At 40.9% G+C, this 576,716-nt stretch overlaps 12 protein-coding genes and 1 long non-coding RNA gene across 19 annotated transcripts; 9 read left to right on the top strand and 4 right to left on the bottom strand.

Moving 5' to 3' along the window:
• The first annotated feature begins 120,237 nt into the window (after nt 1–120,237).
• LTK (leukocyte receptor tyrosine kinase) lies at nt 120,238–298,863 on the top strand. Of its 2 annotated transcripts, XM_075193026.1 has the most exons (28): nt 120,239–120,424; nt 191,638–191,757; nt 200,603–200,755; nt 206,411–206,633; nt 230,222–230,361; nt 232,063–232,209; nt 234,384–234,484; nt 234,576–234,739; nt 236,552–236,646; nt 236,862–236,960; nt 240,938–241,115; nt 244,637–244,787; nt 245,457–245,588; nt 251,832–251,988; nt 257,200–257,382; nt 258,123–258,221; nt 258,549–258,698; nt 275,348–275,458; nt 276,275–276,461; nt 277,418–277,508; nt 286,650–286,714; nt 287,598–287,727; nt 289,890–289,987; nt 291,383–291,475; nt 292,231–292,332; nt 295,028–295,162; nt 296,027–296,117; nt 296,940–298,863. In XM_075193026.1, the coding sequence occupies exons 1-28, from the start codon at nt 120,328–120,330 to the stop codon at nt 297,324–297,326; spliced, it is 3,879 nt and encodes a 1,292-aa protein (XP_075049127.1). In that variant the 5' UTR covers nt 120,239–120,327; the 3' UTR covers nt 297,327–298,863. The 2 variants fall into 2 exon arrangements, with proteins under 2 accessions (XP_075049128.1, XP_075049127.1); XM_075193027.1 differs by lacking the exons at nt 295,028–295,162; nt 296,027–296,117; nt 296,940–298,863 and having other exon boundaries at nt 120,238–120,424; nt 291,367–291,475; nt 292,231–292,316.
• A 104-nt stretch (nt 298,864–298,967) lies between these two features.
• On the bottom strand, nt 298,968–307,941 carry LOC142109029 (uncharacterized). The gene is made up of 3 exons (XR_012680263.1): nt 307,858–307,941; nt 299,570–299,633; nt 298,968–299,070 (listed from the first exon to the last, which is right to left on the bottom strand). It is a non-coding gene; the product is annotated as an uncharacterized LOC142109029 (long non-coding RNA).
• A 147-nt stretch (nt 307,942–308,088) lies between these two features.
• On the top strand, nt 308,089–313,707 carry LOC142108539 (small ribosomal subunit protein RACK1). The gene is made up of 8 exons (XM_075192274.1): nt 308,089–308,294; nt 309,086–309,257; nt 309,901–310,048; nt 310,287–310,382; nt 310,886–310,996; nt 311,931–312,071; nt 312,968–313,078; nt 313,507–313,707. Exons 1-8 carry the CDS (start codon nt 308,186–308,188, stop codon nt 313,570–313,572), a joined length of 954 nt encoding a protein of 317 aa, XP_075048375.1. The 5' UTR covers nt 308,089–308,185; the 3' UTR covers nt 313,573–313,707.
• Nucleotides 313,708–332,470: 18,763 nt separating this feature from the next.
• SNAP23 (synaptosome associated protein 23) lies at nt 332,471–369,429 on the top strand. Of its 2 annotated transcripts, none has more exons than XM_075192835.1 (8): nt 332,471–332,577; nt 348,889–349,004; nt 354,847–354,888; nt 355,695–355,743; nt 359,633–359,750; nt 363,640–363,786; nt 364,994–365,138; nt 365,676–369,429. In XM_075192835.1, the coding sequence occupies exons 2-8, from the start codon at nt 348,948–348,950 to the stop codon at nt 365,736–365,738; spliced, it is 621 nt and encodes a 206-aa protein (XP_075048936.1). In that variant the 5' UTR covers nt 332,471–332,577; nt 348,889–348,947; the 3' UTR covers nt 365,739–369,429. The 2 variants fall into 2 exon arrangements, with proteins under 2 accessions (XP_075048936.1, XP_075048937.1); XM_075192836.1 differs by lacking the exon at nt 332,471–332,577 and adding an exon at nt 345,927–346,016.
• A 1,566-nt stretch (nt 369,430–370,995) lies between these two features.
• Nucleotides 370,996–386,956, bottom strand: LRRC57 (leucine rich repeat containing 57). 4 transcript variants are annotated; one of them, XM_075193389.1, is made up of 7 exons: nt 386,835–386,954; nt 384,167–384,249; nt 383,244–383,425; nt 382,674–382,809; nt 376,558–376,826; nt 374,856–375,041; nt 370,996–371,680 (listed from the first exon to the last, which is right to left on the bottom strand). In XM_075193389.1, the coding sequence occupies exons 3-7, from the start codon at nt 383,325–383,327 to the stop codon at nt 371,639–371,641; spliced, it is 717 nt and encodes a 238-aa protein (XP_075049490.1). In that variant the 5' UTR covers nt 383,328–383,425; nt 384,167–384,249; nt 386,835–386,954; the 3' UTR covers nt 370,996–371,638. The 4 variants fall into 4 exon arrangements, with proteins under 4 accessions (XP_075049490.1, XP_075049489.1, XP_075049491.1 ...); XM_075193388.1 differs by lacking the exon at nt 384,167–384,249 and having other exon boundaries at nt 383,244–383,428; XM_075193390.1 differs by lacking the exon at nt 384,167–384,249.
• Nucleotides 386,957–387,009: 53 nt separating this feature from the next.
• Nucleotides 387,010–392,559, top strand: HAUS2 (HAUS augmin like complex subunit 2). The gene is made up of 6 exons (XM_075193392.1): nt 387,010–387,243; nt 388,058–388,150; nt 389,141–389,210; nt 390,850–390,982; nt 391,991–392,099; nt 392,229–392,559. Exons 1-6 carry the CDS (start codon nt 387,157–387,159, stop codon nt 392,412–392,414), a joined length of 678 nt encoding a protein of 225 aa, XP_075049493.1. The 5' UTR covers nt 387,010–387,156; the 3' UTR covers nt 392,415–392,559.
• A 7,961-nt stretch (nt 392,560–400,520) lies between these two features.
• HEATR4 (HEAT repeat containing 4) lies at nt 400,521–439,124 on the bottom strand. Its single transcript, XM_075192275.1, has 17 exons — nt 438,799–439,124; nt 431,145–431,982; nt 429,078–429,265; nt 428,740–428,880; nt 427,802–428,008; nt 427,258–427,401; nt 426,027–426,215; nt 419,958–420,118; nt 417,408–417,512; nt 414,750–414,868; nt 411,505–411,685; nt 409,316–409,385; nt 408,770–408,956; nt 404,256–404,334; nt 403,446–403,617; nt 401,798–401,859; nt 400,521–400,756 (listed from the first exon to the last, which is right to left on the bottom strand). Exons 1-17 carry the CDS (start codon nt 438,800–438,802, stop codon nt 400,637–400,639), a joined length of 2,967 nt encoding a protein of 988 aa, XP_075048376.1. The 5' UTR covers nt 438,803–439,124; the 3' UTR covers nt 400,521–400,636.
• On the top strand, nt 423,010–424,724 carry LOC142109265 (uncharacterized). The gene is made up of 3 exons (XM_075193378.1): nt 423,010–423,093; nt 423,320–423,403; nt 423,997–424,724. Exons 1-3 carry the CDS (start codon nt 423,024–423,026, stop codon nt 424,623–424,625), a joined length of 783 nt encoding a protein of 260 aa, XP_075049479.1. The 5' UTR covers nt 423,010–423,023; the 3' UTR covers nt 424,626–424,724.
• On the top strand, nt 438,579–450,026 carry LOC142108538 (acyl-coenzyme A thioesterase 1-like). Its single transcript, XM_075192273.1, has 3 exons — nt 438,579–439,327; nt 446,001–446,203; nt 448,409–450,026. The coding sequence occupies exons 1-3, from the start codon at nt 438,808–438,810 to the stop codon at nt 449,009–449,011; spliced, it is 1,326 nt and encodes a 441-aa protein (XP_075048374.1). The 5' UTR covers nt 438,579–438,807; the 3' UTR covers nt 449,012–450,026.
• Nucleotides 450,027–453,490: 3,464 nt separating this feature from the next.
• On the top strand, nt 453,491–458,157 carry LOC142109237 (acyl-coenzyme A thioesterase 1-like). The gene is made up of 3 exons (XM_075193338.1): nt 453,491–454,076; nt 455,955–456,157; nt 457,008–458,157. Exons 1-3 carry the CDS (start codon nt 453,536–453,538, stop codon nt 457,593–457,595), a joined length of 1,332 nt encoding a protein of 443 aa, XP_075049439.1. The 5' UTR covers nt 453,491–453,535; the 3' UTR covers nt 457,596–458,157.
• A 33,274-nt stretch (nt 458,158–491,431) lies between these two features.
• On the top strand, nt 491,432–503,495 carry LGALS3 (galectin 3). The gene is made up of 6 exons (XM_075193055.1): nt 491,432–491,619; nt 496,316–496,339; nt 497,301–497,705; nt 498,349–498,437; nt 500,815–500,977; nt 503,123–503,495. Exons 2-6 carry the CDS (start codon nt 496,319–496,321, stop codon nt 503,276–503,278), a joined length of 834 nt encoding a protein of 277 aa, XP_075049156.1. The 5' UTR covers nt 491,432–491,619; nt 496,316–496,318; the 3' UTR covers nt 503,279–503,495.
• A 2,854-nt stretch (nt 503,496–506,349) lies between these two features.
• Nucleotides 506,350–542,029, bottom strand: DLGAP5 (DLG associated protein 5). Of its 2 annotated transcripts, none has more exons than XM_075192536.1 (19): nt 541,709–542,029; nt 534,830–535,078; nt 532,623–532,828; nt 528,563–528,649; nt 528,369–528,459; nt 527,348–527,443; nt 527,013–527,077; nt 526,629–526,882; nt 526,349–526,479; nt 526,125–526,266; nt 525,689–525,774; nt 525,427–525,587; nt 524,143–524,235; nt 523,672–523,897; nt 523,182–523,359; nt 521,972–522,029; nt 521,666–521,885; nt 521,251–521,306; nt 506,350–508,060 (listed from the first exon to the last, which is right to left on the bottom strand). In XM_075192536.1, the coding sequence occupies exons 2-19, from the start codon at nt 535,059–535,061 to the stop codon at nt 507,983–507,985; spliced, it is 2,460 nt and encodes an 819-aa protein (XP_075048637.1). In that variant the 5' UTR covers nt 535,062–535,078; nt 541,709–542,029; the 3' UTR covers nt 506,350–507,982. The 2 variants fall into 2 exon arrangements, with proteins under 2 accessions (XP_075048637.1, XP_075048636.1); XM_075192535.1 differs by having other exon boundaries at nt 532,623–532,831; nt 541,709–542,026.
• Nucleotides 542,030–542,144: 115 nt separating this feature from the next.
• FBXO34 (F-box protein 34) lies at nt 542,145–576,002 on the top strand. Its single transcript, XM_075192537.1, has 3 exons — nt 542,145–542,355; nt 572,051–572,209; nt 573,005–576,002. The coding sequence occupies exons 2-3, from the start codon at nt 572,139–572,141 to the stop codon at nt 575,142–575,144; spliced, it is 2,211 nt and encodes a 736-aa protein (XP_075048638.1). The 5' UTR covers nt 542,145–542,355; nt 572,051–572,138; the 3' UTR covers nt 575,145–576,002.
• The last annotated feature ends 714 nt before the right edge of the window (nt 576,003–576,716 follow it).

The following is a 576,716-nucleotide window of genomic DNA, read 5'->3' as shown; positions in this document are numbered from 1 at the left end:
CCCATTGGCCAGTATCTGTATATAAGGCAGGGAGGGCTTAGCCTCCCTGCCGGTTATAGTTCCTGTTCTCAGTGTGGTGTACTTGCCTGCTCTTGTGCCTTTTATCTATTTCTATTTTGGATTTCCTGTGTATGACCCTTGGCTTCGTTTATTGGATTGAATTGTTTGCCTGTTGCCCTGACCTTTTGCTTCGTTACTGGATTATCCTTGTCTTCTGCCAGCCCTGACATCTTGCCAGACCCCGACCACGTTACCTGCTTCAGACCCAGACCACGGCTTGGTCCTGACCACACTAGACACTTTATCCCACTACTCTGCACTACGGTAAGTTCATACACCTGTACTTACTTGAGTATAAGACCTGGGGGCATCCGAGTACCTGTGAGCATAACGATCTCTACGGGAAAGGTGGCTGCTAAAGGTGAAGACCTCTCCGTCTAGTTCTATGGGTTTATGATTAGAACGTTAGCCGTAACAGTCTCCAGTCCATCCAGCTCCTTCCATCAGAACATACAAAAGTGTGCACTTTTACAAACACTATTTTGACATTTAAACTCCATGCAGATTTTGGTGCATCTCAGATAGATGGAACACGGGAGATAATTGTGACTTAAGTAGACTTGACACAGATGCAAATGCAGCTGTCAGAAGACTTCTTTCTTGCGGCTGCTGGAGGGTAAATACAATGCTAATAATGATGGCGATCAGCTGTACTAGCTAGCTGCTCCTGATTGGCTGATTGCAGATTGACTCCTCCAGTTGATAATACTTACAGATTGTAAGCTTGCAGCAGGGCCTTCTTACCTCTCTGTCTGTCTGTATTATCCAGTATTGTTTTATTACTGTGTTTGTTTCCAATTGTAAAGCACCATGGAATTTGCTGGCACTATATAAATAAATGATGATGATGAAGATGATGAAGTTGTGGCCATCTATTCACATTACTTAACTGTTATTTCCATTTTGACTATGGCAGGAACAAATATTTTATTTAATTTTTAATGGGGAGAACAACAGATATTGCTATTCAATTGAGTTCCCATAGATTGTTAGCTTGCGAGCAGGGCCCTCTAACCTCTGTCTGCAAGTATTACCCAGTATTGTTTTATTACTGTTTGTTCCCAATTGTAAAGTGCTACGGAATCTGCTGCCGCTATATAAATACATGTTGATGATGATTATTTGCATGTATTTGCATTTGTGTTTGAATGCAATTACATTTTATATTGAAAATGTGACTTTGGCATTTATTAATAAATGTCCAGACACTATTCTCTCTTGTGAGCATGGCATTTCATTACATTATTATATTGTGTACAAACAGGGTAATTGGACTTAGCATTTACTACTAATACTGTCAAGGCACATCTCTAAGCTATCTCTACACTATCATGGGCATAATATACACATTATTACTCCTGACGTTCACCTGGTGCAAATGCTAAGGATGTACAGATGGATGCATCTTGAGGTATATAACAATTCTGATACAAAAGGCGCAAAAAACAATTATTAGAAATATAAGTTCAATAGAGAAACATATATAGTTCGAATATGGTTCTCCTATACACTTCCAATGTACAGGCGGATGCCAGTCCCCCAAAAGGTACCAAACGGTGTGGTTGGAAAAAACTGGAATGAAAGCAGAAGGACAAGGCCCACAACAGTGTAGTATTTAAGTAACACAATGATATAATACTGTGTATACTGTATGTTTCAAAATAGTGAGGTATATAGATACACTCAGAACAAATTATCACCATAGAACAGGGTTAGCTGAACCTGAAGAAAAATATACACCCAAAAAGAGATGTGTATTCAAGAATTAGCAAACAGTGCACACCATTCCCCACTCTCTGAGTCTTCGTACCAGATATATAATCTTGTAAAGCTTATCAGAATAACTAAGCTGTATCAGACAAATTTCCTCAAAATCCAAATGGAATCAGAGAGAATGTATCTTAAAAGTGGTAAACTTAATACACCATCACCATTAATGTATAGCTGCGTACCAGATATACAATCTTTAAGGCTTATCTGTATAGATGGTCTGTATCCAGGAGTTCTTCAATCTCCAGATATATACCTGCACACAGCTTTTAAAGGCAAGTCTTTCCCAAGCACTAGCAGCCATGGGTCTCCCATACATAAGTGGTGATAGTGTATAATCACCAATACCTGCTTTCTGCTCTCCAGTGTTACAGAGGACTAGCCTGTTGCAGATTGTTACTACCATACCCACTACTTTGTGGTAAAGTATTGCAGACCGTTGTATTCTGCATCTGTTGTTCACTGAGTTTTCTTGCTATTTCTGCCATATCCTGAAACCTGTGTAACCGATGTTTAATAAAAACCACTTCATTCACTGTGCTCTCTCTGTGGTCTTTTATTGGGAATCCCGACAGTATGATCTGGCCACAAAATTGAGCCTGCCGTTGCACGCTTTCCACCCTTGTTTGAGGATTCCCAGAGTACTGGTTTATTAACTCAGTATCCAGCGTCCTGAGACCAGGGCTACTATTTCTTCTGAAATTTCCCTTTTCCAGATGCTCCAAGTGGACATTCTCCAACTCCGTTGTCAAATTTCTAAAGTTTCTACTTTGCTAATTAAGGTGCTTAAACAACTTCCAGTCTCCATTCCAAGTACAACTTGTTCCAATACCAGTTTTAAAGTAACAAATTATTTTTTCAGGGAGAAAGTCATAACTGCAGTACATCCTCCAGAGTCTGTACGTAGTAATAAACTGGAATCAAGATACCTTTGCCTAGAAATAGATCCTCCCAGGGAACAACCAAATTTATCTGTGCAACCAATACCTCTCAATAATGTCTCTACAAGTTTACAATCAACTAAGAACCACGGTGTAGCAAACGCCAGGTTCTCAGGTGATCCGAAGAAGAGCGATGGCGCAAAAAGATGAATAAATTATGTATTTTCTGCGCCAATGATGTAAATTTTTTACAAGACTGTTCACTTCGCAGGCCACGAAATTTTACAGAATTGTCTCCAGTTTACTTTCCTCCTCATTCCGGATTTGTTTCCACAGCGCCTCCCATTTCTACACTTCAGCCTGTTCTGCTCCCTGGGATGTGATTTAATCCGCTACCTTCAGCTTCAAAGGGGCCACTGTGGTACTTGGACTGCTCTCTTACCTGCCAGAGCTAGGCTATTCATTCTGGGATGATTAACACCTGTCCTTGGTCTACAGAAGCCTGCTTGCCCCAGCAGTATTTGCCAGATCACCTGTTGCCTTTACCTGTGTTGCTGTTCCTGCGTCCTATCCTGATTGATCTCCTGGTATTGACCTCTGCTCGTCCCTCCGTTTTTGTACCTCTTCCTGGGACTCTGTACCTGCTTGCAGCCCTCCAGTGTTTCAGCTTTATCCTGCTACAGTGTATTACCACCAATACCTGCTTTCAGCTCTTTTTATCACAGAGTAGGTAGTGTAAGACCAGATTGCTTGTTGCTCTGAACATTGCCATTCCATTTTAGCTACATTTGCAATGTTAATCATACATAAACAAAATAAACATATGTATATGCATCTATATTGTAAAGCGGAACTAACTCAATATTTTATCCTATTCTGCTCCATATCTTGAAACAAATGCTACAGTACTTATTATGTACCACACTAAATTTCAACAGTCATCTCAATACATGTTGTTTACAAATACCAGCAGTAATTATCATTAAAGTAAATAAGGTGGAAAAATTGTTAATATTTAGATTGTAAGCTCTTTCCGGCAGAGCCTTCACTACCTTACGCCTCATGTATGTCCCCACTTTGTAGCCCCCCTTGTACAGTTTATGTTTTATTGATTCACAACTGTCATTTATTCCCCACATCAACTCTATATATAAATCATGTTACATACACCTAAAGAACATTTCCAGAATACGCACATATCTGACACAAGACACTGCAAAAACTTTAATTCATGCACTAATCATCTCCCGCATCGACTATTGCAATTCCCTCCTTACTGGTCTTCCCAAAGTCAGACTTGAACCCCTACAATCTATTTTGCATGCAGCGGCTATTTGATTTTCCTTACTAACCGTTTTTCCTCTGCTGAGCCCACTCTGTCAGTCTCTACATTGGTTGCCTGTATTTCCAACGAATCTAATATAAAATTCTTCTACTAACATACAAGGCCATCAACAAAATTTGCACCGACATACATTTCCTCACTGGTCTCGAAATATCTCCCCACTCGACACCTCCGTTCTGCACAAGATCTACGTCTCTCCTCCACTCTCATCACATCCTCCCATTCTCGGTTACAGGATTTTTTCCAGGCTGCACCCACTTTGTGGAATTACCTCCCTCGCACAGTAATACTTTCCTCTAGTCTTCAAACCTTCAAGCGTTCACTGAAAACCCACCTCTTCAGACAAGGTTATGATATACCTCAACCACCATCTTAATTTCCCTAGATTACCCTATTACCACCCTCTACACAGCTAACGCAAGACAACAACCCTCTGACCAACATTGCAACACACACAGCCCACTCAATACCTTTACCTTTGCGTTCTAGCTGGTCCATTGTGCAATATGATGTAGCACATGCCCTTGTGTTTCTAACTCCCATTGTCCTATAGATTGTAAGCTTGCGAGCAGGGTTCTCTTACCTCTATGTCTGTATTACCCAGTATTGTTTTATCAATGTTTGTTCCCAATTGTAAAGCGCTATGGAATTTGCTGGCGCTATATAAATAAATGTTATTGATGATGATTTTATGCTGCAGTTTATTTAAGTGTTATTCTGTTACATTCAATTTATACATATGGAATATGTACTTGTCATTGTACCTGTCCAACCCATACTTGTATTTGGGCCACACATCTTGTTATTATGCTTCATTTGTATTTCTATATTGATTTTCCAGAGCAGTGGAATTTGTGGCACCATAAAAATAAACAACGATGTGTCAGTGTGTATGAGAAATATGTGAGTGTGTGTGTATGAAAGATGAGTGTAGGTCAGTGTGCATGAGAAATGTGTGTGTGTATGAAAGATGAGTGTAGGTCAGTGTGCATGAGAAATGTCTGAGTGTGTGTGTGTGTGTGTGTGTATGAAATGTGAGTGTAGGTCAGTGTGCATGAGAAATGTGTGTGTGTGTGTGTGTATGAAAGATGAGTGTGAGTCAGTGTGTATGAGAAATGTCTGAGTATATGTGTATGAAAGATGGAATGTGGGTCAGTGTGGATGAGAAATGTGTGTGTGTATGAAAGATGAGTGTAGGTCAGTGTGCATGATAAATGTGTGAGTGTGTGTGTATGAAAGATGGAATGTGGGTCAGTGTGCATGAGAAATGTGTGTTTGTGTATGACAGATGGAGTGTGACTCAGTGTGCATGAGGTATGTGTGAGTGTGTGTGTATGAAAGATGAGTGTAGGTCAGTGTGCATGAGAAATGTGTGTGTGTATGAAAGATGAGTGTAGGTCAGTGTGCATGAGAAATGTCTGAGTGTGTGTGTGTGTGTGTGTGTATGAAATGGGAGTGTAGGTCAGTGTGCATGAGAAATGTGTGTGTGTGAAAGATGAGTGTGAGTCAGTGTGCATGAGAAATGTGTGTGTGTGTGTGAAAGATGAGTGTGGATCAGTGTGCATGAGAAATGTGTGAGTGTGTGTGTGTATGAAAGATGAGTGTGAGTCAGTGTGTATGAGAAATGTCTGAGTATATTTGTATGAAAGATGGAATGTGGGTCAGTGTGCATGAGAAATGTGTGTGTGTGTATATGACAGATGGAGTGTGACTCAGTGTGCATGAGGTATGTGTGAGTGTGTGTGTGTATGAAAGATGAGTGTAGGTCAGTGTGCATGAGAAATGTGTGTGTGTATGAAAGATGAGTGTAGGTCAGTCTGCATGAGGTATGTGTGAGTGTGTGTGTGTGTGTGTATGAAAGATGAGTGTAGGTCAGTCTGCATGATAAATGTGTGAGTGTGTGTGTATGAAAGATGAGTGTAGGTCAGTGTGCATGAGAAATGTGTGTGTATGAAAGATGAGTATAGGTCAGTGTGCATGATAAATGTGTGAGTGTGAGTGTATGAAAGATGAGTGTAGGTCAGTGTGCATGAGAAATGTGTGAGTGTGTGTGTGAAAGATGAGTGTGGGTCAGTGTGCATGAGAAACATGTGTGTGTGTGTGAAAGATGAGTGTGGGTCAGTGTGCATGAGAAATGTGTGAGTGTTCCCACTGCCCATGGCCCCCCCTTGGAATACCTGCCAGGCTCCCCCTTATTTTCTACAAGCTCGCTGTCTAGGTGTGATCCTTGACTCAGAAGTATCTTTTGTTCCCCGCAAACAATCTATATCCTGTTCCACACACTAAAACACATTTCCAGAATACAGACATATCTCACACAAGACACTGCAAAAACTTAAGTTCATGTACATATCATCTTCCGAATTATATATAATTGGACACTACTTTTACCGGTGCCTTAATGAATATTACTGTTACTCCTGGCATATTACTGGGCACTACTATTACTGATAGGCATTAATATTACTGGTAGTTTATTAATGGACATTGCTGTTACTGCTGGTATATCAGTACATACTACTATTGCTTTACATATCAAAGGCAATTAAAACTACTACTATATTTTTTTTTCTTGGGCATCAACTCTATTGTTGGCAAACAATGCGCTAATGATGCTGTCTGGGGGTTAATAAATCCCCAAGATTCACAGTGCCGAAGATTTACATTATCACAAATATTAATCAAATACATGTTTTTGGTTCATCTTATTACTTAAAAAAAAAACTAATTCAAGGAATGTAATGTGCAGCCCTTTGGATGAATCGAGAGCCACATGTGATGCGATCCAAAATCTAGCAAGTTGCCATCCACTGATCTAAATGTTACAGCAGAATGATTACTTGAAAAATACAATTCATTGTAAAAGCTAAAATATGATATTGACCTACTGAGGGTAGCAAAAACATTTTAGAAAAATAACATGGTGGGATCATAAGTAAAAATTAAATTAATTATCCAATTTTCCCAAAATAGCAGGAGCAGAGCAAAAAAACATCATATGACCTTGTTTATGAGCTGTCTTAGTGTAAACCAATTTTTATGCACATGTTTATGACAGGTCACAGAGGGAATTTTACACACATTGACAAAATAAACGCGCCCAAAGTTGAGAAAAAAAATATTTTACCTATTTTCAGTTCCAATGTTCCAGATGCACCTTTTTCCACTAGAGTCTCCATAGTCCATGGGCAAGGTTTTCTAAACGGCGGATTGATGAAGCCGCCAGTTTTCATCTGTTCTTCTGGCGGTTTTAATAGCACAGTATTTACTAAAGGCCAAACCGCTGTTTAAACGGCCAAACTAAACATTTTTATAAACTGCAACTTTGCAAATCGCCATCCCAATTAGCTAAGCTGGGGTTTGCAAAACCTCCACAAAACCTGTTTGAGCTATCTGGCCATTCACAACATAAGAGGAAGCACTATTGACCTATATATATCTTATGGGGGCAATCATTATTTATTACTTAAAGGGGCAAAATGAATTAATTTATAATTACCTTATGGGGACAAATTTTATTTTTCATTATATTATGGGGACAATATTATTGTAATATACTATGGGGAAATATGAATATATAATTATATTAATAGCTCAAACAGCATATTGAGTGGTCAAGCCAATCAGAAGCAGATATAGAAAAACCTGTCTTTTCCTGGCAGTTTTGATGGCAGTTTTGGCCAAACCGCCAGCGGTTTAGCTTTTTTGAACTGCCGCACATCACCAGGCATTTTACAGCGCTGCCTCATACCGCTATTCTGTAAATGCAGCGATTTAGAGTATGATTTGCTTTAACTCATTCTGAGAATCCATATTTCTATCTCTGCCAAAGTGGCTGCCATTGTAAAGAAATCTCCACCACCAGGGTGACCGCTTGTAGAAAGATATCTACTCCTATAATGTCCACCTCTGCCATTGAGGCCCCATATGGCAATAGTCCTAATCCTGCTCTAAAAATTAATTAAGATTTGGAGAAGGTTTGGATCATTTAAGAACACATGTGGCTCCAGCCTTAGCCAGGTCATAGAAAGTAACTTGCTCTGTGTAGGTGTAATCTAGAGATCTTGTCTGGTTTCCTGTATCGCTGGTCTTTCCCCATTACTGATTTATCAGAAAATGTGGACTGCTGTTGTTTCGTATTCCTGGTTCTTGATACATGTGATTGTTGAATTGCCTATTGTGTGCCCTATCTACACTGAGCGGTGTCAGTAACAGGACACACTCTTATTTTGTTCATTTCTAGTTTAGCCTCCTTTATGGCTTAAATTAATCATGGCAGTGAGGGGACATCTTTATCAGACTGTCTTTATGACATGTGGGACTATTGTGTGTGTGAAGCTTTTTATTACTTTACTATAATTGCATTTAGAAAAACGCTTCTGGGCCTAAGTGAAAAATAGAAACTTAAAATTGGTCCCTATAAAAGTCTAGGACAAGACTCAACGTTGGACAACTTTGAGCAGAAAACTCCACTATTGTTTTAATTTTTTTGGTTGCATATTGGTTATACTCAAAATAATTTGAGGGAGTCATTCAGGGTAAACTTTTTAAAATACCTTTTACCACATAGCTACTTTCACAAAAGACAACCGACAAATATACCTTAAATTCTGTGATTTCTAATGTAAGGGGGATGCCAAATATCTGGATGTTTGGTGTATTTGTTAGACCATGATAAATTGTGTTTGTATGTTGCTTTTTTACACTTTTCTTTGGCTTTATTAGTGTTTTGTACTTTTTGAAATTTAATTTTCTTTTTTAGTTTCTAATCATAAAAATCTTACTCTATGGAGGAATTTAATTGAGTGCAAAGTCCCATCAGATGCTCACGTGATTGAATCCACCTCTTATAAGAGAGTTTGCAAACACATTTTATATACATAGGGGTGTTTTGGCAGAAATTATTGGGATCTTACGAGACCCAGATTATGCTTTCATGCAGTAAACACTGATGATAATGTCTCCATTTTTTCCTGTCTATCACCAGATGAACTATGAAATTGCTTTCTTCACATCTATAATTAGTTATCAGGTGTCCATTATTTGCAAGGGACCTGGGTGCATTTTGGCTTTTTGAAATTTAAAGTTATGAACTATGGCTGCAGCTCAGAAAAATAAGGGTGTAATTTAGTATTTACATTGCCAGGGGCGCACGCAGGATTTTTAAGGGGGTGTTTCCCCCCTGAAAAAAAATATAGAGAGAGAACTGCTGCGCATGCGGTCGCGCATGCCCAGCAGCTCCATTTCGGTGGCACTGTATTGTACAGCAGCGCAGCGCTGTGAAAGAAGCGTCCGCGGCGGTGCTGTATTGACAGCGCCGCGGCTGCAGTACAGTGTAGGGACACTGTTTGGCCCCCGTTCTTTGCGGAGAGGAGGGGTTTCTGGAGAACCAGAAACCCCCCCTGCTTGCGCCCCTGATTGCTGACCTCCGAAATGTGGGACTGGCTCTAATATGAATCCCACATTGGTGGCAGTGAAAAGTTTAAGGGGAGAGTACAAAAGTGATATTAGCATGACTACAAAGATAAAAGTTGGCACTATTGCAGGTTTTCAGTGCAAAGAAGAGTTTGACAATTTAGACCATTACAATTATTACTACAATTATTACAATTAGACTATTAATACCCCATTCATACTGCACCAAAATCCCGGGTGCATGTCGGATCGCCAGCTGACCGCAAGGTAAGTATTATCTTTTTCAGGTTTTGTTTTTTTTTGTGCTGCCTTAGACGGGCCCCCCTGGGCTGCAGGGCCCATATATATAATCACTATATATATATATATATATATATATATATATATATATATATATATATATATAGGGGCCCCAGTGTACTGCTTTGCCCGGGGGCCCCAAATGTTGTTAAGAGGGCCCTGGCTGTGGGTCCCGGTTCCCTCCTCCCTGCTTCCCTGCACCGGGGCCCACAGCTTGCTAGTTCCGCCTCTGTTGGAGATTATATAAAAAGTGCTGTAAAAGTAATTATCATTACCCACCCAGAGATAAACATCCCCATGTTCATGATAGTGCTCTTCCAGGCATCGCTGGCATTTGGAACTGAGTTATGAATGATGGCAAACCATGGGGAAGGAACTTATTGCAACCCTGTGGTTCATAAGAAGTCCGTAAGAGGTCTGTTATACTTACACACCTCTAGCATAAAGACAGCGCACACTTTTTAATCAAAACAAATTTGATTTAAACCATAAACCCACACTCTTCACCTCCTGGTTCAAAAAATATTTATAAAAAAAGTTTATTAAAACCGTTCCCTTTCTTGATCGAACACCAACCACACGTAGTGGATTGGTCATTAGTGTCTGTGACACAGTTCCTGCACTCTGTGGCGGGCTAGGTCAGAGACCAGGGCGCTGCAGCGGGACAGGTAAATGATAAGGTCTGCCATTTACACTAGCCATTAAGACACCAGGTCTAGTCCTGTTTTTTAAACTAAATACCTCCAGGCCTGAGTTCTACTTTCTACATTAAACTATTAAATAATAATTTAAACTGGGGCTTAACACTAGCAATGTCTCTTGCTCATGGGGGAGACGGGGGCACAGAACAAGCAGCCTATTAAGGCAGAAAACTTAAATGAAACCCTGATTCATAGAGCATTTATAATCAAAAGACTAGAATACACATAATAGTGCATGAATATATTAAACTACATGTTTAATATATTCATGTAGTAATTATATATATATATATATATATATATATATATATATATATATATATATATATATTTATTTATATTAGGTGTGTGTATGTATATATATATATATATATATATATATATATATATATATATATATATATATATATATATATATATATATATATATATATATATATATACCGGAAAGGATCAGATCACTCTGATCAGCATTATAAGTGTCTATCTCAAACATGCTTCTGTACCACTTGCAGCCTCTGGAGAATAAATAATTCAGCACATCGCCACATGAGGAAGCTTGCTGACTTAGAGATGACGTTGGTACTAGTCAGAGCCCTGCAGGCATGTCTTTTAAACAGTAGAAAGAGAGTTGGACAGGCGAATGTGAAAGGTGTCTGCATTTACATTAATTTATGAACAGGGATCCAGCTGGATCCTGCACAATGTGAATCACAGACATGGAGTTCTATGCTGGGAATCACTGATTACCATTCTCATTGTTTTAAAGGCCCAGTAATACATTTCCAGGCACACTGTGTATACTTAATAACAGGCACAGATACAATTCTGATTCCTGCACATAAAGACATTGCTGTTTTCTCACCTGTAGGATTTTAAAGTCAACTTAATCTCTATATAATCACATACAATATATCTTTATATTTGAGTACACTTGTGGCCTGCAATTTAGCTATCCTCTTTAGGAAAGGGAATATATTATCCCCAATTTCAATTAAAAGAGCCACCTTGTACAATTGTTTCATTTCAATAGTTTCCACTCCAATAAGTGTATTCTGTTAAATACAGAATACAAAACCTATACAGACTAACAGTCATGCTGCAAACACCATACACATCTCTCACATGAACTGCAATATCTTTACTCACAATTCATATACAACAAGCGTGAGTCAAAATATGTGTGAAATGTACATCATGCAGCATGCCATGCATCTGGAATCCTCTGTGCTCCCTTCAGTGCAGTATAGCAATAGGTGGGTGACCCATAGGCACAAGCCTTAAGATCCCTAGCACCATCTATCCATAATCTACCACTGCCAGGCTCCACCAGACCCCAACACAAAGTAGTTAGTTAGTAGTTGCCACCAGCGAGTAGTGGTTGGCACAGGCCACCTCAATTAATTGCTCCTCTCCAAAAGCTGTTCAGCATACAGTACAATAAACCAGAAAAAGTCATAAGAAAATGTACAAGAAGCAAAAGGGGAACATGTAAAACTAGACAAACAAAATGTGTTATACGTATTAACAAAGAAAATACTGGAGTCTTATTTTTAAGTAATGGGAAAAGGGACTTCTCATATTTAGGGCCTGATTAAGGGCTCAGGCTGCCCTAGGCTAATACGTTTATAGGGCCTCCTTACCTTCAATACCAGGCTAGTACGCGGTAGGCAAAGCCGAACTTGTCCTTAATGTAAAATCCAACTTCCTCCACACCCCACATTCCAACTTTTATGTTCCCGGGTTTTCGAAAACTCTGATCCAATTGGATTTTAAAAAGGGTCACAGCAATCTTTGTTACTCATTTACTTTTTACTTCATTTTAATTAATATCAGAACTGTGTAGCAGAATGGATGCATGATTGAGCACTACTGAAAGTGAAGAAGTGAACGGGGAGGGGACTGTCGCGCCTGCACCTGACGCCATATTTGTATGTCCTACTTGCCTATCCTCAAGCACCTGCCCAAGGGTGACTCATTATCTTCAGCCTTTGCCATTGGAATACGTCAAAATTACAATGTTGCTACATAAGTTTTCTTTTTACTTTGGATATCAACTATCTCTTATATTTAAAAATTAACTCTCAGTTTATATCTCTCCCTGACACGAAGATGTAACAAACACCCCCCTCCCCCCCCCCCCCAAACCCTAGCTCCCTATGCTGAAGCCTAGTCAGCCTATTGGATAATCAGACCCTGCTCACTCAACATATAGAATATAACAGTGAGTCTCAGTAACATATTTAGCATTTAGATTAAGATATATACTACAATAATATGACCACCACTCTCCAGCAGTCAGATGCAGTCTTTACATATTCTTCTCCCCAGTGTTTCCTAAAGATAACTGACCAGTGAGATTATCATGAACACAGGATAATGAGAATCAGACCTAGAGCTGCTCTGTGTGTTTGTGTATGTGTGTGTGTGTGTGTGTGTGTGACTGTGTGTGTCAATGTTCAGGGAGGTTAGCCTACATTCTTGGGAAGGTAAGCTAACCTCCCTGAACAATGGGAGTCTTCATGGAAAAGTAGGCAAACTTCCCAGATTTCTGCTGTGCTTTCCGAAGCGCATGATGCTTGTGTGCTCGTGATAACGCAACAATATGCGCGAGGACAGGCTAGCACAGGTGCACTATTCAGTCTGTGCATATGTCAGGGAACAGCAAGAAGAGTTGGGATCCTTGTGACTCAAGTGAGTCATCAGCACAAAGCTTGTATTGCAAATACATTTTCATTATTCTTTTATATATATTTTTTTATGTATTTTTTATTAGCTTTTATTATTATTTGACAGTGAGATTTTTGATAGTTAAATAATTTAGGGCCTATTTATCAAGTAGGCAGATATATCTTAGTGCATGTTTTACCTTCTACGTCTACATTACATTGCATCACATCCAAGACGTTTAAAAAAAACCAACATAAGTTGTCATAATAACTTCATTTAATTTCGTTAGCTTATGATTCCAGAAAGCAGCAGGTCACTTTTTGTAGAGAGAGAAAGGATAGGTGTAATTAGGCCTAGAGATGTCAGAGTGAGGACCCTTCTAGATCGATATGATGATGATGCCATCATTACTGCTTCAGTAGGGGAATCAATTATTTCCCTTTATGAGAAAAAGAGGTCATATCTTGTCTCTAACTACCAGGACTTATCAAGTTCCTGGAATGGTCAAGGTATTATGCTCTCTGCATTGTTTTTTTTTTATTAGAAGCTTCTTTCCAGAATGTGTGTGTGTGTGTGTGTGTGTGGGGGGGGGGGGGGGGGTGGGCAGGGGATTCTGAGACATATTTTTTCTGAAATCTGAGACATGATTTTGGATGCTTTTAAAAAGACTTCTGGGCACCATATCAAGCTACAACCAAGCAGTCAGGAGTGGAATTCAGTGAAGAAACCCATTCACCAAATTGCTGAGATCCCAAATGCCATGGGTGCACTAGATTTACAAAAAAAAAAAAAACATCCCTTAAATATCCAGATGGTACACAATGCCAAAACTGCAATTTTAAGTCTAGTGCCATAATGTTTACTGTTGGGCAGTGTGGCTTCTCCAAGAAGCTTGAAATTGGCAAAAATTATTGTGGCTGACTATAAGGTAAGTGCAAATTAAATGATATAATTAATTGTTTATGTTAGGTTAAACATATGCTAATTTTATGTATATTATACATAGGTAATGCCAGGTACCCTTGTCTTTCATGGCTGTAAAGCAACAAGCAGATAAAATTCCAATATCCATACCAAGAAGACAGCCAAACTGTCTCTCTACTAAACTACCTGCTTAGGAACACAATCACAGAAATTAGCTGAATGGTTTATTGGGCCATTTTGAATCCTAGAATAGACTTTGGCACTCATGCCCCTGTTACAATTGCCCTGTTTTATCTACCCTGTTAATCACAATTCTTTGGATGCGTGTTTGTGGCACTGCTCTTTCTGCTCCATTACCTGTCTGTCCTCTTTGATGTTATATTATCTCTCTTCATTCTCTGTATAATATCCCTCTTTTGTATAGCTCATGTCTACTTTCTCTCTCAGTGGTAGTCATTAGTGTGTTGAAGACATTTTAAGATAACAGTTACAGCGATAGGAGAATGCCGATTGCTGTAATTCCGACTCAAAGGAAATATAGATTTAGTGAAAAAGTCACAGAGAGCAATTCCGGCAACCCTGCTATCAACGCCATAAGGAGACCATGCCAGCACTCACATTGATGTCGCTTCAAATTCAAATAGCGACAGATACATTGCTAGTATTAAGGGAGCAATGTGAGGACCCACAGGTTCTATAATGTCAAACTCATTGTAAAAAAGTTTATAGGGCCTGCGGGTCCTTGCATTGCCCCCCTTAATACTAGCAATGTAACTTTCGCCATTTGAAGCGACATCAATGTGAGTGCTGGCATGTTCTCCTGTCGGCGTTGATAGCACGGCTGCCGCTGTTCTCTGGGACTTTTTCAGTTTATATTTCCTTTGTGTCGGAATTACAGCAATCGGCATTCTCCTGTTGCAGTAACTGTTGTAACAAATGTCTTCATCGCTATCGTGTACCCCATCCCTCTCTCCACTCCATTCTCTCTCTCCTGTCTCTTTTCTTTGCTGTTGTGAAACACTTGCTGGTCTTGTGTGGTCACTTACTTGGGGTGCCATGATGTGGTGAGGTACCCCCCTCATTGTTACCCTCCTCTTCTGCTCCAGCTATGGCATGGGTATGGCATCTATGACCAGAGGTTTCCCAGAATACTCAGGTGTTAATCACCAATATAGTGTATAGTGTAGTAGAAGCTGGTGGTGCAGTCCAAGATGCTTACAGAAATATGGGATCCCAGGACATTTCAGTTCACATGCAGAGTGCCTTTATTCAAACTTCTACTCCACCAGGGCGTAAGCATGATGGTTGCAATGAAGTTACATTCCATAACGCCAACTCCTCCAGCATACACTTAGCAGATATAAAACTCTTTTGGCAATTGACATTCTCGGCATTCTGGGTGCAGTATTTCCAAAGCAAATGGTCAGAGTTATACCGCTTTCATACTGCCGCCCCGGCAATATCCCAGGTTTTTCAAGCAGGGTTTTTGCTGGGTCTCGGAGCGTCCCAGCTCAGAAACACCATTCATACTGCACCTCGGACCCGGGAATTTCCCGGGTTGACCCCATTCATACTGCACAAGTCTGTGCCCTGGCAATTTGTGGGAGTCATCACCAGAGCAGTTTTCATTGGCTGAAAAATTAAAACTGAATTGACCTGCTAGATGCACTAGATTATTTGCACATAAATCTGTATTTATACCAACCTCTGTCTCCCTAATCAGTAAAATTGTCCCAAATCAACATATTTAATCCCACAGAAACACAACCTCATTATTTGCTTGTTAGTGTTTGGCAGACTCATTATATGCCTATCTGGTTTACATGGGATTATACATCATGGCTTTGAGGGTCAGCCATGTTTTAGAGGTAGTAGCCTAGACTGTTACTAGGATTTAGGGAAGTAGTATCCATTACAGTGGACCTGTCACCTCGCTAATTGTCCAATACACCCCCACACACACTGATGTGACTTGTGTGCGTCTACAAGAGAATGATTACTTTCTACACTCAGCTTTCACAGAGGTGACAAAACATGATGCTATTATCACTGCATAAATCTGAAGGATGTATTTGGTTGCCCTTAATGCAGGTACATGCATACACACTGCACACTGGGATACAACAGAAACAAAGTATGCACATTAACTCAGCAATTAAACAGTTGCAAAGGCAACATTCTAGTGAATAGTTACAATTATTTACTAATGCTTTGTGTAATAAATGCAACCTGTAAAGCTTTACTTAAAAAAGTATTTTTAAGTAAAATTAGTGGTAAGAGCAATAAAATTATTTCTAAAGAACACAACATACACAACATGTACATGTAACGGCCCCTTTGGATGATGTGACTGTGTGACACCCATAGAGGAATGTGGCAAGAATGGAACCACCTCAGTGATGGGCTAATATATAGTGACGGGACTGGAGCATTTCACTTTCCCCTTTGGTGCCAGTTGAAAAACCCGGGTTGCACCATTCATAGTGCAGGCAACCCGGGTCCTACCCCGGACTTACCCCTCGATAAATCCCGGGTTGAAGACCCGGGTTTTTAGACCCGGGATTTTTGACTTGTACCATTCATACTGCACCAAGACCCGGGTCGTTTGAGCTCGCCGCGGCAAAAACCCGGGCTTTTGGTGCAGTATGAATGGGGTATTATTCATACACACAGACACACAGTTGGCATGTGTTGGAGGTTCTTGCACTCTTCTTCTATCATCCCAATATCCAGGGATCTTCCTTCATCACTTTGCTGAAGCTGACAACTATTTTTCAATTAACACTTCCATACTGCTTCCAGATAACACATCCCATTAACCAAGGATTCTCTCACTGCACCCTTACAGTGTCTCACAGCACTCCCCTCACCACAGGGTTCATCCATGTTGCTGCCATGTAAAACACTTGCCTATTTAAGGGCACAATTATACTTAGCCCACTTCTCTGGCATCTGAGCAGGAATTCTCTTCCAGGATACTGACTCCTTTAGAATTCCTTAATGCAGGAACTCTCATTGTTGGGGCTCTCTTCCCATTTATATAAAAAAAAAAAAAAAAGCCTTTTGTGACAAAAGCCATGCACCCACCCATCTGCTGCCTCCTCTGGGATATCCCTGGTGGTGGGGATCGCCCTTTTAGTTACTCCTTCAAGAGTCAATTCAAATCTGTGGCATCTGCTGGATCACCACCCTTAACCAGGGACCCGGGACCTCCATCTTTCCACCAGGTCCCAGCAGCACAGATGATCACACGTCACTTTGACACAAGAAATCCGAGTCTTTTAGACTTAGGTTCCCACGGGATGCCCCTATCAAGTGCCACGAAATAACACAGCATTACACTGTTATTATGTTCTCTCTCCTGTCTCTCTCCATATTAAGGGGGTAAATAGAATAGAAATAGGTGTAATTGCCATGACATCTTCCAGTTTCAGATTGAATAAATAAAACTTGCAACATATATTTCTTGATTATCTCTTATTTGATATTTTTACGCCTAATTATAATTTTTTTTCTCTGTATGCAGTCATTATTTTTGCTTCATAAGTTTAATGCAAGAAATTTTAGCGAATTACTTAAATTACAAAAAAGAGGACCTGAAATGTTTTCACACTCTATTGGACTTTTAGTGATAGTAATGTTTTTTGTTTTTTTAAGCTTTGCTCAGATCTAAGGGTTATAACAAAATCTAAAGATTCTTAATTTGAAACCACCACCATCTCCTTGTCAACTTGTCAATCTGTCAACTTGTAAGTAAATGAGAGTTGAGATATTGTTCCAAGATGTTTATTCTTTATTAGACACTGAGGGCCTGATTCATTAAGACGCGTAAATGCCAACACGTTCTGTATTTTGCGTAAAATCTCACTGCGCATGGCCAGAAATTAACAATACAGTAGAGAATGCAGCAACATCCAATTCCTCTTCTAAAGCAAAGGACCCTACTACAGAATTTAATTTCTGTGGTGGAACAGGGAGGGGAATGGGCATATGCACATAGTCAATATACAGCAAAGGCATGCCATGCTCGAGCTGGGCAGCATAGTGGCCTAGTGGTTAGCACTTCTGCCTCACAGCACTGGGGTCATGAGTTTGATTCCTGATCATGGCCTTATCTGTGTGGAGTTTGTATGTTCTCCCTGTGTTTGCGTGGATTTCCTCTGGGTGCTCCGGTTTCCTCCCACACTCCAAAAACATACTGGTAGGTTAATTGGCTGCTATCAAAAATTGACCCTAGTCTCTCTGTCTGTCTGTGTGTGTATGTTAGGGAATTTAGATTGTAAGCTCCAATGGGGCAGGGACTGATGTGAGTGAGTTCTCTGTACAGCGCTGCGGAATTAGTGGCGCTATATAAATAACTGATGATGATGAGCACAACGTCCGATTCAAGCTTTGGACATTTCAAATGTACATGTTTTTCTGTTGTATCACTTGCATCAGCTACAGGTCTGGTGTAAGTGCCGATTACTAGTGATGACGGCTGTGTATACATGCTAGAGCATGTGTTTGCAATCAGGAGCAACTGTAAAAATGTATTTTATGTACAGCAGTCATTCATAGCATCATCACAAATGTATTTTATGTACAGCAGTCATTCATAGCATCATCACAAATGTCTTTTATGGGGGGGGGGACACAAAAATAAAAATCTTTTTTTTTCTCTTTTTAAAGTTTTGTCATTAATGACTATTTTATTAACAAGTGACTTTAATTGAATAGTATTTTTTGAGCCTTCTCTTTGGACTTTATATTCCACATATGTATTGGAGGTATCCTGACATGTATTGTCTTTTAGAGCAGAGGGGACCTAGACTCGTATTCATCAACAGACGTATATCTTCAGATCCGCTCTTGTTGAGTTCGGACATGCGCATGCCCAATGCTTTTTGTGTACCTTGATGAATCAGTTGTTAAAAACATTTGCTGTGATACTGATGTTCAATAATTATATTATTTATTCTGTTTTGTCTTTTAAGCTTCAATAAAAAGATATTTAAAAATAAAATTTAACGTTTGGCCTAAGATTGAGACAATATTGTCTGTAATTCTTCAAAGTCCATTCTAATAATCTTCCCTTTATTTGACATAACTGTTGTATAATCAGTTCCACCAGTGAACGCTGTGTAAGAAGGGTTTCTAAATTCACTATAATTATACTTCGTGTCCTTAACATTAAATTCTGAAAACCATGTACCAGACATGTTGTTCTACCATTCTTTATAAAATCATAGTTCAAATGGAAAATTCTGATGTCATTTTCTGATCAGGGCCGTCTTTTCCATTGGGCACAATGGGCAGGTGCCCGGGGGCCCTGCAGCCCAGGGGGGCCCATCGGAGGCAGCCAAAAAAAACAAAACCTGAAAAAAAAGAAGAAAATACTTACCTTGCGGTCAGCTGGCGATCCGGCTCCCTCCCTGGTCTGCTCCTCCGTTGCGCTCGCAGTGCATGTCGGATGTGACGTCATCACGCCTGCCTGACATCCATTGCGGAGCGCGACGGAGGAGGAGACCATGGAGGGAGCCGGATCGCCAGCTGACCGCAAGGTAAGTATTTTCTTCTTTTTTTTTCAGGTTTTTTTTTTTTTTTGCTGCCTCCGACGGGCCCCCCTGGGCTGCAGGGCCCCTATATATAATCATATTTTTTTTTGGGGTATATATAGGGGCCCCGGTGCACTGCTGTGCCCGGGGGCCCAAGATGTTCTTAAGAGGGCCCTGTTTCTGATAGTATGTTTTTCATTGGTGTACTCTAATTTAAATATGTTTTCATTTAAGTGATGTAGTTAAAAACACAGTACTTGTTTACACAGAATGTTATACAACGTTTCTGGGAAATAATGTTTGAAAAATTGGGCCTAATACGTTAAAAAATTCCCACTTTTAAAAGCTATTTTTTAATAATCTTCTTCCTCTTCCCATAACTAACATTTCTCATTGGGCCCCTATTTGAGATCCCCACTGTTAGCAAGATCTGTCTTCCCCAACTCTCCTCACCAGACAGTGCTACGTGGAGATTTTGTCGAGTGTTCGATCCACGATATTGAGATTTGCAGGTGACGGTTGGATGGAATGACTTCAGTTGGGTCACTCCTCATGATTCTAGTTGAGCTCCTGTTATGGACTAAAAAGTTCAGCTGATCTGGACCTTGGTAGCTACCTTTGTGATGAGCGTAAGCTGCTGATCGGGTAAAGTCTGGGTTTATGAATGCCCAGTACTCTGTTTTGCCACAAAACTTTACCCTGTATCAGTCCAATCTCTCCTGGATTTAGGTGAGGAATACATTGTAGAAAGAGTGTGTGTGTGTGTGGGGATTTTTTTTTTATAAAATTTTTTTTTTATAGTGTTTGTGTGTTTATTTTACAACATTTTTTTGCACATGTACTACAGGTCCCAGGGTAGAGTGTTGTATTGGTGGTATGTTAATGGAACAAATCAGAGCTCTAGCTGACTGTACAGAACGTCATCACATCAAATTTGCTTGTCATTATAGTACTACTTAGACTACCTCAGTATTGATGATATATGCTTGCAATGATTAGTATAGTAACAACATAAATACTAAGGATGGTTATTCTTCAATAGAATAATTTTTATGTGTCTATTTTACTGCATTATTTACAGATGCACTACAGGTCTCAGTGTGCCCTGGATGCCTGGGCATGCTGGTGGCTATTAGTGTCAGCATGTTATGCCAGCCATGGGTATGCAGACACTTTCACAGTGGTAACATACCTGTGGAGGGGGAGGAACATTTAAAATGTGATGGGAGATCTATAGTTGAGGTAGGGCAGGGCCTAGATCAACTTCAGATTTCAGTGTAAAAATAAAGCTAACAAGTATTTGTGCGCTACATGAAAAAACTGCCAGTATTTAATTTATGTGCAAAATAATAAACTAATTTGCACCCCTTGCATTGCAACATGGTTTGTCCCGGAGAAAACTTACTCCTTTACTTCCTTTACTTCCCTTAGTGAATCAGACCCTTAGGGTATAGCAATGTTAGTATTTAGCTTGACCTTTGAGTATTTAACAATATATATACTTTACATACCTAGCAATGCCAGAGTGTTCTCTTTGGCAGAACAGAAAAATAAATATAATATTTCAAATAACATCCCTACAGTTATGCAGAGTTTCACAGAGCCAAATGCAAATCCAGGTAGAATTAAAGAGGTTATGAATTTCCTAAAGAAACCCCTTTTAAAAGAAGTCTCCTACATTGTTGAATGAAGCAGAAAAATGAATTGATAAATTCCTTATGCTCATCATGATTCCTTTACAAAATTGTGTCCACGATAACTTCAGACAACTGTTCAGACTTTTTATGAATGAACAGGCATATGTATGCAGACAGTGGCGCACGCAGGGGGGGTTTCTGAGTCTCTAGAAACCCCCCCTGCGCTAACTAAATGGCCACTATAGCGGCACTGTCCTATACAGCAGCCGCGGCGCTGTCAAAGAAGCGTCCACGGCGGTGCTGTAGTTGATTATATTATTAATTACAACAGCATCGTTATAATGGTTCATTCATTATTTTTTCCCCCAGTGCACAGCAGAAATGAAACAGATATTATTAACAGGTTTCCGAGGATACTTAATCAATGAATCAAGACTTTTAATTTTGTATAAGAATTGTCTTTCAGTAGAAGACTGATATTTGACCCCCCCAGCACCTAAGTATTTAATCTTTGAGGTCAGTCTATTCATTCTATAACATTTCCTAAAGCAGTCACCAAAGAACAGTGGTGACACTACAGATGCTGACAGATGACAGAGCATAGCTCTTTATATGCCCTTTGTTTGGTAGTGAGCAGAACATCTTAGCCACTCTTTACATAACATAATGTTGTTGCTGCAGAAAGCACAACTAATAATGGAACCATCTGACACATGACTGTCAGTGCATGTTAACAGGATAGAATGACCTCTGCTGATTCTGCCATTTGTAATTGTCAAGGGAATAGTGAAAAAGGATGGGTCTATAAGTAAATAGATTTGGTACATTTAGAGGGGCTATCTTGCCAATTTCTGTCATCTGAATATTGATGTTAGGATTAATCATTTAAATTTAAATTGCTTGTAGAGCCATTTTCTAGTGTGGACAACTTGTCTTCATAGCAAACTTTACTTTTTGCTAAGAGAAACGGGAATATTTTTATGTCAGAAGGGCTAAAGAATGGGATTATACAAACAACCATTTATCGCAAAATGTAAAGTGGAAATCAATGTTGACTAAATATACTAGCCCTCTAAATTTAAAATAGGTTTCTCTATACGTTTCTTAGAGCAGCTGTGTAGGTCAAAACTGGATCACCCATTTCACATGTGGGGCCTGAGTCATTAAGGGAAGTAAGGCAAGAAAAGGAGTAAATGTTCTCCGGAACAAACCATGTTACAATGCAAGGGGTGTAAATAAGTTTATTATTTTGCACATAAGTTAAATACTGGCAGTTTTCTCATGTAGCACAAAAATACTTGATAGCTTTATTTTTAAATTGAAAATTAAAAATGAAATTGAATTTCAATTAAATTGAAATTTAAAGTTGATCTAGGACATGCGCTACCCAAACTATAAATCTATCCCCACATTTAACATTTACTTCCCCCTTCAATGTAGGGGTGAGCGGGTTCGGATTTTTGAAATCCGAACACCCCCGAACAGTGCCGATCCGAGCCCGGATCCGAGCACTGTTCGGGGATTCCCGCCCGACGCAAAACTCGAACGAGGCAAAACGTCATCATCCCGCCGTCTAATTTCGCGAGATCCGGATTCATATTATTCCCCGCTTCCCGCGGCCATCTTCACTCGGGCATTGGAGAGGGAAGAGGGAGGGTGTGTGGTGGTGTTCTCTGTCCTGCTCAGTCCAGTGGGGCTGTCCGGTGCTCTGTACTGTTTGTGCCGCCCACTTGTGTCGCTTAGCTTAGTCATCCAGCTACCTCGGTGCAACCTTTTGGCCTAAAAACAATATTGTGAGGTGTGAGGTGTTCAGAATAGACTGGAAATGAGTGGAAATGAATATTATCGAGGTTAATAATAGCGTAGGAGTAAAAGAAAAAAAAATAAATCTGGATTTTAGCAGTTTTTATGTTTTTTTAAAAAAAATATCAGAACCCAAAACCTTCAGGGGGGTGTTTTGGCAAAAACCATTAGAACCCAAAACCTGAAGGTAATCAGAACCCAGAACCCAAAACGCGAAAAGTGGCCGGTGCACATCCCTACTTCAATGCAACACTGTTTTACCAAGGTGCAAAGTTACTCCTTCTTTATGGTTTACTCTCCTTAATGACTCAGGTCCGTGGAAGCTACTTCAGGTTTTCTTTTTGGTGCTAAATGTCAACAAAATCTATAACTGTTCCCTTCTCTCTAAACGTGGTGATCTACAGGTAGTGGATAAAAAATGAAAACACATGAGTAAATGAGGGTCACCAAGCATATTGAAAGCAATGGCTTCCACACACATTTGGGTCAGGCATTATTTAGGCAAAGACCATCCAAGCACTGTCAGGGTCATGTGTAAAAAAAATCCTGGACTTCCTTTGTTTCCTATAATTAGGGCTAGCATGGTTGCAAGAGGAGACTTCTGGGACTTTACAATAAGTATTTTTTGGGTCACATTTAGAAGGAGCTTTAGATACCAACACAGCTCAACTTTGTAAAAAGATCAGCAAAGTCCAACAGTGCGGAAATGCATAATCTAGAACTGCAATATCACGAAGTGCAAGGGGAATTAGACAAGCAACTGCAGATCAATTTACATGCAGCCAGTTTTATGGAAGTCTGATGAAAATTGCCACAGAGCAGTCTATGAAAGGTTGAAATGCTTAAACTGCTTGTGTGATTGCCCAGTGGTTTAATGCACATGACACTAATATTATCCATATATCATGTTGAGTGACTTTCTTATGAAAGCATCACTCCTGCACAGTTCTAGACATTAGTATATTCAATGCCACAGGATTCACAGAGCGTACTGGCCATACTTGGTTGCCCAATGCTCTGTTAAGTATTTAATATTGGTGTTTCAATGTTTGGTCCATTACTTGTTGCTGCATCAATACTCTCAATTCAAGAAAAGTAGTGATTCTAAGTTTCTAATTTCCAGTAACTAAATCCATGACTGTTCTTGAGAAAATGGAACATTCAAGGACCCTGGGTATGATACATCTTCTGGGTGCTCTAGGAAAGACCCACCATTGCCATAGGCATTAGATTAAAAGATGCAAGAGCACAATAGAAAATTTTCGTTGAACACTGTTGGTTCTGTGAGATCAAATTCCAAGACAACATACTTTGCAAGCATGCTGGTAGAAGGTAAAGTCAATTCCCAGGCTAATCAGATCAAAAGGAATATTACCATCTTAAACACTTTATATCACAATCTCTGAGTCTAGAACATATCTCTGAGACACATTTGGACAGCTCTGTACTTGATTTTAATATCAATAATTGGTGGTCTAGAATACAGAATAACTGATGTAGACCAGATTGTTTTATGGTAGTTATGATAACTGTGAAGGTGATGTCTATCAGCATATCTTTTTTGATTAGCTGAGGATCTGGAAAAAGTGTCTTCAATTTTGGTCCAGAGAGACTAAAAATTAGAGATAGCTGTATAAACAGTACTCGCCAGAAGGGAAATGAAAAAGTGTCTCAAAAACTTTTGGATGAGTAACAAAGATGACAAAAAATATGTTTTATTTGTGGATTCATGATTATTATTATTATTAATAATATTATTATTATATAATATTAATAATAATAATAATAATAATAATAATAATAATAATAATAATAATAATATTACCTATAATAATAATAATGCATTCCTGAGATCATTTTGCAGAATTTGATTAATTCTCTCAGTTTGGCAATTAGATGGTGGAAAATTACAAAGAAAAAAAATATAGCTTTATATCCAATTGTACAGAAATGATGGTAAACCTCATAGTGAAATAAAATGGGGCATATTTGAGGAACTGTAAACAACAACCTTTATAAATTAAGTCATTAGGAGGTGGAAGGTTGGTTATAAAATTCATAGAAGTATGGGATCATGATTTTTAATGGATGGAAACTGGTTGCTGAGGACCAACAGTAGACTAATAAGGAACTTTATTTTAAATGCAGACAGGCAAATAGGGACAAGTAGCATTTCCTTCAAACCCAGCAACCTGTAGCATTTATTAATAAGTTACAGATTTTTATTGATGACAGGATGTCCTGTGATCAGGACGACAGATATAGGAGACACTATTCAAGAAGGAGCCACGTCATGGGAGGGCTCCTGAGTATCCCGGACAATAGAAGAGGATGGAATTAAATTGTGAAAAGAAGAGCTCTCAGAGGGCCTGTCAGGGTTTTAACCTCTGAACTGATTGGAGCTTCTTGTGATCCATGAAGGTGGTAAGAGAATGAAGACTTCCTTCCAACAAATGCCTCCATTTCTCTAAGACAAGTTTCCTAAAATTTCTCAGAGATCAGTTTTCTGGAAAGGAAAATGTATTTACAATTTTGCGGCACTGAGAATAGATTATGCCAACTCCAACAGATGAAGCACCAACCTCAAGAAGAGAAGATTGTGTGGTATTCAGGTGTTTTAGTACTAGTGTGATAGAAGAGATTGTTTTCAAGAAATGAAAGGCAGCCTAGAATCATTTCCGGCTGCTTAGTCTGAGAATTAGCCTTTTTCCAATGGAGAGCTGTAATAGGAGCTAGAACTGAAAAATTATTTTTAGTGGATCTGCGAATTCTTTGTGTGGCTTTTATCTCCACAAGTTATGTCTAGTTCAATAGCACTTTCTTACTGGAGGGTCAGGTCGTGATCTTTAAAAAAACAACTAATCTCAAAAACATCTTGGCATTGAGTTTCTTTGATCCTAAAAACGTAACAAAAATGGAGCCTTGAATATGACTATTTGGATTCCAGGGAAATCTTTGGGTGACTATAAATGTGTAAGGTTAAACTGTATTAGTTGTGGACACATGGAGAACAAGCCACATTGTCTTCTGTAAATAAGAAGAAACATTAAATTATCGACCGAAGTACAGAGTCTGTCACCTATCATCTAAAATGCAGTTGTCAACTACAAGAAGTGGATAGAACCTCAAGACAATTCAAAATGTATTTATTGATCATAAAATAAATATTTTAAGGAACTTTAAAAATCACTGTGTTTCTGGACATTTTGAGATGTTCCATAATTCAGATCCAACACATTTGAAAGTTTATGGGATAGAACTCATAAAATTAGCCAAGAGAGATGGGGTCAGTGGCGAAACTACCATTGGTGCGGCAGGTGCAGTTCACTGGGGCCCATGGAGTTAAAAGGGCCCCCTGTATGGTAGAGTCGGGGGCCCAAGTTCCCTCCTCCCGGTTTCCCTGCACCTCGGCCCACAGGTCGCAAGTTTCACCTCTGGGTGAGGTCCTATACAGATGTCTATGCAGACAAGAAGCCTTTTGGAATTATGTTTTAATGTTTGTATCCAGATGGTTTAAATGAAAGTGTAGGTCTAAACGAAGTGATTGAGAAACTCCATAAGTGTCTTGTAAAAGGGAAGGGATATAAGAAAAATGAATCACCAGAATAAGAAATAACAATAATAAAAATAAAAGTAACAGATAAAGGTACATTTTAGACATCTCTAGTTTGATGTGCCCCTCCTGTGTCTTTTATCTGGGTACAAATTGGAACGTGCTGTGGTGCATAATCTCGCTATTTCCCTTTAAATGTTTTTGGGTATAAAGATCCGGACACTGTTGTGTGGAGGTCATGTATATAACTAATATATTCCTTGCCTAGATAGAAATTGGAAAATTCTGTTCTTCTCTAGTGTTAAGTGTGAATATAAAGTCTGAAATATTCTTCTTGTGGGGGTTAATTATGTATGCACTCTAATATAAGGATAGATGAACAAACCAATACACAATTCCATTTTATGTTATACTAACAAGTGGATTGCTATAGGTATTAAGTTTATGCAATAATGTAGGTGAATAAAATTTATACTCTTTTTGTTTTTAACAAAACAGAATATACCATATACCATAGTAACAACTACGACGATGGTCATTACGAGTGACCTAAGAATTGGGGATCAGGTCAAGGGATTACTTGAGTTTGTGAGATTAGTTGACTTTTCTGCATTTCATTATTATATAATAATAATGTTATACAATAATAACACTTTTCATTTTGATTAAATAGATTATATGTCTATAGCTATTTTTAGTCTGACATTTCTCTGTGATCACTGAGTAGTTTTATCATACATATTTTTTAAGATTACGTCCACCTACCAATTTATGTGATTACACAGGTGTGCTCTTATGTTCACTATATAGATGACGGAACCCTTATTTATTTATTTAACATTTATCCCTCGGAAGAAGTTATAACTTTCTATAAAGAAACATGTCAGTGAGGTTGATATATAGCTTATTGGAGATTAGTATCGACCTTATTTGGGAATAGCCCTTATTGAACTTTATAACAGCAAATTTTGCTCCTGGGGACCCTGGACAATGATTATTACCAAGCTGGATTTCAACTTCACCTGACAGGGCAACATCCTTTGTAATTATCCAGAGTCGGCTTTTGTCATCTAATGTGGAACCAATGAGATGATGAGAATTAACCTTTAGAGAAATACATACTGTTGTCCACATTGGGACTGATATTTTCATTCAGGATCTCTATTTTTTTTCAACTGTGGGACTTAATTTAGTCCGTAGTGATTGACAAGTTATATCTAGAGGTCTCCGATAATTTTCCTTGATTAGATTATGTGCTTTTCCTCTTAAGCATCTGTTGACAGATTCCATCACGTTATACTGAAATAAGCATATGTTATTATATATTATATATTGCTGCCATTTTCCACAGATAGGTGAATATAGATTTTCTTATAAAATCTGTTTTTATTGAAAGTGTTACAGCCTAGGCAGGTTACAGAGACAAAGCAGTACAAATGCTCCTGGTGGACATCCATCAACGATAACTTATTACCAAGATATCAACTCAGAGCAGTTCAACTGTAGATGAAGGTCATGGGATGGGTACATTTAGATAACAGAAGACCTAGATCAACACATTACTTAGGCTGGGTACACAGTACACTGTTTTCAGCAGATTATCGGGTCAATCAGACGTTAAACTACTGATTGGCCAGATATCGTGTGAGTGTGTATACTTACACAATGATCTAAGTCGTCCCAAAGTGCCGATCATCGTCTCATTTGGTTGGTCGTACTGCTTTGATTTTTGCCTTTCTGATTATCTTCCGATCCAGCAGTGTGTATGCATTATCACGACTGTCGTCCAGAAAGGTGAGGAGAGGACCCTTCATCCTGGACTGTGACAGCGGATATAATAGATAATCCACGGGACAGCTCAGAGTCTGTTGCAGTGATTTATAACAGAGACTGTGCGCAAAGGAGAGGTGCTGCTGGCTGGAGATGTACCTGCTGCTGCTTTTGATCACTGGGTAGTGGCTGCCCAGAGCTCAAAGTGCTCCTGCTAAAGGCCTGGCCTGCCAAGAGATCACTGTGCCTCTGTGTAAGGGCATCGGCTACAACTTCATGCCCGTCTGATCTGAAATTCTTCCTGTGCAGCATGTACCCTCCGATCTGCCTGGAGAACTGCAAAAGCTGCTGTCATCCTTCCGAAGTATGTGTGAACGAGTCTGTGAAGGCTGCGCTCTCCTTATGCACCAGCACGGCTTTTGGAAAATATGATGGCCCCTTTCCTGAGCAGCACCCGCATCTAGCACGGACCCCGCGTTGGACCTGTCATGCTACAAATGGCCATCCCCTGATCACACTAGTTCCCAACACAGTTCCAAATTGCTGTGTTAAGCAGAAGTTTTAAACCGTTTCTGCTGCTGTGGAGCTTGGCTGTCCTGTGGGCTGTTCCAGGAATGGAGCACGAGACGCAGCTGGAGCATAGACCTGGCTAACAGGAGGATGCCGTCAAGAGTGGAGGATTACGATGTAATGTACATGATAGGTTCGGGGTCCTATGGGAAGTGTCTCACCTCCGAGATTGCTCCGCTGCCAATACTCTGCAAAAAGCTATTTGATGTGTTTAGCTGGGTAACAGGAGAGGACACTATGCTGCTACTTTTCAGTCGATGGTAATAACAGACAACAGCACAGATCTGGAGGTAATTGGGTGTAATGTGTACACTTCAATCGGCATGCAGATCGGGACTTTTTTTTTTTGTCGTTAGTTAAATTGGTAAAGATATCGTATTCTTAGTATTTTGTTGTAGTGTGTACCTAGCTTTAGGCTGAGTAGTGGGATAGGGACAAGGGAGAAGATGAAGAGGGAATGGATAAGTAGGAAAATGGGGGGAGCCTGGATGTGTGTTATGATTCCTAGTAAACTCAGGATGCGGCCACGGAAGTATAATTACAAATGTCTTTATTCCGGCAAAATATATAAACAAAGATTACAGTTACAGCATTCCGGTTCCAGTCCGGCCAGCAATCCAGTTCCTGTTTGCTCTCCTCTGCTAGTGTAATCACCATCAGCACCAGTCCTTTCACTACATGCAGAGGAACATTTGTTCATATAGTCATCAGTCCAGCTCCAAAGACAGAACCTAATTCAGCTACAGACAGATCCTCAGGCGCGACAGTAACATGGTTTGTCCAGGAGAAAATGTACCCCTTTTTTTGCCTTGCTCTTCTTAATGACTCAGGCCCTAAGTCTTTATATATTATTGTTATATGGATGTGCGGTACAGCTGCTGATATTTTTATTGTGGCAATCTCATCTTTACATACAATGTTTGAATAATAGGAAGAGCTCTCCATATTATCCAAAAATTCCCACTACACTGTGTAGTGTTCATCGTGGATTGGCGTAACAGCAATATCTATAATACATCACATTTGAAGCTAGCACAATCTATTTTGAACTTTTTTCTTCATTCTCTCTATTGGGTGGTGTTTCTTATTTAAACACATTATTTAAACTTTAACATGTTAATATACAATGCAAAATTGATAAAGGAAGACCTGAAAGGTTTAACTAATAAAAGGCATTTCTAAAACCAACTGGGTTGACCAAGCATTCATAGCACTCATGGTATTGGCAGTAGTTTTTCATTCATTATCTTTTAGGTGAACAACATTTTAATTGTCCTATAATTTGTGGAATTTTTACGGTTATTTAGTTATTTCCCTGTAGTTGATAAAACGGTGTTAAAGCTATATAAATAAATGGTGATGATGATGATGAAAGCATAGCCCTTTTTCTTTACAAACAAAAAGCAAACTCCGGCTGGTGAAGTAGATGCCTATATAATACCCCATTCATACTGCACCAAAATCCCGGGTTTTTGCCGGGGCGAGCTCAAACGACCCGGGTCTTGGTGCAGTATGAATGGTACAAGTCAAAAATCCCAGATCTAAAAACCCGGGTCTTCAACCCGGGATTTATCGAGGGGTAATTCCCGGGTCGGACCCGGGTTGCCTGCACTATGAATGGTGCAACCCGGGTTTTTCAACCCGGGTTGCACAGAAAACAAGCTGGTTGGCTGTCTGCCTGTCTCTGGAGGATGATGTCATCGGTGGGAGCCCGTGGATGATTCAAGAAGGAGTTTAGGAGAAATTGTGGATGGTGGAGTGCAGATCAAGCTGAAGCAGAATCGGAGTTTGTTGGAGAAAATTGCTTTTATTTCACTGAAAAAGTGTGTATTAACAGCAATTATGACACACTGCATAAAACAGCAAAAACACACTAGTAAACATGAACTCTGGGCTACACAAAAGTGAGTCGTCGGCCATGATGAAAAGTAATGTGGTAAACAATCACCACCCACTTTTGCATCATCTTTATGCATCAAAAAAACAGTCACCTTTCAATGACATCACCATATTTTAGCCAATGAAAACTGCTCTGGTGATGACTCCCACAAATTGCCAGGGCACAGACTTGTGCAGTATGAATGGGGTCAACCCGGGAAATTCCCGGGTCCGAGGTTCAGTATGAATGATGTTTCTGAGCTGGGACGCTCCGAGCCCCGGCAAAAACCTGGCTTGAAAAACCCGGGATATTGCCGGGGCGGCAGTATAAAAGCGGTGTAACTCTCCTTTCAATGTTTTACTTAATGCTAGTCAGACATTTTTGGGAACAGAGGAAGCATAGAATTGACAACAAGTTGGGGTGGTGCCAGGATTAAGGTTGATTGCCAAAATGTGTGGTAGACAATCTCAGCCGTTTGTTTGCAAAGACATTGGAAGTAAATGTTAGGAATCAGTGTGCTCTGTTATCTCTGTGTCTGTAGGTCTGGTTCCAAAGATGTCTATTACTGTCTGACTACATGATATCTTCTGAGCATGTGTGAAGTTCCCTTCTTGCTCTGTGTAATAAATCAACCTCAAGGTTAAGCCACATTTTGCAGAGCTCTTCTTTTTCAAACTCACTCACCAAAGGTCACAGTGTTATCATCAGTCCCCTACCATAAATCCTCTGCTAATAGTAAACAGATTGTAGGGAAGATTATAGTGTATAGCTGGTATAGACTGAGAAGGATAGAATTTATTGCATGAAAGATGACAATTGAAAGTTGTTTCTTATACAAAATACCAATGTCCATCTGTTTAAAACAAACTAGAGACTACTGGAATGATGCCTCAAGTAATAAGAAGTTTTTGATAAGTATACAACTGCAATGTTAAATTGAGTGACAAGGGAGTGATGATGACCTTACCAGCAGCTCCTGAATGCAAATTGGTAGTGACAGAAAAAGACTCATTAAGGTGAGAAATTTGAACAGATGGTCAAATTAGAAGATTCTTTCTTGATTGGAGAAAAGTGTGGGGGACATAGATTAAGTGACCCTTGGTGCCACAAAACACACAAAGACAAAGTGAATGCGTACAGGAACATTCTTCATTGGTGAGACAAAATTGTCCAAGCTGCATTGGTTCTTCTGTAGTAGAAACATAAGGAAGAAGACAGAGGAGATCCAAAATTGTATGTCAATTATTTTACAGATATTGACAATGTCCTTAAGAGATGTAGGGACATCATGAACTGTCAAGTCATTTTTATTTCAATCTGTAAGGCATTCAATACCAGTGCTTCATTTCTCACCTGATTTCAGATGCTAGCATGCAAAACTGACTAGCGTCATGTCTATGTCCTTTGGTCATAGTAGCTCAAAATAGGTGTAGCATGCTTGTGGAGGAGAATCTACTGCACACGAGGATTTTCTGAAAGGCTGTGGTACAGGTAGCTGCATTGTGTAACCCCACAGTCAGGAGACCCAAATGTGCACTTTAGCTGAGAGCAGTATAATGTTTGCCTCTTTGGCATGCTCAGAGAAAACTTTACCTGGCTGGAGTTCAAATACAATTAGACACTGATTGATAAAACCCTTACAGTCCTAGGAATGGCCATTGTAGACAGATGGAATAACATTGAGGGCAGACAGGGGCTGAACTATCAATTAGGAAACCTGTTGCTCACAGGGACTGAGTAGGTGACGTCAGTAAGCGTGTGCCCGAACAGGGTCATGAGAAGGATGGTGGAGCTGTCCGAGGTGACATTACTGCAAGGAGAATGAGACACCATCAGTGCTGACACTACCTGTTTTATGCATGTTTTATGCATTCCTAAAACGTATGGGATACTGTACGTCATGATTAATTTTTAAAATACTGAAAGGATTGCGTGATCTCCCAGTTTTACTTACACAAAGTTATTACCTATTTTTCATCTCATACAGTATGTCATCACATTCCAAACGGGCAGTGGTTGTTAACTAATTTTTTGAAATAAAAATAAAAATTATTATATACACACACACACATATATATATATATATATATATATATATACAAGTTAACCCGTGCATGATACTCATGCATTCTAGTCAAATCAAGTTACTTAAGGTGTTAAAAAGGTTCTTGTCATGCATTTGGGGCTAGGCCAGGCCTCCTCAGGGGAAGAGTGTTACTTCCCGACGTAAGCGCCCTTTTTTAACGTGGTTTTGTCCACATGTCACCACCTCATCCTTTTTTTCCATCACCTCATCCTTCATCTTCATCGCCACATCCTTCATCAAGCTACTTAAGGTGATAAAAACTCCCCACTGTCACCCCCGGCAACCACCAACCACTCCCAACTGTCACTTCTCCTTCAAGAAATATATAGGTCAGTGTATAACTCTGCCCAGCAGGTGGCGCTGCAGCTTGGTTTTTTTTTTTTTCACACACGCCACTAGGCATTTATATAGTAGATATATATCTTCCAGTCCACTAGTTTACCGGGAGAGGTATGCTATGGGGTGCTCCTGGTCATCCTCCACAACCTGGCTAAGCACTCCTCCAAGTCCATTGGACTGCACAGTGAACTGTCTGTCTGGAGCAGATAGGATTCCCATAAACCTGAAGAGGTGGAAGGGCTGTAATTGCAAAATAATTAGAAGTGGATGCATCCCCAGATACACCTCCTAGGAGGTTTATTTCTTGCAGATACTGGAGGGCAAAGATACGTAATAATGATGATGATGATGATGATGATGACCATGACCATCAACAGCACTATGTAGCAGCTTCTGCTTGGCTGTTTGCGTATTGACCTCTGCTGTACCTATTTAATTAGCATCACAGCTGTATTATATTGAATCTTTTGGGGTAAACAATGTTTGGGTATTTGTATTTAATTAAATCTTATATTGAAAATTAATTTACAGTATTTGACTATACAGGTTGAATGACTATTGTAATCTTTAAAGTATGAAAAAAGTATTTGTACTATTTTATTTTGAATATATATTATTAATAATACTTATACATGCAGATGTACAATGTACGGTGCATTATTTTTGCACGAAGACACTTAAGAGACCACAGTGCAAATACACAGGTGCATCTGTTTTTGCGCCGTGCGCAGACATTTCCGGTTTGGCAGTCCGCCATTGAACTGTGCATACCTGCAAAAGCTAAAACATCACTTCCATGTCCAGCCTACTATCACTTTGGTTTACCCTTTTTTTTTGCTTGTGTCTTAAAATAGCTATGATATTAAAGGGACTTTGGGACTGTGATCATTTCGTGTTTAGCTTTTCTAAATTGTAATATTTTTCACACATTGCTATTTGCACATTTGTAAATTCACTTTCCTGTATAAAGTGTGACAGGAGTTGTAACAATCAAGTCATATTTTAGGCCTAATACAGCTTTGTGGACCTACACTGCTGAGAATGCTCCACTAAATTAAGGGTCTACACTCTGATCATCCCAGCCTCAATAATAAGAAGGAGGGTACTTCTGTACCCTCTGCAGCCAGTTGCATCGTGACATGTTAATTCATACACATACCAGTAAAAGCACATGAAAAATAGGCACAAGAAGTAATTTGCTCAGTGGATCCGCAAAATGGAAGTTTCACAATCAACTCTTATTGAGTGCAGAAGTCCCTTGCGTATCTATAAGATTACGTTTCTTGATCCATTCACTCATTTAGTGATCAGGGCACAATCTGAGCAACACTATGCACCTATATTGGATAATAAAAAAGTGAAGAGTGTCACTAAGAGACTAAGGGGTATATTTACAAAGCTGCGGGTTTGAAAAAGTGGAGATGTTGCCTATAGCAACCAATCAAATTCTATCAATTATTTTGCACATTCTACAAAATGACAGCTAGAGTCTGATTAGTTGCTATAGGCAACATCTCCACTTTTTCAAATCAGCAGTTTAGGGAATATTAGAGATGCTCAGGCTTGGTTCTCCGAGAACCGAGTCCACCCGCATTTCGCGGATCCGAGTACTGAGCCGAGCCGACTCGGTACTTTCGCGTGCCCTCGGAAGTGAAAACGAGGCAAAACATCATTGTTGCGTTGTCAGATCTCACAAGATCCAGCGCCATTTCACAGTGAGACACAGAAGGTGTTGCAGGGTTGTTGGCAGTCTCCAGTGCAGTTGGGCAGCGTCATTAATGAAAGAGAAAGAGGAGGGGTGGCAGTGCTCTTGGCAGTCTCCGGTGACACTGTACTGTGACACAGCTCAAACAGAAACAGAAGAGGTAGCAGTTTTCAAAGCTAAAAGGCAAATTATAGGGCTAGCAGTGCTCTTCAAAAGCTCCAGTGACATTGTACTATGCCATAGCTCACACAGAAACAGGAGAGGTGGCAGTTTTCAGTGCTGAAAGACACATTATAGGGCTGGCAGTGTAATTTAAAGTCTCCAGTGACATTCTACTGTGCCATAGCTCACCCAGAAACAGGAGAGGTGTCAGTTTTCAGTGCTGAAACCGAAATTATATGGAGTGCTTGGTTTGTTACACATTACATGTCCTTTTCAATATCTTACATTAGGGTGGGTGGGAGGGCTCATGGACAATTCCATCTTACACCACTTTTCTGCTTCTTTCTGCAGGTATTTCTACCACATTGGTATATGAAATGATCAAAGATTGACAACTATAGGACTTTCTAGCACTATCTTTAGTATGCGTGTAATTGGATATTATCACTAAGCACATCTATTAATTTAGATAATAGTTCATGTTCATATTATTTTACCTGAAGGTTAGCTGTGATTCATGTCAACCTGACATTTGTTTAGCAGCCTTGATCATGTTCTATATAAGGTTTCCATCATCTGTACATGTAGTACTCATACTCTTTGGTTATTATCATTATGATGTTTAAAGGCTATAATATATAAAAATTCTAATTGCACATAGCAACTTGGTGCATGAAAGATGGTGGCTATTTCTCCAGTATCTAGAGATCCATGTTTATTGTATCTGTATTTTAATGTATTTATATTGTTAGACTTCTTTATATATGTTGCCTTAGGATACAATATGACACAAAACTAGCCACTGGATGACAATTGCATCCAGGAAAACTATCTTATATCTTTTATCCAGAACAACAAAATAAGCCTCTCTGTCTGCTCATATAAATACATGTTGGTAAAGCAATATATTTAGTACAAATTACAGGAGGTCATATACAAGATGATCAGTTAAATTCACCCTACACTTAATATTGCATTGAAAAGTGCTGCTGCTTGGGAGAAACTGTCTCCACAACACTGTCAAACCATAGTTAAATATTGTTGTGGTCACAGCACAGCCGGAACTGCAGGGGTGTAGCTGTTACCGGGCCCAGAGGTGAATGGGACCCAGCAATGCCATGTCATATACCCAAACCCCCCACCAGCCCCCCAGTAACTAACCCAGTCTCACGCATGCGTCAAGAGGCCACAGTTCTGCTATTTTGAGAGCAGATCGTGGAGGCTAGGGCAACATCGCAAATTTTACTATGACCTAACACTGCACTTTTCCACCTCTGGGTAACAAACAACAACAATTTATTGTGTGTAGTATGTTAGGTCTTATAGGCAGTGTTTCCCAAATCCAGTCCTCAGGGAACCCTAACAGTGCAGGTTTTCCAGGTCCCCCGTAAAATAATTATACCACCTGTGGATCTTTTAAAATGTGTAAAAACATTGAACATAGAACAAACTTGCCTAATGCTGCAAGTTGCGAATATATCTAAAAGGCAGAATTAGACTTAGATTAGAGGGGACTTGAGGCAATCTATAACAGAATAGTCTTCAATGCATTCAGTTTCCAATCAATCTGTAGCACAAAGAAAATAATGTGATATTCCATAAAATATAAATTTTCTAGTGAGAAATTTTAAAGAACAACAAAATCTAAATAGACCTTGATTGAAATTACCCATATCCAGCTAATTGCAAAAATTCAAAAGATATTACAGCCTTCACAGTAAAATTATCAAATTCTATTACATGTTTCATACGGCCACTTCTACATTTCCACTTCCACCACTGTATATATATATATATATATATATATATATATATATATATATGTATATATATACATATATACAATGGCAGATCTATGGGGGTTTTACTTGGATAATAAATGACAATTATACATCAACAAATCGTTTTTAAAATAAGTTTCTCTGATGTTAAAAAACATATCCACACTTAATAACATGTAGATTTAATATAACACCAACTTCCATTTCATAATTTATCTGACCCATTTACTAAATTATTATATGAATGCTCTTTTTACAAAACTACTGATTACTGCTTATTCTCTTTTTATAGTTCATTATAAAACAATACGATGTTTTCATAAACGTAGTCTTTGTTGTAATTCTGTAGCACATTTGCACTAAATCCCTGAGATTCATAACTTCAACAAATGCATTTAGGGTGTAATTCTACTGTATGTTTTTTATGGTGTACAAAAATATTAGTTTGTTGTAGGATAGCAATCAGTATAAATGCGTCATTTTTGCCCTCTGTACTGTGGGTATTACTGCTCTCATTTTGCATCACCGAAGCAACATATGGAGAAGTGAGCCAGGTATTAACCTTCTATGAACCTTTAACCCTCTGGGGAAATCTACAAGGTAGTGACTGTCCAGAGAATCTGGTGAAAAAAAAAGTAGGATTTGATTACCGATGACTTGTGATATTAAAGAGTCAAGCCATAATCAAGGGAACTGCAATTTGCCTCTATCGGTAGGTACTTTTTCCATCTTAAACACTGTTTTCATTCAATTGAGGGCCTTTGACAAATGTTCAAACGTAAAGTGTTACAATATGGAATAAATCCGATTTTTATTGGTGGGAAGTAAAAAACAGGTTTTACGCAGTTTTATATAAAAGGTTTTTTTGCACAGATTTTACTCCAGATTTTCCCTAAATGCGCACAATATTTTCTCTGAGTCTTTAATATTATAAAGATACGTGGGGGTATATTTACTAAACTGCAGGTTTGAAAAAGTGGAGATGTTGCTTATAGCAACCAGATTCTAGTTATTTATTTAGTACATTCTACAAAATGACAGCTAGAATCTGATTGGTTGCTATAGGCAACATCTCCACTTTTTCAAACCCGCAGTTTAGTAAATCTAGCCCATTGTTTTCTTTTTCATGTACTGTAGAAATTTGGTTTTATATACCAATAATATAATATGAAAAATAAATTTGTAGTCAAGTTATTTATATACTCACATGGGATCGATGCAGAGAGGAAACATTTATACATTTTTGGAACTACCAGTGGCAAAAACATACTGTATTTAGATAAGTATACATGTGGTAAACCTTAATAAGTAAGCCATGTACACAGGCCCGGCGCTCCCATTAGGCAACGTTAGGCAGTTGCCTAGGGCGCCAGGCTCTGAAGGGCGCCACAGAATTAAAAAGCAGATATACTTTATAATGTAAAACTGTGCGGCGACCGCGGGCATACCTTCCACGGCCGCCGCACAGCTATGGATCACCATCGCCGCTACGGCCCGCTCCAACAGCTGATGGGGCGGGCGCACCTCCGTCTCCTTCACTCCCCCTCACTCCCTCTCACTCCCCCTCACTGACTGTCGGGCGTGACATCATCAGGGCCCGACAGTGTCAGTCAGTGAGGGACGGGACCCTGCAGAGAGGAGCAGCGTTATGGAGTTTAAGGTAAGGAAAGTCCTGAGGGCGGATATTTTGGGGGGTGGTGGATTTATTTTTGGGGGGGCCGATATTTTGGGGGTGAGTGGCGGATTTATTTGGGGGGGGGGGCGGATTTCAAAATTGCGCCTAGGGCGCCGGGGATCCTAGCACCAGGCCTGCATGTACATAACATAGGCATGCTTACCTTCACACACCCACACACAAACACACGCATTAAAGTGTAAGCAGGTATAGCAGTGTTAGGTGTCACATATCACCCAACCATTAGAATCTAGAAAGCAGGACAAAATAAACCCTTCCCTGTTCTATCCAAACTCCGCCCACAAATGTGTAAAATTAGGCAGAGCTCTGCCCATATTTCTGTTAAGCCCCACCCCTTTTGCAGCCTGTGAATCGGGACAGCTGGGAGGCATGGTGTTACTTTAATCATAATTTTTAGATATGTGCGCAGTCCCCGTGTCTTGGTTTTGGATGTGTTTTTGGTTCTAAAATATCTTCGTGTTTTGATTTTGTTACAGGTCTTCAGCTTTAGCTCATGATTCATCAAAAGGTGATAATCTGCATATCATTGCAAAATATATGAGACAATGGGCTAGATTTACTAAGCTGCGGGTTTGAAAAAGTGGGGATGTTGCCTATAGCAACCAATCAGATTCTAGCTTTCATTTATTTAGTACCTTCTACAAAATGACAGCTAAAATCTGATTGGTTGCTATAGGCAACATCCCCACTTTTTCAAACCTGCAGCTTAGTAAATCTAGCCCAATGTTTCTATTGTATTCTCTTTAAGGCACTCCAAACAATATGCATTTCTCCCTGGAGCGCATAACTGGAAGTGCCAAAGCCAGAAGTACACACACGGGTTTTCACTATAACTACCAAACACAGGGATTCCTAGGTGAGTCACTGGGACACCTGCCTAGTAGGTGTGTATTCCCCATGAGTACCTAAGACATGTACCAAGGAGGTGCAATAATGCACATACACTATCAAATGCACACTGCGGCGGTATGCATTCCAGCTTGGAACGCATTAACCGGAAGTGCAATTTCGTACTTCCTTTATATCAAGAGTTTTGGGTCCATATTCTCCTGGAAATTATGTTTTGCCCCGTTTTCAGATCTGATTTTGGTGCGAAGAATTGATGCGTGTCTTTTATCTACCTGGAACCCAATATCTCAGATCTGTCTGATTTCTCTGAATACAAACCGCAGATCGATGCGAATGATATTCTCAGAAACAGAGTGAACTGTGTCCTATAACATTCACCTATATACCCTCAAAAATAAGAAGTGATAAAGTGTTTATAGGACTTAGTGAGCCTCATTAAAGAACATTAAAGGTAACAAAACGTCAAAGTGGGGTGAACAATTGTTAATACATGGTGTGCTCTCAACTGAAAGGTACAATTAGTCACAGTAACCTAGAATGTCAGCTTTTTGTGTCAAGACTTTTTCATTGTCTTTTAAAAAGTGGAGATGTTGTCCATAGCAACCAATCAGATTCTAGCTGCATTTTGTAGAATGTACTAAATAAATGATAACTAGAATCTGATTGGTTGCTATAGACAACATCTCCACTTTTCAAACCTGCAGTTTAGTATCCATACCTCTTAGACTGTGAGCATTGTCTTCCTGACATCCTGAGAGTGCACACTATTCCTAAAGTTACACTTTATACCATCTTGTATATCTGTTTCTTTTAGCATTGCAATTTCATACTGGCTATAGAATGTAAGCTTACGGGCATGGTTCTCTCACCTCTTTGTCTGTTTGTTAATATCCAGTCTTGTTTTATTACTGTGTTTGTTCCAAATTGTAAAACTTTGCGAGCAAGCAGGCGCTATATATATATGTGTATATATATATATTTATATATATATATATGTATAAATATATATATATATATATATATATATATATATATATATATATGTATATATATATATATGTATGTGTGTATATATATATATATATATATATATATATATATATATATACAGAGAGAGAGAGAGACAGAGTAAATGTTAATAAATAAATAATTGTCAAATATTTACTAGGACAATACCAGTTTTCAACAGCGATGAGCAAAACAATTTGCAAAGTTTGATATTTCCTGAATTTCAGTGGTTTGGAGCTGCAGATCAATTTGAAAACAATTTGGATGAGATTGTTTTTTGAAATGCTGATTTTGTAAGAAAAACGAGAACAATAAGAAACTGAATAAGACCACATTATAAACAGCAATTTATACTTTTACCTGAAAAATAGTTACGGCCCAATGTATTTGAAAACTGAACGCTTTATTTGTTCATCAGTCTGTAAAACTTGCTATTTAACATCTTTTTTTATATAGTAATCAAACCGCTAAACTCTTATTTCTATGCAGACTGTATGCCTGTAATCTCGTCAAGTCAGTTTTGAAAGTTCATCATCATCATCATCATCATCATCAAAGTTAGATAACATCTAGAAAAAAAATAATATTTTGAATGTGTTTATTAAGGATCTGATAAACTCATATTGTCAGCCCAATTCTCTAGGGAAAAAATAAAATATACTGCATTCATGATCTGCACATGTGAAAAACATTAAATAAAAAAGCAAGCAAAAACGTAAAAGCAAACTGTCAGTTTTGGAATGTCTGGTTTTACGATCTTCTGATTTTGTGACAACAGGGCAAATGAACAGCAGTTAAAAGGGTGTTTTAAAAAATTTATTGCTCAATTACCAGCTTTTTTGACCCTGGGGATTCTAAATGTAGCACCAGTGGGTACATTCCCTAAACTGTGACTCATTCAAGAATAGAGCACTGTGCATAGCTAAGAGCAAAAATATGACACTGACTTTTTCCTAGTGAAGGAGTCCTTCCTGCCCCTGGAACCTATAGAAGTGTCCTTACGTGGAGCTCTACCTCCTCTACCAATGAGTTTATGAAGACGTATTATTTTGGTATCCAATCTGTTCTGCGCCTGGGATGGAAGTGTCGAAGTCAGCAAATTGGATAAAGTCATTTCAATTAAAGTCTAGCAAACTTGGTTGTCTTTGTCTGAAAAGATGCGTACGGTACGCTATGACGTACAAGGGCACGCTACGGCGTGAAAGGGCGTACGCATCCACTACACGTGGCAGCAACAGTAATTGGTCTTTTACCATACATTTGCACAAACACGCATACTTATAAAATAGTACACATTATTGGTAGTTGCAACACATAGTCAGTTATGTCGAAATATAGTAGTATTTATATGTTATATCAGAGTTACATGCATATTAGTGAAATACACAGAACGGGTTAAAGGAATAACATCATGAGTGGTATCATAATGAACCTTGTTACATATCCTACTGTTTGGTGCGCTCTGCGAGGGAATCGCAGAGTGCATACGCAAGTTATGAATGATAGGGAATTATGAACTACTTAAGACTAAGGAATTCTGGCGGGAAGAGCAGAGCATACCCCCTGCAGAGATGACCCCCTCCTTTGGATTCCTTAGGATGAACCAGCCAATGATTGACGACCCCTTGGACATTCCTGAGACCCGGACCAATAGATGCAAGCCATACCATCTTCATTGTATTACTGTACTTGATTGTGTATATAAGCAGCAGCTTGTGATCCAGAGTGCAGACTTCTTGTCCCCAGACTTCAGGATTGAATGACTGCACTGGATCCAGAGCGCCTGCGTTAAGTAACGGCTGTATTTACTAGTACTTCGCTTGAGCATATTTTTTCCACTTATTGCGAATAAATCTTTGTGCGTTGGAAACACAAATCGAGGTTCGACAATCGTTATTGGTTAGCGACAATACGCACATTACAATTTGGGGGCTCGTGAGCTTTGGAGGTTTCGTTGCCGATGATACGCAAGACCAACGGATTTCGGTTCCTCAACAAAGGGTGGAGACGCGTCATAAACGGGTAAGAACGCATGGTGTTCAAAACCTGAATTTTACTCTGTGTTGCGAAACCGAATGTCCGTTTTGCATTATCTAGGGCACGCTAACTAGAACCTAGGGACAAAAGAGAAAACTGTTTCTTTTTTCTGTCATTGTGCGTTTTAACTGTATTGCATTGTTTAGCGTATGTGTACTTCCTGCTGTGCGTACGCGAACTTCCGGTAAACTTTCCACGTGGTTAAACAATCGTGTTGATAGTTATTATACATGCATAGTATAATTACTTGTGAAAGCCTCTGAGACATTATTACTATTGTTGGGAACTTTTGATTTTCTGCGCAGAAAAGGTGTATAGTGTGTGATGTTGTAACGTAGATACACTGTTTTATTGTTGAGGTGCTCAGTTGCTGTCTGACGAGGCGGATTGCCCAACTGAAGGACGGTATACAGGGCAGGTATACCGAATGCGAAAACTGGGTTTTCGCAAAGCGCTACCAATAGATCGCAAGGTTTGCTAATAATTAGTATTGGTAGGCAGTGCGATCCGGTCGCACCGTTAGTGCGAATTGGTGAAGCAGCTAGGAGGAATTATACTGGAAAGGCAGGTTGATTGTATCGACTTTGCGCTCCCAGCGATAATAAACTCAGCAGATTTTGTGGTTTAACCAGGGTATCGAGGAGCAGATAGCCCTTGGGGCCCACAGTGATATTTCTGTATTAGGGAAAAGCGAGTGAGCGCGGCTAAAGGAAATACGTTCACCGAGGATTATAGATCTCTAGCGGTGAGTATAGCAACAGAGTTGAAATTATTAGGTGGAAAGAACAGAGCATTGCGGTGTGTCTGTATTTCACATTTGGCCGGAAGGAACAGAGCATTGCGGTGTGTCTGTGTTCCGGGTAGAAGGTATATTGTTCAACATGGGTGCTAAGCATACACTAGAGATGGTCAGTGTACTGCCTAAGGAAGGCCCTATTGGTTCAGCGAGGTTTCTCATGTGTAAGAAGTATGGTGCATATGCAACTGTGTATTGTGACACGTGGGTCGGGATGACCAAAGCTTGTGATAGGCCTTTCCCAACAATAGGGAGTTTTAATGCAGAGGTACTGAATACTGTAAAAGATAGAATATGGTTGATCAAGTCAACGAAAAAGAGAAATAGACATAATGATTGTTTAAAATTGTGGCAAATGGAAGGTAACACGTGGCAGAGCAGCGAATGCAAACCGGAAATAGGCGTGGCGAAAAGCGCGCGCAAGGCGGATGTAACCATTGAGAAGCGTGGCGAACTCAGCGCAAGCGCGCCCCCGCCACCTTATGTGGCGGGAGGGGTAAGTACAGCCGTTGTTAAAACTGAAAATAGAAAAATTACTAAGTTGTACCCTGTTTTAAATCAGTTTCAATCAAGTGTATCTGAAAACGAAGATGAACCCACTGTGATTTCGGCCATTGCCCATGCTGTTAATGTACTAGAGGCTCAGCGCAAGTATGAGAAAATGGCTGAGATAGGTGAGAGTAGCGTGATCACTAGGAGTGAAAGTGTTCTAAATCTAGGGCCTGTAAATCCTGTAGCGTCCCCTGAAGTTAGTGTACCAGAGGGTGTGTTCCCGGTCCGCACAATATCAGTTCCCAATGGGAAACCGGATAAGGATGGTGTAGTTCCTTTAAGAAATGTTACAATGCATTGTCCCTGGACTAGATCAGAATTACGTTCCATTATGACTGAATTCCCAGATCCTAGAAAAGAGTTAGCTAAATGTCAGAAATTTGTTAAAGACTTAGGGAATGCTCATGAACCAACCAGTAAGGATTGGCGGGTAGTGTTGAGGGCGTGTCTTCCTCCCAATACTAACATACAAAAATTTATTGGAGATTGTTTGTTGGAGGAAGATGACACCCTGACTGATGAGATTAACCAACGGAATATAGAACAAATTGTCAAACACTTAGCCATCTGTTTTCCAGTAGTAGTAAATTGGAGTAAGATTTTCACCATTAAACAAAAGGATAGTGAAACTGCCTCAGATTACTTTGCTAGAGCTATAACAGCGATTGCACGATTTACTGGGATATCCAACATAAGTGAGGACCCACATCACAGAGAGGTAGCTGTAGGGGTACTGATGGATGGCCTTAGGGAAAATTTAAAGACGAGAGTACAAACCACATTACCTAATTGGAGAGGCGTCACGGTAGACTTCCTTAGGGAGTCTGCTGTGGAGCATGACAAGAACCTTTTTAGAAAAAGGGAAGAGAAAAGTGATAGGTTAATGACGGTAAGTATACAGGCTCTAGAAGGGGTGCATACACGACCACCAGCATACAACCCATATAACAGGAAACCTAAAGTGATCAGGTGTTTCAACTGTAACGAGGAAGGACATTACAGGAGAGATTGTAATAAAGAAAGACTCAATACACATAGGGGTGGGTCACATAGATATCCTCCAAGAAAGGATTCACATAGACTAGAAGACTCACATCTACCCGCGCATATTACGGCAGCAAATGCTGCGCGGGAAATCAATAGTCAGCGCTAGGGGTCAGGTCATACCTGTAGTCTACAGCCAGTGAGGTTAACTGAGAGTCAGAGTGAAGAACCAACAATGATAGTTGACATAGCTGGCAGGAAACAAACTTTTCTTGTAGATACAGGGGCGGCCCGATCTGTGATAACCTCTCCTTTCAATCTACAGGTGACCAGCAAAACTATTCCAGCTATGGGGGTGACGGGAAAAGTGTTACATTATCCTCTAACTAAACCCGCCGAAGTTACTATCGGGCCTCTGCATACTAAGCATTCGTTTCTCTTGGCTGCAGCGGCTCCTACTAACTTGCTAGGGAGAGACTTGTTATGTAAAATGGGATGTGTCATATACTGTACTTCAGATGGTGTGTTCCTAGATATACCCGAGAAGGTTGCACATGAGGTACAGGACATATTGGACACCCCTCCAAGGTTAATGTTACACTCTCCTGTTATAGAACAAAGTCCATCTCAAGTAAAGGGGATGTTGCTGGAAATACCAGGTTCCCTATGGACCAGAGATGGACAGGACACTGGACTGATGGCAAACGTAGCCCCTGTCATGGTCAATCTAAAAAGTGGTAGGATAGCTCCAAAAATCCCACAGTATCCATTAAAACCGGAGGTGGAACTAGGGGTATATCCTGTTATTGAGAGGCTGTTACAACAAGGGATTTTAATTCGTACAGCCAGTACAGCAAATAGTCCCATTTTCCCTGTGAAGAAGAGTGGGGGGAGGGGCTATAGATTAGTCCAGGACTTAAGGGGAATTAACAAAGTTGTTGAGAGCCAATTCCCCGTAGTGCCGAATCCAGCTGTCATCCTCATGCAGATTCCACCGTCTGCCAGTCATTTTACTGTCATTGATCTATGTTCTGCTTTCTTTTCAGTCCCTCTTCACCCTGACTGCCAATACCTTTTTGCATTCTCCTACAGGGGAGTGCAATACACATGGACCAGACTACCCCAGGGGTTCATTGACAGCCCCAGTATTTTCTCCCAAGCCTTACATGACTGTTTGCAATCCTTTCAACCCCACAATGGGTCTGTTCTAATTCAATATGTGGACGATTTGTTGTTGTGCTCTGATTCTTTTATGTCATGTTTACATGATACTAAATTGTTGTTGCTTCATCTTTCACAAACAGGGCACAAGGTGGCAAAGGATAAATTACAGCCATGTCAGACTAAGGTCACATACTTAGGACACTGCCTCACTAAGGGGCTAAGACACCTGACAACCGACAGAATTGAGGCCATACAACACATGACCCTGCCGCAGAGCCAGAAGCAGATTCGTACTTTCTTGGGGATGTGTGGATACTGTAGGTCCTGGATCCCAGGTTTTTCTATTCTGGCATTACCATTGCAGGAGCTAGTCTCTTCCTCAAAACCAGAACGTGTCATACACACAGAAGAGTCGGAGCAAGCGTTCTTTAATCTTAAAGATAGTTTGACAAGAGCACCTGCATTGGGAATACCTGATTATGAAAAGCCTTTTGAGCTATTTTGTACAGAAGCTGATGGCTGTGCAGCAGGTGTCCTCACACAGAAACATGGTGACGCTAGCAGACCGGTAGCGTACTACAGTGCACAATTAGACAATGTGGCAAGGTCACTCCCAACATGTCTCAGAAGTGTAGCAGCAACGGCCCTTCTAGTAAGTAAGAGCGAGGATGTACTATTAGGACATAATTCAACCATCTATACACCCCATGCTGTATCAGCTCTGTTAAATTCAGCCCAAACCAGACATGTTTCTTCAGCTAGATTCACAAAGTGGGAACTAGCCCTGATGGCACCCTCAAACATCACCATCAAACGATGTAGCACCCTAAATCCAGCTACATACCTTCCGTATGTGTCTCAAGAGACACAAAGGGTGGGAGGGGAGGAGACCCTGGTTGATGATGAGTTAGGCAAGAATACTGACACGCATGACTGTATGGAACACCTGAATCAGACCTTTACTGCAAGGCCCGACATATGTGACACCCCCTTAGAAAATGTAGATTTTACGTTTTATACAGACGGAAGTTGCCATAGACAGACAGAGACAGGAGAGCTATGTACTGGTTACGCTGTTGTAGACGATCAGGATGTGGTAGAAGCTGAACCCCTTGGTCCACCTCACTCAGCCCAGGTGGCGGAACTAGTAGCACTAAGGAGAGCGTGTGAATTGGCAGAGGGTAAATCAGCCAACATATATACTGACTCTAGGTACGCCTTCGGGGTAGTGCATGATTTTGGGGCCCTTTGGCGTCTTAGAAACTTTACAACAGCAGCAGGTACACCAGTGGCACACTCACAACACATAAAAGGACTTCTGACAGCGATACAGTTACCCAGAACAGTAGCCGTCATAAAGTGCAAAGCCCATACCTTTGAAGAAGACCCAGTGTCATTGGGCAACAACAGGGCAGACGAAGCTGCTAAATGGGCAGCAGGGCAACCTATGACTGTATCGACCGAGACTATGATGGTTTTTCAGACATTAGACACGCAGAAATTAATTGAAATGCAAGATTTGTGTTCCCTGCAGGAGAAGGCGGTCTGGAAGGCGAAGGGATGTGGTCAAGAGTCCTCAGGACTCTGGAGGGATGGACAAGGTAAGCCTGTAGCTCCCCGAACATACTATCCAAGCCTGGCTGAAGCAGCACACGGCCTGACTCACCTGGGTAAAGAAGGTATGTGCAAACTGGTGAGAGCATACTGGTGTGCTCCCGGATTTTCCTCTCAAGCTGGTAAGAAAGCAATGTCATGTCTTACTTGTTTGAGGAAAAATGTTGGGAAAACTATTCCAACTGAGCCATCCCACATCCCTCCTACAGACGGACCTTTTCAGGTAATACAAATTGACTATATCCAACTACCACCGTGCAGGAATCTAAAGTATGTGTTAGTGTGTATTGATGTGTTTTCCGGTTGGGTAGAAGCATATCCGGCAGCCACTAATACTGCTGTGTTCACTGCAAAGAAAATTGTACAAGACTTTGTGTGTAGGTTCGGTATCCCTAGAATCATTGAAAGTGATAGGGGTACCCATTTTACTGGTGATGTCTTCCAAAATATGTGTAAACTCATGGGAATCAGTAGCAGACTTCACACCCCTTACCGACCACAAGCCAGTGGTAAGGTGGAGAGAGTAAACGGTACTATCAAGAACAAACTAGGTAAGATAATGGCTGAAACTGGGTTGGCATGGCCTGAGGCTTTGCCGTTGGTCCTCCACAGCATTCGAACCACTCCTAGACCTCCTCTTAATCTGTCCCCCTTTGAGATACTGTTCGGACGACAACCTCATTTGATCGTGAGTCCACAAGACGACTTAAAGTGTAATAATGAAGTGACTGTACAATATCTTATAAGAATGAGTAGACAGCTGAAACAACAACAACAAAAACTAAAAATGCTGTCACCTGGTATGCCAGAGACGAACTGTCATGATGTTGAACCTGGAGACTATGTTATGATCCGCAATTTCTTACGTTCAGGTTGTTTAACAGACCGTTGGGAAGGCCCGTACCAAGTGCTGCTGACCAGTACTACATCACTGAAGGTTGCAGAGAGAGACACTTGGGTCCATTCCACCCACTGCAGGAGAGTCCATAATCCGGAGAAAGTGCAAGACAAGACTCAGACCGACGACATAGAGCTGTCACTTGTGAGCCTGTTCCGGGAGACCTAAAGCCTGCAGTTGAGACACCTGAACCAGAGACGTTGCCTCAGAACTATCTTTCCAGCGATGGAGTGGCGGTTTTTGTTTTTCTTTTGTTCCAGGATTTTCCTTGTTTTTACTTTTTCTAGGACATTCTATTTTTGTGAAGGAGGATGGAGGACGGAGGAGAGTTCTGGGAGTGATACGGATGAAATAGAGGCCGAAGAAAAGTTAATAGGATATCCTGAGCAGCCCATTATCAAACTTGGTCCAGGGGTTATGAAAAGGTCTGCTAGCTCAGGAACTCGGAGGCAGTGTGAGGGGCTATTGTCTGATGAGTATTGTATCTGCAAGTTCTGCAACTCCCTAGTTGACGAGAGATGCATCCAACGATGCCAGTCCCCCAGTACTCTGAATATAGGCGGGCATCCATTGGAGGATTATCACTCCCTGGTGGGTAAGGTGCTAAACCAAACTGAGTGTTGGGTGTGCTCTCACGTGCCTCAAGGGCAGCATAACATAGGACTAGTGCCATTCCCGCTAAACATATCCGAAGTACTCGAATTAAGGGGTGGGAGGCCCATAGAAGGGAGGTACAATAACACTAGGTCCCCTAGTCTGACGCTTCGACAATACTCCATAGGCAGATCGTTGCTGTGCCTAAACATATCTCATGCAAAGCGCCTGGAGAATTGGGAGGCTGACCTATCAGATCAGACAATGGCTCGCCACACTCATTTTAGAGAGAGACCCACAAGGTCACTACTAGGCAGGAATGCTGATGGAAGTCACAAGTTAGGGCGTATAACCAAACATAAGAAGGTATCTATTGGAAAAGTCTCTACAGATAAATGTGAAAATATCATTAATGCCGACACGTGTCTAGAGCAGATGGAGACACTAGGTATGGGTAGTTTTATCAAAACTCTGTGTGATATAATTCATGGGCATACTGTTCCTTATGTTCTCCCTGATGATGTGTATTTTGTTTGTGGGAGGAAAGCTTATTCCTGGGTGACTCCGAGTTCCAAGGGCTTGTGTTTCTTAGCTAAACTGGTTCCTGAAATCATGACTATTACTCATGAAGAAATGGTAGATATTCACAAGACTACATCACCACCATACATACACACACAGTATGAACACCGTGGCAAGAGAAATATGATTCCTGGTGAGGAACCCATAGCTACAAAATTGATTAGTGAAACTGCTGGTTTCCAAGTTATGGTTGCTCTAGATCTCACCAGGACCGCTCGGGGAACATTAAACTTTAAATATATCCAAGACCTAGCTAAATTAATAGATAATATCACCGAGATGTATGATGACACTTTCAGGTATACTGGAAGGGAGCTACAAGCGTACAAGAAGGAGTTGGTGCAACATAGACTGGTACTAAATTATCTCACCTCTATTACTGGTGGGTACTGTGTGACACTGGCCACCCAGTTCGGTGTCAAATGTTGCACGTACATTACTAATAATACGGAAGACCCTAAAGAGGTTATAGACCGGAAGATGGATGAAATTTTGCAGCTTAAATGGGAATTTCGAAAGAGCCATAATTCTTCGTTATATGAGGTCGGGGAAAAGGTGGCGGGTTGGTTCTCATGGTTGAACCCAGCAAAATGGTTCTCCGGTCTGGGGGAGTGGGTACAGGAAATGGTTGCTAGTGTAGGTAAGCTCCTTCTCCTTATACTGGGTGTCATCTTAGCAATTGGTTTAGTTGTCAAATGTGTTCCTACTGTGTTGAAGTGTGGAAAACGGTCTCATGGGAGTAACACTGAGAAAGAGACTGAAAGGGTGGTACCAGATACCGAGATCATGGTCTGTGAAGAAGTATTGTATAATCCTGAACTTGAAACGGTGATTGGGTGATAGTTTATTACACTATCAAAGGGTGGAACTGTCGAAGTCAGCAAATTGGATAAAGTCATTTCAATTAAAGTCTAGCAAACTTGGTTGTCTTTGTCTGAAAAGATGCGTACGGTACGCTATGACGTACAAGGGCACGCTATGAAAGGGCGTACGCATCCACTACACGTGGCAGCAACAGTAATTGGTCTTTTACCATACATTTGCACAAACACGCATACTTATAAAATAGTACACATTATTGGTAGTTGCAACACATAGTCAGTTATGTCGAAATATAGTAGTATTTATATGTTATATCAGAGTTACATGCATATTAGTGAAATACACAGAACGGGTTAAAGGAATAACATCATGAGTGGTATCATAATGAACCTTGTTACATATCCTACTGTTTGGTGCGCTCTGCGAGGGAATCGCAGAGTGCATACGCAAGTTATGAATGATAGGGAATTATGAACTACTTAAGACTAAGGAATTCTGGCGGGAAGAGCAGAGCATACCCCCTGCAGAGATGACCCCCTCCTTTGGATTCCTTAGGATGAACCAGCCAATGATTGACGACCCCTTGGACATTCCTGAGACCCGGACCAATAGATGCAAGCCATACCATCTTCATTGTATTACTGTACTTGATTGTGTATATAAGCAGCAGCTTGTGATCCAGAGTGCAGACTTCTTGTCCCCAGACTTCAGGATTGAATGACTGCACTGGATCCAGAGCGCCTGCGTTAAGTAACGGCTGTATTTACTAGTACTTCGCTTGAGCATATTTTTTCCACTTATTGCGAATAAATCTTTGTGCGTTGGAAACACAAATCGAGGTTCGACAATCGTTATTGGTTAGCGACAATACGCACATTACAGAAGGATAATACAAAGTATTTGGTGATATGTAGAGTATGGACCCCATATACTATACATGAGGAGAAAGGATTTGAAAATTAAATAGTTTTATGACAGTTGAAAATATGGTCACATGACTTTTTAGGTCATCTATGAGGTACATTAAAAAAAAAAAATATTAAAGAAAAGTACAGAAGGCTCTGTTCTCTCTCTGTTAGTTTATATTAGAGATGTTCACTGACCCCTGCGTTCTGGCTTTGGTTTTGGTTTTGGATCTGGATTAACTTCGTGTTTTGGTTTTGGCAAAACCGCCCTTGCGTGTTTTGGTTTTGGATCCCTATTTTTATATAAAATTTCTAATTTGTTTTGCTAAAATCACATAATTTTGCTTTTATTCTCCCCTACATTATTATTAACCTCAATAACACTAATTTCAAGTCATTTGCAGTCAATTTTGATCACCTCACATGTCACAATATTGTTTTCATACACTTTCAAATAAAGACTGCAGCAGTTCCTCCCAAGATAAGAGGAAGCCCATTGTTATGCCTGGGCATAAGACCAAAATATCAAGCACTTATGTGTGGAATTATTTTTACATAAATCCTGACAACGGTTGTCTAGCCATTTGTAGCATTGTAAAGCCACAGTCAGTAGAGGTAGGGATCTTAACCATCTAGGAACCTCATCCATGTTACGGCATTTGAAGTGAGTTCATGGAAAGCTTTTGTAAAAATCAGAAACTTATGCTAAAAAATAACAACAAGCAGTCCAGCATCAGCTACCTCCCTTCTCTCATCTAGATCCCAGCACCTGCAATCTACACCCCCAACACCTTCATCATCAATATCCTCACAAGTTATCGGAGTTAGTCCTGCATCCAAGTTTCAAAGGCGAAATGACTCCTCACCTATCCAGGACTCCCCAGAAGAATCCTTGAGCATTACGGCCACTGCTGCTGCTCCTGCTGCTGGGAGTGGATCTTCAACCCAGAAGCAGACCAAGAAGAAGACTACTAGTAGTTTACGACAATTGACAGTTAAATAATCATTTGCAAGAGGAAGCAAGTATGAAAGCTGTCACCCAGTCGCAAAGTGGATCACAGACACCATGGCGACTATGCTAGTATTAGATCTGCATCCAATATCCACTATTAATGCAGCTGGTTTTAGACAGTTACTTGAGGTCTTCTGTCCCTGTTACCAAATTCCATCACGACACCATTTTACTAGAAAAGCTATTCCCCACCTCTACCAGAAGGTTTTTTAAAAATGTAATTATTGGGCTACAAAATGCCATTCTACCCATCGTACACTTAACCAAAGATATGTGGAAAGTGGATCTGGGTAAACTAAAGATTATATGATTGTGACAGCCCACTGGGTTGGTGATTCGCCTTCACCAGCAGGGACAGGAGCAGCATGTAGCCAAGAATGTCACATTTTTCAGAGTCAGGCTACTCTGTGTATCATCTGCTTCACTAAGAGACATATTATTATTATTATTATTATCATAGATTTGTAAGGCACCACAGTGCTTGACAGCGCCGTACAGTAGGGAAGACAAGGACATACATAAAATAAGACCTACGTAATCAAAGAACAGACAAGGCAGACAAAATGAATGAAGACATGAAAACAAAGGGTATGGAGGATACTGCTAATTAGAGAGCTTACATTCTAAAGGGAAGAGGGCACAGGTGAAACAAGAGGAGCGAATGTGCCTCAGAGTGGAGATTGGGATAGTTGTGAGGGTGCATTAGTGTGAATAATGTTATCGAGGATAAGGTCACCTCTATAAAAGAGATGGGTTTTCAAAGAACATCTAAAGATTTGAAGGCTGTGGGAAAGTCTGATTGAGCATGGTAGAGAATTCAATAAGTGGGGAGCAGCACGGGAGAAGTCTTGAAGGCGGGAGTGAGAGGTGGTTATCAGAGACGAGACGAGGCGTAGGTCAGAGGTAATACCGCTGACAACCTGTTTAAAAAAACTAAGGGATGTCATTGCAACATGGCTTATCCTGCTTGGACTCTCCTGAGGATATGTGATTTCTGTTAACTCTACCAATATTGTTAGAACATTACAGTGGGGGTAATTCCATCAAATTCCCTGTTTTGCTCACACAATCAACTTGGTGGTACAGAACATTTTAAAAAATGACAATTACATGCACGAGATGATGTCTGTGTCCCGAAATATTTAGAGTAATTTTCGGGATTCTGCAACAGCATGTAGGAGAATGCAGCAGCTGCAAGAACAATATAATTTAGGTTGAATGTACTCTAGTGCAGCGCAGTGGAGAATACTTTCTGTGTTGTGCAAGGTGATGAAGCCACTTGAAGTAGTCACCTGTGAAGAGAGTGCAGACACTGTAAGCGTGAGTCATGTGATTCCCCTAATTAGACTTTTTGAAAAGCAGCAAGGGAAATTGAAGGAGGAAATGAAACAAAGCAATTCCGCTAATTATGTCAGACTTGTAGATTAAGTACTTTAAACGATTTGCCAGGATTAAAAAATTATCAACTTCTGGAAATCGCATCACTACATTTTGGGAATATACGTGATCCTAAGTTTAAGAGCTATGTCTTCTCTTTATTTCCCACTGTCCCAGATCACAAGAGATGCAATGAGCTCCTGGTAAGCAAGTTGACAGCTGAAGTGGTACCTGACATGACGACATCCCCTACTTCAGTTTCTCAGACTACTGCTGCTAGGAAAAAACTAAGCTTTAAGAGACCCAAGGATGATGCAGATGATTCAGGAGAACATTCTGACAGTTGGTCTGGTCTAAAAGAATTGCCCAAAAATCGTGACTCTGTTGTAAAATGAACTACAAATTCCACGAGGAAGGCCTTTAATGGCATTTAGATAAAAGTACAGAGACTTCTGTAATAGTGGATTCCAGTGGGGATTAATTACTATTGTGTGAGGATGATGTACAAACTGATGAGGATGATGACAGTGTAGATTGCAGGTGCTGGGATCTAGCTGAGAGAAGGAAGCTAGTTGATGCTGGTATGCTTATTAATATTTGGGTAAAATGACATGTTGGCAATTTTATATTTTTCTTCAGTAAAGTGTCTCCTTCATTAAAGATGTGCTTTTTTTTCTTTATAAAGGTAAAAGCTTTCTTTTTACATTTTTGTTTTTGACATTTATGTTCGAGACTTCTGTACTGTTAGTTTCCTGCTGGGATGAATTAATATTGTGTTAGGATGATGTACACACTGATGAGGATGAGGCTGAAGATGATGACAACAACATCTTGCCACTGTAGAGTTCATTGACAGCACTGTTACCTTAGCTGCCTTAAGCCCATTGTTACCTTGGTGTGTGGGGGTCCCAAACAAACCAAGCACTTCAGTCACAAAAGTGGATCTCCTTGTCACTGAAATGCTTGGTTTGTTAAAGTGTGCATGTCATTTTTAAGATCCATTATAAGGATGGGTGGGAGGGTCCCAAGGACAATTCCATCTTGCACCACTTTTCCTTTCAGCTACCGCTGTGTGCCAATGTTCCCTACATGTGTTATAACAGTACTGAAGTTTGTTTTCAATCATCCTTTCAATTTTTTCTCTCTTTTACGTGTGACCACATACTTTGTTTTTCACTGGGTTCACCATCCCCAACTGTGATATAGGAGTGCTCTGGGTGATGGGCATTTCCTCATCTTCATCTTTCAAATCTTTGTCTGCAGTGGCCGGTGACACACCCATTTGTTTTCTCAGGTCTCTCAGCTGTTCTTTAAACTGGACATATTTATCGTCCTGCCTCAGGGCCTCCTCTGTATTACTCTTCTGATCCGCAGTGTATCTCTCGCGTATAAGCTCTGTTAAATCCGGGATCTCATCCAATGGGTCACGTTTTAATTTAAGTATGGTCTCCTCAACTGCATCTATATATTGGTTTAAATCTCTGTTCATTGCAGCATCTTCCAACATGACGCATTCCATGCTGCCCACATGTTCTGTGCCACAGTCTGTCTGAAGCAGATATAATGCCACTCCAGTTGTAATAACCATTCCTGTGTTTATATAAGTTTGGCAGTTCCTCAGGAATGAGAGGGAGATATCCAGAGAGGAGAAGGAGATTAAAGATACAGCACAAAAATACATGGTTTAATAATGTAGAATTCATTGACAGCACTGTTGGCAGCTAAGCTATTGGTAGCCTGTTTTGTGGGGGCCCAAACAAACCAAGCACTTCAGCCACAAGAGTGGAACTTCTTGTCACTGGAGTGCTTGCTTTGTTAAACTGCACATGTTGTTTTCAATATCTTACAAAATGGTGGGTGGGAGGACTCAAGGACAATTCAATCTTGCACCACTTATCTTTTCTGCCACTGCTGTGTGGCAATGTTTCCTAGATGTGCTATGAACTGCTGTGTGTTTGTGACGTTGCTCTGTCGCTTAGCATCCAGCCAGCTCGCTGCAGTCTTTGTCCGAAAGTGCATGAAAATAATTTTGTGACCTGTGAGGTGGTCAACATTGACTGGAAATGACTGGAAATTAGTGTTATTGAGGTTAATAATAATGTAGGAACATAAAAAGAGCAAAATGATGTGATTTTACCATATTTTAGCTATTTTTCTAAAAAATACAGATCCAAAACTAAAACCAGAACAGGCAAGGACCATTTTGCTAAAATCAAAACACGAACGGGAGTCAGTGAACATCTCTAGTAAAAAGCCTGTGAAAACGACGGAAAAATATATATGATTGAACTTGAAAATATATATTATTGAAAATGTGTAAATAAGTTTGCTTATTTTATACTGGAATAGGTGGGTAGAAAATGTGCAACTCCAGGGGTTCCAATATTGTTCATTACCCTATCTCCACAGGTCAGGGGTCCAAAAAAAGCCCCATTGTTTTTCAGTGTGAGACTGGTAGTCTTTTGGAGGGTGTGGGGGAGCACAATGGAGGCTCAGTCTGGAGCTGAATTTCACTATGACATGGGGACCCCACATCTCCTTGCTGTTGTGTAAATCAACCCAGGCTATCTCTGCTGGGATTGGTTGAGGATTTGGAGAGGGGTACTGTGGCTGGATCACTTATAAATAAATAAATTATTAGCACAGTGTGCCAATTTATACCATTGCAAATGTACTGATTTTTAATATGATGTATCAGAAATGACTGATATGTTTTATAATGTGTGTACTTCAGTATATGGAATGTATTAATTTCTTTTTCTAAAATGTTTTTATTGAAGAACTTAAGACATGTACATATCAACGAGTGTTTATAAGCATAAAGACATGTATATATTCAGTTTTCAAAATGAATAGCAAAAGAGTCAGTATTAATAATTTTCTCACACATCATTTGACAAAGAAAATGTAAAGGCTTCTGCAAAGTAGATTATAGTGACGAGCCCTTATCATTCAAAGCACAAAAACATGAAGAGACCAGGGTTTTGAGAGCAATTATTCATTGAGAGAAATAGGTGGATCTTGTAAAAATATTCTTGTCTCGTACCAGACAGTTTGACAAAAACATTTTTGCAACTGTTGTCTCAAAGGAATAGGCAAAGTGTAAATAAAACTCTCACAAGTTTCAAAAAATCTACCTGTGAGTTTTGTTTTTTGGAGGGAAGCCTCCAACCAATCCATTCTCATGACAAAAAATAGTTTCTCCATGAATAGGTAAAGTGTAGGAGGGGAGCCCTGAATCCACATGTGGAGAATGTGTTTTCTTTCAACAGCCAATATAACCAGCAATAGCTTTTTACAATGTATTGATTTCTAATGTATTGTGCATAAGAAGTTTGTTTTGCTGATAGCAGGAAATGCTAAGTAAGTCTTTTCATGTGAAGTGACAAGAACTTGCTTTAGCCTGTATACACAGCAGGGGGCTGCTGCCTTTCTGTCCTGTGTGGCTTTTCACCATGCATCTCAGATATCGCAGATTGATGTAACTTTTGTTACAGCTTAAATTGTGTTAGCTGTATGGTTAAAGAATATATTACATCCTAATGGTAATTATTGAATGTGATTTATCAGTCTTTGCGGGGCCATCTCGGATCAGGTTGCTGGTTTACCACCTGCCAGGATTTGTGTCAGAATCTGTATAAAAGGGAGCTCTGTTTGACCATGTATCATTCCAGCTGTAACTCTTGAAAGATCGCTAGTACCACAAACGGGCGTTTAACTGTCCTTATAAGGGATACTGGAGCTAATAAAATATCACTGCTTCAAGATCCTGCTTTGACGCCTACTTATCTGCTGTAATTCCTGGGCCTGTAGATTAGACTAAATCTAATCCATTATCTGGCTGTTCTGAGGTTTAGACCCAGCACTCCAGTACCAATGCTTCGCTCACTACCTCGCAGCTCTGACCAGTGTGATAGGCCGGTGGGAGCCATCCACAGCAGCCCTGATCTGAAGGCAAGAGCTCAGGGGTACCAGCCCAGGTGTATCAGCAAAAGGGTAAATTAGCAGCGATAGTTACCCGGAAGGACACACTTCTGGATGCCGCAAAGGAGTCCAGTGATGGAAACAGCTTAAGACCCTCTTACTCCGCTTAGAGGGCGCATTTGGAATAAAGAAACAGAACAGTGGAAAGAAAAAGAAAAATGGTCCCCAGCAACACAGGGTGGCATAGGAGGTCCATTCTGTCACAGATGCGCTACATATTTATTTGTTACTTTAATCAGCTTTAGCACTGAGTTGGAGTAGGAGAGGGGGAGTTGTATGTTAACATGAACCCCCAAAACTTTGTGTGTGTGTGTATCTATGTATACAGAGCCGTAACTAGGCAGGTGCGGGTGGTGCCGTCGCCCAGGGCGCAAGCCCAATGGGGTGCAGCAACCGCCCGCTACCTGGCTCTGTATCTACAGCCTTTTACTTCTGCAGTGGAACCCCTGTGCGTTTCACTGACAGGAAGTTCGGCATTTGGAACGCAAACTTGCGTTAGTGGAACACACATGCATTCCACTGCGGAACTAAAAGGCTGAAGACTCTCTCTCTCTCTCTCCCCATATTTTTCCTGATTGCTCTTCTCTTCCTACTGACAGGCAGAAATGTAAGTAATATTCTTACTGAAAGCTGGTACATTTACTGAAGGTTGGCAACTAGGAGCCCCATTTCTTGGGTCATGACCCAGACTGGTTTGAAATATCACCTTGCCTAATCTAGTATAACCCTTGATTTGAACCCGGCAGGTAGCGATGACGTCCACTTTAAGCTCCACACTATATGGCTGTTAACCTGTTTTTTTAAGGAGGCGACGCCTGTACAATCTATTAGGCCTTGTAAAGAACATTGTACTGGCAGCGCCTTCTTAAAAAAACAGGTTAACAGCCGCAAACATAGTGTGGAGCTTGAAAGTGAAACAATCACTTCTCTGCAGTGTCGGTGCCTGCTCCGCCCGCACTGAATGTCAGGCGTGACGTCAGTGAGGAGCGGCGCAGACAGGAGTCGGCGACAAGAAGGGATGAAAAGAGAAGAAAGAACCCGATAGAAAAGGTAAGTGAAGGAACGGAGCAAGGGGCAGCAAAGGAAGGCAGCATAGCAGAGTGTTTTGAGGGACAAAGGAAGGCAGTATGGCAGAGTGTTTTGAGTGGCAAAGGAAGCTGCATGCCAGAGTGTGATGAATAGAGCCATTACTGTGGCATAATATGAACTGGGGGCATTACTCTGGCATAATATGAACTGGGGGCATTACTGTGCCATAATATGAATATAATACTAAATAACAGATTTTTGTCAGGTAAGGTATTCTTAAATATTTTTTCTTTAACATTTTAAAACCCATTTTTATAACAATCCAGTTTTGTGTATCTCTTTTACTGTTCTTATTTGAGTATTAAGTGCATGAAATATTTGAATACCTTTCGGTATATATTTTTGTGTACTTTAAATGGTCATTAGGGCAGAGAACCGGTTGTTAATTTATTTGAATCCAACCACTGTATATATATAGAGGCAATAAAAAACTCAAATAGTGTAATACTGCATATTCCAAAATTTAATAATAAAAGGAAAGTATCACATTTACATAAAATATGGTATAAAATTCATATAAAGGTATCTTTGTAGTACTCATCTGGGGTGCATTCGGGTATGTTAGACAATAATCAGTCAGTACCGAAAAGGTCTCCACGGCAATCCCACCACATTAATACCACATAGTCCAGAAACGGGAACTAATATTCCTTTGGTGCTCCTCAACGTGTTTCGCCGTGAAAACAATGGACTTCATCAGGAGGAAAAGAATCAATAATAACCAGCATAGCAGAGCCCGCATTTATACTGTAAAAGTGCCATCTTGGGACTCTCACCCCGCAGCGTGCTGCGTCTGCCCTCGCCGACGTGATGACAACAGTGGGTGTGTTCCATGGACCGGCACGTGATGTCAACAAAGGGTATATTCCTGGGATGACACGTGATGGCACCAACGAATGTATTACGTGGGCCGGCACTTGCGCATAGCGGGTTGCGGTGACAATATCTCGTATCAGAAAATACCGTATTTCCCCATGTATGGGACGCACCTTTTTCCCCCAAATTTTGGGTCTAGAAAAAGGGTGCGTCCTATACACTGCCAGCGCTACTTACCTGAATAAAGAAGATGATCCCTGGTGTGAGGGTATGAGAGAGGAGTCCCCGCTGAACAAATCTGCGCTTGCAAGTTTCAGGTTAAAAAACCTTCAGGCGCCTCCCACAGTCTCTGATGTCTCGGAGCTGTCAGTCACGTGACCGGCAGCTCCGCTGACCGCCGATAATTGAGCCCAGATGACCCCTGGTGTGAGGGTATGAGAGAGGAGTTCCCGCTGAACAGATCAGCGCTTGCCAGTTTCAGGTAAAAAGACCATCAGGTCCTTCAGGCGCCTCCCAGTCTCTGATGTCTCTGAGCTGTCAGTCACATGACCGGCAGCTCCGATGACCGCTGATAATTGAGCCCAGCGTGTAGTATGGTATGTACAGCGCTGTGCAGTAGCGCTGCCTTCCTGTAACTGAATGTGGGACTTTATTGTAAACTCTGCTCCTCTAGACCTGATGTGAGATCTCTGACTAAAATCACAACCAGACAAGCCTTCTGCTTCAGTAACTTATTGTAATACATCTTTTTTTAAAATTTGGGCCCCAAAATTAAGGTGCGTCGTATACATGGGTGTGTCTTATACATGGGGAAATACGATAACCCTTGGGTTACGTGCCCCCTTGCTTGTGGTATCTGTTGTTTGTGTATATATATATATATATATATATATATATATATATATGAGAGAGATAGCTATATATATATATATATATATATATATATATATATCTATTATCTATATAAATATATATATATATATATATATATATCTATATATATATATATCATGCATTTGCAAATATGTGTAACAGAATTCTTTCAGTAACGTGCTAGCCACACCCCCACATTAGGTTGGCCACACCCACTTGGCAAATGTCACTCCCACTTAGATGTCGTCCCGCCCAGGGCACTAAAACGTCTAGTTATGGCACTGTATGTATATATACAGTATATAATTACTGTATGTGTTTCAGAGCAATCGTTTACTTGATCTGTTTGCAAGGGTCATATACTAATTTGAAAATTGCAGGTGCAGAGAAAAAAAAAATCCTCCTTTTTTATGTAATATGCTTGTTTTTGTGCATTCATACCCTTTTTTAAAGGCGCGCATATGGATTAATATATTTATGATGCTGAATGTTGATTAGCCGCAGCATCTCATCTGATTCTGCACCCAATTGCAGAAACTAATAAATGTTTTGAAATAAGATGAGATCTTATAAATAACTTAGAGAGGTTGAAACATCAGGTATAGGGATCTATTCCTGGTTTTACAGATATCCTTGTTATCCCCACAAAACCACCTGATTTTTAAATCTCCTCTAAGATGTTGAAAATTGGGCTCCATCTATTACATTCAATGGGATGCCCTTTGGGCCATGTAGGTTCTATTCATAGACTATAAATTCTGTGAAATGCAAATTTACAAATACAGTATGAAATGGTCATTTCGAGGAATGGCTAAGCAGAAGCAAAACTTGAAGATACAATCTCCAAAATTTCACTCCTGTTGCCCTGCAAAATTCACTTGCACAAAATGTTGCCTCAGCTTCACCCATTTCTAGATGATAAGCTCATTGATGCACTATTGCTTCCAGTATCGGTTTGACAGGAGCCTCATATCACAACTCTGCTTTTGGGAGACTCACCACCTTCCAATGTCTAATGTTTAGTCTATGGCTTTCTGTTGCCTCCACCTTAACAAACTCATCAAAAGCTCATCAAGAATTCATATGCATTTTTTATATGCTTTTCATACATTCTACAGAACTCCTCTGATGAGCTGAAAAAGGTTTCCATCCATTGATCTGCATAGGGTACTGCTTAACAAAAGCAAAAAATACACATTCAATGAAAGTCAGTGACAGTTGGCAAGTTATTGTGTGGAGTAATGATTTGCAATGAGCATACATGCCTTGAATTCACAATGATCCTGTGAGGATTCACAACTCTAGCTTCAAATGACAGCTGTCAGAAATAAAATACGATGAGAATTCACACACTAGCTCCAGATAACAGCTGTCATATAACTATTCACAATGACAGCTACAAACACCTTCTCTCAATTCCTGTAATCTGGAGAAAACATTAACCAGAATGCAAATTGCTCCTGCATCTATGGTAATTTTTATTCTTCATAAATGGAGTATATATTGGAAAGTGTTTGACTTTCATATGATTTTATAATTATTTATCAGACCACGTAGTCTGATATTTTGGATTCATTCTGGAAAGTTACAGAGCAGGATGCTCAGGATATAAGCAGTCTAGTTAAAAAAAATAAAAGAAGGTTGATAGTATGCTTTAAATGCAACCGGGGGAATTACAATACACAACTTGAAGTCAATGGTGAACCCTCTGATTGACAGCAATGGGATTTCTATGCTGAAGCTGACATTCATTTAGAGCCTCCAGAATGATATTAAAAGCATGAAAGATAAATCTGACCTAGAGATAGCATTCTTGTGGAGAAAATGCTGAACACTAAATGAAAGGCAGTTAACTCAATGGGGGCCCAAACATTATTTACACTTTTAATAAACATTTTGCCTTAGGGGTACTGCTATCTTATATTAATGGTGAATACACTCAAGCTACTGAATGTTCTAGTATGTCTTGACACATAATGCAGTCTATTGATCAAAAAAAAGTTAGGAAACTTACAGATATGTTAGACTTAGTATAAAATTTGAGAGTGTTGTAGTGGTAAAACAATTAGTAATTTCAGCATGCATTGTACTGAAACTGTGTCAGCTGCTTGTACAATCTTACCTTCACTTTGACACATTTCCCACTACACTATGATAAGTTGTTGTCATGTGTGTGTATTTTTGTTGTGCATTTTTTAATTTCTTTAGAAAGCACCATATAGAAAAATAAACTACAAATCTGTAATGTGCATTGATAAAGCAGCAATAAAACTGTTTTAATGCTAATAGTTTTTATTACTAAACATAAACAACCACCCCAAAGAAAACAAACTACGGAACCATCCATTGCCCCCAAAAATCTATCCCCTCACCAACACCCAAAATACTATTAAAGTACCCAACCACAAAATAAACTTTATTTAGTTCTGGTGAGCAGGACTTTCTCATTTTCTGTTGTTTTGGGATCTATTTAAGAAGCAGTGAAGAGTCAAAATGCCGATGTAAATGCCATCAAAAGGCTCTTTCACCATATTTTGTTATTTAGCAGAGGGTTAATGTCGACAAAGACCTCTATAGGGACAACAGCATCAATTAATTCATTAAGCTACAATAGGGAAAGCTTTCGCAGCAAAGTAACACCATTCCATGATGCGTTACAGTGAAGCCTCTCTGGCTTCACTAGATCCCTCAAGGGAAAACATATGCGCATAAGCATAGCACTTTCCATATTCACCAATATGCTTCCGGTGAAGAGGTGCATTACATGTGCAATTTTTTTGTGTTTTGAATGTTTTTTATTACATTGATCAAAGAGTTCCTAGAGATGTGGTTTTCTGCAGAAGTGTAAATGCAAAATGTGTCCCATTAACAGTATAGGATGATGCCAGCATCTCTAGCTCTTGAGAGGTAGAGGAGAAAACAAGTTCTTTTGTGGGGAAGAAAAGAATGTGCACTTTCTTAATGTCAGGAGTATGGAGATAGAAGCAGTAACAGACTGAGGGATTCCAATACATCTCAGCCTATTCCCACTGGTGCCTTGGCATCACTTAGCTTCCCTGGCACTCTGATGCTTAGCATCACTGGTCAGCTCTGTGAGGGCTGGGGTGATTGCCTTGTGTGGCTTTATAAGGCTGTCAGACATTCTCATTGCCTGTTATAGCGTTAGCTTGCTTAGGCGCTGTGCTATGTTTCTGTTTTGTTGTCTGCTGGAATTTTGACACTGCTTGCTTGACAATTCTTGACTGCTGCCCGAACTGACCTTAGCCTTTCTATTGATTATAATTGTCTTGCCGCCTGCCCTGGCCATGGTTTGTGACCCATACTAATCTATATTCCGCATGTTACTATTTTGGACTGTACCTGACTATACTTCATTTTATTTTCATTCACCAATTGTCATCTGGTATTTGCTCAGTACTGATTCAGGGAGCTAGTCTTTTATATACCTTTTGCCACACGGCACGACACAGTTCAGGTGATGAACACACAAACACCTTCTTACTTGTTACTTTGCTTTTATAGTCAGGATGGCAAAGTAATTCATAACATAAAGTTGTACACACTTTTCTTGTGACCCTAACACTAAAGTAACAGAGACCAGCTCCCTAGACACTGGCCACTGTCTTACATCGGTCACACACATAAAAGAAAAAGACAGGTTTAAACAGTTTACACTCCTTAGACAGCCCTAGCAAGATGGACAGATGACACTCCCACAGGATGACACACCCTGTCAGGCTGCTGCTTGCCGTGGAGAAGATGCGTTTTAAACCAGTTCAAAATGTGTAAGTTAAATCAAACTCTTTACTATTATTTTGTCACCCATGTCATCCATCTGTATCTGTTTAACCTAGGTGCACTACTGTACAAATGTGTATTTCTGTTTGCAGCCTTTCTCTGCAGATTGCCAGCTAAATACATAATCCATCTCTTAGGAGGCTGTGGCAAATCGCTCCTTTTGTCGCACTTTGTTTGTACCTGTTAATAATATAAATCTATACTATTGTACTAATGTACTAATACCTGGCGGCAACTAAGTACCAGTGAGCATATATAGCACTATTGGAAAATGGGACTGCTATAGGTGAAGACCAGAGATTCAGTTCTATAGATTTATTAAACAGCTGGTGGCATATATTACACTCACAAAGCATGGATGTAACGGTGAGGAGACTGAATAGGAGTCCAGTGGCAAGAAGAAAGACAGACTACAAGAGGATTATACAATAAAGGTTTCATACACAGAGAGGCAAGAAGGCAAAGGGTTCAGGCAGAGGCGTAGTAGAGGACAATCTGAGGTCAGTACACGAGTAGTAGATAACTGGAGTCAGAATGCAGGAACAGGAACTAGATTACTGGCAGGAGCACAATAATCTAGAGAGGAAGAGAGGAACAGGCCAGGATTTTATAGGAAGTCAAGGGGAGGAGCTAGAACTTACTGGAACATCAGGAGATCAATGAAACTGAGCTAGAACACAGAGTACAGGCAAGAAGCTGTCATGCAGCCAGAATAGCTCAATCAGCAGAGCAGCAGTCAACAGAAGCAGAAGCCCTGAGTTCAAATCCTGACAGTGCTCCCCTCCTTCCAGTATGACCTTTGGACATTTCAGGATCAAGCTAGTTAGGATGTCTAAGGTGAAACATTCTGATTAATCATGAATATTTTCTGCAGGCTCGCAAGAGTTTTCTTCCAGACCACATCCCCCCCCCCCCCCATTTTAACAAATAATGGAATCTGGAGTACAGGATTCCTTCAACAATAAATTCTTCTTGTCCTTCCACAATGACTAGTGGTGGTGGAGCCAAAATCCGACCAGGTAAGGGGTTGTCATGAAACAGTTTAAGCAATGAAACATGGAATAACGGATGTATTTTCATAGACGCTGGAAGTTCTAAGCAGAAAGCAACTTGGTTAATTTGGGATAGGATCCTAAATGGTCCAAAAAATGTATTACCCAATTTCGGTAAAGGTATCCATTGTTTGAGGCTTTTAGTAGTTAAAGAGACTTTGTCTCCAACATGAACATTGGGTACAGCTCTACGGTGTCTGTCTGTAGCTTGGTAATAATGTTCTTGAGCGACTCTCAAATTTTCAATAAGTCTCTTTTGAGCTTTTTGTAAAATTGTGATTCTAAGAGCACTCCGGTTTAGTACTACATGTAAAGTGATTAAAATATAACTTTTATTATTAATGTATTAAAAACAACATTCCAATGAATAGTAGAAGGAGGCAAATTAATAAAATAGTAGTAAAGTTTTGTAAAGAAAGAAAATTGGTGAATTAAAAATTGACCCGGGGGAGGGGTTGGTCACTGATGTCCAGAGACCTGGCTCTCATACATGGTAGTAGAGTTATTTATTAGTATCAAAAACATCAATCAGCGTATATGAATTATAGCCGAGTACAGTATTGAACAAAGTCGCTGATTGAAAATGCTGAGATGGGAGTCTGCAGAGTGAAGTATCCCAAGGACTTATAACTAGAAATGATTTAATGAGATGTATAGCCAGGAAAGTCCTGGTTTAGCCTGAGTTCACCTAAGGAATAGGGTGATAGAGTATTATTCACTTGAAAAAGCTCAGGAATGTGTATTACCCAAAATCTATTAGTAATGACAGCCCTCAATTTACTTCAGTATTTAATCTTCTTTTTCGGCAGGACCAGTGGTCGAATTGGAAATGTATAAGTGGCGGTATGAAAATTTAGAACTGGGGGTATGAAAAATATAATGGGAATGTAAGTGAGTGGAATTTGATTGTTTTACAACTAAGGCAGTAGGAGAAGCGGAGGTATGACATACCGCCATATACACCCCCACTCCACCACTGGGTAGGATGATACATTTGTTGTGTTTTTCTTGTGGTCCTTTAAAGGGTCATGAAATAATGAGGCTGTTATTGGCTAATTGTTTTTTTCCTTTCTAGACAGTGACCTGGCACATTGTTGCAGAAGGAACATAAAGAAACAACATATAAACTTTAATTCATTTCACAGCTAACATCACCTTTTCAGTATCTACTCACACTCGCTGTTAGGGTTATAGATGTGTGAATTATGAATCATATCTGCACTATGAAACAGATTAAGACATTTCTCACATCAGAATCTTTATGAATGAGAATTATGTAAGAAATCACTAAAACCACACATTCAAAATCTGCAATCCTCCTAATTACTTGATAAGGACTATAGTTATTTAAGTCCAGGTTCCATTCATTATAAACCGGAGGTGCACATCCCGGAATAAAACAACAGTCACTGCAGAAGAAGAAATTCCAATAAAACAACGTTCCAAATGTAGTAAATTCAAGACTGTATAACGATGATATTGATGGTTGAAAAATAGCATCTTTAACCTCTCAAAGAGGGTATTAAGGAATCATGAGGTCACACTGCTGAGTAAAGGGTTGAAATACTTGCCTGCAAATACACCAGATTTGTTTAAATTATTTGTAGACTTGAATCAGTTTGTAAAAGATTTATGTAGAAAATATATTTTTCACATAAAAATTTAAGACAGAAAGGTTGTCACGCGCCGGTTTCCCGTGGCGTCTGCACGGGAGTCGGCGTACTCACCCGTTGCTCTCCTGCTCTGTCCCTGCCAGCCTGCCGTACCTGGTCAACTGCTACGGCTGTCCAGACGCCCTCTCCAGCGTTGACTCTGCCGGCCGGTCCTTCCGCTGTCGGTGATTCTGCGCAGAACCACCAGCCTTTCTCCCTTTGCTCTGCCAGACTATTGGCTGCCCTAGGAAACCAGCCCTATATCTAGCCTCTTTACTCTTGAGTCTGGACTGGTTCTTTCAGTCAGTTTCTACCTTCTGTTCTGGAAGCAGCTCCTGTTCTAAGGCATTCCTGGTTCCTGAATTCCTGTGGGTTCTTATATTCAGCATCCAAGTGACCCTGCTCTTCCAGGGTTTTTTATTTGCTGCAGATCATCACCACAAACCACTCCTAGTGGCAACGCTGCAGATCATCGCTACAAACCACTCTCTAAGTGTCAATGCTGCAGATCATCGCTACAAACCACTCTCCCTAGTGGAAACGCTGCAGATCATTGCTACAATCCTCTTCTTACTTGTAACTCTGTGGATCATCGATGCAATCCACTCCATAGTGATAATTCCGCAGATCATCACTATACTCCATTTGTCAGTAGTAACGGCTACAGATCTCCAGTTGCCTTACCTCTTCTACATCTCCCGTGGGCTACTACCTGTCAAATCCTTCGCTCATTCTCTCGCGATTCATTGGGAACTTCTCTAGGGGGTCGCGACCTGCAAGTGGAAGCCGCAAAGTTCATATTCCCTTGCGGGAATCCCTGGCGAAGACCTTTCACTTGTTAGACTCCGCGCCTCTAGCTGAAGTCACGCCAATCCCAGCTGAACTGCCAGGATCTAGTTATTCCTCGTTGATACCGTGACAAAGGTAATGAAGGTATTGGACTGTGGGTGGAAAGCAGAGGACAGATTAACCTTCACCCCAATTAGGTATGGCTATATTGGAATTCCTTTTGAGTGAGAATGGTGGTAATAGTAATAAAATCAAGAAATGTTGTTATATGATGTGAATAGGGATAGTACTAATAAAGCTCTGAAGAGAAAAAATCAGACCTCTATCCTATGACGTGTAAAGACTCCTTTATTGAAGCATTCTACAACATTGGATGACTTCAGGAGAATGTGTAAAAAAGCTGAAAAAAAGCATTTAAAGGATAATTTAAATTCATTAAAAGGCAAGCTCTAAATGATTTTATGAAAGATCCTACAATTATAATTAATCCTGCAGATAAGAGGGGTGAGATCATAGTCCTTAATAGAGAGGATTATCTCTTAGAGTCATTGAGGCAACTCGAGAATCAAGTTTTCTGTAAGAAACTTAGACACAATCCCACCCAGGAATATTTGAGGAAAGCGGTTCTGTCAGAAAAGTATAGTGGCGGGGGGGATATCCAGGGAGGAGATGGATTTTTTGTTTTTACCTCACCCAGTAGTATCCACCTTTTATTATTTGTCTAAAATCCACAAATCCCTCACAACACCCCATGGTTGCCCTTTAATTTCTGGTGTTGGGTCTCTAACTTTAAACTTGTCTTGTTTTGTTGATCTATATTATCTCGTTGTGTCCCTAAGACGATTTTTATTATTCAATGGAAAAAGGATTATTTATTCCTAACTTGTGATATAGAATTCCTATATACAAACATTCCCCATGAGAGAGGGATTGCAGCAGTAAGAAGCATTTAGAAGAAGATCTTGAACTCAGTGTTGCATGACGTGGGTTTAAATTTGGATTCTATTCAGCTTATTTTATCTCACAATTATTTTGTTTTTGAAACACAGTTTTGTTCTTCAGCCACATAGGACTGCAATGGGCACGAGGTTCACCCCAAGTTTTGCTAATCTGTATATGGGCCAAGCAAAAAGGCATATATCTGGGATGGTTCATATGGGGCGAACCTGGTGCTCTATGGCAGGTATGTTGATGATTTGTTTTTTGTTTTGGAGGGGGATATTTACACATAGCACTGTTTTGTTGAGCACCTCAATAATAACTCTTATGGTTTAAAATTTACAAGAGCAATTCATAAGAATCAGATCAACTTCCTGGATATTGCCCTATCTATTGAGAATAACTGTATCATTTCTAAAACTCATCAAAAGGAAGTCGATAGTAGTAACTTCCTGCATTATAGACGTTGTTACCTTAGGGCTTGGAAGAAAAATATCATTAAGGGTCAGTTATTGAGGTTACGGAGGAATTGCACTAAAACGGAGACTTTCCAAGAACAAGCTATAGACCTCCTAATGGTTTTTAGAGGGCAAGGATATCATGAAGAATTCAGGCCTTTCAAGAATTTTCAGTTAAAGAGAGAGATTCACTTTTACAAAGAAGTGTGGGAAAGAAAAAAGTACTGTTTGAGAAAAATCAGATGAATGACTGCAAAGAGAGTCCAATATTTGTTAGTCAGTATAATTCTTGGTCAGGGGAGAAAAAACGTATTATACAAAATTCCCTTTTACAACTTAATGCAATTCTTAAGACTGCTATAGAAGATAGACCAAGAATGGTTTTAGGAGACGCATTAATTTGAAGAATAAGCTTGAACCTAGTTATAAAAGTGAAAAATGTTTCCTAAAAAGAGGAAGATTGAAGACTGATCCACTTAATTGGCTTTCAGAAAAACGCAATGGTTTTTTTGGTGTAACAAAAATGGATGCATTACGTGTTCTCTAGCATATAACAAAAAAAGTGAATTTAAATCCTTTGTTTCGAAAGAAGAATACAGAATTAAAAGTTTCATGAACAGTCAATCAACGTTTGTTATCAGTGGTGGGATTCAAATAAATTAACAACCAGTTCTATGCCCTAATGACCATTTTAAGGATGCAAAAAGATATACCGAGAGGTAGTTCAAAATTTGATGCATTAAATACTCAAATAAGAACAATAAAAGAGGTACACAAAACTAGGTTATGTTATAAGAAAGAGTTTTGTGCCATGCTGTTTTTACCCCTTCACACTGTGCCATGCTGCTTTTACCCCCTTCACACTGTGCCATGCTGCTTTTACCCCTTCACTGTGCCATGTTGCTTTTGCCCCTCTTCACACTCTGTCATGCTGCTGTTACCCCTCTTCACACTGTGCCATGCTGTTTTTGCCCCTCTTCACACTCTGCCATGCTGCTGTTACCCCTCTTCACACTGTGCCATGCTGTTTTTGCCCCTCTTCACACTCTGCCATGCTGCTTTTGCCCCTCTTCACACTCTGCCATGCTGTTTTTGCCACTCTTCACACTCTGCCATGCTGATTTTGCTCCTCCTTGCTTCCGTTCCTTCACTTACCGTTTCTATTGGCTTCTTTCTTCTTTTTTTCTTCTCTTCTTGTCTTCTGTCTTCTTGCTTGCAGACTCCTCTCTGCGACACTTCACACTGAATGTCGGGCATGATGACGTTACGCCCGACATTCATTGCGGACGGAGCAGGGAGGAGGAGTGCTGACGCCGCGAACAGGTGAGTATTTTTTTTTTTTAAAGGACCCTGCTCCCCCCACCAACGAAGAGGGTGGAGTCTGGAGCCACTGGTTCGGCAAACTGACCTTAAAATTAGGAATTAGGTATCGGTTCTGGCGAACTGGTGCAAACCGGCTAGATCCCACCACTGTCTATTATATATATTATAGAGTGTATTGCGGCCTGCAATACGTGGGCCGTACAAACAGTTCCCTTAACACAATATTTTTAGAACAAAGGATAAATATTTTAAAAAAATATTAATCACAGCCTTTCTAAATAGGTTTTATTTGATCTATCGCAGCCACTCTAACATACAGCACCCCCATTTGTATGTATAAATCAGGAACATGGGGGTGCTGTATGTTAGAGTGGCTGCGATAGATCAAATAAAACCTACTCCTAGAGGGGCTGACCGATTCGCAACCCTCTATAAAAGAGTGGCTTTTTCTGATATTTTCCCTTGCTACCCTGTTCCCCAGAGGTGTGAATGAGTCTATCGAACTAAATGGGAAATATTAAGTTGGAGAACTATGAAATATAAGGATTGGATTATCTTTTGTTATTTAGGTCCCTTGAGTAAAATGGGTCAAAAATTTCCATCAATATTATTACTTTTATTTATCTGTAATTTATTGTGTACTTATATATATTTTTAAAACTTATTATATAATTGGTCTGTATATCAAAACATTTTTTTAGTAAAAATTTCTTAGTGAATATTAATAAATTATGGTGAAAAACATAAAGTTGTATGATAGAAGTAGAATTAGTTTTAACTAGAATAATGATAATTACTTTTTTGAGTGGGTCCTTGTAAGGTGAGCCTATGTACTACAATGTACTAACGGCCTACCTTCAATATGTATGGTGTGGAGTTAAAGTCCCAGCTTAGACATGATGATTTATATTTATGAATAGTTTATTATAATTATTTTATTATGTAATCGTATTATGTACATTTATTTTATTTAGCAATTTAACAAAATTTATATTGGATTTTTAGAAATATATAACAGATAAAAAAGATTCAAGCTCAAGAAGCAGCAGAAGTAGCGTTGCTGAGATATTAAAGATGTATCAAGCATTATGTATTATCTGTTTATTATTTATTGATGATTTTAAGTACAATATTAGAGTTTTTAAATATTGTTGTTTTGTGTGTTTGGGTGATTTATACCAATCATTTGTAATCTAATTGAGTTTTTTCTGTTTATGATTCAGCTTTTTTTTTAATTACTGCAATGATTTGATTAGACTAAGGGCTAGATTTACTAAGCTGCGGGTTTGAAAAAGTGGGGATGTTGCCTATAGCAACCAATCAGATTCTAGCTTTCATTTATTTAGTACTTTCTAAAAAATGACAGCTAAAATCTGATTGGTTGCTTTAGGCAACATCCCCACTTTTTCAAACCCACAGCTTAGTAAATATAGCCCTAAGTGTCCTTTTAAGGAAGAAGAATTCTAATACAGGTATACTCTCTGATGAAACCACACCTGAAGTAGTGTAGAAATGCATAAGAGACTGTCTATTACTTTATATTCTTCTATCATGAAAGCATTGTTCCATATCAATTCTGATTGAAGACCAAACTTTCCATTTACATGCTGTTGATAATAAGACTGTGGCTTGATCTGTAAGGTTGTCATGATACATGCTGGCAAGTGAGAGAGAAAAAAGCTTTAGCCTCGCAGAGCTGTGAGTCGTATCTGTTGAGTTAAATTATTAATGTTCCATTTGAAAGTGGACACACAGTAAAGATCCTGCTGTTTTTCAGCCATCAATATCATGGTTATACAGTCTGACATTTACTACATTTGGAACGTTGTCTTATTGGAATTTTTTCTTTTGCAGTGACTGTTTTATTTCAGGGTGTGCATTTCCGGTTTATAATGAATGGAGACTGGAGTTAAATAGCTATAGTGATTATCAAGTAATTAGGAGGATTGCAGATTTTGAATGTGTGTTTTTTGTGATTTATTTTGTTATAATAAATAAAATCATTGTTTTTAATTACAATTTTGGTTGGTTGGTCCTCAATAAAGGCAAGAAAAAAAGTGCATTTTATTATTCTAAATTTGTTTTCCTTCTGCTAAATGGATTAGGACACACTAATCCTTATTAAGTGCAGCTATTCCCAATGTTGCAAGAACTCACTAACCAAGGGTATCATTCCCTCATAAATTACAATATACAATAAAGGTTAGGCGCTCATTGGCTAATGATATTACCTTATCGATAATATGCTAGGATGCTATAATTCATCAATAGTATAGGTTATTTGTAAATGGAAAGCATACCACATCTAATAATCCGTACATCCAGATATGTGTAATATACTAGCAGCCTAATAACGTAAATATTAAATAATATAAAATAATTTATTAATTAAAATGCGGCTTATTATCATACAAATGAGTCAATATACAATATTAATCCAGATGTATAAGAGCTATTCTATTTATTTATCAACCGTATTTGTCATAAAAACCGTGTATAAATCCACATAAAATCACATATAAATATACATATAAACAGCTAAAAAGAGGATTGAATATCTGATTAGTCTAGCCAATTGTTCAGGCAAAAATACCAAAAATAACCAAATGTAAACGATATCCAATGTAAATTCCCAGAGGTCAATGCAAATGTTCACAGATAAGTAATCCAATAGAGATTAATATCTAATGTCTATGCTGTAAAAGACCATACCAAATGTCATCAATGAGAGAAGAAATGAGAATGCACTGTAGAATCCTAAACAGTGCTTGTATTGAATGAGTCATCGGACTTCCATCCCCAAACGCAACACAGGTAATGAATTTGAGTAGGCATGATAATTCAAATATATGTGGATACTTGCTGTGCGAATATATTGGCCGAGTACCCAGCAGTTCCTTGGTTGGAATGGAGTGTAGGCAGCGGCAAGACAGAGCTCGGCGTTGAGGAAGTGAGAAAAAGTATGCGTTCCGCTGTGGACTGCAAACATCACTTCCAGTGTTCATTCAAAGCGAATAGAATGGCAATGGGCTAACCCAACGCGTTTCGTCCGGAAAAGGACTTTCTCAAGCTTTCTCTACCCTTGAGAAAGTCCTTTTCTGGACGAAACGCGTTAGCTTAGTTTGTGGTGCCAATCAGAAGATTTTAAACGTCATGGCCGGCTTAGGTAATCTCATGATTCCTATATCCTTCAGTGCTTTACTGTCATTTTGAAAAAATACATTTTCACCTTGACTGTAGGATGATTTTTCATTGTACTAAAATGTAAATATTCTAATTATTATCTTTAATGATTTTTTTTGTAGCAAAAGCAGATATGGAAGCCATTACTAGCTGTTAACTCCACTCACAAATCCCATTACTAAAGCTGAACATAGATACCAAGTCAGACATCACTACCAGAGGAGTTTTAGAACGCATCTTAATAGCCACTTCCATTGTCCAAATAGATCGATTTCGCACATTTTTGTCAAAAACCTTTTAGAAAGTGGAGGTAGATTCTAGCATTTGTCAAGATCTGGGGCCTAAATCATTAAGTATCTTAACTTAAGAAAGTTCTTATTTCAGTTTCCTGGACAAAACCATGTTACAATGCAAGGGGTGAAAATTAGTTTTCTGTTTTGCACATAAGTTAAATACTGACTGTTTTTTCATGTAGAACACAAATACTTGATAGCTTATTTGTACACTGAAATTTACAGTTGATATTTGTGTGCTACATGAAAAAACAGTCAGTATTTAACTTATGTGCCAAAGAGAATACTAATTTGCACCCCTTGCATTGTAACATGGTTTTGTCCAGGATACTGAAATAAGAAGTTTCTTAAGTTAAGATCCTTAATGAATCAGGCCCCTGGATCTTTCTCCTGCTGCAATTGAGATGAGTGACGTTGGTAGCCGGATCTTCTGCTATTGCATTGAAGAATTCTTCTCATCTGAGTATTTTAGGTAATTGTAATATAAGTGATCAGCATTAAGCTGTGCCTGCACAGATTGAATCTTTTTCTAGGATTACCATTGAGCACTCATTACAGACCCTGGATTCCATTGGAAAAACAACCTATTTCTGTTTCTTTGCTTTGGTTACAATTTGTAATTAGCCAGAATATTTATTCTGGAAATTGCATTAATTGAGGTTTGGTGTAACAGCAATTTCACTTAACACGGAACAGTTTTTAAGACAGCAAACTTATCCAGACAATGACAATATTTTGGGGTTGGTATTTAATAATGGTGAGACTGTCTTCTGTTTTGTAGTCTTGGTTAATTGGAACTCAAAGCATTGAACAAATAAAGAATTCATATTGAATTTGAAAGTCTACCAAATACATTTGTGCATTTTCCATAAAATTGACACATGGACAAAGGGACAAATGCTCTCAGGGAGCTTTTCTACAAAATGCATAATTGCCCCATGCTGTTATGGTCATTTGCTACAGAACAGCACAGCTCTAATGAAGTCTTATGTTGTTTTTCCTTTGATAAAGGCATGCTAACCTCATTTTTTTTGTAAAAGTATTCCCATCTGATTTACTGTAGTTATATAGTTATAAAGAAATGTATTTATGTACAAAATTCTACATAAATTTATGAAAAGGTATTTGTATATTCTGTAATGTTGTGCCTGCTGCAAACAGCCAATTTAAAGTACCATTGTCAGGGGCAGGGTGGCATCTGTCCTCTGGATGGTACAATTTAAACAATTGTTGGCGGTCTCATAGTTCATGGCCACACCTGGTGGCCAAGAGGCAGGCAGAGGATGCTACCTGACCATTCTGGTTGTGATTTATTATAAGTACAGTTGTAACGGCTGGGGCTGGTGCTGTTATGAACTGTGCGGCTGCACATTTACTGGGTACTATGACTGGAACTATCCACCAATCAGTGTGCTGGGAGCGGAATACTAACTAAAGTGTTGCATTACAGCCAACTTCTTTTCCAGTACACTGAGGCAGCATAGGACTGCAAGAGTAATTCATTTGGATCACTTCAAACACCTTCGGTCTCCATTTTTCACCAACAGAGCTTGAGGGGGAAGGGGTATTGTAAGCCACCAGAGATTTTAGAGGTTCAGAACTGTAACTATCATAGATTTAGGGAACCTGCATAGTGAAGCCACCAGAGAATGGGGAGTCTGAATTGTATAGTGGCCTCCAGAAAAGGTTTGGCATTGAATAGTGGTCACTAGTATGTATTGTGCTTTCACAAGTGGTCAGGAGAATGCTTTCTATATTGTATAGAGGTCAATAGAATGCTCTCTGTATTGTATATTAAAAAGCTCTTTGCATTGTATATTCTTCATTCTAAAGCTCTCTGTATTGTATATCACTCATTAGTATGCTTTATGCATTGAATAGAGGTCACTAGAATGCCCTTTGTATTGTATAGTGGTAACTTTAAAAGTCTCTGCATTGTATGGAGGTCATTACAACAATCCCTGCATTCAATATTAGGGGCTGGTAAGGGTTGAATTTAATTAATAGTTCTTTGACATAACAATTTTCCATATACAAACAATACCCACATGATTATCATTCATTTTTCCATTGTGTCATGCAGGTAGAAAAACTGGGCAACCTGCTTGTATTACCCTCCAGGCCCTCTGTGGGCCACTCATGGCTGCATTGTGTTACAAGGGGAACTGCTAAAAGTTTGCAGAATTTGCAAGAAAAGCTGCAATTTTTTTAGTGATTTACAGGTTGATTTGCTAATCACGGTGGCTCAGTGGTTAGCTCTTTCACCTCACAGTGCTGAGTTCGAATCCTACGGGTGCTGCTTTTCCTCCCACACTCCAAAAACATACTAGTAGGTTAATTGGCTACTGACAGAAATTAGCCCTAGTGTGCGTGTACTGTAGATGTGTTAGAGAATTTAGACTGCGTTTCAATGGGACAGTGACTGATGGGAATGACAAATGTTTTCTTTACAGCGCTGCGAAAAATAAATAAACGATGATGATGATTAAAGCAAAGCGACTTATAACTCACTAGTTTTCCAAACCTCCCAAAACAAATTGCAAGTCACAGCAATTACTGATTTCTCTGGAGATTTCTCTGGAGAACTATGAAGGATGTATTTACTAAATCACTGTGGAAATCACAAAAAATAATAAAAAATCAAAACCTGTGAATAAGGGGAAAAACTAAATAAAAAAAACTTGTATGCATGTTTTATGCTTTTACCATTCATTTCAAACGCTTTTTCATTTCACTGGGGTTTCTACATGCTGGAAACCGCATTGAAGTGAATAGGGAAAAAAACCTGGTGTATATTATTTATTAGCATCAGTGCAAGACTGCTTAAAATAATTATGAAAGTGATTGTTTTTGTAACAATAATAAAAAATTCCAATGTGTTTAATTACCTTCTCTGTTGTATAAATCTTGCCAGTGATCAAAGCGTGGTAGGGATTGAATTTCAGCAGCTGACGTTGTCTTACTACACATCTGTTGTTCCTGCTGTGTGGGTACAAGCCTGGCAGTTTGTCTATGTGTGTGAGTACAGCAGACTGATTACTGCTGAACAGTGGTGTAATGTGGCTTTTAGAAATGGGAAACAGATTTATTGGATACACAGCAAGGGACAGCTGACAACATCAGCTATGCTCATTGCCATTGTAGGGTAGCGTGGTGGCTAGCAGTGGTGGTTAGCACTTATGCCCCACAGCGCTGGGTTCATGAGTTCAATTCCCAACTATGGCCTTATCTGTGTGGAGTTTGTATGTTCTCCCTGTGTTTGCGTGGGTTTCCTCCCAACCTGAAAAACATACCAGTAGGTTAATTGGCTGCTATCAAATTGATCCTAGTGTGTCTCTGTGTGTGTGCTAGGGAATGCAGACTGTAAGTTCCAATGGGGCAGGGACTGATGTGAATTCTCTGTACAGCTCTGTGGAATTAGTGGCACTATATAAATAGCTCATGATGATGATTATAGGTTTCAGAGCTTTTGTTGTGGCTACAGAAGGTTAAAGTTGAGATGTTACCCACTCTCATTCATTAGCAGAATTGGGGTGGTGCAGGGGCGCACGCAGGGGGGTTTCTGGTTCTCCAGAAACCCCTCCCCTCCGCGAACGAACGGCGCTGTATAGCAGCCGCGGCGCTGTCAAAGAAGCACCCGCGGCACTGCCGCGGACGCTTCTTTGACAGCGCCGCGGCTGCTGTCCAATTCAGAATCGCCGAAATGGCGCTGCTGCGCATGCGCAGCTCATGCTCTCTCTCTAAAAATCCTGCGTTTGTCCCTGGGGTGGTCAACCTTACCAACATCCACATTTTGTATTTTTTGGGACACGGCTACCTTCGCGTGGAGTCTCCTGACAGGAGATGTCTGTCTCTTATATTGAACTTTTAATCTGCTTCACCACAAGAGGAATGCAATACACAGCAAGGGTCATTTACACAGCTGAGAAAATGTGGATGCATGGTACATTTTTGGCTCTGTGCACACAATTATCTTCATGGAAGGCATGGCAATGTGCAAAAGTAAACACATTGATGAAAGTCCTCACTATAATAACTTTTGATCCCCCCCTCTACCATTAATTACAACTTGTCCTTTATTTCACCTAAAATACTACTGCTTGTTTGCTTCAATTATGTCTCAAAACGTAAATTATTACATGACAGGATGGGGACATTACTACATGTGTACATTTTCATTACTTTTGCGTATCATTTGCAACTGGTTGGTGCAAAAGATGTCCCATTGAGGACTTGTCAAGTAATTCCCAATGCCCAATATGCACCACATCTGTATAAGTGAAAGATACAGCAGTTTTGCGGAGTATAATGGATGTGTGAACAACCTACTAAATTAGGAGCATCCCCTAAATGCACAATTTTCCACCCTTGAAGCTCATTTAAATAACTTATCCTGAAACACGGAATCTCGTTTTTGCTTGTTGGCACCAAGTGAGGGGCATTCCTTTATCTGGAAAATATTCAGCAATGAATGATAGGTTAAGCTCATTCCATAGGGAGCTAAATGCTGCATTGCTACACTCATTACCATAAGCCATACACTTACATGTATAAATAATAAAATACATAGGCGTATGAGGTACAGAAACAAAACAGCATTTGCACAGCAGGCCCACAGTTTTGCAGTTTAGTAAATCTCCCTTAGTAATGTTCTTCTGCTTAGCAGATGTGTGCATAGACATAAAACATTGTTCATTCTATAAGCACATAGAGCATTATCCCCTGACCTATAATGTGACGTGACCATTGGACCAAAATGAATATTTGTTGTGCTGTAAAGTACACTCGTTCAATACATCTTAGATAAACATTACTTAACATTTGTTACATCATTGTGCAAATACTGTACATACCATTGTGAAACAAGATGGTAAGTACTGAAACAGAGAGGGCGGCTTTAAGAACATGTATATGTAGCGACGTTTAGACTGGTATGGTGTGGTTTAGGTGCTTCTCACATAGCCAACTACCTCTTACTATGGTCCCTCCTGAGCTACCTCTGCCAGTTATATGGCTCGTGTAGTTTTAAGTGTAAAATGGCCCATGCACGTGCACGTTCAGTGTCGGACTGGGGAAAACCAAGTTATTAGGTATTATGCTTTTAGATGGGCCCAAATGGTAGGTATTATGGTATTAGGTGGGTATTATGGTACTAGGTGGGCCCCAGTCATTGGTTTCCCCACCGGGGAAGCCAATGACTGGGGCCCACCTAATACCATGTAGCGCTGCAAAGGGGGTGTTGGGGAGCCTGGTGCTCTTAAGACATTTATTATCATTTTAGACAAATTTTAGACAAATACACAGGCAAAACTGTGTGCACTACTGTTAGTTGCACGCAGCTCTGCCTTCACAAGCAGTACAGTGTGAAGGGGGACATACCTCCCAACTGTCCTTGTAGTCGGACCAAATCCTGACTAAGCAAGACAATCACCCAAATTCAGAACTGCCCCGCCAGATTCAGGATGGTTAGCAGCTGTCTTGCTCTCTCTCCTACCTGTCTTGTCACTTTCACCACCAGTGGCTTTTGGTTTCTTTAGATCAGTTGTTGCTTGTCTGGATCGTTGGAGGCCCTATTGGAGAAAAAAAAATGGTGGGTACATGAACTTGTAATAGTACTCACATTTGATAAATAGATCTATTTCCCTCCAACCAACCCCAACATTAAATTAATTTAATTAATAGTATTCCCATTTAATAAATAAACAAACCTATTATCCTACCTCCAAACAGCCCCAGCAATAAATTAATAGCATTTACGTTTAATACAACCATTTCCCACAACCATACCCGGCATTAAATAATTAATATTCACATTTAATAAATAGCCTTCCTCCCCAAACTCAGCCCCACATTCAATTATAGACCCAAACCACCCCAGCATTAAATTAAAGGTCCCGTCACCCTATCTTAATTTAATAGGACCCACCCATAAATTAAATTGCCCCACTATCACCTCACAAATAAAATAGCATCCATTAAATAATTAGCGCCCACCTAAACTCCACCATTAAATTAATAGCCTACCTTCCACCTATGTATTATTAATACAGCCCCTCCCATTCCCTCACACATTATAGCAGCCCCCCTCCCTATAGTTTTCTTTGTGCAGTCCCCCTATAGTTTTATCTGTGCAGCCCACCTCCCTATAGTTTAGCATAGGCAGCCCTATCTCCCTATAGCTTAGCTTAGTCAGCCCTCTCCTCCCTATAGCTTAGCATAGTCAGCCCCTCCCTATAGTTTAGTACAGTCATCCCCTCCCTCCCTATAGTTTAGTACAGTCACCTCCCCCTCCCTATAGTTTAGTAAAGGCAGCTCCCTCTATAGTTTAGTATAGTCAGCCTCCCCCCTATGGTTTAGTATAGCCCCCCTCCCTCCCTATAATTTAGAATAGTCAGCCCCCCATAAATTAGTATAATCAGCTGAAGAGGGCGGTGCTATCAAGCATCGGGGTCTTCCCGGGGAATACCCCGGCACCTAGGCGGGCCAGTCCGATGCTGTGCATGTTTAATAACCAGTTCAGTAGTTGAGACGGTGCAGTACAAACACAGATGTTAGAGGAAAAGAGCTCAGCTCTCACTGAAACCCAGGCCCTTTCTCTTGGATATCAGGATAGTTTGTTTCTCTTATGTAGCACACTACTTCTATGGTTACAGTGTAGGTCCTCACCCTGGGCCTGATTCATTAAGGAAAATTAAGCAAAAAATTGAGTACGTTTTCGCCTGGACAAACCATGTCACAATGCAAGAGGTGCAAATTAGTTTATTATTTTGCATATAAGTTAAATATTGGCTGTTTTTTCATGTAGCACACAAATACTTGATAGCTTATTTGTACACTGAAATTTAAAGTTGATCTAGGAAATGCCCTACCCCAAATCTAATTCTGCCATCACATTTTAAATTTACCTCCCCTCCAATGCAACATGGTTTTGCCTTACTTGTTTACTTTTGCTTAACTTTCCTTAATGAATCAGGCCCTCTGTCCCTGCCTTGCTACTGATAAGGTCATGACTGTCTTTCAAAGCCTTGCACTTGAATGCAACTCAACTCAAATTACAGACGTCAGTATTGGAGGGGAGTGGATCTTTCAGCTCGGAAGGAACTTGAACTAAAACTGTCTCCCCATGACCGCCCCCTCCCAGGCACTTGAGCAGGTATTTAATCCCTCTGATCCTGTCACAAGTCACCCAACATGCCCAGGGTTGCACCATAAATGAAGGTAACCACAAGGCCCTTGTCTGCTAAAAAGTGGTACATTAAAGGGTGCACTACATACAGATTTCAGTTGAACAATAGGTGGATTTATAATACACAATGTGCTTTTAAATTTTAAAAATTAAACGTGAAATAAAGTTAACATTATATTTGCCTACCCGGAATTCGGGAGTCTCCCGGATAGGCAAGTATGGTTAACACTGATGTCCCCTTTCTTTCAGAGAATAATACAGCGGCACAAAAACCTCAAATCATGAAAATATACCTAAATGAGAAATCCCTACCCCTTGAAATTCACTAGAATAATGTTTTTGCTAAAAAAAATCTTGATCTTGGGTGAAGATTTAGGCAAAAATTTGTTCCACATCAGTCATCTCTATCTTGACACTTTAATGAATGCTCCTGCCTACCAGTACAACCATGCACAACTGCACAGAAATAGGGTCATGACTTCACAAAAGAGAATAAAATATATTTGTAGCAGATTTGCATGTTTGTAAATGACCTTGGAATTCTAAACATACAAACAGAACCACCAGCTATATAGCCAAAGCATAATTAATAAAAATAAGTTGTGTTAAGCAAGAACATATTTTTTCATATGTCCATCACTATGCAACATCAAAGGACACATTGAGAATTCAAAAGAGTTAACATGACAAGTTAAATTAAATGAAAGCCTATGTACAGAAAGCAAATGGAACACTGAGTGAAAATGTACATTGCATGTTAGTTGATGTCAGGACAGTCGATTTAGCGGAATGGAACATCAGAATTCTGTAGACCAGAGAGTGCACTTTGCGAACGCTAGTTATAAATATAATAATTACTTTTCAAACACTAACAGCTAGCTTACAGGGAACCATTTTAAACAGGTCTAGAGGTGGCAATCTGTATGAAGACCCTACAACTATAACTGTGTGCCACTGTGATGATACTACTTTTACAACTGTATAGTGTATAAATTGTTCACCTCTGGCTTCAGACCCCAGAGGATTCTGATTAAAGTTTGAGTTGGTGCCAACGAGCCCAAGAGTATGTATACCAAACTTTACCTTGTTATTCTTTGCTAATAAATTCTTTGTGCTTTGGAACCACAGTGATCTTTATTACAGACGATAGTTACGGAAGTAACAGCTTATTTACAGAGGCAGTGAAATGACGTAGCAGCTTCACCATAGGGGGCTGATGTTTGGGAGCTGGTAGAATGAGATTCTCAGTCTATCCTTCCATTCTAGTAGTCCCTGGACTTTGAATATTGTAGGCTGCACTTCCTAGCACCAGGTTCACCCGTGAAGTGAAAAGCATTTCAGACCATCACATCTTATCTTAGAATAACTGTGAGAGCTACTTGCAGGCTATGTACAGATATACCTAAAGGACAACACCTTTCTAATATTAACCCAAGAGTGGCTAATCAAGCTGTCAAATAAATGACCAACCAGGACACACCTATCTGCCTTAAAACAGCATCCTAAACTGCCTCTGGTGGTCATGCAAAATAATAACCCTTACAACTACAGCAGTAATAGGCCTTCTTAAGGAAAAATCTGCATATAACACTCACACTCATCTGTGCTACTTATGTGTATTACCCCATCTATTTGTTACTTTCTTCTGTATCCGGCACTATGGAATCAGTGGCACCTTATAAATAAATAAATAATAATGTAAAATGAAAATGAAACATGTCTACCTGACAAGGTTTGGCTACTCTGTACTTTCATGACGATTCCTTACACTTGTAAATTACTTACAAGATATTGTAATGGTACAAGGTTTTAAAGGCACCTCTCATTTCTGCCTCCAATAATGATTGCATGCTCTGAAACACACTACCCAACTGTATTCATTTAGGACCTCTTTTAGAGTCGGACTCAATGTGCGTCTAAGACGTGTAGGAGTGGGAGTGTGCCGCAGCTTGGTAGGGTATTACGAGTAGCATGCAACCCCAGTTGTATCCCACTCGTAATACCCTAGCGAGCTGTGAGCTTTTCATGCAGCTAGCTAGCTGCTTGCTCCACCTAATTCCTGCCGCACAGATTTAGCCCTTTTTTTGACGTGTGTTGCGTCTGCGCCTTACTACGTCTAGGATTTACTTATGGGGTCACACCTTCACAATTCTGCGTTATGCCCTTTCTCTCGTAGTAAGCCGCAAGCTGTCGCAGGTATTAATTGCGTTCAAGATGCAGGCGGATATGCTGCTTCCTGCACATGCGTGAAAGTGTTTTTTTTGTTGATGCGCCTAAAACGGACTTTGCGTCCGACTTTAAATGAGGCCCTTAATCTCTACCCTTTGACGTTTTACCTGCTCCCTGTAAACACACCCATACAGGACATCTATTCCACTTGGTTAATATTTAATCCCACTTTCTCAAGAGCTTTTCATTTGGATGAATGGGAAGCTCACAGCTAGTAGTTTCATTAAAATGATAGGAACTTCTGGCCCCATAGAGACATTGAGGGAACAGGTAAAGGAAATTTTGATATGTAACATATATCTCCTACTTTTTACTCTAAACAAAATCTTTCATTTTGGGTGGAATTTTACTTTATATAGTTATGTGCATCATGCTCTCTGCCTCTCTCAGGTTGTCTTCAGCAATGTGTGTCTGCGTGTATGCCTGCATAACAGAACCAGTAAAATCCACCATAATCATTGCTTAGAAAAGCAGTCACCTGCTGTTCCCAACACTTGTAAAAAAAAAAAAGGTACGCAAGTGCAGGCAAATGAGCAACAAATTGAACATATGGGGGACATTGGTCAACTAGAAAACAAAATCTTGTCTGGCAAAACTACAAATGTAAATGCAGATGACCTAGAGAACAGAGAGCAGATCAAGAAGAGGGAATCTTAAATTATTGGGATTGTGATAAAAATACTACTCTACCTTGGTGGCCTTCCTGACCACAGAGTTACCAAAACTATTGCCTCTGGATATGTATTCTATCCATAAAAAAACAAACATAATGGGCATGCCAAGGGACTAAGGAAATGAACGCCTAAGACTGGTTACACACTGAAGCTTTTTTGTGCAATCATCGGGCCAATCAGCCGACATATGACCGTTCGGTCAGAAGTCGGGTTAGTGTATATAATGACATGATGGTCGAAAGTCATCCCAAAGTGTCAATTGTCGGCTCATTTGGTTGGTTGTACTGTTTAATATTTTCCTCCCAATCACTTAACGATCATGTAGTGTGTATAAATTTCCAATCGATCCGCGAGCAACTGCCGACACTTCTTCGAAGTGCGACTTCCTTGGTGGGTTGTCTATGTAAATTTCTGATGCCTGTACATTTCCCACGTGATGTGGTGTCCACACGTCACTCAATTCAAATCTTTGCTCACGACAATATGGCTGTGAAAGTCTCTGCCCAAACGGTCGCTCTTTTGTTAATCGTCTAAAACGTGACTAGTGTGTATGCATTAATCGTCCAAGCGATTGGACCTTCAGTCAAAGGTAAAGTTATTGTAGATAACACGGCGATCGGAAAATTCTTCAGTGTGCACCTAGCCTAAGAGTTGTAACCTTAACAGAATATTTTTTTTTGTGTGCTCCAAATTATAGTCTCAAGGCAAAAGATATTTACCTTTTCTGTTTTCAAGGATATCATTTCACCAAAGGATGTCATTGATTATATGGCTGCTCTCACACAGCAGGAGACAGTAACAGACATATATGCCTCTAGTGTGAAGAGATCAACAAAGAAAGCTCCTGAGGACTCAGAGAAACCTATCAAATTGGTTCTGTCATGATCGATTATGGAGCAACTCATTATGACAAATTACACTCAGTTGTCATACAAGCTCCTAAAGCTGCAACTTTTTGGCACTTGATATGCCCGTCTAATGGCCAATAGTTGAATTAGTTGATGTTACTGTACATATACCTCACTGTATAGTTAATTGATCTAAGGCTTAATAACTGAGGGAATACTGTCATATGGTATGATATGTGGTGGTATGTTTATTAAAGAGCAGAAAGCCTTATTGTTTGCTATAACCCTTACGACGCTATGGGGTAGATTCAATTAGCAACGTTGTTCTAAATAGCAACGCGGCCTGCGCAACTATTACCGTTACTACGATAATACCTGCGCATTATTACCATTACTACGGTAATTTCTCTGCTGAAGTTTGCTTGCAGCTCTGTGAGCAAACATTAGTGGTTAAAATACCGTAGCATACTCTAGCCCTAAGTTTCACCAGTGAAGGCTCCACTGTGCAAAAGCATTTGAACAGGTATTGTTGCAGTGCTTCTACGGCTGCGGTTCTTGTTCTGGTAACACCATCTCTTAGAATAAAGCATTTATTATTGAATTATTGTTTAAATAATGTTTGTTTAATTATTAAGATAAATAACATTAATTCATATAGAAAAGCAATATTATAAATAAGCTAATATTATATAGAACATTGTTTATGAGTGTTTTCTTTTGTTTATTTTGCTTTTCATGTATTGTTAGCTTTCTTTTTTAACTAATGCAACTGAAATCCCAGGCTCATGTAATTAATTATTTCTGCACTGGCCCAGTATATTATTTCATATCTTTTCAACACGGGCAATAAGTGATTTTTATTAACGTGATAAGTTGCGATAAATTATACTTTTCGCTGTGATGATAGGAATATTTGTGGTGGTCGAGTACTGATGGGATTTCCTTCCCTTACCTTGTCCTCCAGACACGAGTCAGGTTCTTTTCTGTTCGGATATCCGGTGGTCAGGAGATAAATACTTCAATGAAAGGGACAAGGATTGGTCAAACAACTTGGGTTTATTGAGAATGCGGTAAGGATAGTTTCGGTAAGACACCGCGCCACTGACCCCTTCAGCTCAATAGTAATGACAAAATAATGCGTCTGATCAGCATACAGCACAATAACATTTAACATATGACATACACCTGGTGAGTATAAGGGAGAATAACAATAACATCTTCAATGCACATTGTCTAATAAGGCACACTGGTAATCACAGTTACTACTTTCACGTTAAGAATATCTGACTGGTGATGATGCAATAACCATCAATAATAACCCATCAAGACTCTTACGGTCACTACCGCGCCCACTAGAGGGCTACTTCTTATTCAGGTGTTTGGGGTACCGTGCTATTCCCTATGGGTCAGGCGCCCCACTTTTAGCATCTACTGCTGAGTTAACTTGAATTGCAGCGGTACCACTAACACTGAATGTCACACCTTCAATATTAATAAATCAATTCTTAGGTAAATCACATAACATTAACATCATCTAAAACATTTGGGGCACCAATATTATTCCCTGTAACGTTACCATATTTTCCACTCAGTCCTGGGCTGACCTGTGCACAGGAATTTGGTAGTGTTCCAATGTCCTGCAGAGGTATCCATCAAGGGTTAAGTATTACAGTAGAAAGCAGAGCTGTTGCTCATTTCAGCCACAAAATGGCGCTGTTCTCTCAACAGTCAATGAATCTCTATCAGCACACACACAGGATATAGCTGAAATGACTGTCTTAATTGTTGCCTGCAGACTGTGTAAGGGTATGATCTGGGGGAAAAGCTCTCACAATCCTTCCTTGTACAAGAATGTGTTACGTGCGTATTGTCGCTAACCAATAACGATTGTCGAATCTCGATTTGTGTTTCCAACGCACAAAGATTTATTCGCAATAAGTGGAAAAAATATGCTCAAGCGAAGTAATAGTAAATCAGCCGTTACTTATCGCAGGCGCTCTGGATCCAGTGCAGTCATTCAATCCTGAAGTCTGGGGACAAGAAGTCTGCCCTCTGGATCACAAGCTGCTGCTTATATACACAATCAAATACAGTAATACAATGAAGATGGTATGGCTTGCATCTATTGGTCCGGGTCTCAGGAATGTCCAAGGGGTCGTCAATCATTGGCTGGTTCATCCTAAGGAATCCAAAGGAGGGGGTCATCTCTGCAGGGGGTATGCTCTGCTCTTCCCGCCAGAATTCCTTAGTCTTAAGTAGTTCATAATTCCCTATCATTCATAACTTGCGTATGCACTCTGCGATTCCCTCGCAGAGCGCACCAAACAGTAGGATATGTAACAAGGTTCATTATGATACCACTCATGATGTTATTCCTTTAACCCGTTCTGTGTATTTCACTAATATGCATGTAACTCTGATATAACATATAAATACTACTATATTTCGACATAACTGACTATGTGTTGCAACTACCAATAATGTGTACTATTTTATAAGTATGCGTGTTTGTGCGAATGTATGGTAAAAGACCAATTACTGTTGCTGCCACGTGTAGTGGATGCGTACGCCCTTTCACGCCGTAGCGTGCCCTTGTACGTCGATGCGTACCGTACGCATCTTTTCAGACAAAGACAACCAAGTTTGCTAGACTTTAATTGAAATGACTTTATCCAATTTGCTGACTTCGACAGTTCCACCCTTTGATAGTGTAATAAACTATCACCCAATCACCGTTTCAAGTTCAGGATTATATAATACTTCTTCACAGACCATGATCTCGGTATCTGGTACCACGCTTTCAGTCTCTTTCTCAGTGTTACTCCCATGAGACCGTTTTCCACACTTCAACACAGTAGGAACACATTTGACAACTAAACCAATTGCTAAGATGGCACCCAGTATAAGGAGAAGGAGCTTACCTACACTAGCAACCATTTCCTGTACCCACTCCCCCAGACCGGAGAACCATTTTGCTGGGTTCAACCATGAGAACCAACCCGCCACCTTTTCCCCGACCTCATATAACGAAGAATTATGGCTCTTTCGAAATTCCCATTTCAGCTGCAAAATTTCATCCATCTTCCGGTCTATAACCTCTTTAGGGTCTTCCGTATTATTAGTAATGTACGTGCAACATTTGACACCGAACTGGGTGGCCAGTGTCACACAGTACCCACCAGTAATAGAGGTGAGATAATTTAGTACCAGTCTATGTTGCACCAACTCCTTCTTGTACGCTTGTAGCTCCCTTCCAGTATACCTGAAAGTGTCATCATACATCTCGGTGATATTATCTATTAATTTAGCTAGGTCTTGGATATATTTAAAGTTTAATGTTCCCCGAGCGGTCCTGGTGAGATCTAGAGCAACCATAACTTGGAAACCAGCAGTTTCACTAATCAATTTTGTAGCTATGGGTTCCTCACCAGGAATCATATTTCTCTTGCCACGGTGTTCATACTGTGTGTGTATGTATGGTGGTGATGTAGTCTTGTGAATATCTACCATTTCTTCATGAGTAATAGTCATGATTTCAGGAACCAGTTTAGCTAAGAAACACAAGCCCTTGGAACTCGGAGTCACCCAGGAATAAGCTTTCCTCCCACAAACAAAATACACATCATCAGGGAGAACATAAGGAACAGTATGCCCATGAATTATATCACACAGAGTTTTGATAAAACTACCCATGCCTAGTGTCTCCATCTGCTCTAGACACGTGTCGGCATTAATGATATTTTCACATTTATCTGTAGAGACTTTTCCAATAGATACCTTCTTATGTTTGGTTATACGCCCTAACTTGTGACTTCCATCGGCATTCCTGCCTAGTAGTGACCTTGTGAGTCTCTCTCTAAAATGAGTGTGGCGAGCCATTGTCTGATCTGATAGGTCAGCCTCCCAATTCTCCAGGCGCTTTGCATGAGATATGTTTAGGCACAGCAACGATCTGCCTATGGAGTATTGTCGAAGCGTCAGACTAGGGGACCTAGTGTTATTGTACCTCCCTTCTATGGGCCTCCCACCCCTTAATTCGAGTACTTCGGATATGTTTAGCGGGAATGGCACTAGTCCTATGTTATGCTGCCCTTGAGGCACGTGAGAGCACACCCAACACTCAGTTTGGTTTAGCACCTTACCCACCAGGGAGTGATAATCCTCCAAAGGATGCCCGCCTATATTCAGAGTACTGGGGGACTGGCATCGTTGGATGCATCTCTCGTCAACTAGGGAGTTGCAGAACTTGCAGATACAATACTCATCAGACAATAGCCCCTCACACTGCCTCCGAGTTCCTGAGCTAGCAGACCTTTTCATAACCCCTGGACCAAGTTTGATAATGGGCTGCTCAGGATATCCTATTAACTTTTCTTCGGCCTCTATTTCATCCGTATCACTCCCAGAACTCTCCTCCGTCCTCCATCCTCCTTCACAAAAATAGAATGTCCTAGAAAAAGTAAAAACAAGGAAAATCCTGGAACAAAAGAAAAACAAAAACCGCCACTCCATCGCTGGAAAGATAGTTCTGAGGCAACGTCTCTGGTTCAGGTGTCTCAACTGCAGGCTTTAGGTCTCCCGGAACAGGCTCACAAGTGACAGCTCTATGTCGTCGGTCTGAGCCTTGTCTTGCACTTTCTCCGGATTATGGACTCTCCTGCAGTGGGTGGAATGGACCCAAGTGTCTCTCTCTGCCACCTTCAGTGATGTAGTACTGGTCAGCAGCACTTGGTACGGGCCTTCCCAACGGTCTGTTAAACAACCTGAACGTAAGAAATTGCGGATCATAACATAGTCTCCAGGTTCAACATCATGACAGTTCATCTCTGGCATACCAGGTGACAGCATTTTTAGTTTTTGTTGTTGTTGTTTCAGCTGTCTACTCATTCTTATAAGATATTGTACAGTCACTTCATTATTACACTTTAAGTCGTCTTGTGGACTTACGATCAAATGAGGTTGTCGTCCGAACAGTATCTCAAAGGGGGACAGATTAAGAGGAGGTCTAGGAGTGGTTCGAATGCTGTGGAGGACCAACGGCAAAGCCTCAGGCCATGCCAACCCAGTTTCAGCCATTATCTTACCTAGTTTGTTCTTGATAGTACCGTTTACTCTCTCCACCTTACCACTGGCTTGTGGTCGGTAAGGGGTGTGAAGTCTGCTACTGATTCCCATGAGTTTACACATATTTTGGAAGACATCACCAGTAAAATGGGTACCCCTATCACTTTCAATGATTCTAGGGATACCGAACCTACACACAAAGTCTTGTACAATTTTCTTTGCAGTGAACACAGCAGTATTAGTGGCTGCCGGATATGCTTCTACCCAACCGGAAAACACATCAATACACACTAACACATACTTTAGATTCCTGCACGGTGGTAGTTGGATATAGTCAATTTGTATTACCTGAAAAGGTCCGTCTGTAGGAGGGATGTGGGATGGCTCAGTTGGAATAGTTTTCCCAACATTTTTCCTCAAACAAGTAAGACATGACATTGCTTTCTTACCAGCTTGAGAGGAAAATCCGGGAGCACACCAGTATGCTCTCACCAGTTTGCACATACCTTCTTTACCCAGGTGAGTCAGGCCGTGTGCTGCTTCAGCCAGGCTTGGATAGTATGTTCGGGGAGCTACAGGCTTACCTTGTCCATCCCTCCAGAGTCCTGAGGACTCTTGACCACATCCCTTCGCCTTCCAGACCGCCTTCTCCTGTAGGGAACACAAATCTTGCATTTCAATTAATTTCTGCGTGTCTAATGTCTGAAAAACCATCATAGTCTCGGTCGATACAGTCATAGGTTGTCCTGCTGCCCATTTAGCAGCTTCGTCTGCCCTGTTGTTGCCCAATGACACTGGGTCTTCTTCAAAGGTATGGGCTTTGCACTTTATGACGGCTACTGTTCTGGGTAACTGTATCGCTGTCAGAAGTCCTTTTATGTGTTGTGAGTGTGCCACTGGTGTACCTGCTGCTGTCGTAAAGTTTCTAAGACGCCAAAGGGCCCCAAAATCATGCACTACCCCGAAGGCGTACCTAGAGTCAGTATATATGTTGGCTGATTTACCCTCTGCCAATTCGCACGCTCTCCTTAGTGCTACTATTTCCGCCACCTGGGCTGAGTGAGGTGGACCAAGGGGTTCAGCTTCTACCACATCCTGATCGTCTACAACAGCGTAACCAGTACATAGCTCTCCTGTCTCTGTCTGTCTATGGCAACTTCCGTCTGTATAAAACGTAAAATCTACATTTTCTAAGGGGGTGTCACGTATGTCGGGCCTTGCAGTAAAGGTCTGATTCAGGTGTTCCATACAGTCATGCGTGTCAGTATTCTTGCCTAACTCATCATCAACCAGGGTCTCCTCACCTCCCACCCTTTGTGTCTCTTGAGACACATACGGAAGGTATGTAGCTGGATTTAGGGTGCTACATCGTTTGATGGTGATGTTTGAGGGTGCCATCAGGGCTAGTTCCCACTTTGTGAATCTAGCTGAAGAAACATGTCTGGTTTGGGCTGAATTTAACAGAGCTGATACAGCATGGGGTGTATAGATGGTTGAATTATGTCCTAATACTACATCCTCACTCTTACTTACTAGAAGGGCCGTTGCTGCTACACTTCTAAGACATGTTGGGAGTGACCTTGCCACATTGTCTAATTGTGCACTGTAGTATGCTACCGGTCTGCTAGCGTCACCATGTTTCTGTGTGAGGACACCTGCTGCACAGCCATCAGCTTCTGTACAAAATAGCTCAAAAGGCTTTTCATAATCAGGTATTCCCAATGCAGGTGCTTTTGTCAGACTATCTTTAAGATTAAAGAACGCTTGCTCCGACTTTTCTGTGTGTACGACACGTTCTGGTTTTGAGGAAGAGACTAGCTCCTGCAATGGTAATGCCAGAATAGAAAAACCTGGGATCCAGGACCTACAGTATCCACACATCCCCAAGAAAGTACGAATCTGCTTCTGGCTCTGCGGCAGGGTCATGTGTTGTATGGCCTCAATTCTGTCGGTTGTCAGGTGTCTTAGCCCCTTAGTGAGGCAGTGTCCTAAGTATTTGACCTTAGTCTGACATGGCTGTAATTTATCCTTTGCCACCTTGTGCCCTGTTTGTGAAAGATGAAGCAACAACAATTTAGTATCATGTAAACATGACATAAAAGAATCAGAGCACAACAACAAATCGTCCACATATTGAATTAGAACAGACCCATTGTGGGGTTGAAAGGATTGCAAACAGTCATGTAAGGCTTGGGAGAAAATACTGGGGCTGTCAATGAACCCCTGGGGTAGTCTTGTCCATGTGTATTGCACTCCCCTGTAGGAGAATGCAAAAAGGTATTGGCAGTCAGGGTGAAGAGGGACTGAAAAGAAAGCAGAACATAGATCAATGACAGTAAAATGACTGGCAGACGGTGGAATCTGCATGAGGATGACAGCTGGATTCGGCACTACGGGGAATTGGCTCTCAACAACTTTGTTAATTCCCCTTAAGTCCTGGACTAATCTATAGCCCCTCCCCCCACTCTTCTTCACAGGGAAAATGGGACTATTTGCTGTACTGGCTGTACGAATTAAAATCCCTTGTTGTAACAGCCTCTCAATAACAGGATATACCCCTAGTTCCACCTCCGGTTTTAATGGATACTGTGGGATTTTTGGAGCTATCCTACCACTTTTTAGATTGACCATGACAGGGGCTACGTTTGCCATCAGTCCAGTGTCCTGTCCATCTCTGGTCCATAGGGAACCTGGTATTTCCAGCAACATCCCCTTTACTTGAGATGGACTTTGTTCTATAACAGGAGAGTGTAACATTAACCTTGGAGGGGTGTCCAATATGTCCTGTACCTCATGTGCAACCCTCTCGGGTATATCTAGGAACACACCATCTGAAGTACAGTATATGACACATCCCATTTTACATAACAAGTCTCTCCCTAGCAAGTTAGTAGGAGCCGCTGCAGCCAAGAGAAACGAATGCTTAGTATGCAGAGGCCCGATAGTAACTTCGGCGGGTTTAGTTAGAGGATAATGTAACACTTTTCCCGTCACCCCCATAGCTGGAATAGTTTTGCTGGTCACCTGTAGATTGAAAGGAGAGGTTATCACAGATCGGGCCGCCCCTGTATCTACAAGAAAAGTTTGTTTCCTGCCAGCTATGTCAACTATCATTGTTGGTTCTTCACTCTGACTCTCAGTTAACCTCACTGGCTGTAGACTACAGGTATGACCTGACCCCTAGCGCTGACTATTGATTTCCCGCGCAGCATTTGCTGCCGTAATATGCGCGGGTAGATGTGAGTCTTCTAGTCTATGTGAATCCTTTCTTGGAGGATATCTATGTGACCCACCTCTATGTGTATTGAGTCTTTCTTTATTACAATCTCTCCTGTAATGTCCTTCCTCGTTACAGTTGAAACACCTGATCACTTTAGGTTTCCTGTTATATGGGTTGTATGCTGGTGGTCGTGTATGCACCCCTTCTAGAGCCTGTATACTTACCGTCATTAACCTATCACTTTTCTCTTCCCTTTTTCTAAAAAGGTTCTTGTCATGCTCCACAGCAGACTCCCTAAGGAAGTCTACCGTGACGCCTCTCCAATTAGGTAATGTGGTTTGTACTCTCGTCTTTAAATTTTCCCTAAGGCCATCCATCAGTACCCCTACAGCTACCTCTCTGTGATGTGGGTCCTCACTTATGTTGGATATCCCAGTAAATCGTGCAATCGCTGTTATAGCTCTAGCAAAGTAATCTGAGGCAGTTTCACTATCCTTTTGTTTAATGGTGAAAATCTTACTCCAATTTACTACTACTGGAAAACAGATGGCTAAGTGTTTGACAATTTGTTCTATATTCCGTTGGTTAATCTCATCAGTCAGGGTGTCATCTTCCTCCAACAAACAATCTCCAATAAATTTTTGTATGTTAGTATTGGGAGGAAGACACGCCCTCAACACTACCCGCCAATCCTTACTGGTTGGTTCATGAGCATTCCCTAAGTCTTTAACAAATTTCTGACATTTAGCTAACTCTTTTCTAGGATCTGGGAATTCAGTCATAATGGAACGTAATTCTGATCTAGTCCAGGGACAATGCATTGTAACATTTCTTAAAGGAACTACACCATCCTTATCCGGTTTCCCATTGGGAACCGATATTGTGCGGACCGGGAACACACCCTCTGGTACACTAACTTCAGGGGACGCTACAGGATTTACAGGCCCTAGATTTAGAACACTTTCACTCCTAGTGATCACGCTACTCTCACCTATCTCAGCCATTTTCTCATACTTGCGCTGAGCCTCTAGTACATTAACAGCATGGGCAATGGCCGAAATCACAGTGGGTTCATCTTCGTTTTCAGATACACTTGATTGAAATTGATTTAAAACAGGGTACAACTTAGTAATTTTTCTATTTTCAGTTTTAACAACGACTGTAGTTACCCCTCCCGCCACATAAGGTGGCGGGGGCGCGCTTGCGCTGAGTTCGCCACGCTTCTCAATGGTTACATCCGCCTTGCGCGCGCTTTTCGCCACGCCTATTTCCGGTTTGTATTCGCTGCTCTGCCACGTGTTACCTTCCATTTGCCACAATTTTAAACAATCATTATGTCTATTTCTCTTTTTCGTTGACTTGATCAACCATATTTTATCTTTTACAGTATTCAGTACCTCTGCATTAAAACTCCCTATTGTTGGGAAAGGCCTATCACAAGCTTTGGTCATCCCGACCCACGTGTCACAATACACAGTTGCATATGCACCATATTTCTTACACATGAGAAACCTCGCTGAACCAATAGGGCCTTCCTTAGGCAGTACACTGACCATCTCTAGCGTATGCTTAGCACCCATGTTGAACAATATACCTTCTACCCGGAACACAGACACACCGCAATGCTCTGTTCCTTCCGGCCAAATGTGAAATACAGACACACCGCAATGCTCTGTTCTTTCCACCTAATAATTTCAACTCTGTTGCTATACTCACCGCTAGAGATCTATAATCCTCGGTGAACGTATTTCCTTTAGCCGCGCTCACTCGCTTTTCCCTAATACAGAAATATCACTGTGGGCCCCAAGGGCTATCCGCTCCTCGATACCCTGGCTAAACCACAAAATCTGCTGAGTTTATTATCGCTGGGAGCGCAAAGTCGATACAATCAACCTGCCTTTCCAGTATAATTCCTCCTAGCTGCTTCACCAATTCGCACTAACGGTGCGACCGGATCGCACTGCCTACCTATACTAATTATTAGCAAACCTTGCGATCTATTGGTAGCGCTTTGCGAAAACCCAGTTTTCGCATTCGGTATACCTGCCCTGTATACCGTCCTTCAGTTGGGCAATCCGCCTCGTCAGACAGCAACTGAGCACCTCAACAATAAAACAGTGTATCTACGTTACAACATCACACACTATACACCTTTTCTGCGCAGAAAATAAAAAGTTCCCAACAATAGTAATAATGTCTCAGAGGCTTTCACAAGTAATTATACTATGCATGTATAATAACTATCAAAACGATTGTTTAACCACGTGGCAAGTTTACCGGAAGTTCGCGTACGCACAGCAGGAAGTACACATACGCTAAACAATGCAATACAGTTAAAACGCACAATGACAGAAAAAAGAAACAGTTTTCTCTTTTGTCCCTAGGTTCTAGTTAGCGTGCCCTAGATAATGCAAAACGGACATTCGGTTTCGCAACACAGAGTAAAATTCAGGTTTTGAACACCATGCGTTCTTACCCGTTTATGACGCGTCTCCACCCTTTGTTGAGGAACCGAAATCCGTTGGTCTTGCGTATCATCGGCAACGAAACCTCCAAAGCTCACGAGCCCCCAATTGTTACGTGCGTATTGTCGCTAACCAATAACGATTGTCGAATCTCGATTTGTGTTTCCAACGCACAAAGATTTATTCGCAATAAGTGGAAAAAATATGCTCAAGCGAAGTAATAGTAAATCAGCCGTTACTTATCGCAGGCGCTCTGGATCCAGTGCAGTCATTCAATCCTGAAGTCTGGGGACAAGAAGTCTGCCCTCTGGATCACAAGCTGCTGCTTATATACACAATCAAATACAGTAATACAATGAAGATGGTATGGCTTGCATCTATTGGTCCGGGTCTCAGGAATGTCCAAGGGGTCGTCAATCATTGGCTGGTTCATCCTAAGGAATCCAAAGGAGGGGGTCATCTCTGCAGGGGGTATGCTCTGCTCTTCCCGCCAGAATTCCTTAGTCTTAAGTAGTTCATAATTCCCTATCATTCATAACTTGCGTATGCACTCTGCGATTCCCTCGCAGAGCGCACCAAACAGTAGGATATGTAACAAGGTTCATTATGATACCACTCATGATGTTATTCCTTTAACCCGTTCTGTGTATTTCACTAATATGCATGTAACTCTGATATAACATATAAATACTACTATATTTCGACATAACTGACTATGTGTTGCAACTACCAATAATGTGTACTATTTTATAAGTATGCGTGTTTGTGCGAATGTATGGTAAAAGACCAATTACTGTTGCTGCCACGTGTAGTGGATGCGTACGCCCTTTCACGCCGTAGCGTGCCCTTGTACGTCGATGCGTACCGTACGCATCTTTTCAGACAAAGACAACCAAGTTTGCTAGACTTTAATTGAAATGACTTTATCCAATTTGCTGACTTCGACAAATGCAATGTCAGTTTTGGATAGATTCTCTCATCACTCTTCCCTCTGACACTGGGGTGTGTGCAGTACACTGCAGGCTAGGGTTTTACCTTGAGACGTTTCTGCAGTTAGTGGAGACTGTCTTTGGCACCCCGCTGCGTGTCCCCAGCTGTTCTCCGTCCGCTTTGCTGGCAATGTCACAGTTCTGGCAGCAGCTTATCTTCTCTCTGCTCGGCTGCACATCCTCCCCCTTGTTCCTTCTACCATGCTGCTCTCTCTCTCCTCCTTCCTGCACAACCTCTTCCTGTTACTCCCCCAGCCAATCAGGGCCTTCATCCTCCTCCTGTCAATCACTCCTGGGCACAAGTTTTCAGGAGCACAATTAACCCCTTGTAGCCCTGCGTTTTAAAAGCGTTTATGTACTCCTCTGTGCTGTTCAACAGGGCTTTGGGGTACCACATATTCATAGATCAGTCACGGTGTATAATGTATAATACTGTTATATGTTTTTCATACCATATAATACTATTATATGGTATGAAAAATATATAACAGTTTGGCACTTAGGTTTATTGTCTTATCATGCATATCATGTGATGACAGTTTGTAATAAGTACAGATGAGGTGACCATGGATGATGGGTATCCCTTATTCTAACTGGTCAATTAGATGATCACACAAAAGGGACTGGTGACTACCTGACTACCAGGGGTGGTTAGTACTTACCAGAAGTGGTCCAAGGAAGGACAACAGATGTACCAGCGACAGGGTGATAGGCATCCAAGGCACATCGATGTGTGTGGGGAGCGATGGCTAGCCCATCTGGTACAACCCTACAGAAGAGCTGTTGTAGCACAGGTTGCTGAAAACGTTAATTCTGGCTATGATAAAACGGTGTCAGAACACACAGTTCATTATGTATGGGGCTGCGTAGCCGCAGATAGGTCAGAGTGCCCATGTTAACCCCTATCCAATGCCGGACGTGCCTACAATGGGCACATGAGCGCCAGAACTGGACCATGGAGCAATGGAAGAAGGTGGCCTGGTCTGATGAATCACATTTTATTTTACATTATGTGGATGGCCGAGTGTGTGTGCGTTGCTTATCTATGGATCACCCTCCCTCAAGGCAAACCAGTCCCACCCTGAACAGCACTGTGGCCCGCCCTTTCATCACTTAGACGGTAGGTGCCAGGATAATAGTTTAGTGTTCAAATCATTAAGTTCTTTAGTGGAAGTACTGACAGCTTAGGAAAATTGGTACATGTAGAATTTATAAGCCCTATGTATCTCAAATACCAAGAAGGCATATAGTAGAGCTTTGAGTTTCCATAGTGGCAGGTGCACGTGGCACCTGCTGTCAGCAGGCAATTACCCCCCAATTTCCCAAATGTACCGACTGCTGAAATGACATGCAGTATTCTCAAATCGGGGGCGTGCCACCTAAATGAGGACAGTTGAGAGGTATAATAAACTATCCCACTTTATCCTACTTTCTCTCTTCATCCCCCTCCGTCCAGAATATAAGCTCTCACAGGCAGGGCTCTCTCTACCATCTGTCTCATGTCTGTTCTCTCTCCATCTAACTTCTATGTTACTGTCATGGCTGATGCTGTCCTCTGTCCTGTCTGGTGCTGTCCTCGGTCATGTCTGATGCTGTCCTCTGTCATGTCTGGTGCTGTCCTCGGTCATGTCTGATGCTGTCCTCTGTCATGTCTGGTGCTGTCCTCGGTCATGTCTGATGCTGTCCTCTGTCATGTCTGATGCTGTCCTCGGTCATGTCTGATGCTGTCCTCTGTCATGTCTGGTGCTGTCCTCGGTCATGTCTGATGCTGTCCTCTGTCATGTCTGATGCTGTACTCTGTAATGTCTGATGCTGTCCTCTGTCATGTCTGGTGCTGTCCTCGGTCATGTCTGATGCTGTCCTCTGTCATGTCTGGTGCTGTCCTCGGTCATGTCTGATGCTGTCCTCTGTCCTGTCTGGTGCTGTCCTCGGTCATGTCTGATGCTGTCCTCTGTCATGTCTGGTGCTGTCCTCGGTCATGTCTGATGCTGTCCTCTGTCCTGTCTGGTGCTGTCCTCGGTCATGTCTGATGCTGTCCTCGGTCATGTCTGATGCTGTCCTTGGTCATGGCTGATGCTGTCCTCGGTCATGTCTGATGCTGTCCTCGATCATGTCTGATGCTGTCCTCGGTCATGTCTGATACTGTCCTCTGTAATGTCTGATGCTGTCCTCGGTCATGTCTGATACAGTCCTCTGTAATGTCTGATGCTGTCCTCGGTCATGTCTGATGCTGTCCGCGTTCATGTCTGATGCTGTCGTCGGTCATGTCTGATACTGTCCTCTGTGATGTCTGATGCTGTCCTCGGTCATGTCTGATACTGTCCTCTGTAATGTCTGATGCTGTCCTCGGTCATGTCTGATGCTGTCCGCGTTCATGTCTAATGCTGTCGTCGGTCATGTCTGATGCTGTACTCTGTAATGTCTGATGCAGAATTTTTTTCTGTATGCCATAGGATTTGTTCTGTTAATTGCATCCATGTAGTAAATATTCTACTTGTTCCCACATCCCCATATTATGTAAACTGTTTTTATTCTTGTCATTTATGTCAATTATTTCAGGCGATATGGAATCTATGGTGACACAGATATAGCCAATCATGATGATGAGGAAAGTCAGGACTTTAGTTGAACCAAATAAGGGGATTATTGATAATGTGATTGAATGATAATTCCTGTAATATGAAAAATATGACCTTGCCTAAATCTGAACATCTTGCGATCAGTTAATTTGAATTATCTACCAGTGATGTCAAGGCTGCTTCTGTGACGAGGGATGATAACTAACAATTTGGGCTAATCAGGAATAGCAGTTAATTTGTCTGCATCTGATTAGCAAGATTGTTAAAATGACTTTGATGCTTCTTTTGAAGGATGCATACCAAAATAAGCAGTTTCTGGGCTCATATTTAGGCTCATCCAGATGAGCGACTTTGAACAACATACTTATATATTATGTGTGTATTTCATGCAAAAGCACTTACCTGGATGTATGTATAATTTTCTTCCTTACCCTTCCCTGCCACGTATTTCATTACATACCATGCTTTGCCCATACAGGCACCACACAGGACATAGTGTAAGGATCAATTGATCCTGAATTGATTCCTGTTAGCATTTTTTTTTTTGTTTTATTAATCTTTATTGATTTTCCAGGACAAGGGAAGAGAAGAAACAAAAAGGGGGCTGAGGGAAGAGGAAGGCACATTGTCCATAAAAAAAAATCATTGCATACAACATAGTAACCAGATATGTTAATCTGTATCAGCAGGTTAAGGGTCACATAAAGACGGTTATATTGACTTAAACCTTGACCACATTTTCCACAGCAACACCTTCAATGTGTAAATAATGATGGCAGAGAGCAGGGTCCCCGTTTTGTGACAGAAATGAAACATAGCTGTATCTTTGTATCAAGTGAGGGCAGGAATAGGTGATTTCCACGATGGCTTTTGTAGCTAGTGGGATTTGTCCAACTGAGGAAGCCACTATGGATTGCAAAACAAGTTTGGAACAATTCCTCCGTAACATATCACTACAGATACAGTTTGCTTATATATTTATTTATTAATATGCTACTTATTGATATTCTTATCATTATATTCTTACATATTCTTATACATATTCATTATATTCTTATATTGTACCTTTCATTACTGCCTATAGTAGCTAACCTACTCGTGACCATTCCATTACAATGGGCCACAATAAATACAGCACAGTGGCCTAGTGGTTAGCACCTCTGCCTCACAGCACTGGGGTCATGAGTTTGATTCCCGACCATGGCCTTATCTGTGTGGAGTTTGTATGTTCTCCCTGTGTTTGCGTGGGTTTCCTCCGGGTGCTCCGCTTTCCTCCCACACTCCAAAAACATACTAGTAGGTTAATTGGCTGCTATCAAATTGACCCTAGTGCCTGTCTGTCTGTCTGTTTCTGTGTGTGTGTGTGTGTGTGTGTGTGTGTGTCTATATTAGGGAATTTAGACTGTAAGCTCCAATGGGGCAGGGACTGATGTGAATGAGTTCTCTGTACAGCGCTGCGGAATTAGTGGCGCTATATAAATAAATGATGATGATATATATATAAAATAAAGAAATGAATCAAAACTTCAAAAGCTGTGTATAACTCATAATTCAAAAAACATGATTATTACAGCTCTTATATACTGTATTGTACATATTGTGAATTCATTCCAACACCACATTATGATTTACTATACCAGATTATATTTTTTACATTAATTGATTTTATTGATTTAATATTTGGAGCTGTTTCACTGAAGTAGGGACGGTTGGGAGATATGCACTATATTCTTATGTTCCCTTTCTTTTTCTGTCCTATTTCTGCGTCTGCGTTTTTTTGTATGTTTTCCCCGTGGTGCTCCGCTCTCCTCCCACAGCCCAAAAACATACTGGTGTGGAGGGCTGGCAAATTTTAGCATGTGGAGCAAGACTCGACTCAGCATCCTATTTTAATGGGAAAAAATGCAGGTGTTGCCCAGTGACCCAGCCCAAGGTAGCCCACTATGGGACTGGCCCAGGGGACAAATGCCCCCCTGCTCCCCAGCCCAGCCTGCCCCTGCTGGTAGATTATCTAGTTTCTGAGAATATGGACCCTAATATGTGTATGTGAGGTAGGGAATTTGGTATATAAGCTTCAATAAAGCAGTAACTGATATGAATGTATTCTCTGAACAGCACTGCATAATATGATTGGAGTTATATAAATAATAAAAATAAAATAACTTAGTTTCCCCTATGCTCCTTTGCCTCTTCCACTCCTCCAGGACATGTTCTGACCCTTTATTTTTTATTTGGTGCACAGTTAGTTATATTTTACAGATTCAGCATGGTATTTAATAAAAACACTCAAAGGGGCATATTCAATTGTCCGGATTCCCCGCCGCCATAAAACTACTACCGTTATTTCAGCTCGCGGCTCAGGGAGCTGCGAGCTGAAATCCAGCGAGAAAACTACCGTAATAACAGTCTTTACACGCACTATTACCCCAATAACGGTAATAGTGCACAGAGCGCGAGATTTTCGGCATTTCCACCGACAACTGAATATGCCCCAAAGTGGTATATTTACTAAACTGCGGGTTTGAAAAGTGGAGATGTTGCCTATAGCAACCAATCAGTTTCTAGCTGTCATTTTGTAGAATGTACTAAATAAATGATAACTAGAATCTGATTGGTTGCTATAGGCAACATCTCCACTTTTTCAAACCCGCAGTTTAGTAAATATACCCCAAAGACTTGTCACAATGCTCCTTACTCCTCAGATTCAAATTCAGCCCTGTGAGGACTTGCCATGGACTGGTGTATTGCTGTTATATTAAAAAGGACTTTCCAATGCAATGGAGATCCAGAGGGTTGCAAGATACTCATTGATATTGAGATTCCAATTCTAACCAGACAGCTTGACTCATATTTCAGTGTTGGACTGATGAGGCTTTTTTTAAGTCAATTTTAAGGTGGTATCTCCATAAACATATAACATAGTTATTTACAGTATGTCATTCTAAAAACACATTTCCTTTCTCCTTATATATGAGCACATAGTTCTGTGCATAGTTTTGTGCTCAGTGTAAATAATATAGAATTTATTTATTGTGCACAAAGTGACAGTGGCTGCTGACACTGGAATGTGAACTTTAATAACTAACATCAAAGAAAACTCTATTACCATGTATTTCAACTGTGTAAATTAGTGCCAGATGGTTTTATTAGAACATCTCATGCGTCAAACTTCTAAACCATATTTCTGCTTGTATGGTCCAAATGAATCCAGTCAATTCAATTTGCTCAATCTAACGTGATCAGTGGTGTCCAAATTATCCAGTTATCCACGACTGCTATAACTTGTATTGTGAGCAAGTTGGTCTCACCCGACCACTGGTATTTCAGAGGTTAACTAATGACAGCATAAAGAAATGTCGCACACAGTCATAAGGAATTGACACGTGGTTAAAAACAAATGCATGTAATTCTCACTTATGGAATAAGGGAGAAGACATACACATTGTTTTAATATGTCCCTTTTGGGATGTTATGTATACAAAACCACTGGTTAATAGCACAGACAAAGCCAGATATCTGGGGCCTTATAACCTCATTTCCTGCAATAACAGCTTTAAGTATGTTGAGGTATGCTTTTACCAGGCTTGCACACTGTTTGGGAGTGACTTTTGCCCATTCTTCTTTGTAGATTTGCTCCAGGTTTTTCAGGTTGGTTGGATGACGCTTGTGGACTGTAATTTAATTATCAATTGGATTGAGATCTGGGGGTAAATGTATAAACATGCAGGTTCTTCAACACCCGCGTGTTCAGCGTGTTCGGCGATTAAATTTCAAGCGGTGCTGCATTGTAATGGGAAACTTCCCTTTACAATGCAGCGCCGCTTGAAATTGAATCGCCGAACACGCTGAACACGCGGGTGTTGAAGAACCTGCATGTTTATACATTTACCCCCTGGATTTTGACTTGGCCATTGTAGAACATTCACCTTTTTGTTGTTCTACCCCAGCAGTGTTGCCTTGGCCTTGTGCTTGGGATTATTATCTGCTGAAAGGTGAATTTTACCCAAACTTTAGTTCTCTAGCAGACTGAAGCAGGTTGGCTTGCAGTACCTTACACCATCCACCAGTCCTCCAATTTTAACAAGATCCAGAGTCCCTGTTAAGGCAAAGATAATGCTGCCAGCCCCACACTTCACTGTGGGGCTGGGGTTTGCTGAGGAATGAGCACTTTAGGTTTGCGCTACACATAGCATTTTGAATTTGAGCCAAAAAGCTCTTATCTGGCCACAAGACCTTATCCCACATTTTAGCTGGGTCACTCTAATGTTTTCTGGCAAACTCCAGGGCATATATTTACTAAACTGCAGGTTTGAAAGAGTGGTGATGTTGCCTTTAGCAACCAATCAGATTCTAGCTGTTATTTTGTAGAATATACTAAATAAATGTTAACTAAAATCTGATTGGATGTTATAGGCAACATCTCCACTTATTTAAACCTGCAGTTGAGTAAATCTAGCACCAGATGTTCTTTGATGTTCTTCTTCAGTAATGGCTTCTTTCTAGCAACCCTCCCACACAGGTCAGTTGTATGCAGAGTTCTTGATATGTTTGACTGGTGCACCTTCACTGCAGTCTCAGCCACTGAGCTCTGTAGTAACAGTTGGTGTTAGGAGCCCCTGCACTGATCACGAAGGCTCGCACTAATATACTTACCTTCTACCTTGGATCCACCATGCTGTTTGCGGCAGCCCATACAGTCTTTTCTATCCTGGCTGTTGTCTAGAAGCCAGGATACTGCTCTGGCTTCCTAGCACACAGCCAGGATGGCCTGTGTTGTGATTGCAGTCAAGTAGCTGCAATCAGCTATTACTGTGGGGGGCTTGCCTTCTAGGAAGCCTTCTGAATGCCAGTTATAGCTATTTTGTCCTGCATTACATGTTGCCTGCTGTGTTGCTGAAATCTTATTCTACTGGATTACCTGTTGCCCGACCCTGCTTGCTTCGGGATTCTCCCTGACTGCTGTCCATCTCGACCCCTTGGCTTTGTTATTGGACCAGCCTGCCCTGACCTTCTAGCTTGTCCTTGACTTTCCTGTTTGCTGCCTGCCATTGACTTTTACTGGTTACCATGCACATACCACCTGGAGTACCACTACTCCCAGCCTCCATTACCCATCGCTACCTGGTTATTTAGATAAACACTTGCTACTTGGAGTACAAAACCTGGGGGCATCCGGGTATCTGTGAGCTTATCACACTCTACACAAAGGCAACTTGCTATAGGTGAAGACCTCTGATTACCTTGTTCTAAGTGCTTATCTGATCTCAAGTGGAAGCCGTAAGAGTTGGCCTCTCGGTGGCTTCCCTCATAAGTATCCTTCTTGATCTTATGCTGAGTTTTGAGGGACGGCCTTGACTAGGCAGTGCCTGGGTGGATGCAGCATCCATTTCATCACAATTGATCCAACAGTGCTCACTGGGTTGTCCAAGCACTTGGATATTACTTTGTAGCTTTTTCCTATCTTGTGCTTGTCTATAACTTTATCTTTAATTTTCTTAGAATGCTGATCTTTTTTAATGGTTCACAAGTAGATGCTAATTGAAATCCAATTGTCCAATTATTAGGGTAATATCTTTCATCTGTGTAAACACGGAGCTTCCACAGCACAAGATTTGAACACTTTTGCAAGTAGCATTTTTAATGAATTATGAGTCTCACGTTTACTTTAAATGCCTTCTGCATACTGTCTGGAGCAATCTTTGTAAGTGTCATTTGTAATGCAGGCAAATCTGTTGACTTTTAAGGGGGACATATAATTTTGCAAAACTATATATACATACGATACTCTCAAAATTGACAGGTAGGTGCCTTAAAGAATCAGGCCCCATGATTTTATCTAAACTGCATATATGTATTTAAAATAGCTATAAAGTTTGTTTAAAAAATTTAATTAAGATAGTTAACAAAGTTAAAAAAAATATATTTTTATTTGAATTTATACAAAGCCAGTCCTGCCAGAAACAATGCCTGTAATATGTTAAATTCATTTAGCTTCTAATATGGAGATAAAAGCCAGACAATCCACCCCCCACACCCATTCTCCATGCTTTTTAAGGATATTGAATACTACGCATTTTCGACCTGTAGGGTCTTTCTAGTGTTTTCCAAAAAATGGATGGACACACTGGGGCTAATGCAGATTGGGACGTACATCAGTTTGCATAGCATATTTTGCGTGTATGTGCTCTATGCATGCTCAGAAAGTGGGCACACGTATATGCACTTATGTAGACTTGTATAGCACAATTATAAGGAAGTGATACGGTGGAGGGAAGTAAGTCTAGTACAGTAATGGCATGTTCACACAAATCTAGCTCATGCAGTAATGCAGGAACATGCATATCGGCCTGTTAGGATAAATATATTTTACATTTACAACAGGGCAAGTGCAAATACATGCTGATGATGATGATGACTTGTCGTAAAACAGGAGATTATGCTGCCAATGTTAAGTTTGCGGCTTTGCATATGGGAGGAAATATACTATCTTTCTGTGCTCTTTCTTTAAGAGTAATTTACACCCATTTTGCCAACAACTCTTCATTAGCCCCACTATATGTAGTGAATCCTTTGCTTATGTTCTGAATATGCTCTGATATTCTGATTTTAATTTTGTTTTTCCTGTATGGCCAACATACTGAATGCATTCTAATTTAACTAATGTGGCCAAAAATGTTTGTTATGGGTTGACATAAATTCTTTTAGCGCTTTAGTTGACCATTGTGGATGGTTCTTGCATCCCCGGGGACTCAGACATTTATACCTGTGTGATTGTATGAGTGTATGCACTTGTCGCTAGTAGGGTCTTATTTTCAGACAGGACTACCACACGTACAGCAGGGTACCTCGACAACCCAATCCTTGCCAGCAGTGATCAGAAGTATTTGGAAGTATGGCGTCTAGATGAGAAGGAACCAAATACCACCTACAATAGATTTTATTAGTGTTTTCCTTTATTTTGACTGCCATCAATGATCATGCTAAGTTAGATCTGACATAGTTTCTTCCTATAAAGTTTTCTGCTAATATTATGCCTCAATTTTCATATGCTGAGGAACCCGAACAGTTGTTCCTGATGCATCTAAATGGACCCCCAGGAATGGTATTAATACAATTTGGATGGTGATTGCATGTTGCTGGTTTAAAAAGATGCTGTCTACTGGTTTTCAATAAGTCAGAGACCTCAGAGTATTGTGTTTTATTCTAAAAGCAGCATTGAATCCAGTGAACCTAGACTCTCTAGGCTGACAGACAGGAAGCTTAGCCAGTCAGAATATGGGACTAATCCACTCCTCCTCCCTGATCTATTAATGTCATAGCTGGTCTCTACTGAGGAGCCAGCCACTGGGAAGGACCCCATAGACAGAAACAACCCTCTATTGGCCAGTGTCGGCAACCAATAGGCAAAGACCCTTTCTCCCCATGTCAGTGCAAACCTGGGTGCAGGATGTTCTCTTTCTTTTCTACCTATGACGCTGCCCAACTGCTCTAGAGACTGCCAAGAACTGTGCTACCCCTTCTGTGTCCGTCTGTGAAATGGCGCTGGATCGCCGAGTTATATATATAACTCATAGGCCCCTGTGCACTTAACACCATGCATCCATGGTGGATATGCCAATGTATTAGCTATATATCATATCAGGCTATGGCTATGTTTTTGTTTTCCCTCACTGCTAGTGAGTCTGCTTAGACATGCAAGTGTTTCCAGTGGATATGAAAATGGTCCTGCTACTGTGATGGTCGGTCTTATGGTTTATTATTAGCACACAGGGCCACCGAGAGGGGGGGGGAGCGGGTACTAATTACCCGGACCCGGCATGTCAGGGGGCCCGTCCCGGGCCCTTGCGTTGCTGATTTTTTTTAAAAACATTTTTTTTTTCAAAACGTTTTTTTTTTCCTTTTCCTTTTCCTTTTTTTTTTTTTTGCGGCGGGGTGCGGGGGGGGAATGCTCGGTCGTTGGTGGGGGGAGCAGGCTAGTTTAAAAAAATAAAAAACATACTCACCTGATCGCGGAGCCGGCATCCCTCCTCTCTGCTGCTCTGTGCTCTATTCAGACTGTCTGAATGCCGGGTGTGATGTCATCATGTCATGCCCAGCATTCAGTCAGTCTGGAGCAATGGAGCACAGAGCAGCAGAGAAGACCAAGAAAGGAGAAAAGGTAAGTGAAGGGAGGAAAACGAGGGGGCACAGAGGGGTTATAAAACGGGGGGGCAGCATGACAGAGGGGTTAGAAAATGCAAGGGGGCACAAAGGGGTTAAAAAAACGGAAAAGCAGCATGTCAGAGGGGTTGAAAAATGAGGGGGGCATAGAGGGGTTAAAAAACGGGGAAGCAGCATGTCAGAGGGGTTAAAAAATGAGGGGGGCATAGAGGGGTAAAAAAACGGGGAAGCAGCATGTCAGAGGGGTTAAAAATGGGGAAGCAGCATGACAAAGGGGTTAAAAAATGAGGGGGAGCACAAAGGGGTTAAAAAACAGGGGGGGCAGCATGACAGAGGGGTTAAAAAATGAGGGGGAGCACAGAGGGGTTAAAAAACGGGAAAGCAGCATGTCAGAGGGGTTAAAAAATGAGGGGGAGCCCAGAGGGGTTGAAAAACGGGAAAGCAGCATGTCAGAGGGGTTAAAAAATGAGGGGGAGCACAGAGGGGTTAAAAAACGGGAAAGCAGCATGTCAGAGGGGTTAAAAACGGGGGGGCAGCATGACAGAGGGATTAAAAAATGAGGGGGGCACAGAGGGGTTAAAGAAGGGGAGGCAGCATGACAGAGGGGTTAAAAAATAAGGGGGAGCACAGAGGGGTTAAAAAACGGAAAAGCAGCATGTCAGAGGGGTTAAAAAATGAGGGGGCGTAGAGGGGTTAAAAAACGGGGAAGCAGCATGTCAGAGGGGTTAAAAATGGGGAAGCAGCATGACAAAGGGGTTAAAAAATGAGGGGGAGCACAAAGGGGTTAAAAACCGGGGGGGGGGGGGCAGCATGACAGAGGGGTTAAAAATGAGGGGGAGCACAGAGGGGTTAAAAAACAGGAAAGCAGCATGTCAGAGGGGTTAAAAAATGGGGGGGAGCACAGAGGGGTTGAAATACGGGAAAGCAGCATGTCAGAGGGGTTAAAAAATGAGGGGGAGCACAGAGGGGTTAAAAAACGGGAAAGCAACATGTCAGAGGGGTTAAAAACGGGGGGGGGGGGCAGCATGACAGAGGGGTTAAAAAATGAGGGGGCACAGAGGGGTTAAAGAAGGGGAGGCAGCATGACAGAGGGGTTAAAAAATGAGGGGTGCCACAGAGGGGTTAAAAAACGGGGCAGCATGGCACAGTGGGGTTAATAAACAGGGGTCAGCATGGCACAGTGGGGTTAAAAAATGGTGGATAGCATGGCACAGTGGGGTTAAAAAGGGGGGAGGCATGGCACAGTGGGATTGAAAAAGGGGGGGGGGAGCAGCATAGTATAGTGTGATGAAGGGGAGCCAGATGAAGGGGGCAAAAGCAGCATGGAGGGCGCAGTGTGATCATAAGGCATGGCGATGATGAAGGGGCACATTATTGTAGTATTGGAGCTGGAGGAAGGCCTAATTATTAATCGTGGATGGTATTGATTTAACGCCAGGGTTGTTTGGAATTATCTAAATGTAGCTCTTTTTTTCCAAATAGGGCCCCCAGCATTCCAGGATCCAGACAAGCCGCAACTAGAGAAACATGCAGCAACAGGTGGTGAAAGTGAGAAGAACAGGTAGGAGAGAGCAGGACAGTATGTGAAATGTTGTGATTCTAGTAGGAACAATGTCAATTTTTGGTGAGTGTTGTGCCCAATGTAAGGTGGAGGCCAAGACTGAACTCTTTGTGTACACACTGCATTTTTTCTATACTACATTTTGGTGCTAGATGTCCTGAAAGCCAGGAGTGCTTGGACATATGTGACGCTCGGGTGAATTGAGAGCCTAGTGATTTTGATGTGTTAGCCACATGACCACACCTCTGATTTTTTTTTACCATACTCAACTATGAGGGGGTTTATTGTACAGGGGCCCTGAATTCCTCTTGGCAGCCCTGTTAGCACATTGTACAGTCTACCATACTGGTAAGGTTTAACACACTTTGTTACCAATCCTGACTAGCAGTGACCAATAATGAGAAGAGCTATTCCTCCCAGACTAATGTCTAAGATAGTAGAAAGGGTTGGTTGCATATTTGATGAGAATGAGATAGAACTAGGAGGTGTGCCATACAAGCTTTATCTGGAGGACAAGCAAGTACCAGTTCAGGAGAAAACTACAACTGGATAATACTACCTATCTTTAAAAAAGATAATGTCATGAGTGAATGTGTAGGCCTGATCCCAAGCTTTGAACCATTTTAAAAAAAATGTAATCCATATTTCTGTCTATATTTTTTGGTATTGTAGTTATACGATATATTTCCAATTAGCAGTTTTCTCTCAGCTTCCTGTTTTTTTTCTTTTTTTAGTTTCAGAATATTGCCTTATTGTCATAGCATCTGTCCATCAAGCCTATTTGGGTGTGGCTCACAAGCCAGCCCTTGCTAGATGTAAACCCCTATACCTGGGAGGTGAGTGCATCTGATTTTAACTGTATCTTAATGCAGTTAGGCATATAGGTCAGTGTAGGACGTGCATATAATGAGGTGTCCTTGACACTGGGATGCAGGCTTCAATGTTTTGATCAAAATATGAAGTAATGCCTCATGTTTTCTTATTTTGCTAGATACACAGATATGCGCTGACAACTGTCTTTTTTGTTTTGTATACATATATGGGCATTTATATTGTCACGCAGCTGGTACCATATACAATATGGGATATACCGAGCGCAGGCTTATTGTCACGCAGCTGCTACCATATATAATATGGGATATACCGAGCGCAGGCTTATTGTCACGCAGCTGCTACCATATACAATATGGGATATACCGAGCGCAGGCTTATTGTCACGCAGCTGCTACCATATACAATATGGGATATACCGAGCGCAGGCTTATTGCCATGCAGCTGGTACCATATATAATATGGGATATGCCGAGCTCAGGCTTATTGCCATGCAGCTGGTACCATATATAATATGGGATATACCAAGTGCAGGCTTATTGCTATGCAGCTGGTACCATATACAATATGGGATATACTGAGCGCAGGCTTATTGCCATGCAGCTGTTACCATATACAATATGGGATATACTGAGCGCAGGCTTATTGCCATGCAGCTGGTACCATATATAATATGGGATATACCGAGCGCAGGCTTATTGTCACGCAGCTGCTACCATATACAATATGGGATATACCGAGCGCAGGCTTATTGCCATGCAGCTGGTACCATATATAATATGGGATATACCGAGTGTGGGCTTATTGCCATGCAGCTGATACCATATATAATATGGGATATACCGAGCGCGGGCTTGTTTTTTTTCTGGGTTTGTTTCAAACTCTATGCAAACCTAATCGTAGAGCTGAGCTATCCTGAGCTTCAGTTCAATCAGTGAATGTCTGATCTTCACCAAAATCCATATCTTGCTAACAAGGCTGCCACCAGAGGAGCCCAGTACAAGTGTAACAAGCAGCCCCCCCCCCCCCCCCCCTTCCTTCTCTTAGCACACCCTCATCCAGTACCTGACATTTGGCTTATGTCCTCCTCATTCTCTCCAACCTCCCCCATCCTTGGTCTATCTATCCTCTGCAGTAGTTTACTTACCTATCAGCCTCTCTTCTTCTTCTTCTTCTCTACTTCTTGATGGCTCCTTCCCATTGGCCACGTCATAATGTCATTAGTCTCATCAGTGACTCTGCAGGGAGTTGGGAGCCAAACACATCTCTGCCTTATCAAGAATCTCTGTCGGGGACCTGGGCACCTCTCTCTCTCTTTCCCTCTCTCTCTCCCTCCCTCTCTCTCTCTCTCTTTCAGATACACATTTCGGAAGCTGGGATTAGAGCATCTTGGGAGTGGATGTGGATGTGCTGCCTATAAGGGGGCCTGCTACAGCATGCCTTAATTCAGCACAGATGGCCATTTCATCTCCAGAGCACCTGCTACCTAGAATGGGATCCTGCCACAACCCCTAATTCACTACAGAGGCCCCCTCCCCATATAAATCTGTTTGGGCCTAGAGCTGGTCGGGCCCCATACTACTGTAGGGCCCCATACTGCTGTCTTTTCTGTACCCCCCCCTATTGTCAGCCATGCTGGATAATATATTATAAACACATAAAAAGAAAATAAACTTATCTTTTGTGGAATTCAAACTGCCTACAGCTATCTCTCCAAATCTGGTATTTGCACCGTATCTAAGACTTATCTAGCAACATTTTTCAAATAGTGGCATTTTCACCATATTATTAAATAAACCTTTTGAATTTTAGCTGCAAGTGGCTGGATCACCAGGAAGTTGGAAGTGCTCCCTAGACTTCAAATTAGTAAAACCTGCTCATGCCCTAGACTTAGCTCATCTGGTTCGACTTCATCTCTCCTGCTCTGAATTTCCAACTTAATTGCATGCATGCTGGGGAGACATGAATAAATACAGATGTGCTTTATGGCATAAATAGAGAAAACAGTGCTGATAGTTGTCCTCCTTCATCTTTATAATTGATGAATTATGCATTTATTAAGATATGAGGGAGAGAGAACTGCATATTGCCCTGGTGTGCACCAAATAAAAAAGATGCACATGTAAGACTGTCAGAAATAATTATATATAACCCACCTGTGTGTTCTGTAGCAAGATTTGGATTGTATCCAGATGAAGGGTGATGATGTTAAAACTGTGCCAGGGCTCAGTCGCCTTCCAGCTATTGTTTAAGAACAGATACCAGAATGATTAGATATTATAAGGGCAGAATAATTATTTATTTGTAGTTATTTATAAGGGCCATACTTTTTTTTCTGGTATGTACTAAGGCAAAGGAGACAACAAGAGGCTGTATAGGTTTTGTAGTGCTACAAGAAGTGTGTGGAGCTGCGGTTTGCCTAATATTGCCATATGGCAATAACATTTACAGGAAATATTTACTGAATTTAAAAGTTATCGTCACTTCAATATTTATTTTTACTGATTAGTGTTGGGAGGGGGGGGGGTAAATAATCTAAATAAAACTTCCTACCTTCCCTGTTGAGTCCCAGCTCCTCTTCATCACGATAGATGGTTGACAGATGCCATGGTTACTGTGCAGGTGCAGAGCTTGTCAGGTTACAATGAGGGTGCAACTTGCAACCTGTGGAAAGTTCTATTCGAGGCGGCTTCAGAGTGTTATAGCCATTGCCTGCATTGTGTCACGTCTTTCACTAGGAATATCGATGACTGGTATTGGCGCTACTAAACTGGGAGGCGCGGAGTCTAACACACCACCGGTGTTCACCAGGGACCCCCGCAAGGAGGTTTGGGCTTTGCTGCGTGTGATGCGCAGGTCGCGGTTCTCCCAGATAGTTACCAGAGCAGCGAATGGAGAGTAGTCAGACAGGCCAAGTTGAAACCAGAGAAGCGCAGTACCACGGAGAGAAGGCAAAGAGTAAACAGGAACGGTCCAAGGTCAATACCAGTGCGGGCAGCAAAGTACAAAGGGAGATCCAGGAGAGAAGTCAAACAAGCCAAGGAGTCAGTACACAGGAGAGTAATCAGGAACAATAATAATAATGCTGGAGCTGGATGGAACCAATACTCTGGCACCCTAATGGTGCCAGAGTGGAGTTTAAATAGTGCCAAACAGGAAGCCCTATCCAGAGGATTTCCGGCGGTCAGTCGCAGCTGATCGCCAGGTAGCGTCTCTGTTGCTAGGCAACAGAAGTGGCGCATCGCGCATGCGCGAGCGCAGCGATCATGTGATCGCGTCCCATTGCCTAGCAATGGGATGTGAGTTGCGGCCAGAGGGCGTCCTTCTCCGGCACCCAGTGGAGGTGCAGAGACGGCGCCTGACAGTATCCTCCCCCTTTTTTTTGTGGGTAGCATAGGACTTCTGCAAGAATTTTGCCAACAAAAGTGGGGCATGGATATCCTCTTCAAAGACCCAGGACCTTTTTTCAGGGCCGTAACCCTTCCAGTGGATTAGAAATTGGCGTCTCCCACGAGAGATTCGAGATTTCAAGATGCGTTCTAGCAGAAATTCTTCACCCCTAACGGTCTTAACAGGAGGGAGTGGAGGAGATTTGTTGGAAAATTCGTTGAGAATGATTGGTTTCAACAAAGATATATGGAACGTGTTATATATCCGAAGAGAGGCTGGGAGATGAAGTCTGTAGGTGACTGGGTTGATCACATGAGAGATGGAAAAAGGTCCAATATATAGCGTGGAGCCAATTTCATCGTGGGAACCTTGAGTCTAAGGTTGCGGGTAGCTAACCACAATTTGTCTCCCACTCAAAGCACAGGAAGATTCCTTCTATGTCGATCCGAAAAGTGTTTGTAACGATTTGAATACTGTAGTAATCTGGAACGTACTTGGGACCAAATTTGAGAAAAATTGTGAATCATATTGTGTGCAGCAGGTACCAAGGAATCAGAAAGATTAGAAAAGGTGGGTAGAATGGGATGTCTCCCGTAGATGGTAAAGAAGGGAAAGTTACCCGTGGACTCGTGTTGGTGTTTATTATGGGTAAACTCTGCCCAGGGTAAAAGTTCACTCCAGGAAGATTGTTGATCCGAACAGTAGCACCTCAGAAATGCCTCCAGATCCTGATTGGCCCGTTCAGTCTGCCCATTAGTTTGCGGGTGGTACCCGGAGGAGAATTTTAGGCTGATCCCAAGCTGTTTGCAAAAGGATCTCCAGAATTGGGAGACAAATTGGACTCCACGATCAGAAATGATGTCCCCCGGGCAGCCATGGAGGTGGAAAATCTCTCGGATGAACAGGAGTGCCAGCTGGGAGGCCATGACTGGCAGGAAGATCTGTAATAAAGTCCATGCTGATACTGAGTCATGGAAGGTCCAGAATGGGCAGAGGACCGGCAGGGGGTCTCCTAGGAATCTTATGTCGGGTGCAGACCTTACAAGCACGAATGTATTTCTGAACGTCCGAGGGCAATGAGGTCCACCAGTATAGGCGAGATTGAAGAGCAACTGTCTTCTTAACCCCAGCATGACCAGCGAATTTGGCGTTATGAGCCCATCTCAGAAGTTTAATGCGTAGATGTTCTTGCACAAAAGAACGACCAGGAGGAGGAGTCTTAAAAGAAGAATTGGTCAAGGCTAGAATCGTGGAGGGGTTGATGATGGGTTTAGCAACCATGGGTGACAAGGCATCAGAGGAATCAAATGATCTGGACAGTGCGTCAGCACGCAGATTCTTGGTATCGGGCCAGAAGGTTAATATCAGCTAGAATCTGTTAAAGAATAGCGACCAGCGGGCCTGACGAGGGTTCAGGCATTGTGCAGACTGCAAGTAGGTAAGATTCTTATGAGCAGTAAACACTGTGATGGGAAAGTGTGCCCCCTCCAACAGGTAGCGCCATTCCTCTACGGTGGTCTTGATGGCTAGAAGTTCTTTATCACCAATCCCATAGTTGGCCTCACTGGCGGAGAACTTTTTGGAAAGGAAACCGCATAGAATGGGAAGACCTGCAGAATTCTTCTGAGACAGCACCGCTCCAATCCCAACAGAGGATGCGTCGACCTCCAAAAGAACCGTTTGCTTTGGTCGGGTTGAGATAAGACGGGTGCAAGCATAAAAGCCTCCTTAATGGCTAGAAAAGCTTGTACTGCCTTTGGGGGCCAGGATTTTGATTGACCACCCTTCCGAGTAAGAAGAGTAAAGGGGAAGATTAGCGTGGAAAATCCCTTGATGAATTGGCGATAGTAAATCGTAAAGCCAATAAAACACTGGATAGCTTTGAGACCAGAAGGCAGAGGCCAGTTATGGATAGCCTCCAATTTGCTGGGATTCATCCGAAGGCCAGAACCCGAAACTATATACCCCAGGAAGGGAACTTGAGAGCAATTGAAGAGACACTTCTCTAATTTGCAGAATAGCTGATTAGAACATAAACGAGAAAGTACTTCTTTGACATGCAGAAGATGAGTAGACAGGTCTTGTGAAAAAATTAGGATGTCATACAAATAGATAACCACCGACTGATAGAGTAAATCTCTGAATATTTCATTAACAAAGTCCTGAAAGACAGCTGGGGCGTTACAGAGCCCAAAAGGCATCACCAGGTATTTATAGTGGCCGTCTCTGGTATTAAATGCGGTTTTCCACTCGTCTCCTCTACGAATTGTAATCAGGTTGTAGGCCCCTCTGAGGTCCAACTTTGTAAAAATGTGTGCCCCTCGAATACGATCGAAGAGTTCTGAAATTAGGGGAAGAGGGTAGCGATTTTTAATCGTTATGGCATTTAGTCTCCTGTAATCAATGCACGGTCTGAGAGAGCCATCCTTCTTCTTAACAAAAAAAAAAGCCTGCACCTGCTGGGGCAGATGACTTCCCAATGAATCCCCTCTTGAGGTTCTCGGCAACATACTCGGACATGGCTTGTGTCTCGGGAAAGGACAGAGGATATACCCTGCCTCTAGGAATGCTTTTTCCAGGGATAAGGTTGATAGGGCAATCCCAATTCCGATGAGGAGGAAGGATTTCAGAAGCGGTTTTAGAAAAAACATCAGCAAAACCGAAGTAAGCTTCAGGAAGACCGACCAGGGAAGATGTGCAGTGCTTGGATTTCAATGGAGAAATGGATCTCAGGCATCTCTTATTACAGGAGGAACTCCAGCGGATAACTTGTGCTCGCTGCCAGTCAAATTGTGGAGCATGAAGCTTTAGCCAGGATAACCCCAGGATGATAGGGTTAATGGACTGTGAAAGAACAAGAAAACTTATGAACTCAGAATGAAGCGCTCCTACTTCCATCTGGAGCGGGAGAGTAGAAAGAGAGATTGAGCCATTGGAGACTCTGTTCCCATCGACAGCAGTGAGCATCAAATGTTAGGCCAAAGGTATCGTATCAAGACGATGTTCAGTCACCAGTCTGGAAGAAATGAAGTTCCCTGCGGACCCCAAGTCCACAAAGGCCCAGGTAGAAGATGGATCACTGGGAGAAACCAAGGTGACTGGTATCAAAAACTCCGACTCCTTCCGAGGGTAGGGAGGAAGGGACTGGGGTCCTAGGTTGACCTCCCTATTATCACCTAGGAGGTGGCGTTTCCCGGCCTCTTGGGACAAACGGAGAGAAGATGTCCTGGTTCACCGCAATATAAACAGAGGTGGTTCCTCATTCGTCTCTCACGTTTCTCTGGAGAAAGACGGGAATGACCGATCTGCATGGGCTCCTCCGAGGATGGAGTAGGAGGAATAAAGTTAAGCGCCAATCGAGGGAGAGGCCGGTGAGTACGATCCCATTCGAGAACTCGTTCCCTGTGGCTGATGTCCACTTTAATTCAGAGGGATATGTGATCATCCAGGTTGGGAGGGAGGTCACGGGAGGCTAAATCATCTTTAATGTGATCATTGAGACCTTGCCAGAAAGTAGCGACGAGAGCCTCATCGTTCCAGCGGAGTTCGGCTGCAAGAGTCCGAAATTGCACCGCATATTGTCCTGCTGTGAGGGAACCTTGGCATAGCCCTAGGAGACCGGAGGCGGCTGCAGAAATTCTTCTGGGTTCATCAAATACTTTAGGGAACCTCTCGATGAAGACCACCGAATTTTGAAGCATGGGATCATCCCGTTCCCAAAGAGGAGAAGCCCAGGCTAATGCTTGCCCAGAGAGGAGAGAAATCAAATAAGCCACTTTAGCCCTTTCTGACGACAAGTTCTCTGGAGCCAATAGCCATAGCAACGGAACATGAGTTGCGGCCAGAGGGCGTCCGTCTCCGGCACCCAGCGGAGGTGCGGAGACGGCGCCTGACACATTGGTGGTAGTCGTAAAATTGCTGAAAACCCCGACAGCACATACCATAATATCATGACAGTGATGGTGTCGCTCTGACACATTCTTCAGACCGACTGCTTCAAAACCAGACTTCAAAGGATTCCAATGAATAAAGTTGGTGGTAAAAAGGTGGTAATTTAAGGAGCCCACTGCTCTATAATGTGCTTTACAAAAGCTTGTACATTCTACAGCCGTGTCAGCCGCCTTGCTTACACGTACCCAACCCTGTCTGCACATACTTTCATTTGAAGTAGCTGCCTCTACACTATTTAGGGTGGTGATATTCTTTAATTCATATTCAACAATACATAAGATGGCTTGAGAAAACTAAATTCCATTTTCTGATGCTTTACGTTAAAAATAAAATTTTAAGCTTCTTTGCAGCTTCTCTGCAGCTCTATTGGCTAACTGGCTAAGTGTTTCAGAGCAGTATTGTTATGACAAAGTAATACAAGTGTGTATGACTGCCTGCAAAGCCCTATTGCAGTAAATGGGAAAGAGAGGGTAAGAGAGAAATAATATTTTTCAAATTCACTTAACAAGTCAGCTGTATTAAGACGATGTGAGGACCGGTGCTGTACTCAATCAGTGGTGGAAGTTCCAGTGGTCAAAGTGGGCTGGACTATGCTGGTATGCCATATTGCCACTTCTCCTACTGCCTTCAACTATTAAATTCCATTCATTTATATTTTCCATACCGCCACTTCTAAATTTCTTACCGCTACTTCTAAACTTCCATCCCGCCACTTCTAAACTTCCATACCGCCACTTCTAAACTTCTTACCGCCACTTCTTAACTTCCACTTTGACCACTGGGTCGAAGTACAGCCACTTTAAGCAGTGTGGCCTCTACAGAGGTGAGGGTGGGCAGCAATACTGGGTCAGGCTATTTGTGAGAACTCTGGCCCTCCCCAAATTTTGCTATGGGGCACGGATTGCCCCTGGCTGTGCATATGCCATCGGCCCTAACCCCAAATGCGAGTTTCAATTACATGTCAAATGTTGTCCATTACCCCCTCCCTGACAGTGTTTAAATGTTATTCCTAAAGTCGCTCAAAAGACTACAGGGAGTGTGGTCTCTTTGGATAAGCCGCAGTCTGTGCCCTGACCTTGATGGTCTGTTTCCCAGCAGTCAAACGCAATTTAAATAGGATAAAGTTTGTGATTTTAAAGACCACTGTTTGTTAAGGGTACACGACTATACATTAGATCTTTCTTTTTCTCTCTTTGGATTAATCATTATGCCGATAGCTGGCGGTAACCCCTTGATGTATTGGGCCCTTTATGTTCTGATGGAGAAACTATGGCTGGAACAGACCTGTGGAACAAGAGTAGGAGGAATTGGATCTGATGACAGCTGTACTTTTGGCAGCTTTGTGTGTTTGCATGTGTTTATCACTAACGTAGATTGTTTTGTAGAAATATTTTAAATATACTGTTTAGATAACATCTCACACTATGTCAATGATTAAGACTTGACTCAACCATACTTTTTATTACAGTTAAACAATTTGACTACAACAAATTGAGCTGAACTCCTGTTCAGTAGCCACTTCTTATTGGCCAATTTCAAATTCTCCTCTGAAGCTGATAGGTAATTTCTTTATTGAATGTGTACATATATATATGATTTTGTGAGTATATTTTTCAAATAATCTTTTTGCTACTTTCATTTGTACCCGATAAGAGATACTATCTGCAATATTTTAGAGTGTTTTTTATTTAAATAAAACTGAATAGCCGATGCATTTTTCACAATCAAAACAAATGTTAAAAAACTTTTTTCGTGCTTATAACCTGGCTGTGTGTATGAGTCTCTAGGTGTATGTATGCCTGACGTACACCTGGCACATATGATACAGATGTAGAGCATGGCTTTGCCCATGTTTTATCCCTACTCTCATGATTAATTTATGATATTATTAAGGCTAGGCCGAGCGGGATTTTAAGAGAACAATGGAAAAGTTTATTCTCTCTCAGGAGCCGTGGAGACGGCTCCTGAGAGAGAAGAGTAGGCCTGCAACTTGAGGTGTGTTGCATCAACCAATCAAATGCCTCAGTGCAAAACCAAGACATTTTGTGGTGCACACTGAGGGTCTGATTCATCTTCTGATGTAAGTCCAGGTGTGTGCTTAATCTTCAGTGAAATTGCTCTGCGCATGCCCAGACACAGACTCTACGCCAATGAGCGCAATTTATGTTTGAAAGCAAAAGACACTACTAATGCCTACAACTTGAAGAGTAGAATGGGGGATGGAAAGGGCGGATGAACATCGGCAATGTACATTACGGGCGTGCCAACGCGGATGTGGCCAATTCAAGCTCTGGGCACTTGTTCGTACATGTTTTTTAGCCGTACTGCAGCAGCCACATGTCAGGTGTAAGTGCTGGTTGATAGTGATGGCTGCACGTATGCTTGCCAATAGATAGCACAGCACATGTGTATGTAAGGAAGAAAAACTATAAAAACGGATTGTATGTACTGCACGCACTAAGAACATCCAGATTTATGTTTTTAATGGGAAAAAATAGATTTATTTATTTTTAACAAAAAACACAGTTTTATTAATGATTATCTCTTATATATTTTTTTTTTTTGCCTGTGTTCTGATGGGACTTTATATTGCCCATATGCATATGTGTTCTGTCTGTCTATATGCGGCAAGTAACATTTAGCCAGAGCGCACTTATACCCAGATTCAGATGGAAACGTATTTTGAGATCTGCTCGTATTTGAAGACGCGCATACACTTTGGTTTTTCAAAACACAAGTTTTGTTCACATGACCTTCGCAGATTAATTTGGCCCTGAATGTGCTGTTTAGAAAGAGACGTGCTTGCGCTAACTTAATAAATAACCTTATGTACAGGTAATGACTGAAAAATAAAAGTAAACAACATTTGCGTAAATGTTTGGTTTCTAAAGGCATTCGATTTGGAATTTTCCTGTAATCACATCACTGAAATCTAATCAGATTGGTCACATAAGGGCCGGCAGAGAGAGGCACATGGAGCAGAACATTGAGGGCTTTAGGACCTCAGAGCTGATGACAGTATAGGGAGGTGTAGATGAATCTATAAGCCTGCAAGAGTTCTAGGCAGCAGCATCAGTCTTGGTACAGCTGAGGCAGTGAGGTAACCTTACAGCAAGCACATACTATATACTGTCAGGGGTTGGAAGATCACTGATGCTAAGGATTTACCTGGGACTCACTGTATCATTAGACATGGGCTTCTTTTCCTCCATCCTCATTATTCAGGTGCAACTTTGGACTCTCTTGCTTGGTAAGAAAACTAATTTGCATGCAGTATTTTATTTATATTGACATTTCTATATCACTTTTTTTTCAGTAAAGTATAAAGTTGTTGCAAACATTTAATGTAACCAAAGAGTTTACCCATAGACCTGTATGCTAAGTTAATACCAGTGAATGCTCTGTTAATTTAGGTTTGTTTCTTCCTTTGAATGTACAGCAATAATGATGTGTATCCTTACATTTACATATGGTTTGACTTTTCTCTGGCTTATATAGAGCATTTTCTGAAAATGATGAGTATTCATTCTGTATCCTCTTCCAAATGATTACTATATAAGCTCAAATCAGATTACCACCCAGGTAGTTATTGCCGATAGATGAGGTCTCCTGTTGCTTGTAACTAAATGCTACAGACAGGCAGCTAAGGAAGACTCAGCAGAAATGTACAATGGTCACACAGTGATCCTGTGTAATTTATGGTTGCATGTGCCCCCCATTGATCCTAGTAAGGAATTCCAACTTAAACTGGTAACAACACTGCATTTTTCCTATAATAGTGTTATACCATAAACTATGTCTATGCAGTACAGTAAACCTTTACACTAAAGCTGACTTCTTATAGAATATATATGTATATATATATATATATATATATATATATATATATATATATATATATATATATATATATATATTGCAACAGATATATGTAGCTTTCTTTAAATAACAACTGAGTTCAATAATATATAATAAAACACAGATTTACATATAAATTAACAAATAATCGTGATTATATACCATCATTTCTACCGCTGTTTAGAATACCAGTTCTGAATTTCATGTCGAGCAGTAATGTAGAAATTGTATGACTTATTCCATCAATGCAAAAAAAAGCTGATTAAGCAATCTGAAAAGCTTGTAGTGTTATACCACTTTCATTGAAATGAAAGGGCTGCTATATATACGTATACGTTAAATGCAGCAATTTAATCCCACCATGCCTGTTGCAAGGCCAACTGCTGGGACAAGGGTCTTTATTTTATAGTAATACGCTTGATACTTTTATTGTTGATTTTTTTTTTATCAGGGATGTGTGTACTGTGAGCATACAATTTTGCATATTTATTGGCGAGTTTGTAATTGAGTCAGTAGATATAATGTAGTGTTTAATTAAAGCTAGTGATATGTCAAGCCAAATTTTCAGTAACAGATACTTAGACAATTACAAAGTACAGACCACGGAGAATAGACTTTGAGTGACTATACTTTCTTGTATATAACAGGAACTGAGTGAATTGACTGCAACCAAATATAATGATTCCTTCTGCTTCTAGTGTCAAAGGTCCTTTCTTACCATTTGTAATTGTATTAGGTTAGCTTGATTTTTTTGCACTGTCAAGTGATGGAATAAAAATACAGTTCAAAAAAAAATGAGAGCACAGCTGCTACAGTACCACTTTTATCCAGCAGATGGTGTTGAATCTTACCATTGCTTCCCAATAGGGCAAAACGATTTGTTATGACAATCAAGAACAGTATTTACTGTACAGCTATGTTTGTTTGATGTTTGCAGTTGACATTTGTGAGCTTGAATTTGTGAATTTATTGAGGTTATGTTTGTGTGGTAGAAGAGGTGAAAAAACCTAATATAAATCTCATGTAGACATACCATAGATTGTAAGCTTGCGAGCAGGGTTCTCTTACCTCTCTGTCTGTATGTATTACCCAGTATTGTTTTATTAATGTTTGTTCCCAATTGTAAAGCGCTATGGAATTTGCTGGCGCTATATAAATAAATGATGATGATGATGACGACATATCAATTCTGAGCATTTATAGTTAAGTACAATATAATACTACATATGTTTAAATACAAATATTCAAAATGAAAACAGAATAAGAATTATGACGTTTTATATAGCTAAGACTTCTAAAACGTGTCTCAGTAACTGGAAAGACTAGCAAGAAGGGAAATCAATCCAATTTATAGGCAACTACAAACTACATGTGGAATACTGCAGAGTAGTATTCAGTTGTATGGATGTACATTTGTGTCTTAAAACTTGGCCCTGGGCCTATGGAGACTGCCAGTCAGGTTGATATTGAAGTGGAGATTTTGTATTCAGTTAGCACACATACAAAGAATATTCATGGATAGGTCATTGCTACAATGATATATGCTGCGAAACATGTTTGGTGGTGTGCTTCATATGCCTGGATATTCTAATCCATAATTCTATACTTATTTTCTCTATGTCATACTTAGATAGTAAGGTTAGAAAAATAGTCCATAAAGTTATAAATCCTAAATGTGATGATCCAAAGGAAGGCAAGATCGCAGAGCAACAGCTGTCAGTTTAGTCTTTTAAATTCATTGAATTTGTCATCACCAGCTTAGGTGATAAGATAGTTTATCCATTCTTACAGTAAAGAAGCCCTTCCAATGTCATTCACAAGGGATGACCACTTGTATGGTCCTTAGTGCAAATAGTTTATTAGACAATTATCTGTTTTAATCCAGCGAGTAAATTACCGTATTAACGTTTTTTCCGTGCACGATTACCGATATTACGGTAATCGTGTGCGGACCGCGGGATTTTTGACAATCCCGCCGACAATTGAATACCCATAGTGTCAGGTAACCAAAAGTGTACCCCATATTCAATATGTGGTCTAACTAGTGACTTTTACAATGGTACTTGCACTTATTTGCATTTACAATTTTGCATGTGCATTTATTCTCTTTTTTTTATGCATCTCTCAATTGTATTGGCCTTTGCAGCAGCTTTCTGGCACTGTGCGTGGCTACTCAACTTTCTGTCAACTAACACGAAATCCTTTTCAATCTCAGCTTTTTCCCAAATGCATTCTATTTAATGTGTAATTAGTACGGTGCAGGGCATAACCCTATATTTATTTACTTTAAATTTTGTCTCCTATTTCACTGCCCAACTTGTAATTTTTATTTAAGTCTCTCTGTAGCAAATTACTACCCTGCTCTGTGCAAATATCCCTGCACAGCTTGTGTCAACAGCAAATACGGACACTTTACTTTCTACGCCATCGACAAGGTTATTAATAAAAAAATATTGAAAAAAAACGGCCCAATATTGATTCTTCTGGTACACCCGTAGTAACTTTAGCCCATTCTGAATATGTTCCATTTATAACTTTGTATTTGTCATTGAAGATTTCTCTAGGAATGTATATATATTTTTCCCAAGGTCCAGTACTCTCATCTTATGTAACATGCTGTTATATATAACAGTAATGAATGTTTACGCAAAAAAATATCTATTACCACCAAGATCCTCTCTTCATAGCAAAAAATATTTATTTGTGAGGGATAACCAAACCATCATTAAACCATGCTGAACTTGTGTTATCAAAGTATTTTCAACAATATATTTCAGAATTCCATCCATCAGAATCTCTTGAAAACAATTTACCCACAATTAAAGTCAGACTCACAGGTGCATAATTCCCTGGTTCCGATTTTCTTCCTTTATTGGTACCAGATCTGCTTTCCGCCAATCATATGGCACTGATCCAGTTATGAGGGAGCCCGTAAATATAAGAAACGGTAGTCTATCAATTACTGAGCTTAATTCCTTTAGCACATGTGGGTGGACGCCATCTGGACCAGATGCTTTATCTGTTTTAATCTTGTTTAAGCGCAACTCGACCTCCTGCTGTGTTAGACAATAACCTGGTGTGCACAAACTATAGCTACACAACCTACTTCCTGGCATTTTGTCGTCATTATTTTAAGCACGTTTGTTTAAGAGCTTATCTTTGTACAGCAATTGTACAAGGCTGTGTGTTATGTCTGCGATAGGGTCCCAAATATATGGGCTGATTTATCAATGAACAAAAAGCCCTATTGCGGGCTTGTATATCATCCAATACATGGAAGGGTTACCAGCAAAGCGGTAAGTGAAGTCTTACTGCTCCCGGGTACTATTGCCAGGCAGCTGAGTAATACTCCGCTGATATTTTATTATTAAATTATGATGATAATCGAATTTTGATCATTACAATATCACCTGATATTAATAAATAAGGACCATTTAGCTATAATTCAAACTCATTTACTATTAGATCAGTGCTAGGTATGGATTTTGACTTTTGCCGGGTAATGTGTATAATCTAATAGCTGCATAAATTGTGCTGCTTATTTAAGCTGGACTTTTGAAGAAATATTTTGCTGTTTGAATGACCATTCAAAACTGGATTGGATAGAACTACTACATGTAATAGCACAGAGGTCTCTTGTTTTGCATGTTTGTCATTTACATGTTTTCATATTCTTTCAGAGGCTCTATGTAAATATGACGGGTACAATACATTTGAGTGTATACATCGTTGCAGCATTTGTATAGGTTTTATTTAGTGAACTGTAATACTTTGCATGGCATGCAGATGTCACTGAGAACCACAAGATCTCCAAGCCCCCAATGCTTATTAATGTGCGCAAGTGCTCCAACTTGTCTGCCAAGTGCATTCCACGACCAGCTCATTGTTTTTGGAAACACCCCATAAAAGTCAATCTGTACATAGTTTGGGGGAGTAAGTATACGCTTTGGAAAGTGCCTAGACAGGAAACAGAGAAAATATTACATTCAGCCTAATGCCAAACCCTTAACACATTTAAGGGTATATTTACTAAATTGCGGGTTTGAAAAAGTGGAGATGTTACCTATAGCAACCAATCAGATTCTAGATGTCATTTTGTAGAATGCACTAAATAAAAGCTAACTAGAATCTGATTGGTTGCTACAGGCAACATTTCCACTTTTTCAAACCCGCAGTTTAGTAAATATATCCCTTAAGCTGTTCATTTCTTCTGTATTCAAAAAAGTAGTATTGGCACCTGGAATGTCCAAGCTGAAATGACCAAGGATGGTTCAGAGCATCCATTCCTTCCGAGATTGTCATCTGACTTATTAGAAAGAACAGTCAAACTTTCTATTTTTTTGTCATGCAGTCTAGCTCAATAGAACCAAATCTCAGAACAAGTTTGATGTATCATCATCATCATCATCACCATTTATTTATATAGCGCCACTAATTCCGCAGCGCTGTACAGAGAACTCATTCACATCAGTCCCTGCCCCATTGGGGCTTACAGTCTAAATTTCCTAACACATACACAGACAGAGAGAGACACACACAGACAGACAGACATACAGACATACAGACTAGGGTCAATTTTGTTAGCAGCCAATTAACCTACCAGTATGTTTTTGAAGTGTGGGAGGAAACCGGAGCACCCGGAGGAAACCCACGCAAACACGGGGAGAACATACAAACTCCTCACAGATAAGGCCATGGTCGGGAATTAAACTCATGACCCCAGTGCTGTAAGGCAGATGTGCTAACCACTACGCCACCGTGCTGCCCGTGCTGCTGATGTATTCATTTTGATCTAAATTCCAATTTGTACCTCCACCTAACAGAATATCCCTGAAGTCTTATAAAGGCTTGACTTGGTCTACTTCTTTGTGTATGAGATACTATAAAAATATACAAAAAAATATATTAAGTTAGAATGTGCCTGCTCCCTATTTTCCAAAATATTTGAAAGATGAGAGAAGTACTTATCTCAAGGACCTTGAGCTACTTGTATATCCTAAGTTGCTGACCTTCAGAGATCACAAACATCTGTTGTTAAATGATATGCTCTGTTTTTTGGGACATTTCTTTTACAAATATACATGTAAAGACCCCATAGGTTTTTTTTCTAGATTGTTTTTGCTTTAGCTCAAATGTCCAATTGTTGGTTAGATACATTACCTAGAAGAGTTAACCTAACAATACCTGAAATTAGCAAAAACCATTGCTGGCTGCTTCCAGGGTCTGGAACTTTATGGGTTTGAAGAGTAGCATGTCTGCTCCAACCACTGCATCTTTGGGCTGAAGTCAGTGGATCTGAATTATGAAAATCCTTTAAGGGATGCCATGTAAGCTTTTCCTGTTAAAAATCTAAAGTGAAAATCCAGTGTCAAATTTCCACACTGCTTTCCCCTTCGTGGGCAAACCCCTGGCTCTCTCCTTCTTAAACATTGGTGAGTGCTGGACTAGGGTGTTGGAGGGGGAGGGGAGATAAGCTGTCATTCCACAGTGGCTCCCCTGCAGTTTCCCAGTCAGAAGGACTCAGGCAGTCCTGTGGAAGACAATTGATAATAATTGGCCTTCTCCACCTCCCAAACTAAGATATCATTCAGCCCCTCCTGAAATTAACCCTTTACACTAGTTTGTGATGTCACAGGGTCCCCAGCTGTTCTACGCTTCCTGTAGAGAAAGTGAAAGAGAATGTAGTTACAGCCCCTTCACCTGTACCCTTGAACCTGACCCTTACCCATAATCCATCTGGATTCACTTTAAGGACAATTAATAAAAACTTCACTGCAATATCAACAAGATACAATAAACAATATACATATTTACAATGAGTAACATGTAGTGAAAAGTTACAATGTTCCCTTATCCACATGTAATTAGACATTGCAGTTGTACTTTGGTGAGCTGGGGAACACAAACAGGACTATAAAAAGTACATCGTGTTGTAAAGTTAAACATTTTGTGAGAAACGAGGGACAGGCTGGTTGAGGGGATATCAAACTTGTTTCGTCACAAAAGTCTACATTCACTATCTCATATCTTGAACCAATTTGTTAGACATGAAAATAATTGGTCCCAGTTGTCTGGATAGCGATCTCACGGTGCTAAGGAAAAATGTGAAGGACCTCTCATGTGCCAATTTACCATACTTGTTGTAAATTACATTGTGACTAACAAGGTTGAGAAACCTCTCACAGAAGCATTAGTGAATGGCAGAAAGGTCTCTCGTTTTGTACTGCATCTTTACTTTTTTACTGCATCTCAAATAAATTTGGCCAGCCACAATGTTGAATAGGGCACATAGACATCTTGTTAGCTGAATACAGCTCTTGTTGTGACAGCTAGGTATGGGCCTCCAGTATCTAAATAACTCTGTTTCAATTTGTTACGTTACTAGTTGTTTCGAATGTCTTCCAGTTGGCATATTGTTCATTGTAAAAAAGAGAGATGATGTGGTCTTATAATTACAAGTCCTCATAAATGAGGGATCCCACAATAAATTAGAAACAGTATTCACAGAAAAAATAATACAACTCAGAATTCCATTAATTTAAGTAAAAGTGGAAAGTCTTCTAGAAGAGAACCATATGTTAAATAATTTGATTATTTATTTCTAAAATGTAATATTTCTGTGATTATTTATATAGATATATTTTAAAGCTGCAATCCCATGAAGATCTGATGTCGGGGTGGGGGGTCGGGGCTAAACATAATTCACTCTGGATGACAATTGGAAGACACATGTTGCTCTTTTTTACCTTACTTTTTTTCTCGGAGTTGCTATGAATGATTTATAGTTTTGCTACTGACTACTATGGCAACCATAGTCACATATACCTCCTAGGGTCAGGGGGCGTGGTCATGTAGTGGCGTGAGTGTGACTATCACAATCGTGGCATTGCCTATTATTTCTGCTTTGTTCCCAAATCAAGAATATGGACTACCACCCTCTTTCCCACTCTAGAAAGCCTACATTTATCACTGCACTCATCAGCTATTTCCTCTCAGATAGATATTACATATTGCTGATTGGTTTTACTGTACTATTCTTAGATTGATAGGTGTGGCACGAACATCTACACCCAGTTTGTCTGCTGTTAGCAGTCAAGTTGTCTTATAAATCATTGAAAACTTGCCCCCCAAGGCAGCATAAGTATATTTTGATTTGTGCAAGTAGCTTATATTTCCCTGTGTTATACTCTCATTCTGAGGTTTATGAGAAAGGTCTAGTTTGGACAAATAACAAAAAGCAAGCTTAAACCAACAGTAGTAAATAAATATATGGGGCCTGATTCATTAAGGATCTTAACTTAAGAAACTTCTTATTTCAGTCTCCTGGACAAAACCATGTTACAATACAAGGGGTGCAAATTAGTATTCTGTTTTGCACATAAGTTAAATACTGACTGTTTTTTCATGTAGCACACAAATACTTGATAGCTTATTTGTACACTGAAATTTAAAGTTGATATTTGTGTGCTACATGAAAAAACAGTCAGTATTTATCTTATGTGCAAAACAGAATACTAATTTGCACCCCTTGTATTGTAACATGGTTTTGTCCAGGAGACTGAAATAAGAAGTTTCTTAAGTTAAGATCCTTAATGAATCAGGCCCATGATCCCAAATAATATTATCAAATACCTTTTTGGCGTCTGCCAAATAAACCAAAAGGGTATGTTATTACAGGTATACTGCTTATGCACTGCTCTTTCCATACATACAATATATTGAATAACTGCCAAATATTGTTATTTGCCGAATGACCTAGTATTTTTTATTGCTTCATATTAACAAAAAACAAATACCAGCGTCTACTTCTTGCTTTTAAAGAAGAATAAAAATGCCAGAAATCTATTTATGTCAATACAAAAAAAATACACTAACTCTGCCTTCCAATACAAATTCAATAAAAGTTTAATATTAAAAACACATAAATAATAACAAATGTTGGTTGTATACAAATGGCAAAACGCTATTGTTATATATAATATATATATTATGGAGCAGCTGCTAGCGCTATCCTATATTTCTTTATGTAATACACAAAAAAGCAAAAAAAAAACTACAGCAACAACTTCAGCAATTCATTCATGTGATTGGACTATTATACTGAATATATTTAGATAGGCGCACTGACGATTTTCAAATAGTCTACATATTATAAAATATTATATCATGTCACTGTAAACCACAATATAAACTTTGATACAATGTGGTGCAAATAAATTCCACACTTGTTTGTGTAGCAGAACCATGTAAAAATGTGCCATGTATATGTGCACAACTTGAGGTTGTATTTTGATTTGAGCGTATTTTACACTTACGCCCACTTGCGTCAGGGGTGCAGGTCAGGGGCGTTCACGTGTAAGTTCAGTTCAGTAATGGTACAGACACACAAGTCCTTAGACTTGTGTCTTATTTTGACTTACCGGTGTGTTTAAGATGAAACTTTTAGGAGTTGTATCTTTGCACTTTCCAAAATCTTGGTGCTCTGGTGCAAGTTTCTAAGTTGATTATGAGGACTCCTGCAGCTTTGCAACAGCTTTATCTATCTGCTAGATTTAAAGCTGCACATTTCTTATGGTCAATGAAACCCAAAATACAGCTGTAAGCACTGTATGTAAGTGAATAGATGCATTTCAGGCCTGCTAATTATCAACTTTAAAATATATATACAAGGCCTATTACTAGGTTTCCCCAAACTATGAGCTCTTTCTATAAGGACAGATTCCTGTTTCATTGAAAACAATTTTCGAAGTCACATTTCCAGGAAATAATTTAGCTGTCTATCTATTCCTATTTTCTGCTAAACCTATCAATCTTATATTATTTCTCCTTAACCATTTATAATTTCCTTAGTTTTTTCTTGTACTATCACACTGCTGGTCATTTATGAAGTGCAGCCAATGCTCAGCGTGAAATGCGCTGGTTTTGCATTGGCATGCCTGGATGGATGTAAAGGTGCGCCCTCAGCTTTTGGGAAACACATCCTCAAACTAGAAGTGCACCTAAGCAGGGAGAACATTCTGAAGAGGTGCAAAAGTGTAAAAATCGCATTACAGTCCAACCTCCTGCCACTTTAGTGCCACCATTGCAATAAAATAAACTTTTCATTTTTCATCTGTCTTAAATATGAAGCCCTCTCCTCCAACTCCTGTGCCTAGTAGATTGTTGCAGATAATTGTACTCCATTTCTTCCAGTTCTTTTTTTTAAATTATATCATGTTGATTTTAGCTTGCTCACAACCTGAGCGATCATCACATCTGACTGTTGTTTATTTTATTTTATTTTTTTTAGAAGCTAACTCTAACTAATAGCTAAAATTGTCCAATTATCTTAACTCTAATTGGCTATTGTCCATTTATCTTAACTCTAACTGGCTATTGTCCATTATCTAACTCTAACTGGTTATTGTCCATTTATCTTAACTCTAATTGGCTATTGTCCATTTATCTTAACTCTAACTGGCTATTGTCCATTATCTAACTCTAACTGGCTATTGTCCATTATCTAACTCTAACTGGCTATTGTCCATTATCTAACTCTAACTGGCTATTGTCCATTTATCTTAACTCTAACTGGCTATTGTCCATTATCTAACTCTAACTGGCTATTGTCCATTATCTAACTCTAACTGGCTATTGTCCATTATCTAACTCTAACTGGCTATTGTCCATTTATCTAACTGTAACTGGCTATTGTCCATTTATCTAACTGTAACTGGCTATTGTCCATTTATCTTAACTCTAACTGGTTATTGTCCATTTATCTTAACTCTAACTGGCTATTGTCCATTTATCTTAACTCTAACTGGCTATTGTCCATTATCTAACTCTAACTGGCTATTGTCCATTTATCTAACTCTAACTAGCTAATTGTCCATTTATCTTATCTCTAACTGTACATTTGTCTAGTTTTTCAACTTTCATTTGGACTGACTTTCTTTGAAGAATATATATCCACAAAAAAGACTCAATACATTTAAAGTAACACATGCATAGAACAATTGAAAGCGACACAATACACAAAATTGTCCTCCAAAATGAGAAAGTACATATGTATATTAGATTGCATCACAGTTTCCATTATAGTGCAAACAGTTATATATTCTTGTGAGATGAAAGAAAACTCTGTTTACCTCAATATAAACAATCTGTCAAAGTGACAGAGTAATATAGAAAACCCCCTTTTAAGTCTCAAAGCTCATTTTGAGTATGTTTGTGATAGGTGTTATACACATCATCTTGAATTCCTTATTCTAACATCTGATGTGCAGAACAGGGAAAAATCCTGAGGCCCAGTGGTGGAACTATGATGCCGTGTTCCACCCCTGCTGAGGCCTTTATCACACATAAATCTGGATCATGCTTTGGTAACACAGTGAACTCTAATTGATTTTTGACACTGGTACAGAATGAATGCTTCCCATTACCCGACAAACCTTAGAAGTCTGCCCTTTACACCCAAGGATATAACCCTGGAATCTCTCATATCATCGGGTAATGATAAACTGGGCCAAAGTATTATACACAAAGGGTCTGATTTAGAGTGGGCCACAATTTTGCAGCACTAAAGTACATATAAAATTACGACTGCAAACTTGTAGCCTAACGTGTGTATGTTGACTTGCACATATCTAAAGGTAACTGAAAATACTGTGTATAGCCACTTCAACTCCACTGCACCCTACATCTCCTCCCTCCTCTCTATTCATGCTCCATCCCGCCCTCTCCGATCGGCCAATGACCTTCGCCTCTCTTCCCCCCTGATCACCTCCTCCCACGCGCGTATCCAAGACTTCGCCCGCGCTGCCCCCCTCCACTGGAACAAACTCCCTCCCTCCATCAGAACTTCCCCCAATCTGTCCAGTTTCAAACGGTGTTTAAAAACCCACCTTTTTCTTAAAGCCTTCCAGTCTCCCACTTAACTTCCTACCTTTTCTTCTGACTCTTCCCCTCCATTCCCCTTCCCCTATCCCTATCCTCCGTTCCTCCGTCTCTCCCTCTCTCCACTGTGTTCTCTGTCAGTCCACCCCTCCCCTTAGATTGTATGCTCCTTTGAGCGGGGCTTTCTCTCCTCCTGTCTTCACCACTTTTAACTCTGCTCACCAGCTACCCTGCCTTCCTCCTCGAGGACCCTCTTCCCGCGTCCCCCTCGCTCCCTTCTCTTCCCCCTGGGGGTCTCCCTCTCATCTGTGCCCTCCCTCCTAGGTGCCGTTGCTGGCTGACCTTCCCCTCTCCCCTCCCCTCTAGCTGTGCCTTGAGCTCACTGAGTTACTGTGATTATTGTTTACTGTTCTGTGCTGTCTCACCTCGTATTATAATCTTGTCTGTCCCTGTACGGCGCCGCGGACACCTAGTGGCGCCCTATAAATAAAAATTAATAATAATAATAATCAAGATATGCTTTAAGCTTATATAGATGCAGACCTTGTCATTAACTTGATGATGATGTCTGCCATTTAAGTAATAAAATTCAAATAAATAAAGAGAATGGATGCTGTTTACCGATAATGCACGGAGTCAAAAAGTGCGGGGTCCTTGCGGATACGGAAACCAGCATCAGGCTATGCCAAGCTGGGCTGGCCACTATAACCATACCTCCCAACACTTCAGGATCCGGCATCGGGACAGGGTGTGTGGCCAGTCATTGATGGGGCATGGTCACACCAGGATGGGAGCTTTGCCACACCCCCAGAGGGCTGCCTAGAGCTGTAAACCACTATGCTGCCCCTTAGAAATCTACCTTCCCCTCCAAACACTGCAGCACCCAGTGCACTACATCCATTTACCACTGCTCTGCTATGCAGAGCAACTTTAAACAGAAGGTACTTCCAAATTTTCCCACCTGCAGGACAAAAATGTCTTGCCGACATCAGGACAGTTGGGACAACCGTAAGATGCGCAGTATGAGATCCCCCGTCATAATCTGCTCCAGCTTCAGCCTGGTGTGCAAGGGACTGAATTCCCTAGGGAGGTGCACAAAGAACATGTCCTCCCTCCACTGGGAAAATCAGCTACATGCTGAATAGCAGTGTGCGTTCTGGTCAATGTGATACAGAAAGGTAGCTCCACACAACACAGTAATGATTATAAGTCCCAGCAAGGCCACCAATTGGGTATGCTGGTCGCTCACAGAACTACCAGTGCCAGTATGCCCGTGGCCGTCAGAGCATGCTGGCACTTGTAGAGCAATATGCACCAGCATACTCTGGTATTCAGGACTCACTGGAATAAGTAGTTCCACCCACTTGCGTAATAGTAAATAAACACTCTTTATGCCTCATGTCTTAATGATGTCACTAGTTACTAGTGAGTACATAGGCCGACAAGATGGCTACCACCAATTTCTGCAGCCATCTACTAATTTAAACAATGAAGTATTCCTTTGTTCCATTAGTCTTGATTAGGCGACAGAGTTGGCTTGAGAGCAGATGGTGCCTGCATCATTAGGGCAAGCAGACATAGCTCTTTAAAATTACGTTATTTATTCTTCAAAGGGCAGTTTTCAAATCAAAAATAGATGTTTGGAAAGATGAGATTCCAGATGTTTACACTGAAATTCAGAGACAGATCCAGCATATTTCTTTTATTGACATTTAATATCAAAATATTGTGCAAAATAATTGAATCTTTGGAATTCATTTTTCTTTTCGTTTTGCAAAGTGTTCTGGATCTGGTTAAAGTTCAGCTAAGGACAACTTTAAAATGCATCTCACGCAGGCTAAATTAATGGCATGGTAATTTCATTTATATTTATACAATATCATATGTACAGGAATGAATCATAGGCAGGTATCATTTTGGCTGATGTCAGGCAGATTCTGCTTTGTCCATCTAGAAAATCTTAAAAATTCATAGTTCAAAAAACGGTCTTGATGACATATTGAAGTGAATGGAGAATGCTTGTCCCCAGTAACACAGGAGCGATTACTCCCATTGTATGTGCTTACTCTCATTGTATGTGGTTACTCTCGTTGTATGCAGTGTTTTCAGAACTTGGTTGCTCTCATGTGACAAGGGATGAGTGCTTCCCATTTACCGCAGCGTGTCAGCACGAACATACTTACCAACTCTTCACTCTTCACCTCCTGGAGATCCCAGATGGTGAAGTTTGACGGGAGATGGGAACGGGAGGGGGGGGGGGGGGGTGGTCCGCGAATCTCTTCATGGAGGCTCTCAGCCCTCATTCACTAGGAAGTGGTTAGGATGCGGGAGAATGGTCTGTTCTCCCGGAAGTCCGAGGGACCCACCAGGAATTTAGGAGTCTCCCGGACATTCCGGGAGATTTAGCAAGTGTGAGTATGAAGCGATTTGAGCACTATGACTGCTAGCATTTTTGTATCTGGAAAAGTGCTAACATTCAAAGTGCCCACCTGACACCACCCTATCTATGTGAAATAAAGTACATGTTATTATTAAACTTTATTTATATAGCACCAACATGTTATGGGGTTGTTTACAGAGAATGTTTACTCTTTCACATTAGTGCCTGCCCCAGTGGAGCTTATAGTGTAAATTATCTACCACACTCACACTAGGTTTCATTTTATCCAAAGCCAATTATCACACAAAAGTGTAATAAATTCAATCCTGGTGTTCCCTCACTACTATGGTTAGTATAAGCCATAAATGAGGCTAAACTGAGCAGTATTTCAGGAGACAAATGGAAAAGTATAATGTTATGATATGGGTGGTTCTAAGTGATAGGAGGTTTGGAGGTTGGATATGACGCTGTACACTTGCACATTTGCACGTGCGCCTTTTCTGACTTTGCATCTCACTGCCAATCTAGGTGCACTTTTAGTTTGCAGAAGAATCTCCCAAGAAAGGCGGGTATGCACACTATTTGTGTTCCAGGCACAGCATATAGGTACAAACCAACTCTGTTTTGCAGTGCACAACCAGCTGGGTCTGGAGTTTACTCTGCTCTTTTGAGATCAGGATGTACCAGGCAGACAAATACTTGGGCAGTCCGGGGAGTCTTGAGGTGCTTCCTCCGATATTGGTGAGCTTATATTTGCAGGCAAACACTCCTGGAGGGAGAGACCTGAAGCTGTCATTACAATAATTGTATACAGAGTATGTACTTATTATTGTTATGTAATGTGTATTATTATTGTTATATATGGTTTACTATTATTATTGTCCAGTGGCGGATCCCTACCAGGGGACAGCTGCACACTGTGCAGGTCCGTTCAGCAGTGACAGTGTGCTGCCCGGCTGCTCTGATTGTGTTTTAAAACACAATCAGAGCAGCCGGGCAGCACACTGTCACTGCCGAGCGGACCTGCACATACTGTGCAGCCGCCGGCAGCCTTAGAAGTCGGAAAGGGGCGGGGCCTAAATCCCCCCCCCCCTACATCGCCCCGGGTATAGCTATTTCCTAGATCCGCCCCTGTTATTGTCTACTGTTTGCAGCATCAGACACTAATTTAGATAACACACAGTGGAACAGATTAAGAATCTTCTCTACAGTATTGCTCATCCTTGCTTTTCTACGCACTGGACTAATATTATTTAATGCCACTCTTGTTGAGACTGATCTAGGTGGCAGTAAAACTCCAAGCAACGTATATAACACCCCTGGAACACGCTTTTCCAGGCATCAGATATTTTACTAGTGACCTTGTTTGCACTTTCCTTACCCATGGCAGAGGATGAGAAAAATAATATACTTCACAATGTTTCATACACAGTGCATCATTTAAGAACACACTGGATATGCACTGCAATACGTCTTGGTTACACTGTCACGCTTAGATGGTCTTCTCAAAGCACATCAACATGCATGCTTACCCTCTCTATTCTCGGTAGATGCCTTCACAACCTGGACGTGTGTCTAGGTGTAGGTAGAGATGGAAGAATCTGAAGAGGCTCACTGTGCAAAAGTGTACATGTTACATTAAAGTCCAGCATTCTACTACTTTAGAACCGATCGCCCCACCCCCCCCTTTCATGGAATAAAACTTTTCTGTTTTCTTCTTTCAATCCTGATTGGTTTAGCTGTATTTCAATATGAGACATTGGAACTGTCGTTATTACATGTGTGTATGGCTTTTGGTTACCTTACTTGAAGTACATCTGGAAATATGCTTCTCTGATGCATAACACAAGGGCACAAAATAGTTCTCATAATATAGGATGAGACCTGAAGACCGCCAGTTCTGAGCTAGTGCAAATGCAAGTTCTTTTGTAAGGACTTTTGCAGCTCCGCCACAAAGCAAGGAGCACCTTTAAAAATCCATATTCTCCCCACCTTTATCTCATTTCAAAAATCTTCCTCTTCAAATTATAATCACCTACCCTCTGCCTGTGTAAACGTCTGCTCTTCTGTAAATGCCATCATTTAGCTCCATAAACCAATGCATTTTGACAAAAATATAGGTGAATTTGTGCAAATTGAGAAGCCTTCACTATTTTGCACTTAGGAAATGATCTTTCAACAATACTTATATTTTCTGTCCTTCATTTCTCCTTCAGATTGACTTAAGACACTACACTGTGCAACATACATACAGCACAAATCCATTTATTAAACCTCAAAGTGTTAAATCTGTTTCTTGTATACTAAAATTACAAGGAAATTTGCCGTTTTTTTTTTTTAAATCCTGACGATTTGGCTGCACTGAAACCTGACTAATTGAATGAATCCTGAATTGAATCCTGGATTCAGTGTATAGTTAGGTCTAAGGCTTGTTTTTACTTCCCTTGAAAAAACTTTAGATATGAATTCTGCAGATACTGTAATATCATAGCTGTCTTTCAAACACGTAAATAGAGGAACAGTGTTCTACAATTACGGATGTAGATTGTGAAAGCATAAAATATATGTTAAGTAAATGCTCAGAAAGTGTTTACTTATTGCAACAAAAGACTATTGATAAAGAAGCAAATTATGCTGTATACAAAGACAGGCTATCAAAGCATTTTATTGTTTCCATGTCTTTAGACAGTATGTCCTGTACATAAAGCCCATACTAACCTTTCTTATTGGGGATTTGCATTTTGCCTTTCACTGTTTTTATATTGTTATAATATATTATCCTCCTGTTGTCACTATTGTCTTGTATTAATCATTTGCATTCTAAACTCACTGAAGGAGGAGTATTATTTCCATACAAAAGCACCAAATTTTATGTGTCAACATTTTGGAATGCCGAAAACATTGAATGAATGTCATCATGTTATTTGTTTAGTGGGTTTTCTTTCTTCTGTTGTGTCTGCACTGAGCACAGGCCAAACAGGGATTTAAATTAAAGTTAAACACATCGGGTCTGATGCAGTGTTTGTCACAAAATGGGCGTAATTTATGATAAAAAGATATTCAACCCCATATGTTGAGCCATCGGCATCTTCCGATCTATACACCAACTTCCCTTCTCATTTATGACAAACAAATTCATAAATGTAGAAAGATAGAATATATGTCTGAACGATGAAGAAAGCACCAATCAGTATCAGTGATACATTCGCAAACAGCCAATCAGAACCTGTTCTCTTGTGCCAGAGACATTCAGCATTGTCCACTATTTATACCTGCCCCTGACCACCTGCAAATAATACAGCTTTGCACGGTGTATACGTGTCTTTTTCCGGTCTGCATCCATTGGCAATTTCGCAAACTCACCCTTATTGTACTCCACCTACATTAGAACATCTCTGTCCCAAATCTCCTGGTGTAAGTTGCAGAATCACACAAATCTGCATGGGCACATATGCGTGCGCCCACTTGCTGAGCATGCGCAGAGCAATTTCACACAAGATACACAACGTAAACTAACTTCATACTCACTTAGCACTGGCAGATAATGGGAAGAGCGAGTGTTTATTTAAATTAACTTTATCATGTCTTGTGCTCTTCTAACCTTCCATAGTGCTGCTGCTCCTCCGTGTCAGTGATAGGCAGTGGTGTGACACTGCGCTGTGACACACTACTAGTCTGTCAGGAGATTGGCAAACGTGAACAGGGAACAGAAAACATGAACTTCAAACTTCAAATAGCAAACTTGAATAATTGTCTATTAACAATTATACCACAAACATGTTCAAGGCCATCGGACCAGTGAAATTCGATCAAATTTCGAGGCAGTTCTACATTTTTGATCATTTCTACCAGTGTACTATAAAGTGGAAATATAATCTCCCTTTCCCTGCTACTAATATCTCTTCCCATACAGCCAAGTATTCTAATGGCTTTTCCCACTGCTTGGCTACACTGCCTGCTTGTCTTCATGTCATATGCAACCATAACTCCAAGGTTCCTTTCCTCCTTTGTTGTTATTGACATTTATCACCTTTTATTTTGTATTCTACTTTTGGATGTTCGTGGACCACCTGCATTATTTTACATTTAGTGTAATCTTTCTTTATTGAGGTGATAACAAGCATATGTCACCAGTACCCCATAACAATCGAATCAGCGTCACAATTTTACATCTTATATTGGCAAAAAGAGACAGAATGCAGAGGCATGAAAAAAAGAAATGACAGAACTGGAAAGAAGAAGAAGTTGGAAAGGGAGGAGTCGGGTTCCTCAGAGCTACCCAGGAGCACTCTGCTGGTGGTAAGAGGAATGGTAGGCTGGTGGGGTCCATCAACCTGCACGATAGGCCCCAGTGGCGCATGCAGGGGGGGTTTCTGGGTCTCCAGAAACCCCCCCCCCTCCGCTAAAAAGTTCCCTACTGTAGTATACAGCAGCCGCGGCGCTGTCTAAGAAGCGTCCGCGGCGGTGCTGTATTGTATACAGCACCGCCGCGGACGCTTCTTTGACAGCGCCGCAGCTGCTGTATACTACAGTGCAGCCGAAACGGCGCTGCCGCGCATGCGCGGCAGGTCTCTAGATTTTGTTTTTTTTTCCGGGGGCGGAGGAAACCCCCCCCTGACAAATCCTCCGTGCGCCCCTGGGCCCGTCCAGAATGAGTGGGAGAGGGGCACCTTGATCAAATATGTGTCACAACAAACCTATAAGGAGGAGACTTCTTGAATTCCAGCCAACAGAGCCAAATGGCCATGAAGTCAGTGAGTCACTTTAGGCTCGCAATAGTGAGGTCACCCATAGCCATGTAAAGGTCTATCCGCCAGAACCAGTCTAGCACACTGGAGAGACAGTAGACCTCCAATGTATCAGAATTACAGCCCATGTAGCGTTGTTCAAGGGTGAGAGCAATCTTAAATTGGGAGATTGAGGCATTAGAGATATTCAGTAGCCAGAATTCAGAGCCATCCAGCACAGGGCATCCTAGAAATTTTGCTGAACCTGACTCCAGAAGGGAGCCAGCACTGGGCAGTCCCACCAAATAAGTAGGAATGTACCCAGCCCTGAGCCGCAGCTCCAGCATGACCCCTAGACACCCAGAAACATTTTGCTAAGCTGTGATGGGCACCTGTACCACTTAGAGAGGACCTTGAACTGCTTCTCCACCACCGAAAAGCTGGTTGAACTAGCCTTTGTGAATAGAAAGGATTTTGTCCAAGATTGGTCATCACAGGTCCCTCTCCCGTTCCCAAGAACCAGTGTATCCCACAAGAGAACATAAATTACATTTTGATGCATTAAATGAAAGATTTCACACTTTAGTCTATCTCTCTGTTTTCTGTAAAATATTATGCATATATTTACCCCTTCAATCTTGTTGCAAATCTTGTATCATCTGTAAAAAGACTTTCCCTTGTAGACCACAAGTAACATCTTTAATAAATACATTGGATAAAACAGGCAGGGCCGGATTAAGGGAGTGGAGGCCCCTGGGCTAAGGGGGCCTCCATTTCCCCGTGAGGGCCCCCCCGGTGATCCGAGCCTCCCCCCCTGGTGAGCCGAGCCTCCCCCCCGGTGAGCCGAGCCGTCCCCAAGGAACTTAGCTCCTTCTCCTGGCATTGCAGTCCTTCCCCGGCGCGCTGTACGCTCTTTACTGAGGCGATCTCGTGAGTAAGGAGACTACAGCGCGCCGGGGAAGGACCGCAGTGAAAGTGCTCAGCAGCATTGATCGCGACGGGGGCGCCCTTGCCCCCGACCGATCAATACTGCTGCTGAGCACTTTCAAGGGCCCCCTGGATGCCCGAGGCCCCTGGGCTGTAGTCCAGTTAGCCCTAGGGTTAATCCGGCCCTGAAAACAGGACCCAGGGCTGTTGCCTGAAAAAACCCATTGATTACCAGCCCTTCATTTAAGCTTACACCATTTAAGTTTCCTGTTCTTTAACCACACATTATTTCCTTTTACTATCTTTGAGACAAACCCAAGGATTTTCAGTTTCTGAATTCATTTATAGTAGGATACCGTATCAAATGCCTTGCTAATATCTAATAAGCTATATCCACTGATCCATTCAAATCTATCACTTTAATTATTGGGACAAAAAAAACAACCACTTCATTTGTTTCACATGTTGCAATCATTTTTATTATTATGAGCAGTAAGGACAAACTTACCTGTTCACCGGGCCAGTCTGAGGCCATATGCATATGTGAAACATAGCTAGAAGACTTGAGCTCTCTGTTCCACTTAGTGAAAAAAGTAAATAAAAACAATTCGTTAAAAAGAGATTCAGAATATTTTAAAATGTTAAAATCCTGTACATTGTTAAAGTATTGACCATTAAATTGTACTTTTAAATAATAAAGCCTTTTTTCATTCATTCACCCTGAGATGGCGATAACAGAACACGTATTAGGGTGGTACTTGCTCATCAATAAGTTATCACCAGTGAGTCCCAGCAAAATGTATCACTGATGGGGTCTACTGCTCTATATCTGTGTATCTCATATCTATCTATATAATAATAATAATAATAATAATAATATAGATAATCATCATCATCATCATTTATTTATATAGCGCCACTAATTCCGCAGCGCTGTACAGAGAACTCATTCAAATCAGTCTCTGCCCCATTGGAACTTACAGTCTAAATTCCCTAATATAGACACACACTCACACACAGACACAGACAGACAGACAGAGAGGGAGACAGACAGACAGATGCACAGACTAGGGTCAATTTTGATAGCAGCCAATTAACCTACCAGTATGTTTTTGGAGTGTGGGAGGAAACCGGAGCACCCGGAGGAAACCCACACAAACACAGGGAGAACATACAATCTCCACACAGATAAGGCCATGGTTGGAAATCGAACTCATGACCCCAGTGCTGCGAGGCAGAAGTGCTAACCACTATACGCCACTGTGCTATATTGATAATATCTATCTATCTATCTATATCTGTGTATCTCATATCTATATATATAATAATAATAATAATAATAATAATAATAATATAGATAATCTATATTTATAATATCTATCTATCTATCTATCTATCTATCTATCTATCTATCTATCCATCCATGTGTCTGGCCTCTCTGACATATAAGTAGTTAACTCACTATATCATATTGCAGTAAAGAAATGCAGCTTATTACTTTACGGTATCAAGCTCATCCTGAGGGGAAAATGAGGCTCTTGTTAGCTATCACTGCTGGATTTTCTATGTGTCAAAGGCATTTCAACAGAAGGTGGGATCAAAGGAGAATCTCACTCTGCTCTCCATTGAAAGTTCAAGACACACTTCAGACAGAGCAGAAATCCATAGTCATTACCCACAATACTGCAAGTGCTGATCAGGATGACGTTTGCACAGGGCTACATGAGACAATTACACTCAGACTCAGCTGGTAAGAATGAAATTAACAGGTTATAATTCAGTGGTATTCCTTTCGCTTTCTAACTTATAGGAATCTTTTTCCACTTTTTCTAATCGTCTAAGCTTGGACATTATGGGAACATACAGACATAAAGGTGAACACATGATTTGTGGCATAATATGTATGATATTTGCATAATTAAACTAGCCTCATTTTTGGATTATCAAAACATTTTTATAAACCCTGTGTTTGAATGTAATAACTTTAATGCTTACAGCGTTTAGAAAAACACATGTCAAGTAGATAGCAATTTATTTAAACGGATTTTTCATCTTTAAATAACTTTAATCTATTGATTTGTATACATCCTCCTGCAACGGATAAGGTGCCATTTTGACAGCCATTTAGGTTGTTTAAAACCTATATGGCTGCAAAGTGCAGTATTTATGGGTCCCAAAAAACTATTGATCCTGATCAACATCTGATTGCATTCAGTGGCATATCCATCATGGGTGCAGAGTGTGAGTCAAGGGGGCCTTGCACCAGCCCTTTGTCTTATGGGCCCACACTGCACCCATGGCCCTCTTCTGTGGTCATGGGCTTATCAGGGCTGAAGCTGGCCTAGAGGGGACCGGCCCCTAGCATAGGATTACTTCCTAGTGGCTCGCCATTACACATGGACCCTTATTAAATGTCCTGCTGCCAACAGTGGTGATCAGCCCCCCTTCACTGTCTGGCTTAGCTCCCTGTCTGTCAGCCTGGTCAGTACATCAATACATCTTGTTTAAACAGTGCACACTCTAAACAGGCATCAGAGCAAGGGTGGTGTTGTGGAGTGGGTGACATAAAATGGAATTAACACATTTTGAATGGACCTTTATTGAAAGAATACACCTGGTAGAAGTAAAGAAAGCACAATAAAGGGGGTGCTATATAAAGAGGGAATTCTAGTTAGTTATGTTCCAAATAAAGAAGCTCCAACATGTTTAATATGTTGCGATATGAAACTGATCTCTGCAATCAAAAAGTAATATCCATACTGTTTACTATCCGTTTATGGAAAGGTGATCTTCACTTTAAGTTGGTATACTTTCCCATTGATGTGATTTTTGCCTCAAATAAACATATGGCTGCATGATGAAAATGAAGGTAATGCCACTGATCTCTGGCTTAATCTTTTGAACTCTTTTCCTAAGAAAAAAATCTATTGTTCTGGGAAGCACAGAGCTATGTAAGATATCAGCAATGTAGAGCATGCATACAAGGGATTGAGGTGTCTTTTACTTAAGTTAAAGTTTATTTGAAAATTGTGTTGGTTTGTGGTTGTCTCTTGGTATAATGGGCCAATGTCTCAAGGTTTCCTGTTCCTGTTCATTGTACAATTCCTGTTCATTGCTTTGTCACTGCTGTGACAAAGTTGCCACTCCAGGGATCACAATCTTGTTCATTACCCCGGGGAGGCTGGAAAGAACTTAAGCAGTTTTCAGTATGGGGTTCGTAACCTATGACAGCATGAGGAAGCTCTTTTTGCCTCCTCTCACCATTAAAGGCACCAGTACTCACCAGCCTGAGGCTGATGTTCACTATAGCAGGGGACTCCATACTTATGGTCCTGTTATAGTGGACTCCAGTCCAGGCTGTGTTACACTGCAGTAGATTTCAGGAGAAATGGGCATGCTGCCCATTTTTTTTCCATTATTATTATTTATTTATTTTGGCACTGTTACTTTAAACAGTACCGCCCTGTAAATGCAGGACTGGCACTGGAGTCATAAGGGGCTCCAGCTATCTATTTGTATATTGACTCTCTGTTACTGACCTTTTGTGGATCCAGCTTGTTTTTGGCTGCCAGTGGAAAATAATGATATATTCAGGAGTCACTATAAGAAAATATCAAATATATAAATAGATTAACTGTTTCTGTCCTGTGACAGCCCCATATATAAGTCAGAAAGGTTAATATGTATAGCTTGAGATACTGTAGAGACTTGCTGTGTATCACCTTGTACTTATTTATATAAAGCCATACTTGATATCTCTAGCACAAGATAAAAATAGCATAATATATAGTAATATATAAAATATAGTAATCAAGAATTGCCCCAAATAATGTACCAAATATTGTCATATTTCATATGTATGTGTGTATAAATTTATGAATGGTTGTTTGAATGTAACGTTATATTTCCAAGATGTTCGAGCCAAAAGATATTTCATTATAAGGATCCCTGAGTGGTTGTTAGCATATGCACAGCCTAATCTCAGTGACTTTACAAGGGAGGGGGTTGAGGGGGAAATTAGTTGGTTTTAAAATACATGAACAACTGTTAAACCTTGTCAGACTAAGGGTGATCACTAGGTTAGTGACGTTCTGTACAGCATACCACTTTCCCCGGCAACAGAATTACATGAACAGTAATGTTTTTTATTTTTTTATGGTTTATTTGGAAAAAACTTGTCTGCATAATTATATTTTATTGTATGTGCTTTTATTAAATCTTTTTGTGTACCTTAAGCATTGTGACTATTTTGTCATATTAAATTCCATTTAATAATACTCTGTATTTGTCTTCTTAACAGATTCATGTGCTAGTTAAGCTTGGTTATTATAATGCAACACAACTGAAATACAGAGCATTATTTATTTTTTTAACTCAAATTAATGTAAGCTGAATTGTAATGGGGTGTACTTTAGGAAGAACCGAAGAACTTCTGCAAAATGGTACCTTTGAAATAAAATATTGCTGGTGGTAATTTTGGACAAAGATAGCAAATATGAGATACCATTTTTGAGATATTAATTCTTTTTAGACAAACCACATGCTTTTGTTTTGATTAACCCTGTCACATACGTCATGCAGGCTCAAGTTAGAGCTGTATGTGACACTGTCCCTGCGTGCCTGTGACCCTGAGATTTAGCTACTTTTCAGACCTCAAACCTGGGTCACTTTCATTGTTATTCCCTTACCACCTTGTTGTGATGCTTTCTCAGACTATCTCTTTGCACCATGGGCTACTTGGTTAAACAGAAACCCCAAAAATTAGGAACTGCCAAAGCCTTGGCAGCTCCAGACAGGACATCATAGGCACTGTCAACAGTTCTCAGTCAGTTCTGTCTAGTCTACAATTATCCTTTCAGTTTTGATTTCACATTCTGAAATATTCTTTACTACGGGTGTGCTTTACACTCCGTAGTAAGAGGAGGAGAAGTTTACATTCTTGGACAAGAAATCCCTTTTGCTCTTGTCTGTTGCCCATATGTACTCAAAAAAACAGGCCCTTCCAATCGTGTGAAATGGTAGTGCTCCATAATAGAATGTGTAGCAGTAAATCACGTCTACAATTTAAACAACAGAATTTTTAGCATTGTAGATAATTTCTCACTGTGTAGGGGGAAAGCATATGTACTTATGCTTATGTATTATTACAGTCTCTAAACACAACTGAGCAGACTAACGCCATTACTTCACACAATGACATACCAGTCTTATATAGTTTTCACCCAGTATAAAAGCTTTTTCTTTATCATATACTATACTTACATATTCTATATTAAGCTATTTTAGGATCAAAAGAGTTAGTTACTAACTGAGCATAGTTAGAAACATATCCATATAATTAAAGTATAGGAATTATAGAGCAATTTAAGCAGATATGTTCTCTTAAATGAAAATTACTGTTTAGCTAAAACCCAGATTGTGCTTTCGTAAAAAGGAATTTTGTATTATGATTCACAGATAGATCTTAAACACTTCAGTATATTTACAGACAAAAATGATTATTGTGCAGCATGAGTGAGTGAGAAATTTTTCTAAATTTCAGCTGTGTTCCTGCAAGTGATAAGCAAACCTGGAGTGAGCAGATTGTTGTGAATTTTAATGAATTTGAAGCAAAGGCAATTGTTAGCATTTGTAATTAACTTGCAGACAGGCTTTAATTATATTCTAATAAATTGCTGAGAGGTAAAACGCAGCACATAAAACTATAAAATGAAAATAAGCTGCAGCCATACCAATTCAGCCAGCTGTCCCATATTTGCAGGACAATACTGATTTTTCAGAGTTCTAAGTGGGTGTGGTTTATTGGAATGTGGGTGTGGCCATGGTAAAGGGAAGTAGATGGGGGACCTTGTTTGAGAGACTGGGTGGGTTTTGGGCACACACCTTTTAATTGTACTTTCATTGGAGCAACAGTCTCTCTTTTGGACTAAATTTCTTTGTCCTTTATTCTATCCAATTTGTATCTCCTGTAATTACTCCCCAAAATCAACCCATCTCCTAGGGACAGCATAATAGCATCTGTCCCATTTTTTTGTTTTTATGTTTTTTTTTTAATGTTTACTGGTCTTTTACTCTTTATTGGTAATGCATTATAAAATTGATTTATGTTATTTTGTGTCAGAAAGTCTGTCAAACCGAAGTCTTCCACCTCTCATAAGACAACAGCTTTGCTTCTTCTGCAAGATTTGAACGGTGTATGTATCTCACTATTTCAGGTGACTTAAAGGCAGGTAAGCAATGTAACAAAGCAATGAGGAAGGCAAGTCAGATGCTTGGTTGCATAGGGAGAGAAAACAGTAGCAGAAAGAAAGAGGTAATAATGCCACTGTATAAGGTCATTGGTATGCACAGAACCGGACGATACACCAATGAATGCGGCAACATCCAATTTATCTTCAAGTGCAAATGGCTCATACATTTAATAGTAAACAGAAAAGATAAGCCACAATATTAATATTATTAATAGGTGACAAAAATAGATTTTTATGTGCATTCTTTTGGGACTTTATATTCCAAATATATATTAGACCTATCCTGCAGTGTATTATCTGTTAGAGTAGAGTGCACCTAGACCCATATTCAACAACAGACATAACTTTAGAGCTGCTTCTAGTTAAATACAGACGTCCGTATGCTCGATTTACGTGCATTTTAAAAACAACAACATTTTTACATTCATTTACATTCATTTTGCTTAGTTTAAGTAATCATGCCCCATGTGTCTGTACACACAATTAACCACAACTTCATGAATGACTTTCCCCTTTCAGTCCATTTAATTAAAAATGTTCTAATCAATCAAATTAGTTTAGCAAAGTTAGTAGTTAATATTTAGAAGTAAATGCCAATATCCTCTACCTCACAGTCTATTTCTGTGCACGTTTGCAACCAGCTATCTTGATCCCAATACACTTCACCTTAGGTGAACATAGGGTTGCAGGCATACACAACAAGGCACGATAAAGTTGTGCATGCTGTGACACAGGCAGACTTAAGGTGATGCACACACAAGCGCCTTTTTATATTTTTACTTCGGTTTTATTGTCAGGATGGTAAAGTAAATTGACAGCGGTTCAACACTCTTTCTTGTGACCCTAACACTAGATAGACAGAGACCAACTCCATAGCCACCGGCCACTATCTGGCATCGGTCACAACTGAGCAATGAAACAGACAGGTTTAAATAGTTTACACTCCTCCCACAGCCTTAACTTGATGGACAGATGACACTCCCTCTTTGCCTTTTAAAGGGAGTATGTTGCAAGTGCTCTGTTTGATTGCAAACACAATCTGTCAGACTGCTGCTTGCTGTGGAAAATATGCTTTTTTAAACCACTTCAAAACATGTATGTAAAATCAAACTCTTTACTATTATTTTGGCACACATATGTTTTCCACATGTATCTCTTTAACTTAGGTGAACTACTTTACAAATGTGTAATCTTGCTCTGCAGATTGCAAGCTAAATACCTGTCTCCTCTATTAGAAGTCTGTAGCAAACACCTCCCTTTGTCACAATGTGCAGTGGAACTGAAATCCCAAGTTTCACTAATAAAAAAAAATCCTAAATTAAAAAATATATGTAGATATTAAAATAAATATTTTAAACCTTTATACGTTTAAAAATTTATTTTTTAATAATATATTTTTCTACTGTTATAACTTTCCTGAGTAATGTTCCAACAATTGCGCGTTTATCATTGGTAATGATCAGGCTGGTGTCACACCAGTGTTCCACAAACAGCATATTTCTGCTGTTTATAAATTCTTGGAAAATATTAGGAGCCTTTTCATGGTTTTCTCTGCTAGATAACAAGCTTTGGAAACAGCTGGTGTGTCTACAAAGAGCAGATCCCACAGACTTCAGTAAGATGAAAGCATTACATATCTTCTGCTTTTTACTGACATATAAAACTATGCTTGCAAATCGCTAGTGTGATACCTGCCTCATGAGCATGCAAACTTTATTGCAAAAATGCCTGACCTCTAGTTCTCTAGCTTTGTATTCTCTCACTAGGGCAGAAGCAAGTACTGCAGAAATGAAGCCTGTGGAGAATGTGTACAATTATTCTTAGATGATCTGAGCCAAGTTGGGGTACAATAAAATCCATAAATGTTACTAGAAACTAGACCAGCACACTAAATGAAGTTGAGATTAGTCTTTGACGCGCTAGGTCACTGGTAGTAATGGTCTCCAACTCTTTCATATGTCTTATGTCGAAAAATTCTTATACAGAGAAAAAAATCCTCCCTGTGGTTACCTGGAGGTTTTGTGTATTACTTTATGTGCTCTGAGAAAAAAAACAGTCAGTACTTCACTGTCGGTGTCACAAATTCACATTGTACAAATAAAAGCCAGGGGCAAACACAGGATTTGTAGAGGGGGGTTTTTCACACCACGCTGCCAGGGGGCGTGACCAGTATGCATGGGGTTGTGGCTATAATTTTAGACAGTGCCTGGCTGCTCTCCAACTCTTCCTATCCCCATAATATACATGGGCAATGCTGCGTGCACCCTTTAAAAGCAGAGCAGTGTGAAGCGGGGCAGGGTCCAGCCACCTCAATTATACAGTCCCCCAGGCTTGGATGGGGGTTTTCCAGGCACTAGGGAACCCCCCCCCCCTCGGTTTGCCTATGAAAGCTGACATATAAGTGTAAAATTACACATTTACTTATTTCTATTCTTTGGTCCAGGTCTGTTGGGGGTTCCAGAGCTTTACCGTCTAAACACAATCATGTAGATATGACATTCTCAACAGCTGTTTCTGTTAATGAACTTTGGGTAGGAGATTGTTGGATATTGAAATAAACTTAGAGTGAGTGTGTATTCTTATAAGCTTGGGTTGTAAAGGATTTGAAGTGAGAAAGTTGCTCTGTTGTCTAGTGGAGTTAGGGGTCAATATAAAAAAGCAATGACTCCACTCTTGAGCTCTTAGGTAAATGCTGCCCAAATAATCTTAGAAATTCACCATAAATTCCCTAAACAAACTCCTGTGCGAATATATAGTAAGAGTATATAATGGTGCATAAACCTACACAATACCACGAATATACAACAAAACTGAGTGCAAACAATAGTGAAATAGAAAACACCTGATGAAATATATATAATTGCCTTTATACTGTATAGTGTACATTACAGATCCTGGGCCTGATTCATCAACAAAAATGCCAATATGTTTGCATTGTGTTAAATAGCTCTGTTCATGCCCAGAAATGAACTATACTCCAGAGAGCGCAAGTGTATGCAATTCATCTTCGAGCGCAAAGGACACTTGCGACAGACTACATCTTCATGGGGAGGGGGCAGATGCCCATAGTCAATGTACTGTAAGGGAGTGACAAATTCAAGCGCACACAGCAGCATCTGATTCAAGCTTTGGGCATCTTTAAGGTTTCAATCCTATCACTTGCACCAGCTACAGGCCTGGTGTGTAAGTGCCGTGTGATAGTGATGACGGTCACGTATGCATGATAGAACATGTGTTTGCAATCAAGAGCAACTGAAAAAAATGATGACTAGATGATGTATTAAGAACCATAAACATTGTTGGAGGGGGGGGGGGGGGCGCAGATTTTAAGTTAAGAACTAGTTTGTATTTACCTACCGCATATTAGTCTGGCGTGAAAGGGGACGGGGTCACTACAAGCATAGTATCATAGAGCGGCCTGACCTTTAATCAGGCTCTGGCATAGAGTCACGTGTAGACTTAATCCTTCACTGTTTCCATGTATCACTGGAGAACATATGAGTTTATTTCCAGGAGGATGGTTCAGGATAGACAATTTACTTGTTATAGATTGATATTATATTGGACTGTATATAACACTAATAAACCATATATTTAAAGATCTCATACATATGAAATACAAGGAGCATTTTTTGTGACTTGCATAGAACTTCCTATAGTTTGAATTTCACTATAGGTTACAATTCATAGATCATTAAACTTTCTGCACATTAGCTTTAAAACGCCTGTTGTTTCGAGATATATCATCATCATCATCATCATCACCATTTATTTATATAGCGCCACTAATTCCGCAGCGCTGTACAGAGAACTCACTCACATCAGTCCATGCCCCATAGGGGCTTACAGTCTAAATTCCTTAACATACACACAGACAGACACACACACAGACTAGGGTCAATTTGTAAGCAGCCAATTAACCTACTAGTATGTTTTTGGAGTGTGGGAGGAAACCGGAGCACCCGGAGGAACCCCACACAAACACGGGGAGAACATACAAACTCCACACAGTATATGTACTTTCCACATCTTTGAACCCTGTGCCCCACATCCCCTATCCCCTATCCCCCACCCGTTGTGCTTCTATAGCTCATAGCTAAAAACCTGGAAAAATACTGTGCTTCAAAGCAAGTTTGCATAAAAAACTATTAATTGTATGCATCTTATTAATTAAATGACTAGAAATTACAATCATATTGTAAATACAAAAGAAAGCAATTATCGCATGTGGGACGCACACAAATTACTATTTTTATCATGAGCATTTGCATTTCTGTAATCGGAATTATGTGACTGTGTAGGATCTACGACTGGTAAACAAATTATCTTCAATTGTTCAACATGGCAGGAATTCATAATTGTGTTCTTAATTTGGTAAGGGGAAAACACTCTCTTGTTAATTGTGATTGTCAAAAACAAGCTATTAAACAAAAAAAGATATCATTTGAATAGCAATTAATGAAATACAGTTTAACAAAAAAAAATGGCAGGATAAATATAATATACTACTGATCTAGGAAATAACCTTATGATCAGGAACAGTACACAGTAGAAAATATACAATTCCAAGTCAGATTGGGAAACTGCTTTAAAGTCTCTGGAGCTTAAATAAATAGTATATACCCTTGATATTGACGCTTGTGTACTTGCAAAAATGCTTACGCTTTCATAGAAGAATGTTCTATGTTCCGTTTTTTACATTTCTACAAATCCTGAAGAACATAAATCAATGTTAATAAATCTTGAGAGATGTAAAAAATGTAGATAAACATAGGCAAATACAGTTCAATTGTACATAGTTTATGGCTATCATCATCACCATTTATTATATAGCGCCACTGATTCCGCAGCGCTTTACAGAGAACTCATTCACATCAGTCCCTGCCTCATTGGGTCAATTTTGAAAGCAGTCAATTAACCTACTAGTATGTTTTTGGAGTGTGGGAGGGAACCGGAGCACCCGGAGTAAACCCACACACACACACACAGGGAGAACATACAAACTCCACACAGATAAGGCCATGGTTGGGAATTGAACTCATGACCCCAGCGCTGTGAGGCAGAAGTGCTAACCACTTAGCCACTGTGCTGCCCGTCTATCTAGAAAAATCATGAGCAAGGGTGAAGTTAAGGGTATTTGTTGGGGCTCTCATGTGCCTGGTCTTCCCAGGTCAACTCTTTTCTTGTTTCCAGAATTCTAACATCTGATACACCAGAATTAACTAGATACAAAGTGATAGCGTTGCTGTTTCTGTCTATGGAGAATTTTAATGTCTATGACACTCAAGTCCTATCTACTCTGAAAGTTACTACTCACTCAAATAATATTGTTTAATTATAAATATTTAGAGAAAGTATGACCTGTGAGCAAAATAAAAACTATATTCACATATTTTAAAACCTATTCATAGGGGAAGGGGGGGGATTCATTTAGCCTCAAAGTGTGTCCGAAATGTCCGTGAGACAATTTCAGCAGACATTAGACAGAAACACACACACCCTGCCCTCCTCCCCCCCATAGAGATGTGAGGAAAAATGAGCGGAGATTTCTACTGTAATTGGCAGCAATATGTGCGGCACAGTGTCCGTGCGCCACATCGCTGGGAATTGAATTTCCCCCATAAAGTAATCAATGCTGTTGTAAACACAGAGTGGGTCTGAGTCATTAAGGAAAGGAAAGCAAAAAAAATGAGTAACTTTGCATCTTGGCAAAACCATGTTGCATTGGATGTAAATTTAAAATGTGAGGACAGATTTATAGTTGGGATACGGCATGTCCTAGATCAACTTTAAAATTCAATGTTAGTATAAAGCTATCAAGTATTTGTGTGTGACATGAAAAAACAGCCAGTATTTAACTTGTGTGCAAAATAATAAGCTTATTTACACCCCTTCCATTGTAACATGGTTTGTCCTGGAGAATAATGACTCATTTTTTTGCCTTACTTTCCTTAATGAATCAGACCCTGTATGTTTTTACTTAATTTACAAGAACAACTAATATCTTTAATAGACTGAAGTATGCTCCATAGTCATCTCTGCTGTCAATATGGTACCCCGAACAAACTTGAATACACATGTTTAAAACATTCCATATTACAATCCTTTCACAAAAACATAAATATTCATTTCTTATGACCACTTAAGGGAAATATAATCATTATCATGGTATATTTATTCTTTTTATCACATGTGACCCCTCTGCTAGCTATGTCAAGCCCTGTGCATTACTATATTAAATAGAACACAGCTTTGTAGATTCATAGATAGATGGATGACAAGATATCTACCAGCAATCTTTAAAGTATGTAACTGACATACTATGCTTTGCTAATTTAGCTTTTTGTCTTATATTTCCAACCCTTTTGCCATTTCAAAGCTGTGGGATGTATTTTATGTGTTTGTAATGGTGGGATAGTGGATATATTACACCATAGTTTTATATCAAGAAAGCTGCCATGGTAAGTTGGGGAAACTGTGGAGTGCATTTTAGTCATGTTTCTCATACATGGTTGTAATGTTTGGAAATAGTCCTATAAATCTTTCACCCTTCTACCTTGTTAAAATACTATGATGACAGTTAAATTGTTATTTGTTACATGGTGTGAGAAATGTTTTGTTTGTGATTAAAGAAATTCAATCACCTAAACCAGGCCTGTCCAACCTGCGGCCCTCCAGATGTTGTGAAACTACAAGTCCCAGCATGCCCTTCCAGCTATCAACAGGTTGTCTACTGGCAAAGCATGCTGGGGCTTGTAGTTTCACAACACCTGGAGGGCCGCAGGTTGGACAGGCCTGACCTAAACAATATTTTTATAAATTGTTTACACAGAGTTACCATGGCATAGTGTAAGGTATTGTACTTTTATTGTGCAAGAAATATTCAAAGATGTCATTGATTTTCTCCAGTGCATGTCTGTATTGAGCCCTACACATTAGTAACCGCGAGTTACAGAGAAAGAGATTTTGCTTGCAATACAGATCTTGCAATCCCCAAAGAAAATGCTTGGCTAATTCGTTACTGTGCTACTGACAAATAAGAATAAGGTTTAATATCTCCACGTGGATTTTTATACACATTTTGCTTACATAAGATCATACATGTTTTATTAGTTTGTTGTAAAAGACTTAAAAATCATTAAACTTCTACATACCAGATTTTAGCGCACTGTCATTTTAAAAACTCTATAAAACACTGAAAAGTTAGTCATAGTGGTGCTAAGAAATAAATAATGGAAAACTGCTTGCATTTGCACCCACTACAGGGCTGGTGTAAATGCCGACTGATAGTAATGACTGACACGGCATAATCTTTTATTTAAAATCTACTTGTATGCGTGCCACTAGCTTGCACAGACCATGTGTATGCAAGTACGATAAACTAAAACAACGCATTATATGGGCAGTATGCAATGAAAGCATCTTTATTTCTGTAATTAATGTAAAAAGAAAATGTAAAACAATATATTAGTTTAAATTTTATATTTATATAAATGGTTATGCTATTCAGACTTGAATCAGACCCGTACTGTATAAATAGCATAAATGAAATGATAAGCACAAAATACGAGATAATGAGTTTACTTTATATGTAAATTATTAATAAATTATTATAAAATGACTATTTTAAAGCGGACCCCACATCTGTATGCCATTATACATGGCGTAGGGTCCGACTTTTGTCACTTTAAAACCGCCATTTTTACTCTGTCTATGGTAAATGACGTAATTTCCTAGTGTAGCTGTTTAGCCCATTCAGATATTACACTGGCTGGTCATTTAAACCTTCGGAACAAGTTTTTGTATCTGTTATATAGTAAGTAGTCTTTTTATCATTATCAGCCTTATGCCAATCGTTATGGTCACTTCGTTTTAACCCATACCCCACCCGCACCAGGTACCAAGTAAGGCTGGGCACACACTACAGGGTTTCGGACAATTATCGGGCCAATCAAATGATAAACCACCGTTTGGCCGATATCACATTAGTGTGTGCACTACAATGATGAACAATTATCGTTCCAAAGTACATCCTAGGTGTTGATTTTTAAACCTGACTAAAAATCTCGTTCAACGATGGAACAATGTAGTTCCAATCCTGCAGTGTGTATGCACTCAGGACCGGCAGTGTCTATAGATCTCTATGAAGTGTGCAGAGTCAGGATCTTTTCAACCAATGGTTGCGACAGATGAAGATCACAGATCTGAAGGTAAATCCTGTAAAATGTGTTTAGTGGGTACACATGAATCAGCATGCTGATCAGGACTTTTTTTTCTTAATTGCTGGTAAAATAGTTAACGATATTGCATCGGAAGAAATTTTGTATAGTGTGTACCCAACCTAACAGGTGTCACTCACCGGACTGTGAGTGCTTCTTCCCGGACATTTAGGAACCGTGGCCGTCCTCTATCCTGAGGGACTGCGCATGCGCAGCCCTTTCCAAACCTTCAGTGTATGTTCCTTTAACTTAATTGGCAGATCAGGCAACCTCCCTATATTAAGCACCTGTGGTCAACACCACGTTGCCTGATCTTGGAGTCTCATTCCCCATGAGTCTCTGAAGGTGTTCCTGTGTTTCCTTGTTTATTCAGCCCTGCTGATTCCTGTGGTTTCCAAACCACTTCTACCTCTGTGGTTTCCAAACCACTTCTGCTACTGTGGTTCCCATACCACTTCTACCATCTACTGTATCATCGTGACTGTGAGCTGATTCCTATCCGCTGCCTCCGTGCACTACAGTCTTCTAATCACTTCAACTCTACCATGTATCATTGGGACTGTTAGCTGATGCCTATCCGCTGCCTCCGTGCATTACAGGCTTCAACCACATCCACTCACCTGTTCATGATTGTGACTGCCAGCTGATTCCTATCCGCTGCCTCCGTGCACTACAGTCTTCAACCTGCAACCCGTCTGTGTTTCATCGTGACTGTTTAGCTGATTCCTATCCGCTGCCTCTGTGCGCTTCAGTCTTCAGTCCTTGTCTACTCTACCGTGTTTCCTTGAGTCTGCTGCCACTATTGCTACCCGCTACTCTCCGTGATCATCTGTTCCAGTTCAACTCTGCTCCGGTGTCCCATCGTTACTGCACCTGCTGGTTGCTATTGGTTACCTCCGTGTTCCCGCAGAGACCCGCTGCTGTTACTTCTCAGCGCTACTCATCCATCTACTGCTGATCCGCTCTCCACGCCTTCCTGTGTTCCCTGCTGGTCTACCTACCTGTGCGCTGCACCTGCTAGACTCCTGCTTCACCCATCCAGGGACTTGTATCCTGCTGGCCTCCTGCCCTTCAGGTATCTCTGCACTCCTGTCTGACTGCCTTCTCCTGAACCACGGTATGCATACTTCCCATTGACTGTGCTGTGTATTGCATACCTTGCTGGACTGTGTTGGTTCTCCTCTGGAGTGTACTATCCGCTGAGTCTATTGCCATCCTTGACTGTGTTGGTTCTCCTCTGGAGTGTACTATCTGCTGACTCTACTGCCACCATTGACTGTGTTATCTCATGCCGGATTACTTCAAGAGACTTTCTATATTGGCAGTGTTGTTCAGTCATTTATACATTTATATTGTGCATATTACTGTGGATCAAAGTCAAGGTGCCCGTGTATATATTGTGTTGCAGTCTCTCCCCGTGCACCTCCTCACATATATATTCAGTAGTACAACTTGCTAGTGGCAGACCACTGACTCCTGTTTACAGTTTCACCTGTTCCAGTATCCTCTCACATAGCAGTGGTACAACTTGCTAACGCAGACCACTGACTCCCCGGATACCTCCACTTGGATTCCATTCCTTCACTCAGACAGCGGTACAACTTGCTATCCGCAGACCGCTGACTCTCATCACCTCCTCGTTTCTGTTGGACATTCCTCCTCACTATAGCAGTGGTACAACTTGCTACCGCAGACCACTGACTACCTTCACGTGTCCTTTGTCCATACAGTTCCTCGTGTATTACTACCTCCATATTGCCAGTGCTGCTAGTCATAGACTTTCCTGAGCATCTCATCATCTGCTATTTCCTGTTCCGTGATCACCCTGCTACCAGAGTACCATATTACCACCTATACTGCTCTGGTAAGCCTATCACCTGGTGATCCCTGGGTAAAGACTCCTAGTGCCCGTGACAGTAAGATCAGGCCATGACAGACCCAGATACGGAACCTACTGCTAAAGAGATGCTGCAGCATCTGGTCAGCCGTGTGGAGCAACAGGATGCTCGCCAACAGCTGTTACTTCAATGTTACCAATCGTTAACCTCCCAAGGAACATCTGGACAGACTGTTACAGCTAGTATTGAAGCTCCTGTGCTTTCCTCCGTTTCCCCAGTGCCATCCCAGGTGTCTACAGCTCCTACGCTTCACCTGCCTACTCCGTCAAAATATGACGGGGACCCCAAAACTTGTAGAGGTTTCCTTAACCAATGTTCAGTCCATTTTGAACTCCAACCTCAAAATTTTTCTACCCATCGTTCCAGAGTAGCCTATCTTATCTCATTGTTTTCTGGACAAGCCCTGGCTTGGGCCTCCCCTCTGTGGGAAAGAAACGATCCAATTCTACAAGATAGTGCCAAATTCATTTCCACGTTCCGAAGTGTGTTCGATGAACCAGGTCGTGTGACCTCCGCTGCTTCCAGCATTCTTCGTTTGCGACAAGGCTCCCATACAGTAGGACAGTATGTCATTCAATTTAGGATCTTAGCCTCTGAACTTCAGTGGAACACTGAAGCATTAGTTGCCGCCTTCTGGCAGGGGCTCTCCGATAAAATTAAAGATGCACTGACTATCCAAGAGCTTCCTTCGTCACTAGAAGATTTGATCTCTCTTTGCCATCGTGTAGACATGAGATTTCGTGAAAGAGAATCTGAGAAAACAACTTCTGCTAAAGCACCTCTTCGTTTAAACCCTCAATTTCGTCCAGTTTCACCTTCTGTGATTCCCATGGAGATAGGACGTTCCAAATTATCTTTAGAAGAGAGGAAACGAAGAGTAAAGAATAGACTCTGTATCTATTGTGCTGATTCCACACATATGCTCAGTTCTTGCCCTAAGAAATCGGGAAATGCCAGGCCCTAACTAGTTCTGGAGAGGTGAAGTTAGGGTCCCTGGAGTCCTCTCCATTGTCTATGAAATCTAAAGTCTGCGCTTTCGATGTTACGATTTCCTTTGCTACCAAATCCTTTGAGTCACAGGCATTGATTGATTCCGGAGCAGCAGGAAATTTCATTTCTAAAAATCTAGTGAATCAATGGTCCCTACCAGTGATCACTTTAAAAACACCCATTACTGTGACGGCTATAGATGGATCACGTCTCATCAATGGTCTCATCACCCAGAGTACGTCTCCAGTAACCCTTCAGATTGGTGTACTACACCATGAAGAAATTTCGTTTTTAATTCTTCCTGTTACGACAAGTCCGATTGTCTTAGGCCTTCCATGGCTTCAATGTCACTCTCCCCAGATTGACTGGCGCACCCCTCAAGTTACGTCTTGGGGGCCTGAATGTCATCATCGTTGTCTCTCTCAAGTTATTCCTCTTAAAGTACAGCAATCTTCCATCTCATCTTCCTCCCCGGGACTCCCTCCTCAGTATGCTTCATTTGCCGATGTGTTTGATAAAGCTCAGTCTGAACGTCTTCCTCCTCATCGTTCTTGGGATTGTCCGATCGACCTTCTACCTGGCAAGACTCCTCCCAGGGGCCGGGTCTATCCTCTCTCGTTACCTGAAACTCAAGCCACATCTGAGTACATACAGGAGAATCTCCAGCGCGGCTTCATTCGACCTTCCACCTCTCCCGCTGGAGCTGGGTTCTTCTTCGTCAAAAAGAAGGATGGATCATTACGCCCTTGTATAGATTTTCGTGGACTCAACGCCATTACTATCAAGAATCGGTATCCCATTCCGCTGATCACTGAGCTATTTGATCGCATCAAGGGAGCTCGGATATTTACTAAGTTGGATCTTCGTGGTGCCTACAATTTAATTAGAATCCGTTCCGGTGACGAATGGAAGACCGCGTTTAACACCAGAGATGGGCATTACGAATATTTAGTAATGCCCTTCGGGCTGTGTAATGCCCCCGCGGTTTTCCAGGGTTTCATCAATGAGATCTTTCGGGACTTATTATATGTATGTGTCGTTGTCTACCTGGACGACATATTGATCTTCTCACAGGACCTGCCTTCTCATCACCAACATGTGGCAGAGGTCCTCTCCAGACTACGGAAAAACTCATTGTTCTGTAAATTGGAAAAATGTTCATTCGAGTTACCCCAGATTCCATTCTTGGGGTATATAGTTTCCGGAGTTGGCCTGAAGATGGATCCAGACAAAGTAAATGCTGTACTACATTGGCCTCAGCCAACTACTCTTCGTGCCATCCAGCGTTTTTTAGGTTTTGCCAATTACTATAGACGCTTCATTCAAGACTTCTCATCCATTGCATCTCCCATTGTGGCCTTAACTCGGAAAGGGGCTAATACTAAGCAATGGTCATCTGAGGCTCTCCAAGCCTTTCAAATCCTCAAAGAGTCCTTCTCGTCTGCTCCCATTCTGCGACAACCTGATGTGACACTCCCCTTCTTCCTAGAAGTAGATGCCTCTAATGTGGGCTTAGGAGCTATTCTCTCCCAACGCTCGGAGCAACAAAAATTACATCCTTGTGCCTTCTACTCTCGGGGTCTTCTGCCCGCAGAGAAAAACTATACTATCGGGGACAAGGAGTTGCTGGCCATCAAAGCTGCATTAGAGGAATGGAGATACTTGTTGGAAGGAGCTCGCCATCCGGTGACGATCTTCACGGATCATAAGAACTTGTCATATTTGCAATCTGCTCAATGCTTGAACCCTCGTCAAGCAAGATGGTCTCTTTTCTTTTCCCGTTTTGAATTAATTATAACCTTCAAACCAGCTGCTAAGAACAAGAAAGCTGACGCTCTATCTCGAGCTTTTGTGACGTCCTCTGATGTAGAAGAGGTTCCCAACCATGCTATTCTAGACCCCAAATGTATTTCTCTGGCTGCTTCATCCACCAAAATGCTACCATTTGGGAAAACCCTCGTGCCTCCTACTCTGAGGAGGAAAATCCTTTCGTGGTTCCATGCCTCTCGTTTTTCTGGACACGCCGGTGAACATAAGACCTTTGAGATTCTCTCTCGTAGTTACTGGTGGCCTTCAATGAGGAGAGACGTCAAAGAGTTTATTGCTTCCTGTGATTTATGTTCTCAGTTCAAATCCTCCCGCAGAACTCCAGCAGGGTTGCTGCGACCACTACCCATTCCGTCCAAGCCTTGGACCCATATTAGTATGGATTTCGTTACTGATTTGCCACCAAGTAAGAATCACAATACTATTTGGGTAGTGGTAGACAGATTTTCGAAGATGGCTCATTTCGTCCCTCTGTCCGGTTTACCTTCCTCGTCTACTCTGGCTGAACATTTCATTAAAGAAATCTTCCGCATCCATGGATGTCCGTCTGAGATTGTGTCAGATAGAGGAGTACAATTCGTTTCCAGATTCTGGCGGGCCCTTTGTAAAACCTTGGGCATACGATTAGCACTCTCATCGTCTTACCATCCGCAATCTAACGGACAAACGGAACGAGTCAATCAAGATCTTGAGACTTTTATTAGGATGTTCTCTTCAGCCAACCAAGACAACTGGGTAGAATTGCTCCCTTGGGCTGAATTCGCCCATAACAACATGTACCATGAGTCATCATCCAAAACTCCATTCTTTGTGGTCTACGGTCACCATCCGTCTTTTCCGGAATTTCCTGCCCTCCCGCCCACCCAAGTTCCTGCTGTGGAGACTGCTTGTCAGACCTTCAAAAATATCTGGTCTCAGGTCAAAACCTGTTTAAAGAAGACATCTAACAAATATAAGTCTTTCGCAGATAAGAAGAGGCGGGCTATTCCACCACTAAAAATTGGAGATCGTGTCTGGTTATCTACCAAAAATATTCGTTTGAAGGTTCCATCTATGAAATTCGCCCCTCGTTTTATTGGTCCATATAGGATCATTCAAGTTATCAATCCAGTATGTGTTAAACTTCTTCTTCCTAAGAATCTTCGGATCTCCAATGCCTTCCATGTGTCCTTGCTCAAACCTCTCATCATCAACCGTTTCTCGACTCCTTCCTCAGCACCGCAGCCAGTTCAAGTTCATCAGGAGGAGGATTTCGAGATTACTGAGGTATTGGATGCAAAAATTTCGCGAGGAGTCCTCCGTTTCCTCGTTCATTGGAAGGGCTTTGGTCCTGAAGAGCGTTCATGGATCAAAGCTGAAGATCTTAATGCTCCTGCCCTTCTGAAGAAGTTTTATTCCAAAAATCCGGACAAGCCCGGTTCCAGGCGTTCTGTGCCCACCTTTAAAAGGGGGGGTACTGTCACTCACCGGACTGTGAGTGCTTCTTCCCGGACATTTAGGAACCGTGGCCGTCCTCTATCCTGAGGGACTGCGCATGCGCAGCCCTTTCCAAACCTTCAGTGTATGTTCCTTTAACTTAATTGGCAGATCAGGCAACCTCCCTATATTAAGCACCTGTGGTCAACACCACGTTGCCTGATCTTGGAGTCTCATTCCCCATGAGTCTCTGAAGGTGTTCCTGTGTTTCCTTGTTTATTCAGCCCTGCTGATTCCTGTGGTTTCCAAACCACTTCTACCTCTGTGGTTTCCAAACCACTTCTGCTACTGTGGTTCCCATACCACTTCTACCATCTACTGTATCATCGTGACTGTGAGCTGATTCCTATCCGCTGCCTCCGTGCACTACAGTCTTCTAATCACTTCAACTCTACCATGTATCATTGGGACTGTTAGCTGATGCCTATCCGCTGCCTCCGTGCATTACAGGCTTCAACCACATCCACTCACCTGTTCATGATTGTGACTGCCAGCTGATTCCTATCCGCTGCCTCCGTGCACTACAGTCTTCAACCTGCAACCCGTCTGTGTTTCATCGTGACTGTTTAGCTGATTCCTATCCGCTGCCTCTGTGCGCTTCAGTCTTCAGTCCTTGTCTACTCTACCGTGTTTCCTTGAGTCTGCTGCCACTATTGCTACCCGCTACTCTCCGTGATCATCTGTTCCAGTTCAACTCTGCTCCGGTGTCCCATCGTTACTGCACCTGCTGGTTGCTATTGGTTACCTCCGTGTTCCCGCAGAGACCCGCTGCTGTTACTTCTCAGCGCTACTCATCCATCTACTGCTGATCCGCTCTCCACGCCTTCCTGTGTTCCCTGCTGGTCTACCTACCTGTGCGCTGCACCTGCTAGACTCCTGCTTCACCCATCCAGGGACTTGTATCCTGCTGGCCTCCTGCCCTTCAGGTATCTCTGCACTCCTGTCTGACTGCCTTCTCCTGAACCACGGTATGCATACTTCCCATTGACTGTGCTGTGTATTGCATACCTTGCTGGACTGTGTTGGTTCTCCTCTGGAGTGTACTATCCGCTGAGTCTATTGCCATCCTTGACTGTGTTGGTTCTCCTCTGGAGTGTACTATCTGCTGACTCTACTGCCACCATTGACTGTGTTATCTCATGCCGGATTACTTCAAGAGACTTTCTATATTGGCAGTGTTGTTCAGTCATTTATACATTTATATTGTGCATATTACTGTGGATCAAAGTCAAGGTGCCCGTGTATATATTGTGTTGCAGTCTCTCCCCGTGCACCTCCTCACATATATATTCAGTAGTACAACTTGCTAGTGGCAGACCACTGACTCCTGTTTACAGTTTCACCTGTTCCAGTATCCTCTCACATAGCAGTGGTACAACTTGCTAACGCAGACCACTGACTCCCCGGATACCTCCACTTGGATTCCATTCCTTCACTCAGACAGCGGTACAACTTGCTATCCGCAGACCGCTGACTCTCATCACCTCCTCGTTTCTGTTGGACATTCCTCCTCACTATAGCAGTGGTACAACTTGCTACCGCAGACCACTGACTACCTTCACGTGTCCTTTGTCCATACAGTTCCTCGTGTATTACTACCTCCATATTGCCAGTGCTGCTAGTCATAGACTTTCCTGAGCATCTCATCATCTGCTATTTCCTGTTCCGTGATCACCCTGCTACCAGAGTACCATATTACCACCTATACTGCTCTGGTAAGCCTATCACCTGGTGATCCCTGGGTAAAGACTCCTAGTGCCCGTGACAACAGGTGTCAGAAATAACCTGATTTGAGTCTACTTTAAGATCACAGGCAACTTTAAAGCCTCATAAACTTGGAGTTTCACGTTACAAATATAGCACAAATACAGCTCCACTTGTGAAACTTATTCTCCTATCATGAATTGCGCAATATGAGAGTCTCCCGTAAATCAAAAAGAAATGTGATATCAAATCTGCGAACCTGAAAATGACATAGAAGTGGTAGCAATTTGACAACTGATTCGGGATACTATTTTTAATATTCTTGCAGAATCAAAATATACAAAATCTACACAGCAGGCTTCAGGTAGTTAGACCAACATATTAGACCTACATATTACAGCCCACTTTACACTCCAACAAATATCTAATATAAGTATTGTAAAAATTGATCAAAAAAGTTCTTGTAAAAGTTACTCCTAATATATCTGAAATAGAATAACATTTTTGTTGATGATGTACCCCCTCCCTCTGCATGTGTTACCTGTGGATTTACCACATTTTTAAAAAGAAACTTTTGGTTTCCTGGGTAACCAATTAATGCCTATACATTTGCAATTTGATGTGTAATAGTGTCATTACTTGTAGATTCTTTTCAGCCAGCCCCTTTTGTAGATTTTCAGTAACTCCATTCTCACCAGGGATATTGTTTTTTCCAAAGCATCATTGAAAATTAAATAATATTCATAAAATTCAAAAACAGAGACGGCACTGCCGATCAACATTCTTATACTCAATAAGAATATACACAAAAAAGTGTAATAAATGTGACCTAAAGTCAAACCCTCTGTGAAAAGTATTGAAACTACAAAAACAGCAAAACTTTAAATCTGCAATATCCAAAATGTACAACCATCCCAAAGTTCATATAGTCCAATTTTTAATTGTTCAAAAAGTCCAACAAAAAGTCTGTGACATCAATTTTTCTTAAATCTTCCTCACACTTGATATGGATATAAAAAAGAAAACAAAAAACAACATAGTATAATACTGTAAATAATAATAATTCCCAAAGTAATCTTCTTCTCTTATGTGATTAGTAATAGTAATCAATACCACCATGTGAGTAACTCAAAACCCCCTTGAGAATGCACTCACAGAATATTGCTTGTAACATTGAGTTGTATATCAAAGATGTGTCATCTTCTTAAAGCCAAATACATGCAATATCCCTTTACCATCAGCTCACTCCATGTATAGAAATGCCACTAATAGTGCATTATCCTTTACATATTTATTAAAAAAAAAAAAACAATTATAAAAATAACAATGATCCGTAGATGGAGATTAATCCACATGGATAGAAGGTGGACTTTTACCCCAATCACATTAGATATTCCATATATAAATGTACTCCCCATAATGGTATCGGGGTGGCTGGCTTTCCTTTTTGTAGATATCAGGGAAGGAGGAATAGTCCACTGCCGCAAGGAATCTCCAACTGTACTAGACACGACGCGTTTCGATTTTGAAATTCTTTAACAAGGCATATGTGACCTCCTCACATGAGAAACCATGTGTTGAAAATCTTTATACAGGCATATCTGGATAACGATTTTCAATACATGGTTTTTCATGTGAGGAGGTCCAATATTGACTTGCATCCCCTTACACCTAGAGAGGTGGAACAGGTGCAGGTAAGCATAGGCTGAATACAGTAAGGACATGTTTATGTATTTGCAAAACAATTAGACATGGATGTATCTGCATATATGCCTTTTAGGCATTTTTGTGAAGGAGCTGGAGGACAGGTGCAACAATACATAATGACAATGATGATGATGATGATCAGTAGTACTATCTAACTGCTTCTGATTGGCTGATTGCATATTGTCTTCTCCAGCTGATAGTACTTAAATCATTAGCAGATATATTAAATGAGTCATGGCTGACTGTTTGCATTACCTAATTGATATTTCCATGTGGACTACTGCAGCAAAGAAGAGCCCTATTTGATTTGTAAAATGGGAAAACAACAGATGTTTGTATTTAATTTTATATTATTTAATGCACCCACGGTGTTCACCAGGGACCCCCGCAAGGAGGTATGGACTTGGCTGCGTGAGGTGCACAAGTCGCGGTTCTCCCAGTTAGTAACCAGCGCAGTGAAAGTAGTAGAAAGGTCAGACGGTCCAGGTCAGAGCCAGCGGTAACACAGTACAACACAGGAAAATCAGCAGAAAGGTCAGGGACGGACAGAGGGTCAAACCAGAACGGGCAGCAAGGTACAAGACGATAACCAGGAGAGTAGTCAGGCAGGCAGAGTCAGGAACCTGTATAGCAGCAAATGGAAGCTAAACACAGGAGCATAGAGGGAGTAAACCAATACTCTGGCACCCTCCTGGCGCCAGAGTGAGGTTTAAATAAGGCCAGGTGAGAGCTGATTGGGGAGAGGAGGTGCCGGCGATCAGAGCAGCTGATCGCAGACGAGGAGGTAGAGCTGGCGTCCCACCTCCCACACTGGACGCAACCTCGCACATGACCAAAAGACGTGTATAACGGAGCCAATTTTACCACACTCCCGCCAACAATATTTGGAAACATTCAGTCGGAACCTATGGAGTTTATCGGGGGTGAGGTACATTCTGTGGACTACCTTAACCAACATCTCTGAATAATTTATACATTTTGACATTTTATAAATATTCTGATATATTTTCTCCCAATCTTCTTCGGTCAATGGGATCTCCAGATCATCCTCCCAGCGGGCTTGAATTGGCAAGGTTCAAGACTTCCCAGGAACCATCAAAATCTGGTACCAAGCAGAGATACCGCCCGTTTGGGAGGAAGATGAGAAGAGTATTCTTATAGGTGGGGGAACAGGTTTGAATGATAGTGGATGGAGAGAATATGATTGCATCCAGTGACTAACCAGGAAATACTTATAAAAGTCTTGATGTGGAAGATTGTACCGATCCTGTAGTTGGGAGAAGGACATAACTGCATTATTTTCCTGAAAATTCTGTCATCGAACCACACCCTGACTATGCCAAAAATCAAGGCAATGGTTTGGGATTAAGGAGAAGAGTGCCATTACGGAGAGGCAAGAAGAAGGGAGACATAAGTCCTGAGTTGAAGCTATCATTTTATCCCAAACTCTAAGGGAGTCGGAGATACTACAAAGGGGTACGAGTAAAGTCGGTCTACTTACTTTGTCCTGCCATAATAAGTCCTCCAGGGGAAACAGAGGGGAGCTGTGTGATTCTATAAGGACCCAGGGTTGGGGGGGGGGCTGCCAGTCTTTAAGCTGATTGAGTAGGGCAGCTTGCTGAAATGTTTCTAATTTGGGGACAGCCCCACCCCTTCTAAGCTTGGAGCGAAACATTCGATCCCTAGCCATCCTGGATTGTTTCCTACACCAGACAAAGCTGAAAGCTATAGAGTAAAACTTGTTAATAAGTGACATAGGAACCAAATAAGGGATAGAGCGGAATAGGTACAGGATCTTTGGGAGAAGCATCATCTTCAGAGAGGCCACCAGTCCCAACCAGGAAATCTCGTAATTCACCCAGGATTTGGTAAGAGAATCAAATTGCATCAGTAATGGTTGATAATTACATTCAACCACTTGTAGAGAGTCCGAGGGGATGAGTATACTTAACTACTTCATGGTAGATGAACACCAATGGAACCGGTATGCAGCTTGAAGTGACTGGAGGGAGTCCTGCAAAAGAGCGACCCAAAGTGCCTCCGTTTTGGATGGGTTGAGTTTATAGTAGGAGACTGCAGAATAGTCTAATAAAATTCTATATATAGCGGGAATAGTAGACTCAGGCTTAGTGACAAATAATAATACATCATCGGCGAAAAGACAGATTTTATGGTGATGATTGCCAATGTGGAACCCAGCAACGGAGTCAGATGTCCTAATCTTTTCAGCCAGTGGCTCCATAGGTAGTGCAAAGATCAACGGGGATAAAGGGCAGCCCTGCCTAGTGCCATTGGTAATCTGAAAGGAAGAGAAGAGGAACCCATTGCTGAACACCCGAGCCGAGGGTCTAAAATAGAGGGTGTTTATGGTCTGGATAAAGAACCCAGACAGAAGACAGGTAAGCCCAACTGATCCTGTCAAACGCTTTTTCAGTGTCCAATGAAAGAAGCAGCAGGAGTACAGATTTGGCTGCATGGGACTTCAAGATATTGAAAACTCGCCTTGTGCTGTGCTGTGCTGAGCAAATGTAATACTGATTTATTGCTCTGCGAAAAATAGTATGCAGCATATGGGTGGCTCCACATGGCATGTGAGTAATGATGGCTAGTTGGTGAACTAATATTAGCAACAATGAAAGACATCTGTTTTCTTATTAAGCATACAATGCATTAAAGTCATTATGATGGTTTACATTAATTCCTACTTCCTGAAATGCAGAAACGTTGCCTGGTGGGATGAAACTGTTATGGGAAAAGAACCAGAGATGCTGTATTTATAAATAGACATATAAATAGAACTTCAGTAGATCTATATTCATTGTTAGTAGCTATCATGAGAACCATATTTAATCATGACTAAACAGAGCCAGCAAAGAAAACATCCTCTATTTAATTTTTAGTGTCTCTGTTTTCCTAATATGCATCATATCATAGGTAATGTAGAGCAAGTTTCTCGAATATCATACTGGTTGCTAGGAGCTGTATTTATTATTTATGTTTACCAACTTCCATCGCTGCAGAGTTCTGTGGTTCAAAGCTTTCCATTGAAATGTCTAATATACACCACCAAGGGGCCAGAGATATCTCCTGTGTTAGGCAAACTACCACACAATACTGGAGTCCCTATTATTTGCAACAGGGACTGAGGTCTGGGGCAATTTAAAGTTAACCTTTTCAGAGAGTAACCCAAATAGCTAATGCTATCTGAAGATGGCATCAACCTTTCTACCCTATAGGGAGAACATAGGCAGACCTTATGCCATTCCCCTCCCTTCTTTAACTAAACTTAGTCTGCACATGTGAGATCTATGGTCGTGCAAGGGGGATGATAACTTACATGGAAATTTTGCAGTGGGTTATAAATAGACCCCTGAGAACCAGATGCACAAATACAACCTGTTCACTAACAAAGTTTTCAAGTCACCCTTAGTTTTAGTCTATTTAAATATCACCAGGACACAAGTTTAGTTTCACTTTTATTGTGTATGCTAATGGAAGTGTGGTACATAACTGTCGCTACACCTGCGGGACCTCCAGTCTCCACTGTGCACCCTCACAAAACAAAAATCACATAAAGGTTTGTGCATAACTTACATCCATGCAATGACATTTAAACTTTCACAACTGCAATGCATCTGCATGTTGTAAATGTCTATGAATTCCTAGCAAAGAATACTTATGTGACACAACTTTAAATACTAAGTTCAGGCGCAAACATTTTAGATTTTGTAGCTACATTTGTCTCACTTACTTATAAACAAACTTTAATGAAAATGCAACAAGAGGAGACTTTAGCAGTAGCGTTCGCATTGGATGTCATATACAAAGCACAGTGCAACATCAGCTTTATCCCCGTCATGCACCTCGATTTATGTATGTACACCTGTATCTCCTCCAAAGCGCATGGGTGTGCAAAGCAGCACGAAGGACTTAAGGCATTGCTTGCTATGGTGGGTCAGTGACTAGCATTTCTGCCTCCCAATGCTAGGGTCATGAGTTTGATTCCCCACCCAGACCTTATCTGTGTGGGGTTTGTATACTTTCCACATGTTTGTGTGGGCTTTCTCCCACACTCTAAAAACATACTGGTAAGTTAATTGGCTGCTGAAAAAATTAACTCCAGTGTGTAATAGGGAATTTAAACTGTAAGCTTTAATTGGGCAGGAACTGATGTAAATGACAGATGTTCTCTGGACAGTGCTGTGGAATTGATGGTGCTATAAATAAGCACTAATAAAAAGTATACAGTAAATGCATGTACTTTTGTAGAGCAGTAAAAAAAAAAAAACAAAGACTTCATTTGGTGGAGCGAGATTATTTGAGTAAGAAAAAGTGGTGGAGTTTTTAGGGGCATTCCTTGCTGTGTGGAGATCCACATGGCCATTTTCACTTCACCAGAGAGCAAAAAGAGAATTAGGTATTAATAATCTGATTTTTTTTCTTGTTTACAAAAGAATCCATAATAAGTGTTATTTTCCCTGTATTCAGTTTAACTAAGATCATTTTATGTTTAATGAGATTATTCGTGGTTCATTGTGCAGGAAGTCCATCTACGCACTGAGATATCCATACAAACTGTCTCTGTGTTTGCTGAACTTTGATGTAAAGGACTTATTTTATGGTGCTGCTCGAGGGTAAGTTTTACAAATCTGTAAAATAAAAGGGGAACGTAATAAAGGACATTTGTCCTACCCGCTATCCCTTCTGCAACCAAAAGCATTACTCTCTTAACTCTGTGATTTGGGCACTTACATCAGATGTCATTGGAATGAATAGACCCACTGCTAAGTTACTAGTAAATACAACAACCTATTGTAAGATGTGAGATAATTACTGATGTGATGTCTGGAGCATAATGAATCCTCAGCTTGTGGAACACATGACTGTGACAATTTCCAAAAATGTATCTCCGAACATCCTTTGCCAATACAAACATATTTCTGTTCCCTGTTCATGCATTTGATCTAAGCAATACAATTGGAAAATAAAATATCTGAAATGACAGAACGGAAATATAAATATTTTTTTTTGTGTTCAAGTGCACACAGTTATTTTGTCAGCTGAAATAAACATCATGAGAATGCAGCCTATTAATTCCCTAGGATCCAATGACATAACTAAGACATGATGCACTTTCAATAAAATGGTGCAATTTGCACAAATGTACTTTTGTGCAAACTTCATATTTGCCTCCTCTCCCCATGAAAATCTGGGAGATTCACGAATTTCGGGTCGTTCTCCTGAGCCCCTGGGAGAGCAGGCCACCCTCCTGCAATCTGCCCACTTCCTAAAGATGTGAGAGGGACTGGGGGCGTCAATGATGTGATTCACCGCAAAACTTTGGCAAGACTAGACCATTCTCTTGGATCCCACCCTCCTTGCAAACTGGGCAGGCGCTGAGCACAAGATTCACTGCAAATTTCATCATCATGACCCCGCCCCCCAATGCGCGATGATGGAAATTGTGGTATTGGGCAACTGGGTGCTGGGACATTATGATGTGAATCATGTCATCACTCTGCGTTGACTTGCCCCTTGGACTTCCGATACAGGTGGTGGCATAAAAAGTAGTTACGTAAAGAGAACATGAGATTGGCCTCAAAAAATAATAAGGCTTATGGCGCTTTAGAAAGAAACCCAGTAAGTAAAAGACTCTTACATATGTGTCATATACATACGAAGAAACTAGGGCTGCTTCCAAATTGCTCAGCACCTGTCTCGGGTGCAGACACCTAAAAGAAATAAAAAAGAACAAGTTGTGCCCCAACATGGCGTAGGACTTTATAATGAAAACTAGGGTGTATGCGTACTGAAGAGTACTTTAAATTAAACTTATCTGATATCCAGAAGCAAGAACCTCACAGGCTTCAACCCAGGATCGTAATCTGGAAACTTGTCTTTCTGCTTAGAGAGCGATCGATACAGATCTCAGACAAACCCTCAGAGAAAAAGGAGATAGGACTTATTATAGTGTGTCTAGAAAGTTTTTATAAAAAAAAACTATTGAGAGTACTAGCTGAGTACCAGAGATGAAGAAACAGTACTGTATTTAAAAACTTTAATAAGTAAAACAGCACATTAATGTGCATACATTAAATATAAAGAGGAAAGCTTATCTGGAGTCATTATAGATCACCGTTTTTGTTGACAAATAATCACTGTTCAGGAGATAATGTTCACGGGAAGCAGATAAATAAGATTGTTCCAAATAACTCACAGCAAGGCCCAACGCGTTTCATCTAAAGGACTTCCTCAGGGGGTGTGAGACAATGCCAACAGCACATGGTTTTAAATACTGAAAGAGTTAATCAGGTGACATACAAATGTCCAATTGTCATTTGGAATATAGGATACTTACACCCGCGCGTCAATCACCACATCGCTCGAATATTCAACATCAGGTTAGTAAACGTCATCCTTTGAAGTTCAAAGAGATTGGGTGTATGATTGCTATGGATTTCAGTACTTGTGAGCACATAGCACCACTTTCTTGAGTATATTCCAGAGTGCATTAGTGATGCCACTAGTGAATTGATGGGCTGAATACCGGTTCCAACCACAAAATGGCTTCCTCCATAGTGCAAATGTGATGGGGGGAACATTAAACACAGTCCCTATGTCAAGAAAATGGATGTCAATTTCATTGATTTCTTTTATGCTATATAATAAATGAACACACCTGTAAATAGTACTTGAACTTGTAGGGCATTAAGGAATGTAAGTTCCAATATGTGTCATATTTTGCGTAAAATCACTCATGCCCAGAACCGGACCATACACCAGTAAACTCAAGAGTATCCAATCTTTGAGCACAAAGGACAATTACGACAGCCTACGATTTCAGGGGTGGAACATGAAGAGGAATGGGTGTATGCACGTAGTCAGTGTACAATAAGGGCGTGCCAAGCTCAAGCGCTCGCATCAGCGCCCGATTCAAGTTTTGAACACCTTTAAGTTATGTGTTTTTCTATTGTATCACTTACACAAGCTACAGGGCAGGGGAAAGGGCCGAGTGATAGTGATGAGTGTCGTGTATGCATGATAGAACGTGTGTTTGCAATCAGCAGCACCTGTAAAATGCATATTATGTACAGTAGACATTAAGAACATCCTAATAAATGATTTTTCTATATTTTGTCATTAATAACTATATTGCTAACAGGTGACAGTAATTGAATTTTTTTGGACTTTATATTCCACGTATGTATTGGAAGTATCCTGCTTTGTCTTGTCTGTCAGCAGAGCGCACCTAGACCCGTATTCAACAAGAGACATTTCCTCACATTTGCTTCTTGTTGAATACAGATGTCCGCATGGCTGAATTACCTGCGTTTTTAAAAAACGCAATTTACGTTTATGTTGCATGCATAATGAAGCAAGCCCATAATGTCTTGCTATTACGGGAACGTTATAAAGAAAAGTTACTTGCAGTGGTAAGTGGTAAGTGTATTGAAGCAGACTGAGACAGCTGCCATAGACTGCACAGTTTTGGGGACAGCAAAATATTGGGAATTCATTTTCTTGCCTTAAAAATGTAAAATAATGTTTGTTTGTTTTTACATATTGTTTGATCTAGTATTTTCACTTTGTTGCTCTTTAGAAATATGCCATGTTCAGATTTTGGGCATTTAAATAAGTCTCTAGAACAGTGATGGGCAAGTTTTTGTTCTTTGAGGGCTGCACTTGCGGCCCTCCAACCTTCACAGGGGCCGGACAGAGGATGGAGAGGGAGCACTCTGCACTCCCACCCTTCCTGCTCCTCCTCCGTTATGCAGTGTGACCTCCCCGCGTTGTGTAGAGGAGATCACCTGACATGGAAATCAGCTGCCTACGTTCTCTTTATTCTCAAACTAAGTTTCATTTATTTGGGTTCAAAAGATATGTTGTTTGCTGCAACATTAATTAACTGAGAGACTAACCCATGATTATGGTGTGCTGTAGAGATTATAAGCCCACCCAGTGAATTCAGCTGGCAGAACTTATTTTACTTCCTTCTGAATAAATATCATACTCAGTCACGTGGGCCAAACTTAAGTGCATCTGAACCTTGGCAAGATGTCTAGAATCCTATTATTCTTCTCCTTCAGCTCTGTATAAAGGACACCGCACCAAGAAGTGATATTTACCAAGTGTTAGAAGAGGAAGCAGTGAGAAATGTCATCTTCAATTATCAAGTTTTGTTTATTAAACAAACAGATTCAAGTGCGAAACTAGCAAAACATAACATTATCTTAGTTTTCGTTGCCTGAAAGCTGCCATTATGATCATTCTCCATGCGGGCTGTACTTGACTATAAATGCTGTGATCAAAAATGCTTCCATGGTGATGTTAATGCTTTGCTTAACTGTAAAGTTATAGTAGTAGACCATACAGAATTGACAATTGCAACATTCATAGAACTATAGTATTATATGTATTCATTTAGTAACCACAACAGATGTAGATTCATAAATATAATAAGAGATAACCTAATGTATCAATGATCTAAAGCACTAGAAGCTATCAATATCTCAATGGTGAGTGTACTAAGGAAACGCAAGCTGAATATACACTAAGGTTGGTGGTGCTCTAAAAATAAGATTTTTTTAGAATGTTTATGATGGATGTCCTGAATGATTCTTGATAATAATAGTAATAATGATATAATGCAACCAAGGCCGAAGCTGGCATCTCCAGCGACCCCCCCATGCCGGAGCTTGCAAATGTGTATTCAAGCCCTTTTGTGCCTCTTCCAATCGCTGCTCTGTTCTGAGTAAAGGCACAAATGTTAGGCACTAACCCTCCAAAAAAATATTTTGGCACAGGCAAACTGGAGGGGAGCCTGGGTAAGCAAAGCAACCTCCTGTCACCCTCACCGGGCTGTGTTGAGTGGGCCCTGAATGCAAGTCCTACTGTAAATGATAACAATATTCAAAATGATCAAGGAATTTTTTGATCATTTAATGGTCAGGTCAAACAATTTCATACAGTTAATGAAAATTTTAGGTCACTCTGTCATCAGGTTTTGGTCTAATTATTCAGTGTCAGCTGTGGGCCTACTATTTTGACATCATTAGGGGTGGGTCTAGTTAGTCTTTCAGCATCAGGTGTTAGTCTTGCAGGATCAGGGTGGGAGTACTATTCTGATATCATTAGGAGTGGGTCTAGTTAGTCTTGCAGTATCAGGGTAGGAATACTATTCTGATATCATTAGGAGTGGATCTAGTTCGTCTTTCAGTATCAGGGGTGGGCCTACTATTCTGACATCATTAGGAGTGGATCTAGTTAGTCTTTCAGTATCAGGGGTGGGCCTACTATTCTGGCATCATTAGGAGTGGGTCTAGTTATTCTTTCATTATCAGCGGTGGGCCTAGTCATTCCTTAATTAGCATGTTTATTCTTTCATCATCAGGCTTAGTCCTAGTATTAAGTCTTCTAAGGAGTGGGTATAATCATTCTTTCATTACCGGGTGAGCCTAGTCTTTTGTCATCAGCATAGGGAATGTTCTAGTTATGCTTTCATTATTAGGGTAGGGTCTAGTTATTCTTTCATTTTCAGGGGTGGGCCCTGTCTTCTGTCATCATCAGGGGTAGACTTAGTTATTCTTTCATTATCAGAGGTGGGCCCTGTCTTCTGTCATCATCAGGGGTAGACTTAGTTATTCTTTCATTATCAGAGGTGGGCCCTGTCTTCTGTCATCATCAGGGGTAGACTTAGTTATTCTTCCAGTATCAGAGGTAGGCCCTGTCTTCTGTCATCATCAGTGGTGGTTCTAGTTCTCTCATTATCAAGGGTGGACTGTCACCGTCCATTTTGTTCTTGCTTATTCTGAGGAGGTAACAGAAACGACATACTCCTGTATTGTTCAAGTTATCCCCCATACATTTATACTTGCCAGTAAGAAAATTTCCTACATTTTGCTGTCTCCCAAAGCCTGCTGCCAGGGGCGGCTGCTACAATTTGTTTCAATACAGGAACACTCTTGAACATTATCTTATTATTTATGTAGACAGGGGCAAAGTTTAACCATGTGATATATGTTAAACTTAAACATGTAGGGTCATATAATCCTGGGTGTGTAGATCTCTGTTCCATGAGTAAAACAAAGTCACTTCTATGTCTAAGATGCTTTCTATAAAAGTTGATGCCTGATATTAACACATGCAAGCATTGTAATGACATAAAAGCATTATAACATAATAACATAGTTGATGAGGTTGAAAAAAAGACACCAGTCCATCAAGTTCAACGTATTTTGGATCTCCTGCGATCCTGCACTTATATTTGAAATTGACCCAGAGTAAGCAACCGTCAATCTGTTTCAATTGTGAAAATCCCCCCAGACCCAATATTGCATTCCTATGTTTACCCTATATCCACTACTATCCTACATTTTAATTAACGGTCGTATCCCTGGATACAATTTTCCGCTAAAAATTTGTCTAACCCTTTCTTAAACATATCTATTGAATCTGCCAACCTTCCCTGGCAGTGAATTCCATATCATGACTGCCCTTACTGTAAAGAACCCCTTCCTTTGCTGGTTGTGAAATTTCCTCTCCTCTAACCTTAGGGGGTGACCACGTGTCCTGTGTATGGTCCTTGGGGTAAAAAGTTCCCATGAAAGTTCTCTGTATTGACCCTTAATGTATTTGTACATAGTAATCATATCTCCCCTTAGACGCCTCTTTTCTAAAGTAAACATGCCTAAACTGGCTAACCTTTCCTCATAACTCCATACCCTTTATCAATTTTGTCGCCCTTCTCTGAACCCTTTCTAGTTCCAAATTATCTTTTTTATAGAGTGGTGCCCAGAACTGTACTGCATATTCAAGATGAGGTCTTACCAACGATTTATACAGTGGCAAAATTACACTGTCTTCCCTTGCATCTATGCCCCTTTTTATGCATGTCAATACTTTATTTGCCCCTGCAGCTGCTGCTTGACATTGAGCACTATTGCTAAGTCTACTGTCTACAAGCACTCCCAAATCCAAGATTTTCCATTATAGATTCTCCTAAATTAATTCCATTTAATTTATAGATTGCATTCATGTTTTTGATCCCTAAATGCATAAATTGTACTGGACCTATTTATCAAGGGGGATTTTACCAGTAAAAATTGGCATTTTCGATGGTGAAAGTGCTTCTTTTCACTTCGCCCTATTTATTAGTGGGATCTATTTATTAATGCCGGCCCTGTTTACCGTCGGCAAAATAAGGGTTATAACCCCACTGCTGCCCCAGCAATATTTTTTTATAAATATGGGCTAAGAGCAGTGGTTGAAGTGGGCTGGTAGTTCTTCTACTGCCTTTATTGTAAAAGCATCAAATTCCATTCAGTAAAATTTTCCATGTTGGCACTTCTAAATTTCCACTTCAACCACTGCATAAGAGTATTATTTATCTCTGCAATAAGTGCAGTAAAAAATTACACAGTAGGAAGAAATCTGATAAATGGGCCTCTATGTTTTGAGTCCTCTCTGGGTTAAAACAGTTACATAAATATTATTATCCATGACAATATGGCTGCTATGTGGCACTGTTCCATCCATTGATGTCAATGATTAATACATCATTTTATTTGACATAACAATTAGCATGATAGCTCTCAGTATTAATTAAATGGATATATGGAGATATAAAAGGCTCCATGAACAAAGCAACGTATGTCCATATGTTTTGCTGGATATTTATAGATCAATAAGGCAAAAACAGACCCTAGTTGTACAAAGACTATATTCTCTATTTAAATCACTTTTCTGTCTAATAACATTTCCATTTGTTATTATTGAAACATATGTTTTTGAGTGACATTTCCTCCCATAATGTCACAGCTTTTTCATTTCACCCACGCATGCTATCTTGTTTTCCTTAGAACTCTCTTCCTACTTTCATCCTGCGTCATCTAGAGCAGGGACATTCCTTAATCTAATTTACAGAAGTTCTGTTGAAATCTTTCCCTAATGGCTCATTAAAGTAAAACGCAACAGAATGGAAATCTGTCAGCTCCTCCCCCTTGCAGCTTTCCATTAGCTCTCTATATTATGCACAGAAAACTAGCATCATTCATCAAGAGATGTGAGGGAGCCACTCAGTGTCCAAGTCAACACAACTGAAAATGACGACTGTATTGTATCAATGTGGTAAACCCTGTAAACTAAAAGGTGTCACCTACACAAAATGGAGGTCTCCATTGTGTGGGCTGCAGCTGTATGCTAACTATCAATTTGCTAGGAACTAGTCACATCAATGAGGCACTGCCTGAATAATTTTCGTGAGACCTGACTTTTAATCTTTAATATATTAATACTAAAAAAATATATTTAATAATAAAATTAAAGCAGCAATCCCACACACAAGAATCATTTTGGTTCTTTAAATAGTAAGTTAAATACCTTTTAAACGTTTAAACATTTTTCTTAGCTGTCATCCTACAGATCATTATCTCATTTTCAAACTCTCTGACAGACACAGACACTGTCAGTCTGCTACACAGACACAGGCTCTCAGCTCTCAGCAAGTCATGTATTGGTAGAGGGAGGAGAAGGAGGATGTCACAGTGCAGACAGAGCTCAGCTGGGTATTACAAAGCCTCACTACTTCATGTGCCATGTGACTGTGGTTGCCATGGTATTCCAGAATCATATATCATTAATTGCAGCCTGAAGAAAAAAAACAAGGGCAATGGTAAACACCAACATTCTTTTTTAGCCTTCCACAGTGATTTATGTTAAAAAAAAAACATACTGGTGGGACTGGTAGCATTTTCAGTTACTGAAACAATTACATTTACATTCTAAGACTTAAGAAATCCATTGTGTGGGGCAGCATGTGTAATGCTGCAACGCAGAAGGCATTTTCAGGTTTGTTTTTTAACAAGCTATACATGCATGACCAGTGGTGAATGTGGGCTGGTAGACGGTGGTTTGCCATACCGCCACTTCTCCTACTGCCTTCATTGTAAACTATCAAATTCCATTCACCTAAATTTTCAATACCACCATTTCTAAATTTAGAGTTTCCACTTCGACCACGATCAAACTGTTTTTCTATTGAAAGGAGGGATGATTCGGATCAGTTCCTATACTTGAAATTAATATACTACTAAATAAATCTACATATTAAACAAAATAAAAGTAACATTGCATGCATATTCTACAATGAATCCAGCAATGAAAGACTCAAAATAAATGAATCATTTAATATGTGTGGAAGCGATAAATGAACATTTGTACTTTCTTTCATACAAGATGATCTATCTCACACTGAGCGGGACTGTGCTGACTGCAGGTCTCCGGGAAGCCCCACCCACTACATTTTTCCGTTATATGACACTGCTGTATGAGTGTGATCTCAGCCACAGCTTTATTAATAAACCGTTAACATAAACATATTTTTTTCAGCAACCTAAATATAAAGAACTTTCATAGTCTTAAAGAGGTAGAAATATCCACAATGATAATAAACATTTAAGAACATCTTCTCCTTCATGTACTCTCTGCCCTGCACATAGCCTCAGCTGTTTGCACAGATACACCTGATACTGCCGCATGTGTCTGTCTACCAATTCCTGGCTGCCTGCTTAGTCACATTGTATAATAATGGGGGATAGGTGAACTACTGCTTAAAATGTATAAATGAGGATCCCTAGACTGTCCTCTCAGCAATGCACAGGGTGTCTCAGGGAGCCAAGGGACACAGATGTCTCCCTGCATCTGTGGAAACAGTGCACTGACCTTTGGGGAGAGGGAAAGTTAAAGCGACCAGCTGTGAGGTCTCTTAACTACTCAAAGTAGTAATACTGGGTGTAATTCATCAATGCATGCATATGAAGCACAATGTACATTTGTTTCTGATTACGTGAAATTCGGGCCTGGCAACACCCGAAATCAACAAGGACTGGATCTAAAAATATGTGGGCTGATGAATTTGGGCGTATGTCTGCTCAGCTCTACTGCACAAGACACTGCAGCATACGTCCAATACCCATGTGGATTATAACTCCACAAAAGAATTCACAGAAAAAAAAATATTCAGTTAATGTCACTGGGTAATAATAAAAGCATTAATGATAAAACTGTGTATATATATATATATATATATATATATATATATATATATATATAGTTTTTTCGCATGAAATACATTTATTAGATGTTCTTAATGTCTACTGGCCATAAAATACATTTTTACAGTTGCTCCTGATTGTAAACACATGTTATAGCATGTATAAGACATTGTCATCGTGATGGGCATGCCCTTACTGTACATTGACTATGGTCAAATGCTTCTTCCCCGCGCCGTTCCTTCCATGAAGTCATAGGATGTAGTAAGTGCCCTTTGCTTTTGAAGAGGAATTAAACATGTCTGCATTCTGTGGCATATGGTCACACTACTATATATTTACATGTTACACTGGATCCCCCCATGCCATACATTATTTTACAAGCCCTGAGCACACAGCAGAATTCCACATATTACACTGTGCTCCCCAGTCCTTACATAACACTATATTACTCTGTGTACCCCCCTCAACAAGGGGGTACATTTTACTCTGCCACCTCAACCCATTGTCTTTATACGCTGGTTGTGAATGACATGATCAACATTTAAAACATGTAACTAACCTGTTTATATGTTTTAATCATACTGTTGTTATTTGCCATATGTATACATTTTCATGGATATTTAAGCAAGTATGCATGAACAGTGATTCATAGTGGATCGGTTGTAAATGTACCCTGTCTGTAAATTAGTACATATTTGCCTACTTTTTTCAGTTGGTGTCCGGGAGACTCTCTGTGGCAGGTGGGCGTGCGGGGGGCGGGGCTCCAAAATCGCGATTCCCCGATAATCGCGACATTTTGGCACTAATTAGAGCAGATGCGGGAGATTGCCACACTCTCCCGGGAGTCCGGGAGACCCACCTGAAATGCGGGAGTCTCCCGGACATTCCGGAAGAGTTGGCAAGTATGAATTAGTATGACACAAGCACAGGTGAAAACAGACTTGATCTACAGATAATTCCATAGTAAATCAGACATACAGTATATGACTAGACCATGACGCCAGAGAACCTGCTTGTGTGTTCGCAAAGCCAGTGCTAGAACTTATATGGAAAGTTAAACAGAATTAATCTGCAGTACATTTTTAGTCCTGTTTGACTGCTGTAGATCATAAGAGGTAAATTATAGCTTATATAAGAAAGATCTCTCCTTTATATAACACCACAATTGCATAATTGCAGCTGAGGTGGACGCAGATACACTTGCTAGGAGGCATATCTCTTGCGGGTGTTGGACGGATGGTGCATGGAGAAGCCAGAATGATGACAATGACCAGCACAACAGGCGGTTCTGACCACCTCCCACTTATATAATACATATGAAGACGTGGCCGTCTATTGGCATTACTTGTTTCCATGATGTTTCTGTTTGGACTGCGGCAGAAAAGAAGATTACCATTTGAATTTTAAAGGAGAAAACAACAAGTGGTTTTGGTGTTCAATTATACTTCACATGGCATTTAATAATAACACTGTCCAAACACTATTCTCTCCGGTGTATATCCCATATTATTATATAGTGTACAAATTTGGTAGTGCGACTTTTGCAATTGCTACTAAAGCTGGGTACACACTACAGAAATTTCGACCAACTTTTTATGCCGAGCGATTTTACATGCGATCGATGGTCCGATCGCTCGGTCCATGGACTGCATACACACTAGCCTTGTTTCGGACGATAAAGGGAAGAGCGGACGTCCCTTTAGCGACTTATTACAGCCATGTTGTCATGAGCAATGACAGTAATTTCGTACTCACTGTTGTGGATCGGTTGGAAGTTTATACCCACTACACAGCGGAAACGAGATTGGAACGAAAATATTAAACGGTACAACCAACCAAATGAGGCGATAATCATCCATTTGGGCAGACTTTCGACCATCATGTCACTGCACACACTGACCAGACTTTTGATCGAGCAGTTAGTCGTATGTCGGCTGTTTGAGACGATTATTGGACGAAAACAGTGTAGTGTGTACCCAGCTTTAGACAGTCACATCTCTAAACTGTCTCTATGCTATCTATAAGCTATTGTTACATTTTCTCTACGCTATCATGGGGTGTAAGTATACACTGTTGTTACTCCTGATAATCCTGGTGCATCCGCTAGTGATGTACAGCCTGACGTTCCTTGAGATGCGTTCCACTGAGCATATATAGAAGTAAATGTGTCTTTTCATACGTACGTCTTTTCTTGCTTATATTTACTCTACTTACTTCATGAGATGGGGAGTGTCAGGGGCAGTGTGGGATATGGCTGGGATCATTTGGAAAGTTTGTTGATTTTAGACCTTAAAATTTGCCTTATCCACTAAAAAGTCCCATTCATTTCAGTATAATAGACTCCTATACCTATATATTCATTTGTATTTTACTTACAATTGCATATGGAAGGTTTCTATATATAGTTGGCAGACAGACAAAACCTGCATCTATTTAAAGCAATCTTAACTCATTGTTTGGTCATTTTAAATGTTGTTGGCTCTTCCTGTCAAGAAATGGAAAGTTTTATATGTACTTATTCTTAGTAACAATAATATAACTATAATGATCCTAGTTATAAGGCTATAATCTCTAGCATGAGTGACATACTGTATTCCATAGCTCTATTTACTCTCTGCTCCCTATGCAAATGCCTCCACACATTGGAAAATCAGAGCTAATAATAGTGAGCTGACAGTTTATCACTTCCATAGGAAATATGAACAGTGGGTACAGTCAATTCTGTAACGAACCAACACATATCCACCAAGTACCGAAGCTTCTTGGGATTGGCTCCATTTCAAATGACCAATGAAGTGCTACACTCCCAAAAGTCCTGCCCGGAGACATCCTTTTTTTCAATCCTCTGACTTGGACTTGATTTTCAATTTCCTAGAGACTGCCTTTGAAAACATTTAAGGTTTCCATTTTGTGTGCGGATTCATTATTCATGAAACTTGAGCATTAGTGTTGTCCCTAGATCCTAGCGAATTAATAGAATTCATTTCTATGAATTTCAAATGACCTATTATGAGAATAAAGTCTGTACAGGATCCACTGCTGTTTCTCTAGACCCAAATTATGTTCCTTCTTTTAAGCATATATTTAAATCTGTCTCACAGGGACAGTGTGTTGTGAAGTTTGTTGTGTTGCTAGGCTCTTCATTAAGGGCTCATTCATTTTTTGCGCTTTTCACATGTTTATAAATGCATGAGAATCTCATTCAAGTTGATCAAATAACAGTCAATTATTCCGTTCACACCATTGCCGTCTAAAATGCTAATGCCATGTATAAAACTGTAGATCGTGGTGCGACCTATTTCTCATGCTTAACGTATGCTACAATAGATTGTGTTTATAAAAGCCCAATGTATGAAAAATGCATGGAAAAGACGTTAAAATGTGTGCATTGGTTTCCATGCATTCATTCATTTTCCCAGTTTATGTGATCCAGCCTTAAATGTGTGACCGTTTCATTGAAATGGATATTTGATTATCTTGACAAAAGAGCTTTCAGAAATTTCACTTAACTGCAGCAGCATCTCCCCCCCAGCTGGTCCCATAGTGGTCTACCATGGGCTGGGTGACTTGACCACCTGCATTTATTTTTCCTTTAAAATGTTCGTAATAGGCTGCTGAGTCGAGTCTAGTTCCCCGGGCTAAAATTTGCCAGCCCTCCCCTGGATGGGAAGCTCTTTCCTGGAATGTGTGGACAGGAACGACTGCTAAACCAAACTTGCTCCATAGGGAGTACTTACTCAGCTTACCGTAAAGGCCTATCCATGTCTTTCATAGCAGAAAAGGATCCTTTATGAGTGTCACACTTCAATGCAGTAATCACAGCTAAGGAGCCCAAAGTATGGAGAAACACACAAGGTTTATTGCAGGATGGCACAAACCTGATGGTGTAGATATAGAATAAGGTTTGCAGGGAGATGGAGAATGCAAATACCAGGAGCACAGCTGACGCAGGTGAACAGATAAGATAAGATGTGAAGAAATCCCAGGGAACAGGTGAACCAGCAACATACAACAGCAACAATAACAATGACCAGCAAGGTATACTGGGAGTGGCAGGTATAAGTAGAGAGACACCCAGGTGCAAGAGATAATTGATGCAACAAGATAACCCCTAGTGATGAAAGGAAAGGCACAACAGCAGCACCTCTGGTGAACAGAGGCACTGCAGATAATACATAAAAGTCCAAAGTCCAGGAGGAAGGAGCTGCCAATACAAGCAGCATGTAATGCATAGTGCTGCAGGCAGATCCTGGCAATCAGAAAGGGCTGCAAAATCCCTGCAAATCTCCAGAACTGCTTCCCACACTGCCCATGTGGAGATAATGGATGTATTTCTGCTTGTGCACAGCAAAGCATTTCAAACAAGGCTGCCTTATCCAAATTGTAAATGAAGCTGGGCTGAAGGTTAACAAGGTGCAGAAGTGGTCACCTATGTGTACCATAAATGGGAGAAAGTAAGACATACACTTCTTTCTGATGTAAGGAACACCATCCATTCAGGGGTGCCGTGGGGAGGGGCAGGTACAAAGTACCTGAGCCTGCCTGGGGACAGGACCGACTTAACAGCATTATAGACCCCCAGGGCAAAGCAGTGCACTGAGGCCCTATCTACACAACCACTCACAGGAATAAAACAATGTAAATTATCAATAAAATTATGCTTATATTCATTAGTACCTCCAACAAAATCAGTGTTTAAACATTAAAAAACATGCTGTACAGCAGAGATTAATCCACACAAATGTTTGGACAATATAATATGAGCCTTGAAGTTGAAAAACTAGAGATTCAGCAAAAAAATGGTACTCAGTTGATAAGTCACACAGACGGATATGGCACAGTACGAAATGACTATGAATTATTTATTATTAATCAAGTGTTCAACACAAACATTTACAAAACTTATTGGCAAAGAATTGCTTAATAAAATGATGTGTGTAGATTTTGGCTTGCTTATGTACAATTAGTACGTGTATGTTGTTTTCGTCAAATTCATGATATGTATTCGCAACAGCAAGATCTCATGTATGGATAACAGCTGATACTGACTGAGGTGATTAGTCCACATAAACATTTTACTAAAGAGGGTTTGAATTTTCTGTATAAATCTCCCTGAATAATATACTGAAAAGTTGGCAAACCTATGGGGCCCTTATGTTCGTAGGGCCCCTAAGCAACTGCCCATCGTGCCCATGCGTTAAGACAACTCTGCCTGGGGACCCTTTCCTGACTGTGTAGTGGGAGGAGCTACCAATCTGGTGTCATCATGCTTTCTTCACCAGTTATGGTAGAGGCACCAAAAAGATACTGTATTGGGACCAAATTATTCTTGGGGGCCCTGCATACATTATACTTGAAATAATAAATCCCTAAAACCACCACCTACCCCACCACCCGCCCCCCACCACCACCATTTAGAACAATTCAAGAAAAATATACAACTCTGCACAGCCCCTTAATGAAATTTGTGAAAATTTCCCTTTCAGTACCAATCCAGCAACTCCTTAATCCAGGTTTTTCTACGTTAATGGTTAATAAACCTTTTCAACTACAGGCTCGTCTTGTTCTACTTAAAAAACTCCTTACCATTTTATTTTATGCTGTAAGATGATTTGAGTGATAAGTGCAAAGTCATTTTAGTAATGTTCAGTTGAATATGAATCTGCATATGACCCTGGGACCCATTGTCTTATAAAATGACAGCGCAGTCATTCTAGACAGTGTAAAACTCTGTGTCACGCTCTAATGTCTAACACATGGTTGTGAATATTATAGTAATTTACTTCTACGGTAGGACAATGTAACTTTCTTTCTTGGCATTTGACATTTCTGACATATTGTAATAAAACTATTAATGTGAAATTCAATATCATTGTGCAGACATGTAATGTTAGGTACATTAAGTATTAATCAAGACCGCAAGAAGAGTACAGAACTTTCAAAAGATTTAGGTAATTAGCTGGTATTTATATGTACACATATTGAAAACTTTTTTTGTACTTACCTTACCTTGAAGGCTCGTTCACACAAATGCACATGGAAAATGGGTAAAACGCATTAAAATTAAAGCACGATTTTGACACATTTCATGCATTGCACATTTACCAGTGCAATCTATTGTACTAGTAACGTGCATGAACACATGAGAAATAAGTAGAACTGTATTAAAACTTCAAACAAAGCATTCAACATTTAGCTTGTAATGGTGAAAATGAGCTCATAAGAAACCATTCATCTTGTTTTAAATAAGTCACTGACTTATATCAATAATTCCCTGTTCGCTGCAATTTATGCTGCAACTAATCTTTTTACATATCAAAAATGTTACAACAATGGATTTCCATTAAAAGATTTTCTTTGCCCTCAAGAAAATCAGGACTGCTATAAGTCAGTATAAAAGTCAGTATAAAACATGTTACCACATATTAATAAATGCCTTTTGTTTTGAAATTATTTAAACAGAAGTGTAAATTTCTTGTGGGATGCAAACAAAAGGGAGTTTGAGTCAATCTGTTATTTCTCAGAGCAAGGAAAGAAACATTGTATAACATACACCACAAGAGTAGAATTGGTAGGCACAGAATATACAAAAGACTAATTTCTTCCCAAAGAAGCAAACTTAGCTCTAAGGAAAGTTTTGTACACATGCTGCAACATCAAGAGAAAGAGAGAACATCTGTCTTTATATTTATTCATAAATCAAAATTCATATTTCAATAGAAAAATTTATGAAATATAAACACCTCCACATCTATTGTTTACCGCTTTAAAAAGTAAATGGGGAGTTTCTTTTCTGCAGTAGTCTAATTGACAAATATCAAATGTCAGTAATGCATATAGATGTCCACGGCTTGATATAATGTAGTTGCAACGGTAATGATAAGTACTATCAGCTGGAAGGGTAATTATGCAATCAGCCAATCAGAATCTGCTAGACAATGCTGCTGGTCATCATCATTGTGTATGGATGCACCAGCCCTCCATTATCTTCCTGAGATACACTTCCTAAATGGTATATCTGGGGATACGACCACATCTAATTGTGTTACCATTATATGAACACGTCCAATATGTCGAGGATCAGTGAGCTCTACAAGCTGCTTTGTCAGTCAATCTGTTACTGTCCAATTCCTTCCTTAATCAGCAGAAATGACATTCTCATACTCATCATCACCTCACGCATCTAGCTCTTCTGAAGTGAGAGGCCGTTCCCCAACCACCCTCACCTTAAAACACATTTGAATTGCTGCTTGCAACGAAGACAATATGATGCCCACTGACCACTGTGATATACCTGCCAACTCCCAGAAGGGGAGCCAATAAAATGACTGCCTCTGCTGGCTGTAGATGCGGACTACACTTTCAAGGGTGCCGAGAATCAAGCACGTGCCAACGTGGTGTGGCCACACACCCCTTGACGATGCAGTGCACAAAAACACTGCTGTAAGCATCCGTGGAAGGAGCCCAAATAAGTTGCTCTATCGGGGTCCAAAATTGTTCCTATTGGTCCTGTTCACTTGTTATTTCCCTTTAAATGCTGTACATATTGCTCAATATTCTCTTTATCGTAGACTACTAGCCTGCTACTAATTAAAGAATGTGCTGAGCCCTTGCATTGTCCTGAGTAACAATAGGATATACTAATAATTGATATTACCACTATGACGTTAAGTTATAGTAATTATGAAAGTGTCAGCACAGTGGCCAAGTGGTTAGCACTTCTGCCGCACAGCATTGGAATCATAAGTTCGATTTCCGACCATGGCCTTATCTGTGAGGAGTTTGTATGTTCTCCCTGTGTTTACGTGGGATTCCTCCCACACTCCCAGAACATACTAGTAGGTTAATTGGCTGTTATCAAAATTGACCTTGGTCTGTGTGTGTGTATGTGTTAGGGAATTTAGACTGTATGCTTCAATGGGGCAGGGACTGATGTGAATGAGTTCTCTGTACAACGCTGCAGAATTAGTGGCGCTATATAAATAACTGATGATGATGAAAGAGTCAAGAGACTGACTTATTAGTCCCCAAATATCCCTTGGCTCTAAGTCATTGTATAATTGTATTAAACTGGTCACATTTTTGTCTCTGCACTGACCTCTTACACTCTGTGTGTCTGATTAATGATACAGTGAAACAAGTTCTAAATCACTTCTTGTTCTGAAACTTCAAAATGCCATTTTAATTAGCTGATAGAATTCACATAGCCTTTGTTGTGCATACCTCCAGAGAATCTATATGTGTCCAGGAAGAAAAATCAATGTTGAGGGAGAAAAACATTGTTATTTGTGACTTCTATAAGATTATATGTTACAGAGTAAAGGAATATAGATGTTTTGTCAACTTTCATAGTAAATTCTAATCTGTGTCCTAGTCTACCTGGATGTTTAAAGAGGAAGTGTCACTTTTCTTCAATATCCATGTATGTAACGGAGGTCTTGTACACAGAATGCATCTGTCTTACAGGGACATGGAGTTTTAGAAATCATGGAAAGACCATGAGGATAGAAAGGGATTCTCCTCTGTAAGGATAAAGTGGTAGAATCCATTACCACTGGAGGGAGTGATGGCGAAAATGGTTTGGATGTTTCCCTTATAAGAAATGGTATTTGCAGCTATAATTAATAGAGGTCATAATTAAGTCCTGGGGGTAAATATGTCAAGCTGCGGGTTTGAAAAAGTTTAGATATTGCCTATAGCAACCAATCAGATTCTAGTTATTATTTACCAAGTACATTCTACAAAATGAGAGCTAGAATCTGATTGGATGTTATAGGTAACATCTCCATTTTTCAAACTCGCAGTTTGATAAATTTACTCCCTGGTGAGGTTGATAGACACAGTATTAGTGCAGCAAACACAATCATATATTTTTATATGAGTAGGAGCAGATACAATGATTTACCAATAATCTCTAATCGCTCTGCTCCACCATCCTGATCAGTCCATGATTCTTCTGTTTCCTGCTGATCTGTATGCTTGACTGCAGAGCTGAAGACGTGTGATGATTTCTCAGCTGCAAACAGCAAAACATATACTGGTATATTATTGTTTTCTAATTATACAAATGTTAAAATCATATCTTTTTACTCCTCACTAGAGATGTTCACTGACCCCTGTGTATTGGTTTTGGTTTTGGATCTGAATTAACTTTGTGTTTTGATTTTGGAAAAACTGCCCTTGCGTGTTTTTGTTTTTGGTTTTGGATCCCTATTTTTTTCTAGAATCCCTATTTTTTTTTTCTAAAATCACATAATTTGGCTCTTTTTTTTGTTCCTACATTATTATTAACCCCAATAACATTAATTTCCAGTCATTTCTAGTCAATTTTTGTCAAGTGACAAGAACACTGCTACCCCTCCTGTTTCTATATGAGCAATGGCACTGAGCAATGTCACTGAGCAATGGCCCTGGAGACTGGAGAGTAACAAGAACACTGCTACCCCTGTTTCTGTGTGAGCAATTGCGCTAGATCTCCTGGGGAGGGAGGTGCTTATGGAATCCAAAACCAGCTAGATTATTTATTATTATTATTATTATTATTATTATTATTATCATTTATTTATATAGCACTAATTCTAATTCTGCAGCGCTGTACAGAGAACTCACTCACATCAGTCCCTGCCCCATTGGGGCTTACAGTCTAAATTCCCTAACACATACACATACACATACAGACAGACTTGGGTCAATTTGTTAGCAGCCAATTAACTTACCAGTATGTTTTTGGAGTGTAGGAGGAAACCGAAGCCCACGCAAACACGGGGAGAACAGACAAACTCCTTACAGATAAGGCCATGGTCGGGAATTGAACTCATGACCCCAGTGCTGTAAGGCAGAAGTGCTAACCACTTAGCCACCGTGCTGCTCCAATCCAACAACGCAACAACGTCATTGTGCCTCGATTCAGATCCGAGGACGTGCCAAAGTACCGAGCCGGCTTGCGAGCCTACTCGGATCCCGTAAGTTCGGGTGGGCTCGGTTTTCAGAAACCGAGCCCGCACAGTCAGAAAAATGTGAAGTCAATGCCCTTTCCTTAAACTTTTTTGTACATACTATACTTTATATAAATCAGTGGTCGAATTACAAATTTAGAAGTGGCGGTATGGAAAATGATAAGTGAATAGAACTTGATAATTTTACAATGAAGGCAGTAGGAGAAGTGACGGTATGGCATACCATGGTATACAGGCCTGCTTTGACCACAAATTTAAATGGATGTTTCTATAAGTGATAGACTCATTTATTAGATATACAAAGAAATGTAGCCAATGTTTTAGTTGGCACAAGAAGCATGATGTCCTTTCTGCAGCAATACTGAATGGAGAGCCCAGCGATTCTGATCTTAGGTTCTACACACTGGATAGGAATGTGCAAGGGCAGATACAACTTATTGAAAAGTTCAGTGACTTTGACATAGCGAGTACCTTTGTAATTTTCCTTGGGAAAGTATTTTATACTTACCTAATTTTTGGACTTCCCCTTATGGAGATCCCTTGAGGGGAGGTCCAATGGACAAGTGCCCGGAAGTGACAACGCAATTTGCATCATCATGGCCCCACCCACATCTGCGCAATGACGTGGATCGCGTTGTTGCACAGTAGGGTCACGATGATGGGATCCCCACCTAAGAAGTCTCCCGGACATTTTCGGAAAGTAGTATGTAGTATAGAAATTGTACATCCTCATATACCCCAAATTCCAGTCTCTTTGATCCCAGTTATTCACTTTTGCTTCCATATTGCTCCCCTTTACAGATTAATGTATGAGCCTTCACAAAAACTTTACTGTGAGACTAATGGGGATAATGTACCCCAATTGTAAAATATAAGAATATCACAACTCACCAAGTAGTTTCATGACATACCCTCTAACTGTCCCGATTTCAGCAGGACAGTCCCGATTTTAGAGCTCTGCACCGCATTCATGGCCGAGGACATGTTTGTTCCGCGGTTGGGAATGTTGGGGGAAGGCGGGTATCTAATGGGCAGCCAAGCGATTTATAGTGCTCGGCGGCCCTCTAGGTACGAGGCCATACCACCATTGCGTTGCCGGGGACAGACACGTTGAGAGGCATGTCATGACCATATAAAAGCTGAGTGCTTATGTTCAGTTCATAGAACTCACAGGTGACTTGTAAGATCCCTTTTATGTTACTGTAGGGAGGACATCATACACACGTGGCATTTAGAAGCAAAACTAGCTGCCTTTATGAGATGATCCTCATATCCAAGAGTGTTTTATCTTTATTGACAGCTTTCCATCACAAAACACATCACTACGCACCAAATATACCGATGCAGAATTGACATCACCACCTCCAAATAACCACTAGTAACAAGATTCTAGTTAAGCCACCAATCCACAAACATAAAAACTTTGTAACTTTGTGGTTATGTTTATTTTAGTGCTGGAAGGTATCTTTGTAGATTAGGTTCCCAAAGTGTGCGCCGCGGCGCGCCTGGGAGCTGCGGCACTGTCACAGGGGTACTGCGGCCAAGAATCGCGAAAAAAAGCAAAAAAAACCAACTTACCAATCCTACGGCGCCCGGGACACAGCATCCTCCTCCCTCCTCGCTTCTCATTGAGTGTTGGGCATGACGTCATCACACCCAACATTCAGTGAGAAGCGGTAGGAGAGAGGATGCTGGGTGCCAGGCACCGCCGAATTGGGAAGAAGAAAGAAGAAAAGACAGAAGAAATAGAAGAAAGAATGTCAAGTATGGTAAGTAAAGAAACGGAGGGGAATAGTGATAGGAAACAGCAATGGAGGGGGAAAAGAATGAAGGAGGGGGCAGGGTGAGGACGCAGAGGGGGCAGAGTGAGGACGCAGAGGAGGCACAGAGAGTGGATGCGGAGGGGGCACAGAGAGTGTGGATGCAGAGGGGCACAGAGTGTGGATGATGATGCAGAGGCACAGAGTGTGTGAATGATGATGCAGGGGCACAGAGTGTGTGGATGATGATGCAGGAACACAGAGTGTGTGGATGATGATGCAGGGGGGCACAGAATGTGTGGATGATGATGCAGGGGCACAGAGTGTGTGGATGATGATGCAGGGGCACAGAGTGTGTGGATGATGATGCAGGGGCACAGACTGTGTGGATGATGATGTGGGGCACAGAGTGTGTGGATGATGATGCAGGGGTGCACAGAATGTGTGGATGATGATGTGGGGCACAGAGTGTGTGGATGATGATGCAGGGGTGCACAGAATGTGTGGATGATGATGCAGGGGCACAGAGTGTGTGGATGGTGATGCAGGGGCACAGAGTGTGTGGATGATGATGTGGGGCACAGAGTGTGTGGATGATGATGCAGGGGTGCACAGAATGTGTGGATGATGATGTCGGGCACAGAGTGTGTGGATGATGATGCAGGGGTCCACAGAATGTGTGGATGATGATGCAGGGGCACAGAGTGTGTGGATGATGATGCAGGAACACAGAGTGTGTGGATGATGATGCAGGGGGGCACAGAATGTGTGGATGATGATGCAGGGGCACAGAGTGTGTGGATGATGATGCAGGGGCACAGAGTGTGTGGATGATGATGCAGGGGCACAGACTGTGTGGATGATGATGTGGGGCACAGAGTGTGTGGATGATGATGCAGGGGTGCACAGAATGTGTGGATGATGATGTGGGGCACAGAGTGTGTGGATGATGATGCAGGGGTGCACAGAATGTGTGGATGATGATGCAGGGGCACAGAGTGTGTGGATGGTGATGCAGGGGCACAGAGTGTGTGGATGATGATGTGGGGCACAGAGTGTGTGGATGATGATGCAGGGGTGCACAGAATGTGTGGATGATGATGTCGGGCACAGAGTGTGTGGATGATGATGCAGGGGTCCACAGAATGTGTGGATGATGATGCAGGGGCACAGAGTGTGTGGATGATGATGTAGGGGCACAGAGAATGTGGATGATGATGGAGGGGCACAGAGTGTGTGGAGGTGAAGAAGGGCACAGAGTGAGTTAGCTGTAAATTATTCTTTGACAGCAATATCATTGAAAAAAATATATAAAAATATTATTTTCCCTTGGATTTATGTGTATCTTTGCATACAACTAAATAAGTATTTCTCTCCTGACCTAAATATTCATTACGTTTTTGACCCAACCACTTATAAACTGCAAAAGTTTGGGAACCACTGGATTAGGGCAAGAGTGTTTCGGAGAAAAAGAAAAAGGAAACTTTCAGATGGGGTTTTGTATATCATCTCACAGGTGCACAATAACAGTATTTTACAAAAGATGAAAATTGAAAAGTAGTGTCAAAGAATGTTACGAATGTGATGAATATTTGTGTAAACTAACAGCACTGAACCCCCCAGGGAAGATCAACTGTGACATCATTATTACAATGTGCCCTGGTACAGAATGTGTCTTCTCTTTCAGTCAGCTGTATATTCATTAGAATCCCCCCTGTCAGTTTTGTGTTACCATTAATATGATGCATGTATACTGCTAATATTATCCCTCACTACCATAAGTTAAAATAGATGTTCTCCAAGAGAGGAGATTTATATGACTTGCTATTGATGTGATTGCTCTGCTTACCGCAGTTGCTGATTGGTGCTCTGGACTACACGCTGAATCCATTTTGACCCCTGGCTTACCCATAACTAGTGTGTCTGTGAGTGATGATGAGGAATCAGTCTTGTCACCTCAGCCCAAACCATCAGGTAAGATGCTGTTACTGTGATTTGGATACATTTCATATCTGCTCCTGCTGAAAAGCAAATATTTTATCTGAAATTAATTTTAAGAAACAGTTTAATTAGCAGCACAAAAGTCATTTACTTCCTATACCTCACGTCATTTTTTTATTTGTACATACACTAACAAGGGCCTGTTTATCCAATAGGTGTTAAGACTAATGGCTATTATCATAAGCTTGCAGAACTCATGAGTAGAGGTCTTCACCTATTGCAGTCGCCTTTCCCGTAGAGCTAGTTATGCTCACAGGTACTCAGATGCCCCCAGTCCTTAAGCTCAACGTAGTGTAGGCTTATTAATAACATTGTAGCACGGAATAGGAGGCGATGACAGGAGATAACAATGGAAGCAGGGGTCTAGGGACAGAAAGAGGCAGCATGGTCAGGTACAGGAAAGGGTCAAGGCCGACAGCAAGCAAGGGTATCTGAGTCACAAGCAAAGGTATGACCAACTGCAAACAATCAAGGTCCAGGAAACAAGCCAAAGGTCATACAGAGTAATGAATCCAAGTTTCAGCACAAGACAGGAGTTGGTCAGCTAACAGGAACTGAACGCTATAACTGGCAGGGAGGCTAAGCCCTCCCTGCCTTTAATACCTAGGTGATCAAATCAATAGAGAGAAGGCACAGGCACCCTTAATCAGCCACAGAAAGTTAAGTTTGGCATCTTGCGCACGTGCCCGGGTGTCCGACATGCCAGGATGGAGGGGAAGTGATGTCCCGGTGGTCACCATGATGACGGGGACACAGCCAGAGAAAGCACAGAGAGTTGTGGCAGCTCAGAACAACACCGCGACTCTTGACAATAGGCTGACTAGGCTGCAGCCTGGGGCACAAGGCTTTTTTTGGCGCAACATTTTGGGGATTTCAAAATTGTGACAGGGAGAGGTATAAACTGAAATTTATTTTAAAATGGGACAGAAAACTTGACATATTCCCATGGCAAAGTGTTAGGAACTCCCAAGTCAGTACAGTGAAACTCGGGAACTACTCAGAAGGCCAGGTGTTCGCTGGAGCCCCTAGTGGTGGGGACAGACTGGGCTGCAGGCCGACTGAGGGTCGAGTAGCGTATACTGACTTAAAGGAGTTTCCCAGAAGTGGAGTGATTGGTGGACTGTAGTATAAGAGAAATCCAAGGTCCAAAGGTCACAGGCACAGAAGCAATATCCAAGGGCAAGCAAAAGGGTCAAACTCACAGGCAGAGAAGCGAAATCCAAATTCCAGGCAAAAGGTCAGGGTCAGAAGAGAAGGGTCAAAGGTCCAATAACAAGCAGGGGTCAAACACGGGTGGTCAAATCTAAGGTAACAGGAACCTAAATGGATAGCACAAGCAGGCAGCAGGACTGAGGACAGAACGCTATAACCGGCAATGAGGCAGCAGACCTCATTGCCTTAAATACATAGTTGGCCCAATCAAAACTTACATGCACCCCTGCAGACTAACGAGAACATAGCACCAGACCAATCAGGGCTAATCCCTGATAGGTGCACCCAGATGCAGGCTAATGCCTGTAACTATTCCCCTAATTAGCCCACAGGCTGTGTCCACTTTTGCGCATGCGCCCGGCTTCCAACAGCGCCGGGACGCAGCGCTATGTAACAGGAAGGGGAAGTGACGTCCCGGTCGTCATGGTGACGGCCGGGACACTGGAGCAGGTAGGAAGCGAGCTGCGGCGGCTGTGAGTACCGCCGCGGCTCGTGACAGTACCCCCCCCTTGAGGAGGGGTTAAGGAACCCCGACATCCAGGTTTAGTGGGAAACTTCCTAAAAAATTCCTTAATGAGTCTTCCAGCGTGCAGACGTCTCTGCGGTATCCAAGATCTCTCCTCAGGGCCGTAACCCTTCCAATGAACGAGGAATTGGACTTGACCCTGAACCCTCCTAGAATCAAGGATTCCTTCAATAACATATTCGTGGTCCCAGTTCACCATCAGAGGCCTGGGCCTGTTAGAGAGGGACCGATTAAACTTGCTGGGAGCAGCGACTTTCTTCAGAAGTGAACAATGAAAGGTCGCAGGTATTTTCAAGGAAGTGGGTAGTTTCAATCTAAATGCCACTGGATTAATTTTCCTCTCAATTGGAAATGGTCCGATGTATCGGGGCCCCAGCTTCCTACAGGGTTGCCGCAACTTGATGTTCCATGTGGATAACCAAACATGATCCCCCACTTTCAATGAACAGGGTCTACGGTGACGGTCAGCAAAGATCTTGGATTTTCGGGAAGCTTGACCTAGTGCAGCGTGCACCTTTTTCCAAATGGACCTTAGCCTGGCCGTAAAAGCAGGCGTTCCGGAATCTCCACAGGGAACAGTAGTAGAAAAAGAATTGGATTTTGGGTGAAACCCGAAGTTGCAGAAAAACGGGGATGTGTGAATAGTAGAATGGCAAGAATTATTGTACGCAAATTCTGCCCAGGGCAGGAGAGAGGACCAATTGTCGTGAAATTTAGACACATAAATGCGCAAAAACTGTTCCAGAGCTTGGTTCGTCCTCTCTGTCTGTCCATTCGACTGAGGATGATATGCTGAAGACAGACTGATAGAGATCCCGATGGACTTACAAAAGGCTTTCCAAAACCGGGCAATAAACTGGGATCCTCGATCTGATACTATATCTTCAGGAGTCCCATGAAGACGAAAAATATGCGTCAAAAACAAGGTGGCCAGGGTCCTGGCATCCGGTAGCTTGGGCAAAGATATAAAATGTGCCATCTTACTGAACCGATCGACCACTACCAGGATAGTGTTATGTCCTGCGGATACTGGTAGGTCAACAATGAAATCCATCGACAGATGGGTCCAAGGTCTGCTCGGTGCCGGCAAAGGTAACAATAGCCCAGAAGGACGGTTCCTATCGGTCTTGTTTTTAGCACACTCAGGACAAGCCCGAACATAATTCTCCACATCGTTTGACAAGGTGGGCCACCACAACCAACGAGAAAGAACCTCAATAGTCCTACGGATTCCCGGATGGCCAGCAGAGCAGTTGTTGTGGCCTTCAATGAGAACAGATTTCCTTAAATGGACGGGGACAAATAATTTGTTGACCGGTGTCTGAACTGGAGCGATTCTCTGGAAGCGCCGGATGGTTGCTCCTAGGTCCTGGGTGAGACCAAGATGAACAGCAGTTGTAGGAACAATAGACAATGGTTCCGGAGACTGAGGATGATGGGCCAAAAAACTTCGGGACAAGGAATCGGCCTTAGTATTTTTTGAACCTGGACGGTATGTAATAATGAATTTGAATCTGGTGAAAATAAGGGCCCAGCGGGCCTGCCTAGGATTCAGAGTTTTAGCGGTCTGAATGTATTGGAGGTTTTTATGGTCCGTGAAGATGGTGATGGTATGGGTAGCTCCCTCTAACCAATGCCGCCATTCCTCCAGTGCCAACTTAATGGCCAACAATTCACGATTTGCCGACATCATAATTACATTCGGCCGCTAGAAATTTTTTAGAAAAGAATGCACAAGGATGTAATTTTTTGCTCCTTGGGTCTTTTTGAGAAAGGATAGCGCCAGCACCGATGTCAGAAGCGTCCACCTCTACAATGAATGGAAGTTCCGGATCAGGATGTCTCAGCACTGGAGCAGAAATGAACGCGGCTTTGAGTGCCGAGAAACTCGCCAATGCCTCCGAAGGCCACTTCGCTGGGTTAGCTCCCTTCCGAGTGAGAGCAGTGATAGGAGCTACTAATGAGGAAAAAGAGTCAATGAACCTACGGTAATAATTCGCGAATCCGAGGAACCTCTGAATCGCCTTTAGATTAGTCGGGAGGACCCAATCCTGGATTGCTAGAACTTTGGCACGGTCCATGGCGAATCCTGTTGAGGAGATGATATATCCCAGGAATGACACGGTGCCCACCTCAAATTCACATTTTTCCCTTTTTGCATAAAGGTGATGTTCCCGCAATTTCAGCAGAACTTGTCGAACATGCTGACGGTGCTGAAGTAAAGACTCCGAGTAGATTAAAATATCATCCAGATACACAACTGCCGTTTTACCCAGGAACTCTCGTAAAACGTCGTTGATCAGGTCCTGGAACACCGCCGGGGCGTTGCATAACCCGAATGGCATCACAAGATATTCATAATGTCCCGACTGGGTATTGAAGGCAGTCTTCCATTCATCCCCTTTCCTGATTCGAATAAGATTGTACGCCCCTCTGAGGTCAATCTTCGAGAATATAGTGGCAGATTTTAATTGATCAAACAAGACCGAGATCAATGGTAACGGATACATATTCTTAATAGTGATGTTATTCAGTCCACGGAAATCGATGCACGGTCTAAGACTGCCGTCTTTTTTTTTACACGAAGAAACAACCTGCGCCAACGGGAGATTAAGAAGGACGTATGAATCCTTTTTTCAGGTTTTCCTCCACATATAGCTCCATGGCCTGAGTCTCTGGAATGGACAAGGAGTATAACCGCCCTTTGGGCAACTTGGAACCCGGGACTAAATCAATGGCGCAGTCATACTCTCGATGAGGTGGAATGGACTCAGCTTTTCTTTTGCAGAACACATCAGAGAAGTCCTGGTAGGGTACCGGCAACAAGTCTGGACTAGGCTGTAAGATTCTAAGCGGCAGGTTCAAGCAAGACGTGGAACACTCGGGACTCCAACGAGTAATCTCTCCACTTTCCCAGTTGATAAGGGGATTGTGACTGCGAAGCCAGGGATACCCCAATATCAGAGGAGCAGAGGGACAACTAATGAGATAGAAGGAGAGCTCCTCTGTATGGAGAACTCCTACAGTCAACCGAACCATTGGAGTCCTAGCGAGAATCCGTCCCCCAGGCAAGGGGTTACCATCCAAACCACACGTGGTGATGCTTGATCCTAGCCTGATATGCGGAATATCAAGCGTCTGAGCCAAATGTATATCCAGGAAATTACCAGCCGCACCACTGTCAAGAAAAGCTTTCAGGTCCATGGATCTCCCACGGAAAGTTAAACGTCCAGGGACTAATAAAGAATTTTCTGAAGAGGTAATCTGAAAACCCAAGCGCACCTCTTCACCTGCACTTAGGCTTTGGAGTTTCCCGGTTTATTGGGACATGAGCGAACTAAGTGGCCTGTCTGACCACAATACATACACAGGCCTAGTGAGCGTCTTCTGGAGCGCTCCTCCGGAGGCAAGCGGTAAGCGCCCAATTGCATGGGTTCAGAGGAATCGGGCAGAGTGTTGTTGTTGGAGCTAGTGAAAACGTCCATTGGAACAGAGGACTCCCGTTCAGCCTTCCTCTCTCTGATCCGACGATCAATTTTTATGACCGTTGCATCAAGTTCTCCAGCGTGTCGGATATCGGATACTGGACTAAGGAGTCCTTAATTTGCTTGGTAAGTCCTAAGCGGAATTGACTTCGCAATGCGGGGTCGTTCCAAGCGCTATCCGTGGACCATCGCCGAAACTCCGCACAATACTCTTCCGCTGAGCGACGTCCCTGCCTTAGCGTACGGAGATGAGCCTCAGCTGAGGCTACCCTGTCCGGGTCATCGTATAATAACCCCAACGCTTGAAAAAAGGCATCCACAGACTGTAAGGCTGGACTTGTGGGAGGCAAGGAGAAGGCCCAAGACTGAGGGTCGCCCTGGAGTAATGAGATGATGATCCCTACCCTCTGTTGTTCGGAACCAGAGGAACGTGGTTTCAGACGAAAGTACAACTTGCAGCTCTCTTTGAAATTACGGAAAGCTGGCCTGCTTCCAGAGAATCGGTCAGGCAAATTCATCTTAGGCTCCGGTGTGTCACCAGCGGGAACTTGCTGGGGCTGCCGGCCTCTGGAAGCCTCTTCTTGGACTGCCAGGCGCTGGGATAAAGCCTGTACCACTTGAGAAACCGCCTGTATCTGGTTAGCCAGAATCTGGGCTGGGGACAGATTCGACTCCTCTCCGTCCATGGCCGTACGATACCAATCTTCCTGGCCGGTTATAATGTTAGGAACTCCCAAGTCAGTACAGTGAAACTCGGGAACTACTCAGAAGGCCAGGTGTTCGCTGGAGCCCCTAGTGGTGGGGACAGACTGGGCTGCAGGCCGACTGAGGGTCGAGTAGCGTATACTGACTTAAAGGAGTTTCCCAGAAGTGGAGTGATTGGTGGACTGTAGTATAAGAGAAATCCAAGGTCCAAAGGTCACAGGCACAGAAGCAATATCCAAGGGCAAGCAAAAGGGTCAAACTCACAGGCAGAGAAGCGAAATCCGAATTCCAGGCAAAAGGTCAGGGTCAGAAGAGAAGGGTCAAAGGTCCAATAACAAGCAGGGGTCAAACACGGGTGGTCAAATCTAAGGTAACAGGAACCTAAATGGATAGCACAAGCAGGCAGCAGGACTGAGGACAGAACGCTATAACCGGCAATGAGGCAGCAGACCTCATTGCCTTAAATACATAGTTGGCCCAATCAAAACTTACATGCACCCCTGCAGACTAACGAGAACATAGCACCAGACCAATCAGGGCTAATCCCTGATAGGTGCACCCAGATGCAGGCTAATGCCTGTAACTATTCCCCTAATTAGCCCACAGGCTGTGTCCACTTTTACGCATGCGCCCGGCTTCCAACAGCGCCGGGACGCAGCGCTATGTAACAGGCGTCCGGCCGTTGCCTTGGCAACGGCCGGGTAGGAAGGGGAAGTGACGTCCCGGTCGTCATGGTGACGGCCGGGACACTGGAGCAGGTAGGAAGCGAGCCGCGGCGGCTGTGAGTACCGCCGCGGCTCGTGACACAAAGGCTGAAGACAATAAGTCATCCTTGGGTGGACACTTGAGGGTAAGTGAGTAGGAGAGACAAGAAGGTGACAGACGCAGGCGTGACAGCCCCCTCCAGCTTGACATCTTTGCCCTCAGTAGCGCTCATTCATGTCTCCGTTCTGCTTTACAGTTCTGAATTTAATAAATTACAAAGATTGCCATGACCCTTTTAAAATTCAAGTGGAGCTGAGTTTTCAAAACAGGGAAACATAAATATTGGTGGGGGATGAGTTTGTTTTTACCTAGCATGTAGTAATCTGGCGTGTTAGGCAAGGGGGCACTACGAGAATATTAGCCTTCGGCGGCCTGAAGCCTTAATCAGGCCCTGACACTAATATGGTAAAATGATGTCAATTGCAAGATAGACAAACCAAATGCATAAGCAAAAATGTTGCATTACAGGATTGGATACTGTAATGAGCTTTAAGGGGGCAATGACTGCACATATTTGAAGATATTTACTGTTTAGCTTCAACTTTTATTGGAAGGATTTTTGCACAGTGTAGACACAATTTGTCAAAAAAGTGCAATAGTATGAGCAGGCAGATAAAGATTATAAAAAATCCCCAGTGTCTGTGCTATCGTAAGTTATAAAATACATAAATAAGGTTCAAAGCAGTCATATTCTAAGAGAAAAATGGAAAAGTAAAGATTCCACAACAAATCATAAAAAGTTGTCTACAAATCATCAAAATGTTTAATGTGCATTTGTGAATAAAAAAAATCAGGCAGTGCTCAAGGGCAAATAACTGTGTATACACTGCCTGCTATATGCAGGTAAATATAGGCTTATGGAACACTTACAGACATAGGCAACATAATTGAGTGGGCACAGGGGCCATGGACTCAAAAAATAGAAAAATAATAGTAACATAACATTTTAGGCTTGATTTTTCATTTGTTTCCCTGGAATGGGAACACCATAGTTAAATTAACATTTGCATGGTTTAATTATATGTTTGAGTAAGTGCACTAAATGGTTTGTCTGTGAAAGTACAGAGGCAAGATAAAGTATAAACCTGTCGAAATTATACATTTAAATGGAAGATATGCTTCAAAGGATACTTATACAAAAATGAGTTTCATTTGTATTTCCACTCCCTTTGATGAAAATCTAATTGTGGTGTTTTTTGTATTTGTAATCATTCCCTGGTTACAGCCCTGTGACAGCATGACGCTGTCACTAACATTGCATATATCTTATTTTAATTTCTGCTATGCTAGGGCAATAAATAAATTTAGATTACAATAACAAAAACAAGTATAAAAACAATAATCAAGAAAAAAAGAAAATAATTTTCCGCCACCCATCATAATGTGTTTTGGACTTCATGTCACCTCTAGTTCTCATACACTGTTAGGAGACATCAGGCTGTGATTGGTCAGTTATTGACCCAATCACCATTCACTTTCTGCTGTCAGGATATGAGAAGTGTGCTGGTGAACACTGTGAAGTTCCTCTATTGTTGCTGTCATTCATTGGAGTACATTGGGGAGGGTGTTAGGTGCACCAGAGGATTGATAAAGGCCAGGTTGCATGAATGGTATTCATGTGACGCAGATTATTAATATTCTATTTTATTTTTCCCCATTTGTTAATAAAGAAATAACTAGTGTGTTCCCATTTTCTATTCTCACCACCTAAACAGAGGTACTCACCTCTTCTCACTGTAGTAATTTCCCTGAGGTACAGATATACACATTTATAGATGTACCTTTACTTATAGGCTTACGAGATATAAAATAAATGCATATGATAACAGTATAAATATGTGTATAAATAATAAAGAAAAAATGAGGTTTTAAACTAAAACAAGATGTATAAAACATGTATTTAAAAAAAGTCTAAATAAATTGAAAGACAATAACGTGTATATAATCTGTAAATGTTTGTACCTGGTTTATTGTATACAACAAACACCTATCTGAATATTTTCAATGATTGTTATTGCTTTTGTTACCTTGTGTTTTTCAAATAGTGCATCATTTCCCAGTGCTATATTTTGCTATTTGTCCTTGAAGATTTGTAATCCCGGTATCTATTTCTTTTGCACTGCAGGAGAATCGTGTGACTTTGAAACGCGTTGTCCTTGGACATCTTCCACAAATATGGATGGAAAGCCACACTGGGTACAAACGGTAGTTGGAGAGTTAACGCTACAAGTCCAGATACACCTTTTGGAAATCAAACCTTCTGCAAGAAGCCTTGATGGTAAGTGATAGTTTTGTTGTTTTATACATTGATCATATATTTTTTATTTTATTTTTTTTTAACACTTTTACCCCTACTCCAACAGTTCTTTCTTTCTTGTGCTTGATTTTTTTCTTACCCCAGCCCTTACACATATTGCTCAATGCTCCCATTATTATTTCTCTGTCTCTATTTTTATTGTTTCCATTGCTCTAAATACTAAAGTGCGCTGTATATTACTTCTTATTGTCTACTGTCCTCCTTTTAGTTTACCAGAGTCATGGATCTACGTCACTCAGTTGTCAAGAACGTAGTTCATTGTGATGTACAAAATAGCAAGTTGAACTCATATTCTTGCAAATTAGTGCAGGCAGAATGAAAGTGGATTTAAACGTTATTAACATATTTATTTAATGCTAATGTATGCATTTCATCTTTTAAAATAAAATGAAGGACGCTCTCCAAAAATGTTTTCATAGTGGTGTAGGAAGAGGAAAAATCACCATTACCAAAAGCTGATAGAAAATTAGAAATACACTACAATGAAGGATTTATTCCTGTGTACAGTTTCTTGTATGAAAGGACTTGTCAACTGAGGCATACTAACTTTCTGCCTTATACTGCTACTTTTTCACCGGAGTTATGGCTTTGCCCAATATATCAAGAGATCTCAGGATGGCAATAGCAGACGGAACCAGGGAAAAATACTATATGGTATATTCCAATGTATTTTACTTCTTACCGCTGCCATATAGTATCACCGGGGAGTTGATTATCACTCAGCTACCCCAGTGAATATGTAATGGTAAATTGCAGTATTAGGAAGTTTTCTATCTCTGCAAAAAACACAATGGGAACTAGTCCTATAGCTGCTTGTTAATGAATAGACACCAAAGTCACCACTTGGATAAATACTATGAACATTCTTTAAAGAATAATTGGACGTGATAATTATTTAATAGGTAACATTCATCTTTCTGGCAACTTGCCAGCAATGGCTTCCTTGTTCTTGTATTGACAACTAAGTTTGAGCTGAAAAAGTTCTATGCAAATTTTTAACATAAGCATCTCATAGACAGAGGGGAGCCTTGGTAGGTAAAAAAATTCTACCAAATTGTGTTAGTCCCTGACATGGGACCCCTCTGTAAAACAGGAGTGATTTGGAAAGTTAGATAAAAGAACATTTTTAATCATTTTAATGATCCTTTCAACATTTTAATAAACACTTACTTTATTCTGGTGTCTCTTACACATCTAGGGCTAGATTTACTAAGCTGCGGGTTTGAAAAAGTGGGGATGTTGCCTATAGCAACCAATCAGATTCTAGCTGTCATTTTGTAGAAGGTACTAAATAAATGAAAGCTAGAACCTGATTGGTTGCTATAGGCAACATCCCCACTTTTGCAAACCCGCAGCTTAGTAAATCTAGCCGATAGTCTTCTATGGCCCTAAACAGCACCAAGATATCGGTTTAGGTGTGAGAGCAGAGGTCTGTAGGGATTACAGGTTCTGTACATGTCACAATAAACAAATACTGGCAGAACTGATTTTTTTCACTATTTTTCACTATTTTGCTTTTGTTTGACACAGGCAAAAAGTTAAGAAAAGATAAAAAGTAACAGAATAAAAAATACACAAAGTGTGGTATAGTTGATGATATTATCCAACAAAGGAAACCATTTACAAAATGGTTGGCCATTGGTCTGATTTATTAGTGTAAAATACGCATTTTATCATCAGTATTACAATAATAATAATAATTAATAATAAAAATGTGTATTCATACTTCTGTATGCAGATTTGGTGACAGCTTACACTTGCAACTCCTTACAACTGGACAGACAGGCCAATGTTGTCTGAGTACAGTAAGAGTATGTTCACATAATTGTGGGTGAGGTAGACCTGTATCCTGACACATTACACAGGGCAGGAGGCATAACTGATGCTGCTGCATTGAAACGCGTTGATAACAATGATGATCGTCAGCACTAACCAGCCTCTTCTGCTTGGATGTTTGGGGATTCAATTCTCCTGATACTAGTACTTAGTTCAGTAAAGCAGCTGCTATATTATATGAAGTTGCAGTTGTCTATTCAAATACTTATATTGATACTTTGTATTTTATTGTACATAGTAAATGCTATGTTTGCATTAACACTGTCATGATACCATTCTCTGTTTTAGATATAAAACTTCATTCAATTATTGTGTAGAAAAAGGATAATGTGACTTGTGCATTTAATACTAACACTGTCAAGTCACATCTCTACGCTTTCCCTACTCTACACTTGTTGCTACTGACCCATATGCTAGTGCTGTAGAACTGGATGCATTGTGAAACGCGCCACCCTATGCAAGTGCGCATAAATGAGGTTTTTCCATGAGAGAATCTCAACCAGCTAGCGTTCAGGGAGCAAATGCGCCCAATTCTGCATGCAAAATGTAAATGGACTTGCATGTAAAGATGAGTAGCAGGGTTGATTCATTTTACTCTATGGTGTGATTCAGGGATAGTAAGATAGATGTCTAGGTGGCATAAAAATGATAGGGGGAATCCAAGAATTGCAGGTAGGACATGAATAATAGGTAGAACAACAGGCACAACTAAAATGATAGAGGGAATTCCATGTGAGACACTGCCAAATTCCGCAGCCAAATGCAAAATGTCCACCAAACAGTTTTGAATATTCTGTTCACCTCAGCAAGACTGTCACAATCATTTCCATCTGTTTCACTCTATCAATTCTATGGGTAAGGGAATTAAGACAGCCAGCAACCAGCTATGTGTACTGGTCCAGAGTTGTGACTAGGTCACATAGGCACGGTCTAGGGAGGCAGCGCAAAGGCTGCCACTCTGTATTCACTTTGTATTTTTACTTGCTGTAGTCCTCATTTGTTATTCACATATTTTAAGCCATCAGTCATTGGCTGAATGAGTGGTTTATTTGATACAGATGGGATACAGTTTCTATGAGAGACAATTACTTGGCCTGCCCAGACTCTGCACAGGAAACCACAATAAACAATTAGCTGTTGTGAGATGGAGATAGGAAGGGATAGAAGGGACTCAGCCTTTTAATACTCTGTGTCCAATTACAAGAACGGTCATACCCCAGCTTTCAGCTCACACATGCTATTTCAACAGGCAGCATTTGATAAGGATATATATGCTACTTATGCACCCAGTTCGGCTTGACTAATGCAGATGTTGACGGAGGTACAGCATATGGCTAAAGGCCCCTTTTTCTATTATACCCTTTTGATTATGTGCATGAATAATAGACTGGATGTGGTTATTGTACTGACTGATAGACAGCAGCAAATTGTTTTTTTCTTCCAAAAATACATGTTTGAATATTTTATTCTAACGCCCCATATCAGAGCAGGAGGTATTTTAATGTGTAAAATAACCAGAGGTAGTTGGACCAGGGAACTATTATACAGATCACTAGATAGATTGGTAAACTAATATTCTGCAAATTACTAATACATAAATAAAAGATGTTCTTTGCAAAATTGCAGTGTTAAGGTGCAAAATGTATGTCGGGAACATTGCTTTGAGAAAAGTATAATATATAGTAAAGTCAAAGATAATACAAATAATTTTAAAAGAATGTTTATTCAGTTTCCTATATCAGTAATGTCAGCAAACGCTTGAGATCCTATAGATCAGAATATTTCATCATCATCATCATTTATTTATATAGCGCAACTGATTCCGCAGCGCTGTACAGAGAACTCATTCACATCAGTCCCTGCCCCATTGGAGCTTACAGTCTAAACTCTCTAACATACACACACACAGACAGACAGAGAGAGAGAGAGAGAGAGACTCGGGTCAATTTTTGATAGAAGCCAATTAACCTACCAGTATGTTTTTTGGAGTGTGGGAGGAAACCGGAGCACCCGGAGGAAACCCACGCAAACACAGGGAGAACATACAAACTCCACACAGTTTAAGGTCATGGTCGGGAACTGAACTCATGACCCCAGTGCTGTAAGGCAGAAGTGCTAACCACTTCGCCACCGTGCTGCCCACATTCACTAAAATGCAATGTAAATATGCTGCCCCTTGATCAGTGCTGCCTTAGGCATGTGCCCAATTTGTGTGTATAGTATATGCAGCCCTGGATGATAAAGTCTGTAATAAACTGTTGTTGCAATGAGCATTGTTACACATCACAATTAAACCAGCTGCGTTTATTACGCACGTTTAACCTTAATCTTTCACATACTTTATCTTCATTAATCCCAAGCATTATCACTATTTGCACTATGCATACCCCTTCATTACAGATCATGACCATCTCTGATGTTTTCTATAGGGACTAATGATCCCTGTGCAGGGGTGTAGGAACCAGGGGGGCAGGTGGGACAGTTGCCCCCCCTCCCCCTCATTTCTCCTGGATGGGCAAAGACTGTGTTTTGTCCCTCCATGAACTTCTACACAAAAGCTTTCATGCTACTTTCTGAAGTCATGGGGTTAGATTTACTAAGCTGCAGGTTTTAAAAAGTGGGGATGTTGCCTATAGCAACCAATCAGATTCTAGCTATCATTTTGTAGAATGTATTAAATAAATGAATCTGATTGGTTGCTATAGGCAACATCCCCACTATTTCAAACCTGCAGCTTAGTAAATCTAGCCCATGGTATCTGTTCTAAACTTGTGAAACTTTTTGAAATTACAGATTGTCTTAGTAATGTTTTTTAATATAGAGTGCCATAGTATAGAGTTAATAAATATTGATTGTTTTGTTTATTTAAAAATCTCTAAGTGTTTCATTCATAAGCATTTAATAAATAACCTGTATTGATGATGAACAACTATTTAATTTACTTTTACCCTGAATTTCGTGTGGTGCGTCCAGTAACAAACATTAGATATAGCAATTTAATTTTATAGCACATATCATAACCAGTGATGCAGTGACTATAGATTTAAAAATACTCCCAATCAAATGAGATTAGACTGTCAACAAAATCTGAATAAAAACTAGGTTAATGACTATGAAAAATTTAATTTTTTAAGATGAACAATTTAATTTATTTATCATTAATAATAATAATAATAATAATAATAATATTTATTTAATTATGTATAAATAATTTTTTATAGTAATATAAACAATAAAACTGGGGTTGGCCAAACACTGACAAAAATCAACATAAGATTGGGAGTCTTTGTTACAACTGTCATAAAACGAGATACCAAACGTGAGAAAAAGGGGCTCCAAGCCCTATAGTAGTCCTTGACCTTTTGCCCCCATCTTTGTTCCTATGCCCCTGTCAATATGGGCATAGGTTAAGCAATATATGGGAAACACATCAGTTCATTCAGCCCTACAAGACCAGCAGGGGGTAAAGATGACATTAAGCAAACATGACTAATTTCTTGTTAGGAACTTCACAAACTAATGAGAATTAAGAAAAGCATCTGCCATTCAATAGGATGCCCTAACCTTGTTGCTGAACTACATGTTTGCCGAATGGAAAATTCCATTCAGTAAAAGATGGTTTAGAAAAGTTGCCCTCTAACCAACTGAGCATCATGGTATATGTAGTTCAACAATTGGTAGAGTAATACATTTTTCTATTCCAATGTCAGTGACATTTCTTTAATTATTTTTGTGACATTTTGACCTAAAGCATAATTTCCACCGCCTTTTCTCCTGTAGATGGAATTCTTCTTTTAAACACAAGCCAATCGCAAGGCGATGTCTATGTGGCGCGGCTGCTCAGTCCTTTGTATACTGCAAGTTCAAGAACATGCCGGCTAGAATTGGTCCTCTACTCACCGGAGGAGTCCATAGCCCAGAAGCTGACTGTTATGATGCAGCACCAGAAGTCAAATCTCAGTTTTGCGTTACCACCCCTCAAGAATGTGGCAGTTACCAAGAGGTGAGTCTGATAGACCTCAAATTGGGCATGACCTACTGGAAAGTAGGTGTGTTGTAGGGAAATGATTATAAAACATGGCTGTACTTGGGTGGTTTGTGGTTTGTGAGTTGTGGGCGTGGCCTAATGTATTTGACATTTCAGTCAGCAATGTTGTGAGAGATGGATATACTAGATGTCAGTGTAGGCAGACATTTGTCAAGCTGGGTCCATGCTAGGGAGATGTCTCCTAAGTCTACCCGTGAATGCCCGCCCAACATGGCTTTAACCCTCTATAGGAATTTGGAAATTGGGAACCTGGGTAGGAATGACAGCAAAGTCAGAAAGCTAGTAAAAATTAAAAAAATGGATATTGCCTTGAACTTTCCTCCACAAAGTAAGCAGTAATAAGCAGTAATAAGCAGTAAAACCAAGTGCTGAACTAACCAACATAAGTAGATAAAAACACAAGGTAAAATATAATGAAAGCAACTTTACCAGTGACATTCCTGTAAGGGGCAAAGTCCTCCTATCCTCGGACCCAAAACCTCCAGAAATCCTCCTCATCCTGCAGACTAGGCGGTAATCAAACCCAAAATATAACAAAGTGTATATATCGGGCGCTAATGAGTTGGTGATCAAAACCAAGAGACTTCCTGCTTTGGCAGACTCCCACCAGCAGGCGTGTCCTACCGCCAGACACCCATGTGCCTGTACATGCTCCCACTGGCCCACCATGAATACTGGTCTGACTGGAACTGAAGTCCCAAACCAGTACCATACCGAAGTCCTCTGTTCCTTTAAGGCATACTTTCAAACTAGAGCTTTTTTCTCCATACTTACCCCAAGGAGAATAGACTCATGTTTTCTAGGAACAGACCACTATTGGGTGCCCCTATCACCAAGGCATTTCCAGATGCTACACGGCCACCCTGCTTCCCGTGGTGTCCTCCTCAGTGTTGGGTTCTACTAGGTCTGAGTGTAGGATTAGTGGGGCAATAGGAAGCAAACATTGAGGACAATGGGTATTTAATAATTGAGATGGGGTAGGGTTAGAATGGCCTGTGATTTTAACCCCTTCTTGGAAAATGGCCTATTGTCTACCCTCATCACTGATAGCTGCTCCCAATGCAATGTTCTAACATAGATATTTTTTAACATATGCACATACACCAAAAAACCCAAAGGAGTAGTTAAAATGCAAGAAGTATAATAGAGTTAAACTCAATAAACTTGAAATGATAGGAATTGTAGTGCTCCAAAGTCCACTTGGTTACATGCTAAGCAGCAATGGGACCCTGGAAACTATTTTACATTGTTGGCAACTACGAGAACACTAGTTCTTCTTTGTAAAATGAACTGGAGCTGCCATAGTGATTACTCTTAGAGGGACATGAACAACATTTCCAAAACTAGTCTGCAAAATATTCACTTCGTTACGCATTTGCCCATGAAATTTAGCATGTTTCTCTGGAGACGTTTGTTCCCAACCACACAGAATGAGTTGACCTTTATAGCTCCAGCTCTATTCATAGACTATAGTTTCACAAATACAGTGTAAAATGGCCATTCTGCGGGATAGCGTAGCAAAGCAGAACTCAAAGATTGTATCGTCAGAAATTTGCACCTCTGTGAAACAGCCTTTTCTGCAACAAAATTTGATTTGTGCCGATTTTGCAGCAACTTACATTTATTACTCAGATAGTATAAATGAATCAAGATGCATAGACAGGTCAATGGAACAGTGCCACCTAGCTGCCAAATGGTTATAAATTTGCCAAGCTTACACCTATGAGTATCTTTGCTTTACACGGACGCAAAATATATTTTGTTTTGAAAATAAGAATTTGTTTTGTGTAATCTAGCTTGAAACAAGACTCAAATTTGAAGGGGTAACTCTTATGATTAAATAGACATAGGGACATGTATATCCAAAGGACGGAGAAACCTATTGCAGGCAAAAATGGGGGTTTCCTCCGGTGACAGGGCTAGGATTTGCTTAGTCCAATATAAAAATGCGGTTATCGTTGGTTATACCATTGCCTACACTGGCAGTCACCAGTCTGCTATGAAATATTGCCAGCCTTTGCCTATTTGACAAAGATCGTAGTAATACTTGAACTACCATGATACTTATTCTGTTATCGCTATCACAGAGCAAAGCAGTAACAAAAATGCTTTCCCCCCTGGAGTAGAGCATTATTTAAATGCAATATGTTATAAACATAAAAAAAACATAACTAAATATTTAAAAATATTTATTTAAATTTCAAATAAATTCTGTTTATTTTGTACTTGATTTATATTGCTGGAGCTGCTGGGTTATCCCTCAGCTGCCTTGGAGATATGTTTTGATAAATTAAGGTGAAAAGCGATTTTTTTTTTTTATCACTGAGATAAATCCTACTTATCGCTGCAATTGAGGCACTCATGGCAAATTGGCTTCAATATATCTATAATTGTATTATTAGAAAGTTATGCATAGATCTGTACATTTGTTATTTGATGGAGTATAATACCGTCTAATTTTCTAAACTGTAAGTATCTGTTTTGTCGGACTAAACCTCTTTATAAACATCAAGTAGAGACAATTGCAAGTTGTGAGCAAATAATTTAATCATAACAAACAACATATGGCAAAAATATTTTGGAAATTATATGCATTTTAAAATCACATGTTTGTAATTTTACGTGGTAGATTAAGCCCTTCACACCTACCCAAAGCGAATCACAGCTATCAAACTTTTTGTACGAAAAAACCTTTATGAGTATGTCCATTTTCTCTACCCTCAGTTATTTTAGCTGAGAGAATGAGGAGAGAATGCTAGTTTTTACAGCATACAACTAAAATATATAATTGTGTTGAAAAATATACCTTATACACTATTAGGTAGTATTTAGGTATTTTTTTACTTGCTAGGTTAGTTGTTAGTCTAGATTGATTTCCAAAAATTCTTACTATTACCCATGGCCCTATATTTATCTTAATCCTTGCAAAAACATACATCCCAATATAGGTTGCAATTTAATGTCTGTCCCACATCCTGCCTGTAGAGACCACGGATCGTAAAATTGGAAGCTATGACCCATTCCCTACAGAACCACTAGAGAAGTGGGGCGAGTGGCAATGAATGTGTCTTTGGAGGGGAGTAAAAGATGGCCAGCACTTCAGGAGCACTGGACATGCCCCCAGAGTGTGGTGTCAGCAGGGGAGGGCTGGCAAATTTTAGCCCGAGAGGCAAGACGATTCCTAGTAGCAGCCTATTAGGAATAATTTAAATTTAAAAAATGTAGGCGGACCAGTGACTCAGCCCAAGGTAGCCCACTATGGGATGGACCCAGGGAGCAGATGCCCCCCTGCCCTTCAGCCTAGCCTGCTCCTGGTGGCCAGGCCCCCTATCATGACATGGTCACTTCCTCAACTGTATTTGGTAGGCATTTTGGCATTTAGGTCATTTTTGCGATTATGCCCTTTTTTACCTAAAGTATAGAGTGTAAAAATAGCCAAAAGTGTTGCTAGTTTCTCAAGGCACCAGGGCGCCCTTAGGGGCCTTTCATGTTGCCCAGAAATCCCCTACACTTGAATTACAACAGTTGTGTGGTTTAGAAGGAGGAACCAAGCTACTAGGCACCTCCTCCCCCTGCCTGCAAAAAAAAACTGTAATACAGTCTACAGTCTAAGATTCATTTTTTGGGGATCTGCTAGTTTTGAATTAATGAACTCTGGATTCAACAAAATGCCCTCCATTACTGTAATTACTTTTGGCTCTATTGCAGCAGTGGGCAATAGGAGTGCACTGTGCACAACCTCCTTCCTGTGTGTGGCCCCTTTGTAGGTTGGAAGTCCGCTCCTGTGGACCTCCAGCTACTTCATTTTGCTGCTCACTGCTCTAGTGTATGGTTCCTACATATGTTTCGGCTCTAGTGTTTTTATGAATGAAGTAAAAGTAAATTATCAGTGATATTCTTCAGATTATGGACTGCTGCGAGTGATATAAAGCACTGGGTGACTAATAGTCTTTTTTTTTTATTATTATTATCATTATTATTAAATTGGATGTGAGGGGGAGGTTAGTATTAATTATGATGAGCATTTCTGCCTCACAGCACTGGGTCATGAGTTCAATTCCTGACCAAGGCCTTATCTGTGTGGACTTTGTTTTGTTTCCGGTTTCCTCCCACACTCCAAAAAACATACTGGTGGTAAGTTATTTGGCTGTTTACAAAATTAACTCTAGTGTGTTTTAGGGAAAACTGTAAGCTCCAATTTGGCTGAGACTGATGTGAATGACACATATTCTCTGTACAGCTCTGTAAAATAATGATGATGCCTTTTTATTATTATTACCATTTATTTATATAGCGCCACTAATTCCGCAGCGCTGTGCAGAGAACTCACTCACATCAGTCCCTGCCCCATTGGTACTTACAGTCTAAACACACACACTATTGTCAATTTGTTAGCAGCCAATTAACCTAACAGTATATTTTTGGAGTGTGGGAGGAAACCGGAGCACCCGGAGGAAACCCACGCAAACACAGGGAGAACATACAAACTCCTCACAGATAAGGTCATGGTCAGGAATTGAACTCATAACCCCAGTGCTGTAAGGCAGAAGTGCTAACCACTGAGCCACAGTGCTGCCCATATTATTTTCTTCCTATATTATTTGTTTATCATACTTTATTACATTTATATACAATGTACTTTTCTAATTTTATTATAATTGTGGCATGTGAGTTTTTTGGGGCTTTTTCCGAAACCAAACATTTAGGGGCAGATACAATTGGCCACTATGTCACTATGGTGAAAAGTAATGCTCATTTTTCCTCACACCTCTACGGGGTGCAAGCAAAAATGAGCGTTAATTCTGTAAAAAAATAAATTCACACGAGGTGTCTCTGGAGGCACCTCACACAGATTTTTTTTACCATTGAATTTCCCCCTTAGAAACCCCCCTCTAGAAATCCTGAATTCGACCCTGGCCCATTCCCATAACTAAACTCAATACGTTAGTTGTCACTCCCAACAAATGTCCACACTACTGGTTTCTGAAGCTGTGTTCCAAGTGGAACCCTAACTTGAGAAAGCTGACAAAGAAATAGTTCAGAATATAAAGATCCATTGAGCCACATGGACAGCAGTAACACACACAGTTCTAAACTCACCACTCCTACTGAGTGGTCACAGTTAGTTACAAGAGAGACTATAGGGTATATTTCCTAAACTGCGGGTTTGAAAAAGTAGAGATGTTTCTTATAGCAACCAATCAGATGCTAGTTGTCATTTTGCAGAATGTACTAAATAAATGATAACTAGAATCTGATTGGTTGCTATAGGCAACATCTCCACTTTTTCAAATCTGCAGTTTAGTAAATATACCCCTATGTGTGCACGTATCACACAGTGTAAGTAAAATAATCTGCTCTAACACATTATGAGCCCATTTATTAATATTTCCCACATTGCGGAGACAACTGTAATTTTTTTTTATAGCAGCTATAAAAAATAGGTATCACCCGCACTTTTGAAAAAAATATGAAAAATATTCCAGAGACAGCTAAGTGTTACTCAGCTTACTTACTACATAGTTTTCTACTCTCTCGGAATGTCCGGGAGACTCACAAATTTCTGGGAGTCCTCCCTGACTCCTGGGAGAGCAGGCAAACCTCCTGGTTACTGGCAATGTCTTTAGTTTAATGGCAGGGGACAGGGCTTATGACGTGATTTCCGTGTCACGGTGATGCAATTCACCAAGCCCCGCCCCCACACGGCCACCTCCCCCCTGATCTTCCACATCTCATCTTGCCAAAGTTGGCAAGTATGAGTTACTAAGCGTTACTTAGCTGCCCCTGTGACACAGACCCGCAGTGTTCAAAACTCTAATTGCACGCATACCTGAGCCCAAACAGCCTAGATTTTAGCTTTTAGTTTCAAAAGCATATTATAAAAAAAATGTAAAAAAAACCACAAACACACAAATAACAGTATTTATAACATATAATATATATGTAGAGTTGTTTTTTTTACATCAATTAATAAACATAATTTTATTTATTTTAAATAAATAAATGTAAAAAACAATTAAAAAAAACAAAAACTAAACTGCATTAAAAATGCTTTATTCTAAAAATAAAGCATTTTAACACCATCCTGAGATATTTGATAAATAGATTTCCCCATGGAAAGGCAATAAACAGGCTTCCCTGTCAGTAACAGTACCCTTTGATAAATAGACCACTATATCTCTGGACCACAGATTATTTTTTTAAGCTTCCCATATATTAAACTGTCAGACACTAATAATACCACAGACTGGTATTAAACACTACAAATAATAGGCCTGCTTCAAGTTAATATCAAATCCTTTAAAACTAATAGCACTATCCAAATTTAGACCCTGTATTAATTTAAACCACCCCAATCAATTTAAAACCCTCAAATTAATACATCATCCTTAAAGATAAAACAATCCAAGTTTAAACCCAAATTTAAACATTAAGCACATCAAATACGTTTAAATAGCTCCAATTTTTTCTAAAACTATACAATGTTACATAATCTCAGGGGTAGGCAGTGCTGGGGGGCATCTACCCACCACCGGACAAGTCCTATAGTGGGCTACCTTGGGCTGGATCACTAGTCCACCTTCATTTTTTGTCCTTTAAAATGTTCTATTGAGTAGAGTATTGCCCCTCGGGCTAAAATTTGCCAGGCCTCCCTTGCGTAATCTCATTTTATAATAAATTTAAACACATGCATCAAAACAGTTATGACTTACCTTCCAGCTCCTGCAATTCTCCTTTGTGCAGAATTCACTTCCTGCAGTACATGATTGGTCTCTGAAGTTGGCCCATATGTGCAGTTCCTGTCCTTGCAGGTATAGGGTTAAAATGTCATGTGTGTAGGGATGGAATACATCTAAGAAGATACATATTGTGAAGCTGTTTGTGTTTGGCATATATATGACCATTAGCAGAGCCGTAACTAGAAATTTTAGTGCCCATGGCAAGTGAGACACCACTGGCGCCCCCCCCCCCCCCCCACCCCCACCCTCCTGAAGAAAAAAAAAATCTCTGATACTAATCTGCAAACTGTCCTAGCAATTTAACTCATAACAGCTATAATAATATAATAACTACCATGTGTACTAAAAATTCTCAAAGGACAAAATCACTTGCAGATACCAATTTTTATCTGCAAGACAACAGCTCAGTCCATACATCATTATTGTCTAAGCTAACAGATGTAAACTTTATGGCTAAGATAAAAATCCCAATTACCAACCTAATTCTGCTCCCCCTTTCCTCCTGTTATCCGTTCCCCCTCTCCTACACTCCACCTGTCATCCGCCCCCTCTCCTCCTGTCATTCGCTCCCCCTTTCTTCCTGTCATCCGCTCCCCCTCTCCCCCTGTCATCCTCTCCCCCTCTCCTCCTGTCATCCGCTCCCCCTGTCCTCCGCTCCCCCTCTCCCCCTGTCATCCGCTCCCCCTCTCCCCCTGTCATCCGCTCCCCCTCTCCTCCTCTCATCCGCTCACCCTCTCCTCCTCTCATCCGCTCACCCTCTCCTCCTGTCATCGACATCCACTCTTCATCTCCTCCGCTCCCCCTCTCCCTCTGTCATCCGCTCCCCCTCTCCCCCTGTCATCCGCTCCCCCTCTCCTCTTGTCATCAGGTCCCCCTCTCCCCCTGTCATCCGCTCCCCCTCTCCTCCTCTCATCCGCTCCCCCTCTCCTCCTGTCATCGACATCCACTCTCCAACTCCTCCGCCCCCCCTCACCTCCTGTCAGCAACATCAGCTCCCCCTCTCCCCCTGTCAGCCACTCCACCTCTCTCCCTGTCATCCGCTCCCCCGCTCCCCCTCCCCCCCATCATCCGCTGCCCCTCTCTTCCGCTCCCCCTCTCTTCCGCTCCCCCTCTCTTCCGCTCCCCCTCTCCACCCTGTCATCCGCTACCCCTCTCCTCCGCTCCCCCTTTCCCACCTGTCATCCTCTCCCCCTCTCCTCCGCTCCACCTCTCCTCCCTGTCATCCGCCCCCCTCTCCCCCTGTCATCCGCTCCCCCTCTCCTCCACTCTTTGAACTTACCTTGGGTCTCTTTTCAGCTTCTCTCCTTGCTGGCTCCTCTTCACATCATCAGCGTAGCGATGCTGCAGGAGGCGCGTTGCAGTCTGTGTCCAGGGTGCGGGAAGGTGCTGCTCTGTGGCAGCATCACATAAATTCCAGGAGGGGTGTGATTGGGATAAATGGAGCCCCCTCGGACTTGCCCCCTGGGCGGTCGCACCGGCCGCACTGCCCTCGTTATGGCCCTGACCATTAGCATTCGTTTACTTATATTGTGCATATATGAATTCTGTCTTTGGTTCTCGTTTTATAATATGCAGCGATAAACATTCCTCTCTTTGTCTCTGGGACTGTCCTGTTGTATAAAATCATAAACCTATCTTAGCTGCAGGCTGTGCACAGAAACGGGTATTGGACCACCATGTGCAGCCAGTACAGCCATACTTGCCTACTCTCCCGGAATTTTCAGGAAGCTCCAGAATTTCGGGGACACCCTGAAGAGTGGGCATCTTCCCTGGTTATGGTGGAGGCTGGGCTTAAGGGTGCGATTTTGTATCATCAAGCCCTGCCCCTGGCATTTCATAGCAGGGGCTTGGGCCATGGTGATGTGCTGCCTTATACACTTGTCACATGACCTCCAGGAGATCCTGGAGGGGAGGTTTTAAAAGTGGGCAAGTATGAGAACAGCTGATGATGCTGTTTCCTCACAGTTCCATGGTGAAATCAGCCTACACACCATCAAAGTCACTGAGGTCTCCTCATCCGGCCATGGGAGCCATAAATATAGGCATACATGACCCTAACCATATTGGCATGTTTGTTTTCTTTAATTAATGCATGATCCACACATGTGTGGAGCTCCTTGTGTCCAGTATGCTTGGTGTCCTTCATTTACCCAGGTAATTTATTTTTTTGTCTAATTCAGGTATTCATGTACTCTGCAGAGAAGGCTTATGGCCGCAGTTACCTATTAGGTGTCCTGTTGCAGATTAAACTGAAATATTGAATCCAGTATACTCCATTCACAAGTAGAATATTGTTAACCGCTTTGCGTACACCAGACAGAAAATCAATAGCAAGGTATTGCAGGACTATTATTTCTTGTGCTTTTTTTAAGCATTATTGCTGCAGTGTGATATGTCTTGGCTGCTTATGTAAGGGACAAACCCTGTGATTCCATTAATGAAATTGAATTGGCTCAGAAGAGTCTGCCTGGGTCCATTGACTGCAGTGCAGAGTCTGTGCTGCATAAGGTTTAGTCTGAGTGTAATTTTAATTGACAGATCTGAGAACATTGTGGCCAAAACAGTTGGACTGACGTGGTGATATGATGTCATTTCGTACTCACTCATCGGAGTCACTCATTTGGAATGCTGTCAGATCCATTCATAGTAGAAAATGTCCTTGCAGAATCATTACCATCAATAAATCTGAACTTTACCGTTACTGGATGTGGCTGAATAGGGGTACCTGGTCACTGGTAAAAAAAAAACATATTTGTTTTTTACCAGTGAACCAAGAGTTCCCCATTTTCACCCTTCCTCAAAAAAACAAAACACATGTCTAACAAACTGGGAAGGGTTAACCTGTACCTTTACTGTTGATATCCTGTTATTGCATATTACATCCCAGCATGAGCATGGTCATCTTTAAAAACTGTGGACTGTCCTGAAGGCTATAATTATAGCAAGTGTTATGTTCAATTACTATTATTGTCCTCAAAGCAGATCAGCGGTGGCCAGGACCAGCACTACCAATAGGCAATCATAGGCAGCTGCCTAGGGCACCAGTAGCTAGGAGGCACCTAAAACATTGAGTGCCATAAATTTACTAATCCAGTGTTTTTAATGCCTCCACGACTACCCAACACAGCGTGGACTGACATGTAGGAAAGTGACCAACAGCTTCTTACATGCTGTCAGCTGCTGCTAATTAGTGGAGTGAAACGCTAGGAGTGTGTCAGTTGGCTATAATGTCATAGCCAAGCGCCATACTCCAGTCTGAGGAGCATAGGATGCCCCCTACATCTCCCACCTGCTACATCTACTACCCGCTACACCTCCCACCTGCTACACCTCCCACCTCCTACTCCTCCCACCTCCTACATCTCCTACCTGCTACATCTCCTACACTTCCCACCTGCTACATCTCCCACCTGCTACACCTCCCACCTGCTACACCTCCCACCTGCTGCACATCCCACCTGTTAAATCTCTTACACCTCCCACCTCCTACACCCACCTGCTACACCTCCCACCTGCTACACCTCCCACCTCCTACATCTCCCACCTGTTACATCTCCTACACCTCCCACCTCCTACACATTGCACCTGCTACACATCCCACCTGCTACACATCCCACCTGCTACATCTCATACCTGCTACACCTCTCACCATTTGACAACCACTGTATCAGTTGTATAGCTAAACCTATATAGCTTGGTGGAAGCAAGAACACAAAATCTAATTTGCATACATAATTAATGTATTTGTGGCTAAATGTATTTGTGAAAAATAAAGGGTATGTTCAGATCATGATATTTCAATTAAACGTGTTAAAAGTGTGTTTTTATATGTCATGCTGAACATTTTTCTCTTATATGTGTTATTCTCTTGAGAATATTCTGTTATGTTCTTCCTTGATGCATGGGAGATGCAGGGGTATGCCAAGATTTGTTTGCCTTGTTATAAAATCAAGCATTTGGAAACACCTCTCTAAAAATTCTCTGTTTGCCCCTGCTGTCGCAGCTCATTTATTCAAGGGCTCTACCCTCATTGCCAGGTTTTTTAAGATTGTAAGTCAATGCATTCAGTTATTGCGGGTATTTAGCCCAGTATCAAACAAACCTTAATGCTTGAATGTCCCATAGTGAGTTTACGTGATCTTAAAAGATAATTTTAAAAAAATATCACCTGTTAGAGTTGCTGTCCTAATAAATTATTTTTTCAAAACTCTCTTTGTGTGCACATAATGGGCCCGAGTCATTAAGGAAAGTAAAGCAAAAAGTGACTTTGCGACTTGGCAAAACCATGTTGCATTGGAGGGGAGGTAAATTTAAAATGTGGGGATAGATTTATAGGGCATGTCCTAGATCAACTTTAGATTTCAGTGTAAAAATAAAGCTATCAAGTGTTTATGTGCTACATGAAAAAACAGCCAGTATTTAACTTATGTGCAAAGTAATAAAATCATTTGCACCCCTTGCATTGTATCATGCTTTGTCTCGGGGAACATTTACTCCTTTTTTTTGCCTTAGTTTCCTTAATGATTCAGGCCCATTGGGAGTAAGTGTGTGTAACTGTCCCTTTAAGTTACCAATGTAGTGTCAATATTACCAAAATTAGTGTCAACTATTTTTCCAGACTTGGGTTTCTGAAATGAAGGACACATTTTAATGACAGATTTCATTCAAGAGCAGTTCTGTTTTTAAGAGGAGATTCCCGTTGCTTCCATTACTTATCCACCACAGGGGTCTGACAGCTATTACCCATTTCATTTCTAGAGGGCCAGTAGAGATGTGGTGGTTTAGGAGCCCTGGCTTGTAGCCTAATACCATTCCTATATACTATCTATTAAATCTATTCATTAGTGCACTGTCCTAGGAGAGAGCATTGCTGACCAACCCTTAATGACACAAATATTACAGTGGCCATACTTTGGGAGGAAATGTATAATTTTATTATCACTCTAAAATGCTTCTCTCTTCCACTGTAATTGTTGTGTTATGGTGTTCACACCTTCTTATAACCTGCCGATGTGACGGATAGCTACAGCACTCTGCAAAGCATTGGGTGAGCTCTTCATAGATAGTGGAAGCAACAGCGCCACCTTTGGGCTATACAAAGGTGTTTTTATTTTACAAATTTGTTAATACAAACAATGTGATGTTGAATACTTTTGTGTCAAAAAAGACAAAAGTATTATAGGAGTGATAACTGTATTGACTAACCAAAATACATTTTTATATTTGCTAGCCCTCAGAGCACAGAGGCCCCTTCATCAGCCAAGTTTACAAGTGAATGACTAAGAAAGGGACACAACATTTAAGAGATGTTACATCAAGCAATTTGTACGGAGGGGGGGAAGGGGGGGTGATACATCATAAAGATAAGCTAAGGTAATAAAATGGACGTTTTGTTACGGATGGAAGAGTGAAAGTCCTAAGATAGTTATAGATGAACAGATCCACAGAGCCACAAGAATCTCAAGGAGTAGCCTCCAGAATTACAAACAGAAGGAGGACAACAGCAGGGTGCCCCTAGTGGTCACTTACAATCCCCACATGAACATCTTGGGGAAAATTGCAACTGATCTTCAGCCCATATTTCAGAAAGACAATAGACTGAAAGAAATTTTCCCAGATTTACCTCTCCTTTCATACAAACAACCGCCGAACTTAAGAAATCTCCTCATTACAAGTGCCCTCTTATCACCATCAGAGACTGGCACCTTCCCTTGCAAAAACAAAAAATGCAAAACCTGCACCCATGTCCTACCAACAAACACAGTCCACATACCCAACACACAAAGGGACTATAAAATCACTGACACATTCTCATGTACATCCTCCAATGGGGTGTACATGATACAGTGTACAAGGTGCCGTGAGGGAATATACATTGGAGAGACCAAGCAGAAACTGCAATCCAGGATGAATTTACACAGGCACACAATAAAGAAGACTCTGGACACCCCCGTGGGTAAACACTTCTCTGGACCAGGACACAGTATGACAGATTTAAAAGTCTCAATACTGAAAGTTTTTTAAAAAATGACAGGGGGAGAAAAATCTGGGAATTCAAGCTGATAAGAACATTCCAATCATTGACTCAAGGACTCAACTTAACACCTGGATTTATGACCCCTACATGGAAACACTTCACACCCCACAGCAGAGTGACTCCAGATCTCTGAACCCTTAGGACTTTCACTCTTCCATCCGTAACGAAAACCTCCATTTTATTACTTTAGCTTATCTTTATGTTGTATACCCCCCCCCCCCCCCCCCCCCGTACAAATTGCTTTATATAACATCTCTTAAATGTTGTGCCCTTTTCTCATTCATTTATTTGTAAACTTGCCTGATGAAGGGGCCTCTGTGCTCTGAAAGCTAGCAAATATAAACATTTCTTTTGTTTAGCAAATAAAGGTGTCACTCTTATAATAATTGTATCTTTTTTGACACAAAAGTATTCAACATCACATAAATTTTTCTGACTGACACGGTACTGCAATAAAAAAAACACGTTTTGGATCTAGATTAACTTCGTGTTTTGGTTTTGGTTTTGGAAAAACCGTCCTTGCGTGTTTGGTTTTAGTTTTGGATCCCGAATTTTTTCTAAAATCCCTATCATTTGGCTCTTTTTTATCCCTCCATTATTATTATTAACCTCAATAACATTAATTTCCAATCATTTACAGTCAATTTTTGTCAATTGACAAGAACACTGTTACCCCTCCTGTTTCTGTATGAGCAATGGCACTGAGCAATAGCACTGGAGACTGGAGAGTGACAATAACACTGCTACCCCTGTTTCTGTGTGAGCAATTGCACTGGATCTCCTGGGGAGGGAAGTACTTATGGAATCCACAACCCGCGAGATCCGACAAGGGAACAATGACGTTTTGCCTCGATTTAGATATGAGGACGCGTGAAAGTAACAAGCCGGCTCGCGAGCCTACTCGGATACCCTAAGTTCGGGTGGGCTCAGTTTTCAGAAAACCGAACCTGAACATCTCTAATTTTAATACAAACAAGGTAGACATAGGTCATACTTGCCAACTCTCCCGGAATGTCCAGGAGCCTCCCGGATTCCGGGTGGGTCTCCTGGATTACCTTAAGAGTATGGCAGCCTCCCGCATCTGCCAACTTCCTAGTGAAGTGGGCAGAATTAGATCTAAAATGCCACGATTCTCAGAGAATGATCCGATTTTCTGAGCCCCGCCCCTCACACGCCCTCCTCCCCCCAAAAGCTCCCGGACGCCAACTATAAAATGTTGGCAAGTATGACATAGGTCACACAAGCAAACAGAAGTACAGAAATATGTACAAAGCACAAGTAGATCTGTAGGTAACAAATACATGAAGATTACATAAATCAACTTTAAATAATGATTCATTTATCAGTACATAAATTGTGATATCAATTGAGTCAAATGAAAGGAAGTACAAGATTTGCTTTAAGTTCTCTACCCATTTGCCCCTTGAGGGTTGGCATAATTTTTGGCCAGGGAATAATATGACAGCTTTCCCTTCCCTGTCCATTGTAAGTTACCACATGTCTGGTGTATAGCCTATTAGGATACTTACTTGACTTTATATTCCAGCATTCTCAGAGTACATTTTGGCAATTTGTATTCTATTGCAATGGCAAGAGTCAGAGCACCACTGTTGCTATATAATCTGTTTTGCTCATTTTTACTTGACTGCACCCATCTAAAGTAGATGTCATTTCAAAGTAATACTAAAATACTACAAGTGCTAAGATTTTAACACTTTTAAATGGTTAATATTAGAATTAACTTAAACCAGCAATCCCACATATAATATTTTTTTCTGTAAATAGCAACTTAAGAACCTTTTAAGCATGTATCTTATAGTCATTTGTTTTAGCTATCCTTCTACAAATTATTGCTTCATTTTTTAAATCTCTTATGAGGTTGCAAAACATGGCTGACAGACATAGTCTCCTATACAGTGACAGGCTCGCCGCTCATGTCATGTGAAGGCAAAGGGGGAAGAAGGAGGGGGGAGAATTTTACACTGCACAGAGCAGGCAGCTCAGATGGGCGTTCCAAAGTCTTTCTGATCACTACATTATGTGCCACGTGACTATGGTTGTCATGGTAGTCCAAGACACTGAGCTGAATTATAAATCATTAATAGCAGCCTGAAGAACAAAATCAAGGGAAAATGGTAAATACATACATTGCCCTTCGTATAGCCTGCCACAGTGATTTATGTTATAAAACCATAGTTACCTACTCTCCCGGAATGTCCGGTAGACTCCCGAATTTCTGGGAGTCCTCTCAAACTCCTGGGAGATCAGGACAAACTTCTGGATCCCATCCAGTTTGGTTAGGTAAAGGGAGGGTGCGGGGCTTAGTGAATCGATTCACGTGTCATTGTGGCCCCACCCCCTGCTGGTATAGGGCAAAATCATGATAACAGCTCAGAGGGCGGGGCTTAGTAGTGCAATTCTCCGATTCCCACCTGCCCCTGGACCTACCGGAAAACAAACTGACAAAATAGGCAAATATGTATTAAAAAAAAATATATATTATTTTTTTTTTCATGGGATTTCTGCTTTAAATTTTATGTTTAGTACACTCTGCAGTGTATTCTCATGAGGTACTGAGGAAAAAAATATTTTAAGGTAAATTGATTGAATATTGTATATTTTTTTCCTTGTTTTAAATATTGTCTAAGTGATTTCCAAAGTTGGCAGTGGCAGTTCCAGTAAACATTCATCATATTGTTGTACTGGTGAATCCATCCAGCCAATAGGGCTTTAGCACTTGAAATGCATCTCTTGTTTTCTGGGCATCGGCTGAGAAAGGTCACAATGAGCAGAATATAGCACTTAGCGGGTCCTCAGTGCATCTTTGCTTATGTGTCACTATGATATGATTCTCAGATAGCTTTTAATGTAATTTATTGTGATGGGAACAGCCATCAACAGTTTAGGCATTCCTACAATTTATTGTTCAGTACTTGTTGTTTTGCATTTAATATTTCTGCAGCTCTGACCATAAAGATATGAACATATAATAAGGTTATGAACCCTCTTTACGGATAAATTTAGAAAAATTTACAGACCAATATTTCTTACTGACAAATTATTTATGAAATTCTAAAAGAGAAAGAAAGAAGTGCCAAATAACTCAAAATAGACCACACATAACTTTATTAAAACCCAAAACAATCGGTGTGTTGAATGCTTTGTAAAATTTAGTAATACATTTATCATATTTGTTTCTAATCTCATTTTTATTTTTTCTTACTGAGAAGTATAAATGTCACATATATTTACTGTTAGTAAATTTACTGACAGTTGGCAACCATGATGTGTATATCTCCAGTTACCTTTACACCACATGTCACTATTTCACAGTTTAGACATAATCATACTTGCCAACTTTCTGATCTCTCTACTCAAGCCAAGAAATAATGTTGAAAACATAATAGGAGAGTTTTAAAAAAAACTGCAGTATCACTTATGTCCACCAGGGGCCTTTCCATTCAAACCATCTATCATCACCGTTTATTTATATATTGCAACTAATTCCACAGCGCTGTACAGAGAACTCACTCACATCAGTCCCTGTCCCATTGGGTCTTACAGTCTAAATTCCCTAACACACACAGAGACAGACTAGGGTCAATTTGTTAGCAGCCAATTAACCTACCAGTATCTTTTTGGAGTGTGGGAGGAAACCGGAGCACCGGAGGAAACCCACGCAAACACAGGGAGAACATACAAATGCCTCACAGATAAGGCCATGGTTGGGAATTGAACTCATGACCCCAGTGCTGTAAGGCAGTAGTGCTAACTACTTAGCCACCATGCTGCCCATCTATTCTCCGTTGAGTTTTTTTAGACTATGTTAGGGTACCGTATTACTATTCTTAAAGACCATACTTGTCTATATGTTATTATTTGAATATATACAATTTGTAATGTGTGTTTTGACAAAAGTAATGGTGGTTATGAAAAGCCTGTGTTTGCCCCTGTCCTAGTTTCTCATTTCTTCTTCCCCCCCTTCTACCTGCCCCCAGGACCCCATCCCTTCTCACCTTCTTCGCTCCCTTTCCGCCTCCACCTGCTCCCACCTCGCTCACCTCTTTAACCTGTCCCTCTCCACCGGCATCTTCCCCTCCGCCTTTAAACATGCTCTTGTCTCACCCATTCTCAAGAAACCCAACCTTGACCCCACCTCACTCTCTAATTACCGCCCCATTTCCCTTCTCCCCTTTGCCTCCAAAATACTCGAGAGACTTGTCTGCAACCGTCTCTCCACCTACCTCTCTGCACACTCCCTCCTTGATCCTCTCCAATCAGGCTTCCGCCCCCTCCATTCCACTGAAACTGCCCTGGTTCAAGTTACGAACGATCTCCTCTCGGCTAAAGCCATGGGCCACTACTCCCTCCTGATTCTCCTCGACCTCTCAGCGGCCTTTGACACCGGTGACCACCCCCTCCTGCTTCACACCCTCCAATCAATTGGCCTCTCTTGGTACCGTCCTCTCCTGGTTCACCTCTTACCTTGCCGACTGTTCCTTCTCTGTTTCTACCTCTGAGTCTCTCTTCCTCTCTTTCAGTCGGGGTCTCTCAGGGCTCTGTTCTTGGACCCTTACTATTCTCACTATACACCTCTTCTCTGGGTGCACTCATCAGCTCCTTTGGCCTCAAGTACCACCTTTATGCTGATGACACTCAACTCTACCTTTCTTCTCCTGATCTCTCTCCCTCTCTTCTCTCCAGGGTATCCACATGCCTCTCTGCCATCTCCTCCTGGATGTCCTCTAGATTTCTTAAACTCAATCTTGCTAAAACTGAACTCATTGTCTTTCCTCCCTCTCGTACCTCCTTCCCCTCTGACCTCTCTATCACTGTTGACAACTCCTCTATCTCCCCTGTTCCCCAACTCCGCTGCCTAGGTGTCATCCTCGACTCCTCTCTCTCCTTTGCCCCTCACATTCACTCTCTCACCAAATACTGCCGTTTCCAGCTTCGCAACATTGCCCGCATTCGGCCCTTCCTCTCCCAGGATGCCACGAAATCTCTCATCCACTCTCTGATTATCTCCCGCTTGGACTACTGCAACCTTCTGCTTATCGGCCTTCCCCTCTCTCATCTCGCTCCCCTTAGATCTGTACTTAACGCCGCTGCTAGGCTTATTTTCCTCTCTCGCCGTTCCACCTCTGTCTCCCCACTCTACCAAGCCCTTCACTGGCTCCCCTTCCCCTACAGAATCCTTTTCAAGCTCCTCACTCTGACTTACAAGGCCCTCGCCAACTCCACTGCTCCCTACATCTCCAACCTTATCTCTATTCACACTCCCTCCTGCCCACTGCGATCGTCCAACGATCGTCGCCTCTCTTCCCCTCTGATTACCTCCTCTCACGCTCGTATCCAAGACTTCTCCCGCGCCGCTCCCCTCCATTGGAACAAGCTCCCCCGCTCCATCAGAACTTCCCCTAATCTGTCCTTTATCAAACGAACATTAAAAACCCACCTTTTCCTAAAAGCCTTCCAGTCTCATGCCTAAACTCCCACGGCTACCTCTCTTTCTCATCCTTTCTTCCCTTCTCCCCCTTCCTCGACTCTGTCTCCATTTCTCTCGTCTCTCCATCTCATCCATGTGTCTGTCTGTCTTCCCCTCCCTTTAGATTGTACGCTCTTTTGAGCAGGGCTCTCCTACCTCCTGTTTCCATCACTTTTAACTGCGCTCTCCAGCTACTCTGCTCACCTCCTCTCGGTCCCTCTGCCCTCTGTCTCCTCTCGCTTTTCTCCGCTCCCCTAAGTGACTCTTAACCCGTCATCCGTGCCCACCCTCTTGGGCCATAGTTACCTGCCTGTACTCACTTTTCCTCTCCCTCCCTCTCTTTCTTGCTGTGCCTGAGCCCCCAGAGTTATAGTGCTTACTGTTACTTGTACTGTGCTGTTTCCCCTTGTACTGTGCCATTGTTTGTCCTTGTACGGCGCTACGGATACTTTGTGGCGCCCTATAAATAAAAATTAATAATAATAATAATAATAATAATATAACGTTTACATATATGTTCCCCTTCCTAAAATCCTGATCCTGCCCTTAATTAGTGCATTGTAATGTTAAATATTGTTTTGGGACAGGCCAAATCTATCTGCCTCCCAACTGTCTTAAATAAAAATCAGAACAAATGAATATGTCGTTGATCCTCCAATGCCATGTTCCCAATCTTCTTAGCCACTTTCCCATTTTGCTGTGCCCAACACCAGTAATTTTTAGTATTACCTTTGGATGATATCATAATCACTGATGCAAATTTGCCAATATCTGAAAGCCTGAATATATTTGGGTCAGCTCCACAAGAAAAACTCTTGACCATGTGAAGCAAAGCAAGTCCTATAAACACTGCTCCACCCTGCTCTGATACATTGTTGGCTGCAAAATTTTCAATTCACAGGAGCATAATGGGTGTCATGGATTGGCACACTCCTATCTGTACAGGTATCACCTAAAAATGCATGTTTGCCTACAATCAACATTTTTATCCTGTTTGTCCCAGTTTTAAAAGGAGTGGGACCAGAGCAGTCAATGGCCAATCAAATCATCAGAATGCTCATAGCAGCACATAGTATTTCAGGAGATGAGTGTGCTGATCTTGAGGCAGTAACGTTTTCACCTGCATGACTATGTTAGTGAGAGCAGGGCTGAATGTGATGGGGAACGTGTTATGATATTGAGGAGGGCAGGATAGTGGAAACACTCTCCGCCTTCGACACAGACCAGAAATGTAAGGTGTCTATTCTACTGACACAGAAAGATTGTGGTGTCTCATGAAACAAAGTCCATAAATCCAATTTATTTTTATTGTTATGCTAAAATGCTTCTCGTCTACACTATGGGGCATTTTCAATTGTTGGCGAAAACGCCAAAACTCTTGCGGCGTGCGCACTATTTCCGTTATTACGGTAATAGTGCGCATAAATAACGTTATTATGGTAGTTTTCTCGCTGGATTTCAGCTCGCAGCTCCCTGAGCCGCGAGCTGAAATCCAGCTTACTATTACCGTAATAACGGTAATAGTTTTAACGCTGGGGGGATTCAGAACAATTGAATATGCCCCTATGAGTGTTCCTGCAAAACATTGCCATAGGCTACAGATGCAGTATGTTTAAAGTAAAATTTGGCTGCCTCTTGTTTTTCAAGGGACAGATCTCTGTCAATCTTCTGAAAAGAAGTTATCACTTATGTATCAGAATTTGGCCGAGGAATACTAGAGCGTGTTCAAGCTGATAAGGGGCATGTCCAGTGCAGATCAGGGCGTGGCCAAGGTTGTCCTGATTTTTAATGTGGGAATTAAGGAATGTCTGATTTTTTTATATACCCTGGTAAAAACAGCATTACCTGCAGATGCAGACTATACAAAGGTGCTTTTCATTTGTCATACATCAGTACATAAAGACTGATTGACTACAATTTGTAAGTGTAGATTGCTCCGTTGTCTTTTAATGTTTGTATAGCATTTATGTTTAGTAACAAGATCATTTTACATTATTCTTTCCTTTGCCTACTCATAAGTATTGGATATGTCAGACAATCTTACAGAGTCGTGAGGAGTAAGTATTTAGGCTTGGCAAAATGTGCCATTGGGAACTGAAATCACTTTCATGGGGCTGGGGATTAAAATTGTAACAGAGTGATGCCCACCCATTTTTAGTTTGGACTCTTAAGTGTCAGTGATCTATTTTTCTGAGACCCCAAAAGAGATGGTTTCTAATAAAATGTATTGAATATCTGAGAGTACCCAAAAATAGATTCTAGAACCCAATAGGGGTCATTGTCCACAGATGCTTAATCATACATGCCCATACTATCCCTAAAACATAGAATTTTGATCACATTGAAGAGCGGTCTAGGAGTGTAGAATAACAAGTTTTCTTCAATATTTGATTATCTGAAGCTTGGACCATCTTGGCACTTAATAACATTTTAGCTCATGGAAAAGTGCCAAGAAGTCTGATCTGGAGAAAGCAGCCTATGAATATTAATGGCAGAACATTGAATATTGCCTGTTTTACTGAACTCACTGTACTCTGTAGATGCAAAGTAGGCTGATTTTAGGGAGGCTTGTACCATATTAATTCCATCAATATCTTAAAATTCTGGTTAACTATTTATCCCTGTTGCACTGATGGGAAATAGCTCTGTAGTTAAACCACAGAGCTGTTAAAAGAACAATATGACTTATTTTAAAGACCTAGGGGTAAATTTATCAAGCTGCGGGTTTGAAAAAGTGGAGATGTTGCCTATAGCAACCATTCAGATCAGGCGCGGGCTGGGAGAGGGAAGCCCGGGGGGCACGCAGACGGCCGCATCACATGAAACGGGATGCGACCGCGACCTAATAGAGGTCTGACTGAGCGGCCCCCCTGCCCACCGGGCCAGCCCGCCCCTGATTCAGATTCTAGTTATCATTTATTTAGTACATTCTACAAAATGACAGCTAGAATCTGATTGGTTGCTATAGGCAACATCTCCACTTTTTCTAACCTGCAGCTTGATACATTTACACACAAGTATTTCCCACCCAGCTCCAGGGTTATAGCAGAAAATCCCCTATGGCAAATATATCAACATTCCTGAAAATTGTGACAAAATCGGCCATGCTTCTGATTTGCATGACCACACTCACATTCTACAGCCTTATGAGACCCCATGGGGAAAGATACTTTTTGGGACCCCTTACGCACTTCCTTTGTCAGAAAAAACATGCATAAATACAGGTTATTGTAATCACTCACTGCCCATCGGGCCCTAGGCAGGAGCCAACGATGCCTTATGGCTGACCTGGGGAGCTCTGGGAAGGAGGATTAAATGAATTTGCACATTCAGACAACTAATATTATTTATCTTCATTCTGTGCTTCTTTGCAGTGTCTGCAGACGAAGTTTGTCTTTCTCCTCAGATATAGACAATACAGGGAAAGGGAATACAGTACAGCTGTCATAACCCAGTGCAAGATATAAAACAACCCTGACTGCTCAAATAAAGACATGTCAGAAACATAGACAGAAGATAAAAGCAGAAAGATAAATCAATGTATTTAGTACTAATTGCCAGAAGACATGTACAAACTTGTAAGCCAAATAAGGTCAACACTTTTAAGAAAAAACTGCTTTGGTTAATCCAATGCCTGAATCTCTGATACCTACCTGCACCTGATGTTACATATCCAAAGTCATTGCCATAATCACCTACTGTCCCGAATTTCCAGAGACATTTCAAGGTTTTAAAGATTTTGTCCCTTTTAATATCTAGGGCCTGATTCATTAAGGATCTTAACTTGAGAAACTTCTTATTTCAGTCTCCTGGACAAAACCATGTTACAATGCAAGGGGTGCAAATTAGTATTCTGTTTTGCACATAAGTTAAATATTGCCTGTTTTTTCATGTAGCACACAAATACTTGATAGCTTATTTGTACACTGAAATTTAAAGTTGATATTTGTGTGCTACATGAAAAAACAGTCAGTATTTAACTTATGTGCAAAACAGAATACTAATTTGCACCCCTTGCATTGTAACATGGTTTTGTCCAGGAGACTGAAATTTGAAGTTTCTCAAGTTAAGATCCTTAATGAATCAGGCCCCTATTCTTCTTCTTTGGGATTTAAAGGCACAAATTACATGGTAATCAACTTCAATAAACATATTTTGATGGTAATGGCCCAAGTTGTACACTGTGTTGTACATTATATTTTCCTGAAAACTATTTTAGTATGTTGTCAACTTTGAAACTACCTGTTTCATTGTACCTCTGTAATCACGTACAACAGTAGTGGCTCAGATACACAATTACCATTAGAGCTTGGTCCATTAACAGAGCTCAGCATAAAGTGGCTTGTCATTGAGGATGGAAAATTGATGATTAATAAAATTAATAATCAGGAGGCTAAATCAACTGGATCAACCAATTAGAGGAGCTTATAGGGGCAGTACATGACTTTGTAGTGTAATCAGTGTTTCCTGTTTTCTGTGCTAATTGAATGATGCCCACAATGGGGTCACAGGCTCTATACCACTGAGGTGTATGTACTGCTCACACTAATAGCCATAAGTCCTGGCCTACTGGAGGGTGTCTAAGGACTGAACTGAGACCAAGTACTCTAAGCAAAGAGGAGGGAGTCTGTCATTCCAGCAAGAGTATGCGTATTAACCGGAACTCACTATTCAAAGAGAAGATCATGCATAATGATCATGCAAATCTGACATATGTCTTCCATAATAAATATCACTCTATACATATTCATCTTATTACAAGTGACATCAATCTTGGGTCCTCAATATTTTGAAATATATTTTGAGTAAACTTACATGCCCAAAAATTCACTGTCAGATAGTATAACTTGTCCTATTCAATGGTATATAAAAGAATATGAATTGATTTCCAGTCTAATATAGAAAAGATGATGTTTTGGGATTTAAAAATGTTCATGCAAACTGCCATTAGAGCACAGTTATATTTGTATGGCAGAACTGCATCATTCAAATTGTTAGAATCCAATTGGCAGGTTTATAAATGCACTGTGTTATAGTTTAGTAAAACATTGTGTGATTGTGTTACTGTTCCATAATGGAGGCGACAGCAACATAGAATTCTATTGCTTAGAAGTTCTTTAGCACAGTTACAATGGTGTCCTGCTGGAGCTGTCACAAGCCTTACATTGTCCCTGAACACACTTCTTGTTATGCATTGCATACCATGTCTCTTTATGGCCACATGGGTAGCTTTGAACCTAGAAATAATGTGTTATTTGTGTTCTGGTTTGTGTAATAGATCTCACTGGAAGATGCTGACCACGGAGATCGGTAGAATGGATGAGCCCTTTCAGATCTCTCTGAATTACAATTTTTCTGCTTTGAAAACAGATAACTTCCTTGTTCTGGATGCTCTCCATCTCACAAACTGCTTTGATGGTAAGTTAATTAAGCAGATTAGCGAGATTTTATTTGTTATGTACATTTATTTCAAGATGTAATTAACTGGGGCCAGAACACCTTCTTGTCATTAATCAACATCTCTTGCATGTCAGTGTTTTCCAGCTTTAAGTGGGTGGGGTTAAAACAATCGGTAGCAAATCTATGGCCAATCAGATAATCAACATGCCACAGCAGCACCGTTTATTTCAGATGAGTGTGCTGATTTTGTGAGAGGCAGTGACTTGTCCACTATTGTGATTGAGTAAGTGAGTGCAGGCTTTTGTATAACAGAAGCAGTTATGATGTGCAGAGGGTAATGGAGGCCAACAGAAAGCCACTGACTGAGAATGGAAGGAACTTCTGGAATATTATGTGTGTTATCCCATATCATGTCCTCAAACATTACATTGTTGGGTATTTTTACAGAAGTCCCATCTGTTTTTCAAGAGGCTTATTGGAATATATTTCTCAGGTTGCATTGTCTGAAAATCTACCTTTTGTTTCTCATTGTTCTACTGGGATTATGTTTAATGAGATTATCTGGCTCTTCACAACAGTATCTAAAACAACCTGCACTGATGAGATCAACATCAGTCTCCAGGTGGATGATCTGTGTCAGCAGAGCCCAGTTTTATGCTCTAAAAACCATGTGGGTGGGTTATTGACTCACAGACTGCTATGTAAATGTAATTATCAGTAGTCACTTTGTGTGCTACTTAAAAATCATGTTCAACGGTTTTAATTTATCATTAACTCCTGCTTGAGTAAGATAAAATCCACTATTTAGTCAATGGTTAAAACCATTTATATCATATGTGAGTGCTTGGCAATTCCAATCAATCAGAACAGGGTATGTATGAGATCCTGCATAAAATCAACACAAAGGCAATATTATATGCTGGACAATTGTTTTTTTTTATGCCCAGCTTTTATTTTTGGGTACTCTCTTTTATTTGTGTGGACTACTGCTCTGTCACAATAAAGCAATTCAGCTGAATCACTCTCGTTGAAGGAGAAGGATTCTCCAAATGATTAGGGTTACAAATTCCTGCCACCGCTGGAGTTACAATCTGCCCCCACTGAAGTGACTGAGGGCTTATGAACTGCACTTTTGTACCTGGAAAATCGCAGCGTTCAATCCCATGTGACTCAACCCTAAGTATTTACCTATTCTGATGTACAATGTGAGGAATACAATAAAGGAAGGATTGTTACAGTGTGTACACTGTGTAGGTTTGGGCATTTCACTGTTATTAGCTGAATATTTTCCCCCACAGACAGGTTTAACACAACTTCAACATAAATTAAACAGCAGAGTTAACCCTGTTCTACATGTTTTACATCATGCTCTGAGGTGCCCCATTTGTTCCAGTTAAAGATCGAAAATGTAGGACAGTGATGGCTAACCTGTGACACTCCAGGTGTTTTGAAACTATAAGACCCAGCATGCTTTGCCAGTAGATAACTAGCTGATAACTGGCAAAGCATGCTGGGGCTTGTAGTTTCACAACACCTGGAGTGTCACATTAGCCATCACTGATGTAGGCCATAATTAGCTAATACTTGTAACACCCCATAACCACAGAGTTTAGCTCAAGTGAACATGCATATATAGGAAAGCAAGAGCTGACTTTGTCTTTGGGTCAAGAAAGATGCTAGTGCTTAAGGGGTTAATATCTTAATTTTTCTGGTTTTCAGAAAACATTCTTCCTGCAGGTGCCCACTGCAGCTTTGAAACAGGCGCGTGTGGCTGGACTGTGAACAATACGACAGGTGGTGGGTGGACATATACAGACTCTGCGCAGATGAACCGTGGAGACAGTGCTCACTCGCCAGTTGCAGAAGGTAACAACAGAGACAGACATTGTTTTAGGGTTCTTCCAAATGCACAAGATTTTCTTAGACAAGAACTAGGCTGATCAGAAAATGAGTACAAAATATAAGGTTTCTATCCAGATAAAGTAGGACAGGATATAATCAAATGAGCGCTATTGGAAATATTCCTATGTATTAAAGAAACCGATAACCATAAAGAACTCACATCCGTCCCTGTCACATTGGAGTTGACAGTCTAAATTCCCTAAGATTGAGAGACTGAGAGATATCAATTTAATAGCAGCTAAATAACCTACCAGTATGTTTTTTGAGTTTGGGAGGAAACTGGGGCACCCAGAGGAAACAAACACAAGGAGAACATACAAACTCCTCACAGATAAGGCCATGGTCAAGAATCGAACTCATGACCCCAGTGCTGTGAGGCAGAAGTGCTAACCACTTAGCCACTGTGCTGCAGATCACCATTGTTTAAAAACTGTTACTTTATTATTCACATATTAAATTGTAACAACAGGAGATGTCTTCAGACAAACCAACGCTCAAGGTCTGTATTGTTTCAAAATTAATCACAGCATTCCACAAATAATGTCACAACTACAAAGAATCGATTGAAAAGGGGTAGTTCCAATTTAACTGGTCAATAACTCAATTAAGCAGTCATATAACTTTACTGGTTATTGAGACGTGACAATTCCGTATATTAGAATATCCAATATTAGTTTTACTGATTATTGAGAGATGATATTGAATTCTAAAAGAAAAATTCCAGTTTAAACAATTCAAAGAGTGTATGAGCATAAAAAAAGGAGAAAATGTCTTGTATGCTTGGAATAAATATATAATTATGGCATCAAAGAGGTAAGTGCATTTGAAAAATATATCATTAAAGTAAAAATTTCATTCCAGTTCAATGATGTGAGAAACAAGTGGAGCACATACTTCATAAGTGTCCAATAATTTTAATCAAAGTACCTAATTGTTAATTAAGCAAAATGAATTCATGGTATCCGTTGCAGAAATATGCATCAAGACATGATCATGTCCTATTCTTAATTGTTTATATGGATGAATTGTGATACTGGACTTGTATAATAATTATCATAATTCATTATCATCTCTCAACAATCAGTGAAACTAATAATGAACATTCTAATATGTTAAGCTGTCATGTCTCAATAACCAGTAAAGCTATATGACTCTGTTGAATTGAATTATTGACCAATATGATATAGATCATTTGTTATATTGTCTGTTTGTGAAATTTTCATCAATAATGGTAGATTCATGTTTTTATTATTAGCTAAATCGAACTACTCCCTTTTCAATTGTTTCTCTGTAATGGAGACATAATTTGTGGAATGTTGTAACTCATTTTGAGACAATACAGGTCTTGTCCATTGTTTGGTCTGAAGACAACCCCTACTGTTTGTAGTAATTATAAAGAGGCAGTTTTTATTAGGTGTTTGCACATTCGTCGAATTTTCACATTTAATTGGAACCCCTGATTATCGTGATCAGAAACTGAGGACTTTCTACTGTGGTTTTCAGTTGGATTGCCAAACTACTGTATCTGTGAGCAATCTGGACAAAAACCAAAGTGGTATATAGTACACCTGTAGTGTATACCAGATGTCCTCAAGTTTATGGTATTATGTATCTGTTTATAACTGGAAAAATTTACAAAGGACACAAATGTGTGACCGTTTTTCTTAAGTCCTCCCCAAAATGTATACATTTATTCCAAGTGCCCCTAATGTGTCTAAATGTATGAAACAAGCCCTTTTACTAAAACTTTATTTTAATAAAAAATGTCCATATACAACATCTTGAAAAAGCTTGGTTCACATACAGTGGGAGCAGCCATATTGTGGCCTGATCAAATATTTAAAAGAATAGGGGCTATCAGTTCACTAGGAACTTCATGAATGAGTGATGTCACTGGTTCATAGGCACTTGATTGGTTCATTTGATTCAGTCCACAATATGACTGTCTCCACTATATGTAGTTGATGCCTTGATGATCTTGTGTGATCTTAAATCTGTTGTGATTTATAAAAATGTCTGAGACAGTCAGTTATTTCATATACCCTTACAATAACATCACTTTGACAGGTAACATGGACACGCTTAAAAAAAAATTTCATCATCCCAAATGACTGTTTAATCGTGTTTTTTTCTTCAAGGATATTTTCTTTACCTGCATATAGAGAGTGAGCGGAATGATAGCACAGCAAGTGTGTACAGTGACAGTATACCTCCCGTGTTGCCCAACAAAGTCTGCCAGGTATGTATATTCTTTGCAAAGTATACAGTTGATGAAGCTGAAAATATTACAGTGAATTAATGTGGTCAAATGCTTTTTCTATCCCATTTAGTTCACTTTTAAGTTTCTTGTGCATGGCATCTTCAATGGGTCTCTAGCAGTGTATGCCCTGGAAGAAAACACATTGAGGAGCTCAGATAAATTGTGGCACACGGATGTAACTCACAGTGATGTTTGGTCTTCAGCGACTCTCAAGGTTCCACAGTTCAAGAACAGGTTTGAATGGTCATATTATGAAGAAACAAGAAATATGTATAAGCATAGTGAGCATGTATGCAACTCTGTGATGTTGTGTTTTACAGGGATAGAGCAAATTCTTACCATAGAGGAAGCTACTCCTTTTCAGAGCACACACTGTCTGGCTTGATAGTCTATATGACAAGACAAACTCTATGCTTATGTAGTATCTTGTTTAATTACATGCCTAGCTTTGTCTCTTGATTAGATCTATATAAACTCAACCTATATATAACGTTGATAACATAACATTAGACATTTAGTCTTAATCTTAACACTCATCTGTCTAATAAAAGACACAACAACGAATTATTGGCAATTAACTTTTCATTATTGAAATAACCGGATATGGTGGCGGGAGAACACTGAACGGCCTTGTCCATTACCTAAGTGCACCCTTTGTAGTTTATCCTTAAACTGGGACAACAATCCCCAGGCATTCCAGAACCCACACCCTTCTGGGCTAATTGTAATGCACCACAAGCCAGCCCAAAGGGGCTGTACTTGCACCAAACCTAAGCCGACTCTTAAAAGTACAAATGCTTCAGTAACATCAATGTGCACTTCACCAACTTTGCTTATGACTGTACAGTGTTCTCCTGCCATGCTAAAGGCTGAACCAGCCTCAGGACCAAAATCCAGCATCGAGCCTGCACACTAAATGGCCCATCATACCTCTAGAGCTGAACCAGCACTCGTACCATACCACGGCCCGCACACCAAGTGGCTCATTATACCTCCAGTGCTGAACCAGCACACCCTTACTATACCATGACCCGCGCACTAAGTGGCCCAATATACCACTGGGCCTGTACCAGTACCCGTACCATACCACAGCCTGTGCACCAGGCGGCCCAACATACCTCCAGGGCTGTACTAGCACTTCCGTACACTACCATGAGCCTGCGCACCAAGTGGCTCATCATACCTCCAGGCCTGTACCTGTGCCATACTTAGAGAACAGTATCCAAGCGCCAAGTGGCCCATTGAAGACTCGGGAAATGTCAGTCTTAACATAGGGCACATCAGCAGGAAGGTTGTACACCGCAACCAGCTAACGAATACTGGATCCGGGAGTCGGGAATGGGAGGGAAGGATGCTTTTCTGGAACCAAAAGAGCTGTATGACTCCTCCCTGATCTTTTATAACCTGCTCCTTTTCCCCTGCCACCCTTATGACTCTAACATGGCAAAACCGCACCTTCCCTAAAAAGAGATCTTCAATTTCTGCACAGTCAGGTAGAGCTAGATACACTCTGATAAAGAGTGTATCTAGGTAATGATTCCATTGGCCTATTGCATCCACTCCAGAGGAAAATAAAATGTACACATAGGCGACCATGTCCTTTAAACACTACATTTCATTTCATGTTTGGCCAAATAATGACCTGCCTGATCGTTTGAGGGACTTAAGGAAGAGGCCCCATTCATTATCCATGATAGCATAGACGTCAGCCTGAATCATTTCATCTAGAAGATTTTTGTCTGTTTGTGAATTTACCCAGGGCTTAATTTTGATTTGCATTAATTATGGCACGTATGAGAATGTCTATCTATCATTGAATGCAATATACATCTAACATTTTAGTACATATGTAATTAAAAAAAAAATAATGGAAAGAGAAATAATCTTTCTTTTATGACATTGAGGTACAGATCGTGAAGCTGACTTTTAACTTTGCTGAACACCTCAATGTCAGTTTCTTCAGATAGAGGTCTCCTTTTGACTTTCTCTATAAATTCCACTGTACGACTTGGAGACTTTGCTGATCGTGTTGCTATATTCCATCAGATTTCGCATGCAGTTGATGGCCACATGGGGCTGGAATTCATTCTCGCACATCATTGTGGATAATATCACCTTTTCTGCAGACTGTTTTCAATCCGGTAAGTCTTGTGGAAGTCTGGACAATACATCGCTTTTGCAGTAATTACTTGGAAATGTGTTTTGTATGAGATTGTTTGATCTGCTTTGCCTTAGTGTATTCTACATTTTCAGTGTGAACTCTTGATGCCTTCTATTACAATTCCTAGAACTGTCATGTGGATTTCTTACATTTAGGCAAGTATGAGCTTGTTTGTATATATTTTTATTGCACCAGGAAGAATAGAAAGCAGTTCTGAAGAACAGGAAGGATCGCAAGAGACAGACCCATGGGAAGACCAGAATCTAAGCCCTCTGTCGGAACCTACGTACAGTGGTTAGTATCCAAGAATGCAAAAATATATTTTTCTCATAGCTACTAAATGTACTGAGCTATGTATGTATTTTTACTATGCAGATCTTCATAATTCCTCTTTTCTTCTTTTTCATTGTCTTATGTTTTGCCGATTACTGATTTAATAGTTTCCTAGAAATCAGTATGTGAAGAATGTCCCAAGCATAAATACCCATAAAAGTGACACAACTGGATTTATTTTGTCTCATTTACTTTAGAACATCTCCACATTTTAAGAGGCCATTATTCCTGTATGTATGTTTCAGTTTCTGGCCATTTGCCCCTTTGGTATTTTACACAAATATCCCATTCAGATAGTGGCACATTTATACAATGTGTTCACAAAAAAGTGACATTGATGATATTTATGAACAACATACCATGTAATACAACCTATAGAGATCTGTTAAAGTTAGGAGCAAAGCAAAAAAAAATTTATCAAATTTGCTCGTTTTTTTACATGCAGAAAAAATACCGGCTGCTTTTTTATGTAGCACAGTTATACTGGACAGCTTTATGTTTACACTGCGATTTACAGCTGACCAATGCCACGCTCCCCTCCAACTCCAAATATGTCTGCACATGTTACATTGTTCCCTTTTTTTTCTTCGCTTCTTACTCTAAATCAGGCCCATAAATGTTAAAATGTGTTTCTTACTATATACAAACAGGAAAAATACAGTTGGGAAAATTGGGTTCTAGCTTAAAGATCTGCTCCATTTTTAGTTTTAGGGACTGCTCTTTTTTATCTTAATAGCCGATCGACCTTTAGCATAAGGGCATGCTCCACCTCTAGTTGAAGCCTATTTACATTTATAGTTTAAAGGTCACATTCATTGCTAGAATAAGGATCTGCTTCGTCTGTAGTTTAAGAGTGTGTCTCATCTCGAAATTAAGAATCTGCTCCATCTTTAGTAGAGATGGGCGGGTCCGGTTCTCCGAGAACCGAACCCACCCGAACTTTGGGTATCCGAGTACCGAGCTGAGCAGCTCGGTACTCTCCCGCCCATTCCGAATCCAAATCGAGGCCGAACGTCATTGTGACGTCGTCGGATCTCGGGGCTCGGTTCTCGCGATACTTCAACTTTATAAATACACGCCTCCACAGCAATCCATCGCCATTTGACAGAGGGAGAGAGCAGGGTGTAGTCATAGGCTAATTAGAGCAGCGACAGAGAATACAATATTGTTCTTGCAATTGCTCTAACCAAAATCGCTAGTGCAGAGAGGAGGATAGAGGTTTATTATTTTTTCTTCATATTTGGCACTCCCCAGCGCTTTTGGGGTGTCCCCCATAATTGTGCATAAATATTTCTGGCTGTCAAAAGTCATATCTGTCAGCAATATCTACTAAATAATTTTTAGCACTCCTCAGTGCTTTTGGGGTGTCCTCCCTAATTGTGCATTAATATTTCTGGCTGTCAAAAGTCATATCTGTCAGCAGTATCTACTAAATAATTTTTAGCACTCCTCAGTGCTTTTGGGGTGTCCTCCCTAATTGTGCATTAATATTTCTGGCTGTCAAAAGTCATATCTGTCAGCAGTATCTACTAAATAATTTTTAGCACTCCCCAGTGGTTTGCACTCAGAATGGATTCAAAGCAGTCCACATATGATCTGAATGAGCAACCAGGTTCTGTCACCAGTCCTGATGTTAGTGTTCCCAGTACGTCATCTGGCCAAGGCGATGTCAAACAACAGAGTGTTTTCAAATTAGTGCAAAAAACAAAAACCAAAAAATTTTTTACTGTATTGAAGCGAAAAAGAAGTGTAACTGAGCAAAAGTTAAGTGACGATAAAAAAAAAATTGCAAGCATGCCATTCTACACACGCAGTGGCAAAGAGAGAATGAGGCCTTCACCTTTGGCTATTAGTGGCAGATCCCAAAAAGTTACCCAGCCTACAATTGGTGCACAACTACTGTTACGCGTCAAAGCCGAGCTGCAAGATAACAGTGAGGCATTACAGGAGAATATTTGCTCTGATTCACAAATGACAACAATCCCTGTGGAGAGTCCATCCAACAGTGGGATGTCTAATCGTGAGCATTCTGCTGATGTGTGCCTTAATAGCCCGAGTGTAGCCGGTGATACCCAAATTGAGGATGCCACTTTGGAATTAGAAGAGGATGAGGGGGAGATTTGTGTAGGCGACTAGGGCGCTAATGATGATGTTGATGATTATGATGCAGACAGATACCAAATTGCCTTTCTCAATTTCTATTTATATTCTAGATTATATAACGGCTGAATAGTTTTCTATTTTACTCCTAGTGGAGAGAGGATCTGATGCAGACAGATACCAAACTGCCTTTGTCCATTTCAATTTATATTGTACAGTATATAACGGCTGAATTTATTAGTATTTTATACAAGTGGAGGGGGGCCTAGAGAGACAGAAACCAAACTGGCTTTCTCCATGTCAATTAATATTGTACAGTCTATAATGGCTGAATTTTTTGGTATTTTATACAAGTGGAGGGGGGCCTTGAGAGACAGAAACCAAACTGGCTTTTTCCATTTCTTTACATATTTAACTATAAGTGTAGGGTGTAATATACATTCAAAGACGATGGCTGCATTGCCAATATGCATAGATGGAGAGGAAGACAATCTGTTTTGTGTGTAGAATAGGCCTACCAACGAAGAATTAAACTGTTTTTTTGGATGATTTATTACCTCAACAATTAGATTACTTGTCTCTAAAACAGTTGGAGCACTAAATTGAGGTTAATTTAGGCCCAAAAACATGGATTTTCCAAAAAAATAGCAAAACAAAACCAAACAAAACCAAAACCAAAACACGCAATGGCAGTTTTGCAAAACCAAAACCAAAACACGACGGTAATCCAGATCCAAAACCGAATCCAAAACCAAAACACGGGGGTCAGTGACCATCTCTAATCTTTAGTTTAAAGGTCTTCTACAGGGCCTACTTTATTTCTATCCTATGGCCTCTTCCAAAACTAGGGAAATGCCCAGCTTTACCTCTACCTTAAGGGCCCTAGTTGTATTTTACAGTTCTCCTCCATCTCTAGATTAACAGTTGTCTCCATATCTAGATTAAGAGTTGTCTCCATCTCTAGATTAAGGGTCTTCTCCCTTTTTAGAATAAGGGTTGTCTCCATCTCAAGGTTAAAGGTTGTCTCCATCTCTAGATGAAGGGTCGTTTCAGTCTCTAGATTAAGGGTCGTCTCCATCTCTAGATTAAGGGTCATCTCCATCTCTAGATTAAGGGTCGTCTCCATCTTTAGATTAAAGGCCGTCTCCATCTCTAGGTTAAGGGTCATCTCCATCTCTAGATTAAGGGTTGTCCGCCTATCTAGATTAAGAGTTGTCTCCATCTCTAGGTTAAGGTTCTGCTTCAATGCTTACCTGACCATTTATTTACCTTCAAGTATCGTGTAAGCAGTGGCAGATTCTAATAGGGTTGGATTTGGGAAACAGTGTATTCCCTTTGGAGCACATGGTTAATCTTCATATATGTATTCTAAACAGTTGCATAGAGCAGTCATTTTTCTTGGTAGAAAATTTGAAAGTACATCTACTTTGTTACATTGTTTTCAAACAGTAAACAATTGATAGAATCGATGGCTCTTCTTATAAAATATGTTTCAAGCAACTCTTTCACAAACGTTTACACAAAACAAACTGCCTCATTATCCTCAAAGTACAAAGGCTTTCCTATTTTGTTGAATATTAAAATATTTGCAGTTAAATCTGTAAAGTAATTACACTGGCAGAAGAGTGCAGTGAAGCAGAGAAGCAGTAGGTATTGTTCAGAGTATGGACTCATGAGAAATATAATGTTATCTATGTCATTCTATGGCATGGTAGATGTATGTTTTAATATAGACACCGTAATATTTTTACAGTTGTTTATACAACTACTCACACCACTTAGCATTGTGATAATATATAGACTTGTACTTACAATAGCTACATCTTCTTTTCACACAGAAGAGGAAGAAGATATGTATTGGTGGTTTACTTCTTGTGGTGCCAGTGGTCCCTATGGTCCTACCCAGGCACAGTGTAACAACGCATACCGCAACACCAACCTGTCTGTGATTGTGGGGAAAGACGATTCGCTAAAAGGTGTCCAAATGTGGAGAGTCCCATTTACCAAAGTCTACACGTGAGTAGCGACTGCACCACTAAAATGTGACCATATAGAGATCATTCAGTGCCTTAAAACACAGCAGGCAATATACAAACAAAGAAATCACCATATAGCTCATTAAACAGTCTAAGAACTTTGAGCATGATTCCCCAATAGCATTTCTCTATCTCATAAGAGTGATTTAAAGTTGTGAATGTTAGAAAGCCAAATTCTATTGAAAAGCAATGTCATTGAAATACCAGATATGTTAATGTCCTCTCAGTTCATAAATTGTGTAACTGCAAGTTGCGTAATTGTAAAAAGAAGGTGAAAGAGCAGGTAAACCATAACTCTGAAAAGCTGATTTAATGAGGGCTTGGCCACAGAAAAAAAGCTAATCAGAGTGCAACAAGATAACATGGATTACACATAGACAAGGTTGACAGAGGGTAGCAAGACCCCCTCACATGACAGACAGTTCCAGGAATATTTATGAGCATTTTCTACTCTTTCCAGCAATGGCCTTGTGATGAGAATGACCTTTCCAATACATCTTGGGGTATATTTACTAAACTGCAGGTTTGAAAACTGGAGATGTTGCCTTTAGCAACCAATCATATTCTAGTTAATATTTATTTAGTACATTCTACAAAATGACAGCTAGAATCTGATTGGTTGCTATAGGCAACATCTCCACTTTTTCAAACCCGGAGTTTAGTAACTATACCCCCTTGTGTCTTCTTATTATTGTAAGTTGCCATTGACTAGGATCAGGGCACCTTTTTGTTATCGGGCTCCATCTCCTGCACATCCATGTGTCCTCGGTTTTCATGTGGAGAGGGATAGAAAAATGTATAGATGATCAGAATACAATACATACTCATGATTCCAATTTTGGTGAGACTGCCCAGATATGTGGACTCCAAAAGGAGTGTAGTTTACAGGGAAAAGGTTGGTGCTTCATCAAAAAGTTGAGTTTAGTAGGGCAGTGTTAGGTGAATTGCACAAATCAAGTCTTGGGGCTAGATTTACTAAGCTGGGGGTTTGAAAAAGTGGGGATGTTGCCTATAGCAACCAATCAGATTCTAGCTTTCATTTATTTAGTACCTTCTACAAAATGACAGCTAGAATCTGATTGGTTGCTATAGGCAACATCCCCACTTTTCCAAACCCGCAGCTTAGTAAATCTAGCCCTTGGACTTATTTTGACATTGACTGGATAAATGTTGGCATGCATGAACATCCTCACTGTGACACCTAGTATTTCAGGTTATGACTGTGCTGATCTTGAGGGAGACAGTGGTCTGTTAACTCATGTGATTGTGTCAGTGACTACATTTAATACGGGCTGTGTCATGATGGGAAAATGAAAATGGCAGCAAGCAAGAAGTTAAAGACTGAGAGACTGCTATTGAAAGGACCTTCCCCCAACATGTTGTGATGTTAATCACGCAGGAAGATTCAGGTGTCACATGCACCTCAATATGAAATGAAGTTCGTAAATCCTACTTTTTTTCCATTTAGATTATAGATTAGGGGGTAAATGTGTTAAAGTCCGTTTTTTTCAACTCGCCGGGAATCGGTGAGTTGACAGATAAAATTTAAAGCGGCGCTGGCTTGTAAATGCAAACTTGCCTTTACAAGCCAGCGCCACTTTAAATTTTAGCTGTCAACTCGCCGATTCCCGGCGAGTTGAAAAAAACGGACTTTAATACAGTTACCCCTAGATTACAACTAAATGCGCAGGATCCGATATACAGATTAAGGCTCATTTACAAAGGGCAAAAGTTAAAAACACCTAAAAATATGCATAGTGAAAGAGAGAAACATCGCTTCAAAGTCCATCCTATTGACACTCTATGACCTCTGCCTTTATTCATATAAGCTTTTCAGTTCACTCCTAAAATACTGGTAGGATTAGCTTCATACATATCTTAAGTTACTCATGGGAGTGAGGACACATCAAGGCTGCTGGAATGCAGGTAGAATGTCATTCAATCTCCATCACAAACATCACCTCTCCTCAAGATGTTTATTGAGACCCTGTAAGTGGCAACATAGAAAATGGCTTCAGAGGGTGCTAGTCAGCCCAGTTTTCCCACCTGAATTTATTGTGAGATGTTCAGTAAACCAAAATGACCAAAATCATGGTTGAATGGGGTGGATTTTGCCAAAGGCTCCTGATGTGCTCTGAACATGCAGTTGTGAGGACTCCATAGAGTTAATACTGCCGCTAGTACGTTATGCTGGTATGGTCTGCCAACTTGACTATCAGATCAGCATAACTGCAGATGGAACCATGGCAATTTCAGATGAATTCATCTTGTTTTGAGTACTTATTCTAAGAGCTACATATTAGCACCTGGTTCCTGAGATCACTACTGTAACTAGGGCAACTGAAGTAAATCAAAGTGGGATAACTGACACCAAATATGTGAGTGACATCCTGCAAATAATGACTACTTATGTTTATTTCAGATACAAGTTACAAAGTGTACCCTGATTCACTTTCAAGCTCTTTTGCTCCAGACATTTTCCGTGTCTCCAAGTAATTTCAATGGAAAACTTTGAAAATGAAAACTAGATGATGTAATAGAGACAAGAGTGACATTAGTTTGATGAATTGGCACTAGGGCGTCTGTAACGCTCTCTGTTAATGATTAACGGTTTTGAGATACAGTGAAGACTTTTTTTTATTTGTCTTGCATGCTCTACTGACAAAGGTGTATGTTCAGATTTGAAGATATTCCATATAGGAAAGCACTTTTATAATTAATATCTCTTGCTGAAAAAGGCTTCACGTATAATTATTAACTAAACCTAGAGACGTTACAACCCCCCCCCCCCCCCTTTGCACCACTGCAAAGTGTATGTACAGGCTAGCAGCTAGTAGTAGTTACAAACTGGACTAAGTAAGAGCCCGTGAGGGAGATTGAGATTAGTCATATCAGCCAGAACATGCCCATCATCAGAACGAGGTACCTATGCACCTTAAAACAATGCTATATATTTTATTCAGCTGCATTGCATTCAGCGTCGGTGATAATTGTGCATCAAGTACCAAACACAATTTTGCTACGTTTTCTAAAATTTTATAGATAAATGGTCTGAGGTTTTGGAAATGACGCCAATTAAATGTAATCTTACTTTTTTGTATTCAAAGGATAATGTCACCCAAAACTGAAAATTCAGTTTTATGTGAAGTCTCATAACTTATAAAATATCACAGAATATTACATAACTGGTGTCCCGTGTTTCGACCTGAACCAACGGGTTCCCATATCTCTGCGAGGTCGGGCGATGCTCTCCTTGCTCCTGACAGTAACGCGTAATCAGTCGGTTGTCAGTCGACAACATGTTGCCTGTATGATAAAAGTCAGCCTCAGCAGGAGTGAGAAGAGAAATATCAAACTAAGGGGGAACCCACCATATCGGGTGGAACTCCGGACCCCAGGAAAGAAACATCATATTATATTATATATCTTATGAAACAATGCCCAAAGCTGAATTTTGAGCTCCACCAGCAGACTGCTATAAATGCACTCTTCTAATTTCAGAATTTCTGCATATGGCGCAGCAGGAGGTAAAGGAGCCAAGAACCACAACAAACGTTCTCATGGAATCTTCATGTCTGGAGTATTCAACCTCCAGAAAGATGAGTTGCTCTATATTCTGGTTGGTCAGCAAGGAGAAGATGCATGCCCTGGGGTATATATTTATTTTATTGGTTATGGGTTGACTTTATTATTCTGCAGCATGAAACAATTAGATGAAATATGAATTGTACAGAATACAAGTAATCTATACAAGTTCCTTTATTCAATATGAACTTTATCATTCATGGGGGCGTATTCAATTCTTCCATTTCCGCGGCGCGTTTAAACTATTACCGTACCGTTATTACGGTAATAGTTAGCTGGATTTCAGCGAGAAAATTACCGTAGTAACGGTTTTTCCATGCACTATTACCGTAATAACGGTAATAGTGCGCGGACCGCGTGATTTTCGGCATTTCCACCGACAATTGAATACGCCCCATAGAGTATTCATTATTTCATGTAGCATAAGCCAACATACATCACTTTATTAAGATGAATTTACTGAATTGTTAAATGAAGAAGATTCTCCTTCCCTGAAGACAAATGAAGGCTCATTCACAGGGATCTTGTTTCTAATCCTAGACTTGTAGGTCTAACACCAATAACTCACTAGATAAAATAAATCTATTGAAGTTTAAAGTAAATTTTTTAGATTTTTACAAAGATCTTCCTAATATAGGCTTCAGATATAAAAGGTTCATCACACAACTACTATATACAACACGTGGTGCAACATTTGTGTATGATGATTACTCATTGATTACTTTCTATATCCTAGAAGAATAATAGGACCCAAGGAATATGCATGGGGGAGTCATCCATTATCGAGGATGAATACAGAGAAAAAAAAAGTCTTGCAGTCTGGGCAGGAGGAGGAGGCGGTGGAGGGGGAGCTACCTATGTCTTCAAGGTTAGAATATTATTTGTCTATAATGTGTCTATTTTGAAATAATTTAAACCTTTTAGGTTTGTTGCATATATAACTACTTTTTAAAATGTGTGGTCAGGATAGAACAATTAAAGGCAGAGTACCAATTTTCCATTGTTTGTGACTAGCAGATAACGGTCACTTTGCCGCTGCTAGCAGATAACGGAGAGGAATGAATAACAGTAGGTGGAAACCTACAGGGAAAGTGGAGGCGTTAATCAGGGAGTGAGCTGAAGAATAAAAACCAAATTGTTTTCATTACATTTTACTACCTAAGATTTTAAAGAAGTCCAGCCGCATATTTTCATTCTGTAGATTAACCACCCTTTCTCGAACCATCAGACACAGATGTCCCAGATTAAGGATCCCAGCAATATCATCATCTTTGCCACACTGGGCTTCACGGTGGCTCAGTGGTTAGCACTTCTGCCTCACAGCACTGGGGTCATGAGTTTGATTCCCTACCATGTCCTTATCTGTGTGCAGTTTGTATGTTCTCCCCGTGTTTGTGTGGCTTTCCTCCCACACTCAAAAAACATACTAGTAGGTTATTTAGCTGCTATCAAATTGAGCAGCATTTACCATTTATATAGGTTTTGGGTTTGTGATTCATTTCAACCTGTTGTATTATCATCATCATCATCATCATCAATATTTATTTATATAGCGCCAGCAAATTCTGTAGCACTTTTCAATTGGAGACAAACACAGTAATTAAACAATACTGGGTAATACAGACAAAGAGGTAAGAAGGCCCTGCCCACAAGTTTACAATCTATGGAAATCTTTTCTGATATTACTTTTAAATCATTGAACGGAAAAGAGCAAATAAGTTCTCTGCTTTATTTACAATTATTTAATAGAATTAATTAAATAGCCTTCAATTAATTAAATTAACATTGTTGCAGACCACGTACGTTCCTTTATGGCAAAGGTATTCACTCATGGCAGTAGCCTCTTTCAGCAGGATAATGCGCCCTGCCACACTGCAAAACTTGTTTAGGAACAGTGTGAGGAACATGACAAACAGTTCAAGATGTTCACTTGGCCTCCAAATTCCCCAGATCTCAGTCTGACCGAGCATCTGTGAGATCTGCTGGAAAAACAAGTCCAAGCCATGGAGGCCTTACAGCTCTTAAAGGATTTGCTGCTAACGTCTTGGAGCCAGATACCACAGGACACCTTGAGAGGTCTTGTGGAGTTCATGCCTCGACGGGTCAGAGCTGATTGGGCTGCACGAGGGGGACCTACACAATATTAGACAGGTGGTTTTAATGTTGTGGCTGATCGGTGTTTATACCCTTTAGAGGTTAGATCAGGCCTGGCCAACCTGTGGCTCTCCAGATTTTGTGAAACTACAAGCCCCAGCATGCTTTGCCAGTAGATAGCCAGCCGATAGCTGTCAGGGCATCCTGGGACTTGTAGTTTTACAACACCTGCAGAGCCACAGGTTGGCTAGGCCTGTACTAGATGATCTCATCTTTATTACAAATGGCCTATACATATAAGACCACCTGTGAGCTTGTCACGCTATTCTATTTCTTTTTTTTGCATCAATATTTTTATTGAATTTTTCCAAGGGTATATGGGGTACAGAAAAGAAAAAGGGAAGGGGGGAAAGAAAGTACAGACATAGGGAAAAACACATGGGAATCCCCACGCAGGGGGAGGAGGATCACTGAATTAAGATAAGGCACATAATATTAACAGTATACAATTTAACATAGAGAAGTGTTGCAGGGCATGTCAAGCTACATTTTGGCATTCTGGAGGCTTCTCCATCATAAATAGACTAACAGGGGATGCGGGCTGATCGACTGGCCAGGGGGGTTCTATAAGAGCCGCTGGAGAGTGGTCTGATGGGAAACCAGAAATATCCTGAGGAGACCCAGGGCCGTCCGTAATGTACACGTGCCACCTAAACCACTTCATGATGGGAGCTGATGCAGATGAGGCGTAGGGCGTGTCTGTTGTTTCCATCTCAAAGCTGTATTGTATCTTTGAGATGATGCGAGCAGAGGAAGGGGGGTCTGAGACTTCCAGTTTTGTGCTATTGCTCCTCTAGCAGCAATCAAAATGTGACCCAATATGTAGTGATCGTGCTTTGGAATAGAAGTCGGGTAGATGTGGAGGAGAGCTAAAGCTGGGTCTGGGGTAACAGGAATCTTCAAAACTGAAGAAATCAAAGCAAATACCTCGCTCCACAACGGTTGGATCACTGGCCATAACCAGAATACATGGAAGATATCTGCTATTTGGGCACATTGACGCCAGCACAATTTTGATTGGCTTGGCCAGAACCTGTGTAACCGATCCGGGGTAAGGTAAAGCCTGTTGAGAAGTTTAACCTTAATCTCGGTATGGTTAATGCATTTAGACATACGGTGGGAAGTTACATAGATTCTCTCCCATTGTCGCTCAGTGGGCACTAACTTCACATCCATCTCCCACTGGGTTTGTGCAGGTGTTTTAGTTGGGGGGATCAGGGAGTAAATGTAATGGTACCAGAATGTTATTCCGCCTCTCCCACTACCCTTCGTCAATCTATCAATGACATGTGTTGGGAGTGAAATAAGGGAGTGGGGGGTCCTAGAGACAGTTCTGACCCAGTGTCTGATTTGCAAGTACCTATATGTCTCTGAGGATGGCAAACTATAACGAGCTTGGAGCTGAGGAAAGGGAAGAAAGAGGTCTTGGGCAAACTATTCTATTTCTTAACAGACATGTTGTTCAAACAAGCATATGACTCAACAATTCATAACACACTCATATATCTTCTTATCTTATGTAATTAGAGTATTACTTAAAAAGGCTTCACCTATATTATGTAACACTAACTTCTGTTCTGTGTTCTGGTTCTTTTCTCTGCTACTTGTTAGGGCTTTCTACTGACCTTTGGCTGTGTTGTTGTGCGATGTTACTTGTCTTTTCACCTAAAAATATTTCTGAACTGAAATTCCTCAGTGTTTGGCTCTTTATTTGCAGAGTATCCTTCTTGTTCCATGAGTGTGCTTTGGTCTGCTCACATGATAGCTCTGTGATGAATTTCTAAAACGTGTACTTAAAGTACTTGAATCATTACCTGCAGAATTCTTAGCAGAGTTCTAAATCTATTGGTGGTTCTTAAATGTGAGAGGAAATCAGTTGATGTTTTGTGTTTAGGGACATTGTGTAATCCAGTGTTCCATTGTTCATAGTTTTTATAAGCAATGATGCCCCCCTTTTTGATGATGGCAATTAAATCTACATAAATTACCTCGCTGTCTTGATTCTGAGGGTCCCTAGAGTGAAAATTCTCCCTATTTGTTCTTTTGTTGTTTGAAAGAGTGTGGTGTGGTTGTTGTAACATTATATCTAGCTGTGTTGGGAAATGTATATTATTATCTCCCTTCATGTACTGATTTCCTTGACGTGTAATTGTCTTCTGGGAATTTCCCTCCCTTACATGTTTCTATAGTGAATGTGCCATAACTGAATTATTGATTCTAATCTTTTGTCTCACATCCATATGTTCTTATAGTTTCTCCAGTAAAAATGAATCCAATATTCTGGATGTCCCTTGATGTTTTCTATTGTTTCTTTTCTTTTAACTGTTTTCAACAGTTCTGTATGTACTCATGTTTCTATTTCTGAATAAACTGTTTCTTCCGGAAATCTTTAAGTCTGTTCTTAAACTTTTTGTTTTAGCCCTTAAATCCCTTAACAACCATTTAACTTTCTAATGATCATCACCCAGGGGACAAAGGGGTAAAAAATCTGAACCCAACTATTAAAACCCCCAATAAGTTAATGGATTGCAAAATATTATATAGAGTATGATATATCAAATATGCACTATATGGACAAAAGTATTCTGACGCTTGACCATTACACCAACAGGGACTGTAATGACATTGTAGTTAATACATTAAATTTTAATATGGAGTTGGTTCCCCTTTTGCAGCGATAACAGCTTCCACTCTTCTTGGAAGGCTTTCCAGAAGATGTTGGAGTTTTCCTGTGGGAATTTGTGCCTGTTCATTCTGTAGAGCATTTATGAGGTCAGGCACTGATGTTGGACGAGAAGGTCTGGCTCGCAATCTCCGTTTCAGTTCATCCCAAAGGTGTTCGATGGGGTTGAGGTCAGGGCTCTGTATGGGTCAGTCAAGTTCTTTCACACCAAACTCATCATACCATGTCTTTGTAGTCCTTGCTTTGTGCAATGGGGCACAGTCATGTTGGAATAGAAAAGGGTCTTCCCCAAATTGTTGCCACAAAGTTGGAAGCATAGCATTGTCCAAAATGACTTGGTATGCTGAAGTATTAAGATTGTCCTTCACTGGAAATAAGGGGTCTAGCTCAAACCCTGAAAACAGCCTCATACCACTATCCCTCCTCCACCAAACTTCACAGTTGGCATAATGCAGTCAAGCAGGTAACTTTCTCCCAGCATCCGCCAAACCCAGATTTGTCCATTTGACTGCCAAATAGAGAAGCGTGATTCATCACTCCACAGAACACGTTTCCACTGCTCCACAGTCCAGTGTCAGTGTGCTTTACACCACTTCATCCAACGCTTGGCATTGGTTTCGGTAATGGGAAGCTTGCATGGAGCTGCTTGGCCATGGAAACCCATCCCATTAAGCTCCCGTCACACAGTTTCTGTGCTTACATTAATGCCAGTGGAAGTTTGGAACTCTTCAGCTATGGAATCAGCAGAGCGTTGGCGACTTTTACGCACCATGCGCCTTCGCAGACGTTGACCCCGCTCTGTGATTTTACGTGGTCTTCCGCTTCTTGGCTGAGTTGCTGTTGTTACTAAACACTTCCACTTTCTAATAATATCACTTACAGTTGACCGTGGAATATCCAGCAAGGATGAAATTTCAGGAACCATCTTATTGCAAAGGTGGCATCCTATCACAGTACCACGTTTTCAGGCTTCTCCATCAGCAATTCACTTATCTCACTCTATGCCATCATCTAATGCGATTCTGTAGGCCTTCCTCCTTTTTATAAGGGTGATTGTAAGAATGAGACTATACATTATGAAGGGTGTCCTTCCTCTTTACTGGCTAGACAGCTGTCAATGAATCTAGTGAGTATATCTATTAGTGTACTGCAAATATGTAATACTCCTAGAAACACTTTACTAACATGTAATTCACAAAAATGCTGATTTCTCTAAAGTGCTGATAAATGTTCATAGCTTAAAAAATGATAATAGATAATAATTTATCAATTGAACGCTCTTCTGTGCAAAAAAAAACCAATATATATATATATATATATATATATATATATATATATATACACACACACACACACAATGATAGTAGTGGGTTAACAAGCCTATATGGGCTCCTTTGTGTATACATTAAAAGGCTCCCAAGTGGACTGAGGCAAAGTTTAAGCACCATTTTGAATTTTGGGTGAAACAGGGTCTGTTGCGGAAGAGCAATGTTTCGGCAATACACTCTTCAAGTACTACTTTTTCTTCACCATTCCGCACTGAATTTGAACTTTTTCCTTGCTAACAATTTATAAACTATGAGAAGAGCTGGGGGGGGGGGAGTGGAGACTGTCAATTTATTTTGGTGTGGTGTAGTAAAAGTAGGGACCACCTAAGGCCAAATCTACCTCTTAGTGGTAACTCTAGCCTTTACTTACACCCTGCTGTTAAATATTATACAGTCAATAAAATGTAGATAAATGCCAGCACTGAGATAAATAGATGCCACTCACAAGAATAAAAAATAGAATAGGAAGACTATATTAAAGTGCACGTATATAATATATGTACTAGTAGTTCTCCTGCACAGTTCCCACTGGCAGGGCTGACAACCCCTTCAACAAGGAGTATGTAGTGCAAATCCGGTATACTGCTAGAATTAATGTAATTAAAGTAAAACTCAATTTGATTATCACAAGAATAAGAAAAACAATGTGCTTCCTTTACCTATTTAGTATTAAGTACAAGTTGAATTTGTCCTAGTTACCAACAACCATTAGAAATAATCCCTCTTGTCCTTTCCTCTTCAGGTACATTCCATCCACTTATAACCGTCAATAAAGTATACTTTGCCATACACAGGCCACCGACATATATGAAACCCAAAATTCTATTCTCAGCATAAGATCAGGAAATAAATAAGACACAAGATTTGCATTATACACATTAATAGACACTGCTTTATCAGCCAATTATTTCTGTGTGTGATATTTGTATTGCTATTTCTGTTGAAGGAGGTAAATGGTGTGTTTACGCCATTGCTGATTGGCGCAGGGGGAGGAGGAAAAGCTTACCTAGAAGATCCAGAGGATTCATCAGACTTTGAGCAAGAAGAGATGTTTGAAAGGAATATGGAAGTTCCTGGGATGAATGGGAAGAGTGGAGCGGCAGGTACTGGAAGAAGACTAAATTACTAAGTAGTAACATTATGTACAGAATACAGGTGTGAAGCAATGGATGTTATGTTGTGGGTTATAGAGGGGAAGGCTAGCAAAGAGCACAGGATGATAATTCCTTCCATTATGTATCACAGTTTAAATAAATTCAGTCAGTCTGGACCTGAGAGAAGCCAGAAGGAAACACACAAGGGCAGCAGCTCACAGTATGATTATAAATATATTTATTCACCATGGGGATGATGCAGAGTGTGATGCCAGTTTGCGTAGCTTGGTGACATTGCACTGCGCATGCCCAGAAAGTGGGCGCATGCATATGTGACAATGCCGATTTGCATGAATCTGATGCTTACACGCGCCTACGTCTGGAGAGGCGGGATGGGGGCAGGGAAGGGGCGTTCTAACATGTGGCAGACCACAGTAATGACCTGCAGAAACACGCATATGCGCTTGTTAGGGGGTTATCTTTTGCACATGCTACAGGGCAGGTGCAAATATACACTCATAATGATGACTTGTTGTAAGCCAGGCGCATATTCTGCCGAGATGGATGCATCACGAGATGTGTACGGATGCAAATATGCTATTTTTCTGTGCTCTTTTTTTAGAGTAATTTACACCAATTTTGCCAACAACTCTGTATAAGCCCTTATGTGCTTCCTTATCCTTTATTCTTTACTATGTTGTATGAACTCTTTCTAACCAACAGTTGAATTATTACTGTCAAGAGTAAATAAATGCTTTTCTTTTCTAAAAGAAGAGCAACAAAAACAAGACATGTTATGTGCATTTTGCTCTTCTTTTTGCTGACCCATTGTTCTGTACCTGCAATTACACAAGAAATCAGGAGAAGAAATTATACAGCCTTGATTATCCTGCAGGAGTTCTGATGTCTGATAGTTCATCCTGAGTTGCTACCACTGAATTCCTTGTCATTATAACCTGTTAGTGGAAGCTGTGCGAGGATCACATCATTTCTGTATCATTCTCCCAACAGTTTATAAACCAAAATCTAAATTTGTACCACCAATGCCTCAACCCACGTTATAGCCCCTAAACTACGCCCTGATCCACTAGCCATGCCCATTTTTTCCACCCCAGGTAGCCCACTATGGGACCGGCCCAGGGGGCAGATGCCCCCCCCCCCCTCCCAGCCCAGCCTGCCCCTGTGCCACACCAGGTGAGATAAGGATTATAGAACCTGTCTACTTCATATGTGTCACATAAAGTGTACCAGTCACCAGGGGTCTATTTACTAATTATGCTGCCCTATGCCATTATAGAAATGTATCCTCCCCTTTGCCTCTTTCTACTCCACCTAAAAAACACCAACCACCAAAGCTTGGGTACTTTCGTGATTAATAAAACAGTAATACAGGCCCTTATTTATCAATCGATGAAACTCATTGTCGCATCACTCTATACATCAAAAGGGGTTACCACTAGCACACCATCCACTCTGGATAGTGTCCCTTGAGTCCAAGTCTCCAGCATAGCCCATGCAACACTTACAGTCATACATGATGTTATGTGGCTCCCACCAATGGGCAAAAGAAGCAAGTAACGTGTGATAGGTCAATCATCTCCCTCTGGGAAGGGAAGGGAGCCTGAAGCCTGGGGATACTTCTGGGTAAATCATGGCAAAATGGGGAATTCATCTGCAATCAGGACAAGCGCAGATTAATTTATAAATAGAAACATGCCCTCTAGTGGCTAATTTTCTAGGCACATGACCTCCAATACCTGCATGGTAAATATATCTGTCTAACAAAAAGAAGGCAGCCGTTTTGTAGGTTAAACCAATGTTCAGCCTATCAGTTTTCTAGGAACTAGTGACATCCCAGAAGCACATGCACAATAAGTTAATATAAAATACTATTTGTACATACCATGAATATGTCATCTGTGCCATTTGGCAGATCTACTGGGTACTACTCATGGCTGCCCCCCCCCCCCCCCCCTGCTGTTCACCCTGTGTACATGTCCCTTCCTGTAATCTTCCCATTCATGTGTTTAAGGGGGAGAGGTTTTGCCTCCAAATCCGCCTGCTTGAAACAGTGTAATGTGGTACTGTTACAGCCATTAGGGATTCTGGCTGATCTGACGTACAGTAAATCCATTGTAAGTACAATTTTGTTTTTTTTCTATGAACTCATCGAACTAAACCCCAAACTGAAATTTTCGTTTTTGGTGGCGTTCCTCTTTAGTTCTAGGGTGCAATCTACAAATTTATCATTTCATTTATTAAAACTAAATTTGCTCCCCAAGCTCCCAGTTTGTCTGAGCCACCTTGTAAGAATGACACATCTTATAGGAACACTATTTACATAATGTTGAGTCGTACTTTGGCACTAAGACAAGGCTTTATATTTTAATACCAAATTGTATACAATTTGAAAATTAAATAATCAATATTGGACTTAAGCCCCTGGGGTGCACCATTTATAACACCACTTATAAGTTATAGTACTTTTAGAGCATAAAGCATAGATAACTATTTTCTATATATGTGACATCATTGGGGGTGGGACATGATGTCACTGGAGGCGTGGCCAGGTCCAGACAGAACTGTAAATATGACAAAGAGCAGGTAAAAAGGAAGCAGACACAACCCTCCTAAGCTTGCTCATAGCCTGCACAGACAAAGAACATAACATTATTTCCAGCATATGAATGTTCCTCTTGACGAAAACAACAGCAAAAAATGTTTGAGGTTAGGTTTGGTTTTTCAGTTTTCTTTTGTACTTGTCCTGATATTTGCATAGTTGCCAAATGCCCCTAATTTACAGCAATAGTCCCAGCTTTCAAGATTTGTCCTCCCTAGTCTGCATGAGATGCAATTCTTATCATCTTTTTATATGAGAATTTACAATGCACACAGTACACTATAATCACATTCAGTAAACATGACATGATGGGGATTACAGGGCAGCAAAGTTTCCCTGGAAATAATTTTAAATGCTGGAAACTATGTATCTGTGCAAAACGAGTAAAGCGGACTGACCTAAGAAATCCCCCATACATCTATTGTACTGCAATATTCTATGCACATCCGCGTAGATGCCAAAGTCGCGTATAGGTGCCATCTTGGTTCACTGATCCAGTGGCAGAAGTATAAATGTAGATGTCACTATACCACAACTATGTCATTTCAGCTCTATCTCTGCACGTCAGCTGCCTGTCAGATCTCTGCTGTCTTATATATAATATGCCCACCTTGTAAAAAAAAATGTTCTTCCCTACGAAAGTTCCTTTAAATATTGTAGCAATATTTTCTAAAATACTCCAGAAATTTAAAGATGTTTAGATTCAACTTGAATATACTTTATGTGACAAATCTGTATAACATTTTGTTTAAACAACAATTCTCAAAAGATGTTAGCATGTTTATTGCTTAATATATGTGTGGGTTACAGATTGTCTTCTGTTTTCCATTACAGAAACCTTTTGCATGAATGGTTGATATATAAAAGGCAATCTGATTAACTGAGAGTTTATGACCATGTTAGAGTTGGAGTTATACTTTGGGTCAATAGTAGTTCTCCCATTTGATCCTATATATTGGTGTGCTTTTCATTACAATGCTCCATAAATATGTATGACACTTTAACTAGACAGATGCTTCTGTGGCTGTAGTGAGTCAATACCAGATGGATGTGTATTCTGTAATATGTTTCATATGGTAGTATTAATACCTGGTTAAAGACAGTTCCACCTGTATTTCACTACATTTGGGAACTTGTTTTTTTTTTATTTTTATAATTCTTTATTTTGAGTGGTCAGTAGGATATACAAATAACAAAGCGATAAAACTGAGATAAAAAAGGTGGAAAATTCAGAGAACACATATCACAAGGTATTCAAGTCACAACAGAAGATCATGTTTTAAATGTTTATATTCAACAATAGTATAACATTATTTTGAAATGAGACTGAAAATGTGGGAGGGATACAGTTTGTGAAATAAGGTGTTACTAGCACATTCCAAACTGCAGAAACGCGATTTCTTCTTGTTCAGTGAGATTATTGTAATGAGAAAAAGTGCTGGAGGCAGCACATTGTCAGGGGTGTTCCTTGCCGAACAGTGTTGACAATGGAGGCTCCTTATTAGATGTAATTTATCCATGCCCATTGCTAGGAGTGAGCCATGACCGTGGGCACAGGCCAGGAGAGTGGTGGCAGCAGGCTCATGTACCCCCCGTGTACTTTGAAGGGCATAATCACCTGGGCAGATTGCTATTTGTCCCTTACTGTTTGTATTTCAATACAGTGGACTATTGGAGAGATAGACAGTAATAGATGTTCAGTTCTGCCAGGTGGACATGGGGTTTGTGAACGCGTACAACATTACTTGTCACTTACGGCCATGTGCACATAGTACCCAGGGTAAGAGATTGAGGCAAAGGCAGAGGCAGGTAAGATAAATAGGAAGTGGGAGGAAACTTTTGAGGTGGCCAAGAACACATTGATCAATCATTGGGCCACTATTTCCAGCATTCCACTACCAAAAACCAGGACTGTAGGGGGAGTGGGAATGGAAAAGATTGATTGCATTTTGCAAAACTAGTGAAAGCAAATAAACTCACAAATTAGGTTTGTTTTGATAAAACACTCCCCAAACCAGCATTGACCACTTCATTAAATATAAAAATATTCTTTGTTCTTGATCCTTCACAGTCCAGTGTAAAATACATTTTTCTTCTGTCTTAATTATAGTCCGATAGGGAAACAAAAAAGTCCAGGAAAAAAACAAATGTCTGTGACGTAGGGTGATCTGGGCTCCACTCATCATATGTAGCAAGTGTGGGATAACACTTGTGATTGGCTCGTAGATAAGGGGAAGTCCCAGGGCTGTTGCTATCACTACTACCAATGAATAAATACAGAAAGTGCACTTTAGTTCAATTCATTGGTGGCAGGGAGCTGTAGAATGTAGTCTAATTTAATTAAATAGACACTTTTATACATATAGTCAGATATTTATGAATACCACTCTGCCTGATCTAAATAGTGTGGGAAATCGTAAATATATGATGAAGAGTACAAGATGCCTTTCCATATTGCATCAACTAGTATTTATTTTATCTTTTCCTTTGTCCATTTAATAGTGGACAATGGATGGATATGTACCAAGGCAATAATTAAACATTTGGCAGATGCTGTTTTATTACTTAATGCTTTTTATTTTGTCCTATCTTCCCTACAGGTGGAGGTGGTGGCTGGAGTGACAACACAGAGCTTCCTTGGGCTGGGAAATCTCTTCTTGAAGGGTCGGAAGGGGGCCAGGCCTGCTACCAAGCAAGGGCTACCCTACAGTGGGACACCTATGGTGGTTTTGGTGGCGGAGGAGGTCCATGCACTTCTGGTGGAGGAGGAGGAGGATACCAAGGTAGGGCAATAGGATAAATACTGTAGCCACATGTACTTATCTGTGCTGTACATTACGTATTCATATAATATTCAGATAACCACAGAGGACCTGAGTTAGTGTTCCAAGTAAGTGCATTTGCATGATATAAAGATGTGTCTTTGTGCACAACTTTTGTCCATATTTCTAACTGCACTGCCGTCCCCTTACACTTGGATTGGCGGGTCTGGGGCATTAACGTGTGTGCCAGATACTAAGAAAATTATATTTGTAATAGTTTAAATATATATATATATATATATAGAGAGAGAGAGAGAGAGATTATAATAACAATAGTAAACATCATGTTCACCTTATTGAAGACTTTATTAATGAGGTTAGAATTGACGTGGTAAAAAAGAAAATTGTATATAATACAATGGATTGCTTAAAAAAATTATGAATAAAAACATTACGTTGCCTTATTTGTCTTATTTTGAATTACTTGGACCATTAATTAGTTATCTTCTTTGCTTCAGATGCACCTATATGCTACATTTCAGGTTGCATGTATGTCAAGATACGTGCAACCCAAAGTGCAGATGTGGAATGCAAGTGTGCAGACACTTCTATACATGCAACCCTAAGTCAGATGTCAAAATGTGTTTAGTAGACTTTAAGGATCCAAAATAAATGCTTAAAGTTAACACACATGTGTATGAGGCCTAACAGAGGTGGAAAGTGTTGTCCTTCTGTTCACCTATGTTCCCTTTTATTTATAGGAGGACACACATCCCAACTGGATGATATTTCCGTTGATGGGCAGGATGGGGTTTCATTCATAAATCCATCTGGAGATATGTTTCTCCAGCCCTTGGCTGGTGAGATCATTTTTTTTTCTAATACTCAAACAGAATCAGCAATAATTAAAAAAAAATCATTACTCAGTCCGTCTGGCCCCTTCAGCTTTTTGTCTACATCATCTCCTTTGAATTATCATTCTAAACAATGTTAACTAAAATGCCTAGGTATTTATGAGTGGAATTGGAATACAGTTACGGTGAGTGAGGCAGATGGCTGGAAGGATTTACAAGCTATTGTAACCCAGTCTCAAAATATCATTGATGTTGATATGGAAAGAAATGCTGGAGAGATATATCTATGCCTCGATAATTTGCTCATTGACTTTTCTTCTTTTATTTCCACAGCAATAGAGAATCACGGGGAAGTACATATACAGTTGTTCTTGAACTGCAGCCACTGCAAATCCGGAAACTGTAGGAAGGACATTGAGCGGAGAGTAGTGTGTCTGTGTGAGGTTGGGACTATGCTTGGGAGTGATAACATCACATGTATAGGTAAAAAAAACTGCATGTATTTACCTGTAAATCAGAGCTCATGAGGGAATTAGTCCTCAAGCTGGTCTTTTAAGGATATCTAACATCTACTAAGAGAAAACATAAAAAAACATAAAGCGCTAAATTCTCTGAATAGATAGTATATGTACAAGTATGCAAAATGAGGGATAAAAATGTATCTGGATCCAAAGTTCATTCTTACCTGCTTTGAGTTCCTATATTCAAGAGGTTTAGTTCAGAACCCAATGACAACAGCAATCTTGAAATCCCAATATTCCAGTTCACATGCAATCAAATTGGAATAAAATGAAAGTCTCTGAGAACAAGCGCCGCTTTTCTTTTGGTGTTCTCCATTGAGCCTTATAGTACACGGATCTCATCTATTCAATTTAGACTTTGCTTTTCAGGTAGTCCGATATTGATGATTAGAAATGTAAAAAAGGAATGCCATTGTAAAAATGAGTAAACTTTTATTATAATGACAAACAGTAGAGACTTACATATCAGTAACGGACTTGATGTAGCAATGGATTTAACCGCCTGAGCTAAAGTGGTCATCGCAGTAATCAGTATAATAATTCAAATGCTTAAATCCATATGAGTCTCAACCACGTCCAAGATAAATACTGATGTAAAGCAACAATGTCGGTCAGTGGTAACGGAATTAATTGTCTGAAGTGCCTCAACGCGTTTCATCCATTATCAGAACTTTTTCGAGAGAATTATGATGCGGTGTATGGAGCCTGCTATAAATGCTGTATTACTGAGAGGAGAGGAGGTCTGATTGAAGCTGATTAGTGTTCTGGTGTGTGACCCAGTATGGACGGTGATTTGTTCAATCCTTATTTTAGTAAGAACTTTTTGCCTCACTTTAACAATACTGTGAAAAATGAACTGTAAAATGTAGCACTTTATAGTCGCAATAGTAGCGTAACTTTCTTGCTTATATTTGAATCAATGTACATGCAATTAATAAAACACAATATTAAAATACCAAATTTATAAGGTGGTGTTGGTCATAACTAGAGATGCTCGGGCTCAGTTTTCCGAATATTCCAGATCCGAGTACTTTCGCGTACCCTCAGAACTGGAAACAAGGCAAAACTTTATTGTTGCATCAAGTTTTGGATTCTATCAGTACCGCCCTCCACGGATATCCGGCGCCATAACACAGACAGTCTTCAGTGCAGTTGGCCAGCATCATTGCTGAAACAGAAAGAGGATGGGTGACCGTGTTCTTGGCAGTCTCCAGTGACATTGTAGTGTGCCATATCTCACACAGAAACATGAGGGGTGGCATTGTTCTTGGCAGTCTACAGTGTTGGTGCCATTGCTCAACATCATTACTGAAACAGAAACAATAGGGGTGGCAGTGTTCTTAAAAGTCTCCAGTGACATTGCTCTGTGCCAAAGCTCACATAGAAACAGGAGGGGTTGCGGTGTTCTTGGCAGTCTACAGTGTCAGTGCCATTGCTCTGCATCATTGCTGAAACAGAAACAATAGGGGTGGCAGTGTTCCTGCCAGTCTCCAGTCACATTGTTCTTGTCAATCTCCACGCTTAGTGCTGTTGCTCAGTGCTATTGTTCACACAGAAACAGGGGTAGCAGTATTCTTGTCACTCTTCAGTCTCCAGTCACATTGTTTGTGTCACTCTGCAGTCTCAGTGCCATTGTTCACACAGAAACAGGGGTAGCAGTGTTCTTGTCACTCTCCAGTCTCCAGTCACATTGCTCAGTACTATTGTTCAGTGCCATTGCTCATGCAGCAACAGAAGGGGTAGCAGTGTTCCTGTCAGTCTCCTGTACCATAGCTCAGTGGCATCGATATGGCAACCAGCTGCTGGCACCAGTCATGATGATTCTAGTCCTTCTACATCATCTACTAAAGCCGATGCTCAAGGGCATAGTGGATTTAAGTCAGGGAAAATGAAATCCAAAAAACAAGCTTTTACATTGGTAAAGAAAAAACACTAAAATCTTGTCAACTAAAGCTGCCAACACTCTAAAATGGCTTCGCCAACGATAATATGAAAAAGGTAACAAAGCCGACTCTTATAGGTTACGTTCCAAAAGAACCCGTAACAGGATTATCTATATTCAAGAAGCTTCAACCAACAAGCTATATGACCCGCAAAAGATTAAGTATCCTGGTCCTTTATGCAAGAAGTCTTAAAGACTGCTAATATTCAAGGAACTTTCCTCAGTTATATTGCTTCACTATATCACAACCCCACAGCAGCAGTTCTGGCTAATGGATGCGTCTCCCCGGCCTTTACAATTCATAACGGTACTAGACAGGGATGCCCTCTTTCTCCCCTCCTTTTCGCCTTAATGATGGAACCGCTTGCCGCTAGAATCCGGCTCAACCAAAATATTTCTGGAATTTCTACTGGCTCTAAGTCATCCAAATTAGCCCTTTACACAAACGATGTTCTTCTTACCCTCACAAATCCATATGTTTCAATCCTTTCTGTTTTTTCCGAAATTAAAAACTATAGTCTGCTCTCTAACTCTATAATTAACTCAGACAAAACTGAAACCCTAGCTCTCAATTTCCAACCCAATACTCAAAAACATTTGCAATATTCTTTTAAGTTTAATTGGCAAACACAACACATTAAATACTTAAGGATCAAGCTAACTAAGAGTTCCGGCCAACTCTTTACGGCCAACTTTCCCGCTTTAATAGCCAATATAAAACATGAACTTCGTTCCTGGTCACCTCAATGCGTATCATGGATTGGCAGAGTAGCCTCAATAAAAATGAATATCCTACCCAGACTCCTTTATCTATTTCAAACGTTACCAGTTTGTATTCCTTCATCAGTTCTTAAAGATTTACAATCTAATATTTCTCAGTTTGTATGGTCCCTCAGACGCCCAAGAGTCCATCTAAAAGTCCTTTATCAACATGCTAGAATGGGAGGTCTAGGTCGTCCCTGCCATCATAAATACTACTTGGCATCACATATCACTCAAGCAGTTTTATCCCATGCACTTCCTCACACTAGACTATGGGTTGATGCAGAAGCAGATCTTCTCCAGATGCTATCTCCCAGTACCCTATTTTGGCTGAATACAAAGGACATTCCTCCTCTACACACTCTCCCTCCTACAGTTTGTTTTTCTCTTGAAATTTGGAAATTTAGTACGCACTCCTTTAAGCTTATAAATAACCCTAAACAAATGTTCCCTATTTGGAATAACCCTGCATTTCCTCAGGGTATGAATCCCAAATCTTTCTCCCACTGGACAAAATATAACATTATGTTTTTACCTGATATAGTTCCTATGGGATTTTTCCCGACCTTCCCTTAGCTCCGTGATCGACTCCATCTCCCATCTTCTTCCTTTTATCAACATTTACAAATATGTCACCTTTTCAACAGCCAAATAGACCCACAAATCCCTTGCTGCCCATCGTCCTTAGATACACTCTGTATTAACAGGTCTTCCTCTAAAGGAAGACCTGTCTAATTTCCACCTTTTATGCATTGCTGATGAATTACAATTTACCTGATAAAAAGCTACATAAGTGTGGAGGAGGACATGGCTGAGGCTCTGGATCCTGAAGAATGGTCTGATATCTGAGAGGCAGTTGCCAAATCCTCAATTTGTACGCAGATAAAAGAGAATGATTATAAGCTCTTGTTTCGCTGGCATTTAGTCCCCTCCAGACTGAAATCTATTTACCCGTCAACTTCTGACCTCTGCTGGCGCGATTGTGGTCATCGGGGTACCCTGTCCCACGTTTGGTGGGACTGTCCTAAAATCAAAATCTTTTGGAGAGAGGTAGCTGACCTTATCTATAAAATCTCCAATTTAAAGTTTTCATTCCATCTCACTTATTTTCTTCTTCCCTGCCTCCCCCTGACACTCATAAACATATTTGGAAACTTCCGGGCCATATTCTCACTGCTGCTAGATGTTTGATAGCTAGAAAATGGAAACAATCTGAGTGTCCCACAATCTCAGAGCTTATTCAAAATGTTTGGCAAATATATAACTTAGAACATATGACTAGTGTCGTAAATGACCGTCCTAACCAATTTCTTTCTACATGGTATGCTTGGCAAGACTATTTTACCTCATCATAGCATAACTTTTTATCTATTATGCAAATCTCCTCATTTTAATGTCTAATGAATACACTTTTGGTATCAAACTTTTTTTTCTTCACTTTTCTATTTTTCTTCCTTTCTGGTACTTTACAATTATGTGTAATGTCCTTTTTGCTCTCTTGCAATGTTTAGATCTTTAGTTCTGATACACTATCTGTGCCTTGTATTGTTGTTATTATTTTCAAAAAAAACCTTAATAAAAATTTACTTAAAGAAAAAAACAAAAATAAAAAACACTGTAGACAAACATAAAATTGCCAACTACACAAAATATTACTAAGCATTCCAGCGTCAGCTAGCTCCTTTCTCTCAGCTAGATCTCACCCCTTGCAATCTACGCTGTCATCATCCTCACCCTCATCAGTGTGTACATCATCCTCACACAATATTAATTCATCCTCGCTGGAATCCACCATTACAGAAATCTCTGTACTTTATGTACAATCCCTTAGATTGTACGCTCCTCTGAGCAGGGCCATCTCTCCTCCTGTTTCCACCACTTCTAACTCTGCTCTCCAGCTACTTAGCCCTCCTCCTCAAAGGTCCTCCACCCCACGTCCACTTTCGCTCCCTCCTCCCCCCTGGGGGTCTCCCTGTCTTCCGCGCCCCCCTTCTTGGGCCCCGTCGTTTTCGGATCCTCCCTCCCCCTTCCCCGCCCTCTCTAGCTGTGCATTGAGCGTACTGAGTTCCTGTGTTTACTAGACTGTGCTGTCTCCCATTGTATTGTGATTTTGTTTGTCTCTGTACGGCGCTGCGGATGCCTTGTAGCGCCTTATAAATAAATATTAATAATAATAATACTTTGATGTATTTGCCGGTAAAGGCCTTCCTCATGGAATTTGTAGTTCATTTTACGGCATAGCTGTAACGGTTTTTGGGTAATTGTTTTAGACCAGACCAGAGGTCAAAGTGTTGTGCTGACTCATCTGCATCACCACCAGGAAAGGTACAGTCAAATCCATAAATATTGGGACATCGACACAATGTAATTGACTGCAAAGGATTTGCAACAAAGTATTAAAAAGTGAAAGTTTGATATAGGATTGTTTAGCTTGTCCCATTACTTTTGGTCCCTTAAAAAGTGTGAGGCGCATATAGAAACCGTTGTAATTCCTTCACCGTTCACCTGATTTGGATGTAAAAACCCTCAAATTAAAGCTGAAAGTCAGCAGTTAATCTTGTTAGTTTAATCTCAAATCCATTGTGGTGGTGTATAGAGCCCAAAATATGAGAATTGAGTTGATGTCCCAATATTTATGGACTTGACTGTACGTTTTTCTTATCAGCATTTGCCTGAGGAACTAAAGGAGGAGACATCATCCTGTCATGTACCACTTGATTTGTTAACTTGCTGACCAGGAGTCCATTGCATCTCTTGAGATCAGGGTCAGTTGGAAAAAAAGAGTAGACATAGCTCTTATAGATAGGATCAAGCACTTTCATCATAATGTAGTAATCCGATTTAAAGATGCTGATAACTATTGGATCCTGGAAAATCTACAAGTCCGACATATTTAGCGTAATTTCTTTGTTTCATCTCCAATTTCTCGAGTTGCTTTTCAAAGAATCTAATTAGAGGAATCACTTGACTCAAGCTAGTAGTGTCTGAACTCACTTCACAGGTGAAGACTTCGAATAGTTTCAGAGTGACTACACCCCCTCTAGACTCACAATGACCTGTCCTCACAAAGCAGATCAAGCAATCCTCCTCACTAAAGGGCCAAGAGCCTCCTTTACCTCGAAGAGGGCAGTGACCTGCGGCCTATCAGCGATAGTGTGTATCAGACACTGATCACAGTGCTTTCCCACCAAAATGTGACTGCTCTGTGAAGAAGAAAAAAATAAAGGTAGAAACTGAGCTCCAATTAGCAAAACAAATGGAGTGGGTGGGAGGGTTTCTGTGAAGTAGAAGAAGCAGCCTTCCAGCCAGACAAAATATATATCTGTGCTATAGGCACTCCCCCTTGTCAGCCATTGGCTGACCTGGGTGAGGACTGTTAACCCATTCAGGTGCTGTTTATAAGAGGAGAAACACACATGTGATTTTAAGTGCTATATAAATAAATGATGATTATGATGATGGGTCACGATTATATATGTAAATTTATCCAAATGGATAGAAAAATAGGAAGTCTTATAATTAGATTACCCTCTCAATTTAATCAGTGAAATTAAAAAAAACAACTTTATTTCTGCAATCCTTCCCAGACACAGTGAAATTAAATATAAACAATAAAAGTATGCATTAAAAAACTTACTATAGAAAAGTGAAATCTGATTGGTACAGGTAAAAGATGCACATAGTTCCAGAGGGAAGATGGGGCGGGATATTCTATCTTTACATAGCAGGGATTGTAGTTCAAAGTCAATATATAAACTGATAGGTGTCAAAGTTTTTAGCTTGAAAATCCAAGATGCTTCCTCTTTATTGATTTTTCTATTGAAGTCTCCTCCCCTCTAGTTTTTTTCAACATGTTTAATGGCTAAGAAGCGGAGACCTTTCGAATCATTACCTTGTACTTTGGAAAAGTGCTGAGATACACTATGAAGTTGATAGACTTTATGTATATTTCTTAAATGTTTTGGCTATACGTATTTTCAATACGTAGGTGGGTGAGGAAAACCTGGTACTGTGGAAACGGTATATTGACAATGATCTAATGGTCTGGAAAGGGAATGAAGAATCTCTGAAAGAGTTCTTAGAATAGAATACAAAGTAATCATAATACACAACAGTTGTTTTGCATACGTGTCTCTCAAACACCTGTTCATTTGTTCATATAGTTCCAAGTACAAATTCTTTAAAAGGATCCTTATTTCTTCCACTTAGGTAATCACATTTTCAATGTTGAAACCAAGCAGAACGTAATCCGTGCGTCTTCCTTTTCAATTACCCGATTTCCACAAGCAAATCATCCAATCTAAAAATCAATAAGAAGTGGGCACTTCCATAAATCCTTAAAACAGTTTTACAGTTTTAGAGCACCAGATCTAAAACAGTGTATGAGTGTTTTTAATGATGACACGTCTAATGAATCTATTAATGAATTACAGTGAACTTTAGAGCCATTGAAGGACATTTGTGTACAGATTCAATCGCTGTTGGTCAAAGAATCCAAAGTGTGGTGGGAAATAGTGGGGCTTGAAAATTATCTGAAAGCAGGAAGAATACCAAGGGGGCTCTGAATACTTAAAGCCCCCACCTTTGGTTTATTGAAAAAATCATAAAAGAATGGTATTCTGCAGTAGATGAATGTTCTTTTGAGTTAATGAGATTGATTATCTTTGAGGAAAAGAGGATGTCAAAAGATATAGAGAAAGAACTTAAGGATTTAGAGGTTGTTCTCCCGACTCAGAAGAGCCAGATAGATATTAAGCATTTTGAACAAAATCTGGAATTGAAGATTAATAGACTAGAGAATGAAGTGGTGGAGTCCAAAATAAAGAAATTTCAAAGAGACAAAGTAGATTATTTGGATAACAAAGTATGCAGTTGGGGAAAGCAAGGACCCTTGTCTTCAGATTACAAAAGACAATTTCCTCAAAAATCTAAAAATAATTTTAAAAATGCACAGTTATATACAACTAAATATCAAAGTCAAAGTAATAAATGGGCGGAGACAGGTTTCTAGTAGAGGGAAACATGAATCCTCCCGTAATATGGTGAGGTGTGAGGATTTTACTCTTCTAACCTCTAAGAGACTTGAAATGCTGGATAAGGCTAATATAGAACCAAAATCACCTAACTTCATTCTGCCTCATCATTTTAGAACAGTGGGGAAAACTGGGGAAATTAGATATCAAGAAAACTAAACCATTATTGAAAGTAGGCAGTTCAGGCGAAAAAAAGATATTTCCAAATAACAGAGTAAAAAATAGCAAAAAAAGAGCTAAAAAAAAAGTCAGTGCCCTAAATATTTCACCAAAAGGCAAAATTATATTGATTTGCTTAGTGAACTAGTTAAACATGATTTACATATGATGACAAAAACTTTGTTGAAAGGTGAAAAATTTGCATTAGAACATCTGGTAACGGATGAAAATCTTATTAAGTCAGCTGATAAAGGGGGGGAGATTGGTTGTTTTAAATAAAACTCATTATGTGAATGAAGCACTCAGATTGGCGAGTGATACTGGTTTTTTTCTATAAATTACTCTTGTCAGATCCTACTAGCAAATTTGTGGGGGAATTAGTGACCTTGCTTCTAAGAGGGCTCAGAGCTGGATTAAATTAATTTGATTCTGTATACAACAACCATCTGAGGATTGCAACATTTTTATCAACTCCCCAAAATACATAAAAAATTGGTGGACCCTCTGGGTCATCCTTTAGTCTCCTACCTCCTCTTTGTTGGAATTTGTGATTTTTATTTCTAACAAAATGTATGTCAGTTCCTATTTAAAGGATTCAACTCATGTGTTGCAAGCTATTAAAGAGATACGATACTAGTTTATTATTTTTTATAGGCTTTCTGCATCCAAAGTTTCTGCCAAAAGACCTTGATGGGAGTAATGAATGGATAGAGTAAATCTGGTAAGCTCCAAACAGCGTTCGCTAGGCAAGCTGATAAACGATGGGGTGTAGGAGGCACCAGTGATTCTTTACAGAGATATGTACTCCACATTCAAATGAGGAAATAGCGGCTGATGTGGCGCATGACGGGGGTAACAAGGTTACTTACTCTCGTGTTGGAAGAGTACCCAGGAAGCCAGGTCCAAAGATGCCGTCCTTACGCTCGACCGCTGCTGGATCCTGCACAGATGTGTCCGCGGCTTCTATGTGCCTGTATCTTGTGCCCGTTCCTTCACGCATGTGCAGAGGCGCTTTCGTGTCCCGTCTCTGTACGGTGTAGAATGGAGAATGATGTTAGGAGCTCATGAGCTTTAGGTTGGATGAAAAATGCAAACCTACGCGTTTCGCCCTTGCAGGCTTCGTCAGGGAATGTCAGGTTAGAATACAATACCAATACATATTAGACATCACATATCCGTGACTATCATTCCACCTCCATATTGCGCCTGGGATCTTATCTAATATATAAAAGCCTAGCGGCGTGTGTTAGTGTGTGTGTGTGTGTGTGTGTGTGTGGAAAAAACTACCGGGTGACAGAGTGCTCAAGCTGCAGCGCCACCTGCTGGGCGGAGTTATATACTACATTGACCTACTAAATTCTTAGCATTATCTAATATATAAAAGCCTAGCGGCGTGTGTTAGTGTGTGTGTGGAAAAAACTATTTTCTCAGAAAGGGTTCATCCAATTGACCTTGATTTGACTAGAATGCATGAGTATCATGCAAGGGTTAACTTGTGTTACATAAATTGTTATTGGGGATTGGGACCACTCCCCCTCTTCTTTCCCATTGGCAGCATACAGACCATTATCATACTTAGGGAAGAGCGGATTCCCAACAATTAGCTTTCTCTTATTAATTCATTTATGAACTGTAATACCACATCTACTATTTATTTAATAAAATGTGGTTGTGTAAAAAAATATGTTGGAAAAACAAAGATTGTTTTAAAGGTACGGATATTTGACCACATAAGAAATTTAATCCATCAAGTTGATAACCATAGTATTCCAAGACATTTTACTAATTTTCACAATGCAGATCCTACATCATTGCAATTTAAAGCCATCAAACAGACCCAGTTAGATAAGAGAGGAGGAAATAGTATACTATGACTAGCCCAGCCAGAAACCTTTTGGATTTTTACTCTAAATACCTTCTCTCCAATAGGACTAAACGAGGGTTGTGAAATCACTCCCATTCTTTAATTAATTGAATTATAGTAGGGTTATCTAAGTATATCTGTATGAGGCAAATACTCTAAGGTCGTTTTGGATCTCTGTTTTATGACATTTGAATTACTACCTGTACTCTGTTCCTTGGTTTTTAAGGAGTGAACTAAATCTATGTGAAGATTGTCATTATGTACCTGTTTATTGGAATTATTTCTTGCACATCAGAAAATGATATGAATGGGAAAACCATTACTCTATAAGGATAGTCAGTTAAAGCTGTGAATTATATGTGGGTTGCATTATATTGGATTGCGGTCTGTTAACAGCAAAGCTCTATATATACATATTGGGGTTGTAAGTTGAATTAACTGTGTGCACAGAATAATAGAGGTGTGTAGTTATAGTATATTTGAATATAATCTTCTTGGGTCTTTACAATCCAGAAGCGCCATCACTTGTGCGGGTATATATGTGTGCTGAATGCCGGCTGTAGAAACTGTAATGATGGAGAGGTTCACTTGGGGTACTGGGAAAAATATTTGTGAGCAGTTTCAGCTGCATATTTTTAATATATGAGAACGGTGGTTTAATATTAGAGATTGCTATTGCTAACATACAGCTAACATTCAGCTAATAGACATAATTACAACTATATCATACCTGAAAGGTACCTGTTGATATCTGTATATTTATTACATCATATGATTACAAGGGTTTTAGATGGTAGATGGATTTATCTACAATGAGCAAAGGCAGGGCCATCTTTTCCATTGGGCACGATGGGCAGGTGCCCGGGGGCCCCACGGGCAAGGGGGCCCCATAGGCACGGCTCTTAATTAGAATAAATAATCCTGCAAAAGAAAAAACCTGCAAAAAAAACCTTCAAGGGTCACTGAGCAAGTACATCTATCTATCTCTATCTCTATATATCTATATCTATATCTGTATCTCTATACATCTATATCTATATCTGTATCTCTATACATCTATATCTGTATCTCTATTTCTATCTCTATATCTATATATATATATATATATATATATATATATATATATATATATATGTGGGGGCCCCGGTACACTGCTTTGCCTAGAGGCCCATAATGTTGTTAAGATGGCCCTGAGCAAAGGGTTGAAAAGTAAAGATTAAAAGAAAGGCTTTGTGAAGTATTAAATGTGAACCCGATTGCCGGCTTTGATACATATATATAAAATGATATTTTAAACTGTGAATGGTAATCTAAAATATTCATCTGTAACTGATTAATAAATTTGATGGGATGATTTTTAATATAATGAATACTTTGTTATGCCTAATCTGATGGATTATGATGCGTGTAATATGCAAAAAAAATAATAATAAGAGTTTTGTGGAAATAATGAATGTGATTCTTTGTACACCAGTGAGCACAGTCTATCTGCCTTATAAAAATATGTGTGTCTGATCATGGAGCCACCCCTCTCTGACGAAATGCGTTGAGGGTTTTGGCTCACTATCGGTCATTGTATGTATGCCGCTACATGCTAGCTACATGTGGAAAGAGCAAACGGAGATATCCGTATGACGTTCAGCTTTTGTTGCAATATGTTTACATACAATTGATTTTGGTATGTGTTAAATCTTTGTATTTGTTTTTTAATAAAACTGTTTTAATGATATTACACCATGGAAGCGCCCTCTTGTTAGGGAGTTCTTAGAATACATAAAAATAAAATAAATAAATAAAAATTGAACAGATTGGTCAGCTAACATACTGGTAGGACAGTTTATACATATGTCACAACTGTTCAAATGTACGGAGTGTTAGGGCTCTCACTGATACCTTGATAAAGTTTTAGAACAGAACAATAGAGAGATCTTCACCTATAGCAGGCTGCCTTTCCCGTAGAGAGAGATGTTCTTACAGGTACTCAGATGCCTCCAGGACTTAAACTCAAAATAGTAAAAGTTTATCAAAGGTACCAGGTAGTGAAGATGTAAGGAGACTGGAAGTACAGCACACCACACGGTATACAGATGGTGAAGAAGTAACGAAGCAAATGGTCGAGGGCAAGAAGAGAGCAACAATAATCGTAGACGAGCCAAAAGGTCGAGGCGGGCAGCGAGCTGGGGTGGTCCAGAAACAAGTCAAAGGTCGAGACAGGTGGCAGACAAGGAGAATCCTGTAGCAAGCAGGGTCAGTAACAGGCAGACAATCAGAATCTTTGGGTTTTAACACACAGCTGGCTTCATGAAACATACGGACAAAAGCACTATAACCAACAGGAAGGCTAAGCCCTCCCTGCCATTTAGAGACATAGAAACAGAGTTTGGTGTCAGATAAGAACCACTTGGCCCATCTAGTCTGCCCATTTTTTAACCTATGGTAACCTGAAACCTATGTGATCCTTAGTTCTTTGTAAGGATACCCTTATGTCTATCCCAACTATGTTTATTTGCTCTACTGTGTTAGCCTCTACCACCTCTGATGGGAGGCTATTCCACTTATCCACTACCCTTTCTGTGAAGTAGTTTTTCCTTACATTTCCTCTGAACCTACTTCCCTCCAGTGTCAGTGCATGTCCCTGTGTTCTAGTACTTCTCTTCCTTTGAAGAATGTTTCCCTCATGTACAGGGGCATCTGCCCCTCAGGCCAGTCACATAGTGGACTACCTTGGGCTGGGTCACTGGGCCACCTTCATTTTTTCTTTTAAAATGTTCCTAATAGACTTCAGAGTCGAGTTTTTCCCCCAGGCTAAAATTTGGCAGCCCTCCCCTGCTCTTGTACCTTGTTAAAACCCTTGATATATTTGAAAGTTTCAATGATGTCCCCCCTTTCCCCTATTTGTTCCAAACTATACATATTAAGATCTTTTAAAGTCTTCACTAAAATAATGGCAGAGAGACTAAGGCCCCTATTTATTAATGACCACATTTGTAACACAAACCCTTTCGCTCCTTTTTGCAATGATACGGATAGAAAGATTGTGTGTATTTATTAAAACTCTTCAACAGGTTTCTGACCTTCAAAAATCGATCCCAGCTATTTTAAACACTATTGACGTATTTAGCTCTTTTGCTGGTTACAAAATTAACCTAAGTAAATCTGAACTAATACCTCTATCGGGAGCAGATGTTATTATACGTGACCCAGCAATCACGTTTATACAGTTTTCAACTAAAATTAAACACCTTGAAATTTACATCCCGTCTAAGATACACAATGTTTATCATTTTAATTGCTCGCCCATCACTAAAAAGATAACAACACTCTTGGATAACTGTCAAAACCTTCCTTTGTCTCTTTTAGACCGAAATGCTGCTATTAAAAGTGTAATTTTCCCTAAACTGTCCTATCCCCTCCAGATGTTATCAACTAGCCTTTCTAAATTTGACCTAGATGCCTGTACCAAAATGTTCTCTCACTGTTTATGGCAATCCAAAAATCCTTGCATTACTAGAAATAAATTGGCACTTGGAAAACGACAAGGGGGGCATAGGCTTGCTGGAAATTCTATTTTATTTATACGGTTTCCAACAACTTCTAAAAGTCTAACAATGCCTAGTTTTTAGAACTACTTCACTATGTAGCTTCGTTACCAACAATGGACCAGAGTCATTAAGGAGAGCAAAAAAAACAAATGAGTACGTTTGCTATTGGACAAACCATGTTACAATGCAAGGGGTGCCAATTAGTTTATTATTTTGCACATAAGGTAAATACTGGCTGTTTTTTTATGTAGCACACAAATACTTGATAGCTTTGTGTTGATCTAGGACATGCCCTATCCCAAGTATAAATCTGTCCCCACATTAAAAATTTACCTCCCCCTTCAATGCAACATGGTTTTGCCCAGGTGCAAAGTTACTCCTTGTTAATGCTTTGCTCTCCTTAATGACTTAGACATATAATCTAGTCACTCACTGATGCTAAACCACTTGATTTTATTTCACTGTGTCTGGGTAGGATTGCAGACATAAAGTGTATTTTTCATTTCACTGAATAGAATAACCTCTCAATTTAATTATTAGACTTTCTATGTCTATCATATAGTTAAGTTTGCATATATAATCATGACACATACCTTAATTCTCTGGACATGCTGTATGGATTTAATTATATTTATATATCCATTTTGGGTGTGTTTACATTTTGACATTTCTTTTCTTAGGGATAAATGTATCAAGCTGCGATTTTTACAGCAATTTCAAATCGCTGCAAATTGCTAGAGTGCTCCGCCAATTTTAGCCACCTAGGGCTAGATTTACTAAGCTGCGGGTTTGAAAAAGTGGAGATGTTGCCTATAGCAACCAATCAGATTCTAGCTTTCATTTATTTAGTACTTTCTACAAAATGACAGCTAGAATCTGATTGGTTGCTATAGGCAACATCCCCACTTTTTCAAACCCGCAGCTTAGTAAATCTAGCCCCAAGTCGCCATATGTATTAAATTGCGATTTTTGAGTCTGAATATAGAAAATTGCAGTAAATCTCACGCGGTTTTCAAGTAACATTGAAAGTCTGAAACCATCCATGTTTACTTTTAAAGCGAGATTTTTAAACCAATACTCATGTCTGATTGGCTAGAAATTTTAAATGCAAAACTTGCGCGATTTTGACCTCACCCACAATATAACAAGCAAGCTACTTCCTTATTTGAGTTGATAGGGATTTTGGGAGTTAGCGAAACAGCAGTTTTAAGTGAGGGAGAGTGTATTTGGTGTGTAAAGGAGTGTTGGATTTTAGTTTTTGTCTCTTTTTTTCCTTTATATTTCCTTGTTTGTCTGATAGTGTTTGTTTGTTTTATTTTTTTTCTTGAGTGTCTTTGTTGTTATTTGTTTGTATTTGCCCTGTGCCATGTTGCTGTTTTTTTTTCTTTCCCTTGTGTTTGTTCTGTTTATAAGGATGGTAAGAGAATGGAGAGTTGGGAGTCTAGGGAGAGTGGGGAGGAGGAGAGAGAGGAGCAGGGAGGTGAGGAGGAGAAGTTGTTTGGGAAGAGGCAGGGACTTCCTTTGGAAAGACAAAATCTGTCCGCAATGTGGACTTCAGTTTTGAAGAAAACTACGTTTATACGTTGTTTAGTGCTGGTATCTGAGCACATTTTGGGCAGTCTATCTGCCAAGGCAGCTTTTTCACCCAAAAAAGAAGCTGTAGATTTAAGTCTGTAACGTGGTCAATGCAGTGGGCCCCATCAAAAGAACCATTGAATACTGCAGAAAATCTCCAATATCAGAAGGCGAGTTAAGGAGAAAAGGAGCGGCGGGCAGCTGCAGGGACTGGTTGTGGGCCAGCCCTGGTAATCACATACACCTCCTATGAGGAGGAGGTTAAACAGTTCATCCCAATCTAAATAATTGAGGGGTTAGTTGTGCAGGACACAAACAGGTCTCTGTCCCAACCTCAGGCTGGTGAGTGATATATAAATGTAATTAATTTATTCCTTTATGGTCGCATCACTCTTTTATGACCAACACTACCTTATACGTTTGGGCTTTTAATATTGTGTTTTGTTAATTGCATGTACATCGATACAACTATTAGCATGAAAGTTACGCTACTATTGCGACTATAAAGAATTAAAGTCCATTTTTCACAGTATTGTTAAAGTGAGGCACAAAAGAACTCCTTTCAAGTTCTTACTAAAATAAGGATTGAACTAATTTTCGTCCATACTGGGTTGCACAGACCAGAGCACTAATCAGCTCCAACAACCTTTATAGCAGGCTCTAAACACTGCAGCAAAATTCTCTTGAAAAAGTCCCGATAAAGGATGAAACGCGTTGACGCTGTTCAGACAATTAACTCCATTAGCACTGACCGACATTGTTGCTTTACATCAGCCCTTTTCTTTGACGTAGTTGAGACTCTTATATGGGTTTAAGGATTTGACTTACTATATACTGATTACTGCGATGACCACTTCACTTCCATTGCTACATCAAGTCCGTTACTGATATGTAAGTCTCTACTGTTTGTCATTATATTAAAAGTTTACTCTTTTTATGATAGCACGCCTTTCTTACATTTCTAATCATCGATATCGGACTACCTATAAAGCACAGTCCGAATTGAACAATAAAGGAACTTAAAAAAAGCGGCGTTTTTTTCTCAAAGACTTTCATTTTATTACAATTTGATTGCATGTGAACTAGAATATTGCAATTTTAAGATTGCTTTTTTGATTGGGATCTGGACTAAACCTTTTGAACATAGGATCTCTGAGCGCAAAGGTAAGAATCAACTTTGGGTCTAGAAATATTTCTATCCCTCATTTTGCATGCCTGTACACATGTATATATACATTTAGGGCTAGATTTACTAAGCTGCGGGTTTGAAAAAGTGGGGATGTTGCCTATAGCAACCAATCAGATTCTAGCTATCATTTTGTAGAAGGTACTAAATAAATGAAAGCTAGAATCTGATTGGTTGCTATAGGCAACATCCCCACTTTTTCAAACCCACAGCTTAGTAAATCTAGCCCTTACTGTCTATTCGGAGAACTGAGCGCTGTATAGTTTTTCTATTTGTACAATTAAGAGTCTGGCAAGCTCTTCGTACAGTTGCCTTCCTATGAATTACAGGTTACATTCTATCTGTTGCACTTTCTAGAGTCTATTATTTATATCTAAAGCCTTCTCACTGTGGAGGCAGACGTTTTGTGGGCTTCAATAGGAATTATGTCAATAAACAAGTTTCACCATTTAATATATTCTTGTGTCACATACTTTCATACAACTGTATATTGAACTTATTCTTATATTGAGGGTGGACATAATTATCAATATCTTTTTGTGTTTCAGGACTTAAAGGACCCATCCCAGACAGACAGCTCCCACTTCCACTCATCTTAGCTGTCCTTATGTCAACAGTAATTCTCGGAGTGATCTTTGCCTGTGGAAGCCTGTCATTTGGTACGTTTGTACTCACGAAATACTGTTCAGAATAGTAGAGTCCAAATGGAATTTCAATAGAATATTTGCAAACTTTTGAGCTAACAGATTTATTTAGGAGGAAGCACCTTGTCACATAAGTGCATGTATGGCAATACCTAGTTGGCCAACCTCCTTGTGCAGTACAGGGTAATAAGGATTAATTTGTGTAAGAAACATGGATGTTTGTGAGCAGTTACAGTAATCTAATCGCTAATACTAGTAGAACATAAAGGCTGTACAGCGGGGTAAAAATTAACTTGATATTAATATAAGATCATTCATTGTATCATGTCAACATGAGCGGTTGACATTAAGATGAACCCTTTTCCAACCTAAAAAAGCCCCAGTTGTATAGCAGGAATAGCAAGAGTGAGGTGTACCGCTGCTATATTGGAAACCAGCTCCAGGCAGGTCATCGCAGGGCCGGTGCCTCTGTGGGAAGGGGCCCTCAAAAAAACAGTAATCCCTTCCCCTTCAGCCTAAAACTTCTGACACTCTCCCAGACCCTTGGGCTCTGGAGGTCATTTTATATCAGAGTACAGAAAAATAATGACACATGCACCATCAACAAATAAAGTTTAATTAAATAAGACTCCCCAATACCCTCATTCATCACTTTGCTAAATTAAGTAACAATCTTATTTTCTTCATTCTCGATCACATGGAAAATATGGAAAGTTCATATGGAAAATGTGATATTTTTTCTTTCTTTCTAAAACTTTCATTGTCCAAATAGGAGCACCTTCACTGTGCCCACCTTCACTAACTGTAACCATTCATCCTCTTGTTTCACAGTTTACCACCGTAAAAAGAAGCAGCTAGAAGGTGCCCGGGTGAGATTACAGAGCACGGAGTATAAACTAAGCAAGATCCGCAGTTCCATTATCATGACAGATTACAACCCTAACTACTGCTTTGCTGGGAAAGGAGCTGGTTTAAGTGAATTGAAGGAAGTTCCTCGGAAAAATATCACCTTGCTCAGGTATAATGACATTAATTGCATGCAAATGAATAATAATCTACTAACCAAGCAGCAGCTATTATGATAGAGGTGGATATCCTGTGGCTCAGTTGAATTGGGCCATAACAAAATTCTAGTAAACCTGAAATCCAAGATCTGGCCTAAGCTAGACTTTGTCAGCCTTTGTCTCTCCAGCTTCAGAGATCCTTAAAGCCGCAGCTGAGACATAGATGTGTGACTACTACATACCTACACATCTACCATGCATGAGTTGTACCCCCCCATATTTAAAACGTTCTTATTACATATATGTTAGACTCTGTGCAGACTATGATCAAAGATTAAAGGAACATTTTGGGAGCGTCTTCCCATGATACCTGATGGCCACAGAGCTGCAAAGCAACCTAGGGTTTTACACATAACCTCACAGATGCTGGTAATTTCAAGTCAGCCTATATATTCCCTTCACTGAACAACCACTTTATGCAGAAAACATATTAAGAGACATAATTCTATCAATCAAATAAAACCTTTAAAATATACAAAGGAGATGTATGACATGTCTGAGTGTCACCTCTTTCCCTATTTATCACATGAGTGAGCAGTATTTTAGGAGAAAATGTAAAAGTTGTAATTATTTAACGGAGGCATCCTAAAATTATAGATGTCAGGACTTTGCCATTTGAGTCTGCAGATCCGATAAAGGTCACGCCAAGACCATGCGCGGATGTACTTCCCAAAATCATAACGTGGGAATGCCCTGGTTATGAGCTTGGCGGTTTGTAAAATGACTTTTGCGTGTGTTCAGCTTTACAGGAGCAGGAGGAGAGGTATGATAAGGTTATGTTTGTAATCCTTATCATCTTCCTATACCTCAAGGCAGCTATATTGTGGGGTTACACAAATGAAGATCTCCATTTTATCTCTGCAAGTTTCCAGGCAATACAACATATTAACTCTTCTGCTCTTCTCACCAGAGCCCTCGGTCATGGTGCCTTTGGTGAAGTCTATGAGGGGCTTGTGGTTGGCATCTCTGGAGACCCCAATCCTCTGCAAGTAGCCATCAAGGTTAGAACATTTAACTATTTCTCTTATTAGCATATCCTTCTAGAGGTTGTCCAAACATGTTGAAGTTATGTTTTCTTTTTATGCAACAAAACACACAGTTGTTGTTTACGTTTAACCTTACTATTCAAAACGTGTATGTATGCAGCAAAATAAAAATATGAGTCATCATTAGTTCATATTTTGATTAAAATATTTACTCTTGGAACCCAATGTCCAGGGTCCTCATGTTGGCAAATCCTAAACTGAATGAATTGTGGCACTAAGTATATGAATAAATATTATTCTAACAGTATCATTAACATAAAAGCATTGCTACAGTGAATTTCCATGGATCACTAACACTAATTTGTTACTGCTTCTGCAAGATTTAAAGTGAACCAATCAAGTCTAATAAGCTAGATCTTTCTATAACATTCTTTCAATTTCCTTCCCAGAGATTCAGTACAAAGGACATTATCCTTTTTAAATTACTAGAATTACAAGTATATATAATGTTAAAATTAGAAATGCTGTTAATTATGTAACTCCAAAATTAACAAAGACTAACACATTTTTATTAATTATTCAGTATTACAATTCTTTAGACTAATAAATTAATATAAAATTAAATTTTTTAAGGATAGCAAACAGATTTTTGTGTTCTTGGGCTATATTTTGATACCATTCTGGAATACATTGTACTGGCTGGTGGAGAGAGGTAGTTTGGGAGGATGGATGGAGAGATATTTGATGAAATGGGGTAATATATTTTGTTACCTCAAGCCCCAGATTTTGTTGAGTACCCATAATATGAAAACTGCACTACCACCTTGGAAAATATTATCTAAAGGTGCTCCCTCTCACTAGGACAGGCCCGGTCAACCTGTGGCTCTCCAGGTGTTGTGAAACTACAAGCCCCAGCATGCTTTGCTGGTAAATAGACAGCCAATAATAGACAGGGCATGTTGGCCTGTACTAGGGGCTCTGTCTGTTCTGTATTACAAATTAATTTAGCTAAGGAACATTAAATGGCCGAGGAGGGGGGCTATGTGAAACAGGGAAAAAAGAAGCATCCTCTGGGAAAATATTTTCATAGTGTAGGGCGGCGGTTCCCAAAGTGTGCGCCGCGGCTCCCAGGGGTGCCGCGGCGCTGTCACTGGGGTGCCGCGGGCCAGCCCTAGAAAAAAGAAAGCAAACAGAAACTTACCAATCCGCGCGGCGCTAGGACCCAGCAGCCTCCTCTCTCCCGCAGCTGTCACTGAATATCGACGTCAGTGACAGCGCGATAGAGGAGGCTGCAGGGTCCTAGCGCCGCGCGGATTGGTAAGTTTCTGTTTGCTTTCTTTTTTTCTATAGCTGGCGCGGGGCAGAGGAGGAGGGCAAATGACAGAGGAGGAGGGCAGATGACAGAGGAGGGGGACAGATGACAGAGGAGGGGGACAGATGGCAGAGGAGGGGGACAGATGGCAGAGGAGGAGGGCAGATGGCAGAGGAGGGGGACAGATGGCAGAGGAGGAGGGCAGATGGCAGAGGAGGAGGGCAGATGGCAGAGGAGGGGGACAGAGAGCAGAGGAGGGGGACAGAGAGCAGAGGAGGAGGGCAGATGGCAGAGGAGGGGGACAGATGGCAGAGGAGGGGGGCAGATGGCAGAGGAGGGGGGCAGATGGCAGAGGAGGGTGACAGATGGCAGAGGAGGGGGACAGAGAGCAGAGGAGGGGGACAGAGAGCAGAGGAGGGGGACAGCATGACAGAGGGCAGAGGAGGGGACAGAGGGCAGAGGGGGCAACGTGAGAGAGGGCAGTGTGCCTGGATGCAGAGGGGGCAGTGTGCCTGGTTGCAGAGGGGGCAGTGTGCCTGGTTGCAGAGGGGGCAGTGTGCCTGGTTGCAGAGGGGGCAGTGTACCTGGATGCAGAGGGGGCAGAGTGTCTGGATGCAGAGGGGCATTTTTGCATACAACTAAATAAGTATATCTGTCGTGACCTAAATACTTATTACAATTTTTTGACCCAACTACTTCTAAAACAGGACTGCTGAGTAATTATTTTGGAGGGGTGCCTTGAAAAAATTTGGAGACTCTAAGGGTGCCGCGAACTGCAAAAGTTTGGGAACCACTGGTGTAGGGGGTAGTACAGTTTAATGTAATATTTTCTGGTATAGGGCTTTACCTTCACTTTCCTTAACACACACACATTACATTCACAGATGTTCTGCATGTGTACAACATACTTGCCAACTCTCCCGGCGAGGCCAATTGCGTCATTTTGGCCCCGCCCCCCGCGACGTACAGCACGTTTCCCCCCCCGCCCTCCAGCCACGCCCCCAACTCCCGGAAGCAAGTTTCCGGGAGTTGGCAAGTATGGTGTACAAGAATCAGGAGCTTATCAGGACTGAAGATATTTGAGATAAAAACTCTGATTACGAGGGGGAAACACATTGACATTGTCCATGTATATATATATATATAAATATTAGGGATGAGCGCGCTCGGATTTCTGAAATCCGAGCCCACCCGAACGTTGCGGATCCGAGTCGGATCCGAGACAGATCCGGGTATTGGCGCCAAATTCAAAAGTGAAACTGAGGCTCTGACTCATAATCCCGTTGTCGGATCTCGCGATACTCGGATCCTATAAATTCCCCGCTAGTCGCCGCCATCTTCACTCGGGCATTGATCAGGGTAGAGGGAGGGTGTGTTAGGTGGTCCTCTGTGCTGTTTAGTTCTGTGCTGTTTAGTTCTGTGCTGTTTAGTTCTGTGCTGTGCTGTGCTGTGCTGTGCTGTGCTGTGTTCTGCAGTATCAGTCCAGTGGTGCTGTGTGCTGTGCTCTGTCCTTCTGAGGTCAGTGGTGCTGCTGGGTCCTGTGCTGTGTCCTGTTCAGTCCAGTGGTGCTGTGTCCTGTGCTCTGTGCTTCTAAGGGCCTATACCTATATTTTTTAATTACCACAAAATTTTCACAACCAATCCTGCAGTATAAGCCCATTGGTACTGCAATATTACCAAGTTCACACATTCAGCAGTAAAAGTCCAGTGGTACTGCAATATTACAAAGTTTACACATTCTGCAGTATCAGTCCAGTGGTGCTGTGTCCTGTGCTCTGTCCTGCTGAGTTCCGTAGTGCTGCTGGGTCCTGTGCCGTGTCCTGTTCAGTCCAGTGGTGCTGTGTCCTGTGCTCTGTGCTTCTAAGGGCATAGTTATTTCCCCATTATTCCCAAGTTTGTAAAAAATAAAAAAAAAGTAAAAAAAAATAAAAAATTAAAAAAAAAAAAATATATATAATAATTATAACCAAATTTGCAAAACCAATCCAGCATTATAAGTCCATTGGTACTGCAATATTACCAAGTTCACACATTCTGCAGTATCTTGTGCTACATATAATGGAGAGCAAAAATTTGGAGGATAAAGTAGGGAAAGATCAAGACCCACTTCCTCCTAATGCTGAAGCTGCTGCCACTAGTCATGACATAGACGATGAAATGCCATCAACGTCGTCTGGCAAGCACGATGCCCAATCTCCTAGTACAGGGCATGTAAAATCCAAAAAGCCCAAGTTCTCAAAAAACAGCAAAAAAAGAAACTTAAAATCATCTGAGGAGAAACGTAAAGTTGGCAATATGCCAATTACAACAAGTAGTGGCAAGGAACGGCTTAGGCCCTGTCCCGTGTTCATGACTAGTGGTCCAACTTCACCCAAGGATCAAAGCCCTCCTCCCCCCCCCTACAAAAAATTTAAGAGAGTTATGCTGTCAGCAACAACAACAAAACAGCAAAGAACTCTGCCTTCTAAACAGATGACATCACAAATCCCCAAGGCGAGTCCAAGGGTGTTGTTGGTTGTGAACCCTGACCTTCCCATCACTGTACGGGAAGAGGTGACTCCATCCAGCATTTGCAGCACGCCCTCTGCATATGCTGGAAGGATCACCCACAGTCCAGTTACAGATTTGGCTAATGAAGGTGTGAATGTTGTGCACTGGGAGGAGGATATTGATGTAGCTGGCGCTGAGGAGGATGTTGATGATTATGATGCAGACAGATACCAAATTGCATTTCTCAATTTCTATTTATATTCTAGATTATATAACGGCTGAAAAGTTTTCTGTTTTACTCCTAGTGGAGAGGGGATCTGATGCAGACAGATACCAAACTGCCTTTGTCCATTTCTTTGTATATTTGAATTGCTAGTTCTACAGTCTATGCAGGCTGCTTTATTTATATTCAACTACAAGTGTAGGGCGGGGGGGGGGGCATAGATAGCCACCAAAGTAACGTGGTCCATTTAATTTCACTTTCTAGCTCCACAGTCTGTGCAGCCTGCTTTTTTTTATCTTCAAAGTATTTATATTTACAAGCCTTGCAATCTAAATTAACTAGAGGTAGTGACGTGGTAGAACTCCAAAAGGCAGTTTGGAAGCCCCTGTACAAACTGGCTCTATTTTTTAACTGAGTTGTCCCCCCTCCAGTGTGTACTCGGAAAGAGTTTTTAGTGCAGCGGGGAACCTGGTCAGTGAGCGGCGAAGGAGGTTGCTTCCTCACAACGTTGAAAAAATGATGTTTATAAAAATGAATAATCAATTCCTCAATGAAGTACAGCACTGCCCTCCAGACAGTACAGAGGGACTGTGGTTGTGGAGTCCAGCGGGGACGAATTGATAATGTGTGAGGAGGAGGAAGTACACACTGTAGGGGGAGAGGAATCAGAGGTTGAGGATAAGGACGACATCTTTCCTCAGTAGAGCCTGTTTAGTTTGTACAGGGAGAGATGAATTGTTTTATTGGTGTGGGGGCCCAAACAAACCAATCATTTCAGCCACAGTTGTTTGGTAGGCCCTGTCGCTGAAATGATTGGTTTGTTAAAGTGTGCATGTCCTATTTCAACAACATAAGGGTGGGTGGGAGGGCCCAAGGACAATTCCATCTTGCACCTTTTTTTTTGGCATTATGTGACCATTCAACAGTCGTTTGCCATGTTCAAAAAGTAAAAGAAAATGCCAACAAATTCAATAAATTAAATCAAAAGTTAAATGCCCTGTCATTATTTAAAACAAGAGGTTTTGACGTGCTAGAATTAGTGTAGTGTTAAGATGTTATAAACACTACACTTGGAAATTGGAGGAGGTAATGTGGCCCCGGTATCAAATTGGGTACCGGGGCCACCCCACTATGCAGTCCAGATACTTGTTTGGTGGAATTCCGACACGTGGAGGGTTTTTAAATTATATTGTGGCCTCGGTACCAAATTGTGTACCGGGGCCACCACACTACGCAGTCAAGATACTTGTTTGGTGGAATTCAGACCAGTTGAGGGTTTTATTATTATATTGTGTGGACCACTCTATCTATACCACACTACAACTCTATACCACTCTATTTCCTACTTTAATTCTATTTAATTCTATTTCCTACTTTAATTCTATTACTAATTAATTACCATAAAGAGGAACAAAAAAAACCAATTTTACCAAAAGTATAATATGACTTAGACTTACAAACACTACACTTGAAAGATCGTGCCTTTAAATGAAAAAGTAAGTCTTCATTGCACGACTATGTGCAACAGGGACAGTTTTTTTCTTTACAAAGTCAACTAATAACACTTGGACCCTGTCTGTCTTTAACATACTTAATGGGATCTCAATGACGAATTGTCTGTAGCATGTTTGGAGGAGGTATTGTGGCCCCGGTATCAAGTTGGGTACCGGGGCCACCCCACTACGCAGTCCAGATACTTGTTTGGTGGAATTCTGACACGTGGAGGGTGTATTTATTTTATTGTGGCCCCGGTATCAAGTTGGGTACCGGGGCCACCCCACTACGCAGTCCAGATACTTGTTTGGTGGAATTCTGACACGTGGAGGGTGTATTTATTTTATTGTGGCCCCGGTATCAAGTTGGGTACCGGGGCCACCCCACTACGCAGTCCAGATACTTGTTTGGTGGAATTCTGACACGTGGAGGGTGTATTTATTTTATTGTGGCCCCGGTACCAAATTGTGTACCGGGGCCACCACACTACGCAGTCAAGATAGATAGATGCGTATCATAGATAAAGTACATTCAGTGGTGTGGGGCAAATTGAAAAATATTCAAAATGCACTGACATTATCAAAAACAAGAGGTTGTCACACGCTAAAACTCCAACATGTATATGATGGAGAGGATGGAGGAGCAGCCGTATGTGTAGTGTAATGCAGACCTGTTGAAGGTTTTTTATATATTTTATTGTGGTGCCCAGTGCCCACTCCTCTACGCAGTCCAGGTACATTTATTGGTGCGATTCATAAAAGTTCAGGGTTTTTAATATATTGTGGTGACCCACTCCTCTACGCAGTCCAGGTACATTTATTGGTGCGAATCAAACAAGTTGATGGTTTTCTTATTATATATATTGTGGTGACCCACTCCTCTACGCAGTCCAGGTACATTTATTGGTGCGATTCATAAAAGTTCAGGGTTTTTAATATATTGTGGTGACCCACTCCTCTACGCAGTCCAGGTACATTTATTGGTGCGAATCAAACAAGTTGATGGTTTTCTTATTATATATATTGTGGTGACCCACTCCTCTACGCAGTCCAGGTACATTTATTGGTGCGATTCATAAAAGTTCAGGGTTTTTAATATATTGTGGTGACCCACTCCTCTACGCAGTCCAGGTACATTTATTGGTGCGATTCATAAAAGTTCAGGGTTTTTAATATATTGTGGTGACCCACTCCTCTACGCAGTCCAGGTACATTTATTGGTGCGAATCATAAAAGTTCAGGGTTTTTAATATATATTGTGGTGACCCACTCCTCTACGCAGTCCAGAAAGATACCTTGTTGCAACGTTTTGGACTAATAACTATATTGTGAGGTGTTCAGAATACACTGTAAATTAGTGGAAATGCTTGTTATTGAATGTTATTGAGGTTAATAATAGCCTAGGAGTGAAAATAAGCCCAAAAACTTGATTTTTAAACTTTTTATGTTTTTTTCAAAAAAAATCCGAATCCAATACCTTAAATCCGAACCGAGACCTTTCGTCAAGTGTTTTGCGAGACAAATCCGAACCTCAAAAATAACGAAAATCCGGATCCAAAACACAAAACACGAGACCTCAAAAGTCGCCGGTGCACATCCCTAATAAATATATATATATATATTTTTTATGTGTGTGTATATGTATATATATATATTTATGTGTGTATATATATATATATGTGTGTAAATATATATATATATATATATATATATATATATATATATATATATATATATATATATAACCACTTTTACCTTACTGGCTCTTTAACTTTACTAAGTGACTAAGTGAGATAACTGTTAAGAAGAGCCAGCTGGACTGTGCAGAACAAATCAGCACATTGTATATTATTATCTTTTATTTATAAAGTGCTGACAATTACACCACAGCACTCTACGTTGAGGGATCATGACACAAATAAATTACATACAGTGACATGACACTGGAAGTAAAGGTTGCCCTGCCCAAGTGAGCTTACAATCTAATAATTGTGGGGAACATATAACGTATTGGAATAACAATTATGGCTGCTGGTTCTGAAAGTGTGTGTGGCTACTGTAAGCCAGCTGCATGAGCAGCCATTGGCGACTGACATATCAGTGCAGTTACCGGTGATGTGCTGCTGTTGAAATGAGGAGAGACAGAAATAGGCAGAGAAGCAAACTATGAATCAGTCACTAAAAATCTTAAACCAGTCCGCTGCTGTCACCCATGACTGTCCTTCAGCACTTATCTTAACTGAACCAACTTCCTCTTCTTGTTCTAGAGACATACAGATATAAAAGGTCAATTAACTGACCTATCTAACTGCAGCAGATACAGTTATAATTCAGTGATTACCATGAAAGCTTGTTTCCTACAAGCAGTATGAGGATAGCTTTATTTTCTGAAGAGTGAATTGGATAGGATGTGAGCCTGCATCGTTTAGTGTAATCTACTAAACTTCTGTTTTCCAGCCGGTCCACCTTAAATTGCGAAATTATTTATAACACAAAGCAGAGCAGTTCTGCTCGTACAAAATGTTCAGATGTCCTTAGCCATTAAACATTTTCCAAATGTGCAATAATCCTCAACAACCAAGCTGCAATTCGTTTTGATCACTCTATTGCAAGACAAATGAAAGGAATATCTCTTCTAAATGATTATGGGTTTATGTACATTTGACAAAGTTGCACCTGACACTTAAAACTATATTTGGTCTATTTTCAAGTCACACTTTTGTGATATCATGGGAATAACAGGAAAATTTAAATATTTGATTTCCTAGAATTAGGCTGGGTACACACTACAGAAAATTTCTCCTGATGTGATACAGTTAAGGATTTTACCAACGGCTGAAAAAAATAAAAGTCCCGGTCAACATGCCGATTCATGTGTACACAATAAACGTGTTTTACAAGATTTACCTTCAGATCTGTGCTCTTCATCTGTCATAACCATCGGCTGAAAATATCCTGACTCTGCAGACTCCATAGAGATCCATGGAGACTGCCGGTCCTGAGTGCATACCATACACACTGCAGAATTGGAACGACATTGTTCCATCGTTGAATGAAATTTTTAGTTCGGTTTAAAAATCAAATGAAATGATACAATGTGCTTTGGAACGATAATAGTTCATCATTGGATCGTACACACTAATGCGATATCGGGCCGAACGGTCATTTATTGTGTGATTGGTCCAATAATCGGCTGAAAAACCTGTAGTGTGTACACACCAGCTGAGGAGCTCCTGAACTTTGCCTCTGATTTCTCAGGAACAGGAGACAATGGAAGTGATGATATATCATTATTCACATCAAGTGACAATAGCTTATCAGATGTTACGTTGCTTTGTATACTTTTTCATTTTATTTGGTCAGTCATTTCTATTTAAACCTCACTTTCCCCTTGTATTGTCAAATATATAATAAGGACTTAATCAAGTTGGGGGGAAAAAGTTGGCAAAAGGTCTACTTTAATAGAAAATATATTTGTATTATCTATGAGATTTTTTTTCCACAGTAATGATATTCCCACTTGAGCGCATGTGATGTACGGTCATTTTTATTGATCCATCTATGATAAAACAATGATATATAGGACTATATGGTATGATTTATATTAACCATGTTTTCATCCTGTCTGGTGGTAATAGACTCTGCCAGAAATCTGCTCTGAGCAAGATGAAATGGACTTTCTCATGGAAGCGCTTATTATCAGGTAACACTTCAGATGGTTACACCACTCTTCATCATAAGCTTGCAAACAGGGGTCTCTTACCTCTCTGTATGTATTACCCGGTATTGATTTATTACTGTTTGTTCCCAATTGTAAAGCGCCACGGAATCTGCTGGCGCTATATAAATAAATGTTGACGATGATGATTGTAAAACTTAGTGCAGCCTTTACTGATGTGCTTGATTTCCTACATATAGTTATCTGCTTGATTCACTTATATTGGAAATTGACTGCCATCTTGTGTCTAAATTATGAACTGCACCCACTCTGTTAGAGTAATGTATTAGTTGCTAAGATCATCATCATCATTTATTTATATAGCGCCAACATATTCCGTAGCGCTTTACAATTGGGGGCAAACATAGTAAACTAATAAACAAACTGGGTAAAACAGACAAAGAGGTGAGAAGGCCCTGCTCGCAAGCTTACAATCTATTGGACAATGGGAGTTTGACACATGAGGTTAAGTCTACATTTGTAGTCGGCCCAGCCAGACTGCAAAGGTAAAAGTGACTCATAAGCTAAATGATCCTGTCACACAACAATGTTGGTCAAGGGGTAGTTGTATAACAGGTGGTAATAGGGTAGTGTAGTGAGGTTAAGAGGGTGGTTGAGGAATATTATAAGCTTGTCTGAAGAGGTGGGTTTTCAGAGAACGCTTGAAAGATCAATGTTGAACATGTTAGCAAAAGCATGTACGTACCTTATTAAACAAACCTGTAAAAGTATTTTTGTTTGGATTTTAATGTACTTGAACAGAGAAAATTACTACAATGTTGATCTAACTTTTCCGCCATTCCTGTGTTCTGCAAATAACCTTTGAAGCAGACCAAATACTAATTGAGGTTCTGTTATCTGTACACAGTAAATTCAATCACCAGAATATTGTACGTTGTATAGGAGTAAGCCTGCAGACACTTCCACGGTTTATCCTACTGGAGCTTATGTCTGGTGGAGATATGAAAAGCTTCCTCAGGCAAAATCGCCCATGGGAGGTGAGTTAACATTAATAGAGCTTTGTGTTCAGCTGAAGATGAGCTAAAAAATTTAAATAAGGCAGCTTACTTACTTGTCCCCAAGAGATACCAAAATTCACAATCACATAATCGAAATGCACAAACTGCCATGGTAATTAATGCCACAAATGTACTGCCACCAATGTTTTATAGATAAGCAGGGCTGGTGGTAGGATAATGCATTTCCAAAATGTGACCTATTACAGTACAGGATCCAAACAAGTCACATAAATTATGTAATAGTGGATGCAGTACACAAGCTAAATCACAGTGGGTACAATATATAAGTTGTGTCATAGTGTGTGTGGTACACAAGCTACACCACAGCAGGTACAATACATACCTTATGTCATAGTGGGTAAACAAAATACAAAATTTGGTCACCCAAATTGGAAATTTGAACCACAAGCCACCTGGTCTTCTTCCTGCAATCAGGATACAAGTGCTGGTGACAGGTGGCATTAATGTAGTTGATAGAGGAGGAGAACACTTCCTCTCCCGCTACTACTCTATTAACGTTGCCTCTCTACGCAGCGCCTGTTCACTGAATACAGCAAGGAGAGGACAGATCATGTTTTGTTCCTGCAGTAAATTGCAAAGCGTGACTGTTAACAGGAGTGCTGGTGAGGGGGCAGAAGTAGGCTGGGGCCAGGAGGCAAGGTTCTCTGCTGTCCTACGATGGTACTGCCTGAAACAAGGTTCTCACCCTCTCCTTATGGAAGGAACATCAATGACTTAGAAGTACAGAACCCAGGTGCAAAAATTCCTATACCCTCCATCCTCCTACTCAGCTCTCCATTCACATTCCCCCCATCCTTAAGTGGACTTGTCACCTACACACAGTGGAGGCACCATTCTTTGGGTGAACTGATAGTAGATTGTTATGAACAGCCCACACAATAGCTGCCCCTACTCTGTGTAGGTGACAAGTCCAGTGTAAATTCTGTCAATACTTTGTGCTTATATCCTCTATAGACCATGTCACTGCCACAGAACATACAAACCTTACAGTTACCCCTCTAAGGTACCCTTGGTTGAAGCCAAAAATATGAAGCCCTGTATCATTTATCACGGATCCTCTTCCTATCCTACCTATTTGATTACCGATTATGTACTTCTAACATTGACAAAGATTTATCAAACTTTCTAAAAAGTAAAAATGGAAGTGTTGCCCAGAGCAACCAATCAGATTCTATCTAGCATTTATCTAAGTACAGTCTAAAAAATGATTTTCTAAAATTCGATTGGCTGCTAGAGGCAACACTTTCATTTTTCCTTGTCAGAAGTTTTAGTAAATCCCATGATAACTTGAATCCTATTTTGTGCAAGTCACAAATCTCCCAGTCATGTATTTGTGTGTATGGGCTTCATGGTACATTTGTAGAAGACTATAATGACTGTGTGCACATGATGATATCACCGTACCACCATAACATGTTCATACTTGCCAGCATTTGGAAGCTATTTCCGCGGGTGCTTGTTAGTCAAACACAGAAAAATGGAACTGACAAAACTTGACCTGTTGCCGGACACTTAGCAACAAGCTAAATACGCTGGTGATTGGGGGAGGAGCCATAACTAATGCACAGTGCTAGTGTTTTTCTGGTCTCATGGGCATGATGAGGAATTGCAGGGGCCCATAGGAAACTGTTATAGTGGCCAGTGATTCCCCTTCTCAAATACCTTGACCAAAACTGTAATGCAATAATTATGCTTTTAGTAAGCCTACACAAGTGCTTGTATAACATTCATTTTATTCGCTGTAGCTGCCAAATTAAGAAATCAATATCCAATTAGACTAATGGAGATCTTGGATGGATTTTTTTATTTTGTGCTGCACAGTAATATGAGCTGCTGTGGCTACAGCTATGTAGTGACTGTCGCCCAAGAAGGTTACAGATGTCATCTAGCGTGCTAAGCCTGATTTGTAGTCTAGCTTGTCTCCATGCACCTGCAGTACACCGTTCAAGAAGCTGATCTCACTTTCAGACAGGGTTACCTGAATACGTTGTTGCTGGATAGTTAATGCATGCTTCATAATGTACAGTAAGAATGCATTTAAAAATAAGTTTGTGCAATTATTATCTCCACTGTAAATATTGGTGTTTCTGAGTCTATCGATTTTTTTTGTCCCTTCCCAGAATCAACCATCAACCTTAACAATGTCAGACCTGCTTAACATGGCCAGAGATATCGCCTGCGGCTGCAAGTACCTGGAGGAGAACCACTTTATTCACCGGTACATAGTGAATGGGCCTAGAGGGGAGATGGCATATAACAAATAACAATGCAATCCTACAATACAATGCGCACTAGGCACGCAGGGCTTTCCGTGTTTCTGTTCCAGTATATGTCCTTGCATTTGCATAATATGGTCAGTCATCTTTTATTGCAGAGGGCTGCCCATACATGGATAAATAAATAAAAATATAGCAAAGACAAATTACAATGTGCTATTTACATCTAATAAAAGGTAAATAAATAGTAGTTGTCGATATAGATTTATTGGGTAATAACACATCATACTCTCAGCTGAAAGAGAAATATAATCTTCTTATAATTAATTGTTATTTTCAGTTTAATATTATTTTGTATTAAAAGTGTGAATTGCCATATTAATCATTACCAATGTAACATTAAAGTGCACCCTCAACCTGTGCATGCAGCCTTGGCAATAGCTAGCGCTGGGCGATCAGCCTAGGTGAGTGTAGGAAGCTATTGGTCCGAGCAGTCATTACCCCAGTTCTTCTCACCTATCATCATCATCATCAGCTATTTATATAGCGCCACTAATTTTGCAGCGCTGTACAGAGAACTCATTCACATCAGTCCCTGCCCAATTGGAGCTTACAATCTAAATTCCCTAACATACATACAGACAGACAGACAGAGAGACTAGGGTCAATTTTTGATAGCAGCCAATTAACCTACCAGTATGTTTTTGGAGTGTGGGAGGAAACCGGAGCACCCGGGGGAAACCCACGCAAACACGAGGAGAACATACAAACTCCACACAGATAAGACCATGGTCGGGAATCGAACTCATGACCCCAGTGCTGTGAGGCAGAAGTGCTAACCACTAGGCCACCTATAACCAAGCATAGATGAGGACATGGGTGAGCGGACGGAGCAAGAGGCGATGGGCACTGCTGGAACCAGGACAACCATCTGCTCCCCTTATAATCTGATAAGGCCCATAAGCCATGCACACAGCAAAGGCAGCCCTATTGTCTCAGTGATGTCAGTTCCTAATGAATTATAATGTGGTGTTCTCATAAAAACTGGTTAAGACAACAACATGGCTTCCACCTTTGCCTGAAGACTTGTGCCTGTGTGATGTCGCTAGCTCCTAGAGAATGTATAGGCGGCATATAACATGTCTTTCCATTGCTGATCCTATGTTAACATTCTGGAAAATATTTTTCCCATTCGCCCAGTATAACTTTTCAGTGAAAATATTGAAGTTATGTTATGAAGATTAACGTCTCCAAAAAACAGTCTTTATAGTAATTAATTTGACTTTTATGTTTTTTTTCTTTAGTTAGGAAAAAATAAAATTGATTTAAAAGCTATGTTAAGACAACTGATTATGAATAGGAATATGTTTATCAATACCAGACCCTTCTTCCACCAGCGATATTGCAGCCAGAAATTGCCTTCTGACCTACATCAGTACAGTACGTGTGGCCAAAATAGGTGACTTTGGAATGGCTCGTGACATTTACAGGTAAGAATCTCTGGGTATCCATAAAAAACCTTTTCTTCTACATAACATATATTTTACTTCAATGTTTCATATCATAATGTACTTACAACTTTCATTAACAGGTCTTTCCTTCCCTAGTTTACCAGTCTCTTCTAAACATTCTTGCTAGATCTACTGACCTCCAAGCTCCAACTTATTGTACGTAGCTTAGTTATACTCAGACAGAGGACATACATAATAACAGAACTCAGATATGGGGTATCTATAACATACTCTCATCTTGGTCCTAGATAGTAAGACCAGCAGGAGCGCCGAGAGGCTCATGGAGGAGGGGTCAAATAAATGTAATGTGGTTTGGGTTTGCCTGTGTAGTGGGAGGAGCCACCAACCTGGTGTGGTACCGCCCCTTCAGTGGTTATGGGAAGAGCCCAAAAAAGTTCCTGTAGCAGGGCCTGAAATTTTTCTTAGTGGCCTTGAAGACCAGACATAGTTTGCTGAGAGAGCAGTCTCCTTGGTAAACTCTTCAAGGTCAAACTTTAAAAAGTAAAAATAAATAAATAATGCTAACCTCTATAACTTTACTGTTGTTACCCCCAAACTCATGGCTAGGCTTATTAGACCCTTCTGACACTGAGGACTGTATTGAAAGGGTAAGATTTAGTTTATTTTGAAGGCAACAAACATAAATCTGGATTTTAAGACTCGATTATATTTTTTATGAATGCCTGCTGCAAATGTTCTGACCTTTGGGTAAAGTATACTGTGTTGTTTTTCAGAGCGAGCTACTATCGTAAAGGAGGGAGAGCTATGCTGCCTGTAAAGTGGATGCCCCCTGAGGCTTTCCTGGAGGGAATCTTCACTTCTAAGACTGACACCTGGTAATGACGCCAATAAGTTTGATTTTTGGTTTGATTGTTCTTTACTGTTTGTTCTGCATGTACAATTCCTAGTTATTTAAGATTTACATGTACATTAATAAGAACAATGATGAACAATAATATAGAAAGTAATAATAGTGCTGTGGATTATGTAGACTTTTCGTATTGGCGTTATTGGTGGTTGACTTCTGATATATTGGTAGGAGCACAGAAGTCATTTCACCGATCACAGTTGTCCATGTCTCTGTTGGAGAGGTTACTCCTAGTTTTAAGCAATTTGATAATGCAATAAAAGAAGAAGGAAGCTATACCAGAAATGAGCTAAAAATTTTAATTAAACAACAAACATTTGTTTCAGTTCTGACCAAGGTACTATGGGCTTGATTCATGTTTGGACCTAAGTCCGTTTGTGTGCCGTATCTTGCGTGAAACAGTCCTGTAACAATAAGAAAGGTGCTCCAAGAGCCAGAAAGAATCTTCAGAAATTTGACGGAAATCGTGTGCTTCTAACGTGTGCTTCTATCGTGTGCTTCTAACGTGTGCTTCTATCGTGTGCTTCTATCGTGTGCTTCTAACGTGCGCTTCTATCGTGCGCTTCTATCGTGCGCTTCTATCGTGCGCTTCTAACGTGCGCTTCTAACGTGCGCTTCTATCGTGCGCTTCTATCGTGCGCTTCTAACGTGCGCTTCTATCGTGCGCTTCTATCGTGCGCTTCTAACGTGCGCTTCTATCGTGCGCTTCTATCGTGCGCTTCTAACGTGCGCTTCTATCGTGCGCTTCTATCGTGCGCTTCTATCGTGCGCTTCTAACGTGCGCTTCTAACGTGCGCTTCTATCGTGCGCTTCTATCGTGCGCTTCTATCGTGCGCTTCTATCGTGCGCTTCTAACGTGCGCTTCTAACGTGCGCTTCTATCGTGCGCTTATAACGTGCGCTTCTATCGTGCGCTTCTAACGTGCGCTTCTAACGTGCGCTTCTATCGTGCGTTTCTATCGTGCGCTTCTATCGTGCGCTTCTATCGTGCGCTTCTATCGTGCGCTTCTAACGTGCGCTTCTAACGTGCGCTTCTATCGTGCGCTTCTATCGTGCGCTTCTAACGTGCGCTTCTATCGTGCGCTTCTATCGTGCGCTTCTAACGTGCGCTTCTATCGTGCGCTTCTAACGTGCGCTTCTATCGTGCGCTTCTATCGTGCGCTTCTATCGTGCGCTTCTAACGTGCGCTTCTATCGTGCGCTTCTATCGTGCGCTTCTATCGTGCGCTTATAACGTGCGCTTCTAACGTGCGCTTCTAACGTGCGCTTCTAACGTGCGCTTCTATCGTGCGCTTATAACGTGCGCTTCTATCGTGCGCTTATAACGTGCGCTTCTAACGTGCGCTTCTATCGTGTGCTTCTAACGTGTGCCAATATCAGTCACTGGCATCCTCAAAAGTCAGTAACGTAACAGTTATTTTCCAGATATTGCTATTTGTTTATATCAAGATTTTTTAATGATTACTCTATCTGTGAAATATAAGATCTTTTTAATACATAGAAGCACGCGATTTCCGTCATATGTCTGAAGATTCTTTCTAGCTCTTGGCGCACATTTTCTTACTGCTTTAGGTTTTGTTTCTATTTAGGGATTGGCACCCCTAAGATAGGTAGCGACAATAGGTCCCTTCTTTATAGCGTGAGCGCCTGAGATCATTTTTATACACATTATCTGTGAAATAGTCCTGTGCGTGCTCAGAAACGGACCTTATGCTAATGTACGCAATTGTGTGCAATAAATGTCTGAACGCAAACTACACGATTGCCTCTAATTTGAAAGGAGGACAAGGGGAGGGAGCGTTCCATGTACAGTAAGGGTATGATGACACAGATGCAACCGATTCAAGCCCTGTGGTTCTTGGAGCTACACTTGCTTTCAGCCGTATCTCTTGCACCAGCTACAGGGCAGGTGTAAGTGACAACTGATAGTGATGACTGACACGGCATAGTCTTTGTATTAAAAACTACATGTATATGTGCCACTAGCTAGCACACAGACCATGTGTATGTAAGGAAGATTTATTATATAAATGCATTGTATTTACAGTACGCATTAAACACATATTGATTTATGTATCTAATGTAATAAAAAAATATATATTTTTTAAAATCATATTTTTAGTAATGGTTATATTATATAGAGTTGTTCATTTATTTTATAATTTTTTTATGTGTTCTGATGTGACCTTTTAGTAAACAGACGCTAGTGTGTGTATACTGCAGCCTTATCTACATACAGCAACGTTTAGGCAGAGAGTACTCGCACCGAGATTCAAATCGGAACATTTCTTGAGATACGCTTGGATTTGTATACGGTCGGAACTACACACAAGTTCTTTTTTAAAACGCAACTTGCGTGCAAACTGTGTCCATGAATCAGGCCTTATATGTGTGAGTTTGTATGTTCTTCTCTGAGTTTCCTATGTGATTGTGCATTACTGCATAACATGGTATTTGCTATAGTCATAAAGGATATGTCTGTAGAAATGAATGTATAAACAACATATGTCTGGCAGCTCTTAGCGGCTATGCTTATTGGTCAAACAAAACTCCATAGAGATAAAACGTATCCCAGAATCACGAACCATATCAGAGTAATACATTTGAATAATGCTATTTATTGTGTTCTTCTGAAGTGACACAAGGGCGTTGTATGTTGCTATAGGTCCTTTGGAGTGTTGCTTTGGGAGATCTTCTCATTAGGCTACATGCCATACCCGTGCAAAACTAACCAAGAAGTGCTAGAGTTTGTAACGAGCGGTGGACGCATGGATCCCCCGAAAAACTGCCCAGGGCCAGTGTGAGTATAACATCCAGATTTATTTATAGGTTGATGTCACATATGACAGCAGTAAGTGGTTCTTCGTTGCCAAGTTGATTTGGTTGTATTCATCTGCTTGTTAAGGGTAGATAAAGTCTTTGCAAGCAATTATCTCGGAGATGCTAACGCTTCTCCCTTTGCATATACTTGTGCGCCTATTGTAGGGAAATTAGATTATAAGGGAAAGGGACCGCTACGTCTGAATATTACTCTCTGATTGTACAGTGCTGCTAAATATGCTGAATTAATGAGTGAATAATAAATAAATAAATGCATGAATAAAAGATTATAATAATAGTTTGACCATAATGAAATCTGGGGCACATTGCAGTCAGGAACAGCAGCAGAGCCTCAGCTATATATCTTTTTCCTGATAAATAAAATAAGCCTCTTAACAACCCAGCCAACCTAATTAATGCTGCAGGAAACATTCTTTAAGAAAAGAAGCTCTACCGCCATTCTTATCGTGGAATATATGGGAGAACTAAATAATGATCATGGATTAATAAAGTCTGCCAGGCTCAGGATCGGATGGTTTTATTCTCTTATGTATGCGCTAGGTGGAAAAATGCACATTTGTGCATCATGTAGTGTGCAACTTATTCTGCAGTAGGTAAATTACCCTTAGGGCTAGATTAACTAAGCTGCGGGTTTGAAAAAGTGGGGATGTTGCCTATAGCAACCAATCAGATTCTAGCTTTCATATATTTAGTGCCTTCTACAAAATGATAGCTAGAATCTGATTGGTTGCTATAGGCAACATCCCCACTTTTTTAAACCCGCAGCTTAGTAAATCTAGCCCTTAATGTCTGACCACTTTCCTGCTCTCGCTTCTTGCTTTAGTTATCGAATAATGACGCAGTGTTGGCAGCACACACCAGATCACCGACCCAACTTCTCAACCATCCTGGAGCGGATCATCTACTGCACACAGGTATCATTAGATATCACCAGATAGCTGCTCCAAAAGGAGAACACATTTCTAGGTGAATTACATAGCAGATCTTAGAGTCGATGCTCCACACACTGGGTTCTTAGACTATGGCATCAGCTTGTGCTGACTCAGAGATAACTTCCACAACACAGGATAAGTTACTCTGGCCAGCATGTGAAGTATTTATTGTATTATTGTGGATGTCACCAGAAGGATAATCCCTCAGAAATATTTAAATTCAGACTGATAAAAGGTTATAGGTTAATGTAATGTACAATTTGATTTTGGTTATTTGACCAAATACTACCCATTGGTCAAAGTACTGCAAGAGTAACAAGTTTGTTTCAGTATATAGAAACCTTACCATATTCAATAATATATGAAAAAAAAGTATCTGTTTACCATTATAAAAATGTATCCCAGTAATGCTCTTTAGCGAGACATTTTCCTACCTGTCTGCTCCATCCCAAGTGACAATTTATGCAAATGAGATGGAGGAGGCTAGTTTAGTGATATAAAAATTAAGATGGATCCGGCCATTGTAGCTGTAGGGAGAGGAATGAAATGGCGACTGTGTAAGTTTTGTTCCATTTTCATTAACAAACAGTCAGTTAAGCAGGTATGTATGTTTTAAACACATAAATACAACAATGTGGTTATACATATGGGTGGTAAGTCCACTTTAAATACAGCACATCATAAACTTAAAGGGATTTTTATCCATATTTCACAAACTCAAAAAAGCTTAAAATGTATTTTTTGAAGTCAAAATTTTTCTTTATTTTGGATAATGAGATACTCACAAGTCTTCCCATGTTTCAGGATCCTGATGTCATCAATACAGCGCTCCCTGTCGAAAGTGGACCAGCACCTGAAGATGACGGAAGTACAATAATGCGACCGAGCAGCTGTAATGGAGTGACACCTCTGGTAAGGAACCCTTCAATGCCTCCCATGGTGGACACACAGACCATGGAACATAAACTTGGAGACATTCCTGAGGAGTTACTGGTTGAAAACCTGGTGGGCTGGAACATCAGAGTGCCAAGCTTACAATGTGTTGCTGACTCCCCAGAAGGTTCATGGGTACAGCCAAACCCTATCTCCACCACAGAGACAAAGCCCCAAATGTCCCACAAACTAAAGAACAAATCCAAAAATCTTTGGAACCCAACTTATGGTTCTTGGGTGATGGAAAGCACCTGCTGACTTGCTTTTAGCATCCTAGTGTACAGCTGGGATGTGAAGACTCAGGTTTCAACCTTGGGACTGTGGGATCTGACCTTACCACAAGCCAGAAGTTTTAGCATTTCCAAAGAAAACTCACTGCAGCCTCAGACCACTTTCACTTTTGCAAGTTGGATGGTAGATAAAAAAAAACTCAGACGTCCCCAGTAAACACTGTGAATTACATTTCTACGGAGATTATAGACCAGTAAACTGGGCCTTGACCTCACAACCTCAGTGAAATTGTTATTTTTTTAATTAGTATTAATATTATTATTATTAGTTATTTCTCTTTTTACTTGTCTTTGTGATTTGAGTGGCAATAAGGTAAGACACGCGGAAATTCTGCTAGTGTTACATAATTCTTATGTTTATAAGTAAGGAGCTCCTTACATTCCTAACATTTATTAAAAAGGTCATCAATATCTATACAATGAACATATTGTTCTGTTAAAATGTTTGGTTAACATTGAGTAATGTTAGCGTAAAACATAAAGGAACAAGATTCACTTAGAAACAATATAGTCTCCCATCTTCTTTTTAAGTTTGTAAGATGATGGGATATAATGAAATCTGATGGCGTTACGAGTGTAAACAGGTGATGTAACTCATAAGCCGCTTGTCACATTCTGTCATTTTTCAAATACAGTTTAGAAAATGAAAGTAAATGTAATGAGTTACAGGACCTTTTATTGTGCAGTAATTTGAGTCAATGACATCTGGGGAATTCTGGTCATGTAAAATGTAGACGTATTTCTCATTTGCCAGTGATTTACCAGCAATTACTAAGACAGACCCGTCCCGGCTCTCCATAGTACAAGAGCCCCGAAGTCTGCAGATATTGTAAGATACGTAAGGCCCTTCAAATCTATTGATCGCTGCACAGCTCCCATCGGTACAGAAGTAGAGGAACTTTTTATCCTTATAGGAAAATTTAGCATGAAATTTCTGGCGTCAATGTAAGTTCTGACAATGGGCTTCAGTTATACAGCGTTCCTCTGCCATGAAGGTAAAGCCATGTTTTATAACTTGGATACCTACTTATCTCCCTTCTGCTTGTGGTCCCAACCCATCACTGCCATTGTAGCCGGGAGGGACAACTGTTCATGCTGGAGCTGCCAAATGTACTTCTGGGACAGTAATCTTGACGGGAAACTGGAAAGATAAGATCTTACTGCATAGATTTTAATATCTGTGCTGCTCTGGTTTTACTAGGTTGGTGGATTGGAGTCAAATGTACTCATCTACACACATGAAGCGTTTTGCGGGAGGTACAAATATGCAGGCACTTTGTGCCTCATGCCTCAGTCATGTCACTAATTCCCAGTGAATTGATAGGCCAAGTATTGGTTCAACCCACAAAATAGCTGCCTTTATTGTGTGTACAGAACAGGAACATTTTACAGGGAGATGTAATGTTGCACAATTGCACGTGCTAAACACACTAATAGATGGAATTATTGTAGTACAATTAAAAATAAAAGTTATTTGCCTTTATATATAAATGTGTATATATTATTGTGTCATTTGTCAGATTTCTTAATTACAGCAATATATGTTAGGAAACAAAAACAAAGTAGACACATGCCTTTAAATGTGTAAACCAATATATAAATCTCGAAGTAATTTAGCATTCATGTTTTATTTACTGTAGCAAACAGATATAAAGTAGTCAGCTGTTGATCAATCTCCTCTCCCACACCAAATTTGCATCTCTGGTTTTCCCCTAAAAACAGGTACATAAGGTTACCTTATTTGATGAATAGCCACAAACATTAGAACAATTAATTTTAATCAGTGCTACCATTAGCTTAGGACCCCCCTACAACCTTATAAACAGGACCCCCACCCAGAGGCAAAACTAGTGAACTGTGGGACCTGGTGCATAGATCCCCATGCAGAGGGCCTCATTATCTCCATGAGTCCCAGTGCACGACACCTGCTGCACCAATGGCAGTTGTGCCACTGCCCCCACCAGCCCCACATCTCATTCTAGTGACTATAATACAGGTGGCTAGTATACAAAACAGCCCATTCTAATGTAAACTATACAAAGCAAAGACAATTGTGTATATAAAGTGGAAAGCATGACTAATAGTGCGCTAAATTCAGCGGCAGTGTTATATCACAAAGTTTATTGTCCTAAATGCACCCCTTCTCTCCCACTTTGCACCATATGGTTCCATCCACACTGATGTTTCTGCTTTACTCTTTAAATAACTTACTGGCATTTAGCTGCATTCAGAATGAAAAATATTGTGGGCATCATTTTTCCCCATGATTTCATTTCTGCAATAGAAACACAATTATTAATAAGAGTGTTAACAGAGTGCTAACATCCCTTTTGGGATATTCATCTTCACCATACTGTGACATCATAAAACTGCACAAGGTCTTCCAGCTTTCAGCGCAGGTTTCTGATTGGTCCCATGAGATTAATGTCATAGCATCTTCAGCCTATAAGGCAGCCGATAGCAAGAGCTAAATAGAATATTACATAAGGTTTTATAGTACTCAGTACAAGAAAGAGAGGGTAGGGCACAGTGCTATAATTGATTTTCCTAAGAGCTTTGTGCTTTCCGAACTGTACACTGCAATGAGGCTATATATTTTATTGGATTTATAGAACATTTTAATAACTATATTTAAAAATATAAAAACAGGGTGTAACCCATGTTCAGTTAAAACATAAAGCTGTGGGAGGGTGCAAGTAAGCTTTTACTCGGGCTGCAATGTTATAGATTTTTTAAAAATTGCCTGGTGAGTACTTTTTAATAGCAGCTGTTTATCAGCCGTGTCCCTAAACATTTCAGAAGTGTTGACCACTAAGCCATGAATGTTGCCCATTCTTCTGAGGAGCTTGAATTTAAAGCATACTTGCCAACTTTAGAGATTTCCAAATTCATCCTATTACAGCAGAAGATGGGATCTGAATGAAGCAATTAGCAGCACCCCCACCCACTTTACTAACTAAGTAAACAGGATGCGGGAGTTTGCCCTGTTCTCCTGGGAGTCCGGGAGTATTCACAAAAATTCAGGAGTCTCCCAGCCATTCCGGGAGAGTAGGCAACTAAGCTGGAACCCCTGCCACAATGTGGGCCTCATCATGAGTTGGACGCATTAGCGTAAAAAAACAGATGCAAAATGCGTTCCCATAATAACACGCAATTACCCCTATATGCTATATATATATATATATATATATATATATATATATATATATATATATATATATATATATATATAATTCCCTATTCATGGTTGCCCAGGATTTTTAACTTTTGCCACATGGATTTCAAGCTTGAAGAAAGATGATCCCTGGTATTTAGGTGGCCAATAAACTGGTAAACGATGATGTGTGTTTTATGTTTTCAATAAAGTATGTTTGTCATGTCTCTGTGTATATTTTACAATATTTATTTTTTTGCAGGTGCACTACAAGTCCCAGTGTATCCTGGGTGTCAGATAGTTCTACATGCCCAGTTTAGGGTTACTAGGGCTTGCTAGGACCAGTGATACACCAGCAAATATGCTAGAATCCATATATTACAAACTTATTTCCCCAATACCCACCACACAGGAGAGTTGTGAGGAGTGGTCTGAGTGACATTATGACAGGGTAACCCCGTGCAGTCTCCCAGTTATAGTGTCACCAGCCCAGTATTTCATAGCTTAGTGCTGGTAGCGGTGCATTCACTGTTAGAACTCCGCATCTGCCGCTACCAGCACTGGGCTATGAGCAATGCTGTTTTTTGTGTGACCATGCTTTTGCTGTACCCACACTTTCCTATCCCCTGGTGTGAATATGGGTCTGGGTGTGAGGTCTCAGCACCAGATCTGGGTGTACAAATTAGCTTTGGTACATGGCACCAGATTTGGATCTGCATATAAGCCTTGGTACTAGATATGGCTTTGGACATTAGACCTGGGGATATATTTACTAAACTGTGGGTTTGAAAAAGTGGTGATGTTGTTTATCGCAACCAATCAGATTCTAGCTGTCATTTTGTAGAATGTACGAAATAAATGATAACTGGAATCTGATTGGTTGCTATAGGCAACATCTCCACTTTTTCAAACCTGCAGTTTAGTAAATATATCCCCTGGTGTGAGATATAGGTATGCATATCAGCCTTGGCACCAGATATGTCTGCATATTAAACTTACAACTGATAGGAGTCTGTATTTTAAATTTGGCTACGAATATGTAGATCTGCATATTCAACTTAGTACCAAATATGGGTATGCACATAAACCTTGGTGCCTCTGACACCAGTTATGGGTCTGCATAATAGATGGGAAAACAAATATAAATTTGCATATTAGCTTTGTACCAGATATGAGTATTCATAATAGACATGGCACCAGATATGAGTCTACATATATTGACTTAGCACCAGATACAGGTATATTAGACTAGGCACCAGTTATGACCCTCCATATTAGACTTAGCACCAGATATGGCTCTGTATATTAAGCTGTGGAATCAGATATCGTTTACAATATTCTATTTGGACCAGATATGATTCCACTTTGAATACTTTGCAGGAGATATGTCTAAAACTTGTGCATTTGACACAATGCTTGGTACAACACATTATACTATATCAGGGGCAGACCTAGATATCTTTTTGTGGGGGCGATTTAGCGCTCCGCCCCCTTTTACACTCTTAGCAGTAGCCTTCAAGCAGGGACAGGTAGGCAGAGGTTGCTGCACACTCTGGGCCTCATTCATCAAAGTTTGCTAAACAAATGTAATGTACAGGTTTTTTTCGTTTGTTGTTTTAAGAGGCCCGTACATTGGGCATACGCACGTTCCATATTCAACAAATGCCGATGTAAAGGTAGGTCTGTTGATGAATACAGGTCTAGGTCCGCTCTGCTCTGACAGACAAGACACTGTAGGATACATCCAATATACAGTATATCTGGAATATAAAATCCCAAAAGACTGCACAGAAAAAAAATCAATGATTACCACGTTAATAATATAGCATAGTTGCCTACTCTCCCGGAATGTCCGGGAGATTCCCGAATTTTTAGGAGTTCTCCCGGACTCCTGAGAGAGCATGCAAAAATTTCAGCGTTGTTAAAGATGGGGGAGGGCTAACTGAGCCCCTCGACGGACCTGGCAAGGCAAGTTTCCCTTTACAAGGCAGCGCCGCTTTAAATTTTAGCTGTCATCTCGCCGAACTCCCGCGAGTTGAAGAAACCGGAGTATGATACATTTACCCCCAGGTTTATGATACAGACAGTTATTGTTATTGGGTAACATACTGTAGGTAATTATCTTAAGGGAATCCCTTCATTGCCCAGCTACCAGAGGACATGTGTGTGAGCATATTTTAAACTCGATTTTTGCATGGGAAATCTATACAGTGACATCAGGGAACTCTTTTGAAAGCACTGCATTCTGTAATGCTGATGGAATTTAAATAATTGTAAAACCATTTACATGCTAAAGATTTAGTTTAAATAAACAAGTATAAAAAAAACAAGGATGATAAGTTTAACAAACAAAGTTGTTGTTTTTTTAACTTTCAATAAATATACAAAAGTAACATTAGATACAGTATTATACAGTTCTCATATAAATAAAAAAAAGACAAGGTAGTTTTGCATCATAATGCCAATCTCTCTCACATGCATAGAAAAAAAGGAAAGAAGCCCCGTTTTCCTGAAGAGCAGGAGAAATAGGAGCTATGTGTAAGGTATATGTATGTATGTATGTATGTATGTATGTATATATATATATATATATATATATATATATATATATATATATATATATATATATATATATATATATATATATATATATATATACACACACACCAACATGATACCATTTAGGAGCAATAGTGGAGGCAGTGGTAGGGCATAAAATTTCCAGGAGCATAAGCTCTTTTCATCAGATGTCCCTGAAATGCAGTGCTATACTACCACCTGCACTATGCCTCATAAATGGTACTATGTGACCTATGTTGGAATGTAGATCAGTATATATATGCTGAGCCCCTCCTCTCCATAGCAGCTCATGGACAGAGGGAAAATACAGCCGCCCCCCCCAAAGTTAAAGGTGTGAAACCCCTCTAGACTGATTCACATGCTAGCTGCATAAACCAGCCTGGATTGGTTAATAGGGCAGGAGGCTGGATTATATTCTGCCAGTTTGTGTGTGTAAAACTGTATAAAAATAGTTGGACTGTCCATGTAATATATATATATATATATATATATATATATATATATATATATATATACCATCTGTACTTCTGGATGATCACTAGTAGCTGTAACTAGTGTGTAACAGTTCTTATAAGGACCCTTGAGCAATAAACATCACTACTTGAAGATTCTGCCCGACGCCTATTGCCTACTGTATCCTGTAACCAACAGATAAGAGCTTACACTCTAATCTGTTCACCAGCTGTCCTGTGTTGAACCCAGCGCCTGTGTCAATGCTCTGCCCGCTACCTAGCAGTCCTGATCCATAGTAAGCAGTCAGGAGGTACCAGCTAACCCACAGCAAAGAGGCGCTGTAGCAGCTATACCAGCTACCCAGAAGTACGTGGTTCCAGGTGCCAGTGAAGGAGCCTGATGGTGGCAGCACTATCCTCCTACAACTATTGCGCAGTTGGCATTCGCACTCGGCGAGTGTCTGGTGGAAAGGTGACACCAGTGGGAGTGGTCCGTACAGTGGTAGATCCAGGGGGGGGCAATCACCCCCCCCTAGCAGGATAGTGTGCTGCCAGGCTGCTCCGATTGTGTTCAGAGCGGCCGGGCAGCACACTCTCCCTGCCGAACAGACCTGCACATAGTGTGCAGCTGCCGGCAGCCTTAGATGTCAAAAAGGGGACGGGGACTAAATTGCCCCCCCTAAATCGCCCCCTGTCAAATAAACTTCTAGATCCTGGGTCCGTAACAGTTAATGACGGTGAGAAAGAAACCGTGTAAGGTCCCTCTCCCAATAATCACACTCAAAGACTGGATGGCAAAGTAAGCCCTTCCGGTCACAGTAATATTCAACTGAATTGTAGATTTAACCATATTTAAGAATGAAATAACGTTATAGGTACCATGTATTTCAGATCCCACATATCATGTAGGATGAATGCATGTCACAGATGTGTCATTGATACGGTACAGAGGCCATGATTCAGCAAAGCTGAAATCTGCAGCAGTCAGAAGTCACAGAGATGTGCATGGTAACTTCACTGATACCACAGGAGATAACCGCGTTTGACACCATGCCATAAATGCATTTTAGCTTAATGTCTATACATCTAGGACAGTTTTTTTTTTATTAATTTTAACACATTTATCTCTTCTTTTTTTAGCGAAGTGAAATGATGACACCTTCTACAGAGATTACGCTCTACAATTACCATAATCTCTTTAGGCCAGTGGATATTAGCCAATTAGTTATAAGATCTATTTTTTATTTTTTTTTTAAGAATCTCTGGCTTTATATGTTACACTTTAAACCGATGTATGCCTCATGCCTGTCTATACATCTATACTGCTGGATCTCTGTTGAATTTCTCTATTTTATTATTATTTTTATTATTATTTTATTTATTTACCAATGTTGTTAATAAACAGTATTTAAAAAAAAAAAAAAAAAAAAAAAAAGATTCTCTGGAATTATCAATGATTTTACAATCATAGTCACTGATATCTGAGTGACACTACCCAGTGCGTCCCAATCTGTGATACTTTTGTACAAGCAGAACAAAAAAAAAAAACTATGGTTAAAAACACTAGTAAATTAACTAGGCAAATAAACAACTGGATCCTCCACTCCCCTCAAAAATACAAGAAAGCTGGATTAAGTACAGTATGTATTGTTTACATCACATATTTGCGTGTGCTTTTTACGAAATATTCAAATATTAGATATTACAAACTAGTTGTCTGTAGTATGAAACAGCACTCAGAAGGCTCTGCTAATGTCCATTTACAGGGCAGGTACATTATTCCACTTTCTGGTCCTTGTGATAACTAGTGACAACATAACTGTCCCTCTGAGCATACAGTTAATCAGATGTTATTAACAGCACTGTTTCTGGTGTTATCAAACTTTCGTAAAATCACTTGATGAGTTGACACTTTACATGAGGAGAACGGAAGATAATGATCAAGAGGAGGGAGGTTATTCTTGTGGCAGCAATTTTGAAAAGATTGTATGGGACATTTTCATTACAGCAAGATGGAGGTTGCAGCAGCTTTACTGGGCATTGATAACGGTATTAGGTACCAATACGAAGTAACAAATGCAATGGAAAACAGAGGCATTTGGTGAAGCTGGACAAAACTGAGCTCAGGGGGATGATGGGAAATAAGCTCCAGGGGAGCGGGAGGGGGTTCATGGGAGGGAAAATCTAGTGGGGAGAGAGAGCGCAATAGCTGGTGGTGGGTGAAGGGGCGTACGAGACACAGAAGGCATGAGGGTGTGACATTGAAGGGGCGCAAGCAACAAATAAGACTGCCAGCAGAGGTGGAAAACCTTGTGAACAGGGGCATGTGAGAGAAAAGCTGGTGTGCAGGATTGGCATGCGAGACAGCGAATCATGGGAAGAGGGGGCATGTGAGGGGAAAAAATGTAAAAATAAAAAATCACATGACCTCTCCTCATACATTAATACCCTCATACTCACCAGCTCCTCCCTTACAATCCCTTCCTGTCTAACACATGCCCTTCTGCCCACCAGCTTTAACCTCACTTTTCTCCATTACTGGCCAGCTTTTCCCTCACATGTTATTCTACCCACAAGAGAGAGAGAGAGTGCCCAACCTGTCAGTATGCCCGAAGTTACTTTCATCCTGTGTACTGTAAGATGGGGATTATATATGTGGTATGTTCTTATTTCCCTATTGCTATCCTGGGCGACCGTGCAAGGACAAATTTCTACCGCAATAGCCAGCAATGTGGCGCACAGACATTCCCTCCTTACTGTTTCAGCTATCTGTTGTGCCCGCAGTGCTTTCAATAAACAGTTTAAAAAATATATATATTGTAACAAAGGGAGGCCTTTAGCTGACAAACTGCAGAGGCAAGGAAGCAAGCAGAGTAACACAATTGTGCAACAGTGCACCTAGTCTAAAGATAAACAGGCGGAGGACATATGTGTGACAAAATAATGGTGTAGAGTTTGATTTAACTCTCATGCTTTGGAACTTGCTTTTCCCATGCAACAATCAATGAAACGGAAGCAGGTGATGAGAACTCCCTTTTAAAGAGTGTCACCTGCCAATAAACTAGGGCTGTGGGAGGTCAGGTATAAAAACTTGTTTCACTGTCCACTGTGACCGATGCTAGAGAAGCTCGCCGGTGGCTAGAGGGCTGGTCTCTGTTTATTTAGTGTTTAAGGTCACAAGGAACTGTGTGAAATATTTATATTGACAAGTACCTTTACCATCCTGACATTAAAACAAAGTAGTGAAGTGTATACAGCACTGTCCTCTCCTGCCATTTTCACTAACTTAATGTGACCAGGTCTGAACGGAGTGCCACAAATTACTTTCTTGATGGTATTATGTTGACAAGATGACTTAGTGGACCAGCCATACAAGGACTCATAGCAGCCGAGTTGTCCTCTTAAAGCTGGTAGGAGCATGTTAGTGCTATGTATACTATAGTAGAGCGTTTATATAGCAAATGCTTACAGATAGCGGTTACAAAATAAACCATAGGGCTTATCTGCAAACAGTGGTGTGTTTTCCTTTTAATGAATAAAAGGAACCCTGTTATTTTTGACCAGGAAGCTCATTAGGGCTGTAGGTGGCAAAACTTTGTTATGCAATGTCTGTCCACTTACCCTTAAATGGAATGAAATACAATGAACGATATTGCATTATTCATTAAGTGCTAACAGAACAAGATTTTCTCTCTGTGAATATCTAATGTTACTGATCATTAACTGCAATGCATGTATTGACTTTAGCGCCCTTTTACATTCTAACCCTCCATTCATAAATTTTACAATGTGAATTTACCCTATAGCATTTATTTTTCCATAATAGATATTTTTTTGCTTTTGGGCTTTACTGGTCATGTTACCTGTCAAATAAATAAATATAAAGGTTCTGTTACCATAGTGAACTATACAAAGCCTTTGTATACTATTTGCTCAACATAAAAGATAAGCAGCACTCACATATGACCATTTTGTAAAACCCCTCAAAGCTCTCAGGAAGCATTTGTTAAATTTTCCGCACAATTAGGATCAATCACTGCCCATTATCAAGTACGTCTCACTTAGTGTTGGCACTAAAAACATAAGACATGCAATGCAATATTGGGAATACACATTTACAATGGCGGAATATTCAAACTGCTGACATGTAAACTAGGTAATACACTTTAATGTGTCCTGTTATTAAAATTCTTCCTAGGATTCATTAAAGCCTGAAAAGCACCTCACACGTGAATAAAGCTGACAGGAAAAGAAAAATTCCATCTAAATTCAGTAGAAATATTGCAAAATGTGTTGCTAGATCACTGCTCTACCTGATCCTCCATTATTCCAGCAGCTACACAAGAACAATTACATTTGCAGCAGCCAGAATCCACTATGTATCATGTGACTACAGCAGTCACATGACCTGGGGATGTCAGCAGGTTCTTTCCATGAAGGTAATCTAGGCGTCACCGTGCCCGCCATGTTGCGGATGGCGGCTGACGTACTTCCGTAATAACGTCACGACGCCAGTGCTTCACGTTGTGTATATAAGCCGCGTCTGCGCTCATTTCCGCCTTTTCCCGGTCTAAAGAGACCTGATTAACGCAATCCCCCTCCATCCTTCTCCGGTGGAGCGTCCCCAGACAAATTCCGATCATGACCGAGCAGATGACCCTTCGGGGGACCCTTAAGGGTCATAATGGTTGGGTTACCCAAATAGCAACCACTCCGCAGTTCCCGGACATGATCCTCAGCTCTTCCCGGGGTGAGATACATGTGTATACACGTCCATTCTATAAAGTACACCATCGGTTTACATGTGTGTATAGCTGTGTTTGTATATTAAATGGCCTGGTTGGCCTGTGCGTAAAGGGTGTGTGAAAAGTGACTTTAATTAGCCTTTGCTTGTGCAGTGCCAGCGTGGGCCTGACAGTACACTGTGTGGGGTGCTGGCAGATCTCTGCTGCATACTCCCTTGTTAAGATATGTGGCCTTCCTGCCTGTCCTTGTGCACGATCTTGTCTTCTGTATATGACATAAAGCATGTGAGCTATACATGACATCTAGCCGATGACTAGGCCTGCATATGTGTCCTGTGGTTGTCTTCATATATTAGTTATGTGCATGTTTTGTAAGTATTGTGCTATTCTTAAAGATGTGTATGTGTGTGTATGTATATATGTATGTATGTATATATATATATATATATATATATATATATATATATATATATATATTTGCACTTGTCATAGGTTAACTAATTTGAGGGAGGATAACAGAAACAAGTGATCTGTTTGTTATACTCTTGGCACCTTTTCACTGCTTACTTGTTTATGGTAGTGGCTTTTGTCTGAGCAGTTATAGACGGCAGTGTTTTGTTTTTATATTGATAGTGTTTAGTTCAGTTATTTGTTGCTTCCAGTATCTTTTTGCTTTCCACTATTTAAGTATAGCATTTAACAGATTTTTCCAAGGCGGGAATTAGATCTGCTTCACAAGTGTCATCTGTTTTTAACACTAAGTTTCATTTTTTTTATTTTTTTTTACCTGTTCTAGATAAGACTGTCATCATGTGGAAGCTGACTCGTGACGAAACAAACTATGGTGTCCCTCAGCGCGCCCTACGTGGTCACTCCCACTTTGTCAGTGACGTTGTCATCTCATCTGATGGGCAGTTTGCTCTGTCGGGATCTTGGGATGGGACTTTGCGGCTGTGGGACCTTACCACGTAAGTGTTTTGAGGTTGTTTGGTTGTCACATAGACGACTTTCCCGGCACACTTGGTGGGGGTTAAATGTTGGGGTTCTATTGGCTGCATAGAACTCTTCGGGGCATATTCAATTGGCAAAAAATCTTGCGGTGAGCGCACTATTACCGTTATTACGGTAATAGTGCGCGTAAATACTGTTATTACAGTAGTTTTCTCGCTGTATTTCAGCTCCCTGAGCCGAGAGCTGAAATCCAGCTTACTATTACCGTAATAACGGTAATAGTTTTAATGCCGTGGGATATTCATATAATTGAATATGCCCATTCATCTACAATAGTTGAACAGTAAAGAACTTTGCTGTACATGTGTAAATATATTTACGGCCATAGCATAACTATACAGAGCATCAGTGCAATGGTATAGGAAGTTCGTTGCTATAATTATAGGCTGACCAGTGTGTCAAATTGTTAAAATGTTTAAAGCTGGTTGGTACTTGATATAGGTACATAGTCTGAGCAATTTATGGATCAGGGCTGCAGTGAAACTAAATGATTCCATTTTGCTATGTTGGTATATTCTCTCAATGAAGCGGTGATAACGGTCAGCTAGTATGTCTGGATGGTATGAATACTTGTATAATCTATTTTATTTCACTCCACAGTGGCACCACCACAAGACGCTTTGTGGGTCACACCAAGGATGTTCTGAGTGTGGCTTTCTCAGCTGATAACCGTCAGATTGTGTCTGGATCCCGTGACAAGACCATCAAGTTGTGGAACACACTGGGAGTGTGCAAATACACAGTGCAGGTCAGAAAGGGTCATATCTGAAAGATGGGTATTGGAATAATCTGGCTCCTCTGGTCCTCATGATTAGAGAATCTGTTCTGAGTGTTTCTTAAAGAAACTGTGTCACAGGCTGACAAACCTGCAATTATGAATGGGACCAGGGAAGCTGCAACAGCCTGCACTCAATCTGAAAACTAAACTTATTTGTTCAGTTTGTTTTGTAGATCTGGAGTAAGGACTAACAATGTTTATTTTGCAGGAGGAATCTCATTCAGAATGGGTCTCTTGTGTCCGTTTCTCACCTAACAGCAGCAATCCCATCATCGTATCCTGTGGATGGGACAAGATGGTGAAGGTGAGATTGATTTGGGGGATGTCCTGTAGTTGGGGTGATCTGGGTAGATTTAGATCATGGACTGTATGTAGTATAGAAGTACTTAAGAGTGCAGAGAAGTCTGTAGTCTGCCACTACTGTACTTCTCTAGAATCTCACCTCTGTATAAAGATTTTTAAAAGCTGTAATTAGTTCTCACTTTTGTACTTCATCAGATATCTTCAACATATCAGTTCACCTAATTTAAATAAACATGTCGGCATGTATTTCATTATTGGTTCCTTAGTCAAATATAAAAACGGGCACGGTTAATGGAAGTCTTACATGTGCAAATTACCATTTCACTCTTTCTATACATACAGTATAGAAATTACACATGTATGTAAATATACAGTCCCCCTCAACTTAATGTTACTGTAGTTGTAACAAATCATTTCTCTGCTCCTGCATGGCACATGTGTAAGAACCTGTGATAACGTTTTCCAGGTCATGTCATTTTGTTAATTTGAATATTTTCATTTCAGGTTTGGAATCTGGCTAACTGCAAACTAAAGACCAACCACATTGGTCACAGTGGCTTCCTGAACACTGTAACTGTGTCACCTGATGGATCATTGTGTGCCTCTGGGGGCAAGGTGAGAACAGGGGAAACGTCTTGTGGGGATTTCAGACTTGATTGGCTATTAAACGGCACTATAAACAGGCTTTTAATTGTGGTGTTATTGAGGATATCCAAGGTGATTGTTTTTAGGTTTGTTTTTTATGAATCCAAATGAGCCTGCCCTATTAAAGCTTAAAACCAGATTCGCTGAAACAACGTAAAGCATATGTGGCTTTAGCTGTCAGTTTTTCTGCTTTGGCTGATGTAAACTTGGGGCTAGAAGTGTGAAGTGCTGGGTTCACTTACTATTCACTCTTTTATATATTTGTCTGGTGTAAATCCTTCTGTTTGGTTTCCTTATAACTTAGGGCACTGAATACACCTTTCTGCATTTTTTTTTTTTTTTCATTGATACTTTGTTTTGAATTTTTACTGTCAATGTGTTTTGGAAGGTTTTATGTTGCATGCAATTGAATGCATCGGGTCACATGGCAACAAGTGGAATAGTTTTAATGCCAGTCACTAAGCAATTCTGCAACTGTAATGTGTCCTTGTAGAGCTCTCGCAGTAAATGAACACTTACAAAATCTTGTAGTACTACTTTCCCATGTAGCTTTTGCTAGTCTACTACTGCATGCGTTTCTTTATAATTTGAGGAATAACAATCTTACACATATGGTTTCTACTTTCATAGAAGTCTAGTATTGGAGGTCTAGTTGGGTGACAGGGCTATATTTGACCATTGTGTCAGTAGTTAAGGTAATGCCTTAATGTTCACATCAAGTTGTTTTATTTGGAAACTGTTAATGTAAGTCAGCAGCTGGAAGTGTGAATTGAGTTGTAATTGCACATGTGTGTAAATATACTGCCCCCCCCCCCTTGCCATAATGTTACTGTTTAAAAAAAATAATTTCACTTGTTCTGCATTCCCTTCCTCTCCATGTTTGCTAATGTCCTTTTGTTTCCAGGATGGACAAGCAATGCTGTGGGATTTGAACGAGGGGAAACACTTGTACACCCTTGATAGTGGAGACATCATCAATGCCCTCTGTTTCAGCCCTAACCGTTACTGGCTGTGTGCTGCCACCGGGCCAAGCATCAAAATCTGGGTATGTCACGACTAAAACTGTGCACTGTTGGGACTGTCTAATGACCCTGTGATGTATGACTGCAGGGGAAAATGTAACTTGTTAAAGTATGTAATAACTTAGCACTTTACAAAAGAATTGGAATATGCGCTCCTGTGGGGGTTTTAGCAGAACTTCCACTTACAATTAAAATATTTCAAGTATATATAATGTGTATATCTATAGGTATGTGTATGTACAGATCAGCCACAACACTAGAATAACTGACAAGTGAATAACATTGATTATCTTACAATGGCACCTGTCAAGGGGCAGGGATATATTAGGCAGCAAGTGAACAGTCAGTTCTTGTAGTTGGTGTACTGGAAGCAGGAAAATGGGTAAGCCTAAGGATCTGAGTGACTTTGACAAGGGCTAAATTGTTATGGCAATATGACTGGTACAGAGCATCTCCAAGGCAGCAGGTCTTGTGGTGTGTTCCCAATATGCAGTGGTTAGTAACTACCCAAAGTGGTCCAAGGAAGGATAACAAAATCGAGCATCTGTGGCATGTGCTGGTTAAACAAGTCTGAGCCATGGAGCCCCCACCTGGCGACTTTCTGGACTTCTAGATTCTGCTGCTAATGTCTTGGTGCCAGTTTCCACAGGACACTTTCAGAGGTCTTGTGGAGTCCATCCCTGGATGGGTCAGATGTTTTGATGGCACAAGGGGGACCTACACAATATTAGGCAGGTGGTTTTAATGTGACTGGTTGATGTGATAGATATCTATGTAATTCTTGCGGTGATGTTTTCTAATGCCATCTGATGCTCATTGCTGAAACTCAGAGGCTGTTGCTGAGCAAGTAGTCTTTTGCACAATCTAGATTCTAGACCTTGCTATATTTTTGTATCTAACGCTTACTCTTTTTTTCTAGGATCTTGAGGGTAAGATCATTGTAGACGAACTGAAGCAGGAAGTGATCAGTACAAGCAGCAAAGCTGAACCACCTCAATGTACTTCTCTGGCCTGGTCAGCTGATGGACAGGTAATGAACTTGTTATGCTTGTGTTACTTTCATATAATGTGGCATTGTTCTTAATAGACATTCTTGCACTGATTGTAATTAGCTGTTCCACCCCATTTGCTCAGTGTCATCCAGTTTCCCTACCTAAACTGTGGCATAATTTGTAGATTGAAAGTTATTTACAAAGTAAATCTTCCACTAGTGGCATAATTTTACAGCCATATGAATTGATAGCTTTGTAGACAACATTGTTTGCAAGAAGTGGCTTCGTTAATGGAAAAGGCTATTTAGTGCTCAGATGTGGCAATCTGCAACTGAATATACAGTAAGCAGAGGGAATGTGAATGCTACAGAAATGGGTTTCATACACTAAATGGCAATTTTAAACTTTCTTTTTATTTGTGTATCTGCAACCTAGTTTGGTTCCTAACACATTTCCCCTTCTTTAGACTCTCTTCGCTGGCTACACTGACAACTTGATCAGAGTCTGGCAAGTGACTATTGGAACCCGCTAAGACCTATCTGATGACAAGAACAAGGCAGAACTTTTTGTATTGGAGTAACAGCTGATGCTGCCTGTGCAGTATGGAGTCTTCTCTTGTAATATCAACTTGTGACTCTTAATAAAAACCAAAAATGCTATAAAAGAATCTCATGGGTCTCTCTATATTAGGAGGTCAGAACAGATTAATGATCTGGGTGGTAAATATGCTTGAAAGCAGTTTATCTTCCAACACATGGGACTGCATATTGTAACTTGAAATTACTTTAAAAGTGAAGTATACAGATTTTAGTTGCTCAGTTGTCTACTTGTCAGCCCATCTTGTTCTGTATTGGTGCAGGAGTCCTGACACATCTGCCATTCAGCTGAGGACTACAGTAACCGATGCAGCATTCTTATGGCCTGTGACTTGTGCGTTTGTTGCTGCATTTACAGTATTAAATGAGCTAGAGGCACATTGAGGGCTTGTTCATACACACTGGCAAGAAGCATGAAAACTAATTTCTGCTTCAGACATGTTTTAGAGATGAAATCTATTAAAATTACAAAGCAAAAGAATCGGCCAATATATTAAACCACAGAATATTGCTTACAATTTCTTATTTACCCTTTAACAAATAAACCATTGAAGTAACTTATAGGAAGATATAAGTGAACAGAGGGTTGGTTGAGGATGTGAGTGATCAACAGGGTAAAACTAACATGGGGGGGGATTCCATAAGCTTGGAGGTTAGGTGGTATCTCACTACAAAGTCTGACACAGCCAATTTTCTTCCAAAATGGCATAGTCAAATCACAAGCAATCTCTTGGGGTCTAAGTAAAGTAAGATGTGGCATTGTTTAAATGTTTTCGAAGGGACTTTTTGTAACTGGAGAGGGATGCATTTGGAAGAGGAGCCAGAACAGCAGATCTACTATCTTTCAGAGACTAAACAGTGTTTTCCCCAAACTCTCTGCATATTGGCAACCCTACCTTATATGGAAGAATGTTCCTGTAGAGGAGTTGCACCTCCAGCAAGAAGCAGAAACAGTAGATAAACATTTATGCAGCAGGCTAGGTGTCCTGTACTATATTGACTTTATTTCAAATTGTCTCCACAACTGAGATACAAAGTGAACATGCATGAGTCATTTGAAATACATTTGTCCGTTCATTGTCACTAACGTCACATGTTCCATATTCCATTAAATTGGGGTGTGACATGAGACAAGTCCTCCATAAGTAATTTGTAGAGAATAGTAATGGTGTGTTGGGATTGAAACAGTTATGCATAGTAAATCAAAATGTGAATTTCCCTTTTGAATTGAGGCAACCAGGTTTTGACAAGAAATGTAATTTGAAGGTAGACCCAATGTCCCTGAGGTGTGAGGGTGAAGTCATATTTTGAAGACTGACCAGGACCCCCTTACCAACAAGCTGATCTACACATCTCACTCTTGCCTTAGTCCAAGATTATGATTAAGACCTGGAGGGAAATCTGGATTGTATGTGAGAGGGGACAGTGTTGAAGAGATTCCTGCGAATATGAAGTGGTCTCCAACACTAGAGGTGTGAGATTTAGGGTAGTTTAAAGAGCAAAAGCAATGAGTTTGAGTACAAGTTTTCCATTTTTGTTTACTGCCTTGCACTCCCCAATTGAGTCCAGCCTAAAATGCTCCTAAGCATCATTGGTTTGTGGTAGCATGAGAACTTGGGTAGCTGTAATTCTTCTATCCTCACATTGATATAGCAAATCATGCTTACACCTGGATCTCTTACCTCCCCAGACAGTCATGGGCCATATTTTGTAAATCAACCACATTTTGGGAGAATCTTAAATCTGGGCCACCTACATAACACATAATCCTGGGAAGAAGTTATTTTTACAATATTAATGCTTCCCAACCAGGAGAATTGCTGTTTTTTCCATTGCTTTAGATCTTTCTGCACCTTGTTTGAGAGACATGAGGTTGAGGCTGAATAACTTTGCTACATCTGAGGACAACACAATACCCAAGTTTTGATTCTTTGATGGGTGCCAGGAAACAACAAAAGGTGGTTTGGAGACCTGAAGCCGTTCTGTTGGTGATATTCAAACTGAGGACCACTTATTTAGTGTAATTTCTTAAAATTATAGACATGCCTATGGGTCCTGAATTCATCTACAAGTATTGGCAGTGTTGTAGTGGGGCAGGTCGGGATGGCTAAGGTCATTCACAAATTTTTTAAAAAAAGCAGATCTTTGATGTCAGCCTTGAGATGACAATGTGGAAAGGGACTGCATACATGATACAAAAATCAAAGGAGAGAAGAGATAGCCCTGCCTAGTGCCATTGGGGGTATGGATTGGATCCGAAAGCAGACACAGACCTATATAGTGCAAGAATCTCTTGTTTACAGGAAGGACCAAAGAGATGTTGAATAAAATCTATGACCTTTGTGGTGTCCCTGGCTTCACTGCCTGGGACAAAGCCCGCCTGCTTGTTGTGAACAAGATCTGGCAGGAGAGGATTGTCTAGTGGTGCCTGACTTCTATATTAAGTCAGGATATGGGTCTCGCTAGAGCACTGGGTGGGTTCCTACCCTTCCTTTGGGCTCACGGTAATATGTGCTTCTAAGGAGTGCTAAGAAAGTCATTTGAGACCTCATTGAAAGCTTGGAGCATAAGCGGGGGTCAAATTTGTCTTGAAATGTTCTATAATAGATGGAGAATCCATCGGTACTAGTCCTCTTACCAAGAAGAGAGGTCTTAATGATGGCTTCCAATTCTTCTCAGACCTTAGGGAAGTTGCAGTTTTCAAGACATTTGGTCATTTTAATTTTGCTAGATAGGTCTGAGTGAGGGGAGCTAAATTGTTCTACAGCTTTGTGTAATACGAATGGAACTCCTTGGTAATCCCCCCCATCCAGATGGTGGACTCCACTTGTTGCATCTTTGGTTGACTAGATGTATGTTAAGTGTTTGGGCTATAGCTAACGCCATCAGAAATATCTATTCAGATGCGTTTTTAAAACCTTTACTGTGCGCATTTGCTGAATTGATATTTCATGTATACAATGTACTGTACTGATAATTAGTAATGCATGTACAATAAGTTGTGCCTCATTCTAAAATGTTGAATGCAGCAGTAAAATGTTTAAAAAAGAAAAAAGTGGAAACTAAACCTTAAGAAATTGTCCATGTTGTTTTTTAATGTGGTTTTGAGGCAGCTGGATTTCACGCTAAGAGTGGACAGGTGTGAGTGAGTCCTAATAGTCTCGTGCCTACAGTACAGTGAATCCTCATTACAGTTCCATACTAGTTCTTGATTAGATGAGACTGATAATGACCTCAGTGACTGCAGGGGGCAGATGATGGAGGTCAAGCAATGGCTGGATGAGCAGCTCCAAAACGTGATAATGTGAGTAGGGCAGTGGTTTTGAGCAGGATAGTGATGCACTAAACAGTGGAGTAATATTTTAGGATGCAGTAGATTGTGTATACAGAACCTGGTGAATAAACACAAATGGGCTGATGCAGATTTGGATGTAAAGCATGAGAATTTACACTTCATGAGCATATTTACTCCCATATGCATAGCTGTTAGCCTCTGCAGCAGCAGCATATGTGCCTAATTACGAATTCTCAGGCAAACTTTGACACACAGGAACTTGGCTGAGATGGCCACAAGTTACAGCAATCCAGGTCTGGTCTGACATACTGTATCTGAATCAGGAAACATTCAATAAGACTGAAAATTTGACCCAAACCTGATAGGTGGTCTTATTACATTTATTCATAATGTGATGTTAATTAAAAAGTAGCTGAAAAACTGTCTGCTGGACATGATTTTTCTGGGGGCAACTTGGTTAAAGACATCATCGAGGAATGGAAACACCCAGCCACTTGGCAAACAAATGCAATCAGGCTGTATGCATTGGTTTCCCCCTGAGGAAATTGGGTATTGAGAAATCCCTCCTAATATTGATGCATTTACTGTCAGACTTTACATGCAAAAATAAAAAAACGATTCCATTAGAGGATGAGAACTGAGAGAAACAGCATGGCTGGGTAGCTTCATGTACCATACATACAACTTAGAGATCTCTCAAACAAATGCTTCACACTCAATGACCAGAACCTTCCCCAATTGTGTAATGGGAAGCTCATAAAGCAGTTTTCTTGTATGGCTTCCAGAATTAAAAGGATACACTTGCAAATTATATAGCTTAATCTATGGAATTAAATGACGCAAATACAACATACTTTATCACCAAACACTGCAACTTTTGAAAACCTAAGAAGGGATAAAGCCAAACTAAATTTATGTATCTACCAAAAACCTCAGATAGTTAAATCAACACATATGAAAAAGTAGATACGGATAGATAATCTGGCTACTAGAACTCTCATGGCAATATACTTGCCATAAGAACCCTAACAGGAGACCTAATTTACAATTATAAATTTCAGAGATCAATTTCAAAACTATTAGTCCAAATGTGGATACTAATACATAGAAAAATCACCAGGCACTATAATGATATGGTGCAGTGGTTCCCAAACTTTCTCAGTTCGAGGCACCCTTAGGGTCACCATAATCTTTCCAAGGCACCCCTAAGACAAAATAATTACCGGGTAGTCCCGTTTATTTTTAAGTAGTTAGGTCAAAATAATGTAAGATGTATTTAGGCCCCTTCATCATCTCACACTCTGTGTCGCCCCCCCCCCTTCAGCAGCATCTCACCGTGTCACCCTTCAACAGCATCTCATCCTGTGCCCACCCCCCCTTCAGCAGCATCTCACCCTGTGTCCCCTGCATTCAGCAGTCTCTCACCCTGTGTCCCCCCTCCTTCAGCAGCCTCTCATCCTGTGTCCCCCCTTCAGCAGCCTCTCACCCTGTGTCCCCCGCATTCAGCAGCCTCTCACCCTGTGTCCCCTGCATTCAGCAGCATCTCACCCTGTGTCCCCCCTTCAGCAGCCTCTCACCCTGTGTCCCCCCTTCAGCAGCCTCTCACCCTGTGTCCCCCCCTTCAGCAGCCAATCACCCTGTGTCCCCCCCTTCAGCAGCCAATCACCCTGTGTCCCCCCTTCAGCAGCATCTCACCCTGTGTCCCCCCTTCAGCAGCATCTCACCCTGTGTCCCCCCATTCAGCAGCATCTCACCCTGTGTCCCCCCATTCAGCAGCATCTCACCCTGTGTCCCCCCATTCAGCAGCCTCTCACCCTGTGTCCCCCCCTTCAGCAGCCTCTCACCCTGTGTCCCCCCCTTCAGCAGCCTCTCACCCTGTGTCCCCCCTTCAGCAGCATCTCACCGTGTCCCACCCCCCCTTCAGCAGCCTCTCACTTTGTGCCCCCCCTTCATCAGCATCTCACCCTGCATCCCCCCTTCAGCAGCATGTCACCCTGTGTCATCCCTTCAGCAGCATGTCACCCTGTGTCCCCCCTTCAGTAGCATGTCACCCTGCGTCCCCCCTTCAGTAGAATGTCACCCTGTGTCCCCCCTTCAGCAGCATGTCACCCTGTGTCCCCCCTTCAGTAGCATGTCACCCTGCGTCCCCCCTTCAGTAGCATGTCACCCTGCGTCCCCCCCTTCAGTAGAATGTCACCCTGTGTCCCCCCTTCAGCAGCATGTCACCCTGTGTCCCCCTTCACTCTCCGTTCCTTTACTTACCTTCTTTCCTCATTTTCTGCTGTCTTCTTTCTCTCTGCTGCTGCTCCTCCTCACTGACACTGTCGGACGTGATGAAGTCACGCCCGGCTATCAGTGAGGAGGAGGATCCGGCGCTGGATTGTTTTTTGTTTGTTTTTTTCATTTTTCTTCTTATGCAAGGGCGGCCGCGGCACCGACTTTGGGAACCGCTGATATAGTGAAATTGTTTCTTTATGGCTTTGAATTGCTCACTATTTATTCGTGTACCAGAATTCTCTATACTATAAACTGAACTGATTTACATTATAGCGCCTGGAGATTTATCTGTGTTTTAGTATCCATTTTTGGTAGGTTTTAGGTTTCCCTACTTTTCTCCTTCCTGGCTGCTTTACCTATTTGAAGGAAGTGCAGATAAGATCCGTTGCTATTAATATACTATTAGTCCAAATGATATAAATTAAACAAGAACCTGTATCTAATATGGTCCTAATGAAGAATGTTGAAGTGTAATTTTTAAATCGATTTGATAGAATCTTTAATTGTTAGTTTGTTATATTTTATTATGACGCTATATTTGTCTTTATTAAGTAAGATAAATAAAACCTAAGATTCCTATATTGTGTGACACTGAGATCCGGCAGATATCAGACACAAACAACTTGTTGCTGAATAAACTGTGCTTTTAGTGTTCACATCACAGATAAATAGCTCACTTACCATCAGGATAACAACTAGGTGACCCTAACTCTGGCTAGGACACAGTCTTCCTGCCTAGTCATCGGCCACTATCTGGCATCGGTCACCCTGCACAAAGGCACAATACAGGTTTATATACAGAAAATCCCATCCTTTGATCTAATTACCTCATTAGACCACCTGTGTGTGTTCAGCCTAGGAGTTTTCCTGTGCCAGGACTTAACCCTGTCAGCAGCCTGTTCCTACAGACACCCTGGGTTATTACCCATCCCTCTGTTAGAGGTGTGACAGATAGGCCTCTTTGTTACACTTGAATAAAATTCCATTCAGTCATTACTCACTGTGAATATTAATTAGGGTCTCATGTATTACTTGTGAAACTAATCAATATGTACAACCTAGGTTTGCACATATATTTAGTTTAAACACAGTCATATGTCATATGTACACACCTAGGTGTGGAAAGTAATTGATTATGTGAACCAGGCCCTGATTAACATTCCGAGAAAGACTGGAATCTCTAATGAGTAAATGTTTTAGAGTCTTGCAAAATGTCACTATCATATCTGTTGTTAAATCCTTATTTATTTAAGACTAAGGGGGGTATTCAATTGTTAGCGTTAACGCTCTCAAACGAGCGCTCAAAAAATCTTAGCGTTAATACGGTAATTACTCGCGGAATTTCAGCTCGCGAGCTGAAATTCCGCGAGTAAACTACCGTATTAACGCTTTTCGCGCGCAATATTACCGTTTTTGTAATATTTTTTGAGCGCTCGTTTTTTTGCGTTAACGCTAACAATTGAATACCCCCCTAAATATGACCACTAATTATAATATTTCTATTTAAGATTTACCTTTGATTTTTTGACCATACATAATTTATGTATATTTTGAACTGATTCCATTGTTCAAATAGTATAAAAACTCCACTCTGTGAGTCAGTAAGAAAGGGTTCAGTAATGAAACTCTAGGCCAACGTTGCATAATTCAATTAATACCAATGCTTCAGGGGTGCAGCAGCTCCATTTCGGCGGCACTGTATTGTACAGCAGCCGCGGCGCTAACATAGAAGCGTCCGCGGCGGTACTGTACTAAAATACAGCACCGCCGCGGGCGCTTCTTTGGCAGCGCCGCGGCTCCTGTACAGTACTATGTAGGGGCACTGTTTAGTCCCCGATCTTCGCATAGGGGAGGGGTTTCTGGAGAACCAGAAACCCCCCCGCCTGCGTGCGCCCCTGTGCTTGGTTAATAAATGTATTTATTTTCCCTTTTTGCAACTGGATCAGACAATCTTTTTTTTCACTTTATTAAGAGATCATTAATAACTTCCTTTCAAACCCAGGTCAACCCAAGTTATCATACTCAGTAGCTGAACAACTAAGCAAAGATATATTGACTGAAAAAATGACACAAGTAGTTAAAGATCAGAAATCTGGCAAATAGCCAGGTCCAGATGGTTTTTCTGTAGCTTATTATAAAATAAATTCTGGAATATTGGTCCCCATTTCCACTCTGTTTAATGCCGTGCTTCAGGGAAAACCCATCCCTAAAACTATACTGAATGCCTGTATTGTGCTGCTATGTAAAGAGGGCAAAGATATTTATACCTGTGCAGCTATAGACCTATCTCTCTATTAACTAACGATATCACATTAATATGTCTATCTGTGTGAATGGAGCAATCTGATGCACTTCAGGGGCCACATGGTGTGGCCCTCTAATCTTCAAAAGGGCCAAACATTACCCTTAATCTAAGTAATAAGTTAAAATAATATATTTAATCAAAGAAAGATACACCTATCTGTAATAACAGTAACATTTTAAACAAGTGTTACAAGCTATAATAAACCGATCTGACAGTAAAGCAGGAAGGAGCTGGGGCCACAGTTGAAGGCTCGCAGGGCATATAGAGGATTAGGGAGCACAACTAAGGAGAAAATACAGAAATGTGTAGTCTAACATCATACAAATTGCCTTGTTGTTTAAATGTAAATAGCTTCTGTGTATAGTGAGTGTTAACAACAGGTAGACCAAGTCAATGAATAAACTAATAAAACGAGGTAAATAAAAAATAATAAATGTTTATAGTTTAGAGGATGGTATACAAGTATATTATGTGTATAGCTCTGACAAGAACTATAAACATTATTACTTTTTATTTACCTTGTTTTATCTGTTAATTTACTTTTTTGGTTGGTTATTGTTATCTTTTGTTTTTATTTTCATTTACTTGGTCTATCTGCTGTTAACACTTACTACTGTGCACTCCAGAAGCCATTTACATTTGAACAGTAAGGCAATTTGTATGGTACTAGAACTACACATTTCTGTAATTTTGACTTACTTGTGCTCCCTAATCTTCTACATACCTTATCCTATAGGTAAGTGGAGCTGCACAATACACCAATTATCTGGAGTTCTCATTTCTTTAGTTTATTTAGAAGGCTCGGAGGGAGCCTGTTGCCCATCACTGATAGAGGGGCATCAGGCCATGGACAACAGAAGGAAAGTGGTTGATTTGATATGCAATATAAACAAAACTAGCGACAAGATGTTTTTTAAATCTTTTGTTTCAAACCTTAAAAGTCTTTGTTGTACTACATTTTCTATAGAACAAAACATATCAAACAACAGAAGCTGCGTATTGTTCGTCCATAAGAGAAAGGCTAGTTTGATCAGTTACAAGTACCTCTTTGAGTCTTTAATACTAAGTGCAGCATGCCATGGTTGGTTGAGATGTGAATGCGCACACCTACATCCCATGACTATTTTTCCTTCATGCATTGAAGATTTCATAGCCAAACATCTCTTACCAAGAACAAACATTGAGCTACTGTTTATTTTCCCATGTGCTGTTGCAGTTATAACACAACATTGTGGAAGTTTACAGTGTGAGGCTTCCAGTGAGCGATGCTGATGATTCATAAAGTAAACATTAGTTTACACAATGCACATACATAGGTATAGAACTTATGCCCATGATTTAAGGCACTGTTTCTCTAACCTGTCCTCAGACCTCTTCAACAAAGGTCTCCACAACAGCACAGGTAGAATAATTTGTATCCCAGCAATCTGGTCTAGCACAGGTAGAAGTTCCACAATACATTTATTGGGGACTGTTATGAAAACCATTGCAAACGAAACAGGTGATCTCTTTACCAACGACACTTGTAAAATTTCAAAATCTGATTGGTTGCTATGGGCAACAGCATGCTTTTCCTTTGTATCAATCCTCATAATGTTCCATATTGGTAGACAACTTAAAAACCATTGTGTTACAGATAAATAGTTATTTACTGTAAGCTGTAATCAAGTAACAGAATTGACCTATTTGTAAATATGAGGAGAAATTAGCTTCTCAGAGGAGTTGAAATCCATTTGTTTGGAGAACATTTTGTTTAGATAATGTAGAAGCAAACCTCCTATTTTTTATCAGAGTATATTTAATATAGTCTTTTTGGACTGTAGAAAATGGTGAATTAAGTGTGGAAGATTGACCTCACTACTGCTTACAACAGCTCTGGTCATAAATGTGGTATTCACCAGTTACAGTAAAGCATACATTTGGCTAAAGAGCACATGAGGGGCTATCATGACCACAACAATTACACCTAGGCGAGCCAGTCTGTATTTATTTTTGTTCATTTATATAGCACTAATCATATTATACAGCACTGTATAGAGGATATGTAGTCACCAGTCTCTGTCCCACTGAAGTCTACAATACACATACAGACTAGGGCCCAGGACAGAATTGATCCTTATGACTCCAGCACTGTGAGGCAGAAGTACTAACCACTGTACCCCAGTGCTGCCCAATGGACTTTTAAAAAAAAAAAAAAAAAGATGATTGCCTAAGTTAAATTTGACATGTGCTAGTAAATAAATTTTAAGATTTCTAAGTCGTTGGTTATCACAATTATAATAATATTTGACTTCAGCTGTCTATTAAAACTGGGACCTCAAATGTCAATATATACCAAAGGAGTGTATATAAACACACACACTGCAGCTGGCATAGTCCACTCCCCTGTTATAGTTCATGCTTCTTGGAGAAACATTTTAACAAAATATTTAGGAACACTGGAAACCGACCTTGGCAGTACTGAGTATAACCACTCAAACGTGTTAAAAAAAAATCCATGGAGAGGATTTATGAAAACTAGTACACAGGGAAACAAAGTGCTGCATCCACCTCCAAACAATCGCATTGTGGGCCTGATTCATTAAGGAACGTATAAGCAGATAAGTTCAGTAATTTGCATTAAATAGCACTGGACATGCCCAGAAAGGAACTATCTGCCAGTGAACACAAGTGCATGGAATTCATCTTCAACTGTACAGGACACTTCCGACAGCCTACGAAATCATGGGGGCGGAAGTGGGAGTAGAAGGGGAGTATGCACGTAGTCAATGTACAGTAAGGGCGTGACTATATTATTAACAAGTGACAATAATTGAATACTTTTTTCTGTGCGTTCTGCTGGGACTTTATATTCCACATATGTATTTTACGTATTCAGCCGTGTGTTGTGTCTATCTCAATACGGCAAGTGCCATATAAGCAGAGCGCACCTTGACCCGTTTTCAACAAGAGACGTTTCTTCAGCTCAGCCTCTAGTTGAATACAGTTGTGCGTATGCCCGAATTACGTGCGTTTTAAAAAAACAAAACACAGAATACTTTCGTTTTGCGTGCCTTAAGGCTCTGTAAGTGTAACTTTCCTAATACAGCTCAGAAGATGAAAGAAAACATCTGATTGGTTGCTATGTGTTACAACTCTTTTTTGTTTTGCTGTACATCAGTTTTAATTAATGTTCACTATTATGTTCTAATGCTCAGCTGGACAGAGGAAACTGCAACAGGCTGAGAAAAATAAGGAAGGACAATAGGTTTTGTATGCATATGGGTTTGAGATTTTTTTTAGGCAGGAAATATAGATCATTTCTTACTTCCCCCTATATTATGTACCCCCAGCTTTTGTGTTAATATTCTATCCCAACAATAAACCTCTCAAGATCTAACATGCAAAATCATTTTATTAGGAAGGTTACTTTGTGCTGCCTTCAGACTCAAGCAAATAAAAATTCAGTGAGTAAACCATTTATATTTCCTTTATGTTCTTGGAAGCACAAAACAAATGGGATTTTCTTTATCGTACGTAAGAGTGGGGAATGGATTCTTCATAAATTGTGGGGACCAGAACAAAAGAAACTGGACAGCCATCCCATTCTAATTGACCGATAATACCCACCTTACATATTATAAACTCCCCCCTTCCACATAATATTAATCATCCCCTGTCATCTTCCAAAGCTGGTGGAGGGAGACATATATAGAGAGTGGAGGGGTGGAGCAGATAGGCTAGAGGAGGGATAGTAGGGGAAGAGGGATGACTGAGATAGAGAAGAGAGGGGATGGGATACAGAGGCAGGGGCGTGGCCAGAAAGGAAGGCAGTGTTATGAGCCACAGCGGTGCCCCTAGTCGCCGTGACTCACTGTGTTCCCCTGGCTGTCGCTATGATGACCAGGATGTCACTTCCGGTTTTGTTCTGGCTGTTGCTAAGGCAACAGTCGGGACACTATGCCTCGATCCGCCGACATGAAGGGGGCTCTAAGCGTGTGTGCAACAAGTATTGATTTCAACTTTTACTAAATGTAGTAGAGAATTTATACCAACTTACCATAAGAGCTTTTCCCATCCTTTCCCAGAGAGTAGCACCATGAATCACTTTGCAGCTTTGGTCACACATTGCAGATAAACAATTAATTAGCAGCCCCCTGAAGCTGATCACCCAGCAGGGTTTCCTGGCTTCCTATTGGCCCATCTATGTATTTAAGGCAAGGAGGGCTTAGCCTCCCTGCCGGTTATAGCTTTCAGTTCTTGGCTGCTGACCTGCTCCTGTCCTGTTGATTCCTGGATTCCTTTGTGTATGACCTTTGGCTTGTTTCTCTGGACTTCTGATTGTTTGCTTGTGGCCCTGACCTTTTGCTTGTGACTCAGTTACCCTCGTTTGCTGCAGGCCCTGACCTTTGCCTGAACCTGACCACCTCTCCTGCTGTCATCACCTCCTATGCCCATGCTACGGCATTACTCATAAGCTTGCACTATGTTGAGTTTAAGACCTGGGGACATCTGAGTACCTGTGAGCATATCCAGCTCTACGGGAAAGGCGGCTGCTATAGGTAAAGACGTCTGCAGATAGTTCTGTAAGCTTAAGATAATAGCTGGTAGTCATAACAGGCAGCTCACTGGAGGCTGGTCCCAGGGAGTGGCCAGCCATAAGGAAATACAGCAATGGCGGGGCCTGCCTTCTTTAGGACACCCCTGGCTCTGATAATGCCGGAACGCCCAGACCAGGAACCCAGATGCTGCACAGCCCCCACTACATCTTCAAACCTGGGCCCCAATCAGAATTAGTGAGGGCTTCAACATATTGTTGAAAATAAAATACAAAAAAAACACTGAGCTTGGATGGCAGGTCCCCCTTGCACTGGTATCTGCCGTACCCTCCTGATGGCGGCCCTGACTCCAGGTCTCAAAGCTGTCAACTCAGAGGCTAGGATGATGATATAATGATCTATAAAGGTGTAAGGAGATAACACACTGTTTGTTTATATATCTGGTTGAAGGAAGCTATTTCCACCCATGTGATTGCTGTAGATTTTGGGAGCTGAAGGGTCTTCATTTCAAAATATTTACAAACTACAGTTTTGCTAGTTTTACATTTCTTTCATTTCCTCAGCACAGAATAGAAAGGTTGTTTTTCTGTCTGGACTCTTGTGTTCTTTCTAGATAGATTGAGACAAGCTTTCTAAAATCTATGTGCATTTCTTCGTGATGTAGTCATATTTCCGACAGTGTATGGCGACACAATGTCAACATTCATGCCACCCCCGCCTCAAAACAGAAATACACAACCACCCCCAATTTTTAGGGTTTTTTTTTTTTTTGGGGGGGGGGGGGGGGGGGGGAGGCATGGATCATCTGAATAATGTACTTTTTTTTGGGACAACCAAACTGTTTGTTTTTTTTCAAAAAAAATTATTTGTGAAATGAGGTGTATGGTTTATTTAAATTTTGTCTTGGTGCACTAGAGGCAGGGCCGGATTAAGGCAATGGAGGCCCCCAGGCTAAGGGTACTGTGAGGCCCCTCCCCCCCACAATATATATACAGCTCTTACCTAGTCCTCTTCTCTCACTGCAGCCTGCAGGCTCCTCTTCTTTCTTTTTGTTCTGCTGCCAGTGCGGGCACGGTGGGCAGCGCGCTGCCTTGTGAGGAGATCTTGCGTGACCATGAGTCATAGTCTCATGAAACCTTCTCTCTAGCAGCGCAATGTGCACCACGGTCGTACGGACAGCAGGGCAGCTAACAGCATCAGATTTGCTGTTAGCTGCGCCTGCCTAGAATGAATGGGAGGCCACCACTGACCCAATCGCTGTCGCCCACAAAGACCATTAGGTTAATCCGGCTCTGACTACAGGTGACAGCAGGCCCAGGGTGTCAGGGCATGCTGGCACTTGTGTTTCCCAAGTGCCAGTTGGTATGCTGGTGCTTGTAGTACTACAAGTACCAGAATGCCCAAACTGTTAATGGCAGCCTGGGTTTGCTGGGACCAGTAGTGCACAAAAACAAAATGGTGTCTGTATTATACAAATATATTTTATTACCCCATGCCCACCACCCAAGGGTGTGGGAAGAGCCCTTGTGCTTTCAGCGAGGGAGCTGGGCACCCTTTGCGAGGGCTATTTTTTTTTGCAGGCCCCACATCCTTAATGGATCTGTGTTGGCCAGCCTGGGGCTGCTTGTCATTATGGCAGGGCAGGGGGATCCCACACTGCGGGTTCCCCTGATATAGTGCCACCAGTTTCACCCTATCGTACCAAACTATATATTCTTATTGGCATTACTTGGCCAATCAAATATTGTGTCTCCAGTTGTAAGAGGATATTGCTGCCACCAGGCTCCCCCACCAGCACTTGGAACTGCTAGTAATTCTTGGGTAACGTGTAGCTGCTGCAGAACCTCTTTGCTGGTTACTCTGGCTGCATAATTCCTGACCAATTAATAAGGATCAATACTGCTGGTTAGCTTGCAGAGAGCTGACGCAGGTCACTGGGCTCAATGCAGGACAGACGGTAATGGGACCACAGCTTGGACAGTTGTCTCACAAGAACAAGCTGGATTTTAGTAGTAGTGATGTTTATTGGTTCATATATCTCTTATAAGGTAGTGATGTTAGACAGTTTACATGGGCTGCTAGCCCATCTCTTATTCTTTCTTACACACAGGTCTTGGGGTGGGTTTCCAGCCTCCAGCATCTTTAAACAGTGCAGACTCCTTAACTGTACACAAGGGTCAGCCGAAACACTTTACATTTACTGCAGTGACAGGGTTATGTGCCTGAACCCCTGTCCATGTGCAGCTAGTTGTAAGGGGGCTCAGTCCTCTCTTGGCACTGGTCCCTGGTAGTCTGGGCTGGGATATCTATTCTCTAGATCTCTAGCTCAGACATACTTCCAGCGCTTTATCCTCAGGTTCTAGCGCCACCTCCAAACCGAATTTGGCGCCAGGAGGTTTAAAGTCAAATCCCAGGGGTGCAAACTGGCAGTGTAGGCAGCCTGAGCTCACTGCAGCACTTGGCCTCCTGAGACTCTCAGAGTTTAACGATCCTTCCGGGTTCATTAGAACCATTCCAGAGCTGCTAGGAGGAATACAGTCTAACTCCGCAGGGCCCTCCTGAATTCAGAGCTACTTCATGGTTCACTATAAACCAGCTGGAGAGACTGCAAGGCCTCCGGGGCTGCCACTGGTCCCTGGACTTGGGACTGGAGGCACAGCGGTCTGACTCCACTGCCCCCCCCTCCCCACAGGCCACCAGGTGATCACTTCTTTTATATCTACATTTTATTGTCATATGTGGCAACCAGAGATCCATGGTGGTACACTGGAGTGACCATGGCTGTGGCTCCTGGACAGACCAGCAGCATCTAGACACCACACTGCAGCCCCAGCTGGTAGCTATGGCATCAAAGGGCTTCTAATGGCGCTTCCTGAATTCATTTAAATGCAGAAGATTCATCATCTCCTGGGAGTGAAAAGGATGCAAAGCGCAACACTGGAGCCAATAGGCTTCAGTAGCTACAGCAGAGAAGATACTGCCCTGGAGTCTAGCTACCATCCCTCTGGAGCTGAATACAGCTCGGAGGAGGAGCTAGAGTATCCTGTAAGGTTGGTTGGGACAGAGATTTAAAACAATCTCATATCCTAGACTTAGTGGAGTCAGGGTGGAGAAGGGGATGACCTGCCACTGACCCTGGCAGTTAATCGATGAGGGAAAAACACTCCTTCCTGCTACCAAGTACAATGTTAAAAGTGAGAACATGGTCTAGTCTCATTCATGTGCAAGATAAGTGAATAAACCTGGACTTGATAAAGGAACTCCCTGCCAACCTATGTGTATTATTAATCTGTATATAAAGGACAGAAATGCCTAATGGAAGGTGTGTGTAATAACAACTACCAGTAAGTGGGTGTTGGATGCAATGGCTCTTTTAAGAGCTATTGATGAGCAATAAATATTCCTGCAAGATGCCTGTTTATGCAATATTCCTGTGATCTACACAAAAGAGCTAACGCTTTCAACCTTCTCACAGCTTTCCTCTGTTGAACCCAGTGTCCTGTACCTGCTACCCAGCAGTCCTAATCCAAAGTAAGACAATAATATAAAATAATTCTGAACAAGCGCTTCACTAAAATACTGCAGCTAGATACAGTCTAAGACAATTATACACCAATTGTGAAATGTGACAATCTAAAAAATTAATAAGATATAATCCAGCGCTGTATATTTCCCATATAAATCACCACAATGTGGAAAAAGTGATATATATATCAAAAATACTTATATTCATGTATAGAAGGGCCAAATAGATCAAACTCAGATGGTATATCCAAAAGGGTAGCTGTCTGTCCCACAAACCGAGGTTTGGAGAGTGGTCAAGTTGTGGGACAGACACCTACCCTTTTGGATATACCATCTGAGTTTGATCGGGGAATTCAATCTATTTGGTCCGGACATAAAAGAACTTGCTGATGTGATCATTTTTCCCTTTCCATTCGGTAGGAGTATCTGTACTCACTGATGTCTGTTTTAATTGTTAATGTAAAAGAATAAAAGCTTTTTTGAATATATTACAAGAGAAGTCCATCTCTGTTGTGCTCTATACATGAGACAACGGCAAAACACATCAATTTTGTATATTAGAAGAAAGAAATTTTAAAGACACCAATTAAGAGCCTGTTATCAAGAGTAAACATTGTAAGTGAATTACCATATGGGAGAAATACATTGGTGGGAGTTGTTGGATGGTTTATATTAAGGCCATGATACAAGTGTTTATTTTGTAAGTGCACTCACATGAGGGGATCTTCAGAGTGGACTACTGAGATTAAAAAATAGCTTTAAGGAATTAAGAAAGAATTTTTAATATTTGATATAACTGTTGGATTGTTTAAATGAAATCACACTATATATTTTTTTCTTTCCTTGTTTTTTTTGTTTTACAATCATCGGGAGAATTCAATGAAGGATACTTCTATACATGAATAGAGGTATTTTCGATATATATCACTTTTTCCACACTGTGCTGATCCAAAGTAAGCGTTTCGGAGGATCAAGTCACAGTCACCAGCAGCTACACCCACCCCAGAAGTAAGAGGTCCCAAGTGCCGCAAAAGGTGGCAGCGACTATTCTCCTATAACTGAGGGCACAACGGTGGTGCGCACCTGATATAGCTGGTGAACGTCTGCTGGCCATATAGCACTAGTGGGAGTGGTCAGGGTTACTGATGATAAGAGGAAACCCAAGACAAATCTGTAAAATCTCTGACAGGGTGGCAAAGTAAGTCTATCCCATCACATCATTGTACACTATCCACCAAGATTGCAGTGAGATTTATATACTCCCCATGACATTGACATTTGCATTGAACGCTGGATATCAGATTTGGGTTTGCTTTGTTTACTTAAAATGGGTTTTGCTAAATAAACTGTAGAGAGGCTTGCAATGTACAAGTGGCTTTAATTTTTTTTGTGCTTCATACATACAACAATGATGAATGTGAATGTGAATCAGTGTTGTGCACAGCGCAATAATAATTTAAAAAATTTGTGTCATTCACTGTACTTCTCATGATGCACTAATGTGTCCCTGGTTTTGGTATGACCAATATGGTGACCTCAATGTAAGCAGTCAGCATTCATTAGAGTATTATGCTCCTATGAACAAGCCCTTAGTTCGAGAGATGTCTTCAAACAAAATGCAAAATCTGCAGGGAAAATAGTACGTTAGAAGACAGAGATAGAGAATAGAAATCTCTGTGCTCTGCTGCATGTAAATATACTGTACCGAGGTGACCACAAAAACATTGGAGGCCTAGCTTAATCCTGTAATGTGTAATAGGCCCCCAGAGACTTAATCTGTGCCCCCTAGCTTATTCCTGCTTTATGACTTATTGCTCCTTTTTTTACTGACCCAGCTCTTATTTTCTGCTTTATGCCCAACTGAGCTTTATGCCCAAAACTCACATTAAATAGGTGAGTGTCTGATGGGTGTTTTAGAGTAAGTGGGAGGTGTGAGAGTAGTGTTGGTGAAAATGGGGTTCTAAAGTGTTTGTGGGCTCTGAATGGTGTTATTGGGGTAAAGGAGGGGGGGGGGGTTCAGTGGCATTTGGGGAAATCTGATGGGTGTTGTGGTATCTCTTTCTTAGTTTAAATCTATTGTTTTAACTTATTACTGAGATTAAGGGTAATGTGCGGCTGTTTTGCAGGTTACAGTGTCAAGTTTTGGCCTAATCAGTCCAAAAGAAAATGTGCATATTGGGTGCTGTTCAAAACTCCAGCTCTTTAGAAGGTCTTCCAAAAATCATTTAATCTCATTTGCAACACCCACTACACCCCTAAACAAGGACCATTTTATCTCCGTCCCTGCAAATTCCTACAAGAATGAAATCTTTGGTTCTGCTCTGTACTGCTGGAGTTGGTGGTTACTTTGTTTAGGAATCCTTAAACTGTACCCTGTCACTAAACATAATCTCACTTAACTTGGCTTTTCCCGTATAAACCAAAACTTGTGTTGAACTATAAAATTCAGCACGCCCTAAAGCAGCCTGTCCAACCTGCGGCCCTCCAGGTGTTGTGAAACTACAAGCCCCAGCATGCTTTGCCAGTAGACAACCTGTTGATAGCTGGAAGGGCATGCTGGGACTTGTAGTTTCACAAACATCTGGAGGGCCGCAGGTTGGACAAGCCTGCCTTAAAGTCTCATGCTGGGACACAGTTGCACAACCACTGGGAAGCCACAAGTTGTTGGCTATGTAATGTCTGTAAAAAAAATATATATATATAAATATATATACATATGTTTGCGCCCCTTAACTTCTCCACCATGTCCCCCGTCCCCCGTCCTCCGTCAGGATTGTTGACGTCACTCAGCAGAGCTCATCTGTCACTCACTGCACGGAGAGGAGCCGCGCTGCTATTGGTCGCTGCAGTGCTGGGAGACCATTGGCTTGAAGTGGTGACGGTGGGCGTGGTTTGGGGGGTAGGCTGGGGAAAGTCTGGCAGAAATTGCGGCACAGTTTCCGGGGCCCATATTACTTTCTGGAGGCGGAACTGTGAACCGGTCGGTAGAGGATTCTGCCGGGTAAGTTATGTTATTGTCAGGTCACAGCTCTGACCTGCCCAGTCCAGCACTATGTACTATGTGTATACTTGTACGTAGTCCGGATAGTTAGTGTCTAGGCTTACACAACCTGTGGCTCGTTGGCTGCTGTGAAACTACAAGTCCCAGCATGCAGCCACAGGTTATCACAAGCTCACATCATCCTTGTGGGATGTTTCATGTCGTTCAGCAACAGCTGGTGGTGCAGCTGTCAGCCTGTCACTGGTTTATACCGAGTCCATAATGCGCTATATTCCCCGTTTGTGTAATTTTACCCAGAGAGTCTGGTCTGAATTCAGATTTTACCCTCTGATCTACGGGGGGTAGTCTTCACCTGTCACAGATACGTGGCAACAATACTCTATTCTATGTTCATGAGATTTCCTTTAGAAGTTTTACACAACAGTCTGTATAGTCTAGGGAACTCCATAACATACTTTGTGATGATGTCATTGCATTGTGACAGAGAGGAGATTTGTAAATATACTTTCTAGGGTATTTCTGAAGATGGCAACAATACACCCTTGTACAGAGGTGTCTCTGTTTATTGGATTTCCTTAATAACTTATTAACTACAGTGTGAAAAGTCTGGGTAACTCCATAGTATGCTACCTGATGGTGTGTTCACATAGTAGCAGAGAAGGAGCTTGTAAGCATATTTTTTTTTTTTGGGGGGGGGGGGGGGATTTCTAAAGTTTAAATTACTCAGTGGTTAGTAATATTGATATGTTTGTATTTTGTAAAACAAGATGCAGTTCCAGGACTGTTTTGGCACAAAGTATGAATTACTTAAGTATGACCTATATTCGAAAATAATGCTGTTAACATGACCTGTGAGATCCACTGGCATACTCTGGACCCTCTGTGGAACTCTTGTTCTAATGACAATAAAATTACAAATGGTCATATTCGTAAATTACAGGCATTGAAGCTCAGGAGGGAGCTGCCTGCCTTCTCAATATCCCAGGTAGAATACAGTAGCTAAAGTATAAAAGAGAATACAGTATGACTCTTTCATACTTTACCTAAAACAGTTAAGGCTTAGATGACACAGAACTTGTATTGAAATGTAGTTTTAGTCTTGTTTTAATTTCTAAGTTTGAGTAACTGTTAATTCATGCATTACTGAGTCTCCTCCTCCCCCAGATAGGTTACCTTTCATGTGACTATTTAGATGTATTCCCATTGATGTGTTGCTTTCTGTTAAAATAACTTTAGTGAGCTCTAGTAGACAGGGCCGTCTCTTCCATTGGGCACGATGGGCAGGTGCCCGGGGGCCCTGCAGGCAAGGGGGGCCTGTCCGAATCCTAATTTTTTTTTTATTTTTTTTTAATACGTACCTTGCGGTCACATCAGTGGTGATCCGGCTTCCTCCCTGGTCCCCTCTTCAGTGCTGTGCTCGCAGTGAATGCTGGACGTGATGTCACGCCCAGCATTCACTGCAACCACAGCACGGAAGAGGGCAGAAGAGACTCAGCGGCGCGGAAAAAAGAAGGGGATCGGACTTAAGGTAAGTTAAGGGGGCCCCTATATATATATATATATATATATATATATATATATATATATATATATATATATATTTATATATATTTATGTATATGTAAAAAAAAAACGTGATAATATATATATATTGTTTTCTTTTTACATGCATACAAATTTTTTTTACACACACACACACAATATATATATATATATATATATATATATATATATATATATCACAGAATAGATACAGAAGGCGCTAGGATACTGCACCAGTATGATAATATTATAGTCCAAAGTCTTGTAATGATTCCTTCTTATATAACACTTCCCCCGTGCGGGCGGCTGCCAATCCTCCGTATCAAGCGGTGTAGCAGGAAAAAATCTAAAAGTAAATGAGAGGAGGCGCACAATAGTGTAGTATGGCAAGTCAATGGAGCCAAGTGAAACAAACCAGAAAAAAGGAACCAGACCACCAGAAATGAGTGAGCCAGAGCTTCCCACCAAGTGGGTATCACCAATATCTAAAATAGATATATATAGCTCATAGACTAGAAAGTCACACACGACCAGATGACATTCATAAAGGTATAAAACAGGTCACACCAATAAAGGTGTATGCGTACCAGAAGCCAATTGTTCAATGGCTTATCTGCAGGATATCACGTAGGCTGTGAGGATGTATTCAATCTTCAGCCACCCTTGGCTATCCCATAGGTTACCTCAATATACAGAAGTACACAGATGTAGTATCCAAAAAAATTCAAGTTTATTAAAAACAGTAGTAACTTACACATCCAGAAGCAGATGACAAGCCTATCTGATCAGAGATGGTAGTGGTAGCAGTAACTCAATGCGTTTCGTCTGTACAACAGACTTCATCAGGAGCAAACACACATATATATATATATATATAATTATTTTTTTAGGGGCCCGGTACACTGCATTGCCCGGGGGCCCATAAAGTTGTTAAGGTGGCCCTGCTAGTAGATTGCCATAGGTGTGCTCCTTCAGTTGTATTTCCATCCTATACTGTACACATTGCTGACTCAGTGTGGTGACAGTCACTTTGTGGGCAAAATCTTTCACGAGAATGCAGCCTATCAAATCACTAGAATCTAGTGACATCACTTTGTGCTTCATGAGGATTGGTTAAGCTGAATATTGGTTCAGGCCACAAAATGGCTGCCTCTGCAAGGTGTGGGTGACTGGTTCCCAGAACAAATCCATTATAGCCTGGGAGAGCAGGTCTTCTTCACGTAAACAGTAACCTGTGCTCTCATCTCGGTAGAGCTTGAGTGACTGTGCTGTATTCTGAGGGTATATGTAGTAAGCACCAATCATCATAATCACCATTTATTTATATAGCGCCACTGATTCCGCAGCGCTGTACAGATAACTCACTCGCATCAGTCCCTGCCCCATTGGAGCTTACAGTCTAAATTCCCTAACATACCCACAGAGACTAGGGTCAATTTTGATAGTAGCCAATTAACCTACCAGTATGTTTTTGGAGTGTGGGAGGAAACCGGAGCACCCGGAGGAAACCCACGCAAACGCGGGGAGAACATACAAACTCCTCACAGATAAGACCATGGTCAGGAATTGAACTCATAACCCCAGCGCTGTGAGGCAGAAGTGCCAATGTGTGAGTTCATTACTTCATAGGGATCCATATCTCCCCTCCTCTTACAATTCAAGAACATTCTGTAAGATGAACATAGCCTAGTCTATATGACTAAGTCTTGTTTGGAAACGTTTGTTCCTTACAATTGGTATTTCTAAAACTATTGTTTACGTATATATAAACTTCACTCAACTTGTACTTTACACTTATTCTGCAACAGGATTTGTTTGTCTAGTGAAGACATACTTTGTGATTATTATTTTTTTTTATTATTTTTTTTTTTTTTTTTACTTTTTCTCAGTTGCTATTTTAAAAAAGTAAATTAAAAAAAAAATGGTGTTACATTTCGCACGTCTTATCCAGTCACCTCCGCCCTCACCCTCAGGTACTCTTTGCTGCCCCGAATTTGCAGTAGTTTTCTCAGAAAAGTACTTCATAAATAAATAGACCAATGTTTAAAATGTTTTCCTTTAAAATTGTAACCTCCATACAGTAAGCAACTGGTTACATTTTAAGACACATTCTTGTTGTTTTCCTCCAAGCTGCTATTCACGATTTATAGTTTGCGAAGTGTCATGCGATTATCATGACAACAAGCCCCACATGATGGTAGTGAGCAGAGAGTCTTTGGAATGTTCCTTTTCTCAATATGCCCCTTCATAACATAACCCCACCACCCTCTTTCCCTGCCACCTTATGACTGACTCTCTGACTTGGAGATCACATTACTCTCTCCTCATGAAGTCCTGAAACCAAATGCTTCCAGCTGAGACCCTTTCTTGCAGTGGCAACCGTATCAATATCTCTGGTGAGAGATTTTGCAATGGGAAATTACATTGCTGTTACAAAAGTGCGGAACTTGCTGCTTAAAAACAAAAGATTAAGGGCTAGATTTACTAAGCTGCGGGTTTGAAAAAGTGGGGATGTTGCCTATAGCAACCAATCAGATTCTAGCTTTCATTTATTTAGTACCTTCTACAAAATAACAGCTAGAATCTGATTGGTTGCTATAGGCAACATCCCCGCTTTTTCAAACCCGCAGCTTAGTAAATCTAGCCCCTAAGTCTGTGATATGGTATCTTTACCTTTTTATTTTGTTTTATTGTAAATTAAAATTTACCCTTGCAACTGTGGTCCACATACAAACTGCTTAATTATGTACTTTGCTTATATTAACACAAAAAGGTATTGTTTCTTTGTTTCTACTTTGATATAATATCTGTCTTATTTAATAGGTTTTTGAAGTAGAAGTAGATCAGAATTTCTGGAAACTTTTTTTTTTTATGGTTTTGCGTTGTTCATCCACTTTGTGTCTAGTGCTGCAGAACATGATGGTTTCATATGGATCTGAAATAACTAATTCCAACTGAGATCCAAATATTCAGTGCAAAACATGGGATCTTGTATGGACAGTTTAAGAAGGTGCTAATATAATAACGAGAGCATCACAGTTAATATAAGCAAAACTACACTTTTCCCCTTTATAAAATAAGATTAGTCATATTTAATTTTATCCAGCATACTTAAAACCCTTTTTGACATGCATTGAATTGCCTAGCAGTTGCTTTCCGGTCTGCAGTTTGTAATACAAATCCAGATATTTTATATTAACTTGTTGACATATTGGGTTTCATTTCTGAAAGCCCCCTGCTTAGAGCCGGTTAATAGGTTATCACCCGTAAACTAGCAGCTTCGAGGAATGGTGAAAAACAAGATGATTTAAATGTAGAGGTTACATGAATTCTGTTTGGTTCTAGATTAAAAAGGATTATACATAGAAAATACCTAGCCCACAAGACTGCATTCTTTGACCTGTATAAAATAATTCAAAGGTGTCTTGTAATATTGTTATTACGGGGTGAATAAAAGAGTTCAGAAGCCAACCAAATCTATTTGCCAGTAGGATGTTTTGAAGAGCCAGGGTAATGTGCATCTATTAACTCAATATAAATATCTCCCGAAAGTGAGGCCCCAGCATCCATTATTTTAGGACCGTTGGGTACGTGGCTTCTGGGGTTTGTCCGGCCTTGCCTTGTTGTGTACGGTTGTGGGTAATTTATATCTGATTTTATATACAAAATATTTAAGTGACATCTATTACTATTGTATGGTCATATATTGTATACTCTACTGTACATTACAAGTATATGAAAAGTCACAGATAGCATGACCATATAAATACACAAGGCTGCAGGCTGAGAGATGATAAATTGGTTACAAAATTCTGTGGGCGTAATATCCAGCATAATGTACAGCAAGTATTGTATGATTCTTTATAATACAAAATCTTTCCTAATGAACACTGAAGAGATGACTTCAGAACTCGCCTCTAAGCAGTAATAACTCTGTTTATGCAGCTTTACAGGAGTTTATACATATATTGCATCACTTATAATAAACCTACTTGCAAACATCTATGATGGTGCTACCTCTCAAGGAGAGGCAACCTGCTGCCTAAGTTGTTTTTTTGACTGCTGTTTTGATCAGGTGTATTTTTATTTGACAACAAGAATCCTCTGTACTATACTAATTGAATTCACAAAAATTGCAACTATTTATTTTGTGCCCGCTGGATCTTGTACCATTACAGTATTCACTGCGGTATCCTAGAAAATGCCTATTCAATGTAATATTAAAATATAGTTTTAGCGTCTTAAAGCTGCAATCCTGTTAATATATTATATATGTACCCGCACCTTTTCACTTTTAACAATCCTGCATGTGAAGAGGATTGCAGTCTTATAATTGTTTTTTTCCTAGTGCAGATGTATGCTCAGTCAATGTTTCAGTGTAGACAAGACACAAACCAGTCATTTGTTGCATTGCAAAATCTGATTAATGCCATGCATCTGCATATCGTGCCACTGAATAAACCACTGTGTTTGTCTGTCCGTGGTAGAGCACTATTGCCTGAGTGATCCGACAGTGACCGAACAATGGCTTTTGCAAGCTCTTCCATGAAGGGCTTTACCTAACATGTTGTTTTTAACTCTTGTGGCTCTAGATTATTCCCTCCACAGTGAGCAATGTTGTTCTGGCCAACCAGCCTGGAACTGCAGCTGTGGTGACTACATTGACAGAGCAGGGAGTGGTCTCACTAGTGTGTCAAAACTGACATCCCAGACTCGCAGTACACAGCTCTGTCACACATACTAGTCTGAGTTTAAAGGAGACATTTACTATTTTCATAAATAGATTTTATTTCACTTTATTTTTTCATTTTACTACAATTGCATAATGTATGGGCAAATGTTGTTTATAGTTTGTTAGTTATTTGTTGTTGCTGTGTATCATACTGTCTTCTGATGTTTTGTTCTACTGGTCTATTTTTAAGGTGCCACAAAATAATAAAATATAATATTAACATGTAGAGTATTTGTGCAAAATTCTCTGCTGCTTGCATGGTTAATATACAATTTTATAAACTCATATGTAACAATAGCACAATATCACCAAACAGCCAAATTGCAATGTGGCGTCTATAAAACAAACTTATACAAGTACTTCTCACACAAAGTATATTTCTTTACATAATAGTCAAAATAGACTTATACTATAGATATTGATTCATTTTTATGCAGTCAGTATCTGGTGCCATCTTACAAAATTTTGCCATTTGGAGTAATGATTATACAAGCATTGGTCCTTAGAAGTTAATACAAACTAACGTTTAACTAGTTGAGTTTACAAATACCGATAGTGCAGAGTTTGGTCTCCAGTATCACATCTGCTAACTTTGACAATAGCAATGAGTTGTTGTGGTGAAGCTGCCTCATCCTTCTTTAGTTGTTGGTCTTTTTTCTCATTGTGTGTGGTTTTTGTGTTTTAATACCATCGGACAGAGATGGAAAGGCTTGCAATTCTTGAAGAGACAACTTTTGGGTTCTGGGAAAGCATTCCAGCCCTCCATTCATTCTGCTTGCAGTTGCTCTTAATAGAAATTCAGAGCTAACTATAGGCCCTTTATACTTCTTAGCCCCAGGCCAGTAATCGAGATGTCCACCCAAACTAAGGGGTATGTTTACTAAAACGTCTAAAAAGGAAAATTGAAGGTATCGTCCATAGCAACCAATCGGATCCAATCATTTTCTAGAATATACACTTATAGTTAGAATCTGATTGGCTGCTATGGGGATCACCTTCACTTTTTCTTTTTTAAAAGTTTTAGTAAATCTACCCTTAAATGTTTACTGGGAAAACCTCCCACTTCCCAAGGTAGTTGGCCAGAAAGGTAGCTCCTGTGATCCCCCACTCACCCCTGACTTGGGTGACTGATAAAGCCCTGCCTAAAAATTCCTTGCTTTGCATTAAAGTGCCCAGGCATTGCACAGCTCTTATCTGCGGAGGAAGGAGTGAGATCATGTAGTGCAGACTACATGTCCTTCTTTTCTGATCTCGGATGAGAAAAGGACTTATGACTCAGTGGGCCGCCTGTTGTCTCTACATGTCTAACTGGTTGCTGTGGTTACTGCACACATTTCCTGTGCATCGATTCTCCAAAATGTCACTGTATATATCTCAATAATGCGAGTTGCATAAGTATAGCCATGTAACAAAAGGTTGTAAAAAGTTTTAATTTAATATTTCTTTACATCTGCATTTGAAATGAGTGACTTAGTGAGTGTTTCTGGCCACAAGAAGTCACTTTGTTTTTTGTTTTCCTGTGTAATATGTGATTGCTGGCACTTTTGCAGAGAAAGGCCTCTCTGCAAAGGGGGATATTTCACGGTATGTAATGTATTGAACTATAATGTGCACTTAATATAAAGTCTTTAAAAGGGGGTTTGCTGTAACAGATGCCAATGTTGGGGTTCTCCAGCACAGAAGTGCATGCACTACAAGGGGGTGTCAATCAGTCAAAGGACACATTAATCTATTATAAACCACTCCTAATGGCTATTTGCAAACACAAGGAAGTACACTTGGCATGCCACTAAGAAAAATGTTATTTTTCTATCTTATCAGCTAGTAACTATACTGTGACAATGTTATATTGAGGACAGAGAACTAGACAGAAATGTTGTACGGTCTTCTCCAGTAACATTATTCAGTGAAAGTTTATTGCTTCTTTGACTTTTTCTTTTATCTGTGACCATGCCTCTTATTCACATGTTTGTTTCTCGCTGGGGTTAAAATGTTCATAGTTTCCACATCCCTTGTTTATTTAGCATGTTTTACCTATGATGTGAGGATATTCAGTACAGATGTGTGTAACACAAATATAGTATGTCCGCCCTCGTCCAGTTCTGGAGTATGACCTCGCTTCCTTCTCGGGCACTTCCTGTTTATTGTACAAACCTCTGATATCTCACTTAGCTGTTGCACGTTATTCACACACAAACTATTTTTGATCTCCTTAACTACTGCTTTTGTTTTTTCTTCTCCTTTTGCTATATTTTATTGCAATGATTGGGCATAGCTGTTTACACTGTGTTTCATGTTTAAGTTCATACAGACAGCTGCTGTTGCAATTTGTTTAAGGTGCAGCCCAACCTGGATTAGAAGAATGGTCATATATAGCACATTCTAGAAAATGATAAATAGAGTTATGTTATAAGGTGCCACAAAAGGTCCTCAGCGCCATACAGAAAGCTGTGATCTGTAACACATTACATGAAGAACAAAATACAAATACCAGACATTATGGATAAACAGAAATACAGATGTTAATGTGATCAAATTATTTATGGGATAACGAGTGAGTGATGGTGGTGACCAGCATGAAGTAGGCCTGAGCATAACAGGGCTAGGGAAGCAGACCAAGAGGTACAGAGGGTGATGGAATAGTAGGAGAATACAAGGAGGAATCGTGAGAAGAAGGCTGACAAGGGATTTAGGAGGCTGATAGTCTTGAATAAACAAACGAGTCTTAAGGGCATGCTGGAAGCCTTTCAGAGTAGAGGCAAACCTGATAGGGCGTGGGAGATTGTTCTACAGCTGGGGAGCAGCCCAGGCAAAGTGAGTGAATGAGAAGAGGTAATCAATGAAGTAGTGGGGTGGCAGTCATTGGTAGATCATAGGGACTGCAAGGACTGTAGTTTGGAGATGTGGGGGGGGGGGTGGATTGACTGAGAGCTTTGAGGGTGAGGATTTTAAATTTCATTCTGTAGGCCACAGGGAGCCAATGTAGCAACTGGTAGAGAGGAACAGCAGAGAGAGCATCGGGAGAGAAAAATAAGGCAGGCCGCAGCATTGAGGATAGACTTAAGAGGGGCAAGGTGAGAGTCAAGTAGGCCAGAGAGAAGGAGGTTACAGTAATCAAGATGAGTGAAAAAGAATTTTGGTGGCTTCCGTGGTGTGAAAGGGCTGTATCTTGGATATAGTCCGGAGGTGGAAGTAGCAGGATGTTGAGGGGCAGAATGTGAGGTTTGAAGGAGAGGAAGAAGTCAAGGATGACCCCAAGGCATTGGACTTGAGGGACAGAAAGGGGGGTGGGGAGACAATTCGTCTTCAATTTGGAAAATATTGAGTTTAAGAAAGCACTGGGACATCCACGATGAGATATCAGAGAAACAGCAGGAGATATGAGAAATAAGGGAAGGGGAGAGGTCAGGGGTTGGAAAACAGATTTGGGTATTATCAGCATAGAGGTGGTACTGGAGGCCAAAGGAGCAGATGAGGTCACCAAGGAGAGGAGGTGTAGAGGGACAAGAGGAGGTGGCCAAGAATTAAACCATGGGGAACTCCAACAAGTAAGGGAAGAGGGGGAAAGTGGAGTCGTGTAGAGACTGGAAAGAAGTGGTTGGTGAGGTAAGAGAAAAACCAGGAAAGGACAGTGTTACAGAGGCCTATAGATTTGAGAGTTTGCAAATGGAGGGAGTGGTCAACAGTATTAAAGGTAGCAGACAGGTCAAAAAGGATAAGAAGGGAGTAGTGTCCTTTAGATTTAACGAAGAGGAGGTTATTAGTGACTTTAGTGAGGGCAGTTTTGGCGAAGTGGAGGAAGCGAAAACAGGACTGGACTCGAGTGTAATTCTAGAAAGGGGGTTAGATGGTTGTAGACAACCTATTCAAGAAGTTTGGAGACAAAAGGAAGGAGGGAGATAGGGCGATAATTAGAGAGAGACAGGGTCAAGGGATGGTTTTTGAATATAGGGGATACTAGAGCATGTTTAAAGGATGAGGAGAGGGATAGGTTGTGGAGATGGGCAAGGTGGGAGCAGGCCTCAGAGGGTGTGGAGGAGGTGGGAGGGGATGGGGTGAGGAGGAGAGAAGGGTGTGGACTTTATCTGCAGAAACTGGAATGTCGGAAGAGAAGGAGGGTGTGTTAAGAAGTGGGGAGGAAGGGGTGGAGATGGTGTCTATGAGAAGTTTTGGATGGGGGACAAAGTACGTAGGGGGAGAGGAAGGGACTGATGGGAGGAGATGTCATGGCGTATTGACTCAATTTTAGAAGTTAAATGGGTAATCACTGGTTGCTATGGGCAACACCACTTTTCATTTTAGAAGCTTTAGTAAATCTACCCTCTAGGGACTGTAGTCATAGGACAGCTATTTCTAATAACAAAGCATAACAAGTTATTTTTGCTCTGACATCACTTGTTATGCTAGGGGCCGGATTAAGAAACCATAGGCCCCTGGGCTAGGGGTACTGTGAGGCCCCCATTCGTCAAGCGACTTATGCCTAATACGATATTATTGGGAGTAATATCAAATTGGGCATAAGTTATTTGACCTTTGCTCATTCTAATATATCTAATCGGCATTTTCACAATGCCAAAAAAGGTAGACAAAATTAAATTTATTTATAGCAAGATGGTGATGTCATACTTCATTTGCAGATATTAAATTATATAGTTTTTCTCTTCTCTTTTATCCTTTTTGCTATTCATGATACCCCCCCCCCCCATCACGATGATCTCCTGCCAGCCAGCCACCACCCTGTCATGCTCCCCCCCCCCCCCCCCATTCATAATATATTAGCTCTGCTACTCCCAAAAGATCCAATGGGGTAGGGACTGAAGTGAGTTGTCTGTAAAGAGCTGCGGAATTAGTAGCTCTATATAAATAGCTGCTGCAGATAGAGAAGCTCCACCTTATGAAAATGGTAACTTGTCGCAAAATGATGGGACAGCATGATGAATGAATTGGTATATAATATAAATGTGTATTATTTAGCCTTGTAATAGATAGTATTTGTTAAGTATTAAGTCTACAGTGGGTTTAGCTCTTTAACTGTGCATCTTGATTTTTTTTTTTTTTTTTTAATCACATTGCTAGCTGAGGAGCTATAATTGTGAAAATTAAAATTACTTGGTATTATGGATAGATTTGTGTTGTCTTTGTGCAGATTGTTTTCCATGCAAAATTGATATCCACTGTATGCTTTTAATAACTTAAATTACACATCTTTAAATCGACATTGATTTGGTTTTGGGATTTGGTTAGGTGGAGTACAGATTTTTTTTTTCTGATGTAGTTGAAACCTTTTTTAAATTATTCTGGTATTAAAGGATATGTTCACCTTGCATTAGTACTAAGGCATTTTAATATTGTGAAATATAATCTTCTTAAAATCACATTAATGTAACTTTGATAAATGTTCTCGGATATCTTTGTAACTGCTGCCTCTTTGATGCTGTCTAGCCTGGCCAGGCAGCAAGTACAGCTGTCTGCCCCACATCACACAACATATTGTATCTTGCAGTGATGATGGCTGTAAAGCTACAGTTCAGGCTAGATGGTCAGTGCGATGCTGCACGTGTAAGCAGCCTTTAGGTTAACAAATCCAGTGCTTAAACAATGTATTTGCCTGAATATTGCTGGTAGTGTAACTGAGTTGCTGGCACCCTAGTGTGATGAGCACTATGAATCATCATCATCATCATCATTTATTTATATAGCGCCACTAATTCCGCAGCGCTGTACAGAGAGCCCATTCACATCAGTCCCTGCTGCTACCTGCAGACCAATAGAGTGCATATGTGCAGAGTTAATGCATAGGCACACAGAGCGCCCTTGTGCCAATAGCCTTAATGACATCTTTGCTTGAGATGTTGAGGAATAAGCACACTAATGAACACTCAATACCTGGCATGCTGGTGACTTCTTCCCAGCCACCTCTCTTGTGCTGTGTCTCTTACCATTGTGCAGAAGGTGAATGCAGTTCTTGTTGTATAATAGAAGTCAGGGTCACACTTCCTCTGATGCGTCATCTGCAAATCTAATCTTGATATGCGTTATTAGATCAGCAGCTGCCCAGAGAGATAAGCACAGTTGGCACCACGTCAGTAGCTGGCTCTCCGACCTGCTGTTAGTGTGCAGCAAAAAGGCAAAATAGAGATGAATGATTGATGTACAAGCTTATAATACACCAATGCTATGCGAATATCAGCAGGGTTAGTAGTGATTCCAATACACTTAACACTATTTTCCCATTATAGCTAAAATTCAGTGTATTGCCTGAAGTAAATGTAGTGTTGATGATTCTTGAAACTATCCAGCATTACATTCTATCATGTCCCTTTGCTGACCATATCCATTTTTAAGAGCTTTCATCTATTAATCTGAGGCAGTATACAACCCAACATATGATTGCCAGTCTTGCAGTCTTCTATGTAATAGAAATGTATTGTATTGATGTAGGATGGCCAGCTTCATCATGGAAATAGCTGATCAATTATGCGTTGGTATTAGATATGCTTGTTCTGTGTTCGATTATAAAACTGTTTAGCCATTGATTAGGAGTGTAAGAGGTGATGGGAATAGGAAATACTTCTTTACATGTCTTGAGAAAGTTGTCATGGGAAGTGAGACTTCACAATGAATTTTACTCTCATGCTTGATGCATGTTTGAATATTGTCGTCAATTCAAGGGAGATCTCCATTTAATAACCCCCCAACCCCCATTTACACTAGTAATTGTTCTGTAACTTATTGTTAAAATACTTAGCTGTTGTCCCATAGAGTATGCATCTAGGGCTCGCGCCCTTATTGGAGTCTGTCTATGCTGTGTCAACCATCTCTCTGGTCCTATACCATGCAATAGTTTTATACAACACGTGTAAGAACAATCCGATGGCAGCGTGGTGAAGATACTACTTACCAACCTATCATTCAGAAGCCATTATTAAGTCATGGCTGCTCGTGTACAAACTACTTGTGTCTTTTATTTCATATACAACTGATGTTGCCTGCATAGCCAGTGATGTTACAGTGTACACAGGGTTAGTTAGCAACTGGTTAAGATCCTTGCAAGGTCTTACCAGGGTTGTTTATATCCGTTTAAGTCTGCAGAAGATCCCAATATAATAACACAATCTCTGGTCTAGCAGTCAAATAGCCACCAAGATGGCATGTAGCAGTGAAGGTATAAACTTATTTTACACTAAACACTTATCAAAAAAAATACCCCTTTGGGGGGGGGGGGGGGGGGGGAAGGTGAGATGGAGTATAAGGCAAATGTATGGTAAGTTTGCTATTTCATCTATCTTGTATCAAGTTTAAAATGCAGAAGGGGATGAATTGGCAGCTTTTGCTCCCATTCACTTAAACCAACACAGATATCTAGCTCTTTTTTGAAATTTGGGAACGAAGGAGAATGGAGAACAACACGTGTGCCCACTTAAACTTCTTGAATATTTGGAATAATGAAAATACTTTTGGGACCTACTGTGAAAGTTCTTGAAAGCAAATTATAAACTTTCAAAGTCTATTTTGGAACCGTGAAAAATTGAGTTTTTTGAGGACCTCGTCTTTCATTTCACCATTTATATGGTGCATTAAGTGCCTGAAATTAAGAGTTTTATATATGTGCTAGAATTGTCATTTTATAGGTTGTAGCTGATGTTTGTGTAGACTCTTAAGGCTCTGTGTTTTCATTTTCGCTTGTAAGGATATCTGTATGTAATTCCGATGTTTTCGTAAGTATAGTTTAGGCAGCAGTGTACGATATTATTGTGTCAGTTTTGCTTAGTGATAGTGTGTGTCTATTTGTTAGTAAGCATCTGATCTGGCAATATATTATAGGGTATCTTGCACTCATGCAGTGTATTCTGGTCAGGTGCTCATTGGGTATAGAAGGCAATGTGTCTGCTGACTGAGGAAGTAACGTGAGCTGGGGTAACGATGGTGGGGGGTTAGTGGGCTTAATCATCGTCGGAATCAGATGTTGTGGAAGACTCTGCCCTACTGTTACTCTTTAGTCCTCTTCCTAGAGCATTGGTGGCCAACCAGTCAGACTAAGAGCCAAAAAATATAGGTACCTTTTTTTGTGTGTGTGTAGGTATAAACATGCGCAAACATACATTGAAAATATTTAAATAATTTACAATACCTTGCTAAGTGAAAGGGGTATACAACATTGCAAAAATATTCAGAATAATCATGAAATTGGCATATGGTGCTGTGTCCACGGTCTTCTTTTCCACAGCCTTCAAATATTTAAATGATGCTCTTTAAAAAAACAAAGATGGGTTTTCAAAGGGTGATCTTATCCCCGATAACAGTATTCACACTAATGCACGCTCCCAACTGTCTCAATCTCTACTCTGAACCACATTTGCTCCTTTTTGTTACAGCTGTGACCTTTTCCACTTAAAATGTAAGCTCTGTAACCTCCATACCCTATGTTTTCATGTCTGCGTTTATTTTGTCTACCTTGTATGTCCCTGTTTTATATATGTACTGTTCTCCCTGCTCTTTGGCATCTTACAAATCTACGATAATATTATTGCTTTGCAAAATGCATCTACAATCGCTGTTGAGGGAACTGTTGAAGTGGGGATAAAAAAAAAAGTCCTAAATGGACAACATGCCCCGCAGACCTCTTCACATATCCCTCTGACCTCTTACATTTTTTTTTTATATATATTTGGGATATTACAGAAGTTTAATGTCCTACAGTTCCTAAAACAAAGCACCAAGGAAGTATACTTGGCACTTTCTGGTGGATCACAAGTACCAAGGTGAAGAGCCTCGTTCCTGATGGTATACGAGCCGCTTTACACAAGAAATGCCCAGTTAATTGTAGATTAAAATTATTAACCATTTATTTATTTTTTTAAGCAAAATACTCCTGTTCCATAAGGCTCCCCCGAAATGAAACTTATGCCAAAGAGAGATTGTATTTAACTGCATAACATACTTTATGTAGAAAAAAAAAAAGTACACTTTTTTTTTTAGCTATTCAAGGCCAAAGCACATCATGTGACTTTGAAATGTAGAAGTCAATATTTAAATATAAAAGTGTTTTTTTTTTTATGAAAACAAAGGTCCTTCAGCTTCAAAACGAGACCAACATGAAAGTTCTATCACAATTAGAAGCAAAGTTGTGATTCGTTTCAGTTGACTTTGCAGACATAACTTTTTTTCCAATTTTATGTCATGTTTGCAACCCTGTTGCATATACACCGTGTATGACTGAGGGCTAAAATTTTACAAATGAAAGGTACTTTATGTTGTCTACCATCCTTCCAAATTTCAGGAAAATCTGAGTTGGTCGGCTTGAAAACTGGGATTTGGCATGGAATGACCCATATAGAATGTACTTTTAAACGTTGGCCAACAATCTTTAATGCTTTGGGTATTTTCTATTCCTGTCTCATGGGATTTTTGTCCAACCTTGGGTTAATCTATAGTGAAGTTGTTGAACACTTCAGGCCACATCTTCTCATAATGGGTTTTGATGCTTCACCATAAATGCAATGTTCAGCCTCCTTTTGGAATCAAAAAACGCTTGTGAGGCCTCTGAAAAGTATTATGTTTCCAACACTGTGTTAGAACCTAGTGATACATTGCTGATTTTATACAGTACAGTGTACGCTGTAGTTTCTGTATGTGACAACTGTCATCAAATATACCTGCTATAATATTCTAAGAGTCTGATTGGTAGCCATACTTGTCTACCCTCAAGAGATATTTTGAAGAGGAGATGATAATTTGGTGGAGGACAGCTAAGAAAAATGACAGATCCGATGCATGCTTAAAAGTTACTCAACCTGCTATTTAAAGACAAAAATGTGGGAATGAAACTCCGCAGAAGAAAATGTAGTGCAACCACTGTCTGCAGATATTTCTCCTGCTTCAACACTGCTAGGCAGCTAGAGCTGGTCGATCCTCCAGATACATCTCTGTCCACTTATGAGTCCACGGGTGGGAACGCATGCTATTATGACACTGCATACTATGGAAAAATATTGTAAGTGTTGATATTTATGTATTTTTTTTTTTTTATTTTACAGACGTTGAAGGAAGAATCATCTGATTTTATACAACTTCATCTGCCAGATATCAACCGACCATGGACGATATGTCAGTAGAGGATATTCAGCTGAGGGCCAATCAGGTCACAGATGAGGTGAGTGTTCTTCTTCAGTGCTCTGTCCCATTATTTACAAAGAAAAAAAATTGCAAAAGCTGCTACTTTTTTTTTTTTTTTTGTTGCAACTCCTAATAATGTGCCTTGTCACAATCTACTCCTCAGCCTGTTCTTGCTGCTATGCAGGGCTTCACCGGATTACTTTACGTAAACAAAACGTCACAGGACAAGACACTTCTGATGTGGTTCTGTAGCACTGTAACAGCAGTTGTAGGACCTAATGGTGGTTATAGAACACTACAGGACTACAATATATTAGTACCTGACAGGACTTGTGTAAACTGCCTGGTATGGTGGCAGTCGCTGACAACTGCTGGTTCCAGCGCTACGACCGGAACAGCTAGATCCAATCACAAGATCGGAAAAGCTTCGTCTGAGCTCTGTTTCCCAATGCAGAATCATTTCTGATTTCTACCGTGGGGTTGTAATAGAATATCACCAGGACTCCCTCCAAGACAGTCTCCCATATTAAGACAGGAGAGACACAATCTGTCATTCTCCTGCTTTCCCTCTAGAGTAGCCGATGAGGAAAAGGATATCGCAGAAAATCTCTTAATTGGTCTGTTTATTTGTGCTGTTAACTCCCTTTCTTACATGTGGGATCTTGGACCATAAATTAATATCTGGTAGGTGTTACTACTAAAACAGTACATGTTTGTAAGTATATTCATTTCCAAACCCTACATATAAACAAGGCAACCATCTGAACGCATACCACACTGTTGATTATGTGACTGGGGTTCATTCCATTGGGTGCATCGGATGGCTCCTGTTTTCTCTGAATGACGGGTGCTGCCATTTGTGGTTCTAAGTAGGTCAAACCAGAATTCAGCTTTATAACATATACATGGCTGTTAGTTTTAGTTATTGATCACTAACGATCTTTGCCGCATAGATATGAATAGATCCATTAAAACACACCTTTTAAGATTAATGTTTAAATTAGAAACATAAATGGGCCTGATTTCATTAAGGAAAGTAAGGCAAAAAAAGTTTTCTCCTGGACAAAACCATGTTACAATGCAAGGGGTGCAAATTAGTTTTTTATTTTGCACATAAGTTAAATACTGTCTGTATTTTCATGTAGCACACAAATACTTGATAGCTTATTTGTACACTGAAATTTAAAGTTGATCTAGGACATTCTCTACCCCAACTATAAATCTGCCATCACATTTTAAATTTACCTTCCCCCCCCCCCCCCCCCCCCTGCCCCCTCCATGCAGCTTGGTTTTCTCATGGTGCAAAGTTACTCATATTTTTGCTTTACTTTCCTTAATGAATCAGGCCCAATATGTTTAGTTAGTTTATAGTTAAATTTGTCCATTTTTATCTATCTTTAGCCTCGAAAGATTAAAAAAAAAAATCTCTCTAATACAGATTTGATCTGTAATATTATGAACATTTAATCGGGGCTCAAATTAGACTAATTATAAAAATGGTAAAAAGAGTGTGTGTGTATATCTATACATATCTATCTCAAGATCAGCATGTCGCAAGCCAACATTAATGATTGACATCCTTAGTCTTTCCCAAGATACAGATGGTCTTCAGTTACTTAAAAATCATACACAAAATAATGCACTGGGCAAAACCACCAGACAAATACATATTCTCTATGAATTAGCCCAAATAGCAGCATCTGCTCCTTCAATAATTTGACAAGGAATTATGTCATTCCCCTAGAAATATTAAAACCTAAAATATAAGGATTTACCTGTACATTATTTGTTAAAGGAGTATAATATGATTACGTCTTTAAACATAATTATAAGATTATATCTAACAATACTCCTGAAGACGGGCATAACATTAAACTGTAATTGGATAATGAATACCATTTTGTGAACAGGACAAATTCATGCAGTTTATCCCAGTAACGATTAGGAAAAATACAGAACAGATAATTGGTTAAATAATGAAAAGACGGACGACCAATCGGCAAAGTATGTCTGACCGCCCAGTGATTGGTATATATCTAGCCCGATGTGCAATCTGTTTGCATTAACAAAGCAAGTTACACTGATATGCATGTGACGTGCTCCGTGTTTGCCTTTAAAATAATTGAATTTAAAAGGTTTATACTATCGAGGATAGATAGACCAGATGGAGTTTTAGAATGCGGTGTAGAGTACTACACTATGGAGAGCATAGCGAGAGAGCTCATCTATACTCCTTATTTGATACGAACACACACTCCAGTTAAATACTGGGAAGTGTTGTTACTGCAATTAAATTCCATGCAAATGTTCTCTCTAAACTAAAGGAGGGCACATGTCCAAATTGTGCATCCGAAACATATGTGGGATTTAATATAACGCTACAAGCAAATAACTGAATAAACGATCCGTAATCCCTCAGTCACATCTTGTGCACAATATTAAACTAGATTGTTACAAATAGATAGTAATACTATAATCTCTACATTTTAGACATAAGTCTCGCAGTATCTATGCCAATGAGGGAGTAAAACTAACCCCTTATAAGATTATATTTACACTTTCTCCTCGATAAGGAAGCATATGTACAAGTAAAATCTAGATTAATATAACGAGGTTAAAATTAAACCTCTTGGGGAAAATACATATGGATTAGGACAACCAATATACAAAGTATTGTAATATTTACACTAACAATTTTAACCGTAATTAATTTTTTCACTTAAGACATTTTAATACTTCGCTGTTTTCTTTTCTTGACATTTTTGAATACTTTAATGAATTATCAATACATTTTTGCTTTTTAATCTAGAGGAAATATTTGATTAAAGATATAACATAAGATTAGCTATTAGTGCGCTACCTACATCAACTCTTGTTTTCTATGCACCTCTAGATGTAAGCTCCTGTAAGCAGGGCCCTCTTCTCTACTGTGCTCCTCTTTTCATTACCTAAACCTTCTGCACGCCAGCTATTTTTTGCACCTTCCCCGCGGGGTCTCTTCTCTGACCCCCCGTCTCCCTTGTCTTGGCACCTGAACCAGTGGATCTGATCCTGTTATGTTGCACCCTTGTTTGATTCATTCTACCACCTCTTATCTGTGTTATAGTTATATGCTGCTGTTCCTACTTGTACTGCATTGCCCTGGACCGCTACTTGTAGCTGTGTTGTGAATTGTTCTGCAATGAATCTATTGTATTGTCCTGTAATGCTATGATATCTAACATTGCCACCCTTCTGCCACTTTTTCTATCTTATCCTAACTGCTTTCTGCAAGGTGTCGTACACTCTGTGGTCCTACAACTAGATCAGACCTTCAGTACAGCACATGCTGTGTATGGTTGTACTCGGGAAATAGCTGAATAAATTATGGCATACATTTCTGGGACTGCACTAATGACTAATGCATAGGGCAGGGGTAGGCATCCTGCGGCTCTCCAGGTGTTATAAAACTACAAATCCCAGCATGCCATGCCACCTATCTGCTGGTTATCTACTGGCAAAGCATGCTGAGACTTGTAGTTTCACAACACCTGGAGAGCCGCAGGTTGCCTACCCCTGGCATAGGGGAAAACTATATTTCCAGTTTTCTACAAAAGCAAGCCCAGGAAAAAAATATAAACCCTATTCGGATAGATTAAGAAGCAAAAAAACTGTTGTTGCCACTCAGTCATTTTTCTTAAATATCTACATTTCTGAAGCTTTCACACTTTGTATAGGTATATGAAGGTAGCTTTTATATAGAGCAACTTCTTTAATAGTCCTTTAGGAAACTGCGTTATGATTTATTGTCCAATCTTTTATCTCTAGATTATGTAGCTAGCATAGATAAAGGGCCAATTGTTACAAAGTAGAATCGTTAAAAATTACACTTTGACCATCAGAAAAGCTCTTGCCATGGTGTGATGTCAATGCGTTCGATATAAAATTTGGTCACACGTTTAGGTGGAAAAAATGGGTATTTCCTCTGATTATACTCCCAATTGCCAAAACCCATTTTATAACTGAATTTATGTCTAGGTACAATAAAATTATTTGGATTTTTTTCTTCATATTTTGTGAGAAAGTTCTACTGTTCATTTTTCTACCCCAAAAACATAGGTAAATAATGGTTTGTTAATGGCTGCACCTATTTGCAAAACGTATTGGTACATAAGAGATCTTGTTCCTATGTGTATTTTGTTGCCAGGGTTTTCTTACTTTGCATTCTTAATGGAATGCGGTGCGAGAACGCCAGGCATCATTGGTCCTGGTGACTGCACACCTTGCTGCTTACACAAGCTGCAGTATAAACCACAGCATCCATCTATATATACCATGTATGCAGCACTTATGCTAGAATCGGAAGTCTGTTGTAGCTAACAGAAATGAAATCCTTGTTTCATATTTCATTCATTAAACATATGCAAAGTGTTCAAAAAAGAGAGTTTTTACATCCACTAGTATAGTGTTTAATCTTTTTCTGCACTAAACCCTTAAAGCTATGGGTTACATATTCCAGGACTGACTGTACTTGGAAGTCATTTGTGTATCATGCATGGCGCATTGCAAACATTAAGGAAACAATTCAGTGTGGCCTATCTCCCTATCTTGTACACAGTGTGTCCAAACAATAAGACTCCCTCATAGTGACCTGTACATATGAACAAACGACAGACTGCGTTGGAGATTGCAGAGGCAGGTTTAATTTTGAATGCAGTCTGCCGGTGGATTTAAGGTTCCTATATGTCCTCGGGCATGTAAAAAACAGGCCACGTTGGTGGCAGTCTAACTGCAAACTCTCCCCTACTCTCCCATCTTATTTTGTACTAAAATGTTTATGTAAACATTATTAACAGTTGCTTTGTAGAGACTATTCATTCTCCAATTCCAGTCAATGTTTGCATAGATCAGTGCTGGCCATCAGCAGCCCACCAGGCCTTCTCCTGCAACCCAAAGCTTTTTCCATTCACTACAGTCTGACTTATTCTCTGCCTTCCATGCCTCAGAGTTTCACCAACGGCCCCTCTTATTGAGTAAGAGCTGGGCTACAGCTAAAGTTTAGTGGGTCATAAAGCGGAGAATAAGAATGATCACCTTATTCTTTGACCACGTGACCTCCTCTACACAAGGCAGAAAGGTTACACCACATCTGAGATCAGAGGAGGAAGGACGTCCTGTTGGCATCATGTAGTCTCCATCCTTTCTTCGTGCTGACTCCTGATTAGTTAGTTAATTATTTAATTCTTTAAACTCAAATTCTTATGTACATGGTGACTTGGGCATTAGATTAGTCGTTTTAGGCCAGTAGTGCTCCCAGTGAGGAGTGAGTGGGGTTACAGGAGGTGGATATAGGGGGTTTGAGTGACATAGGAAAGCGTGAAGAAAGTTTTGGAGTAAACGTGGACTCGTAGGGAATGTGGACACATTTTGTGGGACGTTTTCGTCGCATGTGCGAATATTTTGTGGTAGTTAGGGGTCTTGGGATATGATTGCCTTTAATTTCAGTAAAAAGATAAAATATGTAATATGCGTTTTTTCCTTCAAGTGTATCAGGTTGTCTATCACTGGCATACACCCTTCACATAAACCAAATTGTTTTGGGATGAGTGTAATTTATTGTGATTTGAGTAGGGCTGCACATATTAGAGTGGAAGTCAAACTATTGGTAAACAATGTAGTAGTTGAGCTGGAGACTACCTGGTCTGTCCCTGGTGGTTACTGTTGTCTGAATAGAAAAGAAAAGCTCCGTAAAGTAAATTACTATGGTGCGCTTACTTCCTGTCCCAGTTACACAATGATATATATATATATATATATATGTGTGTATATATATATATAGTGTATGTAATATGTGTAGTATTACGCCAACGCTCTCTTACAATTATCCTTCTCTTTCCCAGTCTCTAGAGAGCACACGCAGGATGCTGAACCTGGTAGAGGAGGTAAGATCACAGATTTATATGTTCTAGTGGTTTGCATAAAAATATATTTAACCAGACAGGGTGAAGAAAACATGATTAGGTTTTCTGTATACAGACAATAGCCTGACCAACCGATATTAGAAAGTACTTATTTTTATGTTATCAATGCATTTATCATTCTGGCATTTTTCAAAAAAGTATTCAGACCTCTGCTTCAGAGAGCAGCACGATCTTATGTATCTGTCTTTATGTTTTCATAAGACATAACATACAGATCGCCGTACAGTAGTGGCAGCACTAACTGTAACTAAAAATTAATCTTCAGCCACATGAGATAAAAAAAATAAATAAAATAAACAAAAATGTGAGTTTCAGCACTAGAAGATATCCGTTTTTAATCATGTGTTTCCTCACATATTAAACCCCTCGTAAGTGGTTAAAAATATCTGTCTGACTCCTAAATATTTATCATTTGATTATGTCCTTGTCTCCTTATTTTTGTACTACCACCACAATTGGGCATATTTAACATGGCAGAAATAACAGTAACATGCTGTACATAATAGGGACCAATCGTATGCTAACGGATCAAGTTGGCACGAATATGCTGCACCAGAGCAATTAGCCATACATTTGCTTTAATCAGTCTATTTTCTCAAACTTTATTCATTAGTATATCGTTTTACTGTAACTTATAGGCAGACAGTGAATGATGCATTTTATTTATTGTTAAGTGATTGGTTTTCTCGGTAAGTAGCACGTTTTGTCCCTGCTCTTACTCTTTTTTTTTATGTTCTTGCATATTAATAATTAAATCTGTGTTCCAGGGTCAGGATGCCGGAGTGAAAACCCTCACAATGCTGGATGAACAAGGAGGTGACATTACTAGTTTCCTATTTTGATTAGTCATAGAACAAGCAAAAATAAGCATGAAACATATGCTGTATATAATTAGGATTTATGGTCTACTAGCCTCTGTACGTTTCTAATGGTTTCCTGCAGATACATTGCATGAGGAAGATTAAGGGTCTTGGCTGGAGTAATATATAGCCTGTTAATACTGTAATTATATGCTAGCCATTATTAGATATGATCCTATGTCCTCTGCAGTGTGCATCATTATATGCCTGAAAATTGCTGTACAGTTTGAACTTTGCTCATTACAATATAGCTGGTGTCTAACACTTGGTTTCCAGGTTCGTTTGCCTATCAAACCTGGTCAATCTGTATATCGTACTTGCCTACTGTCCTTTTTCTGGTGTCTACCCTTGGGGCGGTCGATAGGCTAAAGGGCAAAGCCGGGAACTGGTAATGTACATCACTGACCATTAAGCACCCCGGGATACATGGGGACATGGAGATAAGCATCCTTTTATGTCCAGAGAAACAAGGAGCTTCCTTCGTTCCACGCCAGCAATGACTGACCACAAGATTCTCTCTTGAAGCCCAGAACCTGAACCTGTTGACTACCCATTGAACCCAGGCATCTGCGGACAAGGCCTGCCATTGACCCCGAAACTGCAGGAACGAGCTTCTAACACAAAACTGTGGTTGGGTGTCCCGTCATGCAGGAACCGTCTCTGCAGTTTTGGTATTCCCGTGCCTGCCAGACCCCGGCCCCTATGGAAACCTCCCCTAAATGAGGAAGACTGCCACCTGGTGGGAGCCGCCCTTGACCTACTGAAGGGATAAAAGGACCAAAACCTGGGTTGCTTAGGTTTATTGTTGCTGACAGGCAGAAAAGAGCTCTTGCCACCCGTAGCAACATGAATGATTTGCTCAAGCGGAGATCCAAAAAGTCACCCCATCAAAAGGTAAAGACTCTAATGTATGACCAAGAGCGTGGCCACATGGAACATCTGGATGCTATAATGCGCGCTGAGTTTGGAAGTAACAGACACAGCATCCAAAGTTGCTTGACCTAAAAAATCAGAAGCCTTTTGCTTGTGTTAGCTAAACAGCCCTGGGCCGGTTCTCTTGCACACACTTAGTCAACTGTTCAGCTCATGCCTGAATAGCCATGTTCACCCAGGCTATAGATATACCTGGTCTAAACAAACTGCCAGCCTCCACATAAGCTTAGTGAAGCAAAAAAAAAAACAAAACACTTTATTAGTAGCATCCCATAGAAAAACCCCACCTTGCACAGGGATAGTGGTGGGAATGGGAACATCTGCCTTGGGTTAAACTCTTCCATTTCACAGACTCCTCCAATGGCAAGAGTAAAGTGATTTAAATTTTCCCAGCATATGGAACTTCTGGTCAGGCTTCTGCCAGGCCTCTGAAACCAACTCTAAGAGTTGAGGAGATGGTGGGAAACAGACCACCTGTTTCTTCTGCTGTTTAAAAGAGAGAATCCAGCAGAGTCTGAAACTTCAGGATCCACAAACCCTAAAGTTTACTGAACCCCGAAGACTAAGTCCTCTACGCGCTGAGAAGTAGAGGAATGTTAAACAACGTAGGAATCCTCCTCGTCAGACTCCCAAATCAACTCCCAATTTTCAGAAGAGGTCAGAATCGGAGACAACTGTCTGAACCGTCTCTGGAACATGACTTTTGCACGTCCTCTATGGGAGCACTAAGCAGGTATTCCAAAGAGGGAGAAGCCCTAGCAAAACCCTGGGTGGACTCTTCAAGAGACAATGCCAATCCAGTCTCAGCCTGGGACACCCCACTAGTGGCCGGAACCGGCTGAGAAGGTGAAATATGCAGTGCTGTAAAAGAAAGAAGAGACACTTTCCTCCTCTGAGAAACCTTAACCAAGTGAGTTCAGCTATGGACGTTAACTTATCAGTGACTTCAGCCAATGCAGTTTTTTTTTACAGCCGCCGGTGCAGTCGCAGGCAACCACTGATCACGGAACTCCACCTCACACATTGCACACGTGGCATCTGGGTCAGACTGTACATGATAAAGTTATTGCATTTTGCACAACTATAATGTTGCACAGACTTTCCAGCAGACCCTTTAGTGTTTGAAGTCCCTTTCTTGCCAAAGTGGTAAATTTAAAAGCAGAAAAATTACCAGAGAAATGATAGACGTGAATATATTCAATAAACGCAGGAGCTGTATAGTACAGATTGTAAACGGACATCTATATATGTAAACTATAAATAGATGTATAGGTGGCTCGCTCAGATACCTGCACTACACAATATTAACAGGGTAGAGAGCAGTATGAAAGAGGCAAAAGTAGCCGAGTATAAAGCATTTATAGTCCAGTGAATTGCACCATTTTGGCCCCTCCCCCAGTGACGTGATGCCTGTTTTGGGTCTTTTTCATTTGCATATTATGGAAGCAATAAATAATAAAAATGCAACTTTGCAGAGCTCAACATGTCACTACTAGTTTTTGTATAAGTGATTGACCTTTTTAAAATATTAAAAATGATCTGACATATTAAAATTATCAGATCATTTTAACAGGACTATAACTCATCTAATAAGATAGTAGTAGATATGCCTACAGTATGTGTAAAAGATTAGATCTGTCTCCAATCACTTCTCTCAGCAGTGTTCCAGAGCTAGTGATCTAACTGAACTAACTGAGCTAAATGAACTAAATCAGTCACATGATCTACTGCGTCAAATGAGTGAAATGAACTAATCTTTTGAACTAATCTTTTGTGTGAACTAGATCAGAATGTACTAATCTTCAAAATTAACTAGATTTCCCATCACTAGAGGAAGCCCGCCAAGGAGGAGAAATCCCTCCCCTTCCGATTCGCCACCAGCGACTGCAACAGACAGTCTGATGGCATCCCCGCTGACCTCTGCTGTTGCTCCTGAATGAGCGCAGCCACAGTTGTACTCAGATTCAGCAGAGATCTGCTGTGGCTGCTGTCCCCTGGCCGAGTCGTTCTCTTCACTGGAAGAACTGCTCTGTGCCAAAGGCGACCTAACCGTGGACGCGCTGCGACACTTCTCCCCATCGGAGCTGAGGCTGTCATCACCAGCCGCTCGCACAGCGTATCTGTACAGCCACTGGCAATCTCTGCAGGCTTGGAGAAGGAACTGGTTACAGCAGGCCTGTCCAACCTGCGGCCCTCCAGATGTTGTGAAACTACAAGCCCCAGCATGCTTTGCCAGTAGACAACCTGTTGATAGCTGGAAGGGCATGCTAGGACTTGTAGTTTCACAACATCTGGAGGGCCGCAGGTTGGACAGGCCTGGGTTACAGCATGTTGGTGAGGGAAGCCCACAAGCTACTTGCCTCAGCTCAAGGACCCAGAGTGGAGGAAGGCCACAGACTATCCACTCTCTGGGAGGCCTCCTTGAGCCGAACACATAAATAAAAATTGGTCATAAATTTTTTTAAAATTCAGGGCAAGAGCCTTAAAAGAACTCCCTACTTACTCCAAAGGGCAGTTACAAAAAAACTGAGGATGGTTCCATCTAGGAGGGGCATAGTAGGGGAGGAGCTTTACTTGCAACACTTTGTGATTTAAGGTGCCCCTGCTCAAAGTCTGCCTAGTATACCCCATGATGAACAGTAATGAAAAAATGAAGAATGTGTAGTAGTGTGCAATGGTAAAGAATATCAAAGCGTTGGGAAAGAGCAAGTGCTAAGCGTGATCCAGTAATAACATATAATAAAAGAAGCAATGGTGGACAATGAAGCATAACAGCTACAGTAGTTTGGTTGTTTTAAGGTATAGCAATCCTGTAAATTGTAAGAGCTAATACACTAAAAACTGCTTCCGTGTGTGTTAAAGAAAGCAAATCCGGGTATACTATATTGTAACTCTCTCTGTATTTCTTGCAGAACAACTGAAACGTGTTGAGGAAGGACTGGACCAGATCAACAAAGATATGAGAGAGGCAGAGAAGAACCTAACCGAGCTGAACAAGTGCTGTGGTATTTGTGTCTGTCCTGGAAAGAGGTTTGTCCTAATGGTCCCTTTTCTGTTTGTAAAGCGAATTGTTGTATTATTCCTCTTTAATAGATCAGACTGCTGTATGTTACTGAGCTTAGCCCACAAATCCATGCTCTTCCTCATAGTTAGGCAACCTATTTACTGCGCTGTGGGAATATACTTTTTTTTTTTTTTTTTTTAAATCCCCTGGATGCCGAGCATTTGGGGGAGGCATGGTCGAATCTAGGGTTCTATCTGCGTGCATTTTGTTTTCTGTGACTGCTTCTGTTTTCATTCAACAGTGGGGAGATTATATTGTAAGTGCCGCTGGGACAGTGACTGGTGTGCCTGTATGAATCTCTGTCCTCTGTTGGCACTATATAAGTGCTGGATAATAATGCAAGATTATAGGAACTCCAAAGAAAGTTGTCTTTAGAGGTCTTAGGGGGATATTCAATTGGTGGCGTTGTGCCGGCAGACATCACTGCGATGTCTGGCTGCGCACATTGCCAGCCATTACAGGAAGGAATCTCCGTTCAATTTTTTTATTTTCTTACACTTATACGGTCTAAAACCTCACTAAGATGGTTACTGTGTGTGCTTTGAAGCAGAGTTCATGTACTGAACACGGTCACACACGTAATGCAAATGTGTTTGTGTACTTATAAGTGTCCTCTTTTTGAATCCTCCCTGTATTTTCTTTGCCCTCAGCTACCAGTTTTCGAACCTAAATGTAGTAGTAAGTGACCTCTCACGACACTGCTGTGGATATCTTTTCCAAGTACATAGATAACCTTTCTGCTTAACATTTTGTTTAAAATAATTATGCTGCCAAACCACATCTAAATAAAATCAGTGCTGGCTAGTTTTGGCCTCTGGATCACTACATAAGTCATAAATATTAGTAGGCCAGATCTTATTTACAAAAACAAAAATCCTACTTTGTTTGTAGTCAACTCTGTTTGAATTGCGTTTTATTTAATTGACTTTAAAGAAAAATTCTACTCTCCGTTATTACTGGTTTGCATTCTTACTAACAACATAACTTTGCTGAATTGTTCACTAGTTTCTTGTTTTCTCATCTCTCCTTTCTGCTTACTAACCAGAGGATTTCTTAGGAATCTGAAGTATCGGCTAAGGTTGGTGTTAAAGTAGCTGGTAACCCAGAAGGGTTACCAGCTACCTCTTTACAAGGGGATGAGGAGCTGACTTGGTTCCAGGGCATTGCATGCTTACACTTGTAGTATGTGTCCATAGTGCCTGCTGCCTGTTTGTCTGTACCAGTGTGCTGTATATATTCTGCATCCCCTAAAGTGTCCTTTTCATTCATCAAGATTGTCACTGTGTCATGTTTAGTTGTGTGAAATCCGCAAGAATGTTGATGAAATGTTTGCTATGAAAACCAGAATGTTTCTAGTACTAGCAAAATGTATTTAAAAAAAGATCTTTCCATCTGTCTCTCATCTCCCCCCTGCTCCTGTACGGTTCAGGACACAAAACCAATGCCTAAGCGTGAGATTGCAGCTGATAATTACACAACAAACTGGTGACATCAATGAGGCACTTTCCTAGTGAATTCATTGGTTGCAGTCGCATGCATAGGTTCTGTCCACCAAATATTAGAAATGGGAGTCATTTCACCATTACTCGTCAACGCCCACTTGATATGTATTTTAGGTCACTGTTGGACTAAAACTTAGTCATCTGCCAGGAACACCTATTGACGTCGGTGTAGATGGGCCATACTACATCTTCAGTTATGGGACGGCTACAGTAAGCCAGGGCGGTTGCACATTCCTTTCAGTGAAGAGGCTTTTTTTTTTCCCTCTTATATTGAGCTATACAAGTATATTATCCAGGTACAGATGTGGGAGCTATTTTCTGGCATGCTTCAGCTATCTAATATATAAATGTCTAGTGGCGTGTGTTAGTCTGTCTGTGTGGAAAAAATTAAACCAAGCTGCAGCGCCACCTGCTGGGCGGAGTTATACACTGACCTACTAAATTCTTAGTGTGTGTGGAAAAAAAAATTCAGAAAGGGCTGAAATTTGGTATACCAAGATGTTTTTAATTTGTTAATTTAATTTGTTAAAAGTGTTTATAAAGATTTAAAAAAAATATATATATATTTCTTGAAGGAGAAGTGACAGTTGGGAGTGGTTGGTGGTTGCCGGGGGTGACAGTGGGGAGTGGTTGGTGGTTGCCGGGGGTGACAGAGTGAGAGGAGTGTGATACTCAGGACCGCTGAGAGAGATCCCTGTGTCTGGATAGACATCTGGATAGATGTGGCGATGAAAATGAAGGATGAGGTGATGGAGAAGAATGATGAGGTGGTGATGACATGTGGACAAAACCACGTTAAAAAAAGCGCTTACGTCGGGAAGTAACTCTCTTCCCCTGAGGAGGCCTGGGCTAGGCCCAAATGCATGACAAGAACCTTTTTAACACCTTAAGTAGCTTGATTTGACTAGAATGCATGAGTATCATGCACAGGTTAACTTGTAGTATATAAAGTACTTCTAAATTGTATTTAAAAATGACCGGTCTTTGCTGAAGCTGCTTCTGACGTTTCCTCTCATCTGTTAAACAATGTTCCTCGGTACTCATGTTGGCGGTAATTACGTTCCCCTCATCCTCGCCTCGTGCAGCAGCATTCCTTGCGGTGTATGATGAGGAAGGTTAGGACGTTCCCCTCATCCTCGCCTCGTGCAGCAGCATTCCTTGCGGTGTATGATGAGGAAGGTTAGGACGTTCCCCCTCATCCTCGCCTCGTGCAGCAGCATTCCTTGCGGTGTATGATGAGGAAGGTTAGGACGTTCCCCCTCATCCTCGCCTCGTGCAGCAGCATTCCTTGCGGTGTATGATGAGGAAGGTTAGGACGTTCCCCTCATCCTCGCCTTGTGCAGTAGCATTCCTCGCGGTGTATGATGAGGAAGGTTAGGACGTTCCCCTCATCCTCGCCTTGTGCAGTAGCATTCCTCGCGGTGTATGATGAGGAAGGTTAGGATGTTCCCCCTCATCCTCGCCTCGTGCAGCAGCATTCCTTGCGGTGTATGATGAGGAAGGTTAGGACGTTCCCATCATCCTCGCCTCGTGCAGCAGCATTCCTTGCGGTGTATGATGAGGAAGGTTAGGACGTTACCCTTGTCCTCGCCTCGTGCAGCAGCATTCCTTGTGGTGTATGATGAGGAAGGTTAGGATGTTCCCCCTCATCCTCGCCTCGTGCAGCAGCATTCCTCGCGGTGTATGATGAGGAAGGTTAGGATGTTCCCCCTCATCCTCGCCTCGTGCAGCAGCATTCCTTGCGGTGTATGATGAGGAAGGTTAGGATGTTCCCCTTATCCTCGCCTCGTGCAGCAGCATTCCTTGCGGTGTATGATGAGGAAGGTTAGGATGTTCCCCTTATCCTCGCCTCGTGCAGCAGCATTCATCACGGCATGATCACTGCACAGAAATGTACTTTTTCTTTCTGCTTTTTGGAGCTCTCTGGATCAATATCCAATATCCAAATAAAGATCCCAAACTTTTACTTCAGTTCCCAAGTAGAGAGAATATAGGCTGAAAAGCATTACGGGACTGGGAGCCAGTTATGGGACTTGCATGCTGTGTCTAATGGAAACAAACCTCTTACTTTTACAATAATATCCGGTTTATTTTGCATACAGAGTATATTCTACATACAGTTTACCACCTGCAGCAGCAGGATAATATGTGCCATCCGACCATTGTTTTGGAATCAAATGTTCAGGGCAGAAGAATAAAGATTTTGATTGGTGAACTATGCAACTTTGCAAAATATTAATTATTCATTTAATGGTTAATGAAGGCTTTATGGAGCTTTTTGATCCCACCACAAATCATTTGGTTGTGTATATATTCATGTCAGCAATGAACCATTAGTCTTGTTCATTAACAGGTCAAAGAATTTTGAAACTGGGGAGGTTTATAAAAAGGCATGGGGGAACAAAGATCATGGCTCAGAAGATGTCGTTTCAAAGCAACCCCACCAGGTCAATGGACAGCCGCAGAGTGGAGCCGGGCAGAGTGGAGGATACGTAAAGAGGTATTTTTCCCATTAAATGTATGTAGTGGTGCATTATGGTGCAAGATAATACTCTCGTTTATACATTGATGCTGTAAAATAACAATGCATAGTTCCTCTAGTCCAGCATTTTCCATTTAATGTTGTGTATATACAGGATAATGAGCTCCTGTCAGGCAGGTTGATATAATATTGTTGCTTCACTATTTCTGCTAATGCTGATGTTATGGAGTTCTGCAGTGTCACAGTGCAGTCAGATCCCACTGGTAACATGTCGCTCTATTGCATTGTTCTAAATAAAGTAATCTAAAGTATAAACATAAAGAATGTTAACATTTTAATTTAAATATTTTTACATGTAAGAATATTGTGTGTTGAGATCTGTATTTATTTTGTTATAATTTTTTTTATTTATTTTTTTAAATAGATTGATAGTCTACAGAATAAAACTTTTTACAGTTTACCTGCATATCCCAAGATCTAATCCAAGCGATTAAAATGATGGGACATAAGATGTATAGAGAGCACATTCCTTATACTACTAGTCCTTTGCAGTTCATGCCCGGTGTTTTTGGATACTTTCCCCTCCACGCCCTTCATTTTCATTGCAAGAATATTTACATGGTATCTGTGGTGTTTTTAAGTGTTTGACTGTATTGAGTGCATACGTGCTAACAGAAAAAATAGCAAATGTTTTGCTCAGATATTCTGAAGTATAGAAAAAAATTCTTTAGAGGAAAATGTTAAATTTAAGGTGGTGACCAAAAGTTATGGCATACAGTGCCTCCTCTTTATGATGCCAGCTTGAAACACAAGTTCAATGTTTTTTCCAGCAACATTGGCACTTCCAAGAGGTTGATTTAATGAAATGTATGCATGACAATGCACTTTCTGCTATTGGTAAGGAGTCTGGTGGAAAGCAAAGGTGGTGTTATAAAGTGTGGAGTGGGTGTAATAAATGGGGGCATCTGTGTGTGTGTTATATGTAATTATATTTTCTCACAAACACACTACATATTACTTGCATGGGTCCTCCATATGTGAAACAGTCCAGCAGTGAGCTCATCCCTCTTACACCATATAATGAACAAATTATAGATCATGTAGTATCTGCTGATATAACCTGTATTTACATGACCAATAGTTTCCATATTGTTATCTCCCTTAACTCTAATATTATGCACATATGCATATTTAATGTCCCTTCTAAACACCTGGTTTCTGGTAGGATAACCAATGATGCCCGGGAGGATGAGATGGATGAAAATCTTCAGCAGGTTGGCAGCATCCTAGGAAACCTGAAGAACATGGCTTTAGATATGGGCAATGAAATTGACTCTCAGAACAAAATGATTGACAGAATTAATGATAAGGTGAGTGTCCAGGTTATGCTGATAATAGGAGGAAGTATTCGAGTGCTTAAATTCAATTCTATGGTGTGAACAAGTTGAGTAGAGTTTAACTTCCATACTGACATGTAACATAGAAGCTTCCAACATTGTTCTGAGCTGGGAACTACACACAATGCAAAGGCTGGAGGTTCATTCCTTATTGGGGTTTGCAGTACCATGGTGAGAGTCTTTCCATAGATTTGTTTTTTAATGTTTTATCTACTCTTATTTTGGCGTTTGGTCAGTTCCCACACTTCATCTTTTTAATTATCATGTTCAGCCTTAAATAAAATAAGACCACGCTGCAGAATCAGTGGCGCTTTATAAATAATTGGTGATGACCCCTCCAAAACTCTGTCCCTGCTTGATAAATGTTTTTTGTTTTACACCCCCCCCTCCCCCATACCTCAAATTTGTTTAATGGTTAAAAACAATGACAAAGGCCATTATTGAAGAATGAGAACAGCATAAAAATTTAATTATGAAGAACTTGCTAATTGAGTTTATTTTTATTTTAAGGCAACAACTAACCGAGATCGTATTGAGGAGGCCAATGACACAGCTAAGAAAATGCTCAAGTGAAGAAAGCAAGACTCTCCCTTCCATCCCTGTTTAAGCTGTAAAGTTCTCGTGTCATTTTACCATGTTCTCTCCGTATCACAGATAAGAGGTTTCAGGGAATTAATTAGCTTCTTACCCTGCCCTGTTGTGCTGTGTGTTTGTTCATGGAGGATCCCACTCATTCACTTTATAGAGACAGAGTATAGGTTATTTTATACTAAATCTATGTGAGATTCCCAGTGTACTTCACCAGCACTTGGTGATCTTTACATTGGAGGTAAAAGAACATTCTTCAACACTTTTTTATAATGTCTTCTCCAGTAGTTGTGATACCAACACAACTTCCATACACTTAACGAAAGAAGGACCCTTGAAGTATTGGTCTGGATTAACTTTCATACATGTTTTTAAGTAGTGCAAGAGAACCCCCTTCCCTGTTATATTTACCTGTAGTTAAGATATTTTTCCTGCTGTACATTGTTGCTAAATCATGCATAAGAATCCTGCATATGAAGTTTGTTTTCTGTATCCAAATACTTTTTGAGTCCTTGGAAACCCTATGACACATGGTGCCTCTGCTTTAAATGCCTTTAGTCTCCTGCCTTATACCAAATATCACATCACTGTACCATACTGTTCTCCCTCAATTCTCCCCTTACACTCTGGATTGTAGGGGAAAAATCCAAGCAATGAAAGGCGAGCACATTGTTTGTTTTTTAAATGACCCTTATTTGCTCCAATATATCATGTTCCCCTCCTAGCACGCACTCTTCTCTGCTAAGTTCTGTCTTGCTCAGTTAGATGTTAAACATTTCTGGGAATGGTCTTGTAATCCGTATACCTTATTATTGGGGTCTAGGAGGAATTGTGTGATCCATCATAAACGCACTACAACAGTTTTTTGTCTAGACTTCTTGTAGTTCTGTTTCCCCCTATTGTGGAGACTCTCAGATAAAATGTCACGGTTACATCTACCATATTAAAGCAAAACTGTAAATACAGTATATCATTCCCAGCCAGTATTTGTTTTGAGGGAAAGGAGTTTGCCTAAGCCTGCTATACAGGTTCCTGCTTCAGCTCTTCTGCTGTTTTCAAACCACACAATCAACAACAGCTGCCCCCCCCCCCCTCTGCTGTATAGCATAGCAATGTGTGCTGGACTGAATCCATATGGGAGCTAGGTGTCTTCCTTACTCTTGCTAGTACACGCTATCTGCATGGGATGCACATACCTGTGTAGAGAAATGTTCCACTCCAGCTGTTGTGAAACTACAAGACCCAGCATGCCCTGCCAGCTATTAACTGGCTATCTGCTGGCAAAGCATGCTGGGACTGAAGAGCCACAGGTTGGTCAGGCCTGTTCTATTCCTTGCTGGTCCCCTGTAACAAACAACAAATGCTTGAAGACAGCAAAGGTTATTTTCAGTGTATATGAATCTTATTTGTCAGTAACTGTCACTAGTCGATCTATATTTTAACCCTGCAAAACAGAGTTCATCTTCTGGTAAATGCAACATAGGGCAATGCACTGTAGGTAGATGATAAACCTCTGAGTAAATATCTGTAAGGTGTTGAAAAGGGACAAGCTACCATGTTGTTCAGCTGACTGGAAGCTATTTTAGACCCACTGTTTTATTTTTTGAACCCTAGTAATGGCTTTTTCGTCTTTTAAAAACTAGCATTTTTGGTTCCAATTTGTAACAATTAGGTTAAAATATCGGTAACTACCGCAGATGCTGTCCAACAAATTGTCTGGGATCTACATTTGAAAATGATTGGCAAGATTGTAGTTCATTACGTAATCATTATTTTTGTCCTGTGTATCCCAGCTACAGTAAAGAAGCACTCGGTACATCAAAATACATTGAGGATAGAAATGATTTAGAAAAGTCTAGCCTATTGTAGTGTGATCTAGGATTCGCAGCTGCCAGTTAAACTCCTGTAAATTTATTTTGGTTGCTTTCTGTTTTTTCCCCTAAATCCCCTCAACAGCAGCATTTGTTGGCTGCCTGGTTTTTAGGCATTTTGTGTCTCCGGTTCCTAGTAAATTGACAATCCAATCAATTTACTAGAAAACACTGATCACACTAAGCCACAGAATGGCAGTTCAATAACCACATCCCTGCTGCTGAATAAACCATTGCTCGCATCTCCATTACACTAGTTTAATGCACATAAGGGGGGATAAATAGAAAGCTTAATGGTCTTTAAAATTAGGTAAACACTTTTATACCTGTTTAAAACCAAAAAGCAGTCCTATTTCATTATCTCTATTCTAAGGACCACTTACCACTACCTTCATATAAGTTATAGAAGTTGCTCATTAGAAATGTGATCGTTAAATGTTTTAGATTACCTGCAATCCCAATTTGTCTTTGTATCTAAACTGCCTTATATTCTTCCTTGTCTTTACAAATCAATGTGGTCCTTTTATACCATACTGCCCTAAAATTGCCACATGTTTGAGTCCACAATGCTTGGATTTACTCAGTGCAATTCCAGTTGAATTCGGCTGGCTTGTCCAAGTACGATATCGGCCAATGAACGCATTGGTGCATCTCTGTGCGGCCTGAATGCATTGTTGTGGTACAGTCCAATTCACCCTGACTTCGGTATGGCCAAATCTGTGGAATTTGACCCTCCCAAGTGTGTGGTGGAAGATAAAGGGTATGTGTTGTCTCTAGGGCTAGTACACACGTTTTGGTTTTTATTTGCCTCTCAATGATTACCACACAAATGAGATGTGAGTAGAATGTGTGAATGATTTTTTAAAAGTATAGTCCCTATGGGACCATACATATAGTTTTTGTTTGTTATTTAAGTTGTGTTTTAGAGCCTTAGGGATCATGCACATAAACAGTCCATTTTCAGTTCATGGGGGGGGAAAAAAAGAATTTGAGATAGGAAGGTGAGCTGTACCTCCCCAAACCTTGGGCCTGAAATAAAACATTATATTAAGCTGTGAAGTCCTGCAGAATGAGACCTTCTTTTATCGCTTTAAAACACTAAATTTTAACATTCACACTAATTGTTGGCTATTGCAGATAGCGCTGATGCTAATATTTAGTATTTTAGAGAGATTTAAAATAGACCTTCAGCAGGACTTAAACAGCTTGATCAGTGTGTAATGAATGAAGATCAATTGCTATCCTCCCTTCCCAATTTAGTTAGAGCAAGTATCCTTGTCAATCAGTGCCTTTTTAATTCCTAGAAGCTGGGAAAGATTATATATTTATAAACTTTTCACTGCAGAGTATAGTTCTTTTGTTTTTTTATATTAAGGGTTTAGCACCTGGTAAATGCATATAGAATGTTATAAGTATTAGATTTAATTAAAAATGTGAAAACCTTTGCCTTAATGGGGTTGTACATCCCTTTATACATTCCAATCATTGCTTTGAAAAGGGCAACAGTTCACAAGCAATTGGCCACCTTGACCCCTTTTTGAAAGCCAGGATTGTTGTGTATAGAGGGGGAATAATGAGTACATTCCCTTTATATCTTTTGTTCTTGCACAGCCTTTGTTTTGTCAAGAATTTTTTAATAAGCGTCTTAGAACAATTTTTATTATAGTTTTCCTCCCTGAATGTACATGAGTCTATTCATGTTGATTGTGCTATTATCCAAGGTGAATGTACCACAAATGAGCCTTCCCATATTCCTTGAAATATGTTTTTAAACTGCTAACCTCTAATAAAGTGGCTGTAAATAACACATTCTCCTGTGATTCTTAGTAACTGATTGTAGGGTTTGATTCCTGAATCTGCCCAATGTCTGGTGTAGATATGTAAGCTGCATTCAGTGCACGTTACATGCTCAGCTCAGGCTCCAATGTGATACAGTATCTGCTTAGAAACAGGGCCATACCAGTGACTAATACCCCATTCATACTGCACCAAAATCCCGGGTTTTTGCCGGGGTGAGCTCAAACGACCCGGGTCTTGGTGCAGTATGAATGGTACAAGTCAAAAATCCCGGGTCTTCAACCCGAGATTTATCGAGGGGTAATTCCCGGGTCGGACCCGGGTTGCCTGCACCATTCATAGTTTTCTGTGCAACCCGGGTTTGTCAACCCGGGTTGCACAGAAAACAAGCTGATTGGCTGTCTGCCTGTCTCTGGAGGATGATGTCATCGGTGGGAGCCAGTCACCTTTCAATGACATCACCATTTTTCAGCCAATGAAAACTGCTCTGGTGATGACTCCCACAAATTGCCAGGGCACAGACTTGTGCAGTATGAATGGGGTCAACCCGGGAAATTCCCGGGTCCGAGGTGCAGTATGAATGGTGTTTCTAAGCTGGGACGCTCCGAGCCCCGGCAAAAACCCGGCTTGAAAAACCCCGGGATATTGCCGGGGCGGCAGTATGAAAGCGGTATTAGTACTAGACTGGGGTGGGAGGATTGTTAAGGACACAACACTTAACTGTGTCAATGACATGCTTTTTTTTTTTTTTTTTTTTTTTTTTTTTTCTCCATTTCAAATTGCATTGTAATGATACACACCACATTATTCTTCATGCTGCCAGAGGATGACTCAAGTGACCCCAACTTGGCTTGTTGCTTCTATGAACAGGAATGGTATTGCTTTCAGAGGCAATAATTAACAATGGCACTTGGTATGTTTATCGACTTGTAGAGTTAATTTAATATTCCTGAAAGCTGCATAACTCAAGTTATCTATTGTTATTGATTTTTGTTTAACCCATAATGATAACATATATAGGTAACTGGGGATTTCTAAACACCGTAGCTCCTTTATTATTTTCCTTAAGAGTGAATGAGTAGGTAACTGCCAACAAGAATACCAGTCGGGCATGATTCTCTTATCTATTTCCATATGTTCATTACGGTTAGCGGATATACCAGTGTTTGCTAACCTGTGACACTCCAGGTGTTGTGAAACTACAAGTCCCAGCATACCATTCCAGCAATAAGTTGCTATAGGTTGGCAAAGCATGCTGGGACTTGTAGTTTCACAAACACCTGGAGTGCCACAGGTTAGCCAACACTGGGATATACCAATGCTGATGGGAAGACCATTCCTGGTCTACATGCAAATCCAAAGTAACTGGGTTAATAAAAATAAATTGTCTTAAGTGGCCAACATCGCTTCTACTGGTATGTCCGCTGTGGTGTCCTCCTTTTACCACTAGTGGTATCTTGTCCAACTTTGTTTAATATAATCGATGCAATGCTGCAGAGGTTTTGTTTTTTTTATAAAATCTCCCAAATTGCAGTAGATTCAACATATGGCAAAATACCCCACTGATAACCTAATGGAACACAAAATGTATTTATTTTTATTTCTTTATCAGTAAGGTTTTGTGGTGTATTCTCGCCTCTATACGTAGCACGTTAATTAACATTTTAAATAATTGTCCATTCTTTTGTTGAACATTTTATATTTGAAATTACGTTGTTATAAAGCAGTGCACATACAATGGTAAGTGTAATGACAACATAAGTTAAATGATTATTATTTGTGCTGGTCAATCTAAGCCAATTTGGTTAAAATGTGATCACCCCTGAAACAAAACAAATGGGAACGTAGTAGCAATGTTGTTTTTGATATAATGTAATAGCAAATCTTTTCATAATGTGTCTATTAGTTAATTCAGAATTTTCTTTACATGCTCAATACAAGCAAAACTGTATGAATTAAACATCTGTTTTCAATTTAACTTAACCAACCCGGAACACAAACTGCTTTGACTTAAAGCAGTGTCTCTTCCAGCTGTTATAGCTCACCCATCCTCATTCTCCCCCATCTGTCCAGGCTGTTTGTGCATGTGAGTGCTCTAGCTTATTTAAGTAACGCTGAGCCCCAGGAAGCAGGCCCTATATCCAGACCTGGCCCAGGCAATCCGGCAGGTAAGTTGTCGCAGCTAAGTGTTAACTATCCAGAGCATGTATTGTCCAGTCACACAAACTTCTTCCGTGTGGCAGTGAATCGTTCCATGTACTGAAAATAGAGATGTAAACTTGTCAGTAAGACAGAAAAAATTGTATTAAGGTACTTCCCAAACATCTGCATCTGAACTAGCAAAAATCATTTAATAACATGCAAATAACACACGAGTGCAGTTCAATCACCCTTGTTTTCAACTCTAACTTGCGCTGTGCTGTTATAATAGAGATTTGGATGATTGCTATGGGTTACAGCACATTTATACAATCACACCATGTTAAGCCATCTTGGGTCAGAGCAAATCTGCTGAAAAATCATGCATGTACAATTCTCCAGTGTTTTCTCCCAGCCCATGGTTTAGAATGCTGGTTATATGAAAGCAGAGTTATGCAGCCACCGAGACCCATGATCTGTAGGTCTACTTCATTGGTGTAAGCAACCTCTGCAAACCTAAACTATAAGCTGGCTTATATAAAACAACAAAAAACTTAAACCTAAAAAAACTGTTTTGGGAGCTTGTAACAATTAAAAGTAAACTTGAGCATGGGGCAATTGTCTTTTACTATACAAATGGCTGATAACAGGACAATAGCTTTCACACAATATATATATATATATATATATATATATATATATATATATATATATATATATATATAGTGTTAAAATAACATGAAATATCTCATTCTGCAAAGACATGGGAATAAATAGTGAATATAGATAGAACACAACAGGGGGAATTCACTTGGCCGCGTTACTGCCGAAAGTAACGTGGCCTGCGCACTATTATTGTTACTACAGCAAAAGTGCACAGTATTACCGTTAGCACGGTAATGTTAATGCTGATTTTTGTTCGCAGCCCTCGGGGCCGAACACAAAAATCCAGGTTACCAAAAAGTACAAGCATCAACTACTGCCACTATATTCTTCCTGATCTCTGATGGCTTTAATTATACAGAGGGGAAGTGTAGATAAGTTGGAGGTTTAAATTGGGAAGAAAGAAAATTCCCTTTTTATGGGTCTTTCATATTCATAAAAATATTCAAATGAGTTAAATAAATTTTACATTTTCAAAACGGTCACACTAGACTCTACAAACACTTCAATTGTTAAACTTCTCCCAGCAGGATAATCCAGAGCACAACCTACATTATTTTATTCATTTTTAATATTTAAGCCACTGCAATGTTTTTAGTGGTCCAGACCTGAATCCCATCAAGTATCTGGATGATTCCAGAATTGTTGTTCAATAGCCTACTGCATTCAACCTGGTGGAACGCTAGCAATATGGGATAAGGATTGCAGTGCCAGATGTGTAAAGCATATAGAGACTTACCCAAATAGCCTTACAGATGTAAGTGCAGAAAAGTGTACTTCACACCCCTACTGTTGTAATACTTGTTAGAATATCAGTTGTCTGTTTATTTGTAATTGGCAAAAGGCTTTACTTTTTTCAATTTTTTTTTTTTTAATAATTTGACATTGCAGATTGTTTAGTGGTAAGAGCTCCTAAATAAATCAATGATGGAAGAAAATAGGTTTGCCCAGATGGTTTAAAGAGGTATAGTTGGCTAATGACACCTAGTTACAGGTGGTCTCTCATGGGTTCAGAGATCATGTTTTCCCTCTGAAATCCTGGAAGGTCACCCACAGTGCAAGTCCAACTGGACAACACCACTACAGAGGCTTTTATCACCAGGTTGGAAAGACTAGCAGGTAAGTGATTGCTGAGGCACACATACCAATGATCCCGCCAAGGTGTACCTGATGGTGTCCAGTCACAACTTCAACGTTACACTGCTACTCGGACCCCTAGCAACAGAAAAGGGTGTCTTTCTCACTACTTTACTGTACAACTGGTACCTATCCCCCAGACTGGTCATGCTACAGCTTATAATCAAAAAGTCAAGTACTCTGCTATCCTCATAAACTCGAAGGGCCTGGTCCTCAGATGGTGTCACACTCTTAGCCAATGACTTGCAGCATCTTCACTGGATCTAAGAGTAAAGTTGCTTTCTGAGGCCATAATCCCAACCATGCGTAAAGCAAGGACAGTTGCACAAGTGTAACCCTACTTCTCGTGGTGTGAACAGGAATACCACCACTTTAGGATCTTTCTCCTCCCACATCTTGTGGAGTTTCTGCAGTTGGACCTAAGTCTTAGATTATTGAAGGGTAAAATTTTGACTCTTGTGACCCTTTTGTGGTGCCCTTGTGATTCCCATTGCTCACATGTGGATGTTTGATCAAGGTGATGCCCATGTGTCTCCTTATCTCTCTCTGGCACAGCTTTGGGATTAGTACTGCACATGTGTCCTGATGGATTCCGATTTGCTCCGAAACTTCAGGACACCTGCATTCGGCACCCCCTGCTAGGAAGGGGAAATAGTAGGAATTGCCCGAGAGAGAAGTGACACGAGAAACGGATGGCAAGAAAGAGTAAGTCCTAATACAAAGTATACTATCTGGATAAATTAATGGACATACTATGAGATGATACTTTGGACATTTTTTGGACTATTTTAGCTTATTTATGGCTCAAATTGATTTTCTCAGGACATACCAATAGGAGGCAATACGAACAATCGATATAGAGTGCACTGATTGAATTTTAATATGTTCTGGCCAGAACTATTGTTAAACGTAATGTAAGTAAATGCTGATTTTATTCAAATACTGTTGTTGGAATTGTATTACACGTGGAGGTGAAGCGCCAAAGGGTACCAAAAACACATACTGCGATTGTGTCTTTATATCCTGAAATCCTGGACTAGACCTTGTTTCTCTGTTTTTGCCATACTCCAATCTTTAGTCTTGGGTTCCATTATTTCTTGCTACTGTATCTTTTCACAGGAGCAATCATCATATTTTTCACTCACTACTGACCCCTCCTGACGTTTCAGCAATCATTGTATCACACAGAAACCTTAGAACCCACTTGCATGACACTAGCTAATCACACAGTACTGTCTTGCAGGAAGAGGAGCCAACTTTTTCTTACTTAGTGTCCAACCTACAAGCTTCAGGACCTATATTCACTGTTTCTGTCCCACAATAAACCACAGAGAGAAAAAGTATAAAATTCCTGTTATTGTGCTCTTTTTTTTTTAAGCATCTTTTATGCCACTTTCACATAATTAATGTGCTCATATATAAATATTTTCCATACATATATCCATTCTTCCCCACTAATGTACATCTACCCAAGTTACACCACACATACACTGACCTTTTCATAACCATCCAGGTCCCGGAGTTGTTTTATCTCAAAGAGGTTTCCTTCCACAGCCAACAAGGAAATCTGGGAATCCCTGAGGATGCTTGGTGGCAAGGTGCTGAGCTCTAGACAGTTCTCCTCTAGTCGAAGTACCTTAAGACGTGGGCACCGAGAAACCTGAACCGAAATCTGTGATATCTAATTAAAGGTAACCAAAATAGTGTTAAATTGGTGTATTGAAAGTATATTTCATAAAATCCCCTACCAAGAGACATAATAGATATATAGGGAAAAAAACATAATAAAATGGCTTGACTGAAGATATACAGGGCAAGGTCATATGGGCGTTTTAGACCAGAAAACAGCAGTGTTCTATATTGAGGATAAGCTCAAATAGTGTAAAATTACAGTGAATGGGAAACACTATTCCCCTCACACCAGGTAGATTCATAGAAAGGTAAACATCTAAACTTTTGATAGCACAATTTCTCTGGTATAACAGTGAAATAGCACACCAATGTCATCATTAATTTTTATATAGCGCCACTAATTCCGCAGCGCTGTACAGAGAACTCACTCATATCAGTCCCTGACCCATGAAAAGAAAAGGAGACCGACAGACTGTGTCTGTCAGTCAGTCAGTCAGTCAGTCAATCAATCAGTGGAGTGTGAGAGGAAACCCACGCAAGCACAGGGAGAACATTCAAATTCCACACAGATAAGGCAATGGGGAATTGAACTCGTGACCCCAGTGCTATAAGGCAGAAGTGCTAACCACTAAGCCACCATGCTGCCCATTCAGATTATGTTACACAGACTGAGTGCTTACTCACTGTAGAACGCTGTGGTTTCTGGTCAAAAAACTGAAGTGTTCTGAAACATCAGCGTGACTTTGAATTAGGTGGGCGTAGCCATTTAAGGAGATATTTCAGCATGCAGACAGATATTTGGTCTTTTTCACCCCAAACTGGACCAGCACTGCAATCTTGAGTGTGGTTATGCAGAGGTTGGGTAGAACAAACACATTACACCACTTGTGATCAGCATATGTTGTCCACACCACCACATGCTGTGTCTTTCACTAGCAGTCTTCTGCACAGAGTTCACCTTTAACCCTTTACTATAGTGGTAACTGTTTCCCAATTTTCCTAGGTACTACATCCAGTAGCATTCATACTCTGTATTTTTCTTTGCTGCTATGGAAATGAATGCATATATTTCTAGGGAACACATAGAAAACACTACCCATAAACTGATGATGGCAATCCCCTAATTCAATACTTTACCTAGATTATGGATCATTTGTTTTTTTTACCCCTCCTGTGAGTAGACTAGAGGAATGGTCAAGAGAGTGGCAATTACAGTTTAATGCCAAAAAATACAAAATCATGCACTTGGGTCTCAAAAATCCAAAGGCTAAATATAGTATTAATGGCACTATAATAGAAACTACTGTAGGACATGCACTGAAACTGGAGGGAAGTAGGTTCAGAGGAAATCTGAGAAAAAAATAAATTCACAGAAAGGGTAGTGGATAAGTGGAATGGCCTCCTATCAGAGCAATTTAACCATGCTTGGGATATACATAAGGAAATCTTTGCAAAAATAGATCTGATGTTACCATAAGTTAAAAATTGGGAAGACTAGATGGGCCAAGTGGTTCTTATCTGCCATTAGATTCTATGTTTACTGATCAAACTTTTGTTTTACTAACCTGGTTCTGGTTTAAGTTTATCTCTATGGATTGCATGCCAGCCACCTCATCTGGTACGGCCTGGATTTTATTTTTTGACAGATCCACCACATCCAAGTGCCGCAAGCTGCAGAGCTGGGTGGGTATTGCACGTAACTGGTTGCCAGACAGGTTGAGAGTCTTCAACGCAGATAGCTGACCAAAGTCAGCCGGGAGACGGCTAATATGGTTGCTGCTCAGATGCAGGGTCTCCAGCTTTTTCAATTTGCACAACTCATCTGGTAGCCTGGCTGAAAAAGTAAACGAGAACTTAACGAATAACATAAGGCTCTACAACAGAAGACCCTATATAGCTGTGAATGTACATCTCGCTAAACTTCTGGCAGCATCCCAAAATTTGTCATGACTGGCTGGGGGAGTGTACCTGGCCGAAGAGAGCATCTCAGGTGTAGACTGTAAGCTGATCACAAGATGCTCACTTACAATCTACAGATATTCTCTTCCACCAGGTATGCATTCCGTGACCAATCGTGATAAATATTGTGATGAGGCATGAGTTGGTCAGTGTATTGGGAAGAAAAGCAGAGTGTATATATAACCAGTGTGGTTCATGCCTTACTTAACCAAATTACATCCCAACATGGTCAGGTTCATGTATAAAAATACTGGATTGCCTTGAATTGTGGCTAGCATGGCAGCAAGGAGGCCTCAGTGATTTGGAAAGATGGGTGATTGTTGAAATGCACTTGGCAGGAGCTTCAGTGACCAAGACAATACAAACATGCCAATATTTTATGAGCAAATATGTCTAAGGTGATTTCAGCATGAAACTCAAACGTGAAAAATCATCGTCCTCAAAGAGGAACCGTAGGTGGAAGTGCATGCTCTAGGATTGTGATATCTGTGTAAGACAAAACAGCTGTAGATAAGCTACCTGCAAATTTCAACTGGTGGCCCGATCAGCCAGTTTTATTAAAAATAGACAAAACTTCAGAGAGGATGGTATCATAGTCGGGTTGCAGTACATAAACCAGTCATCACACCGGTTTCAATTTCATTGGTGCAAAGAGAACAGGAAGTGGGATACTGAGCAGCTGAAGAAGGTGAAATGGTCAAATTAATCATCTGTTGAAGTCGTATAATTGGATGAACGAAAGTATATTGGTTTAATATTGGTTTGCCGTGCGTATTGCGAAGCGTACGCCACGTAACACGTGGTGTGATGTGATCGCACGGTAAAATACGCACGCACACACTAGCATTACAACATTTAGTTATTTATACAATTCATATTGGTTCCGTTACACTGTAATTTATGAGCAGATAGCATTTGGTTTATTATTAGTTTATATAATATGATTATATGTACATTTTAGTGTTATTAAAGGTTTAGGTTATAGGAAAGGTGTCATGCCTGATATCATATTGAAGCCCTAATCATCAGCAGCTGTCCGGTGCAGTCGGCGAAGAGATCGCACATTGCATACTTTAGTTATTGATATTAGGGAATAAACCTTTGTATGATGCTGGCTATGAAAGGAGCAGACCCCCTGGAGAGACGACCCCCTCCTTTGGATTCCTTAGCTTGAAGCAGCCTATGAACTGTTTACCCTGAAGCCACCCTGTGCCTGGGCCTATGGAAGCAAGCTACGTCATCTCTATTGTTCACAATGAAACACTGACTGTATATTTAAGCTGCATCCCCCACCAGGGTCAGTCAACTCTGACCACAGTTATCTAACAGATACACTGTTCCATTGGGACCCATGGAAGCGCAGCGATTGCAGCGGTATGTATGTATGTAACTTTTGGTATTGGCTGTGCTGTACTGTACTATAATATGTTAATGTATTGAATTGTTGACTATTTACAGCTGCTAAAATAAACCACCATGTGCTTTGGACACACATACAATTGATTGAGCAAAGCTTATTTTAAAACGATAGAATTACTTTAATACATCCTTCACCATATTCTTGACAAATGGATGAATGCATATGTAGCACCAACCTAAAGAACTCTACAGTGCAGAATGCTTGTTTCCAACAGTGATGGGTTGTGGCATGATTTGGGTGCAGTCATTTCCTTGGAACACCAGGTAAATATAAAGGTGTGACAATGATATAATGTATCAGGTCCTTCCCAGTCACCGTGACGACTAAGAGAGTTTTCCACCACTATCAACTAATCATTTGAGTGACTTTCATTTGGAAGAAGGTTGATGCATCTCTGCTGCTCAATTCCAGACATTAGTAGACCCAATGCCATGGCCCGTCAAGGCCACACATTTTGTTGTCGCAGATTCTGAATTTGAAATTAACTTTTTTGGCCCTTATCCGCAAAGTATTGAGAATCACGTCAAATGAACTATTCCAAAAGCTTTACACAAATGACAATAAATAAACAACAGAAATTATAAAATAAAGTTTTCATGCCCCATGTAATTGCAGCCATAGGTTAGCATGGATACAAATAATCACATGAAAAGTCACACAATTAATTCATTAATTAATTAGAGGATCACCTTTCAATTCTTTTGTAAATATAAATAGCCCTCTCACTGTGAGGTCACACAACATGCTAGAAATTTCATCTGCAAAAGGAATAAAAATGAATAACAAAACAAAAAAGAGCATTCCAAATAACTATGCAGTATTACCCCCTGCACCTATTTCCTGGGTGCTCCACCCGGCTGCTTTTACATGCCACCCGGCTCTTGGAGCCCAACAGAGTCCTGTTATAATAGGATAAACCATCGTTTCTCCTATTATAACAGGCACTATGTGAGCACTGCAGCCAGCAGTGTGTGTTACACCACTGACCACCAGTCTGACCAGTCCTGGCAGGGTGTATGCAATAACCTCCAACATGATTCATTATTATTGCAAAGTATTACAACTGCCCCCACCTGGCTACGTCTTACTGCCACCCGGCTGGCAAATTTTTCTGGTGAGAACAGTGCTATGATATGATTATAGAGTGGCACAAATCTGGGGAAGGGTACAAGTCCTTTGCAAAGAAACTGAATATCCACTGTGCTGCAGTTTCCTCCTACACTCCAAAAACATACTAGTAGGTTAATTGTCAGCTTCCAAATTGACCCGTGTGTGTGTGTGAATTTAGTCTGTAAGCTCCAATGGGGCAGTGACTGATGTGAGCGAGTTCTCTGTACAGCGCTGCGGAATTACTGGCGCTATACAGATGATGAATATCCCCGAGATCTCTGTGCCCCTCCCCCCAATCTTAGCTGCTGGAAAAGAAAGGCACTTATCAGAGAAGCTACAGAGAGGCCAATTGTGACACTGAATGAGTTACAGAAGTCAGTGGCTGCAATGAAACATAATGTACATGTGCCATCAACCTCCATGGCATCCACATAAAAGGGAGGGTCTCAAGTAGGAAAAATGCTATCTAGAAGATACTGCAGATGTCAGAAAATCTTGTGACCTGATGAGAATGAGATGAAAAAGTTGTATGCAAAAGTTTGGGCACCCCTGGTTAAACTGCATGCTTTACTGAACCTCTAAGTGCAAATAAGGTAATCCAAAATCACTAAATATAAGCATGCTGGCTTGGTGGTTAGCACTTCTGCCTCATAGTGCTGGGATCATGAGTTTGATGCCTGTCATGGCCTTATCTGTGTGGAGTTTGTATGTTCTCCCTGTTTGCGTGGGTTTCCTCTGGGTGTTATAGTTTCCTCCCACAACCCAAAAACATACTGGTAGGTTAATTGGCTGCTATTAAATTGACCTAAGTCTCTCTCAGCGTGTGTGTATGTTAGGGAATTTAGACTGTAAGCTCCAATGGGGCAGGGACTAGAGATCTCAAAACAAGAGCTTTCACATGGAGAGTCAAGTGTTTGTACAGATTGACCAAAGTAAAGCATCTATTCCTGGAAGGAACTTTTATTATAGGCGCTAGACGACAACGATTTTTCATAACCTCTTGTAAACATTGGGCACTAAAAGACATTTGCCAAACCAAACGGCATAAAAGGGGTTGTCCACTTTTCTACAACCCTTAAATGATCATTCCAAACAAGTGGCTTACAATACATATTTGGTAATAATACATGGCACATGTAAGCTTTCATTTAGGAGATCCGCGTGGCCTGGCCTCCTATGGAGTAATATTGTTTAGATTGGTAGAACTGGATAACAGTCACTAACAAAAAAAAAACAACACGGGTGCTTGGGAGGGACCGTTCTTCTTGCTACAGACTCCTGTGCAACAGTTTTAATCTACAACATATTTCCCAATGGCCAAAATCAATAAAGACATATGCAACGCAAAACTGTGCTAAAACAGTTAAGCAGAAAATGAATGGTCAAAATGTCCTACACTTCTAAAAACTGTGTTGAGTATACCCTGGCATGGGGTAAGTGTCTTCCTAGTGCTTAATATTTGTCACAACTACTTACCTGTGGTGCCACGGTCCTGCCAATAAGCCATAACTTTTTTTTTTTTTTTCAATCAAGAGGAGGAGCAAGAAATGAAAAACGACTCCTGAGTTATAGAAGTGGCGCTAAAACAAACACAATTATTGCAAAATATTTATTTTGCAAACTAGTTTTTATAAATGCCCCTATGGTGGAACGTATATCTACAGCACACAAAAGAGCAACAATTTTAAAACAAATGGTCAGACAGAGAACATTTAAATATTACTTCCATATGACAAACTAATTACAATGAACAGCTATCAGATGAGATAAATAAGATAAGTATGTCTGGCATTAAGCAATACAAATACATTTGCATTTATTGAACTGCAATACAAAAACAAAAAACAAAAACAAAAACAGATGATTTACCCAGGCAGACCACAGTAAACTAATTAACCCCCCCCCATAATTGAATAATTCAACATTTCTGCAATAATTCAAATATACATTATTTTTTAATGTTTATAAGTGAATCACCAATTAGAAGGCACAATTCTATTATACAAGCAACCAGCTCTGGTATAACCAATTTTTAATTATAAAATTAAATCCCATCAATGATTAAATTGTCTTATTCGCTCATGTCAGCTCCAGTGCAAACTATTATATTCACCAAATTTCAACAGAAAAAAGTGCAGCAGATGAAGAGCATTAAGCTGCATCCCTAATTCATGCATGACTCCAGCCCTGGTACCCCATCTATGTGATTCTGTCAGTGTGGGGTTAGTGCTGCATATTGAGCACTGAGATCTGCCATATTCCTTAAATTTAACGGTGGCATAAGTCTTCAAGCATCACGTAGATGATCCCTTGTTGAACCCATGTCAATTGGACAAAACAAGGAATACAAACCAACATTGTTTAACAGTTTTAGCACTTTATTGCTGAGGACAGCTAAGTTTACCCGTGTTTGTTCACTACACGAATCCCAACTTTTCATCCAGAACATTTTATTCAGTTGAGTTCTGGTGATTTGGGTATGTTGTTTTATGCAGCAACTGACATTGTGGTTAAATGACACTTTATTGACGAATTCAACATCAGATACACTGGGTAGATCGCTTGTATAACAGAATCACATCATCTCTCTGTTCCTGTTTAAAAATGAACCAACCATGTATATCTGAACTATTAACCTTAATTGTGAATGATTCAATTAGGGGAATTAATTTGGACAAACCAAGAACATGGTCCATCTTTGTTTTTCATTTTTTTTTTTCATGATTTGTTTCTAGTAATTCAATAAATGCGTATCTACTAAAACAGCTTTATTCATTGCTAGTAAAATATAGTGCTGAGGACCGCTATACCCCAAAATGTAAGTTTTCAGACATGAACCAAGATAAAATACATTGTTCAGTGGTAACCTGACAATGCGCTATAGCTCTGTTAAAAAGTAAAATATTAGTTCTCCATTCCATTAGAGGCAGCTGAAGCTCCTCCTACATCCTTAGAATATATCCTGATAGAATCTGATGCTAGTCAAAAATCTGCAGGCATTTAAATTACTGTGACATCACTGGCCCTGCCCCTGAGTATGAACTAACCAATCCTGCCTGTTTACCTACAGAGGTATCTGTCCAAACTAACAGTTACGGTTTACAGTGTGAGCATAAATTTGTACAAAACCTTTTGATCGTAATAAATATTCACTCAACATTATGTACTCTATAGAGAAAAGGAAATGCTTACACAGTCTGTTGTGGTTTAACGACAAGCTCTTGAGAACACTGAATTTTCCCACCGATGGAGGTAAACCTTCTATCTTGTTACTGGACAGGTCTATTGTTCGTAGGTTAGGGGACATCCTTTGCAGTTCTTCCGGGAACTTTGTGGAAACATAAACGGTTCAAATTGAGCACATTTATAAATAAATAAAAGACCACCACAACAACATATGGGGCCTGATTCATTAAGGAACTTAAATTAAGAAGTTTCTTATTTGTCTACTGGACAAAACTATGTTACAATGCAAGGGGTGAAAACTAGTATTCTGTTTTGCACATAAATTAAATACTGACTGTTTTTTTATGTAGCACACAAATATCAACTTTAAATTTCAGTGTACAAATAAGCTATCCAGTATTTGTGTGCTACATGAAAAAACAGTCAGTATTTATCTTATGTGCAAAACAGAAAACTAATTTGCACCCCTTGTATTGTAACATGGTTTTGTCCAGGAGACTTAAATAAGAAACTTCTTAATTTAAGTTCCTTAATGAATCAGGCCCATTGTCTGTAATAGAACAGCCTGCCTCTCACCTCAATCAGTCCCTTATCGGTGAGTTGGAATACACCAGTCTTCTGTGCCGTTTCCAGGTGGGCTTTTAATGCACTATTACCCATGACGCTCAAGAGGACCACCCTCCGTAATGGCAAAGGGTAATACCGCCTCTCACAGTGCTATCACAGAGTCACTTTGCACTGCTTAACTTAGTTCAGTCCTGCTGTTATAAGAAACAAAAATAAAGAAATAACAATAATAAATAATGAAACAATATTTAAAAATAATCCATGGAATTATACATCAATATAATCAAACAGATTTTCATCTTATTTCCCATATGCATAACACATATCTAGAGGCTAAACCCTACCTCCGCTAGTGACACAATGGTTGCATTGCTATCTGGCAGATACTGACCAGTGTGCAACCTGTCTTAAGTTTTTAGGTTCTCCCCGAGTTTCCTGTGGTTGCTCCGGTTTCCTTCCACACTCCAAAGACATTTGTAGGTGAACTGGCTTCTAACTACATTGGCCTTAATGTGTCTGTCAGTGTTCATGCGCAAGTAGTTGGGAAATTAGACTGTCAGACAGAATTGTTATGGAATTGCTTAGAATTCTAATTATGTTATGATATATTATATCATTTTTTTAATGACTGATGTGCAACATTAATATAATGAAGGTTTGATATACTAATTTAACATACTTTACTAATGAAGCACAGCAGTAATTTAGTAGATTTTAGATCTAAATTTAAATGGCGCATCATATATCATTATCACTTTCACTACTGTGCTCTTGAGAAGATGATGATCATGAAGTAACATGCTATTATATAAATAGTTATATGAGTAATTTTGTGTTATGAATAGAGGGTTATTTGGGCAGGGGGGGGGGCATGCAGGGTGTGATGAAATCAGTTAGCAGCAGTCTCTCTCTCTCTCTACATCAATACACACCCTCCATTGAGATCAGCTTGAGAACGCCACAGCAGGACACTTGGAGTGCTCAGAAGCATCTGTCCAAGGACAACTGCTTCTTTCTTGGAAGAAGGGAGAGAACATTATACAAACCTGTATACCTGCTGTATGCCTGTGTGGGAGAGTGGGGTGTCAGGATGCCTAAAATCCCTATTGTGGTTCTCATTATTTTGCAGCTCCTCAGGCCTGTGAGTCAGAATCCACCTGCTGCATTACAGGCAACAGATTACAAGCTGCCTTAAGAAGCTTTAGTGCATCTATGCATTTGTCCTTGTGTGGTCAGATGTCTGTAGTGCTTTGAAAGCTGTTATATTCCTCTGTTTATTGCAGATGGAAGAAAGGAAATATATTAACGTTTAATTATATTACATTAAATCTCCATTTTGAGGTGTTTGTGTTATTTGAGCAGCCAGATTGTTGTTGATTATTTCTGAAGTGATAAACACTTTGGTAGCATTGGATCACTGACAATCAACAAGATACATAAGGTAAAGATCAAAGGTCAGTTATAATACTTTAGGATAGAAAATGTCCACTCATACACCTGTATGAACTAGAACTCGTACCTCAGCGTGCCTGTTTGAGTAACCACTGCGTCCTCAATACACCTGACTGTAAACTACGTCCCAATACACTCGACTGTAAACTACTTCTCCACCTCCCTGAACCCGCCTGACTGTAAACTACTACGCCAACCCCCAACCCGCCTGACTGGAAACTACCACGCCTACCTCCAACGTGCCTGACTGTAAATTACCAAGCCTACCTCCAACGCGCCTGACTGGAAACTACACCTACCTCCAACGCGCCTGACTGTAAACTACACCTACCTCCAACGCACCTGACTGGAAACTACACCTACCTCCAACCCGCCCGACTGTAAACTACACCTACCTCCAACGCGCCCGACTGGAAACTACACCTACCTCCAACGTGCCCGACTGGAAACTACACCTACCTCCAACGTGCCCGACTGGAAACTACACCTACCTCCAACGCGCCCGACTGGAAACTGCACCTACCTCCAACGCGCCCGACTGGAAACTGCACCTACCTCCAACGCGCCCGACTGGAAACTACACCTACCTCCAACGCGCCCGACTGGAAACTACACCTACCTCCAACGCGCCCGACTGGAAACTACACCTACCTCCAACGCGCCCAACTGGAAACTACACCTACCTCCAACGCGCCCGACTGGAAACTACACCTACCTCCAACGCGCCCGACTGGAAACTACACCTACCTCCAACGCGCCCGACTGGAAACTACACCTACCTCCAACGCGCCCGACTGGAAACTACACCTACCTCCAACGAGCCCGACTGGAAACTACACCTACCTCCAACGCGCCCGACTGGAAACTACACCTACCTCCAACGCGCCCGACTGGAAACTACACCTACCTCCAACGCGCCCGACTGGAAACTACACCTACCTCCAACGCGCCCGACTGGAAACTACACCTACCTCCAACGCGCCCGACTGGAAACTACACCTACCTCCAACGCGCCCGACTGGAAACTACACCTACCTCCAACGCGCCCGACTGGAAACTACACCTACCTCCAACGCGCCCGACTGGAAACTACACCTACCTCCAACGCGCCCGACTGGAAACTACACCTACCTCCAACGCGCCCGACTGGAAACTACACCTACCTCCAACGCGCCCGACTGGAAACTACACCTACCTCCAACGCGCCCGACTGGAAACTGCACCTACCTCCAACGCTCCCGACTGGAAACTTCACCTACCTCCAACGCGCCCGACTGGAAACTACACCTACCTCCAACGCGCCCGACTGGAAACTACACCTACCTCCAACGCGCCCGACTGGAAACTACACCTACCTCCAACGCGCCCGACTGGAAACTACACCTACCCCAACGTGCCCGACTGGAAACTACACCTACCTCCAACGCGCCCGACTGGAAACTACACCTACCTCCAACGTGCGCCGACTGGAAACTACACCTACCTCCAACGTGCCCGACTGGAAACTGCACCTACCTCCAACGTGCCCGACTGGAAACTGCACCTACCTCCAACGTGCCCGACTGGAAACTGCACCTACCTCCAACGTGCCCGACTGGAAACTGCACCTACCTCCAACGTGCCCGACTGGAAACTGCACCTACCTCCAACGTGCCCGACTGGAAACTACACAACTACACCTACCCCAACATGCCTGACTGGAAACTACACAACTACACCTACCCCAACATGCCTGACTGGAAACTACACAACTACACCTACCCCAACATGCCTGACTGGAAACTACACCTAACTCTAATATGCCTGTCTGGAAACTACTACACCCACCCCCAACCCACCTGACTGATTGTAAACTATACCTACCCCCAATATGCCTGTCTGGAAACTACTACACCTACCTCCAATATGCCTGACTGGAAACTACACCTACCCCTAATATACCTGACTGGAAACTACTACACCCACCCCCAACCCACCTGACTGTAAACTATACCTACCCCCAATATGCCAGTCTGGAAACTACTACACCACCCACCCCTAATAACTACTCCTCCAACCTATAAAATGTCTCACTGTGGGTGCTATTACAATTTACACATATAAACAAATCAAACAAGTGTAGTAGTCTGCATATATTATAAATCCTACCAGATGTCCCGCATCAGAAGCAGAACAGCCCGTTTGACAACCATAAACATCTACTCCCTACATCCCAGACACAGCTTCTTCCGGAAACTACGCCTCCTCCTCCACAACTTGACACACACAAGATGGCGCCGGATTAGTCCCTCATATTGTGGCGTCAATATTTTCCTGCCATACACAATATGGCGTCAGTACGGATCGCTTGAGGAGTCATATTAGGTTGCCATTTCTGATTGGCTTGTTTCACTCTGAGCGCTCTATTTTGGTTTATAAGAAGAGTTTGTTGCCAGTTTGGTCTGTTCATGTTATTTTATATTGACATCTAATGGCGGCCAATCCCTGGGATCCTGTCCAGCCAACAGCAGCTGCTTTACTGATTGAGAGGTGCCTCGGGGCTGGAGTCCTAACACAGGTATTGTGTGTAAGAAAGTGTCAGATGGTTCCCCTGTACACAAATATCACCTATGGCTGTGTATTACTGAGACATGAGCGATCACTGAGCATGCAAATTTATAGTACAGAGCAAACAAATGTAACTTTAAAAATAAAAGTGGAATAGTGATATTTTGTGCTTACTTTTTAAATTAAAATTGGGATGCAAGAAAGGTGTGATTACATGTTACAGACAAGGAAAACTGGTCGTTTGCATTCCACTTTAGCAATATACCATATATTAAAGAGCATTATTATTTGTTTATGCTGTACTTTAAACTGCACTCTGTATTAGAAACAATCTGCTTTCGACATATTGTAACACATGTTAATTTATGCCAAAGTCTCATGTGTCCTAACTACACTGAACTAACATAAATGCAATCACAATGTCAACACAAGGGACTTATCTGACACTAATTGGAGAGGAGTGATAATAAGAGTTTTGGCATGAACATGGGATATAGGGATTACAACCATGAATATTTTAGCAGAGTAAGTAGCGTTGCTAGGACAAGCTAAGTTACAGGGGGCTCTCCCCTTTTGTTAGGATCCTACTGTGTCTGAAGCTATATTTTGCCAATAACGTAGATTTTTACATCACATCTGGAATTTATGCATGATGTAATGCATAAAATACACTGGCTGTTTATTTTGTATGTAGACATTACTATTATGTTGGTACCAAATGCCTCTGACTTGCTTTGTTATATCTGTAAACCAAAATAAAGTTGTTTAAATACACTGGCAGTGGACAACATTGGCAATTAATAAACGCTCCTTTATGTAACTAGACTGACCTGGACCAAGCATGGGAGGAGACCGCGTGCTTTAGTCGTGTAGAAGAGCTGGAGAAGATATATGCCGTTAAAGCTGAAATCGACCAGGTAAATCATTTCTTTCCATGTTATCCGTGCTCTGCCCCATGCTGCTGGCAACTTAATTTCAGTAATTGAGAAAGGAAGAGACAATGCTGCACAGCAAGTGTCACTGTCTCCTTTGTAATTTGGTTTATTTCTTAGTGGTTAGCACTTCTGCCTCACAGCACTGGGGTCATGAGTCTGATTCCTGACCATGGCCTTACCTGTGAAGAGTTTGTATGTTCTCTCTGTGTTTGCGTGGGTTTCCTCCCACACACCAAGAACATACTGGTAGGTTAATTGGCTGCTATTAAATTGCCCTTAGTCTCTCTAGGTCTGTGTGTGTGTTAGGGAATTTAGACTGTAAGCTCCTATGGGGCTTGGACTGATGCAAATGAGTTCTCTGTACAGTGATGCGGAATTAGAGGCGCTCTATAAATAGCTGCTGCTGCTGATTTAACTTTATCACAACTGTTGTACATAAAATGGGCATTTCCCCTTTTGTCCTCTCTCAATATCGGCGTGAGACCTGTTTACTAGCACATGTTTTTAGACATGGCAGAAGGACCATTGCCTGTAGACGGTACCATCCTTATTATGGAATTCTGATATCCTTGACATTTTTGTTTTTGATCTTGGGCCTCTTTGAGAGATGAGTTTGACAAAATAAGTTTAGAACAGTAATTGTATTAGTATTTGGACTAGGTAAAGCAAACAACTGATCGGTTACAATGTAGACTTCTTTATCAATAGCTTCTTCATAATGTAAGTTCTTGCAATAATAGCTACAGGCCCCCGACATGTTTTTCACCAGCCCTGTGCCCAGGCCTTGTTCTTAACATTTGCTGTAGGCCAATTCTCCACAGGAGCTGTAGCTTGCTGTTATTTTACTCAAATCTCTTATGTGAACATGAACATAAGAATTCTAATATTCTGACCCTCAAACTGGCTGCCTGCACTGTGTGTAGACAAGTGCACTTTATAAATTCTCTGATTCTTCTCATATTTGCTTTACAGAAGACCATCGAACTAGAATTGCTGAGACTCGAGAAAGAGACGGCAGATATCGCTCATCCATTTTTTCTCAGTAAGTTTTCACACTGATCATAGCATGTTATTCTACCACCGTTTGATTTTATAACTGGACTAAATATCTCTTCCGACGTGTGCATGCACTCACAGCCAGCAGTGTAGTCAGATCTCCATAGAGTTTACAGAATCACAATCTTGTCAGATGACTGTTATGACGGATGAAGAGCACAGATCTGAAGGTTAATGTTGTAAAACGTGTATAGTGTGTACACATGAATCGGCATGCTGATCGGGACTTTCAGACGTTGGTAAAATCGTTAATGATATCGCATTGGGAGAAATTTCCTGTAGTGTTCCCATTAAAAAGGATTATTACGTGGTCTATTGACGTCTTGAATTGCACTCTTTCCAATGGTGCAAATGCACTTTACATTTAAGGGTAACCCTCCCTTATAGGTAAACCTAAATAAAGGTACTAATTATGCACACACTAACTTGTATCTGATTTAATTGTACCTAGATGATCTGTGTTCATAATCATGGACTCAGTGGTTAGGGAGTCTTTTTTTTTTTTTGCTAGGTCACCTGTTGGAAACTCTATTTAGCACTAAATGTCATACAACTGAGGCTAAATCCAAGGTGTATTAATTTTATTGAATTATAACTAATAAAACCGATTGGGTTGATGGTAAAATATGAATATAGATGTTCTCAGGTTTCATCATACACAGTGCATGTCAATAAAAATGCAATAATATGATAAAACAATAAATGCAATTAAATTTGTCAGACCTGAAATCTTAAATTCCTTAATTGCTCTACACTAGTTGTTGCAACAAAACACATAATTTACATATGACCCTTATTAAAATAAATACAGAAATATAGCCCATACACTGATGCTGTAGGTTGCCAGTCTTAGGGGGAACAGAAGCAGTACTATATAAGCACCAAATGTCAAATTCCCAAATGTGGGAAATATAAATAGGAAAAAAAAACATTCTTATATGATGGAAATAAACACCAGTTATCCAACTAATACGATCGTTCCTGTAACAGGTGACTTGTCCTCAATACGGATATGTTACCTTGAATTGTCCAAAGTGATGAGTGTGTTTTTATAAAGATATGTAAAGTTGGAATATAATACTTTCTAATATAACTACTGTTCTCCCCAATGTTGTCATTCAGCCTGGGGTACCCAGTGCAAGGGAGCTTGAAAATCCAATGTGTGTCTTGCAAATCAAAAGTGGAGCACTGTCTAATCAATATTCCTTCTGTTATGTGTACCTAGTCTTAGGGGTATATTTTCTAAACTGTGGGTTTGAAAATAAGATGTTGCCTATAGCAACCAATCAGGTTCTAGCTTTCATTTATTTAGTGCGTTCTACAAAATGACACCTAGAATCCGATTGGTTGCTATAGGCAACATCTTCACTTTTTTTATACCCGCTGTTTAGTAACTATACCCCTTAGTCTTTTTAGAATGACATTTGGGGTATGGAAGTTGTCTCCACACCCTATAATAAATCTATATTATGACACTTTTCACAAATGTAAAAAAATCTGTTTACATTTTTGTTGTATGTATTCATTAATTGAATATATAAGCTTATCCCAATTTCATAATATCACTTGCTGTATGGGACTGCAGACCATTTCACATGAAGTTCATATGTCTATTAAAATCCTAGGTCAGAAATATGATGCCCTGCAAACAATAAACAGCCACTTGGAGGCAGTGTTGAGAGAGAAACACAGTCTGAGGCAGAGACTGGCTAAACCATTGTGCCAGGAGAACTTGCCTATTGAAGCTTCGTATCACAGGTACCATACCTCCAATATATAACAAATCACATGGCTTTTACACATGCAGTATGTATTCGTAAACATACATGTATAGCCCTATGTTGTGACTTGTATCAATAAACAGCTAGTGGGAGCAGTGCACCTAACTTAGCCATATATGCACAGATTTGATTGTCCATATTCAATGTGTTTTTTAATCTATTTGCTGGCATATCGTTTAGTGTGTGGGCAACAAAAATTAATAACTACCTAAGATAATTAGATAATCTACTATGATATAGTTTTATGAGTTGCTCTTATGATCCAAATGTTCTGTAGTCTTGAAATGGGCAAAACAATGCATTTTAGACCGCTCATTTCTGAAACAATGTGAAGAATCTTCATAGGAAATAAATGTTGGTCAGTGCTGTGTGTGGAATTCTTAACGATCAACTTAATCTGAATTGCTTTCAGTTTGGTCATTACATTTGTGTCCATGGTGGTGTAATTCGCAAAACCATCACAGGAAATCAATCGGATCTGTACATGTGTTGGCTAGTTTAACCTTGCTCTCCACTTTGTGTTCATTCAGTTGTAGAATCATAACTTGGACCTCTGCTGACTTAGTAAAGTGATAATCAAGACCATAATCCTAAATCATTAATGTAAAGAACCAAGCTACCATCTGTCATATTGATATTTTATCTTGTGTATATATTAATATAATATAAATTAACCAAAAATGTAGTTAGTTTTGCACTGTTCCTGGTATAAAACCACATCAGTATTTTTGAAGATAACTTATCACCTTCTTGTAATCTTGAATGTTAAAGTTAATTTGATCTTACACCTTGTTTTGTCTATTGAAATTTAAATCTAATTTATGAGCAGACTTATGCATAATACTCCTGTGTCTGCTGCATAGCAAACAATATTCCATTGATTCATGTAGACCTTTTTAGTTCTGTTAAACAAAGAGCAAATTTGCCCAGTTTTTACTTGCATGCATAGTCCTGTACGGTTTCAGTAGACCTTGCTTTTCTGTAGGTTTGCTGCTGAACTGTTACCGCTTGCTGTTAAATTCATCGAGAAGCTAGAAGTTTATATCCAGACCATCCACACAATTCCACAGATACCAGAATGTGCTAAAAACTTGGTAAGAGCAACTTGATGTCCACAGCTTGGCAGTGAGGGTCAGACTTCTGCTCTATCCCAGTCATTCATACTGTACTATTGTCCTAGCAGGAAACTGGGTGGATACTGACCTGCCTTAACTCTGTTACAGGATAATGCTTTGGCAAGGATAGAATCTCTCGAGGCAGATCTAGAAGGGGTGACTGAACAGATCTTGACGTGGAGAGAAAAAGAAAATAAACTACTCCAGAGCAACTTCCAGGTCAATGCTGAAGCACGATATAGCAGTATAAAAGAATCTACTACTTATTTGACAATGGAAAATCTGCACCATTAAAATAGTCTGGTTTCTTGTCAAGGTTTCCATTCTCTGCTGTGAAAGATTTATACCATAGCTGGCACAGCATCACGGGATATGTATTTAAATAGCAAACAATATGTAAAGTACAAACAGCACAGTGTGCAAGAATAAAATAACAGTATACAAGACTTTTTCTCTCGTTTTTATGTGTTGTATCAAAGAAGGGTGGATGGGTAGTGAAGGATCGGGGGGAGAAGGGGAAAGAGAAAAGGGGGGTAGGAGTAGGAAAGGCACTAGCAGTATCAATAATATTGCTTAGAGTACTATGTGCAACACATCCGGGGACAAGCGTACCGTACAATTAAGAATAAAACCTCAAACCAAACAAGATTCTTACCCATGGTGCACCACACCCAGCCAGGGGGATCCGGAGGCGGCCCAAAGACTCTGTTCCAACTGCAGAAGAAGGGAGTCGAAGTGGATAGAGGGCTACGGCTTGCTTATAAATACCATGGTGTCCATACTTTGTCAACTTTATGTAAGTTGACATGGAGGTAGTATGTAATGCTCTCCATGCCTGCAACATGCCACATGTAATTCTGTAGTTCCTGCATAGAGGTGGGTTTTGAGTCTTTCCAATGCTTGGCTATTAGAGATTTGGCGGCTGCCAGTATATGGGAGATAAGCTTGTTGAAAAGGGCGCTCTCATCAGGTATGGGGTGTGCAAAAAGGAATGACCAAGGGTTCCTTATCAACATGTTGTTCTGACACAGAATTGATTAGAGCAAGGACCATGCTCCAGAAAGAAACTATACGGTGGCAGGTCCACCACATATGTAGCATCATACCCCTCTGGCCACATTCCAGCCAACAGCTCGGCGTAGCCGTGGGAAATATTCTGGACCGCTTGTCTGGGGTGCAGTACCACCAATAGTACAGTTTATAAGCAGTTTTCTTACTTAACATAGAGATCAAGCTATTGGCAATCCTCCCCAAGATTCATCTGGGGGGGGGGTCCTAGATCCCTCTTCCCCCTTACCATTCGTGTTGGCCTGGCTTGTCAAAGATGGTCTCTGAGCCCATTATAGATCCCAGAAATCATCCCTTTAGTTAGTGGGGCATGGAGACACATATGCTCAAAGAGGTGGGGGGTTAGAGCTTAAAGAGGAGGCAAGGACATAACTTAATGCAGGACCTGAAAATAATCAAAGAAAAGTGGGCGAAAAGGTTCAATCTTGTGGTAGAGATCTGACATGGAGGCTCAAGTTCCATTACCCACCAGGTCTGAAACAACCTGTATTCCTGCTAGTGCCTAGTGTTTAAATTGTTGTGACAAGTTACCAGGTGGAAAGTGTGGGTTGTGCCAGAGAGGAGTCGGGGGGACAATTTGTATTTAACACGACATGAATCCCATAGTGGCAAAAAAATTTTAAGTGGTTGGAAGCATCTGGTGACCTGTCTGCATTAGGAAGGCCCCAGAGTGATGCCATGGAGGGTACCCCCATGAGGTAGGTTTCCCGGTCCATCCACACTATGGTCTGACAGGGGACATAGGTAACTGCAACCTGGGACAAATGGGATGCCAGGTAATAGTTTGATATCTGGAAAACCTCTACATCCCCTAGCCCTCTTGAGCACTGCCACCGAGATTCTACAGGGTTTGTCATGCCATAGAAATTTAAGAAAAGAGGAATGTAAGTCCCTAAAAAGTCAGGTACTTTCACCGGGACTCTGGAAAAGATAGAGAAGCTTAGGGATAATGTTCATCTTCACAGCGATAATACTTCCCAGCAATGATATAGCTCCTCCGAATGCCCTGTTTGATTTTACTCCTGTTTGATTTTAGTCAGGAGGGGGGTAAAGTTTTCCTGGTATAAACTATCATAAAAAGAGGTAATGTAGATTCCTAAATACCTGATCTTATTCGTCTGCCAGTGCAGAGCAAAATTAGCCTGGTCCTAAGGGAAGGGGAGGCATAGAGGAGCATGGACTTTTATAGCCTGATAAGAGGCCATACTCATCCATGAGACTATAGGGAGCAGGCAGAGACTCCTGGGGATTTGTAAGGGAAAGGAGTATGTCGTCTGCAAAGAGGGAGATCTTAAATTCCTGGGGCCCCAACACCACAGCCGATATAGCCACTTGTCGGATCATTTCCACCAAGGGCTTTATAACTAACGTGAAGACTAAAGGTGACGGGGCCGTCCTACCTTGTCCCGTTGGAAAGGGAGAGGGGGGTCTGATAAAGTGCCATTAACTAAGACCCTAGCTGTGGGGGAATCGTAAAGGGCAGCTACCCCTGTCAGGAATTCAGCCGAGAAGCCATACGCCTTCAAGACATGAAACATAAAGTCCCATGAATCCGGTCGAATGCCTTTTCGGCGTCTAGGGAGAGCATTGTGGCTGGGATACGGCTCTGGTTGATTATTTGAACTAGGTCTATCGCGCGACTGGTATTATCTCTGGCCTGACTGCCTGGGATGAATCCCACCTGATCGTAGTGTATCAGATCTGGAAAGACTCTGTTCAAATGGTTGGACCAGATATTTGCATATATCCTAACATCTACATTAAGAAGGGAGATAGTATGATAGCTTGCATAATTATGTATGACTATGATACGTGCTTCCAGCATCGATTTGGGAAAGGGGGTGCTATGCAAGACAGCATTGAACAGGGTGTGGAGGTGGGGGACCAAGATCTGAGATTTGCGGGACTCTGAGCCACTAGTGGAGGGAGCCAGAGTGCATGATCTCTACAGTGTCATCTACTACAACATTAAAGTCCCCTGCCATGACCACTTCTCTCTGGTGGACCTGAGAGAGCAAAAGAGGCAAAGAAAGAACGTCGATTTTGATTCGGGGCATACAGATTAACTAATGTACATAAGGTATTGTTGAGTTTCCCCACTAGAATTAGGAAGCGCCCGTCGGGGTCAGAGTGGGAAGCCATCAGCTCGAATGTCACATTGGAGGCAAGGAGGTAGTAACACCAAGCTTCTTCTGTCTAAGGTCGCAAGCATGGAAAGTAGAGGGGTACAGCCTAGACTATGAGTAAAGTGTGTCTCCTGGAGAAAGACTCTTTCAGCCCTATGTTGTTTGAGTGTAAGCTAAAGTGTGGTACGTTTTTGTGGGCTGTTCAAACCTTTGACGTTCATAGAGAAGATCCTAATAGTCAGAAAGGTAGAAAATGGGCCGCCCCAGGTCCCCCGGCGAGGGTCATAGGCGCTGGAGGAAAACAAAGAAATAAAACAATGTCAATACTGTGGCAATGAAGGTAAATAGAATCAAAATGTGCCTGAAGTAAGGAGAGATGAAAGGGAGGGGAGAAGGAAAAAAGGGGAACAGGGAAGTGGACAGGACCAGTATGTCAGGTCCGTGAGGCCGGCCAGGAAAAGCGAGGGTCAGTGCATGTGGCAGGGAAAGGCCGAGCAAGGGCAGCATACCCATTATGGGGACGTGGCCAGGGACACAACACAAGGGGGTCTAATCGTTCCAACTGCAGGAAGTGAACGTCCTTACCACTTCCAGACCAGGGTAAAAAAGCTAAGATTAGAGCTAAGAAGTGGAAGAATGTCGTGCGGAATGGGGGGTGACTACTACTGCTCTGGTCGTGTATAAAAAAGAGAGTTAGGGCAGTAGTAGGGAAGGAATCTGATACAGTGAGAAAACAGTGTAAACACAGAAAATTAGTTCAAAACAAGGCAGGACAACATCCCAAGACCCGCAGCTCCTCCTCGTCTACATGAGAAGGACCGAAAACCAGCGGTCCGTCATGGAGAGAGGAGAGAAACGAGGCAAGGCGGCTTCTGGTATAAAGAACACAAAAAACACATATCAAGAAGGTGGAACAGAGACAGGTGGTTTAGTGGTCTTGTCACAGTCATCCACTCAGTAGTCTGGAGCTTCCGAGGAGGAGAGGTGGGTCCCAAGGACCTGGAGCCCGGTCCTTGTGTTGAGGGGTGAATAGGAGGGGCCCGAAGTCCCAAAGTCTCGAGGAGTCTGACTGCCTCCGCCATGGTCCGGACAAAATGGAGTTTGTTGTGATGCCAGAGGAGGAGGCGAAATGGAAAGCCCCAGCAATATTGGATACTGTTGTCCTTAAGGATAGAGGTCACTGGTTTCATCTTAGGTCTCTTGAGGACGGTAAGTGGGGCAATTTCCTGGAAGATTTGCAGGGAGGCATCGTCAAATAGGATTGAGTCAGTCTTACGAGATTCACATAGAAATCCCTCCTTAGTGGTGTAATAGTGACAATGAAGGATAACATCTCAAGGTTGGGAGGATTCCTGAGGATGAGGACGAAGGGCTCTGTGGGCTCTGTCCAAAAGGAGCTGATCCTCCAGGGTAGCAGTGGCTTAATGTGAGAAAAGTCTTTTCAGGTACTGATCAAGGAGGGATTGGTCCACTGCCTCAGGGATACTTCTAATGTGCAGATTATTGGGCGGGGCCCTGTATTCTTGATCAACTTGTTGTTCTTGCAGATGAATCATATCTTGTTGTAAGCGCTGAAGGTCAGTCGCCGTGTCTGGATGGGAAGAGACGACTTCATCGTCAACAGGGATTGTAAATCTTTGCGAGTCAGTGGCCAAGAATCCAAATCATCGGGTTCGGAGTGGGCTTTGCGATGTGGAGAGGAAGCACTCAAGGTCTTTGCTTCTGTGTAGGCGAATTTCTTAAGGCTGTGAGGTGGATTTGGGCCCCATGCCTTCCTGCCCCTTTTAGGCATGATACGCTAAAGAAGAGACCACAAATAGATCACACAGGATTTGTAGTTGTGAAGTTATCTGTGTTTAGGCTAGAAGAAAGGACAGCGTCACAACATTCCAGGAGATAGCTCTGGGCCAAAAGCCATGCGGACGTCACGGGTTAGTCCATATCACATTAGAACAGAACAGTGCCCGGCCAAGCAGAAATAGGGAACTCTACTTCCGTAAGAGTGGCCAGAGGTGTCAGAAGAGTGCTGTTCTCTTTGTACCACAGTAGGGCAGCTCTGTCCTGAAAACGAACCCTTTGTGTGGGCGGAGCTTGAGGGGGATAGCTAGCCCACTCTCAAACTTGATAAACAATCTCGTATTAGGTGTTTGTGGATAGATATTTCTACCACTTGGTGGTAGCAGTGAGCCACAAAGAAGCCATGGTCTGATAGTGAGCCTGGTTAGACAACAATTAACCCCCGGAGAGCAAGCATGTGCAGATGAGGTCCTAGAACATCAGTACCAGCCTGGGGACTGCCTAGGGATTGAATGGGGTAGCCAAAGTGAGACGTCCAGTAGTTAAAGTAATAGGCAGAAGAGTCCCCTCTAGTACATACAGCTGCAGTTATTGTCCGAGGGCCTCATACACTGCTGAGGATCAATGAAGAACAGGTGGGCTAATAAGTGGTAGTAAAGTGAGACTCGCCCCCTGCAGGATGATGGGGGTAGAGGCAGGCCGAGGCTGTATACTCGTGCGTGGTGGTCAAAGCAGGAGACATGTGGTGGCTGGACTGTAAGGTTATGAGAGATCCGGTCCTCCTTTCTGCACCACCCGAATTACAGGGTATGAGTCCCACTGGGGGGGGGGGGTTGATGGGGGCACTTCACCAAGAGCTGGCACCTGGGGGTCCGGATATTACAGCAGCTCCAGCTACAAGGTAGTGCCCGACGGGTCCTGAAATCAAGGCTGCGATCTCCTGCGTGGTTTAGGCCTCAGAGGCGCCGGGTTTAGTCGGAGAAGGGGCCCACCCTGATGCGTGTCCGGACTGTGGGGGAGGAGGTGGGCAGCTAAGGTATGTGGCGATGTCCTTGCCCGTGCCCCACAGTCTCCGTCACCACAGTGCTTCTCTGACAGTCCCGCCGCTGCTGCTGCTGATCCGGCGGTAAGACGATAAGCCTTGCGTCTGCAGCCGGCAGGTCTCAGTGAAGGGCGGTAGGGTGGATGGAAGTCCGGGCTCGTCAGGACCAGTGCAGCGGCTAAACCGATCAGTGGCACCCCAAAACAGATGTTCCCTGGGAGATCGAGACGTCAGGAGTCTGCTCCGCTACTGCAGGATCGTATCTCTACAAGCTAGACATATTTTTTGGGGGCAAAGTGAGGACAGATGTTAGGAGCTAATAGTGCGTTTGGCCATTCTAGCAGCTAGGCCACGCCCAGAGATCCCCACTTTTGATCTGTGGCTTAATCTCACTGATAGATAATCAAACTGCCTCATGTAACTTGTGTAGAAAATTTCCACTTGAGATGCATTTCCACTCTATATTGTACAGCAGGATTTGCATGTGTTTGAGAAAAGTAATGTACACTGCATTGATCCATTTAGCTGCAGAGTGATCAAACTAATGGTATTTTGCATTTACAGTGGGAATATATAGTGACTAGCTTGAGAAACCAGGTTTGTACTGGCCACACATATGCCTATACAGACAATTTTGCCCGATAGTGTTTCATGTGGCCCCAAATCAAGTGATATGATTGAAATTGATTGATCATGCACAATTGCCCATTATTTCCACTGATGTGTGCACCAATGTTGTTAGTTAAGTGGACTTCAACTATTGTAACGTAACACACTGTCCTGCATTAAGTGTTAAAGGGGTTGTCCACATTTGTACAGATCCCCTCACCCCTGTAAAGCGCTGTTGAAGATGACTGGACAGATTTGTCTTCCTGTGCCGTGAGTAAACAGCATGAAGGGAGGGTGAGCGACTTCTGGGAAAAATAGACGAATAAAGCAGCTCCTACTAGGTGGTAGCATGACTTTAAGTATGTAACATTCTTTCACATTTTGTATATAAATGATTGAAATTAAATATTTAAATTTTTGTTTGAACTGGTTTTTGTTTTTTTCCAGCTGAGAATACTATCTAATGAAATAGACTTTCCTATTATATTTTGTAAGAAAACTCTTCATTTTTGGCAGTCCTTTGATCAGACTAGCTGCTTCCTTCTGATATTTTGTTGATTCCGAGTAGGTGATTTGAATTTTGTTTCTTTTCCTTACATTAAAGACATGTCTGTGTGTATTATAAAATATATATTTTAATATCAGGAGTCAAGATTAAATCTTTATAATTTGTGACTCAGACTAAGGGCTAGATTTACTAAGCTGCGGGTTTGAAAAAGTGGGGATGTTGCCTATAGCAACCAATCAGATTCTAGCTTTCATTTATTTAGTACCTTCTACAAAATGATAGCTAGAATCTGATTGGTTGCTATAGGCAACATCCCCACTTTTTCAACCCGCAGCTTAGTAAATCTAGCCCTAAGCCTCTTATTGAGCTTCAATGCCCATGACTAGTGGGATGGGGAGGGAGCCATTAAGGTGGTTTTATTTCAGCCCTCGCGTCTACAAATTTACAGTAGGCTTGGTTACCTTTTTTTTTTTTTTTTGTTTTAATTAAACCTGTCATCAATGATGTGACAGATCTGACACTTCCGTTTACTGGAGGAAAGTATTTAAATCCTCACACTTTGATTAATTTTATCAAATCTGATTCCTGACCAGAACCGGTTAAGTAAACTGGACTCAATGATCAAAGCCTCATTAAAGTTTACAAGTAAATGATATGACACCCAATTGTTTTTTCTTTTACTTATGACATTTGGTTGCACATTACATGGCGGCCTTCCAGTTGAGGTAAATGCCCCTTTTAAACAAGTTTCCCCAATGAGCAGGTTCGTTGCACTGATATCCTCATAACATACCCGAGGTACTGCTTAAACCAGGTACGTTAAGTGTTTGTTTTTAGATGCTGTAATATTTTTAGCAAACCCAGCCTATTAGACCATATAAATTATTATCTGCAATGGATCAATTAATATGGTAACAAGGATTCTGCTTTGCATAATTTTGTTATCCCTCTGTACAACTCCCGGTCATGTTTTTTGCCCTGGTAGCTGGAGATATCCCCTACAATGTCATACCCCACTCCCAATGATGTAACACACACATGCCTTACCACTAGTCCCCAAGTTATAGTTTTGCAAAAGGAACATCAAGCTTTAATAGGACTGAGAACATCTCTGGCCGATAGATGAATGATCGAGAAGAGAAGTCAAACAATGTAAACTCTACTGAATAGAGTACTATTTAAACAGACTTGATAGCACTATAATAGAAACTGTCAGTTAATATTTACATAAGACAAATACAAAGGGAAAATAAAGTTATAGGGTCAGAGACCCTTTCAAAGTTTTGTTTAATCTTCACCAATCCACTCTCCTATTTTACAGTGCTGAAGGCCCTTTAATGTTGTGGCTTTGTTTCAGAAAGTATTTTCATCTTGGGGTTGATCGGAATATGTTTTGCTGTGCTGTGGTACTGGATGTCTCAGATGTACTCTGTTGTATGTTTACTGCTTGCTGTGACATTGGCCTTGATTCATCATCCACTAGTGCCTAAAAAAAAGAATTTAGAATACTGTGGTCTTACTTAAGCTGTATTCCAGTCCCCTTACACGTTATATTTTTGTGATTTTATAACCTTAAACAGTCATTAATTCATAATCTCCCGCCCCAGGCAACATTGAAACCAAACGGTCTTCAAATAAGGCATGTTGCCTCAAAATTAAGATCTTTAACACCAGTAGACTTGATGCTAGAGGAAAAAAATAACTTCCTTCTATAATAAGGCACTGCCCATGTTTGTATTTCAATGATTGTTGGTCTAATTTTCGCAATAATGGGGGGGGGGATTTAAACAAATCTAAAGTTTAGTAATAAAAAATATAGCCCTTAAACTTGCTTAGACTTTTAACTCAATATTTTTAAAGCGTTAACAAATGTCTGTATGAACTTCATTTCATGTAGAGGTTTGTAAAGACAGGGGTGCATGTAACTGCATGCCTTGCCACCTATCTGCTGGTTATCTACTGGCAAAGCATGCTGAGACTTGTAGTTTCACAACACCTGGAGAGCCGCAGGTTGCCTACCCCTGGTATAAGACTACTATCTCCTGCCATGACAAGAATCTCACATCATTGCTCTGTGCTTTTGGAGAACCCTGCACCTTCCCTCCTTCCCCTACCTGACCGACTAGTCTTCATTCCCCTTCTCATTGCCCCAGTCCCATGCAGCCCTGAGCTCACTATAAACACATGTAGACAGGACACCGCCTCCCACAATATCAGCACGTGCCTCCTGAAGTAATCTGTGCTGCTGTGATCATACTGATCAACTATGATAGATTGTTCTATCCCTACCAACCCGGGGACATAATGAATGAACAGGAAATAAAATAAAGTGCTCTGATCCTATCCAAAAGCTCCGTATAATAAATCATAAAATGTTTTCATAACACCCAGGTGAAAGGAGAGAAGAAAATGCTATATTAATCGGAGAAATCACATTCAGTGTTACTTTTTGTTAAGAGGATAAAGAGCCATCAATGTGTAGTGTAACTGTGTGCGTGTCCATTAACAAAACAGAAACATACTATACCTGCAGTTCAGAATATGTGCTCCTGAACCCTGATCCAGACATTGTTGATGTGCAGCTTTTTCCTATCAATAACAATAATAAAGGACAACTTTAGCCCAAGAGAAAAAACTTTGTCCAATTGCCTAAAATTAAACCTTCCTGGTGCTTCCAAATAAGATTCCTTTCTCAGATGCATATATTTTAGGAGAAGAACCTACAGGTTCCTAGTTATGATCCCTTCACGCTTCTCTTCAGAATAATGTACGCACATCAAGCGTATTTCATAGCATCACATTCTGTTCTGTACAACTAGCAGCACTTTGGATAGGCACATGGTTTTGTAGTCTACATTATATCATCTTATACTCTATACTTTAGAACTGCACAGCATTTTACCCTTGCAGGGAAGTACAGTATTCTGGTAACGTGGAGTGTATGTATGTTCTATATGGATTAGTTGTCTCTATCGCTATTGGCTTCTGAACAGAGAGCACACCGACTGGCTGAAAAGTTAGTTAATGCAATGGGTGGCTCTATAGTGGTAGGAGGTCTGGCTTTTAATTTGACAGATGCCTCTCCAATAAGCAGAAAGTAGGCGTGTACATTGAAGTGCACTGAATAGTCCATCTAGACACACCAATACAAAGCCAAAGTGTCTTCCTGTGTTCTTCATAAAAGTGGTCTAAGGAGATGCAATTAAGTTGCATGATCTCATGATAATTTTAAAGCTACCACCTATTCAAAACATTTCTCTAACTTGATTGCTCCTCTGCTCGGAGCCCTGGGTGCTTTTCTATGCAGCCATCTTTCCCGGCTCTGTAATACAGAGGGAGCAAATCAATTGCGGTTTCCAGTTTAAAAGTGTGATTTTGGCTTCTGCACGGTCCTCCTGTGAGAATAGCGATGGAGCTGCATTAAAAACTGCTGCACTGGGCAGTCCCTGGGGCTCTGGATACAGAGGAGTCAAGTAAAATATAACCAGTAGATGGTAGTGCAGCATTAAAAGAGCACAAATATATTGCATGGATCTACAATAAGAAACTAAGTACTATGATGACAGAACTACAAATATTGATTGTTCTATTCCCAACATAATGGATGATGCATTAAGTTATTCTCATCCTATTCATTTGCTCCTTAAAAATAAATTTAAAAAAAAGCATAAAATGTATCAGTAAAAATTGACATAGTGACACTAATAAACAGCCTATAACATTCTCCAGATAAGTGGTTTTCTGTGTAAATGTGGTTATGAAGTGCGTATTACCAATCCCTGATCTCCATTATCTTTATATTGTTCAATATTTTTTATACTTGTTAAACTAAAATGAGATTATGGTCAGTAAAACTTGTTTGCCAGTAAATGTTCATAAAATCGTTATTAACAGGCATTGGAGAATTCTGCATTCACTTTCCATCCAAGTGTATTATCTGTGTTAGCACCGCAGGCATAAAATAATCACTGGTGTCACTTGTTTTAATATCAGTAGCGTTTGTCCTATGAGGTGGCACCTGTACCCGTATAGCACAACATTTAGAAGAAAACTTATCTGCCAACTAGACTGAAGCTACCAAGTATTAACAAAGATCATTTTATAATATAGGCAACTAAGCTTAGTTTTTAAATTATGCTAGTCAGAAAGTGAAATGGTGTTTATCACCACAATACCTGTGAGCTCCTTGTCAGCTTCATCCCAGATAAATCCAGGTTCTTGGAACTTGTGCCTGCAGCTGGGAGTGTTCTTCAGCCGCCGTTTCATCTCTTTGTGTCCCGATTCCTGAGCCTCATTCAACTTCAAAACTTTGGGAAACAATACTTCCTTCTGGCACAGCTTTGGCATCTGGGAAAAACAGAACAAATGGGGTTCATGATTGTTGAGAGAGACCCTTATCTCTAGATTAATTGTTGCCATACATAGCTGGCAAGTGGGTAATTAAGGATTGTAGTAGGTAGGAATGGGGTTAGTGCACAGAGCTGCCCTATTCAAATCTAGTGTAATGGTCACTCTGTGCATTACAGGGATTGTAACGGCAAAATGTTATTTGTTTAATTGTGCCAAGCACAGGGGGATGATTAGGCTAGACATACATTCATTTTATTCTGTGAAGGCTATGAGCTAACTGGTGGGGTTGTGTTTGTTACCTCTTTTCCTGCTCTCGACCACTTCCGGAGTATCAAAATGCCAACTCACAGAATGTGTTAAATAATATGTCAGTAAACCATATATTTACTATGTTCAGACATATGAATAAATAAAAGTTTTCACATCATTTTCTCTCTCACTTTAATGGCACAGTGGGGTTATTTACTGAAAACTATGCAGTAACACGAAGTAACCAATCAATAGCGCTGCTCTATCTACCATAACCTAAATTAGACAATGAAACTAAATGTTTGGTTGCTATTGGTTACTGCAGTGACACCTGTGCACTGTGTAAGTCAATAACTCATTGTGGACGGAATTTCCTTAACACGTACCTGTTGCTTGATCATTAAGATCATCTCCTGATTACCAGTGTGCTCCATGTTTAAAGCAGTCAACGTTTGTTTCACCACCCTAAATAGATAGAAAACCCTAATTTTGAAAGTGTACCTATTATGCGGTTTTAAATTTAATGGTATAGCCTGAAATAAAAGCCTCATTAAAATATAACATTATTAATACACATAACATTCTTGAGAAAAATCATATATAAAACTGTGCTCCTCCATGCCTGTGTTATAGATAGGGGTGTGCACCGGCCACTTTTGGGGTTTTGGGTTCTGATTTGTTTTGCCAAAACACCCCACGAAAGGTTTTGGTTATGATTTAGGGTTTTGGGTTCTGATTTTTTTTAAAAAAAGCATAAAAAGTGCTAAAATTCATATTTTTGTTTTTTTTCTCACTCCTACACTATTATTAAGCTCAATAACATTCATTTCCACTAATTTCCAGTCTATTCTGAACACCTCACACCTCACAATATTGTTTTTAGTCCAAAAGGTTGCACCGAGGTAGCTGGATGTCTAATTTAAGCGACACAAGTGGGCGGCACAAACACGTGGCCCATCTAGGAGTGGCACTGCAGTGGCAGACAGGATGGCAGTTTGCAAGAGTTTGCTAGAGGTGCAAGATGGAATTGTCCTTGGGCCCTCGCACCCACCCTGATGTTGTTGAAATAGGACATTTGCACTTTAACAAACCAATCAGAAACAGTGAACGTAGTTTAATCTCTGGTACTAATATTTCTGGACTGCAGGAACAGTGAACGTAGTTTAATCTCTGGTACTAATATTTCTGGACTGCAGGAACAGTGAACGTAGTTTAATCTCTGGTACTAATATTTCTGGACTGCAGGAACAGTGAACGTAGTTTAATCTCTGGTACTAATATTTCTGGACTGCAGGACTATCTCTGATCGAGATCGTGGAGGATGTTGCTGGTGTGGATACAACAGGACCAAGGGATTTAGGTGTCCCATCTAGGAGTGGCACTGCAGTGGCAGACAGGATGGCAGTTTGAAAAACTAGGCCCCAAAGAGCACATAATGCCAAAAAAAGAGTTGCAAGATGGAATTGTCCATGGGCCCTCTCACCCACCCTGATGTTGTTGAAATAGGACATGCGCACTTTAACAAACCAATCATTTCAGCGACAGGGCCTACAAAACTGTGGCTGAAATGATTGGTTTGTTTGGACCCCCACAAAACGAGCTGGCAAAGAAAAAAAAGAGGTGCAATATGGAATTGGCCTTGGGCCCTCCCACCCACCCTTATGTTGTTGAAATAGGACATGCACACTTTAACAAACCAATCATTTCAGCGACAGGGCCTACCAAACTACTGTGGCTGAAATGATTGGTTTGTTTGGGCCCCCACACAAAAAAAGCTATTCATCTCTCCCTGTACAAACTAAACTGGCTCTACTGAGGCAAGATGTCATCCTCATCCTCATCCTCTGATTCCTCGCCCCCTTCAGTGTGTACTTCCTCATCCTCACACATTATCAATTCGTCACCGCTGGACTCCACAACCACAGGTCCCTCTGTAGGCTCTGGAGGCCAGTGCTGGTCTTGATTGAAGAATTGATCATTCATTTTTATGAACCTCCTTCGCCGCTCACTGACCAGGTTCCCCGCTGCACTAAAAACTCTTTCGGAGTACACACTGGAGGGGGGACAACTCAGGTAAAATAGAGCCAGTTTGTACAGGGGCTTCCAAACTGCCTTTTTTTCCTGCCAGTACAAGTAAGGACTGTCTGACATGTCTACTTGGATGGTGTCAGCAAAGTAATCCTCCACCATTTTTTCAATAGTGACAGCATCCAATGCAGCGAGAGTAGACATGTCTGCAATGGTTGGCAGGTCCTTCAGTCCGGACCAGATGTTCTCAGCATCCCCGCCAGCGGGTCGTTTAGGAAAACTTAGCTTTTTCCTCGCAGCCACAGGTGTTGAAGAAAATGGAGGAGCTGTTGGCATGTCACGGTCCTCTTCAGAGGACAATCTCCTGACCAGCAGGTCTTTGCACCGCTGTAGACTTGTGTCCGCCGGAAACAGAGACACAACATACGCTTTAAACCGAGGATCCAGCACGGTGGCCAGAATGTATTTCTCTGACTTTAAAAGAGTGACCACCCTCGGATCCTGGCAAAGCTTATGAAGGGCTTCATCCACAAGAGCTACATGCTTGGTGTAATCGCAATGGTTTACCAGCTCCTCCCTCACTTTCTCCAGCTGCTTCTGCAACAGCCTGATCAGGGGAATCACCTGACTCAAGCTGGCAGTGTCGGAACTGACTTCTCGTGTGGAAAGTTCAAACGGCTGGAGAACCTTGCACAACACGGAAATAGGTAAATATTGCAGTACTAATATTTCTGGACTGCAAGAATATATTGCACTAGAATTTTTTTTATACTTTTTAAATAATTTTTTTAAAATTATTTTTGTATAATTTTTTTTACATTTTTTTTTAATTAGTTTTCTATATTTTTTTTTATGATTTTTTTAATAATTTTAAAATAACTATGGACTTAGCAGAACAAAGCACAGGACAAAAGCACCACTGGACTCAGCAGGACAGAGCATTGGCCAAAGCACCACTGGACTCAGCAGGACAGAGCACAGGACAAAAGCACCACTGGACTCAGCAGGACAGAGCACTGGCCAAAGCACCACTGGACTCAGCAGGACAGAGCACAGGACAAAAGCACCACTGGACTCAGCAGGACAGAGCACAGGACAAAAGCACCACTGGACTCAGCAGGACAGAGCACTGGCCAAAGCACCACTGGACTCAGCAGGACAAAAGCACCACTGGACTCAGCAGGACAGAGCACAGGACAAAAGCACCACTGGACTCAGCAGGACAGAGCACTGGCCAAAGCACCACTGGACTCAGCAGGACAAAAGCACCACTGGACTCAGCAGGACAGAGCACAGGACAAAAGCACCACTGGACTCAGCAGGACAGAGCACTGGCCAAAGCACCAATGGACTCAGCAGCACAGAGCACAGGACAAAAGCACCACTGGACTGATCAACAGAACAGAGCACAGGAGAAACTAACTAACCACTGGATTAAGCAGGACACAGGACACAGGAGCACCACTACACTACAACCTCCCTCTTCCCTGATCTCAGCCAGAAAGAAGATGGCGGCCGCAAGCGGGGAATTTATGACATCCGAGTCTCGCGAGATCCGACGCGAGACTTGGATGTCATAGCCTCGTTTTGGACTAATTTCGCCGCCGGAAATACCCGAACAGTGCTCGGATCCCGTCGGATCTGCACTGTTTAGGTGGGCTCGGATTAGCGAAATCCGAGCCCGCTCATCCCTGGTTTTAGATGCTTTAGGCATAGAAATTAGCTGTCTGTGAGGGCAGACGTTCCTGTCACACTTATTTCATGTGATCATTGAGAGCCAATGTTCTGAAAGCTGGCAGCTTGATGATGTCACGGGTGTTTCTTGAGCACAGTGAGCATGCTCCTGGCAGTACATGGGTTGTTCACTCCCTCATTATTACTCGTGCACACTCATAGTTGCCCATAAGATTGTTAACTTCATGCCGACACTAAAAAAGAAACTATAAAGCTGAAACACACATTATATGTAAACATATGTATAGTTATGTGTTGTCTGTTAATGTGCATTTGTGTGTAGGTAACAGTTTCACTTTAAAACAAGCCCAGGTCAGGCCTTAGTATATGGTTCGAATGGTAAATGCTTGTACCCAGCAGCCTAGGAGCCGCTGTGTGGGTGCATACGCACCCCAAGGATTTGCGCTGCTGTCGCACTGAACATGTCTGTGCATGGAATTTTTCAGTCATGTGGGAGAAGTAATGTGAGTAACCTCAATCATTTTATAAAGTTGCCTCCTATGCCCAGCAGTATATGTATTCCTATTTCTCTCAGTTGTAATCCCTTTCAGACTTGTATTAAGACTTTGTATTGCATGTCTGGAGTAGAGGAAGGAACTCCCTCCCATATCTCCCAACATTCATCAGTGCAAAATCAGAACAAAATAAGTCCCACCCTAATCTGTCCAAACACTGACCCTGATTTACCAAGCACTCCCACTTTCTGAGAGCTCCATCCAATTCTGTGTAAGTGCCAACCAATCTGAGGTCTGCAAATCGGGACTGGCCCACCAAAATAGAGACATTAGGGAGGTATGTTTTCCTCACGGCACAAACTCCAAGGAACATATCACAACCATCCTCCCATTCAACTCAGTAATCCAGCACCCTTGTTAGTGACCAGTTGTACTTATACCCTATAGAACCTTGGCGAAGGCTTATGTTGCCTTGCAGGTAATCCAACACCGCTCCCATTCAACACTTCTAAACTTACTCTGAGACATTTTGTGGGCTGAACACATTTTTATGAGACTGTAACCTATGTCCTCCTCACTGAGGGTTAAGGCATCTCAACGTTAAATGGTAAACACTTATCAGTAGTACTGAAGAGTGCAGCGTATAGACAGTAACTGAGAAAGTGGTTCTGTAATAAACTCACCTACTGGCGAGCTCATGGGACTCCAGTATCAGCCTGTCCTGTAGAACGTGTTGAACTTCAGAGTCACACAAGTGCAGTAGAACGACGCAGCGATAGGCCTCTATTCGTACTCCTGGATGCTCAGCCCTCATAGCCCACAACAGAAGCTCTCTCACACGAGGTGTAATATGCCCTATTTTACCTAAAGCTAGGGTTAAAAAAACAATCAGGGTTCACTACTGGGTACCAATGTTTATATACTATTGTAATATATAACATTTTGTAATAATATTGTAGTCCTGAAACAAATATGAGATACTTGGCTAGTATTCAGCAATATATTTGTTTTATAGCCAATCAAAAGACAAGCTTAGGATTTGCAGCCTATCCACTTGTGACATCAGTGAGGCATGTCACTATTTCCTAGTGAATGGATTGGTAGAAAAAATATGTGCATCCACTGTGTCGACGTGTACACTTTAATGTGACATAGAATAAATAAATTCCCAGTTTAGCTAGAACATCCACATACAAATCAGAAATATAATGACTGGGTCAGCTACTAACCTTTGATTGCATGTGCTTGGATTTTCCACACTGGATCATTCTGAATTAGCTGGTAGAGGCAGTTCATGACCTAGATGAAGAATACCATAAGTCTGATGAAATAACACCATGTCGAAGTCAAATAATTGGATGAAGTTGTTCTAAATTAATAAATTCCGATTGTAATGTTTTCCTATGCAATTGCTATTCGTACGGGACGACGTACTGTAGCTAATTATGCAATCACATAGGAAAACAAAGTAAATACACTTACATTCACACCTACATTTGTAAATAGGTCACTTATAATAAAGTTTCAACTCACATTCTTTTATTATTAATATAAAAGATTTAGGGCTAGATTTACTAAGCTGCGGATTTGAAAAAGTGGGGATGTTGCCTATAGCATCCAATCAGATTCTAGCTGTCATTTTGTAGAAAGTGCTAAATAAATGAAAGGTAGAATCTGATTGGTTGCTATAGGCAACATCCCCACTTTTTCAAACCCGCAGCTTAGTAAATCTAGCCCTTAGAGATTTTACTACACAAAGGTAAACTACATTAAAGATATTTAAGGTTCAGGTCATAAGAAATCTATTGTGTTTGGTCACCAGCAGAAATCCGGTATCATCGGATAAGCGACTGCACATTACGATCGCTAGTTATGATTAGTATAAGATTAATACTCTGTTAATGGGTTAGTTTAAACCAGATTTTCGTTGGTTCCCTGAGGCAAGACACACACAGCTGTTGGAGTAAGTTGCCCCCACCTTTGGAGAAGCATCGTCTGAACTGACCTATGACCTGCATTGTACTGAACTATCTTGAACCCTGAACCAATGAAGAACTCTCTTAGTGTAATCTTTGTGTACATTATCACTGTTTTCTTCAAACCAAACTGTATATAAACAGGCTACTGATACAGTAACACTCTTTGACAACACAGACTTAAGGATTGTTGAGCTGGATCCAGTGCGCAAGCATATGTATCGGTTATACTTTGTTATATTTTTTATATATTAAATCTCTTTGTGCGTTGGAACCACATTGATCGCACTGGACAATCTTTATTGGTAACGATAGTTACAGACATAACAACCACAGGGCTGTTTTCCCTATAAACCAAGACTAGGCAACCCAGTGATTTACAACAGCTGGTAAACTACAACTACAACTCCTAGCTACAACAACACAGGATAGTCAAAGCTTGCCTACTTAATACTGTATGTTTTCGCAGAGTAAATGTACATTAAGTAAGCTCTTTAGATTGTAAGTTCTGGGGCTTTTTTGCATCTCCTTATTATCATAAGATATAGATCTGCAGAGTATGATGTTGGCACATTATAAATAAAGATACCAATGATAATAATTTTCTGTTTTAATTTTGCCATAATATATTGTCCCTCATATTAGGCATTATTTCTCTGCATTTGTGCCTTTATTAATAGGAATGGGGCTGCTTTGTTGATTGTTCTGCAGGAATGCCATTAAATATATTTCATAGAGGCCAATGCAACACTGCCTTTGAGTGGATAAAATGTCAGGGGGGATTGTCACATGTTTCCTTGTTAACGTCAAGCAGTATCCTTCATGTATTGGACACATCAAGTTTGAATATGAAACATCGCGTTTCTTAAAGTATAATATTCTTTTCCTATGAAATTAATTGATTTCCACAGTGCATGGCTCACCACAGAGGCATCGGACAGCAGTTTTTGTTCTTAGATACAACTGAGAGAAATAATATGTATAGATGACAGGGCTGTTACCACATCAATCAGTAGATCATTACTCTTTAGGTAGCACATGGGTGTATTATAAGGAATAACATATCCCCATCTGTAGATTATAAGGATATTAGAAGTCATCTCAGAGATCCATGTCCTGTATAAAAAAAACCTCACTCAGCCTATGTCCACTTTATATGGTCACAAAAGACATCTGTGACTTGTAATATCCTATCATGTACACTAGTAGTTATACTGTATTATACACTAAACTAAGCATGGAAGGAAAGATTCCATGAGCTTTACCTTACCAAATGTTCATGGGTTACTCTGGACACAAATGTTACATGTTTGCCCTCCATAAGAGGCTGAGCCCATACACACATGGATGGTTTAAAGTCTGCCCCCCCATTTTCAGATTATTATTCCTGCTTTATGTGATTCCCTGGGAAAATTGTGTCACTATGTCCTCTGTACACTCACCATCTCATCTTTAGTCTGAAGTACACCAGCAGTCTGACAGGCCTGCCTGCGGACAGCTACAACGTCATTAGTAAAGCACTGCAAGAATCCTGGGAACAGCTGAGCTGTCATAATCCGGACCCGTCCAATGAGAGACAAGGCTTCCACTTTTGATTTCCAACTATCACACTCCAAGTGCTTCCTGGAAGTGATAATAATATAATAATAATAATAATAATAATAATAATAATAATAATAATAATACCCTGTTTCAACTGCAAGAAACATTAGGTGCAATGCAGCAACCATAGGTACATTATGCTAATTATATGCGGACAGCCTGAGATTTGCTCACACATATTGAACTGCAAAGTACAAACCATGTACCTCCCACAGTGCTCATGTAATTTCTGCCTATATTTTCCCTAATGTAGCCGGTATACAGGGAAGCACATGATAGTCCTAGATGGCATCACCTTTAGTGTTTCAAAATTTAGCTTGATAGGCGGATCTGGTCAGGCCGGGGTGTTTCTGCTGAGTATGGTTCTAGGCATACAAGATTTTTACAGAGGAAGAATATTTAAATGAGATTCTTACAGGGTGGAGATTGGTGCATTTTAAAGGCCATTCCTTCTTTAATGGAGGGCTGAAAGGTATTTTTCTTCTCCAAAGATAAAGCTGTGAATTTTACAGGTGTTCAAGAGGAACCAAGAGCACTTTATACAAAATTGAGAATTGGCAAAATCACTGAAATCCCTTATTTATCTGCGATAAGTACAGGTAAATTTAGGAAAGATTGATTTTTTGCATCGATCTTGAAAATCACCCCCCAAAAATTCACTGGTTTCAAACACTTGAAATTAGTTTAAAACCACTGAGATTAAAAAAGTATACAAAATGCAAAAAAATAATGTGCTCATTCATTTCAATGGTGTTTCCAACGGTGCACTAATAACCCACTGAAATGAATGGGCACACTGAAATTAAAGTGAAAAGCTCTGTGCAAGGAGTGTTCCATTACTAGCCAAGTGATCCTGCATTTCTTTATGTGCTTACATGTCCCATTTGTTAACATTTTGATTATGTTTAATTTACTGCTTGTTAAGATCTGCTTTACAGCATCTCCCTATAGGATGCTGCTTGCCTTCTGCAGCTCCTGTTTAGAACTGTGTTAAGCTGAGTACACACTACACAGTTTTCATCCAATAATCGGCTAAATCAGCCGACATACGACCGCTCGTTCAAAAGTCGGGTCAGTGTGTGCAGTGACACGATGGTCGAAAGTCTGCCCAAATGGACGATTGTTGCCTCATTTGGCTGGCCGTACCGTTTAATATTTTTCGTTCCAATCTCGTTTCCGCTGTTTAGTGTGTATAAACTTCCGACCGATCCACAACAGTGAGTATGATATTACAGTCATTGCTCACGACAACATGGCTGTAAAAAGTCTCTAAAGGGACGTCCGCTCTTCCCTTTATCGTCCAAAACAAGGCTAGTGTGTATGCAGTCCATGGACCGAGCGATCGGACCATCGGTCGCATGTAAAATCGCCTCGGCATAAAAAGTTGGTTGAAATTTCTGTAGTGTGTACCCAGGGCCGGATTAACCCGAGGTCTAACTGGGCTACAGCCCAGGGGCCTCGGGCATCCAGGGGGCCCTTGACAGAGCTCAGCAGAATTACTGATCGGGATGGGGCGGGGGCGCCCCCGGCCCGATCAATGCTGAGCTCTGTCACTGCATTCCTCCTTCTCCGGCGCTCAGTAATCTCCTTCCTGAGGAAATCTTGCGAGAGTGTCACGGGATCTCCTCAGTAAGCAGCTTACAGCGTGCCGGAGAAGGAGGAATGCAGTGACAGGAGAAGGTAAGCGCTTGGGGGGGGGGGGCGGTCAGCTAACGGGGGGGCGGTCAGCTAACAGGGGGGCCAGTCTGCTAATGGGGGGGGCCTCACGGGGGAATGGGGGCCCCCTTAGCCCAGGGGCCTCCATTCCGTTAATCCGGCCCTGTGTGTACCCAGCTTTAGTCTTGCCATGGTTGTGTCCCTGGATGCAGTACCTCCATCACGCCAGAGGTGCTGCTCTTCCACTATGGACATTTTCACTCACTAGTGGGAGCTAATCTCTGCTCCTTGTTAATGGTACACCTGTGTCTCATTATTTATGTCTGTTCCTTCCCATGTACCATGCTGGTCATTGTTGTTGCTGTGCTGTTCCTTGTTATGCTCCTGATGCATCTGTTCTCAGGGATTTTTACAAACTACATGTTCACTTGCATGAGCCGTGTTCCTGTTATCTGCCTTCTGCATCTTCATGCAAGCCCTGTGCTATATCTATACCATCCGGTTTGTACCTTACTGCATTTTATGGAAACATATCTGTAATAAATATTGTGCATTTAATTTCTGGGGCCTTAGTCTAATCTAAACTGTGGGTTTGAAAAAGTGCAGATGTTGCCTATAGCAACCAATCATTTCTAGATATCTTATTTAGTACATTCTACAAAATGACAGCTAGAATCTGATTGGTTGCTATAGACAACATCTCCACTTTTTCAAACCCACAGTTTAGTAAATATACCCCTAAATCTCTATTCATGTTCTAAAAAAAACAATAGCGCTGATGGGGAGCCGTGACATGGCAACTCCAGAAGGGTGCTAAGAAGTCAGACTATTCTATGACTAGACCATTTGGCTAGTAATTTAACACTTCATGGACATAGGTTTTCCCATTTATTTCAGTGCACCCATTAGTTTCCTAAATGCTGGCATGGTTATGCTCTGGCAGGTCATCTGTATACACTTAGAGAGAGGCCGCCTCAGTCTTAACTGGGCTCTAGTCTCTAGTATACAGTGTTCTATTAAATAAAGTTATATGTTTGTAGAAAATTCTAGGCAAAAAACAATTAAATAAAAGCAAACTACACTGAACCTGTTCTATTAGAGGATATTTTTCACAAAATGCAGAATTGGCCAAACTGAACACTACTGCAAATTTCTACACAAGCATTACTTTACATACTAGAAGGCTGGATGCTAGAGACCAGAGTGAAACTGAGCCTGCCCCTATCCAAGTATATACAGCTGACTTAGTGTCAGTCTCATCATTTACAAGAGCTTTCTCTGCATTACTAGTAGTAGCCTTTGTACCCTAACAGATAACAAAGCTTCCTCCTGAATTAGAATTAGATCTATACAAAGCTTTTAAATGATATCCGAGGACTGGGAGTAATTTTCGTTGCGATTCCCTAAGATGGAACAGTGGTGTCCATACCTTATCTGGTCATGTACCTCCTTCCCCAGACCCAATTTGCCCAGTGCTTTTGCAGCTTCCCAACGAACAGTAAGGTTCCAATCATTCCACATGAGATGATTTAATTTGTTCTTTACGTCCTGAAAGGAGAAAAAAACATCACTAGAGGACCACAACATTTATTTAATACAGGTCACTGGGACTTTCAGTTCTAGAGGTGAATTCCTAACCCTAGATTACATGCAGGTTATGATACAAAAATAAAGGGGTATGTTTAAATAGGATAGAGCAATAGAGAGTCCAGTTGTAAAAACACACAGCCTTCAGAACTGAGACACCCATATAATTGGGGTCATGAAGCATGTTTTCAGTGTGTACAGTGTTCAGGTTAATGAATTGGATACTATGTATGTTGAGATGAAAGCACCACTGCATGTCTGTAATTCCTTGAGTAAGTTGTAAAGGAATAACAATTATACAGGTAAGGTGGATGATTGTCAATAGCAGAAATCTATTAAAATCTTAAGCCAAATTTGAAGAAATAATAAAAGCACCTATACAGGCAGATGTAGATTTCAGGATAGGCAGTTTGTGGATCAGGCAGGGGTCAAGAGCCAGAAGAGTAGTCGGACAATGCCAGGGGTTGAGAGCCAGAAGCTGTCTTCCATTCCCCACCCAGACCAGGTTATAGGTTCCCCTAAGGCCTAGCCTGGTAAGTACTTTGCCAAATCTTAAACATTCTAATACATCAGAAAATTGGTATGAGCGAGTAATATTAGGCACAGTAATTGATGCACTGATGTAAAGACTTGTTCATTTTCCCAACGAAGAAGATGGGAGCACCTCCAACGGATGTGGAGTGTTGTATAAAACCTTGTTCGAGTTTATCATCCACATATTCCCTCATGATATTAATTTGGACTTGATTTTAGTTGCCAAGTAGAAGTTGAATGGGACAATCATATGGCCAGGGAGGGTGGTAACTGCTGTACCTGAATGTATCACCTACCATGCTTTAAACTACCCACTCCCCCTAATTCCTGACTTACTAGAACTTCTGCTAGGTGGAGCAGAGGTGATAGCAGTAGATACAGAGGCACACAAGGTCTTCAGGACAAGACAAGACCTCATGCAGGGCTGTGAGCAAAAAGTTATTTTTTATTTTTTCAAAGTTATTCTGGAGTTGTGAAGAGACTGCTGTGGTTTGCCGGGAACTACAGGACAATGTGGAGACAGAACCAAACTGAACACAAGTTGCTGCAGGCGGTTAGGAGCAGGGTTAGCTTGTACTGGCCAGGTCTCAGTGGTGATTGGTCTGGAAGAGAAGGGGGACCCATCAATGGTCTGTAGGGGAACTGGAATGATGTTTGGTAAAGTACTATAGACCATGAATCAATGACAGCTAAAATTGTTACTGTGATGCTCTGGACATTGATTTGGAAAGATAAGGAGAAATAGCATCTTGGAATGGTAGTTGGAGATTGTAAACTGAAGGGAAAGACTTGGAAGGACCCATGGATCACACCTTTATGGTTATGGTGCCTGATCAAGAGTGGGGGACCTAGAAATTTATAGCTGCATCGCCGGGCCCCTACCCAAACTCTGCTATGGGTCCCTACAATCAATAATTCTATCCCTGGTAATGATCCAGAGGATTCACTAGCCATGGATTGTGAAAGCAAGGATCCTGACAATGCCTCTATGTAGGAACACGGGAGATAGGTCAAATAGGTACAATAGGGCTAGTGGAAGCCCATTGCTTTCAGATGCAACTGTGCCTACTTTCCACAACAACACATAAAAATACAGCATGTCCATATTCTGCATTTTCCCAGTCTGTTTTAACATATGCTTTGCATGACATTTTCATAAGAGGAATGCGTATGTCTGCAAATGTAAAAACGTCACCTTAAAGTGCAGCCTATTGTCATATTTGGAGCACCCCCTTCAGTATATAGAACTTTACCTTTTATCTCATAAAATACTGCTCATGTGACCATCATTTATGGTGTAGATGATTCCAGACAGTAAGGAGTGATTGTCACTGCCTTTATTTCAGTGAATGTAGAGGCTGCATTCTCATCAAAATTAGCGTAGCCTAGAAAGTGCATCTTACAGGTTTGGGCCCAGAAAGAGCCACCCGTATTTGCACTTTTCCGTCAAAAACTCTACCACATTTTTCGTATGGATTGGATTGAAAACTCATTACAGAAAGAAAGTAGAGTTGAATACTTCTTTAACACATGGGAAAGCTTAATAGATTTATTACCGCAAGACATACGAACACAAGTGTGGAGAAGCTTCCATAATACAGAGTGGTATGAGCTACGAATGTGTGCTGGTGACCCACCGATAGTACAAAAATCTTAGTTGATCAGTTTGATAGCGATGGGGGGTGCTAGCCTGTGTCCCTAAATTTATGCATGTACTGAATTGTTCCTCAAAGGCTAAACATTCAGGATGCCTTGTTATACATGCTGTTGGGAATTATAACATGTCTGTAGCATTTCATTAGGTGTCTTGTTGATTGTAAACATGTTTTGTGACACTTTTTTTCATTGTAAACAATGTGCCTTCTGTTGAAGTCTAACTCAAAATAAAAGATAAAAAAAAATTAGCGTAGCCTACATAACGACCACCATCATTGTGTGTAACTGATGGGTACACATTTATACATACCCGGCTGATGTCTCCATGGAGGTGAGAGAGGGCTCTGCAGGCCATAGTCCTATCTCTCCAGTTACCACTGTTTAGTGCTTCCCCCAGCATGGCGAGAATCAGATTCTATAAAAAGAGAGCACAGTCTCAAATACTAATATATGGATATGGCCTAATATTCCAATCAATGGCAGACTTACATGTCCATACACTTAATGTACTAATAAACACGGTAAATATAAATCAACAAAAACTGGTATCAGAGATCAACTAGAAGCAAATGTTTATATTCGAAAAAACTGAGCGGTCACATATAGATTTGATAATATTGGAAATAGAAAGACATGGGAAACGAAAGAGGATGGCGTTGGTTTGGCTAATACGAAGGCCTAATAAGCCACAATACTACTACAGCCATAACACTACCCAACTCCTAATCCTTCATTGTCCAAAGATATCTTCATGATTAGACCAATGTTCATATGTTTGTGATGTGTCGGTTTAACCAGGAATAATCTTCTTATGACTTAGTCTATCTCAGTGAAGTATACATGTGTTTTGAAGACTATAAGATACACATGTGTACTTTACACAAGGTTTGCACAATTATAACTCCAAGGAACAAGATTTTTCACAGTTTTTTCTACTTATTTATTTTACTTTGAGTAAGAAGACATTCTGACCAGTTCCAACTCTTGCAGTACTAAACTGGACCTTAAAGTAGCTGAGATTAACAAATTATATCTGGACGTATTGGTGCTGGAGAAGGTTACGAGCAGCATGGCATTGCACAAAACGTTCTATTCTGCGCTATATAAATCTGCTGCCCATTAGGACTGTATAATATGCTGGTCATTAAGATCACATAATATGCTGCCTTATGTGCTCGTCCCCTCTCCATTATGCCCCCTTTAATGCTGGACAGACATGGGAAATCACTTCACTTGGCCTGAGCGATAGAAATAGTTGCTAACCAGGCCATACATTTAGTCCAGCAAGAAATCTCACTTGGAATGCCATGGTGGTGCTGAAGGGGTGCTGAGTTTGGAACTGAATAGTCATACTGGTGCAACCTGGCTGATATACAGTCCTGCTGCGTCTAAGCACACATTCATGTGTATACATTGGGATTTACAATCCCCACAAGGCATGATATAATGCAATCATAAGAAGTATTAAAATATACAATGCACAGAATACATAATAACAATAGATGGTTAAAGCAGGCAGCTGCTTGAAGTTATGTATATAGCTTATAGGGGACAGCAATACTTTGTAGCTCAACAACCTGGTTGCTAGGCAACAAGTCCAACTACTATTTCTGACTGCACCTGAAATGAATGAAGCCAAGACAATAATGAGAACTGTAAAGGGACAGTGACCTTAACATTGTTACTGGCTTAATTGTTTCTACCATAAGGCAATATATATACAAGACATATTTAGGTTATGAACAAACTCAGGGGGCTAGATTTACTATGCTGCAGGTTTGAAAAAGTGGGGATGTTGCCTATAGCAACCAATCAGATTCTAGCTTTCATTTATTTAGTACCTTCTACAAAATGACAGCTAGAATCTGATTGGTTGCCATAGGCAACATCCCCACTTTTTCAAACCCGCAGCTTAGTAAATCTAGCCCAGGGAGTGTATTTGCTATCCCTTGCTTGACCTATGTTATACACTGTCCATAGCAATGTCACACATATACCCATTGTTAGTAGGGGATCCCTATTAGCAGATTAAGGCATTATGAGAAATTGAAGAGAAACAAATGGTATCTTGTAAATGATGACATCAGCAAGCAGACATACTAGCACCATCATAGAAACTAGATGGTGTCTCAGTTTACATTACACAAATATAAAGATAAAAGAAACAAAATATATCAAAGACTCTTTTTAGAATTTTGATATTATAACAGAAAACAATAAACAAATATGTATTGCATGTTACCTAGACCCCAAAACAAAATATTTTGATATGCTTCAGAAAAGAGTGAAATAAAGCCAGTATTTGATATTAATATACAGTATATCAGAGTGTTTACCAAGTTGAATAATATAAATTAAATAACTGTGTTTATAGTTATCTAAATATGTCCACCATTATCTTATTCACTCCTTTGCAACACGTTGCCATGTCAGGAGGGCGCAGTCATAGAGTGACTAATAGGTTGACAGACTTGCTTAACAGAAAAACGCTTTGGGGATAGGTGGATTCATACAGTGGTGCAGGGCCAGCAATGTTACAGCGACTGAAATAATTGCAGTCTCAGCTTTCTAGCCTGTATCAGATCCCATGAAAAGCCCTCAGCTGTGTGTAATGTAGTGGGGAGGTAATACTTTAATTACTTTTAACAGGGCTGCAGTGTGTTGTCAGGTTAGCACTGCACAATGTACAGTATTTTATCTTCATATCATAACATTTCAATTTATGGGGTTTAGTGGTCCTTAAATTATATTATTTCACATTTTCCCTGGACGTCCAGTAACCTCCTTGAATCAAATGTTTTTGCCTTCTCCTAGCCCCAGCACTGACTGTAGCTACACACAAGCAGTAGTTGTTACCTACTGTGTGCTCACTAAGTTCATGCAACAAATAGCAGCAGAGTTCTTCGGTTTCTTTGTTCACCACCTCAAACAGCTGGGCGAGAATCCTCTTTATTACACTGTAGCTGTGATTGCCTTCCAGAGCCAGACACTGAGCAGCGGCCCAGCTGTCTGCGTCCGTACCTAGAAAAACAAAACATCCAACCTGTTTGTATCTCTATTTGGGCCAGTGTACACAGGTGGTTTTAATTCACCCATGCTGCGTTCTGTTTATTGTTGTTAAAAGAGACCAAGGGGTAAATGTATGAACGTGCGGGTTCTTCAACACCCCGCGTGTTCAGCGTGTTCGGCGATTAAATTTCAAGCGGCGCTGCATTGTAAAGGGAAACTTCCCTTTACAATGCAGCGCTGAACACGAATTTAATCGCCGAACACGCTGAACACGCGGGTGTTGAAGAACCCGCACGTTCATACATTTACCCCCAAGCATGTGGCTCTAGCGCACTAGGGATCATTAATCCCAATAAAAATGAAATACCAATAAGCATGTGTCCTGTGTGCTGACATCTGTTTTCCATCTACTGGAATAAAATGAGATGCAGCATTAGCGGATTTTATTCTGACTGTAACCTTAGGCTTTGAGGACACAGACCCTATCTCACTGGGTTCTAGGGGCTGGCTGGCAAATTTTAGTCCAGGGGGAACAGACTCGGCTCAACAGCCTATTAGGAACCATTTAAAGGAAAAAAATGCAGATAGCCCAGTGACCCAGCCCAAAGGAGCCCACTATGGGACCGGCATAGGGGGCAGATGCACCCTGTCCCCCAGCCCAGCCTGCCCCTGCTGGGTTCAGAATAAATGTAGAGCCAATGATGGAAGGTGGCTGGTCCCGAAAGAGGGGCTAGTCACTAAATACTAGAGACTCGGGCCGCTCCCTGCACTGATAGGGAGCAGGTAAATGTAAATATTTATATGATGAATAAGGTTAACATATAATTTGGTGACAAGATTACATCACTTGCAATATTATTAACAACAAGAACATTCACTTCCCTCAAGATACAAATCTGTACAAATATTTATTTATAATTGAGATCAGCTTTTAGGTCCTGCTTATGTGTTTCCGATCACCTGCACACAATAGAGGCTGTCATTTTTTAGTCTGGATCAATTCGGTGGTAATCGTTTTTACGATTAACACCATTCCGACACCTGTCATGCCTCCCAAAAAAACCCGAAAGAATAGAAAATCATCTAATTATTTTCAAGTCCATTTTATATTCTTTCGGGGTTTTTTTGGAGACATGACAGGTGTCGGAATTACCAGCATAGTTTTATCGTACCCCACCCGATCAATTGACCAGAAACCTGTGACATCACTGAAGCACCTCCACTGCACAAGTAATGTCACTAGTTACTACAGCCTATAGCAGGCTTGGCTAACCTGTGGCACTCTAGGTGTTGTGAAACTACAAATCCCAGCATACCCTTCCAGCAATAAGCTGCTATATATTGGCAAAGCATGCTGGGGCTTGTAGTTTCATAACACCTGGGGGTAAATGTATTATGCTCCGTTTTTTTCATCTCGCGGGAGATCGGCAACTTTGCATGTAAAATTTAAAGTGGTGCTGGCTTGTTAAGGCACGTTTGCCTTTACAAGGCAGCGCCGCTTTAAATTTTGAATTTTTTTACAGTGTCTAAGAGACTTTTCACTCAGAACTTGTTTGATAAGGCTAAGAAACTGTTATACTTTATGTATTTATTGGTCAATATTTGGTATTGTCCTATTGTTGTTAAGGGATTATTTTTCGTTTTACCTCATAAACACCATGACAGCTCGCAACCATTTTAATAAATAAAATAAGAATCTCTATTTACTATATATCAATATAGTATACTTTACTATAATATGCATTATTATATATGGGGTAATGTACCCCCTACTGTAAATGATAAGCATATTATAAGTCACAAGAACTTCTGTGACCATATAGAGGCATGAGATTCTAAGGGCTAGATTTACTATCAGGCGTGATGCATGGCGTTTTGAAGCCGCCATGCATCGCCGCGGTTTTCCGGCGTGTTTGCATATGAAACAGCCGGATTTACTAATGGACGCATTTGATCTTCATTTTGAAGCCGCCGGCGATGTCACGGCGGGATGTAATGCTCAAAGCCGCCGGCGGCTTTGAATAGAACATGGCGCTTTTGCTTTAAATGACGGCGCTTTCGTGTAAAGGCGGTTTTTTTGAAAATTACACCTGCCTCATGGCCTGTTACTATTGGCTATTTTCAAAGTCAGGAGATTTGACATCACAAGCCCTATATAAACCACTGGCCTGACACTTTTTCTTTGATAGGGTTTAGAGGAGTTTTGTGAGAGGAGTTTGGAGGAGAGTTGTTTGCTGAGAGTTTTTGTGAGTTGGAGTTTGGTGGCTTTGTGTATCTGAGAGAAGTGTGAGTAGTCCTGTGGTTTTTTCCTGTTTTGTACATTTATTTTCTCATTTATTTTCGGTATTGTCTTTTTTGTATTTGACTTGTCCTTTGTCTGTGTTACTTGTGTGTGATTGTGTGGAGAGTGTGTCTGTACTTAGTGTAGTTTGTCCTTTGTGTTTGTAAGTCTTTCTGTGTTTTGTGTGTTTGACATTTCTTTGTCATTATGTCCAGAGAGAGGAGGGGAGCAGAGGCTGAGGAGAGGGAGATGGAGGTTGAGGGGTCAGAGGAGGGAGAGGTTGAGGAGACAGGACAGAGCAGGAAGACCAAGACAGGGAGGAATGTGCGCTTCTCACATGATGAGAATTGTGTGTTGGTGCACAATATCATTCCCTGCTACGAGGTGATCTTGGGGAACCTGGCAGCCCGGACTCCGCTAAGGCGGCGCCACCAATTGTGGGGGAGAGTGTGCGACGCTGTTAACGCGGTGGGCCCACTAAAGAGGACAGTGGCGCACTGCCGCAAGAGATTTTCGGACATTAAGAGGAGGTTGAAGGAAAAAATGGCCCAGGAAAGGAGGTCCACAAGACGCACGGGTGGTGGCCCCCCTCTTCGCGTTGAATATACCAGTTATGAGGAGGAGCTGCGGCAGATAATGCCCCGTGAAATAGTGGAGGGAATTAATGTGCAAGACACAGATTCGCCCTCGTTTGCCCAAGGAGTTGGTGAGTGATTTGTCCTTTTTAAGCTAACAATATTGAAAATGTTTTTTTATTGTAAAAGTGTCTTTTTTCCATATAAAAGTGTTTTTTTTACTCAATCAGTATTTAAAGGGCAATAATTTTGTTTATAACTGTTTTTTAATGTGCAAACACATGTCTTCCAAAGATTTATTATTTGTAAAAGGCTTTTTGCTGCAAATACATTGTATGCTTTTTCTAATACATCCAGATTCACCTGGACCACAGTTGAGTCCCATTCCTACAGCTACACCTCCACCTTCAGTCAGAGATTCGGCCACAGAAGAGCAAGCAGGTGTGTGATTTATGTTTTTGTGCTAAATAATGGAGTTAATTGTTTTTCTGTGGAAATGTTGCTGGCAATGTTTTTTTTGTTAAAATATGGTGTGCTATGCGACCTTAGGGCTACATTTACTAAACTGAGATGTTGGCTAGAGCAACCAATCTGAATATACCTTTACTTTATTTATTGCATTCTACAAAAAGAGAGCTCAAATCTGATTGGTTGCTATAGGCAACGTCTTCACTTTTTTACACACGCAGTTAAGTCAAAATACCCAGCATGTACTACACAGAGGGAGGACTGAAATAGGATTTGTGTACCCCAAGGCACGGTCTAGCCAGATATAGCGTAATAAATCACAATATTTGTAGGTTAAAAATACTATGCATTTTTAGCCCCCTCAACCATACATAGTTCATATGATACTGGGTATTAAAAGGATAATATGTGCATCCTTAAGCAGGTAGCATAGGACAATAAATCATTAATGCAAAAATTGTGAAACAATCTGTAGTTTGTAAAGATTATTCTTTCCTATCAAGTGTTCAGAATGCAATATACAAACATATTATATCCTATATACTTACCGTCATTTTCATACACAGGGCCCTCTTCATACCAGGCACCTCAGGTGGAGTCCCTCCAAATGTCCCCTGAGCCAGATGAGCAAACCATAATCACCCTGGAAACAGTGGATGCCCCTGTGTCTGGTTTCCAGGATGTTGCACCTGGCCCTGCTGAAGCCCCAGCACACCAGCAGCCGGCACCTCAGAGTATGGACCCAGCCCGTGAAATGGCGCAGTCTATTGGTGCTTTCCAGCAGCAGCAATCAGTCTTCATGGAGAGCCAAACTCGCAACATTTCCCAAATTGCGGCCCAGTTGAGGCGGATACACCGCACAAATAGCCAAATTCCTGCTGCAATCAATCGTCTGGCTAATGCCTGGGAGCAATCCAATCTGCAGATGGCCCAAATGACTGGGGCTGTGGAGGCATTAAATTCCTCCGTTCGCGAGGGGAATGCGAACCTGACCCGGCTGGCAGGCCAACTGCAGCAAGAACTCATTGCCCGCTTGCCTGCACCCTTTTCCTCGGCCACCACAAGTACCGCTAGTACGCCAAGCAGATCGGCACAGAGTACTCCTCCAAGGAGAGGTGCTCGCACCAGGGGTGGGCGAGGCAGAGGAGAGAGTGGGGCAAGACATAGCGATATGCAAGCAAAAAGGCGTCGCTAGCGCTAACACATGACTATTGCCTCATGCTTTTTTTACTTTGTATAAGCATTATCCTTTATTATTTATTGTGTTGTACTGCAATAAATGCAGTTAAATTTCTATGGTGTCAGTGTTTATTTTCTGCTAATTAAACAAGAGTATAGTGATGTTTTAAAAAACTAGGCACTCAAATCATTTACACATTGCCCTCTGACTGTCACAAACATTGCACTCACATCAAACACATTTTAGAGAAATAAATGTTTTTCCTATTGTGTAGTAGTTTGTAATGAGACGGACTCTAATCTGCCTTCCGCCCTCTGTGCTCTGCACATCACCAGATGTGACACAGACCCCTTCTGCTTCAGTGTGTACTGCACTAATCGGTGGGGTAAATTGATGTAATGCTAGATTATGTATCAAACAGCCAGCCAGGATAATATCAGACCCCTTTTCAGGTGCATACATAACCACCCCACCAGATTATTCTAGTAAGCTGAACCTGGTTTACCAAAGTACAAATGTACGCTATAACACACCTCTACTAGTGGGTTTGTGCCTGAATTTGTGCTGTGCAGATGTGTGAGGATGCAGCAGAGGAGTCATCAGCCAGAAACCCATTCTTTATTGAGTACAGTTAAAATTGCTTTTACACTCTGTTAAGGGATTTGTTGCAATATTAAACAAATGTTGAACTTAGTAAAAAAATTGCATCGTGGGAAAACAGAAGAGAAAAAGAAACCCAAATTACACTGCCATTACAAGACACTGGCCTTTTAACATATACAATCCCAAAGGGACAAACTTTGCACATGAAATGGCCCTTTCCCTTCTGTTCAGATTGACCAAATACCTCAAACAGCACACTGTTTGAACAATCTCGCCGCTCACAAGCAGCGCTTTCATTTTGGTCTTTTGAATGGCGGTTTTCCGGCGCCTTTATAAACCCCCTAATAGTAAATCCGGCTGTTTGTATGTGGAGCATTGTTGAAACCGTCACGGCGCTTTATACAGAGGCGGGTTTGAAAACATCATTTCTGGCCGTTTGGATGGCGGGTTTAGCGTTAGTAAATCCGGCGATGGCTAAACCGCCGGCAAACCCGCCGAAAGTCGGCGGCTTTACAAACACGCCTGATAGTAAATCTAGCCCTAAGTGTTTGAGTGATTTTATGCAGGTCTCGGATATCCAACGTGACTTCTATTATCCAAAATAATTTACAGTATGGATTTTTATCCCGTATAATACACAACTTTTGAACACTGAAGTGATGACATCAGAACTCTCCATTTATAACGTATAACATCAAAACTCACAGATATTGTGTACAGGATTTTAAACATATAGTAGCATCACTTGTGTATTATATACCATATGATATACAAATCCAGGTATAAATAATATATAGCCACAGAGTTAAATACCATTGTCCAGGAAATCGAACATAAGCTCCCTCGCTTCCTCGCTTACTTCCCGGATAAGGAACTGACACAGAGCAGCTGCCATCCTCACCAGGGCATCCTCATCTCGCAGAGCATTCGAGACCATATTTAGTATCTCTGACGGTAACGGAGGCACAGCCAGTGATCTGTTTGGGCTGTCAATTATTTTAGCTGCTTTAAAAGATAAATAAAACTTTAAGAATCTCATAATTGTAATAAAAAAATGAGTTGTCTCAATGAAGTGAATCTCATATCTGAGCGATTTACATTCACTGAATACTATGAACTTCATTCTTGAACTTTTAAACTGAGTCATGTGATACAGACTTGAGAGTGATCGGAATCTATATAAAAGTGTAAAAGTCACATGAACCTCCAACCACTGTAGAACTTCTATGATCCCATTGAATTTGGAAAACTTTTATGTTTTTCTGCCAAAGTACTACTCATTTTAGGCTTATTTATGGCTCAAGTGTGAGGGGATATAGGCAATGTCTTTCTTACATGGGGAGCTTTCGTGTGGTTGAAGATTTTTATTGCACCTAGTAATGCGCTTCCCTGCAGAAGTACAAATTCAAGATGCAAAACGCATCTTAGAGTAGATGAATAAGGAAGTTTCCCTGGGTTCTACTCCATGAATTTAATTTGGCCCTTTAGACCAGGATTTGACTGTGTTCTTAAAAAAGCTCACTGTTGGGGCCGTTTGTTTCTTACAAACCACAAAAATTTATATAGCGTCACTAATTCCGCAGCGCTGTACAGAGAACTCACATCATTCCCTGCCCCATGGAGTAGGGTCTGATGTGCTTGGAGCACACATAATGTGCTTGGTAGTGGAGCTTACAATCTACATTCCCTAACATTCACACACAGACTAGGGTCAATTTTAATAGCAGCTAGTTAGCCTACTAGTATGTTTTTGGAGTGTGGAAGGAAACCGGAGCACCAGGAAGAAACCCACGCATTTACAGGGAGAACATACAAACTACACACAGCCATGGTGAGGAATTGAACTCATGACCCCAGTGCTGTGAGGCAGTAGTGCTAACCACTAAGCCACCGTGCTGTCCCGCCACAGTTCCAGTACCCTTCAGAGATATTGATTAAAGTGTTTTGTGTCTAAAGGAGTTGGTATATTGATACATACAGTGGATGGTGCTGGGATATAGGTTTGCCATCACAGGAACATGTTGAAATTTTGTCTATTACTCACCTTTCTCCTGGGGCAAAGTCTCATCGTGTGCAACAGCAACAGCTGAAGATGCAATAGTTATTAGAGCGGAGATTTTGTGTGTGTTGTGTACACTGCCAAGGTCTCTTGTAAGCTGTTCCAATGTGGCATCTTTCCAACTGGCACCTTTATTGATCAAAAACATCATCCATGTAATAATTAGGAAAGTGACTAATGGACCCCATGAGTTTTGATTTTCTCAGAAGTCACACCCCCCCCCCCCCCCCCTCCCTAACCTTTAAATCACAAAATGTATTTTCCCATAACTTAAACTTTTAAGAAAAGTTGGATTTTATAGCCTAAGAAAATGTCAGCTCAGAATTTTGAAAATTATGGGAGCTGTAAACGAACAGAATCATAAAAAGATACTTAAGTAATAAAACCATATATGCATGTTCCACACTATGTATGCTGGATATTTTTGTAAGCAAGAAATGGAAATTGAACAAGACATACAAATTATGATAAATCCAAAGTGTGGGATGAAATGAAACTGTTTGACTAAAGCAATCCATACTGTACTCACTGAACATCCAGGCACTTCTCCACCGAGACACAATACGCTGCAGCACCTGAATTTCATTCAATGGACGTTGCTGCACCTTCTTGTCTCTGTCACAAGGTTCATTGGCAGAGGTGTCCTGTGTGCATATTTTAATCTCATCCACAACTGCTGTTGGAAGGGCAAGCCAGCGATGGACCCCTCTGTCAGGACTCAAATGGCGGTCAGTATAAAAAAACAACAACATCATTTTAATACAACAGATTTCGATAATGTTTAGACTCTAGGGGGTAAATGTATGAATCTCCGGATTCTTCATCTCCGGCGTGTTCAGCCTCTTCAGCGCTTAAATTTAAAGCGGCGCTGCATTGTAAAGGGAAACTTTCCTTTACAATGCAGCGCCGCTTTAAATTTAAGCTCTGAAGAGGCTGAACACGCCGGAGATGAAGAATCCGGAGATTCATACATTTACCCCCAGGGGGTAAATGTATCAAGCTGAGAGTTTTCCAGCGGGATTGAAAAACTAATCAGATTCTAGCTATCATTTATTTAGTACATTTTACAAAACGATAGCTAGAATCTGATTGGTTGTTATTGGCAACATCTCCACTAGTCAAACCCGCCAGAAAACTCTCAGCTTGATACATTTACCCCCAGGCTGTCAACTTTCAGAAGGTAAAAATATCCCTCCCCCTTCCCTACCAACCCTGTTATATTACACATAGAAGTGTCAAAGCAGTGATTTTGAGATTGTGTACCTTCAAAAGGACTTAATTATAATTCCCGAGACCCTCTCCCCTCCCCGATTTTTTTGCTGTACCTGCTGTTTTTCACTTTGGTTATGGACACATTTTTATATAACATTTAATGTCAGTAAAAAAAATGCTAGTAGTTTGTATTTTCTACTAGCGCCAGCGCAACCTAGATAGACTTCCCTTAGATTAATTGGTTTAGAGATTTACCTGTATGTTCATTGGAGAAGCACCATTCCTGGTACAATCTGGGCAGTGATTCCTGTACATGCTTTTTATATCTATTGTTGCTTTCCATGACTATGCAGTTTTTCTCTTTTGTGTCTTTCTGGTGAATAATTTTACCCACCCCTAAAAACATTTTTAAAGAATCCAAAAACATAATTAGGTGTATCTCATTTTTAAAGGGAAGCGTTTTTTTTTAGCACATATGGACAGACGGATTAGATACGTACAATAGGTGTATCTAACCAAACACCGACAAAACGTTGTTGTCGTTACAGGCCTGTAATGACAATGATGGCCTCCGAGAATTTCCGAGAAATTACCTGAGTAAAGCTCTCTCTCAAATTCATTCTCTGTGGCATAGACATATTTCCCAGCCTTTGGATTTATCAAATCTTGGAGCCGCAGAGGTGGAGACAATTCTAAGTGTGTGACAGTTAATGATTCTGACGTTTTGTTTTTGCCACTGACCTCCTGCACTGGTTTTGGTTGAGATAAGTAGCCCGGCATCCTGTGTGGCAAAAGATAGTTTAGAGATAGTTGGTTAGACAACACTTGTTTTTGTTAAGAACTTCGCTCAGATTTTAGGATATGTACGCACCTCAGTTATTTGTTAGAGGGCAAAGTTTACAAGAAAGCCCGTTCCCACATCAACAGCTATCTAAGATAGGAGATCTCATCACTGATGATGAACTCAAAATCTGGGGTTTGTTGGGAAAGGTGGAGGTGATATAGGAACCTCCTTCCTTCCCCCGTTGCATGCTGTCTACTTCTTCAAAGTGCTCTACTTTAGAACTATGACCACTTATTCAGTGCCACTTCCTTTACTGCTGGACATCAACGCTACCTCTCTACCTACAGAGCAAGATTGGAATACGACCACCACCGCCTACAGTAACAGATACAACAAATGCCAATGGAGTAATGTACAGGTGTCAGAGGAAAGTGACATCCGTCCCAGGTGACCAGGTTTTCCCAAAACAAAAGTAAATTAAATACAAAACTAACCTAAAAGTTGTTTTTTGTTTTATTTATTTACAGATAGACATAATACATTGAGGAGTAAAACATAGAACAACCTGGGAGAGGAAAGGAGAGGGAACATTAAATAAACATATTAACTGTGGGGAGCATAGTTGAAACTATGGGGGGAATTCAATTGGCCGCGTTACTGGTAAAAGTAACGTGGCCTGCGCATTATTACAGTAATAATGCACGGAATTACTGTTATTACGGTAATAATGCGCTTAATTACCGTTATTACGGTAGTTCCAACGCCGGCTTTTTGCAAGCCAGGTTAAAAATACCGTAATAACGGTAAGAACTTTAACGCTGTACTAATTTGGGGGGAATTGAATTCCCCCCATCCAAGTAACTAAGGAAGAGGATATGATAAATTAAGTTTTAATCCTAACTCTTATGTCGCTTTATAAAAACCACAAGATCTAAATCTGAACCTACAGCAAACCTTAATCCTAGACCTACAGAAGCATTAGCTTAAGTCCTAATATAAGCCTAAATTATAAGCAAAACCCTAGTTGTAACTCTTAAATGAGTCCAAATAGTCCCTAATAGAGCTCTGAACCAGTGGCGGATACAGGGGGGGGGGGGGGGGGCGATCGGGGCGATCGCCCCCCCCTAGCAGGGGCTTGCTGCCACTCTGATTGTGTTTTAAACACAATCAGAGCATCTGGGCAGCACACTGTCCCTACCTGTCACTGCTGAACGGACCTGCACATAGTATGCAGCCGCTGGCAGACTCAGATGTCAAAAAGGGGGTGGGGCCTAAATCCCCCCCCCCCCCTACATCGCCCCGGGTAGAAGTATTTTCTAGATCCGCCCCTGCTCTGAACATGCCTTCTCCAATTCTAAGGATATAAGAACCCCTCACATGTCATTATATGTCTCAGTGGAACCATAAAGAAAAAGTATATGTTTGTACTGTACGCTGGTGCTCCGGTTTCCAGCCCAAAAACATTCTAGTAGGTTAACTGGCTTCTAACAAAAAATGGACCCCAGCTCTACGTGAATGTGTGGTAGGGAATTTAGATGTAAGCACCAACAGGGCAGGGATTGATGGTAATGATTAAATATTCTCTGTACAGTGCTGTGTATATAAACAGTAACAATAATCTGCCTATGATCTGTCATCTGACTGCGACACCTACTCCCTTGTGAATGGAAGCTAGAAGGACTGTGAACCCAGGGCCGTAACTAGGGCTGTGCAACAGGGGCGACCGCCCAGGGCGCAACGCTGAAGGGGGGCACAATTTAGGAATATTTTAGGTTAATTTGGTTAAAATTGAAGGCTAGAATTCTAAGTTACGGCTCTGTGTGAACCTCTGATCTGAAATGATTATTACTACTACCACCCACATGCACCGACTTACTTATAATACACAGGAAGCAGTGTCTCAGGTTTAAGCTCTTCCATAAAAACCTGATCATTCTGTAGTTTTAACTTTTCTAGTTCATTACAAGTTCTGAAGTCCTCTTCTCTCATGTGCTCATCTCTAATCAGCTGTATGGAGTTACTCAGTCCATACTGGTGAAAGAAGCGATCCTTGGCGTTCTTACATTTGGTTTGGCGACCCTTAATCCATTGAGCCGTAGTATTTGTCAACATCTTCAGAAGAACGTCATTGCAGCTGAGAGATACATTGTGAGACCCAGAAGTAAGATGCACTTTAGATTGCCCTTTCATTCTATTTGTAGATGTACTTGGGACCTGCGTTAAAAATGTTTTGGATTTTGCGCTCTCTACAGAGAGATGTGCAGTGCTACCAACATGTCTTGCTCCATCTTTCTCACCTTTTCTCCATTGGCTATTTCCAAAGACAACACAACTTTTTACATCAAATTGTTTGGAGGTTACGGATTGTCCTACATAACACAACTTGTGTCGCTTTGGTTGTGTCTTTAAAATTGCTCTTCTTTTTACATTTGAAATAATATCCGAGGGATTATATACGTCTTTTGAATCCCACTCTTGATAGGACAGACTGGCGAGCCCTCTGTCTTTTATCACCTCTTTAGAAAAATTAAGGTCACCAGCTGCATTTTGAATGTATTTTTCTTGACGTTGTAGCGATTTTTGGTTTGATGGGGAGAATTTGGTAACAGGTAACGAGAAAGGTGGGTGCTGAATTCTATTTAATGGTATACTGTTTTTTCCAAGTCTTTGTTCACAATAGTTTGAAAGGCGTTCCATCACAAGTAAGGAATATCCTTTAGAGATAAAACATTTTATATTTAGCTTCTGATGTTAAGCAACTTTAGTATAATATATCAGTCAAGTGTTATGATTAAATTAATGGATAAATGATGAATTACTAGATGGACTGGAAAATGTAAATGTATATATTCAACATGGAAAAATATATGGAAAAGGGTGTGATTGGCCATGAATCCTTCATGCTTTTAAAGTAATAACCTATAAAATTTTAGTAATTTTCAAATTGAGTGTTTGCCAAGAATTATTATTACTGTAATGTAATACTGTTTAAAGGACCAGTGCAAACTACTAAAAATGACTTATTTTGTCATTTTGAATGATATAAACGGTAGTACTTTGGATGGTCAATATAATAAAACTATCCAACCATTGTACAGAGTGTGGGGCCCATTCTTACCAATCAAAATCAAAATTTTATCAGATTAAATCCAACTGGATTGGATTTGATCCAGCAGGATGGAACATCATGTTGGCCAATGCCAGAAATGTGAAATAATCGGATGACTGCTAAATTATTGGCTAATGTTTGTAGCCAAATCATAGTCATCTGATTGTATCTGTATTTGGCTTAATTGATCACTGGTCTGATCATATTGCAAAGATCCAATCCAAATGGCCGGCAGCCAGGGAATATTACTAAAATGACACAAAGAAAATCTCACATTATGTTGTGCTGTCCCTGCTTTGAATATTGATAATGGTGTATAATGACAAATTTGCCAATTTTATTGTTTTATTGTCCTATTTGCTGTGATATCCAACAACACTATATCCACAATACCTGTTTAAAAATCAATGTTGTTTAAACATTTCCTTACTTGCCACACCCTCAGTTAAACCACATTTAGCATAGCCACACCCACTATTTTTCATGACCAATCATGCTACTTTCCCATAATGGGCTCTACACTTCACCATATGCTCACCTTCATGACCGGCATAACTATTTCTTAGGATTACACCACTGGCTGAGGGGACTGTTTTCCTATCCACATCAGACTTCCTGGTATTAGTCTTGTGGAAGGAGGTTTTTAAAGCATAAATTTGAACAAACCTGTGGAGATCTGAGGCCAATTTGACAACATACAGTACATGGAGGGCTAATTTGTACAGAACCTAGAGTTCTGTGATTGACCCAAATGGTATGACTATAAGGACATCCATTATTAATTCTGGTCACCAGGTTACTGTGTGCTCATTTAATGCAATTATCTGCAGAACAGATCAGGGGGTAAATGTATCAATCTGCGGGTTCTTCAACACCCGCGTGTTCAGCCTCTTCCGCGATTAAATTTCAAGCGGCGCTGCATTGTAAAGGCTTAACATTTACCCCCAGGATTTTATTGGGCTGGTCTAGGTATTTTGGGCCCGTAAAATAGGTGTTGTCAAGCAAATGTGGTTTAAGATATTATAAGAAGGTTACAGTCTGTTAAATATCTATTATAATGGTATGGAAACTTGAACATATACACTATATGGGCAAAAGTATTTGGCCACACCTGTTAATTATTGAATTGAGGTGTTTCAATCAGACCCGTTGCCAGAGCTGTATAAAATCAAGCACCTAGCCATGCAGTCTCCATTTGCAAACATTTGAGCTCAGTGACTTCAAGCGTTGTACTGTGATAGGATGCCACCTTTGCAATAAGACGGTTCGTGAAATTTCATCCCGGCTGGATATTCCATGGTAAGTGATATTATTAGAAAGTAGAACCGTTTAGGAACAACGGCCACAAAACGGAAGACAACGTAAAATCACGGAGTGGGCTCAACGACTGTTAAGGCACATGGTGCGTAAAAATTGCTAATGCTCTGCTGATTCCATAGCTAAAGAGTTCCAAACTTCTATTGGCATCAACGTACGCACAAAAACTGTGTGGCGGGAGCTTAATGGAATGGGTTACCATGGTCGAGCAGCTGCATGCAAGCCTCACATCACCAACACCAATGCCAAACGTTGGATGGAGTGATGTAAAGCACACCAACACTGGACTGTGGAGCAGTGGAAGCGTGGTCTGTGGAGTGACGAATCACGCTTCTCTGTTTGGCAGTCAGATGGATGAGTCTGGGTTTGCGGGTGCCGGAGGAATGTTACCTGTCTGACTGCATTATACGAACTGTGACATTTGGTGGAGGAGGGATAATGGTATGGGGCTGTTTTTCAGGGTTTGGGCTAGGCCCCTTATCTCAGGTGAAGGGCAATCATAATGCTTCAGCATACCAAGTCATTTTGGACAATGCTATGCTTCCAACTTTGTGGCAACAGTTTGAGGAAGGTCCTTTACCTATTCCAACATGTCTGTGCACCAGTGCAAAAAGCATGGACTACAAAGACACGGTTTGATGAGTTCGGTGTGGAAGAACTTGACTGGCCCGCCCAGAGCCCTAACCTCAACCCCATCGAACACCTTTGGGATGTACCGGAACGGAGATTGCGAGCCAGGCCTTCTCGTCCAACATCAGTGCCTGACCTCATAAATGCTCTACAGAATGAATGGCCCAAATTCCCACAGTAACACGCCAACATCTTGTGGAAAGCCTTCCAAGAGCAGTGGAGGCTGTTATCGCTGCAAAAGGGGCACCAACTCCATATTAAAGTATATGAATTCGAATACAATGTTATTACAGTCCCTGTTGGTGTAATGGTCAAGCGTCCGAATACTTTTGTCCATATAGTATATATTTGTCAATGTTACAAGATTCATTATCATGCTGCAAATGTAACAGAGCTTGCATGGAGTACATCAAACATATATGTACCATAATGTCGTGAACACTCACTTACTTAAAAAGACAATGTGCTTTTACTTTTTTATTAATTCCTCTGTTTTAACTTCAGTGATTGCTTTTCTAATTAAAATAAAAAAACACTGTCTAGTGAAAGCAACTTCAAATATTACATTTAGCTACTAACCAACATACTTTGCTACAACACAGTTATCAGCAGAATTTCTACCATTATTGGTTTCAAACAGCCAGATTGCTAGATAATTGTTTAATAGCCAAAAAGTATTCTATTATGCAATTTAACAAAAAATAAAAATAGCACATAAAAGTCTAAATAAAAGTTTACCTGGAAAAGTAAAACTGCATTTAATCTCCAAGGAAAACAGGTGAGATTGTAATCACATTTTCTCTCTCAAAGCTTGCACAGACAATGACATACAGAGCTGTGTTGTGTACTGTGGTTGCTGAGCAACGTGTTATAGAAAGTCTGCCGTGTCTTTCTTACTGTTTTAATCCTGTACATTAAATGTTTTTTTTCACACGTCAAAACATCTACTAATTGCGGAGAGAGCTTTTATATTTTAACTGTTATTCAAAGCAACCAAACTTCATATATATTTATATAATGTCTAATTTTAAATATGGTTCAGCAAAAACTCTCAGCACACGGAGTTGTTTTATATACAAGAAAAATATGCCCATTTATTGATCAGATATAAAAACAAAGAGAGTTATAGGTAGGACTATTACTTCCATAAAGACAGGTGAGTTCGTCATCGCAGGTAGCACAATCCAACAGGTGTCAGGGTCAAGGTACTCAGCTCTCCTGCTGGTCCCCAACATTCCTTTCCCCACATCCCCCAGCGTTATATAATAATTGATTGCAGAAAGGTTGACATGAGTCTCCTGCTATTACTGTAGTGCTGTTACTGACAGTGTGAGAGGAGTAGGGACAGGAAGTATGGATCTTCTCAACCCTACGCATTTTACCATGTCAGTCTCTAAGCTTACTTATAAGGGCCTGATTAAGGATTCAGGCTGCTCTAGGCCAATATGCTGGTAGCTCCTCATCATCACCTTCCAAGACAGGTTAATACATGGTTGGCAAAAGCAAACTTATCCTTAGTTTAAAATCTGTATTCCTTCACCCCACCCCTGTTACTATTCCGTGTTATCGAAACTCCAATTGGCTTATTAAAAGGGTCATGGCAATCGTTGTCACACCTTTTATTTTCATTAAAATCTGAACTATAGCAGAATGGAGGAATGACTGACCGAGCACTAACAAGGGTGAAGATATGGAGGGGACTGTCCTGCCTGCTCCTGTCACCATCCTTGTCTCTCCTACTCACCTGTCCTCAAGCGCCCGCCCAAGGATGACTCATTGGGGGTTGTTCAATTCTGAGGAAATTTGCAGCCGCAATATTTTTACAGCAATCGCTGCAGATTTTTTTCCTTGCACCGAAAAATGAGCAGAGATTTTACCGTAGTAATGCTAATAATTTATTGCTCGGACTGTTTGAGGGGAGGGAAATAGGTTTATATATTAAAAGGGGAATACTATTATGTAATGCTGGAGCTGGTTGGGGAGAAACAGATCTATTATTAAATGTGAATTCTATTAATTTAATGTTGGGTCTGGTTGTTGGGAGGGAGGCCTAATTAAAGTGGGTGCTATTTGGAGTTTTCTAAATGTCATGTACCTGTTTCTTTTTACAGACAGGGCCACAACATTCCAGGAACTGGATAAACAACAACTGAGCTCAAGACACCAGCAACCAGGGGCGTTGAGAGGGAGGGGGGGGCAGGTACTAATTATCGGGGTCTGGACCTGCACTGCAGACCACAAACAGGGGGGACAATGTAAGAAAATGTTGCCAACTTAATATTCCATCATACAGGCAGTGCTTTTTTTTGTCATAGAACTCACCAGAACTGAGTTCCGGGCACATTTTTTCAACGGATTTTCCAAGTTTTAAAAGTAACATTTGATGTTTGTTCCACATGGACTTGAATCGCCCTGTCGAGCTTAGCAGGTCATCATCATCATCACCATTTATTTATATAGCGCCACAATTCCACAGGGCTGTACAAAGAACTCATTCACATCAGTCCCTGCCCCATTATAGCTTACAGTCTAAATTTCCTAACACACACACACACACACACACACACATACACAGACAGAGAGAGACTAGGGTCAATTTTGATAGCAGCCAATTAACCTACTAGTCGGCGGCAAAATCATTAAAACGGTGCACGCGGGCTGCTTTTGTGTTTAGTCCGATGCATGCGTACTTCGTCCGAGCTGGTTGTGATGGCACTGCTCGGCTTGTGGCGCTGCTCAGCTTGTGATTGGTCGTGTGGTCGCTCTGAGAGCTTACTGCGGGCGGTGACCGTTATGTTTCGTTGCACAACTGATGTGTGTGTATAGTGATTGACTATGTGATGTGAGTTCCGGCTCCTTTTTTCTTACAAAAAAAGCACTGCATACAGGTATCCTAGATCAGGTCGATTACCTTGGGCACTTGCACTACAAAAAGCAACTGCTAATGAAACTGGCTCTACCTGTCTGCAATATTACATTGTATGTATCCATCCACTAATTAACCTACATATGTCCAGGCTACCTTATTATTAATGTTGTTTTGGCACATTTATTGCAGTTTTACCAGAGACTTCTATGTTCTGTACAGGGCCGGATTAAGGGAATGGAGGCCCCTGGGCTAAGGGGCCCTCCATTCCCCGCGAGGCCCCCAATGTGAGCCGTCCGCCGCCCCCCACCCCCCGCGAGGACCCCCCCCCAAGCACTTACCTGTCAGTGCAGTCCTCCGTCCCGGCGCGCTGTAAGCTCCTTACTGAGGAGATCTCGCGAGAGTTCATGAACTCTCGCGAGATATCCTCAGTAAGCAGACTACAGCGCGCCGGGACGGAGGACTGCACTGACAGTACTCAGCAGCATCGATCGGGCCGGGGGCGCCCCCGCCCCCGACCGATCAATAATGCTGCTGAGGAGTTTGAAGGGCCCCCTGGATGCCCGAGGCCCCTGGGCTATAGCCCAGTTAGACCTCGGGTTAATCCAGCCCTGGTTCTGTATATGATGACAGTATGTTTTATAATAGGACTGTATGTGTTTTGCTGCAGTTATTGGGGCAGTGTCTGCACCCCTGCAATAACTCTGCTGGGCATGTGCATTATATTGAAAAACTCTATTTTTTTACACTCTCATCAACCTGTTCCCGATTTTAATTTCTCATTTATTCCCCTTAAATATAATTGAACACAATTGTTTATTATTGTACATAAACTTTTATAGTTCTGACCAGTCTATTATTATTACTATGGTCTATTTGCACCTTACCCCCCTCCTAAAGCCCTTTCATTTTCATGCGCACCAGCGGAAGCTGGACTCAGCAGGTGTTCAGGGTACACACCTTCCAAGTTACACAACTGCAGGATATCCCAATGGGGACAGTCAGACAGATGTGAGTTGCCTATTTTTCTATTGGAGAATGGTCTAGCACTTTTCACCTGCTAGCCACGCCACCAATGGTATGGCCACATTCCCAATCGACTATCTTGGGGCCCTATGAAGTTGCTGTACCATAGCCCAAAATTCCTCTTGGCAGCCCTGCCAACAACCACAGGTGGTGAAAGCAGCAAGAACAGGTGAGAGAGCATTACAGCCTGAAAACTGTCCTGAAACTGGTGGGGCAGTCCGGAATTTGGGTGACTGTCCTGCTTAGTTAGGATTTGGTCCAACTGCAAGGACAGTTGTTAGTGTTCAGCAGGACATACCTCCCAGTAGTGGACATATTAGACCTCTATCTAAAATGCCCAGCCCCCCAAAGCCTTGATCGAGCTCAGTGCACTGCCATCAAACCCATGCTTGGATCTGTAAACCTAAGAGTGTGATGTCACAAAACAGCCTTTGCCCCGTGCTTTTTACCTTAATAGTAAATGACCCTTACTGTGCAAAGACATTCTGCCTCCTCCCTTCACTTTACCACAAGTGCATGTAGAGTAGACAGAGACTTCCACGGGTTCCTGCACAGTACAAGGTCACACGAGAACTTACTTACTCATCACTAATGCAGTCACTGCTCTGCCTACTGTCTAGGAGATTACCCCGTGTGCCCTGGTACAGCCGCTCCATGTCCGGCGTGTCTCTGCAGCTGTCCCCGGACCGCTGCCTCTTTGATGAGCCCCTACGGCTCAGGGTGTCCGGTCTGAGCCCCGGGCAGGACGTCAGCCTCCAGACCGCTCTGACCGATGAAGGAGGGGAGATCTTCTCCTCCCTGGGCCGCTACAGAGCCGGGAGCAGCGGGGAGCTGGATCTGACCCAGAGCCCGGCGCTGGAGGGCGGCAGCTTCACTGGGATAGAACCCGATGGGCCCCTGTGGGCCCTGGAGCCCCGGACTCCCCTTAGGAGACTAGTGAAGAAAAATGTGCAGAGTCCGATCCAGCTGCGCTTCTCCCTGTACCAGGACCACGAACCGCCCGGACCGCTCCTAGCCTCGGCTGCCCAGGAGAGGAGCTTCATGGGGGAAGGGGTCACCCGGGTACCGGTGCGAGAAGGGACAGTGAGGGGCAGCCTCTTCCTCCCACCCGGTGAGTATGAGATGCACAATTGGCTTTTTTTTTCCAGAATAAAATAGTATATTTGGGGAATTTATAATATTTAAAAATAAAATGTGTCTTCTTTATAACTATATATAATATACACTTTTGGAGTTGTGTCCAACAACTTTACAATCCATGTCTTTAACTCCGAATTCCAGAACAAACTCAGCCCATAGTTTGAGGGGTAAGGTGGAATAGGCGGTCTGTGCACAATGCTTTTACTTATAAGTTATAATTAGAGGGAAACACTGAAAATTATGCTTTTTTTTTTTTTATTTTATTGCGATATATAACACACAGAAATGATGCAGGACTGCCACTGTATAGTGTATAACATTGGAATTATTTTCTATATGTTAAGGTAGTGGATCCTAAACTTTCTCAGTTTGAGGCACCCTTAGGGTCTCCATAATTTTTTCAAGGCACCCCTAAGTCAAAATAATTACCAAGTTGCCCCTGCCTTGCTTACCACCGACCCTAGCCGCGGCACCCCAGGGAGACTGTTACAGCACCCCAGGGAGCCGCAGCACCCAGTTTGGGAACCACTGTGTTAAGACCTGTCTGTTCAGCCAGTGTTGCACACATAGTTCTTGCTGAACAGGGGCCACTTCTAATCTGATCAAAGTCCCTAAAATAAAAGCAAACACATTGCAAGCACAATAAAACCGCACCTAGCAGCAGGGAAAAAGTATAAATCCAAGTTCACCTTGTTATTAGTGGTATTGATGTTTACAATGCCCACACAAGTGAATACTGCAAATGTATCTTTATAGGCCAGGATTAGGCAATTGTGCCTCCCCAAATGTCTGTTAAACTGGCCACCCTTGCTGAGATACTGCCTCCTATATTGGAAATGTGCTGAGTTGCAAATTAATACACTCAGATCGTTTTGAGCATGTTGGAAAATGCAGTCAGAATTTGACTTAGGCAGCACGATGGCTTAGTGGTTAGCACTTCTGCCTCACAGCAATGGGGTCACGAGTTCAATTCCTGACCATGTCCTTATCTGTGAGGAGTTTGTATGTTCTCCCTGTGTTTGTGTGGGTTTCCTCCGTGTACTCCAGTTTCCTCTCACACTCCAAAAACATACTATTTGGTTAATTGGCTGCTATCAAATTGACCCCCTAGTGTGTCCCTCTCTCCTGTAAGCTCCAATGGGGCAGGGACTGATCTGAATGAGTTCTCTGTATAGCGCTGCGGAATTAGTGGCGCTATATAAATAAATGGTGATGATGATGATTAAGGAAAGTAATGCAAAACAGGAGTACATTTTCTCCTGAACAAAACCATGTTACAATGCAAGGAGTGCCATGCTGCCTTTGCTCCCCCCTTTACACTCTGCCATGCTGCCTTTGCTCCCCCCTTTACACTCTGCCATGCTGCCTTTGCTCCCCCCTTTACACTCTGCCATGCTGCCTTTGCTCCCCCCTTTACACTCTGCCATGCTGCCTTTGCTCCCCCCTTTACACTCTGCCATGCTGCCTTTGCTCCCCCCTTTACACTCTGCCATGCTGCCTTTGCTCCCCCCTTTACACTCTGCCATGCTGCCTTTGCTCCCCCTTTACACTCTGCCATGCTGCCTTTGCTCCCCCCTTTACACTCTGCCATGCTGCCTTTGCTCTCCCCTTTACACTCTGCCATGCTGCCTTTGCTCCCCCCTTTACACTCTGCCATGCTGCCTTTGCTCCCCCCTTTACACTCTGCCATGCTGCCTTTGCTCCCACCTTTACACTCTGCCATGCTGCCTTTGCTCCCCCCTTTACATGCTGCCTTTGCTCCCCCCTTTACACTCTGCAATGCTGCCTTTGCTCCCCCCTTTACACTCTGCCATGCTGCCTTTGCTCCCCCCTTTACACTCTGCCATGCTGCTTTTGCTCCCCCTTTACACTCTACTATGCTGCCTTTGCTCCCCTTCACACTCTGCCATGCTGCCTTTGGTCCCCCTTGATCCGTTCCTTCACTTACCTTTTCTATCAACTTCTTTCTTCTCTTGTCTTCTGTCTTCTTGCTTGCCACCGACTCCTATGCGCCGCTCCTCACTGAACGTCGGGCGTGATGACGTCACGCCCGACATTCAGTGCGAGTGGAACAGGGAGGAGGAGTGCGAACGCCGCTGACAGGTGAGTATTTTTTTTTTTAAAAGGCTTGCTCCCCCCACCAACGAAGAGGGTGGACACAGCCTGTAGTCACCGGTTCGCCAAACCGAGCCTAAAATTAGGTATCGGTTCTGGCGAACCCCACCACTGAGCACGTTACTTATTTATAGCAAACTTTATTCCCTTTTTTTTAATCATTAAATCACAACACATCAAGAAAATAACCCACAAAAAGGGTGAAGGGTGACAGTGACTGGATTTTGCCTAGATCATACATTAACTTGAAGAGAAAAACTGGGACACTCATTTAAATTTGTTCAGGTCATTAGATATTTTCTTACTTTTGTGTGCCAAAAAAAGTAAAGCAGTTATAGAAACCCATTTGTCCTTTTAATTTAGCTGTATGTGAAATCTGAATTATGGAAACAATAGCAACGTGGGTTAAATATGTCAGGTGGAAAAATGGGTTTGTCCTGGCATAACACATGTGATGGCAAAACAAAATCCACAGACCTGTTATATATTTAAAGAGAACCTGTTACCATATTCTATACTGGCTTTCTAATTGCTTGTTACTTAGTGCCTTGTGCATTATGGGTTTCCTCGTTAATTTAGTTCGCCTGGTTGAGAGCATTTACTAGAACACCCTTTTTATGCATTATGTTTTCTCACGGGCTGGCTTCCTCAACACTGGATAGCAGACATGCTATGAACCGTAAAGTCTACCCAACTCCTCACACTTATTGGAACAGCCTTATGGGCCTATTTACTATTAAAAATTTTCTTCTAAAATCCCCGTAAATGGCTGTTTTGGGGGGGTTACTGCAAAACAAACTATGTTTTAAATGCATGAACATTGCATCGCAATCTAGGATATCTGCTGCTTTGCATTCATCTTCGTTTTGTAGTGCAGTCCCCATAACAATGTGTGGGGACTGCTCCCTAACGCAATTGACTAAGTTCCAAAAAAATGCCTAATATTCAGAACTTATACACGTTGATGTACGCCGCCTCAGGCTGGTATACATTTTTGATATCGGTCAGCTATGTTAAGCTCTGCTCTGCTGGACAGCGCATGTGTGCAGGGTTGATAAGATCCCTCCCTGTCACATGACTCTTGCATACCAGGAATTCTGTGCGTATGCCTGAGGTCTGCGGTCAGCGCATGCGCACAGGGATTGAAAGGAGGAAACATCATCACAATCAGAATCGCATGGGAGGAGAAGAGAAGAGACAAGTGTAACGTGAGTTTTGTACTTCACTGGAACAGCAGTTTTTGGGAACTGCTTTTTTGTGTGAAGGTTTTTTAATAAATATGAACGATAGTTCAATCCTTATCAATGCGTTGAGGATTGAAAACTATCTTTCATATTATGCAGTGGATAATAAATAGGGGCCTGAGAGGGCAAGAGCCTAATTTATCCTTTTTTTTCCAAAATGTTAGCTATGGAGGGTCTGCCATTCTCCATTTAATAAAGAGGGTCTTATGTACAGAAGAGATAGCCAGCCAGCATAGTCCAGGTGGTCACCTATGGGGCCATGTTTTCCACAGTGCCAAGGAGACACATGTGTTTCATATATGTTTGATGGAGGCAGAGAATTCTTCAAAAAAAGACAACACTACCTTGTGGCATGGCCAAGTCATGTTGTGGAACATGACACTTTTCTATTCCACTTGCATGAGGCTTGCTGAGAACCATTTTGTGTTGTTTATGAGTGTGTCACTTTAAAGGTTAGACTCCCCTGGTTTATTGCATTATCTAATGTGAATGGCCAGAAGAGACTGAAGCAGTGAGCGTTCTTGGACTAAGAGGGCAGAGCATGATTGGATGTGAGTCACGTGAACTGCTTCAGTCTCTCCCGGTCAATGACATTAATTTATGCGATCGGACGGGGCAGTTTAATCACTTTAAATCGTCAAACTCATGCCAGATCAAGGTGTTCCTTCCATACTTATAAATGTCTTGTAACACACTTAAGGCATGCCATCCTTGGTCAGTGTCGGACTAGGGTATGAAGGGCTCACCGGGGGACTGCAACACTAGGGACCCATCAGAGGGGGTGTGGCCAGCCATAATAGAGGCGAGACCAGACACTAGAGGGGGAGTTTTCAGCCCACGAAGGACAGCTAACACCATAGTGTAGTATAGAAAGAGTACACAGTCTTGACATGCCCCTTAGATTAGACAGAACAGTCATCAAAAATTGGGATTGTCCCACTAGAATCTGAACATTTGACAGACTGTCCTACCTTTTCTTGTCATTTTCACCACTTGTGGCTGCTGGTTTCTTTAGTTGCAGCTTGTCTGGATCCCGGAATGTTGGGGACCCTATTTGGAAAAAAAAATGGGTACATTTAGAAAATTCCAACCAGCCCCGACGTTAAATCAATAGGACCCACGATTAATACTTAGGCCTTCCTCCAGCCCCAACATTAAAGTAATAGGTTTATTTATTAAATGAAAATACTATTTCCCTCCCTCAAAACAGCCCCAACAATAGTTTAATAGCATTTACGTATAATAAATATACCTATTTCCCGCAACCGGCACTGCCATTGAATAATTCATATTCACATTTAATAAATAGATCTCAAACTCAGCCCCACATTCAATTAATAGCCCCCAAACCACCCCATCTTAAATTAATAGTCCCCACTATAAAATTAAATTGCCTCACCATCACCCCACAAACAAAATAGCACCCATTAGTTAGCCACCACCTACCACACACACACACATTACATTGCCACAAGCCCGCTGAGCCATCACACACACATTACTGTGACCCTTCATCACCATGCTGTGCCTCCTTATGATCACACTGCGCCCTCCATGCTGCTTTTGCCCCCCTCCCTTCTTCAGGCCCCTTTTATCACACTGCACCATGCTGCCTTTGCCCCCTTCACACTCTGCTATGCTATCTTTGCCCCTCTTCACACTCTGCTATGCTGTCTTTGCCCCTCTTCACACTCTGCTATGCTATCTTTGCCCCTCTTCACACTCTGCTATGCTATCTTTGCCCCTCTTCACACTCTGCTATGCTGTCTGTGCTCCCCCTTGCTTCCGTTCCTTCACTTACCTTTTCTATCAGCTTATTTCTTCTCTTTTCTTCTCTTCTGTTTCCTTCCTTCTTGCAACTCCTCTCTGCCCCACTCTTCACTTAATGTCGGGCGTGATGACGTCATGGCCGACATTCAGTGCAGACATAGCAGAGAGGAGGGGCGCTGGCGCCGCGATCACATGAATATGGGTTGGGGTTTTTTTGTTTTTTTAAAGTGTCTGGTTCCCCCCACCAACGAAGAGGGGAGCCATCAGGGTCGGGGCTTACCGGGTAATAGCCTGGCTCCCCGGCGGGCCAGTCCGACCATGTCCTTGGTTCAATACATAGGTCACATATTAGTTTGTAGTTGTAAATCAGATTTTTTTAAACTATTTTACTGCCATAGAAGTTTATAATTCATTTACTATTCATGATTATGACAAGAAAAGTGACAGCTTATCAGGCAAAACACCTCAAAGTCGGCATATTTATAAAAGCCCCGTCAGAGCTGGTGTATTGTGAGACAGATAGGTATCGTGGCACACCATGTTTCAGGGGGAAAAGAGGGTATGGTGCAGGACATACAAACAGTAATATGTTGATCCATTTCAAATATTGAACAATGTGTGATATGGCAGATATGTTGTTTTGCAAATAAATGCATTATAATAGTTATATATGCATATTATATCATGACACCACAGGTTAAATGTGACTTTTCAGTCTGAATAACAGGTGAGATCTATTTCTCTATGTAAGCCATGTGGAAAAATAAACATCATTCTCTATATGCTACATAAATCCAGAATGCCTTTCCCTGATTGGGTAGTCTATGTATGTCTCATTCTTACAGGTTTTAATACTTATCAGGGTAATTGAGACACATCATGATGAGGATTAGTATAATGTCTGACTACAAAGTTTTTGTGTCTTATGTATACAAATCTGCACAGGCATTATAATAGATAACTTCTTTACTGTCACAGGTGAAAGATCCCGTCTTGCCTGATAAGCTATCACTTTTATCATTGGATATATACGTTCGGGAAGTGACATGGCCTCAGAGGATGTTCAGAGTACCAACATTTCACAGTGGAAGTGAAAAGAGACTGACCCCACTGTAATATTCATATTATCACTTTGTATTGTTATAATGAGACCTGTCAGATGATGTCAGTCTCTCTACAGTTTACAAGAAATATAACTTATAACATATAGCAATCCTCTGTGGGGTTTCCTGTGTGGATCTATATGTTTGTATCAGCAACATGTGTCTGGCTCCAACACTATATAAGAACTTCAAGTTCCTACTTTTAAGCTATAAGCCGTGTGAGTTGTCTCAGCTCTGCACTATAGTATGGTGAGCAGTGGGTAAGAGGTTTTTGCATATATATATATATATATATATATATATATATATATATATATATATATATATATATATATATATTTCATTAGATTGGCCATGTAGAACCATGTGTCACAGTCTTAATTTGTAACAAATTATATATATATACCTTCAGGGCCTGGACCATTTCCTGGTGTTATTGAAGTTCAAGGGACTGGTGGTGGCCTCCTTGAATACAAATCTAGCTTGCTGGCTAATAAAGGTTTTGCTACCCTGGCGTTGGCCTACTATAACTATGAAGATCTGCCAAAACAAATGAAGGATTTTCGTTTGGAGTACTTTGAAGAAGCAGTAAATTATATGTTGCAGCATCCTAAGGTAAGACGCAGGGCACATTCATCTGAACATGATATTTTCTGCCAAACCTCTTGGTAGAGGTAGCACAATAATACTGGTGTATAGCCTATTTATCCGTTCTTTTTAGGCCTAAGGCAGGACACATTATAGGATTGTTCATAACAAGTACTCCTCAGGCAATAGGAAGATCGGGTGCTTGGATACTTACCGGCTGTCTGGGATTACATAGTATTCCAACTCAACAAGTTAATCCAGGACAGACTTGTTGGAAGTCTGCTGAGAGTAGTTATTATCCCAATGGAGAAGTTTTAACAGCATTTGGCATGCTGGATTTAACTTCCAAGTGTTTCCAAATCACAGAACAGCACATGCGAAAAAACAGTAGGACTATGTATGTACAGTCCTTACAGCTGACTGGTATATGTTGGCAATGTAGTCACAGACAGTCATTTATAAAGTAACATTCCCTTAACCCCACAAGCACACAGGTAGCATTACGCTGGAGTCCTTGACCTCTGCTATTCAGGACTGGAGTATTTGCAATTCCAGTACTGTTGACACTTCTGTTAGCTGCCATTAATCTTGTCTAGACATTGTCTACAAACAATACCACCGGCAACTGCCGATTGTCTAAAATAAAATACTCAAGTGATTAAAATAGATGTAGAAACTCTTGTAAAGATTACCTGTATAAACAGTGACTTATAGTGATAGCTCTTAAAATTAGTGAGTTCTGATGATATCACCTCACTTAGGACAACTTGGACTACAGCCTTGTGCTTTTATATAGTAATAAAACTCCATAATGACCCCTAATATCCAAATAATTTACAGTAGGGAGTCCATTATCCCATATATACTTATCACAGAGTTAGTCAAGATACTGTGCACATCTGACTACTGTTACTCCTTGATCATCTTCTCTGGTGATTTCAAATGCAAGTGTTGGTAGAGCTAAAAAGAGAAACTCAGTTTTAATGACCTTTTATGTTTTTTTTTGTGTTATCAAACAAAATGTAACATCAATTGCATATTCAATGTGGTCGGCGACAATATAGATTCCTTTGTAACAATTTTAACTTTTCTAAAAATAGTACAGTGTGAACATGTTTCAAATAACTCAGTGTTTTAACAAAATTGGATCATAAACAATAATTGTGGAAACTGTTCTACAGATAACTGTGAAAACAGAGAGGTTGTCCATAGCAACCAATCAGCATGTTTAGGAAATGAAAACAAATATGTAGTTGCTATGGGCAAGACCACCGTTTCTTGTTAGCTACATGTAGAAGAGATTTTATTAATGTCCTCTGATGTGGGTAAAGATGATTTAATTTCCAACCAGAAAAACACAGAATTATTAGTGATACATAATACTGAATGGATAACACTCTTTTTTTTTTTTTTAGCAATAAATATGTTTTGTACATTTTACTTATTGCGACAAATAAGAAAAACTTAACCCAACTTGAAGAGGGATACATTCCCAAGTATTCCAAACTGCATTAACTAGAAATCAAAGTTAAATTTTACAAACTTCACACAGTATGTCAGCAGGGTCACGTTAAGACCTTGGGATATTCAATTATTAACCAGCAACTGCCAACTTGCCAACTTGTAGAGCTCTGGGCATCAGAGCTCTACAAGTTGGCATAGGAGATTGTAAGTTAAGATCAGTAAAAATAAATAAAAATTAAAACAGAGCTTGTCATCCGCTACAGCAGTTTCCAGCCCCAAAATATTTGCCCTTCCAACCAAGGATGACCATAATAAAAACTTCTTGATTTACAAAATTATTTTATACACGAAGTAGACATTTATAATATATTACAAATAAGGCAGCTTTTATTGTAGGTTTGGTGGATCCTTTATAGTAAAAAAAATACTTTTCATACACTCCCTTCTTCAACTAAATATGATTGTTGGTGTCCCTCCCTTAGCGTGTCTACCCTTCCAGACATACAGTGCCCTAATCTCTGTATTCCCCATACCATGGTGCCAATAATATGGCTGCAACATTTCAACGAACTATGGCCTCATCACTTCGGAAGTCATGGCACTGTACTTCTCTAAGGTTTGGGTGCGAGATATTAGACCTCTTATTCAGCTTACTGGGGAAGGGTCGAGGGAGGGTAGTTTTATGATGGTTCATGTTTATAATCCTAATGTGAATCTCTGATATAAGTTAGCCAGTTGGAGCCTCTGATTCTTTTCTCTGTATTTTAGGTGAAGGGTCCAGGGATAGGTCTTCTTGGCCATTCTAAAGGTGGAGACCTGGTGCTTTCTATGGCCTCTTTCCTTAACGGTATAACCGCCTCAGCCGTTGTAAATGGCTCGGTTGCCAATGTGGCCGCAGCACTACACTATAAGGACATTACACTCCATCCTATTGGCTATGATTTAAAAAAGATAACATACCCAGAGCCAGGAATGGGAGATATCCGAGATATAATATACAATCCACTGGAGGAAGCTAACCGGAAAAGCCTCATTCCCGTTGGCAGAGCAAAGTGCAAGTTTCTATTCCTTGTGGCAGAAGATGACAGGAACTGGAAGAGCGACTTCTATGCTCATACTGCGTGCCAGCTTTTGGTAGAACAAGGGAAAGAAAAGCCAGAAATTGTGTATTATGCTAAAGCTGGTCATTACATTGAGCCACCATATTTCCCGTTGTGTAAAGCCTCCATGCACAAGCTTATCGGCCTTCCGGTGGTTTGGGGAGGAGAACCAAAAGCCCATGCTGTGGCACAAATGGACTCCTGGCAGAAGATTCAGGCTTTCTTTCACAAGCACCTAAACAAACAAAGCATGCCCAATCACAAGCTATGAACATAATTCCCTATGGAAAATAATATAACATATGTATTATGTTTTACTCACTGGAAGGAAATCTTTTTTTGAAGAAGACATATAATGAATTGTTATCTTTTGTTCAAAAATTTTGCTCTGGCCATTTTGCTTTTTATTTAATAATGTTTTATTGCTATGTATGTTTCATTATAATGCCTTTTGCATAGCAGCACATATAACAGGTTTCACTAATGCACTATAGATTTTTATTGAATATCCATAGGAGTTACAGGGCCTGGTACATCTACATAAGCCCCTTTGCGCGCCATATCTTCAGTGAAATTGCTCTGCGCAAGCTCAGAAACGGACCTTACGCCAATTATTGCAATTGCTTGCAATTCATATCCGAACGCTAATGATACTTAATACTACATATGACTTGAAGGGTGGAACAGAGGAGGGAAAGGGGGTGAACGTAGGCAATGTTCATTAAGGGCTTGCCAGTGCAATGCAGTTGATTTAAGCTTTGTGTTTCTCTTATGTATGGTATTTTTGTAGCTGTATCATTGGCACCAGCTACAGGGCATGTGTAAGTGCCAACTGCTGGTAATGACTGACAACAGCATCATCTTTGTATTAAAAACTACACCCAGGCGTGCCCCTAGTTGGCACATAACCTGTATGCAAGTAAAAAAAAAATAATTTTCTCCTATTATTTTTTTTTTTTTCAACACATTTTTATTCATAATTTTAGTATTATGAGTTAGTAATTTCTTTTATAAATATTGTTTTTCATGTGTTCTGATGGGACATTATGTTGCACATATACAGGTGCGTATCCTGCACTCTGTTCTGTCTGTCATACAGCAAGTACTGTAAAGGCAGAGCCTGCTTATATCCAGGTCCAAATGGAAACGCTAATGAATGCGGGCACACATACACTTTAATTCTGCGCTCCTTTGTAAACGCAACTTGTGTGCTGGTTGTTTTCGAAGATGGGATCGGGCCCACAGTGTCTAGAGCTATGGAAAAATAAAATATACTTCAGACAAGAGCAACACAGACAATGTTGTGTGACAGTAATAAAGGCTTGGTACATAGACCCAGAGCCAAGGAAGCAAGTTGCTAGCTAATTACTATGTATGCCATTAGTTGTTACTGGAACAGAGACAACACCATCAATGCTTGGGGTTCGCTGGCGTGAGTGTTATGTGATCATTCACACCATCATTTATTTATACAGTGTCACCAATTACACAGTGCTGTACATGGAATATTTGTCACTCACCCAAGTGACACATAATCCCTGCCCCAAGTCTAAATTCCCTAACATATACTAGGGTAAATTTGACAGCAGCCACTTAACCTACTAGTATGTTTTTGGAGTGTGGGAGGAAACCAAAGCACCTGGAGGAAACACAAGAAAGTACGGAGAGAATATACTAACTCCATACAGATAGGGCCTTGATTGGAATCAAATATATGACCCAGTGCTGTCAGGCAGCAATGCTAACCACTGTGCTGTTATGCTTCTCTATTTTTGTGTTAATTCTGCCTTTACTCTGGTTCATGAGTGTTTCCAGCTATCCCCTTGGGCATTTATTGTTCTGTTTTTAGCAAAACTGTTAACCTGCAATGCAGCTTCCTATCCAAGGTTAGTTGTCAAGGCATGGTCATAGCTCAGAGTGTGCATGGTACAGCACAAGCTTAAAGTACTCAGCAACTCCAGCTAGGTAAATACACTTGGGGTCATTTATGAAAACTGTTTGATAGGAAATAGGTGCTGTAATCCTTAGCAACCAACCAGAAAATGATTTTCATTATACCTGTTGTACAGTGTAACACAATACAGGCTAACAATAAACCACTTGTTAGTATGTCTTGGAAATGTGTTTCAGTATATACAGCATTCTTCTCTTTAGCGCGGTCCTCTATCTCCTTACTGGCCTGTATGTTTCATCCCATGCTCACGATTACCAGAATACACTGACACTCGTAGATAATAATAGTATTGCCTGCTGTAGGTAGATGATCATAGCAGCCTTTGGACAGCCATTACTGAAGTTTTAAAACTTTGCAGTACTATAATATATCTCCCTGAATATAAAATTGCCAAAGAGGGGAATTTAATGTCTTTGTAAGCAGATGTATATTTATTTGCATCTGTCAGTACGCCACATAAAACAACAGATTTGGCTATAAAAGAACGTAAAACAGCTTATTGTACATAGCTACACACTCAACAGATACATAAAGCTCATGCAATGGTTACTATCACAATAAGAAAATGAGGTAATATAGGCAGGGGTATTAGAATGACATCAACTAGAGCCCTCTTGAAGCACCTGCTGATCGACTGTGAGGTCCATGCATTGGTTCAACATTCAAGGCAAAACAGACTAGCAATTGTAAATCAGGTGACTACAAATAATAGTCTAGGCCATGAGTGAGCAGTGCAATTTGTCAGGAAGGTCACAAAAAAGGATCATGATTAGTTTGTAATGTCTAAGTCCCTAATCGGACCTAAAATGGCCTTTTGTAAGAAAAGTCCAAAAATCAGGCAGTGGTCAAGTAAACGTGGAACTTGCCAGAAGAAACCTACAGTCTTCAATGCATGTTTCTCATGGTGAATCACTGCTCTATTACGAGAGAAAGTGCCACTAAACACAAAGGGCCAGATTTACTAAGCTGCGGGTTTGAAAAAGTGGGGATGTTGCCTATAGCAACCAATCAGATTCTAGCTTTCATTTATTAAGTACCTTCTACAAAATGATAGCTAGAATCTGATTGGTTGCTATTGGCAACATCCCCACTTTTGCAAACCCGCAGCTTAGTAAATCTAGCCCAAAGCCTTTCTGCATGATCGCCTCTATTTCATGGTGAAGCATTTATGACATGATAGGGGTGGAATATGCTAGAATGAAAGTGGGAAGTGCAGCACATATACTGGTCATTGGTGAATGTTTGTGAGGGGCAACAGTCGTCCTAGAGCACTAAAGTATATGTGTTTGTATTTCTAATATCACAGAGTGAGGACAGTGTGTTTAGTCTATGTGTCAGGTTAATCCATGATTGGATGGTGGTATGTTCTTTATCTTTACTAGTCATCTGTAGTTTGTGGTAAGGTAATCTGATGCTCATGCTGTTATCTCATAATGTGTAGTCAGAACTCAAAATTTTATAAGAGAAATAATAACCAAGTGGTGTTGGGGGGTTGTTAATAACACTGCTTAATGTTGGAAAAAGCCCACCTTTGTAGTAGAGAGCTGGGCTGGGGGGAGCTTTTGGAGGTAGTCATTGAATCACAGGATTGCTGCACTATAGGTAAGTCCAACTTTGCATTTTATTATGACTTGGTGAACTCCACTGAAATTTTTAAGTTTTGGATGTTTAAGGACCGAGACAAAGAGCAAAAAAGTGGAAACACGATGCCTTGCGCAAAACACCTGAGACCATGCACACACATCAAAAACGACTTAGGTGAATAAAGTAAAAAGATTAAACGGAACACAAAATATCTATACAAATTTGAAAGACATGTACTGCATATAATACATTTATGCTACAATAAGCAGTTCTAAGCACATTATAGACAGCAGGGTTTAATCAATTGAATTATACCTGGTCATACCAAGAGTGGAATACAGTTAAAAAAAAAATAGAAAAAATAATATTCACAGAGAGGACATCTTACATCAGTGGCACCTAAAGTGTGCGCCGCGGCTCCCACGGGTGCCGCGGCGCTGTCACAGGGCTGACGCGGACAAGCCAGAAAACAAAACCCCACAAAAAAAATGTACCAATCCGCACGGCGCCTGGGACCCAGCATCCTCCTCTGCTCGGTCCCGGGCGCTGCGCAGATTGGTAAGTTTTTTTCTTTTCTTTGGCTGGCCATGGCAGAGGAGGCAGCGTGACAAGGGGCAGAGGGGGCAGCGTGACAAGGGGCAGAGTGAGAGGATGCAGAAGAGGCAGCGTGACAAGGGGCAGAAGGGGCAGCGTGACAAGGGGCAGAGTGAGAGGGGGCAGCGTGTGTGGAAATGAAGGAGGGCACAGTGTGAGTTAGCTGTCAATTATTCTTTGACAGAAATAGAATTAAAAAAAATATATAAAAATATTCTTTTCTCTTGGATTTATGTGTATTATTTTTGCATACAATTTAATAAGTATTTCTGTCCTGACCTAAATACTTATTACGTTTTTTTGACCAACTACTTCTAAAACAGGACTGCTCGGTAATTATTTTGGAAGGGTGCCTTGAAAAAATTATGGAGACTAAGGGTGACGCGAACTGCAAAAGTTTGGGAACCACTGTCTTACATATAAACCAAAAAAAAGGTATGCCTAAGAGTGATTCCTGCTCTGAAATTTGTACTGTTCAATAAATAAAGAAGTATTTAGGTATTCCTTATAGTGAAAGTGTTATGCTCTATGTAATAATCAGAGTTTACACTAGATGACAGTTTGATGCGCTCTGTGATCTACTAATCTGGGCTCTCTGATGGTCACATGACTGCCTGCTGATCAGCTGACCTGAGTGCTGTTGACAGGAGACTGAGCAGAGACATGCTGCGTGCTGCCACTCGCTGGGCTGCAGGCTGCTGGAGAGCCCCATATAAATATACATTATACAGGGCAGTATCTCTGTCTGTGTCCCCTCAGTCTGCACTTGCAGATGAGACGCTGCAGATCAGAGTACAGGGACTTAGTCCCAGAGAACAGGTGACAATAAGGGCTGTAGTAGTGGATGAGCAGGGCTGCCTCTTTGACTCCTGTGCACACTATGCAGCTGATAACTCAGGCACTGTGGATCTGCAGAGGGATGCTTCACTTGGGGGTGACTATACAGGGGTACTGCCTATGGGACTCTTTTGGAGCTTGTCTCCCGCTGTCATGGAGAAGCCCTACCAAAGATTAGAAAAGAAATCTGTACACAAGTCCCCTATGGTCATGGATATGTTGGTTCACAAGGGGCACATGAATCCTAGGGCTATACCAAAGGATATGGCAGCTAAAATTAAAATAGAGAGACAGTTTTGTGCCCCCGGAGTGCGCAGGATCAGACTGAGAGAAGGAGCAGTTAGAGGCAGCCTGTTCTTACCACCAGGTAATATCCATCTTCAATGTCAGATATTTCTGTGTTTTTTTTTTTTTTTTGTAATGTTCTATAAACTTAGAATTTTGGAAAACAAATAATGGTATTGTACAGTGCAAATAACTAGCAGGAAAATACAAAAAATAGTTATTTTATTTCAGAATTAGCTTGTTATTGAAACAGTATTTGAAAAAACAGTAGATGATAGACATGTAAAACATTAATAAAAACATGTTGTATTAGGACAGAGACTGGGTGACTTCAAGGGGAAGTATCTGGTGTAACTTTCTTTTTCATTACATCATTAATATTCATAATCACAATGTCTAATAAATAAATTGATTTTACTTTTCTTTTTAGATACACAAAAATCATCAATTTCTATTATTAATGAAAAAGCTTTGCCTCCATAATTTACTAGTTTTATTAAGGACAATCTATTATTGGAATGGCCCCTAGAACAGAACACTAGTATTAACATTCATGGGTATTCCAGTAGTTAGATGTGTGAATCCCAGGAAGCCGTCCCATGCAATTAGATTTTTTTTTTTGGCATAGACATCCCACAGGCGACCCACCACTTCTTTCAATTCAGTAAATAATGAAAGTTGTTTGTTTACATAATCTGTATAATTTTCTTTATAATCTGTTATGATCGATTTCCACTTAGCAGTTTCTTCCTATGTCCAACAGGTGGCACTGTTGTTGTTTATTAAGTTTGGTTGAAGACCAGGGGCTAGATTTACTAAGCTGCGGGTTTGAAAAAGTGGGGATGTTGCCTATGGCAACCAATCGGATTCTAGCTTTCATTTATTTAGTACCTTCTACAAAATGACAGCTAGAATCTGATTGGTTGCCATAGGCAACATCCCCACTTTCTCAAACCCGCAGCTTAGTAAATCTAGCCCCAAGGGTTGAATTTATCAAGCTGCCGGTTTGAAAAAGTTGAGATGTTGTCTATAGCAGCTAATCAGATTCTAGCTGTCATTTCTTTAGTATATGATACAAAATGACAGCTAGAATCTGATTGGTTGCTATAGGCAACATCTCCACTTCTGAAACCTGCAGCTTGATAAATTTACCCCTAAAACTTTTTGATGGACTACAGTATGAACCATGGTATCTGTCTGTTCTTCTCAAATGTTTACACACGGGTGCATAACCTTTAAATTAATTATCATATCTTGTGTTAGTATTTAATTCATAGGGTGATCCCCTTCCAAAGGTGGTGGATATATATATATTTTTGTTATTAGGTTTTAATGAACAACAAGAATAACACAAGCAGATGCCGCACAGAGGCAGTAAAAGAACATGCAACAATGAGTCTGTATAGATTGGTACATAGAGGCAACATCCCAATCAATGCACAAACTTTTCTGTAATTATGTAATGTAGAAAAATACCGGAGATGAAGCTCTCAGTCACATACTTCATAAAAAAACAGCTGCCACAAAAATGTGATGGATATTTTGAACTGTTTCAGTTGTTCTTGTTTTTCTTCCCTTTTGATCAACAAAATCTTGTTTTTAGAAAATCCAAACTAGCTTTGTTTTGACTTCACTAATTTTGTAGATGAGTAACTTTCACCACCCCTCCCTCTAGAATGTAAGCTTTCTAGGGCAGGGTCCTCTCTACATATTGTCTCACGTCTGTCTACTGTCCGTCTTCCTCGTACGTCCCATTATGTCTTTTGCTACATTGTGTGTGAGTACCTACAGCATTACTCACACTCACCTGTGCTTTTTATGCATATTATCTCATCTGTTTGCTTACTGTATCCGGCGTTACGGAATCTATGGCGCCTTATAAATAAATGGATTAATAATAATAATACACATTGATGGCAATTCAACCTAGATGGTTAACTATTCCTCAATCCATTCCCAGGTGAGGGCTCCTTTCCTGGAGTGATTGACATGTTTGGGGATGACGGTGGCTTGGTGGAATACCGTTCCAGTCTGCTAGCCAGCCGCGGTTTTGCTTCCCTGGCACTGCCATATGTCGCCTTTGAAGACCTTCCACCTGCAATGACTGAATTTCACCTGGAGTATTTTGAGGAAGCTGCTAAGTTTTTGTTTCGACATCCTAAAGTAAGAATGTATAGAGCTAATCTGTGTCCTCTTCTCCAGTCAGATCTATCATCTGCTCCTACAAAGATTTTCATAGTTTTTCAACATTTCTTTTATGTTTCTTTGGAAAAAACTTCTGATGTTAAAACTGTCATCTCAGCCTAATTTACTACTGAAATATCAGATCCCCAGTCTTTAGTAATTAGTGGAAGCAGCTCACCTCAGCACGCTGCTCTTTACCTATTTCTTCTGTTTACATTACATTGAATATAAGCATTCTTTTAATAACTAAGGTAAGGAGGAAATTATATTGTGAGTTGTGCCAGGCAGCTGTTGCAAGATAAATGCCAAAAAATAACAAGCAAAACAATTCTTTATCCAACGAGTCTTCTATAGTACTAGAAAAGGGTCACATTTTACAAAAAAAAAAAAAAAGTATATCTATTTCTTTTGTAGGATTAAAGTCCTTGTTCATGGTATGTCTTGTCTGCAGCAAGCTAAGTAATAGATAAATAAGCATTATGCCTTGTGTTATGCTTCATGCTCTTTAATTTCATGAGTAGAACGTTTCGAACGCTTTGTCCCGCTATAGTTACTTAAGCTGTGGCCAAGCCATATAGTCTATGTCACTATTACTGTACTGCAAAGCTCATCCCCCTTTTATTGTGACGTTTTGTTTAATTTGACAATCAACCCTACAGCATTCAGCTTCTAGAGGTAAGCGGTCACTCTCTGTTTTTGTTTTTAAATAGAATTTAATATTTTTTTTAGGATGCGTTCTTGTTCATAGGCCAGTCCTGTTCTCCAGAAATGTAAAATACTAGTGAACCGTTCAAATGACTATTTTGTTCTCCTTCCATTCACTATGTAGGTGCGAGGGCCTGGAGTTGGCGTGATAGGAACTGGGAAAGGCGCAGACCTGGCTCTTTCCATGATTACTTTTCTACCCCAGGTGGTGGCTGCAGTTAGTATCTCCGGCTGCTGCGCCAACACAGCTGCCAACCTGAACTACAAAGATTTCACCATCCCAGGTCTGACATACAACATGAGCCGGGTCCGAGTCTCTGAAACGGCAGTGTTCGATGTCTCCGAAGCTCTTGATGATCCTCTGGATCCGGCTAACAGCCAGTGTCTCATCCCAATAGAGAAAGCCCAAGGTTCATTCCTGTTCGTTGTAGGAGAAAACGACCTAAATTGGAAGAGTTCTGTGTATGCCAAAGCAGCCATACATCGCTTGCAGGAAAACGGGAAGACTAACTTTAACCTGTTGACTTACCCAGGGGCCGGGCATAGGATAGACCCACCATGCAGTCCTTTCTGTCCGGCTGCTGTTGACAGAGTTCTGGGGGTGCCTATTTTAGGAGGAGGAGAACTTAAAGCTCACTGTCAAGCCCAGGAAGATTCCTGGCAGAAAATACAAGATTTCTTTTGTTTGCACTTGACAGAAGCTGAAAAATGAACTGAGGTGTATACTGCTGCCAGTAGGGAGAGGAACCTCTATGGGGTAACAGTGCTTCATAATATGATGCTTTACAGTTTGATGTGATCTGATAGGTGCTATAGTCTACTCTGTGCCACACAGACCCACGCATTAATCCTAAGAAGTTTTCTTAAGTGAATTCAGTATATTTTAAGAAACATAATTTGGATGATGTATAAGCCAACTAGTATACAGTATTTGGTTACATCTGAAGTGAGTGTAACAGCTTGAGGCTTCTTTGAACAGTTTATACTCGTGGTCTCTCCATGTTGGAGAGACCATGAGATCATAAACTATATGGATTCTGATTGTTACAGCACCTTCACCATCTGTGCTCCGTTACCGCTGAGTACTGTATGTCAGAGAGCAGAGCGGGAGGCTGGACCTCCCTCGGCTATTGCTACTATTTGGCAGATATGTTGTGAATAACTGGCACTGCCTGGCAACCTCTGTAGCCAGTCCTTGCAGTCAACCATCTGTTTCCATGGTAACAAATATTTTTGAGTGGAATTACCCTTTTAAAGTATCAATTTTCAACAAATTTTGTGTCTATAAAATATTTTTTTTCATGTCCAAGAAGTTTCAATATATTTCCCAATGATGATACTGGTCCAGTCCAATTAGTTGATATTTTGTTCACTTACTGTATACCGGCGGTTTCCAAAGTGTGCGCCGCGGCTCCCAGGGGTGCCGCGGACGGGAAGAGAAGAATGAAACAAACAACAAAAAACTTACCAATCCGGTTCTCTTCCTGGCCCCCAGGATGCCGAGGGGGCACAGAGTGTGTGGAGGTGCAGAGGGGGCACAGAGTGTGTGGAGGTGCAGAGGGGGCACAGAGTGTGTGGAGGTGCAGAGGGGGTACAGAGTGTGGATGATGATGATGGAGGGGCACAGTGTGTGGAGATGCAGAGGGGGCACAGAGTGTGTGGAGGTGCAGAGGGGGTACAGAGAGTGTGGAGATGCAGAGGGGGCACAGAGTGTGTGGAGGTGCAGAGGGGGTACATAGTGTGGATGATGATGATGGAGGGGCACAGTGTGTGGAGGTGCAGAGGGGGCACAGAGTGTGTGGAGGTGCAGAGGGTACAGAGAGTGTGTGGAGGTGCAGAGGGGGCACAGAGTGAGTTAGCTGTAAACTATTCTTTGACAGAAATATAATTGAAAAAAATATATAAAAATATTATTTTCCCTTGGATTTATGTGTATTTTTGCATACAACTAAATAAGTATTTCTGTCCTGACCTAAATACTTATTACGTTTTTTTGACCCAACTTCTTATAAAACAGGACTGTTCAGTAATTATTTTGGAGGGGTGCCTTGAAAAAATTATGGAGAATCTAAGGGTGCCGCGAACTGTTTGACAACCACTGCTGTATACACAGCTTTTAACTGTGACATGTAGAGTTAACAGCATGTTGGAAATCCTCAAGGTTCACTAAGTAATGGAGCTGGTGCATCATATTGGGGATGGAGGGGAGAGTATACACTTGATCTACAAGTGTAAAAAAAACAAAAAACCTGGTGCACAGAGATATGATGTTTAAATACAAAGTGTAGGTGTGACTACCTGCAGCTGTAGAGATCGGTGAGATCTCAAAAGAGAGGGAATCAAAAAAGCACAAATAACAGCGCTGGCAACTGGTACACACAACCTGTATTTGAGGAATATATATTTAACCACATCGGAGTGGAGATTAACAATTTAATAAAGGGAATATTCATCTTCTATATTTGGTGTGGCAATTGGAGACATTTTGAGAGCACATTAGTCACATAAATCTTTTTGTGACCTATGGTTCACATTATTTGGATCATTGCTATACATTCATTGGAGTTTTTCAGATTGTATTTGCCATCTATACACTGCAGTTGATATATCTATATTCATTTATTTTTCCACACTGGCCAGTGACTCTCATGTATTGATTTGCTTTTATGAATAAATTATTATATTTTACCTCACGGATTGTTTGTGGGTGTTGTGTGTACCAGTTGCCAGCGCTGTTATTTGTGCTTTTTTGATCTACAAGTGTCCCTGGTGTGGGGCCTCCACAGTTCTGCTAGTTAGTGGGGGACAGGTGACTGAAATATACTCTTTTGTGGACTTATCCTTTGAGGTTTTAGAGTAATGTTAAGGTGATCAAATATATTTATGTTTACTTTTTATTTACTATTTATACTTAATTTGTTTCCTAATTATTTACTATTACTATGTGTGTCCATGTGTAGTGGATAAAAACACAGACATTACGCAAATGGGCATCCGTCTCACGCTGAAGCAGGCTCCTTGTTAAGTTGGCATAAATCTTAATAATTGATGTGTAACATGATAAATATTTTCATGAAAGGTGAGTTGCTCACGATCACATAGGTGTTTGTCCTCATGACCTATTGTACAGCATACTTGGGGTTAAGGCGAATGTGCAGGACCTATGGCACCTAATCAGCAATTCACTTAGATCTGTCTACTGGATGTCATGCAGTAAAAGCTGGTTAGTTATGTCTAGTTTGCATTTTATTGTTAAATAGCTCCCCATAAAATGGCCACGTTCAATGAGCCTCCCTATAGGTAACCACATTGGTGTCTTTGAAGAGTGTGATGAACATAAGGGAAGAGGGTATTTTATAATTACCATTTCACTCTCTCTCTTTTGTGGTTTAATATTCTACATTGCCCACTGAGTTCCAATTTTACTTAAACTTGCATTGGCATTAATTAGGGAGGGGCAGCAAGCAAAGGAGAGGAAGTATATACTGAAAAAAATTACTGCAGTATTCAGTTGTATAAATCTAGAAAGACTATCTGTGTTGTAATGCCTACAAAGCTTTGACCTGTTCCTTACTACAATCTGGTAGCCTCTCCAGAGCAAATATATATTCATAGTTAATTTAGTACAGGCACCCAATCAACATAGTACAAGGTATATCCGGATTCCTTGATTCAAGTGATTTGACATCCTTGTTATCTTCAAAGTAGCTGCAATTACATCTGTGTTTACACTAACCTACCTCTACCCCAGTGGTGGGCAACAGGCGTCCCATAAACCTTCACCCACAGTCGGCTGCTCCTGATCTGACTTTTTTTTTAACTTTGCTATAAAGCAGAGAATAAAACAGAAACCGCCTGCTTCTGTGTTACGTGACCTGCTCTACACACTGCAGAGGAGGAGGCGGAGGAGAGAGTGCAATATATTCTGCACCACATGCCTCCTTCCCCTGTGGCATCCGGCTATCAAAGTAAGTATGTTTATACTGTCAGTGAGTGGAAAGCATGTGGGGAGTGCCACTGACTGGGGGGTATGTGGGGTATTGTTAGTGGCATGTGAAGGCATTTGAGGAGTTCTGATTGGCATGTGGGGAGTTTTAGAGTGGGATCTGAGGGTACATGGAAGCATTTCGTAGCAAGTGCAGTCTTAGTGCATATGTTAGCATTTTGTGGAAAGTGGGAGTATGAGGCCATGTGGTAGAATTTTGGAGCAAGTGAGTGGTGTGTGGGGGCATTTTGTTAATACGGAGATGAGATGTTCAGAGAACTGCCCTGACGCTTGGGTTTAAACGGCTGGTAGAGGAATTTTCTGCAAGAATAATGTGATTTCCCAAACCCAGTCCTCAGGGCTCCCCAACAGTGCAGGTTTTCTGGATCACATGTGACATAATTAGTACCACCTGTGGATCTGTTACAATGTGTCAGTCAGTAATGAATACACCTGTGCTCCAGCAAGGAGATATGGAAAACCTGCACTGTTGGTAAGCCCCGAGGACTGGGTTTGGGAAACCCTGGTTTAGAGAGAATTACTTCAGTAAATAGACTCAATTTTCATTACATGTAAAATATCAAGGAAGATTACAAGGCACATCAATTATTATTTATCAAACCTCTCGGGATTCACCCCATCCACTTGTAGACATCCATTTAAATTATCATCATTATTCCTTGTGATAAAACATTGTATAATTATATAAGAAGTTAGATACAGAATCTATATTTGTAAAGCTTACACTTATATTACTATCTTTACACAGCTTTGAGCTACGGTACAATACACATCCAAGCTTCAAAGAATGGAGGAGGATGATTATGTTGTTAAGGGGTGGTTGCCCAAAAGTGGATAGTCCCTTCAAACATATTTTAATTTATTGTGTTTGAGGCTGAATTACATTGTCTTCCCTTCCTTGGTTGTTAGCATAGAAACATGTTATCTGACCTAGGGTTCAGATAAGTCAGTATATTTTCATATTCAGCTGCATAAATAGTAGGGATGTAAAATTGTTTAGCCTTTACAGCCAGACCCAAAAAATAATAGTCTAGGAAACATCTGTTGGAATTTTAAGATCCTGAAGTATGGTCTATTTTGACTATTTCTACTGTGTATACTAAATAAAAAAATATTGGTCATGTTCTAAATGGTGGTCATCATTCTATCATATTGAATGATACCTGATTTAAAAAAAAACAAACAATTGATGCACATTATAGGGTTGTTGTATATCAATTTATATGTTTTCAGGCGTGCTAAGTTCAAAAATAGCAATGAATGTGCTTCAAATGTAATTCCAGATCATGCTTTAACCCTTTTTACATGAAATTCACAAGAAACAAGTTTCTATTCCATGTACACAACAACAGAAAAGTAAAACACAAAATTATAATACATTCTTTTAATTTTGTTTAAACATACGTTCTTCTCTTTACATTTACAAAATGGACATAAAGGCATCTTTTCAACTCTGAAAGGGCAAATATTAGCTCTTGCATTTCTGGCAGGTGCATGTTGGTTTCGTCCAAGAAACGTTGCTCTTCAAACACTGATAAGGAAGTGTTTCACAACTGAAAACAATTCAGGCATACATGGAACAAAACTATTCTGTTCCATGTATGCCTTCTACTGAAGTGTTTGCATTACTTCACAAAGTATTCCAATTGCTCTAACTCACCTGGAATAGGGGTTGTCTTTTAAAGCGCTTTCAGCAGTGTGGACCCATCGTTTCAGTCTGAACAAGGATTTACGAAGCTCCAATGTCTTTGAGGTACAGCCCAATACACTTTTTGGAGCTGAAGCCCTCTAAGGCCAAGAAATATTTTGCAAATTTTTACAGGATGAAGAAGTTGAATTTCTTTGGGTATGTGATCTACTCCTTCATCGCACTACAGTGAACGCTCTTGAAGATTCAACTGGTACAGAACATCTTGGAAGTTATAAATTGTTGTATTAATAGAATCATACTGAGTTGCAAGTATGGGAAACATTGGGGTAAATCCTCTAACTTTTCTGTGAGATGAATGTTTGGACAATACATTCATAAAAGCATTTCTGTATGGAATATCAACTTCTTTAGGGATATCTATTTCCGTTACATTTGATTTTGTTTTTTAAATTGAGATAGAAACCATACAAAATCCAAATCTCGGCCTACCTTTTTTACTTCATTTTCTGTATTTATGTCACTGCTTGGAATGAAGGTACTGGGAGCATTTTTGACTTCTGATAGTACAGTAGTGTTTACGTGCCTATTTTTTTATTGAGACTTCATTTTGTAACATCTACACCAAACATTCCTGTGTACTTTTCTGGACCATCAGTTTCTTCTAATAAACCCTCCAGTTGTTTATCACAAACCTGTTGATCTTGGAACAAAACCAATACTGTGTCGTGTATCATGCATGCCTGACGTTGTAGCTTCTTCTCTGTCAAAATTGTCCATAGCACCATGGACAAGGATGTCAGATTTTATTGAAAGTGGTATTGGGACACAGTGTCCTTCAGCTCTGATGATAGTTCTATTTGCTAGTATTTGGTCTTGACATAGTACATCAGCATGCAAAAATCACCCAGCACACTGCTTTAACCAGTAAAAGAGCTGCTATTTCTACTTGTACATAAACATGCAGAATTCTCAGTTACAGACATTTGCAAATGTATGATAAGCCACCTGCCCCGTCAAGGTGCTTCTGCTGATCGGGGGCTAAACTCTAAACACTGAGAGTCCCTATTTTTGAGTCATACATTAATGTGTTCTTAAATTGAGAGCTAACTTACCAAGAGTTACCCCGAAAAGCCTCCCCATAAGCTACTGATACCAGACATGCCTTTCAAACAAACAATACAGAAGTGGAAGTTGCTTATTCAATTTATAGGTCTGTACCAGGTTCTTGAAATGGGGTTATCCAGAAAGGAAGAAATACAGAGAAAAATCCCCCTCATGCTGCTTTAACCAGTAAAAGAGCTGTTGTTTCTACTTGTACATAAAAATGTAGTATTCTGAGTTACAGACATTTGCAAATGCATGATAAGCCACCCGCCTCGTCAAGGTGCTTCTGCTAATAGGGTAGTCATAACCAAAAACCATCAGTTAAGGATGGGCCGCTACTTATGGGTCAATGCTGTGTGCTTGCCTCCAGGGCTAAAGTCTGTGATCCATCAGTTTGATTACATAGGAAACATTTTGATCATTTACCTAGAGACCACCACTCCCCTTGACTCACAAGCAAGGCCGCCAGAAAGGATTTTGGGCTCCCTCCATAGTTGACAATGACAGAGACTTGTGCGTGAAAAAGCACTAGGCCACCCCCCTTTGGCAGAAGTGTGCAACGCCCAAAACCACCATTATGTGTAACACGTAAAGCACCATAAAATGGTGGTAGGTAGTAGTAGTGCCCCCAGTTCTTAATATGCCACATAGTATTACCCTCAATTCATATTATGTCACACCGTAGTGATCCCAATTCATATTATGTCACACTGTAGTGCTCCCAATTCATATGCCACAATAGTGCCCCCAAATCATATGCCACACAGTTGTGTCCCAAGTTCATATTATGCCACACCGTAGTGCCCCCCAAATCATAATATGCCATAATTGTGCTCCCAAATCATGTTATGCCACAATTGTGTCTCCAAATCATATTAAGCCAATAGTACAATAGTACCCTCAAATCATATTATGCCTTATATTAGTGCCCCCAAATCATAATCTGCCATACAGTAGTGTCCTCAGTTCAAGAAAGGTTGGTTAAATAGTAATCAAAAACAGATAGCACACCAGAAAATATATTGACATACCTGATTATGGCATCTAATAAACTGTGATCTGTTCTCCTACTTGGCTACTGGGCGCGCAGAGCAAGGAGGGATTCGTTGGGAGCAGGGGACGGAGGTTAGTAGGTGACGCTCCTGAAGGGGGAGGATGGAGCAGCCTTGGTCTGCACCTGTAGTAAAGTGGCTAGTTCCCGTGGAGGAGCCAGCCACCAGGAAGTCTGATAATGTTGGGGCCGGCAACTAATAGGCTAGGCCCCATTAGCTTGGAGACCCAGCATATATAACAGGAGGAAGATATTCATCAGTCCACCTCAGCTTGGGCCGGTCCCTGCACTGACCCAATATAGTATTTTTTCTGACCGACCCAGCCCGCCCCTGGAGGTGAGAGATAGAGTTGATGCAGGAGAGAGAAATGAGGTGAGAGTTTACTAGGGGGACAGAAAGAGTGTAAGAAAGAAGGGTAGAGAGGGGGACAGAGAGGAGAGTAGGGTAAAGATGTCACACTTGGCTCCGTCCTCTGCTTTATTCCTCACATCCAGACTCTCTCCCAGTCCTGTCGATTCCACCTTAAAAACATTGGCAGAATATGCCCTTTTCTTACTCAACATGCTACCAAAACTCTTATCCATTCTCTCATCATCTCCCGTCTTGACTACTGCAACCTCCTGCTATCTGGCATTCCCGACACCCATATATCCACACTTCAATCATCCTAAATGCTGCTGCAAGACTGTCAGACCAGCAAGCGAATGCAGGGAGTGAGAACCAAGAGAAACAGGCACTGTCAGTGGTTGTGATATACAGTGTCCAACGCTGGAGGATTTATTACCCTACACGAACTACATTACCCAGCATTCCTCACTATTCTTGGATTGGGAAAAAAAAAAAAACACACGGAGACCATCAGCAGCGCTCACCACGGGGAGGTTTAATTCCTATCCAGGAACACAACTTACCCAAACGGATGATACATCTCCACGGAACTGAGAAGATTGAATTATTGTGTGGCACAACACCGTCTTCTAGACTTTAGTCTATAACGGTACAATTTATTTTCCAGCTCATGCTTCTTTCAACCTTTATTCCACATTTAATTCAAACAATGTACTAGATCACCCTAAAGGGGTATTTGCTGCATGTTAGCAAGTGCATGGGTGTAACCAAGGTCCACCCAGTGCACGTTTTTATTGATATATGTTAATTGATGTGTAGTTTGTCCATGTGGAGTTATATGTTCTATTACTGAAGCGCTATAGGATTATAATACAGGACTAATATTGGGCTCTTGGGAGAGAGTCTCTCTATGTGCTGCTTGTGATAGGGTGTGTGTTTTTATTTCTGGATTTGAGCGCTTGTTCCCAGTATATTCTATATATTGCTGCAAGACTGTTCACTAAGATCTAAGAAAGTTCTTCATTAGTTCAGGGTTTATGATGTTCCAGTAGAATTCTGGTCATAGGTCCGTTCAAATGATTCCTCTCCAAAGGTGGGGGCAACTCAATCCAACAGCTATGCACGTTTCTTGCCTCATGGAACCGCCAAAAATCTGGTTTAAACTAATCCATTAACAGAGTACTTATGAGAATTAAGCTTATACTAATCATAACTAGCGACTGCTATGTGCAATCGCTTATCTGATGATACCGTATTCCTGCTGATAAAATGTGGATTAATATAAGACCAAACACAATACACTTAGAATCTGAACCATAAATAACTTTAACGTAGGTGTACCTTTATGTAATAAATCTAAGTCTTAATACAAAAAGAATGTGAGTTGGAACTTTATTGAAAGTGAACTATTTACAAATGTAGGTGTGAATGTAAGTGTATTTGTTTTGTTTACCTATGCAATTGCGTAATTAAACCTGGCATGATGTAGCATACTAATCGTGATCGCATGGAAAACTATTACAATCAATATTAAGTTAGAATGACTTCATCCAATTATTCGACTTTGACACATCTCTGGTAACCACCTCTCACTCGCGCCTACAAGCTTTCTCCTGTGCTGTTTCCCACTTATGGAATGTCCTACCTTCAAACCTTAGACATTCTCTAAAAACCCATCTCTTTGTTAAAGCTTACCTTATCCCTGAGTTAAGGCTAGCCAATCTGATCCATTAACACAGAAGAGCTACTGTAGCACAAACTGAAAAAGTTAATTCTGGCTACGATAGAAAGGTGTCAGAATATTCGGTACATCGCAGCTTGCTGCGTATGGGGCTGCATAGTTACAGACCAGTCATTCCTGGCATTCATGTGGATGTTACTTTGACACGTACCACCTGACCAAGTACACCCCTTTATGGTAACAGTATTCCTTGATGGCAGTGGCCTCTTTCAGCAGGATAATGCGCCCTGCCACACTGCAAAAATTGTTCAGGAATGGTTTAAGAAACATGACAAAGAGTTCAAGGTATTTACTTGGCCTCCAAATTCCCCAGATCTCAGGCCAATCTGTGAGATGTACTAGAAAAACAAGTCCAAGCCATGGATGCCCCAAACTAATAAAGTCTTTCCCCACCTTGTTGTGCCAGATACCACAAGACACCTTCAGAGGTCTTGTGGAGTCCATTGCTTGATAGGTCAGACTTGTTTGGTGGCACGAGGGGGATATACATAATATTATGCAGTGTTGTTTTAATGTTGTGGATGATGGGTGTATAAACTCACTGTGTATCCACCTCCAGGGGTGGTGCTAGATACACCAACTTTGTGTTCCTTGCACAATCTCCATGAAATGATTTTGCAAACATAGGCAGGTATGACTTAACTGGATCAATATAAACAAAAATACTGCTCAATTGCCTCCTCTCCATGGGGAGGCTTGTTTGGTGCGCCCATCTCAGGATCCTTCTTCATCCCTCCATCAGAGGACAGCTACAGGATCACAGCCAACAACCACCAGTGCTCCATACTCAAGACACCTCTTCTACTTGACTGCAACCTGAACTCTATATGACTGACCAGCCCCTTGCTGCCTCTCAAGACACATAGCGGGTCGTGACTTCCACTGCCGGCGTCCATGCTACTTACAGGCTCTACTAGGAGTGTCTTTGCCCTATGGCCTGCACCTGACTTGCCGGGGCTCCAAGTAAGTGACACCATTGGGCGGCATATTAGACCTTCACAGTATGGACTGCCCCCACCTCACATCCCCAGCAACAGTGTTCAGAGGTCCCCCTCTCCTAATGCTGTTGTGGTTCTTTCCTCAGTGCCTCACAGCCTTGGAGCAGTTTCTCTCAGCAGACTTCTAGTTTGAGCTAAAATTAATCTAAAAGACTGGTGATATACACTGTACTATTTGTTTTCATAGACAACACGTTGTGCTCCACTAACCCTTTATTGCCCCTCAAAAGCCAGTAGTACTGGTAGTGGACTTTACCTCCTACTCTATAAAGCACAACTACCTAAGGGGCACCGTGGAGTCATTCACCTTACTATTTCTTAAGTTTCTCTACTGACGTACACCTATGTACTTGCATGCCATTGAACAATTCTACATTACCTAATCTACACTACACAGTATAGCTTTGGGCTCTCTGTAACTGTGACCCCACTGCCACCTGGTGGTCATTTTCAGTAAGGCGATTTCTAGCTCAATTTGATCAGTTTCAATCAACTATATTCTATATATTATTATTATTACCATTTATGTAGCGCCACTAATTCCTCAGCGCTGTACATAGAACTCACTTATATCAGTCCCTGACCCATTGGGGCTTGCAGTTTAAATTCCCTAACACACGCACACACAGACTAGGGCCAATTTGTTAGCAGCAATTCACCTACCAGTATGTTTTTGGAGTGTGGGAGGAAACCGGAGCAAACACAGGGAGAACATACAAACTCCTCATAGAAGCCATGGTCGGGAATTGAACTCATGACCCCAGTGCTTTGAGACAGAAGTGCTAACCACTAAGCTATCCTTTGGCTGCTGGGTGCTTTCCTTGGTATAACCCTACATGTAGTAACTAGAGACTAAACAATGGCAGAGGGAAGAGATTAAAACTATTCCAATGTCATAAAATGCTCTATGTGATGTCTCCTATAGTGGGCATACATTCTACATTCCTAAGCAAGCCCTGGGCTGTTACTCGCTCCCTCCTTTTTACATTCTTATAGCCTTTCTCTTCCTTAAATATGTCTAAAGGCAGAAAATCATATGCCAAAGGCCTTACTCAGTATTTCTCCAAACAATGGAGATTTTCTAAAAACTTCTGCTGAATCTGATTCAGACGATGAGGACTCAGCCCTTCTTACCAGACAGAACTTCATGACTGTTATAAAGGAAATAAAAGAGCTTTAATCCTTGGTTCACACCGAAGTCCAAACCGCTCTTCATTCACTGTGTGCTGAGGTCACTTTTATTGGAGACCGCATGGACCAAACGAAATAAAAGTCGGAAGAGATTGTTACATCCCAAACTAGTATGGAAGACAATATCATGCAAATCAAGGATGACATGGTTTCTTTACAAGAAGATATGGACAATCAGGCCGGAAGTAATAATCTGAGAAATAAGGGATCCCTGAAACTGTTGAACACCTGGATCCATACCTCAAGAAACTTTTCTCGCAACTGGTGCCTGAGGTTCCAGAGGATCACTTGCTCCTGGATAGAGTCCGCAGATCCCTTAAACCCCGATCACAAGATCGGAATCAACCAAGGGAAATCATGCTACATCCCCATTTTTATACAGCTAAGGACATTATCCTTTGCAAGACCTAGGAAGCTGTAGTTCCTCACATACGAGGGCCACACACTGCAGATATTTAAAGACCTGTCTCCAACTGGCCAGAAGACGTGATCTCAGACCAGTAACTCAAGTTCTTAGAAGCAATAATATATGCTATAGCTGGGACTTTCTCTTCTGCAATTTCCTGTGGCACCAGGATTGCCAGTTCTAAGCAAGGTCTCATTCTGAAGCCCAAACCCTGCTCAACAGGTTTGGCATCTCCTCAGGACTCCACCGGAAATCATCTCAGCCTTCCATTGCCAACAGGTTCAGCTCGGCTCCTAGGCCCCAGAGAAGTCCAAAATGGGAATAGTCCATGATTTCAAAACCCACTACCCATCAGGGTCCAGACTCTTAACAGCTCCCATCCGGAATTCTTGGCTTCTCTGACACATTTGTAACTTCCTTTATCTCTGAATGTTTTTCCCTTCAATGGAAGTCACAATCTGAAGTGTACGGGCCTTCGTGGTCCTATTGAAAATATCCTTTTACTATATTACTCTTCATGATTTTCTTTCCAGTATTTGGAGCCTATCAAAAATGCTTAGAACCAAACTAATAAAGTCTTTCCCCACCTTGACTTTCTCAGCAAAGATCTGGGAGACATGCAAACACCACCTATCAAGATCTCCCTCTCCCCTAGCAATCACAACTTTATGGAATAACCATGACTTCATACTGGATCAGTATAATCCCTTATCTTTGGCTTGGTTAAATTGGCAGTTAGGTTTGTTAAGGACATCTTATTGTAGATGACCTTGCTTTCCTACGCAGATCTTTGCTCCAAATACCTGGATTTCCAACCAAATTTTTTTGACTATCTGCAACTCAGACATTTTGTGCAGTCTCTCCTGTCGGGCAGGCCCCCTCACCCTATATCCCTATTTGAGGGGATTTTTTTCACCTCACCATTGACAAGAAGTATGGTCTCCTCTCTTTATAATTTTCTTCTTAACAATTTAATGGTCTCCAGGAACAGGCATGAGAGGGAGTGGGAGAGGGACCTGGGTCCCCCACCAGAGGAGGATTATTGGGAGACTACTATTAGGACCCAAGTGGCCTCTAGCTCAATTTCTACCGTTATTAAAGATAATGCTTACAAAGTATATTTCAGATGGTATCTCACTACCCTACTGGCTCTTCTGCCCACTGGTGGGGCTGTGGTCAAATAAGTACATTTATACATGTCTGGTGGTCCTGTCCAAAGATATCTGCCTTTTGGGACTAGGTCAGGGCACTCCTCTCCTCTCCGGAAGACCCCTGGTTCTTTCTCCTCTGTTACCCTGTCCAAGATGCAGACAACCAAACTGTTAAGCTGGCATCTCATGTCTTTGCCGCTGTCCTTTGCCTCATTGTCAAATCTTGGAAACAGATTGATCCTCCCCCCATGTCTCTTCACTGAAATCCTACATTTGATTTCTAGCCCGTATGGAAAAATATCTCTTACCATTTCCACGATAAAGATAATACATTTCACCAGATTTGGGCTCCCTGGTTATATATGTAGTTTGCTCTACCCTCAGCATGCTCTTGGAACGACCTCCCTACTTTTCCCATTTGTTATATATTACATACTCCCCCTTAAAACTTGGGCCCAAGACTCACCTAATTATTTCCACTCTCTTCATATGGTGACCACCCCCTTCCTCCTCCCTCAATAATATATACAATTTGTATTATTTCATGATCCAGTCTGTATTTCTATGCCATTGTTATTATTTTTTATATGTTTTTTCTTGTGATTACATTAAAAAAAATTTGTTTTATATGTGTGTTTGTAATCCATTATTATTATTATTATCTTTCATTTATAAGGCGCCATAAAGGGTCTGCACCGCCGTACATTACATATACAGAAAACAGTGACCCATGACACAACATGATACATAAAGAACAAGTTTAGGAGGAGGACTGATAGACTTGAATAAAGAAATGAGTCTTAAGGGCACGCTTGAAGCCTTTGAGAGTAGATGCGAACCTGATGGAATGTGGAAGATTGTTCCACAGCTGGAAAGCAGCCCAGGTAAAATCCTGGAGACGGGAGTTGGAAGAGGTGATCAGTGAAGTAGTGAGGTGACGGTCACAGGCAGAGTGGAGGGGCGGCTAGGAGAGTAGGTAGAAATGAGATTGGAGATGTAGGGAGGGGAGGATTGATTAAGAGCTTTAAAGGTGAGGGAGAGGAAATTAATTTAATTCTGTAGGCCATGGGGTGCAATTGTATTGACTGTTCGAGGAGGACAGCAGAGATAGAGTGGCAGGAGAGGAAAAAGCGGGCAGGATAGACTTAAGAGGGTCAAGGTGAGAATCAGGTAGGCCAGAGAGAAGGAGCTTACAGTAGTCAAGGCCAGGGATTACAAGCGAGTGAACAAGGGTTTTCCTGGCTTCCATGTTAAGAAAGGGGCGTATCTCGGATATTTTCCGAAGGTGTAAGAAGCAGGATTTTGAGACGGACAGAATGTGAGCTTTGAAGGAGAGGGAGGAATCAAGGATGACCCCAAGGCATCACACTTGAGGGACAGAAACAAGGGTAGTGTTATTAACAGAAATAGAGAGGGGGGTGGGGAGTCCTGGGAGGGGGAAGACGATAAGTTCAGTCTTGGAAATATTGAGTTTAAGGAAGTGTTGGGACATCCAAGATAAGATGGCCGAGAGACGGCAGGAGACACGAGACAAAAGGGAAGGGGAGAGGTCAGGAGATAAAAGATAGATTTGTGTATCATCAGCATAGAGGTGGTACTGGAGGCCAAAGGAGCGGATGAGGACACCAAGAGAGGAGGTGTAGAGAGAGAAAAGCAGGGGACCAAGAACGGAACCTTGGGGAACGCCAACAGGTAAGGGAAGAGGGGGGGATATAGAGTCATGTAGAGACTGAGATGGAGCGGTTGGTGAGGTAAGAGGAAAACCAGGAGAGGACGATGTTACAGAGGCCTATAGATTTGAGAGTTTGCAAAAGAAGTGCATGGTCAACGGTATCGAAAGCAGCAGAGAGGTCAAGAAGGATAAGAAGGGAGTAGTGTCTTTTGGATTTAGCGAGGAGAAGGTCATTAGTGACCTTAGTGAGAGCAGTTTCGGTGGAGTGGAGGGGGAGAAAACTGGATTGGAGCGGGTCAAGGAGTGAGTGAGAAGTGAGAAAGGAGGTGAGACGCCTATTCAGGGAGTTTGGAGACAAAAGTAAGAAGCGAAATAGGGCAGTAATTAGAGAGAGGCGGGATCAAGGGATGGTTTCTTGACTATGGGGGATACAAGAACATGTTTAAAAGAGGAAGGGAAGATTCCAGAGGAGAGGGATAGGTTGAGGAGGTGGGCAAGGTGGGAGCAGGCCTCAAGAGAGAGGGAGCGGAGGAGGTGGGAGGGGAGTGGGCAGGTAGAGGGGGGTGAGGAAGAGAGAAGGGTTTGGACTTCATCTGCAGATACCGGAGTGAAGGAAGAAAGGAAGGTGAGCTAGTAAGTGGGGAGGGAAGAAAGGAGATAGCAGCCGCTGAGGAGGGTGGGAAGGGGGACAGAGTGGGCAGGGAGGAGGGAGAGGTTGGGGTAAGAAGTGACTGCTGCGAGATGTCATGATGTATTGATTCAATCTTGGAGGTGATGTGGGTAGCAAATTCGACAGCAGAGAGCGTGGTGGGGAGTGGGAGAGGGGGGGGGAGAGGAGGGAGTTGAAGATGGCAAAAAGCCGACGGGGGTTGGAGGATTGGGAAGAAATGAGAGCCTTAAAGAAGGATTGTTTAGAGAGCGATAGGGCCGAACTGTAAGACGCAAGCATGATTTTGAAATGAAGGAAGTCAACATGAGTGAGTGACTTTCTCCAGAGCTGTTCTGCACTGCAGGAGCATTTTTGAAGATAGTGGGTACGTTTTGAGTGTCACGGTTGAGGAGGGGACCGACAAAGCTTGATGGTGAAAGCTGGGGGGAGAAAGTCAAGTGCAGTGGTAAGAGCGTGATTGTAAAATGAGAGCCTCATCGGGGCAAGAAAAAGTGGTGATGGGGGAGAGAAGCGAGCTCAGGGAGGAGGAGAATGTGGTAGGATCAACTGTGTCAAGATTACGCCTGGTGAGAGTAACCTTGGGGAATGGGGACGACAAGAGGGGTGGAGAGATGCTAAAAGAGAGGAGATGGTGGTCAAAGAGAGGAGACAGTCTCGAGGTGTGAAGAAACCAGATCAAGTGAGTGGCCACTGCGGTGGGATGGAGAGGAGGCCCATTGAGAGAGACCAAGGGAGGAGGAGAGGGAGAGAAGTTTGGAGGCAGCAGGGTCTGAGGGATTGTCTATAGGGTTATTAAAGTCTCCCAAGATGAGGGAGGGAAGGTCAGAGGAGAGAAAGTGACGGAGCCAGGTGGCAAAGTGATCAAGAAATTGAGAGACAGGACCATGAGGATGATAGATAACAGCAACACGGAGGTGGACTGGGTGGAATAGGCGGATAGAGTGTATCTCAAAGGAGGAAAAAGTGAGAGAGGCTTCAGGGTGAAGAACCCTGAAAAGAGCAGCAGGGGGAGGTGGTGTAAGTCACCACCTTGCCGGTTCCCAGGTCTGGGTGTGTGGAAGAAGGACAAGCCCCCGAAAGAGAGACCAGCAGGAGAGGTAGTGTCCTCAGGGGATAGCCAGGTTTCAGTGATTGCAAGCAGGTTTAAGGATCTAGAGATAAAGAGGTCAAATTGTTACAGACTGACCTGGCATTCCAGAGACCACAGGATAAAGGAAGAGAGGGAAAAGGAGACATGTGGATGAGATTGTTGGGGTTGCTCGACTGCAAGGGTGAGTAAGATATGGAGCGAGGGGCATGACAGGGAGAGAGGGTTGGATTTGAACGAGAAGCAGAAATACGAGGGGACTTGTCAGCAGACAGGAGACGGGGGCAGGGGAGCAAGAGGTGAGGGAGGAGTGGAGATGGGTCAGATAAGGGAGTATATAAATGGGTGTGAGTGGGGAAATGGAGGAGAGAGGGAAAGATGGTGGAGGGGGCAGCGAGTCAGATCAGGTCCACAGAGGCACACAAGAGAAGAGAGGAGTGAAATAGGGAGGGGGATGGGAAGGGAGAGGGGAGAGTGAGGAGGAGGAAGAATATGGAAAGGTTGGACAAGGGAAGCAGGGGATAGAGGGAGAGGACAGAAGTGAGAGAGGAGCAAGTCATGATAAATCTAGAGAAGGTGTGGAATAGACAGTTGAAAGTAATAGAGAAATCAAGGATGGTAAGAGCTTACAAGTGGAGTGAGGAAATGGTGAGAACAGGAAAGCTGAGTAAAGAGAGAGAGAGTGCAGCGGAAGAAGAAGAGAAAAGAGGAAGAAAATAAGTATGAGCCAGGGAATAGGAAGCAGTTAGGACAGTAGAGATACCAGATGGGTGTGTTTAGAAAAACAGTTAGATTAGACAGTGACATTAGGCATGATTGGAAGGCAAATGTATAACATAAGGCATAATACAAAGTGCACTTATCTGGTTATCATCATCATCATTCCCGACCATGGCCTTATTTGTGAGGAGTTTGTATGTTCTCCCCGTGTTTGCGTGGGTTTCCTCCGGGTGCTCCGGTTTCCTCCCACACTCCAAAAACATACTGGTAGGTTAATTGGCTGCTAACAAATTGACCCTAGTCTGTGTGTGTGTTAGGGAATTTAGACTGTAAGCCCCAATAGGGCAGGGACTGATGTGAGTGAGTTCTCTGTACAGCGCTGCGGAATTAGTGGCGCTATATAAATAAATGGTGATGATGATGATCATCATTATCATTTATTTATATAGCGCCACTAATTCCGCAGCACTGTACAGAGAACTCATTCACATCAGTCCTTGCCCCATTGGAGCTTACAGTCTAAATTCCCTAATATAGACTCACACAGGGACAGAGACTAGGGTCAATTTTGATAGCAGCCAATTAACCTACCAGTATGTTTTTGGAGTGTGGGAGGAAACCGGAGCACCCGGAGGAAACCCATGCAAACACAGGGAAAACATACAAACTCCACACAGATAAGGACATGGTTGGGAATTGAACTCATGACCCCAGTGCTGTGGGGCAGAGGTGCTAACCACTAGGCCACTGTGGTTATGTAAGTCCACAGGACAAGAGGGAGCCAGTTAACAATTCAAGTGGAGCAACTGTGGGGTTTAAAGGTGGGAATACAAGCAGAATAAGTGGAATCAACAAGTCATATTAAAACTGCACCAGCCAAAAATAAGTGTGAGAAACAGTTCAGCAGGGAGTGTCCATGCAGTTGATAATGCAGGTGGTGGACGGTATCAGAGCTGACGGCTGATTGTGGAATGTTGTCCTCATGTAGCTGTTACCTTGGAAACTTGCAAGCCTATCTTACAGGCTCTAGCTTTGTGCTACTGCAAGGTAGAGAAGCACTACCCTGTAAGCAATTTGCTTTCTCTAAATAAAGATCGAAATGTAGATAATTATAAGCACATCAGTAATGTTTATATTATTTATCTTACTAATGCACAAGCTTTCATATGTGTTACTGTCATTTTTAGTTTAAGAGGAGATTTTGCTAAACAGGTGGTACCAAAATGTAAATTTGTAGGGTGATTACATTAATTAGATAATATATCACACACATGCTACCTAAAAACCATTCAAATACTGAGGATAATCTCATATCAACTTTAATCAATGTAGATCATATTAGATGGATCAAATCTACTGTCTGATTGGATACCAAGATTTACAGCATGTGTTCTTTTTTAATGTTTTGATGCATAACCTATCAAAGAACAATATATTCCCCTTTGATTTTATTGTTTAAATCTGCAATTCTAAAAGAATGCATTTTAAAAAAACAATTTCATTACAGTAGAGTAACCACTTGAAAGATGTATAGCAGGTTCCTCTTGCACAACCTGTTTTCACTACACAGCTTTCAAAATACTGGTATCTAAGAAGAATTAAGAGTCTAAAGCAGTTGACTTCTTTGTCTATTATATCATCAGAGCTCAAGATAAATCCTATAATAGTTTCATGATACATTAGTAAATAAAGAATCTAACTGATTCATTGCATGTATATTTGCAGACTTACTGTTGTTAACCTAGGCTTGGCATTGGAACAAACCTAGCAATTATTCACTGTAACGGTTAAGAAATGAATCAGGACTATTTGCAAATGAAAATGATTACTTTTAAAATAAAATGAGTATTGTTCATTTTCCATAAAGTCTGCCTTATATGAATGTTCATTGATTCTTTCCTTGCATAGATCTTGACGTGCAATGGCTGGTTATGGCCGGGAACAGATTTGACAAGGGCAGCAGGGTTGTACAGTGGTTACATTTTTATTATATTATCTACTCATTATAAAGATTTTAACTGTGGGTCAAATTCTGGATGAATGATTTCCATTTATTTATTTCATAGAGATGGAATGCATTAAGGGTTTGAACCACGGAAGCACCATACCTAAAGTATTGCAAATACAAAACAGCTGTCAAGGATGTTTCCCAACTTCTGGTGTCTGTCTGATTAATTGATAACACTGTAACTTGTATATATCTGCTTTGCATCAAAGTTTGCTGAATTAAGTGAATTCAGCATTGGTGAATTAAGAAATGTTTATTTTATATATACCATAATGCACTCACCTACTATAAATTATAAAGTCATTATAAGTTGCTGAGAAATTTCTGGGTAGAGCTGCCATAAATGATAAATCTGCAGCTAAATCTCACATTTTTGGTGCAGCCGCTGCAGAGTGCGCCCAATCTTCTCAATGTGAGGGATATGATCTGTCAGGCTCAATGGACAGGCTGTTATATGTGTTATTTTCAGGGAATAAGTCCTCCAGGTTAGTCAGGAGGGTGTAGCTGGAAGTCTCTACAGATCAGGGTCAGACGTGTAACAATCTTACCTGTCTGGTATTCAGGGCCATCTTAACAACATTATGGGCCCCCGGGCAAAGCAGTGCACCGGGGCCCCTATATATATATTATTTATTTATATATATATATATATATATATATATATATATATATATATTGTATAGAGATACAGATATAGATATAGATTTGTAGAGATAGAGATAGATAGATGTTCTTGCTCAGTGACCCTTGAAGGTTTTTTTTGCAGGTTTTTTCTTTTGCAGGATTATTTATTCTAATTAGGAGCCCTGCCTATGAGGCCCCCTTGCCCGTGGGGCCCCCGGGCACCTACCCATCGTGCCCAATGGAAAAGATGGCCCTGCTGGTATTCTAGTTGGTGCACAGCTTGTGTTTTGCAGTGTCCACTTAGAGATACACATAGCTGTAATGGTGACATTAATGCCCCACTCTGATGTGTGGGTTGTAGATGGCTGTGCTTGGATACATTTTCTTACGTTTGTCTGGATCACACTCGTTTGGTTGTACAGTTCTGTGGAAATCAGTTCTTGCCTAATACAGGTCAAGCTCCTCTGAGAAAGTTACTCCGACCTAGCTTGAGCTATGGTTGCTTTTGAAATTTCATGCGTGTTATGTGTCATCTCTCCTGTGTTACTAACTTTGACTGATCCTGAATATGATACCTGCTTTTATTACTGCCATCTCCTTTTTGTTTCCCATATGAGGACCGTCTTAAATTTCACCTACATTCGGGACGCTGCCTGCTTGGCTCTATGGTGTCAACAGCTTTGCTGATATTTGTGTATGGTTAACCATTAACAATATTTATCAACGCTACATTCCCAGGTAGGGTGAAAAAAATCAGTCTACCTGCAGCTTCCTTCACCAAACTACCGGGGGCTACGCCATGAAGCCATTTTCCCCAGGGCTCCTTTCTACTCTTAGGGGTCTGTGTGATGCTGCAGAGAAAGTAGTAACAGCACAGACCAATAGGAAGCCACAAGGACAGTGATTGCAGCTTTCTATTGGTCCTCCTGCTCACACCCATGAACTATATAATGCTCTGGTCCTATATTACAGAAATAGAGCCTTGGTAAAAACATATATTTATCCGGTACACCAATCAGGGGATTTACTCAACTGACAATGTTATGTAAAAACTGACAGCGCAGTCTAAAGTAGATAATTAAAGGTGTGATATTAAACAGAACAAAGTTAAAACTTGTTTTAATGATAGACTACCTTCAACGATAAATGTTTCTTATCTCCCCACCCAAAAGCACATTATATTATCTGATTGGACAAGCTTAATAATTATTTGTACGTAAAGGAAAATTTGTTCATTAGTCACACTTTGGCAGGGAGTTAAAATATTTCTGCCAATTTTTAGCTTGAAGAAACCACACTGTAAATAGCCAACAGTTTCAACAACAGAAGCTTATTTTGTTGCCTGGATTTGAAATGTTTGAGAGTGGGGATTGAAAGGTCAATATAAAAATACATAGTTTATGAATAATATTCATGGCGTGTTTATGACTCCACCTGAAAAACTCTAAGTGATTCAGTCATTGTTTATTGGTAACTAAATTTACTGAGTGAAGTATGTACCGCACCTACTGTTATAAAGACCAACAAATACACACAGCAACCTGAACTTTCATAGGTAAAACATATTTAATAAGGGCCAGGATTAGCTCCCTGAAGCCTGTAGGCATACACACTTTAGCGCCCTACCCTGCATAATTCATCCTATCTTAAGTAATTAAATTATGTTCCTTAAGTATAACTTAAGGGCTGGGATTACATTATTGGAACATTTAAGCACAAAAGCTTTCGCGATATCAAGCAAAAGTGGAGGTGATGCCTATTAGCAACCAATCACTTTGTAGAATGTACTAGATAAATTATAGCTAGAATCTGATTGGTTGCTATGGGCATCACCTCCACTTTTCATTTTAGATGTTTTAGTAAATCTACCCGCAGGTCTGAGAGTGTACCATTAGTACTATCAGATGTTGATCGCATTCATAATTAGATACAGTCAGCTTCTGACCACATGTACTGTCCATGCCAGCCAACATCTGATAGATCCCAATCAAATATTGGTCAGGATCCCTAGACTTTTGCGGGCTCATACATGTTGCAATTTGCAAGCGATTAGGTTTAAAAATTTGTTGTATGCCTCTTTCGAACTGTTTATCTGCTCTCGGCTGGTATCATACATCCACCTTTGTAGAATATGTATTTGCTCCATCCGTGATTGGTGTAATTTCCTTATGTAACTTTGAAGTCATCACTTTGCCCACTTGTGTTCATGCAGAATATTTGTGTATTGCATACCAAAAACTATAAATAAAGTTTAAAAAAAAACCTGTTTAATTTCCATCACAATCTTAGAGTCTATTGCTACCTTCCTGTGGGCAGTGGTATAAAGTTAGCTCATTTTTCGGCCCATTGTGCGCAGGTTGCTGTCTTGTGACAGTGATGGAGACAGAAGCACACGTCATCACCTCCACTGTCAATATGGTCATCATACCTGTGTGCTCATAGGCCTGTATTACCTCTAAAAGGACATTTTCACACCCCTTCCAGGAATATTCAGAACAAATAGCGCTTAATGTTACATCTAGAGAGCAACATGGAGGTGCCGGAAGAAATAGAAAAGAGCCTACATTTACTGCTTATTTGCCGGGATGGGACTAGGTCATGGGGTTAGTAAATTTCTCTGCAATATGTATATTGTAGTGGGAGTATTTTTGTAATATATGGCTGGCAATGGTTGCCTGTATATGTCCAGCAGTGTGGAGTATCTGAACAGTATATATATTTGGTGATGGTGACTTATTCACGGCCGTAGAAGAATTCTGTTCATTTGCTGTGAAGGTGAAAGCGAAAGCTGTTATTGTTGCCATGATCAGCTATATTATGTTGTCCCATCCATTTATGTGCCCAGTAAAATTATACGTAACACCCCTGGCATGCAAGAGTGTCAGTGTGAGTACCTGAGAGGCTGGGTGCAAGTTGTCTTAGCGCCCAAGGTGATATATTATGACCTGTAATGTATGGAGTGAGATAGAGTTTGACGGCAGATAAGAAGAACCACTTGGCCCATCTAGTCTGACCATATTTTAACCTATGGTAACCTCCAACCCAATTTGATCCTTAGTTCTTTGTAAGGATATCCTTATGTCTATCTCCAGCATGTTTAAATTGCTCTTTTGTATTAGCCTATACCACGCCTGATAGGACGCTATTCCACTTATCTACTACCCTTTCTGTGAAGTAATTTTATCCTCAAATTTCCTCTGAACCTACTTCCCTCCAGTGTCAGTGCATGTCCCTGTGTTCTAGTACTTCTCTTCCTTTGAAGAATGTTTCCCTCCTGTATCTTGTTAAAACCCTTGATATATTTGAAAGTTTCTGTCTCGTCCCCCCTTTCCCTTCTCTGCTCCAAACTATACATAGTAAGATCTTTTAATTTTTCCTGGTAAGTTTTGTGATGTAGGCCATGCACCATTTTAGTTGCCCTTCCTTGTAAGTCTCTAATGTATTTATATCATTCTGGAGATATGGCCTCCAGAACTGTACAGAGTATTCTAGATGAGGTCGTACCAATGACCTAGACCAGGGGTGTCCAACCTTTTAGCTTCCCTGGGCCACATTGGAAGACGACGAGTTGGTTTGGGCCACACATAAAATACACTAACACTAACGATAGCTGATCATCCAAAAAACCATAGAAAACATAGTTAACATATTAAACTTACTTGGAAATGAAGTTAGTGAGATGTTTGACATTGTTTCTGAGCCACCAATGCTTCCATATTGCTTCGATGGAAGTTGTTGCAATTCTCAGTGAGTTCTCAAGGTGCTCATCAGATATTTTTTAGTTTTATTCTTTGTGTGCTTCATCCTTGAAAATAGTTGCTCACAAATGTAGGTGCTTCCAAATAGCGATGACATGAATAAGGCATGATTGTGAAGAGAGGGATATTTTCTCTGGGAAGATATATCTTATAGAAGTCCATTAAAGAGACGTGATCAAATTTTTCTTTTCAGTTGAATGTCAGATTTGAAAATTGCCAGGTAATATGTTTATGTCAACTGAAAATGGAGTTGCAAATATCAGAAAAGATGGTTGATTTTTTTCTAAAATCTTGAAACCTGTTCTCAAATTCCTGTACCAAATCGAAAAGCAAGGCTGCATATTTTGCGGTGTTCACAGGACCGTGTTTAGCCAATGTGCTGAAATGCATAACATTGCTTGCCTTAATTTGAGAGTGCAATAGTTTTAGTTTCATTTCGAACGCTGTTATAGTTTGAAACATTGTACTGATCAATTGGTTTTCACCTTGAAGACGCATGTTTAACTCATTTAAATGAGTGGTCACGTCGACTAAAAATGCCAAATCTGTGAGCCAGTTTTCATCGTCAAGTTCGGGCACACCTTTTTTTTGGGATTCCATAAACGACTTGATTTCATTTCGCAAATCATAAAATCTTTCCAACATTTTCCCTCGACTTAACCATCTTACTTCAGAAAAGTAAATTATGTCCCCATACTCAGCATCCATACATTTTAGGAATTCCTGGAATTGGCGATGATTCAATCCCTTGGACCTTATGAACTTTACAGCCTTTGATGACAATCTGCATGACGTTAGCCATCTTTAAAGCTTTTGCACATAAATTTTCTTGGTGTACTATGCAGTGATATTTCATCATACGGTAATTTTGGGAGGCAATTGCATCATCTTCTATCAATTTTACAAGTCCATCTCTGTTACCTATCATTGCAGGGGCACCATCAGTAGCTATGCCAGATATGTTGTCAAAGGACAAAAAATATCGTTGTAATGTATTTTTCACTGCTTCATATAAATCTCTTGCTTTAGTTGTGTCTTTTAATGGAACTAAAGAAGCCATTTCTTCAGTGATATTATATTCGTCATCAATGCCTCTAATAAAAATTGCCAATCGAGCTGTATCCGTTGCATCTGTACTTTCGTCTATCGCCATAGCATAAAATTTAAAAATAGCAGCTCTACTCTTCAAAACTTTTTCGATGGATTTTCCTATATCATCAATTCGCCTGGCTATAGTCTGGTGAGACAAACTGATTTTTGAAAAATCCCCTTTTTTATCCGGGCAAATTATATCAGCCATGCTTGCATAATAAACTCACCATCGTAATACGGTTTAGATTTTTTGGCTATCAGGTTTGCAACCACAAAACTAGCTTTTACAATAGAATCCGTTTGAGTCAATACTTTTTTTAAATAATTTTGTTCAGATGATAGTTTTTTTTTTAGTTCAGTGATTTTGTCTTTACGACACATTCCTTCATACACACTAAATTGCACAGCATGTCTTGTCAGGTAATGTCTTTTCAAATTGTAGTCTTTGAAAACTGGCACTAATCCCTTGCAAATTAAGCAGATTGCCTTACTATTTGACTCAACAAAGAAGTACTCATCTGTCCACTTTTCTTGGAACACTCTTCCTTCATCTATAATTTTTCTTTTTTGGGGTTTGGTTTTCTTTTTTGACATGTTAGAAGCCATGCTGGAATTTAAATAAAAAAATTACTTTTAGAAACCACAGCTTCATAATCAATGTGATTACTATGTGCACTATGCTGCAGATTTCCCTTTCAAATTAATGGAGCTATGTGGATGGAGGTGAGCGACAGGAGACTACCAGAAAGTGGCTTACCTGGGAGTAGGGATGCTGGAATGAGGGCTGTCTGCCTTTAAGGATGCTGGAATGAGGGCTGTCTGCCACACACACTATTAGCCACACACACTATTAGCCACACAGCCACACTATTAGCCACATACACTATTGCTGTTACACTCAGCTGTCATATATACCTGCTTTTCAGTTGGCAGCAGATGTGCACTAGCACATAATGTACTTGTAACTACTGTGAATATATTAACTCAGATTAAATACTCAATTTAATTAATTCTGTCTTTTAGCACTGATTTAGAACCTATGCTAAAGAATTAATCTTGCTCTCAATTATTGATCTTAGATATTGTGTTGGTGAGGCGTATTGGATTTATTTTACTAAACATCTGGCTTTATATAAGTAGTTTAAATTCAGAATTCAGGTGACCTATGTCTCTATAGTTATGTTTTCATATAAAGTAAAATGATGGTGTTAGTAAGTTAGGAGAGTGGTGTACTGATTTAGGGGTATATTTAGTGATTTTGTATATGAGTAGCATATAAAGTATTTGAGTGGCATTAGCCTTTTTTTATGAACTAATGTGCAGCTACCCAATGATATAAGTTCCTTTCTGATCGATCAGGCTCGACTGTGGCACAGAAGTACTCAGAGGTTAAATGGCACATGATCAGTTCACCTCTGAGTAAATGCAGAGGACCAACCCAGAGGAGTTAATAGTAAAGCACAATGTTAATGATGGTAGTTAATTATAATAATAATAATAATAATAGGAATGTATTTTGAACATTAATTGTCCATTAATTAATTAATTAATTACCTGCTGGCTGGCATTAAAGGTGCATTACACGCGCTGCTGGAACCGCTCCTCTTAGCATAAGCGCGGCTGCGAGTGACGTCATGGTGCGGCCGCGACGTCTTGACGTCATGGCGCAACGTCATGACGTCGCGGGCGCGCGATGACGTCATGACGTCGCGCGCCCGCGACGTCACCAAGCGCCCGTGACGTCATGACGTCATCGCGCGCATGCGCGATGAACGGAAAATAACACGCCGGCGCTTCTGTGCAGGGCGAACAGGCGGACCGGCCCTGCCGCAAGTTAAGCATTTTGTTTTCTTTTTATTTTCCAGAATTTTTTTTTCCATTAACAGCGCTGCCCCCTTGCCACAATCAAAACTCCAGCTGGGCCACATTTACAGGCGTGTTGGGCCGTATGCGGCCCGTGGGCCGTGGGTTGGACAAGCCTGACCTACACAGTGGCATTATTACTTCTTTCTTTCTGCTACTGTATGTTAGGCTGCCGGTCTGATAATAAACTTGCAGAACTTGCGGAAGAGGTCTTCGCCTATAACAGCTGCCTTTCCCGTAGAGCTTTATGCGCTCACAGGTACTCAGATGCCCCCAGGTCTTAACTCTAGATGTAGTGCAAGTTTATTAACAACACCGCAGCGGCAGGACCGGAGGAGGCTGTACAGATGGTAATGGATGGTCAGACGTAAGCCGAAGTCAGGGGTCCAAATCAAACATAGTAGTCAAATAACACGCCAAAAGGTCAGGGTCACCAGCACGAAAGCAGAATCCAGAAACAGAGCAAAGGGTCACAACAGGAGGTCCAATACCAGAGGTGGCAGAGTATCCACAGGAACACTGGGACAAACAGGAACAGGACAGGAGCAGGTCAGCAACAGATAGTATCCATGATATAACCGGCAGGGAGGCTAAGCTCTCCCTGCCTTAAATACTTAAGACAGCCAATCAGGAGCAGAGAATTAAATGGCATAATAAGCCCCACATGTGTGGCTTAATTAATGTAACAAGTGCTAATAGCCCGCAGGCTTGGTAGGAGTCTTGGCGCACGCTCCCGGCTGCCCTGTGTTGCAGGAGCGCGAAAAACTGACAGCTCGGCGTCCAAGAACTGGAAGATACATCCCGGTCGTCATGGAGATGGTCGGGATTCCAGGGACAGAGGGGAGTGAATTGCGGCGGTGCCCACGGCCGCCGCGGCTCGTAACAATTTAGCCTTTGGTTTTTGAAACCCATGTGCATGATTTTGCATTTTTTTACATTAAACTGTGGTTGCCACACTCTTGACCATTCCTCTTGTCTACCTCCTGGTGTGAATACCCTGTTGTATATCTTTGTGTCATCTGCAGAAAGGTATTCTTTCCCTTCAATACCATTTGCAATTTCAGCGATAAAGATATTAAAAAGCACTGGTCCAAGTACAGATCCTTGGGGTACTCCACTGGTAACCGTTCCCTCCTGTGAATGTACTCCATTTACTACAACTCGCTGTTTTCTATCCTGCAACCAAAATCTTATTCATTCAACCGTCTTAGAATGCAATCCCAATCTTTCCAGTTTATGTAACAGTCTGCGATGTGGGATAGTGTCAAAAGCCTTACTAAAGTCTGGATAAGCTACATATACGGTCCCTGCTTGATCTATTACTTTAGTCACTCAGTCAAAAAAGTCAATGAGATTTGTTTGACATGATCTCCCCCCAGTAAATCCATGCTGTTTAGGATTTTGTAAGTTACTGGATTTTAGATATTCTATAACGCTTTCTTTTAAGAGTGTTTCCATCAATTTCCCTACTACTGATGTAAGGCTCACTGGTCGGTAGTTGCTCGCCTCTTCCTTGCTTCCACTTTTGTGCAGTGGGACTACATTTACTCTCTGTGTGGTATGATTCCGGCTCCATTTTGATACTAAACCATACTGTTTGATGACCACTGGATCCTAGCTTCTCACCCACATTTACATCAGATATTCTGTCACCATTTGTAAGAATTAAGTCTAATATTGCGTCTTTGCAAGTGGACTCCCTCACCTTTTTTTGAGGGATGCTCCCTGCAAGGAATTCAGAATGTCTCTACTTCTAGTGGAACTTGCAAATGACCCCCTCCCAGTTCATATCCAGTAGATTAAAGTCTCCCATGACTATTACCTCTCATTTTAATGTCATTTTAGTGATGTCCTGCAATAGGTTCTGTCCAGTTCCTCTTTTTGACCAGGTGGTCTATAGATCACCCTAGTACGAAGAATAGCATTGTCCCCCATTTCTAAGGTCACCCATAGGCCTCAGTTTTTTCTTCAATACTTTGTATTAAAGTAGTATTTATGCTTTTTTTTTAACATACATTGCTACCCCTCCTCCAATTCTTCCCACTCGGTCCTTTCTAAATAAAGTATATATCCCGGTATAGCTATGTCCCAGTTAAGATTTTAATTGCACCATGACTCTGTAATAGCCACAATATCCAGATCATCATCGCACTTAGTTCTGGGATTTTACCTCCTAAACTCCTAGCATTTGCACACATAGTTCCAAGAGTTTTGTTTGTGCATCTTCTGTTCCTGTCATCTATGTTTAGCTCTCTCTTTCTCTCTCTCTGTTTACTTTATTTCAATCTGCATTGTCTTTTTTTGTTGTGGATGTTTCCTGTTCCATTAGTCTGCAGAAACAATACCTCTTTGTTGGTGAAGTAGATTTCTGTATTCCTATTTAGTTGCCCCCCTTTCCCCTCTCCTGCTAGGTTAAATAATTCCTGATGAAGCTGGATATATACTGTAATACATCGGTTCCACTGTTGTGCAGGGACACCTGTTTGCTAATTTTAACCCACAGAAACCTGAGATGGGAGAGACTGAGCTATAACCAGGTGGTTGGAGGTGAGCCTAGGTGAGCCTAACACACTACCATCACCGACTCAGGGATTACAGATATAAAAGCATAAATTCTACACAGTCATTTTCTAAGTAAAGTCACACGTAGTATTTTCCAGCTTTCAACTGCCAAAATTTTGGCTCACCGAAAACAACAATTTTGGTAAAATTTAGAGGTGACATCGGGGTGGTATACATGTGAAACAATCACTCACCCCCGAGGTCATGAAGTAGTACATTTTACAAGTACATTTGTGTATGTCATATTGGATCAAGTTTTATTTTGGTGGCTTACATTGTCAGTAAGGTTAAAAAAAACTGGGTACATTAAGTATAAACTTTCATAAATTCTAATTACATTGATCCAAAGGAAGCACAACAAAAACTCCAGTGTGACAGTTGCTAACTTAGTCTCACAGGTGGGAGTGGGGTCAACTGTCAATATGGCAATACTATGTTTGCATCATGTGTATTACGTTAAGTCCCCTTTTTATGAATCCCAGAAATGTATTTGCATGTGCAGCTTCTGCCTGGCACTGTGTGTTACTACCAAGCTTTCTGTCAAATAAAGCTTTTGTCAGTTTGTGTGAACTCTTATGTAGGGAGTTACTATCCTGCTCCATGTTAATAACCCTACATAGCTAAGTGTCATCAGTAAAAGTGCACACCTTACTTTCTAGGACATCTACAAGGTCATTAATAAAAAGATTAAAAAATCAGAGGTTCCAACATTGATCCCTGTTGTACACGACTAATAACTTTAGTCCAGTCTGAATATGCTCAATTTATAACTTCCTTTTGTCTTCTGTTCTTCAGCCAGTTCTCTATCCATGTACATACTTTTTCCTCTAAACCAAGTACTCTCATTTTATGTACCAGTCTAACTTGGAACAAGATCAAAATACCTCCCAACTATCCCGGTTTCATAGGGACAGTTCCCACTTTATGGCTCTGGCTTGCCCGGGTAATTGTTTGTTCTGCCCGGGGACATGTTTGTCCTGCCCAGGGACATATTTGTCCTGCCCAGGGACATATTTGTCCTGCCCAGGGACTTTTTGTCCTGCCCGGGTATATGTTTGTCCTGCCCCGGGACATGTTTGTCATGCCCGGGGACATGTTTGTCCTGCCCAGGGACATATTTGTCCTGCCCGGGGACATGTTTGTTGTCGCAGTAAGCAGGTAACTGAGGCCTACTTACTGGTATTTGAACCGTAAACAAGGAGGCGCGGAGTCTAAACGTGCCCCTGGTCTTCGCAGGTCGCGGCCCTCCTAGTTAGCCACCAGTTAAGTAGTAGGTGAATAAGCGAGGTCAAGCAATCTGAGGTCAGGCCGTGCAGGCAGAGAGGGACAACAGGGTCAGGCAGAAGCGTAGTGAGGAAGCCGAAGGTCAAACCAGGAAATCTGTAATGCCAGAAGGAGAACCAGGAGGGGAGGTCAGAGGAAGCCAAGTCTGGATCCGAAGAGTCAGTCGGAATGCTAGGAAGCACACAGAAAGGCTGGAGCATAAGGGACCTTGATACTCTGGAACCAGAATGGCACCAGAGTCTCCTTTAAATAGATAGAGCTGTACTCCCATTGGTGGCAGCGAATCAGCCGGCGGAACAGCTGATGCCAACAGTCAGCGTCCCGTTGCCCGACAACAAAGACACACACCTGCCGCACATGCGTCTGCCGGCCGGAACTAGGGAGGGGCGATAGGAGGTTTTCCCACAGCCTTCAAATATTTAGACGCTCTCTGAAGACGCATCTCTTTTTTAGAGGTGACCTTATCCCCGATTCACACTAACGCACCATCACAGCTGTCCCAATCTTCAATCTGAGCCACACTCACTCCTCTTGTTTCAGTTGTGCCCTCTTCCACTTAAAATGTAAGCTCTCTAATGAGCAGGGTCCATCATACCCTTTGTTTTCATGTCTGCGTTTATTTTGTCTACCTTGAATGTTCCTGTTTTATGTATGTCCTGTTTTCCATTCTGTACGTCAATTTCCTTTGCTGCCCTTCCTATTGAAATTCAATTATTTTTATAAATAAAATCATACTGTAGCCTTAACCAAACTACATGGTGAAATCAGATAGGAAACATCCGGTTTTACCCCTTATATTTTCTCAAAGCCACGCCTACTCGGCATCAGGCCTCTAGCAGTGTGCACTATATTTTGAGAGCATGACACTGGTACTCACTAGCTAGGGGTACGCAGCATTGGGCTGGTATTCTCTAGGTACAGGGCCCTATAATTCTTTCATCTTCTGAGCACCGGATACTATTATAAGTGGGCTATGCTTGTAGAGATTGGAAGGGAGCCATTTTTTAGTTTATCTATTATTAATTTTACATTCTGACTAATATGCAGCAGTTTGCCGTGTAGTTTGTATACTTTCCATGAATAAAAATTGGTATGGCATTTTTTTTTTAAAACATGTGCTTTGATGTGCGGTTTGACCTTTAGCAAGTTGTACAGTTTACAAACCGTAAATCAAAGCGCATGAAAAACTTTGCTTTGATCATACTGCAGGTTAGTAAATCTCCCCCAAATTATTTGTTACAGTTGTGGAGCTGTTGTCACTATGAGGCCCAGGGGGTAAATGTATCAAGCTGAGAGTTTTCCTGCAGGTTGGAAAACCCAATCAGATTCTAGCTATCATTTATTTAGTACATTGTACAAAATGACAGCTAGAATCTGATTGGTTGCTATAGGCAACATCTCCACTTTTCAAACCCGCTGGAAAACTCTCAGCTTGATACATTTACCCCCAGGTGTCCGTTCTTGGCAACTTTGGGTCACCCACCAGCCACCTCTGCTTTCAGAGTTAGGGTTTTACTGTACATAGCAGCACCTGTGTATGCTCAGAACCAGATGGGGGCCCAGGAGGCTGGAGCGGAATTGCTGGGCGTCCACCAAATTTTTCGATGGGGCCCAGAGATGCAGCGTTCCATCCCTTAAAAAACATTCTGTGCTGGGACCTTTAGTTCCACAACAGCTGGAGAGACACATATTTCATGGTCTGAATGATATATTTTAGGAACAAGTGAAGTTGTTGTTTTTTTTTATGTATTCATGCTTGGAACAGCACAACTTGTCAATCTGACCTGAGGGGTCACGTGGTGGCTGCTGAGATTTGGAGCTATCCAAATGCCTACCATACAAATAAGAAAAGATATTTGGTGCTTGCATCACGATCTGGAAGTAAATGTATCAAGCTGAGAGTTTTCCTGCGGGTTTGAAAAAACAATCAGATTCTAGCTATCAGTTATTTAGTACATTCTACAAAATGACAGCTAGAATCTGATTGGTTGCTATTGGCAACATCTCCACTTTTCAAACCCGCCAGAAAATTCTCAGCTTAATACATTTACCCCCTGGTGGCGTGAGGGTTTTCATGCTCAAATTACAATGCTGTACTTCCCTGGTGTGTGGCTAGTTTCTTCTAACCATGTTGTTCTGAAAAATAAAAGATAAAGATCTCCAAACTATGTCTGAATGTAACAGAATGTAACTAATGTGAGACAGAATGCAACAATATAGTGGGGCAATATCAGCCATATGTCATATACAACCATATCTGATATACTAAGTCTATTCTATATATTATGACTGAATGTTTCGGGATGTTACAGAATGATACAATACAATGCAACCGTGTTTGTGATACTTTGTATAAAATGTATATTATCTTACTCCTGTATCACAAGTTTGCTGTCCCAGTGTCAATCCTAGCTCGAACTCAATCGTTGTGTCCAAATTAGACATATATTCCAAATGTGTTCTTTGTATTTTCATACTGTACTACGGTCAATGTCCCAATCTATTCAATGTACAAATACCATGTATTTAATTGGAGTTTAAAAGTCACAAATGTCACAGTACTTCACGGTTGGGCTGTTTATCTCTCCTTTCATCGACAACTAAACATAAAATCTCGGGGAAGTGAAGGAACCATAACTTCAAAGGACAGTATAGCAATAAAGAGGATCGATGGTCCACCACTAAACAATGGCGCAGTTGTACGTATGCATACTCTTCACTCTCAAGAGCCGCCTTCGTGAGCTAGAATTGCGCCTAGGTGTACGAAGAGGAGGAAAATACAAAATGTTTACTGTGCAGTAGTATAGCATCAAATCCAACCTCTTAATACTTTAGTAGCACAACTTTTATTACATTTCTATTTTTCTACTAAAATGCTGCGCCTTTTAGCTTTATTCCTGGCTTAAAGTAAATCTGTGTGCAAAGTATCTCATTACATTGTTTGAAATGCACCTGGATAGAAGCTTCTCCACTGAAGTGCAACATTAAAGTGCAAACTGTGTCCAGTAAAAGTAGAGGATGAGACCCAAGGACAGCTAGCTTTGAGCTGGGGCAAAACTCTGTTTCCTTTGCACATCAAGCTACGACGAGGAACATGCGCTGTCTCCAACCCTTTATTTCATTTCACCAGTGTGGCCTCTCTATACTTAGCCAGCAACGCTGTCACTCTACCCATCTCCTCCCATCGAGTGGTGCACACTTCTCTGACTCTGCAGACCCTGCCATGTTTAGTCTGACATGGGTCATTCTGCATGGTACCTCTGCCATTTTGCCCTTCGTAAATTTTCTCCACTGAGTATCGGTTAAATAGAACTACTTAATTAAAATAGGAGTTTAGTATACAGAGTGTTAACACTGTAGTGTTAGACTACATATCACTAAGTAATGTTTTAAAAATCTAAAAAGTAAATCACACAACCAATAAATAAATTAAAGACAGAACTCTGTTTCCTTTTCCCTTGCGTTGCACTAGGCATTCATCAGAACAATTACATTTTTCAGACACAGGCGGTATAAATGTTTCCAGATCCATGAAAAGAATGTATGTGGTGCATTTTTGAGTTTGAATAGACACAAGGGGTGTTGTGGATCAGGTTTGAGCTTCAATAGGTGTGGCAGAACTGGGTGTGTGCGATCGCCTGTCAGTGCTCAAAGCAGCCTTTATATCCCAGCTACTGCAGAGTTTCTGCTTAAACCTTCCTGTCCACATCACAGTCCTTCTGCCTGTAGTTCCTGCTCGCATCCATCTGTAAGTACAGACAGCCCTGATACATTTGTAGAACTTTACTGCATGTGTTTATATGCCCAATGTTAAAGAGGATGACGTTTTGCTTGTTTTATTATCCTGATTTCATCCACTGTGTAACATTGGTGCCTTAATGCTGTGTAGTGTGTTCTGTTTTGTTTAAAAATGAAAATGATAGCTTGTTTAGGGTTACCAAATCAACTGTAAGGAATTACACGTGCAGCCTACTAATATCTGGTAGCCTAAACCTTGCTCCCTTCATTCACTATAGCATGTCTTTAATGACTTAACTTGTGCAAAGCTGGTAATTGAGTAGGCCAATTACTTGTTTGCCGTACCCCTGGGCTTGTTTTGTTGGTTTCCTGAGTACTGGCTTTGAGGCCTTGTACATTTTAATGATTTTTTTGTTGCATTCAATGTGCGTTCTTAAAGATTATTAACTATCCTTTGCTGTGAATAGCTGCAAAAATAATATAAGTGAATTGAAAAGACGCATACAATTCCATACCTGCGTACACTTTGTATCAAATTCAATGTGGCTTGCACCACTCAAATCTTAAGGCTTGGTATGTTATAATGGAGTGTTATTAGGAACAATGCTATACCCTACAAGGAAGCATGGAGATGATTTGCTGAATGTGCTGCTAATTCTTTCTTAAAGTTCAGACAAAGTAAAAGGGTTTGTATAAGATTTTAACAAGTGTTTTCAACACCTGTGTGTATGCGTTAGATATTCATGTGTTGTGTATCTGCTTACAGGACCACACATTCCTTATTATCCCAGAAATCTAATATATCCAATTATTCTGGCCCCTGAGGAAAGATCTTCACTGTGTTGGGGGTTGTACTATTACACGGTGCTGCAAGTTAATGTCTAAAATATCCTCATTTGCTGCTTCTTTGCTTTGTTTCTATTGAATAGAAGAGTAAGGAGTTCCAGGTAGGGTGGTGTCGGACGATTCCATCTTAGCCAGTGTGACAGGGGAGGACTGATCTCCCTTCAATTTGTCAGCACGGTAGTTATTAAGCTCTATGAACGTTAGCGCATTACTAGCTGGAAACCATTCAAACATCCCTTCTGACACCGCCCTTAAAGTAGACCTGTCACTAATACACAGTGGAGGTTTCCATTTTGTGGGATGTACCACTATGCAGCCCATAAATTTTGGAGGAACAAGTGATGACATGAATATTCCTGAGGCCTGTCATATTCATGAAGTTCTGGTTCCTTGTAAAATTATAGGGTATATGCTCAGCTGCCTCCATGTGCGTAGGTCATAGACTACTTTAAGGATGAACAACCTCACTGACTGGTGGGGCAATGGTGCTGGTGGGCAGAGCAGGTTATACTCGGCAAACCCTGGTTCCTGAAGGACAATTCCCTCTATTACTTTTATGCCAGGTGCAAAATGTCAACCAATGCAAAACTGGCTATTACTGTGCTCCATCTAAGCCATTGAGTTAGTTCTGAATTGTTTATGTTCAGACACTTTGCTGAGGGGCAGTGTTACATGTCCCAGTGATGTCCTCGATCTCTAATAAAAGTCTATGATCTCGTGAATATTGGTCCCTCCCACAAAATGGCTGTCTATAGAGTTCAGGCAACAGGAAAAGTGTCCTTCACCACAGTATCTCCTGTGGGTACAACTTTTAAAGATCTTGGCTTACAAGACCTGTAATGTGATGTTTAGCACCATTATATATGATTTATTATTTCAAATATGGCACCCTACTTACATCAATTTAGTAACTCGCAACAAATTTCGGCCTATTTTTGATTACATCCTACTTGGTCTGAGTTGTGGCATTTACAATGTCTGCTCAGATAGAAATAAGGATTGCGGCCTAAAAGTGGTATTTCCACAATGTGACTTGGCTGGTCTCGAGGAATGTGCTCCTAATACGCATTACTAATCTTTCTCTGTTGTCAGAATAATCCGGCTCAGTCAGGATTTTATGGCTCTTGGTGAAACAAACCTGCATAAAGAAAACAACAATTTACTCAGGGCCATCTTTTCCATTGGGCACGATGGGCAGGTGCCTGGGGGCCGCACGGGCAAGGGGGCCCCATAGGCAGGGCTCTTAATGAGAAGAAATAATTCTGCAAAAGAAAAAACCTGCAAAAAAAACCTTCAAGGGTCACTGAGCAAGTACATCTATCTATCTCTATATATCTATATCTGTGTGTTATATATATATATATATATATATATATATATATATATATATTTATATATTTATATTATTTAGGGGCCCCGGTGCACTGCTTTGCCTGGGGCCCCATAATGTTGTTAAGATGGCCCTGAGTTTACTACAAGTAAAAGTTTGGGCGGTGTTTAAATACAACCCCCCCCCCACCCCCAAGAAATAATAACAGACAAACTACTTAGGATTTACTTATTTCGTACAAGATTCATGAAGAGCCTTTATAAATTGACGAGAATCAATATAATATAATTATAATAGATAAGCTTAAAGTTGACTGTGAAATAATTGGTATTAACTGATGCAATTATGCATCTGAACCTGTCTCCGCTACAAAATACCCCCTGTACTTAAAGATTTACAGCGGAACAAATAAAAACTTATTTTTAAAATTCCATGAGGTAATAATTCATACATGAAAATAATAAACTGGCATTTCATTTTCACTTGCACCAGGTTTACACTCTGTACTATTGCTGACTGAGGGCTGCCATGTTTATCACTTTAAAGTGGGCGGTACATTGCTACAAGTGCTAAAAGCAAACTAAAACCTGCTAGTGGAAAATCTTTGATGACTAACATGTAATCTGGTAATTCATAAGAGAAATAATCAACTTCTGTACTTTTCTAGTTTATTTGGGTAGATGAGATAGCACAGCTCACCCTTTAAGTCTACAACTTGTAATTTTTTCTAGTAGAGGAGTGGCGTTCAAGAGTTTTTTTTCACAAAATCCCCTTGGCAATTTGCCCTTGACAAACAGGAATCCACTTCTGCCATGAACACAAATTATTCTGCTATATTACAGTATATGGGTGTAACGTGTTTTCTGAAGTTCTGCTCTCCATACTCTGGATAAATTTGCCTTTGTGAGTATTCAGGGACAATCCTTCCCCTCAGGCTGATTAGTCATCTCATGTGGTCTGTGATGAGTCACTCTGTTAAAATGACACCTAAACATGCAAATACAAGGAAAGGCAGATCCTCATTTCATCTTGGGTATATTTATGTCCTATTCCAAATCTTCTCTGTCCTCTCTGCCACCAACAAATGTGTTATGCAATTGAGAAATCAGAGATTTTGATCAACATAGTCCGTTAAATTGCACACATTAGGGAAGTTTTTTTTTTTTTGTTTTTCTTTTGCTGAACTGTCTCAACATACAGTATTTATGTTGTATGTATAAGCAGGAACATCAGCACTTACTGAAGCAGTTTTTAATTACATTTTATATGTGGGTGTATGACATTAGGGTAGCATACTTGCCTTCTCTCCCGGAATTTGCAGGAAGCTCCTGAATTTTGGGGACTCTCTGAAGAGTAGGCATCCTCCGGGAATGTTATGGGGGATGAGCTTAGTGACAAGATTGTGCAATTAAGCCCTGCCCTCTTATGTAATGCTGTGACTATTGACATTTCATAGCAAGGGGTGGAGCCAAAATGGTGCAATTAATTGAGCCCCATGCCCACTTCACCCGGAGCTCCCGGAAAAGGTTGGCAATTATGGGTTTAGGCCTTGCTGGTTCACGTTTCATGATCATAAGATGGAAATATACATGTTTGAAGTTGTTCATGTTTTCCTGTGAGTCTCATGCCAACCCTGTGAGCTTAAGTTATTTTGCATCAGCCTTTGCTTACTTAAAGGCAGAGTGTAGGAAGCTTGGAGATGGGACAACATTACAGGAGACTTGACTTGGCCAATAGGACCCAGTTGCATATTATGGCTCCATATGCCTTCCAGTCCTTAGTGCCGCATGTGCCCATCATGCAAAGGCTTGCTGTGCAATGTGGCCTAAATAGTCACAAAATGCTTTGTGTCAATGTTCCTCAGTGAATCGATGGACTGCATTCTCATTCATACTGCTTCAATCCAAAAATGACAGCCTCTACTATAAATAAGTGACTGAAGTTATGAGGGAATCCCCCTGTCACAAAAGGCCCTTACCTGAGACTGTGTGATGTGTTGCAAAGGGTTAATCGCATCAAAGCCACCTGAATTGGCTACAAATTATTAGTATCCCCAAATTGCTATTTCCTGCTTCCAGTCTTTGTCCAAAACTGCCACCACCAAGTGTTCTTTTCAAAGCGATTACCTTGCGGGAGCAATTAGGTTCTCCCTAAACTAAAATTCCACTACAATCAAACTTAAATTATCCAAAGTTATCATTAACCAAACAATTTCTAAAAATTTCCGTTATAAAGAGTTTATAAATGACCAAGATTAATTAGCAAGTGAATTCGTTAAGAACACAGACAGAATGATATTAAATGGAAGTTATTATACCAAAGGTGTACAAAAAGAATATGAATGATATCCCCATTCAGGCTCCATTACTAGCATGTCTAATGGTGGGCCTCTTCTGCTGCTTAATAAAATGAATATGACTTTATGCCTCATAGCAGTCCATATGTAAATGGCAATATGATACATGTAGTTCATTGTACAAACTCAGATCTGTTCCTTTAAATACTGCTAAACACATTTTCTTTCTTTCAGAAAATGGCAGACGATGGCTTTTCGGTAAGTCTGAGCGCTTATTCTTATTATTTTCTGCTCATTAATCTCTAGTTTCTGTGCGTTTAGTTCAGACCATACATATATTTTTTGTTGAGGTTCATGGGGTGTTAAAGGGCCAACTCAATGAATAAATGGGTATATTTTAAAGGGGGTTTCCACCTTTATAGAATTCTATTATCCAGGTTTGTATTCTTTTATTGCCTTTAGCTATGACAACAGATCTGCTTTGTAAATACAATTGTGCCCATTGCACATTCCTGTAGCTGTATCCAAGGGCAGAAATAATGAACAGATCTGCCTGGACAATAGAATTCTCTGAACATTGTATTACACTTTAATACTAACAACTGTAGGCAAAATGTCTACCTACCCCATCATACACAAAGGACACTTTTGAATCCTTAATGCCACAGTTGAATACATTAATGCCTATGTCAGTTCAGTGAACTCCATCCCTCTAAAATAACCTTGTTCACCTTTCAACAGCATATGGCATACAACTGCCCCCCAGCCAATATCACGAATTGTGATAGTTTTGTTTATATTGATTGTTCTAATAATAGCGGCATTTTAAATATTTTTATACATATTTGACTGAAGAACGCTGTTCAGTTTTCTCTACCAAATCAAAATGTTGCCCTCACTAACTTAAAATAAACCACTAAGTCTACTCAAATGACTAAAATTCTAACCAAACCTCGCTGCTAACACTGGAAAAATGCTTTTAAAAAAGGATGTATGGTAACCTTTGGATTCATTGTGTTTTAAGAATGTAACCCTTTTAAAACTTTAGAACTGAGTTGGTAAAATTGCAGTTCTTCAAAGTGTATTAAAATGGGTCTAAAGCATGTGTTTCCATGCAATTTCCAGATATTTCCTTAAGGTCCCCTCAACTGAAAAGTTACTTTTAAGCATTTAAATGGTTTGTTGTACAGTTGGATTTGAATTTATTTATTTTAATTAGCTGGATGATGCTTTAACGGGTCAAACTAATACGAGTGGCGTGCAAACACAGGGGCAGAACTGGAATAATCCCTGGGGAGGCCAGAACCCTGGACAACAACAATATCCAGGTGGAGGGTTTCCTGGCCAGCAGTACCCAGGGTTCCCTGGACAAGCAGGCCAGCAGTACCCGGGAGCCCCTCCGGCAGGCCAGCAGTACCCGGGAGCCCCTCCGGCAGGCCAGCAGTACCCGGGAGCCCCTCCGGCAGGCCAGCAGTACCCGGGAGCCCCTCCGGCAGGCCAGCAGTTCCCGGGATTCCCTGGATTTCCAGGTTATCCAGCACCAGGACAGACCTATCCAGGGGCTCCCACTCCAGGGCAGCCAGGACAAACGGGACCTGTTCCTTCAGCACCCACTGGTCCACTGGTAAGTGTATAATAAAGTCTAAAGCTCTGATTTTCAGTTATGTATCCAATATACACTGTGCAAAGTATATACACATCTGTGCATATGAAGATGTTACTCCAAAGCATATGGGTATAACCTGAATGTCTAGCTCCTGTTTAAACCTAAACTATTAACTTTTGATTTGTTACTGTAGCCATAGACTCTGTATGGATGCTCTGTCACTTTCATGCAAACTGATCAGTTGTTGTTTTTTATAGCTTTAAGTTTGGTTTTCTTTTTGAGGGTTATGGGGGAAATAGCAGTGGATTAGAAGGTTAATCAATTCGTTAAACAATGAAGTTGAACTGCTGATTGTAATTCTCTTGCTATGCCCTAATATTAGAGGTGACCAGTGGAGCCATGAAAGATTAACTTTAATTTGTATCTGCTGAATTTAAATATTTAATTGCTTTGGTTGTGTTATGCCTTTTTAGGGTGCTTTTAGTCTCTAGCCTCCTACCTCTAAACTGCTTATTTTTACAAACTTTCTTTGTCTTTAAGATTCCAAAAATCATTCAGTTTTGCTCAATGATGACACTTATTTAGTTTGATTGTTTGTACCAGTTTATATAATAAAATGAATATTGTCATTGTCAACTTAATTGTTTATATTGTCTTTTAGAAAGTGCCACATGATCTTACCCTGCCTACAGGACTTGTGCCACGGCTGCTGATAACTTTTCAAGGTTCAATCGCCCCTAATGCCAAAAGGTAAAACAAGGCGCAAACTTCAGCAATCAGCAATCCTCAGGGTGCGCTGATGATTTTCTAGTCAGCACAACACAACACAAATGGGAATATAATTCTAATTTTCTGATAATGCTGCACACGTATCCTGCTGTATTCCCAAACAGGGTTAAAGCACCCAAAACCAAAAAATGCTATGTATACGTTATTAATGATATTTGAAATGGCTGTGATCTGTGTTGTATTCCTGTACATAATGAAAATACTTGCAGTTGGCCTCATGTATGGATGTTTTGTCATTTTCAGTAGTTTTGAAATCTCTATTGTGAAAAGAGGTTCACACTTTCATTTTTGGATGTTAAAGGTCCTTTACACCTAATATTATGAAATGGCAGATTAATCCCCCCCCACACACACACTATAAATGAAATATTATATTTTGCCTAAACACAGTGGAAGCAGCCGTTCTGTGGTCTGAACCAATGTTCATTAGGATGCAGTCTCTTCATTTGCTGGGGACAGCCGTCATCACGCATCACCGAGGTATGAGGAACAAAGTGCCTCATTTCTCAGTGTTGAAACTATTCACTGATTGGGAACTAGTGACAAGACACAAAACGGCTGATTCCACTGTTTTTAGTTGACAGATACACTGAGGGTCAAATCACACACAAAGTGCATCCACACCTCTTCACTGATGTGCCCCTACCCCTTTAATTCTGCATAGATGGAATGTTAGTCCCCTGTAAATGGCCCTTATTGAGTATATGAATATGTACTTTTCCACTCCCTGTGTATTACATATGATGTATTTGTTTTTACTTCTCTGATGCAAATTAAATTGAGCTTTCCTGGCAGGTTTTGCTTGCAGTGAATACCAGCCTTGTGTACAGTTGCCAGGTTTATACAAAGCGGGGGAAGGGTTGTTACTGGACTGGGGTGGAAATATGCAGCAGAGATTTGGTTGGAGCAACTGCAGATGAATGTTTTTGTTTTTTTAAATTAAATCAGTTCAGGCATTTTGGTGACCTATAATATGAAACAAGTTACCATCCGTTATCTTCTCATTTCTGGGCATTTGCTGAACAAACATGTCCTCTTCTTGACAAAGCCAAGGTTTGGGGCCAGGAACTGCTCAAAATTACAGACTTTTCCTATATCAAAGAGATGACAGCCACAACATTTAAAGGGCAGTACACCCTCCTTGCTATCCCTTTATGGAGGGTCACCCTCCTTGGTAATGGTCTCAAATTACAATCACTCTCTTCCAGAACTGAAAGCCCAAATTCACTGCGCATTTGGCAGCCCCTGTAACTTCTGCTTGGCTCAGAAGTGCCAAGCAAGGCCAGATGGACCGTCATTGCCAGACCCCCCTCTCCCTCACTAACAGGTCCCATAGCCACCACACCCCTGAATTAGTGGTAGACCTGCCACTGTGTAAGGTTCATTTTGCTGCAGAGCGAAACATGTATCTTATTTATAATATGTGGCCCCCAAATGTCTTAACAAATACCCTGTTCAACATATGATTAATCATGGTGAATAGTGGGCTTTATGCTGTAAAACTCGCCATGGCAAGAAGCAGGGGGTGTGCTGAAGCCTGATGCCTAAGCTTAGCTATTGCTGGGTGACAGAACAGAAGATATTTTGGACTCCATGTATGTGGATAGTAAGCAGGGAGTCTCTTGAGCGCTAGTGCTGTGCAGCTACTCACTATCCAGGGTAGGCTGACCTGGAGAGCGAGAGGCAGGCATACACGGGGCTATAGACAATCCCTGCCTGCAATCCTCTTTAGGCAGGGAGTAACAAGTCTCCCTGCACCACATATCTCCATATCCCACCGGCCTCAAGCTTGCCCCTCTCCAGATTCCTCACACACAGATGTTTTCTTCTCCGTGGCGGAGCTGGCACCTGTCTGTGCAGCCTCACTGAAATCTGGTGTCAGTCTGGGCTGCAAACAATATGGGGGAGATTAAATTGCTGCCGATGTACCGCATGGACATCCCCATGATGTCCGGCTGCGCACATCGTCAGCCATTATGGTAGGAATCTCTGCTCCTTTTTCTGCGTGCCTCTATGGAGTGCAAGGGGGAAAAATGAGCCGAGATTCCTGCCATAATATGGGCCATGGACGTTCCGAAGACACATTATGCTGAACTGAATCTTCCATACATGTCAGAAGCTTGTTCCTATGCATTCTGGCACAAATTAAGCCCTGTATTTTCTTTACTAATTGCTTATATTAATGTTACTTTTGTTTTGTTTTTTTTCATTTGAGGACCAAAATAAATGCTTCTGCTTTGTTTCTGTTTTATATGCTACAAAGCCTTGTTGTGCCTTAGACTAAATGGAGATTGCAGTCTATAAATAAAGACCTTTTATATGTACTCTCCCCCTTTAGGTTTACTGTTGATTTCAAAAAAGGACGTGATATTTGTTTCCACTTCAATCCTCGTTTTGATGAGAATCCGAATGTAATCGTGCGCAATTCCATGATTCGTGAACAATGGGGGAAAGAAGAACGACAAGGTCGATTTCCATTTCAGCGGGGACAACCATTCACTGTAAAAACCACATTTTATTTTTATTTTAAAAAGTGATTAATTCTGTACAGTTGTGTTAAAATGAATTCAATGGGGCATATTCAATTGTCGGCGGGATCACCGAAAATCCCGCGGTCCGCGCACGATTACCATTATTACGGTAATCGTGCGTGGAAAAACAGTTAATACAGTAATTTACTCGCTGGATTTCAGCTCGCAACTCCCTGAGCCGCGAGCTGAAATCCAGCTATATTTTACCGTATTAACTGTAGTAGTTTTAACGCCGTGGGATTTTTTTAACAATTGAATACGCCCCAAAAACTATATCCTGTAACTACATCCTGTGGTACCAGTCTATCAATTCACTAGGGGCATCGGTGAAACCTGAGGCACTTTTTACCTCATACCTCACTGATGTCAGGGAAGAATGTTAACTGGGCATTTGCACCTCTGTCTATCATAACAATATTTCTGTTCACTGTATATGCGTATACAACTGTTCACATTTCACTCTAAAGGGGAATTTAATTGGTTTTGTTACTGTAAAAAGTAATGTGGCTTGCGCACTATTACTGTTACGGTACGGTAATAGTGCCCTTAAATACCGTTATTACGGTAGTTTCAATGCCTGCTTTTTGCTCACAGCTCAAGCTGAGTTAAATTTAATATAACTAATAGGTTTAACACTCCACTACTTCTGGAGGAATTTATTTCCCCATCTAAGGGGCATATTCAATTGTCGGAGGAAACACCGAAAATCTCGTGGTCTCGCATTATTACCGTTATTATGGTAATAGTGCGCAGAAAAATTATTACGGTAGTTTTCTCGCTGGATTTCAGCTCGCAGCTCCGCGAGCTGAAATCCAGTTAACTATTACTGTAATAGTGGTAATAGTTTTTACACAGCGGGGATATTCAACAATTGAATATGCCCCTAAGAAGAGAACAAAGTGTTCTAGACCAAAATTGCGGAAAGGGTTGTGTATAATACAAGCAAAACCTCTTCCACTGTAGATGCTCTTTAAAGTAGTGTGGTTTATGCTTTCCATGACTTATATGTAATAAATGATTGGTGAAATATGAACTGTATATATGCATATATGTGAGGCAGAGTGGTAGATTCAGTGGTCACCTCTTACCGTTGCACTGATGGTTGGATACGGCATAAAGTATAATCCAGTTTGCTGTGCTGCATTTGCAGAGTGAAGAGAATACCAATGACAGTACATAGCAGTGTCCCTCAGTGTCTAGCTAAACCTCTACTACCATGTAGTATACAGTAACTTTAACTTTTTAGCATTGACTTGTACTTCTGCATCTTCATCTCAAGGAAACTTTCTTTTGTATCTACTACAATGGAAACCATATGCTAAATGTATTTTTGGTAATCTATCTATACAGGCTATGAGCAAACTTGCCTACTGCCTCTCATATTCTCACCCATCTAGCTGTCAAGCCTTAGACCTCAGTGATTGCATACCTATAGGCCAAAGTTATTGTACTGAAAGGATTATCATGCATGAGTGAGATTGACAGGAGGGCCTCAGCCACATTACAGACTGCACAATGGTTCAGACCTAACAATGACCTATGTATAGTCAACAAGTTCACTTTTAATATAAACAATATATAAATATGCTATAAAAAACAACCCAAAGAAAAATCGCACACCACTACATTTATGGCTGGTCTATATTACATCTCGTGGATACTGCTCATCTTTTCCATCAGCCAGGAGGAAGCAGTGTTTTGCCTGTTTTCATTGTTTTATGCAGGCAATTTAGTATTGTAAACTGTTTTAATCCTGACATAGGAAAATATGACCCAGTGCAAGCTTCACCAAGAGGGAAAGCCCCATGTAAATGCCACTAAATATAACTGTTTACAAATGTATGTCTATTTATGCAATTTAAAGCAAGCTCTGCTTTTATAAATGCCCACATAAACATACTTTTGTTGCTGCTAATGATGGAAGTAAGGCTTACACGGGTGATCTCAGGAATAGTTTATGGAAAGAATGTTTGTAAATTGAGTTGAAGTTCATTTAACTGGCTGCAGCTGTTCTGCCATCCAGTTACTGTCTGTTTGTTGTAGTTATTTAATACTAGATGGAAGTCGTTGAGAATTTACTGCATTTTAATTCTTTTTTTTGTCTTTTTATTTCAGCTCCAATTTTTTTGCGAAACGGATAAATTGAATGTGACTGTAAACAATGAAAGTATCTGCCAATTCCAGCACAGAGTGAGAGAGTTCAACGAGATTAAAAGTGTGTCCATTAGCGGTGAAATCACCCTCACCGGGGCTACAGCAACTGTAGTGTAAAATATATTTGTATATATGTTTGATAATTGTCTCTTCTTGAAACCACAGGAAAATTCTTCGCAAATAGGTTTAGGGTGGATCGTGGGCACACATAGCATTGCTGTCCTGCCAATCTTTTCACTTTTCTTTTGTCTATCTATAGACTCTTTGTGAATATTTGAAAAACAGATCAGTAGAAACAAATTAAATAAAACGATTTGGGATTGGTTACACTTTACATTGTCATTTGTCATTTGTTCCTAAGCTGCTGTGATTCAACTTTTCAGCTTATGAAACAGACAGGTCATGTCCACTTAAAACTGCATTAGTGTTCAAAATGTGCCCTCAGAAGGCAGCCATTAATTAATTAAAAAAATGCATATTCAGTAGGAACCAATGATATAAACATCACTGGTTGCTAGTGAATGAGTAGTCTGGATACTTATGCTTACCCACCATTATTGTATAGCACCTCCGAACAATGGTAGGTTCCCTGTGGTGGGCACTTGCTGGCTCCAGGGCCATTTTGATAGTCTAGAAATGATCATCAACATTGTTTTAAGGCCAATGCTACTCTACTTTTACCTTAACAATACTTTACTTTCTTTGCTTTTTCTCCTCATGGTAGTATGGATTTCCCAACACATAGGAGAGTTGATCTACAGCCCCTTATTGAATGGCTGCTGCAACCATCTTGTACATCTGGTAGTATTATAGGATAATGGTGGGATTCCAATGGAGGCTACCCACTAGTTTATGCAAAATAATCAACCAGAAAGCATTGAAGGTAGAATGCTTGAGTCATTTCTGGCATGTCTTGTAGAACACCTATTGGCCAGTAGACCCAGTACTGGTTGGATGTGTTGGACAAGCTGCAGAGGGCATCTGGAGAAAACGGTTTTATTGTGTTTCTCGTTTTGCTGATTGTAGAAACCACATACTTGAGGGAATAAAGCTCCTCCTGCTGTCTTCTAGTTTCCCCAATAACTGCTGAAAAGTGTTAGTGTAAACACGTGTGCAGGTATTTGTAATAAGCACCCATAATATGAGTATCATAATTGCAGTGATACAAAAACAAAATATTTAATACTTAAATACAGAGGAACAGGAGTCTCTAAAAATTGTATTCTTTTTAAAAAGTCTTTGTTTGATCTGATGTACCGTCCAGTGCTTCTAGTCACCAAGGAAAATGTTTATTCATTAAAGAATTAAAACAAGCCTATGTTATAGAGTGGCTATAAAAAGCACCAATTCAGTGGTATCACATTCAAATCCCAATATATCCAATAATGATCTATTACAAATATTTAAACTGCTCCACTAACGTCACTAGTGATCAACATACTTTTAAATCATGATAAAATATGCTTCAACCGTATGGAACCTCTTTAAAATATTAAAACAAACCGTATAATTGTTGCAACACCTATAGAAGGTTCCCAAACTCTTCAATATGCAAATTCAACTAGTTAATAGGGTGCACCAGAAGGAGTAATGATTAAATAATCATAATTATGGTGGTTTATAAAATGTATCTATTAGGCTGGCAGATCTTCTAAATATAGCACATTTATTGATAAATAAAATACATATGATTTATACCATCTGTATATACATATAGATATAATAGATATATATACGGTGGCTTAGTGGTTAGCACTCCTGCCTCACAGCGCTAGGGTCATGAGCTCAATTCCCGACCATGACCTTATCTGTGAGGAGTTTGTATGTTCTCCCCGTGTTTGCGTGGGTTTCCTCCCACACTCCAAAAAGCATACTAGTAGGTTGATTGGCTGCTATCAAAATTGCTGCCTGTCTGTCTGCCTGCCTCCCTCCAATGGGGCAGGGACTGATGTGAATGAGTTCTCTGTACAGCGCTGCGGAATCAGTGGCGCTATATAAATAAATGGTGATGATGATCTCTATAAGTGCTGTAGTGTATATATGGATGGTATGAATCATATATGTATTTTATTGATCAATAAATGTGCTATATTTAGAAGATCTGCCAGCCTAATAGATACATTTTATAAACCACCATAATTATGATTATTTAATCATTACTCCTTCTGGTGCACCCTATTAACTTGTTGAATTTGCATTAATCCAGACAAATTGAAGTATTAGCTAATAAAGAATGTACAATCATTTTCTGACAGATTTTAATGATTCCTCAGTAAAGAATCATCCAAATTCCCAATGAGTCAGTTATTGAATGTAGAAAGGCGTCAGCGTTATTACTAAAAACAGCAAAATATAAAAATGGATATTATGATCCAGTTACTTGCCTTGTTTGCACTATATTTGGGACGTTAATAATTGTTTTAGTGCATTTTGAAATGGATTTGTTTCAAAGGAAAATGAGGGGATTCCCTGCTATTCTGCTACTAAAGGGGAATGTGTAAACCCACTGATCTGCAAAAGAAGACAGAACCAAGGATTGACATTTTCATTCCTTAGAGTGGATCATATGGAACCGTGAAAGATAATCATTTAAAGACCAGGCCTAGCCTGTGTTGGAACAGGCTGCCAGTTATGTGAAATAGGAGAGACCACTGGCCAGGCATGATTTTTTTAGGTGGTTCATGGAGGGCACAAAACAGGTTAAACATATACATTGGGTAATATACAAAAAGAAATAGTACATTAATGTCATAGGTACCTAATAAAGTATAAAGATGGAAATGTACTTAAACAGGTTAAATGTACTTATGCCTTTTAAGCCATTTGACCAAAGCAGATGTGTACTGCAAACCAATGGGAGCCAACTCTGTTCGGTTGGATCTTGGCTTTAACTAGCAGTGTGTGTTAGTAAAGTTCCAGGTCTGAGCGATAGCTTCTCTGGTCCCTGACTGGTAGGAAGGATGATGAAGAGCAGTCTCTTGGTGGAATAAGTCACAATTATTGCCTTATTACATCAGTGTCAAAACCATTTCTCATACAGGTCGTAGGGAAATAAATTCTACAATGGCCCCTCTCCTTAGCAAGAACCTAAGGGGCAGCTCAATACTGTTTTTGTCCAGGCTTCCCAGAGGGTCATGGGAGAAGTATCGGGGAGGTCATTAAAGAAGGGTGCGGAGCTCTAAGGTAAATGTCTGGTCGTGGAGAATGGAATGGTTAATACACCACGTAGCAGGGCGGGGGCGGGATACTATGTCCGAGAGATCGGCTGATATAGAAGAATGGTCAGAACAAACCATCGGATGTATATGGGATGCCCTGAGCTTCAATGACAGATCGTGGCTGAGGAAGACCATATCAATTCGTGAATAAGTGCCATGAACCGAGGAGTAAAATGTATAGTCTCAGGACAAGGGTTCCCTAAGCCTCCAGGAGTCAAAGAGGAGATGATGGGAAAGAAGGGACACCAAGGCCTTAGATTTACAGGACTCCGAGCCACTGACGGGAGGGAGCAAAGTGGACGATCTATCTATAGTGTCATCTACTACTACATTAAAGTCCCTGCCATAATCACTTCTCCCTGGCGCACCTGAGAGAGCAAGGAGTCTAGGGCAACAAAAAATGAACGTTGGTTTTGATTCGGACCATACACGTTGACTAGGGTGCATAAGGTATTATTGAGTTTGCGGGCAGCGTTTTTAATTAAAATACAACATATATATATAAAAAAAAAATTGTGTTGTAGCACTTAAAAAGCGGCTGACTCAGGAGTGGAAGTGGATGACACCCACTGATCCACATATAATAGACCAAATGCACAAAGTTGGAAACTTTGTGCATTTAGTGTTTTTAATTAACCCACATTTGGTATAAATATTTTGTTGTAATTAAAACAAGTTAATTCTTTGTCATTTTGGGAGTATGTGACCCAGGCTACTACCATCAATTGCATCTTAGGTGGGTATTGCATTAATCAGGCTGCTTTAGGGTAATATGCCTGTTGCATCCTCTTTACCTTCTGCATATTAGCCTGGTATGGAAGTAACGTTAACTTGAGATTTAGCTTTTTTTTATGTACTCTAAAGGTATCACTGTTTATTAGAATCAAAATGTGGAAGTGCCACAGTACAACACTCCATTATGTCTTGTTGGTCACAGTATAAATAGGCATATTTGAGATGTCAGAACCAACAGTACAAAGGATGGTTTGACTTTAGTGTTGATCAATAAATGTATTTTATCCATTACAGTCCTAAAGTGCCCCCTACGGGACCACACTTTTATAGATTGTGAGTATATTGCACCCACACCCTGTCTAAGCCTTACTGGAAATTAATTTGAAAAGACAAAATCCTTAACTTAAGCACGTTACGTTTTCCCAATTAACCAACATCCGAAAACAAGACCACAAAGCAAAGAAGAAAAAAGCCACTTTGAAACACTTTAATTATTTTTGGCAGCGTGCTTCTGGAATACAAACTTTTAAGCTTTCTAAAACACAATATAAACAAACTGTTTTAAAAATACTGCATACTAGATTTACAGGCTTAATAACATAGTAAATAAGTGTTTTTACATCAACTAAAATTTATATACATTGTCAGTCTTATACCATTTTAAACTAAATGGAAACTGGACGACATGCAAAAACAGCCCATAATATACATTTAATGGCTTTAAAATGTAACATACTAGCACGGCACGTGTATTATACATATCTTAAAAGATAATCAAAAAGTTTCAGAATACACAGTCAATAAAATATATAAATATAGAATTTAGCTTCCAGTTTCTACACTTCACATGTTGAAATAGTTTTTTCGGCTACTTCTCCTCCAGTGGTGAAAACACCATCAAATCAGAGTCTACAGCAGACTGAAGCGTCAAGGGGGTATGCGTTACCTGCAAAGAGACATTTGTTAAGAAACTTTAAAAAGAGGATTTTTACTCACCGTAAAATCAGTTTCTCTTACTACACTGGGGGACACTGCGTTACCTTGGGGTATAGTAGGTGGGTCTGGAGTTAGGCACTTATAAACTTGTTTGTTCCCCTGACTCCTCCCCCACTATGCCCCTCCTCTGTAGCTGACTTCAGTTTTGTATAACCAAGCCAGGAAGAGAGAAGAAGCAATTTAGAAAGCAACACCAAAGACAGCACTACTTTCAGAGCAAGGGAGGGCGCGCAGTGTCCCCCAGTGTAGTAAGAGAAACTGATTTTACGGTGAGTAAAAATCCTCTTTTCTCTGTCCTACCACTGGGGAACACTGCGTTACCTTGGGGAGCTACCAAAGCTGTGTCCAAGGGCAGGAATGCTCTGGAACGGCTGTGTGCAATGTTTTGTGTTCAAAACCCTGCATTTGTGAATGCAAAGGCATGCAACAAAGAAAACAACATGCAGCAGAAACAGACGCTGCCACTCTGTACAACTGCGCCATTGAATGACGCTGTTGTGCCGTACAAAAAGCTGCAACCCTCCTGGAGAGTGCACTGTTAAAGTCACTGGATCCAGCAGAAGGGTACAGACAGAATGTTGGTCGTGATACAGTGGCAAGAGACCACCTAGACCCTGCCCCGCCCCCTACACTCTTTAGCGCTAGAGAGGCTAAAGGGCATAAAATTCCACAAGAGCACAAACTATCTCCCGTTGGAGAAAAGTTACACACCAAGAAGAGGCACAAGAATGATATACCGCGCAATCCCTGTGTCAGTGGAATGCAGGCACTAAACGTCAGAAACAATAATGCCTCGTACAACGCGCCACTAATTTTTTGGGAAATAAAATGAGGAAGAGCCATACACACTCTAGCCCCGGATCCCCTACGAGATGTGATATCCAAGGGAGCAGCCTGCATTGAGCTAACAACTCAATCCACTCAGTGATATCCAAAAGATCACAATATACACTGATTCAACAGCTTAAGCCAATCAGCTATATCTAAGGAAGCACTGATACAGTGCTTAAACCAGGGGTGTCCAACCTTTTAGCTTCCCTGGGCCACATTGGACGACGACGAGTTGGTTTGGGCCGCACATAAGATACACTAACAATAACGATAGCTGATCATCCAAAAAACCATAGAAAACATAGTTAACATATATATATATGAGAAAAAAAGTGAATATATATATATATATATATATATATATATATATCTATATATATATCTATATATCTATCTATATATATATCTATATATATATCTATATATCTATCTATCTATATCTATCTATCATCACTTTTTTTTCCAAATCCCCCTATACTTACCTTCCAATCGCCCTGTTCAAAAAATCCTCTCTAGTTATTATACTATAATCACTTTTTGTATTGTTTCGATGCAATATCAATAAAGTGCATTTAAGCCAGGCATTGTATATCAGGGTGCCCTGACCAGGCCTGCGGTACCTGACATATACATCACTGTGACCCCAAATTGTGACCTGTTTTGCTAATTACACCACTATGTTAGTTAAGGGATAACAACTTATAATGGGCCAAAGAGAATAATATATAATGCCCCATTAGTATTACAAGTAGAAGTATGTAGCAGGGAAATAAGGTCCATGATGCTCCAGGACCAGGTGACTTTTATTCACTGGTCAGCGTCCCTTGAAATAATAAAAAAAATCCCCCTTAACTTACCTTTTAATCGGCTTGTTCTCCTGTCCTCTTCTCTTCTTTTCTGTAATTCTGTGCTGCTGATTGTTCTTCTCGTGCGGGTGACTCCTCTGTGCTGCGCTCCGCAATGGATGTTGGGCGTGATGACATCACGCCCGACATTCACTGCGAGCACCGCACGGAGGAGGAGACAAGGGAGGAAGCCCAGGGCCCTCTTCACAATTTCTTGGGCCCCCGGGCACAGCAGTGCATATATATATATATGGGCCCGTCGGAGGCAGCAAAAAAAAAAAGTCAATACTTACCTTGCGGTCAGCTGGCTATCTGGCTCCCTCTATGGTCTCCACTGTCGCGCTCCGCAATGGATGTCGGGCGGGCGTGATGACGTCACGCCCGACATGCACTGCGAGCGCGACGGAGGAGGAGACCATGGAGGGAGCCGGATCGCCAGCTGACCGCAAGGTAAGTATTGTCTTTTTTTTTTTTTTTTTCCAGGTTTTTTTTTTTTGCTGCCTCCGACGGGCCCCCCTGGGCTGCAGGGCTCCCGGGCACCTGCCCATTGTGCCCAATGGGAAAGATGGCCCTGAGGGAGCCTGAGTACCAGCTGATGTGACCGCAAGGTAAGTATTTTCTTTTCTTTTTTTTGCAGAATTTTTTTTTTCCCATTAACAGTGCTGCCCCCTTGCCACAACCAAAACTCCTTCTGGGCCACATTTACAGGCGTGCTGGGCCGCAGGTTGGACAACCCTGGCTTAAACCATTCAGAGATATACCAGGGAGTACTCATTACAATGAGCTAAACGGCTTAACAAACTCAGCGTTATCTGAGGAAGCACTCATATAGAGAACTGACAATGTAAGGCCGTCATATATACAAGAGAGCACTCATACCATGAGTTAACAGCTTTAAAAATAAAAATTCAGAGAGTCACCGGAGGCCGAAGCAAGGCCCCTGATGACTAGAACTAGACTCCCTGGAAATATGTGACCAACCAAAGGTGGGCTAAGCCTGAAGAAACCCCTTAAGCAAGACAACCTTCCGGTGAGCTAACCGGAGAGCCACGGAAAGCGCCACTGAAGGGAGTAAGGCGGAGACCTGAATCGGAGCCAGCTAGAAAAAACAAAACCCTTTAAAGATTCCTGAGTGGGACGTGTAAAACTCAAGGAATTTACACCAACCAAATATAGTTTCAAGCCCAAAGAAACAGCTGAAGAAGCTCTACGGCTGTAATTGAGGTAGCAACCATTTCCCTGTAAGGGCTCTCAGGCCGTAAATGTTGGGCGTCCGACGCCTCGGCGTCAAACTAGATGATGGAAATCAATAAGGGCCGAACTGCAAGATGAGGCCGCTCTGGAACCGGAAAAACACTAGTCCCCTAAACCAGAACACTGCTTAGCGAGACACATGGCGGACCACCAGACTAGCTGGGATGCGCCCCCCTCCTAGAAACTCTCAAACACCCATGAGGAAATGGGACCTGTAAACAACATGTACACTCCCTAAGTTCTAGGGAGACCAGACTTGGCTATGGACAAATCCACTTGAGGGTCATTAGATTGAGAACAGACAGACAAAACAGGTGAACATGTCAAAAGAACCTGGGCTCCCTCTCGGAGAGCCCTATGACCTAACCAGGAAGGCACAAAAGGTATTAATCCTGGAGTGACCCACTTTACCTGGTAAATGACTGATTGCTAAGGCATTCGGCACTCAATAAAAATACGTTGGACTCACTTGTCCCATAGTATATCACAAAGCACACCCCTCCGACCATACACAGGTCGACCTCCATCCTGCAATTAGGATATGGGTATTCCAGAAGTGCTACAAAATATACAACAGCCCTGCATTATGAGACCGAATCTCTACAGGACCGAATCTCTACAGGTTTTCTGACCCCATGTACAAGAAGGACAACTGACCCACTTAAAAATCGTTGTGGCTAAGCACCACCCGAAAGGTAAACCAGTGGATAAGGGCAGAGGGATGCTATGCATGTCCAAAACAAGGAAGGTAGCTTCCCGTGATGAACATCTCCCTGTGGAGACATGGGAGATGTCCCGAGTGAGAAATGCCAATGATACAACTAGAACCTTGGTATCCTATTTGGGAAAAAGAAACTCCTGTTACTGAAAGGAAATTCTGCCAGGAGCATTTTGGAACTGTGTAGAAGAGAGATGAGCGTGTTCTTCGGTAGGCAGATACTGAAAACCCCAATCTAGAAGATAAGGCATAAGCCAACACTTCTGCTGTGGTAGAATGAGCAAAGACCTGGGTAGGTCTAAAGTGACCACCTGCGAACTCAATAATGCAGCCATGCTGCTTGCTGAGAGGCTGCAAGTATAATATTCTGGAAAAAAGTCTAGCTGTAAGCTAAGCGTTGGTTGTAATAAATAACTTCCACCTTTGGAGGATGTCCCCAGACCTATGGATGTTTACCCGACTGCCACTGTACATAAACTATAACCACCCTTGTAAGGCTAAGCCTGACTCGGGATGTGGCACCCTCACCTCAGATCAACAGAGAGGATGAACGGATAGGACACGTAAACATCATGGCCTGGTGTCGCCGACATAAAAAAAAGAAAGCACACCTACCGCCAGAAGCCTTTGGATACTCGTTTGTAATAGTGCAAACTGAGAGTTTCGTTATAGTAACGTAGTCCTGTGAACATGTGGCAAACTATTGGTATCATAGCTGGATGGCTATATGACTACCATCTATGACTCTGCTGGGTGAATACAAACCACCCCAGTAACCCTTAATGTAACTAAAGGCTAGAGAACTTCTTTCTGTCAGAGAGCCTCTAGATAAAACCCTTTACCAGCTCCTGCTCAACCTCTTCTGTCAGCTTCCACCGGGATAAGCAGAATAAGAGAACTGAAAAGCCACAAGGTTGTCACCAGCAGGGATTACTTCCCCTGTATTCACTCTGACAGTAAAGGGAGGGGAGATGAAAATTTGGCCAGTCTTTTACCGTTTACTTGGTTTTTGTCAAAGTGTAATATATGAGGGAAAACATTTTCTCAATAGGATGTCACTAAGGCTTAGGAATCAAATTGAAATATATACTGGTGTTTTGCAAATGCTAAAACAGTGTAAAGTTTAAACTGGGATAATCCACCTCGTGTGTGCAACCAGAGGGAATAATGTTCTTGTTAGTAAAACAAGATCGAAATAGACATCCTCAGGTGAGAAATGACCTACATCCTGATTTTGACTGTGACAACAGTGAAAGATAAAAACCTATCCATCTGTGAAAGATGATGAACAGCGGCATCTTTGTCCGGATGGTTTTCCACCGGAATAGCTGAATGCCACTTCTGTGTTAGCGGACAGATATAAGCTGTGTGGGGGCTTAACCAACACAGTGTAACATGTGTAGAAGCATGAAAAAGGGTATACTAACGCACCATTTCGGACTCTAAAATCACCTTAATAAGTTCGGCCACCCGAGGCGACAGTGATTTAGGCCAGACCTGTTTCTGCAAAACTGCTGACACCGAAATGGGAGCACCCCGATTGTAGACCCTAGGCCATTGATGTTGCCGTAGATTTAGCCCAGCTTGACTTCAGCGGAACTGCAGTCACCGAAGTGGGTGCACCCTGTTCGCCAAGCTAAGTCTCATAAGCTCCACAGAGAGCATCCGGGCTAAGCTGTAGAAAAAATTATATTAAAATAAGAGGATTTATGTACTTACGTTAAATCAGTTTCTCTGATTCAGTCTGGGGGGACACTGCTTACCATGGAGTTGTGGAGGGAGCTTGGGGAGTTGGCACCTAACTAGTTAACTTTTAGTGCTGCCGACAGACCCCTCCCCTCTACAATCCCCCTGCCTCTTCCTCTTCCTGTCAGTTAATTAAAAAGCCCAAGGAGAAAAAAGGGCAGTCAAACAAGAGCACACAGAAGAAAAGCAGAAGGGAGGGATCGCAGTGTCCCCCAGACTGAATCAGAGAAACGGATTTAACGTAAGTACATAAATCCTCTTTTCTCTTTCATCCAGTCTGGGGGACACTGCTTACCATGGGGACGTTCTAAAGCAGCCCCCTAAGGGTGGGACTACTCTAAAAATCCCGCTCGCAAAGCATTACGAGCGAAATTTGCATCCGCGGATGCAAATACATTAAACTGGTAAAATTTTGTAAAGGTGTAGACAGAGGACTAGGTCTCTCTGCCCCTGGACGGTTAGCCTTATGTAAGCTTGCCTAATAGTAGCCGTAATCCATCTTGCAATGGACTGTTTTGAGGCTGGCCAGCCTCTCTTATTAGCATCATAAAGAACAAACAGAGAATCAGTACGTCTAATCTGAGAAGTTCTTTTGACATAAATGCGGAGAGCCCTAACCACATCTAACTTTTCCATAGACTGTTGATCCGAATGGGAAGTAGATGAGAAGACCGGAACTACAATTTCTTGGTTCAGATGGAAAACTGAAACTACTTTAGGAAAGAAGAAGGGAGGGTTCTTAACACCGCTCTGTCCTCGTGGAAAACCAGATATGGTTCCCGACAAGACAGAGCTCCTAATTCTGAAAGCCTATGTGCAGATGCAATAGCCAAAAGAAAGAGGACCTTCCAGGTCAACCATTTCAAATCTGCCACAAGTAAAGGCTCAAAGGGAGGCCCTTTAAGCATATCCAGCACCAGATTGAGATCCCACGGTGCTGTAGGCGGAACATAGGGAGGCTGAATATGCAAGACTCCCTGGAGGGGATGAAGTCCTAATATCTGGTAAATCCGCTAATTTCAGGCGAAAACAGACTAAAAGTGCCGATACCTGAACTTTTAGGGAACCTAAATGAAGCCCTGCTTCCAGGCCATCTGAAGAAAAGTCAATAAACAAGGGAGACGAAAAGAGGACGTGTGACATGTCCTATTTTCACACCATCTGATATAGGTTTTCCAAATCCGGTGATAGATGCGAGCTGAGACTGGCTTTCTGGCTCGCATCATAGTGTTCAGCACACTGGAGGAAACAACCTATAGCCCTCCAGAGGCTGGCTTCAACAGCCATGCCGTTAACTGATCTGAGGTAATTCTGGTAACGGAAGGGACCCTGCGCAGAAGGAGGTCGACTCGAGATGGAAGACGAAACCCCAGTCCTTCTGCCATAGAGAGTATGTCCGCGTACCAGACTCGGCGCGGCCATGAGGGAGCTATCCGAATTACTGGCAGACCTCCTTGTTTTACTCGTCTGAGCACACGAGGAAGCATGGGAATCGGAGGGAACAAGTATCCCAATCTGAAGTCCCATGACATCGTCATTACGTCCACTACCACCGCTAAGGGGTCCCTTGCCCTTGCGCGAAATGTGTGAACCTTTCTGTTGTGTCTGGAGGCCATGAGATCTATATCCGGAAGACCCCACCTCTGAGCCAGAGACTGGAACACTTCTGGATGGAGTGACCACTCTCCTGGCATCATCTGATTTCGACTTAAGTAGTCGGCCTCCCAATTTCTTATTCCTGGAATGAATGCTGCCGATATTGCGGGAACAGATAGTTCTGCCCAAATCAAGATTTAAGTTGCAATCTTCATTGCAGCTACACTCCTGGTTCCTCCCTGTCTGTTGACATATGCCACAGCCATGGCATTGTCGGACTGACGGGGTGGTCCTGGAGGAGGGACTGGGCCCCCCGAAGGGCTAAAAGAATAGCCTTCAATTCCAGTTACGTTTATTGAAGAGTCGACTCCTGAACCGACCAAAAGCCCTGGAGCCGGAGATGGAGCGAAGGACCTGCCCACCGTCATGTGATCCCGAATCAGCCACCACTGGAGTGATTGTCTCGTCCTCGGGGATAGAGAGATCCTCTGGAGATCTAAGCGAAGGTGGGATCCTGACCATTTTGTCAACAGATCTCACTGGAAACAACGAGAATGGGCTCAACCAAAGGGGATAGTCTCGAAGGAGACCACCATCTTTCCCAGCAGCCGCATGCACAAGTGCATTGAGGGGCTGGGGGAAGACAAGACCTGAGTTGTTATGCTCTGAATTGAAGCAACCTTCTCGACAGGCAGGAAAACCTTTTGCTGGCTGGTGTCCATGATGAGGCCTAGGAAAACCATGCGTTGACACAGAACCATCTGGGATTTCTTTAAATTGATCAGCCATCTGTGGCCCTCGAGGACCACCAAGGTGAGGGACAAGTGATGACATAAGCAATCTACTGAGGATTTGATGAGCAGATCGTCCAAATAAGGCACGACCTGAACTCCCTGAAGGTGAAGACATGCTGCCATAACTGACATGACCTTCGTGAAAACCCTCGGCGCTGTTGAGAGGCCGAAGGGGAGGGCCCGAAACTGATAGTGGAAGGATCCCACCGAGAATCTTAGAAGAGACTGATGGTGAATCCATATGGGAATATGGAGGTATGCGTCCTTTAGGTCTATGGACGCCATAAACTGATCCTTCTCTAAGCCGTTTATCACCGACCTCAGGGATTCCATAAGAAATTTGTCTACCTTTAAGTGCACATTGAGGCCCTTTAAATTTAGGATGGGGCGAAAGGAGCCGTCCGGCTTCTTGACCAGAAACAGGTTTGAATAAAACCCCTGCCATTTCTGGTAATCTGGAACCCTGCAGATAACTTTTTGAAAAAAAGAAGAGAGGCGACCCAATCCTGTATAGCCTGCCTTCTTGATGGATCTCGGGGGAGCGGAGTTTGGAAGAAACGATGTGGAGCGGGGCTCAACAGTTCTATCCTGTACCCCTCTGATATAATACCCCGAATCCAAGAATCTTGGGAGGACGCTGCCCACTGTTCCTGAAACAAAGACAGACGTCCCCCCACTGGCGCCCCCTGCAGAACAGAGTGGTCGTCATGACGCAGGCTTCTCCTGGGACATGGAGGCCTGGCGCCTAGCTGCAAACGAGGATCTCCCCCTGGCAGAGGAGCCTCGAGAATTGGGCTGTCTGCCTCTAAAGGACTGTCCTTTAGGAAAGGAGGTCCCCCGAAAAGGCTGACGAAAAAGAGCTGACCCGAGGGTTCCGGCTCCTGCTAGGGAATACTGGCAAGGAAGTGCTTTTGCCCCCGGTTGCCTGAGAGATCAGGGTATCCAATTCCGGGCCGAACAAACCTGACGCTTAAAAAGGAATGGTTTCCATGGACTTTTTTGATTCCGCATCTCCTTCCCATGATTTCAGCCATAACGTCTTCTTGCTGAGATAGATGCAGCCTGAATAGAAGAGGATACAGCCGCTGTATACTGGGCCACCTTATACAGGTACCCCTATGCCTCCTTCAAATGCAAAGCCAGGGGAAGTAAATCAGAGTCATGTAATGCCTCTGCCAGCTGGTCTGCCCATGCTTCCATAGCTCTAGCACCCCAAGCTGACGCAAATGTGGGCCTAGAGGAAGAACCCGCAGCCGCAAATATAGATTTTAGCTGGGATTCCACTCTGCGGTGATTGACATCCTGTAGGGATGCAGAACCTGGGGCTGGGAGTAAAGTGTGCTTGGCCAATCGGGCTATAGGAATATCCACTTTTGGAATGCTCTCCCAGCGAACCACATCCTCTTCCTGCAATGGATACAGGGAAGAGAACCTTTGGGAACAGAGAACCTTTTCTCCGGCTGTTTCCAGGCTCCTTTTGCGATATCTCCAAGTTCTACAGAAGGGGGAAAACGGCTAGCCCTTCTTTTGGCTTTCTTAAAAAGATTTCTGTCTCTGGGAGTCGGATCTTCCGGTTCTGGGAGATCCAACGCTTGTCTTACTGTTAAAACCAAATTGTTAATAAATTGGCTTTTAGAGCTTTCTTCCTGTCCCAACGGTAGAACCTGGTCAGGATCAGAATTAATATCCCCCTCTTCCTCTGAAAACTCCTCAGAGTCTGAAAGGACCATAAGGGTATTATCAGATCTAGGCCGCTTCCTTCTAGCAGGCGGAATATTTGGGGATTCGAGTAACTGGTTCAGTTTATCCAAACCCTTTATAAAAGCTGCGGACCATGGCGGCTCTGTGGGAACAGGGGGTTGGTCCGTCTGTAATGAGGAAGGTCCTGGTATAGACATTCCACTGGAACCAGAGGAAGCAGGGAGGCCCAATGGTGTATTTGGATTATTAGACACCGAAGTTGCCCCACTGGACCACAATTGATTGGATTGAGAAACAATCTGTGCTAAGGAGGAAACCGACTGTGTCAGGGAGGCCACCCAGGCCGGTTCCTCCGATGGAGGGGCTGAGACCTGTTGGGTTTGCGCAGGGGGAACCCCTGCTTCACAAACAGAGCTCCATCGGGTCCTTCTGCCCACAAGTTAATTTTACATGACATTTAGAACACGTAAAAAAATATTGATTTAGGGCCCTTTCCCTTATCTGGCATTTCTGAATAAAGGAAGGCACACCAACACACAGACTTAAATTGAAAAATTTTAGCTAATTAGAGAGAGAGAGATATAATATGTATAGAGGAAAGTGTAACTACAAGAATCAACTAATCTAGATAAAAAGTTGTACTTGTAAAATTTTAAACACAAAAATATATTTAAGCAGGTAGGAGAACTATAATATAACTCCTACTAGCCCTCTTGTACACAGCAATACAGCATATGTGTTTAAATAAATCAGATACTTAGCCATAGGCCAAACAGGGGAGAAGTCCAACAGCAGTATCCTGGTGCCTGCTCCCTCAGATCTGTTCTCGGGCTTCTCCTTGGCGCCAGAAGACTGGGACAGACCATCTCTCTCTCAGGAAGGAGGGGGAGCTCTGTGTGTTAACTCCCCCCCTTCAGTAGTGCTGCTTCTGCAGCGATTAAAAAATAAAAATACATTTTCTGTAGCAGAGTAATGGAGACCTCCAGAGGTCTCCGCAGCGGATAATACCTGATGCCCCCTCCTATGCATGAGGGGGGATCCAGGTATAGCCCCCTTCTTCCTAGGATCTCCTTCCCGAAATCCAAAATGGCCACAGTCAACTGACATATCCGATAACCGGCACTCTATGCCTGCAATGGCAGCGCCGGTTATCGGGGAGGCTCAGGAGTGACAGCGGTCCGTGAGACCGCTTGTCACTCTCAATTTTAGACACCCTTTCCTCCATCTCCTTTACTGTCCCAGTCAGTGAGAACCGCTGGCTCTCATCTGACAGGGGAGCGTCTGCGCTGCTGTGAGTGTGTCCTCTATATTAGAACACACTCCAGCCTGCTACTGGGAAAAAATGAAGTAAAAATTAAAAGAATAAAATAAAAGTAATAAAATTACACTAAGCACTAAAAGCACTGCCCAACTCCATGGGCACCTGAAAAAAACTGACAGGAAGAGGCAGGGGGATTGTAGAGGGGAGGGGTCTGTCGGCAGCACTAAAAGTTAACTAGTTAGGTGCCAACTCCCCAAGCTCCCTCCACAACCCCATGGTAAGCAGTGTCCCCCAGACTGGATGAAAGAGAAATACATTTTGTACAGACATAATACAACTCAGGTGTACCAGCGAGGTACTCTGACACCTAAGACAATGGTTAGCAAAGGGTCAGGAAATATAAATGAATCTCATCATTTGTACATAAATATTGTCAGGACAGACGGAAATCTCCCACTGGGGGAATCTGTCCAGCCATAATGCAATGGAATAATAGGCGATACCAAATACATCTTGTGCACCTTAATAATATACACATTGCAACATGCCCATGCTAATTCCTACCACGGAAAAGCATAGAGTATAATCATAAATCCTTTTTTTTTAAATACATTGTGCGATATATATATATATATATATATATATATATATATATATATATATATATATATATATACACACACACAAATATATATACACACACACACGTGCATACTGCCTTTTGTATAGGTTGAACAAAAGATAATCCAGAAGTACATAGGGCACCTGTGTATCATAGTACAGACATACCAGTGAATGTCTATTACACTTGTGAGCTCTTATGCAGACCCATTGAAAATTAAAGGCACAAGTTGTCCATAACAAGCCTTTCATATATATTATATGCTCAATGCAGCATAGAAATTCCTTTATTCTATATACCAGGAAGTTTCTAGGTATTAGACACAAAGTTTGAAAACAGTTCTAGTCTGTATGCATTAAAGACTGAACGAGTTAACTGTTGTTTAGTAAACAAATAAAGACAATACAGAGTTACCAGCAGTTTGGAAACAGAGCTGATTCAGCGTGCAGGTCTCTGTCTGTCACAGCCTCCAGGCATGGGCGGCGCCTGTGTGCAGAAACTGAAAGGGGGAGGGAGTTAAAACTTCCATCCGTCCCTCAAGATGGCCGCCTCCACGTGCCGCCAAACTGCACATAAGTATGTCAGTCGGCTGTAACCATGCATCCTCCACAATAATTAAAATGCCCAGGCTGCGGGGAGCATTAGCAAGCTAATTGCCTTTACTGTAGCGTGATTGCTGCTCTGTCCCCACCGCTCGCTGCCCAGAGGGGGGAGGAGGCGGGGGACTTGCCGGCATGTCTGCGGGGGGAGGAGAGGCGATTGTAGCTTCACTCCCGCCCGACACAGAATTAAGGGCCCCGGCCGTCTATATGGCCGTTTAAAATATACCTATTATAGCTGCTGCCCCGAATAGCAGATACAATAAAAGGGCCAACTGCTCGTTTCTAGGGGGAGACTGCCGGCAATGGTGCAAGGTAAGAGAGGCAGGCTGCTTCTTACCTTGCGCAGGGACCCGGGTGAAGAAAACCTGACAGGCTATTCACCCACTCTGGGACTTAGATCCCCACGCTGCACCTGCAAAAGGAAGAAAATAAAAACATGAAAACTAAAACTAAACTAAGTATAGGCAGGAGCCTATACAGAAGTGACCTTTCTTCAGAAGGCACTTACAACAACTGAAGTCAGCTACAGAGGAGGGGCATAGTGGGGGAGGAGTCAGGGGAACAAACAAGTTTATAAGTGCCTAACTCCAGTCCCACCTACTATACCCCAAGGTAACGCAGTGTCCCCCAGTGGTAGGACAGAGAAATGCAGTTTGTTTTTTTTGTTTTTTTTTTTAAGTTGGCAACTAGTCTCTCTAAACTTCAAAGGCTATTGATCATGTCAGTTTTAATATTCAAGACGACATCTGGAATTATGCCACTTATCTCATTCTATCCACTCATTAGGTTTGACTTTTAGTGATTTATTACGAATGTATCACACGAGAAATACTACTGGTGGTTCTGGCACCTTTTATTTCACATCCTGCACTATGGCCGAGAAAACTAACTCCCCTCCATGCATTGTATCAGAGCCAAACCAGCTTCTTTCATATGAAACTGGTTCCTTATTTTTTTTTTATAAAAATCCAGGTATGTAGCCATTACACTCAGCACTGTTTTATCACTCTACTGGTGAGAAGTTCTTGGTGGTTCACATGGGAACTGTAAAGCGACAAAGCTTAAATTCTGTTATACTATAGGAGGTAATCTTATTTAAATGAAAAATCCACACACTATTAATAGACAGATCTAGTTCTTTATACAAATTTCAAAAAATCATTTCTCTACCATAATAGGAGTGCAGCTTCCAAGGAAGTCGAGTGGATCGTTTGTAGTCTGCACCTCTAAAGAAAAATGGGAAAAAAAAATAAAAACCTTGTTGTTGCAGCAGACAAGTAAATAAAGTACATAATATACTGGATGTGGATTTAAACGTTCAATATGATAACCTCCCCATAAAATACAAGAACTATGGGCGCCCTGTGACATGGACAACTGCAGTTTTGGAAGTAGTAAATGTACATATATATACCAGAGTAATTCTGTACACTGGGTATGCATTTTAGATCTTACAATTTGCATCTTAAGATTTTAAAAATGAGAATAATTTTATATTTATGGAAGGGAGGGGGGCTTTTTCATAATTATAAAGCCACATTTGTTCCTTGTGCCTTATGAAAATTGGAAATCCAGAAGTATATACCTTCATCTGGAACAATTTTAGGGCTGCCAAATAAAGAGGAACTGCTTTCTGTTCCGTCCACAACTTTTTCTGGGCTGCACATAAAAACGTCGTCAACAACCGCGCTTGTGTCACTGGTTTCAAGGCCCAAACATTCCATGAGGCCTGCAGATTCCTTTAGTCCAACTTCAATATTTTCAGATGGAACTAAATACTTTGTCAAATCAACTACTTGTGGAACCTACGTACAGAGAATAGACAGCATAATTATATCCAATAATCAAATATACAACACACTGCTGAACGAACAAACCACAAATAACTCACAGTATCAGACTCTGCATTGTCAGCGTATGTAACCACAGTTGTTTCTTGGTTCTGCAAACTAAAAGAAACAGCCGTTATAAGTTACTAAAACAAATCATTCTGCTAATCTAGGAGGTCAAAACAATCTGTGGGAAATAGTAAAACAAAAAACCCACACTAATTTCACTAGACAAGCAACAACGAAGGGCATATATGGGCAAAAAAAAAAAATAATTCTACTTACTGCAAGTATGGATTATTTGTTTTGAGTATGAAACATGGGTTGAGGATTATGCAGATTAATTATCCTGTACATTTGCATTTATATGCTCTGAGAGCTCCATTACTAGGCACAAGTCAGCCAAACATGAAATGCCATATACAATAGCACCACCTTCAGGTAACAACAAACAAAATAATGAAAACTACAATATTAGGCACAAGCAAACTATCAGTTTACTTGTAGGACACACCACCGCTCTCATAAGAGCTAACATTCTAGAGCTTAATGCGGAGACAGTGGGAAATGGAAACTGGAGCAGTAGTGGATACTACTTAGAGGTAGTAGAGTTAATTGGCTACAGTTAAGAAAGGGTTCTGAGAAAGCACTTGAAAGATTGAATGTTGGGAGAGAGTCTAATCAGGCAGTAAAATGTCAAAGATATAGGAGTGGGAGGTGTTGGTACAGGCAGTAGTTGAATGGGTTCCTGTGATGCAGCAGTGAAAAAGGAATAGGGGGTCTCTTGTTGTACAGATGATAGACAGATAAAAGGAAGGCCAGATAGCAAGAGGTTGCAGTACTCAAGGTGGGGATAAGGTGACTGGATAATGGTTAACAAGAGGGTGTATTTTGGCAATGTGGGAGAAAGGTGGACAGTGCAAAGGACTAGATGTGTGGAGTAGATACTGAAGAAATGATTAGAGAAATGTAGTGAACCAGGAGAGAACAGTGCTGCAAAACCCATGAGAATAAAGGGTGTGCATAGCTTAATTTAGCCTCTCTCTAAGGAAACATACAAATAAAGGATTTCCACTGTTACCACAGACATTGAGGTTGTCCGTCTGTATGGCTTGTGGCATTAACACCTTTGCTGCCAGAGCAGGACGAATCTTCAGTAGAACCATGACTGAGAAGAGTCACAGCTTCAACACAATATTCTGCATATTCAGATAGTGGCATAAACCATGCTTATCGTATATGTAGCTTCAACGTGTGACAAACAGGCGTTACCTTTTTTCCCCAGCACCAAAGAGTGCTTTCCTTATGGGAGATTTTTGGGCTTGTGTACTTTCCATGGACTCCTCTACACTATTAATGGCTAGGTTTCCCGAATTCGGCAGAAGCTTCTTGATCGATCTGGATGTGGATGTAATGGACATCCGGGAAGAACTCCGATTTGTTCTTCGATCTAAAAATGCATTCATATTGGTTAAATAACTTCACTTTCACAATTATTATTATTATTATTTTTTTATTTTTTTTTTAAGTCTGACATTTTTGGCTTTAAAAACATAATTTCATTAATAGTGTACCTTTAATATACAAAGGATAACTACCCCCACCCCTCTGCACTTCATATCCTCAATGCACTGCAACCGTCAACAGATTTATTCAAGTATGATATCTGCATCAGAAATTACAATGTTCTCACACTAGTGGCTGCGGAGTGAGGCATATGCTTCTTCCTATTACCATTATTGCAGGGTGATCAGTAACTTACTACTACTAGGCAGCTTTGCAGGACTCTCAATCCTAAAGAAACCAGCATCAAATACAACAGGTTCCACTTGCATGGGCAATTCTGGGGCTGCGGCATCAGACACCGGCTCCTCCGTTTTCCTTTTATTTTTCATTGCAGCTTTAATGGCAGCAAGACGACTCTTAGCGGCTGCTCTCCCATGGTCTCCTTGGTTCTGTTTGGCTGTTGTAGTTGGTGCTATTTTTTTCTGCAGATAAGGGGAGAGAAAGCATGTAATAGGTAAATAGAAGTTTTAGTACTCAAGATTCCATGGACCGGACCCTGTAAATGCAGCGGCTGCTGTTCACTCAGTATTTTGTACATAGGAGTAAAAAGCTCTCCTGCCTCCTCTGTCAGGAGAAATGACTATTACAGAGGTGGAACCTGGACCTGGTCTGCTAGTTTCAGATTTATTTGGTGGGCTCGGGGGTTAATTGTTGCTTTAATACTTACTCTTGCAGCCTTCTTAGTCTGGACTACATTCTGTTGCCAGCAGTTCTCCTCCAGCTTTCCAAGGTTGACAAACTTTTTACATACATCTTCTATCTATTAGAAAAGATGCATAAAACTCTCTTTAGTTAGAGACAACTGGACACATAACATACAAGTGTTAAGAGTGCATTTCAACTTTGAAAGGGGTCGCTTAACTTTGCAGAGGACTGCACAAAAAGCAAACCTAACTTGTCTCAATGTAAAAAACTAAAGTGCCTTTCTTATTTACCATTAGTGGTCTAAACAGTTGATGTGCAGTGGTGCAAAACATAAATTCTATATAGAATTTGATATATAAAGAAAAATGGAGACTGCAGTAGACAAACAGTACATAGGTAATGAGTCAATGAACAATAGTGCAAGAATATGTCAGGATTTATGCATTCATCAAACTTTTGCCTACATTTACAAACACTGTCCATACATAATCAAGTAACCACATCCATAAACAAGATGCACGCATACATCTTGAACAGTTTAACAGCATGACCGACAGCCAATGGGTACACAAATTTTGGGTGCAAAAACCACATAAGATTTTAAACACAGCTTTGCATGAATGCATTCATTCTAACTAAGAGATCTTACTATCCAAAAGTGTTCCGCCTCTGGTATTTTAAAAAAACAAACACGCACAAACTCACACAGTAGAGTACGATTTCATTATTTTGTTTTTCTATTATATCCATTTCTCATTCACAAAATTTCATTACAGATGGGTTAAACCATCTTAATAAGTCAACTAATTAACATTCCATTAATTTCTATTTATTCATTTGAATCCAATTTCTCAATAACTGTACTTCATTACTTTATTGTATTCATCCACCAACCCCTGAAGTGTTTGGTGGCCCACCCTGGGTATGAAACCCAAAGTCACGTGACTCCACACCCAGAGTCCACTCAGCGCTCTATGTCAACGAATGGTTACGTATAACTTTCTGCTAGTCTAGGTGGAGGATACATGTTTGTCGCACACAATATTTACACACTAGCCAAGATCATAGGTGAACCCTTTATACAAAATAATCTCTTTTCCTTTAAGGATCTACCCATTTTATGAAACACTATAAAAGGACAACTTATTGATATCGCCAAGTATGTGACCTAGGTAGAACAAGTAGACATGCAGCTAATCACAATGATGGATAGAGGTATACAGCTTCTGCTAAATTCCACCGTCCCGTGAATAAACAATTAGTAGAATAACAGAAACCAAAACAAATACATTTAGAAAGAGCCTACCTGAAAATAGATCATATCCCAAAATCCCTCAAGATCAGTGCACGTAGTTTCCTTTTCACCAGTTTTAAATTCACAGTGATCGACTAAACCCTCAAACTGCTTAAAACGTTCACTTATCAGTAGTCTCGTTTGTCCAACTGTGGTTCGGACCAGATCTTTAGCTTTTGAAAAGAAAATGTATTAGTCATTTTGCCACCCATACATTCCAATGGGGAACTATTATCTCTTTTTCCCCCACTTTGCAGCACATTAGATTTCTTACCATCGTCTGGAATATCCATGTCAATTCTTTTACCCCACTCACTGCACATCAATTCCAGCCTCTGAATCTCAACCTTCAGGGTGTCTCTGAAAAGAAAAACAACCAGTAATGAAAATCGCTAATACACACGAAAAACAAACAGAAAAAAGTTAAATACATTTCTAGACCAGATATTTATAGTCAACTCTGTACAAAACACAATACCATTACACGAGGAAGATTACCATCTAATTATCTAAACACCGTGATATTGCAGAGATCTGAAGCTTTAGAAGTTAGTTTCAACTTTTGTGTCTGCATTTCCTGTCTCTAAGCAGCAGTCTAAGTAACCACCCTCAGCAAGTGTTACTTGTGCATAACATGCTCCTCCGAGTGTTGAAGCAAGAATAGAAGTATTAGCTCTAGGTGGATTTGCATGTAAGGCAATGACAAGGACCTGAAGTATGGCACGTCATGTTGCGACTGCTCGGGCTGTGCAGACTTGTTATCCGCCTCTGTGAAATGTGCGCTTGGTTCAGAAGACGGAGGTGTCCTTGCAGGACCAGCTGCTACCGCAGAACTTGCTTCACTTGTACATTCTATAAACAGGAAGTAAAACGATTAGAAATAGAATGAAATATAATGCAAGGTCCATGCTGGAGGTCTAGATTACACAGATACCTTTCACTTGAGGGGAAGAAATAAAATCAGTGTCTAGCTTCACATCTGTGGCCTTAGGTGATAGTTGGGTAGGAGACACTTTGTCAATGTCATTTTCTTCTGTGGGGTGATCTCGTGTAAGCATAAAGGACCTAAAATAAAAATCAGATTTTGTAGATAATACAATGCTACACAGCACCTGTCCAGCAGGTGTCCCTACACATTTATTACATGTCGTCATAGCACAACAGAAGTGTTGCCATTATTGTGCATCATCAGGAAAGGATAGAAACTAGCCTACCTTTTACTCTCCATAGGGCTCCATGTAAAAGAAGGGGTCAGAAACGTATCGGCCCTGTTAGGGGTTATGGGTTGAAATTTGAGGGCAGACAGCCCATCCAATGGCTGGAAGACAAAGTTCTGAGGAGCAAAAGATGGCTTCCTTTCCTGTTCCAAGACGGATGTCTCTGCCAAGGCCAAACTTTCTATTACCGTGTCTTTGAGGGCAATGTCTTGTTTCATCCCTTGATTATTAGACTGGTTTATCACAGGAGGCTTTATTACAAAAATAAATAAAAAAGCTAATAGTTATTTTCCAGAAAAGTACAAAAATGTAATAAAGTATAAGAGCTGTTTGTTCTTATTCATCAAATCCCAACACTATAGCCCCGTGCATTGTTCTTACCTCGGTTTTCTCTAGAACCACGTCCTCTTTGGTTGTTATCTTCTTTTGAGATTTGGCAACTGCCACTATAAAAATACATTATGAAGGAGACAAGACGTGTGCTTCCATTTAATTTCAATGTGGCAGACAATGGTAATCAGACAAACTGTTATCCCTCATGACAGTAGAGCCAATGGGTAGGTGGATAGATGCCAATACTGTCTATGGGCGCTTGTGCCTTATCTTGCAGAATCCCAATTTGGCACGTCATCTTCCTTACAGCATTTATTATTAACACCAATATTCCATACCAACAATTTAAGAGTATGTTACTCAAAAACTTTTATCTGGATTACCTGCAGTATTTTTCAGGGGTACTTTAACAGTAGTGGAGAGTTTTGATGCAGTGGTTGTTGTTGATCTAGTAGATCTTGCAGGTGGAATAGCCGAGACTGTTAAAAAAAAAAAACAACAAAAAAAACAGACCTTGCTTTAAACACACACTAAATAGTACTGACCTCTAAACTAGCGTTACACCTTCATGCCTCTCCTGATTTCCAGGTATATAACAGAGCATATCCTGGTAGATGCTCACACTGCTATTGGCCACAACTGGACAAACCCTCACCCTTCTCATATATAGCTAAAATAATGCCTAAAGTGCAAAATGGTTTAGAAATGGAAACTTAATATTCAACCTCTGCTCTCTCCCCCCCTGGTTAAATGGCACAAGCGGCAGGCCTATAGCACAGAGAACTGTTCAACATCACATAGATAACTGATTGCCACAACAATTACTGTCCTAAATCCATTAAAGATTGCTGTAACTTTCTATCCATTTTTTATGTTATCTGTCACTTGTTTGAATAGCTCATGCGATGTATTCAGCGTCATTTGCAAGGATACATTCTGGTTTTAGAATGAACCTTGGACGAGTACTATTTGTTGTATCCACCCCACACACAAACTGAAGAGTCAAAACAAAAATGAACTGCACAGCTACACTGCTTCCATTTAAAGTGTGTCAATGCAGTTTGAGGTTGTATTGTAGATGGGATCTATATTCATTAGAACGTGATCAATATACTAGGAACTAATGACATCACTGAGTCATTAAATTACTTAAGCTCAGGTGACAGGGGAAAGTACATATTTATCATATTGAGAGCACTATAAACTCAAACACAAAGCACTCCTTTAAAACCAGAAAGAAAAAACATTTCTGAAATAGTTACAATAGAATATGGGTTGTATTGCAATATTTAAATGACAGAAGTTAAAACATCATTGATACCCCGTGAGATAAATCCTTAACTCCCGGGCTGACCAGATATCCCTTTATATTGCCTAGAACAGCTTTCATTTTGATTCCATTACCCTTGTTTTCTTTTTCATTCTTTTTTACAGTTGAATTCTGTCCACGACTTCTTGTAATTGCACGTTCAGCTGAGACTTTAAGCACAGTTGCCTGTAAGAATAAATTGCAGTCTTTAGGTGTCGTTTGTGTCATCACATAAAGATGGGTATTACTTTGGGGGGCAGGGGTACAGGACAAAAACACACAAACATACCGAGACTTGCTGAGTTCGTGTCTTGATTACAGGAGGTTCTGTTTTGGCAGCCGACCTAGTAACTCTTGTCACACATGGTGCAGCAGGCTGGGGGAAAAAAAAAGTTTTCAAAATTTAAAACCCCGTCAACAAGAAGTGACATTTTTAATATATGGTGCCTTGGGATCCATAAAGGATGTGTGTGTATGCTCAGGAGAGACTTCTGAGGCAATCCAATATGAAGCACAGCACTTGACTGCGTATTTGCGCCCAGTCTACACATTTTTCCCACCAAAACTTGTGCATTATTGAAGCGCAACAATGGAATTCATTGGAACCTAAAATGTCTAGCTCACTGCCATTGTATAAGATGCAAAGATGGAGCATTAAAGAAGCTTTCCACCTTAGTTAACTAAATCCACCCCCCCCTTCCCAATAGCAGTAATTTGTTAGCGTTTCCTTTCCAAGCACTCCTAGCCATTACTGTACTTAGCAGGTTCCCGATATTCACAAATAGCAGAGACTTACCAAGAGCAGCTCTGACACTGCAGTGCCTTCTCCATAGCAGATATACATTAGGTCTCATGCAGAGTTAGAACAGATCCAACTAAAGGGAAGATACTGCCTGCTTTTGCATATACCACACAAATACTTGCTAGCTTGTCCATACCTCATACTTGCCAACTCTACCGGAATGTCCGGGAGACTCCCGCATTTTGCGAGAGTCTCCCGGACGAGTGTGGCAATATCCCGGATCTGCCCACTTCACTAGGAAGTGCCCACTTCCTAGTGAAGTGGGCAGAATTAGCTCCCAAACGCAGCGATTCCCAGCGAATCGCAGCACTTGCCCCCCCCCCCCCCCCGCTGTCAAATGATGCATTTGCGTCATTACGTTAAGGGGGCGGGTCCAAAACGATGCCCACCTCGACCGGAAACCAATTTTGTCAAGTTGGTAAGTATGCCATACCTTTTCCATTAAAACAAATTGTCACAGGTATATCTACATCATTCTACATGGACTTGTCTACTCTGTGTGTGCATGTTACACAAACACTATAGAGTATGTTCCATTATGATAACTCACTAGTGTATAACGTGCTTCTCTGATTTACAGATAAATCCAAAACAAAGGTTTGAAGAGAGCACACTTGCAGGATATCAGCCCTTCTAATTAAGATTCTGCAGGTCAGAGACCAAAATGATGAGCAAGCCAAAGAAAAGCTACTACACTTCACTAAGAATTCAGGACCAATGCTGCTTATAATGTAGACAATCCCCTGGTTCAGTGGAATCACAGCTCTGCTTTCCCCTTTCCCAAGTGCTGGAATGCCCGGTCATCTCTTCTCTGTGGAGTGATTAAAACGAAGGTAAAGGAAAACTTGAATAAAGATAACTTTGACCTTAAATATTTCTCTTCTCTATAGATTTGGAGTGAAGGATCTGTATGCTCACTTTTCAGAAGTCCTGTCCACAAACATCAATGTAATAGTCCAGTTTTACATAAAGTAAAAAAGGTGCCACACTTCTCCATATTTGTCTTCCTGAACCCATGGCAGTGGGGATCCAGGTTATATCCACATGTCCAACTGTTGCTTCTTTCTCACACTAATACCGGTGTATGTTGTATTAGTAGGTAGAGGTTGCATATAGTCTTATGAAAAAGGAGAGTACACCCACATGTTTTAGAACTGTGGTTTTGCAAATCAGGACATAATTATATTAACTACTCCTCACCAAATCCTAAAATACAAGTCTAATATCATGTGACAAACACAACATATTTTACTTGGTCATTATCTATTCAACAAAAATAATCCAACATGAAGAAGCCATGTGTGACAGTCTGTACACCCTTACTGCTTCCATATTAGAAAAACAAAAGGTAATTTGAGTAAAGTGTACTTCATTAATTGAGCATCAGAAAGTGCTACCGGTCTGGAGCGCTCAGGTTGTTTTAGTAGAATGTCAAGGAGAGAAGACATCTGCAATGATTTTACAGAAGTAATTGCTGCTGCTCTTTCTTCAGAAAGAGCACTAAAACCATCCCCAAACAACTTGAAGTTCATCATTCCACAGTGTAAGATATTTACAAATACAGAACATTTAAGACAATTGCCAATCATCCCATCTTTCCAGGATTGTGCCCCCCAAAGTTGTTTTTTAAAAAAACAAACAAAAAAAAAACCCATCTGTTAACATTATAAGTGTTTAGTCCAGGAGTTTACCATATTTAAAAAAAAATCCACACAAGTAAAGCTTTCATCATATCCCTCCCAAAAACTAGAAGTTATTCTAGTATAATTTAGGTTTTAAAGTTGAATCTGAATGTAACACATGTAACACAGGATTTCTGGAAAGCACAAGGCCAGAGTGGAGCGATTAGGTCTTAATGTACAAATTAAACACAGCGTAGCACCAAAAGAATCTCATACTTTAAACATGGCAGTGATGATTTGAGATAGTCGAAGCACAGGACCTGGACTAGTCACAATCTTTGACTGCACCATGAACTTCACCTTACACTAGAATATGCTAGAGGATAAAACGTGAGGCCGTATGTCTGAAGACAGAAAACAGGAAATTACCGGCCTACACACCAGTGAACCTACAACTAAATGACTGAACTCTAAAAAGAATGAACGATTTTTGACAAAATCCAGACGTTAATCCTATTATGATGCTGGGCAAAAACCTAAAACAGAATTGTGCATAAACGAATGCAAACAATGTACTGAAGCAGTGTAGTAAGGAAGAGTGGCCCAGAGTTACTCAAGAGACATACAGAACATTACTTAAAAACAAGCTGTTGCTACCAAAAGTGGTTTAGTAGCAACAACTTATTGAATCACAGTGTACTTTTTACACATAATGGCTTCATTTTTCTTGAATAAATAATGACAAAATTAAATTGTTACATGATATGGTCACATTAGATTTTAAATGTGTTAGGACTACATGATTGGTCATTATGTCCAAGTATACAACCCCCCACAGATTTAAGAGTGTATTTTTTTCACAAAACTTCAAATGTGCCATACAATATGGGACTGATCAATGGCAAGATTCTCATCCCTGTGTCATACATTTCAATGCTCCCAATTATGAAGTGTGGACAATTTAGATCATGGACCCTTATCCACCCATCTACGCACGCTCCTAGTGACCTCCGTTCCTAAATAACCATGCCTCTCCTGTTTTTTTTTTACCAACCGGGTCTTTCGTACTGTGGTCAGGTCGCCTTTCCCCACTGCTGCTGCAGGATATTCGCTTCCTGAATGCAGTATTTGTATTGCTGGTATATTAATACTAAATGTTATACGTGACAAGTGTTTTCATAACAGCGAAAGAGCCTGGTGGTGGCAACCATAGAGCTGGATACACATTTATACAATTATCAAGCCGATTCACGACCGTTTGTTCAGATATTGATGTGTCCGCTCCTGCGATCATGTTTTATTGTACAAAAACACATCACATCTGTTGATTTGGTTTTCTAAAATCATGATCAACAATAGAACCATGTGAGGCAAACGTGGAAATGTGTAAACACCAACAACTAGAACATATCTGAATGTAAACGGTCGGTATCTACGCATGAATCAACATGTTCATCGGGACTTTCAATCGTTGGTGAAATCGCTACAGAAGCTGCATCTGAAGATTGGGTAGGTGTGTACCCAGCTTTAGCCTCCTACAACTAGTGGGTGCATCAGACACAGGCAGCAAGTGTCTGATGGCAGAGAAGCACCAGTAGGTGGTCAATAACATGTAGGTAAGAGGAACCCCAAAAGAAAATTCAACTCCTCATTAGGGTGGCCAGGTCCATTCTGCCACACCTACATAAATTGTAACTCTTGGTGGTTATGCCATGTAGGATCCTTGAGACACGATGCCCCCTTTTCATTAAGTAAGCATGTAACATACAGCGTGTATGATTCACATAACCCCAACAACATCAGTTTTACACAGAAAGCTGTAGTTCCCCCCCCCTTACTAAATTGCTGTCCGCTTTAGAAAAGACTGTACAAATTTCCTTAAATGCGCACTTTCATGTGCGCTGAAACATGCAAACCCTTAATACCTTCTCTTTTTGTTTAGCTTTGACAGCATTCTGAGAGGAGAGGACTGGAATAAATGAGGTTTCTGCTTTGTAGATTCCACACTTGAAGACACCTTTACTGGCTTGTTCCCGCTGTTGCTTTAACTTCCTCAGTTTCTTTTCTTCTTGATAACGCAGCAGCATTGCCCGTCGCTCATTTGTTATTAGCTCTTTAGTTTTATCAGTATCTGCTAAAATAAAAGACACCACAAGTAAATGCTTAAGCCCTACGACACCTCACAACAAAGGACTCTTTTGGATAACGCCCTCTATTTAGGATCTGCCCTCCTCATGTAGCAATCAGGTTTTTGTCATTTTCCCAGGACCCACACCCCAAACTGTACAGATTAAGAGAGAGGAGAGGGAAATTCAGCCTAGTGAAATCTAACTTGCACAGTCCATTTGCTTGGCAGCTGACATGCTATAACAATGTTCTAGATCTCTTTGCTTTTAAATTTTACTTGAGCAAAAAAAAATTAGATGGAAAAAAACCAAAACGCATGATAGATGGTGAGGCGGAATATATATGTACTTAGTGCAAGGTATACAGTCTGATGTACACTATTCAGTTAATTAAGGCTTAATACAACAAAATAAGTTAACTAGAATGGAAAACAGTTAGAACTAAAGAATAATTCAATACCAGACATCATGGCTAGAAATTTCAGATATCAAACAAAATCCCGGGAAAGACTTTTAAGTGGCTTTGGATCTTACAAAGGCATTTCTTGGAGAAAAATGATGGACAACAAGAGAGCACTATAGCTCATAATAGAAGTTCAGTCTGCCTCCCCTGCTGATCACACAACTGTGTTTACAGAAAACTAAAGGCGGGAATTCAATTGGCCATCGAGGTGCCGCCGGAGATTGCCTCAATGTCCAGCTGAGCACATTGATGGCCAGTACGGTACAGAAATCTCCCTCGAATCTCTATGGGATGAGAGGGGAAAATGCGTCCGTTTTTACTTAAAACTGACGCAATACGTCTCCGGAGACTGTTCTTAAGACATATCGCGTCACCTCGCGATCAAATGAATTCCCTGCAAATAATGAAACTAGCTTACAATTTAAGTCTTTTTTTCACAATCAAAACGCTTTACCCTCTGAGGAGAGGTCTACAAGAGTAAGTAAATACATAATTTACCTACAGAAACCTTATTAAGCAGCTCTGCAAATTCAAAACAGAACAGATTCCAGAAGTTGTCATTGAAAGTTTATCGGCATATCCTAGATTTTTATTGATCTTAATGGATTAAAGCACCTTACCTGTTGAACTTTATTTAACTCTGTTAATAACCAGTCTTATTTTATTACAGTATTTCTTCACAAGTGTAAAGTGCTATGTTGTATCCTGGCACTATATAAATAAAATTTAAATTTAAACTCGTTAACCTCTACCCCTATGTGGAAGAACTGTGTAAGTTTCGTGTCTGGGACACCTGTAGTCCCTGTGTAGCTTCTGCCTGCCATTGCTATTAATCATCATCATTTATTTATATAGCGCCAACATATTCCGTAGCGCTTTACAATTGGGGACAAACATAATAAACAAACTGGGTAAAACAGACAAAGAGGTGAGAAGGCCCTGCTCGCAAGCTTACAATCTATGGGATAATAGTCCATGAACACCCTGAAATAGACTAAGGGGGAAACTCGATTTCCTGCATTGTTCTTTAGAACGCAGACCGTGCACTGTTACTACGGTAATAGATGCGCATTATTACTGTCAGTACGGTAATTTCAACGCTGATTTGCCCGATCCGCGCTGTTCTAAAGAATTGAATCTGCCCCTATATGATCACAGCACTTGGAATTTCAATAACATTGATTAGACTGCTTTCATGGTTCTACATCAGCCGCTCAGTTAGCATCATATAAACACCGCACTAGGAGGTAGGTTCAATTCAGCGCAATGCGTCTCTGGAACGTCCATTAAGACACATTGCACCGTGTACACTCATTCTTTCCCCTCGCACCCCAGAGAGGTGCAATGAAAAACGAATGCAGATTCCTTACCGTAACAGCAGACAATGTGCGCAGCCGAACAGTGGGGTGGTGTTTGTCAGCACATTGCCGGCAATTGAATCTGCGCCTAGGAGCAGCATTAATTTTCACACCTCCAGCTGACAAGTTAGAGGAATGCATGGTTACAGACAGAGGTGAATTACTGAGGAATACACACTACTTACCAGGCTTAGTCTTTGCATAATACGACTCATTCACCTCCTCTAGCACAGTCATGTCCTGCTCCTTCACAAGAGAGATATTTACATCAGCTAGCAATCGCCCTCTGCTCCTTCTAAACTCTTTGTGTCGGTTCTCCTTCTGCGCCATGGATTTACGTCGAGCAACTTTTGTTCTTATGTCGTCTACGCTCATGTCCTTTTTATATAGGCCAGCAAACTGCGATCGGATATTCATTCTTCCTTTTGTATTAACTATGGGAGAAGAGAGGCATATGTAGATCATAAAAGGAGTTTTTATTCCAATCCCCTTCTTTTTATGCAATTACTACATCAACAATTAAAAATGGTACACAGCCATTTTATAATCTATACAAGCACTCAATATATCTGGATGTCAATGCACAAAGAATACAAACTATACTTCCTTATAAAGTAAATATGTATAAAACATAGCAAAACATACATTTTATAATTTTTTAAACTGTTTTAAATCATTGACAAGAGCACCAACTAATTTGACTGTTTACAAATGATGTGCAATATTATTATTATTATTATTAATTTTTATTTACAAGGCGCCACAAGGCATCCGCAGCGCCGTACAGGGACAAACAAATTACAATACAATGGGAGACAGCACAGTACAGTAAACAGTAACTCAGTAAGCTCAATGCACAGCTAGAGAGGGCGGGGAAGGGGGAGGGAGGATCCGCAAACGACGGGGCCCAAGAAGGAGGGCGCGGAAGACAGGGAGACCCCCAGGGGGGAGGAGGGAGCGAGAGTGGACGTGGGGTGGAGGACCCTTGAGGAGGAGGGCTAAGTAGCTGGAGAGCAGAGTTAGAAGTGGTGGAAACAGGAGGAGAGATGGCCCTGCTCAGAGGAGCGTACAATCTAAGGGGAGGGGTGGACAGAGAGATGCAGGGGAGAGAGGGAGAGTAGGGGGACGGAGGCAGAAGATAAGGTAGGAAGTTAAGTGAGAGACAGAAAGGCTTTAAGAAAAAGGTGGGTTTTTAGGGCACGTTTGAAACTGGACAGATTAGGTGAAGTTCTGATGGAGGGAGTGAGCTTGTTCCAGTGGAGGGGGGCAGCGTGGGCGAAGTCTTGGATACGCGCGTGGGAGGAGGTTATAAGGGGGGGAAGAGAGGCGACGGTCAGAGGCAGAACGGAGAGGGCCGGATGGAGCATGAATAGAGAGGAGGGTGGAGATGTAGGGCGCAGTGGAGTTGGCGAGGGCCTTGTAGGTGAGTGTGAGGAGCTTAAAGAGGATTCTGAAGGGGAATGGGAGCCAGTGAAGGGCTAGGTAGAGGGGGGAGACAGAAGAGAAGCGGCGAGAAAGGAAAATAAGCCTAGCGGCAGCGTTAAGAACAGATCGAAGGGGATCGAGAAGAGAGTGGGGGAGGCCAGTGAGGAGGAGGTTGCAGTAGTCCAGGCGGGAGATGATCAGAGAGTGGATAAGGCATTTGGTGGCATCTTGGGAGAGGAAGGGCCAGATGCGAGCGATGTTACGCAGCTGGAAGCGACAGGATTTAGCAAGAGAGAGGATGTGGGGGCCAAAGGAGAGAGAGGAGTCAAGGATGACACCAAGGCAGCGAAGTTGGGGACAGGGGAGATAGAGGTGTTGTCGACAGTGATGGAGAGGTCAGAAGGGGATGAGGTATGAGAGGGAGGAAAAACTATGAGCTCAGTTTTGGCAAGGTTAAGTTTGAGGAATCGAGAGGACATCCAGGAGGAGATGGCAGAGAGGCAGGCGGACACCCTAGAGAGGAGGGAGGGAGAGAGATCAGGAGAGGGGAGGTATAGTTGAGTGTCGTCAGCGTAAAGGTGGTAGCTGAAGCCGAAGGAGCTGATGAGTTCACCCAGGGAGGAGGTGTATAGAGAGAAGAGTAAGGGTCCCAGAACAGAGCCCTGAAGAGTACGGAAGAGTGGGAGGGGTGGAAGAGAGAGTGGAGGAGGAGATTAAGTCGGATGGCCTCGATTTTAGAGAAGAAGGAGGCGAAATTGGAGGCAGTCAGGGAGGAGGGAGGGGGTCAGGAGAGTGCTGAAGGTGGCGAAGAGGCAGCGGGGGTTAGAGGACTGGGAAGAGATGAGGGATTTAAAGAAAGATTGTTTAGCGAGTGAGAGGGCAGAGCTGTAGGATGAATTTAAAGTGGAGGAAGTCAGCCAGGGAGCGGGATTTTCTCCAGTGACGTTCGGCGGTACGGGAGCATTTTTGGAGGAAGCAGGTAAATTTGGAGTGCCAGGGTTGGGGTTTGGAGCAGCGGGGGTGGAAGGAGTGGGCAGGGGCGACCGTGTCCAGAGCGGAGGCGAGAGTGTGATTGTAGAGGGAGACCGCCTGGTTGGGGCAGGCCTGGGAGGAAAGGGGAGAAAGGGGGGTATCGAAAGAGGAGGACAGAGAGGCAGGGTCAAGAGTGTTGAGGTTGCGTATGGACAGAGTAGGTTTGGGCAGGGGGAGGGGAGCAGGAGAAGAGGAGAGAGAGAAGGAGAGGAGATGGTGGTCAGATAGAGGAAAGGGAGAGATTGAGAAGTCGGAGAGACTACATAGGTAGGAGAAGACAAGATCAAGGGAGTGACCAAGGCAGTGGGTAGAGGAGGAGGTCCATTGGGTGAGACCAAAGGAAGAAGAGAGGGTGAGCAGTTTGCTGAAAGCAGGGTAGGTGGGGTTGTCGATGGGGATGTTAAAGTCACCGAGAATGATCGAGGGGAGATCGGAGGAGAGGTGGTGAGGAAGCCAGCTAGCAAAGTTATCAAGGAAGAGGGAGGTGGGGCGGTAGATGACAGTGACGCGGAGGTGGATGGCGGAAGAAGAGGTGGATGGAGTGAGCTTCAAAGGAGGAGAAGGAGAGGGAGGGTTCAGGGGGAATGACACGAAAAGTACAGGTGGAGGCCAACTCCACCGCCTGGGCGGGCACCAGGCCTGGCGGAGTGGGTGAAGGAGAGGCCACCATAGGAGAGGGCAGCGGGGGGAGTAGTATCAGAATCGGAGAGCCAGGTTTCAGTAACTACAAGAAGGTTAAAGGAGTTGGATAGAAAGAGGTCGTGGATAGCAGTCAGCTTGTTGCGGACGGATCTGGCATTCCAGAGGGCACAGAAGAAAGGGGGAGAGGAGAGTGGGGAAATGGGGATGAGGTTAGCAAGATGAGCAGCGCGCGGGGGAGGGCGGGGAGGAACGGGAGAGGTAGGGCGGGGGGAGAGTATGGGTATGGAGTGAGAGCGGGGAGGCATAGTAGGGAGAGAGAGTAACAGAACAGTGAGATAGTGGGGACAGTGAAAAACAGGTAAGAACAATGGCAGGAAGACAATGAAAAGGTGGAAGACAATAACGAATTAGGGCGTGGAGGGCATGGAACAACAGTACAGTGAGATAATAAGGACAGCGGATAACAGGTAAGAATAAGCAGGGAGACAATAGCAAGATGGAGGACAATAACCAATTAGGGCGTGGAAGGCAAGGAATAATAGAAGGAGAGGTAATAAGGACAATGGAAATAGGCAAGAATAATAACAGGTAAAAGTAGTTGCTGGTAAATGTACAATCAGGAAAAACAAAATAATGGCATACAAAATAATATTTTATATGCAGTTAAGCCAGGGACTCAGCAGGAGAAGGGCCAACTGACAAGCCAGGTCGGCACACAGCAGATCAGCCGATGCAGATAAGCCAGGGACTCAGCAGGAGAGGGGCTAACCAAATAGTCGGGCCGGCACACAGTAGATCAGTTAATGCAGACAAGCCAGGGACCCAGCAGAAGAAGGGTCAACTGACAAGCCGGGTCGGCACACAGCAGATCAGCCGATGCAGATAAGCCATGGACCCAGCAGGAGAAGGGCCAACTGACAAGCTGGGTAGGTACACAGTAGTCCACTTGATGCAGATAAGCCAGGGATTCAGCAGGAGAGGGGTTAACTGACAAGTCGGGTCGGTACACAGTAGATCAGATGGTGCAGATAAGCCAGGGATTCAGCAGGAGAAGGGTTAACTGACAAGCCGGGTCGGCACACAGCAGATCAGCCGATGCAGATAAGCCAGGGATAGATGGTATGGCCTTGTCCTTGGAGTGATGATGACACTCCTTTGTACCCCCACAATAATTTCCCACTGTCTTCACAAGTTTTTAGATGTTTTATAATTGTGGACAGATGATTGTGTGGGAGGAAGGACACAGAGCTGATCTAACGTGCAGCCATCTCCAACTGCCGCCTGCATGCACACTATCTCAGGTGTCCTGGTTGTTGGATTTAAGATTACGTCCTTCCAGCCACTTACATACAGACTCTTTTTCCTCACAAACTAACACTTCTGAATCACCCCTTTTATCATTTCAATTTTCTCTTAAGATACCGGCTGAATTCATTTCAATTATGTCGCAATCATGAGAAATAGGGTGCATTGGGATTGTCTTTTTTGCATGTTACTGTTCTGTGTTTGAAGGTTTATATTCCATATGACTGGAAGGTGTAGGCAAAGAAATGCAGGGAATGTCCCAGCAAATATGTCCTCTACACACCCTAATCTAATTTTCACAATCCCGTAGTGCAAAATTAAATCTCGGTATTGCATGTTGGTTTACTCATTTATATAAATCCATACTCATAAATTAAAGCTCCCAATCCGCCAAACACCTTTCATTATTTTGCACAAAAGTAGACCTGTGATATCACAAAAGAGCATTTCAGTTGCGTGTCTGGAAAAGGAAAAGTGGAGGTGTTGTCAATAGCAACCAATCAAATTCTAGCTATCATTTATCTAATACGCTCTACAAAATGATAGCTAGAATCTGATTGGTTGCTATGGGCAACACCTCCACTTTTTTTTTAGAAGCTTTAGCAAATCTACCACTTAGTGTTTTTTTTATTCTTCACCTGATCATGTATTCAAAATGGCGGGTGACTGAACACACACATTGTTATTATTATTATTATTATTATTATTTATTTATAGGGCGCCACTAGGTATCCGTAGCGCCGTACAGGGACAGACAGAAATACAGTACAGGGTGAGACATCACGGAACAGTTAACAAAAATCACAGTAACTCAGAAGCTCAAAGTACAGCTAGATGACAGGCGAGAGCCCCAGCGGGGTAGCTAGAGGGGTAGAAGGGCCTCACAGAAGAGACAAGGAGCTGGAGAGCAGAGTTAAGGTGGTGGAGAACAGGAGGAGAGGAGGCCCTGCTCGGAGGAGCGTACAATCTAAGGGGAGGGTAGGACGGATTGTTATAAATTTGTTCTGTGTTATGGATTACATTACTGCAATATAATTGTTTATAAACAACTTGAATTGCCATCTTGTATCTCCCACTCCATTTTCTATGGATAGATTATCAGCTCTCACTGGCATGGTTTTCTACCTTTTGTATCAGTCTGTATTCTGGGTAGTTTTCAAGGACCATCATGTGGGGATAAGAACTCTGTACCAGTTACACAAAATACTGAAAAATTAGTAAGTCAGGCTTTATAGGTTATTATATCTTACTTTTCCATATTTGAATTTCACCTCTGCTGCACCTCAATGTGCTAATTGTTTTTGTACAATACTATGGAGTATTAGTCCACTGCCCAGCAACAGGCAATGATAGTAGTTGACTTTCAACATGTGTATATACCATATGCTAATAGAGAATAGCTTACATTTACTTTAAATTATAAAGGGGCCTATATACTAAGCTGTGATGAGCCAAAAATCTGGAGAAAACAGCTGTTTTCTACAGAGAATGGCCATTGTAGCTCTTCTTTTATCAAGTGTTTAAAGCATGAAAAATAAGATTTCTCCAACCTTAACCTACCTTACGTAGGTCGCTGCAGTTCCGACAAACTTCTATTGGGACTTCAAAGTGACCCAATTTAAAAGCTTTGCTTTTCACTGTCAGCCTTAAAAAACGAACACCATCTCAAGATGACGTTAGCTGTACATTTTTAATGGACTCCATTACCGCTGGAGAAGCCTCTCTACATCTAGCGCCGGGTCACATGGCATATAAGCATGTGCAACCTTAGCCGCTCAAGCGCAATAGACTCTCGGGTCAGACCCTCCATCCATCAGCAGTGTTAGGGTGCCAGTGAAGAAGGTTTTACTTAGTTTAAGATGGGGGGGTGGTTCACTAATCATCATCACCATTTATGTATACAGTGGCACCGATTACGCAGCGCTGTACAGAGAACTCATTCTCATCAGACCCTGCCCCACTGGGGGGGGGATAGAGAGGGAGAGAGAGAGAAACTAGGGTCAATGCTTGACAGCAGCCAATTAACCTACTAGTATGTTTTTGGAGTGTGGGAGGAAACCGGAGCACCCGGAGGAAAAACACGCAAACACGACCCTGGCTTATAAATTCATAAATTACAGCAGCAGGACATTTTGTACCATTGTGGCATGCAGCGATACAAAATGATTCTCGCTGCAGGCCACTAACCACCAATGTTACATAGACCCCTAAGCCCTAGTAGTGTGTGTAAGGTTGTCCACAGCCTGTGGTACTCTCACAACACTGAGGCGCGCCCCCTTAGCTTGTATAGTTGTGGAAGTAATGCGCCTGCCTGTGGCCAGCAAAAAATCAATAATGACCCATGGTGCTATGTAATATAGGTAATAGCCAAAGCAGAAATAATAGTAAGGCTACTAAAAATAAAGTACATTATAAATAGAGCCAATCCAAATCCCTCTATAACAATCCTATAATGGTGATATAGAGGGAAAGGGTTAAGCACAAATTTACAACAGACAGGTTTGGAGTAAGAAATACAATATGTTTATAGTAGCTGAAAAAAAGTCCATAGAGAAAAAAAAAACCACCAGTAAGAAAGTCCAGTAAAAAGCACTGTAAGATCGTAGTATGCATCCACAGCGATACCGTGAACTATAAAGACAAAATCGTATTAATATTACCTCACAAACAACGTTCCAAAGAAGTGAATGTGGCAAAGTCCGTTTCAGTAGGATAAGACTAACAGCGAAGACTCTCTCCTTCGAGCGACTGTGAACCGCCAATTTTTTTGTAAAAAAAAGACAAAAAAAAAAACAACAACTCCTCTAAGTACTTCCTCTGCTTTGGAACGCAGACCTGCGTGTCAAATGCCGAACTTCCGGTTCGGACGGCTGGAACGCACAGCCGCGTGCTCGTGCTGCCAGATAAACGTGTAATCCTCTTCTTTAGTTTGTGTAGCAAACATGTGGTAGTAAAAACATGTAACCTCTGCGTTTCACCCCTCGCAACAGGGGCGTCCTCGGGGTCAGTTGTAAGAAGGGAGGACGATGGAGAGGGGGCGGGGTTACGTGTAAATGACAGGGCGCCCTGCCCAATCAGACGAAGTCGCCTGGTTTCTCCTGGTGACGTAGCGCTTATCTCCGTTCCGCCCCGTCCCTCTGGTTTCGGTGTCGCTGGGTCGGTATTACATTGTCTTTTCCTCCCAGGGCGACGGTACTGGAGGAGTTTTCTCGGTTACACCGACCAAGGACACTGGAGACATAGTGTACGGAGTCGCGCTGGTTCCTCCTCTCCCGCCCAGCTGGGGCCGCCGCCGCCGACAGACAAGGTGAGAGCCGCCGTACCTGTGATCTCTCCCTGCTTGTTGTGACAGCAGGCCGCAGCCTCGGGCTCTCCTGGTCACTGTGCCGGGGATCAGTGCGCTGTTATGTGGGTTGATCTCTAGAGCACAGGAGGATTTATCCCCCCCCCCCCTAAACCTGTTTTTATATTAAGATTTCCATTCTTAGCAATACATAAACAAGATACCCCCCATCTCATATGATTGTGCATTATCTTGATAAATAAATTACACAGTGCAACATGTGTAACGAAATGCAGTAGTTTCAGATTACATTTAATAAAAAATAGTAATCTATAAGTTGCAGTGTATTTTTATGAGAAAGCCATCAGTCAGACATGGGGTATACTTTGTTAATTCCAAGCTTCTGCTGTTCTCGGGTAAAAGTATGGGTAACCTCTAAATCCAACATGTATTTAGGTATGTATATATATATATATATATATATATATATATATATATATATAGTATATATTCTCTCAAAACCAGCTTTATACACAGATTCTTAATTAGTGTATATTATCTAGGGTGGAAAAAGGTATTATACACTGCAATTCCTAATTGGTATTTTGTAAATGCTACCCTTGTTAACTGTGCTAGCTTTTTTATTTTCAACTAAATGGCTGAAGGTTAAGTTTTATTTTAATTTGATAGAGAAAATCTATGTATGATGTATTTTTATCACTATAGTGTGTGTGCAGGTTTATGAGCAGATTTGATACTGCCTTCATTCATGTATGTTCCCTTTTTCCCCCTAACTTTAACATGGGGTAAACAGTCATGTCTGGAATTTAAAGCGCGATTGTGTTCACTCCAGAAGGCTGTCAAACTGGCTTGCTGGCAAGGCAATCTATCCGAGACCTTCAGGGAGTTGTTAAAAATGGCACAAGCCATCACCGATATGGGCCTTATGGCCATTTACGTCATCTTAAAAGTAAATGATCACTTTATGACATGTTGTATATGACATGATGTATAAAAACAATGGCTTACCAATATTGTGGACAGAGCAAATCTGTATTTGTTTAATAGTGCTGTTTTTATTATGGGAGTAGACTTTCTATTTATCTTGGAAAATATCTTTCAGTGCTTTACAACTGATGCAAAAGCAGTCCGAACAACTGGTGTTGAGCTTTGCACCCTACCTAGGGAGTGTGTGGCAGAACTTCCATATTGTAGAATGTTGGCGTGTAGACTATCTCTGAGACCAAGATTTACTAAGCTGCGGGTTTGAAAAAGTGGGGATGTTGCCTATAGCAACCAATCAGATTCTAGCTGTCATTTTGTAGAAAGTACTAAATAAATGAAAGCTAAAATCTGATTGGTTGCTATAGGCAACATCCCCACTTTTTCAAACCCGCAGCTTAGTAAATCTAGCCCTGAGGGTCTTTTTCAGGCAGCTGATTTTGTTAAATACATCTCGACATGTCCATGCATGTGATCATTTGGCTTCTAAAGTATAACATCTACAATTACATGCAACTTAACTACATTCCCGTTTAAAAATGGTTATATAACCCATACCCTCTGACCGCAGTGTTGTTCAGGATGATATATATTTGCTTCATATGTAATAGTGGTGTGTAGTGTATTCAGGAAATGAAACGGTTGTAGTGGTTTAATGGAGGAAGTGTATTGGGGCATCTGATGTGTGTGGTGTTTTCACGGCACACACAAACCAGCAGCAGTTACAGATTGACATCAAGAGTGTTTTTTTCCTCTTTGAAAACTCCCTTGTGTGTAACTTAAGTTTTCATCTGTACAGTACTTATCTTTATTTCCACACCTTGTCAGAACTATAGTATTTTTTTTTTCCACAAAGAATTTGTTCTTTACTGTTTTTTTAAATGTATCTGCAGCCACAGGGGCAGTGTGAAATAAGTGTCTCTAATCTTTAATGGTATAAACCTATTTTAATGGTTTTCAGTAGTAATGCTGTAGATCTCTTAAAAAAAATAAAAAAAAAAATTGCTGTTTTTCTAAAATGTCAGTCTAGTCTTCATCCCTTTTTCTTTGTTGTGGTGATTCCTGTATAGGTGATAATAAAATGTATTTTATGATTTTCTACTGCATTGTTAATGGAGAAGGGTTTCTCCAAAAGTGGGCAACTAATTCAAGGCTGACACAATATTTATCAAAGTAAGTCCCATTTCGAGGTACCGCTGCTTAGTCCATGCTTGCCTAAAAAGGTTCATAGCCAATAGATAGTAAGCTCTTCTTCGAAGTATGGTCCTTACACCTTTATTATTGTCTGTATATGTTGCACAGGGTTTATTTCCAAATGTACAGTGCTGCACAACATCTGTGCTATATAAATTATTAATTAATGTTTGCCAGAGCCCAGGAGACTTCATATTAGTGACCCATCTGTGTTTCACCACTGGCTGCGGTACCCTATGCTGACTTCTACCTATTGGTTGTGTTAGTTGCTGACTAACTCAAGAACTTGAGGGTATGTTGGTCAAGAGTGCAATGGTTCTAAAACTGAAGCATTGCACTTGTTGCAACAAAGTAGGTGTGTGTCTTACCAAACCCAGATTCTAGAACCTCACTTTGGGTACCAACCGATTGGTTGTACCTCTCTACTTACAGTATTTACATATCTGTATGGTGCTTTGTTGTCTTGGGAATATTTGATATTTATCAGCAAGGACTCTAAGTAAGAAAACTGCTTCTATTGTGAGGTCATGATCATTTTGTTGAATCCTAGTTAAGTTGGAAATACAAGTTAAAGTCTTGTATAAGGCGTAACCCAGCAAATGTGAGCAGAATCTGATAATTCAATTAAAATAAATCTGACTGTTGAGCATGTTGAGTGTAAGTCTGTGTATCATCATCGTTATCATTTATTTATATAGCGCCAGCAAATTCTGTAGCACTTTACAATTGGGAACAAACATTAATAAAACAATACTGGGTAATACATACAGACAGAGAGGTAAGAGAACCCTGCTCGCAAGCTTACAATCTATAGGATGCAGTCATTTAGAGCTTGTGGTTTGAGCCATTCCTGTCCAGTCCGGCTACCCATATGTGTAACATCAAATGTTTTATATTCTTACTTGGCACAGGAGAATGTATGTTATAGGCTGGGCAGTGCAGGCTAGGAGTAACCAGGTTTGTCCACTCTCATATTTTGCCCCAAGTTACATGTCCCCAAACTATATTGTATTGCGAGTGGATTATCAAGAAGATTGACAGGAGAGCTGTGGGGTTATGAAACAATGGCATCTCTATTGAATGGTAAAGTTTGCACTCAGACTTCCTTGGAAAAGCATGGAAACCAGTCTATAACAAGAATATCTTATGCATTCATCCCTTAATACTGAACGGAAATATAGGGCTGAGTCCCATTAGTTTATAATGTTTATTTTCAGCAGACAAGTGTGAAATGTTTCAATATGAACATATTGTGATTTAAAAGCATAGTTTATGAACTCTCTTAGCCTGTTTATGGTGTTGTGCCTATAATGTTGTATAACTTGAAATAGTTAAATATAATGGTTATCTTGGAAGCTGGAAAATTAGCCTTTTAATTTTCCTTTGTAATGTATTAAATTGACAGAAAAATTACTTGAGCCCAAAGATCCTTCTGTGTTTGGTTTTTTTTGTTTTTTTTTCCCTTTATAAAACGGTTGGTATGCTTGGAAATATCATTTAAGTTCCTATGTGCTTTATCTGCTAATGAGCACAAGCATCATGCAATGCATTCTTGATTATTTGGGAAGCTGCTGTTTTTGGCAAGTTGTTTATACAATGTATCCGCAAGTTGTGAGTTGATCAGGATGTAAATATTGGCTTTGTGTTTATTGTAGATTTATCACCTCTGTTTTGAAGTATCATCTTTCACTGGAATAGATTGAATCCAATTGAAGAGCAAAACCTCATAGCTTCATTAATTCATTGTTACACTCGGGGCTTGTTAAGTGTTTTAGTGACGTGTCTTCAGAGTGCTTTTCATGCATTCTGCCTTTACTACTACAGTCTATTTATTGTACTGGTGGCATGCATTAACTCGTAAGAAATGCAACGGGGTGTGCAAGTTTTAAATTTTTAAGCTAAATATTAAACTTGTAGAATTCAGTGCTGGGAACAACATAATTTGCTTTAACTTATCTCATTTTAATGCTCTTTTCTCAAGTTTATTAATGTGTAAACAATGCATTAAAATTGGATATGTATGAATGAGCCTGAAGTACTGTAATTGTATTGCAACTGGTCAAAATACTGGCTCTAGGCAAATTGGGTGCCAGTCTTCTTAACAGTATTCAGTGTTCATGTCCCCACAAGTTGTAAGTGTTAAGTTGAGATTGTGTTTATGCATAAACAGGCATTTCTTACACTTGTTCATGCCTATCATCATCACCTTTTATTTATATAGCGCCACTGATTCTGCAGCGCCGTACAGAGAACTCATTCACATCAGTCCCTGCCCCATTGGAGCTTACAGTCTAAATTTCCTAACATACACACACATAGACAGACAGAGATAGACTAGGGTCAATTTTGATGACAGGCAATTAACCTACTAGAATGTTTTTGGAGTGTGGGAGGAAACCGGAGCACCTGGAGGAAACCCATGCAAACACGGGGAGAACATACAAACTCCACACGGATAAGGCCATGGTCGGGAATTGAACTCATGACTCCAGCGGTGTGAGGGAGAAGTGCTAACCACTGAGCCACCGTGCTGCCCATGGAATTTCTTAAGATCTGTCAGAAAGCAGGAGTACATTGCTACAGACAGTGATGGGCAACAGACAGCGCTGTGGCCCTCAGCCCTATGCCCCCTGCTATGAATTCTCTGTTTTGTATTTTAGAGAGAATAATAGAACGTGATGGGAGCAGCTTCTTCATTCCATGACCTCCTCTGTACAGCACAAGGATGTCACACTGCACATCTAAACCGAGTGAGTGCAGTGCATTCTGCTCCACGTGGGGTCTCTTTCCTCTGTGGACTGAGTGGCATGTGTTGGAATGTTAGCGCAAGTGGGGAGACCATCTAAATGGATGGGGTCATTTCTGATGAGTAGTGAGGTGCAGTGGTTATTTTGGGGCTGCTTTTGTATTACTGAGATTGACTGTATTGTATGTTGCGTTTTTAATGTCGTAGTCCAATTTAGCATTCTGTTGAATTACATATATAATGCCGTACCCCTTAAATATATTACTAGCAGTAATTTTACTGCAAACAAAAAAAAAATGTGACCACTTAAGATAACTAAAGCTGAAATGAGGGCTGGTTTATATAAGGCTATGTACACACCTCACTTCTCATCCATAGTGAATTAAGTCTGGGCTGTGTTCAGCCTTTTGCACACAGAGCCTGATTAATTAAGGAACGCAAAAAAAAAAGCGTAACTTCACACCTTGGCAAAACCATGTTGCATTGGAGAGAGTGGTAAATTTAATGTGATGGCAAATTTTATAGTTGGAGTAGGACATGTCCTAGATCAACTTTAAATTTCACTGTAAAAATAAAGCTATCAAGTATTTGTGTGCTATATGAAAAAACAGCCAGTATTTAACTTATATGCAAAATAATAAACTAAATTTCATCCTTTGCATTGTAACATGGTTTGTCCAGGAGAAAACTTACAAATTTTTTTGCCTTATTTTCTTTCATTAATCAGGCCCAGGGTGTCTCCTTACTGTATTTAACAATATTTCCACTAGTGGTCTTACTGGCTTCGATCAGCTTATCAGGTACGTTTTGGTATTGGGCAAATTTCCTGATGGCACTGTTGATACTGTAGTCATCATTGTGTATGTATAAACTCTGTGTTCAACTCAATTGATACACAGGATAGATATACTATGCCTTCAACTACCAACGTGAGCTGGCTCTCAGAAGACCTAAAGTTTTGTAGACACATCGCTAATGGGATGAATATACCCCCTGCACCCCTGTGGCTGTGTTGAGAGTTGTAGTGTTATTTGTTTACTGTATTCAGGGCCGGATTAACCATAGGGCTAACTGGGCTACAGCCCAGGGGCCTATGGCATCCAGGGGGCCCTTGAAAGTGCTCAGCAGCAGTATTGATCGGTCGGGGGCGGGGGCGCCCCTGGCGGGATCAGTGCTGCTGAGCACTTTCACTGCGGTCCTTCTCCGGCGCGCTGTAGTCTCCTTACTGAGGAGATCTCGTAAGTCTCACTCTCACGCGATCTCCTCAGTAAAGAGCGTACAGCGCGCCAGAGAAGGAGGTAAGTGCCGGGGGGGGGGGGGGGTGCGGGCGCGTTGCTTGGATCACGGGGGGGTTGGGGGCGCGGGCTGCTCGGATCACGGGGGGGTGCTCTCACAGGGGAATGGAGGCCCCCTTAGCCCAGGGGCCTCCATTCCCTTAATCCGGCCCTGGCTGTATTGTACTGTTATACCACATACTGTCTACGTGTTTGCCCTCTGTATGGCGCAGTGGACCTTGTGTCCAGGTTGATACTAATAATAATCTCTAGATTGTGATCATGATAGAAAATTATAGGGATATGTAATACTACTGTTAGTGGAGCTAGAAGTAATTATTGTCAATGGTTTGTAATTTGCCACTGTGCTTCCTAGCATACATGAAACAGGGACATAAAAGGCAACATAGATGCAGACATGAAAACAGAGGCTATGGAGGGCCCTGCTTATGAGAGCTTACAATCAATAATGATTTAAGTGCAGACCTATCACTCCTGACTTATTGAGGTCTTGGTTGGTCATACAAAAGATGAAAGTATGTATGCAAACTACCCTAATACTGCATCGTGACACAGATATCCTGTCAACACTCAATCTCAAAAAATACGAAAATAAATAATTGTTTTTCCTTTATATAAGTAAATTATAGACCTTATGGGATTACATTGCGCAAAATATATACTTTCTATCCGTGTGTTTATGGGGTATATGATTTGCTTAAAATCACAGAAAACTTTTGCATACTTTTTTTTTATTTTTTTTATTTTTCCTACTTGCAATGATAATGGAAAGATGTTAATTAACTCCGTTATCCTCAAAAAAGAAATTTTGTTCTTGGATTTCTTTTTAAAGCTGGGTACACACCGATGCAATTTCTGTAACGATTTCACCAAAGATTGAAAGTCCCGATGAGCGTATACACTCCTACACAATTTACCTTCATATCTGTTATCTTCATCTGTCATATCCATCGGCTGAAAAAGTTGTGACCCTGTACACACTCTACTGAGATCTGCCTACCCTGCTCAGTGTGAGTGCGTACACACTTCCACATTTGTCCGACATCATTCTTTTGTTGATTTTGATTTTTAGGAAGTTTAGAAAACCAGATCAACAGATGCCGTGTGTTTTGGTACGATAAAACATGATCGTGGGGCATACACACTCCTGCAGTATCAGTACAAACTGTCGTGAATCGTGTGATCTGCAGGATAATTGCTTAGATGTGTACCCAGCTTTATAATCTTCCCACAAAACAATGGTGTGGCCAATCACCAGCAAGTATGGATATCCTAATCTGATCATTGGTATGTAAAGTGACCACCATGTTTCTTTAGCTGGCCACAACACATGCCAATAAAAAATTTGGGGAGTGCTTCTTTTACAATCACTGAATTTCTAGTAAGAGTAGCCCTCAGATTAAGATGACCATCTATTTCCCAACATTAAATGATGCTGTGCAATTCCTTGAGCTCACTTCTAGGGCTAGATTTACTAAGCTGCGGGTTTGCAAAAGTGGGGATGTTGCCTATAGCAACCAATCACATTCTAGCTGTCGTTTTGTAGAACTAAATGAAAGCTAGAATCTGATTGGTTGCTATAGGCAACATCCCCACTTTTTCAAACCCGCAGCTTAGTAAATCTAGCCCCTAGTTTAATACTGCTATTAGACAGTGTCCTATTCCCTTTTTTTCCAGCTAATCTTTATGGCACATAATTTATTGCCTAAGAATCCAGATGCACCTTATAGAGAAGTATATTGCTGTAGTGGACTTTATACTTGTGGTTACAGATGGCTGATAATATAGAAAGTAAGGTAGTCACATGACTGTGTTACATAAGCAACGGTTGCATTGCACATGAATAAGTTAAAGCTTTTTGTCTCTAAGTGACTCTAAGTAAAGCAACGGTGACCCAGATACAGATCTCTCTTTCAGGCATCTTTAATGTTAAAATGGAACTACGCCCATGAATAGAAAGTTATATAACTGAGAAATTAGAAAGTATGATGGTGTTAACAAAACGGTTTACCTAAAATAGTGTGGTGTGAACTAGACACATTAACGGTAAAGGAACTGTGGTGGCCGTATGCCTAGAAAATAAACTACTGAAGTCTGCAAATGAGAATACATTGCAATCCCTCTAATGGCGCTCTGTGATCCTTGTTTTAGTTAATGGTTAAGCTGAATCTTGTCTCTTATTTCTCCTTAAGCTGGGTGCACACTACAGAAAATGTCTCCGATGCGATATCTTGAACGATTTTACCAATGACTGAAAGTCCCGATCAGCATGCCGATTCATGCATACACCACCTACACAATGTTATACGATTTACCTTCAGATCTGTGCTCATCGGTCATAACCATCTGCTAAAAAAATTGGAGATCTGCCTAGACTGCAGAATTTGCCCGACATTGTTCCATCGTTTATAGAGATTTTTACTTTGGTTGTAAAATGAAACAAAACGATACAATGTGCTTTAGTACCATAAAACATGATCATGGGAGTGTACACATTAAGGCAGTATCGGACCCAACAGTCGTTTACATGTTTTTCACCCAATTATCCTGCCAATCACACGATAGTGTGTACCTAGCTTTATAACGTGTGAAGATTTATGGAGCATGCATTTTGCTTGACTATAGGTCATGTTTTACTGTTTAATTTTGTCTTCCAGTGCTATGAACTGCATATTGTAGAGTAGTTGAGATGGTCCGTAGGTTAAACTATATAATTTTACCATCTTATGGCATTTTTGGGGGGAATTCAGAAATGATTAATCTTGTTTAAATTTCCTTGACAGTTGCTGTTTCTCTCATAATGGTTTTCAACAATACTCGGTTGTGAAATGTAATTACAGCTAAAATTGAAAATTGTTTGAAGGCATATACCATAAAAAAAATCATCATTCTCCAGGATCTCCTCACTCCTGATAACTGTAGTGCTTTTCCACACAGGCAGGAGTGAGTAGAGCAGTGTTGGCTAACCTGTGACACTCCAGGTGTTGTGAAACTACAAGTCCCAGCATACTCTTCCAGCAATAAGCTGCTATATATTGGCAAAGCATACTGGGACTTGTAGTTTCACAACACATGGAGTGTCACAGGTTAGCCAACACTGGAGTAGAGCATTGTTCTAGGACTTGTATTCCCAACACCACAGGGTGCTGACTGCTCCTATGAAGGCAGCTTGTGCTCCCATATTTTCTGTAGAGCGGTTTACTTTTCTAATGCAGTGGGTACTGTTTATTACATGGCAGATTTTAATCATATGACGTTTTTATGCATAGGGTCAAATGTTCCTATGGATCCGATGAGCTGCGTGCCACACCTAAATCTGATTACACAGTGTACATTCATCTCATTCCTGCACACACTTCTGTAGCTTTAGTTACAGATAGCAAGCATTGCCACCACACCCTTCTGTCTTATTGTAATACTAGTACTCATGTTTATGTTGCTCTAATTTCAACTGAGAAGGGCATTGGAAAGTGTATAAAGTAAATGATCACTTCTGATGTAAATGGAAAACTGTACAATAACACATCGGATTCTTATTTCCAAAAGGTTGTCATGGGGAAAATACATTACCAGATCATTATACCTTAATCATAACAATCTTCACTCTGAATCAGTTCCTCCTCTTGTTTTGGCCCTGCTATTTTCCCACTAGATTGTAAGCTCTTCCTATCCTTTGTTTTTATCTACCTTTTCAAATCTTTGTTTTATGTATGCTCTGTCCATACTTGCAAATTTTTAGTACCTCCCCTGGAGGCAGGTGTGGGAGAGGGTGTGGTGATGCGCTTGAATCACTGTGCCCCCCCCCCCCCCCCTCCTGTGCATTGCTGCAATTCACGGTATCTTGCAGCAGGGACTGATGCCGCATTTCGCACCATTAAGCTCCACCTGGGTCCAGGAGACTGTCTACTCATCTCCTCTGAAATTCGGGAGCCTCCTGGACAGTAGGCGAGTAATCTGTCCTTTAGGGCGTAATCTGATTGAAATATTGAGCAGGTTTTGTTTTTCTGGGTGAACTGCTCGACTTGTGAGGCGCAAATATCCATATGCACTCACACCACGTGTACTACACAAACCCGTTATCTCTTTTTAGAGGCATCCAAGATATGCTCACCAAATGACAGTGGGTGAGGGAAACACACATAGCTAAACACTATGTGTGTGTATATATATATGTATATGTATATGTATATGTATATGTATATGTGTCTGTCCTGGGAAGGGGGGGGGGGGGTCACCAGTAGTGCACTATGCCCTCCCAGGGTATATATTTTTTGTTTTTGTTTTGGATTTTAGAGAAGACTTACTACATAGTTATACTTTGTGTCTCATCATGTGTGTGGGCTACATAATTTTTCCATTCAGCATGTTTTTCTGTGCATCTTAATATTGTAAAGAAGCAGTTGGCTTTTAGCTCAAAACTAAGAGAAAACATACCTGTCAATTTTCTAAATCCTGGTGTCATTTGGTGAGTCGCCCCCCAAAGCATTTATGTTCTACATACATATTCATTTATGAGGATTGTATAGCATAACCGTGTTAACGTGCGTGCTCTGCTATAAACAGGCATGTAATCGTTTTCCAGGAACTTTCTCCATTTTATATTATTAAAACATGAGAGCAAAGTTTTATCTCCATTAGTCATTTTTTCCTATATCCTATTAGCAGCAGATTCCAAGATTGTTTAATGTGGTATACACCCATTTTATTTGGCTGAATGCTCTGCCGCCATGAAAATAAAGCGGATTGTTCTCATCACAGTGTGTATGTTCTTTGGCAGAGTTTGTAAGTAATAATATAACATGGACATTGTCTGCTGCAGCTTATACATGTTAGTTTTGTATTTGTGGGCAATGTGTTATAGTGTGAGGGCAGATGAAAGCTACGGAAAGGGCTGGACAATGCTGCAGTAAATCATTACATTAACAATATTTGGCAGATGTGTTTTATGGTTTACATATCATTAATTGTCCCTTTAATGACACATTTCAAACTCATTTGGCTATGACATAGCTGAGGAGTGAGGTCCCTTTCACTTCTCTGTTTGTCTTGTACAGTGATATTGATACTGGTCAGAAAAGTGATCCAATTACTTGGCCTAGGCACCAGGTCTGTGACATTTTTATCTTGGAACTATATAGGACCATATTGTTATCCGGGTCTTCTGCAACTTGTTTCAGTCCTATTGACAAATGATTTTTACATTTTTCAGGATGGGCAAATCTACTCAAAACAGCACTGAATCATTTGCCCCATGTGACTATCTCTGTCCTGGCTGTACAGTAAAAATGTGCATAAAATCATTATGCCCTATAAGTAAACACTGTGTCATTGTTTTGATGTAACTTCAATGTGATCGTGGACCTTTTTCATTGTTCCGTTTATCTATTTTTATGGGAATTCTGTCTTACTCTTCATTAGGGATTCCAGCTAACCCTTTGAATGCTTTATATTCACAGAAACCTTGTTAAAACCTGCAGTGGACTGGAGCATATCTCCAATATGTTTGATATGCACCTTCCTATTCAAGGATAGTTACCAACGCCTGAAACATAGCTCAGTAAAGACGTAGGCGTTTTCTGATTTACAAAAATTTAGTTCTCTGATTTTAGTCAATCTTAGTGTGATGAGCTATGAATGCGTGGGGTTATGGGTTGGGTAGATGTTTTAGTAGGGGAATACTATGGTCGGCATTTTGGCTAAGATCAAGTGAGTACCTGTCAGAGTAGGGAATTCTTGCACCTGAAAGGGCCATGGGAAAGCTTGGCCTGGTTAGAAAGCCGGTGGCTTAGAAAGCCTGAGATAGTGCCCCTGGAGTGGTGACCCAGGGGTGCCATAATTCACTTGGGGCATGGTGACCCTCACTTGATACATGGCACTTTGCACGAACCTCACTTTCAAGTCACACACTCTTCCTTGCCCCGGCCTTTTGGCTAGGCAGGAATCATTTTTAACATCTCGACCGTTTTGCGCAGCACTATTTATTTTCTCACTGTTTGTCACTTCACTTTTTTCTTTTTTTTTTTTTCCCCCACGGATTGTAGGGTGTGGATAGGCCCTTATGGGCTCTCTCCCGCGCCCCCGCCCCCAAACATCTAGGGGGGGGGGGCTGTGAAGCTTCGGCAGATCCCAGGGGCTAAAGGGGACCCCCCTAGCCTTGCGGTGACCCTTGCCCCCTAAGGGTCCTTTTGGATCCAGGGGTCGGGGACTAGGGCCCTTCCTTTTTCGAGGAGGGCCAGTACCGCATCCCTTGTGCACGTTTTTAAGTTTTCACTTCATTTTTTTCGGGCACTTTGGCACGAGAGCACTGGTTTATCAGGCTTTCAATAAAAAAATAAAAAAAAATAAAAAAAAAAATACTATGGTCTGCCGCCTTGAAAAGAACATTTGCTCTGCTGGGAAGTCCATGTGTCGCTTTTTCCTCCTACCTCTTTGGAGGACCCTTGGTTGGGACAAGTGGGACAGCTCCTTCCCTTACAACTGGACTACACCTTGGTTTTACTTGGATGTTGGACCATTTGTATGGGAGCACCATCTGGAAGGACTTAAACCAGACTTGTGGAAGACAAAATCTGTCCACAAGCTCATCAGAGCAAATTACAATATGGAGAAACGTGTGTGGAAGAATGTGGTCTCTTAGAGGCTGACTAATAGACATAAAGACATTGCATTGATGGCTGTCAAGGCCCCTCAGGACATTCATGCACTCCCAGAACCTGTACCGATATGCCCACTGCCCGCTTTTTGTATCGCCAGAAAGGAAACCGCAGCATATTTTTTGGGACTGCATAGGCACTGTTGGATGCCTTGGAACATGAACTTAAGGACAGTGTGCCCAGGACTTGCCTTTCATACCATTCAGTATTGTATGGATTATTTACTGGGACCCACACCATTGGAGCAATCCAGGAGGCCTGGCACCTTATGAACTGATCCACAGCCTGATAAGGGACTATAACACCCTTGACAGTCCTGAGGAAGATGATTGATTGTCGTCTCCCTCATCTCCTTCTCCCCTCTGTGTGTTTTTTTTTTTTTTTTTTTTGTTTTGTTTTGTTTTTTAATTTAAAACCTTTGGCTTGTGCTTCCCCTTCCTTACGCCCTCCAACCTATTTCCCTATTACTGTTTGAAGTGTCATGTCACGCCTTATTTATGCACCCTTCCCATATTTGTCTGTCCTCAATAAAGCTTTGGGAATGTGACCTCCCCCTCTACCCCTCTCTCCTACCGTTCCCTCACATCCATTGTGTTTTTGAAATGTTAGATTGCTTAAGTTTGCATGGTTAGTGCAGTTTTTGATGTATAGTGTAGGATGTTATATCTTGTACTTGATGCCTTGTATTGTGGTAAAATGTATGAATGATTGTTTCACAGTGTACTGCGTACACTTGAATGCAATGTATTGTGTGTTGGTTGTTTTTTGTACCTTTTTTTTTTTTTTTTTTTTTTTTTTATACAAATTAAGTTACTTTTTCAATCATAAAAAAACTATGGTCGGCCTTTTGGCTAAGATCAAGTGAGTACCTGTCCAAGTACGGGATCTGTCCACTCTGAAAGGCCATGGGAAAGCTTGGTCTATCCAGAAGGCCGGTAGCTTGAAAGACTGAGAACTAGTACCCCTGGAGTGGTGACCAGGGGTGCCTGAACTCACTTGGGGACTGGTCACCCTCACTTGAAAGTATAGCACAGAGCACAAATCTCCCACACCCTTCCTTGCTTCGGAGTTCTGGCTAGGCAGGAATAATTTTTAACATCTCGGCCGGAAGGCTGGGGCCGTTTTGCACAGCACTATTTATTTTTCTCACTGTTTGTCACTGCACTTATTTTTTTATGTTTTCATGGATTTTAGGAGGTACGGCAGCCCTTATGAGTCCAATGCCCGAAGATCTAGGGGATGTGGTGTGGTCCTAGTGGCTCCCACTTCCCTGAACCGTCTGAGGTCTCCCTTTTCGGGGGGAGGCTGAAGATTTGGTGCCATGGGAGAAGCTCCAATAGAACCCTTTGCAAATGGGACCCCCCCTAGCCTTGCGGCGAAGGAGAGCAAGAGTCTTCAGACCCCCTAAGTGCCCTTTTGGCTCCAGGGATAAAGGGACCCTTTCTCTTTTGAGGAGGGTCTGAAACTGTACCCTTGAGCATGTTTTTTTGTTTAAGTTTTCACTTATTTTTTTGTAGCACTTCCGGAGAAAGCAAAAGTTTTTCAGACTTAAAAAAAATACTATTGTCTACTTCTACCATCTCTTGTCATAATTTGGCTACAAATAGCAGAGTCCCAATTTAGGTTGATGAGCAAACAGGAGGGTAGAATCCCAGTACTGTTAATGGGACTATTCAGAGTAATATGTTTACTGGAAGTTTTTATAGATAATATAAATTAACTAAAAATTATTTAACAGGTATACCATTCTTTTAAGAAAGCTCGGGCTATTTATGTAATTGTATGGATAGTTATTCAGAGAATATACATTTAATTCAACAATTCACTTTGCCGAAAGCACGTCAGGATGTGAGGCCAGTGGATAACACTGTTGTTAATCTGCAATTATTCTTCATTACATGTCAAGTTTTGGCTTGTACTGTGTTCAACTCTTGAGGTTCTTATTTCCAGTGTATACAGTTAGCGTAGCTATTAAATCCACTTTTCTGACCATCTGTTTCTAGCATGGTTCTTGGATTCAATGTCCTATATTAATTCTGTCCCATCAGAACCTATTTAAGTCTGTTGAGAAACTGATCTATATTCTCTTTGATGAAACGTCCTGTAGAGGTGAAGGAGTCTTATCCCCCTTTATTGTAGACGTTAGGTTAAGTTCTTGTGCAGCTGAAGTCCCAAGAAGGGCAGCATATTATACATCTCTAGAAATAGGACATTGTTACTAGTTGTCTAGACTGTGTGACCTTCTAAATGTGTGTGAATATTTTTAGGCCTTGTATACACAGGGATTAATTTAATTTAGGACGTGGTATACTATGCTGACAGGAAGCTTTGAGACGAGTTAATAAACGTGCTTTTCTAACGCCTGTAATAAGATTTTGTCTACACTTTTTTCAATTGGTTTCTGGCTCCAATTTCTACAAGCCCCTAATGTTCCTTCCTATTTAGCACTGTATAGTAAGAGAGGTTAAATAGAAAACACTTGTGATATCATTAGCATGGTGACAATCTTTAGCAAGTGTGACTCTGACATATTTTGTTTACTGATGTTCCTGCTTTGAGCCTTACCTACTTCCTGTTTTTGAAATGTAAATTGTAGACCTGTAACTACTGGTCCTTCCTTCAGTATCTGGTTGGTATTGGCAAACCTACCTTTTCCACAATACATAGCTGGCACTACATATGCTCAAACCTTGCAGTGTCATGATTTGATAATGCTCTTATGTGATCATTTATAGTATGTAATATATAAACAAAAGGCCATTAAGTGTGTGTGTGTGCATTTAGAATACCGAAAGTTAATAATACTGACACTTCTTTTCAGTCTTTTAAGGGACTCTAATTGTACAGAAAACATAGTTGCGCAGAGGGAGCCAATTAAGCATTTATTACAATTACAATATATGTGTATACAGAAAATACTTCAAGACGATAAAAAACACATATCGTATCAGTATATTAGAGAAAGCAACAGCTGAAAGCCAATTTTCCTTGGGTAAATATGAAAGATGAAGTCCTTGGATTATAAAATTGACCACATATACTCAAGGTGAGTGTATTGTAGAAGATGCAAACTTGAACCTTTAGATGATATAGAATGTATCCAACTTGAAAGATAAATACACTAACGTTTTCTGGTTAGTTGATGATCAAATTGTACAACATTTATTGCATTATATTTATTTTTCATTCCCCAGATGTGGTGAATGTCATGTACTTGGTGTCTTCGCAGTCACCTGTATTTAAACAGTGTGGAAGCAAATTGCATGAATTGTATTGTATTCTTTGTACTAGCCTGATGTAGCAGAAACATTTGACACATGTCTGATAAATGACTTTCTTGCATTCCTGTACATTCACAGCAGCATTAAGTGTGAAACATTCCTTGTCAGATGGTTTGTGCTCTGTCTTGTAGGACCTAGTGTGGGTGTTAGACTGCTGCTGGCTGTGTTCTCCATCATTGACTCTGTGACACCAAGCAGTGAGATGGGGGTCCCGCATGTGGTGTTGCAGCTTCTCAGACCCAATCTCTGTGTGCACAAGTGTTTAGATGTTTGTGAACTAGGCAGTCTCATTTTTCCGGTTCATCAAAGTGTAGGTTGATTAGATCCAGTGTACTGTGTAACTTTTTCCAGTAAATGATTAATTCATCTGTTAACTAGGCACAGTTTAAATGGTTACATCACTTTAGAAGCATTGGAAATGAATAACTGTTAGGTACAGTATGAAATCTCACATCTATGCAAGTATAGGACAACACACTGTTAATAATTGTCCACTTGGAATGGGTGGAACTTGCAGCATTAGATATTTATATAATAACCACCTCTTTTTAATACACCAATCATCTATTTGAAGTATTAATCTGAAAAGGTGTGGTGCTGGCATCAGTAGTAAGATTGTGCTGGGAGAAAGTAGTAGAGAATCTCCTAATTGTGTTAAGGTGATTGTTATGGAATTATGCAACTTAAAGTTGCCTTTGTGAAGCTAGTACGTTTGATTTCATAGTAATACACTTAAAAAAAAATTTTTAAAAAAAATACTACAACAGCGGAAGAACTTGATGGCATCATTTTCCAGTCAGTTTTAATCTTCATTTTTGATTCTCATTATTGTCAGAGAAGTATCGCAACTGCCAGACAAGTGTTGACAAGATGCATGTGCATTGTAAGAACAGTGCTCACTCTTTAGAGTTCCAGCTGATAACAGGCAAATTATATGGGCGTTTTAATGAGGGTGACCAAAATTCCTATTCATACATTTGAGCAGAAAATATACTTGACGGCAAGTAATGGTTGTTTTATAAAATAGAAGTAGCACTGTATGTATTCAATGGGTGATGAGCTATATCTGGCTCTCTCCTATAGAACTTAAAGAACACTAGACAGTAACATTACACTTTTCAGATCGTCAATTATTTATATAGCGCCACTAATTCCGCAGCGCTGTACAGAGAGAACTCATTCACATCCGCCCCTGTCCCATTGGAGCTTGCACTCTTAATTCCCGAACACACACAGACTAGGGACAATTTGATAGCAGCCTATTAACCTACTAGTATGTTTTTGGAGTATGGGAGGAAACCGGAGCACTCAAAGGAAACCCACGCAAACACAGGGAGAACATATAAACTCCACACAGATAAGGCCAAGATCGAGAATTGAACTCATGACCCCAGTGCTGTGAGGCAGAAGTGCTAACCACTAAGCCACTGTGTTGCCCACTTATGAAGGTAATGTCCACTAGACAACTTCAACTCCTCTCGCATCTATAGGACTTTGTCCTGATGGAATCTGCTACAGGTCAAAAAGCTAAAACTGAGTTGCTGTGAAATCACTGCCCCCGCCTCTTTAAATGAAGCAACCAATCCACACTCTGACAACGAGGTAGCTACATATTGCAGAAATGCAATCACTGTTTGTGTGTGTGTTAGAGAAGCACCTCCCTTTCTAGCATGGAAACCAGCTACAGAGAAGAGGGCACAGTATAAACACTACTATTCATGTATATTATGTAGTTCAGTAGTAGTATTTGAGAGAGATATAGATATATATATATAGAGATATATATATATATATATATATATATATATATATATATATATATATATATATATATATATATATATATATATATATATATATATATGTGTTCAAGAGAATTCTTCCTTAAACAAGACTGTAGGTTTGCATGTATTTAAATCTTGATTTTAAATAAGATATATTTAATCTATATTGTCCTGTGTATTAGCCTTGTACTGAGTTAGTTGTGCTCCCTCTCCAGTACTTTGTGATATGCATGCCAGAAAGGGAGTGCAAGATTATCTCTACATTTTTAGTCTTCATACAGACTTTGTAACTCATAGCCACACTTTCCTCTTCTATTCAATCACATTTTTGTACATACATTGTTTAACAATTAAATTAATATATGTAATGTTAGATGCTATTTCATTGACATTGATGATCCTTGTTGCCGTTAAATATTTCTCACTGTTCTCTTCTACTCACTGGTGTAAATTTTATATATTTTTGCTGGTGTCTTTAACAGTAGTACAACACATTATTCCTAATGTCACCATACCCACTCCTGGGGTTTTGTTGCTGAACTTGTCTTGCCTTATCCATACAAGTTTACCACGGGTAAATGCATTGGTAAGTGAAAACTTGCGTCAAGCTTCTGCTACTAGTCATGTGATAACTAAGAACCCCATATATTGTTGATAATTCTGTTGTCTTTGATCAAATATTTTAATCTGAACTGAAATCAAATATTAAGATGAAAACATGGTGAACCAGTCTGGCACACTGGTGTCAATGTATCAGTTTCACCTCTGACACTCACCAAGTGGAGGTTGAGGAGAAAGTTGGCTTCAAGGTGTGGCAGTTGCCTCCCTCCACTAATCCCATCTGTAATATACTATTGTCATGTGACAGAGGAGATTAAAGATGCATTAAGATGTTTTTGCATTTGTTTACATACTAACTGCTTTGCACTCTGATTATGGGTGAATACTCATGGGCAGGGCTGCCAAGAGGAATTCAGGGCCCGGGTACAACAAACTCATGGGGCCCCCCCATAGTTGAGTAAGCCCTAAAAATTTTTTGCGCCGCCTAACGGCGGCGCAAAAAACACGACGCGGGTTTGGTCATACATTCAGGGGCGTGTCAATGCGCCATTGGGGCGTGGCTAGCCTAACGACGGTGCAAAAATTTTCGGGAATGTGGTCATACATTTGGGGCCGTGGCAATGCACCGTTGGGCGCATAGCTAGCACATCAAAATCACTAGGTCCTGAATTCACCACAGCGTCACATATGTCCAAGCACTCCTGACTTTTAAGACATCCAGCACCACAGTGTAGTATACAAAGAATGCAGTGTGTACACAAACAGTTCAGTCTTGGCCTGCGCCCACTGGGCTCACCAAACATTGGCATTGTCCCTACTAGAATCACAACATTTCACACACTATGCTGCTCTGTCCTACCTGTTCTTCTCACTTTCTCCACCCGAGGCTGCTGGTTTCTTTAGTTGTGGCTTGCCTGGATCTTGGAATGTAGAAGGACCTATTTGGGAAAAAAATGGCTACATTTAGAAAATTTCAGTCAGACGCAGCGTTAAATCAATAGCACCCACGATTAATAATTAGGCCTTCCTCCAGCCCCAACATTAAAATAATAGAATTCACATGTAATAAATAAACCTATTTCCCGTCATGCAAACAGCCTAGCAATACCTATTTCCCGCAACCATCACTGCCATTAAATAATTCATAGTCACATTTAATAAATAGACCTCATCCTCCCCAAACTCACCTCCACATTCAATAGGCCCCAAATCACCCCATCTTAAATTAATAATCCCCACTATTAAATTGCCTCACCATCACCCTACAAACAAAATAGCGCCCATTAATTAGCCACCACCTACCGCACACACACTACATTGCAACAAGCCCCATCACAACTACACTGCGCCCTCCATGCTGCTTTCCCCCCTTTTTAATCACTCTGTGCCTCTTTGCCCCTTTTTTTTTATAACTCTGTGCCTCTCTGCCGCTGTTTTCCTCCTCTGTGCCTCTCTGCCCCTGTTTTCCTCCTCTGTGCCTCTCTGCCCCTCTTTTCCTCCTCTGTGCCTCTCTGCCCCTCTTTTCCTCCTCTGTGCCTCTCTGCCCCTCTTTTCCTCCTCTGTGCCTCTCTGCCCCTCTTTTCCTCCTCTGTGCCTCTCTTTTCCTCCTCTGTGCCTCTCTTTTCCTCCTCTGTGCCTCTCTTTTCCTCCTCTGTGCCTCTCTTTTCCTCCTCTGTGCCCCTCTTTTCCTCCTCTGTGCCCCTCTTTTCCTCCTCTGTGCCCCTCTTTTCCTCCTCTGTGCCCCTCTTTTCCTCCTCTGTGCCCCTCTTTTCCTCCTCTGTGCCCCTCTTTTCCTCCTCTGTGCCCCTCTTTTCCTCCTCTGTGCCCCTCTTTTCCTCCTCTGTGCCCCTCTTTTCCTCCTCTGTGCCCCTCTTTTCCTCCTCTGTGCCCCTCTTTTCCTCCTCTGTGCCCCTCTTTTCCTCCTCTGTGCCCCTCTTTTCCTCCTCTGTGCCCCTCTTTTCCTCCTCTGTGCCCCTCTTTTCCTCCTCTGTGCCCCTCTTTTCCTCCTCTGTGCCCCTCTTTTCCTCCTCTGTGCCCCTCTTTTCCTCCTCTGTGCCCCTCTTTTCCTCCTCTGTGCCCCTCTTTTCCTCCTCTGTGCCCCTCTTTTCCTCCTCTGTGCCCCTCTTTTCCTCCTCTGTGCCCCTCTTTTCCTCCTCTGTGCCCCTCTTTTCCTCCTCTGTGCCCCTCTTTTCCTCCTCTGTGCCTCTCTTTTCCTCCTCTGTGCCTCTCTTTTCCTCCTCTGTGCCTCTCTTTTCCTCCTCTGTGCCCCCCTTTTCCTCCTCTGTGCCCCCCTTTTCCTCCTCTGTGCCCCCCTTTTCCTCCTCTGTGCCCCCCTTTTCCTCCTCTGTGCCCCCCTTTTCCTCCTCTGTGCCCCCCTTTTCCTCCTCTGTGCCTCTCTTTTCCTCCTCTGTGCCTCTCTTTTCCTCCTCTGTGCCTCTCTTTTCCTCCTCTGTGCCTCTCTTTTCCTCCTCTGTGCCTCTCTTTTCCTCCTCTGTGCCTCTCTTTTCCTCCTCTGTGCCTCTCTTTTCCTCCTCTGTGCCTCTCTTTTCCTCCTCTGTGCCTCTCTTTTCCTCCTCTGTGCCTCTCTTTTCCTCCTCTGTGCCTCTCTTTTCCTCCTCTGTGCCTCTCTTTTCCTCCTCTGTGCCTCTCTTTTCCTCCTCTGTGCCTCTCTTTTCCTCCTCTGTGCCTCTCTTTTCCTCCTCTGTGCCTCTCTTTTCCTCCTCTGTGCCTCTCTTTTCCTCCTCTGTGCCTCTCAGTTTCTTTCCTTACCTTTTGTCAGCTTCTTTCTTTTCTTCTCTTCTCTTCTGTCTTCTCTTCTTTCTTCTTCTTTGGTCTTGTCAGGCTGCGGCGCTCCTCACTGACTGACTGCCGGGCGTGACTTGATGACGTCACGCCCAACAGTCAGTGTGAATGGAGAAGACAGGAGAGGAGGGACGCGGCGCCGCGGTCACGTGAGTATTGATTTTTTTTTTTTTTTTTTTTATTTCTTATAGCTCCCCCCACCAACGCCCCCCCCCCCCCCTCCCCCTACCCCGCGGGAATTTTTTTTTTAAAAAAAATAAAAATACGCAAAATACAAAAAAATAAAATAAAAAAAAAAAATGACAAAAAATAGCAGCAAGGGCCCGGCCCGGGCCCCCTGGCATGGCCGGGCCCGGGTAAAATGTACCCGCTCCCCCCCCCTCTCGGCGGCCCTGCTCATGGGCAGTTTTACAGTCCTTCCAGATGCATTGCATTGCTCTGCATTAGTTCACAAACTCACTGACTCCTGACTTGATCATAGACCCACTAAGCACCTTTTCTTATTCCTGTCTGGTTGCATTAGTATGCCATAAATGGCACTTGGCCTCAAACTCCTATTATAAGCTTGCGAGCAGGGCCCTCTTACCACTCTGTTAATTACCAGTCTTGTTTTATTACTGTATGTCCCCCACGTATAAAGCTTGACTGAGTATGTTGGCACTACATAAATAACTATTAGTAGTAGTATGATGGCAAATGCCAAAAATGCTGCAAGCTGTCAGATAGTTACTACATTTTTCAGTGATCTTTTGATCAGTGTTTTGACAAGTATTCAAGCTACAGTCACCTTTAAAGTGAATGAACTCTATGCTGTTGCCCATATCTCCTCAAAGTTATAAGCTAGAGGGCTCTGGGTATCTAAAACAATTAGAGGCTTTTTGTAATCTCTGGAATTCCTCTAGACTGTGAATGCTTTGCAGTAATTCTAGACACCATAGTGTGAGGAGTCTTAAGCTAGGTACACACTACAGAAAACGTCCTAACCTAACAACGCCCCCCCCATGCGATATCTTGTATATTTTACAGACGGCTGACAGTCTCGATCAGCATGCTAATTCATGTGTACACATTATGCACATTTTACACGACTTACCGTTTGATCAAGAGCACAGATCTGTCATAAACTTCTGCTGAAAAGATTGTGACTCTGTAAACTCTATGGAGATCTGCCTACACTGCTGGTCATGAGTGCATACACACTGCAGAACTTGCCTGACATTGTTCCATCGTTTATAGAGATTTTTAGTCCGCTTATAAAATCAAATCAAACGATCCACTGTGCTTTGGAATGATAAAGCATTATCGTGGGAGTGTACACACTGATGCAATACCGGCCTTTACAGTCGTTTAGCGTGTGACTGGCAGGAAAATCGGGTGAAAAATCTGTAGTGTGTACCCAGCTTAAGTGTCGGCAGTCGGGGGATGATTGGGGAGATGACATGTAGACTGAAGATCGTTTTGACTTCTCTTAATATAAACCCATTGGATAGTAGATCTGGCAGGGACCTGAAACACACTTTAATTATTATTACCATTAACACGTGACATTTAAAAATTTTACATAGGTTAAAAAAGTTCAGCCTATCAGAAACTTTAATTTGTGACCTAAACGACATGTAACTACATGGAACCACAGTCTGATTCCTTTTGGCTGTTGAGAATTTTCTTCATAGGTCTCGTGTGTATTGTTTAAATCTATTAGCTTGAGAGGTTTCAGTAACCCACTACTGGTTTTGTATCCTTTTCTGCCTACTCCCTTCCGACCACCTATAAGAATGTGACTTCATTTTAAGTCCTTTGGGGTTTGTACACATGGGTGTTAATTTTAAAGCCTAGTAATTGCACTTCAATATTGGTCATTCAAAACATAATTTAAGTAAATGGACCTGTGTATCTGTTGCACGCAGAAGCGTTACAATATATGGGGGCACTTTGGAAACATTTATAGTACTCTGTGCTGCAGGAAGGCTTTAGGAACATGCTTCTAAGACTGGGAACACACTACATGTTTTACAGCCGATTATCGTGTGATTGGCCTGATAAACAGTTTAGCCCGATATCGCATTAGAGTGTGAGCTCCAACAGTGAATGGTTATTGTTCCAAAGTATATTGTATCGTTTCATTTGACTTTTAAACTGGACTAAAAATCTTGTGCACCGATGGAACAATGTCTTTCCAATTCTGCATTGTGTATGCACTTACAACCAGCAGTGTCCATAGATCTCTATGGAGTGTACAGTTACAATCTTTTCAGCCGATGGTTATGACTGATGAAGAGCACAGATCTGAAGGTAAAACGTGTTTAGTGTGTACACATGAATTGGTAAAATCGTTAATGATATCGCATCAGGAGCAATTTTAACACTGTTAAAACTGAGGATAATTTACAAGGTTTTGCTTGTGATTTTAACAGACCTTGTCTTTCAACACCTGTAAGTACGAGCCCTAATGCTCACATTTAATTACTTATTAATCAACCTCTGAAACCCCCTCATAAAAATTATGTTTCGGTCACTTGGATCCCTCCCTTTATAAAACCCCCAGGTTACAGCTTTCCTATTAACTTGATGCCAGCTCACTTTGTACATCTTCATCTGACTGACTGCTGACCTGTTCTCCTGCTCACCATAAAACACTCCCCTATTCTCACTTCTATTTGTCACACAGTAGTAATTGCATTTGAAGTTAAGCTTCACCTCTTTCTGCTGTTGCTCGTCATCCTTCTTGAGCAATTCAACAGGGAAGTGTGTTGGGGGAGAAGCTTAAACTGCAAACACCCAACTATAAAACCAACAACCCTGAGCAGAGCTGGCACCAAAACAAGGTTTTCAGTATCAAAGTGCAGCACAAGTACGTGTTTGACCCACAGATGATCCTGATCCCTTTTAATACTTGATGGCATTTGGCCATTTTGCATTCTACTTATGCTTGGCGTCTCAGTCTCTTCCTTGTTGCTGAGCACTATATGGGATTTTGAGATGCAGTACATGATCTGAGCACACTATATATATTTTTTATTCTATAAAACCTTTATTTTCACACTTGCTTGCAGTGATATTTACATATGGGCATGTTGCATTGTCTCACAGAGCACTCTAAAAAAGCCTTATCGGGAAGTGAATGGAAAACATTTCCATCGTCCCCTTTCTGTGAAGTCTATTTGCTCTCACTACACACAAAGGGTAGTGGATAAGTGGAATTGCCGCTACTACAGTAGAGCAGTTTAAACATGCTTGGGATAGACAAGGTGTCACGGGCACTAGGAGTCTTTACCCAGGGATCACCAGGTGGTAAGCTTACCAGAGCAGTATAGGTGGTAATATGGTACTCTGGTAGCGGGGTGATCACGGAACAGGAGACAGCAGCTGATAGAGATGCTCGGGAAAGTCTATGACTAGCAGCACTGGTAATATATATGTAGTAATACACGAGGAACTGTATGGGCAAAGGACACGTGAGGGTAGTCAGTGGTCTGCAGTAGCTAGTTGTACCACTGCTATAGTGAGGAGGAATGTCCAACAGAAACGAGGAGGTGATGAGAGTCAGCGGTCTGCGTTTAGCAAGTTGTACCGCTGTCTGGGTGAAGGAATGGGATCCAGGTGAAGGTATCCGGGAAGTCAGTGGTCTGCGTTAGCAAGTTGTACCACTGCTATGTGAGAGGACACTGGAACAGGTGACGCTGGAAACAGGGATCAGTGGTCTGCCTCTAGCAAGTTGTACCACTGAATATATATGTGAGGCGGAGCACGGGGAGAGACTGCAATACAGAGGATACACGGGCACCTTGAACTTGATCCACAATGACATGCACAATATGGTAATGACTGAACAGCACTGCAATAATACAAAGTCATAGAAACTATCCGGGCAAAAGATAACACAGTCAATGATGGCAAAAGTCTCAGCGGATAGTAAGCTCCAGAGGAGAACAACTCAGTCCAGCAAGATATGCAATACACCAGCACAGTCAATGAGAAGTATGCATACCGTGGTTCAGGAGCAGGCTGTCAGACAGGAGTGCAGAGATACCTGAACGGCTGAAGGCCGGCAGGATGCGAAGTCCCTGGAGGGTGAAGCGGTAATCAAGTAGGTGCAGCGCACAGGTAGGTAGACCAGCAGGGGAACAAATACTCAGGAAGCAGTAGTATGTAGAACTGGACTCCTGGAGGACCCTGAAGAGTAGCGATGGTCTAGACGAGATGAAAGCAGTGAAGCACAGATCCGATGCAGACTGGCGAGTAGAGACCAGCAGGAACACTGAGAAGCACGGAGAGCGGATCAGCTGCTGCAGACACGAGTAGAACTGAGGAGTAGCAGCCAGCAGGACTCTGCAGGTACACGGAGGTAGCGGATAGCAACCAGCAGGTGCAGCCACGATGAAACACGGGAGAGTAGAGCTGAGCTGGAACTGTTGAGCACGGAGAGCAACGGATAGGAATCAGTTGTAGCAGTCTCGAGGAAACACGGGAGAGTTGAGATGAGCTGAAGACTGTAGCGCACGGAGGCAGCAGATAGGAATCAGCCAAACAGTCACGATGAAACACAGGAGAGTTGAAGTGGTCAGAGGACTGTAGTGCACGGAGGCAGCGGATAGGAATCAGCTAACAGTCACGATGAAACACAGGAGAGTTGAAGTGGTCTGGAAACCACAGGAGTAGAAGTGGTCTGGAAACCACAGGAATCAGCAGCGCTGAATACACGAGGAAACACAGGAACACCTTCAGAGGCTCATGGGGAATGAGACTCCAAGATCAGGCAACGAGGTATGGACAGCAGGTGCTTTAAATAGGGAGTGTTGCCTGATCAGCCAATTAAGTTAAAGGAACAGGTACTGAAGGTTTTGAAAGGGCTGCGCATGCGCAGACCCTCAGGATGGTGGACGGCCACGGTTCCTGAATACACGGGAAGAAGCACTCACAGTCTGGTGAGTGACACAAGGATATCCTTAAAGAGAAATAAGGATTCACAGGGTTTGAGATTACCATAGAATACAAAAAATGGGCAGACTGTTTCTATGTAGACTGGACAGATGTAAGTGTATATGAAGTCATTCCATATCCATTACATGCTTCTACTAATGTATAAAAATGCTGGCTGATATTGGGCTAAATGCAGTTGCATTTTATAAGTGTTGGCTTGAAGAGGGCTGCTTGTGTGATAACTGCTTGCAGGGGATAGATAGATGGATATTATATTTATACACACTAGCTGAAGTACCTGGAGTTGGTTTAAATCTTGAAGTTATCAATGAGTTGAATGTCTGTCAATATTTTAAAAATAATTAGCAGCTAAGATGTCCTCCAAATCCATCCAGTGCAAGGGCCAGAACAGACTCCCTGGGTTAAAATTCTGGCCAACGTACAGTAACGGGAGGTCCGGCCAGGACCCTAACCCTCTAAAACCTGGGATGATGATGTTTCATCCCAATTGTTGCAGAGGTGTCCAATACATAACCAGGCACCTAGGATGAACCATGTGGCTCCCAACTCGCCAAAGACATTATTAATGCTGCTTGGCTACTTAAAGCTGTACTCTGTTAGAAACAGGGAATATTAGTTCCCCCTCCTGGCCAGTCCTACACTAAATATAAACATGAATTCAATCTGTTTTGTAACATGATCTGCATAGGCAAACCGAGGGGGGTTTCCTAGTGCCTGGAAACCCCCATCCAAGCCTGGGGCACTGTATAATTGAGGTGGCTGTACCCTGCCCCCGCTTCACACGGCTCTGCTTGAAAAGGGAGAGCTGCGTGCACCTAACAGTAGTGCACGCAGCATTGCCCATGTATATTATGGGGTTAGGAAGAGTAGGAGAGCAGCCAGGCACTGTCTAATATTATAGCCACGCCCCCATGCATGCTGGTCACGCCCACTGGTGGCGTGGTGTGGAAACCCCCCTCTACAAATCCTGCGTTTGCCCCTGATTTGCTATACTTTGTAACTAGGTTGAGTCTTATCTGCTCTTTACTAGATATAAATATATTGTGTATGTGAGTTACACAACCCATTTCTGCCACCCCTTCTTTCCAGGTACTGGTACTGATGGGTAGATGACCTTCTGTGTCTTTGGGATGACTTTACTGTGTAAGCTGCTGGGTTTGACCTATAAGTAAATGTAAACCAGTTGTCCTGACTCTTCTATCCAAATTTTCTTCTGCTTTGTTCCATTTCTCAATAATTTAGACCTCCGCTGCAAATTAGAAAAAGAAAATCAAATTGCAGAGCATGCTACAACTTGTCCATTGTGTTTCCGCCTACACTGCTGTATTTTTAGTCTTCAGCAAATTATAAGTACAATGCTGTGCGCCTAAAGTGAATGTAAAAATGGATTAATGTGGATAGTTTTAAACACGTCTTCTACGCTTTGTGCCCCATATAGAATTTGAAGTCTAAACAGAGTTAGCAGTCACTACAAAGTACTGTTGGACTACAGGTATTAAAAAATCTTTTTTTACAACAGAAATTTTGATCTTTCCTCACTTGTCAATAAGTAGTTATCAATGTCTGAGAGATATATATATATATATTATTTACACACACACACACACACACACACGTTAACCTGTGCGTGATACTCATGCATTCTAGTCAAATCAAGCTACTTAAGGTGTTAAAAAGGTTCTTGTCATGCATTTGGGCCTAGCCCAGGCCTCCTCAGGGGAAGAGCGTTACTTCCCGACGTAAGCGCCCTTTTTTAACGTGGTTTTGTCCACATGTCACCACCTCATCATTCTTCTCCATCACCTCATCCTTCATTTTCATCGCCACATCTATCCAGATGTCTATCCAGACACAGGGATCTCTCTCAGCGGTCCCGAGTATCACACTCCTCTCACTCTGTCACCCCCGGCAACCACCAACCACTCCCAACTGTCACTTCTCCTTCAAGAAATATATATATTTTTTTTTAAAATCTTTATAAACACTTTTAACAATTAACAAATTAAATTAACAAATTAAAAACATCTTAGTATACCAAATTTCAGCCCTTTCTGAATTTTTTTTTCCACACACACTAAGAATTTAGTAGGTCAGTGTATAACTCCGCCCAGCAGGTGGCGCTGCAGCTTGGTTTTATTTTTTCCAAACACAGACAGACTAACACACGCCACTAGACATTTATAATATATATATATATATATATATATATAATTGTTCTTGTAACATTCACAACTATTTGTAGAAAACTTTTCATATCCTCTTCTCGTTATGTCCGGCACCTCTTGTGTAGCAGATAGGTAGGATTCCTCTGCGCCAGGTTGTGTATGAAAAGTCCCTACAGAGACTCCGCCTACACTGATTCAACCAGTTGTCTTTTTGTATAACTGCTAGGATTAGGTTTTTTTTGTTTATTTTTTTTTTTAGCTTTCGTCTTTTAGAGATCACTCTAAAAATACACCAGCTAACATATTTACCTCATATCAGACCTGGCTCATTAGCGATTTATAAAAATATCAATAGGAATATATATTTCTAACATAATTATGTAGAAAGGATGTTTCTGACTCGTGACTCTGCAAAAGGCAACATGGACAGGTGTATGGTATAGAACAATATGTAATGGATGGTATACAGAGTGGCCTGTAGCTGTTGGTTCAAGGTATAGAGATGTGGACATGTCCATTACTACTACTAATATATTTCCTATAATACAAGCATTTTAAATATTCAGATAATTGGTATGAAAATGCTTGATTTTTATTCCAGTGTGTTGTGTGGAAGGGGTTTCAGTAGGGAAAAGCTTCATGTATTTTGTGAGTATGAAGAAGAGATACAAAACTGTAACTTGTCTGTCTGGAGTTTTTGGTACTTTGTTTACTGTCTGTGCGCACTCTCCACTACCTCTTCCATGTGTGTTACTGTCTTTATAGAAATGGGGGAACTCCAGTAGAGGACAATGGATGTGTTATGGTGCTTATTATAGTGACCGATTAAGTAATGGCACAATAAGAGGAGAATATGTAGAAGTAACAAATAAAACAATTGTCTAAGTCATGTTACTTTAGAAATTGCCCTTAATCTACAAATACATCAGTATTACAGAATAACTCGTGGAATGGCATTTCAGCTTGATGGTAGCAGCTGGTATTAGAGCATCATGGGAGGTTGTGTGTTTTAAGCATCACCTGAGCCATTGCTGAAGGGAATGTGACAATTATGATTTGTGGTGGGTTGGGGGGGGGCAGATGCAAAATGTTGTATGCTTTAGTTGCCTGATTGCAAACACAGGGGTGTAACAGTTATTCAGCAAGTAATTTGCATTTCGTATGTTTGTACGAATATATACTTACAAGAAAAAACTATAACTGAATCCACCTAAGTATGTTATGGAGTTTAGTTTTTAATCCTGCCTGTACTAAGCAGTCCTTTTTTACATTTGTCTGTTTTTGTTTCTCCACAGTCAGAAGTTAGATTGTGACACATGGTACACACAACCTGAAGCAACATGGACTGGCTGTGACAATAGGCCTTGTGTGCAGGCAGCTAGGATGAGTTCCTGCAGAGCCGGCCTCCACAGGGAACCACTGAAAGTCTACTCATTGGGTCAACATGTTAAGCGGTAAGCCTGGCTGGAGGTGGTTACCTGCATATACCCAGCTGTATGTAGAGGTGTTTTATATGTCAGTCTTGCGTTTATAATTCATAAAGAACAAATGTGTTTAATATCAGTTATGGGGAAGCTTCATAGTGTCTAAAATTTTGCTTTTCCTAGCACCTAGGGCTTGATGTACAATGTGTGGATATTTTTTGTAGTTTGGATTGATCCTTTTTTATCATGAATGTCTGGTTATCTTTGTCTAGGATAAACATTCCTACATTACAAGGTTTGGGGGGGGGGGGGGGCGGCTCCCTCCAGTCCATGTGCGAAAAGTGTGTACTCTCATAAAGGCATTGTGTAACCGCTTTGGGTTCTGACATTAGCAAGTCTGAACAAGCACTTAAGTTGGGCCTTTCTCTAATGATCTGTTGGACCCATCTTTTCCCTCCCACTGGCTGTTCAGGGTGGCATAATCCAGGAGGTTAAGTAGAATGTTGCCCATGCTAATGTGGTGTTGGCAAAAGGGACTAGAAAAATATTGTCTATGTATAGTCAGTGCTCAAAGTGGGCTGTTATTCGGGGGTATGCCATGCTGCCATTTCTCCTACTATGTAAAGCTCAAAATTATTCAAAATCTAATCAAACATCAGTTGACTTACGTTTTCCGTGCTGCCACTTTGGCTACTGTGTATATCTGTATATTTTTGTAATGCACAATCTGTGTATTTACATTTTTTTGAGGGTGTGGCAGGATTCACAAATCCTCTTTATCTGCATTAGTCATATATTTGATTAATTTTGCTTTATGTATTGCAGGGCTTCTGGAATGCATTTGAAGCCATATCACAAGCTGCACAAAAAAGAATCTGTTCTAGAATTACGATCAAACAAAGGCATGCATCTGAACAACCAAAGCTCTGCTAAAGAAGAAAAGTGTAATGGCGCTACCAAGAAATGTTTACCATCTAGTGAGAATCCAACCCGAAGACCGTTGGGGACACTATCTCAGAATACCATGTGCAATATAGCAGTAGTGAGTCCTGCTAACGGCTTTGAAGTCAAAGCAAAGAATGTCCCACCTGCGACGATTCACCAGGGTGATGACGGAGAGGACATGATGGATAGTTGTGCATTCATCAAGCCTGGAAATACAAAGGAGAAGATAGCTTTTTTCGCATCACATCATTGTAATCACAATAGGAACAGCTCCATGAAGATTAAAAACACTGGGGACATGAGCGGAAGAGCTGCCAAAAGGCGCAAAAAATCGGTGGACCTTAAACGTGTGAAGAGCCATCTGGAAAAGTTGCAGGAAGCACATAAAAAGTGCCTCCTCTCGGAATCTTTCGCAAGTGGAGTTGAAAACTGCTCCATTAAATATGTTGGTGATGGCGATGGAGTTATTCCTGGTCAACCTCTTTCTGTGATCGAGATGGTAGCTTTTCTAGAGCAAAGAGCAAGTGTGTTACTTTCTGATTGTGCTAAACCTTTCTCTCATCCTTCAAAACCCACTGGAACATCTAAATGTACTCTTCCTACTGTATCCTTGATGGCACTCGGAGCCAGTGAAGCACCTTCTGATAAAGATAATTCTGATAAGGCTGATCTGGAGTCTGTGTGCGTCTTAGAAATGGTTGCTAAACTTGAGTCTGAATGTTTGAGGCGCCAGAATGAACGTGAGTCAGGAGGACTTTCAAGGAGCAACAGCTTCAGAAGAAACGTTGGCCGAATGCTGCTTGCCAACGGCTCGCAGCAAGAAGACTGTCGTTCTCAGAATGAACCTTCTATCGCTCTTGACCCTGAAAATCATTTAGCTGCTTCTGCCATGGAGCAAAACATTCCACAGATCAAGGAAGATCTCTCTCCTGGGACATCATGGGAAAACGGGGCTCTAGCTAAGCCTCAAGATGCAGAGTCTTTACCACCCATGGAAGACTTTTATGTGGCCAATGTAGACCTTGATCTTGTAAGGGAGACCTATCTGAAAATGAGATGTAGGGGTGATTTTGCGATAACTGTGGATCCTTGTAAATTTTCGATTTCTGTCTGTATAAAAACTGTTGAATGTGTCCATGATTCTTTTGATAGTCAGACAGTGAATGACGGTGCAGCTGATGAGAAGGTGGAGTGCTCAGATAGGATCCCTGATCCCTCTCTTAAGGCTACAAACGTATTAATGCACACATTGTCACAACAGGAAATAGGACACACACAGGACAAAGCTTTAACAGGGGACCCTTCCCCAGGGATCTTATTTTTTCAAAAAGAGCATAACGATACAAACCATGCACATGTACGAATCAACCCTGAAGTAAAGTCTCAGGCAGAGAACCTGGGAAAAAATGTCTATGACAATACTCTGCAGAATATGCACAATACTCTGTGTATGCAGAATAGCTCGATGATTGCACAATACTCGGTCTCTCTGTCTTCACTTGGAAACGTAACTCAGGTACTTGACACATCTTCTGTAAAGAGGCAGGTGTCTCATGACTTTCTTGAGACCAGATTTAAAATCCAGCAGCTCTTGGAGCCTCAACAATACATGGCTTTCCTGCCACATCTCATTCTAGTGAAGATATTTCGATATCTTCCTACCCGAACCTTAGCGGCCCTAAAATGTACTTCTTGCTATTTCAAAGTCGTTATCGAACATTACGACATCCGACCGTGCGATTCGCTGTGGGTTCAGGATCCACGCTACAAAGATGACCCTTGCAAGCAGTGCAAGAGAAAGTATGCAAAAGGCGATGTGTCGTTATGCTTGTGGCATCCCAAACCTTACTGCCAAGCTTTACCTTACGGCCCTGGTTTTTGGATGTGCTGTCACATGTCTCAAAAAGAGAGCCGTGGCTGTAGAGTGGGGCTTCACGACAATCGCTGGGTGCCCGCTTTTCACAGCTTTAACCGAACAGTTTGCAAGAAATCAAAAGAATCTGAATTAGAGGATGACTAGCAATGTGGGCGCAACATTAATGGTCTTGTAGATGAGGATTTTCATGCCCCATGCTGTTTACATTGTACATAATCATGAGGTTTTCATGGGGTTGCGAAACTGCACATACTTTAACACAAGAGCCTTTACTTAAATTCTTCAACTGGATATATAGCCCTTTTATGTAAATAAGTCCTAATCAATGTACATATAAGATCTATTGCTAGCTGATGCCATCTAATCTTTACAATGCCGCTCTGGATATTTTGTGGCTATATGTATGTATGTATGTATGTTTGTGTGTGCGCGAGTCTTGTGTGGATCTTTTGTTTGTTCTTTTGTTTTTAAGTGTCTTGTTAAATCTGTGTTCCTGTATAATGTTTCTAAAGAGACTCAATATATAGGGCTTGAAGCATTTAAAGTGTTTATTGGTTTATCGTGTAATCAGGCTGGCACAAGTGTCTGAAATAATGTGACAAGTGGATAAATGAGGTGATTTATTGTATAGTGACAGTCTATGAGGAGGAAATTGTCTGGCTTTACTTCAATAAAAATGTGCATCCTAAATCTCGCTGCCTGCGTTGGACTTGAAGTTTGTTTAATGGTGGTTTGGGTTTTGTTTTTCAATTATCTTTAATCTACTCGAAGGGTCACAATGTTTTTTAGAACATTTGTAACATGCAGCAATCTTCTCTCAAACTGTTGTGTTTCTTCATAAGCTGGAATGTACTTTGTAACATTTATAGATGTACAATTAATGGAAATGTTGAAGCCCTCTTACTGGCAAGACTGGTGAACATATATATTACTGATCATCTTGTTTAACTTACTACAATAACAATATTGTCACAGATCTTGTAGTAAAGTTGAAGACATGTTGGTGTTTGTTTTGGCTTTTTTTGCCTTGTGTGTTTTCTTTTTTACTTGTCTTTTGAGTGAAAATACTGTTTCCAAATTGATTTTCTTTTTTTCTTTTTAAAATATAAACTTTAATTTTTAGTTATGAAGTTTAACGATGGTAGACCTGTGATGTCTGATTTCTGATTTGTGAATGAATCTTAATAAATCCACATGAAAAAGCCTGGTCTGGCTCTACAGTGCTGACAGAATGCCTTACTGTTATAAATCACATACACTGAATTGATATAAGGGATAATGTATAGGACACTGCTTACTATGTGAATATTACACGTCACAAATTTAAATGACCCATACGAAGGCACATGTTTAGTCCAATTTAAAGGGTTCAGAACAAAATGGTAATGTAAAGCACCATTGAAATAGGGGTGTGCAATAGTTAAAATAAAAAGTTAGGGCATTGTTATTTACACTTATACTCTGTGATGTCAGAATAAAATGTACATATCTACCCACTTACAGTGATACAACCTTATAACACTTCATTGGAGTTAAAAGTTGTAATGGAAATGGAGCCTTTTTTTTTTTTTTTTTTGTAGTAGTATTTTTCTGTGTTTAATGTAGAAGTGCTTGATTACTTTTTTTTGTTGTTGATTAAAATGAATACATGAAACATATACCTTTTTATGGAGTTAAAAAGAAAAAAAAAGTGTGGCAGTGACCATATATGGCCAG

The sequence above is a fragment of the Mixophyes fleayi genome, chromosome 12 (assembly GCF_038048845.1).
Source record: "Mixophyes fleayi isolate aMixFle1 chromosome 12, aMixFle1.hap1, whole genome shotgun sequence".
NCBI lineage: Eukaryota > Metazoa > Chordata > Amphibia > Anura > Limnodynastidae > Mixophyes > Mixophyes fleayi.
Note: the sequence above shows the minus strand (reverse complement) of the source record. Positions and strands in the feature narration are given on the sequence as shown.

What these genes read in the sequence shown, in the direction of transcription:
- LTK (XM_075193026.1), top strand. Translation starts at nt 120,328, where the DNA reads ATGCTAAGGATTTACCTGGGACTCACTGTATCATTAGACATGGGCTTC. An exon ending in TGATAACATCACATGTATAG is followed by an intron (nt 258,699 to 275,347) that starts GTAAAAAAAACT and finishes TTTGTGTTTCAG; the next exon opens with GACTTAAAGGACCCATCCCA. An exon ending in GAGAACCACTTTATTCACCG is followed by an intron (nt 289,988 to 291,382) that starts GTACATAGTGAA and finishes TTCTTCCACCAG; the next exon opens with CGATATTGCAGCCAGAAATT.
- LOC142108539 (XM_075192274.1), top strand. Translation starts at nt 308,186, where the DNA reads ATGACCGAGCAGATGACCCTTCGGGGGACCCTTAAGGGTCATAATGGT. An exon ending in CGGCTGTGGGACCTTACCAC is followed by an intron (nt 309,258 to 309,900) that starts GTAAGTGTTTTG and finishes TTCACTCCACAG; the next exon opens with TGGCACCACCACAAGACGCT. An exon ending in TGTGCAAATACACAGTGCAG is followed by an intron (nt 310,049 to 310,286) that starts GTCAGAAAGGGT and finishes TTTATTTTGCAG; the next exon opens with GAGGAATCTCATTCAGAATG.
- SNAP23 (XM_075192835.1), top strand. Translation starts at nt 348,948, where the DNA reads ATGGACGATATGTCAGTAGAGGATATTCAGCTGAGGGCCAATCAGGTC. An exon ending in CCAATCAGGTCACAGATGAG is followed by an intron (nt 349,005 to 354,846) that starts GTGAGTGTTCTT and finishes TCTCTTTCCCAG; the next exon opens with TCTCTAGAGAGCACACGCAG. An exon ending in TGTGTCTGTCCTGGAAAGAG is followed by an intron (nt 359,751 to 363,639) that starts GTTTGTCCTAAT and finishes GTTCATTAACAG; the next exon opens with GTCAAAGAATTTTGAAACTG.
- LRRC57 (XM_075193389.1), bottom strand. Translation starts at nt 383,327, where the DNA reads ATGGGTAATAGTGCATTAAAAGCCCACCTGGAAACGGCACAGAAGACT. An exon ending in CCGATAAGGGACTGATTGAG is followed by an intron (nt 382,810 to 383,243) that starts GTGAGAGGCAGG and finishes GTTTCCACAAAG; the next exon opens with TTCCCGGAAGAACTGCAAAG. An exon ending in ACCTGGATGGTTATGAAAAG is followed by an intron (nt 371,681 to 374,855) that starts GTCAGTGTATGT and finishes CTCTATTTTCAG; the next exon opens with TACATGGAACGATTCACTGC.
- HAUS2 (XM_075193392.1), top strand. Translation starts at nt 387,157, where the DNA reads ATGGCGGCCAATCCCTGGGATCCTGTCCAGCCAACAGCAGCTGCTTTA. An exon ending in GGGCTGGAGTCCTAACACAG is followed by an intron (nt 387,244 to 388,057) that starts GTATTGTGTGTA and finishes TTATGTAACTAG; the next exon opens with ACTGACCTGGACCAAGCATG. An exon ending in TTAAAGCTGAAATCGACCAG is followed by an intron (nt 388,151 to 389,140) that starts GTAAATCATTTC and finishes TTTGCTTTACAG; the next exon opens with AAGACCATCGAACTAGAATT.
- LOC142109265 (XM_075193378.1), top strand. Translation starts at nt 423,024, where the DNA reads ATGCCCCGTGAAATAGTGGAGGGAATTAATGTGCAAGACACAGATTCG. An exon ending in CTCGTTTGCCCAAGGAGTTG is followed by an intron (nt 423,094 to 423,319) that starts GTGAGTGATTTG and finishes TAATACATCCAG; the next exon opens with ATTCACCTGGACCACAGTTG. An exon ending in GGCCACAGAAGAGCAAGCAG is followed by an intron (nt 423,404 to 423,996) that starts GTGTGTGATTTA and finishes TTTCATACACAG; the next exon opens with GGCCCTCTTCATACCAGGCA.
- HEATR4 (XM_075192275.1), bottom strand. An exon ending in GAGAAGTGCCTGGATGTTCA is followed by an intron (nt 427,402 to 427,801) that starts GTGAGTACAGTA and finishes TGATCAATAAAG; the next exon opens with GTGCCAGTTGGAAAGATGCC. An exon ending in ATGAACTTAGTGAGCACACA is followed by an intron (nt 417,513 to 419,957) that starts GTAGGTAACAAC and finishes CTCTTTTTATAG; the next exon opens with AATCTGATTCTCGCCATGCT.
- LOC142108538 (XM_075192273.1), top strand. Translation starts at nt 438,808, where the DNA reads ATGCAGTCACTGCTCTGCCTACTGTCTAGGAGATTACCCCGTGTGCCC. An exon ending in CAGCCTCTTCCTCCCACCCG is followed by an intron (nt 439,328 to 446,000) that starts GTGAGTATGAGA and finishes ATATACCTTCAG; the next exon opens with GGCCTGGACCATTTCCTGGT. An exon ending in ATATGTTGCAGCATCCTAAG is followed by an intron (nt 446,204 to 448,408) that starts GTAAGACGCAGG and finishes TCTGTATTTTAG; the next exon opens with GTGAAGGGTCCAGGGATAGG.
- LOC142109237 (XM_075193338.1), top strand. Translation starts at nt 453,536, where the DNA reads ATGCTGCGTGCTGCCACTCGCTGGGCTGCAGGCTGCTGGAGAGCCCCA. An exon ending in CAGCCTGTTCTTACCACCAG is followed by an intron (nt 454,077 to 455,954) that starts GTAATATCCATC and finishes ATCCATTCCCAG; the next exon opens with GTGAGGGCTCCTTTCCTGGA. An exon ending in TTTTGTTTCGACATCCTAAA is followed by an intron (nt 456,158 to 457,007) that starts GTAAGAATGTAT and finishes TTCACTATGTAG; the next exon opens with GTGCGAGGGCCTGGAGTTGG.
- LGALS3 (XM_075193055.1), top strand. Translation starts at nt 496,319, where the DNA reads ATGGCAGACGATGGCTTTTCG. An exon ending in TGGCAGACGATGGCTTTTCG is followed by an intron (nt 496,340 to 497,300) that starts GTAAGTCTGAGC and finishes TATTTTAATTAG; the next exon opens with CTGGATGATGCTTTAACGGG. An exon ending in ATCGCCCCTAATGCCAAAAG is followed by an intron (nt 498,438 to 500,814) that starts GTAAAACAAGGC and finishes CTCCCCCTTTAG; the next exon opens with GTTTACTGTTGATTTCAAAA.
- DLGAP5 (XM_075192535.1), bottom strand. Translation starts at nt 535,061, where the DNA reads ATGAATATCCGATCGCAGTTTGCTGGCCTATATAAAAAGGACATGAGC. An exon ending in CATGGATATTCCAGACGATG is followed by an intron (nt 525,588 to 525,688) that starts GTAAGAAATCTA and finishes TCTTTTCAAAAG; the next exon opens with CTAAAGATCTGGTCCGAACC. An exon ending in GGGATATGATCTATTTTCAG is followed by an intron (nt 524,236 to 525,426) that starts GTAGGCTCTTTC and finishes CTTTTCTAATAG; the next exon opens with ATAGAAGATGTATGTAAAAA.
- FBXO34 (XM_075192537.1), top strand. Translation starts at nt 572,139, where the DNA reads ATGAGTTCCTGCAGAGCCGGCCTCCACAGGGAACCACTGAAAGTCTAC. An exon ending in TTGGGTCAACATGTTAAGCG is followed by an intron (nt 572,210 to 573,004) that starts GTAAGCCTGGCT and finishes TATGTATTGCAG; the next exon opens with GGCTTCTGGAATGCATTTGA.